Genomic DNA, 576,716 nt, shown 5'->3' on the forward strand with positions numbered 1-576,716 from the left:
TCCGAAGCCGCACCAACATAATAGAGATACAGAAACACCGTGGCGCCTTTCTTTGAGATAACTCTGCACTTGTGCGAGCCGCAAATGCCACTTCCAGCTTAGCTGTGCAGAAGAAGAACAACAAGAAGAAGAAATATCTCGAAATATGTCCGTCAGGCCCCTTCCCTTGAGATAAATCTGCATATATCTCGGAAACCAAGCGAGCTATGGCAAAATGTTAAGAGACCTTTTTTGTAGAGAATTAAGTTTCGTACTTTTTACGTTCTATGATATTTTTTGATCAGATGCGTAGTTCTCGAGATATACCAAGATATTTAAAAGTTCCGAAGCCGCACCAACATAATAGAGATACAGAAACACCGTGGACCCTTTCTTTGAGATAACTCTGCACTATTGCGAGCTGCAAATGCCACTTCCAGCTTAGCTGTGCAGAAGAAGAACAACAAGAAGAAGAAATATCTCGAAATATGTCCGTCAGGCCCCTTCCCTCGAGATAAATCTGCAAATATCTCGGAAACGAAGCGAGCTATGGCAAAATGTTAAGAGACCTTTTTTGTAGAGAATTAAGTTTCCTACTTTTTATGTTCTATGATATTTTTTGATCATATGCGTAGTTCTCGAGATATATCAAGATATTTAAAAGTTCCGAAGCCGCACCAACATAATAGAGATACAGAAACACCGTGGCCCCTTTCTTTGAGATAACTCTGCACTAGTGCGAGCCGCAATTGCCACTTCCAGCTTAGCTGTGCAGAGGAAGAACAACAAGAAGAAGAAATATCTCGAAATATGTCCGTCAGGCCCCTTCCCTTGAGATAAATCTGCAAATATCTCGGAAACGAAGCGAGCTATGGCAAAATGTTAAGAGACCTTTTTTGTAGAGAATTAAGTTTCCTACTTTTTATGTTCTATGATATTTTTTGATCAGAAGCGTAGTTTTCGAGATATATCGAGATATTTAAAAGTTCCGAAGCCGCACCAACATAATAGAGATACAGAAACACCGTGGCCCCTTTCTTTGAGATAACTCTGCACTAGTGCGAGCCGCAAATGCCACTTCCAGCTTAGCTGTGCAGAAGAAGAACAACAAGAAGAAGAAATATCTCGAAATATGTCCGTCAGGCCCCTTCCCTTGAGATAAATCTGCAAATATCTCGGAAACGAAGCGAGCTATGGCAAAATGTTAAGAGACCTTTTTTGTAGAGAATTAAGTTTCCTACTTTTTATGTTCTATGGTATTTTTTGATCAGATGCGTAGTTCTCGAGATATATCAAGATATTTAAAAGTTCCGAAGCCGCACCAACATAATAGAGATACAGAAACACCGTGGCCCCTTTCTTTGAGATTACTCTGCACTATTGCGAGCTGCAAATGCCACTTCCAGCTTAGCTGTGCAGAGGAAGAACAACAAGAAGAAGAAATATCTCGAAATATGTCCGTCAGGCCCGTTACTTTGAGCTGAATCTGCAAATATCTCGGAAACGAAGCGAGCAATGGCAAAATGTTAAGAGACGTTTTTTGTAGAGAATTATGTTTCCTACAATTTATGTTCTATGATATTTTTTGATCAGAAGCGTAGTTTTCGAGATATATCGAGATATTTAAAAGTTCCGAAGCCGCACCAACATAATAGAGATACAGAAACACCGTGGCCCCTTTCTTTGAGATAACTCTGCACTAGTGCGAGCCGCAAATGCCACTTGCAGCTTAGCTGTGCAGAAGAAGGACAACAAGAAGAAGAAATATCTCGAAATATGTCCGTCAGGCCCCTTCCCTTGAGATAAATCTGCAAGTATCTCGGAAACCAAGCGAGCTATGGCAAAATGTTAAGAGACCTTTTTTGTAGAGAATTAAGTTTCCTACTTTTTATGTTCTATGATATTTTTTGATCAGATGCGTAGTTCTCGAGATATATCAAGATATTTAAAAGTTCCGAAGCCGCACCAACATAATAGAGATACAGAAACACCGTGGCCCCTTTCTTTGAGATAACTCTGCACTAGTGCGAGCCGCAATTGCCACTTCCAGCTTAGCTGTGCAGAGGAAGAACAACAAGAAGAAGAAATATCTCGAAATATGTCCGTCAGGCCCCTTCCCTTGAGATAAATCTGCAAATATCTCGGAAACGAAGCGAGCTATGGCAAAATGTTAAGAGACCTTTTTTGTAGAGAATTAAGTTTCCTACTTTTTATGTTCTATGATATTTTTTGATCAGAAGCGTAGTTTTCGAGATATATCGAGATATTTAAAAGTTCCGAAGCCGCACCAACATAATAGAGATACAGAAACACCGTGGCCCCTTTCTTTGAGATAACTCTGCACTAGTGCGAGCCGCAAATGCCACTTCCAGCTTAGCTGTGCAGAAGAAGAACAACAAGAAGAAGAAATATCTCGAAATATGTCCGTCAGGCCCCTTCCCTTGAGATAAATCTGCAAATATCTCGGAAACGAAGCGAGCTATGGCAAAATGTTAAGAGACCTTTTTTGTAGAGAATTAAGTTTCCTACTTTTTATGTTCTATGGTATTTTTTGATCAGATGCGTAGTTCTCGAGATATATCAAGATATTTAAAAGTTCCGAAGCCGCACCAACATAATAGAGATACAGAAACACCGTGGCCCCTTTCTTTGAGATTACTCTGCACTATTGCGAGCTGCAAATGCCACTTCCAGCTTAGCTGTGCAGAGGAAGAACAACAAGAAGAAGAAATATCTCGAAATATGTCCGTCAGGCCCGTTACTTTGAGCTGAATCTGCAAATATCTCGGAAACGAAGCGAGCAATGGCAAAATGTTAAGAGACGTTTTTTGTAGAGAATTATGTTTCCTACAATTTATGTTCTATGATATTTTTTGATCAGAAGCGTAGTTTTCGAGATATATCGAGATATTTAAAAGTTCCGAAGCCGCACCAACATAATAGAGATACAGAAACACCGTGGCCCCTTTCTTTGAGATAACTCTGCACTAGTGCGAGCCGCAAATGCCACTTGCAGCTTAGCTGTGCAGAAGAAGGACAACAAGAAGAAGAAATATCTCGAAATATGTCCGTCAGGCCCCTTCCCTTGAGATAAATCTGCAAGTATCTCGGAAACCAAGCGAGCTATGGCAAAATGTTAAGAGACCTTTTTTGTAGAGAATTAAGTTTCCTACTTTTTATGTTCTATGATATTTTTTGATCAGATGCGTAGTTCTCGAGATATATCAAGATATTTAAAAGTTCCGAAGCCGCACCAACATAATAGAGATACAGAAACACCGTGGCCCCTTTCTTTGAGATAACTCTGCACTAGTGCGAGCCGCAATTGCCACTTCCAGCTTAGCTGTGCAGAGGAAGAACAACAAGAAGAAGAAATATCTCGAAATATGTCCGTCAGGCCCCTTCCCTTGAGATAAATCTGCAAATATCTCGGAAACGAAGCGAGCTATGGCAAAATGTTAAGAGACCTTTTTTGTAGAGAATTAAGTTTCCTACTTTTTATGTTCTATGATATTTTTTGATCAGAAGCGCAGTTTTCGAGATATATCGAGATATTTAAAAGTTCCGAAGCCGCACCAACATAATAGAGATACAGAAACACCGTGGCCCCTTTCTTTGAGATAACTCTGCACTAGTGCGAGCCGCAAATGCCACTTCCAGCTTAGCTGTGCAGAAGAAGAACAACAAGAAGAAGAAATATCTCGAAATATGTCCGTCAGGCCCCTTCCCTTGAGATAAATCTGCAAATATCTCGGAAACGAAGCGAGCTATGGCAAAATGTTAAGAGACCTTTTTTGTAGAGAATTAAGTTTCCTACTTTTTATGTTCTATGGTATTTTTTGATCAGATGCGTAGTTCTCGAGATATATCAAGATATTTAAAAGTTCCGAAGCCGCACCAACATAATAGAGATACAGAAACACCGTGGCCCCTTTCTTTGAGATTACTCTGCACTATTGCGAGCTGCAAATGCCACTTCCAGCTTAGCTGTGCAGAGGAAGAACAACAAGAAGAAGAAATATCTCGAAATATGTCCATCAGGACCCTTCCCTTGAGATAAATCTGCAAATATCTCGCAAACGAAGCGAGCTATGGCAAAATGTTAAGAGACCTCTTTTGTAGAGAATTATGTTTCCTACAATTTATGTTCTATGATATTTTTTGATCAGATGCGTAGTTCTCGAGATATATCAAGATATTTAAAAGCTCCGAAGCTGCACCAACATAATAGAGGTACAGAAACACCGTGGCCCCTTTCTTTGAGATAACTCTGCACTATTGCGAGCTGCAAATGCCACTTCCAGCTTAGCTGTGCAGAAGAAGAACAACAAGAATAAGAAATATCTCGAAATATGTCCGTCAGGCCCCTTCCCTTGAGATAAATCTGCAAATATCTCGGAAACGAAGCGAGCTATGGCAAAATGTTAAGAGACCTTTTTTGTAGAGAATTAAGTTTCCTACTTTTTATGTTCTATGGTATTTTTTGATCAGATGCGTAGTTCTCGAGATATATCAAGATATTTAAAAGTTCCGAAGCCGCACCAACATAATAGAGATACAGAAACACCGTGGCCCCTTTCTTTGAGATTACTCTGCACTATTGCGAGCTGCAAATGCCACTTCCAGCTTAGCTGTGCAGAGGAAGAACAACAAGAAGAAGAAATATCTCGAAATATGTCCGTCAGGCCCGTTACTTTGAGCTGAATCTGCAAATATCTCGGAAACGAAGCGAGCAATGGCAAAATGTTAAGAGACGTTTTTTGTAGAGAATTATGTTTCCTACAATTTATGTTCTATGATATTTTTTGATCAGAAGCGTAGTTTTCGAGATATATCGAGATATTTAAAAGTTCCGAAGCCGCACCAACATAATAGAGATACAGAAACACCGTGGCCCCTTTCTTTGAGATAACTCTGCACTAGTGCGAGCCGCAAATGCCACTTGCAGCTTAGCTGTGCAGAAGAAGGACAACAAGAAGAAGAAATATCTCGAAATATGTCCGTCAGGCCCCTTCCCTTGAGATAAATCTGCAAGTATCTCGGAAACCAAGCGAGCTATGGCAAAATGTTAAGAGACCTTTTTTGTAGAGAATTAAGTTTCCTACTTTTTATGTTCTATGATATTTTTTGATCAGATGCGTAGTTCTCGAGATATATCAAGATATTTAAAAGTTCCGAAGCCGCACCAACATAATAGAGATACAGAAACACCGTGGCCCCTTTCTTTGAGATAACTCTGCACTAGTGCGAGCCGCAATTGCCACTTCCAGCTTAGCTGTGCAGAGGAAGAACAACAAGAAGAAGAAATATCTCGAAATATGTCCGTCAGGCCCCTTCCCTTGAGATAAATCTGCAAATATCTCGGAAACGAAGCGAGCTATGGCAAAATGTTAAGAGACCTTTTTTGTAGAGAATTAAGTTTCCTACTTTTTATGTTCTATGATATTTTTTGATCAGAAGCGCAGTTTTCGAGATATATCGAGATATTTAAAAGTTCCGAAGCCGCACCAACATAATAGAGATACAGAAACACCGTGGCCCCTTTCTTTGAGATAACTCTGCACTAGTGCGAGCCGCAAATGCCACTTCCAGCTTAGCTGTGCAGAAGAAGAACAACAAGAAGAAGAAATATCTCGAAATATGTCCGTCAGGCCCCTTCCCTTGAGATAAATCTGCAAATATCTCGGAAACGAAGCGAGCTATGGCAAAATGTTAAGAGACCTTTTTTGTAGAGAATTAAGTTTCCTACTTTTTATGTTCTATGGTATTTTTTGATCAGATGCGTAGTTCTCGAGATATATCAAGATATTTAAAAGTTCCGAAGCCGCACCAACATAATAGAGATACAGAAACACCGTGGCCCCTTTCTTTGAGATTACTCTGCACTATTGCGAGCTGCAAATGCCACTTCCAGCTTAGCTGTGCAGAGGAAGAACAACAAGAAGAAGAAATATCTCGAAATATGTCCATCAGGACCCTTCCCTTGAGATAAATCTGCAAATATCTCGGAAACGAAGCGAGCTATGGCAAAATGTTAAGAGACCTCTTTTGTAGAGAATTATGTTTCCTACAATTTATGTTCTATGATATTTTTTGATCAGATGCGTAGTTCTCGAGATATATCAAGATATTTAAAAGCTCCGAAGCTGCACCAACATAATAGAGGTACAGAAACACCGTGGCCCCTTTCTTTGAGATAACTCTGCACTATTGCGAGCTGCAAATGCCACTTCCAGCTTAGCTGTGCAGAAGAAGAACAACAAGAATAAGAAATATTTCGAAATATGTCCGTCAGGCCCCATCCCTTGAGATAAATCTGCAAATATCTCGGAAACGAAGCGAGCTACGGCAAAATGTTAAGAGACCTTTTTTGTAGAAAATTAGGTTTCCTACTTTTTATGTTCTATGATATTTTTTGATCAGATGCGTAGTTCTCGAGATATATCAAGATATTTAAAAGTTCCGAAGCCGCACAAACATAATAGAGATACAGAAACACCGTGGCCCCTTTCTTTGCGATAACTCTGCACTATTGCGAGCTGCAAATGCCACTTCCAGCTTAGCTGTGCAGAAGAAGAACAACAAGAAGAAGAAATATCTCGAAATATGTCCGTCAGGCCCCTTCCCTTGAGATAAATCTGCAAATATCTCGGAAACGAAGCGAGCTATGGCAAAATGTTAAGAGACCCTATTTGTAGAGAATTAAGTTTCCTACTTTTTATGTTCTATGATATTTTTTGATCAGATGCGTAGTTCTCGAGATATATCAAGATATTTAAAAGCTTCGAAGCTGCACCAACATAATAGAGATACAGAAACACCGTGGCCCCTTTCTTTGAGATAACTCTGCACGATTGCGAGCTGGAAATGCCACTTCCAGTTTAGCTGTGCAGAAGAAGAACAACAAGAAGAAGAAATATCTCGAAATATGTCCATCAGGACCCTTCCCTTGAGATAAATCTGCAAATATCTCGGAAACGAAGCGAGCTATGGCAAAATGTTAAGAGACCTTTTTTGTAGAGAATTATGTTTCCTACAATTTATGTTCTATGATATTTTTTGATCAGATGCGTAGTTCTCGAGATATATCAAGATATTTAAAAGTTCCGAAGCCGCACCAACATAATAGAGATAGAGAAACACCGTGGCCCCTTTCTTTGAGATAACTCTGCACTATTGTGAGCTGCAAATGCCACTTCCAGCTTAGCTGTGCAGAAGAAGAACAACAAGAAGAAGAAATATCTCGAAATATGTCCGTCAGGCCCCTTCCCTTGAGATAAATCTGCAAATATCTCGGAAACGAAGCGAGCTATGGCAAAATGTTAAGAGAGCTTTTTTGTAGAGAATTAAGTTTCCTACTTTTTATGTTCTATGATATTTTTTGATCAGATGCGTAGTTCTCGAGATATATCAAGATATTTAAAAGTTCCGAAGCCGCGCCAACATAATAGAGATACAGAAACACCGTGGCCACTTTCTTTGAGATAACTCTGCACTATTGCGAGGTGCAAATGCCACTTCCAGCTCAGCTGTGCAGAAGAAGAACAACAAGAAGAAGAAATATCTCGAAATATGTCCGTCAGGCCCCTTCCCTTGAGATAAATCTGCAAATATCTCGGAAACGAAGAGAGCTATGGCAAAATGTTAAGAGACCTTTTTCGTAGAGAATTAAGTTTCCTACTTTTTATGTTCTATGATATTTTTTGATCAGATGCGCAGTTCTCGAGATATATCAAGATATTTAAAAGTTCCGAAGCCGCACCAACATAATAGAGATACAGAAACACCGTGGCCCCTTTCTTTGAGATAACTTTCCACTATTGCGAGCTGTAAATGCCACTTCCAGCTTAGCTGTGCAGAAGAAGAACAACAAGAAGAAGAAATATCTCGAAATATGTCCGTCAGGCCCCTTCCCTTGAGATATATCTGCAAATATCTCGGAAACGAAGCAAGCTATGGCAAAATGTTAAGAGACCTTTTTTGTAGAGAATTATGTTTCCTACAATTTATGTTCTATGATATTTTTTGATCAGAAGCGTAGTTTTCGAGATATATCGAGATATTTAAAAGTTGCGAAGCCGCACCAACATAATAGAGATACAGAAACACCGTGGCCCCTTTCTTTGGGATAACTCTGCACTATTGCGAGCTGGAAATGCCACTTCCAGTTTAGCTGTGCAGAAGAAGAACAACAAGAAGAAGAAATATCTCGAAATATGTCCGTCAGGACCCTTCCCTTGAGATAAATCTGCAAATATCTCGGAAAAGAAGCGAGCTACGGCAAAACGTTAAGAGACCTTTTTTGTAGAGAATTATGTTTCCTACAATTTATGTTCTATGATATTTTTTGATCAGATGCGTAGTTCTCGAGATATATCAAGATATTTAAAAGTTCCGAAGCCGCACCAACATAATAGAGATACAGAAACACCGTGGCCCCTTTCTTTGAGATAACTCTGCACTATTGCGAGCTGCAAATGCCACTTCCAGCTTAGCTGTGCAGAAGAAGAACAACAAGAAGAAGAAATATCTCGAAATATGTCCGTTAGGCCCCTTCCCTTGAGATAAATCTGCAAATATCTCGGAAACGAAGCGAGCTATGGCAAAATGTTAAGAGACCTTTTTTGTAGAGAATTAAGTTTCCTACTTTTTATGTTGTATGATATTTCTTGATCAGATGCGCAGTTCTCGAGATATATCAAGATATTTAAAAGTTCCGAAGCCGCACCAACATAATAGAGATACAGAAACACCGTGGCCCCTTTCTTTGAGATAACTCTGCACTATTGCGAGCTGGAAATGCCACTTCCAGTTTAGCTGTGCAGAAGAAGAACAACAAGAAGAAGAAATATCTCGAAATATGTCCGTCAGGACCCTTCCCTTGAGATAAATCTGCAAATATCTCGGAAAAGAAGCGAGCTACGGCAAAACGTTAAGAGACCTTTTTTGTAGAGAATTATGTTTCCTACAATTTATCTTCTATGATATTTTTTGATCAGATGCGTAGTTCTCGAGATATATCAAGATATTTAAAAGTTCCGAAGCCGCACCAACATAATAGAGATACAGAAACACCGTGGCCCCTTTCTTTGAGATAACTCTGCACTATTGCGAGCTGCAAATGCCACTTCCAGCTTAGCTGTGCAGAAGAAGAACAACAAGAAGAAGAAATATCTCGAAATATGTCCGTCAGGCCCCTTCCCTTGAGATAAATCTGCAAATATCTCGGAAACGAAGCGAGCTATGGCAAAATGTTAAGAGACCTTTTTTGTAGAGAATTAAGTTTCCTACTTTTTATGTTGTATGATATTTCTTGATCAGATGCGCAGTTCTCGAGATATATCAAGATATTTAAAAGTTCCGAAGCCGCACCAACATAATAGAGATACAGAAACACCGTGGCCCCTTTCTTTGAGATAACTCTGCACTATTGCGAGCTGCAAATGCCACTTCCAGCTTAGCTGTGCAGAAGAAGAACAACAAGAAGAAGAAATATCTCGAAATATGTCCGTCAGGCCCCTTCCCTTGAGATAAATCTGCAAATATCTCGGAAACGAAGAGAGCTATGGCAAAATGTTAAGAGACCTTTTTTGTAGAGAATTAAGTTTCCTACTTTTTATGTTGTATGATATTTTTTGATCAGATGCGTAGTTCTCGAGATATATCAAGATATTTAAAAGTTCCGAAGCTGCACCAACATAATAGAGATACAGAAACACCGTGGCCCCTTTCTTTGAGATAACTCTGCACTATTGCGAGCTGCAAATGCCACTTCCAGCTTAGCTGTGCAGAAGAAGAACAACAAGAAGAAGAAATATCTCTAAATATGTCCGTAAGGCCCCTTCCCTTGAGATAAATCTGCAAATATCTCGGAAACGAAGCCAGCTATGGCAAAATGTTAAGAGACCTTTTTTGTAGAGAATTATGTTTCCTACAATTTATGTTCTATGAGATTTTTTGATCAGAAGCGTAGTTTTCGAGATATATCGAGATATTTAAAAGTTGCGAAGCCGCACCAACATAATAGAGATACAGAAACACCGTGGCCCCTTTCTTTGGGATAACTCTGCACTATTGCGAGCTGGAAATGCCACTTCCAGTTTAGCTGTGCAGAAGAAGAACAACAAGAAGAAGAAATATCTCGAAATATGTCCGTCAGGACCCTTCCCTTGAGATAAATCTGAAAATATCTCGGAAACGAAGAGAGCTATGGCAAAATGTTAAGAGACCTTTTTTGTAGAGAATTAAGTTTCCTACTTTTTATGTTCTATGATATTTTTTGATCAGATGCGCAGTTCTCGAGATATATCAAGATATTTAAAAGTTCCGAAGCCGCACCAACGTAATAGAGATACAGAAACACCGTGGCCCCTTTCTTGGAGATAACTCTGCACGATTGCGAGCTGGAAATGCCACTTCCAGTTTAGCTGTGCAGAAGAAGAACAACAAGAAGAAGAAATATCTCGAAATATGTCCATCAGGACCCTTCCCTTGAGATAAATCTGCAAATATCTCGGAAACGAAGCGAGCTATGGCAAAATGTTAAGAGACCTCTTTTGTAGAGAATTATGCTTCCTACAATTTATGTTCTATGATATTTTTTGATCAGATGCGTAGTTCTCGAGATATATCAAGATATTTAAAAGCTCCGAAGCTGCACCAACATAATAGAGGTACAGAAACACCGTGGCCCCTTTCTTTGCGATAACTCTGCACTATTGCGAGCTGCAAATGCCACTTCCAGCTTAGCTGTGCAGAAGAAGAACAACAAGAAGAAGAAATATCTCGAAATATGTCCGTCAGGCCCCTTCCCTTGAGATAAATCTGCAAATATCTCGGAAACGAAGCGAGCTATGGCAAAATGTTAAGAGACCCTATTTGTAGAGAATTAAGTTTCCTACTTTTTATGTTCTATGATATTTTTTGATCAGATGCGTAGTTCTCGAGATATATCGAGATATTTAAAAGTTCCGAAGCCGCACCAACATAATAGAGATACAGAAACACCGTGGCCCCTTTCTTTGAGATAACTCTGCACTATTGCGAGCTGCAAATGCCACTTCCAGCTTAGCTGTGCAGAAGAAGAACAACAAGAAGAAGAAATATCTCGAAATATGTCCATCAGGCCCCTTCCCTTGAGATAAATCTGCAACTATCTCGGAAACGAAGCGAGCTATGGCAAAATGTTAAGAGACCTTTTTTGTAGAGAATTATGTTTCCTACAAGCTATGTTCTATGATATTTTTTGATCAGAAGCGTAGTTTTCGAGATATATCAAGATATTTAAAAGTTCCGAAGCCGCACCAACATAATAGAGATACAGAAACACCGTGGCCCCTTTCTTTGCGATAACTCTGCACTATTGCGAGCTGCAAATGCCACTTCCAGCTTAGCTGTGCAGAAGAAGAACAACAAGAAGAAGAAATATCTCGAAATATGTCCGTCAGGCCCCTTCCCTTGAGCTAAATCTGCAAATATCTCGGAAACAATGCGAGCTATGGCAAAATAGTAAGACATCTTTTTTGTAGGAAATTAAGTTTCCTACTATTTATGTTCTATGATATTTTTTGATCAGATGCGTAGTTCTCGAGATATATCAAGATATTTAAAAGTTCCGAAGCCGCACCAACATAATAGAGATACAGAAACAGCGTGGCCCCTTTCTTTGAGATAACTCTGCACTATTGCGAGCTGTAAATGCCACTTCCAGCTTAGCTGTGCAGAAGAAGAACAACAAGAAGAAGCAATATCTCGAAATATGTCCGTCAGGCCCCTTCCCTTGAGATAAATCTGCAAATATCTCGGAAACGAAGCGAGCTATGGCAAAATGTTAAGAGACCTTTTTTGTAGAGAATTAAGTTTCCTACTTTTTATGTTCTATGATATTTTTTGATCAGATGCGTAGTTCTCGAGATATATCAAGATATTTAAAAGTTCCGAAGCCGCACCACCATAATAGAGATACAGAAACACGGTGGCCCCCGTCTTTGAGATAACTCTGCACTATTGCGAGCTGCAAATGCCACTTCCAGCTTAGCTGTGCAGAAGTAGAACAACAAGAAGAAGAAATATCTCGAAATATGTCCGTCAGGCCCCTTCCCTTGAGATATATCTGCAAATATCTCGGAAACGAAGCAAGCTATGGCAAAATGTTAAAAGACCTTTTTTGTAGAGAATTATGTTTCCTACAATTTATGTTCTATGAAATTTTTTGATCAGAAGCGTAGTTTTCGAGATATATCGAGATATTTAAAAGTTGCGAAGCCGCACCAACATAATAGAGATACAGAAACACAGTGGCCCCTTTCTTTGGGATAACTCTGCACTATTGCGAGCTGGAAATGCCACTTCCAGTTTAGCTGTGCAGAAGAAGAACAACAAGAAGAAGAAATATCTCGAAATATGTCCGTCAGGACCCTTCCCTTGAGATAAATCTGCAAATATCTCGGAAACGAAGAGAGCTATGGCAAAATGTTAAGAGACCTTTTTTGTAGAGAATTAAGTTTCCTACTTTTTATGTTCTATGATATTTTTTGATCAGATGCGCAGTTCTCGAGATATATCAAGATATTTAAAAGTTCCGAAGCCGCACCAACATAATAGAGATACAGAAACACCGTGGCCCCTTTCTTGGAGATAACTCTGCACGATTGCGAGCTGGAAATGCCACTTCCAGTTTAGCTGTGCAGAAGAAGAACAACAAGAAGAAGAAATATCTCGAAATATGTCCATCAGGACTCTTCCCTTGAGATAAATCTGCAAATATCTCGGAAACGAAGCGAGCTATGGCAAAATGTTAAGAGACCTCTTTTGTAGAGAATTATGTTTCCTACAATTTATGTTCTATGATATTTTTTGATCAGATGCGTGGTTCTCGAGATATATCAAGATATTTAAAAGCTCCGAAGCTGCACCAACATAATAGAGATACAGAAACACCGTGGCCCCTTTCTTTGAGATAACTCTGCACTACTGCGAGCTGCAAATGCCACTTCCAGCTTAGCTGTGCAGAAGAAGAACAACAAGAAGAAGAAATATCTCGAAATATGTCCGTCAGGCCCCTTCCCTTGAGATAAATCTGCAAATATCTCGGAAACGAAGCGAGCTATGGCAAAATGTTAAGAGACCTTTTTTGTAGAGAATTAAGTTTCCTACTTTTTATCTTCTATGATATTTTTTGATCAGATGCGTAGTTCTCGAGATATATCCAGATATTTAAAAGTTCCGAAGCGGCACCAACATAATAGAGATACAGAAACACCGTGGCCCCTTTCTTTGAGGTAACTCTGCACTATTGCGAGCTGCAAATGCCACTTCCAGCTTAGCTGTGCAGAGGAAGAACAACAAGAAGAAGAAATATCTCGAAATATGTCCGTCAGGCCCCTTCCCTTGAGATATATCTGCAAATATCTCGGAAACGAAGCAAGCTATGGCAAAATGTTAAGAGACCTTTTTTGTAGAGAATTATATTTCCTACAATTTATGTTCTATGATATTTTTTGATCAGAAGCGTAGTTTTCGAGATATATCGAGATATTTAAAAGTTGCGAAGCCGCACCAACATAATAGAGATACAGAAACACCGTGGCCCCTTTCTTTGAGATAACTCTGCACTACTGCGAGCTGCAAATGCCACTTCCAGCTTAGCTGTGCAGAAGAAGAACAACAAGAAGAAGAAATATCTCGAAATATGTCCGTCAGGCCCCTTCCCTTGAGATAAATCTGCAAATATCTCGGAAACGAAGCGAGCTATGGCAAAATGTTAAGAGACCTTTTTTGTAGAGAATTAAGTTTCCTACTTTTTATGTTCTATGATATTTTTTGATCAGATGCGTAGTTCTCGAGATATATCCAGATATTTAAAAGTTCCGAAGCGGCACCAACATAATAGAGATACAGAAACACCGTGGCCCCTTTCTTTGAGGTAACTCTGCACTATTGCGAGCTGCAAATGCCACTTCCAGTTTAGCTGTGCAGAAGAAGAACAACAAGAAGAAGAAATATCTCGAAATATGTCCGTCAGGACCCTTCCCTTGAGATAAATCTGCAAATATCTCGGAAACGAAGAGAGCTATGGCAAAATGTTAAGAGACCTTTTTTGTAGAGAATTAAGTTTCCTACTTTTTATGTTCTATGATATTTTTTGATCAGATGCGTAGTTCTCGAGATATATCAAGATATTTAAAAGCTCCGAAGCTGCACCAACATAATAGAGATACAGAAACACCGTGGCCCCTTTCTTTGAGGTAACTCTGCACTATTGCGAGCTGCAAATGCCACTTCCAGCTTAGCTGTGCAGAAGAAGAACAACAAGAATAAGAAATATTTCGAAATATGTCCGTCAGGCCCCTTCCCTTGAGATAAATCTGCAAATATCTCGGAAACGAAGCGAGCTACGGCAAAATGTTAAGAGACCTTTTTTGTAGAAAATTAGGTTTCCTACATTTTATGTTCTATGATATTTTTTGATCAGATGCGTAGTTCTCGAGATATATCAAGATATTTAAAAGTTCCGAAGCCGCACCAACATAATAGAGATACAGAAACACCGTGGCCCCTTTCTTTGAGATAACTCTGCACTATTGCGAGCTGCAAATGCCACTTCCAGCTTAGCCGTGCAGAAGAAGAACAACAAGAAGAAGAAGTATCTGGAAATATGTCCGTCAGGCCCCTTCCCTTGAGATAAATCTGCAAATATCTCGGAAACCAAGCGAGCTATGGCAAAATGTTAAGAGACCTTATTCGTAGAGAATTAAGTTTCCTACTTTTTATGTTCTACGATATTTTTTGATCAGATGCGTAGTTCTCGAGATATATCAAGATATTTAAAAGTTCCGAAGCCGCACCAACATAATAGAGATACAGAAACACCGTGGCCCCTTTCTTTGAGATAACTCTGCACTACTGCGAGCTGCAAATGCCACTTCCAGCTTAGCTGTGCAGAAGAAGAACAACAAGAAGAAGAAATATCTCGAAATATGTCCGTCAGGCCCCTTCCCTTGAGATAAATCTGCAAATATCTCGGAAACGAAGCGAGCTATGGCAAAATGTTAAGAGACCTTTTTTGTAGAGAATTAAGTTTCCTACTTTTTATGTTCTATGATATTTTTTGATCAGATGCGTAGTTCTCGAGATATATCCAGATATTTAAAAGTTCCGAAGCGGCACCAACATAATAGAGATACAGAAACACCGTGGCCCCTTTCTTTGAGGTAACTCTGCACTATTGCGAGCTGCAAATGCCACTTCCAGTTTAGCTGTGCAGAAGAAGAACAACAAGAAGAAGAAATATCTCGAAATATGTCCGTCAGGACCCTTCCCTTGAGATAAATCTGCAAATATCTCGGAAACGAAGAGAGCTATGGCAAAATGTTAAGAGACCTTTTTTGTAGAGAATTAAGTTTCCTACTTTTTATGTTCTATGATATTTTTTGATCAGATGCGTAGTTCTCGAGATATATCAAGATATTTAAAAGCTCCGAAGCTGCACCAACATAATAGAGGGACAGAAACACCGTGGCCCCTTTCTTTGAGATAACTCTGCACTATTGCGAGCTGCAAATGCCACTTCCAGCTTAGCTGTGCAGAAGAAGAACAACAAGAATAAGAAATATTTCGAAATATGTCCGTCAGGCCCCTTCCCTTGAGATAAATCTGCAAATATCTCGGAAACGAAGCGAGCTACGGCAAAATGTTAAGAGACCTTTTTTGTAGAAAATTAGGTTTCCTACATTTTATGTTCTATGATATTTTTTGATCAGATGCGTAGTTCTCGAGATATATCCAGATATTTAAAAGTTCCGAAGCGGCACCAACATAATAGAGATACAGAAACACCGTGGCCCCTTTCTTTGAGGTAACTCTGCACTATTGCGAGCTGCAAATGCCACTTCCAGCTTAGCTGTGCAGAGGAAGAACAACAAGAAGAAGAAATATCTCGAAATATGTCCGTCAGGCCCCTTCCCTTGAGATATATCTGCAAATATCTCGGAAACGAAGCAAGCTATGGCAAAATGTTAAGAGACCTTTTTTGTAGAGAATTATGTTTCCTACAATTTATGTTCTATGATATTTTTTGATCAGAAGCGTAGTTTTCGAGATATATCGAGATATTTAAAAGTTGCGAAGCCGCACCAACATAATAGAGATACAGAAACACCGTGGCCCCTTTCTTTGGGATAACTCTGCACTATTGCGAGCTGGAAATGCCACTTCCAGTTTAGCTGTGCAGAAGAAGAACAACAAGAAGAAGAAATATCTCGAAATATGTCCGTCAGGACCCTTCCCTTGAGATAAATCTGCAAATATCTCGGAAACGAAGAGAGCTATGGCAAAATGTTAAGAGACCTTTTTTGTAGAGAATTAAGTTTCCTACTTTTTATGTTCTATGATATTTTTTGATCAGATGCGTAGTTCTCGAGATATATCCAGATATTTAAAAGTTCCGAAGCGGCACCAACATAATAGAGATACAGAAACACCGTGGCCCCTTTCTTTGAGGTAACTCTGCACTATTGCGAGCTGCAAATGCCACTTCCAGCTTAGCTGTGCAGAAGAAGAACAACAAGAATAAGAAATATTTCGAAATATGTCCGTCAGGCCCCTTCCCTTGAGATAAATCTGCAAATATCTCGGAAACGAAGCGAGCTACGGCAAAATGTTAAGAGACCTTTTTTGTAGAAAATTAGGTTTCCTACTTTTTATGTTCTATGATATTTTTTGATCAGATGCGTAGTTCTCGAGATATATCAAGATATTTAAAAGTTCCGAAGCCGCACCAACATAATAGAGATACAGAAACACCGTGGCCCCTTTCTTTGAGATAACTCTGCACTATTGCGAGCTGCAAATGCCACTTCCAGCTTAGCCGTGCAGAAGAAGAACAACAAGAAGAAGAAGTATCTGGAAATATGTCCGTCAGGCCCCTTCCCTTGAGATAAATCTGCAAATATCTCGGAAACGAAGCGAGCTATGGCAAAATGTTAAGAGACCTTTTTTGTAGAGAATTAAGTTTCCTACTTTTTATGTTCTATGATATTTTTTGATCAGATGCGTAGTTCTCGAGATATATCAAGATATTTAAAAGTTCCGAAGCCGCACCACCATAATAGAGATACAGAAACACCGTGGCCCCTTTCTTTGAGATAACTCTGCACTATTGCGAGCTGCAAATGCCACTTCCAGCTTAGCTGTGCAGAAGAAGAACAACAAGAAGAAGAAATATCTCGAAATATGTCCGTCAGGCCCCTTCCCTTGAGATAAATCTGCAAATATCTCGGAAAGAATGCGAGCTATGGCAAAATAGTAAGAGATCTTTTTTGTAGGAAATTAAGTTTCCTACTATTTATGTTCTATGATATTTTTTGATCAGATGCGTAGTTCTCGAGATATATCAAGATATTTAAAAGTTCCGAAGCCGCACCAACATAATAGAGATACAGAAACACCGTGGCCCCTTTCTTTGAGATAACTCTGCACTATTGCGAGCTGTAAATGCCACTTCCAGCTTAGCTGTGCAGAAGAAGAACAACAAGAAGAAGAAATATCACGAAATATGTCCGTCAGGCCCCTTCCCTTGAGATAAATCTGCAAATATCTCGGAAACGAAGCGAGCTATGGCAAAATGTTAAGAGACCTTTTTTGTAGAGAATTAAGTTTCCTACTTTTTATGTTCTATGATATTTTTCGATCAGATGCGTAGTTCTCGAGATATATCAAGATATTTAAAAGCTCCGAAGCTGCACCAACATAATAGAGGTACAGAAACACCGTGGCCCCTTTCTTTGAGATAACTCTGCACTATTGCGAGCTGCAAATGCCACTTCCAGCTTAGCTGTGCAGAAGAAGAACAACAAGAATAAGAAATATTTCGAAATATGTCCGTCAGGCCCCTTCCCTTGAGATAAATCTGCAAATATCTCGGAAACGAAGCGAGCTACGGCAAAATGTTAAGAGACCTTTTTTGTAGAAAATTAGGTTTCCTACTTTTTATGTTCTATGATATTTTTTGATCAGATGCGTAGTTCTCGAGATATATCAAGATATTTAAAAGTTCCGAAGCCGCACAAACATAATAGAGATACAGAAACACCGTGGCCCCTTCCTTTGCGATAACTCTGCACTATTGCGAGCTGCAAATGCCACTTCCAGCTTAGCTGTGCAGAAGAAGAACAACAAGAAGAAGAAATATCTCGAAATATGTCCGTCAGGCCCCTTCCCTTGAGATAAATCTGCAAATATCTCGGAAACGAAGCGAGCTATGGCAAAATGTTAAGAGACCTTATTTGTAGAGAATTAAGTTTCCTACTTTTTATGTTCTATGATATTTTTTGATCAGATGCGTAGTTCTCGAGATATATCGAGATATTTAAAAGTTCCGAAGCCGCACCAACATAATAGAGATACAGAAACACCGTGGCCCCTTTCTTTGAGATAACTCTGCACTATTGCGAGCTGCAAATGCCACTTCCAGCTTAGCTGTGCAGAAGAAGAACAACAAGAAGAAGAAATATCTCCAAATATGTCCGTCAGGCCCCTTCCCTTGAGATAAATCTGCAACTATCTCGGAAACGAAGCGAGCTATGGCAAAATGTTGAGAGACCTTTTTTGTAGAGAATTATGTTTCCTACAAGCTATGTTCTATGGTATTTTTTGATCAGAAGCGTAGTTTTCGAGATATATCGAGATATTTAAAAGTTCCGAAGCCGCACCAACATAATAGAGATACAGAAACACGTGGCCCTTTTCTTTGAGATAACTCTGCACTATTGCGAGCTGCAAATGCCACTTCCAGCTTAGCTGTGCAGAAGAAGAACAACAAGAAGAAGAAATATCACGAAATATGTCCGTCAGGCCCCTTCCCTTGAGATAAATCTGCAAATATCTCGGAAACGAAGCGAGCTATGGCAAAATGTTAAGAGACCTTATTTGTAGAGAATTAAGTTTCCTACTTTTTATGTTCTATGACATTTTTTGATCAGATGCGTAGTTCTCGAGATATATCGAGATATTTAAAAGTTCCGAAGCCGCACCAACATAATAGAGATACAGAAACACCGTGTCCCCTTTCTTTGAGATAACTCTGCACTAGTGCGATCCGCAAATGCCACTTCCAGCTTAGCTGTGCAGAAGAAGAACAACAAGAAGAAGAAATATCTCGAAATATGTCCGTCAGGCCCCTTCCCTTGAGATATATCTGCAAATATCTCGGAAACGAAGCGAGCTATGGCAAAATGTTAAGAGACCTTTTTTGTAGAGAATTATGATTCCTACAATTTATGTTCTATGATATTTTTTGATCAGACGCGTAGTTTTCGAGATATATCGAGATATTGAAAAGTTCCGAAGCTGCACCAACATAATAGAGATACAGAAACACCGTGGCCCCTTTCTTTGAGATAACTCTGCACTATTGCGAGCTGGAAATGCCACTTCCAGTTTAGCTGTGCAGAAGAAGAACAACAAGAAGAAGAAATATCTCGAAATATGTCCGTCAGGCCCCTTCCCTTGAGATATATCTGCAAATATCTCGGAAACGAAGCGAGCTATGGCAAAATGTTAAGAGACCTTTTTTGTAGAGAATTATGTTTCCTACAATTTATGTTCTATGATATTTTTTGATCAGAAGCGTAGTTTTCGAGATATATCGAGATATTTAAAAGTTCCGAAGCCGCACCAACATAATAGAGGTACAGAAACACCGTGGCCCCTTTCTTTGAGATAACTCTGCACTAGTGCGATCCGCAAATGCCACTTCCAGCTTAGCTGTGCAGAAGAAGAACAACAAGAAGAAGAAATATCTCGAAATATGTCTGTCAGGCCCCTTCCCTTGAGATAAATCTGCAAATATCTCGGAAACGAAGCGAGCTATGGCAAAATGTTAAGAGACCTTTTTTGTAGAGAATTAAGTTTCCTACGTTTTATGTTCTATGATATTTTTTGATCAGATGCGTAGTTCTCGAGATATATCACGATATTTAAAAGTTCCGAAGCCGCACCAACATAATAGAGATACAGAAACACCGTGGCCCCTTTCTTTGAGATAACTCTGCACTATTGCGAGCTGGAAATGCCACTTCCAGTTTAGCTGTGCAGAAGAAGAACAACAAGAAGAAGAAATATCTCGAAATATGTCCGTCAGGCCCCTTCCCTTGAGATATATCTGCAAATATCTCGGAAACGAAGCGAGCTATGGCAAAATGTTAAGAGACCTTTTTTGTAGAGAATTAAGTTTCCTACTTTTTATGTTCGATGATATTTTTTGATCAGATGCGTAGTTCTCGAGATATATCAAGATATTTAAAAGTTCCGAAGCCGCACCAACATAATAGAGATACAGAAACACCGTGGCCCCTTTCTTTGAGATAACTCTGCACTAGTGCGAACCGCAAATGCCACTTCCAGCTTAGCTGTGCAGAAGAAGAACAACAAGAAGAAGAAATATCTCGAAATATGTCCGTCAGGCCCCTTCCCTTGAGATAAATCTGCAAATATCTCGGAAACGAAGCTAGCTATGGCAAAATGTTAAGAGACCTTTTTTGTAGAGAATTATGTTTCCTACAATTTATGTTCTATGATATTTTTTGATCAGACGCGTAGTTTTCGAGATATATCGAGATATTGAAAAGTTCCGAAGCTGCACCAACATAATAGAGATACAGAAACACCGTGGCCCCTTTCTTTGAGATAACTCTGCACTAGTGCGAGCCGCAAATGCCACTTCCAGCTTAGCTGTGCAGAAGAAGAACAACAAGAAGAAGAAATATCTCGAAATATGTCCGTCAGGCCCCTTCCCTTGAGATAAATCTGCAAATATCTCGGAAACGAAGCGAGCTATGGCAAAATGTTAAGCGACCTTTTTTGTAGAGAATTATGTTTCCTACAATTTATGTTCTATGATATTTTTTGATCAGATGCGTAGTTCTCGAGATATATCAAGATATTTAAAAGTTCCGAAGCCGCACCAACATAATAGAGATACAGAAACACCGTGGCCCCTTTCTTTGAGATAACTCTGCACTAGTGCGATCCGCAAATGCCACTTCCAGCTTAGCTGTGCAGAAGAAGAACAACAAGAAGAAGAAATATCTCGAAATATGTCCGTCAGGCCCCTTCCCTTGAGATATATCTGCAAATATCTCGGAAACGAAGCGAGCTATGGCAAAATGTTAAGAGACCTTTTTTGTAGAGAATTATGATTCCTACAATTTATGTTCTATGATATTTTTTGATCAGACGCGTAGTTTTCGAGATATATCGAGATATTGAAAAGTTCCGAAGCTGCACCAACATAATAGAGATACAGAAACACCGTGGCCCCTTTCTTTGAGATAACTCTGCACTATTGCGAGCTGGAAATGCCACTTCCAGTTTAGCTGTGCAGAAGAAGAACAACAAGAAGAAGAAATATCTCGAAATATGTCCGTCAGGCCCCTTCCCTTGAGATAAATCTGCAAATATCTCGGAAACGAAGCGAGCTATGGCAAAATGTTAAGCGACCTTTTTTGTAGAGAATTATGTTTCCTACAATTTATGTTCTATGATATTTTTTGATCAGATGCGTAGTTCTCGAGATATATCAAGATATTTAAAAGTTCCGAAGCCGCACCAACATAATAGAGATACAGAAACACCGTGGCCCCTTTCTTTGAGATAACTCTGCACTAGTGCGAACCGCAAATGCCACTTCCAGCTTAGCTGTGCAGAAGAAGAACAACAAGAAGAAGAAATATCTCGAAATATGTCCGTCAGGCCCCTTCTCTTGAGATAAATCTGCAAATATCTCGGAAACGAAGCGAGGTATGGCAAAATGTTAAGAGACCTTTTTTGTAGAGAATTAAGTTTCGTACTTTTTATGTTGTATGATATTCTTTGATCAGATGCGTAGTTCTCGAGATATATCAAGATATTTAAAAGTTCCGAAGCCGCACCAACATAATAGAGATACAGAAACACCGTGGCCCCTTTCTTTGAGATAACTCTGCACTATTGCGAGCTGGAAATGCCACTTCCAGTTTAGCTGTGCAGAAGAAGAACAACAAGAAGAAGAAATATCTCGAAATATGTCCGTGAGGCCCCTTCCCTTGAGATATATCTGCAAATATCTCGGAAACGAAGCGAGCTATGGCAAAATGTTAAGAGACCTTTTTTGTAGAGAATTAAGTTTCCTACTTTTTATGTTCTATCATATTTTTTGATCAGAAGCGTAGTTCTCGAGATATATCAAGATATTTAAAAGTTCCGAAGCCGCACCAACATAATAGAGATACAGAAACACCGTGGTCCCTTTCTTTGAGATAACTCTGCACTATTGCGAGCTGCAAATGCCACTTCCAGCTTAGCTGTGCAGAAGAAGAACAACAAGAAGAAGAAATATTTCGAAATATGTCCGTCAGGCCCCTTCCCTTGAGATATATCTGCAAATATCTCGGAAACGAAGCGAGCTATGGCAAAATCTTAAGAGACCTTTTTTGTAGAGAATTATGTTTTCTACAATTTATGTTCTATGATATTTTTTGATCAGATGCGTAGTTCTCGAGATATATCAAGATATTTAAAAGTTCCGAAGCCGCACCAACATAATAGAGATACAGAAACACCGTGGCCCCTTTCTTTGAGATAACTCTGCACTATTGCGAGCTGTAAATGCCACTTCCGGCTTAGCTGTGCAGAAGAAGAACAACAAGAAGAAGAAATATCTCGAAATATGTCCGTCAGGCCCCTTCCCTTGAGATATATCTGCAAATATCTCGGAAACGAAGCGAGCTATGGCAAAATGTTAAGAGACCTTTTTTGTAGAGAATTAAGTTTCCTACTTTTTATGTCCTATGATATTTTTTGATCAGACGCGTAGTTTTCGAGATATATCAAGATATTTAAAAGTTCCGAAGCCGCACCAACATAATAGAGATACAGAAACACCGTGGCCCCTTTCTTTGAGATAACTCTGCACTAGTGCGAACCGCAAATGCCACTTCCAGCTTAGCTGTGCAGAAGAAGAACAACAAGAAGAAGAAATATCTCGAAATATGTCCGTCAGGCCCCTTCCCTTGAGATAAATCTGCAAATATCTCGGAAACGAAGCGAGCTATGGCAAAATGTTAAGAGACCTTTTTTGTAGAAAATCAAGTTTCCTACTTTTTATGTTCTATGATATTTTTTGATCAGATGCGTAGTTCTCGAGATATATCAAGATATTTAAAAGTTCCGAAGCCGCACCAACATAATAGAGATACAGAAACACCGTGGCCCCTTTCTTTGAGATAACTCTGCACTATTGCGAGCTGCAAATGCCACTTCCAGCTTAGCTGTGCAGAAGAAGAACAACAAGAAGAAGAAATATCTCGAAGTATGTCCGTCAGGCCCCTTCCCTTGAGATAAATCTGCAAATATCTCGGAAACGAAGCGAGCTATGGCAAAATGTTAAGCGACCTTTTTTGTAGAGAATTATGTTTCCTACAATTTATGTTCTATGATATTTTTGGATCAGATGCGTAGTTCTCGAGATATATCAAGATATTTAAAAGTTCCGAAGCCGCACCAACATAATAGAGATACAGAAACACCGTGGCCCCTTTCTTTGAGATAACTCTGCACTAGTGTGAACCGCAAATGCCACTTCCAGCTTAGCTGTGCAGAAGAAGAACAACAAGAAGAAGAAATATCTCGAAATATGTCCGTCAGGCCCCTTCTCTTGAGATAAATCTGCAAATATCTCGGAAACGAAGCGAGCTATGGCAAAATGTTAAGAGACCTTTTTTGTAGAGAATTAAGTTTCGTACTTTTTATGTTGTATGATATTCTTTGATCAGATGCGTAGTTCTCGAGATATATCAAGATATTTAAAAGTTCCGAAGCCGCACCAACATAATAGAGATACAGAAACACCGTGGCCCCTTTCTTTGAGATAACTCTGCACTATTGCGAGCTGGAAATGCCACTTCCAGTTTAGCTGTGCAGAAGAAGAACAACAAGAAGAAGAAATATCTCGAAATATGTCCGTGAGGCCCCTTCCCTTGAGATATATCTGCAAATATCTCGGAAACGAAGCGAGCTATGGCAAAATGTTAAGAGACCTTTTTTGTAGAGAATTAAGTTTCCTACTTTTTATGTTCTATGATATTTTTTGATCAGATGCGTAGTTCTCGAGATATATCAAGATATTTAAAAGTTCCGAAGCCGCACCAACATAATAGAGATACAGAAACACCGTGGCCCCTTTCTTTGAGATAACTCTGCACTATTGCGAGCTGGAAATGCCACTTCCAGTTTAGCTGTGCAGAAGAAGAACAACAAGAAGAAGAAATATCTCGAAATATGTCCGTCAGGCCCCTTCCCTTGAGATATATCTGCAAATATCTGGGAAACGAAGCGAGCTATGGCAAAATGTTAACAGACATTTTTGGAGAGAATTAAGTTTCCTACTTATTATGTTCTATCATATTTTTTGATCAGAAGCGTAGTTCTCGAGATATATCAAGATATTTAAAAGTTCCGAAGCCGCACCAACATAATAGAGATACAGAAACACCGTGGTCCCTTTCTTTGAGATAACTCTGCACTATTGCTAGCTGGAAATGCCACTTCCAGTTTAGCTGTGCAGAAGAAGACCAACAAGAAGAAGAAATATCTCGAAATATGTCCGTCAGGCCCCTTCCCTTGAGATATATCTGCAAATATCTCGGAAACGAAGCGAGCTATGGCAAAATGTTAAGAGACCTTTTTTGTAGAGAATTAAGTTTCCTACTTTTTATGTTCTATGATATTTTTTGATCAGATGCGTAGTTCTCGAGATATATCAAGATATTTAAAAGTTCCGAAGCCGCACCAACATAATAGAGATACAGAAACACCGTGGCCCCTTTCTTTGAGATAACTCTGCACTATTGCGAGCTGCAAATGCCACTTCCAGCTTAGCTGTGCAGAAGAAGAACAACAAGAAGAAGAAATATCTCGAAATATGTCCGTCAGGCCCCTTCCCTTGAGATATATCTGCAAATATCTCGGAAACGAAGCGAGCTATGGCAAAATGTTAAGAGACCTTTTTTGTAGAGAATTAAGTTTCCTACTTTTTATGTTCTATGATATTTTTTGATCAGACGCGTAGTTTTCGAGATATATCAAGATATTTAAAAGTTCCGAAGCCGCACCAACATAATAGAGATACAGAAACACCGTGGCCCCTTTCTTTGAGATAACTCTGCACTAGTGCGAACCGCAAATGCCACTTCCAGCTTAGCTGTGCAGAAGAAGAACAACAAGAAGAAGAAATATCTCGAAATATGTCCGTCAGGCCCCTTCCCTTGAGATAAATGTGCAAATATCTCGGAAACGAAGCGAGCTATGGCAAAATGTTAAGAGACCTTTTTTGTAGAGAATTAAGTTTCCTACTTTTTATGGTCTATGATATTTTTTGATCAGATGCGTAGTTCTCGAGATATATCAAGATATTTAAAAGTTCCGAAGCCGCACCAACATAATAGAGATACAGAAACACCGTGGCCCCTTTCTTTGAGATAACTCAGCACTATTGCGAGCTGGAAATGCCACTTCCAGCTTAGCTGTGCAGAAGAAGAACAACAAGAAGAAGAAATATCTCGAAATATGTCCGTCAGGCCCCTTCCCTTGAGATAAATCTGCAAATATCTCGGAAACGAAGCGAGCTATGGCAAAATGTTAAGCGACCTTTTTTGTAGAGAATTATGTTTCCTACAATTTATGTTCTATGATATTTTTTGATCAGATGCGTAGTTCTCGAGATATATCAAGATATTTAAAAGTTCCGAAGCCGCACCAACATAATAGAGATACAGAAACACCGTGGCCCCTTTCTTTGAGATAACTCTGCACTAGTGCGAACCGCAAATGCCACTTCCAGCTTAGCTGTGCAGAAGAAGAACAACAAGAAGAAGAAATATCTCGAAATATGTACGTCAGGCCCCTTCTCTTGAGATAAATCTGCAAATATCTCGGAAACGAAGCGAGGTATGGCAAAATGTTAAGAGACCTTTTTTGTAGAGAATTAAGTTTCGTACTTTTTATGTTGTATGATATTCTTTGATCAGATGCGTAGTTCTCGAGATATATCAAGATATTTAAAAGTTCCGAAGCCGCACCAACATAATAGAGATACAGAAACACCGTGGCCCCATTCTTTGAGATAACTCTGCACTATTGCGAGCTGGAAATGCCACTTCCAGTTTAGCTGTGCAGAAGAAGAACAACAAGAAGAAGAAATATCTCGAAATATGTCCGTGAGGCCCCTTCCCTTGAGATATATCTGCAAATATCTCGGAAACGAAGCGAGCTATGGCAAAATGTTAAGCGACCTTTTTTGTAGAGAATTATGTTTCCTACAATTTATGTTCTATGATATTTTTTGATCAGATGCGTAGTTCTCGAGATATATCAAGATATTTAAAAGTTCCGAAGCCGCACCAACATAATAGAGATACAGAAACACCGTGGCCCCTTTCTTTGAGATAACTCTGCACTAGTGCGAACCGCAAATGCCACTTCCAGCTTAGCTGTGCAGAAGAAGAACAACAAGAAGAAGAAATATCTCGAAATATGTCCGTCAGGCCCCTTCCCTTGAGATATATCTGCAAATATCTCGGAAACGAAGCGAGCTATGGCAAAATGTTAAGAGACCTTTTTTGTAGAGAATTAAGTTTCCTACTTTTTATGTTCTATGATATTTTTTGATCAGATGCGTAGTTCTCGAGATATATCAAGATATTTAAAAGTTCCGAAGCCGCACCAACATAATAGAGATACAGAAACACCGTGGCCCCTTTCTTTGAGATAACTCCTCACTATTGCGAGCTGTAAATGCCACTTCCGGCTTAGCTGTGCAGAAGAAGAACAACAAGAAGAAGAAATATCTCGAAATATGTCCGTCAGGCCCCTTCCCTTGAGATATATCTGCAAATATCTCGGAAACGAAGCGAGCTATGGCAAAATGTTAAGAGACCTTTTTTGTAGAGAATTAAGTTTCCTACTTTTTATGTTCGATGATATTTTTTGATCAGATGCGTAGTTCTCGAGATATATCAAGATATTTAAAAGTTCCGAAGCCGCACCAACATAATAGAGATACAGAAACACCGTGGCCCCTTTCTTTGAGATAACTCTGCACTATTGCGAGCTGGAAATGCCACTTCCAGTTTAGCTGTGCAGAAGAAGAACAACAAGAAGAAGAAATATCTCGAAATATGTCCGTCAGGCCCCTTCCCTTGAGATACATCTGCAAATATCTCGGAAACGAAGCGAGCTATGGCAAAATGTTAAGAGACCTTTTTGGTAGAGAATTAAGTTTCCTACTTTTTATGTTCGATGATATTTTTTGATCAGATGCGTAGTTCTCGAGATATATCAAGATATTTAAAAGTTCCGAAGCCGCACCAACATAATAGAGATACAGAAACACCGTGGCCCCTTTCTTTGAGATAACTCTGCACTATTGCGAGCTGCAAATGCCACTTCCAGCTTAGCTGTGCAGAAGAAGAACAACAAGAAGAAGAAATATCTCGAAATATGTCCGTGAGGCCCCTTCCCTTGAGATATATCTGCAAATATCTCGGAAACGAAGAGAGCTATGGCAAAATGTTAAGAGACTTTTTTTGTAGAGAATTAAGTTTCCTACTTTTTATGTTCTATGATATTTTTTGATCAGATGCGTAGTTCTCGAGATATATCAAGATATTTAAAAGCTCCGAAGCTGCACCAACATAATAGAGGTACAGAAACACCGTGGCCCCTTTCTTTGCGATAACCCTGCACTAGTGCGAGCCGCAAATGCCACTTCCAGCTTAGCTGTGCAGAAGAAGAACAACAAGAAGAAGAAATATCTCGAAATATGTCCGTCAGGCCCCTTCCCTTGAGATAAATCTGCAAATATCTCGGAAACGAAGCGAGCTATGGCAAAATGTTAACAGACCTTTCTTGTAGAGAATTAAGTTTCCTACTTTTTATGTTCTATGATATTTTTTGATCAGATGCGTAGTTCTCGAGATATATCAAGATATTTAAAAGTTCCGAAGCCGCACCAACATAATAGAGATACTGAAACACCGTGGCCCCTTTCTTTGCGATAACTCTGCACTATTGCGAGCTGCAAATGCCACTTCCAGCTTAGCTGTGCAGAAGAAGAACAACAAGAAGAAGAAATATCTCGAAATATGTCCGTCAGGCCCCTTCCCTTGAGATAAATCTGCAAATATCTCGGAAACGAAGCGAGCTATGGCAAAATGTGAAGAGACCTTTTTTGTAGAGAATTAAGTTTCCTACTTTTTATGTTCTATGATATTCTTTGATCAGATGCGTAGATCTCGAGATATATCAAGATATTTAAAAGTTCCGAAGCCGCACCAACATAATAGAGATACAGAAACACCGTGGCCCCTTTCTTTGAGATAACTCTGCACTATTGCGAGCTGCAAATGCCACTTCCAGCTTAGCTGTGCAGAAGAAGAACAACAAGAAGAAGAAATATCTCGAAATATGTCCGTCAGGCCCCTTCCCTTGAGATAAATCTGCAAATATCTCGGGAACGAAGCGAGCTATGGCAAAATGTTAAGAGGCCTTTTTTGTAGAGAATTATGTGTCCTACTTTTTATGTTGTATGATATTTTTTGATCAGACTCGTAGTTCTCGAGATATATCAAGATATTTAAAAGTTCCGAAGCCGCACCAACATAATAGAGATACAGAAACACCGTGGCCCCTTTCTTTGAGATAACTCTGCACTATTGCGAGCTGCAAATGCCACTTCCAGCTTAGCTGTGCAGAAGAAGAACAACAAGAAGAAGAAATATCTCGAAATATGTCCGTCAGGCCCCTTCCCTTGAGATAAATCTGCAAACATCTCGGAAACGAAGCGAGCTATGGCAAAATGTTAAGATACCTTTTTTGTAGAGAATTATGTTTCCTACAATTTATGTTCTATGATATTTTTTGATCAGATGCGTAGTTCTCGAGATATATCAAGATATTTAAAAGTTCCGAAGCCGCACCAACATAATAGAGATACAGAAACACCGTGGCCCCTTTCTTTGAGATAACTCTGCACTAGTGCGAACCGCAAATGCCACTTCCAGCTTAGCTGTGCAGAAGAAGAACAACAAGAAGAAGAAATATCTCGAAATATGTCCGTCAGGCCCCTTCCCTTGAGATATATCTGCAAATATCTCGGAAACGAAGCGAGCTATGGCAAAATGTTAAGAGACCTTTTTTGTAGAGAATTAAGTTTCCTACTTTTTATGTTCTATGATATTTTTTGATCAGATGCGTAGTTCTCGAGATATATCAAGATATTTAAAAGTTCCGAAGCCGCACCAACATAATAGAGATACAGAAACACCGTGGCCCCTTTCTTTGAGATAACTCCTCACTATTGCGAGCTGTAAATGCCACTTCCGGCTTAGCTGTGCAGAAGAAGAACAACAAGAAGAAGAAATATCTCGAAATATGTCCGTCAGGCCCCTTCCCTTGAGATATATCTGCAAATATCTCGGAAACGAAGCGAGCTATGGCAAAATGTTAAGAGACCTTTTTTGTAGAGAATTAAGTTTCCTACTTTTTATGTTCGATGATATTTTTTGATCAGATGCGTAGTTCTCGAGATATATCAAGATATTTAAAAGTTCCGAAGCCGCACCAACATAATAGAGATACAGAAACACCGTGGCCCCTTTCTTTGAGATAACTCTGCACTATTGCGAGCTGGAAATGCCACTTCCAGTTTAGCTGTGCAGAAGAAGAACAACAAGAAGAAGAAATATCTCGAAATATGTCCGTCAGGCCCCTTCCCTTGAGATACATCTGCAAATATCTCGGAAACGAAGCGAGCTATGGCAAAATGTTAAGAGACCTTTTTGGTAGAGAATTAAGTTTCCTACTTTTTATGTTCGATGATATTTTTTGATCAGATGCGTAGTTCTCGAGATATATCAAGATATTTAAAAGTTCCGAAGCCGCACCAACATAATAGAGATACAGAAACACCGTGGCCCCTTTCTTTGAGATAACTCTGCACTATTGCGAGCTGCAAATGCCACTTCCAGCTTAGCTGTGCAGAAGAAGAACAACAAGAAGAAGAAATATCTCGAAATATGTCCGTGAGGCCCCTTCCCTTGAGATATATCTGCAAATATCTCGGAAACGAAGAGAGCTATGGCAAAATGTTAAGAGACTTTTTTTGTAGAGAATTAAGTTTCCTACTTTTTATGTTCTATGATATTTTTTGATCAGATGCGTAGTTCTCGAGATATATCAAGATATTTAAAAGCTCCGAAGCTGCACCAACATAATAGAGGTACAGAAACACCGTGGCCCCTTTCTTTGCGATAACCCTGCACTAGTGCGAGCCGCAAATGCCACTTCCAGCTTAGCTGTGCAGAAGAAGAACAACAAGAAGAAGAAATATCTCGAAATATGTCCGTCAGGCCCCTTCCCTTGAGATAAATCTGCAAATATCTCGGAAACGAAGCGAGCTATGGCAAAATGTTAACAGACCTTTCTTGTAGAGAATTAAGTTTCCTACTTTTTATGTTCTATGATATTTTTTGATCAGATGCGTAGTTCTCGAGATATATCAAGATATTTAAAAGTTCCGAAGCCGCACCAACATAATAGAGATACTGAAACACCGTGGCCCCTTTCTTTGCGATAACTCTGCACTATTGCGAGCTGCAAATGCCACTTCCAGCTTAGCTGTGCAGAAGAAGAACAACAAGAAGAAGAAATATCTCGAAATATGTCCGTCAGGCCCCTTCCCTTGAGATAAATCTGCAAATATCTCGGAAACGAAGCGAGCTATGGCAAAATGTGAAGAGACCTTTTTTGTAGAGAATTAAGTTTCCTACTTTTTATGTTCTATGATATTCTTTGATCAGATGCGTAGATCTCGAGATATATCAAGATATTTAAAAGTTCCGAAGCCGCACCAACATAATAGAGATACAGAAACACCGTGGCCCCTTTCTTTGAGATAACTCTGCACTATTGCGAGCTGCAAATGCCACTTCCAGCTTAGCTGTGCAGAAGAAGAACAACAAGAAGAAGAAATATCTCGAAATATGTCCGTCAGGCCCCTTCCCTTGAGATAAATCTGCAAATATCTCGGGAACGAAGCGAGCTATGGCAAAATGTTAAGAGGCCTTTTTTGTAGAGAATTATGTGTCCTACTTTTTATGTTGTATGATATTTTTTGATCAGACTCGTAGTTCTCGAGATATATCAAGATATTTAAAAGTTCCGAAGCCGCACCAACATAATAGAGATACAGAAACACCGTGGCCCCTTTCTTTGAGATAACTCTGCACTATTGCGAGCTGCAAATGCCACTTCCAGCTTAGCTGTGCAGAAGAAGAACAACAAGAAGAAGAAATATCTCGAAATATGTCCGTCAGGCCCCTTCCCTTGAGATAAATCTGCAAATATCTCGGGAACGAAGCGAGCTATGGCAAAATGTTAAGAGACGTTTTTTGTAGAGAATTATGTTTCCTACAATTTATGTTCTATGATATTTTTGGATCAGAAGCGTGGTTTTCGAGATATATCGAGATATTTAAAAGTTCCGAAGCCGCACCAACATAATAGAGATACAGAAACACCGTGGCCCCTTTCTTTGAGATAACTCTGCACTAGTGCGAGCCGCAAATGCCACTTCCAGCTTAGCTGTGCAGAAAAAGAACAACAAGAAGAAGAAATATCTCGAAATATGTCCGTCAGGCCCCTTCCCTTGAAATAAATCTGCAAATATCTCGGAAACGAAGAGAGCTATGGCAAAATGTTAAGAGACCTTTTTTGTAGAGAATTAAGTTTCCTACTTTTTATGTTCTATGATATTGTTTGATCAGATGCGTAGTTCTCGAGATATATCAAGATATTTAAAAGTTCCAAGCCGCACCAACATAATAGAGATACAGAAACACCGTGGCCCCTTTCTTTGAGATAACTCTGCACTAGTGCGAGCCGCAAATGCCACTTCCAGCTTAGCTGTGCAGAAGAAGAACAACAAGAAGAAGAAATATCTCGAAATATGTCCGTCAGGCCCCTTCCCTTGAGATAAATCTGCAAATATCTCGGAAACGAAGCGAGCTATGGCAAAATGTTAAGAGACCTTTTTTGTAGAGAATTAAGTTTCCTACTTTTTATGTTCTATGATATTTTTTGATCGGATGCGTACTTCTCGAGATATATCAAGATATTTAAAAGTTCCGAAGCCGCACCAACATAATAGAGGTACAGAAACACCGTGGCCCCTTTCTTTGCGATAACCCTGCACTAGTGCGAGCCGCAAATGCCACTTCCAGCTTAGCTGTGCAGAAGAAGAACAACAAGAAGAAGAAATATCTCGAAATATGTCCGTCAGGCCCCTTCCCTTGAGATAAATCTGCAAATATCTCGGAAACGAAGCGAGCTATGGCAAAATGTTAACAGACCTTTCTTGTAGAGAATTAAGTTTCCTACTTTTTATGTTCTATGATATTTTTTGATCAGATGCGTAGTTCTCGAGATATATCAAGATATTTAAAAGTTCCGAAGCCGCACCAACATAATAGAGATACTGAAACACCGTGGCCCCTTTCTTTGCGATAACTCTGCACTATTGCGAGCTGCAAATGCCACTTCCAGCTTAGCTGTGCAGAAGAAGAACAACAAGAAGAAGAAATATCTCGAAATATGTCCGTCAGGCCCCTTCCCTTGAGATAAATCTGCAAATATCTCGGAAACGAAGCGAGCTATGGCAAAATGTGAAGAGACCTTTTTTGTAGAGAATTAAGTTTCCTACTTTTTATGTTCTATGATATTTTTTGATCAGATGCGTAGATCTCGAGATATATCAAGATATTTAAAAGTTCCGAAGCCGCACCAACATAATAGAGATACAGAAACACCGTGGCCCCTTTCTTTGAGATAACTCTGCACTATTGCGAGCTGCAAATGCCACTTCCAGCTTAGCTGCGCAGAAGAAGAACAACAAGAAGAAGAAATATCTCGAAATATGTCCGTCAGGCCCCTTCCCTTGAGATAAATCTGCAAATATCTCGGGAACGAAGCGAGCTATGGCAAAATGTTAAGAGGCCTTTTTTGTAGAGAATTATGTGTCCTACTTTTTATGTTGTATGATATTTTTTGATCAGACTCGTAGTTCTCGAGATATATCAAGATATTTAAAAGTTCCGAAGCCGCACCAACATAATAGAGATACAGAAACACCGTGGCCCCTTTCTTTGAGATAACTCTGCACTATTGCGAGCTGCAAATGCCACTTCCAGCTTAGCTGTGCAGAAGAAGAACAACAAGAAGAAGAAATATCTCGAAATATGTCCGTCAGGCCCCTTCCCTTGAGATAAATCTGCAAATATCTCGGGAACGAAGCGAGCTATGGCAAAATGTTAAGAGACGTTTTTTGTAGAGAATTATGTTTCCTACAATTTATGTTCTATGATATTTTTGGATCAGAAGCGTGGTTTTCGAGATATATCGAGATATTTAAAAGTTCCGAAGCCGCACCAACATAATAGAGATACAGAAACACCGTGGCCCCTTTCTTTGAGATAACTCTGCACTAGTGCGAGCCGCAAATGCCACTTCCAGCTTAGCTGTGCAGAAAAAGAACAACAAGAAGAAGAAATATCTCGAAATATGTCCGTCAGGCCCCTTCCCTTGAAATAAATCTGCAAATATCTCGGAAACGAAGAGAGCTATGGCAAAATGTTAAGAGACCTTTTTTGTAGAGAATTAAGTTTCCTACTTTTTATGTTCTATGATATTGTTTGATCAGATGCGTAGTTCTCGAGATATATCAAGATATTTAAAAGTTCCAAGCCGCACCAACATAATAGAGATACAGAAACACCGTGGCCCCTTTCTTTGAGATAACTCTGCACTATTGCGAGCTGTAAATGCCACTTCCAGCTTAGCTGTGCAGAAGAAGAACAACAAGAAGAAGAAATATCTCGAAATATGTCCGTCAGGCCCCTTCCCTTGAGATAAATCTGCAAATATCTCGGAAACGAAGCGAGCTATGGCAAAATGCTAAGAGACCTTTTTTGTAGAGAATTAAGTTTCCTACTTTTTATGTTCTATGATATTTTTTGATCAGATGCGTAGTTCTCGAGATATATCAAGATATTTAAAAGTTCCGAAGCCGCACCAACATAATAGAGATACAGAAACACCGTGGCCCCTTTCTTTGAGATAACTCTGCACTAGTGCGAGCCGCAAATGCCACTTCCAGCTTAGCTGTGCAGAAGAAGAACAACAAGAAGAAGAAATATCTCGAAATATGTCCGTCAGGCCCCTTCCCTTGAGATAAATCTGCAAATATCTCGGAAACGAAGCGAGCTATGGCAAAATGTTAAGAGACCTTTTTTGTAGAGAATTAAGTTTCCTACTTTTTATGTTCTATGATATTTTTTGATCGGATGCGTACTTCTCGAGATATATCAAGATATTTAAAAGTTCCGAAGCCGCACCAACATAATAGAGATACAGAAACACCGTGGCCCCTTTCTTTGAGATAACTCTGCACTATTGCGAGCTGCAAATGCCACTTCCAGCTTAGCTGTGCAGAAGAAGAGCAACAAGAAGAAGAAATATCTCGAAATATTTCCGTCAGGCCCCTTCCCTTGAGATAAATCTGCAAATATCTCGGAAACGAAGCGAGCTATGGCAAAATGTTAAGAGACCTTTTGTGTAGAGAATTAAGTTTCCTACTTTTTATGTTCTATGATATTTTTTGATCAGATGCGTAGTTCTCAAGATATATCAAGATATTTAAAAGTTCCGAAGCCGCACCAACATAATAGAGATACAGAAACACCGTGGCCTCTTTCTTTGTGATAACTCTGCACTATTGCGAGCTGCAAATGCCACTTCCAGCTTAGCTGTGCAGAAGAAGAACAACAAGAAGAAGAAATATCTCGAAATATGTCCGTCAGGCCCCTTCCCTTGAGATAAATCTGCAAATATCTCGGAGACGGAGCGAGCTATGGCAAAATGTTAAGAGACGTTATTTGTAGAGAATTAAGTTTCCTACTTTTTATGTTCTATGATATTTTTTGATCAGATGCGTAGTTCTCGAGATACATCAAGATATTTAAAAGTTCCGAAGCCGCACCAACATAATAGAGATACAGAAACACCGTGGCCCCTTTCTTTGAGATAACTCTGCACTATTGCGAGCTGGAAATGCCACTTCCAGTTTAGCTGTGCAGAAGAAGAACAACAAGAAGAAGAAATATCTCGAAATATGTCCGTCAGGCCCCTTCCCTTGAGATAAATCTGCAAATATCTCGGAAACGAAGCGAGCTATGGCAAAATGTTAAGAGACCTTTTTTGTAGAGAATTAAGTTTCCTACTTTTTATGTTCTATGATATTTTTTGATCAGATGCGTAGTTCTCGAGATATATCAAGATATTTAAAAGTTCCGAAGCCGCTCCAACATAATAGAGATACAGAAACACCGTGGCCCCTTTCTTTGAGATAACTCTGCACTATTGCGAACTGGAAATGCCACTTCCAGCTTAGCTGTGCAGAAGAAGAACAACAAGAAGAAGAAATATCTCGAAATATGTCCGTCAGGCCCCTTCCCTTGAGATAAATCTGCAAATATCTCGGAAACGAAGCGAGCTATGGCAAAATGTTAAGAGACCTTTTGTGTAGAGAATTAAGTTTTCTACTTTTTATGTTCCATGATATTTTTTGATCAGATGCGTAGTTCTCGAGATATATCAAGATATTTAAAAGTTCCGAAGCTGCACCAACATAATAGAGATACAGAAACACCGTGGCCCCTTTCTTTGAGATAACTCTGCACTAGTGCGAGCCGCAAATGCCACTTCCAGCTTAGCTGTGCAGAAGAAGAACAACAAGAAGAAGAAATATCTCGAAATATGTCCGTTATGCCCCTTCCCTTGAGATAAATGTGCAAATATCTCGGAAACGAGGCGAGCTATGGCAAAATGTTGAGAGACCTTTTTTGTAGAGAATTAAGTTTCCTACTATTTATGTTCTATGATATTTTTTGATCAGATGCGTAGTTCTCGAGATATGTCAAGACATTTAAAAGTTCCGAAGCCGCACCAACATAATAGAGATACAGAAACACCGTGGCCCCTTTCTTTGAGATAACTCTGCACTATTGCGAGCTGCAAAGGCCACTTCTAGCTTCGCTGTGCAGAAGAAGAACAACAAGAAGAAGAAATATCTCGAAATATGTCCGTTAGGCCCCTTCCCTTGAGATAAATCTGCAAATATCTCGGAAACGAAGCGAGCTATGGCAAAATGTTAAGAGACCTTTTTTGTAGAGAATTAAGTTTCCTACTTTTTATGTTCTATGATGTTTTTTGATCAGATGCGTAGTTCTCGAGATACATCAAGATATTTAAAAGTTCCGAAGCCGCACCAACATAATAGAGATACAGAAACACCGTGGCCCCTTTCTTTGAGATAACTCTGCACTATTGCGAGCTGCAAAGGCCACTTCTAGCTTCGCTGTGCAGAAGAAGAACAACAAGAAGAAGAAATATCTCGAAATATGTCCGTTAGGCCCCTTCCCTTGAGATAAATCTGCAAATATCTCGGAAACGAAGCGAGCTATGGCAAAATGTTGAGAGACCTTTTTTGTAGACAATTAAGTTTCCTACTTTTTATGTTCTATGATATTTTTCGATCAGATGCGTAGTTCTCGAGATATATCAAGATATTTAAAAGTTCCGAAGCCGCACCAACATAATAGAGATACAGAAACACCGTGGCCCCTTTCTTTGAGATAACTCTGCACTATTGCGAGCTGGAAATGCCACTTCCAGTTTAGCTGTGCAGAAGAAGAACAACAAGAAGAAGAAATATCTCGAAATATGTCCGTCAGGCCCCTTCCCTTGAGATAAATCTGCAAATATCTCGGAAACGAAGCGAGCTATGGCAAAATGTTAAGAGACCTTTTTTGTAGAGAATTAAGTTTTCTACTTTTTATGTTCCATGATATTTTTTGATCAGATGCGTAGTTCTCGAGATATATCAAGATATTTAAAAGTTCCGAAGCTGCACCAACATAATAGAGATACAGAAACACCGTGGCCCCTTTCTTTGAGATAACTCTGCACTAGTGCGAGCCGCAAATGCCACTTCCAGCTTAGCTGTGCAGAAGAAGAACAACAAGAAGAAGAAATATCTCGAAATATGTCCGTTAGGCCCCATCCCTTGAGATAAATGTGCAAATATCTCGGAAACGAAGCGAGCTATGGCAAAATGTTGAGAGACCTTTTTTGTAGAGAATTAAGTTTCCTACTATTTATGTTCTATGATATTTTTTGATCAGATGCGTAGTTCTCGAGATATATCAAGATATTTAAAAGTTCCGAAGCCGCACCAACATAATAGAGATACAGAAACACCGTGGCCCCTTTCTTTGAGATAACTCTGCACTATTGCGAGCTGCAAAGGCCACTTCTAGCTTCGCTGTGCAGAAGAAGAACAACAACAAGAAGAAATATCTCGAAATATGTCCGTTAGGCCCCTTCCCTTGAGATAAATCTGCAAATATCTCGGAAATGAAGCGAGCTATGGCAAAATGTTAAGAGACCTTTTTTGTAGAGATTTAAGTTTCCTACTTTTTATGTTCTATGATATTTTTTGATCAGATGCGTAGTTCTCGAGATATATCAAGATATTTAAAAGTTCCAAGCCGCACCAACATAATAGAGATACAGAAACACCGTGGCCCCTTTCTTTGAGATAACTCTGCACTATTGCGAGCTGTAAATGCCACTTCCAGCTTAGCTGTGCAGAAGAAGAACAACAAGAAGAAGAAATATCTCGAAATATGTCCGTTAGGCCCCTTCCCTTGAGATAAATCTGCAAATATCTCGGAAACGAAGCGAGCTATGGCAAAATGTTGAGAGACCTTTTTTGTAGACAATTAAGTTTCCTACTTTTTATGTTCTATGATATTTTTCGATCAGATGCGTAGTTCTCGAGATATATCAAGATATTTAAAAGTTCCGAAGCCGCACCAACATAATAGAGATACAGAAACACCGTGGCCCCTTTCTTTGAGATAACTCTGCACTATTGCGAGCTGGAAATGCCACTTCCAGTTTAGCTGTGCAGAAGAAGAACAACAAGAAGAAGAAATATCTCGAAATATGTCCGTCAGGCCCCTTCCCTTGAGATAAATCTGCAAATATCTCGGAAACGAAGCGAGCTATGGCAAAATGTTAAGAGACCTTTTTTGTAGAGAATTAAGTTTTCTACTTTTTATGTTCCATGATATTTTTTGATCAGATGCGTAGTTCTCGAGATATATCAAGATATTTAAAAGTTCCGAAGCTGCACCAACATAATAGAGATACAGAAACACCGTGGCCCCTTTCTTTGAGATAACTCTGCACTAGTGCGAGCCGCAAATGCCACTTCCAGCTTAGCTGTGCAGAAGAAGAACAACAAGAAGAAGAAATATCTCGAAATATGTCCGTTAGGCCCCATCCCTTGAGATAAATGTGCAAATATCTCGGAAACGAAGCGAGCTATGGCAAAATGTTGAGAGACCTTTTTTGTAGAGAATTAAGTTTCCTACTATTTATGTTCTATGATATTTTTTGATCAGATGCGTAGTTCTCGAGATATATCAAGATATTTAAAAGTTCCGAAGCCGCACCAACATAATAGAGATACAGAAACACCGTGGCCCCTTTCTTTGAGATAACTCTGCACTATTGCGAGCTGTAAATGCCACTTCCAGCTTAGCTGTGCAGAAGAAGAACAACAAGAAGAAGAAATATCTCGAAATATGTCCGTCAGGCCCCTTCCCTTGAGATAAATCTGCAAATATCTCGGAAACGAAGCGAGCTATGGCAAAATGTTAAGAGACCTTTTTTGTAGAGAATTAAGTTTTCTACTTTTTATGTTCCATGATATTTTTTGATCAGATGCGTAGTTCTCGAGATATATCAAGATATTTAAAAGTTCCGAAGCTGCACCAACATAATAGAGATACAGAAACACCGTGGCCCCTTTCTTTGAGATAACTCTGCACTAGTGCGAGCCGCAAATGCCACTTCCAGCTTAGCTGTGCAGAAGAAGAACAACAAGAAGAAGAAATATCTCGAAATATGTCCGTTAGGCCCCATCCCTTGAGATAAATGTGCAAATATCTCGGAAACGAAGCGAGCTATGGCAAAATGTTGAGAGACCTTTTTTGTAGAGAATTAAGTTTCCTACTATTTATGTTCTATGATATTTTTTGATCAGATGCGTAGTTCTCGAGATATATCAAGATATTTAAAAGTTCCGAAGCCGCACCAACATAATAGAGATACAGAAACACCGTGGCCCCTTTCTTTGAGATAACTCTGCACTATTGCGAGCTGCAAAGGCCACTTCTAGCTTCGCTGTGCAGAAGAAGAACAACAACAAGAAGAAATATCTCGAAATATGTCCGTTAGGCCCCTTCCCTTGAGATAAATCTGCAAATATCTCGGAAATGAAGCGAGCTATGGCAAAATGTTAAGAGACCTTTTTTGTAGAGATTTAAGTTTCCTACTTTTTATGTTCTATGATATTTTTTGATCAGATGCGTAGTTCTCGAGATATATCAAGATATTTAAAAGTTCCAAGCCGCACCAACATAATAGAGATACAGAAACACCGTGGCCCCTTTCTTTGAGATAACTCTGCACTATTGCGAGCTGTAAATGCCACTTCCAGCTTAGCTGTGCAGAAGAAGAACAACAAGAAGAAGAAATATCTCGAAATATGTCCGTCAGGCCCCTTCCCTTGAGATAAATCTGCAAATATCTCGGAAACGAAGCGAGCTATGGCAAAATGCTAAGAGACCTTTTTTGTAGAGAATTAAGTTTCCTACTTTTTATGTTCTATGATATTTTTTGATCGGATGCGTAGTTCTCGAGATATATCAAGATATTTAAAAGTTCCGAAGCCGCACCAACATAATAGAGATACAGAAACACCGTGGCCCCTTTCTTTGAGATAACTCTGCACTATTGCGAGCTGCAAATGCCACTTCCAGCTTAGCTGTGCAGAAGAAGAGCAACAAGAAGAAGAAATATCTCGAAATATTTCCGTCAGGCCCCTTCCCTTGAGATAAATCTGCAAATATCTCGGAAACGAAGCGAGCTATGGCAAAATGTTAAGAGACCTTTTGTGTAGAGAATTAAGTTTCCTACTTTTTATGTTCTATGATATTTTTTGATCAGATGCGTAGTTCTCAAGATATATCAAGATATTTAAAAGTTCCGAAGCCGCACCAACATAATAGAGATACAGAAACACCGTGGCCTCTTTCTTTGTGATAACTCTGCACTATTGCGAGCTGCAAATGCCACTTCCAGCTTAGCTGTGCAGAAGAAGAACAACAAGAAGAAGAAATATCTCGAAATATGTCCGTCAGGCCCCTTCCCTTGAGATAAATCTGCAAATATCTCGGAGACGGAGCGAGCTATGGCAAAATGTTAAGAGACGTTATTTGTAGAGAATTAAGTTTCCTACTTTTTATGTTCTATGATATTTTTTGATCAGATGCGTAGTTCTCGAGATACATCAAGATATTTAAAAGTTCCGAAGCCGCACCAACATAATAGAGATACAGAAACACCGTGGCCCCTTTCTTTGAGATAACTCTGCACTATTGCGAGCTGGAAATGCCACTTCCAGTTTAGCTGTGCAGAAGAAGAACAACAAGAAGAAGAAATATCTCGAAATATGTCCGTCAGGCCCCTTCCCTTGAGATAAATCTGCAAATATCTCGGAAACGAAGCGAGCTATGGCAAAATGTTAAGAGACCTTTTTTGTAGAGAATTAAGTTTCCTACTTTTTATGTTCTATGATATTTTTTGATCAGATGCGTAGTTCTCGAGATATATCAAGATATTTAAAAGTTCCGAAGCCGCTCCAACATAATAGAGATACAGAAACACCGTGGCCCCTTTCTTTGAGATAACTCTGCACTATTGCGAGCTGGAAATGCCACTTCCAGCTTAGCTGTGCAGAAGAAGAACAACAAGAAGAAGAAATATCTCGAAATATGTCCGTCAGGCCCCTTCCCTTGAGATAAATCTGCAAATATCTCGGAAACGAAGCGAGCTATGGCAGAATGTTAAGAGACCTTTTGTGTAGAGAATTAAGTTTTCTACTTTTTATGTTCCATGATATTTTTTGATCAGATGCGTAGTTCTCGAGATATATCAAGATATTTAAAAGTTCCGAAGCTGCACCAACATAATAGAGATACAGAAACACCGTGGCCCCTTTCTTTGAGATAACTCTGCACTAGTGCGAGCCGCAAATGCCACTTCCAGCTTAGCTGTGCAGAAGAAGAACAACAAGAAGAAGAAATATCTCGAAATATGTCCGTTATGCCCCTTCCCTTGAGATAAATGTGCAAATATCTCGGAAACGAGGCGAGCTATGGCAAAATGTTGAGAGACCTTTTTTGTAGAGAATTAAGTTTCCTACTATTTATGTTCTATGATATTTTTTGATCAGATGCGTAGTTCTCGAGATACATCAAGATATTTAAAAGTTCCGAAGCCGCACCAACATAATAGAGATACAGAAACACCGTGGCCCCTTTCTTTGAGATAACTCTGCACTAGTGCGAGCCGCAAATGCCACTTCCAGCTTAGCTGTGCAGAAGAAGAACAACAAGAAGAAGAAATATCTCGAAATATGTCCGTCAGGCCCCTTCCCTTGAGATAAATCTGCAAATATCTCGGAAACGAGGCGAGCTATGGCAAAATGTTGAGAGACCTTTCTTGTAGAGAATTAAGTTTCCTACTATTTATGTTCTATGATATTTTTTGATCAGATGCGTAGTTCTCGAGATATATCAAGACATTTAAAAGTTCCGAAGCCGCACCAACATAATAGAGATACAGAAACACCGTGGCCCCTTTCTTTGAGATAACTCTGCACTATTGCGAGCTGCAAAGGCCACTTCTAGCTTCGCTGTGCAGAAGAAGAACAACAAGAAGAAGAAATATCTCGAAATATGTCCGTTAGGCCCCTTCCCTTGAGATAAATCTGCAAATATCTCGGAAACGAAGCGAGCTATGGCAAAATGTTGAGAGACCTTTTTTGTAGACAATTAAGTTTCCTACTTTTTATGTTCTATGATATTTTTCGATCAGATGCGTAGTTCTCGAGATATATCAAGATATTTAAAAGTTCCGAAGCCGCACCAACATAATAGAGATACAGAAACACCGTGGCCCCTTTCTTTGAGATAACTCTGCACTATTGCGAGCTGGAAATGCCACTTCCAGTTTAGCTGTGCAGAAGAAGAACAACAAGAAGAAGAAATATCTCGAAATATGTCCGTCAGGCCCCTTCCCTTGAGATAAATCTGCAAATATCTCGGAAACGAAGCGAGCTATGGCAAAATGTTAAGAGACCTTTTTTGTAGAGAATTAAGTTTTCTACTTTTTATGTTCCATGATATTTTTTGATCAGATGCGTAGTTCTCGAGATATATCAAGATATTTAAAAGTTCCGAAGCTGCACCAACATAATAGAGATACAGAAACACCGTGGCCCCTTTCTTTGAGATAACTCTGCACTAGTGCGAGCCGCAAATGCCACTTCCAGCTTAGCTGTGCAGAAGAAGAACAACAAGAAGAAGAAATATCTCGAAATATGTCCGTTATGCCCCTTCCCTTGAGATAAATGTGCAAATATCTCGGAAACGAGGCGAGCTATGGCAAAATGTTGAGAGACCTTTTTTGTAGAGAATTAAGTTTCCTACTATTTATGTTCTATGATATTTTTTGATCAGATGCGTAGTTCTCGAGATACATCAAGATATTTAAAAGTTCCGAAGCCGCACCAACATAATAGAGATACAGAAACACCGTGGCCCCTTTCTTTGAGATAACTCTGCACTAGTGCGAGCCGCAAATGCCACTTCCAGCTTAGCTGTGCAGAAGAAGAACAACAAGAAGAAGAAATATCTCGAAATATGTCCGTCAGGCCCCTTCCCTTGAGATAAATCTGCAAATATCTCGGAAACGAGGCGAGCTATGGCAAAATGTTGAGAGACCTTTCTTGTAGAGAATTAAGTTTCCTACTATTTATGTTCTATGATATTTTTTGATCAGATGCGTAGTTCTCGAGATATATCAAGACATTTAAAAGTTCCGAAGCCGCACCAACATAATAGAGATACAGAAACACCGTGGCCCCTTTCTTTGAGATAACTCTGCACTATTGCGAGCTGCAAAGGCCACTTCTAGCTTCGCTGTGCAGAAGAAGAACAACAAGAAGAAGAAATATCTCGAAATATGTCCGTTAGGCCCCTTCCCTTGAGATAAATGTGCAAATATCTCGGAAACGAAGCGAGCTATGGCAAAATGTTGAGAGACCTTTTTTGTAGAGAATTAAGTTTCCTACTATTTATGTTCTATGATATTTTTTGATCAGATGCGTAGTTCTCGAGATATATCAAGATATTTAAAAGTTCCGAAGCCGCACCAACATAATAGAGATACAGAAACACCGTGGCCCCTTTCTTTGAGATAACTCTGCACTATTGCGAGCTGCAAAGGCCACTTCTAGCTTCGCTGTGCAGAAGAAGAACAACAAGAAGAAGAAATATCTCGAAATATGTCCGTTAGGCCCCTTCCCTTGAGATAAATCTGCAAATATCTCGGAAATGAAGCGAGCTATGGCAAAATGTTAAGAGACCTTTTTTGTAGAGATTTAAGTTTCCTACTTTTTATGTTCTATGATATTTTTTGATCAGATGCGTAGTTCTCGAGATATATCAAGATATTTAAAAGTTCCGAAACCGCACCAACATAATAGAGATACAGAAACACCGTGGCCCCCTTCTTTGAGGTTACTCTGCACTATTGCGAGCTGCAAATGCCACTTCCAGCTTAGCTGTGCAGAAGAAGAACAACAAGAAGAAGAAATGTCTCGATATATGTCCGTCAGGCCCCTTCCCTTGAGATAAATCTGCAAATATCTCGGAGACGAAGCGAGCTATGGCAAAATGTTAAGAGACTTTATTTGTAGAGAATTAAGTTTCCTACTTTTTATGTTCTATGATATTTTTTGATCAGATGCGTAGTTCTCGAGATATATCAAGATATTTAAAAGTTCCGAAGCCGCACCAACATAATAGAGATACAGAAACACCGTGGCCCCCTTCTTTGAGATAACTCTGCACTATTGCGAGCTGGAAATGCCACTTCCAGTTTAGCTGTGCAGAAGAAGAACAACAAGAAGAAGAAATATCTCGAAATATGTCCGTCAGGCCCCTTCCCTTGAGATAAATCTGCAAATATCTCGGAAATGAAGCGAGCTATGGCAAAATGTTAAGAGACCTTTTTTGTAGAGAATTAAGTTTCCTACTTTTTATGTTCTATGATATTTTTTGATCAGATGCGTAGTTCTCGAGATATATCAAGATATTTAAAAGTTCCGAAGCCGCACCAACATAATAGAGATACAGAAACACCGTGGCCCCTTTCTTTGAGATAACCCTGCACTATTGCGAGCTGCAGATGCCACTTCCAGCTTAGCTGTGCAGAAGAAGAGCAACAAGAAGAAGAAATATCTCGAAATATTTCCGTCAGGCCCCTTCCCTTGAGATAAATCTGCAAATATCTCGGAAACGAAGCGAGCTATGGCAAAATGTTAAGAGACCTTTTGTGTAGAGAATTAAGTTTCCTACTTTTTATGTTCTATGATATTTTTTGATCAGATGCGTAGTTCTCAAGATATATCAAGATATTTAAAAGTTCCGAAGCCGCACCAACATAATAGAGATACAGAAACACCGTGGCCTCTTTCTTTGTGATAACTCTGCACTATTGCGAGCTGCAAATGCCACTTCCAGCTTAGCTGTGCAGAAGAAGAACAACAAGAAGAAGAAATATCTCGAAATATGTCCGTCAGGCCCCTTCCCTTGAGATAAATCTGCAAATATCTCGGAGACGGAGCGAGCTATGGCAAAATGTTAAGAGACGTTATTTGTAGAGAATTAAGTTTCCTACTTTTTATGTTCTATGATATTTTTTGATCAGATGCGTAGTTCTCGAGATACATCAAGATATTTAAAAGTTCCGAAGCCGCACCAACATAATAGAGATACAGAAACACCGTGGCCCCTTTCTTTGAGATAACTCTGCACTATTGCGAGCTGGAAATGCCACTTCCAGTTTAGCTGTGCAGAAGAAGAACAACAAGAAGAAGAAATATCTCGAAATATGTCCGTCAGGCCCCTTCCCTTGAGATAAATCTGCAAATATCTCGGAAACGAAGCGAGCTATGGCAAAATGTTAAGAGACCTTTTTTGTAGAGAATTAAGTTTCCTACTTTTTATGTTCTATGATATTTTTTGATCAGATGCGTAGTTCTCGAGATATATCAAGATATTTAAAAGTTCCGAAGCCGCTCCAACATAATAGAGATACAGAAACACCGTGGCCCCTTTCTTTGAGATAACTCTGCACTATTGCGAGCTGGAAATGCCACTTCCAGCTTAGCTGTGCAGAAGAAGAACAACAAGAAGAAGAAATATCTCGAAATATGTCCGTCAGGCCCCTTCCCTTGAGATAAATCTGCAAATATCTCGGAAACGAAGCGAGCTATGGCAAAATGTTAAGAGACCTTTTGTGTAGAGAATTAAGTTTTCTACTTTTTATGTTCCATGATATTTTTTGATCAGATGCGTAGTTCTCGAGATATATCAAGATATTTAAAAGTTCCGAAGCTGCACCAACATAATAGAGATACAGAAACACCGTGGCCCCTTTCTTTGAGATAACTCTGCACTAGTGCGAGCCGCAAATGCCACTTCCAGCTTAGCTGTGCAGAAGAAGAACAACAAGAAGAAGAAATATCTCGAAATATGTCCGTTATGCCCCTTCCCTTGAGATAAATGTGCAAATATCTCGGAAACGAGGCGAGCTATGGCAAAATGTTGAGAGACCTTTTTTGTAGAGAATTAAGTTTCCTACTATTTATGTTCTATGATATTTTTTGATCAGATGCGTAGTTCTCGAGATATGTCAAGACATTTAAAAGTTCCGAAGCCGCACCAACATAATAGAGATACAGAAACACCGTGGCCCCTTTCTTTGAGATAACTCTGCACTATTGCGAGCTGCAAAGGCCACTTCTAGCTTCGCTGTGCAGAAGAAGAACAACAAGAAGAAGAAATATCTCGAAATATGTCCGTTAGGCCCCTTCCCTTGAGATAAATCTGCAAATATCTCGGAAACGAAGCGAGCTATGGCAAAATGTTAAGAGACCTTTTTTGTAGAGAATTAAGTTTCCTACTTTTTATGTTCTATGATGTTTTTTGATCAGATGCGTAGTTCTCGAGATACATCAAGATATTTAAAAGTTCCGAAGCCGCACCAACATAATAGAGATACAGAAACACCGTGGCCCCTTTCTTTGAGATAACTCTGCACTATTGCGAGCTGGAAATGCCACTTCCAGCTTAGCTGTGCAGAAGAAGAACAACAAGAAGAAGAAATATCTCGAAATATGTCCGTCAGGCCCCTTCCCTTGAGATAAATCTGCAAATATCTCGGAAACGAAGCGAGCTATGGCAAAATGCTAAGAGACCTTTTTTGTAGAGAATTAAGTTTCCTACTTTTTATGTTCTATGATATTTTTTGATCAGATGCGTAGTTCTCGAGATATATCAAGATATTTAAAAGTTCCGAAGCCGCACCAACATAATAGAGATACAGAAACACCGTGGCCCCTTTCTTTGAGATAACTCTGCACTAGTGCGAGCCGCAAATGCCACTTCCAGCTTAGCTGTGCAGAAGAAGAACAACAAGAAGAAGAAATATCTCGAAATATGTCCGTCAGGCCCCTTCCCTTGAGATAAATCTGCAAATATCTCGGAAACGAAGCGAGCTATGGCAAAATGTTAAGAGACCTTTTTTGTAGAGAATTAAGTTTCCTACTTTTTATGTTCTATGATATTTTTTGATCGGATGCGTAGTTCTCGAGATATATCAAGATATTTAAAAGTTCCGAAGCCGCACCAACATAATAGAGATACAGAAACACCGTGGCCCCTTTCTTTGAGATAACTCTGCACTATTGCGAGCTGCAAATGCCACTTCCAGCTTAGCTGTGCAGAAGAAGAGCAACAAGAAGAAGAAATATCTCGAAATATTTCCGTCAGGCCCCTTCCCTTGAGATAAATCTGCAAATATCTCGGAAACGAAGCGAGCTATGGCAAAATGTTAAGAGACCTTTTGTGTAGAGAATTAAGTTTCCTACTTTTTATGTTCTATGATATTTTTTGATCAGATGCGTAGTTCTCGAGATATATCAAGACATTTAAAAGTTCCGAAGCCGCACCAACATAATAGAGATACAGAAACACCGTGGCCCCTTTCTTTGAGATAACTCTGCACTATTGCGAGCTGCAAAGGCCACTTCTAGCTTCGCTGTGCAGAAGAAGAACAACAAGAAGAAGAAATATCTCGAAATATGTCCGTTAGGCCCCTTCCCTTGAGATAAATCTGCAAATATCTCGGAAACGAAGCGAGCTATGGCAAAATGTTGAGAGACCTTTTTTGTAGACAATTAAGTTTCCTACTTTTTATGTTCTATGATATTTTTCGATCAGATGCGTAGTTCTCGAGATATATCAAGATATTTAAAAGTTCCGAAGCCGCACCAACATAATAGAGATACAGAAACACCGTGGCCCCTTTCTTTGAGATAACTCTGCACTATTGCGAGCTGGAAATGCCACTTCCAGTTTAGCTGTGCAGAAGAAGAACAACAAGAAGAAGAAATATCTCGAAATATGTCCGTCAGGCCCCTTCCCTTGAGATAAATCTGCAAATATCTCGGAAACGAAGCGAGCTATGGCAAAATGTTAAGAGACCTTTTTTGTAGAGAATTAAGTTTTCTACTTTTTATGTTCCATGATATTTTTTGATCAGATGCGTAGTTCTCGAGATATATCAAGATATTTAAAAGTTCCGAAGCTGCACCAACATAATAGAGATACAGAAACACCGTGGCCCCTTTCTTTGAGATAACTCTGCACTAGTGCGAGCCGCAAATGCCACTTCCAGCTTAGCTGTGCAGAAGAAGAACAACAAGAAGAAGAAATATCTCGAAATATGTCCGTTAGGCCCCTTCCCTTGAGATAAATGTGCAAATATCTCGGAAACGAAGCGAGCTATGGCAAAATGTTGAGAGACCTTTTTTGTAGAGAATTAAGTTTCCTACTATTTATGTTCTATGATATTTTTTGATCAGATGCGTAGTTCTCGAGATATATCAAGATATTTAAAAGTTCCGAAGCCGCACCAACATAATAGAGATACAGAAACACCGTGGCCCCTTTCTTTGAGATAACTCTGCACTATTGCGAGCTGCAAAGGCCACTTCTAGCTTCGCTGTGCAGAAGAAGAACAACAAGAAGAAGAAATATCTCGAAATATGTCCGTTAGGCCCCTTCCCTTGAGATAAATCTGCAAATATCTCGGAAATGAAGCGAGCTATGGCAAAATGTTAAGAGACCTTTTTTGTAGAGATTTAAGTTTCCTACTTTTTATGTTCTATGATATTTTTTGATCAGATGCGTAGTTCTCGAGATATATCAAGATATTTAAAAGTTCCGAAACCGCACCAACATAATAGAGATACAGAAACACCGTGGCCCCCTTCTTTGAGGTTACTCTGCACTATTGCGAGCTGCAAATGCCACTTCCAGCTTAGCTGTGCAGAAGAAGAACAACAAGAAGAAGAAATGTCTCGATATATGTCCGTCAGGCCCCTTCCCTTGAGATAAATCTGCAAATATCTCGGAGACGAAGCGAGCTATGGCAAAATGTTAAGAGACTTTATTTGTAGAGAATTAAGTTTCCTACTTTTTATGTTCTATGATATTTTTTGATCAGATGCGTAGTTCTCGAGATATATCAAGATATTTAAAAGTTCCGAAGCCGCACCAACATAATAGAGATACAGAAACACCGTGGCCCCCTTCTTTGAGATAACTCTGCACTATTGCGAGCTGGAAATGCCACTTCCAGTTTAGCTGTGCAGAAGAAGAACAACAAGAAGAAGAAATATCTCGAAATATTTCCGTCAGGCCCCTTCCCTTGAGATAAATCTGCAAATATCTCGGAAACGAAGCGAGCTATGGCAAAATGTTAAGAGACCTTTTGTGTAGAGAATTAAGTTTCCTACTTTTTATGTTCTATGATATTTTTTGATCAGATGCGTAGTTCTCAAGATATATCAAGATATTTAAAAGTTCCGAAGCCGCACCAACATAATAGAGATACAGAAACACCGTGGCCTCTTTCTTTGTGATAACTCTGCACTATTGCGAGCTGCAAATGCCACTTCCAGCTTAGCTGTGCAGAAGAAGAACAACAAGAAGAAGAAATATCTCGAAATATGTCCGTCAGGCCCCTTCCCTTGAGATAAATCTGCAAATATCTCGGAGACGGAGCGAGCTATGGCAAAATGTTAAGAGACGTTATTTGTAGAGAATTAAGTTTCCTACTTTTTATGTTCTATGATATTTTTTGATCAGATGCGTAGTTCTCGAGATACATCAAGATATTTAAAAGTTCCGAAGCCGCACCAACATAATAGAGATACAGAAACACCGTGGCCCCTTTCTTTGAGATAACTCTGCACTATTGCGAGCTGGAAATGCCACTTCCAGTTTAGCTGTGCAGAAGAAGAACAACAAGAAGAAGAAATATCTCGAAATATGTCCGTCAGGCCCCTTCCCTTGAGATAAATCTGCAAATATCTCGGAAACGAAGCGAGCTATGGCAAAATGTTAAGAGACCTTTTTTGTAGAGAATTAAGTTTCCTACTTTTTATGTTCTATGATATTTTTTGATCAGATGCGTAGTTCTCGAGATATATCAAGATATTTAAAAGTTCCGAAGCCGCTCCAACATAATAGAGATACAGAAACACCGTGGCCCCTTTCTTTGAGATAACTCTGCACTATTGCGAGCTGGAAATGCCACTTCCAGCTTAGCTGTGCAGAAGAAGAACAACAAGAAGAAGAAATATCTCGAAATATGTCCGTCAGGCCCCTTCCCTTGAGATAAATCTGCAAATATCTCGGAAACGAAGCGAGCTATGGCAAAATGTTAAGAGACCTTTTGTGTAGAGAATTAAGTTTTCTACTTTTTATGTTCCATGATATTTTTTGATCAGATGCGTAGTTCTCGAGATATATCAAGATATTTAAAAGTTCCGAAGCTGCACCAACATAATAGAGATACAGAAACACCGTGGCCCCTTTCTTTGAGATAACTCTGCACTAGTGCGAGCCGCAAATGCCACTTCCAGCTTAGCTGTGCAGAAGAAGAACAACAAGAAGAAGAAATATCTCGAAATATGTCCGTTATGCCCCTTCCCTTGAGATAAATGTGCAAATATCTCGGAAACGAGGCGAGCTATGGCAAAATGTTGAGAGACCTTTTTTGTAGAGAATTAAGTTTCCTACTATTTATGTTCTATGATATTTTTTGATCAGATGCGTAGTTCTCGAGATATGTCAAGACATTTAAAAGTTCCGAAGCCGCACCAACATAATAGAGATACAGAAACACCGTGGCCCCTTTCTTTGAGATAACTCTGCACTATTGCGAGCTGCAAAGGCCACTTCTAGCTTCGCTGTGCAGAAGAAGAACAACAAGAAGAAGAAATATCTCGAAATATGTCCGTTAGGCCCCTTCCCTTGAGATAAATCTGCAAATATCTCGGAAACGAAGCGAGCTATGGCAAAATGTTAAGAGACCTTTTTTGTAGAGAATTAAGTTTCCTACTTTTTATGTTCTATGATGTTTTTTGATCAGATGCGTAGTTCTCGAGATACATCAAGATATTTAAAAGTTCCGAAGCCGCACCAACATAATAGAGATACAGAAACACCGTGGCCCCTTTCTTTGAGATAACTCTGCACTATTGCGAGCTGGAAATGCCACTTCCAGCTTAGCTGTGCAGAAGAAGAACAACAAGAAGAAGAAATATCTCGAAATATGTCCGTCAGGCCCCTTCCCTTGAGATAAATCTGCAAATATCTCGGAAACGAAGCGAGCTATGGCAAAATGCTAAGAGACCTTTTTTGTAGAGAATTAAGTTTCCTACTTTTTATGTTCTATGATATTTTTTGATCAGATGCGTAGTTCTCGAGATATATCAAGATATTTAAAAGTTCCGAAGCCGCACCAACATAATAGAGATACAGAAACACCGTGGCCCCTTTCTTTGAGATAACTCTGCACTAGTGCGAGCCGCAAATGCCACTTCCAGCTTAGCTGTGCAGAAGAAGAACAACAAGAAGAAGAAATATCTCGAAATATGTCCGTCAGGCCCCTTCCCTTGAGATAAATCTGCAAATATCTCGGAAACGAAGCGAGCTATGGCAAAATGTTAAGAGACCTTTTTTGTAGAGAATTAAGTTTCCTACTTTTTATGTTCTATGATATTTTTTGATCAGATGCGTAGTTCTCGAGATATATCAAGATATTTAAAAGTTCCGAAGCCGCTCCAACATAATAGAGATACAGAAACACCGTGGCCCCTTTCTTTGAGATAACTCTGCACTATTGCGAGCTGGAAATGCCACTTCCAGCTTAGCTGTGCAGAAGAAGAACAACAAGAAGAAGAAATATCTCGAAATATGTCCGTCAGGCCCCTTCCCTTGAGATAAATCTGCAAATATCTCGGAAACGAAGCGAGCTATGGCAAAATGTTAAGAGACCTTTTGTGTAGAGAATTAAGTTTTCTACTTTTTATGTTCCATGATATTTTTTGATCAGATGCGTAGTTCTCGAGATATATCAAGATATTTAAAAGTTCCGAAGCTGCACCAACATAATAGAGATACAGAAACACCGTGGCCCCTTTCTTTGAGATAACTCTGCACTAGTGCGAGCCGCAAATGCCACTTCCAGCTTAGCTGTGCAGAAGAAGAACAACAAGAAGAAGAAATATCTCGAAATATGTCCGTTATGCCCCTTCCCTTGAGATAAATGTGCAAATATCTCGGAAACGAGGCGAGCTATGGCAAAATGTTGAGAGACCTTTTTTGTAGAGAATTAAGTTTCCTACTATTTATGTTCTATGATATTTTTTGATCAGATGCGTAGTTCTCGAGATATGTCAAGACATTTAAAAGTTCCGAAGCCGCACCAACATAATAGAGATACAGAAACACCGTGGCCCCTTTCTTTGAGATAACTCTGCACTATTGCGAGCTGCAAAGGCCACTTCTAGCTTCGCTGTGCAGAAGAAGAACAACAAGAAGAAGAAATATCTCGAAATATGTCCGTTAGGCCCCTTCCCTTGAGATAAATCTGCAAATATCTCGGAAACGAAGCGAGCTATGGCAAAATGTTAAGAGACCTTTTTTGTAGAGAATTAAGTTTCCTACTTTTTATGTTCTATGATGTTTTTTGATCAGATGCGTAGTTCTCGAGATACATCAAGATATTTAAAAGTTCCGAAGCCGCACCAACATAATAGAGATACAGAAACACCGTGGCCCCTTTCTTTGAGATAACTCTGCACTATTGCGAGCTGGAAATGCCACTTCCAGCTTAGCTGTGCAGAAGAAGAACAACAAGAAGAAGAAATATCTCGAAATATGTCCGTCAGGCCCCTTCCCTTGAGATAAATCTGCAAATATCTCGGAAACGAAGCGAGCTATGGCAAAATGCTAAGAGACCTTTTTTGTAGAGAATTAAGTTTCCTACTTTTTATGTTCTATGATATTTTTTGATCAGATGCGTAGTTCTCGAGATATATCAAGATATTTAAAAGTTCCGAAGCCGCACCAACATAATAGAGATACAGAAACACCGTGGCCCCTTTCTTTGAGATAACTCTGCACTAGTGCGAGCCGCAAATGCCACTTCCAGCTTAGCTGTGCAGAAGAAGAACAACAAGAAGAAGAAATATCTCGAAATATGTCCGTCAGGCCCCTTCCCTTGAGATAAATCTGCAAATATCTCGGAAACGAAGCGAGCTATGGCAAAATGTTAAGAGACCTTTTTTGTAGAGAATTAAGTTTCCTACTTTTTATGTTCTATGATATTTTTTGATCAGATGCGTAGTTCTCGAGATATATCAAGATATTTAAAAGTTCCGAAGCCGCTCCAACATAATAGAGATACAGAAACACCGTGGCCCCTTTCTTTGAGATAACTCTGCACTATTGCGAGCTGGAAATGCCACTTCCAGCTTAGCTGTGCAGAAGAAGAACAACAAGAAGAAGAAATATCTCGAAATATGTCCGTCAGGCCCCTTCCCTTGAGATAAATCTGCAAATATCTCGGAAACGAAGCGAGCTATGGCAAAATGTTAAGAGACCTTTTGTGTAGAGAATTAAGTTTTCTACTTTTTATGTTCCATGATATTTTTTGATCAGATGCGTAGTTCTCGAGATATATCAAGATATTTAAAAGTTCCGAAGCTGCACCAACATAATAGAGATACAGAAACACCGTGGCCCCTTTCTTTGAGATAACTCTGCACTAGTGCGAGCCGCAAATGCCACTTCCAGCTTAGCTGTGCAGAAGAAGAACAACAAGAAGAAGAAATATCTCGAAATATGTCCGTTATGCCCCTTCCCTTGAGATAAATGTGCAAATATCTCGGAAACGAGGCGAGCTATGGCAAAATGTTGAGAGACCTTTTTTGTAGAGAATTAAGTTTCCTACTATTTATGTTCTATGATATTTTTTGATCAGATGCGTAGTTCTCGAGATATGTCAAGACATTTAAAAGTTCCGAAGCCGCACCAACATAATAGAGATACAGAAACACCGTGGCCCCTTTCTTTGAGATAACTCTGCACTATTGCGAGCTGCAAAGGCCACTTCTAGCTTCGCTGTGCAGAAGAAGAACAACAAGAAGAAGAAATATCTCGAAATATGTCCGTTAGGCCCCTTCCCTTGAGATAAATCTGCAAATATCTCGGAAACGAAGCGAGCTATGGCAAAATGTTAAGAGACCTTTTTTGTAGAGAATTAAGTTTCCTACTTTTTATGTTCTATGATGTTTTTTGATCAGATGCGTAGTTCTCGAGATACATCAAGATATTTAAAAGTTCCGAAGCCGCACCAACATAATAGAGATACAGAAACACCGTGGCCCCTTTCTTTGAGATAACTCTGCACTATTGCGAGCTGGAAATGCCACTTCCAGCTTAGCTGTGCAGAAGAAGAACAACAAGAAGAAGAAATATCTCGAAATATGTCCGTCAGGCCCCTTCCCTTGAGATAAATCTGCAAATATCTCGGAAACGAAGCGAGCTATGGCAAAATGCTAAGAGACCTTTTTTGTAGAGAATTAAGTTTCCTACTTTTTATGTTCTATGATATTTTTTGATCAGATGCGTAGTTCTCGAGATATATCAAGATATTTAAAAGTTCCGAAGCCGCACCAACATAATAGAGATACAGAAACACCGTGGCCCCTTTCTTTGAGATAACTCTGCACTAGTGCGAGCCGCAAATGCCACTTCCAGCTTAGCTGTGCAGAAGAAGAACAACAAGAAGAAGAAATATCTCGACATATGTCCGTCAGGCCCCTTCCCTTGAGATAAATCTGCAAATATCTCGGAAACGAAGCGAGCTATGGCAAAATGTTAAGAGACCTTTTTTGTAGAGAATTAAGTTTCCTACTTTTTATGTTCTATGATATTTTTTGATCAGATGCGTAGTTCTCGAGATATATCAAGATATTTAAAAGTTCCGAAGCCGCTCCAACATAATAGAGATACAGAAACACCGTGGCCCCTTTCTTTGAGATAACTCTGCACTATTGCGAGCTGGAAATGCCACTTCCAGCTTAGCTGTGCAGAAGAAGAACAACAAGAAGAAGAAATATCTCGAAATATGTCCGTCAGGCCCCTTCCCTTGAGATAAATCTGCAAATATCTCGGAAACGAAGCGAGCTATGGCAAAATGTTAAGAGACCTTTTGTGTAGAGAATTAAGTTTTCTACTTTTTATGTTCCATGATATTTTTTGATCAGATGCGTAGTTCTCGAGATATATCAAGATATTTAAAAGTTCCGAAGCTGCACCAACATAATAGAGATACAGAAACACCGTGGCCCCTTTCTTTGAGATAACTCTGCACTAGTGCGAGCCGCAAATGCCACTTCCAGCTTAGCTGTGCAGAAGAAGAACAACAAGAAGAAGAAATATCTCGAAATATGTCCGTTATGCCCCTTCCCTTGAGATAAATGTGCAAATATCTCGGAAACGAGGCGAGCTATGGCAAAATGTTGAGAGACCTTTTTTGTAGAGAATTAAGTTTCCTACTATTTATGTTCTATGATATTTTTTGATCAGATGCGTAGTTCTCGAGATATGTCAAGACATTTAAAAGTTCCGAAGCCGCACCAACATAATAGAGATACAGAAACACCGTGGCCCCTTTCTTTGAGATAACTCTGCACTATTGCGAGCTGCAAAGGCCACTTCTAGCTTCGCTGTGCAGAAGAAGAACAACAAGAAGAAGAAATATCTCGAAATATGTCCGTTAGGCCCCTTCCCTTGAGATAAATCTGCAAATATCTCGGAAACGAAGCGAGCTATGGCAAAATGTTAAGAGACCTTTTTTGTAGAGAATTAAGTTTCCTACTTTTTATGTTCTATGATGTTTTTTGATCAGATGCGTAGTTCTCGAGATACATCAAGATATTTAAAAGTTCCGAAGCCGCACCAACATAATAGAGATACAGAAACACCGTGGCCCCTTTCTTTGAGATAACTCTGCACTATTGCGAGCTGGAAATGCCACTTCCAGCTTAGCTGTGCAGAAGAAGAACAACAAGAAGAAGAAATATCTCGAAATATGTCCGTCAGGCCCCTTCCCTTGAGATAAATCTGCAAATATCTCGGAAACGAAGCGAGCTATGGCAAAATGCTAAGAGACCTTTTTTGTAGAGAATTAAGTTTCCTACTTTTTATGTTCTATGATATTTTTTGATCAGATGCGTAGTTCTCGAGATATATCAAGATATTTAAAAGTTCCGAAGCCGCACCAACATAATAGAGATACAGAAACACCGTGGCCCCTTTCTTTGAGATAACTCTGCACTAGTGCGAGCCGCAAATGCCACCTCCAGCTTAGCTGTGCAGAAGAAGAACAACAAGAAGAAGAAATATCTCGAAATATGTCCGTCAGGCCCCTTCCCTTGAGATAAATCTGCAAATATCTCGGAAACGAAGCGAGCTATGGCAAAATGTTAAGAGACCTTTTTTGTAGAGAATTAAGTTTCCTACTTTTTATGTTCTATGATATTTTTTGATCGGATGCGTAGTTCTCGAGATATATCAAGATATTTAAAAGTTCCGAAGCCGCACCAACATAATAGAGATACAGAAACACCGTGGCCCCTTTCTTTGAGATAACTCTGCACTATTGCGAGCTGCAAATGCCACTTCCAGCTTAGCTGTGCAGAAGAAGAGCAACAAGAAGAAGAAATATCTCGAAATATTTCCGTCAGGCCCCTTCCCTTGAGATAAATCTGCAAATATCTCGGAAACGAAGCGAGCTATGGCAAAATGTTAAGAGACCTTTTGTGTAGAGAATTAAGTTTCCTACTTTTTATGTTCTATGATATTTTTTGATCAGATGCGTAGTTCTCGAGATATATCAAGACATTTAAAAGTTCCGAAGCCGCACCAACATAATAGAGATACAGAAACACCGTGGCCCCTTTCTTTGAGATAACTCTGCACTATTGCGAGCTGCAAAGGCCACTTCTAGCTTCGCTGTGCAGAAGAAGAACAACAAGAAGAAGAAATATCTCGAAATATGTCCGTTAGGCCCCTTCCCTTGAGATAAATCTGCAAATATCTCGGAAACGAAGCGAGCTATGGCAAAATGTTGAGAGACCTTTTTTGTAGACAATTAAGTTTCCTACTTTTTATGTTCTATGATATTTTTCGATCAGATGCGTAGTTCTCGAGATATATCAAGATATTTAAAAGTTCCGAAGCCGCACCAACATAATAGAGATACAGAAACACCGTGGCCCCTTTCTTTGAGATAACTCTGCACTATTGCGAGCTGGAAATGCCACTTCCAGTTTAGCTGTGCAGAAGAAGAACAACAAGAAGAAGAAATATCTCGAAATATGTCCGTCAGGCCCCTTCCCTTGAGATAAATCTGCAAATATCTCGGAAACGAAGCGAGCTATGGCAAAATGTTAAGAGACCTTTTTTGTAGAGAATTAAGTTTTCTACTTTTTATGTTCCATGATATTTTTTGATCAGATGCGTAGTTCTCGAGATATATCAAGATATTTAAAAGTTCCGAAGCTGCACCAACATAATAGAGATACAGAAACACCGTGGCCCCTTTCTTTGAGATAACTCTGCACTAGTGCGAGCCGCAAATGCCACTTCCAGCTTAGCTGTGCAGAAGAAGAACAACAAGAAGAAGAAATATCTCGAAATATGTCCGTTAGGCCCCTTCCCTTGAGATACATGTGCAAATATCTCGGAAACGAAGCGAGCTATGGCAAAATGTTGAGAGACCTTTTTTGTAGAGAATTAAGTTTCCTACTATTTATGTTCTATGATATTTTTTGATCAGATGCGTAGTTCTCGAGATATATCAAGATATTTAAAAGTTCCGAAGCCGCACCAACATAATAGAGATACAGAAACACCGTGGCCCCTTTCTTTGAGATAACTCTGCACTATTGCGAGCTGCAAAGGCCACTTCTAGCTTCGCTGTGCAGAAGAAGAACAACAAGAAGAAGAAATATCTCGAAATATGTCCGTTAGGCCCCTTCCCTTGAGATAAATCTGCAAATATCTCGGAAATGAAGCGAGCTATGGCAAAATGTTAAGAGACCTTTTTTGTAGAGATTTAAGTTTCCTACTTTTTATGTTCTATGATATTTTTTGATCAGATGCGTAGTTCTCGAGATATATCAAGATATTTAAAAGTTCCGAAACCGCACCAACATAATAGAGATACAGAAACACCGTGGCCCCCTTCTTTGAGGTTACTCTGCACTATTGCGAGCTGCAAATGCCACTTCCAGCTTAGCTGTGCAGAAGAAGAACAACAAGAAGAAGAAATATCTCGAAATATGTCCGTCAGGCCCCTTCCCTTGAGATAAATCTGCAAATATCTCGGAAACGAAGCGAGCTATGGCAAAATGTTAAGAGACCTTTTGTGTAGAGAATTAAGTTTTCTACTTTTTATGTTCCATGATATTTTTTGATCAGATGCGTAGTTCTCGAGATATATCAAGATATTTAAAAGTTCCGAAGCTGCACCAACATAATAGAGATACAGAAACACCGTGGCCCCTTTCTTTGAGATAACTCTGCACTAGTGCGAGCCGCAAATGCCACTTCCAGCTTAGCTGTGCAGAAGAAGAACAACAAGAAGAAGAAATATCTCGAAATATGTCCGTTATGCCCCTTCCCTTGAGATAAATGTGCAAATATCTCGGAAACGAGGCGAGCTATGGCAAAATGTTGAGAGACCTTTTTTGTAGAGAATTAAGTTTCCTACTATTTATGTTCTATGATATTTTTTGATCAGATGCGTAGTTCTCGAGATATGTCAAGACATTTAAAAGTTCCGAAGCCGCACCAACATAATAGAGATACAGAAACACCGTGGCCCCTTTCTTTGAGATAACTCTGCACTATTGCGAGCTGCAAAGGCCACTTCTAGCTTCGCTGTGCAGAAGAAGAACAACAAGAAGAAGAAATATCTCGAAATATGTCCGTTAGGCCCCTTCCCTTGAGATAAATCTGCAAATATCTCGGAAACGAAGCGAGCTATGGCAAAATGTTAAGAGACCTTTTTTGTAGAGAATTAAGTTTCCTACTTTTTATGTTCTATGATGTTTTTTGATCAGATGCGTAGTTCTCGAGATACATCAAGATATTTAAAAGTTCCGAAGCCGCACCAACATAATAGAGATACAGAAACACCGTGGCCCCTTTCTTTGAGATAACTCTGCACTATTGCGAGCTGGAAATGCCACTTCCAGCTTAGCTGTGCAGAAGAAGAACAACAAGAAGAAGAAATATCTCGAAATATGTCCGTCAGGCCCCTTCCCTTGAGATAAATCTGCAAATATCTCGGAAACGAAGCGAGCTATGGCAAAATGCTAAGAGACCTTTTTTGTAGAGAATTAAGTTTCCTACTTTTTATGTTCTATGATATTTTTTGATCAGATGCGTAGTTCTCGAGATATATCAAGATATTTAAAAGTTCCGAAGCCGCACCAACATAATAGAGATACAGAAACACCGTGGCCCCTTTCTTTGAGATAACTCTGCACTAGTGCGAGCCGCAAATGCCACTTCCAGCTTAGCTGTGCAGAAGAAGAACAACAAGAAGAAGAAATATCTCGACATATGTCCGTCAGGCCCCTTCCCTTGAGATAAATCTGCAAATATCTCGGAAACGAAGCGAGCTATGGCAAAATGTTAAGAGACCTTTTTTGTAGAGAATTAAGTTTCCTACTTTTTATGTTCTATGATATTTTTTGATCAGATGCGTAGTTCTCGAGATATATCAAGATATTTAAAAGTTCCGAAGCCGCTCCAACATAATAGAGATACAGAAACACCGTGGCCCCTTTCTTTGAGATAACTCTGCACTATTGCGAGCTGGAAATGCCACTTCCAGCTTAGCTGTGCAGAAGAAGAACAACAAGAAGAAGAAATATCTCGAAATATGTCCGTCAGGCCCCTTCCCTTGAGATAAATCTGCAAATATCTCGGAAACGAAGCGAGCTATGGCAAAATGTTAAGAGACCTTTTGTGTAGAGAATTAAGTTTTCTACTTTTTATGTTCCATGATATTTTTTGATCAGATGCGTAGTTCTCGAGATATATCAAGATATTTAAAAGTTCCGAAGCTGCACCAACATAATAGAGATACAGAAACACCGTGGCCCCTTTCTTTGAGATAACTCTGCACTAGTGCGAGCCGCAAATGCCACTTCCAGCTTAGCTGTGCAGAAGAAGAACAACAAGAAGAAGAAATATCTCGAAATATGTCCGTTATGCCCCTTCCCTTGAGATAAATGTGCAAATATCTCGGAAACGAGGCGAGCTATGGCAAAATGTTGAGAGACCTTTTTTGTAGAGAATTAAGTTTCCTACTATTTATGTTCTATGATATTTTTTGATCAGATGCGTAGTTCTCGAGATATGTCAAGACATTTAAAAGTTCCGAAGCCGCACCAACATAATAGAGATACAGAAACACCGTGGCCCCTTTCTTTGAGATAACTCTGCACTATTGCGAGCTGCAAAGGCCACTTCTAGCTTCGCTGTGCAGAAGAAGAACAACAAGAAGAAGAAATATCTCGAAATATGTCCGTTAGGCCCCTTCCCTTGAGATAAATCTGCAAATATCTCGGAAACGAAGCGAGCTATGGCAAAATGTTAAGAGACCTTTTTTGTAGAGAATTAAGTTTCCTACTTTTTATGTTCTATGATGTTTTTTGATCAGATGCGTAGTTCTCGAGATACATCAAGATATTTAAAAGTTCCGAAGCCGCACCAACATAATAGAGATACAGAAACACCGTGGCCCCTTTCTTTGAGATAACTCTGCACTATTGCGAGCTGGAAATGCCACTTCCAGCTTAGCTGTGCAGAAGAAGAACAACAAGAAGAAGAAATATCTCGAAATATGTCCGTCAGGCCCCTTCCCTTGAGATAAATCTGCAAATATCTCGGAAACGAAGCGAGCTATGGCAAAATGCTAAGAGACCTTTTTTGTAGAGAATTAAGTTTCCTACTTTTTATGTTCTATGATATTTTTTGATCAGATGCGTAGTTCTCGAGATATATCAAGATATTTAAAAGTTCCGAAGCCGCACCAACATAATAGAGATACAGAAACACCGTGGCCCCTTTCTTTGAGATAACTCTGCACTAGTGCGAGCCGCAAATGCCACTTCCAGCTTAGCTGTGCAGAAGAAGAACAACAAGAAGAAGAAATATCTCGAAATATGTCCGTCAGGCCCCTTCCCTTGAGATAAATCTGCAAATATCTCGGAAACGAAGCGAGCTATGGCAAAATGTTAAGAAACCTTTTTTGTAGAGAATTAAGTTTCCTACTTTTTATGTTCTATGATATTTTTTGATCGGATGCGTAGTTCTCGAGATATATCAAGATATTTAAAAGTTCCGAAGCCGCACCAACATAATAGAGATACAGAAACACCGTGGCCCCTTTCTTTGAGATAACTCTGCACTATTGCGAGCTGCAAATGCCACTTCCAGCTTAGCTGTGCAGAAGAAGAGCAACAAGAAGAAGAAATATCTCGAAATATTTCCGTCAGGCCCCTTCCCTTGAGATAAATCTGCAAATATCTCGGAAACGAAGCGAGCTATGGCAAAATGTTAAGAGACCTTTTGTGTAGAGAATTAAGTTTCCTACTTTTTATGTTCTATGATATTTTTTGATCAGATGCGTAGTTCTCGAGATATATCAAGACATTTAAAAGTTCCGATGCCGCACCAACATAATAGAGATACAGAAACACCGTGGCCCCTTTCTTTGAGATAACTCTGCACTATTGCGAGCTGCAAAGGCCACTTCTAGCTTCGCTGTGCAGAAGAAGAACAACAAGAAGAAGAAATATCTCGAAATATGTCCGTTAGGCCCCTTCCCTTGAGATAAATCTGCAAATATCTCGGAAACGAAGCGAGCTATGGCAAAATGTTGAGAGACCTTTTTTGTAGACAATTAAGTTTCCTACTTTTTATGTTCTATGATATTTTTCGATCAGATGCGTAGTTCTCGAGATATATCAAGATATTTAAAAGTTCCGAAGCCGCACCAACATAATAGAGATACAGAAACACCGTGGCCCCTTTCTTTGAGATAACTCTGCACTATTGCGAGCTGGAAATGCCACTTCCAGTTTAGCTGTGCAGAAGAAGAACAACAAGAAGAAGAAATATCTCGAAATATGTCCGTCAGGCCCCTTCCCTTGAGATAAATCTGCAAATATCTCGGAAACGAAGCGAGCTATGGCAAAATGTTAAGAGACCTTTTTTGTAGAGAATTAAGTTTTCTACTTTTTATGTTCCATGATATTTTTTGATCAGATGCGTAGTTCTCGAGATATATCAAGATATTTAAAAGTTCCGAAGCTGCACCAACATAATAGAGATACAGAAACACCGTGGCCCCTTTCTTTGAGATAACTCTGCACTATTGCGAGCTGCAAAGGCCACTTCTAGCTTCGCTGTGCAGAAGAAGAACAACAAGAGGAAGAAATATCTCGAAATATGTCCGTTAGGCCCCTTCCCTTGAGATAAATCTGCAAATATCTCGGAAATGAAGCGAGCTATGGCAAAATGTTAAGAGACCTTTTTTGTAGAGATTTAAGTTTCCTACTTTTTATGTTCTATGATATTTTTTGATCAGATGCGTAGTTCTCGAGATATATCAAGATATTTAAAAGTTCCGAAACCGCACCAACATAATAGAGATACAGAAACACCGTGGCCCCCTTCTTTGAGGTTACTCTGCACTATTGCGAGCTGCAAATGCCACTTCCAGCTTAGCTGTGCAGAAGAAGAACAACAAGAAGAAGAAATGTCTCGATATATGTCCGTCAGGCCCCTTCCCTTGAGATAAATCTGCAAATATCTCGGAGACGAAGCGAGCTATGGCAAAATGTTAAGAGACTTTATTTGTAGAGAATTAAGTTTCCTACTTTTTATGTTCTATGATATTTTTTGATCAGATGCGTAGTTCTCGAGATATATCAAGATATTTAAAAGTTCCGAAGCCGCACCAACATAATAGAGATACAGAAACACCGTGGCCCCCTTCTTTGAGATAACTCTGCACTATTGCGAGCTGGAAATGCCACTTCCAGTTTAGCTGTGCAGAAGAAGAACAACAAGAAGAAGAAATATCTCGAAATATGTCCGTCAGGCCCCTTCCCTTGAGATAAATCTGCAAATATCTCGGAAATGAAGCGAGCTATGGCAAAATGTTAAGAGACCTTTTTTGTAGAGAATTAAGTTTCCTACTTTTTATGTTCTATGATATTTTTTGATCAGATGCGTAGTTCTCGAGATATATCAAGATATTTAAAAGTTCCGAAGCCGCACCAACATAATAGAGATACAGAAACACCGTGGCCCCTTTCTTTGAGATAACCCTGCACTATTGCGAGCTGCAGATGCCACTTCCAGCTTAGCTGTGCAGAAGAAGAACAACAAGAAGAAGAAATATCTCGAAATATGTCCGTCAGACCCCTTCCCTTGAGATAAATCTGCAAATATCTCGGAAACGAAGCGACCTATGGCAAAATGTTAAGAGACCTTTTTTGTAGAGAATTAAGTTTCCTACTTTTTATGTTCTATGATATTTTTTGATCAGATGCGTAGTTCTCGAGATATATCAAGATATTTAAAAGTTCCGAAGCCGCACCAACATAATAGAGATACAGAAACACCGTGGCCCCTTTCTTTGAGATAACTCTGCACTATTGCGAGCTGTAAATGCCACTTCCAGCTTAGCTGTGCAGAAGAAGAACAACAAGAAGAAGAAATATCTCGAAATATGTCCGTCAGGCCCCTTCCCTTGAGATAAATCCGCAAATATCTCGGAAACGAAGCGAGCTATGGCAAAATGTTAAGAGACCTTTTTTGTAGAGAATTAAGTTTCCTACTTTTTATGTTCTAAGATATTTTGTGATCAGATGCGTAGTTCTCGAGATATATCAAGATATTTAAAAGTTCCGAAGCCGCACCAACATAATAGAGATACAGAAACACCGTGGCCCCTTTCTTTGACATAACTCTGCACTATTGCGAGCTGTAAATGCCACTTCCAGCTTAGCTGTGCAGAAGAAGAACAACAAGAAGAAGAAATATCTCGAAATATGTCCGTCAGGCCCCTTCCCTTGAGATAAATCTGCAAATATCTCGGGAACGAAGCGAGCTATGGCAAAATGTTAAGAGGCCTTTTTTGTAGAGAATTATGTGTCCTACTTTTTATGTTGTATGATATTTTTTGATCAGACTCGTAGTTCTCGAGATATATCAAGATATTTAAAAGTTCCGAAGCCGCACCAACATAATAGAGATACAGAAACACCGTGGCCCCTTTCTTTGAGATAACTCTGCACTATTGCGAGCTGCAAATGCCACTTCCAGCTTAGCTGTGCAGAAGAAGAACAACAAGAAGAAGAAATATCTCGAAATATGTCCGTCAGGCCCCTTCCCTTGAGATAAATCTGCAAATATCTCGGGAACGAAGCGAGCTATGGCAAAATGTTAAGAGACGTTTTTTGTAGAGAATTATGTTTCCTACAATTTATGTTCTATGATATTTTTGGATCAGAAGCGTGGTTTTCGAGATATATCGAGATATTTAAAAGTTCCGAAGCCGCACCAACATAATAGAGATACAGAAACACCGTGGCCCCTTTCTTTGAGATAACTCTGCACTAGTGCGAGCCGCAAATGCCTCTTCCAGCTTAGCTGTGCAGAAAAAGAACAACAAGAAGAAGAAATATCTCGAAATATGTCCGTCAGGCCCCTTCCCTTGAAATAAATCTGCAAATATCTCGGAAACGAAGAGAGCTATGGCAAAATGTTAAGAGACCTTTTTTGTAGAGAATTAAGTTTCCTACTTTTTATGTTCTATGATATTGTTTGATCAGATGCGTAGTTCTCGAGATATATCAAGATATTTAAAAGTTCCAAGCCGCACCAACATAATAGAGATACAGAAACACCGTGGCCCCTTTCTTTGAGATAACTCTGCACTATTGCGAGCTGTAAATGCCACTTCCAGCTTAGCTGTGCAGAAGAAGAACAACAAGAAGAAGAAATATCTCGAAATATGTCCGTCAGGCCCCTTCCCTTGAGATAAATCTGCAAATATCTCGGAAACGAAGCGAGCTATGGCAAAATGCTAAGAGACCTTTTTTGTAGAGAATTAAGTTTCCTACTTTTTATGTTCTATGATATTTTTTGATCAGATGCGTAGTTCTCGAGATATATCAAGATATTTAAAAGTTCCGAAGCCGCACCAACATAATAGAGATACAGAAACACCGTGGCCCCTTTCTTTGAGATAACTCTGCACTATTGCGAGCTGCAAAGGCCACTTCTAGCTTCGCTGTGCAGAAGAAGAACAACAAGAAGAAGAAATATCTCGAAATATGTCCGTTAGGCCCCTTCCCTTGAGATAAATCTGCAAATATCTCGGAAACGAAGCGAGCTATGGCAAAATGTTGAGAGACCTTTTTTGTAGACAATTAAGTTTCCTACTTTTTATGTTCTATGATATTTTTCGATCAGATGCGTAGTTCTCGAGATATATCAAGATATTTAAAAGTTCCGAAGCCGCACCAACATAATAGAGATACAGAAACACCGTGGCCCCTTTCTTTGAGATAACTCTGCACTATTGCGAGCTGGAAATGCCACTTCCAGTTTAGCTGTGCAGAAGAAGAACAACAAGAAGAAGAAATATCTCGAAATATGTCCGTCAGGCCCCTTCCCTTGAGATAAATCTGCAAATATCTCGGAAACGAAGCGAGCTATGGCAAAATGTTAAGAGACCTTTTTTGTAGAGAATTAAGTTTTCTACTTTTTATGTTCCATGATATTTTTTGATCAGATGCGTAGTTCTCGAGATATATCAAGATATTTAAAAGTTCCGAAGCTGCACCAACATAATAGAGATACAGAAACACCGTGGCCCCTTTCTTTGAGATAACTCTGCACTAGTGCGAGCCGCAAATGCCACTTCCAGCTTAGCTGTGCAGAAGAAGAACAACAAGAAGAAGAAATATCTCGAAATATGTCCGTTAGGCCCCTTCCCTTCAGATAAATGTGCAAATATCTCGGAAACGAAGCGAGCTATGGCAAAATGTTGAGAGACCTTTTTTGTAGAGAATTAAGTTTCCTACTATTTATGTTCTATGATATTTTTTGATCAGATGCGTAGTTCTCGAGATATATCAAGATATTTAAAAGTTCCGAAGCCGCACCAACATAATAGAGATACAGAAACACCGTGGCCCCTTTCTTTGAGATAACTCTGCACTATTGCGAGCTGCAAAGGCCACTTCTAGCGTCGCTGTGCAGAAGAAGAACAACAAGAAGAAGAAATATCTCGAAATATGTCCGTTAGGCCCCTTCCCTTGAGATAAATCTGCAAATATCTCGGAAATGAAGCGAGCTATGGCAAAATGTTAAGAGACCTTTTTTGTAGAGATTTAAGTTTCCTACTTTTTATGTTCTATGATATTTTTTGATCAGATGCGTAGTTCTCGAGATATATCAAGATATTTAAAAGTTCCGAAACCGCACCAACATAATAGAGATACAGAAACACCGTGGCCCCCTTCTTTGAGGTTACTCTGCACTATTGCGAACTGCAAATGCCACTTCCAGCTTAGCTGTGCAGAAGAAGAACAACAAGAAGAAGAAATGTCTCGATATATGTCCGTCAGGCCCCTTCCCTTGAGATAAATCTGCAAATATCTCGGAGACGAAGCGAGCTATGGCAAAATGTTAAGAGACTTTATTTGTAGAGAATTAAGTTTCCTACTTTTTATGTTCTATGATATTTTTTGATCAGATGCGTAGTTCTCGAGATATATCAAGATATTTAAAAGTTCCGAAGCCGCACCAACATAATAGAGATACAGAAACACCGTGGCCCCCTTCTTTGAGATAACTCTGCACTATTGCGAGCTGGAAATGCCACTTCCAGTTTAGCTGTGCAGAAGAAGAACAACAAGAAGAAGAAATATCTCGAAATATGTCCGTCAGGCCCCTTCCCTTGAGATAAATCTGCAAATATCTCGGAAATGAAGCGAGCTATGGCAAAATGTTAAGAGACCTTTTTTGTAGAGAATTAAGTTTCCTACTTTTTATGTTCTATGATATTTTTTGATCAGATGCGTAGTTCTCGAGATATATCAAGATATTTAAAAGTTCCGAAGCCGCACCAACATAATAGAGATACAGAAACACCGTGGCCCCTTTCTTTGAGATAACCCTGCACTATTGCGAGCTGCAGATGCCACTTCCAGCTTAGCTGTGCAGAAGAAGAACAACAAGAAGAAGAAATATCTCGAAATATGTCCGTCAGGCCCCTTCCCTTGAGATAAATCTGCAAATATCTCGGGAACGAAGCGAGCTATGGCAAAATGTTAAGAGACGTTTTTTGTAGAGAATTATGTTTCCTACAATTTATGTTCTATGATATTTTTGGATCAGAAGCGTGGTTTTCGAGATATATCGAGATATTTAAAAGTTCCGAAGCCGCACCAACATAATAGAGATACAGAAACACCGTGGCCCCTTTCTTTGAGATAACTCTGCACTAGTGCGAGCCGCAAATGCCACTTCCAGCTTAGCTGTGCAGAAAAAGAACAACAAGAAGAAGAAATATCTCGAAATATGTCCGTCAGGCCCCTTCCCTTGAAATAAATCTGCAAATATCTCGGAAACGAAGAGAGCTATGGCAAAATGTTAAGAGACCTTTTTTGTAGAGAATTAAGTTTCCTACTTTTTATGTTCTATGATATTGTTTGATCAGATGCGTAGTTCTCGAGATATATCAAGATATTTAAAAGTTCCAAGCCGCACCAACATAATAGAGATACAGAAACACCGTGGCCCCTTTCTTTGAGATAACTCTGCACTATTGCGAGCTGTAAATGCCACTTCCAGCTTAGCTGTGCAGAAGAAGAACAACAAGAAGAAGAAATATCTCGAAATATGTCCGTCAGGCCCCTTCCCTTGAGATAAATCTGCAAATATCTCGGAAACGAAGCGAGCTATGGCAAAATGCTAAGAGACCTTTTTTGTAGAGAATTAAGTTTCCTACTTTTTATGTTCTATGATATTTTTTGATCAGATGCGTAGTTCTCGAGATATATCAAGATATTTAAAAGTTCCGAAGCCGCACCAACATACTAGAGATACAGAAACACCGTGGCCCCTTTCTTTGAGATAACTCTGCACTATTGCGAGCTGCAAAGGCCACTTCTAGCTTCGCTGTGCAGAAGAAGAACAACAAGAAGAAGAAATATCTCGAAATATGTCCGTTAGGCCCCTTCCCTTGAGATAAATCTGCAAATATCTCGGAAACGAAGCGAGCTATGGCAAAATGTTGAGAGACCTTTTTTGTAGACAATTAAGTTTCCTACTTTTTATGTTCTATGATATTTTTCGATCAGATGCGTAGTTCTCGAGATATATCAAGATATTTAAAAGTTCCGAAGCCGCACCAACATAATAGAGATACAGAAACACCGTGGCCCCTTTCTTTGAGATAACTCTGCACTATTGCGAGCTGGAAATGCCACTTCCAGTTTAGCTGTGCAGAAGAAGAACAACAAGAAGAAGAAATATCTCGAAATATGTCCGTCAGGCCCCTTCCCTTGAGATAAATCTGCAAATATCTCGGAAATGAAGCGAGCTATGGCAAAATGTTAAGAGACCTTTTTTGTAGAGAATTAAGTTTCCTACTTTTTATGTTCTATGATATTTTTTGATCAGATGCGTAGTTCTCGAGATATATCAAGATATTTAAAAGTTCCGAAGCCGCACCAACATAATAGAGATACAGAAACACCGTGGCCCCTTTCTTTGAGATAACCCTGCACTATTGCGAGCTGCAGATGCCACTTCCAGCTTAGCTGTGCAGAAGAAGAACAACAAGAAGAAGAAATATCTCGAAATATGTCCGTCAGACCCCTTCCCTTGAGATAAATCTGCAAATATCTCGGAAACGAAGCGACCTATGGCAAAATGTTAAGAGACCTTTTTTGTAGAGAATTAAGTTTCCTACTTTTTATGTTCTATGATATTTTTTGATCAGATGCGTAGTTCTCGAGATATATCAAGATATTTAAAAGTTCCGAAGCCGCACCAACATAATAGAGATACAGAAACACCGTGGCCCCTTTCTTTGAGATAACTCTGCACTATTGCGAGCTGTAAATGCCACTTCCAGCTTAGCTGTGCAGAAGAAGAACAACAAGAAGAAGAAATATCTCGAAATATGTCCGTCAGGCCCCTTCCCTTGAGATAAATCCGCAAATATCTCGGAAACGAAGCGAGCTATGGCAAAATGTTAAGAGACCTTTTTTGTAGAGAATTAAGTTTCCTACTTTTTATGTTGTAAGATATTTTGTGATCAGATGCGTAGTTCTCGAGATATATCAAGATATTTAAAAGTTCCGAAGCCGCACCAACATAATAGAGATACAGAAACACCGTGGCCCCTTTCTTTGAGATAACTCTGCACTATTGCGAGCTGGAAATGCCACTTCCAGTTTAGCTGTGCAGAAGAAGAACAACAAGAAGAAGAAATATCTCGAGATATGTCCGTCAGGCCCCTTCCCTTGAGATAAATCCGCAAATATCTCGGAAACGAAGCGAGCTATGGCAAAATGTTAAGAGACCTTTTTTGTAGAGAATTAAGTTTCCTACTTTTTATGTTCTATGATATTTTGTGATCAGATGCGTAGTTCTCGAGATATATCAAGATATTTAAAAGTTCCGAAGCCGCACCAACATAATAGAGATACAGAAACACCGTGGCCCCTTTCTTTGAGATAACTCTGCACTATTGCGAGCTGCAAATGCCACTTCCAGCTTAGCTGTGCAGAAGAAGAACAACAAGAAGAAGAAATATCTCGAAATATGTCCGTCAGGCCCCTTCCCTTGAGATAAATCTGCAAATATCTTGGGAACGAAGCGAGCTATGGCAAAATGTTAAGAGGCCTTTTTTGTAGAGAATTATGTGTCCTACTTTTTATGTTGTATGATATTTTTTGATCAGACTCGTAGTTCTCGAGATATATCAAGATATTTAAAAGTTCCGAAGCCGCACCAACATAATAGAGATACAGAAACACCGTGGCCCCTTTCTTTGAGATAACTCTGCACTATTGCGAGCTGCAAATGCCACTTCCAGCTTAGCTGTGCAGAAGAAGAACAACAAGAAGAAGAAATATCTCGAAATATGTCCGTCAGGCCCCTTCCCTTGAGATAAATCTGCAAATATCTCGGGAACGAAGCGAGCTATGGCAAAATGTTAAGAGACGTTTTTTGTAGAGAATTATGTTTCCTACAATTTATGTTCTATGATATTTTTGGATCAGAAGCGTGGTTTTCGAGATATATCGAGATATTTAAAAGTTCCGAAGCCGCACCAACATAATAGAGATACAGAAACACCGTGGCCCCTTTCTTTGAGATAACTCTGCACTAGTGCGAGCCGCAAATGCCACTTCCAGCTTAGCTGTGCAGAAAAAGAACAACAAGAAGAAGAAATATCTCGAAATATGTCCGTCAGGCCCCTTCCCTTGAAATAAATCTGCAAATATCTCGGAAACGAAGAGAGCTATGGCAAAATGTTAAGAGACCTTTTTTGTAGAGAATTAAGTTTCCTACTTTTTATGTTCTATGATATTGTTTGATCAGATGCGTAGTTCTCGAGATATATCAAGATATTTAAAAGTTCCAAGCCGCACCAACATAATAGAGATACAGAAACACCGTGGCCCCTTTCTTTGAGATAACTCTGCACTATTGCGAGCTGTAAATGCCACTTCCAGCTTAGCTGTGCAGAAGAAGAACAACAAGAAGAAGAAATATCTCGAAATATGTCCGTCAGGCCCCTTCCCTTGAGATAAATCTGCAAATATCTCGGAAACGAAGCGAGCTATGGCAAAATGCTAAGAGACCTTTTTTGTAGAGAATTAAGTTTCCTACTTTTTATGTTCTATGATATTTTTTGATCAGATGCGTAGTTCTCGAGATATATCAAGATATTTAAAAGTTCCGAAGCCGCACCAACATAATAGAGATACAGAAACACCGTGGCCCCTTTCTTTGAGATAACTCTGCACTATTGCGAGCTGCAAATGCCACTTCCAGCTTAGCTGTGCAGAAGAAGAACAACAAGAAGAAGAAATATCTCGAAATATGTCCGTCAGGCCCCTTCCCTTGAGATAAATCTGCAAATATCTTGGGAACGAAGCGAGCTATGGCAAAATGTTAAGAGGCCTTTTTTGTAGAGAATTATGTGTCCTACTTTTTATGTTGTATGATATTTTTTGATCAGACTCGTAGTTCTCGAGATATATCAAGATATTTAAAAGTTCCGAAGCCGCACCAACATAATAGAGATACAGAAACACCGTGGCCCCTTTCTTTGAGATAACTCTGCACTATTGCGAGCTGCAAATGCCACTTCCAGCTTAGCTGTGCAGAAGAAGAACAACAAGAAGAAGAAATATCTCGAAATATGTCCGTCAGGCCCCTTCCCTTGAGATAAATCTGCAAATATCTCGGGAACGAAGCGAGCTATGGCAAAATGTTAAGAGACGTTTTTTGTAGAGAATTATGTTTCCTACAATTTATGTTCTATGATATTTTTGGATCAGAAGCGTGGTTTTCGAGATATATCGAGATATTTAAAAGTTCCGAAGCCGCACCAACATAATAGAGATACAGAAACACCGTGGCCCCTTTCTTTGAGATAACTCTGCACTAGTGCGAGCCGCAAATGCCACTTCCAGCTTAGCTGTGCAGAAAAAGAACAACAAGAAGAAGAAATATCTCGAAATATGTCCGTCAGGCCCCTTCCCTTGAAATAAATCTGCAAATATCTCGGAAACGAAGAGAGCTATGGCAAAATGTTAAGAGACCTTTTTTGTAGAGAATTAAGTTTCCTACTTTTTATGTTCTATGATATTGTTTGATCAGATGCGTAGTTCTCGAGATATATCAAGATATTTAAAAGTTCCAAGCCGCACCAACATAATAGAGATACAGAAACACCGTGGCCCCTTTCTTTGAGATAACTCTGCACTATTGCGAGCTGTAAATGCCACTTCCAGCTTAGCTGTGCAGAAGAAGAACAACAAGAAGAAGAAATATCTCGAAATATGTCCGTCAGGCCCCTTCCCTTGAGATAAATCTGCAAATATCTCGGAAACGAAGCGAGCTATGGCAAAATGCTAAGAGACCTTTTTTGTAGAGAATTAAGTTTCCTACTTTTTATGTTCTATGATATTTTTTGATCAGATGCGTAGTTCTCGAGATATATCAAGATATTTAAAAGTTCCGAAGCCGCACCAACATAATAGAGATACAGAAACACCGTGGCCCCTTTCTTTGAGATAACTCTGCACTATTGCGAGCTGCAAATGCCACTTCCAGCTTAGCTGTGCAGAAGAAGAACAACAAGAAGAAGAAATATCTCGAAATATGTCCGTCAGGCCCCTTCCCTTGAGATAAATCTGCAAATATCTCGGAAACGAAGCGAGCTATGGCAAAATGTTAAGCGACCTTTTTTGTAGAGAATTATGTTTCCTACAATTTATGTTCTATGATATTTTTTGATCAGATGCGTAGTTCTCGAGATATATCAAGATATTTAAAAGTTCCGAAGCCGCACCAACATAATAGAGATACAGAAACACCGTGGCCCCTTTCTTTGAGATAACTCTGCACTAGTGCGAACCGCAAATGCCACTTCCAGCTTAGCTGTGCAGAAGAAGAACGACAAGAAGAAGAAATATCTCGAAATATGTCCGTCAGGCCCCTTCTCTTGAGATAAATCTGCAAATATCTCGGAAACGAAGCGAGGTATGGCAAAATGTTAAGAGACCTTTTTTGTAGAGAATTAAGTTTCGTACTTTTTATGTTGTATGATATTCTTTGATCAGATGCGTAGTTCTCGAGATATATCAAGATATTTAAAAGTTCCGAAGCCGCACCAACATAATAGAGATACAGAAACACCGTGGCCCCTTTCTTTGAGATAACTCTGCACTATTGCGAGCTGGAAATGCCACTTCCAGTTTAGCTGTGCAGAAGAAGAACAACAAGAAGAAGAAATATCTCGAAATATGTCCGTGAGGCCCCTTCCCTTGAGATATATCTGCAAATATCTCGGAAACGAAGCGAGCTATGGCAAAATGTTAAGAGACCTTTTTTGTAGAGAATTAAGTTTCCTACTTTTTATGTTCTATGATATTTTTTGATCAGATGCGTAGTTCTCGAGATATATCAAGATATTTAAAAGTTCCGAAGCCGCACCAACATAATAGAGATACAGAAACACCGTGGCCCCTTTCTTTGAGATAACTCCTCACTATTGCGAGCTGTAAATGCCACTTCCGGCTTAGCTGTGCAGAAGAAGAACAACAAGAAGAAGAAATATCTCGAAATATGTCCGTCAGGCCCCTTCCCTTGAGATATATCTGCAAATATCTCGGAAACGAAGCGAGCTATGGCAAAATGTTAACAGACTTTTTTGTAGAGAATTAAGTTTCCTACTTTTTATGTTCTATGATATTTTTTGATCAGATGCGTAGTTCTCGAGATATATCAAGATATTTAAAAGTTCCGAAGCCGCACCAACATAATAGAGATACAGAAACACCGTGGCCCCTTTCTTTGAGATAACTCTGCACTATTGCGAGCTGCAAATGCCACTTCCAGCTTAGCTGTGCAGAAGAAGAACAACAAGAAGAAGAAATATCTCGAAATATGTCCGTCAGGCCCCTTCCCTTGAGATATATCTGCAAATATCTCGGAAACGAAGCGAGCTATGGCAAAATGTTAAGAGACCTTTTTTGTAGAGAATTAAGTTTCGTACTTTTTATGTTGTATGATATTCTTTGATCAGATGCGTAGTTCTCGAGATATATCAAGGTATTTAAAAGTTCCGAAGCCGCACCAACATAATAGAGATACAGAAACACCGTGGCCCCTTTCTTTGAGATAACTCTGCACTATTGCGAGCTGGAAATGCCACTTCCAGTTTAGCTGTGCAGAAGAAGAACAACAAGAAGAAGAAATATCTCGAAATATGTCCGTGAGGCCCCTTCCCTTGAGATATATCTGCAAATATCTCGGAAACGAAGCGAGCTATGGCAAAATGTTAAGAGACCTTTTTTGTAGAGAATTAAGTTTCCTACTTTTCATGTTCTATGATATTTTTTGATCAGATGCGTAGTTCTCGAGATATATCAAGATATTTAAAAGTTCCGAAGCCGCACCAACATAATAGAGATACAGAAACACCGTGGCCCCTTTCTTTGAGATAACTCCTCACTATTGCGAGCTGTAAATGCCACTTCCGGCTTAGCTGTGCAGAAGAAGAACAACAAGAAGAAGAAATATCTCGAAATATGTCCGTCAGGCCCCTTCCCTTGAGATATATCTGCAAATATCTCGGAAACGAAGCGAGCTATGGCAAAATGTTAAGAGACCTTTTTTGTAGAGAATTAAGTTTCCTACAATTTATGTTCTATGATATTTTTTGATCAGATGCGTAGTTCTCGAGATATATCAAGATATTTAAAAGTTCCGAAGCCGCACCAACATAATAGAGATACAGAAACACCGTGGCCCCTTTCTTTGAGATAACTCTGCACTATTGCGAGCTGCAAATGCCACTTCCAGCTTAGCTGTGCAGAAGAAGAACAACAAGAAGAAGAAATATCTCGAAATATGTCCGTCAGGCCCCTTCCCTTGAGATATATCTGCAAATATCTCGGAAACGAAGCGAGCTATGGCAAAATGTTAAGAGACCTTTTTTGTAGAGAATTAAGTTTCGTACTTTTTATGTTGTATGATATTCTTTGATCAGATGCGTAGTTCTCGAGATATATCAAGGTATTTAAAAGTTCCGAAGCCGCACCAACATAATAGAGATACAGAAACACCGTGGCCCCTTTCTTTGAGATAACTCTGCACTATTGCGAGCTGGAAATGCCACTTCCAGTTTAGCTGTGCAGAAGAAGAACAACAAGAAGAAGAAATATCTCGAAATATGTCCGTGAGGCCCCTTCCCTTGAGATATATCTGCAAATATCTCGGAAACGAAGCGAGCTATGGCAAAATGTTAAGAGACCTTTTTTGTAGAGAATTAAGTTTCCTACTTTTCATGTTCTATGATATTTTTTGATCAGATGCGTAGTTCTCGAGATATATCAAGATATTTAAAAGTTCCGAAGCCGCACCAACATAATAGAGATACAGAAACACCGTGGCCCCTTTCTTTGAGATAACTCCTCACTATTGCGAGCTGTAAATGCCACTTCCGGCTTAGCTGTGCAGAAGAAGAACAACAAGAAGAAGAAATATCTCGAAATATGTCCGTCAGGCCCCTTCCCTTGAGATATATCTGCAAATATCTCGGAAACAAAGCGAGCTATGGCAAAATGTTAAGAGACCTTTTTTGTAGAGAATTAAGTTTCCTACAATTTATGTTCTATGATATTTTTTGATCAGATGCGTAGTTCTCGAGATATATCAAGATATTTAAAAGTTCCGAAGCCGCACCAACATAATAGAGATACAGAAACACCGTGGCCCCTTTCTTTGAGATAACTCTGCACTATTGCGAGCTGCAAATGCCACTTCCAGCTTAGCTGTGCAGAAGAAGAACAACAAGAAGAAGAAATATCTCGAAATATGTCCGTCAGGCCCCTTCCCTTGAGATATATCTGCAAATATCTCGGAAACGAAGCGAGCTATGGCAAAATGTTAAGAGACCTTTTTTGTAGAGAATTAAGTTTCGTACTTTTTATGTTGTATGATATTCTTTGATCAGATGCGTAGTTCTCGAGATATATCAAGGTATTTAAAAGTTCCGAAGCCGCACCAACATAATAGAGATACAGAAACACCGTGGCCCCTTTCTTTGAGATAACTCTGCACTATTGCGAGCTGGAAATGCCACTTCCAGTTTAGCTGTGCAGAAGAAGAACAACAAGAAGAAGAAATATCTCGAAATATGTCCGTGAGGCCCCTTCCCTTGAGATATATCTGCAAATATCTCGGAAACGAAGCGAGCTATGGCAAAATGTTAAGAGACCTTTTTTGTAGAGAATTAAGTTTCCTACTTTTCATGTTCTATGATATTTTTTGATCAGATGCGTAGTTCTCGAGATATATCAAGATATTTAAAAGTTCCGAAGCCGCACCAACATAATAGAGATACAGAAACACCGTGGCCCCTTTCTTTGAGATAACTCCTCACTATTGCGAGCTGTAAATGCCACTTCCGGCTTAGCTGTGCAGAAGAAGAACAACAAGAAGAAGAAATATCTCGAAATATGTCCGTCAGGCCCCTTCCCTTGAGATATATCTGCAAATATCTCGGAAACAAAGCGAGCTATGGCAAAATGTTAAGAGACCTTTTTTGTAGAGAATTAAGTTTCCTACAATTTATGTTCTATGATATTTTTTGATCAGATGCGTAGTTCTCGAGATATATCAAGATATTTAAAAGTTCCGAAGCCGCACCAACATAATAGAGATACAGAAACACCGTGGCCCCTTTCTTTGAGATAACTCTGCACTATTGTGAGCTGCAAATGCCACTTCCAGCTTAGCTGTGCAGAAGAAGAACAACAAGAAGAAGAAATATCTCGAAATATGTCCGTCAGGCCCCTTCCCTTGAGATAAATCTGCACATATCTCGGAAACGAAGCCAGCTATGGCAAAATGTTAAGAGACCTTTTTTGTAGAGAATTATGTTTCCTACAATTTATGTTCTATGATATTTTTTGATCAGAACCGTAGTTTTCGAGATATATCGAGATATTTAAAAGTTCCGAAGCCGCACCAACATAATAGAAATACAGAAACACCGTGGCCCCTTTCTTTGAGATAACTCTGTACTATTGCGAGCTGCAAATGCCACTTCCAGCTTAGCTGTGCAGAAGAAGAACAACAAGAAGAAGAAATATCTCGAAATATGTCCGTCAGGCCCCTTCCCTTGAGATAAATCTGCAAATATCTCGGAAACGAAGCGAGCCATGGCAAAATGTTAAGAGACCTTTTTTGTAGAGAATTATGTTTCCTACAATTTATGTTCTATGATATTTTTTGATCAGAAGCGTAGTTTTCGGGATATATCGAGATATTTAAAAGTTCCGAAGCCGCACCAACATAATAGAGGTACAGAAACACCGTGGTCCCTTTCTTTGAGATAACTCTGCACTAGTGCGAGCCGCAAATGCCACTTCCAGCTTAGCTGTGCAGAAGAAGAACAACAAGAAGAGGAAATATCTCGAAATATGTCCGTCAGGCCCCTTCCCTTGAGATAAATCTGCAAATATCTCGGAAACGAAGCGAGCTATGGCAAAATGTTAAGAGACCTTTTTTGTAGAGAATTAAGTTTCCTACTTTTTATGTTCTATGATATTTTTTGATCAGATGCGTAGTTCTCGAGATATATCAAGATATTTAAAAGTTCCGAAGCCGCACCAACATAATAGAGATACAGAAACACCGTGGCCCCTTTCTTTGAGATAACTCTGCACTATTGCGAGCTGCAAATGCCACTTCCAGCTTAGCTGTGCAAAAGAAGAACAACAAGAAGAAGAAATATCTCGAAATATGTCCGTCAGGCCCGTTCCTTTGAGCTGAATCTGCAAATATCTCGGAAACAAAGCGAGCTATGGCAAAATGTTAAGAGACGTTTTTGGAGAGAATTAAGTTTCCTACTTTTTATGTTCTATGATATTTTTTGATCAGAAGCGTAGTTATCGAGATATATCAAGATATTTAAAAGTTCCGAAGCCGCACCAACATAATAGAGATACAGAAACACCGTGGCCCCTTTCTTTGAGATAACTCTGCACTCGTGCGAGCCGCAAATGCCACTTCCAGCTTAGCTGTACAGAAGAAGAACAACAAGAAGAAGAAATATCTCGAAATATGTCCGTCAGGCCCCTTCCCTTGAGATAAATCTGCACATATCTCGGAAACGAAGCCAGCTATGGCAAAATGTTAAGAGACCTTTTTTGTAGAGAATTATGTTTCCTACAATTTATGTTCTATGATATTTTTTGATCAGAACCGTAGTTTTCGAGATATATCGAGATATTTAAAAGTTCCGAAGCCGCACCAACATAATAGAGATACAGAAACACCGTGGCCCCTTTCTTTGAGATAACTCTGCACTATTGCGAGCTGCAAATGCCACTTCCAGCTTAGCTGTGCAGAAGAAGAACAACAAGAAGAAGAAATATCTCGAAATATGTCCGTCAGGCCCCTTCCCTTGAGATAAATCTGCAAATATCTCGGGAACGAAGCGAGCTATGGCAAAATGTTAAGAGACGTTTTTTGTAGAGAATTATGTTTCCTACAATTTATGTTCTATGATATTTTTGGATCAGAAGCGTGGTTTTCGAGATATATCGAGATATTTAAAAGTTCCGAAGCCGCACCAACATAATAGAGATACAGAAACACCGTGGCCCCTTTCTTTGAGATAACTCTGCACTAGTGCGAGCCGCAAATGCCACTTCCAGCTTAGCTGTGCAGAAAAAGAACAACAAGAAGAAGAAATATCTCGAAATATGTCCGTCAGGCCCCTTCCCTTGAAATAAATCTGCAAATATCTCGGAAACGAAGAGAGCTATGGCAAAATGTTAAGAGACCTTTTTTGTAGAGAATTAAGTTTCCTACTTTTTATGTTCTATGATATTGTTTGATCAGATGCGTAGTTCTCGAGATATATCAAGATATTTAAAAGTTCCAAGCCGCACCAACATAATAGAGATACAGAAACACCGTGGCCCCTTTCTTTGAGATAACTCCTCACTATTGCGAGCTGTAAATGCCACTTCCGGCTTAGCTGTGCAGAAGAAGAACAACAAGAAGAAGAAATATCTCGAAATATGTCCGTCAGGCCCCTTCCCTTGAGATATATCTGCAAATATCTCGGAAACAAAGCGAGCTATGGCAAAATGTTAAGAGACCTTTTTTGTAGAGAATTAAGTTTCCTACTTTTCATGTTCTATGATATTTTTTGATCAGATGCGTAGTTCTCGAGATATATCAAGATATTTAAAAGTTCCGAAGCCGCACCAACATAATAGAGATACAGAAACACCGTGGCCCCTTTCTTTGAGATAACTCCTCACTATTGCGAGCTGTAAATGCCACTTCCGGCTTAGCTGTGCAGAAGAAGAACAACAAGAAGAAGAAATATCTCGAAATATGTCCGTCAGGCCCCTTCCCTTGAGATATATCTGCAAATATCTCGGAAACAAAGCGAGCTATGGCAAAATGTTAAGAGACCTTTTTTGTAGAGAATTAAGTTTCCTACAATTTATGTTCTATGATATTTTTTGATCAGATGCGTAGTTCTCGAGATATATCAAGATATTTAAAAGTTCCGAAGCCGCACCAACATAATAGAGATACAGAAACACCGTGGCCCCTTTCTTTGAGATAACTCTGCACTATTGTGAGCTGCAAATGCCACTTCCAGCTTAGCTGTGCAGAAGAAGAACAACAAGAAGAAGAAATATCTCGAAATATGTCCGTCAGGCCCCTTCCCTTGAGATAAATCTGCACATATCTCGGAAACGAAGCCAGCTATGGCAAAATGTTAAGAGACCTTTTTTGTAGAGAATTATGTTTCCTACAATTTATGTTCTATGATATTTTTTGATCAGAACCGTAGTTTTCGAGATATATCGAGATATTTAAAAGTTCCGAAGCCGCACCAACATAATAGAAATACAGAAACACCGTGGCCCCTTTCTTTGAGATAACTCTGTACTATTGCGAGCTGCAAATGCCACTTCCAGCTTAGCTGTGCAGAAGAAGAACAACAAGAAGAAGAAATATCTCGAAATATGTCCGTCAGGCCCCTTCCCTTGAGATAAATCTGCAAATATCTCGGAAACGAAGCGAGCCATGGCAAAATGTTAAGAGACCTTTTTTGTAGAGAATTATGTTTCCTACAATTTATGTTCTATGATATTTTTTGATCAGAAGCGTAGTTTTCGGGATATATCGAGATATTTAAAAGTTCCGAAGCCGCACCAACATAATAGAGGTACAGAAACACCGTGGTCCCTTTCTTTGAGATAACTCTGCACTAGTGCGAGCCGCAAATGCCACTTCCAGCTTAGCTGTGCAGAAGAAGAACAACAAGAAGAGGAAATATCTCGAAATATGTCCGTCAGGCCCCTTCCCTTGAGATAAATCTGCAAATATCTCGGAAACGAAGCGAGCTATGGCAAAATGTTAAGAGACCTTTTTTGTAGAGAATTAAGTTTCCTACTTTTTATGTTCTATGATATTTTTTGATCAGATGCGTAGTTCTCGAGATATATCAAGATATTTAAAAGTTCCGAAGCCGCACCAACATAATAGAGATACAGAAACACCGTGGCCCCTTTCTTTGAGATAACTCTGCACTATTGCGAGCTGCAAATGCCACTTCCAGCTTAGCTGTGCAAAAGAAGAACAACAAGAAGAAGAAATATCTCGAAATATGTCCGTCAGGCCCGTTCCTTTGAGCTGAATCTGCAAATATCTCGGAAACAAAGCGAGCTATGGCAAAATGTTAAGAGACGTTTTTGGAGAGAATTAAGTTTCCTACTTTTTATGTTCTATGATATTTTTTGATCAGAAGCGTAGTTATCGAGATATATCAAGATATTTAAAAGTTCCGAAGCCGCACCAACATAATAGAGATACAGAAACACCGTGGCCCCTTTCTTTGAGATAACTCTGCACTCGTGCGAGCCGCAAATGCCACTTCCAGCTTAGCTGTACAGAAGAAGAACAACAAGAAGAAGAAATATCTCGAAATATGTCCGTCAGGCCCCTTCCCTTGAGATAAATCTGCACATATCTCGGAAACGAAGCCAGCTATGGCAAAATGTTAAGAGACCTTTTTTGTAGAGAATTATGTTTCCTACAATTTATGTTCTATGATATTTTTTGATCAGAACCGTAGTTTTCGAGATATATCGAGATATTTAAAAGTTCCGAAGCCGCACCAACATAATAGAGATACAGAAACACCGTGGCCCCTTTCTTTGAGATAACTCTGCACTATTGCGAGCTGCAAATGCCACTTCCAGCTTAGCTGTGCAGAAGAAGAACAACAAGAAGAAGAAATATCTCGAAATATGTCCGTCAGGCCCCTTCCCTTGAGATAAATCTGCAAATATCTCGGGAACGAAGCGAGCTATGGCAAAATGTTAAGAGACGTTTTTTGTAGAGAATTATGTTTCCTACAATTTATGTTCTATGATATTTTTGGATCAGAAGCGTGGTTTTCGAGATATATCGAGATATTTAAAAGTTCCGAAGCCGCACCAACATAATAGAGATACAGAAACACCGTGGCCCCTTTCTTTGAGATAACTCTGCACTAGTGCGAGCCGCAAATGCCACTTCCAGCTTAGCTGTGCAGAAAAAGAACAACAAGAAGAAGAAATATCTCGAAATATGTCCGTCAGGCCCCTTCCCTTGAAATAAATCTGCAAATATCTCGGAAACGAAGAGAGCTATGGCAAAATGTTAAGAGACCTTTTTTGTAGAGAATTAAGTTTCCTACTTTTTATGTTCTATGATATTGTTTGATCAGATGCGTAGTTCTCGAGATATATCAAGATATTTAAAAGTTCCAAGCCGCACCAACATAATAGAGATACAGAAACACCGTGGCCCCTTTCTTTGAGATAACTCTGCACTATTGCGAGCTGTAAATGCCACTTCCAGCTTAGCTGTGCAGAAGAAGAACAACAAGAAGAAGAAATATCTCGAAATATGTCCGTCAGGCCCCTTCCCTTGAGATAAATCTGCAAATATCTCGGAAACGAAGCGAGCTATGGCAAAATGCTAAGAGACCTTTTTTGTAGAGAATTAAGTTTCCTACTTTTTATGTTCTATGATATTTTTTGATCAGATGCGTAGTTCTCGAGATATATCAAGATATTTAAAAGTTCCGAAGCCGCACCAACATAATAGAGATACAGAAACACCGTGGCCCCTTTCTTTGAGATAACTCTGCACTATTGCGAGCTGCAAATGCCACTTCCAGCTTAGCTGTGCAGAAGAAGAACAACAAGAAGAAGAAATATCTCGAAATATGTCCGTCAGGCCCCTTCCCTTGAGATAAATCTGCAAATATCTCGGAAACGAAGCGAGCTATGGCAAAATGTTAAGCGACCTTTTTTGTAGAGAATTATGTTTCCTACAATTTATGTTCTATGATATTTTTTGATCAGATGCGTAGTTCTCGAGATATATCAAGATATTTAAAAGTTCCGAAGCCGCACCAACATAATAGAGATACAGAAACACCGTGGCCCCTTTCTTTGAGATAACTCTGCACTAGTGCGAACCGCAAATGCCACTTCCAGCTTAGCTGTGCAGAAGAAGAACAACAAGAAGAAGAAATATCTCGAAATATGTCCGTCAGGCCCCTTCTCTTGAGATAAATCTGCAAATATCTCGGAAACGAAGCGAGGTATGGCAAAATGTTAAGAGACCTTTTTTGTAGAGAATTAAGTTTCGTACTTTTTATGTTGTATGATATTCTTTGATCAGATGCGTAGTTCTCGAGATATATCAAGATATTTAAAAGTTCCGAAGCCGCACCAACATAATAGAGATACAGAAACACCGTGGCCCCTTTCTTTGAGATAACTCTGCACTATTGCGAGCTGGAAATGCCACTTCCAGTTTAGCTGTGCAGAAGAAGAACAACAAGAAGAAGAAATATCTCGAAATATGTCCGTGAGGCCCCTTCCCTTGAGATATATCTGCAAATATCTCGGAAACGAAGCGAGCTATGGCAAAATGTTAAGAGACCTTTTTTGTAGAGAATTAAGTTTCCTACTTTTTATGTTCTATGATATTTTTTGATCAGATGCGTAGTTCTCGAGATATATCAAGATATTTAAAAGTTCCGAAGCCGCACCAACATAATAGAGATACAGAAACACCGTGGCCCCTTTCTTTGAGATAACTCTGCACTATTGCGAGCTGCAAATGCCACTTCCAGCTTAGCTGTGCAGAAGAAGAACAACAAGAAGAAGAAATATCTCGAAATATGTCCGTCAGGCCCCTTCCCTTGAGATATATCTGCAAATATCTCGGAAACGAAGCGAGCTATGGCAAAATGTTAAGAGACCTTTTTTGTAGAGAATTAAGTTTCGTACTTTTTATGTTGTATGATATTCTTTGATCAGATGCGTAGTTCTCGAGATATATCAAGGTATTTAAAAGTTCCGAAGCCGCACCAACATAATAGAGATACAGAAACACCGTGGCCCCTTTCTTTGAGATAACTCTGCACTATTGCGAGCTGGAAATGCCACTTCCAGTTTAGCTGTGCAGAAGAAGAACAACAAGAAGAAGAAATATCTCGAAATATGTCCGTGAGGCCCCTTCCCTTGAGATATATCTGCAAATATCTCGGAAACGAAGCGAGCTATGGCAAAATGTTAAGAGACCTTTTTTGTAGAGAATTAAGTTTCCTACTTTTCATGTTCTATGATATTTTTTGATCAGATGCGTAGTTCTCGAGATATATCAAGATATTTAAAAGTTCCGAAGCCGCACCAACATAATAGAGATACAGAAACACCGTGGCCCCTTTCTTTGAGATAACTCCTCACTATTGCGAGCTGTAAATGCCACTTCCGGCTTAGCTGTGCAGAAGAAGAACAACAAGAAGAAGAAATATCTCGAAATATGTCCGTCAGGCCCCTTCCCTTGAGATATATCTGCAAATATCTCGGAAACAAAGCGAGCTATGGCAAAATGTTAAGAGACCTTTTTTGTAGAGAATTAAGTTTCCTACAATTTATGTTCTATGATATTTTTTGATCAGATGCGTAGTTCTCGAGATATATCAAGATATTTAAAAGTTCCGAAGCCGCACCAACATAATAGAGATACAGAAACACCGTGGCCCCTTTCTTTGAGATAACTCTGCACTATTGCGAGCTGCAAATGCCACTTCCAGCTTAGCTGTGCAGAAGAAGAACAACAAGAAGAAGAAATATCTCGAAATATGTCCGTCAGGCCCCTTCCCTTGAGATATATCTGCAAATATCTCGGAAACGAAGCGAGCTATGGCAAAATGTTAAGAGACCTTTTTTGTAGAGAATTAAGTTTCCTACTTTTTATGTTCTATGATATTTTTTGATCAGATGCGTAGTTCTCGAGATATATCAAGATATTTAAAAGTTCCGAAGCCGCACCAACATAATAGAGATACAGAAACACCGTGGCCCCTTTCTTTGAGATAACTCTGCACTATTGCGAGCTGGAAATGCCACCTCCAGTTTAGCTGTGCAGAAGAAGAACAACAAGAAGAAGAAATATCTCGAAATATGTCCGTCAGGCCCCTTCCCTTGAGATATATCTGCAAATATCTGGGAAACGAAGCGAGCTATGGCAAAATGTTAAGAGACATTTTTGGAGAGAATTAAGTTTCCTACTTTTTATGTTCTATGATATTTTTTGATCAGAAGCGTAGTTATCGAGATATATCAAGATATTTAAAAGTTCCGAAGCCGCACCAACATAATAGAGATACAGAAACACCGTGGCCCCTTTCTTTGAGATAACTCTGCACTCGTGCGAGCCGCAAATGCCACTTCCAGCTTAGCTGTACAGAAGAAGAACAACAAGAAGAAGAAATATCTCGAAATATGTCCGTCAGGCCCCTTCCCTTGAGATAAATCTGCACATATCTCGGAAACGAAGCCAGCTATGGCAAAATGTTAAGAGACCTTTTTTGTAGAGAATTATGTTTCCTACAATTTATGTTCTATGATATTTTTTGATCAGAACCGTAGTTTTCGAGATATATCGAGATATTTAAAAGTTCCGAAGCCGCACCAACATAATAGAAATACAGAAACACCGTGGCCCCTTTCTTTGAGATAACTCTGTACTATTGCGAGCTGCAAATGCCACTTCCAGCTTAGCTGTGCAGAAGAAGAACAACAAGAAGAAGAAATATCTCGAAATATGTCCGTCAGGCCCCTTCCCTTGAGATAAATCTGCAAATATCTCGGAAACGAAGCGAGCCATGGCAAAATGTTCAGAGACCTTTTTTGTAGAGAATTATGTTTCCTACAATTTATGTTCTATGATATTTTTTGATCAGAAGCGTAGTTTTCGGGATATATCGAGATATTTAAAAGTTCCGAAGCCGCACCAACATAATAGAGGTACAGAAACACCGTGGTCCCTTTCTTTGAGATAACTCTGCACTAGTGCGAGCCGCAAATGCCACTTCCAGCTTAGCTGTGCAGAAGAAGAACAACAAGAAGAGGAAATATCTCGAAATATGTCCGTCAGGCCCCTTCCCTTGAGATAAATCTGCAAATATCTCGGAAACGAAGCGAGCTATGGCAAAATGTTAAGAGACCTTTTTTGTAGAGAATTAAGTTTCCTACTTTTTATGTTCTATGATATTTTTTGATCAGATGCGTAGTTCTCGAGATATATCAAGATATTTAAAAGTTCCGAAGCCGCACCAACATAATAGAGATACAGAAACACCGTGGCCCCTTTCTTTGAGATAACTCTGCACTATTGCGAGCTGCAAATGCCACTTCCAGCTTAGCTGTGCAAAAGAAGAACAACAAGAAGAAGAAATATCTCGAAATATGTCCGTCAGGCCCGTTCCTTTGAGCTGAATCTGCAAATATCTCGGAAACAAAGCGAGCTATGGCAAAATGTTAAGAGACGTTTTTGGAGAGAATTAAGTTTCCTACTTTTTATGTTCTATGATATTTTTTGATCAGAAGCGTAGTTATCGAGATATATCAAGATATTTAAAAGTTCCGAAGCCGCACCAACATAATAGAGATACAGAAACACCGTGGCCCCTTTCTTTGAGATAACTCTGCACTCGTGCGAGCCGCAAATGCCACTTCCAGCTTAGCTGTACAGAAGAAGAACAACAAGAAGAAGAAATATCTCGAAATATGTCCGTCAGGCCCCTTCCCTTGAGATAAATCTGCACATATCTCGGAAACGAAGCCAGCTATGGCAAAATGTTAAGAGACCTTTTTTGTAGAGAATTATGTTTCCTACAATTTATGTTCTATGATATTTTTTGATCAGAACCGTAGTTTTCGAGATATATCGAGATATTTAAAAGTTCCGAAGCCGCACCAACATAATAGAGATACAGAAACACCGTGGCCCCTTTCTTTGAGATAACTCTGCACTATTGCGAGCTGCAAATGCCACTTCCAGCTTAGCTGTGCAGAAGAAGAACAACAAGAAGAAGAAATATCTCGAAATATGTCCGTCAGGCCCCTTCCCTTGAGATAAATCTGCAAATATCTCGGGAACGAAGCGAGCTATGGCAAAATGTTAAGAGACGTTTTTTGTAGAGAATTATGTTTCCTACAATTTATGTTCTATGATATTTTTGGATCAGAAGCGTGGTTTTCGAGATATATCGAGATATTTAAAAGTTCCGAAGCCGCACCAACATAATAGAGATACAGAAACACCGTGGCCCCTTTCTTTGAGATAACTCTGCACTAGTGCGAGCCGCAAATGCCACTTCCAGCTTAGCTGTGCAGAAAAAGAACAACAAGAAGAAGAAATATCTCGAAATATGTCCGTCAGGCCCCTTCCCTTGAAATAAATCTGCAAATATCTCGGAAACGAAGAGAGCTATGGCAAAATGTTAAGAGACCTTTTTTGTAGAGAATTAAGTTTCCTACTTTTTATGTTCTATGATATTGTTTGATCAGATGCGTAGTTCTCGAGATATATCAAGATATTTAAAAGTTCCAAGCCGCACCAACATAATAGAGATACAGAAACACCGTGGCCCCTTTCTTTGAGATAACTCTGCACTATTGCGAGCTGTAAATGCCACTTCCAGCTTAGCTGTGCAGAAGAAGAACAACAAGAAGAAGAAATATCTCGAAATATGTCCGTCAGGCCCCTTCCCTTGAGATAAATCTGCAAATATCTCGGAAACGAAGCGAGCTATGGCAAAATGCTAAGAGACCTTTTTTGTAGAGAATTAAGTTTCCTACTTTTTATGTTCTATGATATTTTTTGATCAGATGCGTAGTTCTCGAGATATATCAAGATATTTAAAAGTTCCGAAGCCGCACCAACATAATAGAGATACAGAAACACCGTGGCCCCTTTCTTTGAGATAACTCTGCACTATTGCGAGCTGCAAATGCCACTTCCAGCTTAGCTGTGCAGAAGAAGAACAACAAGAAGAAGAAATATCTCGAAATATGTCCGTCAGGCCCCTTCCCTTGAGATAAATCTGCAAATATGTCGGAAACGAAGCGAGCTATGGCAAAATGTTAAGCGACCTTTTTTGTAGAGAATTATGTTTCCTACAATTTATGTTCTATGATATTTTTTGATCAGATGCGTAGTTCTCGAGATATATCAAGATATTTAAAAGTTCCGAAGCCGCACCAACATAATAGAGATACAGAAACACCGTGGCCCCTTTCTTTGAGATAACTCTGCACTAGTGCGAACCGCAAATGCCACTTCCAGCTTAGCTGTGCAGAAGAAGAACAACAAGAAGAAGAAATATCTCGAAATATGTCCGTCAGGCCCCTTCTCTTGAGATAAATCTGCAAATATCTCGGAAACGAAGCGAGGTATGGCAAAATGTTAAGAGACCTTTTTTGTAGAGAATTAAGTTTCGTACTTTTTATGTTGTATGATATTCTTTGATCAGATGCGTAGTTCTCGAGATATATCAAGATATTTAAAAGTTCCGAAGCCGCACCAACATAATAGAGATACAGAAACACCGTGGCCCCTTTCTTTGAGATAACTCTGCACTATTGCGAGCTGGAAATGCCACTTCCAGTTTAGCTGTGCAGAAGAAGAACAACAAGAAGAAGAAATATCTCGAAATATGTCCGTGAGGCCCCTTCCCTTGAGATATATCTGCAAATATCTCGGAAACGAAGCGAGCTATGGCAAAATGTTAAGAGACCTTTTTTGTAGAGAATTAAGTTTCCTACTTTTTATGTTCTATGATATTTTTTGATCAGATGCGTAGTTCTCGAGATATATCAAGATATTTAAAAGTTCCGAAGCCGCACCAACATAATAGAGATACAGAAACACCGTGGCCCCTTTCTTTGAGATAACTCCTCACTATTGCGAGCTGTAAATGCCACTTCCGGCTTAGCTGTGCAGAAGAAGAACAACAAGAAGAAGAAATATCTCGAAATATGTCCGTCAGGCCCCTTCCCTTGAGATATATCTGCAAATATCTCGGAAACGAAGCGAGCTATGGCAAAATGTTAAGAGACCTTTTTTGTAGAGAATTAAGTTTCCTACTTTTTATGTTCTATGATATTTTTTGATCAGATGCGTAGTTCTCGAGATATATCAAGATATTTAAAAGTTCCGAAGCCGCACCAACATAATAGAGATACAGAAACACCGTGGCCCCTTTCTTTGAGATAACTCTGCACTATTGCGAGCTGCAAATGCCACTTCCAGCTTAGCTGTGCAGAAGAAGAACAACAAGAAGAAGAAATATCTCGAAATATGTCCGTCAGGCCCCTTCCCTTGAGATATATCTGCAAATATCTCGGAAACGAAGCGAGCTATGGCAAAATGTTAAGAGACCTTTTTTGTAGAGAATTAAGTTTCGTACTTTTTATGTTGTATGATATTCTTTGATCAGATGCGTAGTTCTCGAGATATATCAAGGTATTTAAAAGTTCCGAAGCCGCACCAACATAATAGAGATACAGAAACACCGTGGCCCCTTTCTTTGAGATAACTCTGCACTATTGCGAGCTGCAAATGCCACTTCCAGCTTAGCTGTGCAGAAGAAGAACAACAAGAAGAAGAAATATCTCGAAATATGTCCGTGAGGCCCCTTCCCTTGAGATATATCTGCAAATATCTCGGAAACGAAGCGAGCTATGGCAAAATTTTAAGAGACCTTTTTTGTAGAGAATTAAGTTTCCTACTTTTTATGTTCTATGATATTTTTTGATCAGATGCGTAGTTCTCGAGATATATCAAGATATTTAAAAGTTCCGAAGCCGCACCAACATAATAGAGATACAGAAACACCGTGGCCCCTTTCTTTGAGATAACTCTGCACTATTGCGAGCTGGAAATGCCACTTCCAGTTTAGCTGTGCAGAAGAAGAACAACAAGAAGAAGAAATATCTCGAAATATGTCCGTGAGGCCCCTTCCCTTGAGATATATCTGCAAATATCTCGGAAACGAAGCGAGCTATGGCAAAATGTTAAGAGACCTTTTTTGTAGAGAATTAAGTTTCCTACTTTTTATGTTCTATGATATTTTTTGATCAGATGCGTAGTTCTCGAGATATATCAAGATATTTAAAAGTTCCGAAGCCGCACCAACATAATCGAGATACAGAAACACCGTGGCCCCTTTCTTTGAGATAACTCCTCACTATTGCGAGCTGTAAATGCCACTTCCGGCTTAGCTGTGCAGAAGAATAACAACAAGAAGAAGAAATATCTCGAAATATGTCCGTCAGGCCCCTTCCCTTGAGATATATCTGCAAATATCTCGGAAACGAAGCGAGCTATGGCAAAATGTTAAGAGACCTTTTTTGTAGAGAATTAAGTTTCCTACTTTTTATGTTCGATGATATTTTTTGATCAGATGCGTAGTTCTCGAGATATATCAAGATATTTAAATGTTCCGAAGCCGCACCAACATAATAGAGATACAGAAACACCGTGGCCCCTTTCTTTGAGATAACTCTGCACTATTGCGAGCTGGAAATGCCACTTCCAGTTTAGCTGTGCAGAAGAAGAACAACAAGAAGAAGAAATATCTCGAAATATGTCCGTCAGGCCCCTTCCCTTGAGATATATCTGCAAATATCTCGGAAACGAAGCGAGCTATGGCAAAATGTTAAGAGACCTTTTTGGTAGAGAATTAAGTTTCCTACTTTTTATGTTCGATGATATTTTTTGATCAGATGCGTAGTTCTCGAGATATATCAAGATATTTAAAAGTTCCGAAGCCGCACCAACATAATAGAGATACAGAAACACCGTGGCCCCTTTCTTTGAGATAACTCTGCACTATTGCGAGCTGCAAATGCCACTTCCAGCTTAGCTGTGCAGAAGAAGAACAACAAGAAGAAGAAATATCTCGAAATATGTCCGTCAGGCCCCTTCCCTTGAGATAAATCTGCAAATATCTCGGAAACGAAGCGAGCTATGGCAAAATGTTAAGAGACCTTTTTTGTAGAGAATTAAGTTTCCTACTTTTTATGTTCTATGATATTTTTTGATCAGATGCGTAGTTCTCGAGATATATCAAGATATTTAAAAGTTCCGAAGCCGCACTAACATAATAGAGATACAGAAACACCGTGGCCCCTTTCTTTGAGATAACTCTGCACTATTGCGAGCTGGAAATGCCACTTCCAGTTTAGCTGTGCAGAAGAAGAACAACAAAAAGAAGAAATATCTCGAAATATGTCCGTCAGGCCCCTTCCCTTGAGATAAATCTGCAAATATCTCGGAAACGAAGCGAGCTATGGCAAAATGTTAAGAGACCTTTTTTGTAGAGAATTAAGTTTCCTACTTTTTATGTTCTATGATATTTTTTGATCAGATGCGTAGTTCTCGAGATATATCAAGATATTTAAATGTTCCGAAGCCGCACCAACATAATAGAGATACAGAAACACCGTGGCCCCTTTCTTTGAGATAACTCTGCACTATTGCGAGCTGCAAATGCCACTTCCAGCTTAGCTGTGCAAGGGAAGAACAACAAGAAGAAGAAATATCTCGAAATATGTCCGTCAGGCCCGTTCCTTTGAGCTGTATCTGCAAATATCTCGGAAACGAAGCGAGCTATGGCAAAATGTTAAGAGACGTTTTTTGTAGAGAATTATGTTTCCTACAATTTATGTTCTATGATATTTTTTGATCAGAAGCGTAGTTTTCGAGATATATCGAGATATTTAAAAGTTCCGAAGCCGCACCAACATAATAGAGATACAGAAACACCGTGGCCCCTCTCTTTGAGATAACTCTGCACTATTGCGAGCTGGAAATGCCACTTCCAGTTTAGCTGTGCAGAAGAAGAACAACAAGAAGAAGAAATATCTCAAAATATGTCCGTCAGGCCCCTTCCCTTGAGATAAATCTGCAAATATCTCGGAAACGAAGAGAGCTATGGCAAAATGTTAAGAGACCTTTTTTGTAGAGAATTAAGTTTCCTACTTTTTATGTTCTACGATATTTTTTGATCAGATGCGTAGTTCTCGAGATATATCAAGATATTTAAAAGTTCCGAAGCCGCACCAACATAATAGAGATACAGAAACACCGTGGCCCCATTCTTTGAGATAACTCTGCACTATTGCGAGCTGCAAATGCCACTTCCAGCTTGGCTGTGCAGAAGAAGAACAACAAGAAGAAGGAATATCTCGAAATATGTTCGTCAGGCCCCTTCCCTTGAGATAAATCTGCAAATATCTCGGAAACGAAGAGAGCTATGGCAAAATGTTAAGAGACTTTTTTTGTAGAGAATTAAGTTTCCTACTTTTTATGTTCTATGATATTTTTTGATCAGATGCGTAGTTCTCGAGATATATCAAGATATTTAAAAGCTCCGAAGCTGCACCAACATAATAGAGGTACAGAAACACCGTGGCCCCTTTCTTTGCGATAACTCTGCACTAGTGCGAGCCGCAAATGCCACTTCCAGCTTAGCTGTGCAGAAGAAGAACAACAAGAAGAAGAAATATCTCGAAATATGTCCGTCAGGCCCCTTCCCTTGAGATAAATCTGCAAATATCTCGGAAACGAAGCGAGCTATGGCAAAATGTTAACAGACCTTTTTTGTAGAGAATTAAGTTTCCTACTTTTTATCTTCTATGATATTTTTTGATCAGATGCGTAGTTCTCGAGATATATCAAGATATTTAAAAGTTCCGAAGCCGCACCAACATAATAGAGATACAGAAACACCGTGGCCCCTCTCTTTGAGATAACTCTGCACAATTGCGAGCTGCAAATGCCACTTCCAGCTTAGCTGTGCAGAAGAAGAACAACAAGAAGAAGAAATATCTCGAAATATGTCCGTCAGGCCCCTTCCCTTGAGATAAATCTGCAAATATCTCGGAAACGAAGCGAGCTATGGCAAAATGTTAAGAGACCTTTCTTGTAGAAAATTAAGTTTCCTACTTTTTATGTTCTATGATATTTTTTGATCAGATGCGTAGTTCTCGAGATATATCAAGATATTTAAAAGTTCCGAAGCCGCACCAACATAATAGAGATACTGAAACACCGTGGCCCCTTTCTTTGCGATAACTCTGCACTATTGCGAGCTGCAAATGCCACTTCCAGCTTAGCTGTGCAGAAGAAGAACAACAAGAAGAAGAAATATCTCGAAATATGTCCGTCAGGCCCCTTCCCTTGAGATAAATCTGCAAATATCTCGGAAACGAAGCGAGCTATGGCAAAATGTGAAGAGACCTTTTTTGTAGAGAATTAAGTTTCCTACTTTTTATGTTCTATGATATTTTTTGATCAGATGCGTAGATCTCGAGATATATCAAGATATTTAAAAGTTCCGAAGCCGCACCAACATAATAGAGATACAGAAACACCGTGGCCCCTTTCTTTGAGATAACTCTGCACTATTGCGAGCTGCAAATGCCACTTCCAGCTTAGCTGTGCAGAAGAAGAACAACAAGAAGAAGAAATATCTCGAAATATGTCCGTCAGTCCCCTTCCCTTGAGATAAATCTGCAAATATCTCGGGAACGAAGCGAGCTATGGCAAAATGTTAAGAGACCTTTTTTGTAGAGAATTATGTGTCCTACTTTTTATGTTGTATGATATTTTTTGATCAGACTCGTAGTTCTCGAGATATATCAAGATATTTAAAAGTTCCGAAGCCGCACCAACATAATAGAGATACAGAAACACCGTGGCCCCTTTCTTTGAGATAACTCTGCACTATTGCGAGCTGCAAATGCCACTTCCAGCTTAGCTGTGCAGAAGAAGAACAACAAGAAGAAGAAATATCTCGAAATATGTCCGTCAGGCCCCTTCCCTTGAGATATATCTGCAAATATCTCGGAAACGAAGCGAGCTATGGCAAAATGTTAAGAGACCTTTTTTGTAGAGAATTAAGTTTCCTACTTTTTATGCTCTATGATATTTTTTGATCAGATGCGTAGTTCTCGAGATATATCAAGATATTTAAAAGTTCCGAAGCCGCACCAACATAATAGAGATACAGAAACACCGTGGCCCCTTTCTTTGAGATAACTCTGCACTATTGCGAGCTGCAAATGCCACTTCCAGCTTAGCTGTGCAGAGGAAGAACAACAAGAAGAAGAAATATCTCGAAATATGTCCGTCAGGCCCGTTCCTTTGAGCTGAATCTGCAAATATCTCGGAAGCGAAGCGAGCTATGGCAAAATGTTAAGAGACGTTTTTTGTAGAGAATTATGTTTCCTACAATTTATGTTCTATGATATTTTTTGATCAGAAGCGTAGTTTTCGAGATATATCGAGATATTTAAAAGTTCCGAAGCCGCACCAACATAATAGAGATACAGAAACACCGTGGCCCCTTTCTTTGAGATAACCCTGCACTAGTGCGAGCCGCAAATGCCACTTCCAGCTTAGCTGTACAGAAAAAGAACAACAAGAAGAAGAAATATCTCGAAATATGTCCGTCAGGCCCCTTCCCTTGAGATAAATCTGCAAATATCTCGGAAACGAAGCGAGCTATGGCAAAATGTTAGGAGACCTTTTTTGTAGAGAATTAAGTTTCCTACTTTTTATCTTCTATGATATTTTTTGATCAGATGCGTAGTTCTCGAGATATATCAAGATATTTAAAAGTTCCGAAGCCGCACCAACATAACAGAGATACAGAAACACCGTGGCCCCTTTCTTTGAGATAACTCTGCACTATTGCGAGCTGGAAATGCCACTTCCAGTTTAGCTGTGCAGAAGAAGAACAACAAGAAGAAGAAATATCTCGAAATATGTCCGTTAGGCGCCGTCCCTTGAGATAAATCTGCAAATATCTCGGAAACGAAGCGAGCTATGGCAAAATGTTAAGATACCTTTTTTGTAGAGAATTAAGTTTCCTACTTTTTATGTTCTATGATATTTTTTGATCAGATGCGTAGTTTTCGAGATATATCAAGATATTTAAAAGCTCCGAAGCTGCACCAACATAATAGAGGTACAGAAACACCGTGGCCCCTTTCTTTGAGATAACTCTGCACTATTGCGAGCTGCAAATGCCACTTCCAGCTTAGCTGTGCAGAAGAAGAACAACAAGAATAAGAAATATTTCGAAATATGTCCGTCAGGCCCCTTCCCTTGAGATATATCTGCAAATATCTCGGAAACGAAGCGAGCTATGGCAAAATGTTAAGAGACCTTTTTTGTAGAGAATTAAGTTTCCTACTTTTTATGTTCTATGATATTTTTTGATCAGATGCGTAGTTCTCGAGATATATCAAGATATTTAAAAGCTCCGAAGCTGCACCAACATAATAGAGGTACAGAAACACCGTGGCCCCTTTCTTTGCGATAACTATGCACTAGTGCGAGCCGCAAATGCCACTTCCAGCTTAGCTGTGCAGAAAAAGAACAACAAGAAGAAGACATATCTCGAAATATGTCCGTCAGGCCCCTTCCCTTGAGATAAATCTGCAAACATCTCGGAAACGAAGCGAGCTATGGCAAAATGTTAAGATACCTTTTTTGTAGAGAATTAAGTTTCCTACTTTTTATGTGGTATGATATTTTTTGATCAGATGCGTAGTTCTCGAGATATATCAAGATATTTAAAAGTTCCGAGGCCGCACCGACATAATAGAGATACAGAAACACCGTGGCCCCTTTCTATGAGATAACTCTGCACTATTGCGAGCTGTAAATGCCACTTCCAGCTTAGCTGTGCAGAAGAAGAACAACAAGAAGAAGAAATATCTCGAAATATGTCCGTCAGGCCCGTTCCTTTGAGCTGAATCTGCAAATATCTCGGAAACGAAGCGAGCTATGGCAAAATGTTAAGAGACGTTTTTTGTAGAGAATTATGTTTCCTACAATTTATGTTCTATGATATTTTTGGATCAGAAGCGTGGTTTTCGAGATATATCGAGATATTTAAAAGTTCCGAAGCCGCACCAACATAATAGAGATACAGAAACACCGTGGCCCCTTTCTTTGAGATAACTCTGCACTAGTGCGAGCCGCAAATGCCACTTCCAGCTTAGCTGTGCAGAAAAAGAACAACAAGAAGAAGAAATATCTCGAAATATGTCCGTCAGGCCCCTTCCCTTGAGATAAATCTGCAAATATCTCGGAAACGAAGAGAGCTATGGCAAAATGTTAAGAGACCTTTTTTGTAGAGAATTAAGTTTCCTACTTTTTATGTTCTATGATATTGTTTGATCAGATGCGTAGTTCTCGAGATATATCAAGATATTTAAAAGTTCCAAGCCGCACCAACATAATAGAGATACAGAAACACCGTGGCCCCTTTCTTTGAGATAACTCTGCACTAGTGCGAGCCGCAAATGCCACTTCCAGCTTAGCTGTGAAGAAGAAGAACAACAAGAAGAAGAAATATCTCGAAATATGTCCGTTAGGCCCCTTCCCTTGAGATAAATCTGCAAACATCTCGGAAACGAAGCGAGCTATGGCAAAATGTTAAGAGACCTTTCTTGTAGAGAATTAAGTTTCCTACTTTTTATGTTCTATGATATTTTTTGATCAGATGCGTAGTTCTCGAGATGTGTCAAGATATTTAAAAGTTCCGAAGCCGCACCAACATAATAAAGATACAGAAACACCGTGGCCCCTTTCTTTGAGATAACTCTGCACTATTGCGAGCTGCAAATGCCACTTCCAGCTTAGCTGTGCAGAAGAAGAACAACAAGAAGAAGAAATATCTCGAAATATGTCCGTCAGGCCCCTTCCCTTGAGATAAATCTGCAAATATCTCGGAAACGAAGCGAGCTATGGCAAAATGTTAAGAGACCTTTTTTGTAGAGAATTAAGTTTCCTACTTTTTATGTTCTATGATATTTTTTGATCAGATGCGTAGTTCTCGAGATATATCAAGATATTTAAAAGTTCCGAGGCCGCACCAACATAATAGAGATACAGAAACACCGTGGCCCCTTTCTTTGAGATAACTCTGCACTATTGCGAGCTGCAAATGCCACTTCCAGCTTAGCTGTGCAGAGGAAGAACAACAAGAAGAAGAAATATCTCGAAATATGTCCGTCAGGCCCGTTCCTTTGAGCTGAATCTGCAAATATCTCGGAAACGAAGCGAGCTATGGCAAAATGTTAAGAGACCTTATTTGTAGAGAATTAAGTTTCCTACTTTTTATGTTCTGTGATATTTTTTGATCAGATGCGTAGTTCTCGAGATATATCAAGATATTTAAAAGTTCCGAAGCCGCACCAACATAATAGAGATACAGAAACACCGTGGCCCCTCTCTTTGAGATAACTCTGCACTATTGCGAGCTGGAAATGCCACTTCCAGTTTAGCTGTGCAGAAGAAGAGCAACAAGAAGAAGAAATATCTCGAAATATGTCCGTCAGGCCCCTTCCCTTGAGATAAATCTGCAAATATCTCGGAAACGAAGCGAGCTATGGCAAAATGTTAAGAGACTTTATTTGTAGAGAATTAAGTTTGCTACTTTTTTATGTTCTATGATATTTTTTGATCAGATGCGTAGTTCTCGAGATATATCGAGATATTTAAAAGTTCCGAAGCCGCACCAACATAATAGAGATATAGAAACACCGTGGCCCCTTTCTATGAGATAACTCTGCACTATTGCGAGCTGTAAATGCCACTTCCAGCTTAGCTGTGCAGAAGAAGAACAACAAGAAGAAGAAATATCTCGAAATATGTCCGTCAGGCTCCTTCCCTTGAGATAAATCTGCAAATATCTCGGAAACGAAGCGAGCTATGGCAAAATGTTAAGAGACGTTTTTTGTAGAGAATTATGTTTCCTACAATTTATGTTCTATGATATTTTTTGATCAGAAGCGTAGTTTTCGAGATATATCGAGATATTTAAAAGTTCCGAAGCCGCACCAACATAATAGAGATACAGAAACACCGTGGCCCCTTTCTTTGAGATAACTCTGCACTAGTGTGAGCCGCAAGTGCCACTTCCAGCTTAGCTGTGCAGAAGAAGAACAACAACAAGAAATATCTCGAAATATGTCCGTCAGGCCCCTTCCCTTGAGATAAATCTGCAAATATCTCGGAAACGAAGCGAGCTATGGCAAAATGTTAAGAGACCTTTTTTGTAGAGAATTAAGTTTCCTACTTTTTATGTTCTATGATATTTTTTGATCAGATGCGTAGTTCTCGAGATATATCAAGATATTTAAAAGTTCCGAGGCCGCACCAACATAATAGAGATACAGAAACACCGTGGCCCCTTTCTTTGAGATAACTCTGCACTATTGCGAGCTGCAATTGCCACTTCCAGCTTAGCTGTGCAGAGGAAGAACAACAAGAAGAAGAAATATCTCGAAATATGTCCGTCAGGCCCGTTCCTTTGAGCTGAATCTGCAAATATCTCGGAAACGAAGCGAGCTATGGCAAAATGTTAAGAGACCTTATTTGTACAGAATTAAGTTTCCTACTTTTTATGTTCTGTGATATTTTTTGATCAGATGCGTAGTTCTCGAGATATATCAAGATATTTAAAAGTTCCGAAGCCGCACCAACATAATAGAGATACAGAAACACCGTGGCCCCTTTCTTTGAGATAACTCTGCACTATTGCGAGCTGCAAATGCCACTTACAGCTTAGCTGTGCAGAAGAATAACAACAAGAAGAAGAAATATCTCGAAATATGTCCGTCAGGCCCCTTCCCTTGAGATAAATCTGCAAATATCTCGGAAACGAAGCGAGCTATGGCAAAATGTTAAGAGACGTTTTTTGTAGAGAATTATGTTTCCTACAATTTATGTTCTATGATATTTTTTGATCAGAAGCGTAGTTTTCGAGATATATGGGGATATTTAAAAGTTCCGAAGCCGCACCAACATAATAGAGATACAGAAACACCGTGGCCCCTTTCTTTGAGATAACTCTGCACTAGTGCGAGCCGCAAATGCCACTTCCAGCTTAGCTGTGCAGAAGAAGAACAACAAGAAGAAGAAATATCTCGAAATATGTCCGTCAGGCCCCTTCCCTTGAGATAAATCTGCAAATATCTCGGAAACGAAGCGAGCTATGGCAAAATGTTAAGAGACCTTTTTTGTAGAGAATTAAGTTTCCTACTTTTCATCTTGTATAATATTTTTTGATCAGATGCGTAGTTCTCGAGATATATCAAGATATTTAAAAGTTCCGAAGCCGCACCAACATAATAGAGATACAGAAACACCGTGGCCCCTTTCTTTGAGATAACTCTGCACTATTGCGAGCTGCAAATGCCACTTCCAGCTTAGCTGTGCAGAAGAAGAACAACAAGAAGAAGAAATATCTCGAAATATGTCCGTCAGGCCCTTTCCCTTGAGATAAATCTGCAAATATCTCGGAAACGAAGCGAGCTATGGCAAAATGTTAAGAGACGTTTTTTGTAGAGAATTATGTTTCCTACAATTTATGTTCTATGATATTTTTTGATCAGAAGCGTAGTTTTCGAGATATATCGAGATATTTAAAAGTTCCGAAGCCGCACCAACATAATAGAGATACAGAAACACCGTGGCCCCTTTCTTTGAGATAACTCTGCACTAGTGCGAGCCGCAAATGCCACTTCCAGCTTAGCTGTGCAGAAGAAGAACAACAAGAAGAAGAAATATCTCGAAATATGTCCGTCAGGCCCCTTCCCTTGAGATAAAATGTAAATATCTCGGAAACGAAGCGAGCTATGGCAAAATGTTAAGAGACCTTTTTTGTAGAGAATTAAGTTTCCTATTTTTTATGTTCTATGATATTTTTTGATCAGATTCGTAGTTCTCGAGATATATCAAGATATTTAAAAGTTCCGAAGCCGCACCAACATAATAGAGATACAGAAACACCGAGGCTCCTTTCTTTGAGATAACTCTGCACTATTGCGAGCTGCAAATGCCACTTCCAGCTTAGCTGTGCAGAAGAAGAACAACAAGAAGAAGAAATATCTCGAAATATGTCCGTCAGGCCCCTTCCCTTGAGATAAATCTACAAATATCTCGGAAACGAAGCGAGCTATGGCAAAATGTTAAGAGACTTTATTTGTAGAGAATTAAGTTTGCTACTCTTTTATGTTCTATGATATTTTTTGATCAGATGCGTAGTTCTCGAGATATATCGAGATATTTAAAAGTTCCGAAGCCGCACCAACATAATAGAGATATAGAAACACCGTGGCCCCTTTCTATGAGATAACTCTGCACTATTGCGAGCTGTAAATGCCACTTCCAGCTTAGCTGTGCAGAAGAAGAACAACAAGAAGAAGAAATATCTCGAAATATGTCCGTCAGGCCCCTTCCCTTGAGATAAATCTGCAAATATCTCGGAAACGAAGCGAGCTATGGCAAAATGTTAAGAGACGTTTTTTGTAGAGAATTATGTTTCCTACAATTTATGTTCTATGATATTTTTTGATCAGAAGCGTAGTTTTCGAGATATATCGAGATATTTAAAAGTTCCGAAGCCGCACCAACATAATAGAGATACAGAAACACCGTGGCTCCTTTCTTTGAGACAACTCTGCACTAGTGCGAGCCGCAAATGCCACTTCCAGCTTAGCTGTGCAGAAGAAGAACAACAAGAAGAAGAAATATCTCGAAATATGTCCGTCAGGCCCCTTCCCTTGAGATAAATCTGCAAATATCTCGGAAACGAAGCGAGCTATGGCAAAATGTTAAGAGACCTTTTTTGTAGAGAATTAAGTTTCCTACTTTTTTATGTTCTATGATATTTTTTGATCAGATGCGTAGTTCTCGAGATATATCGAGATATTTAAAAGTTCCGAAGCCGCACCAACATAATAGAGATACAGAAACACCGTGGCCCCTTTCTATGAGATAACTCTGCACTATTGCGAGCTGTAAATGCCACTTCCAGCTTAGCTGTGCAGAAGAAGAACAACAAGAAGAAGAAATATCTCGAAATATGTCCGTCAGGCCCCTTCCCTTAAGATATATCTGCAAATATCTCGGAAACGAAGCGAGCTATGGCAAAATGTTAAGAGACCTTTTTTGTAGAGAATTAAGTTTCCTACTTTTTATGTTCTATGATATTTTTTGATCAGATGCGTTGTTCTCGAGATATATCAAGATATTTAAAAGTTCCGAAGCCGCACCAACATAATAGAGATACAGAAACACCGTGGCCCCTTTCTTTGAGATAACTCTGCACTAGTGCGAGACGCAAATGCCACTTCCAGCTTAGCTGTGCAGAAGAAGAACAACAAGAAGAAGACATATCTCGAAATATGTCCGTCAGGCCCCTTCCCTTGAGATAAATCTGCAAACATCTCGGAAACGAAGCGAGCTATGGCAAAATGTTAAGATACCTTTTTTGTAGAGAATTAAGTTTCCTACTTTTTATGTGGTATGATATTTTTTGATCAGATGCGTAGTTCTCGAGATATATCAAGATATTTAAAAGTTCCGAGGCCGCACCGACATAATAGAGATACAGAAACACCGTGGCCCCTTTCTATGAGATAACTCTGCACTATTGCGAGCTGTAAATGCCACTTCCAGCTTAGCTGTGCAGAAGAAGAACAACAAGAAGAAGAAATATCTCGAAATATGTCCGTCAGGCCCGTTCCTTTGAGCTGAATCTGCAAATATCTCGGAAACGAAGCGAGCTATGGCAAAATGTTAAGAGACGTTTTTTGTAGAGAATTATGTTTCCTACAATTTATGTTCTATGATATTTTTGGATCAGAAGCGTGGTTTTCGAGATATATCGAGATATTTAAAAGTTCCGAAGCCGCACCAACATAATAGAGATACAGAAACACCGTGGCCCCTTTCTTTGAGATAACTCTGCACTAGTGCGAGCCGCAAATGCCACTTCCAGCTTAGCTGTGCAGAAAAAGAACAACAAGAAGAAGAAATATCTCGAAATATGTCCGTCAGGCCCCTTCCCTTGAGATAAATCTGCAAATATCTCGGAAACGAAGAGAGCTATGGCAAAATGTTAAGAGACCTTTTTTGTAGAGAATTAAGTTTCCTACTTTTTATGTTCTATGATATTGTTTGATCAGATGCGTAGTTCTCGAGATATATCAAGATATTTAAAAGTTCCAAGCCGCACCAACATAATAGAGATACAGAAACACCGTGGCCCCTTTCTTTGAGATAACTCTGCACTAGTGCGAGCCGCAAATGCCACTTCCAGCTTAGCTGTGAAGAAGAAGAACAACAAGAAGAAGAAATATCTCGAAATATGTCCGTTAGGCCCCTTCCCTTGAGATAAATCTGCAAACATCTCGGAAACGAAGCGAGCTATGGCAAAATGTTAAGAGACCTTTCTTGTAGAGAATTAAGTTTCCTACTTTTTATGTTCTATGATATTTTTTGATCAGATGCGTAGTTCTCGAGATATATCAAGATATTTAAAAGTTCCGAAGCCGCACCAACATAACAGAGATACAGAAACACCGTGGCCCCTTTCTTTGAGATAACTCTGCACTATTGCGAGCTGGAAATGCCACTTCCAGTTTAGCTGTGCAGAAGAAGAACAACAAGAAGAAGAAATATCTCGAAATATGTCCGTTAGGCGCCGTCCCTTGAGATAAATCTGCAAATATCTCGGAAACGAAGCGAGCTATGGCAAAATGTTAAGATACCTTTTTTGTAGAGAATTAAGTTTCCTACTTTTTATGTTCTATGATATTTTTTGATCAGATGCGTAGTTCTCGAGATATATCAAGATATTTAAAAGCTCCGAAGCTGCACCAACATAATAGAGGTACAGAAACACCGTGGCCCCTTTCTTTGAGATAACTCTGCACTATTGCGAGCTGCAAATGCCACTTCCAGCTTAGCTGTGCAGAAGAAGAACAACAAGAATAAGAAATATTTCGAAATATGTCCGTCAGGCCCCTTCCCTTGAGATATATCTGCAAATATCTCGGAAACGAAGCGAGCTATGGCAAAATGTTAAGAGACCTTTTTTGTAGAGAATTAAGTTTCCTACTTTTTATGTTCTATGATATTTTTTGATCAGATGCGTAGTTCTCGAGATATATCAAGATATTTAAAAGCTCCGAAGCTGCACCAACATAATAGAGGTACAGAAACACCGTGGCCCCTTTCTTTGCGATAACTATGCACTAGTGCGAGCCGCAAATGCCACTTCCAGCTTAGCTGTGCAGAAAAAGAACAACAAGAAGAAGACATATCTCGAAATATGTCCGTCAGGCCCCTTCCCTTGAGATAAATCTGCAAACATCTCGGAAACGAAGCGAGCTATGGCAAAATGTTAAGATACCTTTTTTGTAGAGAATTAAGTTTCCTACTTTTTATGTGGTATGATATTTTTTGATCAGATGCGTAGTTCTCGAGATATATCAAGATATTTAAAAGTTCCGAGGCCGCACCGACATAATAGAGATACAGAAACACCGTGGCCCCTTTCTATGAGATAACTCTGCACTATTGCGAGCTGTAAATGCCACTTCCAGCTTAGCTGTGCAGAAGAAGAACAACAAGAAGAAGAAATATCTCGAAATATGTCCGTCAGGCCCGTTCCTTTGAGCTGAATCTGCAAATATCTCGGAAACGAAGCGAGCTATGGCAAAATGTTAAGAGACGTTTTTTGTAGAGAATTATGTTTCCTACAATTTATGTTCTATGATATTTTTGGATCAGAAGCGTGGTTTTCGAGATATATCGAGATATTTAAAAGTTCCGAAGCCGCACCAACATAATAGAGATACAGAAACACCGTGGCCCCTTTCTTTGAGATAACTCTGCACTAGTGCGAGCCGCAAATGCCACTTCCAGCTTAGCTGTGCAGAAGAAGAACAACAAGAAGAAGAAATATCTCGAAATATGTCCGTTAGGCCCCTTCCCTTGAGATAAATCTGCAAACATCTCGGAAACGAAGCGAGCTATGGCAAAATGTTAAGAGACCTTTCTTGTAGAGAATTAAGTTTCCTACTTTTTATGTTCTATGATATTTTTTGATCAGATGCGTAGTTCTCGAGATGTGTCAAGATATTTAAAAGTTCCGAAGCCGCACCAACATAATAAAGATACAGAAACACCGTGGCCCCTTTCTTTGAGATAACTCTGCACTATTGCGAGCTGCAAATGCCACTTCCAGCTTAGCTGTGCAGAAGAAGAACAACAAGAAGAAGAAATATCTCGAAATATGTCCGTCAGGCCCCTTCCCTTGAGATAAATCTGCAAATATCTCGGAAACGAAGCGAGCTATGGCAAAATGTTAAGAGACCTTTTTTGTAGAGAATTAAGTTTCCTACTTTTTATGTTCTATGATATTTTTTGATCAGATGCGCAGTTCTCGAGATATATCAAGATATTTAAAAGTTCCGAGGCCGCACCAACATAATAGAGATACAGAAACACCGTGGCCCCTTTCTTTGAGATAACTCTGCACTATTGCGAGCTGCAAATGCCACTTCCAGCTTAGCTGTGCAGAGGAAGAACAACAAGAAGAAGAAATATCTCGAAATATGTCCGTCAGGCCCGTTCCTTTGAGCTGAATCTGCAAATATCTCGGAAACGAAGCGAGCTATGGCAAAATGTTAAGAGACCTTATTTGTAGAGAATTAAGTTTCCTACTTTTTATGTTCTGTGATATTTTTTGATCAGATGCGTAGTTCTCGAGATATATCAAGATATTTAAAAGTTCCGAAGCCGCACCAACATAATAGAGATACAGAAACACCGTGGCCCCTCTCTTTGAGATAACTCTGCACTATTGCGAGCTGGAAATGCCACTTCCAGTTTAGCTGTGCAGAAGAAGAGCAACAAGAAGAAGAAATATCTCGAAATATGTCCGTCAGGCCCCTTCCCTTGAGATAAATCTGCAAATATCTCGGAAACGAAGCGAGCTATGGCAAAATGTTAAGATACCTTTTTTGTAGAGAATTAAGTTTCCTACTTTTTATGTGGTATGATATTTTTTGATCAGATGCGTAGTTCTCGAGATATATCAAGATATTTAAAAGTTCCGAGGCCGCACCGACATAATAGAGATACAGAAACACCGTGGCCCCTTTCTATGAGATAACTCTGCACTATTGCGAGCTGTAAATGCCACTTCCAGCTTAGCTGTGCAGAAGAAGAACAACAAGAAGAAGAAATATCTCGAAATATGTCCGTCAGGCCCGTTCCTTTGAGCTGAATCTGCAAATATCTCGGAAACGAAGCGAGCTATGGCAAAATGTTAAGAGACGTTTTTTGTAGAGAATTATGTTTCCTACAATTTATGTTCTATGATATTTTTGGATCAGAAGCGTGGTTTTCGAGATATATCGAGATATTTAAAAGTTCCGAAGCCGCACCAACATAATAGAGATACAGAAACACCGTGGCCCCTTTCTTTGAGATAACTCTGCACTAGTGCGAGCCGCAAATGCCACTTCCAGCTTAGCTGTGCAGAAAAAGAACAACAAGAAGAAGAAATATCTCGAAATATGTCCGTCAGGCCCCTTCCCTTGAGATAAATCTGCAAATATCTCGGAAACGAAGAGAGCTATGGCAAAATGTTAAGAGACCTTTTTTGTAGAGAATTAAGTTTCCTACTTTTTATGTTCTATGATATTGTTTGATCAGATGCGTAGTTCTCGAGATATATCAAGATATTTAAAAGTTCCAAGCCGCACCAACATAATAGAGATACAGAAACACCGTGGCCCCTTTCTTTGAGATAACTCTGCACTAGTGCGAGCCGCAAATGCCACTTCCAGCTTAGCTGTGAAGAAGAAGAACAACAAGAAGAAGAAATATCTCGAAATATGTCCGTTAGGCCCCTTCCCTTGAGATAAATCTGCAAACATCTCGGAAACGAAGCGAGCTATGGCAAAATGTTAAGAGACCTTTCTTGTAGAGAATTAAGTTTCCTACTTTTTATGTTCTATGATATTTTTTGATCAGATGCGTAGTTCTCGAGATGTGTCAAGATATTTAAAAGTTCCGAAGCCGCACCAACATAATAAAGATACAGAAACACCGTGGCCCCTTTCTTTGAGATAACTCTGCACTATTGCGAGCTGCAAATGCCACTTCCAGCTTAGCTGTGCAGAAGAAGAACAACAAGAAGAAGAAATATCTCGAAATATGTCCGTCAGGCCCCTTCCCTTGAGATAAATCTGCAAATATCTCGGAAACGAAGCGAGCTATGGCAAAATGTTAAGAGACCTTTTTTGTAGAGAATTAAGTTTCCTACTTTTTATGTTCTATGATATTTTTTGATCAGATGCGCAGTTCTCGAGATATATCAAGATATTTAAAAGTTCCGAGGCCGCACCAACATAATAGAGATACAGAAACACCGTGGCCCCTTTCTTTGAGATAACTCTGCACTATTGCGAGCTGCAAATGCCACTTCCAGCTTAGCTGTGCAGAGGAAGAACAACAAGAAGAAGAAATATCTCGAAATATGTCCGTCAGGCCCGTTCCTTTGAGCTGAATCTGCAAATATCTCGGAAACGAAGCGAGCTATGGCAAAATGTTAAGAGACCTTATTTGTAGAGAATTAAGTTTCCTACTTTTTATGTTCTGTGATATTTTTTGATCAGATGCGTAGTTCTCGAGATATATCAAGATATTTAAAAGTTCCGAAGCCGCACCAACATAATAGAGATACAGAAACACCGTGGCCCCTCTCTTTGAGATAACTCTGCACTATTGCGAGCTGGAAATGCCACTTCCAGTTTAGCTGTGCAGAAGAAGAGCAACAAGAAGAAGAAATATCTCGAAATATGTCCGTCAGGCCCCTTCCCTTGAGATAAATCTGCAAATATCTCGGAAACGAAGCGAGCTATGGCAAAATGTTAAGAGACTTTATTTGTAGAGAATTAAGTTTGCTACTTTTTTATGTTCTATGATATTTTTTGATCAGATGCGTAGTTCTCGAGATATATCGAGATATTTAAAAGTTCCGAAGCCGCACCAACATAATAGAGATATAGAAACACCGTGGCCCCTTTCTATGAGATAACTCTGCACTATTGCGAGCAGTAAATGCCACTTCCAGCTTAGCTGTGCAGAAGAAGAACAACAAGAAGAAGAAATATCTCGAAATATGTCCGTCAGGCTCCTTCCCTTGAGATAAATCTGCAAATATCTCGGAAACGAAGCGAGCTATGGCAAAATGTTAAGAGACGTTTTTTGTAGAGAATTATGTTTCCTACAATTTATGTTCTATGATATTTTTTGATCAGAAGCGTAGTTTTCGAGATATATCGAGATATTTAAAAGTTCCGAAGCCGCACCAACATAATAGAGATACAGAAACACCGTGGCCCCTTTCTTTGAGATAACTCTGCACTAGTGTGAGCCGCAAGTGCCACTTCCAGCTTAGCTGTGCAGAAGAAGAACAACAACAAGAAATATCTCGAAATATGTCCGTCAGGCCCCTTCCCTTGAGATAAATCTGCAAATATCTCGGAAACGAAGCGAGCTATGGCAAAATGTTAAGAGACCTTTTTTGTAGAGAATTAAGTTTCCTACTTTTTATGTTCTATGATATTTTTTGATCAGATGCGTAGTTCTCGAGATATATCAAGATATTTAAAAGTTCCGAGGCCGCACCAACATAATAGAGATACAGAAACACCGTGGCCCCTTTCTTTGAGATAACTCTGCACTATTGCGAGCTGCAATTGCCACTTCCAGCTTAGCTGTGCAGAGGAAGAACAACAAGAAGAAGAAATATCTCGAAATATGTCCGTCAGGCCCGTTCCTTTGAGCTGAATCTGCAAATATCTCGGAAACGAAGCGAGCTATGGCAAAATGTTAAGAGACCTTATTTGTACAGAATTAAGTTTCCTACTTTTTATGTTCTGTGATATTTTTTGATCAGATGCGTAGTTCTCGAGATATATCAAGATATTTAAAAGTTCCGAAGCCGCACCAACATAATAGAGATACAGAAACACCGTGGCCCCTTTCTTTGAGATAACTCTGCACTATTGCGAGCTGCAAATGCCACTTACAGCTTAGCTGTGCAGAAGAATAACAACAAGAAGAAGAAATATCTCGAAATATGTCCGTCAGGCCCCTTCCCTTGAGATAAATCTGCAAATATCTCGGAAAGGAAGCGAGCTATGGCAAAATGTTAAGAGACGTTTTTTGTAGAGAATTATGTTTCCTACAATTTATGTTCTATGATATTTTTTGATCAGAAGCGTAGTTTTCGAGATATATGGGGATATTTAAAAGTTCCGAAGCCGCACCAACATAATAGAGATACAGAAACACCGTGGCCCCTTTCTTTGAGATAACTCTGCACTAGTGCGAGCCGCAAATGCCACTTCCAGCTTAGCTGTGCAGAAGAAGAACAACAAGAGGAAGAAATATCTCGAAATATGTCCGTCAGGCCCCTTCCCTTGAGATAAATCTGCAAATATCTCGGAAACGAAGCGAGCTATGGCAAAATGTTAAGAGACCTTTTTTGTAGAGAATTAAGTTTCCTACTTTTCATCTTGTATAATATTTTTTGATCAGATGCGTAGTTCTCGAGATATATCAAGATATTTAAAAGTTCCGAAGCCGCACCAACATAATAGAGATACAGAAACACCGTGGCCCCTTTCTTTGAGATAACTCTGCACTATTGCGAGCTGCAAATGCCACTTCCAGCTTAGCTGTGCAGAAGAAGAACAACAAGAAGAAGAAATATCTCGAAATATGTCCGTCAGGCCCTTTCCCTTGAGATAAATCTGCAAATATCTCGGAAACGAAGCGAGCTATGGCAAAATGTTAAGAGACGTTTTTTGTAGAGAATTATGTTTCCTACAATTTATGTTCTATGATATTTTTTGATCAGAAGCGTAGTTTTCGAGATATATCGAGATATTTAAAAGTTCCGAAGCCGCACCAACATAATAGAGATACAGAAACACCGTGGCCCCTTTCTTTGAGATAACTCTGCACTAGTGCGAGCCGCAAATGCCACTTCCAGCTTAGCTGTGCAGAAGAAGAACAACAAGAAGAAGAAATATCTCGAAATATGTCCGTCAGGCCCCTTCCCTTGAGATAAATCTGCAAATATCTCGGAAACGAAGCGAGCTATGGCAAAATGTTAAGAGACGTTTTTTGTAGAGAATTATGTTTCCTACAATTTATGTTCTATGATATTTTTTGATCAGAAGCGTAGTTTTCGAGATATATCGAGATATTTAAAAGTTCCGAAGCCGCACCAACATAATAGAGATACAGAAACACCGTGGCTCCTTTCTTTGAGACAACTCTGCACTAGTGCGAGCCGCAAATGCCACTTCCAGCTTAGCTGTGCAGAAGAAGAACAACAAGAAGAAGAAATATCTCGAAATATGTCCGTCAGGCCCCTTCCCTTGAGATAAATCTGCAAATATCTCGGAAACGAAGCGAGCTATGGCAAAATGTTAAGAGACCTTTTTTGTAGAGAATTAAGTTTCCTACTTTTTTATGTTCTATGATATTTTTTGATCAGATGCGTAGTTCTCGAGATATATCGAGATATTTAAAAGTTCCGAAGCCGCACCAACATAATAGAGATACAGAAACACCGTGGCCCCTTTCTATGAGATAACTCTGCACTATTGCGAGCTGTAAATGCCACTTCCAGCTTAGCTGTGCAGAAGAAGAACAACAAGAAGAAGAAATATCTCGAAATATGTCCGTCAGGCCCCTTCCCTTAAGATATATCTGCAAATATCTCGGAAACGAAGCGAGCTATGGCAAAATGTTAAGAGACCTTTTTTGTAGAGAATTATGTTTCCTACAATGTATCTTCTATGATATTTTTTGGTCAAAAGCGTAGTTTTCGAGATATATCGAGATATTTAAAAGTTCCGAAGGACGCACCAACATAATAGAGATACAGAAACACCGTGGCCCCTTTCTTTGAGATAACTCTGCACTAGTGCGAGCCGCAAATGCCACTTCCAGCTTAGCTGTGCAGAAGAAGAACAACAAGAAGAAATATCTCGAAATATGTCCGTCAGGCCCCTTCCCTTGAGATACATCTGCAAATATCTCGGAAACGAAGCGAGCTATGGCAAAATGTTAAGAGACCTTTTTTGTAGAGAATTAAGTTTCCTACTTTTTATGTTCTATGATATTTTTTGATCAGATGCGTAGTTCTCGAGATATATCAAGATATTTAAAAGTTCCGAAGCCGCACCAACATAATAGAGGTACAGAAACACCGTGGCCTCTTTCTTTGAGATAGCTCTGCACTATTGCGAGCTGCAAATGCCACTTCCGGGCTTAGCTGTGCAGAAGAAGAACAACAAGAAGAAGAAATATCTCGAAATATGTCCGTCAGGCCACTTCCCTTGAGATAAATCTGCAAATATCTCGGAAACGAAGCGAGCTATGGCAAAATGTTAAGAGACGTTTTTTGTAGAGAATTATGTTTCCTACAATGTATGTTCTATGATATTTTTTGATCAGATGCGTAGTTTTCGAGATATATCAAGATATTTAAAAGTTCCGAAGCTGCACCAACATAATAGAGGTACAGAAACACCGTGGCCTCTTTCTTTGAGATAGCTCTGCACTATTGCGAGCTGCAAATGCCACTTCCAGCTTAGCAGTGCAGAAGAAGAACAACAAGAAGAAGAAATATCTCGAAATATGTCCGTCAGGCCACTTCCCTTGAGATAAATCTGCAAATATCTCGGAAACGAAGCGAGCTATGGCAAAATGTTAAGAGACCTTTTTTGTAGAGAATTAAGTTTCCTACTTTTTATGTTCTATGATATTTTTTGATCAGATGCGTAGTTCTCGAGATATATCAAGATATTTAAAAGTTCCGAAGCTGCACCAACATAACAGAGGTACAGAAACACCGTGGCCTCTTTCTTTGAGATAACTCTGCACTATTGCGAGCTGCAAATGCCACTTCCAGCTTAGCTGTGCAGAAGAAGAACAACAAGAAGAAGAAATATCTCGAAATATGTCCGTCAGGCCACTTCCCTGGAGATAAATCTGCAAATATCTCGGAAAGGAAGCGAGCTATGGCAAAATGTTAAGAGACCTTTTTTGTAGAAAATTAAGTTTGCTACTTTTTTATGTTCTATGATATTTTTTGATCAGATGCGTAGTTCTCGAGATATATCGAGATATTTAAAAGTTCCGAAGCCGCACCAACATAATAGAGATATAGAAACACCGTGGCCCCTTTCTATGAGATAACTCTGCACTATTGCGAGCTGTAAATGCCACTTCCAGCTTAGCTGTGCAGAAGAAGAACAACAAGAAGAAGAAATATCTCGAAATATGTCCGTCAGGCCCGTTCCCTTGAGATAAATCTGCAAATATCTCGGAAACGAAGCGAGCTATGGCAAAATGTTAAGAGACCTTTTTTGTAGAGAATTAAGTTTCCTACTTTTCATGTTCTATGATATTTTTTGATCAGATGCGTAGTTCTCGAGATATATCAAGATATTTAAAAGTTCCGAAGCTGCACCAACATAATAGAGGTACAGAAACACCGTGGCCTCTTTCTTTGAGATAGCTCTGCACTATTGCGAGCTGCAAATGCCACTTCCAGCTTAGCTGTGCAGAAGAAGAACAACAAGAAGAAGAAATATCTCGAAATATGTCCGTGAGACCCCCTCCCTTGAGATAAATCTGCAAATATCTCGGAAACGAAGCGAGCTATGGCAAAATGTTTAGAGACCTTTTTTGTAGAGAATTAAGTTTCCTACTTTTTATGTGCTATGATATTTTTTGATCAGAAGCGCAGTTTTCGAGATATATCGAGATATTTAAAAGTTCCGAAGCCGCACCAACATAATAGAGATACAGAAACACCGTGGCCCCTTTCTTTGGGATAACTCTGCACTATTGCGAGCTGGAAATGCCACTTCCAGTTTAGCTGTGCAGAAGAAGAACAACAAGAAGAAGAAATACCTCGAAATATGTCCGTCAAGACCCTTCCCTTGAGATAAATCTGCAAATATCTCGGAAAGGAAGCGAGGTATGGCAAAATGTTAAGAGACCTTTTTTGTAGAGAATTATGTTTCCTACAATTTAGGTTCTATGATATTTTTTGATCAGATGCGTAGTTTTCGAGATATATCAAGATATTTAAAAGTTCCGAAGCTGCACCAACATAATAGAGGTACAGAAACACCGTGGCCTCTTTCTTTGAGATAGCTCTGCACTATTGCGAGCTGCAAATGCCACTTCCAGCTTAGCTGTGCAGAAGAAGAACAACAAGAAGAAGAAATATCTCGAAATATGTCCGTCAGGCCACTTCCCTTGAGATATATCTGCAAATATCTCGGAAACGAAGCGAGCTATGGCAAAATGTTAAGAGACCTTTTTTGTAGAGAATTATGTTTCCTACGATTTATGTTCTATGATATTTTTTGATCAGATCCGTAGTTCTCGAGATATATCAAGATATTTAAAAGTTCCGAAGCTGCACCAACATAACAGAGGTACAGAAACACCGTGGCCTCTCTCTTTGAGATAACTCTGCACTATTGCGAGCTGCAAATGCCACTTCCAGCTTAGCTGTGCAGAAGAAGAACAACAAGAAGAAGAAATATCTCGAAATATGTCCGTCAGGCCACTTCCCTGGAGATAAATCTGCAAATATCTCGGAAAGGAAGCGAGCTATGGCAAAATGTTAAGAGACCTTTTTTGTAGAGAATTAAGTTTCCTACTTTTTATGTTCTATGATATTTTTTGGTCAGATGCGTAGTTCTCGAGATATATCAAGATATTTAAAAGTTCCGAAGCTGCACCAACATAATAGAGGTACAGAAACACCGTGGCCTCTTTCTTTGAGATAACTCTGCACTATTGCGAGCTGCAAATGCCACTTCGAGCTTAGCTGTGCAGAAGAAGAACAACAGGAAGAAGAAGTATCTCGAAATATGTCCGTCAGACCCCTTCCCTTGAGATAAATCTGCAAATATCTCGGAAACGAAGCGACCTATGGCAAAATGTTCAGAGACCTTTTTTGTAGAAAATTATGTTTTCTACAATTTACCTTCTATGATATTTTTTGATCAGAAGCGTAGTTTTCGAGATATATCGAGATATTTAAAAGTTCCGAAGCCGCACCAACATAATAGATACAGAAACACCGTGGCCCCTTTCTTTGGGATAACTCTGCACTATTGCGAGCTGGAAATGCCACTTCCAGTTTAGCTGTGCAGAAGAAGAACAACAAGAAGAAGAAATACCTCGAAATATGTCCGTCAGGACCCTTCCCTTGAGATAAATCTGCAAATATCTCTTAAACGAAGCGAGCTATGGCAAAATGTTAAGAGACCTTTTTTGTAGAGAATTATGTTTCCTACAATTTATGTTCTATGATATTTTTTGATCAGAAGCGTAGTTTTCGAGATATATCGAGATGTTTAAAAGTTCCGAAGCCGCACCAACATAATAGAGATACAGAAACACCGTGGCCCCTTTCTTTGGGATAACTCTGCACTATTGCTAGCTGGAAATGCCACTTCCAGTTTAGCTGTGCAGAAGAAGAACAACAAGAAGAAGAAATATCTCGAAATATGTCCGTCAGGACCCTTCCCTTGAGATAAATCTGCAAATATCTCGGAAACGAAGCGAGCTATGGCAAAACGTTAAGAGACATTTTTTGTAGAGAATTAAGTTTCCTACTTTTCATGTTCTATGATATTTTTTGATCAGATGCGTAGTTCTCGAGATATATCAAGATATTTAAAAGTTCCGAAGCTGCACCAACATAATAGAGGTACAGAAACACCGTGGCCTCTTTCTTTGAGATAACTCTGCACTATTGCGAGCTGCAAATGCCACTTCGAGCTTAGCTGTGCAGAAGAAGAACAACAGGAAGAAGAAGTATCTGGAAATATGTCCGTCAGACCCCTTCCCTTGAGATAAATCTGCAAATATCTCGGAAACGAAGCGACCTATGGCAAAATGTTCAGAGACCTTTTTTGTAGAGAATTATGTTTCCTACAATTTACCTTGTATGATATTTTTTGATCAGAAGCGTAGTTTTCGAGATATATCGAGATATTTAAAAGTTCCGAAGCCGCACCAACATAATAGAGATACAGAAACACCGTGGCCCCTTTCTTTGGGATAACACTGCACTATTGCGAGCTGGAAATGCCACTTCCAGTTTAGCTGTGCAGAAGAAGAACAACAAGAAGAAGAAATACCTCGAAATATGTCCGTCAGGACCCTTCCCTTGAGATAAATCTGCGAATATCTCGGAAACGAAGCGAGCTATGGCAAAATGTTAAGATACCTTTTTTGTAGAGAATTAAGTTTCCTACTTTTTATGTTCTATGATATTTTTTGATCAGAAGCGTAGTTTTCGAGATATATCGAGATATTTAAAAGTTCCGAAGCCGCACCAACATAATAGAGATACAGAAACACCGTGGCCCCTTTCGTTGAGATAACTCTGCACTATTGCGAGCTGCAAATGCCACTTCCAGCTTAGCTGTGAAGAAGAAGAACAACAAGAAGAAGAAATATCTCGAAATATGTCCGTCAGGCCACTTCCCTTGAGATAAATCTGCAAATATCTCGGAAAGGAAGCGAGCTATGGCAAAATGTTAAGAGACCTTTTTTGTAGAGAATTAAGTTTCCTACTTTTTATGTTCTATGATATTTTTTGGTCAGATGCGTAGCTCTCGAGATATATCAAGATATTTAAAAGTTCCGAAGCTGCACCAACATAATAGAGATACAGAAACACCGTGGCCCCTTTCTTTGGGATAACTCTGCACTATTGCGAGCTGCAAATGCCACTTCCAGTTTAGCTGTGCAGAAGAAGAACAACAGGAAGAAGAAGTATCTCGAAATATGTCCGTCAGACCCCTTCCCTTGAGATAAATCTGCAAATATCTCGGAAACGAAGCGACCTATGGCAAAATGTTCAGAGACCTTTTTTGTAGAAAATTATGTTTTCTACAATTTACCTTCTATGATATTTTTTGATCAGAAGCGTAGTTTTCGAGATATATCGAGATATTTAAAAGTTCCGAAGCCGCACCAACATAATAGATACAGAAACACCGTGGCCCCTTTCTTTGGGATAACTCTGCACTATTGCGAGCTGGAAATGCCACTTCCAGTTTAGCTGTGCAGAAGAAGAACAACAAGAAGAAGAAATACCTCGAAATATGTCCGTCAGGACCCTTCCCTTGAGATAAATCTGCAAATATCTCTTAAACGAAGCGAGCTATGGCAAAATGTTAAGAGACCTTTTTTGTAGAGAATTATGTTTCCTACAATTTATGTTCTATGATATTTTTTGATCAGAAGCGTAGTTTTCGAGATATATCGAGATGTTTAAAAGTTCCGAAGCCGCACCAACATAATAGAGGTACAGAAACACCGTGGCCCCTTTCTTTGGGATAACTCTGCACTATTGCTAGCTGGAAATGCCACTTCCAGTTTAGCTGTGCAGAAGAAGAACAACAAGAAGAAGAAATATCTCGAAATATGTCCGTCAGGACCCTTCCCTTGAGATAAATCTGCAAATATCTCGGAAACGAAGCGAGCTATGGCAAAACGTTAAGAGACCTTTTTTGTAGAGAATTAAGTTTCCTACTTTTCATGTTCTATGATATTTTTTGATCAGATGCGTAGTTCTCGAGATATATCAAGATATTTAAAAGTTCCGAAGCTGCACCAACATAATAGAGGTACAGAAACACCGTGGCCTCTTTCTTTGAGATAACTCTGCACTATTGCGAGCTGCAAATGCCACTTCGAGCTTAGCTGTGCAGAAGAAGAACAACAGGAAGAAGAAGTATCTCGAAATATGTCCGTCAGACCCCTTCCCTTGAGATAAATCTGCAAATATCTCGGAAACGAAGCGACCTATGGCAAAATGTTCAGAGACCTTTTTTGTAGAGAATTATGTTTCCTACAATTTACCTTGTATGATATTTTTTGATCAGAAGCGTAGTTTTCGAGATATATCGAGATATTTAAAAGTTCCGAAGCCGCACCAACATAATAGAGATACAGAAACACCGTGGCCCCTTTCTTTGGGATAACACTGCACTATTGCGAGCTGGAAATGCCACTTCCAGTTTAGCTGTGCAGAAGAAGAACAACAAGAAGAAGAAATACCTCGAAATATGTCCGTCAGGACCCTTCCCTTGAGATAAATCTGCGAATATCTCGGAAACGAAGCGAGCTATGGCAAAATGTTAAGATACCTTTTTTGTAGAGAATTAAGTTTCCTACTTTTTATGTTCTATGATATTTTTTGATCAGAAGCGTAGTTTTCGAGATATATCGAGATATTTAAAAGTTCCGAAGCCGCACCAACATAATAGAGATACAGAAACACCGTGGCCCCTTTCGTTGAGATAACTCTGCACTATTGCGAGGTGCAAATGCCACTTCCAGCTTAGCTGTGAAGAAGAAGAACAACAAGAAGAAGAAATATCTCGAAATATGTCCGTCAGGCCACTTCCCTTGAGATAAATCTGCAAATATCTCGGAAAGGAAGCGAGCTATGGCAAAATGTTAAGAGACCTTTTTTGTAGAGAATTAAGTTTCCTACTTTTTATGTTCTATGATATTTTTTGATCAGAAGCGTAGTTTTCGAGATATATCGAGATATTTAAAAGTTCCGAAGCCGCACCAACATAATAGAGATACAGAAACACCGTGGCCCCTTTCTTTGAGATAACTCTGCACTATTGCGACCTGCAAATGCCACTTCCAGCTTAGCTGTGCAGAAGAAGAACAACAAGAAGAAGAAATATCTCGAAATATGTCCGTCAGGCCCCTTCCCTTGAGATAAATCTGCAAATATCTCGGAAACGAAGCGAGCTATGGCAAAATGTTAAGAGACCTTTTTTGTACAGAATTAAGTTTCCTACTTTTTATGTTCTATGATATTTTTTGGTCAGATGCGTAGCTCTCGAGATATATCAAGATATTTAAAAGTTCCGAAGCTGCACCAACATAATAGAGATACAGAAACACCGTGGCCCCTTTCTTTGGGATAACTCTGCACTATTGCGAGCTGGAAATGCCACTTCCAGTTTAGCTGTGCAGAAGAAGAACAACAAGAAGAAGAAATATCTCGAAATATGTCCGTCAGGACCCTTCCCTTGAGATAAATCTGCAAATATCTCGGAAACGAAGCGAGCTATCGCAAAACGTTAAGAGACCTTTTTTGTAGAGAATTATGTTTCCTACAATTTATGTTCTATGATATTTTTTGATCAGAAGCGTAGTTTTCGAGATATATCGAGATATTTAAAAGTTCCGAAGCCGCACCAACATAATAGAGATACAGAAACACCGGGGCCCCTTTCTTTGAGATAACTCTGCACTATTGCGAGCTGCAAATGCCACTTCCAGCTTAGCTGTGCAGAAGAAGAACAACAAGAAGAAGAAATATCTCGAAATATGTCCGTTAGGCCCCTTCCCTTGAGATATATCTGCAAATATCTCGGAAACGAAGCGAGCTATGGCAAAATGTTAAGAGACCTTTTTTGTAGAGAATTAAGTTTCCTACTTTTTATCTTCTATGATATTTTTTGATCAGATGCGTAGTTGTCGAGATATATCAAGATATTTAAAAGTTCCGAAGCTGCACCAACATAATAGAGGTACAGAAACACCGTGGCCTCTTTCTTTGAGATAACTCTGCACTATTGCGAGCTGCAAATGCCACTTCCAGCTTAGCTGTGCAGAAGAAGAACAACAAGAATAAGAAATATTTCGAAATATGTCCGTCAGGCCCCTTCCCTTGAGATAAATCTGCAAATATCTCGGAAACGAAGCGAGCTACGGCAAAATGTTAAGAGACCTTTTTTGTAGAAAATTAGGTTTCCTACTTTTTATGTTGTATGATAGTTTTTGATCAGATGCGTAGTTCTCGAGATATATCGAGATATTTAAAAGTTCCGAAGCCGCACCAACATAATAGAGATACAGAAACACCGTGGCCCCTTTCTTTGAGATAACTCTGCACTATTGCGAGCTGCAAATGCCACTTCCAGCTTAGCTGTGCAGAAGAAGAACAACAAGAAGAAGAAATATCTCGAAATATGTCCGTTAGGCCCCTTCCCTTGAGATAAATCTGCAAATATCTCGGAAACAAAGCGAGCTATGGCAAAATGTTAAGAGACCTTTTTTGTAGAGAATTAAGTTTCCTACTTTTTATCTTCTATGATATTTTTTGATCAGATGCGTAGTTCTCGAGATATATCAAGATATTTAAAAGTTCCGAAGCTGCACCAACATAATAGAGGTACAGAAACACCGTGGCCTCTTTCTTTGAGATAACTCTGCACTATTGCGAGCTGCAAATGCCACTTCGAGCTTAGCTGTGCAGAAGAAGAACAACAAGAAGAAGAAATATCTCGAAGTATGTCCGTCAGACCCCTTCCCTTGAGATAAATCTGCAAATATCTCGGAAACGAAGCGAGCGATGGCAAAATCTTAAGAGACCTTTGTTGTAGAGAATTATGTTTCCTACAATTTACGTTCTATGATATTTTTTGATCAGAAGCGTAGTTTTCGAGATATATCGAGATATTTAAAAGTTCCGAAGCCGCACCAACATAATAGAGACACAGAAACACCGTGGCCCCTTTCTTTGAGATAACTCTGCACTATTGCGACCTGCAAATGCCACTTCCAGCTTAGCTGTGCAGAAGAAGAACAACAAGAAGAAGAAATATCTCGAAATATATCCGTCAGGCCCCTTCCCTTGAGATAAATCTGCAAATATCTCGGAAACGAAGCGGAGTATGGCAAAATGTTGAGATACCTTTTTTGTAGAGAATTAAGTTTCCTACTTTTTATGTTCTATGATATTTTTTGATCAGATGCGTAGTTCTCGAGATATATCAAGATATTTAAAAGTTCCGAAGCCGCACCAACATAATAGAGGTACAGAAACACCGTGGCCTCTTTCTTTGAGATAACTCTGCACTATTGCGAGCTGCAAATGCCACTTCCAGCTTAGCTGTGCAGAAGAAGAACAACAAGAATAAGAAATATTTCGAAATATGTCCGTCAGGCCCCTTCCCTTGAGATAAATCTGCAAATATCTCGGAAACGAAGCGAGCTACGGGAAAATGTTAAGAGACCTTTTTTGTAGAAAATTAGGTTTCCTACTTTTTATGTTCTATGATATTTTTTGATCAGATGCGTAGTTCTCGAGATATATCAAGATATTTAAAAGTTCCGAAGCTGCACCAACATAATAGAGGTACAGAAACACCGTGGCCTCTTTCTTTGAGATAACCCTGCTCTATTGCGAGCTGCAAATGCCACTTCCAGCTTAGCTGTGCAGAAGAAGAACAACAAGAAGAAGAAATATCTCGAAATATGTCCGTCAGGCCCCTTCCCTTGAGATAAATCTGCAAATATCTCGGAAACAAAGCGAGCTATGGCAAAATGTTAAGAGACCTTTTTTGTAGAGAATTAAGTTTCCTACTTTTTATGTTGTATGATATTTTTTGATCAGATGCGTAGTTCTCGAGATATATCAAGATATTTAAAAGTTCCGAAGCCGCACCAACATAATAGAGATACAGAAACACCGTGGCCCCTTTCTTTGCGATAACTCTGCACTATTGCGAGCTGCAAATGCCACTTCGAGCTTAGCTGTGCAGAAGAAGAACAACAGGAAGAAGAAATATCTCGAAATATGTCCGTCAGGCCACTTCCCTTGAGATAAATCTGCAAATATCTCGGAAAGGAAGCGAGCTATGGCAAAATGTTAAGAGACCTTTTTTGTAGAGAATTATGTTTCCTACAATTTAGGTTCTATGATATTTTTTGATCAGATGCGTAGTTTTCGAGATATATCAAGATATTTAAAAGTTCCGAAGCTGCACCAACATAATAGAGGTACAGAAACACCGTGGCCTCTTTCTTTGAGATAGCTCTGCACTATTGCGAGCTGCAAATGCCACTTCCAGCTTAGCTGTGCAGAAGAAGAACAACAAGAAGAAGAAATATCTCGAAATATGTCCGTCAGGCCACTTCCCTTGAGATATATCTGCAAATATCTCGGAAACGAAGCGAGCTATGGCAAAATGTTAAGAGACCTTTTTTGTAGAGAATTATGTTTCCTACGATTTATGTTCTATGATATTTTTTGATCAGATCCGTAGTTCTCGAGATATATCAAGATATTTAAAAGTTCCGAAGCTGCACCAACATAACAGAGGTACAGAAACACCGTGGCCTCTCTCTTTGAGATAACTCTGCACTATTGCGAGCTGCAAATGCCACTTCCAGCTTAGCTGTGCAGAAGAAGAACAACAAGAAGAAGAAATATCTCGAAATATGTCCGTCAGGCCACTTCCCTGGAGATAAATCTGCAAATATCTCGGAAAGGAAGCGAGCTATGGCAAAATGTTAAGAGACCTTTTTTGTAGAGAATTAAGTTTCCTACTTTTTATGTTCTATGATATTTTTTGGTCAGATGCGTAGTTCTCGAGATATATCAAGATATTTAAAAGTTCCGAAGCTGCACCAACATAATAGAGGTACAGAAACACCGTGGCCTCTTTCTTTGAGATAACTCTGCACTATTGCGAGCTGCAAATGCCACTTCGAGCTTAGCTGTGCAGAAGAAGAACAACAGGAAGAAGAAGTATCTCGAAATATGTCCGTCAGACCCCTTCCCTTGAGATAAATCTGCAAATATCTCGGAAACGAAGCGACCTATGGCAAAATGTTCAGAGACCTTTTTTGTAGAAAATTATGTTTTCTACAATTTACCTTCTATGATATTTTTTGATCAGAAGCGTAGTTTTCGAGATATATCGAGATATTTAAAAGTTCCGAAGCCGCACCAACATAATAGATACAGAAACACCGTGGCCCCTTTCTTTGGGATAACTCTGCACTATTGCGAGCCGGAAATGCCACTTCCAGTTTAGCTGTGCAGAAGAAGAACAACAAGAAGAAGAAATACCTCGAAATATGTCCGTCAGGACCCTTCCCTTGAGATAAATCTGCAAATATCTCTTAAACGAAGCGAGCTATGGCAAAATGTTAAGAGACCTTTTTTGTAGAGAATTATGTTTCCTACAATTTATGTTCTATGATATTTTTTGATCAGAAGCGTAGTTTTCGAGATATATCGAGATGTTTAAAAGTTCCGAAGCCGCACCAACATAATAGAGATACAGAAACACCGTGGCCCCTTTCTTTGGGATAACTCTGCACTATTGCTAGCTGGAAATGCCACTTCCAGTTTAGCTGTGCAGAAGAAGAACAACAAGAAGAAGAAATATCTCGAAATATGTCCGTCAGGACCCTTCCCTTGAGATAAATCTGCAAATATCTCGGAAACGAAGCGAGCTATGGCAAAACGTTAAGAGACCTTTTTTGTAGAGAATTAAGTTTCCTACTTTTCATGTTCTATGATATTTTTTGATCAGATGCGTAGTTCTCGAGATATATCAAGATATTTAAAAGTTCCGAAGCTGCACCAACATAATAGAGGTACAGAAACACCGTGGCCTCTTTCTTTGAGATAACTCTGCACTATTGCGAGCTGCAAATGCCACTTCGAGCTTAGCTGTGCAGAAGAAGAACAACAGGAAGAAGAAGTATCTCGAAATATGTCCGTCAGACCCCTTCCCTTGAGATAAATCTGCAAATATCTTGGAAACGAAGCGACCTATGGCAAAATGTTCAGAGACCTTTTTTGTAGAGAATTATTATTCCTACAATTTACCTTGTATGATATTTTTTGATCAGAAGCGTAGTTTTCGAGATATATCGAGATATTTAAAAGTTCCGAAGCCGCACCAACATAATAGAGATACAGAAACACCGTGGCCCCTTTCTTTGGGATAACACTGCACTATTGCGAGCTGGAAATGCCACTTCCAGTTTAGCTGTGCAGAAGAAGAACAACAAGAAGAAGAAATACCTCGAAATATGTCCGTCAGGACCCTTCCCTTGAGATAAATCTGCGAATATCTCGGAAACGAAGCGAGCTATGGCAAAATGTTAAGATACCTTTTTTGTAGAGAATTAAGTTTCCTACTTTTTATGTTCTATGATATTTTTTGATCAGAAGCGTAGTTTTCGAGATATATCGAGATATTTAAAAGTTCCGAAGCCGCACCAACATAATAGAGATACAGAAACACCGTGGCCCCTTTCGTTGAGATAACTCTGCACTATTGCGAGCTGCAAATGCCACTTCCAGCTTAGCTGTGAAGAAGAAGAACAACAAGAAGAAGAAATATCTCGAAATATGTCCGTCAGGCCACTTCCCTTGAGATAAATCTGCAAATATCTCGGAAAGGAAGCGAGCTATGGCAAAATGTTAAGAGACCTTTTTTGTAGAGAATTAAGTTACCTACTTTTTATGTTCTATGATATTTTTTGATCAGAAGCGTAGTTTTCGAGATATATCGAGATATTTAAAAGTTCCGAAGCCGCACCAACATAATAGAGATACAGAAACACCGTGGCCCCTTTCTTTGAGATAACTCTGCACTATTGCGACCTGCAAATGCCACTTCCAGCTTAGCTGTGCAGAAGAAGAACAACAAGAAGAAGAAATATCTCGAAATATGTCCGTCAGGCCCCTTCCCTTGAGATAAATCTGCAAATATCTCGGAAACGAAGCGAGCTATGGCAAAATGTTAAGATACCTTTTTTGTAGAGAATTAAGTTTCCTACTTTTTATGTTCTATGATATTTTTTGATCAGAAGCGTAGTTTTCGAGATATATCGAGATATTTAAAAGTTCCGAAGCCGCACCAACATAATAGAGATACAGAAACACCGTGGCCCCTTTCTTTGAGATAACTCTGCACTATTGCGACCTGCAAATGCCACTTCCGGCTTAGCTGTGCAGAAGAAGAACAACAAGAAGAAGAAATATCTCGAAATATGTCCGTCAGGCCCCTTTCCTTGAGATAAATCTGCAAATATCTCGGAAACGAAGCGGAGTAATGCAAAATGTTAAGATACCTTTTTTGTAGAGAATTAAGTTTCCTACTTTTTATGTTCTATGATATTTTTTGATCAGAAGCGTAGTTTTCGAGATATATCGAGATATTTAAAAGTTCCGAAGCCGCACCAACATAATAGAGATACAGAAACACCGTGGCCCCTTTCGTTGAGATAACTCTGCACTATTGCGAGCTGCAAATGCCACTTCCAGCTTAGCTGTGAAGAAGAAGAACAACAAGAAGAAGAAATATCTCGAAATATGTCCGTCAGGCCACTTCCCTTGAGATAAATCTGCAAATATCTCGGAAACGAAGCGAGCTATCGCAAAACGTTAAGAGACCTTTTTTGTAGAGAATTATGTTTCCTACAATTTATGTTCTATGATATTTTTTGATCAGAAGCGTAGTTTTCGAGATATATCGAGATATTTAAAAGTTCCGAAGCCGCACCAACATAATCGAGATACAGAAACACCGGGGCCCCTTTCTTTGAGATAACTCTGCACTATTGCGAGCTGCAAATGCCACTTCCAGCTTAGCTGTGCAGAAGAAGAACAACAAGAAGAAGAAATATCTCGAAATATGTCCGTTAGGCCCCTTCCCTTGAGATAATTCTGCAAATATCTCGGAAACGAAGCGAGCTATGGCAAAATGTTAAGAGACCTTTTTTGTAGAGAATTAAGTTTCCTACTTTTTATTTTCTATGATATTTTTTGATCAGATGCGTAGTTGTCGAGATATATCAAGATATTTAAAAGTTCCGAAGCTGCACCAACATAATAGAGGTACAGAAACACCGTGGCCTCTTTCTTTGAGATAACTCTGCACTATTGCGAGCTGCAAATGCCACTTCCAGCTTAGCTGTGCAGAAGAAGAACAACAAGAATAAGAAATATTTCGAAATATGTCCGTCAGGCCCCTTCCCTTGAGATAAATCTGCAAATATCTCGGAAACGAAGCGAGCTACGGCAAAATGTTAAGAGACCTTTTTTGTAGAAAATTAGGTTTCCTACTTTTTATGTTGTATGATATTTTTTGATCAGATGCGTAGTTCTCGAGATATATCGAGATATTTAAAAGTTCCGAAGCCGCACCAACATAATAGAGATACAGAAACACCGTGGCCCCTTTCTTTGAGATAACTCTGCACTATTGCGAGCTGCAAATGCCACTTCCAGCTTAGCTGTGCAGAAGAAGAACAACAAGAAGAAGAAATATCTCGAAATATGTCCGTTAGGCCCCTTCCCTTGAGATAAATCTGCAAATATCTCGGAAACGAAGCGAGCTATGGCAAAATGTTAAGAGACCTTTTTTGTAGAGAATTAAGTTTCCTACTTTTTATCTTCTATGATATTTTTTGATCAGATGCGTAGTGCTCGAGATATATCAAGATATTTAAAAGTTCCGAAGCTGCACCAACATAATAGAGGTACAGAAACACCGTGGCCTCTTTCTTTGAGATAACTCTGCACTATTGCGAGCTGCAAATGCCACTTCGAGCTTAGCTGTGCAGAAGAAGAACAACAAGAAGAAGAAATATCTCGAAGTATGTCCGTCAGACCCCTTCCCTTGAGATAAATCTGCAAATATGTCGGAAACGAAGCGAGCGATGGCAAAATCTTGAGAGACCTTTTTTGTAGAGAATTATGTTTCCTACAATTTACGTTCTATGATATTTTTTGATCAGAAGCGTAGTTTTCGAGATATATCGAGATATTTAAAAGTTCCGAAGCCGCACCAACATAATAGAGACACAGAAACACCGTGGCCCCTTTCTTTGAGATAACTCTGCACTATTGCGACCTGCAAATGCCACTTCCAGCTTAGCTGTGCAGAAGAAGAACAACAAGAAGAAGAAATATCTCGAAATATATCCGTCAGGCCCCTTCCCTTGAGATAAATCTGCAAATATCTCGGAAACGAAGCGGAGTATGGCAAAATGTTGAGATACCTTTTTTGTAGAGAATTAAGTTTCCTACTTTTTATGTTCTATGATATTTTTTGATCAGATGCGTAGTTCTCGAGATATATCAAGATATTTAAAAGTTCCGAAGCCGCACCAACATAATAGAGGTACAGACACACCGTGGCCTCTTTCTTTGAGATAACTCTGCACTATTGCGAGCTGCGAATGCCACTTCCAGCTTAGCTGTGCAGAAGAAGAACAACAAGAATAAGAAATATTTCGAAATATGTCCGTCAGGCCCCTTCTCTTGAGATAAATCTGCAAATATCTCGGAAACAAAGCGAGCTACGGGAAAATGTTAAGAGACCTTTTTTGTAGAGAATTAAGTTTCCTACTTTTTATGTTCTATGATATTTTTTGATCAGATGCGTAGTTCTCGAGATATATCAAGATATTTAAAAGTTCCGAAGCCGCACCAACATAATAGAGATACAGAAACACCGTGGCCCCTTTCTTTGCGATAACTCTGCACTATTGCGAGCTGCAAATGCCACTTCCAGCTTAGCTGTGCAGAAGAAGAACAACAAGAAGAAGAAATATCTCGAAATATGTCCGTCAGGCCCCTTCCCTTGAGATAAATCTGCAAATATCCCGGAAACGAAGCGAGCTATGGCAAAATGTTGAGAGACCTTTTTTGTAGACAATTAAGTTTCCTACTTTTTATGTTCTATGATATTTTTTGATCAGATGCGTAGTTCTCGAGATATATCCAGATATTTAAAAGTTCCGAAGCGGCACAAACATAATAGAGATACAGAAACACCGTGGCCCCTTTCTTTGAGGTAACTCTGCACTATTGCGAGCTGCAAATGCCACTTCCAGCTTAGCTGTGCAGAAGAAGAACAACAAGAAGAAGAAATATCTCGAAATATGTCCGTTAGGCCCCTTCCCTTGAGATAAATCTGCAAATATCTCGGAAACGAAGCGAGCTATGGCAAAATGTTAAGAGACCTTTTTTGTAGAGAATTAAGTTTCCTACAATTTACGTTCTATGATATTTTTTGATCAGAAGCGTAGGTTTTGAGATATATCGAGATATTTAAAAGTTCCGAAGCCGCACCAACATAATAGAGATACAGAAACACCGTGGCCCCTTTCTTTGAGATAACTCTGCACTATTGCGACCTGCAAATGCCACTTCCAGCTTAGCTGTGCAGAAGAAGAACAACAAGAAGAAGAAATATCTCGAAATATGTCCGTCAGGCCCCTTCCCTTGAGATAAATCTGCAAATATCTCGGAAACGAAGCGAGCTATGGCAAAATGTTAAGAGACCTTTTTTGTAGAGAATTAAGTTTCCTACTTTTTATCTTCTATGATATTTTTTGATCAGATGCGTAGTTCTCGAGATATATCAAGATATTTAAAAGTTCCGAAGCCGCACCAACATAATAGAGGTACAGAAACACCGTGGCCTCTTTCTTTGAGATAACTCTGCACTATTGCGAGCTGCAAATGCCACTTCGAGCTTAGCTGTGCAGAAGAAGAACAACAAGAAGAAGAAATATCTCGAAGTATGTCCGTCAGACCCCTTCCCTTGAGATAAATCTGCAAATATCTCGGAAACGAAGCGAGCTATGGCAAAATCTTAAGAGACCTTTTTTGTAGAGAATTATGTTTCCTACAATTTACGTTCTATGATATTTTTTGATCAGAAGCGTAGTTTTCGAGATATATCAAGATATTTAAAAGTTCCGAAGCCGCACCAACATAATAGAGACACAGAAACACCGTGGCCCCTTTCTTTGAGATAACTCTGCACTATTGCGACCTGCAAATGCCACTTCCAGCTTAGCTGTGCAGAAGAAGAACAACAAGAATAAGAAATATTTCGAAATATGTCCGTCAGGCCCCTTCCCTTGAGATAAATCTGCAAATATCTCGGAAACGAAGCGAGCTACGGGAAAATGTTAAGAGACCTTTTTTGTAGAAAATTAGGTTTCCTACTGTTTATGTTCTATGATATTTTTTGATCAGATGCGTAGTTCTCGAGATATATCAAGATATTTAAAAGTTCCGAAGCTGCACCAACATAATAGAGGTACAGAAACACCGTGGCCTCTTTCTTTGAGATAACCCTGCACTATTGCGAGCTGCAAATGCCACTTCCAGCTTAGCTGTGCAGAAGAAGAACAACAAGAAGAAGAAATATCTCGAAATATGTCCGTCAGGCCCCTTCCCTTGAGATAAATCTGCAAATATCTCGGAAACAAAGCGAGCTATGGCAAAATGTTAAGAGACCTTTTTTGTAGAGAATTAAGTTTCCTACTTTTTATGTTGTATGATATTTTTTGATCAGATGCGTAGTTCTCGAGATATATCAAGATATTTAAAAGTTCCGAAGCCGCACCAACATAATAGAGATACAGAAACACCGTGGCCCCTTTCTTTGAGATAACTCTGCACTATTGCGAGCTGGAAATGCCACTTCCAGTTTAGCTGTGCAGAAGAAGAACAACAAGAAGAAGAAATATCTCGAAATATGTCCGCCAGGCCCCTTCCCTTGAGATAAATCTGCAAATATCTCGGAAACGAAGCGAGCTATGGCAAAATGTTAAGAGACCTTTTTTGTAGAGAATTAAGTTTCCTACTTTTTATGTTCTATGATATTTTTTGATCAGATGCGTAGTTCTCGAGATATATCAAGATATTTAAAAGTTCCGAAGCCGCTCCAACATAATAGAGATACAGAAACACCGTGGCCCCTTTCTTTGAGATAACTCTGCACTATTGCGAGCTGCAAATGCCACTTCCAGCTTAGCTGTGCAGAAGAAGAACAACAAGAAGAAGAAACATCTCGAAATCTGTCCGTCAGGCCCCTTCCCTTGAGATAAATCTGCAAATATCTCGGAAACGAAGCGAGCTATGGCAAAATGTTAAGAGACCTTTTTTGTAGAGAATTAAGTTTCCTACTTTTTATGTTCTATGATACTTTTTGATCAGATGCGTAGTTCTCGAGATATACCAAGATATTTAAAAGTTCCGAAGCTGCACCAACATAATAGAGATACAGAAACAACGTGGCCCCTTTCTTTGAGATAACTCTGCACTAGTGCGAGCCGCAAATGGCACTTCCAGCTTAGCTGTGCAGAAGAAGAACAACCAGAAGAAGAAGTATCTCGAAATATGTCCGTCAGGCCCCTTCCCTTGAGATAAATCTGCAAATATCTCGGAAACGAAGCGAGCTATGGCAAAATGTTAAGGGACCTCTTTTGGTAGAGAATTAAGTTTCCTACTTTTTATGTTCTATGATATTTTTTGATCAGATGCGTAGTTCTCGAGATATATCAAGATATTTAAAAGTTCCGAAGGCGCACCAACATAATAGAGATACAGAAACACCGTGGCCCCTTTCTTTGAGATAACTCTGCACTATTGCGAGCTGTAAATGCCACTTCCAGCTTAGCTGTGCAGATGAAGAACAACAAAAAGGAGAAGAAATATCTCGAAATATGTCCGTTAGGCCCCTTCCCTTGAGATAAATCTGCAAATATCTCGGAAATGAAGCGAGCTATGGCAAAATGTTAAGAGACCTTTTGTGTAGAGAATTAAGTTTCCTACTTTTTATGTTCTATGATATTTTTTGATCAGATGCGTAGTTCTCAAGATATATCAAGATATTTAAAAGTTCCGAAGCCGCACCAACATAATAGAGATACAGAAACACCGTGGCCTCTTTCTTTGTGATAACTCTGCACTATTGCGAGCTGCAAATGCCACTTCCAGCTTAGCTGTGCAGAAGAAGAACAACAAGAAGAAGAAATATCTCGAAATATGTCCGTCAGGCCCCTTCCCTTGAGATAAATCTGCAAATATCTCGCAGACGGAGCGAGCTATGGCAAAATGTTAAGAGACGTTATTTGTAGAGAATTAAGTTTCCTACTTTTTATGTTCTATGATATTTTTTGATCAGATGCGTAGTTCTCGAGATACATCAAGATATTTAAAAGTTCCGAAGCCGCACCAACATAATAGAGATACAGAAACACCGTGGCCCCTTTCTTTGAGATAACTCTGCACTATTGCGAGCTGGAAATGCCACTTCCAGTTTAGCTGTGCAGAAGAAGAACAACAAGAAGAAGAAATATCTCGAAATATGTCCGCCAGGCCCCTTCCCTTGAGATAAATCTGCAAATATCTCGGAAACGAAGCGAGCTATGGCAAAATGTTAAGAGACCTTTTTTGTAGAGAATTAAGTTTCCTACTTTTTATGTTCTATGATATTTTTTGATCAGATGCCTAGTTCTCGAGATATATCAAGATATTTAAAAGTTCCGAAGCCGCTCCATCATAATAGAGATACAGAAACACCGTGGCCCCTTTCTTTGAGATAACTCTGCACTATTGCGAGCTGGAAATGCCACTTCCAGCTTAGCTGTGCAGAAGAAGAACAACAAGAAGAAGAAATATCTCGAAATATGTCCGTCAGGCCCCTTCCCTTGAGATAAATCTGCAAATATCTCGGAAACAAATCGAGCTATGGCAAAATGTTAAGAGACCTTTTTTGTAGAGAATTAAGTTTTCTACTTTTTATGTTCCATGATATTTTTTGATCAGATGCGTAGTTCTCGAGATATATCAAGATATTTAAAAGTTCCGAAGCCGCACCAACATAATAGAGATACAGAAACACCGTGGCCCCTTTCTTTGAGATAACTCTGCACTATTGCGAGCTGCAAATGCCACTTCCAGCTTAGCTGTGCAGATGAAGAACAACAAAAAGGAGAAGAAATATCTCGAAATATGTCCGTTAGGCCCCTTCCCTTGAGATAAATCTGCAAATATCTCGGAAATGAAGCGAGCTATGGCAAAATGTTAAGAGACCTTTTGTGTAGAGAATTAAGTTTCCTACTTTTTATGTTCTATGATATTTTTTGATCAGATGCGTAGTTCTCAAGATATATCAAGATATTTAAAAGTTCCGAAGCCGCACCAACATAATAGAGATACAGAAACACCGTGGCCTCTTTCTTTGTGATAACTCTGCACTATTGCGAGCTGCAAATGCCACTTCCAGCTTAGCTGTGCAGAAGAAGAACAACAAGAAGAAGAAATATCTCGAAATATGTCCGTCAGGCCCCTTCCCTTGAGATAAACCTGCAAATATCTCGGAGACGGAGCGAGCTATGGCAAAATGTTAAGAGACGTTATTTATAGAGAATTAAGTTTCCTACTTTTTATGTTCTATGATATTTTTTGATCAGATGCGTAGTTCTCGAGATATATCAAGATATTTAAAAGTTCCGAAGCCGCACCAACATAATAGAGATACAGAAACACCGTGGCCCCTTTCTTTGAGATAACTCTGCACTAGTGCGAGCCGCAAATGCCACTTCCAGCTTAGCTGTGCAGAAGAAGAACAACAAGAAGAAGAAATATCTCGAAATATGTCCGTCAGGCCCCTTCCCTTGAGATAAATCTGCAAATATCTCGGAAACGAAGCGAGCTATGGCAAAATGTTAAGAGACCTTTTTTGTAGAGAATTAAGTTTCCTACTTTTTATGTTCTATGATATTTTTTGATCAGATGCCTAGTTCTCGAGATATATCAAGATATTTAAAAGTTCCGAAGCCGCTCCAACATAATAGAGATACAGAAACACCGTGGCCCCTTTCTTTGAGATAACTCTGCACTATTGCGAGCTGCAAATGCCACTTCCAGCTTAGCTGTACAGAAGAAGAGCAACAAGAAGAAGAAATATCTCGAAATATTTCCGTCAGGCCCCTTCCCTTGAGATAAATCTGCAAATATCTCGGAAACGAAGCGAGCTATGGCAAAATGTTAAGAGACCTTTTGTGTAGAGAATTAAGTTTCCTACTTTTTATGTTCTATGATATTTTTTGATCAGATGCGTAGTTCTCAAGATATATCAAGATATTTAAAAGTTCCGAAGCCGCACCAACATAATAGAGATACAGAAACACCGTGGCCTCTTTCTTTGTGATAACTCTGCACTATTGCGAGCTGCAAATGCCACTTCCAGCTTAGCTGTGCAGAAGAAGAACAACAAGAAGAAGAAATATCTCGAAATATGTCCGTCAGGCCCCTTCCCTTGAGATAAATCTGCAAATATCTCGGAGACGGAGCGAGCTATGGCAAAATGTTAAGAGACGTTATTTGTAGAGAATTAAGTTTCCTCCTTTGTATGTTCTATGATATTTTTTGATCAGATGCGTAGTTCTCGAGATACATCAAGATATTTAAAAGTTCCGAAGCCGCACCAACATAATAGAGATACAGAAACACCGTGGCCCCTTTCTTTGAGATAACTCTGCACTATTGCGAGCTGGAAATGCCACTTCCAGTTTAGCTGTGCAGAAGAAGAACAACAAGAAGAAGAAATATCTCGAAATATGTCCGTCAGGCCCCTTCCCTTGAGATAAATCTGCAAATATCTCGGAAACGAAGCGAGCTATGGCAAAATGTTAAGAGACCTTTTTTGTAGAGAATTAAGTTTCCTACTTTTTATGTTCTATGATATTTTTTGATCAGATGCGTAGTTCTCGAGATATATCAAGATATTTAAAAGTTCCGAAGCCGCACCAACATAATAGAGATACAGAAACACCGTGGCCCCTTTCTTTGAGATAACTCTGCACTATTGCGAGCTGCAAATGCCACTTCCAGCTTAGCTGTGCAGAAGAAGAACAACAAGAAGAAGAAATATCTCGAAATCTGTCCGTTAGGCCCCTTCCCTTGAGATAAATCTGCAAATATCTCGGAAATGAAGCGAGCTATGGCAAAATGTTAAGAGACCTTTTTTGTAGAGAATTAAGTTTCCTACTTTTTATTTTCTATGATATTTTTTGATGAGATGCGTAGTTCTCGAGATATATCAAGATATTTAAAAGTTCCGAAGCCGCACCAACATAATAGAGATACAGAAACACCGTGGCCCCCTTCTTTGAGATAACTCTGCACTATTGCGAGCTAGAAATGCCACTTCCAGCTTAGCTGTGCAGAAGAAGAACAACAAGAAGAAGAAATATCTCGAAATATGTCCGTCAGGCCCCTTCCCTTGAGATACATCTGCAAATATCTCGGAAACGAAGCGAGCTATGGCAAAATGTTAAGAGACCTTTTTTGTAGAGAATTAAGTTTCCTACTTTTTATGTTCTATGATATTTTTTGAGCAGATGCGTAGTTCTCGAGATATATCAAGATATTTAAAAGTTCCGAAGCCGCACCAACATAATAGAGATACAGAAACACCGTGGCCCCTTTCTTTGAGATAACTCTGCACTAGTGCGAGCCGCAAATGCCACTTCCAGCTTAGCTGTGCAGAAGAAGAACAACAAGAAGAAGAAATATCTCGAAATATGTCCGTCAGGCCCCTTCCCTTGAGATAAATCTGCAAATATCTCGGAAACGAAGCGAGCTATGGCAAAATGTTAAGAGACCTTTTTTGTAGAGAATTAAGTTTCCTACTTTTTATGTTCTATGATATTTTTTGATCGGATGCGTAGTTCTCGAGATATATCAAGATATTTAAAAGTTCCGAAGCCGCACCAACATAATAGAGATACAGAAACACCGTGGCCCCTTTCTTTGAGATAACTCTGCACTATTGCGAGCTGCAAATGCCACTTCCAGCTTAGCTGTGCAGAAGAAGAGCAACAAGAAGAAGAAATATCTCGAAATATTTCCGTCAGGCCCCTTCCCTTGAGATAAATCTGCAAATATCTCGGAAACGAAGCGAGCTATGGCAAAATGTTAAGAGACCTTTTGTGTAGAGAATTAAGTTTCCTACTTTTTATGTTCTATGATATTTTTTGATCAGATGCGTAGTTCTCAAGATATATCAAGATATTTAAAAGTTCCGAAGCCGCACCAACATAATAGAGATACAGAAACACCGTGGCCTCTTTCTTTGTGATAACTCTGCACTATTGCGAGCTGCAAATGCCACTTCCAGCTTAGCTGTGCAGAAGAAGAACAACAAGAAGAAGAAATATCTCGAAATATGTCCGTCAGGCCCCTTCCCTTGAGATAAATCTGCAAATATCTCGGAGACGGAGCGAGCTATGGCAAAATGTTAAGAGACGTTATTTGTAGAGAATTAGGTTTCCTACTTTTTATGTTCTATGATATTTTTTGATCAGATGCGTAGTTCTCGAGATACATCAAGATATTTAAAAGTTCCGAAGCCGCACCAACATAATAGAGATACAGAAACACCGTGGCCCCTTTCTTTGAGATAACTCTGCACTATTGCGAGCTGGAAATGCCACTTCCAGTTTAGCTGTGCAGAAGAAGAACAACAAGAAGAAGAAATATCTCGAAATATGTCCGTCAGGCCCCTTCCCTTGAGATAAATCTGCAAATATCTCGGAAACGAAGCGAGCTATGGCAAAATGTTAAGAGACCTTTTTTGTAGAGAATTAAGTTTCCTACTTTTTATGTTCCATGATATTTTTTGATCAGATGCGTAGTTCTCGAGATATATCAAGATATTTAAAAGTTCCGAAGCTGCACCAACATAATAGAGATACAGAAACACCGTGGCCCCTTTCTTTGAGATAACTCTGCACTAGTGCGAGCCGCAAATGCCACTTCCAGCTTAGCTGTGCAGAAGAAGAACAACAAGAAGAAGAAATATCTCGAAATATGTCCGTTACGCCCCTTCCCTTGAGATAAATGTGCAAATATCTCGGAAACGAGGCGAGCTATGGCAAAATGTTGAGAGACCTTTTTTGTAGAGAATTAAGTTTCCTACTATTTATGTTCTATGATATTTTTTGATCAGATGCGTAGTTCTCGAGATATGTCAAGACATTTAAAAGTTCCGAAGCCGCACCAACATAATAGAGATACAGAAACACCGTGGCCCCTTTCTTTGAGATAACTCTGCACTATTGCGAGCTGCAAAGGCCACTTCTAGCTTCGCTGTGCAGAAGAAGAACAACAAGAAGAAGAAATATCTCGAAATATGTCCGTTAGGCCCCTTCCCTTGAGATAAATCTGCAAATATCTCGGAAACGAAGCGAGCTATGGCAAAATGTTAAGAGACCTTTTTTGTAGAGAATTAAGTTTCCTACTTTTTATGTTCTATGATGTTTTTTGATCAGATGCGTAGTTCTCGAGATACATCAAGATATTTAAAAGTTCCGAAGCCGCACCAACATAATAGAGATACAGAAACACCGTGGCCCCTTTCTTTGAGATAACTCTGCACTATTGCGAGCTGGAAATGCCACTTCCGGTTTAGCTGTGCAGAAGAAGAACAACAAGAAGAAGAAATATCTCGAAACATGTCCGTCAGGGCCCTTCCCTTGAGATAAATCTGCAAATATCTCGGAAACAAAGCGAGCTATGGCAAAATGTTAAGAGACCTTTTTTGTAGAGAATTAAGTTTTCTACTTTTTATGTTCCATGATATTTTTTGATCAGATGCGTAGTTCTCGAGATATATCAAGATATTTAAAAGTTCCGAAGCTGCACCAACATAATAGAGATACAGAAACACCGTGGCCCCTTTCTTTGAGATAACTCTGCACTAGTGCGAGCCGCAAATGCCACTTCCAGCTTAGCTGTGCAGAAGAAGAACAACAAGAAGAAGAAATATCTCGAAATATGTCCGTCAGGCCCCTTCCCTTGAGATAAATCTGCAAATATCTCGGAAACGAGGCGAGCTATGGCAAAATGTTGAGAGACCTTTTTTGTAGAGAATTAAGTTTCCTACTATTTATGTTCTATGATATTTTTTGATCAGATGCGTAGTTCTCGAGATATATCAAGACATTTAAAAGTTCCGAAGCCGCACCAACATAATAGAGATACAGAAACACCGTGGCCCCTTTCTTTGAGATAACTCTGCACTATTGCGAGCTGCAAAGGCCACTTCTAGCTTCGCTGTGCAGAAGAAGAACAACAAGAAGAAGAAATATCTCGAAATATGTCCGTTAGGCCCCTTCCCTTGAGATAAATCTGCAAATATCTCGGAAACGAAGCGAGCTATGGCAAAATGTTGAGAGACCTTTTTTGTAGACAATTAAGTTTCCTACTTTTTATGTTCTATGATATTTTTCGATCAGATGCGTAGTTCTCGAGATATATCAAGATATTTAAAAGTTCCGAAGCCGCACCAACATAATAGAGATACAGAAACACCGTGGCCCCTTTCTTTGAGATAACTCTGCACTATTGCGAGCTGGAAATGCCACTTCCAGTTTAGCTGTGCAGAAGAAGAACAACAAGAAGAAGAAATATCTCGAAATATGTCCGTCAGGCCCCTTCCCCTGAGATAAATCTGCAAATATCTCGGAGACGAAGCGAGCTATGGCAAAATGTTAAGAGACTTTATTTGTAGAGAATTAAGTTTCCTACTTTTTATGTTCTATGATATTTTTTGATCAGATGCGTAGTTCTCGAGATATATCAAGATATTTAAAAGTTCCGAAGCCGCACCAACATAATAGAGATACAGAAACACCGTGGCCCCCTTCTTTGAGATAACTCTGCACTATTGCGAGCTGGAAATGCCACTTCCAGTTTAGCTGTGCAGAAGAAGAACAACAAGAAGAAGAAATATCTCGAAATATGTCCGTCAGGCCCCTTCCCTTGAGATAAATCTGCAAATATCTCGGAAATGAAGCGAGCTATGGCAAAATGTTAAGAGACCTTTTTTGTAGAGAATTAAGTTTCCTACTTTTTATGTTCTATGATATTTTTTGATCAGATGCGTAGTTCTCGAGATATATCAAGATATTTAAAAGTTCCGAAGCCGCACCAACATAATAGAGATACAGAAACACCGTGGCCCCTTTCTTTGAGATAACTCTGCACTATTGCGAGCTGGAAATGCCACTTCCAGTTTAGCTGTGCAGAAGAAGAACAACAAGAAGAAGAAATATCTCGAGATATGTCCGTCAGGCCCCTTCCCTTGAGATAAATCCGCAAATATCTCGGAAACGAAGCGAGCTATGGCAAAATGTTAGGAGACCTTTTTTCTAGAGAATTAAGTTTCCTACTTTTTATGTTCCATGATATTTTTTGATCAGATGCGTAGTTCTCGAGATATATCAAGATATTTAAAAGTTCCGAAGCCGCACCAACATAATAGAGATACAGAAACACCGTGGCCCCTTTCTTTGAGATAACTCTGCACTACTGCGAGCTGCTAATGCCACTTCCAGCTTCGCTGTGCAGAAGAAGAACAACAAGAAGAAGAAATATCTCGAAATATGTCCGTCAGGCCCCTTCCCTTGAGATATATCTGCAAATATCTCGGAAACGAAGCGAGCTATGGCAAAATGTTAAGAGACCTTTTTTGTAGAGAATTAAGTTTGCTACTTTTTATGTTCTATGATATTTTTTGATCAGATGCGTAGTTCTCGAGATATATCAAGATATTTAAAAGTTCCGAAGCCGCACCAACATAATAGAGATACAGAAACACCGTGGCCCCTTTCTTTGAGATAACTCTGCACTAGTGCGAGCCGCAAATGCCACTTCCAGCTTAGCTGTGCAGAAGAAGAACAACAAGAAGAAGAAATATCTCGAAATTGTCCGTCAGGCTCCTTCCCTTGAGATACGTCTGCAAATATCTCGGAAACGAAGCGAGCTATGGCAAAATGTTGAGAGACCTTTTTTGTAGAGAATAAAGTTTCCTACGTTTTATGTTCTATGATATTTTTTGATCAGATGCGTAGTTCTCGAGATATATCAAGATATTTAAAAGTTCCGAAGCCGCACCAACATAATAGAGATACCGAAACACCGTGGCCCCTTTCTTTGAGATAACTCTGCACTAGTGCGAGCCGCAAATGCCACTTCCAGCTTAGCTGTGCAGAAGAAGAACAACAAGAAGAAGAAATATCTCGAAATATGTCCGTGAGGCCCCTTCCCTTGAGATAAATCTGCAAATATCGCGGAAACGAAGCGAGCTATGGCAAAATGTTAAGAGACCTTTTTTGTAGAGAATTAAGTTTCCTACTTTTTATGTTCGATGATATTTTTTGATCAGATGCGTAGTTCTCGAGATATATCAAGATATTTAAAAGTTCCGAAGCCGCACCAACATAATAGAGATACAGAAACACCGTGGCCCCTTTCTTTGAGATAACTCTGCACTATTGCGAGCTGCAAATGCCACTTCCAGCTTAGCTGTGCAGAAGAAGAACAACAAGAAGAAGAAATATCTCGAAATATGTCCGTCAGGCCCCTTCCCTTGAGATAAATCCGCAAATATCTCGGAAACGAAGCGAGCTATGGCAAAACGTTAAGAGACTTTATTTGTAGAGAATTAAGTTTCCTACTTTTTATGTTCTATGATATTTTTTGATCAGATGCGCAGTTCTCGAGATATATCAAGATATTTAAAAGTTCCGAAGCCGCAGCAACATAATAGAGATACAGAAACACCGTGGCCCCTTTCTTTGAGATAACTCTGCACTATTGCGAGCTGGAAATGCCACTTCCAGTTTAGCTGTGCAGAAGAAGAACAACAAGAAGAAGAAATATCTCGAGATATGTCCGTCAGGCCCCTTCCCTTGAGATAAATCCGCAAATATCTCGGAAACGAAGCGAGCTATGGCAAAATGTTAGGAGACCTTTTTTCTAGAGAATTAAGTTTCCTACTTTTTATGTTCCATGATATTTTTTGATCAGATGCGTAGTTCTCGAGATATATCAAGATATTTAAAAGTTCCGAAGCCGCACCAACATAATAGAGATACAGAAACACCGTGGCCCCTTTCTTTGAGATAACTCTGCACTACTGCGAGCTGCTAATGCCACTTCCAGCTTCGCTGTGCAGAAGAAGAACAACAAGAAGAAGAAATATCTCGAAATATGTCCGTCAGGCCCCTTCCCTTGAGATATATCTGCAAATATCTCGGAAACGAAGCGAGCTATGGCAAAATGTTAAGAGACCTTTTTTGTAGAGAATTAAGTTTGCTACTTTTTATGTTCTATGATATTTTTTGATCAGATGCGTAGTTCTCGAGATATATCAAGATATTTAAAAGTTCCGAAGCCGCACCAACATAATAGAGATACAGAAACACCGTGGCCCCTTTCTTTGAGATAACTCTGCACTATTGCGAGCTGGAAATGCCACTTCCAGTTTAGCTGTGCAGAAGAAGAACAACAAGAAGAAGAAATATCTCGAGATATGTCCGTCAGGCCCCTTCCCTTGAGATAAATCCGCAAATATCTCGGAAACGAAGCGAGCTATGGCAAAATGTTAAGAGACTTTATTTGTAGAGAATTAAGTTTCCTACTTTTTATGTTCTATGATATTTTTTGATCAGATGCGCAGTTCTCGAGATATATCAAGATATTTAAAAGTTCCGAAGCCGCAGCAACATAATAGAGATACAGAAACACCGTGGCCCCTTTCTTTGAGATAACTCTGCACTATTGCGAGCTGGAAATGCCACTTCCAGTTTAGCTGTGCAGAAGAAGAACAACAAGAAGAAGAAATATCTCGAGATATGTCCGTCAGGCCCCTTCCCTTGAGATAAATCCGCAAATATCTCGGAAACGAAGCGAGCTATGGCAAAATGTTAGGAGACCTTTTTTCTAGAGAATTAAGTTTCCTACTTTTTATGTTCCATGATATTTTTTGATCAGATGCGTAGTTCTCGAGATATATCAAGATATTTAAAAGTTCCGAAGCCGCACCAACATAATAGAGATACAGAAACACCGTGGCCCCTTTCTTTGAGATAACTCTGCACTACTGCGAGCTGCTAATGCCACTTCCAGCTTCGCTGTGCAGAAGAAGAACAACAAGAAGAAGAAATATCTCGAAATATGTCCGTCAGGCCCCTTCCCTTGAGATATATCTGCAAATATCTCGGAAACGAAGCGAGCTATGGCAAAATGTTAAGAGACCTTTTTTGTAGAGAATTAAGTTTGCTACTTTTTATGTTCTATGATATTTTTTGATCAGATGCGTAGTTCTCGAGATATATCAAGATATTTAAAAGTTCCGAAGCCGCACCAACATAATAGAGATACAGAAACACCGTGGCCCCTTTCTTTGAGATAACTCTGCACTATTGCGAGCTGGAAATGCCACTTCCAGTTTAGCTGTGCAGAAGAAGAACAACAAGAAGAAGAAATATCTCGAGATATGTCCGTCAGGCCCCTTCCCTTGAGATAAATCCGCAAATATCTCGGAAACGAAGCGAGCTATGGCAAAATGTTAGGAGACCTTTTTTGTAGAGAATTAAGTTTGCTACTTTTTATGTTCTATGATATTTTTTGATCAGATGCGTAGTTCTCGAGATATATCAAGATATTTAAAAGTTCCGAAGCCGCACCAACATAATAGAGATACAGAAACACCGTGGCCCCTTTCTTTGAGATAACTCTGCACTAGTGCGAGCCGCAAATGCCACTTCCAGCTTAGCTGTGCAGAAGAAGAACAACAAGAAGAAGAAATATCTCGAAATTGTCCGTCAGGCTCCTTCCCTTGAGATACGTCTGCAAATATCTCGGAAACGAAGCGAGCTATGGCAAAATGTTGAGAGACCTTTTTTGTAGAGAATAAAGTTTCCTACGTTTTATGTTCTATGATATTTTTTGATCAGATGCGTAGTTCTCGAGATATATCAAGATATTTAAAAGTTCCGAAGCCGCACCAACATAATAGAGATACCGAAACACCGTGGCCCCTTTCCTTGAGATAACTCTGCACTATTGCGAGCTGGAAATGCCACTTCCAGTTTAGCTGTGCAGAAGAAGAACAACAAGAAGAAGAAATATCTCGAAATATGTCCGTGAGGCCCCTTCCCTTGAGATAAATCTGCAAATATCGCGGAAACGAAGCGAGCTATGGCAAAATGTTAAGAGACCTTTTTTGTAGAGAATTAAGTTTCCTACTTTTTATGTTCGATGATATTTTTTGATCAGATGCGTAGTTCTCGAGATATATCAAGATATTTAAAAGTTCCGAAGCCGCACCAACATAATAGAGATACAGAAACACCGTGGCCCCTTTCTTTGAGATAACTCTGCACTATTGCGAGCTGCAAATGCCACTTCCAGCTTAGCTGTGCAGAAGAAGAACAACAAGAAGAAGAAATATCTCGAAATATGTCCGTCAGGCCCCTTCCCTTGAGATAAATCCGCAAATATCTCGGAAACGAAGCGAGCTATGGCAAAACGTTAAGAGACTTTATTTGTAGAGAATTAAGTTTCCTACTTTTTATGTTCTATGATATTTTTTGATCAGATGCGCAGTTCTCGAGATATATCAAGATATTTAAAAGTTCCGAAGCCGCAGCAACATAATAGAGATACAGAAACACCGTGGCCCCTTTCTTTGAGATAACTCTGCACTATTGCGAGCTGGAAATGCCACTTCCAGTTTAGCTGTGCAGAAGAAGAACAACAAGAAGAAGAAATATCTCGAGATATGTCCGTCAGGCCCCTTCCCTTGAGATAAATCCGCAAATATCTCGGAAACGAAGCGAGCTATGGCAAAATGTTAGGAGACCTTTTTTCTAGAGAATTAAGTTTCCTACTTTTTATGTTCCATGATATTTTTTGATCAGATGCGTAGTTCTCGAGATATATCAAGATATTTAAAAGTTCCGAAGCCGCACCAACATAATAGAGATACAGAAACACCGTGGCCCCTTTCTTTGAGATAACTCTGCACTACTGCGAGCTGCTAATGCCACTTCCAGCTTCGCTGTGCAGAAGAAGAACAACAAGAAGAAGAAATATCTCGAAATATGTCCGTCAGGCCCCTTCCCTTGAGATATATCTGCAAATATCTCGGAAACGAAGCGAGCTATGGCAAAATGTTAAGAGACCTTTTTTGTAGAGAATTAAGTTTGCTACTTTTTATGTTCTATGATATTTTTTGATCAGATGCGTAGTTCTCGAGATATATCAAGATATTTAAAAGTTCCGAAGCCGCACCAACATAATAGAGATACAGAAACACCGTGGCCCCTTTCTTTGAGATAACTCTGCACTAGTGCGAGCCGCAAATGCCACTTCCAGCTTAGCTGTGCAGAAGAAGAACAACAAGAAGAAGAAATATCTCGAAATTGTCCGTCAGGCTCCTTCCCTTGAGATACGTCTGCAAATATCTCGGAAACGAAGCGAGCTATGGCAAAATGTTGAGAGACCTTTTTTGTAGAGAATAAAGTTTCCTACGTTTTATGTTCTATGATATTTTTTGATCAGATGCGTAGTTCTCGAGATATATCAAGATATTTAAAAGTTCCGAAGCCGCACCAACATAATAGAGATACCGAAACACCGTGGCCCCTTTCTTTGAGATAACTCTGCACTATTGCGAGCTGGAAATGCCACTTCCAGTTTAGCTGTGCAGAAGAAGAACAACAAGAAGAAGAAATATCTCGAAATATGTCCGTGAGGCCCCTTCCCTTGAGATAAATCTGCAAATATCGCGGAAACGAAGCGAGCTATGGCAAAATGTTAAGAGACCTTTTTTGTAGAGAATTAAGTTTCCTACTTTTTATGTTCGATGATATTTTTTGATCAGATGCGTAGTTCTCGAGATATATCAAGATATTTAAAAGTTCCGAAGCCGCACCAACATAATAGAGATACAGAAACACCGTGGCCCCTTTCTTTGAGATAACTCTGCACTATTGCGAGCTGCAAATGCCACTTCCAGCTTAGCTGTGCAGAAGAAGAACAAGAAGAAGAAGAAATATCTCGAAATATGTCCGTCAGGCCCCTTCCCTTGAGATAAATCCGCAAATATCTCGGAAACGAAGCGAGCTATGGCAAAACGTTAAGAGACTATATTTGTAGAGAATTAAGTTTCCTACTTTCTATGTTCTATGATATTTTTTGATCAGATGCGCAGTTCTCGAGATATATCAAGATATTTAAAAGTTCCGAAGCCGCAGCAACATAATAGAGATACAGAAACACCGTGGCCCCTTTCTTTGAGATAACTCTGCACTATTGCGAGCTGGAAATGCCACTTCCAGTTTAGCTGTGCAGAAGAAGAACAACAAGAAGAAGAAATATCTCGAGATATGTCCGTCAGGCCCCTTCCCTTGAGATAAATCCGCAAATATCTCGGAAACGAAGCGAGCTATGGCAAAATGTTAGGAGACCTTTTTTCTAGAGAATTAAGTTTCCTACTTTTTATGTTCCATGATATTTTTTGATCAGATGCGTAGTTCTCGAGATATATCAAGATATTTAAAAGTTCCGAAGCCGCACCAACATAATAGAGATACAGAAACACCGTGGCCCCTTTCTTTGAGATAACTCTGCACTACTGCGAGCTGCAAATGCCACTTCCAGCTTCGCTGTGCAGAAGAAGAACAACAAGAAGAAGAAATATCTCGAAATATGTCCGTCAGGCCCCTTCCCTTGAGATAAATCTGCAAATATCTCGGAAACGAAGCGAGCTATGGCAAAATGTTAAGAGACCTTTTTTGTAGAGAATTAAGTTTGCTACTTTTTATGTTCTATGATATTTTTTGATCAGATGCGTAGTTCTCGAGATATATCAAGATATTTAAAAGTTCCGAAGCCGCACCAACATAATAGAGATACAGAAACACCGTGGCCCCTTTCTTTGAGATAACTCTGCACTAGTGCGAGCCGCAAATGCCACTTCCAGCTTAGCTGTGCAGAAGAAGAACAACAAGAAGAAGAAATATCTCGAAATTGTCCGTCAGGCTCCTTCCCTTGAGATACATCTGCAAATATCTCGGAAACGAAGCGAGCTATGGCAAAATGTTGAGAGACCTTTTTTGTAGAGAATAAAGTTTCCTACGTTTTATGTTCTATGATATTTTTTGATCAGATGCGTAGTTCTCGAGATATATCAAGATATTTAAAAGTTCCGAAGCCGCACCAACATAATAGAGATACCGAAACACCGTGGCCCCTTTCTTTGAGATAACTCTGCACTATTGCGAGCTGGAAATGCCACTTCCAGTTTAGCTGTGCAGAAGAAGAACAACAAGAAGAAGAAATATCTCGAAATATGTCCGTGAGGCCCCTTCCCTTGAGATAAATCTGCAAATATCGCGGAAACGAAGCGAGCTATGGCAAAATGTTAAGAGACCTTTTTTGTAGAGAATTAAGTTTCCTACTTTTTATGTTCCATGATATTTTTTGATCAGATGCGTAGTTCTCGAGATATATCAAGATATTTAAAAGTTCCGAAGCCGCACCAACATAATAGAGATACAGAAACACCGTGGCCCCTTTCTTTGAGATAACTCTGCACTATTGCGAGCTGCAAATGCCACTTCCAGCTTAGCTGTGCAGAAGAAGAACAACAAGAAGAAGAAATATCTCGAAATATGTCCGTCAGGCCCCTTCCCTTGAGATAAATCCGCAAATATCTCGGAAACGAAGCGAGCTATGGCAAAATGTTAAGAGACTTTATTTGTAGAGAATTAAGTTTCCTAGTTTTTATGTTCTATGATATTTTTTGATCAGATGCGCAGTTCTCGAGATATATCAAGATATTTAAAAGTTCCGAAGCCGCAGCAACATAATAGAGATACAGAAACACCGTGGCCCCTTTCTTTGAGATAACTCTGCACTATTGCGAGCTGGAAATGCCACTTCCAGTTTAGCTGTGCAGAAGAAGAACAACAAGAAGAAGAAATATCTCGAAATATGTCCGTCAGGCCCCTTCCCTTGAGATAAATCTGCAAATATCTCGGAAACGAAGCGAGCTATGGCAAAATGTTAAGAGACCTTTTTTGTAGAGAATTAAGTTTCCTACTTTTTATGTTCTATGATATTTTTTGATCAGATGCGTAGTTCTCGAGATATATCAAGATATTTAAAAGTTCCGAAGCCGCACCAACATAATAGAGATACCGAAACACCGTGGCCCCTTTCTTTGAGATAACTCTGCACTATTGCGAGCTGGAAATGCCACTTCCAGTTTAGCTGTGCAGAAGAAGAACAACAAGAAGAAGAAATATCTCGAAATATGTCCGTGAGGCCCCTTCCCTTGAGATAAATCTGCAAATATCGCGGAAACGAAGCGAGCTATGGCAAAATGTTAAGAGACCTTTTTTGTAGAGAATTAAGTTTCCTACTTTTTATGTTCGATGATATTTTTTGATCAGATGCGTAGTTCTCGAGATATATCAAGATATTTAAAAGTTCCGAAGCCGCACCAACATAATAGAGATACAGAAACACCGTGGCCCCTTTCTTTGAGATAACTCTGCACTATTGCGAGCTGCAAATGCCACTTCCAGCTTAGCTGTGCAGAAGAAGAACAACAAGAAGAAGAAATATCTCGAAATATGTCCGTCAGGCCCCTTCCCTTGAGATAAATCCGCAAATATCTCGGAAACGAAGCGAGCTATGGCAAAACGTTAAGAGACTTTATTTGTAGAGAATTAAGTTTCCTACTTTTTATGTTCTATGATATTTTTTGATCAGATGCGCAGTTCTCGAGATATATCAAGATATTTAAAAGTTCCGAAGCCGCAGCAACATAATAGAGATACAGAAACACCGTGGCCCCTTTCTTTGAGATAACTCTGCACTATTGCGAGCTGGAAATGCCACTTCCAGTTTAGCTGTGCAGAAGAAGAACAACAAGAAGAAGAAATATCTCGAGATATGTCCGTCAGGCCCCTTCCCTTGAGATAAATCCGCAAATATCTCGGAAACGAAGCGAGCTATGGCAAAATGTTAGGAGACCTTTTTTCTAGAGAATTAAGTTTCCTACTTTTTATGTTCCATGATATTTTTTGATCAGATGCGTAGTTCTCGAGATATATCAAGATATTTAAAAGTTTCGAAGCCGCACCAACATAATAGAGATACAGAAACACCGTGGCCCCTTTCTTTGAGATAACTCTGCACTACTGCGAGCTGCTAATGCCACTTCCAGCTTCGCTGTGCAGAAGAAGAACAACAAGAAGAAGAAATATCTCGAAATATGTCCGTCAGGCCCCTTCCCTTGAGATATATCTGCAAATATCTCGGAAACGAAGCGAGCTATGGCAAAATGTTAAGAGACCTTTTTTGTAGAGAATTAAGTTTGCTACTTTTTATGTTCTATGATATTTTTTGATCAGATGCGTAGTTCTCGAGATATATCAAGATATTTAAAAGTTCCGAAGCCGCACCAACATAATAGAGATACAGAAACACCGTGGCCCCTTTCTTTGAGATAACTCTGCACTAGTGCGAGCCGCAAATGCCACTTCCAGCTTAGCTGTGCAGAAGAAGAACAACAAGAAGAAGAAATATCTCGAAACTGTCCGTCAGGCTCCTTCCCTTGAGATACGTCTGCAAATATCTCGGAAACGAAGCGAGCTATGGCAAAATGTTGAGAGACCTTTTTTGTAGAGAATAAAGTTTCCTACGTTTTATGTTCTATGATATTTTTTGATCAGATGCGTAGTTCTCGAGATATATCAAGATATTTAAAAGTTCCGAAGCCGCACCAACATAATAGAGATACCGAAACACCGTGGCCCCTTTCTTTGAGATAACTCTGCACTATTGCGAGCTGGAAATGCCACTTCCAGTTTAGCTGTGCAGAAGAAGAACAACAAGAAGAAGAAATATCTCGAAATATGTCCGTGAGGCCCCTTCCCTTGAGATAAATCTGCAAATATCGCGGAAACGAAGCGAGCTATGGCAAAATGTTAAGAGACCTTTTTTGTAGAGAATTAAGTTTCCTACTTTTTATGTTCGATGATATTTTTTGATCAGATGCGTAGTTCTCGAGATATATCAAGATATTTAAAAGTTCCGAAGCCGCACCAACATAATAGAGATACAGAAACACCGTGGCCCCTTTCTTTGAGATAACTCTGCACTATTGCGAGCTGCAAATGCCACTTCCAGCTTAGCTGTGCAGAAGAAGAACAAGAAGAAGAAGAAATATCTCGAAATATGTCCGTCAGGCCCCTTCCCTTGAGATAAATCCGCAAATATCTCGGAAACGAAGCGAGCTATGGCAAAACGTTAAGAGACTTTATTTGTAGAGAATTAAGTTTCCTACTTTTTATGTTCTATGATATTTTTTGATCAGATGCGCAGTTCTCGAGATATATCAAGATATTTAAAAGTTCCGAAGCCGCAGCAACATAATAGAGATACAGAAACACCGTGGCCCCTTTCTTTGAGATAACTCTGCACTATTGCGAGCTGGAAATGCCACTTCCAGTTTAGCTGTGCAGAAGAAGAACAACAAGAAGAAGAAATATCTCGAGATATGTCCGTCAGGCCCCTTCCCTTGAGATAAATCCGCAAATATCTCGGAAACGAAGCGAGCTATGGCAAAATGTTAGGAGACCTTTTTTCTAGAGAATTAAGTTTCCTACTTTTTATGTTCCATGATATTTTTTGATCAGATGCGTAGTTCTCGAGATATATCAAGATATTTAAAAGTTCCGAAGCCGCACCAACATAATAGAGATACAGAAACACCGTGGCCCCTTTCTTTGAGATAACTCTGCACTACTGCGAGCTGCAAATGCCACTTCCAGCTTCGCTGTGCAGAAGAAGAACAACAAGAAGAAGAAATATCTCGAAATATGTCCGTCAGGCCCCTTCCCTTGAGATAAATCTGCAAATATCTCGGAAACGAAGCGAGCTATGGCAAAATGTTAAGAGACCTTTTTTGTAGAGAATTAAGTTTGCTACTTTTTATGTTCTATGATATTTTTTGATCAGATGCGTAGTTCTCGAGATATATCAAGATATTTAAAAGTTCCGAAGCCGCACCAACATAATAGAGATACAGAAACACCGTGGCCCCTTTCTTTGAGATAACTCTGCACTAGTGCGAGCCGCAAATGCCACTTCCAGCTTAGCTGTGCAGAAGAAGAACAACAAGAAGAAGAAATATCTCGAAATTGTCCGTCAGGCTCCTTCCCTTGAGATACATCTGCAAATATCTCGGAAACGAAGCGAGCTATGGCAAAATGTTGAGAGACCTTTTTTGTAGAGAATAAAGTTTCCTACGTTTTATGTTCTATGATATTTTTTGATCAGATGCGTAGTTCTCGAGATATATCAAGATATTTAAAAGTTCCGAAGCCGCACCAACATAATAGAGATACCGAAACACCGTGGCCCCTTTCTTTGAGATAACTCTGCACTATTGCGAGCTGGAAATGCCACTTCCAGTTTAGCTGTGCAGAAGAAGAACAACAAGAAGAAGAAATATCTCGAAATATGTCCGTGAGGCCCCTTCCCTTGAGATAAATCTGCAAATATCGCGGAAACGAAGCGAGCTATGGCAAAATGTTAAGAGACCTTTTTTGTAGAGAATTAAGTTTCCTACTTTTTATGTTCCATGATATTTTTTGATCAGATGCGTAGTTCTCGAGATATATCAAGATATTTAAAAGTTCCGAAGCCGCACCAACATAATAGAGATACAGAAACACCGTGGCCCCTTTCTTTGAGATAACTCTGCACTATTGCGAGCTGCAAATGCCACTTCCAGCTTAGCTGTGCAGAAGAAGAACAACAAGAAGAAGAAATATCTCGAAATATGTCCGTCAGGCCCCTTCCCTTGAGATAAATCCGCAAATATCTCGGAAACGAAGCGAGCTATGGCAAAATGTTAAGAGACTTTATTTGTAGAGAATTAAGTTTCCTAGTTTTTATGTTCTATGATATTTTTTGATCAGATGCGCAGTTCTCGAGATATATCAAGATATTTAAAAGTTCCGAAGCCGCAGCAACATAATAGAGATACAGAAACACCGTGGCCCCTTTCTTTGAGATAACTCTGCACTATTGCGAGCTGGAAATGCCACTTCCAGTTTAGCTGTGCAGAAGAAGAACAACAAGAAGAAGAAATATCTCGAAATATGTCCGTCAGGCCCCTTCCCTTGAGATAAATCTGCAAATATCTCGGAAACGAAGCGAGCTATGGCAAAATGTTAAGAGACCTTTTTTGTAGAGAATTAAGTTTCCTACTTTTTATGTTCTATGATATTTTTTGATCAGATGCGTAGTTCTCGAGATATATCAAGATATTTAAAAGTTCCGAAGCCGCACCAACATAATAGAGATACAGAAACACCGTGGCCCCTTTCTTTGAGATAACTCTGCACTAGTGCGAGCCGCAAATGCCACTTCCAGCTTAGCTGTGCAGAAGAAGAACAACAAGAAGAAGAAATATCTCGAAATATGTCCGTCAGGCCCCTTCCCTTGAGATAAATCTGCAAATATCTCGGAAACGGGGCGAGGTATGGCAAAATGTTAAGAGACGTTTTTTGTAGAGAATTAAGTTTCCTACTTTTTATGTTCTATGATATTTTTTGATCAGATGCGTAGTTCTCGAGATATATCAAGATATTTAAAAGTTCCGAAGCCGCACCAACATAATAGAGATACAGAAACACCGTGGCCCCTTTCTTCGAGATAACTCTGCACTACTGCGAGCTGCAAATGCCACTTCCAGCTTCGCTGTGCAGAAGAAGAACAACAAGAAGAAGAAATATCTCGAAATATGTCCGTCAGGCCCCTTCCCTTGAGATAAATCTGCAAATATCTCGGAAACGAAGCGAGCTATGGCAAAATGTTAAGAGACCTTTTTTGTAGAGAATTATGTTTCCTACAATTTATGTTCTATGATATTTTTTGATCAGATGCGTAGTTCTCGAGATATATCAAGATATTTAAAAGTTCCGAAGCCGCACCAACATAATAGAGATACAGAAACACCGTGGCCCCTTTCTTTGAGATAACTCTGCACTATTGCGAGCTGGAAATGCCACTTCCAGTTTAGCTGTGCAGAAGAAGAACAACAAGAAGAAGAAATATCTCGAGATATGTCCGTCAGGCCCCTTCCCTTGAGATAAATCCGCAAATATCTCGGAAACGAAGCGAGCTATGGCAAAATGTTAGGAGACCTTTTTTCTAGAGAATTAAGTTTCCTACTTTTTATGTTCTATGATATTTTTTGATCAGATGCGTAGTTCTCGAGATATATCAAGATATTTAAAAGTTCCGAAGCCGCACCAACATAATAGAGATACAGAAACACCGTGGCCCCTTTCTTTGAGATAACTCTGCACTATTGCGAGCTGCAAATGCCACTTCCAGCTTAGCTGTGCAGAAGAAGAACAACAAGAAGAAGAAGTATCTCGAAATATGTCCGTCAGGCCCCTTCCCTTGAGATAAATCTGCATATATCTCGGAAACGAAGCGAGCTATGGCAAAATGTTAAGAGACCTTTTTTGTAGAGAATCAAGTTTCCTACTTTTTATGTTCTATGATATTTTTTGATCAGATGCGTAGTTCTCGAGATATATCAAGATATTTAAAAGTTCCGAAGCCGCACCAACATAATAGAGTTACAGAAACACCGTGGCCCCGTTCTTGGAGATAACTCTGCACTATTGCGAGCTGCAAATGCCACTTCCAGCTTAGCTGTGCAGAAGAAGAACAACAAGAAGAAGACATATCTCGAAATATGTCCGTCGGCCCCTTCCCTTGAGATAAATCTGCAAATATCTCGGAAACGAAGCGAGCTATGGCAAAATGTTAAGAGACCTTTTTTGTAGAGAATTAAGGTTCCTACTTTTTACGTTCTATGATATTTTTTGATCAGATGCGTAGTTTTCGAGATATATCGAGATATTTAAAAGTTCCGAAGCCGCACCAACATAATAGAGATACAGAAACACCGTGGCCCCTTTCTTTGAGATAACTCTGCACTATTGCGAGCTGCAAATGCCACTTCCAGCTTAGCTGTGCAGAAGAAGAACAACAAGAAGAAGAAATATCCCGAAATATGTCCGTCAGGACCCTTCCCTTGAGATAAATCAGCAAATATCTCGGAAACGAAGCGAGCTATGGCAAAATGTTGAGAGACCTTTTTTGTAGACAATTAAGTTTGCTACTTTTTATATTCTATGATATTATTTGATCAGATGCGTAGTTCTCGAGATATATCAAGATATTTAAAAGTTCCGAAGCCGCACCAACATAATAGAGATACAGAAACACCGTGGCCCCTTTCTTTGAGATAACTCTGCACTATTGCGAGCTGCAAATGCCACTTCCAGCTTAGCTGTGCAGAAGAAGAACAACAAGAAGAAGAAATATCTCGAAATATGTCCGTCAGGCCCCTTCCCTTGAGATAAATCTGCATATATCTCGGAAACGAAGCGTGCTATTGCAAAATGTTAAGTGACCTTTTTTGTAGAGAATTATGTTTCCTACAATTTATGTTCTATGATATTTTTTGATCAGAAGCGTAGTTTTCGATATATATCGAGATATTTAAAAGTTCCGAAGCCGCACCAACATAATAGAGATACAGAAACACCGTGGCCCCTTTCTTTGAGATCACTCTGCACTATTGCGAGCTGGAAATGCCACTTCCAGCTTAGCTGTGCAGAAGAAGAACAACAAGAAGAAGAAATATCTCGAAATATGTCCGTCAGGCCCCTTCCCTTGAGATAAATCTGCACATATCTCGGAAACGAAGCGAGCTATGGCAAAATGTTAAGAGACCTTTTTTGTAGAGAATCAAGTTTCCTACTTTTTATGTTCTATGATATTTTTTGATCAGATGTGTAGTTCTCGAGATATATCAAGATATTTAAAAGTTCCGAAGCCGCACCAACATAATAGAGATACAGAAACACCGTGGCCCCTTTCTTTGAGATAACTCTGCACTATTGCGAGCTGCAAATGCCACTTCCAGCTTAGCTGTGCAGAAGAAGAACAACAAGAAGAAGAAATATCTCGAAATATGTCCGTCAGGCCCCTTCCCTTGAGATAAATCTGCAAATATCTCGGAAACGAAGCGAGCTATGGCAAAATGATAAGAGACCTTATTTGTAGAGAATTAGGTTTCCTACTTTTTATGTTCTATGATATTATTTGATCAGATGCGTAGTTCTCGAGATATATCAAGATATTTAAAAGTTCCGAAGCCGCACCAACATAATAGAGATACAGAAACACCGTGGCCCCTTTCTTTGAGATAACTCTGCACTATTGCGAGTTGCAAATGCCACTTCCAGCTTAGCTGTGCAGAAGAAGAACAACAAGAAGAAGAAGTATCTCGAAATATGTCCGTCAGGCCCCTTCCCTTGAGATAAATCTGCATATATCTCGGAAACGAAGCGAGCTATGGCAAAATCTTAAGCGACCTTTTTTGTAGAGAATCAAGTTTCCTACTTTTTATGTTCTATGATATTTTTTGATCAGATGCGTAGTTCTCGAGATATATCAAGATATTTAAAGGTTCCGAAGCCGCACCAACATAATAGAGATACAGAAACACCGTGGCCCCTTTCTTTGAGATAACTCTGCACTATTGCGAGCTGCAAATGCCACTTCCAGCTTAGCTGTGCAGAAGAAGAACAACAAGAAGAAGAAATATCTCGAAATATGTCCGTCAGGCCCCTTCCCTTGAGATAAATCTGCATATATCTCGGAAACGAAGCGAGCTATGGCAAAATGTTAAGAGACCTTTTTTGTAGAGAATTATGTTTCCTACAATTGATGTTCTATGATATTTTTTGATCAGAAGCGTAGTTTTCGATATATATCGAGATATTTAAAAGTTCCGAAGCCGCACCAACATAATAGAGATACAGAAACACCGTGGCCCCTTTCTTTGAGATAACTCTGCACTATTGCGAGCTGCAAATGCCACTTCCAGCTTAGCTGTGCAGGAGAAGAACAACAAGAAGAAGAAATATCTCGAAATATGTCCGTCAGGCCCCTCCCCTTGAGATAAATCTGCAAATATCTCGGAAACGAAGCGAGCTATGGCAAAATGTTAAGAGACCTTTTTTGTAGAGAATTAAGTTTCCTACTTTTTATGTTCTATGATATTATTTGATCAGATGCGTAGTTCTCGAGATATATCCAGATATTTAAAAGTTCCGAAGCCGCACCAACATAATAGAGATACAGAAACACCGTGGCCCCTTTCTTTGAGATAACTCTGCACTATTGCGAGCTGCAAATGCCACTTCCAGCTTAGCTGTGCAGAAGAACAACAACAAGAAGAAGAAATATCTCGAAATATGTCCGTCAGGCCCCTTCCCTTGAGATAAATCTGCAAATATCTCGGAAACGAAGCGAGCTATGGCAAAATGTTAAGAGACCTTATTTGTAGAGAATTAGGTTTCCTACTTTTTATGTTCTATGATATTATTTGATCAGATGCGTAGTTCTCGAGATATATCAAGATATTTAAAAGTTCCGAAGCCGCACCAACATAATAGAGATACAGAAACACCGTGGCCCCTTTCTTTGAGATAACTCTGCACTATTGCGAGCTGCAAATGCCACTTCCAGCTTAGCTGTGCAGAAGAAGAACAACAAGAAGAAGAAGTATCTCGAAATATGTCCGTCAGGCCCCTTCCCTTGAGATAAATCTGCATATATCTCGGAAACGAAGCGAGCTATGGCAAAATCTTAAGCGACCTTTTTTGTAGAGAATCAAGTTTCCTACTTTTTATGTTCTATGATATTTTTTGATCAGATGCGTAGTTCTCGAGATATATCAAGATATTTAAAGGTTCCGAAGCCGCACCAACATAATAGAGATACAGAAACACCGTGGCCCCTTTCTTTGAGATAACTCTGCACTATTGCGAGCTGCAAATGCCACTTCCAGCTTAGCTGTGCAGAAGAAGAACAACAAGAAGAAGAAATATCTCGAAATATGTCCGTCAGGCCCCTTCCCTTGAGATAAATCTGCAAATATCTCGGAAACGAAGCGAGCTATGGCAAAATGTTAAGAGACCTTATTTGTAGAGAATTAAGTTTCCTACTTTTTATGTTCTATGATATTATTTGATCAGATGCGTAGTTCTCGAGATATATCAAGATATTTAAAAGTTCCGAAGCCGCACCAACATAATAGAGATACAGAAACACCGTGGCCCCTTTCTTTGAGATAACTCTGCACTATTGCGAGCTGCAAATGCCACTTCCAGCTTAGCTGTGCAGAGGAAGAACGACAAGAAGAAGAAATATCTCGAAATATGTCCGTCAGGCCAGTTCCTTTGAGCTGAATCTGCAAATATCTCGGAAACGAAGCGTGCTATGGCAAAATGTTAAGAGTCGTTTTTTGTAGAGAATTAAGTTTCCTACTTTTTATGTTCTATGATATTATTTGATCAGATGCGTAGTTCTCGAGATATATGAAGATATTTAAAAGTTCCGAAGCCGCACCAACATAATAGAGATACAGAAACACCGTGGCCCCTTTCTTTGAGATAACTCTGCACTATTGCGAGCTGCAAATGCCACTTCCAGCTTAGCTGTGCAGAAGAAGAACAACAAGAAGAAGAAATATCTCGAAATATGTCCGTCAGGCCCCTTCCCTTGAGATAAATCTGCATATATCTCGGAAACGAAGCGAGCTATGGCAAAATGTTAAGAGACCTTTTTTGTAGAGAATTATGTTTCCTACAATTGATGTTCTATGATATTTTTTGATCAGAAGCGTAGTTTTCGATATATATCGAGATATTTAAAAGTTCCGAAGCCGCACCAACATAATAGAGATACAGAAACACCGTGGCCCCTTTCTTTGAGATAACTCTGCACTATTGCGAGCTGGAAATGCCACTTCCAGCTTAGCTGTGCAGGAGAAGAACAACAAGAAGAAGAAATATCTCGAAATATGTCCGTCAGGCCCCTTCCCTTGAGATAAATCTGCAAATATCTCGGAAACGAAGCGAGCTATGGCAAAATGTTAAGAGACCTTTTTTGTAGAGAATTAAGTTTCCTACTTTTTATGTTCTATGATATTATTTGATCAGATGCGTAGTTCTCGAGATATATCCAGATATTTAAAAGTTCCGAAGCCGCACCAACATAATAGAGATACAGAAACACCGTGGCCCCTTTCTTTGAGATAACTCTGCACTATTGCGAGCTGCAAATGCCACTTCCAGCTTAGCTGTGCAGAAGAAGAACAACAAGAAGAAGAAATATCTCGAAATATGTCCGTCAGGCCCCTTCCCTTGAGATAAATCTGCAAATATCTCGGAAACGAAGCGAGCTATGGCAAAATGTTAAGAGACCTTTTTGGTAGAGAATGAAGTTTCCTACTTTTTACGTTCTATGATATTTTTTGATCAGATGCGTAGTTTTCGAGATATATCGAGATATTTAAAAGTTCCGAAGCCGCACCAACATAATAGAGATACAGAAACACCGTGGCCCCTTTCTTTGAGATAACTCTGCACTATTGCGAGCTGCAAATGCCACTTCCAGCTTAGCTGTGCAGAAGAAGAACAACAAGAAGAAGAAATATCCCGAAATATGTCCGTCAGGACCCTTCCCTTGAGATAAATCAGCAAATATCTCGGAAACGAAGCGAGCTATGGCAAAATGTTGAGAGACCTTTTTTGTAGACAATTAAGTTTGCTACTTTTTATGTTCTATGATATTTTTCGATCAGATGCGTAGTTCTCGAGATATATCAAGATATTTAAAAGTTCCGAAGCCGCACCAACATAATAGAGATACAGAAACACCGTGGCCCCTTTCTTTGAGATAACTCTGCACTACTGCGAGCTGGAAATGCCACTTGCAGTTTAGCTGTGCAGAAGAAGAACAACAAGAAGAAGAAATATCTCGAAATATGTCCGTCAGGCCCCTTCCCTTGAGATAAATCTGCATATATCTCGGAAACGAAGCGAGCTATGGCAAAATGTTAAGAAACCTTTTTGGTAGAGAATGAGGTTTCCTACTTTCTAGGTTCTATGATATTTTTTGATCAGATGCGTAGTTCCCGAGATATATCAAGGTATTTTAAAGTTCCGATGCCGCACCAACATAATAGAGATACAGAAACACCGTGGCCCCTTTCTTTGAGATAACTCTGCACTACTGCGAGCTGGAAATGCCACTTCCAGTTTAGCTGTGCAGAAGAAGAACAACAAGAAGAAGAAATATCTCGAAATATGTCCGTCAGGCCCCTTCCCTTGAGATAAATCTGCAAATATCTCGGAAACGAAGCGAGCTATGGCAAAACGTTAAGAGACCTTTTTTGTAGAGAATTATGTTTCCTACAATTTATGTTGTATGATATTTTTTGATCAGAAGCGTAGTTTTCGAGATATATCGAGATATTTAAAAGTTCCGAAGCCGCACCAACATAATAGAGATACAGAAACACCGTGGCCCCTTTCTTTGAGATAACTCTGCACTATTGCGAGCTGCAAATGCCACTTCCAGCTGAGCTGTGCAGAAGAAGAACAACAAGAAGAAGAAATACCTCGAAATATGTCCGTTAGGACCCTTCCCTTGAGATAAATCTGCAAATATCTCGGAAACGAAGCGAGCTATGGCAAAATGTTAAGAGACCTTTTTGGTAGAGAATGAAGTTTCCTACTTTTTACGTTCTATGATATTTTTTGATCAGACGCGTAGTTCTCGAGATATATCAAGATATTTTAAAGTTCCGAAGCCGCACCAACATAATAGAGATACAGAAACACCGTGGCCCCTTTCTTTGAGATAACTCTGCACTACTGCGAGCTGGAAATGCCACTTCCAGTTTAGCTGTGCAGAAGAAGAACAACATGAAGAAGAAATATCTCGAAATATGTCCGTCAGGCCCCTTCCCTTGAGATAAATCTGCACATATCTCGGAAACAAAGCGAGCTATGGCAAAATGTTAAGAGACCTTTTTTGTAGAGAATTAAGTTTCCTACTTTTTATGTTCTATGATATTTTTTGATCAGATGCGTAGTTCTCGAGATATATCAAGATATTTAAAAGTTCCGAAGCCGCACCAACATAATAGAGATACAGAAACACCGTGGCCCCTTTCTTTGAGATAACTCTGCACTACTGCGAGCTGGAAATGCCACTTCCAGTTTAGCTGTGCAGAAGAAGAACAACAAGAAGAAGAAATATCCCGAAATATGTCCGTCAGGACCCTTCCCTTGAGATAAATCTGCAAATATCTCGGAAACGAAGCGAGCTATGGCAAAATGTTGAGAGACCTTTTTTGTAGACAATTAAGTTTCCTACTTTATATGTTCTATGATATTTTTCGATCAGATGCGTAGTTCTCGAGATATATCAAGATATTTAAAAGTTCCGAAGCCGCACCAACATAATAGAGATACAGAAACACCGTGGCCCCTTTCTTTGAGATAACTCTGCACTATTGCGAGCTGCAAATGCCACTTCCAGCTTAGCTGTGCAGAAGAAGAACAACAAGAAGAAGAAATATCTCGAAATATGTCCGTCAGGCCCCTTCCCTTGAGATAAATCTGCAAATATCTCGGAAACGAAGCGAGCTATGGCAAAATGTTAAGAGACCTTATTTGTAGAGAATTAAGTTTCCTACTTTTTATGTTCTATGATATTATTTGATCCGATGCGTAGTTCTCGAGATATATCAAGATATTTAAAAGTTCCGAAGCCGCACCAACATAATAGAGATACAGAAACACCGTGGCCCCTTTCTTTGAGATAACTCTGCACTATTGCGAGCTGCAAATGCCACTTCCAGCTTAGCTGTGCAGAGGAAGAACAACAAGCAGAAGAAATATCTCGAAATATGTCCGTCAGGCCAGTTCCTTTGAGCTGAATCTGCAAATATCTCGGAAACGAAGCGTGCTATGGCAAAATGTTAAGAGACGTTTTTTGTAGAGAATTAAGTTTCCTACTTTTTATGTTCTATGATATTATTTGATCAAATGCGTAGTTCTCGAGATATATCCAGATATTTAAAAGTTCCGAAGCCGCACCAACATAATAGAGGTACAGAAACACCGTGGCCCCTTTCTTTGAGATAACTCTGCACTACTGCGAGCTGGAAATGCCACTTCCAGTTTAGCTGTGCAGAAGAAGAACAACAAGAAGAAGAAATATCCCGAAATATGTCCGTCAGGACCCTTCCCTTGAGATAAATCTGCACATATCTCGGAAACGAAGCGAGCTATGGCAAAATGTTGAGAGACCTTTTTTGTAGACAATTAAGTTTCCTACTTTTTATGTTCTATGATATTTTTCGATCAGATGCGTAGTTCTCGAGATATATCAAGATATTTAAAAGTTCCGAAGCCGCACCAACATAATAGAGATACAGAAACACCGTGGCCCCTTTCTTTGAGATAACTCTGCACTATTGCGAGCTGCAAATGCCACTTCCAGCTTAGCTGTGCATAAGAAGAACAACAAGAAGAAGAAATATCTCGAAATATGTCCGTCAGGCCCCTTCCCTTGAGATAAATCTGCATATATCTCGGAAACGAAGCGAGCTATGGCAAAATGTTAAGAGACCTTTTTGGTAGAGAATGAAGTTTCCTACTTTTTACGTTCTATGATATTTTTTGATCAGATGCGTAGTTCTCGAGATATATCAAGATATTTTAAAGTTCCGAAGCCGCACCAACATAATAGAGATACGGAAACACCGTGGCCCCTTTCTTTGAGATAACTCTGCACTACTGCGAGCTGGAAATGCCACTTCCAGTTTAGCTGTGCAGAAGAAGAACAACAAGAAGAAGAAATATCTCGAAATATGTCCGTCAGGCCCCTTCCCTTGAGATAAATCTGCATATATCTCGGAAACGAAGCGAGCTATGGCAAAATGTTAAGAGACCTTTTTTGTAGAGAATTATGTTTCCTACAATTTATGTTCTATGATATTTTTTGATCAGATGCGTAGTTCTCGAGATATATCAAGATATTTAAAAGTTCCGAAGCTGCACCAACATAATAGAGGTACAGAAACACCGTGGCCTCTTTCTTTGAGATAACTCTGCACTATTGCGAGCTGCAAGTGCCACTTCCAGCTTAGCTGTGCAGAAGAAGAACAACAAGAAGAAGAAATATCTCGAAATATGTCCGTCAGGCTCCTTCCCTTGAGATAAATCTGCATATATCTCGGAAACGAAGCGAGCTATGGCAAAATGTTAAGAGACCTTTTTGGTAGAGAATGAAGTTTCCTACTTTTTACGTTCTATGATATTTTTTGATCAGATGCGTAGTTCTCGAGATATATCAAGATATTTTAAAGTTCCGAAGCCGCACCAACATAATAGAGATACAGAAACACCGTGGCCCCTTTCTTTGAGATAACTCTGCACTACTGCGAGCTGGAAGTGCCACTTCCAGTTTAGCTGTGCCGAAGAAGAACAACAAGAAGAAGAAATATCTCGAAATATGTCCGTCAGGCCCCTTCCCTTGAGATAAATCTGCAAATATCTCGGAAACAAAGCGAGCTATGGCAAAATGTTAAGAGACCTTTTTTGTAGAGAATTAAGTTTCCTACTTTTTATGTTCTATGATATTTTTTGATCAGATGCGTAGTTCTCGAGATGTATCAAGATATTTAAAAGTTCCGAAGCCGCACCAACATAATAGAGATACAGAAACACCGTGGCCCCTTTCTTTGAGATAACTCTGCACTACTGCGAGCTGGAAATGCCACTTCCAGTTTAGCTGTGCAGAAGAAGAACAACAAGAAGAAGAAATATCTCGAAATATGTCCGTCAGGCCCCTTCCCTTGAGATATATCTGCAAATATCTCGGAAAAGAAACGAGCTATGGCAAAATGTTAAGAGACCTTTTTTGTAGAGAATTATGTTTCCTACAATCTATGTTGTATGATATTTTTTGATCAGAAGCGTAGTTTTCGAGATATATCGAGATATTTAAAAGTTCCGAAGCCGCACCAACATAATAGAGATACAGAAACACCGTGGCCCCTTTCTTTGAGATAACTCTGCACTATGGCGAGCTGCAAATGCCACTTCCAGCTTAGCTGTGCAGAAGAAGAACAACAAGAAGAAGAAATATCTCGAAATATGTCCGTCAGGCCCCTTCCCTTGAGATAAATCTGCAAATATCTCGGAAACAAAGCGAGCTATGGCAAAATGTTAAGAGACCTTTTTTGCAGAGAATTAAGTTTCCTACTTTTTATGTTCTATGATATTTTTTGATCAGATGCGTAGTTCTCGAGATGTATCAAGATATTTAAAAGTTCCGAAGCCGCACCAACATAATAGAGATACAGAAACACCGTGGCCCCTTTCTTTGAGATAACTCTGCGCTATTGCGAGCTGGAAATGCCACTTCCAGTTTAGCTGTGCAGAAGAAGAACAACAAGAAGAAGAAATATCTCGAAATATGTCCGTCAGGCCCCTTCCCTTGAGATATATCTGCAAATATCTCGGAAACGAAGCGAGCTATGGCAAAATGTTAAGGGACCTTTTTTGTAGAGAATTATGTTTCCTACAATCTATGTTCTATGATATTTTTTGATCAGAAGCGTAGTTTTCGAGATATATCGAGATATTTAAAAGTTCCGAAGCCGCACCAACATAATAGAGATACAGAAACACCGTGGCCCCTTTCTTTGAGATAACTCTGCACTATTGCGAGCTGCAAATGCCACTTCCAGCTTAGCTGTGCAGAAGAAGAACAACAAGAAGAAGAAATATCTCGAAATATGTCCGTCAGGCCCCTTCCCTTGAGATATATCTGCAAATATCTCGGAAACGAAGCGAGCTATGGCAAAATGTTAAGAGACCTTTTTTGTAGAGAATTATGTTTCCTACAATCTATGTTCTATGATATTTTTTCATCAGATGCGTAGTTTTCGAGATATATCGAGATATTTAAAAGTTCCGAAGCCGCACCAACATAATAGAGATACAGAAACACCGTGGCCCCTTTCTTTGAGATAACTCTGCACTATTGCGAGCTGCAAATGCCACTTCCAGCTTAGCTGTGCAGAAGAAGAACAACAAGAAGAAGAAATATCTCGAAATATGTCCGCCAGGCCCCTTCCCTTGAGATATATCTGCAAATATCTCGGAAACGAAACGAGCTATGGCAAAATGTTAAGAGACCTTTTTTGTAGAGAACTATGTTTCCTACAATTTATGTTCTATGATATTTTTTGATCAGAAGCGTAGTTTTCGAGATATATCGAGATATTTAAAAGTTCCGAAGCCGCACCAACATAATAGAGATACAGAAACACCGTGGCCCCTTTCTTTGAGATAACTCTGCACTATTGCGAGCTGCAAATGCCACTTCCAGCTTAGCTGTGCAGAAGAAGAACAACAAGAAGAAGAAAAACCCGAAATATGTCCGCCAGGCCCCTTCCCTTGAGATATATCTGCAAATATCTCGGAAACGAAACGAGCTATGGCAAAATGTTGAGAGACCTTTTTTGTAGAGAATTATGTTTCCTACAATTTATGTTCTATCATATTTTTTGATCAGAAGCGTAGTTTTCGAGATATATCGAGATATTTAAAAGTTCCGAAGCCGCACCAACATAATAGAGATACAGAAACACCGTGGCCCCTTTCTTTGAGATAACTCTGCACTATTGCGAGCTGCAAATGCCACTTCCAGCTTAGCTGTGCAGAAGAAGAACAACAAGAAGAAGAAATATCTCGAAATATGTCCGTCAGGCCCCTTCCCTTGAGATATATCTGCAAATATCTCGGAAACGAAGGGAGCTATGGCAAAATGTTAAGAGACCTTTTTTGTAGAGAATTATGTTTCCTACAATTTATGTTGCATGATATTTTTTGATCAGAAGCGTAGTTTTCGAGATATATCGAGATATTTAAAAGTTCCGAAGCCGCACCAACATAATAGAGATACAGAAACACCGTGGCCCCTTTCTTTGAGATAACTCTGCACTATTGCGAGCTGCAAATGCCACTTCCAGCTTAGCTGTGCAGAAGAAGAACAACAAGAAGAAGAAATATCTCGAAATATGTCCGTCAGGCCCCTTCCCTTGAGATATATCTGCAAATATCTCGGAAACGAAGGGAGCTATGGCAAAATGTTAAGAGACCTTTTTTGTAGAGAATTATGTTTCCTACAATCTATGTTCTATGATATTTTTTCATCAGATGCGTAGTTTTCGAGATATATCGAGATATTTAAAAGTTCCGAAGCCGCACCAACATAATAGAGATACAGAAACACCGTGGCCCCTTTCTTTGAGATAACTCTGCACTATTGCGAGCTGCAAATGCCACTTCCAGCTTAGCTGTGCATAAGAAGAACAACAAGAAGAAGAAATATCTCGAAATATGTCCGTCAGGCCCCTTCCCTTGAGATAAATCTGCATATATCTCGGAAACGAAGCGAGCTATGGCAAAATGTTAAGAGACCTTTTTGGTAGAGAATGAAGTTTCCTACTTTTTACGTTCTATGATATTTTTTGATCAGATGCGTAGTTCTCGAGATATATCAAGATATTTTAAAGTTCCGAAGCCGCACCAACATAATAGAGATACGGAAACACCGTGGCCCCTTTCTTTGAGATAACTCTGCACTACTGCGAGCTGGAAATGCCACTTCCAGTTTAGCTGTGCAGAAGAAGAACAACAAGAAGAAGAAATATCTCGAAATATGTCCGTCAGGCCCCTTCCCTTGAGATAAATCTGCAAATATCTCGGAAACAAAGCGAGCTATGGCAAAATGTTAAGAGACCTTTTTTGTAGAGAATTAAGTTTCCTACTTTTTATGTTCTATGATATTTTTTGATCAGATGCGTAGTTCTCGAGATGTATCAAGATATTTAAAAGTTCCGAAGCCGCACCAACATAATAGAGATACAGAAACACCGTGGCCCCTTTCTTTGAGATAACTCTGCGCTATTGCGAGCTGGAAATGCCACTTCCAGTTTAGCTGTGCAGAAGAAGAACAACAAGAAGAAGAAATATCTCGAAATATGTCCGTCAGGCCCCTTCCCTTGAGATATATCTGCAAATATCTCGGAAACGAAGCGAGCTATGGCAAAATGTTAAGGGACCTTTTTTGTAGAGAATTATGTTTCCTACAATCTATGTTCTATGATATTTTTTGATCAGAAGCGTAGTTTTCGAGATATATCGAGATATTTAAAAGTTCCGAAGCCGCACCAACATAATAGAGATACAGAAACACCGTGGCCCCTTTCTTTGAGATAACTCTGCACTATTGCGAGCTGCAAATGCCACTTCCAGCTTAGCTGTGCAGAAGAAGAACAACAAGAAGAAGAAATATCTCGAAATATGTCCGTCAGGCCCCTTCCCTTGAGATATATCTGCAAATATCTCGGAAACGAAGCGAGCTATGGCAAAATGTTAAGAGACCTTTTTTGTAGAGAATTATGTTTCCTACAATCTATGTTCTATGATATTTTTTCATCAGATGCGTAGTTTTCGAGATATATCGAGATATTTAAAAGTTCCGAAGCCGCACCAACATAATAGAGATACAGAAACACCGTGGCCCCTTTCTTTGAGATAACTCTGCACTATTGCGAGCTGCAAATGCCACTTCCAGCTTAGCTGTGCAGAAGAAGAACAACAAGAAGAAGAAATATCTCGAAATATGTCCGCCAGGCCCCTTCCCTTGAGATATATCTGCAAATATCTCGGAAACGAAACGAGCTATGGCAAAATGTTAAGAGACCTTTTTTGTAGAGAACTATGTTTCCTACAATTTATGTTCTATGATATTTTTTGATCAGAAGCGTAGTTTTCGAGATATATCGAGATATTTAAAAGTTCCGAAGCCGCACCAACATAATAGAGATACAGAAACACCGTGGCCCCTTTCTTTGAGATAACTCTGCACTATTGCGAGCTGCAAATGCCACTTCCAGCTTAGCTGTGCAGAAGAAGAACAACAAGAAGAAGAAAAACCCGAAATATGTCCGCCAGGCCCCTTCCCTTGAGATATATCTGCAAATATCTCGGAAACGAAACGAGCTATGGCAAAATGTTGAGAGACCTTTTTTGTAGAGAATTATGTTTCCTACAATTTATGTTCTATCATATTTTTTGATCAGAAGCGTAGTTTTCGAGATATATCGAGATATTTAAAAGTTCCGAAGCCGCACCAACATAATAGAGATACAGAAACACCGTGGCCCCTTTCTTTGAGATAACTCTGCACTATTGCGAGCTGCAAATGCCACTTCCAGCTTAGCTGTGCAGAAGAAGAACAACAAGAAGAAGAAATATCTCGAAATATGTCCGTCAGGCCCCTTCCCTTGAGATATATCTGCAAATATCTCGGAAACGAAGGGAGCTATGGCAAAATGTTAAGAGACCTTTTTTGTAGAGAATTATGTTTCCTACAATTTATGTTGCATGATATTTTTTGATCAGAAGCGTAGTTTTCGAGATATATCGAGATATTTAAAAGTTCCGAAGCCGCACCAACATAATAGAGATGCAGAAACACCGTGGCCCCTTTCTTTGAGATAACTCTGCACTATTGCGAGCTGCAAATGCCACTTCCAGCTTAGCTGTGCAGAAGAAGAACAACAAGAAGAAGAAATATCTCGAAATATGTCCGTCAGGCCCCTTCCCTTGAGATAAATCTGCACATATCTCGGAAACGAAGCGAGCTATGGCAAAATGTTAAGAGACCTTTTTTGTAGAGAATAAAGTTTCCTACTTTTCATGTTCTATGATACTTTTTGATCAGATGCGTAGTTCTCGAGATATATCAAAATATTTAAAAGTTCCGAAGCCGCACCAACATAATAGAGATACAGAAACACCGTGGCCCCTTTCTTTGAGATAACTCTGCACTATTGCGAGCTGCAAATGCCACTTCCAGCTTAGCTGTGCAGAAGAAGAACAACAAGAAGAAGAAATATCTCGAAATATGTCCGTCAGGCCCCTTCCCTTGAGATATATCTGCAAATATCTCGGAAACGAAGCGAGCTATGGCAAAATGTTAAGAGACCTTTTTTGTAGAGAATTATGTTTCCTACAATCTATGTTCTATGATATTTTTTCATCAGATGCGTAGTTTTCGAGATATATCGAGATATTTAAAAGTTCCGAAGCCGCACCAACATAATAGAGATACAGAAACACCGTGGCCCCTTTCTTTGAGATAACTCTGCACTATTGCGAGCTGCAAATGCCACTTCCAGCTTAGCTGTGCAGAAGAAGAACAACAAGAAGAAGAAATATCTCGAAATATGTCCGCCAGGCCCCTTCCCTTGAGATATATCTGCAAATATCTCGGAAACGAAACGAGCTATGGCAAAATGTTAAGAGACCTTTTTTGTAGAGAACTATGTTTCCTACAATTTATGTTCTATGATATTTTTTGATCAGAAGCGTAGTTTTCGAGATATATCGAGATATTTAAAAGTTCCGAAGCCGCACCAACATAATAGAGATACAGAAACACCGTGGCCCCTTTCTTTGGGATAACTCTGCACTATTGCGAGCTGCAAATGCCACTTCCAGCTTAGCTGTGCAGAAGAAGAACAACAAGAAGAAGAAAAACCCGAAATATGTCCGCCAGGCCCCTTCCCTTGAGATATATCTGCAAATATCTCGGAAACGAAACGAGCTATGGCAAAATGTTGAGAGACCTTTTTTGTAGAGAATTATGTTTCCTACAATTTATGTTCTATCATATTTTTTGATCAGAAGCGTAGTTTTCGAGATATATCGAGATATTTAAAAGTTCCGAAGCCGCACCAACATAATAGAGATACAGAAACACCGTGGCCCCTTTCTTTGAGATAACTCTGCACTATTGCGAGCTGCAAATGCCACTTCCAGCTTAGCTGTGCAGAAGAAGAACAACAAGAAGAAGAAATATCTCGAAATATGTCCGTCAGGCCCCTTCCCTTGAGATATATCTGCAAATATCTCGGAAACGAAGGGAGCTATGGCAAAATGTTAAGAGACCTTTTTTGTAGAGAATTATGTTTCCTACAATTTATCTTGTATGATATTTTTTGATCAGAAGCGTAGTTTTCGAGATATATCGAGATATTTAAAAGTTCCGAAGCCGCACCAACATAATAGAGATACAGAAACACCGTGGCCCCTTTCTTTGAGATAACTCTGCACTATTGCGAGCTGCAAATGCCACTTCCAGCTTAGCTGTGCATAAGAAGAACAACAAGAAGAAGAAATATCTCGAAATATGTCCGTCAGGCCCCTTCCCTTGAGATAAATCTGCATATATCTCGGAAACGAAGCGAGCTATGGCAAAATGTTAAGAGACCTTTTTGGTAGAGAATGAAGTTTCCTACTTTTTACGTTCTATGATATTTTTTGATCAGATGCGTAGTTCTCGAGATATATCAAGATATTTTAAAGTTCCGAAGCCGCACCAACATAATAGAGATACGGAAACACCGTGGCCCCTTTCTTTGAGATAACTCTGCACTACTGCGAGCTGGAAATGCCACTTCCAGTTTAGCTGTGCAGAAGAAGAACAACAAGAAGAAGAAATATCTCGAAATATGTCCGTCAGGCCCCTTCCCTTGAGATAAATCTGCATATATCTCGGAAACGAAGCGAGCTATGGCAAAATGTTAAGAGACCTTTTTTGTAGAGAATTATGTTTCCTACAATTTATGTTCTATGATATTTTTTGATCAGATGCGTAGTTCTCGAGATATATCAAGATATTTAAAAGTTCCGAAGCTGCACCAACATAATAGAGGTACAGAAACACCGTGGCCTCTTTCTTTGAGATAACTCTGCACTATTGCGAGCTGCAAGTGCCACTTCCAGCTTAGCTGTGCAGAAGAAGAACAACAAGAAGAAGAAATATCTCGAAATATGTCCGTCAGGCTCCTTCCCTTGAGATAAATCTGCATATATCTCGGAAACGAAGCGAGCTATGGCAAAATGTTAAGAGACCTTTTTGGTAGAGAATGAAGTTTCCTACTTTTTACGTTCTATGATATTTTTTGATCAGATGCGTAGTTCTCGAGATATATCAAGATATTTTAAAGTTCCGAAGCCGCACCAACATAATAGAGATACAGAAACACCGTGGCCCCTTTCTTTGAGATAACTCTGCACTACTGCGAGCTGGAAGTGCCACTTCCAGTTTAGCTGTGCCGAAGAAGAACAACAAGAAGAAGAAATATCTCGAAATATGTCCGTCAGGCCCCTTCCCTTGAGATAAATCTGCAAATATCTCGGAAACAAAGCGAGCTATGGCAAAATGTTAAGAGACCTTTTTTGTAGAGAATTAAGTTTCCTACTTTTTATGTTCTATGATATTTTTTGATCAGATGCGTAGTTCTCGAGATGTATCAAGATATTTAAAAGTTCCGAAGCCGCACCAACATAATAGAGATACAGAAACACCGTGGCCCCTTTCTTTGAGATAACTCTGCACTACTGCGAGCTGGAAATGCCACTTCCAGTTTAGCTGTGCAGAAGAAGAACAACAAGAAGAAGAAATATCTCGAAATATGTCCGTCAGGCCCCTTCCCTTGAGATATATCTGCAAATATCTCGGAAAAGAAACGAGCTATGGCAAAATGTTAAGAGACCTTTTTTGTAGAGAATTATGTTTCCTACAATTTATGTTGTATGATATTTTTTGATCAGAAGCGTAGTTTTCGAGATATATCGAGATATTTAAAAGTTCCGAAGCCGCACCAACATAATAGAGATACAGAAACACCGTGGCCCCTTTCTTTGAGATAACTCTGCACTATGGCGAGCTGCAAATGCCACTTCCAGCTTAGCTGTGCAGAAGAAGAACAACAAGAAGAAGAAATATCTCGAAATATGTCCGTCAGGCCCCTTCCCTTGAGATAAATCTGCAAATATCTCGGAAACAAAGCGAGCTATGGCAAAATGTTAAGAGACCTTTTTTGTAGAGAATTAAGTTTCCTACTTTTTATGTTCTATGATATTTTTTGATCAGATGCGTAGTTCTCGAGATGTATCAAGATATTTAAAAGTTCCGAAGCCGCACCAACATAATAGAGATACAGAAACACCGTGGCCCCTTTCTTTGAGATAACTCTGCGCTATTGCGAGCTGGAAATGCCACTTCCAGTTTAGCTGTGCAGAAGAAGAACAACAAGAAGAAGAAATATCTCGAAATATGTCCGTCAGGCCCCTTCCCTTGAGATATATCTGCAAATATCTCGGAAACGAAGCGAGCTATGGCAAAATGTTAAGGGACCTTTTTTGTAGAGAATTATGTTTCCTACAATCTATGTTCTATGATATTTTTTGATCAGAAGCGTAGTTTTCGAGATATATCGAGATATTTAAAAGTTCCGAAGCCGCACCAACATAATAGAGATACAGAAACACCGTGGCCCCTTTCTTTGAGATAACTCTGCACTATTGCGAGCTGCAAATGCCACTTCCAGCTTAGCTGTGCAGAAGAAGAACAACAAGAAGAAGAAATATCTCGAAATATGTCCGTCAGGCCCCTTCCCTTGAGATATATCTGCAAATATCTCGGAAACGAAGCGAGCTATGGCAAAATGTTAAGAGACCTTTTTTGTAGAGAATTATGTTTCCTACAATCTATGTTCTATGATATTTTTTCATCAGATGCGTAGTTTTCGAGATATATCGAGATATTTAAAAGTTCCGAAGCCGCACCAACATAATAGAGATACAGAAACACCGTGGCCCCTTTCTTTGAGATAACTCTGCACTATTGCGAGCTGCAAATGCCACTTCCAGCTTAGCTGTGCAGAAGAAGAACAACAAGAAGAAGAAATATCTCGAAATATGTCCGCCAGGCCCCTTCCCTTGAGATATATCTGCAAATATCTCGGAAACGAAACGAGCTATGGCAAAATGTTAAGAGACCTTTTTTGTAGAGAACTATGTTTCCTACAATTTATGTTCTATGATATTTTTTGATCAGAAGCGTAGTTTTCGAGATATATCGAGATATTTGAAAGTTCCGAAGCCGCACCAACATAATAGAGATACAGAAACACCGTGGCCCCTTTCTTTGAGATAACTCTGCACTATTGCGAGCTGCAAATGCCACTTCCAGCTTAGCTGTGCAGAAGAAGAACAACAAGAAGAAGAAAAACCCGAAATATGTCCGCCAGGCCCCTTCCCTTGAGATATATCTGCAAATATCTCGGAAACGAAACGAGCTATGGCAAAATGTTGAGAGACCTTTTTTGTAGAGAATTATGTTTCCTACAATTTATGTTCTATCATATTTTTTGATCAGAAGCGTAGTTTTCGAGATATATCGAGATATTTAAAAGTTCCGAAGCCGCACCAACATAATAGAGATACAGAAACACCGTGGCCCCTTTCTTTGAGATAACTCTGCACTATTGCGAGCTGCAAATGCCACTTCCAGCTTAGCTGTGCAGAAGAAGAACAACAAGAAGAAGAAATATCTCGAAATATGTCCGTCAGGCCCCTTCCCTTGAGATATATCTGCAAATATCTCGGAAACGAAGGGAGCTATGGCAAAATGTTAAGAGACCTTTTTTGTAGAGAATTATGTTTCCTACAATTTATGTTGCATGATATTTTTTGATCAGAAGCGTAGTTTTCGAGATATATCGAGATATTTAAAAGTTCCGAAGCCGCACCAACATAATAGAGATGCAGAAACACCGTGGCCCCTTTCTTTGAGATAACTCTGCACTATTGCGAGCTGCAAATGCCACTTCCAGCTTAGCTGTGCAGAAGAAGAACAACAAGAAGAAGAAATATCTCGAAATATGTCCGTCAGGCCCCTTCCCTTGAGATAAATCTGCACATATCTCGGAAACGAAGCGAGCTATGGCAAAATGTTAAGAGACCTTTTTTGTAGAGAATAAAGTTTCCTACTTTTCATGTTCTATGATACTTTTTGATCAGATGCGTAGTTCTCGAGATATATCAAAATATTTAAAAGTTCCGAAGCCGCACCAACATAATAGAGATACAGAAACACCGTGGCCCCTTTCTTTGAGATAACTCTGCACTATTGCGAGCTGCAAATGCCACTTCCAGCTTAGCTGTGCAGAAGAAGAACAACAAGAAGAAGAAATATCTCGAAATATGTCCGTCAGGCCCCTTCCCTTGAGATAAATCTGCACATATCTCGGAAACGAAGCGAGCTATGGCAAAATGTTAAGAGACCTTTTTTGTAGAGAATTAAGTTTCCTACTTTTTATGTTCTATGATATTTTTTGATCAGATGCGTAGTTCTCGAGATATATCAAGATATTTAAAAGTTCCGAAGCCGCACCAACATAATAGAGATACAGAAACACCGTGGCCCCTTTCTTTGAGATAACTCTGCACTATTGCGAGCTGCAAATGCCACTTCCAGCTTAGCTGTGCAGAAGAAGAACAACAAGAAGAAGAAATATCTCGAAATATGTCCGTCAGGCCCCATCCCTTGAGATAAATCTGCAAATATCTCGGAAACGAAGCGAGCTATGGCAAAATGTTGAGAGACCTTTTTTGTAGAGAATTATGTTTCCTACAATTTATGTTCTAAGATATTTTTTGATCAGAAGCGTAGTTTTCGAGATATATCGAGATATTTAAAAGTTCCGAAGCCGCACCAACATAATAGAGATACAGAAACACCGTGGCCCCTTTCTTTGAGATAACTCTGCACTATTGCGAGCTGCAAATGCCACTTCCAGCTTAGCTGTGCAGAGGAAGAACAACAAGCAGAAGAAATATCTCGAAATATGTCCGTCAGGCCAGTTCCTTTGAGCTGAATCTGCAAATATCTCGGAAACGAAGCGTGCTATGGCAAAATGTTAAGAGACGTTTTTTGTAGAGAATTAAGTTTCCTACTTTTTATGTTCTATGATATTATTTGATCAGATGCGTAGTTCTCGAGATATATCCAGATATTTAAAAGTTCCGAAGCCGCACCAACATAATAGAGGTACAGAAACACCGTGGCCTCTTTCTTTGAGATAACTCTGCACTATTGCGAGCTGCAAATGCCACTTCCAGCTTAGCTGTGCAGAAGAAGAACAACAAGAAGAAGAAATATCTCGAAATATGTCCGTCAGGCCCCTTCCCTTGAGATAAATCTGCATATATCTCGGAAACGAAGCGAGCTATGGCAAAATGTTAAGAGACCTTTTTGGTAGAGAATGAAGTTTCCTACTTTCTACGTTCTATGATATTTTTTGATCAGATGCGTAGTTCCCGAGATATATCAAGATATTTTAAAGTTCCGATGCCGCACCAACATAATAGAGATACAGAAACACCGTGGCCCCTTTCTTTGAGATAACTCTGCACTACTGCGAGCTGGAAATGCCACTTCCAGTTTAGCTGTGCAGAAGAAGAACAACGAGAAGAAGAAATATCTCGAAATATGTCCGTCAGGCCCCTTCCCTTGAGATAAATCTGCAAATATCTCGGAAACGAAGCGAGCTATGGCAAAACGTTAAGAGACCTTTTTTGTAGAGAATTATGTTTCCTACAATTTATGTTGTATGATATTTTTTGATCAGAAGCGTAGTTTTCGAGATATATCGAGATATTTAAAAGTTCCGAAGCCGCACCAACATAATAGAGATACAGAAACACCGTGGCCCCTTTCTTTGAGATAACTCTGCACTATTGCGAGCTGCAAATGCCACTTCCAGCTTAGCTGTGCAGAAGAAGAACAACAAGAAGAAGAAATATCTCGAAATATGTCCGTCAGGCCCCTTCCCTTGAGATATATCTGCAAATATCTCGGAAACGAAGGGAGCTATGGCAAAATGTTAAGAGACCTTTTTTGTAGAGAATTATGTTTCCTACAATTTATCTTGTATGATATTTTTTGATCAGAAGCGTAGTTTTCGAGATATATCGAGATATTTAAAAGTTCCGAAGCCGCACCAACATAATAGAGATACAGAAACACCGTGGCCCCTTTCTTTGAGATAACTCTGCACTATTGCGAGCTGCAAATGCCACTTCCAGCTTAGCTGTGCAGAAGAAGAACAACAAGAAGAAGAAATATCTCGAAATATGTCCGTCAGGCCCCTTCCCTTGAGATAAATCTGCATATATCTCGGAAACGAAGCGAGCTATGGCAAAATGTTAAGAGACCTTTTTGGTAGAGAATGAAGTTTCCTACTTTTTACGTTCTATGATATTTTTTGATCAGATGCGTAGTTCTCGAGATATATCAAGATATTTTAAAGTTCCGAAGCCGCACCAACATAATAGAGATACGGAAACACCGTGGCCCCTTTCTTTGAGATAACTCTGCACTACTGCGAGCTGGAAATGCCACTTCCAGTTTAGCTGTGCAGAAGAAGAACAACAAGAAGAAGAAATATCTCGAAATATGTCCGTCAGGCCCCTTCCCTTGAGATAAATCTGCATATATCTCGGAAACGAAGCGAGCTATGGCAAAATGTTAAGAGACCTTTTTTGTAGAGAATTATGTTTCCTACAATTTATGTTCTATGATATTTTTTGATCAGATGCGTAGTTCTCGAGATATATCAAGATATTTAAAAGTTCCGAAGCTGCACCAACATAATAGAGGTACAGAAACACCGTGGCCTCTTTCTTTGAGATAACTCTGCACTATTGCGAGCTGCAAGTGCCACTTCCAGCTTAGCTGTGCAGAAGAAGAACAACAAGAAGAAGAAATATCTCGAAATATGTCCGTCAGGCCCCTTCCCTTGAGATAAATCTGCAAATATCTCGGAAACAAAGCGAGCTATGGCAAAATGTTAAGAGACCTTTTTTGTAGAGAATTAAGTTTCCTACTTTTTATGTTCTATGATATTTTTTGATCAGATGCGTAGTTCTCGAGATGTATCAAGATATTTAAAAGTTCCGAAGCCGCACCAACATAATAGAGATACAGAAACACCGTGGCCCCTTTCTTTGAGATAACTCTGCGCTATTGCGAGCTGGAAATGCCACTTCCAGTTTAGCTGTGCAGAAGAAGAACAACAAGAAGAAGAAATATCTCGAAATATGTCCGTCAGGCCCCTTCCCTTGAGATATATCTGCAAATATCTCGGAAACGAAGCGAGCTATGGCAAAATGTTAAGGGACCTTTTTTGTAGAGAATTATGTTTCCTACAATCTATGTTCTATGATATTTTTTGATCAGAAGCGTAGTTTTCGAGATATATCGAGATATTTAAAAGTTCCGAAGCCGCACCAACATAATAGAGATACAGAAACACCGTGGCCCCTTTCTTTGAGATAACTCTGCACTATTGCGAGCTGCAAATGCCACTTCCAGCTTAGCTGTGCAGAAGAAGAACAACAAGAAGAAGAAATATCTCGAAATATGTCCGCCAGGCCCCTTCCCTTGAGATATATCTGCAAATATCTCGGAAACGAAACGAGCTATGGCAAAATGTTAAGAGACCTTTTTTGTAGAGAATTATGTTTCCTACAATTTATGTTCTATGATATTTTTTGATCAGAAGCGTAGTTTTCGAGATACATCGAGATATTTAAAAGTTCCGAAGCCGCACCAACATAATAGAGATACAGAAACACCGTGGCCCCTTTCTTTGAGATAACTCTGCACTACTGCGAGCTGGAAATGCCACTTCCAGTTTAGCTGTGCAGAAGAAGAACAGAAAGAAGAAGTAATATCTCGAAATATGTCCGTCAGGCCCCTTCCCTTGAGATAAATCTGCAAATATCTCGGAAACAAAGCGAGCTATGGCAAAATGTTAAGAGACCTTTTTTGTAGAGAATTAGGTTTCCTACTTTTTATGTTCTATGATATTTTTTGATCAGAAGCGTAGTTTTCGAGATATATCGAGATATTTAAAAGTTCCGAAGCCGCACCAACATAATAGAGATACAGAAACACCGTGGCCGCTTCCTTTCAGATAACTCTGCACTATTGCGAGCTGGAAATGCCACTTCCAGTTTAGCTGTGCAGAAGAAGAACAACAAGAAGAAGAAATATCTCGAAATATGTCCGTCAGGCCCCTTCCCTTGAGATATATCTGCAAATATCTCGGAAACGAAGCGAGCTATGGCAAAATGTTAAGAGACCTTTTTTGTAGAGAATTATGTTTCCTACAATCTATGTTCTATGATATTTTTTCATCAGATGCGTAGTTTTCGAGATATATCGAGATATTTAAAAGTTCCGAAGCCGCACCAACATAATAGAGATACAGAAACACCGTGGCCCCTTTCTTTGAGATAACTCTGCACTATTGCGAGCTGCAAATGCCACTTCCAGCTTAGCTGTGCAGAAGAAGAACAACAAGAAGAAGAAATATCTCGAAATATGTCCGCCAGGCCCCTTCCCTTGAGATATATCTGCAAATATCTCGGAAACGAAACGAGCTATGGCAAAATGTTAAGAGACCTTTTTTGTAGAGAACTATGTTTCCTACAATTTATGTTCTATGATATTTTTTGATCAGAAGCGTAGTTTTCGAGATATATCGAGATATTTAAAAGTTCCGAAGCCGCACCAACATAATAGAGATACAGAAACACCGTGGCCCCTTTCTTTGAGATAACTCTGCACTATTGCGAGCTGCAAATGCCACTTCCAGCTTAGCTGTGCAGAAGAAGAACAACAAGAAGAAGAAAAACCCGAAATATGTCCGCCAGGCCCCTTCCCTTGAGATATATCTGCAAATATCTCGGAAACGAAACGAGCTATGGCAAAATGTTGAGAGACCTTTTTTGTAGAGAATTATGTTTCCTACAATTTATGTTCTATCATATTTTTTGATCAGAAGCGTAGTTTTCGAGATATATCGAGATATTTAAAAGTTCCGAAGCCGCACCAACATAATAGAGATACAGAAACACCGTGGCCCCTTTCTTTGAGATAACTCTGCACTATTGCGAGCTGCAAATGCCACTTCCAGCTTAGCTGTGCAGAAGAAGAACAACAAGAAGAAGAAATATCTCGAAATATGTCCGTCAGGCCCCTTCCCTTGAGATATATCTGCAAATATCTCGGAAACGAAGGGAGCTATGGCAAAATGTTAAGAGACCTTTTTTGTAGAGAATTATGTTTCCTACAATTTATGTTGCATGATATTTTTTGATCAGAAGCGTAGTTTTCGAGATATATCGAGATATTTAAAAGTTCCGAAGCCGCATCAACATAATAGAGATGCAGAAACACCGTGGCCCCTTTCTTTGAGATAACTCTGCACTATTGCGAGCTGCAAATGCCACTTCCAGCTTAGCTGTGCAGAAGAAGAACAACAAGAAGAAGAAATATCTCGAAATATGTCCGTCAGGCCCCTTCCCTTGAGATAAATCTGCACATATCTCGGAAACGAAGCGAGCTATGGCAAAATGTTAAGAGACCTTTTTTGTAGAGAATAAAGTTTCCTACTTTTCATGTTCTATGATACTTTTTGATCAGATGCGTAGTTCTCGAGATATATCAAAATATTTAAAAGTTCCGAAGCCGCACCAACATAATAGAGATACAGAAACACCGTGGCCCCTTTCTTTGAGACAACTCTGCACTATTGCGAGCTGGAAATGCCACTTCCAGTTTAGCTGTGCAGAAGAAGAACAACAAGAAGAAGAAATATCTCGAAATATGTCCGTCAGGCCCCTTCCCTTGAGATATATCTGCAAATATCTCGGAAACGAAGCGAGCTATGGCAAAATGTTAAGAGACCTTTTTTGTAGAGAATTATGTTTCCTACAATTTATGTTGTATGATATTTTTTGATCAGAAGCGTAGTTTTCGAGATATATCGAGATATTTAAAAGTTCCGAAGCCGCACCAACATAATAGAGATACAGAAACACCGTGGCCCCTTTCTTTGAGACAACTCTGCACTATTGCGAGCTGGAAATGCCACTTCCAGTTTAGCTGTGCAGAAGAAGAACAACAAGAAGAAGAAATATCTCGAAATATGTCCGTCAGGCCCCTTCCCTTGAGATATATCTGCAAATATCTCGGAAACGAAGCGAGCTATGGCAAAATGTTAAGAGACCTTTTTTGTAGAGAATTAAGTTTCCTATTTTTTATGTTCTATGATATTTTTTGATCAGATGCGTAGTTCTCGAGATGTATCAAGATATTTAAAAGTTCCGAAGCCGCACCAACATAATAGAGATACAGAAACACCGTGGCCCCTTTCTTTGAGATAACTCTGCGCTATTGCGAGCTGGAAATGCCACTTCCAGTTTAGCTGTGCAGAAGAAGAACAACAAGAAGAAGAAATATCTCGAAATATGTCCGTCAGGCCCCTTCCCTTGAGATATATCTGCAAATATCTCGGAAACGAAACGAGCTATGGCAAAATGTTAAGCGACCTTTTTTGTAGAGAATTATGTTTCCTACAATTTATGTTCTATGATATTTTTTGATCAGAAGCGTAGTTTTCGAGATATATCGAGATATTTAAAAGTTCCGAAGCCGCACCAACATAATAGAGATACAGAAACACCGTGGCCCCTTTCTTTGAGATAACTCTGCACTATTGCGAGCTGCAAATGCCACTTCCAGCTTAGCTGTGCAGAAGAAGAACAACAAGAAGAAGAAATATCTCGAAATATGTCCGTCAGGCCCCTTCCCTTGAGATATATCTGCAAATATCTCGGAAACGAAGCGAGCTATGGCAAAATGTTAAGAGACATTTCTTGTAGAGAATTATGTTTCCTACAAGTTATGTTCTATGATATTTTTTGATCAGAAGCGTAGTTTTCGAGATATATCGAGATATTTAAAAGTTCCGAAGCCGCACCAACATAATAGAGGTACAGAAACACCGTGGCCTCTTTCTTTGAGATAACTCTGCACTATTGCGAGCTGCAAATGCCACTTCCAGCTTAGCTGTGCAGAAGAAGAACAACAAGAAGAAGAAATATCTCGAAATATGTCCGTCAGGCCCCTTCCCTTGAGATAAATCTGCATATATCTCGGAAACGAAGCGAGCTATGGCAAAATGTTAAGAGACCTTTTTGGTAGAGAATGAAGTTTCCTACTTTTTATGTTCTATGATATTTTTTGATCAGATGCGTAGTTCTCGAGATATATCAAGATATTTAAAAGTTCCGAAGCCGCACCAACATAATAGAGATACAGAAACACCGTGGCCCCTTTCTTTGAGATAACTCTGCACTATTGCGAGCTGCAAATGCCACTTCCAGCTTAGCTGTGCAGAAGAAGAACAACAAGAAGAAGAAATATCTCGAAATATGTCCGTCAGGCCCCCTCCCCTGAGATAAATCTGCAAATATCTCGGAAACGAAGCGAGCTATGGCAAAATGTTGAGAGACCTTTTTTCTAGAGAATTATGTTTCCTACAATTTATGTTCTATGATATTTTTTGATCAGAAGCGTAGTTTTCGAGATATATCGAGATATTTAAAAGTTCCGAAGCCGCACCAACATAATAGAGATACAGAAACACCGTGGCCCCTTTCTTTGAGATAACTCTGCACTAGTGCGAGCCGCAAATGCCACTTCCAGCTTAGCTGTGCAGAAGAAGAACAACAAGAAGAAGAAATATCTCGAAATATGTCCGTCAGGCCCCTTCCCTTGAGATAAATCTGCATATATCTCGGAAACGAAGCGAGCTATGGCAAAATGTTAAGAGACCTTTTTGGTAGAGAATGAAGTTTCCTACTTTTTATGTTCTATGATATTTTTTGATCAGATGCGTAGTTCTCGAGATATATCAAGATATTTAAAAGTTCCGAAGCCGCACCAACATAATAGAGATACAGAAACACCGTGGCCCCTTTCTTTGAGATAACTCTGCACTATTGCGAGCTGCAAATGCCACTTCCAGCTTAGCTGTGCAGAAGAAGAACAACAAGAAGAAGAAATATCTCGAAATATGTCCGTCAGGCCCCATCCCTTGAGATAAATCTGCAAATATCTCGGAAACGAAGCGAGCTATGGCAAAATGTTGAGAGACCTTTTTTGTAGAGAATTATGTTTCCTACAATTTATGTTCTAAGATATTTTTTGATCAGAAGCGTAGTTTTCGAGATATATCGAGATATTTAAAAGTTCCGAAGCCGCACCAACATAATAGAGATACAGAAACACCGTGGCCCCTTTCTTTGAGATACCTCTGCACTATTGCGAGCTGGAAATGCCACTTCCAGTTTAGCTGTGCAGAAGAAGAACAACAAGAAGAAGAAATATCTCGAAATATGTCCGTCAGGCCCCTTCCCTTGAGATATATCTGCAAATATCTCGGAAACGAAACGAGCTATGGCAAAATGTTAAGAGACCTTTTTTGTAGAGAATTATGTTTCCTACAATTTATGTTCTATGATATTTTTTGATCAGAAGCGTAGTTTTCGAGATATATCGAGATATTTAAAAGTTCCGAAGCCGCACCAACATAATAGAGATACAGAAACACCGTGGCCCCTTTCTTTGAGATAACTCTGCACTATTGCGAGCTGCAAATGCCACTTCCAGCTTAGCTGTGCAGAAGAAGAACAACAAGAAGAAGAAATATCTCGAAATATGTCCGTCAGGCCCCTTCCCTTGAGATATATCTGCAAATATCTCGGAAACGAAGGGAGCTATGGCAAAATGTTAAGAGACCTTTTTTGTAGAGAATTATGTTTCCTACAATTTATGTTGTATGATATTTTTTGATCAGAAGCGTAGTTTTCGAGATATATCGAGATATTTAAAAGTTCCGAAGCCGCACCAACATAATAGAGATGCAGAAACACTGTGGCCCCTTTCTTTGAGATAACTCTGCACTATTGCGAGCTGCAAATGCCACTTCCAGCTTAGCTGTGCAGAAGAAGAACAACAAGAAGAAGAAATATCTCGAAATATGTCCGTCAGGCCCCTTCCCTTGAGATAAATCTGCACATATCTCGGAAACGAAGCGAGGTATGGCAAAATGTTAAGAGACCTTTTTTGTAGAGAATTAAGTTTCCTACTTTTTATGTTCTATGATACTTTTTGATCAGATGCGTAGTTCTCGAGATATATCAAAATATTTAAAAGTTCCGAAGCCGCACCAACATAATAGAGATACAGAAACACCGTGGCCCCTTTCTTTGAGACAACTTTGCACTATTGCGAGCTGGAAATGCCACTTCCAGTTTAGCTGTGCAGAAGAAGAACAACAAGAAGAAGAAATATCTCGAAATATGTCCGTCAGGCCCCTTCCCTTGAGATATATCTGCAAATATCTCGGAAACGAAGCGAGCTATGGCAAAATGTTAAGAGACCTTTTTTGTAGAGAATTATGTTTCCTACAATTTATGTTCTACGATATTTCTTGATCAGAAGCGTAGTTTTCGAGATATATCGAGATATTTAAAAGTTCCGAAGCCGCACCAACATAATAGAGATACAGAAACATCGTGGCCCCTTTCTTTGAGATAACTCTGCACTAGTGCGAGCCGCAGATGCCACTTCCAGCTTAGCTGTGCAGAAGAAGAACAACAAGAAGAAGAAATATCTCAAAATATGTCCGTCAGGCCCCTTCCCTTGAGATAAATCTGCAAATATCTCGGAAACGAAGCGAGCTATGGCAAAATGTTAACAGACCTTTTTTGTAGAGAATTAAGTTTCCTACTTTTTATGTTCTATGATATTTTTTGATCAGATGCGTAGTTCTCGAGATATATCAAGATATTTAAAAGGTCCGAAGCCGCACCAACATAATAGAGATACAGAAACACCGTGGCCCCTTTCTTTGAGATAACTCTGCACTATTGCGAGCTGCAAATGCCACTTCCAGCTTAGCTGTGCAGAAGAAGAACAACAAGAAGAAGGAATATCTCGAAATATGTCCGTCAGGCCCCTTCCCTTGAGATAAATCTGCAAATATCTCGGAAACGAAGCGAGCTATGGCAAAATGTTAAGAGACCTTTTTTGTAGAGAATTAAGTTTCCTACTTTTTATGTTCTATGATATTTTTTGATCAGATGCGTAGTTCTCGAGATGTATCAAGATATTTAAAAGTTCCGAAGCCGCACCAACATAATAGAGATACAGAAACACCGTGGCCCCTTTCTTTGAGATAACTCTGCACTATTGCGAGCTGCAAATGCCACTTCCAGCTTAGCTGTGCAGAAGAAGAACAACAAGAAGAAGAAATATCTCGAAATATGTCCGTCAGGCCCCTTCCCTTGAGATAAATCTGCAAATATCTCGGAAACGAAGCGAGCTATGGCAAAATGTTGAGAGACCTTTTTTCTAGAGAATTATGTTTCCTACAATTTATGTTCTATGATATTTTTTGATCAGATGCGTAGTTCTCGAGATATATGAAGATATTTAAAAGTTCCGAAGCCGCACAAACATAATAGAGATACAGAAACACCGTGGCCCCTTTCTTTGAGATAACTCTGCACTATTGCGAGCTGCAAATGCCACTTCCAGCTTAGCTGTGCAGAAGAAGAACAACAAGAAGAAGAAATATCTCGAAATATGTCCGTCAGGCCCCTTCCCTTGAGATAAATCTGCAAATATCTCGGAAACGAAGCGAGCTATGGCAAAATGTTAAGAGACTTTATTTGTAGAGAATTAAGTTTCCTACTTTTTACGTTCTATGATATTTTTTGATCAGATGCGTAGTTCTCGAGATATGTCAAGATATTTTAAAGTTCCGAAGCCGCACCAACGTAATAGAGATACAGAAACACCGTTGCCCCTTTCTTTGAGATAACTCTGCACTAGTGCGAGCCGCAAATGCCACTTCCAGCTTAGCTGTGCAGAAGAAGAACAACAAGAAGAAGAAATATCTCGAAATATGTCCGTCAGGCCCCTTCCCTTGAGATAAATCTGCAAATATCTCGGAAACGAAGCGAGCTATGGCAAAATGTTAAGAGACCTTTTTTGTAGAGAATTAAGTTTCCTAGTTTTTATGTTCTATGATATTTTTTGATCAGATGCGTAGTTCTCGAGATGTATCAAGATATTTAAAAGTTCCGAAGCCGCACCAACATAATAGAGATACAGAAACACCGTGGCCCCTTTCTTTGAGATAACTCTGCGCTATTGCGAGCTGGAAATGCCGCTTCCAGTTTAGCTGTGCAGAAGAAGAACAACAAGAAGAAGAAATATCTCGAAATATGTCCGTCAGGCCCCTTCCCTTGAGATATATCTGCAAATATCTCGGAAACGAAACGAGCTATGGCAAAATGTTAAGAGACCTTTTTTGTAGAGAATTAAGTTTCCTACTTTTTATGTTCTATGATATTTTTTGATCAGATGCGTAGTTCTCGAGATGTATCAAGATATTTAAAAGTTCCGAAGCCGCACCAACATAATAGAGATACAGAAACACCGTGGCCCCTTTCTTTGAGATAACTCTGCACTATTGCGAGCTGCAAATGCCACTTCCAGCTTAGCTGTGCAGAAGAAGAACAACAAGAAGAAGAAATATCTCGAAATATGTCCGTCAGGCCCCTTCCCTTGAGATAAATCTGCAAATATCTCGGAAACGAAGCGAGCTATGGCAAAATGTTGAGAGACCTTTTTTCTAGAGAATTATGTTTCCTACAATTTATGTTCTATGATATTTTTTGATCAGAAGCGTAGTTTTCGAGATATATCGAGATATTTAAAAGTTCCGAAGCCGCACCAACATAATAGAGATACAGAAACACCGTGGCCCCTTTCTTTGAGATAACTCTGCACTAGTGCGAGCCGCAAATGCCACTTCCAGCTTAGCTGTGCAGAAGAAGAACAACAAGAAGAAGAAATATCTCGAAATATGTCCGTCAGGCCCCTTCCCTCGAGATAAATCTGCAAATATCTCGGAAACGAAGCGAGCTATGGCAAAATGTTAAGAGACCTTTTTTGTAGAGAATTAAGTTTCCTACTTTTTATGTTCTATGATATTTTTTGATCAGATGCGTAGTTCTCGAGATATATCAAGATATTTAAAAGTTCCGAAGCCGCACCAACATAATAGAGATACAGAAACACCGTGGCCCCTTTCTTTGAGATAACTCTGCCCTAGTGCGAGCCGCAAATGCCACTTCCAGCTTAGCTGTGCAGAAGAAGAACAACAAGAAGAAGAAATATCTCGAAATATGTCCGTCAGGCCCCTTCCCTTGAGATAAATCTGCAAATATCTCGGAAACGAAGCGAGCTATGGCAAAATGTTAAGAGACCTTTTTTGTAGAGAATTAAGTTTCCTAGTTTTTATGTTCTATGATATTTTTTGATCAGATGCGTAGTTCTCGAGATGTATCAAGATATTTAAAAGTTCCGAAGCCGCACCAACATAATAGAGATACAGAAACACCGTGGCCCCTTTCTTTGAGATAACTCTGCGCTATTGCGAGCTGGAAATGCCACTTCCAGTTTAGCTGTGCAGAAGAAGAACAACAAGAAGAAGAAATATCTCGAAATATGTCCGTCAGGCCCCTTCCCTTGAGATAAATCTGCAAATATCTCGGAAACGAAGCGAGCTATGGCAAAATGTTAAGAGACTTTATTTGTAGAGAATTAAGTTTCCTACTTTTTACGTTCTATGATATTTTTTGATCAGATGCGTAGTTCTCGAGATATATCAAGATATTTTAAAGTTCCGAAGCCGCACCAACGTAATAGAGATACAGAAACACCGTGGCCCCTTTCTTTGAGATAACTCTGCACTATTGCGAGCTGTAAATGCCACTTCCAGCTTAGCTGTGCAGAAGAAGAAATATCTCGAAATATGTCCGTCAGGACCCTTCCCTTGAGATAAATCTGCATATATCTCGGAAACGCAGCGAGCTATGGCAAAATGTTAAGAGACCTTTTTGGTAGAGAATGAAGTTTCCTACTTTTTATGTTCTATGATATTTTTTGATCAGATGCGTAGTTCTCGAGATATATGAAGATATTTAAAAGTTCCGAAGCTGCACCAACAGAATAGAGGTACAGAAACACCGTGGCCTCTTTCTTTGAGATAACTCTGCACTATTGCGAGCTGCAAATGCCACTTCCAGCTTAGCTGTGCAGAAGAAGAACAACAAGAAGAAGAAATATCTCGAAATATGTCCGTCAGGCCCCTTCCCTTGAGATAAATCTGCAAATATCTCGGAAACGAAGCGAGCTATGGCAAAATGTTAAGAGACTTTATTTGTAGAGAATTAAGTTTCCTACTTTTTACGTTCTATGATATTTTTTGATCAGATGCGTAGTTCTCGAGATATATCAAGATATTTTAAAGTTCCGAAGCCGCACCAACGTAATAGAGATACAGAAACACCGTGGCCCCTTTCTTTGAGATAACTCTGCACTAGTGCGAGCCGCAAATGCCACTTCCAGCTTAGCTGTGCAGAAGAAGAACAACAAGAAGAAGAAATATCTGGAAATATGTCCGTCAGGCCCCTTCCCTTGAGATAAATCTGCAAATATCTCGGAAACGAAGCGAGCTATGGCAAAATGTTAAGAGACCTTTTTTGTAGAGAATTAAGTTTCCTAGTTTTTATGTTCTATGGTATTTTTTGATCAGATGCGTAGTTCTCGAGATATATCAAGATATTTTAAAGTTCCGAAGCCGCACCAACATAATAGAGATACAGAAACACCGTGGCCCCTTTCTTTGAGATAACTCTGCACTACTGCGAGCTGGAAATGCCACTTCCAGCTTAGCTGTGCAGAAGAAGAAATATCTCGAAATATGTCCGTCAGGCCCCTTCCCTTGAGATAAATCTGCATATATCTCGGAAACGAAGCGAGCTATGGCAAAATGTTAAGAGACCTTTTTTGTAGAGAATTATGTTTCCTACAATTTATGTTCTATGATATTTTTTGATCAGATGCGTAGTTCTCGAGATATATCAAGATATTTAAAAGTTCCGAAGCTGCACCAACATAATAGAGGTACAGAAACACCGTGGCCTCTTTCTTTGAGATAACTCTGCACTATTGCGAGCTGCAAATGCCACTTCCAGCTTAGCTGTGCAGAAGAAGAACAACAAGAAGAAGAAATATCTCGAAATATGTCCGTCAGGCCCCTTCCCTTGAGATAAATCTGCATATATTTCGGAAACGAAGCGAGCTATGGCAAAATGTTAAGAGACCTTTTTTGTAGAGAATTATATTTCCTACAAGTTATGTTCTATGATATTTTTTGATCAGATGCGTAGTTTTCGAGATATTTCGAGATATTTAAAAGTTCCGAAGCCGCACCAACATAATAGAGATACAGAAACACCGTGGCCCCTTTCTTTGAGATAACTCTGCACTATTGCGAGCTGTAAATGCCACTTCCAGCTTAGCTGTGCAGAAGAAGAAATATCTCGAAATATGTCCGTCAGGACCCTTCCCTTGAGATAAATCTGCATATATCTCGGAAACGCAGCGAGCTATGGCAAAATGTTAAGAGACCTTTTTGGTAGAGAATGAAGTTTCCTACTTTTTATGTTCTATGATATTTTTTGATCAGATGCGTAGTTCTCGAGATATATGAAGATATTTAAAAGTTCCGAAGCTGCACCAACATAATAGAGGTACAGAAACACCGTGGCCTCTTTCTTTGAGATAACTCTGCACTATTGCGAGCTGCAAATGCCACTTCCAGCTTAGCTGTGCAGAAGAAGAACAACAAGAAGAAGAAATATCTCGAAATATGTCCGTCAGGCCCCTTCCCTTGAGATAAATCTGCAAATATCTCGGAAACGAAGCGAGCTATGGCAAAATGTTAAGAGACTTTATTTGTAGAGAATTAAGTTTCCTACTTTTTACGTTCTATGATATTTTTTGATCAGATGCGTAGTTCTCGAGATATATCAAGATATTTTAAAGTTCCGAAGCCGCACCAACGTAATAGAGATACAGAAACACCGTGGCCCCTTTCTTTGAGATAACTCTGCACTAGTGCGAGCCGCAAATGCCACTTCCAGCTTAGCTGTGCAGAAGAAGAACAACAAGAAGAAGAAATATCTGGAAATATGTCCGTCAGGCCCCTTCCCTTGAGATAAATCTGCAAATATCTCGGAAACGAAGCGAGCTATGGCAAAATGTTAAGAGACCTTTTTTGTAGAGAATTAAGTTTCCTAGTTTTTATGTTCTATGGTATTTTTTGATCAGATGCGTAGTTCTCGAGATATATCAAGATATTTTAAAGTTCCGAAGCCGCACCAACATAATAGAGATACAGAAACACCGTGGCCCCTTTCTTTGAGATAACTCTGCACTACTGCGAGCTGGAAATGCCACTTCCAGCTTAGCTGTGCAGAAGAAGAAATATCTCGAAATATGTCCGTCAGGCCCCTTCCCTTGAGATAAATCTGCATATATCTCGGAAACGAAGCGAGCTATGGCAAAATGTTAAGAGACCTTTTTTGTAGAGAATTATGTTTCCTACAATTTATGTTCTATGATATTTTTTGATCAGATGCGTAGTTCTCGAGATATATCAAGATATTTAAAAGTTCCGAAGCTGCACCAACATAATAGAGGTACAGAAACACCGTGGCCTCTTTCTTTGAGATAACTCTGCACTATTGCGAGCTGCAAATGCCACTTCCAGCTTAGCTGTGCAGAAGAAGAACAACAAGAAGAAGAAATATCTCGAAATATGTCCGTCAGGCCCCTTCCCTTGAGATAAATCTGCATATATTTCGGAAACGAAGCGAGCTATGGCAAAATGTTAAGAGACCTTTTTGGTAGAGAATGAAGTTTCCTACTTTTTACGTTCTATGATATTTTTTGATCAGATGCGTAGTTCTCGAGATATATCAAGATATTTTAAAGTTCCGAAGCCGCACCAACATAATAGAGATACAGAAACACCGTGGCCCCTTTCTTTGAGATAACTCTGCACTACTGCGAGCTGGAAATGCCACTTCCAGTTTAGCTGTGCAGAAGAAGAACAACAAGAAGAAGAAATATCTCGAAATATGTCCGTCAGGCCCCTTCCCTTGAGATAAATCTGCATATATCTCGGAAACGAAGCGAGCTATGGCAAAATGTTAAGAGACCTTTTTTGTAGAGAATTATGTTTCCTACAATTTATGTTCTATGATATTTTTTGATCAGATGCGTAGTTCTCGAGATATATCAAGATATTTAAAAGTTCCGAAGCCGCACCAACATAATAGAGATACAGAAACACCGTGGCCCCTTTCTTTGAGATAACTCTGCACTATTGCGAGCTGCAAATGCCATTTCCAGCTTAGCTGTGCAGAAGAAGAACAACAAGAAGAAGAAATATCTCGAAATATGGCCGTCAGGCCCCTTCCCTTCAGATATATCCGCAAATATCTCGGAAACGAAACGAGCTATGGCAAAATGTTAAGAGACCTTTTTTGTAGAGAATTATGTTTCCTACAATTTATGTTGTATGATATTTTTTGATCAGAAGCGTAGTGTTCGAGATATATCGAGATATTTAAAAGTTCCGAAGCCGCACCAACATAATAGAGATACAGAAACACCGTGGCCCCTTTCTTTGAGACAACTCTGCACTATTGCGAGCTGCAAATGCCACTTCCAGCTTAGCTGTGCAGAAGAAGAACAACAAGAAGAAGAAATATCTCGAAATATGTCCGTCAGGCCCCTTCCCTTGAGATAAATCTGCAAATATCTCGGAAACGAAGCGAGCTATGGCAAAATGTTAAGAGACCTTTTTTGTAGAGAATTAAGTTTCCTACTTTTTATGTTCTATGATATTTTTTGATCAGATGCGTAGTTCTCGAGATGTATCAAGATATTTAAAAGTTCCGAAGCAGCACCAACATAATAGAGATACAGAAACACCGTGGCCCCTTTCTTTGAGATAACTCTGCGCTATTGCGAGCTGGAAATGCCACTTCCAGCTTAGCTGTGCAGAAGAAGAACAACAAGAAGAAGAAATATCTCGAAATATGTCCGTCAGGCCCCTTCCCTTGAGATAAATCTGCATATATCTCGGAAACGAAGCGAGCTATGGCAAAATGTTAAGAGACCTTTTTGGTAGAGAATGAAGTTTCCTACTTTTTATGTTCTATGATATTTTTTGATCAGATGCGTAGTTCTCGAGATATATCAAGATATTTAAAAGTTCCGAAGCCGCACCAACATAATAGAGATACAGAAACACCGTGGCCCCTTTCTTTGAGATAACTCTGCACTAGTGCGAGCTGCAAATGCCACTTCCAGCTTAGCTGTGCAGAAGAAGAACAACAAGAAGAAGAAATATCTCGAAATATGTCCGTCAGGCCCCTTCCCTCGAGATAAATCTGCAAATATCTCGGAAACGAAGCGAGCTATGGCAAAATGTTAAGAGACCTATTTTGTAGACAATTAAGTTTCCTACTTTCTATGTTCTATGATATTTTTTGATCAGATGCGTAGTTCTCGAGATATATCAAGATATTTAAAAGTTCCGAAGCCGCACCAACATAATAGAGATACAGAAACACCGTGGCCCCATTCTTTGAGATAACTCTGCACTATTGCGAGCTGCAAATGCCACTTCCAGCTTAGCTGTGCAGAAGAAGAACAACAAGAAGAAGAAATATCTCGAAATATGTCCGTCAGGCCCCTTCCCTTGAGATAAATCTGCAAATATCTCGGAAACGAAACGAGCTATGGCAAAATCTTAAGAGACCTTTTTTGTAGAGAATTATGTTTCCTACAATTTATGTTCTATGATATTTTTTGATCAGAAGCGTAGTTTTCGAGATATATCGAGATATTTAAAAGTTCCGAAGCCGCACCAAGATAATAGAGATACAGAAACACCGTGGCCCCTTTCTTTGAGATAACTCTGCACTAGTGCGAGCCGCAAATGCCACTTCCAGCTTAGCTGTGCAGAAGAAGAACAACAAGAAGAAGAAATATCTCGAAATATGTCCGTCAGGCCCCTTCCCTCGAGATAAATCTGCAAATATCTCGGAAACGAAGCGAGCTATGGCAAAATGTAAAGAGACCTTTTTTGTAGAGAATTAAGTTTCCTACTTTTTATGTTCTATGATATTTTTTGATCAGAAGCGTAGTTTTCGAGATATATCGAGATATTTAAAAGTTCCGAGGCCGCACCAACATAATAGAGATACAGAAACACCGTGGCCCCTTTCTTTGAGATAACTCTGCACTATTGCGAGCTGCAAATGCCACTTCCAGTTTAGCTGTGCAGAAGAAGAACAACAAGAAGAAGAAATATCTCGAAATATGTCCGTCAGGCCCCTTCCCTTGAGATATATCTGCAAATATCTCGGAAACGAAGCGAGCTATGGCAAAATGTTAAGAGACCTTTTTTGTAGAGAATTATGTTTCCTACAAGTTATGTTCGATGATATTTTTTGATCAGAAGCGTAGTTTTCGAGATATATCGAGATATTTAAAAGTTCCGAAGCCGCACCAACATAATAGAGGTACAGAAACATCGTGGCCTCTTTCTTTGAGATAACTCTGCACTATTGCAAGCTGCAAATGCCACTTCCAGCTTAGCTGTGCAGAAGAAGAACAACAAGAAGAAGAAATATCTCGAAATATGTCCGTCAGGCCCCTTCCCTTGAGATAAATCTGCAAATATCTGGGAAACGAAGCGAGCCATGGCAAAATGTTGAGAGACCTTTTTTGTAGAGAATTATGTTTCCTACAATTTATGTTCTATGACATTTTTTGATCAGAAGCGTAGTTTTCGAGATATATCGAGATATTTAAAAGTTCCGAAGCCGCACCAACATAATAGAGATACAGAAACACCGTGGCCCCTTTCTTTGAGATAACTCTGCACTAGTGCGAGCCGCAAATGCCACTTCCAGCTTAGCTGTGCAGAAGAAGAACAACAAGAAGAAGAAATATCTCGAAATATGTCCGTCAGGCCCCTTCCCTCGAGATAAATCTGCAAATATCTCGGAAACGACGCGAGCTATGGCAAAATGTTAAGAGACCTTTTTTGTAGAGAATTAAGTTTCCTACTTTTTATGTTCTATGATATTTTTTGATCAGAAGCGTAGTTTTCGAGATATATCGAGATATTTAAAAGTTCCGAAGCCGCACCAACATAATAGAGATACAGAAACACCGTGGCCCCTTTCTTTGAGATAACTCTGCACTAGTGCGAGCCGCAAATGCCACTTCCAGCTTAGCTGTGCAGAAGAAGAACAACAAGAAGAAGAAATATCTCGAAATATGTCCGTCAGGCCCCTTCCCTCGAGATAAATCTGCAAATATCTCGGAAACGAGGCGAGCTATGGCAAAATGTTAAGGGACCTTTTTTGTAGAGAATTAAGTTTCCTACTTTTTATGTTCTATGATATTTTTTGATCAGATGCGTAGTTCTCGAGATATATCAAGATATTTAAAAGTTCCGAAGCCGCACCAACATAATAGAGATACAGAAACACCGTGGCCCCTTTCTTTGAGATAACTCTGCACTATTGCGAGCTGCAAATGCCACTTCCAGCTTAGCTGTGCAGAAGAAGAACAACAAGAAGAAGAAATATCTCGAAATATGTCCGTCAGGCCCCTTCCCTTGAAATAAATCTGCATATATCTCGGAAACGAAGCGAGCTATGGCAAAATGTTAAGAGACCTTTTTTGTAGAGAATTAAGTTTCCTACAATTTATGTTGTATGATATTTTTTGATCAGAAGCGTAGTTATCGAGATATATCGAGATATTTAAAAGTTCCGAAGCCGCACCAACATAATAGGGATACAGAAACACCGTGGCCCCTTTCTTTGAGATAACTCTGCACTATTGCGAGCTGCAAATGCCACTTCCAGCTTAGCTGTGCAGAAGAAGAACAACAAGAAGAAGAAATATCTCGAAATATGTCCGTCAGGCCCCTTCCCTTGAGATAAATCTGCAAATATCTCGGAAACGAAGCGAGCTATGGCAAAATGTTAAGAGACCTTATTTGTAGAGAATTAAGTTTCCTACTTTTTATGTTCTATGATATTTTTTGATCAGATGCGTAGTTCTCGAGATATATCAAGATATTTAAAAGTTCCGAAGCCGCACCAACATAATAGAGATACAGAAACACCGTGGCCCCTTTCTTTGAGATAACTCTGCACTATTGCGAGCTGCAAATGCCACTTCCAGCTTAGCTGTGCAGAAGAAGAACAACATGAAGAAGAAATATCTCGAAATATGTCCGTCAGGCCCCTTCCCTTGAGATAAATCTGCATATATCTCAGAAACGAAGCGAGCTATGGCAAAATGTTAAGAGACCTTTTTTGTAGAGAATTATGTTTCCTACAATTTATGTTCTATGATATTTTTTGATCAGAACCGTAGTTTTCGAGATATATCGAGATATTTAAAAGTTCCGAAGCCGCACCAACATAATAGAGGTACAGAAACACCGTGGCCCCTTTCTTTGAGATAACTCTGCACTAGTGCGAGCCGCAAATGCCACTTCCAGCTTAGCTGTGCAGAAGAAGAACAACAAGAGGAAGAAATATCTCGAAATATGTCCGTCAGGCCCGTTCCTTTGAGCTGAATCTGCAAATATCTCGGAAACGAAGCGAGCTATGGCAAAATGTTAAGAGACGTTTTTTGTAGAGAATTATGTTTCCTACAATTTATGTTCTATGATATTTTTTGATCAGAAGCGTAGTTTTCAAGATATATCGAGATATTTAAAAGTTCCGAAGCCGCACCAACATAATAGAGATACAGAAACAGCGTGGCCCCTTTCTGCGAGATAACTCTGCACTATTGCGAGCTGGAAATGCCACTTCCAGTTTAGCTGTGCAGACGAAGAATAACAAGAAGAAGAAATATCTCGAAATATGTCCGTCAGGGCCGGTCCTTTGAGCTGAATCTGCAAATATCTCGGAAACAATGCGAGCTATGGCAAAACGTTGAGAGACCTTTTTTGTAGGAAATTAAGTTTCCTACTATTTATGTTCTATGATATTTTTTGATCAGATGCGTAGTTTTCGAGATATATCGAGATATTTAAAGGTTCCGAAGCCGCAACAACATAATAAAGATACAGAAACACCGTGGCCCCTTTCTTTGAGATAACACTGCGCTATTGCGAGCTGGAAATGCCACTTCCAGTTTAGCTGTACAGAAGAAGAACAACAAGAAGAAGAAATATCTCGAAATATGTCCGTCAGGCCCCTTCCCTTGAGATAAATCTGCAAATATCTCGGAAACGAAGCGAGCTATGGCAAAATGTTAAGAGACCTTTTTTGTAGAGAATTAGGTTTCCTACTTTTTATATTCTATGATATTTTTTGATCAGAAGCGTAGTTTTCGAGATATATCGAGATATTGAAAAGTTCCGAAGCCGCACCAACATAATAGAGATACAGAAACACCGTGGCCCCTTTCTTTGAGATAACTCTGCACTATTGCGATCTGCAAATGCCACTTCCAGCTTAGCTGTGCAGAAGAAGAACAACAAGAAGAAGAAATATCTCGAAATATGTCCGTCAGGCCCCTTCCCTTGAGATAAATCTGCATATATCTCGGAAACGAAGCGAGCTATGGCAAAATGTTAAGAGACCTTTTTTGTAGAGAATTAAGTTTCCTACTTTTTATGTTCTATGATATTTTTTGATCAGATGCGTAGATCTCGAGATATATCAAGATATTTAAAAGTTCCGAAGCCGCACCAACATAATAGAGATACAGAAACACCGTGGCCCCTTTCTTTGAGATAACTCTGCACTATTGCGAGCTGCAAATGCCACTTCCAGCTTAGCTGTGCAGAAGAAGAACAACAAGAAGAAGAAATATCTCGAAATATGTCCGTCAGGCCCCTTCCCTTGAGATAAATCTGCAAATATCTTGGGAACGAAGCGAGCTATGGCAAAATGTTAAGAGACCTTTTTTGTAGAGAATTATGTGTCCTACTTTTTATGTTGTATGATATTTTCTGATCAGATGCGTAATTGTCGAGATATATCAAGATATTTAAAAGTTCCGAAGCCGCACCAACATAATAGAGATACAGAAACACCGTGGCCCCTCTCTTTGAGATAACTCTGCACAATTGCGAGCTGCAAATGCCACTTCCAGCTTAGCTGTGCAGAAGAAGAACAACAAGAAGAAGAAATATCTCGAAATACGTCCGTCAGGCCCCTTCCCTTGAGCTAAATCTGCAAATATCTCGGAAACAATGCGAGCTATGGCAAAATATTAACAGATCTTTTTTGTAGGAAATTAAGATTCCTACTATTTATGTTCTATGATATTTTTTGATCAGATGCGTAGTTCTCGAGATATATCAAGATATTTAAAAGTTCCGAAGCCGCACCAACATAATAGAGATACAGAAACAGCGTGGCCCCTTTCTGCGAGATAACTCTGCACTATTGCGAGCTGGAAATGCCACTTCCAGTTTAGCTGTGCAGACGAAGAATAACAAGAAGAAGAAATATCTCGAAATATGTCCGTCAGGCCAGTTCCTTTGAGCTGAATCTGCAAATATCTCGGAAACGAAGCGAGCTATGGCAAAATGTTAAGAGACGTTTTTTGTAGAGAATTATGTTTCCTACAATTTATGTTCTATGATATTTTTTGATCAGAAGCGTAGTTTTCGAGATATATGGAGATATTTAAAAGTTCCGAAGCCGCACCAACATAATAGGGATACAGAAACACCGTGGCCCCTTTCTTTGAGATAACTCTGCACTAGTGCGAGCCGCAAATGCCGCTTCCAGCTTAGCTGTGCAGAAGAAGAACAACAAGAAGAAGAAATATCTCGAAATATGTCCGTCAGGCCCCTTCCCTTGAGATAAATCTGCATATATCTCGGAAACGAAGCGAGCTATGGCAAAATGTTAAGAGACCTTTTTTGTATAGAATTAAGTTTCCTACTTTTTATGTTGTATGATATTTTTTGATCAGATGCGTAATTGTCGAGATATATCAAGATATTTAAAAGTTCCGAAGCCGCACCAACATAATAGAGATACAGAAACACCGTGGCCCCTCTCTTTGAGATAACTCTGCACTATTGCGAGCTGCAAATGCCACTTCCAGCTTAGCTGTGCAGAAGAAGAACAACAAGAAGAAGAAATATCTCGAAATATGTCCGTCAGGCCCCTTCCCTTGAGATAAATCTGCAAATATCTCGGAAATGAAGCGAGCTATGGCAAAATCTTAAGAGACCTTATTTGTAGAGAATTAAGTTTCCTACTTTTTATGTTCTGCGATATTTTTTGATCAGATGCGTAGTTCTCGAGATATATCAAGATATTTAAAAGTTCCGAAGCCGCACCAACATAATAGAGATACAGAAACACCGTGGCCCCTTTCTTTGAGATAACTCTGCACTATTGCGAGCTGGAAATGCCACTTCCAGTTTAGCTGTGCAGAAGAAGAACAACAAGAAGAAGAAATATCTCGAAATATGTCCGTCAGGCCCCTTCCCTTGAGATAAATCTGCAAATATCTCGGAAACGAAGCGGGCTATGGCAAAATGTTAAGAGACCTTTCTTGTAGAGAATTAGGTTTCCTACTTTTTGTGTTCTATGATATTTTTTGATCAGATGCGTAGTTCTCGAGATATATCAAGATATTTAAAAGTTCCGAAGCTGCACCAACATAATAGAGGTACAGAAACACCGTGGCCTCTTTCTTTGAGATAACTCTGCACTATTGCGAGCTGCAAATGCCACTTCCAGCTTAGCTGTGCAGAAGAAGAACAACAAGAATAAGAAATATTTCGAAATATGTCCGTCAGGCCCCTTCCCTTGAGATAAATCTGCAAATATCTCTGAAACGAAGCGAGCTACGGCAAAATGTTAAGAGAACTTATTTGTAGAGAATTAAGTTTCCTACTTTTTATGTTGTGCGATATTTTTTGATCAGATGCGTAGTTCTCGAGATATATCAAGATATTTAAAAGTTCCGAAGCCGCACCAACATAATAGAGATACAGAAACACCGTGGCCCCTTTCTTTGAGATAACTCTGCACTATTGCGAGCTTGAAATGCCACTTCCAGTTTAGCTGTGCAGAGGAAGAACAACAAGAAGAAGAAATATCTCGAAATATGTCCGTCAGGTCCCATCCCTTGAGATAAATCTGCAAATATCTCGGAAACGAAGCGAGCTATGGCAAAATGTTAACAGACCTTTTTGTTGAGAATTAAGTTTCCTACTTTTTATGTTGTATGATATTTTTTGATCAGATGCGTAGTTCTCGAGATATATCAAGATATTTAAATGTTCCGAAGCCGCACCAACATAATAGGGATACAGAAACACCGTGGCCCCTTTCTTTGAGATAACTCTGCACTATTGCGAGCTGCAAATGCCACTTCCAGCTTAGCTGTGAAGAAGAAGAACAACAAGAAGAAGAAATATCTCGAAATATGTCCGTTAGGCCCCTTCCCTTGAGATAAATCTGCAAACATCTCGGAAACGAAGCGAGCTATGGCAAAATGTTAAGAGACCTTTCTTGTAGAGAATTACGTTTCCTACTTTTTATGTTCTATGAAATTTTTTGATCAGATGCGTAGTTCTCGAGATATATCGAGATATTTAAAAGTTCCGAAGCCGCACCAACATAATAGAGATACAGAAACACCGTGGCCCCTCTCTTTGAGATAACTCTGCACAATTGCGAGCTGCAAATGCCACTTCCAGCTTAGCTGTGCAGAAGAAGAACAACAAGAAGAAGAAATATCTCGAAATATGTCCGTCAGGCCCCTACCCTTGAGCTAAATCTGCAAATATCTCGGAAACAATGCGAGCTATGGCAAAATATTAACAGATCTTTTTTGTAGGAAATTAAGATTCCTACTATTTATGTTCTATGATATTTTTTGATCAGATGCGTAGTTCTCGAGATATATCAAGATATTTAAAAGTTCCGAAGCTGCACCAACATAATAGAGATACAGAAACACCGTGGCCCCTTTCTTTGAGATAACTCTGCACTATTGCGAGCTGCAAATGCCACTTCCAGCTTAGCTGTGCAGAAGAAGAACAACAAGAAGAAGAAATATCTCGAAATATGTCCGTCAGTCCCCTTCCCTTGAGATAAATCTGCAAATATCTCGGAAACGAAGCGAGCTATGGCAAAATGTTAAGAGACCTTATTTGTAGAGAATTAAGTTTCCTACTTTTTATGTTCTATGATATTTTTTGATCAGATGCGTAGTTCTCGAGATATATCAAGATATTTAAAAGTTCCGAAGCCGCACCAACATAATAGAGATACAGAAACACCGTGGCCCCTTTCTTTGAGATAACTCTGCACTAGTGCGAGCCGCAAATGCCACTTCGAGCTTAGCTGTGCAGAAGAAGAACAACAAGAAGAAGAAATATCTCGAAATATGTCCGTCAGGCACCTACCCTTGAGCTAAATCTGCAAATATCTCGGAAACAATGCGAGCTATGGCAAAATATTAACAGATCTTTTTTGTAGGAAATTAAGATTCCTACTATTTATGTTCTATGATATTTTTTGATCAGATGCGTAGTTCTCGAGATATATCAAGATATTTAAAAGTTCCGAAGCTGCACCAACATAATAGAGATACAGAAACACCGTGGCCCCTTTCTTTGAGATAACTCTGCACTATTGCGAGCTGCAAATGCCACTTCCAGCTTAGCTGTGCAGAAGAAGAACAACAAGAAGAAGAAATATCTCGAAATATGTCCGTCAGTCCCCTTCCCTTGAGATAAATCTGCAAATATCTCGGAAACGAAGCGAGCTATGGCAAAATGTTAAGAGACCTTTTTTGTAGAGAATTAAGTTTCCTACTTTTTATGTTCTATGATATTTTTTGATCAGATGTGTAGTTCTCGAGATATATCAAGATATTTAAAAGTTCCGAAGCCACACCAACATAATAGAGATACAGAAACACCGTGGCCCCTTTCTTTGAGATAACTCTGCACTAGTGCGAGCCGCAAATGCCACTTCCAGCTTAGCTGTGCAGAAGAAGAACAACAAGAAGAAGAAATATCTCGAAATATGTCCGTCAGGCCCCTTCCCTTGAGATAAATCTGCAAATATCTCGGAAACGAAGCGAGCTATGGCAAAATGTTAAGAGACCTTTTTTGTAGAGAATTAAGTTTCCTACTTTTTATCTTCTATGCTATTTTTTGATCAGATGCGTAGTTCTCGAGATATATCAAGATATTTAAAAGTTCCGAAGCCGCACCAACATAATAGAGATACAGAAACACCGTGGCCCCTTTCTTTGAGATCACTCTGCACTATTGCGAGCTGCAAATGCCACTTCCAGCTTAGCTGTGCAGAAGAAGAACAACAAGAAGAAGAAATATCTCGAAATATGTCCGTCAGGCCCCTTCCCTTGAGATAAATCTGCAAATATCTCGGAAACGAAGCGAGCTATGGCAAAATGTTAAGAGACCTTTTTTGTAGAGAATTAAGTTTCCTACTTTTTATCTTCTATGATATTTTTTGATCAGATGCGTAGTTCTCGAGATATATCAAGATATTTAAAAGTTCCGAAGCCGCACCAACATAATAGAGATACAGAAACACCGTGGCCCCTCTCTTTGAGATAACTCTGCACTATTGCGAGCTGGAAATGCCACTTCCAGTTTAGCTGTGCAGAAGAAGAACAACAAGAAGAAGAAATATCTCGAAATATGTCCGTCAGACCACTTCCCTTGGGATAAATCTGCAAATATCTCGGAAACGAAGCGAGCTATGGCAAAATGTTAAGAGATTTTATTTGTAGAGAATTAAGTTTCCTACTTTTTCATGTTCTATGATATTTTTTGATCAGAAGCGTAGTTTTCGAGATATATCGAGATATTTAAAAGTTCCGAAGCCGCACCAACATAATAGAGATACAGAGACACCGTGGCCCCTCTCTTTCAGATAGCTCTGCACTATTGCGAGCTGGAAATGCCACTTCCAGCTTAGCTGTGCAGAAGAAGAACAACAAGAAGAAGAAATATCTCGAAATATGTCCGTCAGGCCCCTTCCCTTGAGATGTATCTGCAAATATCTCGGAAACGAAGCGAGCTATGGCAAAATGTTAAGAGACCTTTTTTGTAGAGAATTATGTTTCCTACAATTTATGTTCTATGATATTTTTTGATCAGAAGCGTAGTTTTCGAGATATATCGAGATATTTAAAAGTTCCGAAGCCGCACCAACATAATAGAGATACAGAAACACCGTGGCCCCTTTCTTTGAGATAACTCTGCACTAGTGCGAGCCGCAAATGCCACTTCCAGCTTAGCTGTGCAGAAGAAGAACAACAAGAAGAAGAAATATCTCGAAATATGTCCGTCAGGGCCCTACCCTTGAGCTAAATCTGCAAATATCTCGGAAACAATGCGAGCTATGGCAAAATATTAACAGATCTTTTTTGTAGGAAATTAAGATTCCTACTATTTATGTTCTATGATATTTTTTGATCAGATGCGTAGTTCTCGAGATATATCAAGATATTTAAAAGTTCCGAAGCTGCACCAACATAATAGAGATACAGAAACACCGTGGCCCCTTTCTTTGAGATAACTCTGCACTATTGCGAGCTGCAAATGCCACTTCCAGCTTAGCTGTGCAGAAGAAGAACAACAAGAAGAAGAAATATCTCGAAATATGTCCGTCAGTCCCCTTCCCTTGAGATAAATCTGCAAATATCTCGGAAACGAAGCGAGCTATGGCAAAATGTTAAGAGACCTTATTTGTAGAGAATTAAGTTTCCTACTTTTTATGTTCTATGATATTTTTTGATCAGATGCGTAGTTCTCGAGATATATCAAGATATTTAAAAGTTCCAAAGCCGCACCAACATAATAGAGATACAGAAACACCGTGGCCCCTTTCTTTGAGATAACTCTGCACTAGTGCGAGCCGCAAATGCCACTTCGAGCTTAGCTGTGCAGAAGAAGAACAACAAGAAGAAGAAATATCTCGAAATATGTCCGTCAGGCACCTACCCTTGAGCTAAATCTGCAAATATCTCGGAAACAATGCGAGCTATGGCAAAATATTAACAGATCTTTTTTGTAGGAAATTAAGATTCCTACTATTTATGTTCTATGATATTTTTTGATCAGATGCGTAGTTCTCGAGATATATCAAGATATTTAAAAGTTCCGAAGCTGCACCAACATAATAGAGATACAGAAACACCGTGGCCCCTTTCTTTGAGATAACTCTGCACTATTGCGAGCTGCAAATGCCACTTCCAGCTTAGCTGTGCAGAAGAAGAACAACAAGAAGAAGAAATATCTCGAAATATGTCCGTCAGTCCCCTTCCCTTGAGATAAATCTGCAAATATCTCGGAAACGAAGCGAGCTATGGCAAAATGTTAAGAGACCTTTTTTGTAGAGAATTAAGTTTCCTACTTTTTATGTTCTATGATATTTTTGGATCAGATGTGTAGTTCTCGAGATATATCAAGATATTTAAAAGTTCCGAAGCCACACCAACATAATAGAGATACAGAAACACCGTGGCCCCTTTCTTTGAGATAACTCTGCACTAGTGCGAGCCGCAAATGCCACTTCCAGCTTAGCTGTGCAGAAGAAGAACAACAAGAAGAAGAAATATCTCGAAATATGTCCGTCAGGCCCCTTCCCTTGAGATAAATCTGCAAATATCTCGGAAACGAAGCGAGCTATGGCAAAATGTTAAGAGACCTTTTTTGTAGAGAATTAAGTTTCCTACTTTTTATCTTCTATGCTATTTTTTGATCAGATGCGTAGTTCTCGAGATATATCAAGATATTTAAAAGTTCCGAAGCCGCACCAACATAATAGAGATACAGAAACACCGTGGCCCCTTTCTTTGAGATCACTCTGCACTATTGCGAGCTGCAAATGCCACTTCCAGCTTAGCTGTGCAGAAGAAGAACAACAAGAAGAAGAAATATCTCGAAATATGTCCGTCAGGCCCCTTCCCTTGAGATAAATCTGCAAATATCTCGGAAACGAAGCGAGCTATGGCAAAATGTTAAGAGACCTTTTTTGTAGAGAATTAAGTTTCCTACTTTTTATCTTCTATGATATTTTTTGATCAGATGCGTAGTTCTCGAGATATATCAAGATATTTAAAAGTTCCGAAGCCGCACCAACATAATAGAGATACAGAAACACCGTGGCCCCTCTCTTTGAGATAACTCTGCACTATTGCGAGCTGGAAATGCCACTTCCAGTTTAGCTGTGCAGAAGAAGAACAACAAGAAGAAGAAATATCTCGAAATATGTCCGTCAGACCACTTCCCTTGGGATAAATCTGCAAATATCTCGGAAACGAAGCGAGCTATGGCAAAATGTTAAGAGATTTTATTTGTAGAGAATTAAGTTTCCTACTTTTTCATGTTCTATGATATTTTTTGATCAGAAGCGTAGTTTTCGAGATATATCGAGATATTTAAAAGTTCCGAAGCCGCACCAACATAATAGAGATACAGAGACACCGTGGCCCCTCTCTTTCAGATAGCTCTGCACTATTGCGAGCTGGAAATGCCACTTCCAGCTTAGCTGTGCAGAAGAAGAACAACAAGAAGAAGAAATATCTCGAAATATGTCCGTCAGGCCCCTTCCCTTGAGATGTATCTGCAAATATCTCGGAAACGAAGCGAGCTATGGCAAAATGTTAAGAGACCTTTTTTGTAGAGAATTATGTTTCCTACAATTTATGTTCTATGATATTTTTTGATCAGAAGCGTAGTTTTCGAGATATATCGAGATATTTAAAAGTTCCGAAGCCGCACCAACATAATAGAGATACAGAAACACCGTGGCCCCTTTCTTTGAGATAACTCTGCACTAGTGCGAGCCGCAAATGCCACTTCCAGCTTAGCTGTGCAGAAGAAGAACAACAAGAAGAAGAAATATCTCGAAATATGTCCGTCAGGCCCCTTCCCTTGAGATAAATCTGCAAATATCTCGGAAACGAAGCGAGCTATGGCAAAATGTTAAGAGACCTTTTTTGTAGAGAATTAAGTTTCCTACTTTTCATGTTCTATAATATTTTTTGATCAGATGCGTAGTTCTCGAGATATATCAAGATATTTAAAAGTTCCGAAGCCGCACCAACATAATAGAGATACAGAAACACCGTGGCCCCTTTCTTTGAGATACCTCTGCACTATTCCGAGCTGCAAATGCCACTTCCAGCTTAGCTGTGCAGAAGAAGAACAACAAGAAGAAGAAATATCTCGAAATATGTCCGTCAGGCCCCTTCCCTTGAGATAAATCTGCAAATATCTCGGAAACGAACTGCGCTATGGCGAAATGTTAAGAGACCTTTTTTGTAGAGAATTAAGTTTCCTACTTTTTATGTTCTATGATATTTTTTGATCAGATGCGTAGTTCTCGAGATATATCAAGATATTTAAAAGTTCCGAAGCCGCACCAACATAATAGAGATACAGAAACACAGTGGCCCCTTTCTTTGAGATAACTCTGCACTATTGCGAGCTGCAAATGCCACTTCCAGCTTAGCTGTGCAGAAGAAGAACAACAAGAAGAAGAAATATCTCGAAATATGTCCGTCAGGCCCCTTCCCTTGAGATAAATCTGCAAATATCTCGGAAACGAAGCGAGCTATGGCAAAATGTTAAGAGACTCTATTTGTAGAGAATTAAGTTTCCTACTTTTTATGGTCTATGATATTTTTTGATCAGATGCGTAGTTCTCGAGATATATCGAGATATTTAAAAGTTCCGAAGCCGCACCAACATAATAGAGATACAGAAACACCGTGGCCCCTTTCTATGAGATAACTCTGCACTATTGCGAGCTGTAAATGCCACTTCCAGCTTAGCTGTGCAGAAGAAGAACAACAAGAAGAAGAAATATCTCGAAATATGTCCGTCAGGCCCCTTCCCTTGAGATAAATCTGCAAATATCTCGGAAACGAAGCGAGCTATGGCAAAATGTTAAGAGACTTTATTTGTAGAGAATTATGTTTCCTACTTTTTATGTTCTATGATATTTTTTGATCAGATGCGTAGTTCTCGAGATATATCAAGATATTTAAAAGTTCCGAAGCCGCACCAACATAATAGAGATACAGAAACACCGTGGCCCCTTTCTTTGAGATAACTCTGCACTATTGCGAGCTGGAAATGCCACTTCCAGTTTAGCTGTGCAGAAGAAGAACAACAAGAAGAAGAAATATCTCGAAATATGTCCGTCAGGCCCGTTCCTTTGAGCTGAATCTGCAAATATCTCGGAAACGAAGCGAGCTATGGCAAAATGTTAAGAGACGTTTTTTGTAGAGAATTATGTTTCCTACAATTTATGTTCTATGATATTTTTTGAGCAGAAGCGTAGTTTTCGAGATATATCGAGATATTTAAAAGTTCCGAAGCCGCACCAACATAATAGAGATACAGAAACACCGTGGCCCCTTTCTTTGAGATAACTCTGCACTATTGCGAGCTGCAAATGCCACTTCCAGCTTAGCTGTGCAGAAGAAGAACAACAAGAAGAAGAAATATCTCGAAATATGTCCGTCAAGCCCCTTCCCTTGAGATAAATCTGCATATATCTCGGAAACGAAGCGAGCTATGGCAAAATGTTAAGAGACCTTTTTTGTAGAGAATTATGTTTCCTACAAGTTATGTTCTATGATATTTTTTGATCAGAAGCGTAGTTTTCGAGATATATCGAGATATTTAAAAGTTCCGAAGCCTCACCAACATAATAGAAATACAGAAACACCGTGGCCCCTTTCTTTGAGATAACTCTGCACTATTGCGAGCGGCAAATGCCACTTCCAGCTTAGCTGTGCAGAAGAAGAACAACAAGAAGAAGAAATATCTCGAAATATGTCCGTCAGGCCCGTTCCTTTGAGCTGAATCTGCAAATATCTCGGAAACGAAGCGAGCTATGGCAAAATGTTAAGAGACGTTTTTTGTAGAGAATTATGTTTCCTACAATTTATGTTCTATGATATTTTTTGATCAGAAGCGTAGTTTTCGAGATATATCGAGATATTTAAAAGTTCCGAAGCCGCACCAACATAATAGAGATTCAGAAACACCGTGGCCCCTTTCTTTGAGATAGCTCTGCACTATTGCGAGCTGGAAATGCCACTTCCAGTTTAGCTGTGCAGAAGAAGAACAACAAGAAGAAGAAATATCTCGAAATATGTCCGTCAGGCCCCTTCCCTTGAGATAAATCTGCAAATATCTCGGAAACGAAGCGAGCTATGGCAAAATGTTAACAGACCTTTTTTGTAGAGAATTAAGTTTCCTACTTTTTATGTTCTATGATATTTTTTGATCAGATGCGTAGTTCTCGAGATATATCAAGATAGTTAAAAGTTCCGAAGCCGTACCAACATAATAGAGATACAGAAACACCGTGGCCCCTTTCTTTGAGATACCTCTGCACTATTCCGAGCTGCAAATGCCACTTCCAGCTTAGCTGTGCAGAAGAAGAACAACAAGAAGAAGAAATATCTCGAAATATGTCCGTCAGGCCCCTTCCCTTGAGATATATCTGCAAATATCTCGGAAACGAAGCGAGCCATGGCAAAATGTTAAGAGACCTTTTTTGTAGAGAATTATGTTTCCTACAATGTATGTTCTATGATATTTTTTGATCAGAAGCGTAGTTTTCGAGATATATCGAGATATTTAAAAGTTCCGAAGCCGCACCAACATAATAGAGGTACAGAAACACCGTGGCCCCTTTCTTTGAGATAACTCTGCACTAGTGCGAGCCGCAAATGTCACTTCCAGCTTAGCTGTGCAGAAGAAGAACAACAAGAAGAAGAAATATCTCGAAATATGTCCGTCAGGCCCCTTCCCTTGAGATAAATCTGCAAATATCTCGGAAACGAAGCGAGCTATGGCAAAATGTTAAGAGACCTTTTTTGTAGAGAATTAAGTTTCCTACTTTTTATGTTCTATGATATTTTTTGATCAGATGCGTAGTTCTCGAGATATATCAAGATATTTAAAAGTTCCGTAGCCGCACCAACATAATAGAGATACAGAAACACCGTGGCCCCTTTCTTTGAGATAACTCTGCACTATTGCGAGCTGTAAATGCCACTTCCGGCTTAGCTGTGCAGAAGAAGAACAACAAGAAGAAGAAATATCTCGAAATATGTCCGTCAGGCCCCTTCCCTTGAGATAAATCTTCAAATATCTCGGAAACGAAGCGAGCTATGGCAAAATGTTAAGAGACCTTTTTTGTAGAGAATTAAGTTCCCTACTTTTTATGTTCTATGATATTTTTTGATCAGATGCGTAGTTCTCGAGATATATCAAGATATTTAAAAGTGCCGAAGCCGCACCAACATAATAGAAATACAGAAACACCGTGGCCCCTTTCTTTGAGATAACTCTGCACTATTGCGAGCTGCAAATGCCACGTCCAGCTTAGCTGTGCAGAAGAAGAACAACAAGAAGAAGAAATATCTCGAAATATGTCCTACAGGCCCCTTCCCTTGAGATATATCTGCAAATATCTCGGAAACGAAGCGAGCTATGGCAAAATGTTAAGAGACCTTTTTTGTAGAGAATTAAGTTTCCTACTTTTTATGTTCTATGATATTTTTTGATCAGATGCGTAGTTCTCGAGATATATCAAGATATTTAAAAGTTCCGAAGCCGCACCAACATAATAGAAATACAGAAACACCGTGGCCCCTTTCTTTGAGATAACTCTGCACTATTGCGAGCCGCAAATGTCACTTCCAGCTTAGCTGTGCAGAAGAAGAACAACAAGAAGAAGAAATATCTCGAAATATGTCCGTCAGGCCCCTTCCCTTGAGATAAATCTTCAAATATCTCGGAAACGAAGCGAGCTATGGCAAAATGTTAAGAGACCTTTTTTGTAGAGAATTAAGTTCCCTACAATTGATCTTCTATGATATTTTTTGATCAGAAGCGTAGTTTTCGAGATATATCGAGATATTTAAAAGTTCCGAAGCCGCACCAACATAATAGAGGTACAGAAACACCGTGGCCCCTTTCTTTGAAATAACTCTGCACTAGTGCGAGCCGCAAATGTCACTTCCAGCTTAGCTGTGCAGAAGAAGAACAACAAGAAGAAGAAATATCTCGAAATATGTCCGTCAGGCCCCTTCCCTTGAGATAAATCTGCAAATATCTCGGAAACGAAGCGAGCTATGGCAAAATGTTAAGAGACCTTTTTTGTAGAGAATTATGTTTCCTACAATTTATGTTATATGATATTTTTTGATCAGAAGCGTAGTTTTCGAGATATATCGAGATATTTAAAGGTTCCGAAGCCGCACCAACATAATAGAGATACAGAAACACCGTGGCGCCTTTCTTTGAGATAACTCAGCACTAGTGCGAGCCGCAAATGACACTTCCAGCTTAGCTGTGCAGAAGAAGAACAACAAGAAGAAGAAATATCTCGAAATATGTCCGTCAGGCCCCTTCCCTTGAGATAAATCTGCAAATATCTCGGAAACGAAGCGAGCTATGGCAAAATGTTAAGAGACCTTTTTTGTAGAGAATTAGGTTTCCTACTTTTTATGTTCTATGATATTTTTTGATCAGATGCGTAGTTCTCGAGATATATCAAGATATTTAAAAGTTCCGAAGCCGCACCAACATAATAGAGATACAGAAACACCGTGGCCCCTTTCTTTGAGCTAACTCTGCACTAGTGCGAGCCGCAAATGCCACTTCCAGCTTAGCTGTGCAGAAGAAGAACAACAAGAAGAAGAAATATCTCGAAATATGTCCGTCAGGCCCCTTCCCTTGAGATAAATCTGCAAATATCTCGGAAACGAAGCGAGCTATGGCAAAATGTTGAGAGAACTTTTTTGTAGAGAATTAAGTTTCCTACTTTTTACGTTCTATGACATTTTTTGATCAGATGCGTAGTTCTCGAGATATATCAAGATATTTAAAAGTTCCGAAGCCGCACCAACATAATAGAGATACAGAAACACCGTGGCCCCTTTCTTTGAGATAACTCTGCACTAGTGCGAGCTGTAAATGCCACTTCCAGCTTAGCTGTGCAGAAGAAGAACAACAAGAAGAAGAAATATCTCGAAATATGTCCGTCAGGCCCCTTCCCTTGAGATATATCTGTAAATATCTCGGAAACGAAGCGAGCTATGGCAAAATGTTAAGAGACCTTTTTTGTCGAGAATTATGTTTCCTACAATTTATGTTCTATGATATTTTTTGATCAGAAGCGTAGTTTTCGAGATATATCGAGATATTTAAAAGTTCCGAAGCCGCACCAACATAATAGAGATACAGAAACACCGTGGCCCCTTTCTTTGAGATGACTCTGCACTATTGCGAGCTGGAAATGCCACTTCCAGTTTAGCTGTGCAGAAGAAGAACAACAAGAAGAAGAAATATCTCGAAATATGTCCGTCAGGCCCCTTCCCTTGAGATAAATCTGCAAATATCTCGGAAACGAAGAGATCTATGGCAAAATGTTAAGAGACCTTTTTTGTAGAGAATTATGTTTCCTACAATTTATGTTCTATGATATTTTTTGATCAGAAGCGTAGTTTTCGAGATATATCGAGATATTTAAAGGTTCCGAAGCCGCACCAACATAATAGAGATACAGAAACACCGTGGCTCCTTTCTTTGAGATAACTCTGCACTATTGCGAGCTGGAAATGCCACTTCCAGTTTAGCTGTGCAGAAGAAGAACAACAAGAAGAAGAAATATCTCGAAATATGTCCGTCAGGCCCCTGCCCTTGAGATATATCTGCAAATATCTCGGAAACGAAGCGAGCTATGGCAAAATGTTAAGAGACCTTTTTTGTAGAGAATTAAGTTTCCTACTTTTCATGTTCTATGATATTTTTTGATCAGATGCGTAGTTCTCGAGATATATTAAGATATTTAAAAGTTCCGAAGCCGCACCAACATAATAGAGATACAGAAACACCGTGGCCCCTTTCTTTGAGATAACTCTGCACTATTGCGAGCTGGAAATGCCACTTCCAGTTTAGCTGTGCAGAAGAAGAACAACAAGAAGAAGAAATATCTCGAAATATGTCCGTCAGGCCCCTGCCCTTGAGATATATCTGCAAATATCTCGGAAACGAAGCGAGCTATGGCAAAATGTTGAGAGACCTTTTTTGTAGAGAATTATGTTTCCTACAATTTATGTTCTATGATATTTTTTGATCAGAAGCGTAGTTTTCGAGATATATCGAGATATTTAAAAGTTCCGAAGCCGCACCAACATAATAGAGATACAGAAACACCGTGGCCCCTTTCTTTGAGATAACTCTGCACTAGTGCGAGCCGCAAATGCTACTTCCAGCTTAGCTGTGCAGAAGAAGAACAACAAGAAGAAGAAATATCTCGAAATATGTCCGTCAGGCCCCTTCCCTTGAGATAAATATGCAAATATCTCGGAAACGAAGCGAGCTATGGCAAAATGTTAAGCGACCTTTTTTGTAGAGAATTAAGTGTCCTACTTTTTATGTTCTATGATATTTTTTGATCAGATGCGTAGTTCTCGAGATATATCAAGATATTTAAAAGTTCCGAAGCCCCACCAACATAATAGAGATACAGAAACACCGTGGCCCCTTTCTTTGAGATAACTCTGCACTATTGCGAGCTGCAAATGCCACTTCCAGCTTAGCTGTGCAGAGGAAGAACAACAAGAAGAAGAAATATCTCGAAATATGTCCGTCAGGCCAGTTCCTTTGAGCTGAATCTGCAAATATCTCGGAAACGAAGCGAGCTATGGCAAAATGTTAAGAGACGTTTTTTGTAGAGAATTATGTTTCCTACAATTTATGTTCTATGATATTTTTTGATCAGATGCGTAGTTCTCGAGATATATTAAGATATTTAAAAGTTCCGCAGCCGCACCAACATAATAGAGATACAGAAACACCGTGGCCCCTTTCTTTGAGATAACTCTGCACTAGTGCGAGCCGCAAATGCCACTTCCAGCTTAGCTGTGCAGAAGAAGAACAACAAGAAGAAGAAATATCTCGAAGTATGTCCGTCAGGCCCCTTCCCTTGAGATAAATCTGCAAATATCTCGGAAACGAAGCGAGCTATGGCAAAATGTTAAGAGACCTTTTTTGTAGAGAATTAGGTTTCCTACTTTTTATGTTCTATGATATTTTTTGATCAGATGCGTAGTTCTCGAGATATATCAAGATATTTAAAAGTTCCGAAGCCGCACCAACATAATAGAGATACAGAAACACCGTGGCCCCTTTCTTTGAGATAACTCTGCACTATTGTGAGCTGTAAATGCCACTTCCAGCTTAGCTGTGCAGAAGAAGAACAACAAGAAGAAGAAATATCTCGAAATATGTCCGTCAGGCCCCTGCCCTTGAGATATATCTGCAAATATCTCGGAAACGAAGCGAGCTATGGCAAAATGTTAAGAGACCTTTTTTGTAGAGAATTATGTTTCCTACAATTTATGTTCTATGATATTTTTTGATCAGAAGCGTAGTTTTCGAGATATATCGAGATATTTAAAGGTTCCGAAGCCGCACCAACATAATAGAGATACAGAAACACCGTGGCGCCTTTCTTTGAGATAACTCAGCACTAGTGCGAGCCGCAAATGACACTTCCAGCTCAGCTGTGCAGAAGAAGAACAACAAGAAGAAGAAATATCTCGAAATATGTCCGTCAGGCCCCTTCCCTTGAGATAAATCTGCAAATATCTCGGAAACGATGCCAGCTATGGGAAGATGTTAAGAGACCTTTTTTGTAGAGAATTAAGTTTCCTACTTTTTATCTTGTATGATATTTTTTGATCAGATGCGTAGTTCTAGAGATATATCAAGATATTTAAAAGTTCCGAAGCCGCACCAACATAATAGAGATACAGAAACACCGTGGCCCCTTTCTTTGAGATAACTGTGCACTAGTGCGAGCCGCAAATGCCACTTCCAGCTTAGCTGTGCAGAAGAAGAACAACAAGAAGAAGAAATATCTCGAAATATGTCCGTCAGGCCCCTTCCCTTGAGATAAATCTGCAAATATCTCGGAAACGAAGCGAGCTATGGCAAAATGTTAAGAGACCCTTTTTGTAGAGAATTAAGTTTCCCACTTTTTATGTTCTATGATATTTTTTGATCAGACGCGTAGTTCTCGAGATATATCAAGATATTTAAAAGTTCCGAAGCCGCACCAACATAATAGAGATACAGAAACACCGTGGCCCCTTTCTTTGAGATAACTCTGCACTATTGCGAGCTGCAAATGCCACTTCCAGCTTAGCTGTGCAGAAGAAGAACAACAAGAAGAAGAAATATCTCGAAATATGTCCGTCAGGCCCCTTCCCTTGAGATATATCTGCAAATATCTCTGAAACGAAGCGAGCTATGGCAAAATGTTAAGAGACCTTTTTTGTAGAGAATTATGTTTCCTACAATTTATGTTCTATGATATTTTTTGATCAGATGCGTAGTTTTCGAGATATATCGAGATATTTAAAAGATCCGAAGCCGCACCAACATAATAGAGATACAGAAACACCGTGGCCCCTTTCTTTGATATAACTCTGCACTAGTGCGAGCCGCAAATGCCGCTTCCAGCTTAGCTGTGCAGAAGAAGAACAACAAGAAGAAGAAATATCTCGAAATATGTCCGTCAGGCCCCTTCCCTCGAGATAAATCTGCAAATATCTCGGAAACGAAGCGAGCTACCGCAAAATGTTAAGAGACCTTTTTTGTAGAAAATTAGGATTCCTACTTTTTATGTTCTATGATATTTTTTGAACAGATGCGTAGTTCTCGAGATATATCAAGATATTTAAAAGTTCCGAAGCCGCACCAACATAATAGAGATACAGAAACACCGTGGCCCCTTTCTTTGAGATAACTCTGCACTATTGCGAGCTGCAAATGCCACTTCCAGCTTAGCTGTGCAGAAGAAGAACAACAAGAAGAAGAAATATCTCGAAATATGTCCGTCAGGCCCCTTCCCTTGAGATATATCTGCAAATATCTCGAAAACGAAGCGAGCTATGGCAAAATCTTAAGAGACCTTTTTTGTAGAGAATTATGTTTCCTACAATTCATGTTCTATGATATTTTTTGATCAGATGCGTAGTTTTCGAGATATATCGAGATATTTAAAAGATCCGAAGCCGCACCAACATAATAGAGATACAGAAACACCGTGGCCCCTTTCTTTGATATAACTCTGCACTAGTGCGAGCCGCAAATACCGCTTCCAGCTTAGCTGTGCAGAAGAAGAACAACAAGAAGAAGAAATATCTCGAAATATGTCCGTCAGGCCCCTTCCCTCGAGATAAATCTGCAAATATCTCGGAAACGAAGCGAGCTATGGCAAAATGTTAAGAGACCTTTTTTGTAGAGAATTAAGTTTCCTACTTTCTATGTTCTATGATATTTTTTGATCGGATGCGTAGTTCTCGAGATATATCAAGATATTTAAAAGTTCCGAAGCCGCACCAACATAATAGAGATACAGAAACACCGTGGCCCCTTTCTTTGAGATAACTCTGCACTATTGCGAGCTGCAAATGCCACTTCCAGCTTAGCTGTGCAGAAGAAGAACAACAAGAAGAAGAAATATCTCGAAATATGTCCGTCAGGCCCCTTCCCTTGAGATATATCTGCAAATATCTCGGAAACGAAGCGAGCTATGGCAAAACGTTAAGAGACCTTTTTTGTAGAGAATTATGTTTCCTACAATTTATGTTCTATGATATTTTTTGATCAGATGCGTAGTTTTCGAGATATATCGAGATATTTAAAAGATCCGAAGCCGCACCAACATAATAGAGATACAGAAACACCGTGGCCCCTTTCTTTGATATAACTCTGCACTAGTGCGAGCCGCAAATGCCGCTTCCAGCTTAGCTGTGCAGAAGAAGAACAACAAAAAGAAGAAATATCTCGAAATATGTCCGTCAGGCCCCTTCCCTTGAGATAAATCTGCAAATATCTCGGAAACGAAGCGAGCTACCGCAAAATGTTAAGAGACCTTTTTTGTAGAAAATTAGGATTCCTACTTTTTATGTTCTATGATATTTTTTGAACAGATGCGTAGTTCTCGAGATATATCAAGATATTTAAAAGTTCCGAAGCCGCACCAACATAATAGAGATACAGAAACACCGTGGCCCCTTTCTTTGAGATAACTCTGCACTATTGCGGGCTGCAAATGCCACTTCCAGCTTAGCTGTGCAGAAGAAGAACAACAAGAAGAAGAAATATCTCGAAATATGTCCGTCAGGCCCCTTCCCTTGAGATATATCTGCAAATATCTCGGAAACGAAGCGAGCTATGGCAAAATGTTAAGAGACCTTTTTTGTAGAGAATTAAGTTTCCTACTTTTTATGTTCTATGATATTTTTTGATCAGATGCGTAGTTCTCGAGATATAGCAAGATATTTAAAAGTTCCGAAGCCGCACCAACATAATAGAGATACAGAAACACCGTGGCCCCTTTCTTTGAGATAACTCTGCACTACTGCGAGCTGCAAATGCCACTTCCAGCTTAGCTGTGCAGAAGAAGAACAACAAGAAGAAGAAATATCTCGAAATATGTCCCTCAGGCCCCTTCCCTTGAGATAAATCTGCAAATATCTCGGAAACGAAGCGAGCTATGGCAAAATCTTAAGAGACCTTTTTTGTAGAGAATTATGTTTCCTACAATTTACGTTCTCTGATATTTTTTGATCAGAAGCGTAGTTTTCGAGATATATCGAGATATTTAAAAGTTCCGAAGCCGCACCAACATAATAGAGATACAGAAACACCGTGGCCCCTTTCTTTGAGATAACTCTGCACTATTGCGCGCTGCAAATGCCACTTCCAGCTTAGCTGTGCAGAAGAAGAACAACAAGAAGAAGAAATATCTCGAAATATGTCCGTCAGGCCCCTTCCCTTGAGATAAATCTGCAAATACCTCGGAAACGAAGCGAGCTATGGCAAAATGTTAAGAGACCTTTTTTGTAGAGAATTAAGTTTCCTACTTTTTATGTTCTATGATATTTTTTGATCAGATGCGTAGTTCTCGAGATATATCAAGATATTTAAAAGCTCCGAAGCTGCACCAACATAATAGAGGTACAGAAACACCGTGGCCCCTTTCTTTGAGATAACTCTGCACTATTGCGAGCTGCAAATGCCACTTCCAGCTTAGCTGTGCAGAAGAAGAACAACAAGAATAAGAAATATTTCGAAATATGTCCGTCAGGCCCCTTCCCTTGAGATAAATCTGCAAATATCTCGGAAACTAAGCGAGCTACGGCTAAATGTTAAGAGACCTTTTTTGTAGAAAATTAGGTTTCCTACCTTTTATGTTCTATGATATTTTTTGATCAGATGCGTAGTTCTCGAGATATATCAAGATATTTAAAAGTTCCGAAGCCGCACCAACATAATAGAGATACAGAAACACCGTGGCCCCTTTCTTTGAGATAACTCTGCACTATTGCGGGCTGCAAATGCCACTTCCAGCTTAGCTGTGCAGAAGAAGAACAACAAGAAGAAGAAATATCTCGAAATATGTCCGTCAGGCCCCTTCCCTTGAGATATATCTGCAAATATCTCGGAAACGAAGCGAGCTATGGCAAAATCTTAAGAGACCTTTTTTGTAGAGAATTATGTTTCCTACAATTTATGTTCTATGATATTTTTTGATCAGATGCGTAGTTTTCGAGATATATCGAGATATTTAAAAGATCCGAAGCCGCACCAACATAATAGAGATACAGAAACACCGTGGCCCCTTTCTTTGATATAACTCTGCACTAGTGCGAGCCGCAAATGCCGCTTCCAGCTTAGCTGTGCAGAAGAAGAACAACAAGAAGAAGAAATATCTCGAAATATGTCCGTCAGGCCCCTTCCCTTGAGATAAATCTGCAAATATCTCGGAAACGAAGCGAGCTATGGCAAAATGTTGAGAGACCTTATTTGTAGAGAATTAAGTTTCCTACTTTTTATGTTCTATGGTATTTTTTGATCAGATGCGTAGTTCTCGAGATATATCAAAATATTTAAAAGTTCCGAAGCCGCACCAACATAATAGAGATACAGAAACACCGTGGCCATTTCTTTCAGATAACTCTGCACTATTGCGAGCTGCAAATGCCACTTCCAGCTTAGCTGTGAAGAAGAAGAACAACAAGAAGAAGAAATATCTCGAAATATGTCCGTCAGGCCCCTTCCCTTGAGATAAATCTGCAAATATCTCGGAAACGAAGCGAGCTATGGCAAAACGTTAAGAGACCTTTTTTGTAGAGAATTATGTTTCCTACAATTTACGTTCTCTGATATTTTTTGATCAGAAGCGTGGTTTTCGAGATATATCGAGATATTTAAAAGTTCCGAAGCCGCACCAACATAATAGAGATACAGAAACACCGTGGCCCCTTTCTTTGAGATAACTCTGCACTATTGCGAGCTGCAAATGCCACTTCCAGCTTAGCTGTGCAGAAGAAGAACAACAAGAAGAAGAAATATCTCGAAATATGTCCGTCAGGCCCCTTCCCTTGAGATAAATCTGCAAATATCTCGGAAACGAAGCGAGCTATGGCAAAATGTTAAGAGACCTTTTTTGTAGAGAATTATGTTTCCTACAATTTCCGTTCTCTGATATTTTTTGATCAGAAGCGTAGTTTTCGAGATATATCGAGATATTTAAAAGTTCCGAAGCCGCACCAACATAATAGAGATACAGAAACACCGTGGCCCCTTTCTTTGAGATAACTCTGCACTATTGCGACCTGCAAATGCCACTTCCAGCTTAGCTGTGCAGAAGAGGAACAACAAGAAGAAGAAATATCTCGGAATATGTCCGTCAGGCCCCTTCCCTTGAGATAAATCTGCAACTATCTCGGAAACCAAGCGAGCTATGGCAAAATGTTAAGAGACCTTATTTGTAGAGAATTAAGTTTCCTACTTTTTATGTTCTACGATATTTTTTGATCAGATGCGTAGTTCTCGAGATATATCAAGATATTTAAAAGTTCCGAAGCCGCACCAACATAATAGAGATACAGAAACACCGTGGCCCCTTTCTTTGAGATAACTCTGCACTACTGCGAGCTGCAAATGCCACTTCCAGCTTAGCTGTGCAGAAGAAGAACAACAAGAAGAAGAAATATCTCGAAATATGTCCGTCAGGCCCCTTCCCTTGGGATAAATCTGCAAATATCTCGGAAACGAAGCGAGCTATGGCAAAATGTTAAGAGACCTTTTTTGTAGAGAATTAAGTTTCCTACTTTTTATGTTCTATGATATTTTTTGATCAGATGCGTAGTTCTCGAGATATATCAAGATATTTAAAAGCTCCGAAGCTGCACCAACATAATAGAGGTACAGAAACACCGTGGCCCCTTTCTTTGAGATAACTCTGCACTATTGCGAGCTGCAAATGCCACTTCCAGCTTAGCTGTGCAGAAGAAGAACAACAAGAATAAGAAATATTTCGAAATATGTCCGTCAGGCCCCTTCCCTTGAGATAAATCTGCAAATATCTCGGAAACTAAGCGAGCTACGGCTAAATGTTAAGAGACCTTTTTTGTAGAAAATTAGGTTTCCTACCTTTTATGTTCTATGATATTTTTTGATCAGATGCGTAGTTCTCGAGATATATCAAGATATTTAAAAGTTCCGAAGCCGCACCAACATAATAGAGATACAGAAACACCGTGGCCCCTTTCTTTGCGATAACTCTGCACTATTGCGAGCTGCAAATGCCACTTCCAGCTTAGCTGTGCAGAAGAAGAACAACAAGAACAAGAAATATCTCGAAATATGTCCGTCAGGCCCCTTCCCTTGAGATAAATCTGTAAATATCTCGGAAACGAAGCAAGCTATGGCAAAATGTTAAGAGACCTTTTTTGTAGAGAATTAAGTTTCCTACTTTTTATGTTCTATGATATTTTTCGATCAGAGGCGTAGTTCTCGAGATATATCAAGATATTTAAAAGTTCCGAAGCCGCACCAACATAATAGAGATACAGAAACACCGTGGCCCCTCTCTTTGAGATAACTCTGCACGATTGCGAGCTGGAAATGCCACTTCCAGTTTAGCTGTGCAGAAGAAGAACAACAAGAATAAGAAATATTTCGAAATATGTCCGTCAGGCCCCTTCCCTTGAGATAAATCTGCAAATATCTCGGAAACTAAGCGAGCTACGGCTAAATGTTAAGAGACCTTTTTTGTAGAAAATTAGGTTTCCTACCTTTTATGTTCTATGATATTTTTTGATCAGATGCGTAGTTCTCGAGATATATCAAGATATTTAAAAGTTCCGAAGCCGCACCAACATAATAGAGATACAGAAACACCGTGGCCCCTTTCTTTGCGACAACTCTGCACGATTGCGAGCTGGAAATGCCACTTCCAGTTTAGCTGTGCAGAAGAAGAACAACAAGAAGAAGAAATATCTCGAAATATGTCCGTCAGGACCCTTTCCTTGAGATAAATCTGCAAATATCTCGGAAACGAAGCGAGCTATGGCAAAATGTTAAGAGACCTTTTTTGTAGAGAATTAAGTTTCCTACTTTTTATGTTCTATGATATTTTTCGATCAGAGGCGTAGTTCTCGAGATATATCAAGATATTTAAAAGTTCCGAAGCCGCACCAACATAATAGAGATACAGAAACACCGTGGCCCCTCTCTTTGAGATAACTCTGCACGATTGCGAGCTGGAAATGCCACTCCAAGTTTAGCTGTGCAGAAGAAGAACAACAAGAAGAAGAAATATCTCGAAATATGTCCGTCAGGACCCTTCCCTTGAGATAAATCTGCAAATATCTCGGAAACGAAGCGAGCTATTGCAAAACGTTAAGAGACCTTTTTTGTAGAGAATTAAGTTCCCTACTTTTTATGTTCTATGATATTTTTTGATCAGATGCGTAGTTCTCGAGATATATCAAGATATTTAAAAGCTCCGAAGCTGCACCAACATAATAGAGGTACAGAAACACCGTGGCCCCTTTCTTTGAGATAACTCTGCACTATCGCGAGCTGCAAATGCCACTTCCAGCTTAGCTGTGCAGAAGAAGAACAACAAGAATAAGAAATATTTCGAAATATGTCCGTCAGGCCCCTTCCCTTGAGATAAATCTGCAAATATCTCGGAAACGAAGCGAGCTACGGCAAAATGTTAAGCGACCTTTTTTGTAGAAAATTAGGTTTCCTACTTTTTATGTTCTATGATATTTTTTGATCAGATGCGTAGTTCTCGAGATATATCAAGATATTTAAAAGTTCCGAAGCCGCACCAACATAATAGAGATACAGAAACACCGTGGCCCCTTTCTTTGAGATAACTCTGCACTATTGCGAGCTGCAAATGCCACTTCCAGCTTAGCTGTGCAGAAGAAGAACAACAAAAAGAAGAAATATCTCGAAATATGTCCGTCAGGCCCCTTCCCTTGAGATAAATCTGCAAATATCTCGGAAACGAAGCGAGCTACCGCAAAATGTTAAGAGACCTTTTTTGTAGAAAATTAGGATTCCTACTTTTTATGTTCTATGATATTTTTTGAACAGATGCGTAGTTCTCGAGATATATCAAGATATTTAAAAGTTCCGAAGCCGCACCAACATAATAGAGATACAGAAACACCGTGGCCCCTTTCTTTGAGATAACTCTGCACTATTGCGAGCTGCAAATGCCACTTCCAGCTTAGCTGTGAAGGAGAAGAACAACAAGAAGAAGAAATATCTCGAAATATGTCCGTCAGGCACCTTCCCTTGAGATAAATGTGCAAATATCTCGGAAACGAAGCGAGCTATGGCAAAATGTTAAGAGACCTTTTTTGTAGAGAATTAAGTTTCCTACTTTTTATGTTCTATGATATTTTTTGATCAGATGCGTAGTTCTCGAGATATAGCAAGATATTTAAAAGTTCCGAAGCCGCACCAACATAATAGAGATACAGAAACACCGTGGCCCCTTTCTTTGAGATAACTCTGCACTACTGCGAGCTGCAAATGCCACTTCCAGCTTAGCTGTGCAGAAGAAGAACAACAAGAAGAAGAAATATCTCGAAATATGTCCCTCAGGCCCCTTCCCTTGAGATAAATCTGCAAATATCTCGGAAACGAAGCGAGCTATGGCAAAATCTTAAGAGACCTTTTTTGTAGAGAATTATGTTTCCTACAATTTACGTTCTCTGATATTTTTTGATCAGAAGCGTAGTTTTCGAGATATATCGAGATATTTAAAAGTTCCGAAGCCGCACCAACATAATAGAGATACAGAAACACCGTGGCCCCTTTCTTTGAGATAACTCTGCACTATTGCGCGCTGCAAATGCCACTTCCAGCTTAGCTGTGCAGAAGAAGAACAACAAGAAGAAGAAATATCTCGAAATATGTCCGTCAGGCCCCTTCCCTTGAGATAAATCTGCAAATACCTCGGAAACGAAGCGAGCTATGGCAAAATGTTAAGAGACCTTTTTTGTAGAGAATTAAGTTTCCTACTTTTTATGTTCTATGATATTTTTTGATCAGATGCGTAGTTCTCGAGATATATCAAGATATTTAAAAGCTCCGAAGCTGCACCAACATAATAGAGGTACAGAAACACCGTGGCCCCTTTCTTTGAGATAACTCTGCACTATTGCGAGCTGCAAATGCCACTTCCAGCTTAGCTGTGCAGAAGAAGAACAACAAGAATAAGAAATATTTCGAAATATGTCCGTCAGGCCCCTTCCCTTGAGATAAATCTGCAAATATCTCGGAAACTAAGCGAGCTACGGCTAAATGTTAAGAGACCTTTTTTGTAGAAAATTAGGTTTCCTACCTTTTATGTTCTATGATATTTTTTGATCAGATGCGTAGTTCTCGAGATATATCAAGATATTTAAAAGTTCCGAAGCCGCACCAACATAATAGAGATACAGAAACACCGTGGCCCCTTTCTTTGCGATAACTCTGCACTATTGCGAGCTGCAAATGCCACTTCCAGCTTAGCTGTGCAGAAGAAGAACAACAAGAACAAGAAATATCTCGAAATATGTCCGTCAGGCCCCTTCCCTTGAGATAAATCTGTAAATATCTCGGAAACGAAGCAAGCTATGGCAAAATGTTAAGAGACCTTTTTTGTAGAGAATTAAGTTTCCTACTTTTTATGTTCTATGATATTTTTCGATCAGAGGCGTAGTTCTCGAGATATATCAAGATATTTAAAAGTTCCGAAGCCGCACCAACATAATAGAGATACAGAAACACCGTGGCCCCTCTCTTTGAGATAACTCTGCACGATTGCGAGCTGGAAATGCCACTTCCAGTTTAGCTGTGCAGAAGAAGAACAACAAGAATAAGAAATATTTCGAAATATGTCCGTCAGGCCCCTTCCCTTGAGATAAATCTGCAAATATCTCGGAAACTAAGCGAGCTACGGCTAAATGTTAAGAGACCTTTTTTGTAGAAAATTAGGTTTCCTACCTTTTATGTTCTATGATATTTTTTGATCAGATGCGTAGTTCTCGAGATATATCAAGATATTTAAAAGTTCCGAAGCCGCACCAACATAATAGAGATACAGAAACACCGTGGCCACTTTCTTTGCGATAACTCTGCACTATTGCGAGCTGCAAATGCCACTTCCAGCTTAGCTGTGCAGAAGAAGAACAACAAGAACAAGAAATATCTCGAAATATGTCCGTCAGGCCCCTTCCCTTGAGATAAATCTGTAAATATCTCGGAAACGAAGCAAGCTATGGCAAAATGTTAAGAGACCTTTTTTGTAGAGAATTAAGTTTCGTACTTTTTATGTTCTATGATATTTTTCGATCAGAGGCGTAGTTCTCGAGATATATCAAGATATTTAAAAGTTCCGAAGCCGCACCAACATAATAGAGATACAGAAACACCGTGGCCCCTCTCTTTGAGATAACTCTGCACGATTGCGGGCTGGAAATGCCACTTCCAGTTTAGCTGTGCAGAAGAAGAACAACAAGAAGAAGAAATATCTCGAAATATGTCCGTCAGGACCCTTCCCTTGAGATAAATCTGCAAATATCTCGGAAACGAAGCGAGCTATGGCAAAATGTTAAGAGACCTTTTTTGTAGAGAATTAAGTTTCCTACTTTTTATGTTCTATGATATTTTTCGATCAGAGGCGTAGTTCTCGAGATATATCAAGATATTTAGAAGTTCCGAAGCCGCACTAACATAATAGAGATACAGAAACACCGTGGCCCCTTTCTTTGAGATAACTCTGCACTATTGCGCGCTGCAAATGCCACTTCCAGCTTAGCTGTGCAGAAGAAGAACAACAAGAAGAAGAAATATCTCGAAATATGTCCGTCAGGCCCCTTCCCTTGAGATAAATCTGCAAATATCTCGGAAACGAAGCGAGCTATGGCAAAATGTTAAGAGACCTTTTTTGTAGAGAATTAAGTTTCCTACTTTTTATGTTGTATGATATTTTTTGATCAGATGCGTAGTTCTCGAGATATATCCAGATATTTAAAAGTTCCGAAGCGGCACCAACATAATAGAGATACAGAAACACCGTGGCCCCTTTCTTTGAGGTAACTCTGCACTATTGCGAGCTGCAAATGCCACTTCCAGCTTAGCTGTGCAGAAGAAGAACAACAAGAAGAAGAAATATCTCGAAATATGTCCCTCAGGCCCCTTCCCTTGAGATAAATCTGCAAATATCTCGGAAACCAAGCGAGCTATGGCAAAATGTTAAGAGACCTTATTTGTAGAGAATTAAGTTTCCTACTTTTTATGTTCTACGATATTTTTTGATCAGATGCGTAGTTCTCGAGATATATCAAGATATTTAAAAGTTCCGAAGCCGCACCAACATAATAGAGATACAGAAACACCGTGGCCCCTTTCTTTGAGATAACTCTGCACTATTGCGAGCTGCAAATGCCACTTCCAGCTTAGCTGTGCAGAAGAAGAACAACAAGAAGAAGAAATATCTCGAAATATGTCCGTCAGGCCCCTTCCCTTGAGATAAATCTGCAAATATCTCGGAAACGAAGCGAGCTATGGCAAAATCTTAAGAGACCTTTTTTGTAGAGAATTATGTTTCCTACAATTTACGTTCTGTGATATTTTTTGATCAGAAGCGTAGTTTTCGAGATATATCGAGATATTTAAAAGTTCCGAAGCCGCACCAACATAATAGAGATACAGAAACACCGTGGCCCCTTTCTTTGAGATAACTCTGCACTATTGCGAGCTGCAAATGCCACTTCCAGCTTAGCTGTGCAGAAGAAGAACAACAAGAAGAAGAAATATCTGGAAATATGTCCGTCAGGCCCCTTCCCTTGAGATAAATCTGCAAATATCTCGGAAACGAAGCGAGCTACGGCAAAATGTTAAGAGACCTTTTTTGTAGAAAATTAGGATTCCTACTTTTTATGTTCTATGATATTTTTTGACCAGATGCGTAGTTCTCGAGATATATCAAGATATTTAAAAGTTCCGAAGCCGCACTAACATAATAGAGATACAGAAACACCGTGGCCCCTTTCTTTGAGATAACTCTGCACTATTGCGCGCTGCAAATGCCACTTCCAGCTTAGCTGTGCAGAAGAAGAACAACAAGAAGAAGAAATATCTGGAAATATGTCCGTCAGGCCCCTTCCCTTGAGATAAATCTGCAAATATCTCGGAAACGAAGCGAGCTATGGCAAAATGTTAAGAGACCTTTTTTGTAGAGAATTAAGTTTCCTACTTTTTATGTTGTATGATATTTTTTGATCAGATGCGTAGTTCTCGAGATATATCCAGATATTTAAAAGTTCCGAAGCGGCACCAACATAATAGAGATACAGAAACACCGTGGCCCCTTTCTTTGAGGTAACTCTGCACTATTGCGAGCTGCAAATGCCACTTCCAGCTTAGCTGTGCAGAAGAAGAACAACAAGAAGAAGAAATATCTCGAAATATGTCCCTCAGGCCCCTTCCCTTGAGATAAATCTGCAAATATCTCGGAAACCAAGCGAGCTATGGCAAAATGTTAAGAGACCTTATTTGTAGAGAATTAAGTTTCCTACTTTTTATGTTCTACGATATTTTTTGATCAGATGCGTAGTTCTCGAGATATATCAAGATATTTAAAAGTTCCGAAGCCGCACCAACATAATAGAGATACAGAAACACCGTGGCCCCTTTCTTTGAGATAACTCTGCACTATTGCGAGCTGCAAATGCCACTTCCAGCTTAGCTGTGCAGAAGAAGAACAACAAGAAGAAGAAATATCTCGAAATATGTCCGTCAGGCCCCTTCCCTTGAGATAAATCTGCAAATATCTCGGAAACGAAGCGAGCTATGGCAAAATCTTAAGAGACCTTTTTTGTAGAGAATTATGTTTCCTACAATTTACGTTCTCTGATATTTTTTGATCAGAAGCGTAGTTTTCGAGATATATCGAGATATTTAAAAGTTCCGAAGCCGCACCAACATAATAGAGATACAGAAACACCGTGGCCCCTTTCTTTGAGATAACTCTGCACTATTGCGAGCTGCAAATGCCACTTCCAGCTTAGCTGTGCAGAAGAAGAACAACAAGAAGAAGAAATATCTGGAAATATGTCCGTCAGGCCCCTTCCCTTGAGATAAATCTGCAAATATCTCGGAAACGAAGCGAGCTACGGCAAAATGTTAAGAGACCTTTTTTGTAGAAAATTAGGATTCCTACTTTTTATGTTCTATGATATTTTTTGAACAGATGCGTAGTTCTCGAGATATATCAAGATATTTAAAAGTTCCGAAGCCGCACCAACATAATAGAGATACAGAAACACCGTGGCCCCTTTCTTTGAGATAACTCTGCACTATTGCGCGCTGCAAATGGCACTTCCAGCTTAGCTGTGCAGAAGAAGAACAACAAGAAGAAGAAATATCTCGAAATATGTCCGTCAGGCCCCTTCCCTTGAGATAAATCTGCAAATATCTCGGAAACGAAGCGAGCTATGGCAAAATGTTAAGAGACCTTTTTTGTAGAGAATTAAGTTTCCTACTTTTTATGTTCTATGATATTTTTTGAACAGATGCGTAGTTCTCGAGATATATCAAGATATTTAAAAGTTCCGAAGCCGCACCAACATAATAGAGATACAGAAACACCGTGGCCCCTTTCTTTGAGATAACTCTGCACTATTGCGAGCTGCAAATGCCACTTCCAGCTTAGCTGTGCAGAAGAAGAACAACAAGAAGAAGAAATATCTGGAAATATGTCCGTCAGGCCCCTTCCCTTGAGATAAATCTGCAAATATCTCGGAAACGAAGCGAGCTACGGCAAAATGTTAAGAGACCTTTTTTGTAGAAAATTAGGATTCCTACTTTTTATGTTCTATGATATTTTTTGAACAGATGCGTAGTTCTCGAGATATATCAAGATATTTAAAAGTTCCGAAGCCGCACCAACATAATAGAGATACAGAAACACCGTGGCCCCTTTCTTTGAGATAACTCTGCACTATTGCGCGCTGCAAATGGCACTTCCAGCTTAGCTGTGCAGAAGAAGAACAACAAGAAGAAGAAATATCTCGAAATATGTCCGTCGGGCCCCTTCCCTTGAGATAAATCTGCAAATATCTCGGAAACGAAGCGAGCTATGGCAAAATGTTAAGAGACCTTTTTTGTAGAGAATTAAGTTTCCTACTTTTTATGTTCTATGATATTTTTTGATCAGATGCGTAGTTCTCGAGATATATCAAGATATTTAAAAGTTCCGAAGCCGCACCAACATAATAGAGATACAGAAACACCGTGGCCCCTTTCTTTGAGATAACTCTGCACTATTGCGAGCTGCAAATGCCACTTCCAGCTTAGCTGTGCAGAAGAGGAACAACAAGAAGAAGAAATATCTCGGAATATGTCCGTCAGGCCCCTTCCCTTGAGATAAATCTGCAAATATCTCGGAAACGATGCCAGCTATGGGAAAATGTTAAGAAACCTTTTTTGTAGAGAATTCAGTTTCCTACTTTTTATCTTCTATGATATTTTTTGATCAGATTCGTAGTTCTCGAGATATATCAAGATATTTAAAAGTTCCGAAGCCGCACCAACATAATAGAGATACAGAAACACCGTGGCCCCTTTCTTTGAGATAACTCTGCACTATTGCGAGCTGTAAATGCCACTTCCAGCTTAGCTGTGCAGAAGAAGAACAACAAGAAGAAGAAATATCTCGAAATATGTCCGACAGGCCCCTTCCCTTGAGATAAATCTGCAAATATCTCGGAAACGAAGCGAACTATGGCAAAATCTTAAGAGACCTTTTTTGTAGAGAATTATGTTTCCTACAATTTACGTTCTCTGATATTTTTTGATCAGAAGCGTAGTTTTCGAGATATATCGAGATATTTAAAAGTTCCGAAGCCGCACCAACATAATAGAGATACAGAAACACCGTGGCCCCTTTCTTTGAGATAACTCTGCACTATTGCGAGCTGCAAATGCCACTTCCAGCTTAGCTGTGCAGAAGAAGAACAACAAGAAGAAGAAATATCTGGAAATATGTCCGTCAGGCCCCTTCCCTTGAGATAAATCTGCAAATATCTCGGAAACGAAGCGAGCTACGGCAAAATGTTAAGAGACCTTTTTTGTAGAAAATTAGGATTCCTACTTTTTATGTTCTATGATATTTTTTGAACAGATGCGTAGTTCTCGAGATATATCAAGATATTTAAAAGTTCCGAAGCCGCACCAACATAATAGAGATACAGAAACACCGTGGCCCCTTTCTTTGAGATAACTCTGCACTATTGCGCGCTGCAAATGGCACTTCCAGCTTAGCTGTGCAGAAGAAGAACAACAAGAAGAAGAAATATCTCGAAATATGTCCGTCGGGCCCCTTCCCTTGAGATAAATCTGCAAATATCTCGGAAACGAAGCGAGCTATGGCAAAATGTTAAGAGACCTTTTTTGTAGAGAATTAAGTTTCCTACTTTTTATGTTCTATGATATTTTTTGATCAGATGCGTAGTTCTCGAGATATATCAAGATATTTAAAAGTTCCGAAGCCGCACCAACATAATAGAGATACAGAAACACCGTGGCCCCTTTCTTTGAGATAACTCTGCACTATTGCGAGCTGCAAATGCCACTTCCAGCTTAGCTGTGCAGAAGAGGAACAACAAGAAGAAGAAATATCTCGGAATATGTCCGTCAGGCCCCTTCCCTTGAGATAAATCTGCAAATATCTCGGAAACGATGCCAGCTATGGGAAAATGTTAAGAAACCTTTTTTGTAGAGAATTCAGTTTCCTACTTTTTATCTTCTATGATATTTTTTGATCAGATTCGTAGTTCTCGAGATATATCAAGATATTTAAAAGTTCCGAAGCCGCACCAACATAATAGAGATACAGAAACACCGTGGCCCCTTTCTTTGAGATAACTCTGCACTATTGCGAGCTGTAAATGCCACTTCCAGCTTAGCTGTGCAGAAGAAGAACAACAAGAAGAAGAAATATCTCGAAATATGTCCGACAGGCCCCTTCCCTTGAGATAAATCTGCAAATATCTCGGAAACGAAGCGAACTATGGCAAAATCTTAAGAGACCTTTTTTGTAGAGAATTATGTTTCCTATAATTTACGTTCTCTGATATTTTTTGATCAGAAGCGTAGTTTTCGAGATATATCGAGATATTTAAAAGTTCCGAAGCCGCACCAACATAATAGAGATACAGAAACACCGTGGCCCCTTTCTTTGAGATAACTCTGCACTATTGCGAGCTGCAAATGCCACTTCCAGTTTAGCTGTGCAGAAGAAGAACAACAAGAAGAAGAAATATCTCGAAATATGTCCGTCAGGACCCTTCCCTTGAGATAAATCTGCAAATATCTCGGAAACGAAGCGAGCCATTGCAAAACGATAAGAGACGTTTTTTGGAGAGAATTATGTTTCCTACTTTTTATGTTCTATGATATTTTTTGATCAGATGCGTAGTTCTCGAGATATATCAAGATATTTAAAAGTTCCGAAGCCGCACCAACATAATAGAGATACAGAAACACCGTGGCCCCTTTCTGTGAGATAACTCTGCACTATTGCGAGCTGCAAATGCCACTTCCAGCTTAGCTGTGCAGAAGAAGAACAACAAGAAGAAGAAATATCTGGAAATATGTCCGTCAGGCCCCTTCCCTTGAGATAAATCTGCAAATATCTCGGAAACGAAGCGAGCTACGGCAAAATGTTGAGAGACCTTTTTTGTAGAAAATTAGGATTCCTACTTTTTATGTTCTATGATATTTTTTGAACAGATGCGTAGTTCTCGAGATATATCAAGATATTTAAAAGTTCCGAAGCCGCACCAACATAATAGAGATACAGAAACACCGTGGCCCCTTTCTTTGAGATAGCTCTGCACTATTGCGCGCTGCAAATGGCACTTCCAGCTTAGCTGTGCAGAAGAAGAACAACAAGAAGAAGAAATATCTCGAAATATGTCCGTCAGGCCCCTTCCCTTGAGATAAATCTGCAAATATCTCGGAAACGAAGCGAGCTATGGCAAAATGTTAAGAGACCTTTTTTGTAGAGAATTAAGTTTCCTACTTTTTATGTTCTATGATATTTTTTGATCAGATGCGTAGTTCTCGAGATATATCAAGATATTTAAAAGTTCCGAAGCCGCACCAACATAATAGAGATACAGAAACACCGTGGCCCCTTTCTTTGAGATAACTCTGCACTATTGCGAGCTGCAAATGCCACTTCCAGCTTAGCTGTGCAGAAGAAGAACAACAAGAAGAAGAAATATCTCGAAATATGTCCGTCAGGCCCCTTCCCTTGAGATAAATCTGCAAATATCTCGGAAACGAAGCGAGCTATGGCAAAATCTTAAGAGACCTTTTTTGTAGAGAATTATGTTTCCTACAATTTACGTTCTCTGATATTTTTTGATCAGAAGCGTAGTTTTCGAGATATATCGAGATATTTAAAAGTTCCGAAGCCGCACCAACATAATAGAGATACAGAAACACCGTGGCCCCTTTCTTTGAGATAACTCTGCACTATTGCGAGCTGCAAATGCCACTTCCAGCTTAGCTGTGCAGAAGAGGAACAACAAGAAGAAGAAATATCTCGGAATATGTCCGTCAGGCCCCTTCCCTTGAGATAAATCTGCAAATATCTCGGAAACGATGCCAGCTATGGGAAAATGTTAAGAAACCTTTTTTGTAGAGAGTTAAGTTTCCTACTTTTTATCTTCTATGATATTTTTTGATCAGATTCGTAGTTCTCGAGATATATCAAGATATTTAAAAGTTCCGAAGCCGCACCAACATAATAGAGATACAGAAACACCGTGGCCCCTTTCTTTGAGATAACTCTGCACTATTGCGAGCTGTAAATGCCACTTCCAGCTTAGCTGTGCAGAAGAAGAACAACAAGAAGAAGAAATATCTCGAAATATGTCCGTCAGGCCACTTCCCTTGAGATATATCTGCAAATATCTCGGAAACAAAGCGAGCTATGGCAAAATGTTAAGAGACCTTTTTTGTAGAGAATTATGTTTCCTACAATTTATGTTCTATGATATTTTTTGATCAGAAGCGTAGTTTTCGAGATATATCGAGATATTTAAAAGTTCCGAAGCCGCACCAACATAATAGAGATACAGAAACACCGTGGCCCCTTTCTTTCAGATAACTATGCACTATTGCGAGCTGTAAATGCCACTTCCAGCTTAGCTGTGCAGAAGAAGAACAACAAGAAGAAGAAATATCTCGAAATATGTCCGTCAGGCCCCTTCCCTTGAGATATATCTGCAAATATCTCGGAAACGAAGCGAGCTATGGCAAACTGTTAAGAGACCTTTTTTGTAGAGAATTATGTTTCCTACAATTTATGTTCTATGATATTTTTTGATCAGAAGCGTAGTTTTCGAGATATATCGAGATATTTAAAAGTTCCGAAGCCGCACCAACATAATAGAGATACAGAAACACCGTGGCCCCTTTCTTTGGGATAACTCTGCACTATTGCGAGCTGGAAATGCCACTTCCAGTTTAGCTGTGCAGAAGAAGAACAACAAGAAGAAGAAATATCTCGAAATATGTCCGTCAGGACCCTTCCCTTGAGATAAATCTGCAAACATCTCGGAAACAAAGCGAGCTATTGCAAAACGTTAAGAGACCTTTTTTGTAGAGAATTAAGTTTCCTACTTTTTATGTTCTATGATACTTTTTGATCAGATGCGTAGTTCTCGAGATATATCAAGATATTTAAAAGTTCCGAAGCTGCACCAACATAATAGAGGTGCAGAAACACCGTGGCCTCTTTCTTTGAGATAACTCTGCACTATTGCGAGCTGCAAATGCCACTTCCAGCTTAGCTGTGCAGAAGAGGAACAACAAGAAGAAGAAATATCTCGGAATATGTCCGTCAGGCCCCTTCCCTTGAGATATATCTGCAAATATCTCGGAAACGATGCCAGCTATGGGAAAACGTTAAGAGACCTTTTTTGTAGAGAATTAAGTTTCCTACTTTTTATCTTCTATGATATTTTTTGATCAGATGCGTAGTTCTCGAGATATATCAAGATATTTAAAAGTTCCGAAGCCGCACCAACATAATAGAGATACAGAAACACCGTGGCCCCTTTCTTTGAGATAACTCTGCACTATTGCGAGGTGTAGATGCCACCTCCAGCTTAGCTGTGCAGAAGAAGAACAACAAGAAGAAGAAATATCTCGAAATATGTCCGTCAGGCCCCTTCCCTTGAGATAAATCGGCAAATATCTCGGAAACGAAGAAAGCTATGGCAAAATGTTAAGAGACCTTTTTTGTAGTGAATTATGTTTCCTACTTTTTATGTTCTATGATATTTTTTGATCAGACGCGTAGTTCTCGAGATATATCAAGATATTTAAAAGTTCCGAAGCCGCACCAACGTAATAGAGATACAGAAACACCGTGGCCCCTTTCTTTGAGATAACTCTGCACTATTGCGAGCTGCAAATGCCACTTCCAGCTTAGCTGTGCAGAGGAAGAACAACAAGAAGAAGAAATATCTCGAAATATGTCCGTCAGGCCAGTTCCTTTGAGCTGAATCTGCAAATATCTCGGAAACGAAGCGAGCTATGGCAAAATGTTACGAGACGTTTTTTGTAGACAATTATGTTTCCTACAATTTATGTTCTATGATATTTTTTGATCAGATGCGTAGTTCTCGAGATATATCAAGATATTTAAAAGTTCCGAAGCCGCACCAACATAATAGAGATACAGAAACACCGTGGCCCCTCTCTTTGAGATAACTCTGCACTATTGCGAGCTGGAAATGCCACGTCCAGTTTAGCTGTGCAGATGAAGAACAACAAGAAGAAGAAATATCTCGAAATATGTCCGTCAGGCCCCTTCCCTTGAGATAAATCTGCAAATATCTCGGAAACGAAGCGAGCTATGGCAAAATGTTAAGAGACCTTATGTGTAGAGAATTAAGTTTCCTACTTTTTATGTTCTATGGTATTTTTTGATCAAATGCGTAGTTCTCGAGATATATCAAGATATTTAAAAGTTCCGAAGCCGCACCAACATAATAGAGATACAGAAACACCGTGGCCCCTTTCTTTGAGATAACTCTGCACTATTGCGAGCTGCAAATGCCACTTCCAGCTTAGCTGTGCAGAAGAAGAACAACAAGAAGAAGAAATATCACGAAATATGTCCGTTAGGCCCCTTCCCTTGAGATAAATCTGCAAATATCTCGGAAACGAAGCGAGCTATGGCAAAATGTTAAGAGACCTTTTTTGTAGCGAATTAAGTTTCCTACTTTTTATGTTCTATGATATTTTTTGATCAGATGCGTAGTTCTCGAGATATATCAAGATATTTAAAAGTTCCGAAGCCGCACCAACATAATAGAGATACAGAAACACCGTGGCCCCTTTCTTTCAGATAGCTATGCACTATTGCGAGCTGCAAATGCCACTTCCAGCTTAGCTGTGCAGAAGAAGAACAACAAGAAGAAGAAATATCTCGAAATATGTCCGTCAGGCCCCTTACCTTGAGATAAATCTGCAAATATCTCGGAAACGAAGCGAGCTATGGCAAAATGTTAAGAGACCTTTTTTGTAGAGAATTAAGTTTCCTACTTTTTATCTTCTATGATATTTTCTGATCAGATGCGTAGTTCTCGAGATATATCAAGATATTTAAAAGTTCCGAAGCCGCACCAACATAATAGAGATACAGAAACACCGTGGCCCCTCTCTTTGAGATAACTCTCCACAATTGCGAGCTGCAAATGCCACTTCCAGCTTAGCTGTGCAGAAGAGGAACAACAAGAAGAAGAAATATCTCGAAATATGTCCGTCAGGCCCCTTCCCTTGAGATAAATCGGCAAATATCTCGGAAACGAAGCGAGCTATGGCAAAATGTTAAGAGACCTTTTTTGTAGAGAATTAAGTTTCCTACTTTGTATGTTCTATGATATTTTATGATCAGACGCGTAGTTCTCGAGATATATCAAGATATTTAACAGTTCCGAAGCCGCACCAACATAATAGAGATACAGAAACACCGTGGCCCCTTTCTTTGAGATAACTCTGCACTAGTGCGAGCCGCAAATGCCACTTCCAGCTTAGCTGTGCAGAACAAGAACAACAAGAAGAAGAAATATCTCGAAATATGTCCGTCAGGCACCTTCCCTTGAGATAAATCTGCAAATATCTCGGAAACGATGCCAGCTATGGGAAAATGTTAAGAGACCTTTTTTGTAGAGAATTAAGTTTCCTACTTTTTATGTTCTATGATATTTTTTGATCAGATGCGTAGTTCTCGAGATATATCAAGATATTCAAAAGTTCCGAAGCCGCACCAACATAATAGAGATACAGAAACACCGTGGCCCCTTTCTTTGAGATAACTCTGCACTATTGCGAGCTGCAAATGCCACTTCCAGCTTAGCTGTGCAGAGGAAGAACAACAAGAAGAAGGAATATCTCGAAATATGTCCGTCAGGCCAGTTCCTTTGAGCTGAATCTGCAAATATCTCGGAAACGAAGCGAGCTATGGCAAAATGTTAAGAGACGTTTTTTGTAGAGAATTATGTTTCCTACAATTTATGTTCTATGATATTTTTTGATCAGAAGCGTAGTTTTCGAGATATATCGAGATATTTAAAAGTTCCGAAGCCGCACCAACATAATAGAGATTCAGAAACACCGTGGCCCCTTTCCTTGAGATAACTCTGCACTAGTGCGAGCCGCAAATGACACTTCCAGCTTAGCTGTGCAGAACAAGAACAACAAGAAGAAGAAATATCTCGAAATATGTCCGTCAGGCACCTTCCCTTGAGATAAATCTGCAAATATCTCGGAAACGAAGCGAGCTATTGCAAAATGTTAAGAGACCTTTTTTGTAGAGAATTGAGTTTCCTACTTTTTATGTTCTATGATATTTTTTGATCAGATGCGTAGTTCTCGAGATATATCAAGATATTTAAAAGATCCGAAGCCGCACCAACAGAATAGAGATACAGAAACACCGTGGCCCCTTTCTTTGAGATAACTCTGCACTATTGCGAGCTGCAAATGCCACTTTCAGCTTAGCTGTGCAGAAGAAGAACAACAAGAAGAAGAAATATCTCGAAATATGTCCGTCAGGCCCCTTCCCTTGAGATAAATCTGCAAATATCTCGGAAACGAAGAGAGCTATGGCAAAATGTTAAGAGACCGTTTTTGTAGAGAATTGAGTTTCCTACTTTTTATGGTCTATGATATTTTTTGATCAGAAGCGTAGTTTTCGAGATATATCGAGATATTTAAAAGTTCCGAAGCCGCACCAACATAATAGAGATACAGAAACACCGTGGCCCCTTTCGTTGAGATAACTCTGCACTAGTGCGAGCCGCAAATGCCACTTCCAGCTTAGCTGTGCAGAAGAAGAACAACAAGAAGAAGAAATATCTCGAAATATGTCCGTCAGGCCCCTTCCCTTGAGATAAATCTGCAAATATCTCGGAAACGAAGCGAGCTATGGCAAAATGTTACAGACCTTTTTTGTAGAGAATTATGTTTCCTACAATTTATGTTCTATGATATTTTTTGATCAGAAGCGTAGTTTTCGAGATATATCGAGATATTTAAAAGTTCCGAAGCCGCACCAACATAATAGAGATACAGAAACACCGTGGCCCCTTTCTTTCAGATAACTATGCACTATTGCGAGCTGCAAATGCCACTTCCAGCTTAGCTGTACAGAAGAAGAACAACAAGAAGAAGAAATATCTCGAAATATGTCCGTCAGGCCCCTTACCTTGAGATAAATCTGCAAATATCTCGGAAACAAAGCGAGCTATTGCAAAACGTTAAGAGACCTTTTTTGTAGAGAATTAAGTTTCCTACTTTTTATGTTCTATGATATTTTTTGATCAGATGCGTAGTTCTCGAGATATATCAAGATATTTAAAAGTTCCGAAGCTGCACCAACATAATAGAGGTGCAGAAACACCGTGGCCTCTTTCTTTGAGATAACTCTGCACTATTGCGAGCTGCAAATGCCACTTCCAGCTTAGCTGTGCAGAAGAGGAACAACAAGAAGAAGAAATATCTCGGAATATGTCCGTCAGGCCCCTTCCCTTGAGATATATCTGCAAATATCTCGGAAACGATGCCAGCTATGGGAAAATGTTAAGAGACCTTTTTTGTAGAGAATTAAGTTTCCTACTTTTTATCTTCTATGATATTTTTTGATCAGATGCGTAGTTCTCGAGATATATCAAGATATTTAAAAGTTCCGAAGCCGCACCAACATAATAGAGATGCAGAAACACCGTGGCCCCTTTCTTTGAGATAACTCTGCACTATTGCGAGCTGTAAATGCCACTTCCAGCTTAGCTGTGCAGAAGAAGAACAACAAGAAGAAGAAATATCTCGAAATATGTCCGTCAGGCCCCTTCCCTTGAGATATATCTGCAAATATCTCGGAAACGAAGCGAGCTATGGCAAAATGTTAAGAGACCTTGTTTGTAGAGAATTATGTTTCCTACAATTTATGTTCTATGATATTTTTTGATCAGAAGCGTAGTTTTCGAGATATATCGAGATATTTAAAAGTTCCGAAGCCGCACCAACATAATAGAGATACAGAAACACCGTGGCCCCTTTCTTTCAGATAACTATGCACTATTGCGAGCTGCAAATGCCACTTCCAGCTTAGCTGTGCAGAAGAAGAACAACAAGAAGAAGAAATATCTCGAAATATGTCCGTTAGGCCCCTTACCATGAGATAAATCTGCAAATATCTCGGAAACGAAGCGAGCTATGGCAAAATGTTAAGAGACCTTTTTTGTAGAGAATTAAGTTTCCTACTTTTTATCTTCTATGATATTTTCTGATCAGATTCGTGGTTCTCGAGATATATCAAGATATTTAAAAGTTCCGAAGCCGCACCAACATAATAGAGATACAGACACACCGTGGCCCCTCTCTTTGAGATAACTCTGCACAATTGCGAGCTGCAAATGCCACTTCCAGCTTAGCTGTGCAGAAGAAGAACAACAAGAAGAAGAAATATCTCGAAATATGTCCGTCAGGCCCCTTCCCTTGAGATAAATCGGCAAGTATCTCGGAAACGAAGCGAGCTATGGCAAAATGTTAAGAGACCTTTTTTGTAGACAATTATGTTTCCTACAATTTATGTTCTATGATATTTTTTGATCAGATGCGTAGTTCTCGAGATATATCAAGATATTTAAAAGTTCCGAAGCCGCACCAACATAATAGAGATACAGAAACACCGTGGCCCCTCTCTTTGAGATAACTCTGCACTATTGCGAGCTGGAAATGCCACGTCCAGTTTAGCTGTGCAGAAGAAGAACAACAAGAAGAAGAAATATCTCGAAATATGTCCGTCAGGCCCCTTCCCTTGAGATAAATCTGCAAATATCTCGGAAACGAAGCGAGCTATGGCAAAATGTTAACAGACTTTTTTGTAGAGAATTAAGTTTCCTACTTTTTATGTTCTATGATATTTTTTGATCAGATGCGTAGTTCTCGAGATATATCAAGATATTTAAAAGTTCCGAAGCTGCAACAACATAATAGAGGTGCAGAAACACCGTGGCTTCTTTCTTTGAGATAACTCTGCACTATTGCGAGCTGCAAATGCCACTTCCAGCTTACCTGTGCAGAAGAGGAACAACAAGAAGAAGAAATATCTCGGAATATGTCCGTCAGGCCCCTTCCCTTGAGATAAATCTGCAAATATCTCGGAAACGATGCCAGCTATGGGAAAATGTTAAGAGACCTTTTTTGTAGAGAATTATGTTTCCTACTTTTTATGTTCTATGATATTTTTTGATCAGACGCGTAGTTCTCGAGATATATCAAGATATTTAAAAGTTCCGAAGCCGCACCAACATAATAGAGATACAGAAACACCGTGGCTCCTTTCTTTGAGATAACTCTGCACTATTGCGACCTGGAAATGCCACTTCCAGTTTAGCTGTGCAGAAGAAGAACAACAAGAAGAAGAAATATCTCGAAATATGTCCGTTAGGCCCCTTCCCTTGAGATAAATCTGCAAATATCTCGGAAACGAAGCGAGCTATGGCAAAATGTTAAGAGACCTTTTTTGTAGAGAATTAAGATTCCTACGTTTTATGTTCTATGATATTTTTTGATCAGATGCGTAGTTCTCGAGATATATCAAGATATTTAAAAGTTCCGAAGCCGCACCAACATAATAGGGATACAGAAACACCGTGCCCCTCTCTTTGAGATAACTCTGCACTATTGCGAGCTGCAAATGCCACTTCCAGCTTAGCTGTGCAGAAGAAGAACAACAAGAAGAAGAAATATCTCGAAATATGTCCGTCAGGCCCCTTACCTTGAGATAAATCTGCAAATATCTCGGAAACGAAGCGAGCTATGGCAAAATGTTAAGAGACCTTTTTTGTAGAGAATTAGGTTTCCTACTTTTTATGTTCTATGATATTTTTTGATCAGATGCGTAGTTCTCGAGATATATCAAGATATTTAAAAGTTCCGAAGCCGCACCAACATAATAGAGATACAGAAACACCGTGGCCCCTTTCTTTGAGATAACTCTGCACTATTGCGAGCTGTAAATGCCACTTCCAGCTTAGCTGTGCAGAAGAAGAACAACAAGAAGAAGAAATATCTCGAAATATGTCCGTCAGGCCCCTTCCCTTGAGATATATCTGCAAATATCTCGGAGGCAAAGCGAGCTATGGCAAAATGTTAAGAGACCTTTTTTGTAGAGAATTATGTTTCCTACTTTTTATGTTCTATGATATTTTTTGATCAGACGCGTAGTTCTCGAGATATATCAAGATATTTAAAAGTTCCGAAGCCGCACCAACATAATAGAGATACAGAAACACCGTGGCTCCTTTCTTTGTGATAACTCTGCACTATTGCGACCTGGAAATGCCACTTCCAGTTTAGCTGTGCAGAAGAAGAACAACAAGAAGAAGAAATATCTCGAAATATGTCCGTTAGGCCCCTTCCCTTGAGATAAATCTGCAAATATCTCGGAAACGAAGCGAGCTATGGCAAAATGTTAAGAGACCTTTTTTGTAGAGAATTAAGTTTCCTACGTTTTACGTTCTATGATATTTTTTGATCAGATGCGTAGTTCTCGAGATATATCAAGATATTTAAAAGTTCCGAAGCCGCACCAACATAATAGGGATACAGAAACACCGTGCCCCTCTCTTTGAGATAACTCTGCACTATTGCGAGCTGCAAATGCCACTTCCAGCTTAGCTGTGCAGAAGAAGAACAACAAGAAGAAGAAATATCTCGAAATATGTCCGTCAGGCCCCTTACCTTGAGATAAATCTGCAAATATCTCGGAAACGAAGCGAGCTATGGCAAAATGTTAAGAGACCTTTTTTGTAGAGAATTAAGTTTCCTACTTTTTATCTTCTATGATATTTTCTGATCAGATGCGTAGTTCTCGAGATATATCAAGATATTTAAAAGCTCCGAAGCCGCACCAACATAATAGAGATACAGAAACACCGTGGCCCCTTTCTTTGAGATAACTCTGCACTATTGCGAGCTGCAAATGCCACTTTCAGCTTAGCTGTGCAGAAGAAGAACAACAAGAAGAAGAAATATCTCGAAATATGTCCGTCAGGCCCCTTCCCTTGAGATAAATCTGCAAATATCTCGGAAACGAAGAGAGCTACGGCAAAATGTTAAGAGACCTTTTTTGTAGAGAATTAGGTTTCCTACTTTTTATGTTCTATGATATTTTTTGATCAGATGCGTAGTTCTCGAGATATATCAAGATTTTTAAAAGTTCCGAAGCCGCACCAACATAATAGAGATACAGAAACACCGTGGCCCCTTTCTTTGAGATAACTCTGCACTATTGCGAGCTGTGAATGCCACTTCCAGCTTAGCTGTGCAGAAGAAGAACAACAAGAAGAAGAAATATCTCGAAATATGTCCGTCAGGCCCCTTCCCTTGAGATATATCTGCAAATATCTCGGAAACGAAGCGAGCTATGGCAAAATGTTAAGAGACCTTTTTTGTACAGAATTATGTTTCCTACAATTTATGTTCTATGATATTTTTTGATCAGATGCGTAGTTCTCGAGATATACCAAGATATTTAAAAGTTCCGAAGCCGCACCAACATAATAGACATACAGAAACACCGTGCCCCTCTCTTTGAGATAACTCTGCACTATTGCGAGCTGCAAATGCCACTTCCAGCTTAGCTGTGCAGAAGAAGAACAACAAGAAGAAGAAATATCTCGAAATATGTCCGTCAGGCCCCTTACCTTGAGATAAATCTGCAAATATCTCGGAAACGAAGCGAGCTATGGCAAAATGTTAAGAGACCTTTTTTGTAGAGAATTAAGTTTCCTACTTTTTATCTTCTATGATATTTTCTGATCAGATGCGTAGTTCTCGAGATATATCAAGATATTTAAAAGCTCCGAAGCCGCACCAACATAATAGAGATACAGAAACACCGTGGCCCCTTTCTTTGGGATAACTCTGCACTATTGCGAGCTGCAAATGCCACTTTCAGCTTAGCTGTGCAGAAGAAGAACAACAAGAAGAAGAAATATCTCGAAATATGTCCGTCAGGCCCCTTCCCTTGAGATAAATCTGCAAATATCTCGGAAACGAAGAGAGCTACGGCAAAATGTTAAGAGACCTTTTTTGTAGAGAATTAGGTTTCCTACTTTTTATGTTCTATGATATTTTTTGATCAGATGCGTAGTTCTCGAGATATATCAAGATATTTAAAAGTTCCGAAGCCGCACCAACATAATAGAGATACAGAAACACCGTGGCCCCTTTCTTTGAGATAACTCTGCACTATTGCGAGCTGTAAATGCCACTTCCAGCTTAGCTGTGCAGAAGAAGAACAACAAGAAGAAGAAATATCTCGAAATATGTCCGTCAGGCCCCTTCCCTTGAGATATATCTGCAAATATCTCGGAAACGAAGCGAGCTATGGCAAAATGTTAAGAGACCTTTTTTGTACAGAATTATGTTTCCTACAATTTATGTTCTATGATATTTTTTGATCAGATGCGTAGTTCTCGAGATATACCAAGATATTTAAAAGTTCCGAAGCCGCACCAACATAATAGACATACAGAAACACCGTGGCCCCGTTCTTTGAGATAACTCTGCACTATTGCGAGCTGCAAATGCCACTTCCAGCTTAGCTGTGCAGAGGAAGAACAACAAGAAGAAGGAATATCTCGAAATATGTCCGTCAGGCCAGTTCCTTTGAGCTGAATCTGCAAATATCTCGGAAACGAAGCGAGCTATGGCAAAATGTTAAGAGACGTTTTTTGTAGAGAATTATGTTTCCTACAATTTATGTTCTATGATATTTTTTGATCAGAAGCGTAGTTTTCGAGATATATCGAGATATTTAAAAGTTCCGAAGCCGCACCAACATAATAGAGATACAGAAACACCGTGGCCCCTTTCTTTGAGATAACTCTGCACTAGTGCGAGCCGCAAATGCCACTTCCAGCTTAGCTGTGCAGAACAAGAACAACAAGAAGAAGAAATATCTCGAAATATGTCCGTCAGGCACCTTCCCTTGAGATAAATCTGCAAATATCTCGGAAACGAAGCGAGCTATTGCAAAATGTTAAGAGACCTTTTTTGTAGAGAATTGAGTTTCCTACTTTTTATGTTCTATGATATTTTTTGATCAGATGCGTAGTTCTCGAGATATATCAAGATATTTAAAAGTTCCGAAGCCGCACCAACATAATAGAGATACAGAAACACCGTGGCCCCTTTCTTTCAGATAACTATGCACTATTGCGAGCTGCAAATGCCACTTCCAGCTTAGCTGTGCAGAAGAAGGACAACAAGAAGAAGAAATATCTGGAAATATGTCCGTCAGGCCCCTTACCTTGAGATAAATCTGCAAATATCTCGGAAACGAAGCGAGCTATGGCAAAATGTTAAGAGACCTTTTTTGTAGAGAATTAAGTTTCCTACTTTTTATCTTCTATGATATTTTCTGATCAGATGAGTAGTTCTCGAGATATATCAAGATATTAGAAGTTCCGAAGCCGCACCAACATAATAGAGATACAGAAACACCGTGGCCCCTTTCTTTGAGATAACTCTGCACTATTGCGAGCTGCAAATGCCACTTTCAGCTTAGCTGTGCAGAAGAAGAACAACAAGAAGAAGAAATATCTCGAAATATGTCCGTCAGGCCAGTTCCTTTGAGCTGAATCTGCAAATATCTCGGAAACGAAGCGAGCTATGGCAAAATGTTAAGAGACGTTTTTTGTAGAGAATTATGTTTCCTACAGTTTATGTTCTATGATATTTTTTGATCAGAAGCGTAGTTCTCGAGATATATCAAGATATTTAAAAGTACCGAAGCCGCACCAACATAATAGGGATACAGAAACACCGTGGCCCCGTTCTTTGAGATAACTCTGCACTAGTGCGAGCCGCAAATGCCACTTCCAGCTTAGCTGTGCAGAAGAAGAACAACAAGAAGAAGAAATATCTCGAAATATGTCCGTCAGGCCCCTTCCCTTGAGATAAATCTGCAAATATCTCGGAAACGAAGCGAGCTGTCGCAAAATGTTAAGAGACCTTTTTTGTAGAGAATTATGTTTCCTACAATTTATGTTCTACGATATTTTTTGATCAGAAGCGTAGTTTTCGAGATATATCGAGATATTTAAAAGTTCCGAAGCCGCACCAACATAATAGAGATACAGAAACACCGTGGCCCCTTTCTTTGAGATAACTCTGCACTAGTGCGAGCTGCAAATGCCACTTCCAGCTTAGCTGTGCAGAAGAAGAACAACAAGAAGAAGAAATATCTCGAAATATGTCCGTCAGGCCCCTTCCCTTGAGATAAATCTGCAAATATCTCGGAAACGAAGCGAGCTATGGCAAAATGTTAAGAGACCTTTCTTGTAGAGAATTAAGTTTCCTACTTTTTATGTAGTATGATATTTTTTGATCAGATGCGTAGTTCTCGAGATATATCAAGATATTTAAAAGTTCCGAAGCCGCACCAACATAATAGAGATACAGAAACACCGTGGCCCCTTTCTTTGAGATAACTCTGCACTATTGCGAGCTGCAAATGCCACTTCCAGCTTAGCTGTGCAGAGGAAGAACAACAAGAAGAAGAAATATCTCGAAATATGTCCGTCAGGCCCCTTCCCTTGAGATATATCTGCAAATATCTCGGAAACGAAGCGAGCTATGGCAAAATGTTAAGAGACCTTTTTTGTAGAGAATTATGTTTCCTACAATTTATGTTCTATGATATTTTTTGATCAGAAGCGTAGTTTTCGAGATATATCGAGATATTTAAAAGTTCCGAAGCCGCACCAACATAATAGAGATACAGAAACACCGTGGCCCCTTTCTTTGAGATAACTCTGCACTAGTGCGAGCCGCAAATGCCACTTCCAGCTTAGCTGTGCAGAAGAAGAACAACAAGAAGAAGAAATATCTCGAAATATGTCCGTCAGGCCCCTTCCCTTGAGATAGATCTGCAAATATCACGGAAACGAAGCGAGCTATGGCAAAATGTTAAGAGACCTTTCTTGTAGAGAATTAAGTTTCCTACTTTTTATGTTCTATGATATTTTTTGATCAGATGCGTAGTTCTCGAGATATATCAAGATATTTAAAAGTTCCGAAGCCGCACCAACATAATAGAGATGCAGAAACACCGTGGCCCCTTTCTTTGAGATAACTCTGCACTATTGCGAGCTGCAAATGCCACTTCCAGCTTAGCTGTGCAGAAGAAGAACAACAAGAAGAAGAAATATCTCGAAGTATGTCCGTCAGGCCCCTTCCCTTGAGATATATCCGCAAATATCTCGGAAACGAAGCGAGCTATGGCAAAATGTTAAGAGACCTTTTTTGTAGAGAATTATGTTTCCTACAATTTATGTTCTATGATATTTTTTGATCAGAAGCGTAGTTTTCGAGATATATCGAGATACTTAAAAGTTCCGAAGCCGCACGAACATAATAGAGATACAGAAACACCGTGGCCCCTTTCTTTGAGATAACTCTGCACTAGTGCGAGCTGCAAATGCCACTTCCAGCTCAGCTGTGCAGAAGAAGAACAACAAGAAGAAGAAATATCTCGAAATATGTCCGTCAGGCCCCTTCCCTTGAGATAGATCTGCAAATATCACGGAAACGAAGCGAGCTATGGCAAAATGTTAAGAGACCTTTCTTGTAGAGAATTAAGTTTCCTACTTTTTATGTTCTATGATATTTTTTGATCAGATGCGTAGTTCTCGAGATATATCAAGATATTTAAAAGTTCCGAAGCCGCACCAACATAATAGAGATGCAGAAACACCGTGGCCCCTTTCTTTGAGATAACTCTGCACTATTGCGACCTGCAAATGCCACTTCCAGCTCAGCTGTGCAGAAGAAGAACATCAAGAAGAAGAAATATCTCGAAATATGTCCGTCAGGCCACTTCCCTTGAGATAAATCTGCAAATATCTCGGAAACGAAGCGAGCTATGGCAAAATGTTAAGAGACGTTTTTTGTAGAGAATTATGTTTCCTACAATTTATGTTGTATGATATTTTTTGATCAGAAGCGTAGTTTTCGAGATATATCGAGATATGTAAAAGTTCCGAAGCCGCACCAACATAATAGAGATACAGAAACACCGTGGCCCCTTTCTTTGAGATAGCTCTGCACTAGTGCGAGCCGCAAATGCCACTTCCATCTTAGCTGTGCAGAAGAAGAGCAACAAGAAGAAGAAATATCTCGAAATATGTCCGACAGGCCCCTTCCCTTGAGATATATCTGCAAATATCTCGGAAACGAAGCGAGCTATGGCAAAATGTTAAGAGACCTCTTTTGTAGAGAATTAAGTTTCCTACTTTTTATGTTCTATGATATTTTTTGATCAGATGCGTAGTTCTCGAGATATATCAAGATATTTAAAAGTTCCGAAGCCGCACCAACATAATAGGGATACAGAAACACCGTGGCCCCTTTCTTTGAGATAACTCTGCACTAGTGCGAGCCGCAAATGCCACTTCCAGCTTAGCTGTGCAGAAGAAGAACAACAAGAAGAAGAAATATCTCGAAATATGTCCGTCAGGCCCCTTCCCTTGAGATAAATCTGCAAATATCTCGGAAACGAAGCGAGCTATCGCAAAATGTTAAGAGACCTTTTTTGTAGAGAATTATGTTTCCTACAATTTATGTTCTACGATATTTTTTGATCAGAAGCGTAGTTTTCGAGATATATCGAGATATTTAAAAGTTCCGAAGCCGCACCAACATAATAGAGATACAGAAACACCGTGGCCCCTTTCTTTGAGATAACTCTGCACTAGTGCGAGCTGCAAATGCCACTTCCAGCTTAGCTGTGCAGGAGAAGAACAACAAGAAGAAGAAATATCTCGAAATATGTCCGTCAGGCCCCATCCCTTGAGATAAATCTGCAAATATCTCGGAAACGAAGCGAGCTATGGCCAAATGTTAAGAGACCTTTTTTGTAGAGAATTAAGTTTCCTACTTTTCATGTTCTATGATATTTTTTGATCAGATGCGTAGTTCTCGAGATATATCAAGATATTTAAAAGTTCCGAAGCCGCACCAACATAATAGAGATACAGAAACACCGTGGCCCCTTTCTTTGAGATAACTCTGCACTATTGCGAGCTGTAAATGCCACTTCCAGCTTAGCTGTGCAGAAGAAGAACAACAAGAAGAAGAAATATCTCGAAGTATGTCCGTCAGGCCCCTTAACTTGAGATATATCTGCAAATATCTCGGAAACGAAGCGAGCTATGGCAAAATGTTAAGAGACCTTTTTTGTAGAGAATTATGTTTCCTACAATTTATGTTCTATGATATTTTTTGATCAGAAGCGTAGTTTTCGAGATATATCGAGATATTTAAAAGTTCCGAAGCCGCACCAACATAATAGAGATACAGAAACACCGTGGCCCCTTTCTTTCAGATAACTCTGCACTAGTGCGAGCCGCAAATGCCACTTCCAGCTTAGCTGTGCAGAAGAAGAACAACAAGAAGAAGAAATATCTCGAAATATGTCCGTCAGGCCACTTCCCTTGAGATAAATCTGCAAATATCTCGGAAACGAAGCGAGCTATGGCAAAATGTTAAGAGACGTTTTTTGTAGAGAATTATGTTTCCGACAATTTATGTTCTATGATATTTTTTGATCAGAAGCGTAGTTTTCGAGATATATCGAGATATTTAAAAGTTCCGAAGCCGCACCAACATAATAGAGATACAGAAACACCGTGGCCCCTTTCTTTGAGATAACTCTGCACTAGTGCGAGCCGCAAATGCCACTGCCAGCTTAGCTGTGCAGAAGAAGAGCAACAAGAAGAAGAAATATCTCGAAATATGTCCGACAGGCCCCTTCCCTTGAGATAAATCTGCAAATATCACGGAAACGATGCGAGCTATGGCGAAATGTTAAGAGACCTTTTTTGTAGAGAATTAAGTTTCCTACCTTTTATCTTCTATGATATTTTTTGATCAGATGCGTAGTTCTCGAGATAGATCAAGATACTTAAAAGTTCCGAAGCCGCACCAACATAATAGAGATACAGAAACACCGTGGCCCCTCTCTTTGAGATAACTCTGCACTATTGCGAGCTGCAAATGCCACTTCCAGCTTAGCTGTGCAGAAGAAGAACAACAAGAAGAAGAAATATCTCGAAATATGTCCGTCAGGCCCCTTTCCTTGAGATAAATCTGCAAATATCTCGGAAACGAAGCGAGCTATGGCAAAATGTTTAGAGACCTTCCTTGTAGAGAATTAAGTTTCCTACTTTTTATGTAGTATGATATTTTTTGATCAGATGCGTAGTTCTCGAGATATATCAAGATATTTAAAAGTTCCGAAGCCGCACCAACATAATAGAGATACAGAAACACCGTGGCCCCTTTCTTTGAGATAACTCTGCACTATTGCTCGCTGCAAATGCCACTTCCAGCTTAGCTGTGCAGAAGAAGAACAACAAGAAGAAGAAATATCTCGAAATATGTCCGTCAGGCCCCTTCCCTTGAGATAAATCTGCAAATATCTCGGAAACGAAGCGAGCTATGGCAAAATGTTAAGAGACCTTTTTTGTAGAGAATTATGTTTCCTACAATTTATGTTGTATGATATTTTTTGATCAGAAGCGTAGTTTTCGAGATATATCGAGATATTTAAAAGTTCCGAAGCCGCACCAACATAATAGAGATACAGAAACACCGTGGCCCCTTTCTTTGGGATAACTCTGCACTATTGCGAGCTGCAAATGCCACTTCCAGCTTAGCTGTGCAGAAGAAGAACATCAAGAAGAAGAAATATCTCGAAATATGTCCGTCAGGCCACTTCCCTTGAGATAAATCTGCAAATATCTCGGAAACGAAGCGAGCTGTCGCAAAATGTTAAGAGACCTTTTTTGTAGAGAATTATGTTTCCTACAATTTATGTTCTACGATATTTTTTGATCAGAAGCGTAGTTTTCGAGATATATCGAGATATTTAAAAGTTCCGAAGCCGCACCAACATAATAGAGATACAGAAACACCGTGGCCCCTTTCTTTGAGATAACTCTGCACTAGTGCGAGCTGCAAATGCCACTTCCAGCTTAGCTGTGCAGAAGAAGAACAACAAGAAGAAGAAATATCTCGAAATATGTCCGTCAGGCCCCTTCCCTTGAGATAAATCTGCAAATATCTCGGAAACGAAGCGAGCTATGGCAAAATGTTAAGAGACCTTTCTTGTAGAGAATTAAGTTTCCTACTTTTTATGTTCTATGATATTTTTTGATCAGATGCGTAGTTCTCGAGATATATCAAGATATTTAAAAGTTCCGAAGCCGCACCAACATAATAGAGATACAGAAACACCGTGGCCCCTTTCTTTGAGATAACTCTGCACTATTGCGAGCTGCAAATGCCACTTCCAGCTTAGCTGTGCAGAGGAAGAACAACAAGAAGAAGAAATATCTCGAAATATGTCCGTCAGGCCCCTTCCCTTGAGATATATCTGCAAATATCTCGGAAACGAAGCGAGCTATGGCAAAATGTTAAGAGACCTTTTTTGTAGAGAATTATGTTTCCTACAATTTATGTTCTATGATATTTTTTGATCAGAAGCGTAGTTTTCGAGATATATCGAGATATTTAAAAGTTCCGAAGCCGCACCAACATAATAGAGATACAGAAACACCGTGGCCCCTTTCTTTGAGATAACTCTGCACTAGTGCGAGCCGCAAATGCCACTTCCAGCTTAGCTGTGCAGAAGAAGAACAACAAGAAGAAGAAATATCTCGAAATATGTCCGTCAGGCCCCTTCCCTTGAGATAAATCTGCAAATATCTCGGAAACGAAGCGAGCTATGGCAAAATGTTAAGAGACCTTTTTTGTAGAGAATTAAGTTTCCTACTTTTTATGTTCTATAATATTTTTTGATCAGATGCGTAGTTCTCGAGATATATCAAGATATTTAAAAGTTCCGAAGCCGCACCAACATAATAGGGATACAGAAACACCGTGGCCCCTTTCTTTGAGATAACTCTGCACTAGTGCGAGCCGCAAATGCCACTTCCAGCTTAGCTGTGCAGAAGAAGAACAACAAGAAGAAGAAATATCTCGAAATATGTCCGTCAGGCCCCTTCCCTTGAGATAAATCTGCAAATATCTCGGAAACGAAGCGAGCTATCGCAAAATGTTAAGAGACCTTTTTTGTAGAGAATTATGTTTCCTATAATTTATGTTCTACGATATTTTTTGATCAGAAGCGTAGTTTTCGAGATATATCGAGATACTTAAAAGTTCCGAAGCCGCACGAACATAATAGTGATACAGAAACACCGTGGCCCCTTTCTTTGAGATAACTCTGCACTAGTGCGAGCTGCCAATGCCACTTCCAGCTTAGCTGTGCAGAAGAAGAACAACAAGAAGAAGAAATATCTCGAAATATGTCCGTCAGGCCACTTCCCTTGAGATAAATCTGCAAATATCTCGGAAACGAAGCGAGCTATGGCAAAATGTTAAGAGACCTTTTTTGTAGAGAATTAAGTTTCCTACTTTTTATGTTCGATGATATTTTTTGATCAGATGCGTAGTTCTCGAGATATATCAAGATATTTGAAAGTTCCGAAGCCGCACCAACATAATAGAGATACAGAAACACCGTGGCCCCTTTCTTTGAGATAACTCTGCACTATTGCGACCTGCAAATGCCACTTCCAGCTCAGCTGTGCAGAAGAAGAACAACAAGAAGAAGAAATATCTCGAAATATGTCCGTTAGGCCCCTTCCCTTGAGATAAATCTGCAAATGTCTCGGAAACGAAGCGAGCTATGGCAAAATGTTAAGAGACCTTTTTTGTAGAGAATTAAGTTTCCTACTTTTTATGTTCTATGATATTTTTTGATCAGATGCGTAGTTCTCGAGATATATCAAGATATTTAAAAGTTCCGAAGCCGCACCAACATAATAGGGATACAGAAACACCGTGGCCCCTTTCTTTGAGATAACTCTGCACTAGTGCGAGCCGCAAATGCCACTTCCAGCTTAGCTGTGCAGAAGAAGAACAACAAGAAGAAGAAATATCTCGAAATATGTCCGTCAGGCCCCTTCCCTTGAGATAAATCTGCAAATATCTCGGAAACGAAGCGAGCTATCGCAAAATGTTAAGAGACCTTTTTTGTAGAGAATTATGTTTCCTATAATTGATGTTCTACGATATTTTTTGATCAGAAGCGTAGTTTTCGAGATATATCGAGATATTTAAAAGTTCCGAAGCCGCACCAACATAATAGAGATACAGAAACACCGTGGCCCCTTTCTTTGAGATAACTCTGCACTAGTGCGAGCTGCAAATGCCACTTCCAGCTTAGCTGTGCAGAAGAAGAACAACAAGAAGAAGAAATATCTCGAAATATGTCCGACAGGCCCCTTCCCTTGAGATAAATCTGCAAATATCACGGAAACGATGCGAGCTATGGCGAAATGTTAAGAGACCTTTTTTGTAGAGAATTAAGTTTCCTACTTTTTATCTTCTATGATATTTTTTGATCAGAAGCGTAGTTTTCGAGATATATCGAGATATTTAAAAGTTCCGAAGCCGCACCAACATAATAGAGATACAGAAACACCGTGGCCCCTTTCTTTGAGATAACTCTGCACTAGTGCGAGCTGCAAATGCCACTTCCAGCTTAGCTGTGCAGAAGAAGAACAACAAGAAGAAGAAATATCTCGAAATATGTCCGTCAGGCCCCATCCCTTGAGATAAATCTGCAAATATCTCGGAAACGAAGCGAGCTATGGCAAAATGTTAAGAGACCTTTTTTGTAGAGAATTAAGTTTCCTACTTTTTATGTTCTATGATATTTTTTGATCAGATGCGTAGTTCTCGAGATATATCAAGATATTTAAAAGTTCCGAAGCCGCACCAACATAATAGGGATACAGAAACACCGTGGCCCCTTTCTTTGAGATAACTCTGCACTGGTGCGAGCCGCAAATGCCACTTCCAGCTTAGCTGTGCAGAAGAAGAACAACAAGAAGAAGAAATATCTCGAAATATGTCCGTCAGGCCCCTTCCCTTGAGATAAATCTGCAAATATCTCGGAAACGAAGCGAGCTGTCGCAAAATGTTAAGAGACCTTTTTTGTAGAGAATTATGTTTCCTACAATTTATGTTCTACGATATTTTTTGATCAGAAGCGTAGTTTTCGAGATATATCGAGATATTTAAAAGTTCCGAAGCCGCACCAACATAATAGAGATACAGAAACACCGTGGCCCCTTTCTTTGAGATAACTCTGCACTAGTGCGAGCTGCAAATGCCACTTCCAGCTTAGCTGTGCAGAAGAAGAACAACAAGAAGAAGAAATATCTCGAAATATGTCCGTCAGGCCCCTTCCCTTGAGATAAATCTGCAAATATCTCGGAAACGAAGCGAGCTATGGCAAAATGTTAAGAGACCTTTCTTGTAGAGAATTAAGTTTCCTACTTTTTATGTTCTATGATATTTTTTGATCAGATGCGTAGTTCTCGAGATATATCAAGATATTTAAAAGTTCCGAAGCCGCACCAACATAATAGAGATACAGAAACACCGTGGCCCCTTTCTTTGAGATAACTCTGCACTATTGCGAGCTGCAAATGCCACTTCCAGCTTAGCTGTGCAGAGGAAGAACAACAAGAAGAAGAAATATCTCGAAATATGTCCGTCAGGCCCCTTCCCTTGAGATATATCTGCAAATATCTCGGAAACGAAGCGAGCTATGGCAAAATGTTAAGAGACCTTTTTTGTAGAGAATTATGTTTCCTACAATTTATGTTCTACGATATTTTTTGATCAGAAGCGTAGTTTTCGAGATATATCGAGATATTTAAAAGTTCCGAAGCCGCACCAACATAATAGAGATACAGAAACACCGTGGCCCCTTTCTTTGAGATAACTCTGCACTAGTGCGAGCTGCAAATGCCACTTCCAGCTTAGCTGTGCAGAAGAAGAACAACAAGAAGAAGAAATATCTCGAAATATGTCCGTCAGGCCCCTTCCCTTGAGATAAATCTGCAAATATCTCGGAAACGAAGCGAGCTATGGCAAAATGTTAAGAGACCTTTCTTGTAGAGAATTAAGTTTCCTACTTTTTATGTTCTATGATATTTTTTGATCAGATGCGTAGTTCTCGAGATATATCAAGATATTTAAAAGTTCCGAAGCCGCACCAACATAATAGAGATACAGAAACACCGTGGCCCCTTTCTTTGAGATAACTCTGCACTATTGCGAGCTGCAAATGCCACTTCCAGCTTAGCTGTGCAGAGGAAGAACAACAAGAAGAAGAAATATCTCGAAATATGTCCGTCAGGCCCCTTCCCTTGAGATATATCTGCAAATATCTCGGAAACGAAGCGAGCTATGGCAAAATGTTAAGAGACCTTTTTTGTAGAGAATTATGTTTCCTACAATTTATGTTCTATGATATTTTTTGATCAGAAGCGTAGTTTTCGAGATATATCGAGATATTTAAAAGTTCCGAAGCCGCACCAACATAATAGAGATACAGAAACACCGTGGCCCCTTTCTTTGAGATAACTCTGCACTAGTGCGAGCCGCAAATGCCACTTCCAGCTTAGCTGTGCAGAAGAAGAACAACAAGAAGAAGAAATATCTCGAAATATGTCCGTCAGGCCCCTTCCCTTGAGATAAATCTGCAAATATCTCGGAAACGAAGCGAGCTATCGCAAAATGTTAAGAGACCTTTTTTGTAGAGAATTATGTTTCCTATAATTTATGTTCTACGATATTTTTTGATCAGAAGCGTAGTTTTCGAGATATATCGAGATACTTAAAAGTTCCGAAGCCGCACGAACATAATAGTGATACAGAAACACCGTGGCCCCTTTCTTTGAGATAACTCTGCACTAGTGCGAGCTGCAAATGCCACTTCCAGCTCAGCTGTGCAGAAGAAGAACAACAAGAAGAAGAAATATCTCGAAATATGTCCGTCAGGCCCCTTCCCTTGAGATAAATCTGCAAATATCACGGAAACGAAGCGAGCTATGGCAAAATGTTAAGAGACCTTTCTTGTAGAGAATTAAGTTTCCTACTTTTTATGTTCTATGATATTTTTTGATCAGATGCGTAGTTCTCGAGATATATCAAGATATTTAAAAGTTCCGAAGCCGCACCAACATAATAGAGATGCAGAAACACCGTGGCCCCTTTCTTTGAGATAACTCTGCACTATTGCGAGCTGCAAATGCCACTTCCAGCTTAGCTGTGCAGAAGAAAAAGAACAAGAAGAAGAAATATCTCGAAGTATGTCCGTCAGGCCCCTTCTCTTGAGATATATCTGCAAATATCTCGGAAACGAAGCGAGCTATGGCAAAATGTTAAGAGACCTTTCTTGTAGAGAATTAAGTTTCCTACTTTTTATGTAGTATGATATTTTTTGATCAGATGCGTAGTTCTCGAGATATATCAAGATATTTAAAAGTTCCGAAGCCGCACCAACATAATAGAGATACAGAAACACCGTGGCCCCTTTCTTTGAGATAACTCTGCACTATTGCGAGCTGCAAATGCCACTTCCAGCTTAGCTGTGCAGAGGAAGAACAACAAGAAGAAGAAATATCTCGAAATATGTCCGTCAGGCCCCTTCCCTTGAGATATATCTGCAAATATCTCGGAAACGAAGCGAGCTATGGGAAAATGTTAAGAGACCTTTTTTCTAGAGAATTATGTTTCCTACAATTTATGTTCTATGATATTTTTTGATCAGAAGCGTAGTTTTCGAGATATATCGAGATATTTAAAAGTTCCGAAGCCGCACCAACATAATAGAGATACAGAAACACCGTGGCCCCTTTCTTTGAGATAACTCTGCACTAGTGCGAGCCGCAAATGCCACTTCCAGCTTAGCAGTGCAGAAGAAGAACAACAAGAAGAAGAAATATCTCGAAATATGTCCGTCAGGCCCCTTCCCTTGAGATAAATCTGCAAATATCTCGGAAACGAAGCGAGCTATGGCAAAATGTTAAGAGACCTTTTTTGTAGAGAATTAAGTTTCCTACTTTTTATGTTCTATAATATTTTTTGATCAGATGCGTAGTTCTCGAGATATATCAAGATATTTAAAAGTTCCGAAGCCGCACCAACATAATAGGGATACAGAAACACCGTGGCCCCTTTCTTTGAGATAACTCTGCACTAGTGCGAGCCGCAAATGCCACTTCCAGCTTAGCTGTGCAGAAGAAGAACAACAAGAAGAAGAAATATCTCGAAATATGTCCGTCAGGCCCCTTCCCTTGAGATAAATCTGCAAATATCTCGGAAACGAAGCGAGCTATCGCAAAATGTTAAGAGACCTTTTTTGTAGAGAATTATGTTTCCTATAATTTATGTTCTACGATATTTTTTGATCAGAAGCGTAGTTTTCGAGATATATCGAGATACTTAAAAGTTCCGAAGCCGCACGAACATAATAGAGATACAGAAACACCGTGGCCCCTTTCTTTGAGATAACTCTGCACTAGTGCGAGCTGCAAATGCCACTTCCAGCTCAGCTGTGCAGAAGAAGAACAACAAGAAGAAGAAATATCTCGAAATATGTCCGTCAGGCCCCTTCCCTTGAGATAGATCTGCAAATATCACGGAAACGAAGCGAGCTATGGCAAAATGTTAAGAGACCTTTCTTGTAGAGAATTAAGTTTCCTACTTTTTATGTTCTATGATATTTTTTGATCAGATGCGTAGTTCTCGAGATATATCAAGATATTTAAAAGTTCCGAAGCCGCACCAACATAATAGAGATGCAGAAACACCGTGGCCCCTTTCTTTGAGATAACTCTGCACTATTGCGAGCTGCAAATGCCACTTCCAGCTTAGCTGTGCAGAAGAAGAACAACAAGAAGAAGAAATATCTCGAAGTATGTCCGTCAGGCCCCTTCCCTTGAGATATATCTGCAAATATCTCGGAAACGAAGCGAGCTATGGCAAAATGTTAAGAGACCTTTTTTGTAGAGAATTATGTTTCCTACAATTTATGTTCTATGATATTTTTTGATCAGAAGCGTAGTTTTCGAGATATATCGAGATATTTAAAAGTTCGGAAGCCGCACCAACATAATAGAGATACAGAAACACCGTGGCCCCTTTCTTTGAGATAACTCTGCACTAGTGCGAGCCGCAAATGCCACTGCCAGCTTAGCTGTGCAGAAGAAGAGCAACAAGAAGAAGAAATATCTCGAAATATGTCCGACAGGCCCCTTTCCTTGAGATAAATCTGCAAATATCTCGGAAACGAAGCGAGCTATGGCAAAATGTTTAGAGACCTTTCTTGTAGAGAATTAAGTTTCCTACTTTTTATGTAGTATGATATTTTGTGTTCAGATGCGTAGTTCTCGAGATATATCAAGATATTTAAAAGTTCCGAAGCCGCACCAACATAATAGAGATACAGAAACACCGTGGCCCCTTTCTTTGAGATAACTCTGCACTATTGCTCGCTGCAAATGCCACTTCCAGCTTAGCTGTGCAGAAGAAGAACAACAAGAAGAAGAAATATCTCGAAATATGTCCGTCAGGCCCCTTCCCTTGAGATAAATCTGCAAATATCTCGGAAACGAAGCGAGCTATGGCAAAATGTTAAGAGACCTTTTTTGTAGAGAATTATGTTTCCTACAATTTATGTTGTATGATATTTTTTGATCAGAAGCGTAGTTTTCGAGATATATCGAGATATTTAAAAGTTCCGAAGCCGCACCAACATAATAGAGATACAGAAACATCGTGGCCCCTTTCTTTGGGATAACTCTGCACTATTGCGAGCTGGAAATGCCACTTCCAGTTTAGCTGTGCAGAAGAAGAACAACAAGAAGAAGAAATATCTCGAAATATGTCCGTCAGGACCCTTCCCTTGAGATAAATCTGCAAATATCTCGGAAACGAAGCGAGCTATTGCAAAACGTTAAGAGACCTTTTTTGTAGAGAATTAAGTTTCCTACTTTTTATGTTGTATGATATTTTTTATCAGAAGCGTAGTTTTCGAGATATATCGAGATATTTAAAAGTTCCGAAGCCGCACCAACATAATAGAGATACAGAAACACCGTGGCCCCTTTCTTTGGGATAACTCTGCACTATTGCGAGCTGCAAATGCCACTTCCAGCTTAGCTGTGCAGAAGAAGAACAACAAGAAGAAGAAATATCTCGAAATATGTCCGTCAGGCCACTTCCCTTGAGATAAATCTGCAAATATCTCGGAAACGAAGCGAGCTATGGCAAAATGTTAAGAGACCTTTTTTGTAGAGAATTAAGTTTCCTACTTTTTATGTTCGACGATATTTTTTGATCAGATGCGTAGTTCTCGAGATATATCAAGATATTTAAAAGTTCCGAAGCCGCACCAACATAATAGAGATACAGAAACACCGTGGCCCCTTTCTTTGAGATAACTCTGCACTATTGCGACCTGCAAATGCCACTTCCAGCTCAGCTGTGCAGAAGAAGAACATCAAGAAGAAGAAATATCTCGAAATATGTCCGTCAGGCCACTTCCCTTGAGATAAATCTGCAAATATCTCGGAAACGAAGCGAGCTATGGCAAAATGTTAAGAGACGTTTTTTGTAGAGAATTATGTTTCCTACAATTTATGTTCTATGATATTTTTTGATCAGAAGCGTAGTTTTCGAGATATATCGAGATATGTAAAAGTTCCGAAGCCGCACCAACATAATAGAGATACAGAAACACCGTGGCCCCTTTCTTTGAGATAACTCTGCACTAGTGCGAGCCGCAAATGCCACTTCCATCTTAGCTGTGCAGAAGAAGAGCAACAAGAAGAAGAAATATCTCGAAATATGTCCGACAGGCCCCTTCCCTTGAGATATATCTGCAAATATCTCGGAAACGAAGCGAGCTATGGCAAAATGTTAAGAGACCTCTTTTGTAGAGAATTAAGTTTCCTACTTTTTATGTTCTATGATATTTTTTGATCAGATGCGTAGTTCTCGAGATATATCAAGATATTTAAAAGTTCCGAAGCCGCACCAACATAATAGGGATACAGAAACACCGTGGCCCCTTTCTTTGAGATAACTCTGCACTAGTGCGAGCCGCAAATGCCACTTCCAGCTTAGCTGTGCAGAAGAAGAACAACAAGAAGAAGAAATATCTCGAAATATGTCCGTCAGGCCCCTTCCCTTGAGATAAATCTGCAAATATCTCGGAAACGAAGCGAGCTATCGCAAAATGTTAAGAGACCTTTTTTGTAGAGAATTATGTTTCCTACAATTTATGTTCTACGATATTTTTTGATCAGAAGCGTAGTTTTCGAGATATATCGAGATATTTAAAAGTTCCGAAGCCGCACCAACATAATAGAGATACAGAAACACCGTGGCCCCTTTCTTTGAGATAACTCTGCACTAGTGCGAGCTGCAAATGCCACTTCCAGCTTAGCTGTGCAGGAGAAGAACAACAAGAAGAAGAAATATCTCGAAATATGTCCGTCAGGCCCCATCCCTTGAGATAAATCTGCAAATATCTCGGAAACGAAGCGAGCTATGGCAAAATGTTAAGAGACCTTTTTTGTAGAGAATTAAGTTTCCTACTTTTCATGTTCTATGATATTTTTTGATCAGATGCGTAGTTCTCGAGATATATCAAGATATTTAAAAGTTCCGAAGCCGCACCAACATAATAGAGATACAGAAACACCGTGGCCCCTTTCTTTGAGATAACTCTGCACTATTGCGAGCTGTAAATGCCACTTCCAGCTTAGCTGTGCAGAAGAAGAACAACAAGAAGAAGAAATATCTCGAAGTATGTCCGTCAGGCCCCTTAACTTGAGATATATCTGCAAATATCTCGGAAACGAAGCGAGCTATGGCAAAATGTTAAGAGACCTTTTTTGTAGAGAATTATGTTTCCTACAATTTATGTTCTATGATATTTTTTGATCAGAAGCGTAGTTTTCGAGATATATCGAGATATTTAAAAGTTCCGAAGCCGCACCAACATAATAGAGATACAGAAACACCGTGGCCCCTTTCTTTGAGATAACTCTGCACTAGTGCGAGCCGCAAATGCCACTTCCAGCTTAGCTGTGCAGAAGAAGAACAACAAGAAGAAGAAATATCTGGAAATATGTCCGTCAGGCCACTTCCTTGAGATAAATCTGCAAATATCTCGGAAACGAAGCGAGCTATGGCAAAATGTTAAGAGACGTTTTTTGTAGAGAATTATGTTTCCTACAATTTATGTTCTATGATATTTTTTGATCAGAAGCGTAGTTTTCGAGATATATCGAGATATTTAAAAGTTCCGAAGCCGCACCAACATAATAGAGATACAGAAACACCGTGGCCCCTTTCTTTGAGATAACTCTGCACTAGTGCGAGCCGCAAATGCCACTGCCAGCTTAGCTGTGCAGAAGAAGAGCAACAAGAAGAAGAAATATCTCGAAATATGTCCGACAGGCCCCTTCCCTTGAGATAAATCTGCAAATATCACGGAAACGATGCGAGCTATGGCGAAATGTTAAGAGACCTTTTTTGTAGAGAATTAAGTTTCCTACTTTTTATCTTCTATGATATTTTTTGATCAGATGCGTAGTTCTCGAGATAGATCAAGATACTTAAAAGTTCCGAAGCCGCACCAACATAATAGAGATACAGAAACACCGTGGCCCCTCTCTTTGAGATAACTCTGCACTATTGCGAGCTGCAAATGCCACTTCCAGCTTAGCTGTGCAGAAGAAGAACAACAAGAAGAAGAAATATCTCGAAATATGTCCGTCAGGCCACTTCCCTTGAGATAAATCTGCAAATATCTCGGAAACGAAGCGAGCTATGGCAAAATGTTAAGAGACGTTTTTTGTAGAGAATTATGTTTCCTACAATTTATGTTCTATGATATTTTTTGATCAGAAGCGTAGTTTTCGAGATATATCGAGATATGTAAAAGTTCCGAAGCCGCACCAACATAATAGAGATACAGAAACACCGTGGCCCCTTTCTTTGAGATAACTCTGCACTATTGCTCGCTGCAAATGCCACTTCCAGCTTAGCTGTGCAGAAGAAGAACAACAAGAAGAAGAAATATCTCGAAATATGTCCGTCAGGCCCCTTCCCTTGAGATAAATCTGCAAATATCTCGGAAACGAAGCGAGCTATGGCAAAATGTTAAGAGACCTTTTTTGTAGAGAATTATGTTTCCTACAATTTATGTTGTATGATATTTTTTGATCAGAAGCGTAGTTTTCGAGATATATCGAGATATTTAAAAGTTCCGAAGCCGCACCAACATAATAGAGATACAGAAACATCGTGGCCCCTTTCTTTGGGATAACTCTGCACTATTGCGAGCTGGAAATGCCACTTCCAGTTTAGCTGTGCAGAAGAAGAACAACAAGAAGAAGAAATATCTCGAAATATGTCCGTCAGGACCCTTCCCTTGAGATAAATCTGCAAATATCTCGGAAACGAAGCGAGCTATTGCAAAACGTTAAGAGACCTTTTTTGTAGAGAATTAAGTTTCCTACTTTTTATGTTGTATGATATTTTTTATCAGAAGCGTAGTTTTCGAGATATATCGAGATATTTAAAAGTTCCGAAGCCGCACCAACATAATAGAGATACAGAAACACCGTGGCCCCTTTCTTTGGGATAACTCTGCACTATTGCGAGCTGCAAATGCCACTTCCAGCTTAGCTGTGCAGAAGAAGAACAACAAGAAGAAGAAATATCTCGAAATATGTCCGTCAGGCCACTTCCCTTGAGATAAATCTGCAAATATCTCGGAAACGAAGCGAGCTATGGCAAAATGTTAAGAGACCTTTTTTGTAGAGAATTAAGTTTCCTACTTTTTATGTTCGATGATATTTTTTGATCAGATGCGTAGTTCTCGAGATATATCAAGATATTTAAAAGTTCCGAAGCCGCACCAACATAATAGAGATACAGAAACACCGTGGCCCCTTTCTTTGAGATAACTCTGCACTATTGCGACCTGCAAATGCCACTTCCAGCTCAGCTGTGCAGAAGAAGAACATCAAGAAGAAGAAATATCTCGAAATATGTCCGTCAGGCCACTTCCCTTGAGATAAATCTGCAAATATCTCGGAAACGAAGCGAGCTATGGCAAAATGTTAAGAGACGTTTTTTGTAGAGAATTATGTTTCCTACAATTTATGTTCTATGATATTTTTTGATCAGAAGCGTAGTTTTCGAGATATATCGAGATATGTAAAAGTTCCGAAGCCGCACCAACATAATAGAGATACAGAAACACCGTGGCCCCTTTCTTTGAGATAACTCTGCACTAGTGCGAGCCGCAAATGCCACTTCCATCTTAGCTGTGCAGAAGAAGAGCAACAAGAAGAAGAAATATCTCGAAATATGTCCGACAGGCCCCTTCCCTTGAGATATATCTGCAAATATCTCGGAAACGAAGCGAGCTATGGCAAAATGTTAAGAGACCTCTTTTGTAGAGAATTAAGTTTCCTACTTTTTATGTTCTATGATATTTTTTGATCAGATGCGTAGTTCTCGAGATATATCAAGATATTTAAAAGTTCCGAAGCCGCACCAACATAATAGGGATACAGAAACACCGTGGCCCCTTTCTTTGAGATAACTCTGCACTAGTGCGAGCCGCAAATGCCACTTCCAGCTTAGCTGTGCAGAAGAAGAACAACAAGAAGAAGAAATATCTCGAAATATGTCCGTCAGGCCCCTTCCCTTGAGATAAATCTGCAAATATCTCGGAAACGAAGCGAGCTATCGCAAAATGTTAAGAGACCTTTTTTGTAGAGAATTATGTTTCCTACAATTTATGTTCTACGATATTTTTTGATCAGAAGCGTAGTTTTCGAGATATATCGAGATATTTAAAAGTTCCGAAGCCGCACCAACATAATAGAGATACAGAAACACCGTAGCCCCTTTCTTTGAGATAACTCTGCACTAGTGCGAGCTGCAAATGCCACTTCCAGCTTAGCTGTGCAGGAGAAGAACAACAAGAAGAAGAAATATCTCGAAATATGTCCGTCAGGCCCCATCCCTTGAGATAAATCTGCAAATATCTCGGAAACGAAGCGAGCTATGGCAAAATGTTAAGAGACCTTTTTTGTAGAGAATTAAGTTTCCTACTTTTCATGTTCTATGATATTTTTTGATCAGATGCGTAGTTCTCGAGATATATCAAGATATTTAAAAGTTCCGAAGCCGCACCAACATAATAGAGATACAGAAACACCGTGGCCCCTTTCTTTGAGATAACTCTGCACTATTGCGAGCTGTAAATGCCACTTCCAGCTTAGCTGTGCAGAAGAAGAACAACAAGAAGAAGAAATATCTCGAAGTATGTCCGTCAGGCCCCTTAACTTGAGATATATCTGCAAATATCTCGGAAACGAAGCGAGCTATGGCAAAATGTTAAGAGACCTTTTTTGTAGAGAATTATGTTTCCTACAATTTATGTTCTATGATATTTTTTGATCAGAAGCGTAGTTTTCGAGATATATCGAGATATTTAAAAGTTCCGAAGCCGCACCAACATAATAGAGATACAGAAACACCGTGGCCCCTTTCTTTGAGATAACTCTGCACTAGTGCGAGCCGCAAATGCCACTTCCAGCTTAGCTGTGCAGAAGAAGAACAACAAGAAGAAGAAATATCTCGAAATATGTCCGACAGGCCCCTTCCCTTGAGATAAATCTGCAAATATCACGGAAACGATGCGAGCTATGGCGAAATGTTAAGAGACCTTTTTTGTAGAGAATTAAGTTTCCTACTTTTTATCTTCTATGATATTTTTTGATCAGATGCGTAGTTCTCGAGATAGATCAAGATACTTAAAAGTTCCGAAGCCGCACCAACATAATAGAGATACAGAAACACCGTGGCCCCTCTCTTTGAGATAACTCTGCACTATTGCGAGCTGCAAATGCCACTTCCAGCTTAGCTGTGCAGAAGAAGAACAACAAGAAGAAGAAATATCTCGAAATATGTCCGTCAGGCCACTTCCCTTGAGATAAATCTGCAAATATCTCGGAAACGAAGCGAGCTATGGCAAAATGTTAAGAGACGTTTTTTGTAGAGAATTATGTTTCCTACAATTTATGTTCTATGATATTTTTTGATCAGAAGCGTAGTTTTCGAGATATATCGAGATATGTAAAAGTTCCGAAGCCGCACCAACATAATAGAGATACAGAAACACCGTGGCCCCTTTCTTTGAGATAACTCTGCACTAGTGCGAGCCGCAAATGCCACTTCCATCTTAGCTGTGCAGAAGAAGAGCAACAAGAAGAAGAAATATCTCGAAATATGTCCGACAGGCCCCTTCCCTTGAGATATATCTGCAAATATCTCGGAAACGAAGCGAGCTATGGCAAAATGTTAAGAGACCATTTTTGTAGAGAATTAAGTTTCCTACTTTGTATGTTCTATGATATTTTTTGATCAGATGCGTAGTTCTCGAGATATATCAAGATATTTAAAAGTTCCGAAGCCGCACCAACATAATAGGGATACAGAAACACCGTGGCCCCTTTCTTTGAGATAACTCTGCACTAGTGCGAGCCGCAAATGCCACTTCCAGCTTAGCTGTGCAGAAGAAGAACAACAAGAAGAAGAAATATCTCGAAATATGTCCGTCAGGCCCCTTCCCTTGAGATAAATCTGCAAATATCTCGGAAACGAAGCGAGCTATCGCAAAATGTTAAGAGACCTTTTTTGTAGAGAATTATGTTTCCTACAATTTATGTTCTACGATATTTTTTGATCAGAAGCGTAGTTTTCGAGATATATCGAGATATTTAAAAGTTCCGAAGCCGCACCAACATAATAGAGATACAGAAACACCGTGGCCCCTTTCTTTGAGATAACTCTGCACTAGTGCGAGCTGCAAATGCCACTTCCAGCTTAGCTGTGCAGAAGAAGAACAACAAGAAGAAGAAATATCTCGAAATATGTCCGTCAGGCCCCATCCCTTGAGATAAATCTGCAAATATCTCGGAAACGAAGCGAGCTATGGCAAAATGTTAAGAGACCTTTTTTGTAGAGAATTAAGTTTCCTACTTTTCATGTTCTATGATATTTTTTGATCAGATGCGTAGTTCTCGAGATATATCAAGATATTTAAAAGTTCCGAAGCCGCACCAACATAATAGAGATACAGAAACACCGTGGCCCCTTTCTTTGAGATAACTCTGCACTATTGCGAGCTGTAAATGCCACTTCCAGCTTAGCTGTGCAGAAGAAGAACAACAAGAAGAAGAAATATCTCGAAGTATGTCCGTCAGGCCCCTTAACTTGAGATATATCTGCAAATATCTCGGAAACGAAGCGAGCTATGGCAAAATGTTAAGAGACCTTTTTTGTAGAGAATTATGTTTCCTACAATTTATGTTCTATGATATTTTTTGATCAGAAGCGTAGTTTTCGAGACATATCGAGATATTTAAAAGTTCCGAAGCCGCACCAACATAATAGAGATACAGAAACACCGTGGCCCCTTTCTTTGAGATAACTCTGCACTAGTGCGAGCCGCAAATGCCACTTCCAGCTTAGCTGTGCAGAAGAAGAACAACAAGAAGAAGAAATATCTCGAAATATGTCCGTCAGGCCACTTCCCTTGAGATAAATCTGCAAATATCTCGGAAACGAAGCGAGCTATGGCAAAATGTTAAGAGACGTTTTTTGTAGAGAATTATGTTTCCTACAATTTATGTTCTATGATATTTTTTGATCAGAAGCGTAGTTTTCGAGATATATCGAGATATTTAAAAGTTCCGAAGCCGCACCAACATAATAGAGATACAGAAACACCGTGGCCCCTTTCTTTGAGATAACTCTGCACTAGTGCGAGCCGCAAATGCCACTGCCAGCTTAGCTGTGCAGAAGAAGAGCAACAAGAAGAAGAAATATCTCGAAATATGTCCGTCAGGCCCCTTTCCTTGAGATAAATCTGCAAATATCTCGGAAACGAAGCGAGCTATGGCAAAATGTTTAGAGACCTTTCTTGTAGAGAATTAAGTTTCCTACTTTTTATGTAGTATGATATTTTTTGATCAGATGCGTAGTTCTCGGGATATATCAAGATATTTAAAAGTTCCGAAGCCGCACCAACATAATAGAGATACAGAAACACCGTGGCCCCTTTCTTTGAGATAACTCTGCACTATTGCGCGCTGCAAATGCCACTTCCAGCTTAGCTGTGCAGAAGAAGAACAACAAGAAGAAGAAATATCTCGAAATATGTCCGTCAGGCCCCTTCCCTTGAGATAAATCTGCAAATATCTCGGAAACGAAGCGAGCTATGGCAAAATGTTAAGAGACCTTTTTTGTAGAGAATTATGTTTCCTACAATTTATGTTCTATGATATTTTTTGACCAGAAGCGTAGTTTTCGAGATATATCGAGATATTTAAAAGTTCCGAAGCCGCACCAACATAATAGAGATACAGAGACATCGTGGCCCCTTTCTTTGGGATAACTCTGCACTATTGCGAGCTGGAAATGCCACTTCCAGTTTAGCTGTGCAGAAGAAGAACAACAAGAAGAAGAAATATCTCGAAATATGTCCGTCAGGACCCTTCCCCTGAGATATATCTGCAAATATCTCGGAAACGAAGCGAGCTATTGCAAAACGTTAAGAGACCTTTTTTGTAGAGAATTAAGTTTCCTACTTTTTATGTTGTATGATATTTTTTATCAGAAGCGTAGTTTTCGAGATATATCGAGATATTTAAAAGTTCCGAAGCCGCACCAACATAATAGAGATACAGAAACACCGTGGCCCCTTTCTTTGGGATAACTCTGCACTATTGCGAGCTGCAAATGCCACTTCCAGCTTAGCTGTGCAGAAGAAGAACAACAAGAAGAAGAAATATCTCGAAATATGTCCGTCAGGCCACTTCCCTTGAGATAAATCTGCAAATATCTCGGAAACGAAGCGAGCTATGGCAAAATGTTAAGAGACCTTTTTTGTAGAGAATTAAGTTTCCTACTTTTTATGTTCGATCATATTTTTTGATCAGATGCGTAGTTCTCGAGATATATCAAGATATTTAAAAGTTCCGAAGCTGCACCAACATAATAGAGGTACAGAAACACCGTGGCCTCTTTCTTTGAGATAACTCTGCACTATTGCGAGCTGCAAATGCCACTTCGAGCTTAGCTGTGCAGAAGAAGAACAACAAGAAGAAGAAATATCTCGAAATATGTCCGTCAGACCCCTTCCCTTGAGATGAATCTGCAAATATCTCGGAAACGAAGCGAACTATGGCAAAATGTTAAGAGACCTTTTTTGTAGAGAATTAAGTTTCGTACTTTTTATGTTCGATGATATTTTTTGATCAGATGCGTAGTTCTCGAGATATATCAAGATATTTAAAAGTTCCGAAGCTGCACCAACATAATAGAGGTACAGAAACACCGTGGCCTCTTTCTTTGTGATAACTCTGCACTATTGCGAGCTGCAAATGCCGCTTCGAGCTTAGCTGTGCAGAAGAAGAACAACAAGAAGAAGAAATATCTCGAAATATGTCCGTCAGACCCCTTCCCTTGAGATGAATCTGCAAATATCTCGGAAACGAAGCGAGCTATGGCAAAATGTTAAGAGACCTTTTTTGTAGAGAATAATGTTTCCTACAATTTACGTTCTATGATATTTTTTGATCAGAAGCGTAGTTTTCGAGATATATCGAGATATTTAAAAGTTCCGAAGCCGCACCAACATAATAGAGATACAGAAACACCGTGGCCCCTTTCTTTGAGATAACTCTGCACTATTGCGACCTGCAAATGCCACTTCCAGCTCAGCTGTGCAGAAGAAGAACAACAAGAAGAAGAAATATCTCGAAATATGTCCGTCAGGCCCCTTCCCTTGAGATAAATCTGCAAATATCTCGGAAACGAAGCGAGAAATATCAAAATGTTAAGAGACCTTTTTTGTAGAGAATTAAGTTTCCTACTTTTTATGTTCTATGATATTTTTTGATCAGATGCGTAGTTCTCGAGATATATCAAGATATTTAAAAGTTCCGAAACCGCACCAACATAATAGAGATACAGAAACACCGTGGCCCCTTTCTTTGAGATAACTCTGCACTATTGCGAGCTGGAAATGCCACTTCCAGTTTAGCTGTGCAGAAGAAGAACAACAAGAAGAAGAAATATCTCGAAATATGTCCGTTAGGCCCCTTCCCTTGAGATAAATCTGCAAATATCTGGGAAACGAAGCGAGCTATGGCAAAATGTTAAGAGACCTTTTTTGTAGAGAATTAAGTTTCCTACTTTTTATGTTCTATGATATTTTTTGATCAGAAGCGTAGTTTTCGAGATATATCGAGATATTTAAAAGTTCCGAAGCCGCACCAACATAATAGAGATACAGAAACACCGTGGCCCCTTTCTTTGAGATAACTCTGCACTATTGCGAGCTGCAAATGCCACTTCCAGCTTAGCTGTGCAGAGGAAGAACAACAAGAAGAAGAAATATCTCGAAATATGTCCGTCAGGCCACTTCCCTTGAGATAAATCTGCAAATATCTCGGAAACGAAGCGAGCTATGGCAAAATGTTAAGAGACGTTTTTTGTAGAGAATTATGTTTCCTACAATTTATGTTCTATGATATTTTTTGATCAGAAGCGTAGTTTTCGAGATATATCGAGATATTTAAAAGTTCCGAAGCCGCACCAACATAATAGAGATACAGAAACACCGTGGCCCCTTTCTTTGAGATAACTCTGCACTAGTGCGAGCCGCAAATGCCACTTCCAGCTTAGCTGTGCAGAAGAAGAGCAACAAGAAGAAGAAATATCTCGAAATATGTCCGACAGGCCCCTTCCCTTGAGATAAATCTGCAAATATCTCGGAAACGATGCGAGCTATGGCGAAATGTTAAGAGACCTTTTTTGTAGAGAATTAAGTTTCCTACTTTTTATGTTCGATGATATTTTTTGATCAGATGCGTAGTTCTCGAGATATATCAAGATATTTAAAAGTTCCGAAGCTGCACCAACATAATAGAGGTACAGAAACACCGTGGCCTCTTTCTTTGAGATAACTCTGCACTATTGCGAGCTGCAAATGCCACTTCGAGCTTAGCTGTGCAGAAGAAGAACAACAAGAAGAAGAAATATCTCGAAATATGTCCGTCAGACCCCTTCCCTTGAGATGAATCTGCAAATAGCTCGGAAACGAAGCGAACTATGGCAAAATGTTAAGAGACCTTTTTTGTAGAGAATTAAGTTTCCTACTTTTTATGTTCGATGATATTTTTTGATCAGATGCGTAGTTCTCGAGATATATCAAGATATTTAAAAGTTCCGAAGCTGCACCAACATAATAGAGGTACAGAAACACCGTGGCCTCTTTCTTTGAGATAACTCTGCACTATTGCGAGCTGCAAATGCCGCTTCGAGCTTAGCTGTGCAGAAGAAGAACAACAAGAAGAAGAAATATCTCGAAATATGTCCGTCAGACCCCTTCCCTTGAGATGAATCTGCAAATATCTCGGAAACGAAGCGAGCTATGGCAAAATGTTAAGAGACCTTTTTTGTAGAGAATAATGTTTCCTACAATTTACGTTCTATAATATTTTTTGATCAGAAGCGTAGTTTGCGAGATATATCGAGATATTTAAAAGTACCGAAGCCGCACCAACATAATAGAGATACAGAAACACCGTGGCCCCTTTCTTTGAGATAACTGCACTATTGCGACCTGCAAATGCCACTTCCAGCTCAGCTGTGCAGAAGAAGAACAACAAGAAGAAGAAATATCTCGAAATATGTCCGTCAGGCCCCTTCCCTTGAGATATATCTGCAAATATCTCGGAAACGAAGCGAGCTATGGCAAAATGTTAAGAGACCTTTTTTGTAGAGAATTAAGTTTCCTACTTTTTATGTTCTATGATATTTTTTGATCAGAAGCGTAGTTTTCGAGATATATCGAGATATTTAAAAGTTCCGAAGCCGCACCAACATAATAGAGATACAGAAACACCGTGGCCCCTTTCTTTGAGATAACTCTGCACTATTGCGAGCTGCAAATGCCACTTCCAGCTTAGCTGTGCAGAGGAAGAACAACAAGAAGAAGAAATATCTCGAAATATGTCCGTCAGGCCAGTTCCTTTGAGCTGAATCTGCAAATATCTCGGAAACGAAGCGAGCTATGGCAAAATGTTAAGAGACGTTTTTTGTAGAGAATTATGTATTCTACAATTTATGTTCTGTGATATTTTTTGATCAGAAGCGTAGTTTTCGAGATATATCGAGATATTTAAAAGTTCCGAAGCCGCACCAACATAATAGGGATACAGAAACACCGTGGCCCCTTTCTTTGAGATAACTCTGCACTAGTGCGAGCCGCAAATGCCACTTCCAGCTTAGCTGTGCAGAAGAAGAACAACAAGAAGAAGAAATATCTCGAAATATGTCCGTCAGGCCACTTCCCTTGAGATAAATCTGCAAATATCTCGGAAACGAAGCGAGCTATGGCAAAATGTTAAGAGACGTTTTTTCTAGAGAATTATGTTTCCTACAATTTATGTTCTATGATATTTTTTGATCAGAAGCGTAGTTTTCGAGACATATCGAGATATTTAAAAGTTCCGAAGCCGCAGCAACATAATAGAGATACAGAAACACCGTGGCCCCTTTCTTTGAGATAACTCTGCACTAGTGCGAGCCGCAAATGCCACTTCCAGCTTAGCTGTGCAGAAGAAGAGCAACAAGAAGAAGAAATATCTCGAAATATGTACGACAGGACCCTTCCCTTGAGATAAATCTGCAAATATCTCGGAAACGATGCGAGCTATGGCGAAATGTTAAGAGACCTTTTTTGTAGAGAATTAAGTTCCCTACTTTTTATCTTCTATGATATTTTTTGATCAGATGCGTAGTTCTCGAGATAGATCAAGATACTTAAAAGTTCCGAAGCCGCACCAACATAATAGAGATACAGAAACACCGTGGCCCTTCTCTTTGAGATAACTCTGCACTATTGCGAACTGCAAATGCCACTTCCAGCTTAGCTGTGCAGAAGAAGAACAACAAGAAGAAGAAGTATCTCGAAATATGTCCGTCAGGCCCCTTCCCTTGAGATAAATCTGCAAATATCTCGGAAACGAAGCGAGCTATGGCAAAATGTTTAGAGACCTTTCTTGTAGAGAATTAAGTTTCCTACTTTTTATGTTCGATGATATTTTTTGATCAGATGCGTAGTTCTCGAGATATATCAAGATATTTAAAAGTTCCGAAGCTGCACCAACATAATAGAGGTACAGAAACACCGTGGCCTCTTTCTTTGAGATAACTCTGCACTATTGCGAGCTGCAAATGCCGCTTCGAGCTTAGCTGTGCAGAAGAAGAACAACAAGAAGAAGAAATATCTCGAAATATGTCCGTCAGACCCCTTCCCTTGAGATGAATCTGCAAATATCTCGGAAACGAAACGAGCTATGGCAAAATGTTAAGAGACCTTTTTTGTAGAGAATAATGTTTCCTACAATTTACGTTCTATGATATTTTTTGATCAGAAGCGTAGTTTTCGAGATATATCGAGATATTTAAAAGTTCCGAAGCCGCACCAACATAATAGAGATACAGAAACACCGTGGCCCCTTTCTTTGAGATAACTGCACTATTGCGACCTGCAAATGCCACTTCCAGCTCAGCTGTGCAGAAGAAGAACAACAAGAAGAAGAAATATCTAGAAATATGTCCGTCAGGCCCCTTCCCTTGAGATAAATCTGCAAATATCTCGGAAACGAAGCGAGCTATGGCAAAATGTTAAGAGACCTTTTTTGTAGAGAATTATGTTTCCTACAATTTATGTTCTATGATATTTTTTGATCAGAAGCGTAATTTTCGAGATATATCGAGATATTTAAAAGTTCCGAAGCTGCACCAACATAATAGAGGTACAGAAACACCGTGGCCTCTTTCTTTGAGATAACTCTGCACTATTGCGAGCTGCAAATGCCACTTCGAGCTTAGCTGTGCAGAAGAAGAACAACAAGAAGAAGAAATATCTCGAAATATGTCCGTCAGACCCCTTCCCTTGAGATGAATCTGCAAATAGCTCGGAAACGAAGCGAACTATGGCAAAATGTTAAGAGACCTTTTTTGTAGAGAATTAAGTTTCCTACTTTTTATGTTCGATGATATTTTTTGATCAGATGCGTAGTTCTCGAGATATATCAAGATATTTAAAAGTTCCGAAGCTGCACCAACATAATAGAGGTACAGAAACACCGTGGCCTCTTTCTTTGAGATAACTCTGCACTATTGCGAGCTGCAAATGCCGCTTCGAGCTTAGCTGTGCAGAAGAAGAACAACAAGAAGAAGAAATATCTCGAAATATGTCCGTCAGACCCCTTCCCTTGAGATGAATCTGCAAATATCTCGGAAACGAAGCGAGCTATGGCAAAATGTTAAGAGACCTTTTTTGTAGAGAATAATGTTTCCTACAATTTACGTTCTATAATATTTTTTGATCAGAAGCGTAGTTTGCGAGATATATCGAGATATTTAAAAGTTCCGAAGCCGCACCAACATAATAGAGATACAGAAACACCGTGGCCCCTTTCTTTGAGATAACTGCACTATTGCGACCTGCAAATGCCACTTCCAGCTCAGCTGTGCAGAAGAAGAACAACAAGAAGAAGAAATATCTCGAAATATGTCCGTCAGGCCCCTTCCCTTGAGATATATCTGCAAATATCTCGGAAACGAAACGAGCTATGGCAAAATGTTAAGAGACCTTTTTTGTAGAGAATAATGTTTCCTACAATTTACGTTCTATGATATTTTTTGATCAGAAGCGTAGTTTTCGAGATATATCGAGATATTTAAAAGTTCCGAAGCCGCACCAACATAATAGAGATACAGAAACACCGTGGCCCCTTTCTTTGAGATAACTGCACTATTGCGACCTGCAAATGCCACTTCCAGCTCAGCTGTGCAGAAGAAGAACAACAAGAAGAAGAAATATCTAGAAATATGTCCGTCAGGCCCCTTCCCTTGAGATAAATCTGCAAATATCTCGGAAACGAAGCGAGCTATGGCAAAATGTTAAGAGACCTTTTTTGTAGAGAATTATGTTTCCTACAATTTATGTTCTATGATATTTTTTGATCAGAAGCGTAATTTTCGAGATATATCGAGATATTTAAAAGTTCCGAAGCTGCACCAACATAATAGAGGTACAGAAACACCGTGGCCTCTTTCTTTGAGATAACTCTGCACTATTGCGAGCTGCAAATGCCACTTCGAGCTTAGCTGTGCAGAAGAAGAACAACAAGAAGAAGAAATATCTCGAAATATGTCCGTCAGACCCCTTCCCTTGAGATGAATCTGCAAATAGCTCGGAAACGAAGCGAACTATGGCAAAATGTTAAGAGACCTTTTTTGTAGAGAATTAAGTTTCCTACTTTTTATGTTCGATGATATTTTTTGATCAGATGCGTAGTTCTCGAGATATATCAAGATATTTAAAAGTTCCGAAGCTGCACCAACATAATAGAGGTACAGAAACACCGTGGCCTCTTTCTTTGAGATAACTCTGCACTATTGCGAGCTGCAAATGCCGCTTCGAGCTTAGCTGTGCAGAAGAAGAACAACAAGAAGAAGAAATATCTCGAAATATGTCCGTCAGACCCCTTCCCTTGAGATGAATCTGCAAATATCTCGGAAACGAAGCGAGCTATGGCAAAATGTTAAGAGACCTTTTTTGTAGAGAATAATGTTTCCTACAATTTACGTTCTATAATATTTTTTGATCAGAAGCGTAGTTTGCGAGATATATCGAGATATTTAAAAGTTCCGAAGCCGCACCAACATAATAGAGATACAGAAACACCGTGGCCCCTTTCTTTGAGATAACTGCACTATTGCGACCTGCAAATGCCACTTCCAGCTCAGCTGTGCAGAAGAAGAACAACAAGAAGAAGAAATATCTCGAAATATGTCCGTCAGGCCCCTTCCCTTGAGATATATCTGCAAATATCTCGGAAACGAAGCGAGCTATGGCAAAATGTTAAGAGACCTTTTTTGTAGAGAATTAAGTTTCCTACTTTTTATGTTCTATGATATTTTTTGATCAGAAGCGTAGTTTTCGAGATATATCGAGATATTTAAAAGTTCCGAAGCCGCACCAACATAATAGAGATACAGAAACACCGTGGCCCCTTTCTTTGAGATAACTCTGCACTATTGCGAGCTGTAAATGCCACTTCCAGCTTAGCTGTGCAGAGGAAGAACAACAAGAAGAAGAAATATCTCGAAATATGTCCGTCAGGCCAGTTCCTTTGATCTGAATCTGCAAATATCTCGGAAACGAAGCGAGCTATGGCAAAATGTTAAGAGACGTTTTTTGTAGAGAATTATGTATTCTACAATTTATGTTCTGTGATATTTTTTGATCAGAAGCGTAGTTTTCGAGATATATCGAGATATTTAAAAGTTCCGAAGCCGCACCAACATAATAGGGATACAGAAACACCGTGGCCCCTTTCTTTGAGATAACTCTGCACTAGTGCGAGCCGCAAATGCCACTTCCAGCTTAGCTGTGCAGAAGAAGAACAACAAGAAGAAGAAATATCTCGAAATATGTCCGTCAGGCCACTTCCCTTGAGATAAATCTGCAAATATCTCGGAAACGAAGCGAGCTATGGCAAAATGTTAAGAGACGTTTTTTCTAGAGAATTATGTTTCCTACAATTTATGTTCTATGATATTTTTTGATCAGAAGCGTAGTTTTCGAGATATATCGAGATATTTAAAAGTTCCGAAGCCGCAGCAACATAATAGAGATACAGAAACACCGTGGCCCCTTTCTTTGAGATAACTCTGCACTAGTGCGAGCCGCAAATGCCACTTCCAGCTTAGCTGTGCAGAAGAAGAACAACAAGAAGAAGAAATATCTAGAAATATGTCCGTCAGGCCCCTTCCCTTGAGATAAATCTGCAAATATCTCGGAAACGAAGCGAGCTATGGCAAAATGTTAAGAGACCTTTTTTGTAGAGAATTATGTTTCCTACAATTTATGTTCTATGATATTTTTTGATCAGAAGCGTAATTTTCGAGATATATCGAGATATTTAAAAGTTCCGAAGCTGCACCAACATAATAGAGGTACAGAAACACCGTGGCCTCTTTCTTTGAGATAACTCTGCACTATTGCGAGCTGCAAATGCCACTTCGAGCTTAGCTGTGCAGAAGAAGAACAACAAGAAGAAGAAATATCTCGAAATATGTCCGTCAGACCCCTTCCCTTGAGATGAATCTGCAAATAGCTCGGAAACGAAGCGAACTATGGCAAAATGTTAAGAGACCTTTTTTGTAGAGAATTAAGTTTCCTACTTTTTATGTTCGATGATATTTTTTGATCAGATGCGTAGTTCTCGAGATATATCAAGATATTTAAAAGTTCCGAAGCTGCACCAACATAATAGAGGTACAGAAACACCGTGGCCTCTTTCTTTGAGATAACTCTGCACTATTGCGAGCTGCAAATGCCGCTTCGAGCTTAGCTGTGCAGAAGAAGAACAACAAGAAGAAGAAATATCTCGAAATATGTCCGTCAGACCCCTTCCCTTGAGATGAATCTGCAAATATCTCGGAAACGAAGCGAGCTATGGCAAAATGTTAAGAGACCTTTTTTGTAGAGAATAATGTTTCCTACAATTTACGTTCTATAATATTTTTTGATCAGAAGCGTAGTTTGCGAGATATATCGAGATATTTAAAAGTTCCGAAGCCGCACCAACATAATAGAGATACAGAAACACCGTGGCCCCTTTCTTTGAGATAACTGCACTATTGCGACCTGCAAATGCCACTTCCAGCTCAGCTGTGCAGAAGAAGAACAACAAGAAGAAGAAATATCTCGAAATATGTCCGTCAGGCCCCTTCCCTTGAGATATATCTGCAAATATCTCGGAAACGAAGCGAGCTATGGCAAAATGTTAAGAGACCTTTTTTGTAGAGAATTAAGTTTCCTACTTTTTATGTTCTATGATATTTTTTGATCAGAAGCGTAGTTTTCGAGATATATCGAGATATTTAAAAGTTCCGAAGCCGCACCAACATAATAGAGATACAGAAACACCGTGGCCCCTTTCTTTGAGATAACTCTGCACTATTGCGAGCTGTAAATGCCACTTCCAGCTTAGCTGTGCAGAGGAAGAACAACAAGAAGAAGAAATATCTCGAAATATGTCCGTCAGGCCAGTTCCTTTGATCTGAATCTGCAAATATCTCGGAAACGAAGCGAGCTATGGCAAAATGTTAAGAGACGTTTTTTGTAGAGAATTATGTATTCTACAATTTATGTTCTGTGATATTTTTTGATCAGAAGCGTAGTTTTCGAGATATATCGAGATATTTAAAAGTTCCGAAGCCGCACCAACATAATAGGGATACAGAAACACCGTGGCCCCTTTCTTTGAGATAACTCTGCACTAGTGCGAGCCGCAAATGCCACTTCCAGCTTAGCTGTGCAGAAGAAGAACAACAAGAAGAAGAAATATCTCGAAATATGTCCGTCAGGCCACTTCCCTTGAGATAAATCTGCAAATATCTCGGAAACGAAGCGAGCTATGGCAAAATGTTAAGAGACGTTTTTTCTAGAGAATTATGTTTCCTACAATTTATGTTCTATGATATTTTTTGATCAGAAGCGTAGTTTTCGAGATATATCGAGATATTTAAAAGTTCCGAAGCCGCAGCAACATAATAGGGATACAGAAACACCGTGGCCCCTTTCTTTGAGATAACTCTGCACTAGTGCGAGCCGCAAATGCCACTTCCAGCTTAGCTGTGCAGAAGAAGAACAACAAGAAGAAGAAATATCTAGAAATATGTCCGTCAGGCCCCTTCCCTTGAGATAAATCTGCAAATATCTCGGAAACGAAGCGAGCTATGGCAAAATGTTAAGAGACCTTTTTTGTAGAGAATTATGTTTCCTACAATTTATGTTCTATGATATTTTTTGATCAGAAGCGTAATTTTCGAGATATATCGAGATATTTAAAAGTTCCGAAGCCGCACCAACATAATAGAGATACAGAAACATCGTGGCCCCTTTCTTTGGGATAACTCTGCACTATTGCGAGCTGGAAATGCCACTTCCAGTTTAGCTGTGCAGAAGAAGAACAACAAGAAGAAGAAATATCTCGAAATATGTCCGTCAGGCCCCTTCCCTTGAGATAAATCTGCAAATATCTCGTAAACGAAGCGAGCTATGGCAAAATGTTAAGAGACCTTTTTTGTAGAGAATTAAGTTTCCTACTTTTTATGTTCTATGATATTTTTTGATCAGATGCGTAGTTCTCGAGATATATTAAGATATTTAAAAGTTCCGAAGCCGCACCAACATAATAGAGATACAGAAACACCGTGGCCCCTTTCTTTGAGATAACTCTGCACTATTGCGAGCTGCAAATGCCACTTCCAGCTTAGCTGTGCAGAGGAAGAACAACAAGAAGAAGAAATATCTCGAAATATGTCCGTCAGGCCAGTTCCTTTGAGCTGAATCTGCAAATATCTCGGAAACGAAGCGAGCTATGGCAAAATGTTAAGAGACGTTTTTTGTAGAGAATTATGTTTCCTACAATTTAGGTTCTATGATATTTTTTGATCAGAAGCGTAGTTTTCGAGATATATCGAGATATTTAAAAGTTCCGAAGCCGCACCAACATAATAGAGATACAGAAACACCGTGGCCCCTTTCTTTGAGATAACTCTGCACTAGTGCGAGCCGCAAATGCCACTTCCAGCTTAGCTGTGCAGAAGAAGAACAACAAGAAGAAGAAATATCTCGAAATATGTCCGTCAGGCCCCTTCCCTTGAGATAAATCTGCAAATATCTCGGAAACGAAGCGAGCTATGGCAAAATGTTAAGAAACCTTTTTTGTAGAGAATTAAGTTTCCTACTTTTTATGTTCTATGATATTTTTTGATCAGATGCGTAGTTCTCGAGATATATCAAGATATTTAAAAGTTCCGAAGCTGCACCAACATAATAGAGGTACAGAAACACCGTGGCCTCTTTCTTTGAGATAACTCTGCACTATTGCGAGCTGCAAATGCCACTTCGAGCTTAGCTGTGCAGAAGAAGAACAACAAGAAGAAGAAATATCTCGAAATATGTCCGTCAGACCCCTTCCCTTGAGATGAATCTGCAAATAGCTCGGAAACGAAGCGAACTATGGCAAAATGTTAAGAGACCTTTTTTGTAGAGAATTACGTTTCCTACTTTTTATGTTCGATGATATTTTTTGATCAGATGCGTAGTTCTCGAGATATATCAAGATATTTAAAAGTTCCGAAGCTGCACCAACATAATAGAGGTACAGAAACACCGTGGCCTCTTTCTTTGAGATAACTCTGCACTATTGGGAGCTGCAAATGCCGCTTCGAGCTTAGCTGTGCAGAAGAAGAACAACAAGAAGAAGAAATATCTCGAAATATGTCCGTCAGACCCCTTCCCTTGAGATGAATCTGCAAATATCTCGGAAACGAAGCGAGCTATGGCAAAATGTTAAGAGACCTTTTTTGTAGAGAATTATGTTTCCTACAATTTATGTTCTATGATATTTTTTGATCAGAAGCGTAATTTTCGAGATATATCGAGATATTTAAAAGTTCCGAAGCCGCACCAACATAATAGAGATACAGAAACATCGTGGCCCCTTTCTTTGGGATAACTCTGCACTATTGCGAGCTGGAAATGCCACTTCCAGTTTAGCTGTGCAGAAGAAGAACAACAAGAAGAAGAAATATCTCGAAATATGTCCGTCAGGCCCCTTCCCTTGAGATAAATCTGCAAATATCTCGTAAACGAAGCGAGCTATGGCAAAATGTTAAGAGACCTTTTTTGTAGAGAATTAAGTTTCCTACTTTTTATGTTCTATGATATTTTTTGATCAGATGCGTAGTTCTCGAGATATATTAAGATATTTAAAAGTTCCGAAGCCGCACCAACATAATAGAGATACAGAAACACCGTGGCCCCTTTCTTTGAGATAACTCTGCACTATTGCGACCTGCAAATGCCACTTCCAGCTTAGCTGTGCAGAGGAAGAACAACAAGAAGAAGAAATATCTCGAAATATGTCCGTCAGGCCAGTTCCTTTGAGCTGAATCTGCAAATATCTCGGAAACGAAGCGAGCTATGGCAAAATGTTAAGAGACGTTTTTTGTAGAGAATTATGTTTCCTACAATTTAGGTTCTATGATATTTTTTGATCAGAAGCGTAGTTTTCGAGATATATCGAGATATTTAAAAGTTCCGAAGCCGCACCAACATAATAGAGATACAGAAACACCGTGGCCCCTTTCTTTGAGATAACTCTGCACTAGTGCGAGCCGCAAATGCCACTTCCAGCTTAGCTGTGCAGAAGAAGAACAACAAGAAGAAGAAATATCTCGAAATATGTCCGTCAGGCCCCTTCCCTTGAGATAAATCTGCAAATATCTCGGAAACGAAGCGAGCTATGGCAAAATGTTAAGAGACCTTTTTTGTTGAGAATTAAGTTTCCTACTTTTTATGTTCTATGATATTTTTTGATCAGATGCGTAGTTCTCGAGATATATCAGGATATTTAAAAGTTCCGAAGCTGCACCAACATAATAGAGGTACAGAAACACCGTGGCCTCTTTCTTTGAGATAACTCTGCACTATTGCGAGCTGCAAATGCCACTTCGAGCTTAGCTGTGCAGAAGAAGAACAACAAGAAGAAGAAATATCTCGAAATATGTCCGTCAGACCCCTTCCCTTGAGATGAATCTGCAAATAGCTCGGAAACGAAGCGAACTATGGCAAAATGTTAAGAGACCTTTTTTGTAGAGAATTAAGTTTCCTACTTTTTATGTTCGATGATATTTTTTGATCAGATGCGTAGTTCTCGAGATATATCAAGATATTTAAAAGTTCCGAAGCTGCACCAACATAATAGAGGTACAGAAACACCGTGGCCTCTTTCTTTGAGATAACTCTGCACTATTGCGAGCTGCAAATGCCGCTTCGAGCTTAGCTGTGCAGAAGAAGAACAACAAGAAGAAGAAATATCTCGAAATATGTCCGTCAGACCCCTTCCCTTGAGATGAATCTGCAAATATCTCGGAAACGAAGCGAGCTATGGCAAAATGTTAAGAGACCTTTTTTGTAGAGAATAATGTTTCCTACAATTTACGTTCTATGATATTTTTTGATCAGAAGCGTAGTTTTCGAGATATATCGAGATATTTAAAAGTTCCGAAGCCGCACCAACATAATAGAGATACAGAAACACCGTGGCCCCTTTCTTTGAGATAACTGCACTATTGCGACCTGCAAATGCCACTTCCAGCTCAGCTGTGCAGAAGAAGAACAACAAGAAGAAGAAATATCTCGAAATATGTCCGTCAGGCCCCTTCCCTTGAGATAAATCTGCAAATATCTCGGAAACGAAGCGAGCTATGGCAAAATGTTAAGAGACCTTTTTTGTAGAGAATTAAGTTTCCTACTTTTTATGTTCTATGATATTTTTTGATCAGATGCGTAGTTCTCGAGATATATCAAGATATTTAAAAGTTCCGAAGCCGCACCAACATAATAGAGATACAGAAACACCGTGGCCCCTTTCTTTGAGATAACTCTGCACTATTGCGACCTGCAAATGCCACTTCCAGCTCAGCTGTGCAGAAGAAGAACAACAAGAAGAAGAAATATCTCGAAATATGTCCGTCAGGCCCCTTCCCTTGAGATAAATCTGCAAATATCTCGGAAACGAAGCGAGCTATGGCAAAATGTTAAGAGGCCTTTTTTGTAGAGAATTAAGTTTCCTACTTTTTATGTTCTATGATATTTTTTGATCAGATGCGTAGTTCTCGAGATATATCAAGATATTTAAAAGTTCCGAAACCGCACCAACATAATAGAGATACAGAAACACCGTGGCCCCTTTCTTTGAGATAACTCTGCACTATTGCGAGCTGGAAATGCCACTTCCAGTTTAGCTGTGCAGAAGAAGAACAACAAGAAGAAGAAATATCTCGAAATTTGTCCGTTAGGCCCCTTCCCTTGAGATAAATCTGCAAATATCTCGGAAACGAAGCGAGCTATGGCAAAATGTTAAGAGACCTTTTTTGTAGAGAATTAAGTTTTCTACTTTTTATGTTGTATGATATTTTTTGATCAGAAGCGTAGTTTTCGAGATATATCGAGATATTTAAAAGTTCCGAAGCCGCACCAACATAATAGAGATACAGAAACACCGTGGCCCCTTTCTTTGAGATAACTCTGCACTAGTGCGAGCCGCAAATGCCACTTCCAGCTTCGCTGTGCAGAAGAAGAACAACAAGAAGAAGAAATATCTCGAAATATGTCCGTCAGGGCCCTTCCCTTGAGATAAATCTGCAAATATCTCGGAAACGAAGCGAGCTATGGCAAAATGTTAAGAGACCTTTTTTGTAGAGAATTAAGTTTCCTACTTTTTACGTTCTATGATATTTTTTGATCAGAACCGTAGTTTTCGAGATATATCGAGATATTTAAAAGTTCCGAAGCCGCACCAACATAATAGAGATACAGAAACACCGTGGCCCCTTTCTTTGAGATAACTCTGCACTAGTGCGAGCTGCAAATGCCACTTCCAGCTTAGCTGTGCAGAAGAAGAACAACAAGAAGAAGAAATATCTCGAAATATGTCCGTCAGGCCCCTTCCCTTGAGATAAATCTGCAAATATCTCGGAAACGAAGCGAGCTATGGCAAAATGTTTAGAGACCTTTCTTGTAGAGAATTAAGTTTCCTACTTTTTATGTAGTATGATATTTTTTGATCAGATGCGTAGTTCTCGAGATATATCAAGATATTTAAAAGTTCCGAAGCCGCACCAACATAATAGAGATACAGAAACACCGTGCCCCCTTTCTTTGGGATAACTCTGCACTATTGCGAGCTGCAAATGCCACTTCCAGCTTAGCTGTGCAGAACAAGAACAACAAGAAGAAGAAATATCTCGAAATATGTCCGTCAGGCCACTTCCCTTGAGATAAATCTGCAAATATCTCGGAAACGAAGCGAACTATGGCAAAATGTTAAGAGACCTTTTTTGTAGAGAATTAAGTTTCCTACTTTTTATGTTCGATGATATTTTTTGATCAGATGCGTAGTTCTCGAGATATATCAAGATATTTAAAAGTTCCGAAGCTGCACCAACATAATAGAGGTACAGAAACACCGTGGCCTCTTTCTTTGAGATAACTCTGCACTATTGCGAGCTGCAAATGCCGCTTCGAGCTTAGCTGTGCAGAAGAAGAACAACAAGAAGAAGAAACATCTCGAAATATGTCCGTCAGACCCCTTCCCTTGAGATGAATCTGCAAATATCTCGGAAACGAAGCGAGCTATGGCAAAATGTTAAGAGACCTTTTTTGTAGAGAATAATGTTTCCTACAATTTACGTTCTATGATATTTTTTGATCAGAAGCGTAGTTTTCGAGATATATCGAGATATTTAAAAGTTCCGAAGCCGCACCAACATAATAGAGATACAGAAACACCGTGGCCCCTTTCTTTGAGATAACTCTGCACTATTGCGACCTGCAAATGCCACTTCCAGCTCAGCTGTGCAGAAGAAGAACAACAAGAAGAAGAAATATCTCGAAATATGTCCGTCAGGCCCCTTCCCTTGAGATAAATCTGCAAATATCTCGGAAACGAAGCGAGCTATGGCAAAATGTTAAGAGACCTTTTTTGTAGAGAATTAAGTTTCCTACTTTTTATGTTCTATGATATTTTTTGATCAGATGCGTAGTTCTCGAGATATATCAAGATATTTAAAAGTTCCGAAGCCGCACCAACATAATAGAGATACAGAAACACCGTGGCCCCTTTCTTTGAGATAACTCTGCACTAGTGCGAGCCGCAAATGCCACTTCCAGCTTAGCTGTGCAGAAGAAGAACAACAAGAAGAAGAAATATCTCGAAATATGTCCGTCAGGCCCCTTCCCTTGAGATAAATCTGCAAATATCTCGGAAACGAAGCGAGCTATGGCAAAATGTTAAGAGACCTTTTTTGTAGAGAATTAAGTTTTCTACTTTTTATGTTCTATGATATTTTTTGATCAGATGCGTAGTTCTCGAGATATATCAAGATATTTAAAAGTTCCGAAGCCGCACCAACATAATAGAGATACAGAAACACCGTGGCCCCTTTCTTTGAGATAACTCTGCACTATTGCGAGCTGCAAATGCCACTTCCAGCTTAGCTGTGCAGAGGAAGAACAACAAGAAGAAGAAGTATCTCGAAATATGTCCGTCAGGCCCGTTCCTTTGAGCTGAATCTGCAAATATCTCGGAAACGAAGCGAGCTATGGCAAAATGTTAAGATACGTTTTTTGTAGAGAATTATGTTTCCTACAATTTATGCTCTATGATATTTTTTGATCAGAAGCGTAGTTTTCGAGATATATCGAGATATTTAAAAGTTCCGAAGCCGCACCAACATAATAGAGATACAGAAACACCGTGGCCCCTTTCTTTGAGATAACTCTGCACTAGTGCGAGCCGCAAATGCCACTTCCAGCTTAGCTGTGCAGAAGAAGAACAACAAGAAGAAGAAATATCTCGAAATATGTCCGTCAGGCCCCTTCCCTTGAGATAAATCTGCAAATATCTCGGAAACGAAGCGAGCTATGGCAAAATGTTAAGAGACCTTTTTTGTAGAGAATTATGTTTCCTACAATTTATGTTCTATGATATTTTTTGATCAGAAGCGTAGTTTTCGAGATATATCGAGATATTTAAAAGTTCCGAAGCCGCACCAACATAATAGAGATACAGAAACACCGTGGCCCCTTTCTTTGAGATAACTCTGCACTATTGCGAGCTGCAAATGCCACTTCCAGCTTAGCTGTGCAGAGGAAGAACAACAAGAAGAAGAAGTATCTCGAAATATGTCCGTCAGGCCAGTTCCTTTGAGCTGAATCTGCAAATATCTCGGAAACGAAGCGAGCTATGGCAAAATGTTAAGATACGTTTTTTGTAGAGAATTATGTTTCCTACAATTTATGCTCTATGATATTTTTTGATCAGAAGCGTAGTTTTCGAGATATATCGAGATATTTAAAAGTTCCGAAGCCGCACCAACATAATAGAGATACAGAAACACCGTGGCCCCTTTCTTTGAGATAACTCTGCACTATTGCGAGCTGCAAATGCCACTTCCAGCTTAGCTGTGCAGAACAAGAACAACAAGAAGAAGAAATATCTCGAAATATGTCCGTCAGGCCACTTCCCTTGAGATAAATCTGCAAATATCTCGGAAACGAAGCGAGCTATGGCAAAATGTTAAGAGACCTTTTTTGTAGAGAATTAAGTTTCCTACTTTTTATGTTCGATGATATTTTTTGATCAGATGCGTAGTTCTCGAGATATATCAAGATATTTAAAAGTTCCGAAGCTGCACCAACATAATAGAGGTACAGAAACACCGTGGCCTCTTTCTTTGAGATAACTCTGCACTATTGCGAGCTGCAAATGCCGCTTCGAGCTTAGCTGTGCAGAAGAAGAACAACAAGAAGAAGAAATATCTCGAAATATGTCCGTCAGACCCCTTCCCTTGAGATGAATCTGCAAATATCTCGGAAACGAAGCGAGCTATGGCAAAATGTTGAGAGACCTTTTTTGTAGAGAATAATGTTTCCTACAATTTACGTTCTATGATATTTTTTGATCAGATGCGTAGTTCTCGAGATATATCAAGATATTTAAAAGTTCCGAAGCCGCACCAACATAATAGAGATACAGAAACACCGTGGCCCCTTTCTTTGAGATAACTCTGCACTATTGCGACCTGCAAATGCCACTTCCAGCTCAGCTGTGCAGAAGAAGAACAACAAGAAGAAGAAATATCTCGAAATATGTCCGTCAGGCCCCTTCCCTTGAGATAAATCTGCAAATATCTCGGAAACGAAGCGAGCTATGGCAAAATGTTAAGAGACCTTTTTTGTAGAGAATTAAGTTTCCTACTTTTTATGTTCTATGATATTTTTTGATCAGATGCGTAGTTCTCGAGATATATCATGATATTTAAAAGTTCCGAAGCCGCACCAACATAATAGAGATACAGAAACACCGTGGCCCCTTTCTTTGAGATAACTCTGCACTAGTGCGAGCCGCAAATGCCACTTCCAGCTTAGCTGTGCAGAAGAAGAACAACAAGAAGAAGAAATATCTCGAAATATGTCCGTCAGGCCCCTTCCCTTGAGATAAATCTGCAAATATCTCGGAAACGAAGCGAGCTATGGCAAAATGTTAAGAGACCTTTTTTGTAGAGAATTAAGTTTTCTACTTTTTATGTTCTATGATATTTTTTGATCAGATGCGTAGTTCTCGAGATATATCAAGATATTTAAAAGTTCCGAAGCCGCACCAACATAATAGAGATACCGAAACACCGTGGCCCCTTTCTTTGAGATAACTCTGCACTATTGCGAGCTGCAAATGCCACTTCCAGCTTAGCTGTGCAGAGGAAGAACAACAAGAAGAAGAAGTATCTCGAAATATGTCCGTCAGGCCTGTTCCTTTGAGCTGAATCTGCAAATATCTCGGAAACGAAGCGAGCTATGGCAAAATGTTAAGATACGTTTTTTGTAGAGAATTATGTTTCCTACAATTTATGCTCTATGATATTTTTTGATCAGAAGCGTAGTTTTCGAGATATATCGAGATATTTAAAAGTTCCGAAGCCGCACCAACATAATAGAGATACAGAAACACCGTGGCCCCTTTCTTTGAGATAACTCTGCACTATTGCGAGCTGCAAATGCCACTTCCAGCTTAGCTGTGCAGAGGAAGAACAACAAGAAGAAGAAGTATCTCGAAATATGTCCGTCAGGCCCGTTCCTTTGAGCTGAATCTGCAAATATCTCGGAAACGAAGCGAGCTATGGCAAAATGTTAAGATACGTTTTTTGTAGAGAATTATGTTTCCTACAATTTATGCTCTATGATATTTTTTGATCAGAAGCGTAGTTTTCGAGATATATCGAGATATTTAAAAGTTCCGAAGCCGCACCAACATAATAGAGATACAGAAACACCGTGGCCCCTTTCTTTGAGATAACTCTGCACTAGTGCGAGCCGCAAATGCCACTTCCAGCTTAGCTGTGCAGAAGAAGAACAACAAGAAGAAGAAATATCTCGAAATATGTCCGTCAGGCCCCTTCCCTTGAGATAAATCTGCAAATATCTCGGAAACGAAGCGAGCTATGGCAAAATGTTAAGAGACCTTTTTTGTAGAGAATTATGTTTCCTACAATTTATGTTCTATGATATTTTTTGATGAGAAGCGTAGTTCTCGAGATATATCAAGATATTTAAAAGTTCCGAAGCCGCACCAACATAATAGAGATACAGAAACACCGTGGCCCCTTTCTTTGGGATAACTCTGCACTATTGCGAGCTGCAAATGCCACTTCCAGCTTAGCTGTGCAGAACAAGAACAACAAGAAGAAGAAATATCTCGAAATATGTCCGTCAGGCCACTTCCCTTGAGATAAATCTGCAAATATCTCGGAAACGAAGCGAGCTATGGCAAAATGTTAAGAGACCTTTTTTGTAGAGAATTAAGTTTCCTACTTTTTATGTTCGATGATATTTCTTGATCAGATGCGTAGTTCTCGAGATATATCAAGATATTTAAAAGTTCCGAAGCTGCACCAACATAATAGAGGTACAGAAACACCGTGGCCTCTTTCTTTGAGATAACTCTGCACTATTGCGAGCTGCAAATGCCGCTTCGAGCTTAGCTGTGCAGAAGAAGAACAACAAGAAGAAGAAATATCTCGAAATATGTCCGTCAGACCCCTTCCCTTGAGATGAATCTGCAAATATCTCGGAAACGAAGCGAGCTATGGCAAAATGTTAAGAGACCTTTTTTGTAGAGAATAATGTTTCCTACAATTTACGTTCTATGATATTTTTTGATCAGAAGCGTAGTTTTCGAGATATATCGAGATATTTAAAAGTTCCGAAGCCGCACCAACATAATAGAGATACAGAAACACCGTGGCCCCTTTCTTTGAGATAACTCTGCACTATTGCGACCTGCAAATGCCACTTCCAGCTCAGCTGTGCAGAAGAAGAACAACAAGAAGAAGAAATATCTCGAAATATGTCCGTCAGGCCCCTTCCCTTGAGATAAATCTGCAAATATCTCGGAAACGAAGCGAGCTATGGCAAAATGTTAAGAGACCTTTTTTGTAGAGAATTAAGTTTCCTCCTTTTTATGTTCTATGATATTTTTTGATCAGATGCGTAGTTCTCGAGATATATCAAGATATTTAAAAGTTCCGAAGCCGCACCAACATAATAGAGATACAGAAACACCGTGGCCCCTTTCTTTGAGATAACTCTGCACTAGTGCGAGCCGCAAATGCCACTTCCAGCTTAGCTGTGCAGAAGAAGAACAACAAGAAGAAGAAATATCTCGAAATATGTCCGTCAGGCCCCTTCCCTTGAGATAAATCTGCAAATATCTCGGAAACGAAGCGAGCTATGGCAAAATGTTAAGAGACCTTTTTTGTAGAGAATTAAGTTTTCTGCTTTTTATGTTCTATGATATTTTTTGATCAGATGCGTAGTTCTCGAGATATATCAAGATATTTAAAAGTTCCGAAGCCGCACCAACATAATAGAGATACAGAAACACCGTGGCCCCTTTCTTTGAGATAACTCTGCACTATTGCGAGCTGCAAATGCCACTTCCAGCTTAGCTGTGCAGAGGAAGAACAACAAGAAGAAGAAGTATCTCGAAATATGTCCGTCAGGCCCGTTCCTTTGAGCTGAATCTGCAAATATCTCGGAAACGAAGCGAGCTATGGCAAAATGTTAAGATACGTTTTTTGTAGAGAATTATGTTTCCTACAATTTATGCTCTATGATATTTTTTGATCAGAAGCGTAGTTTTCGAGATATATCGAGATATTTAAAAGTTCCGAAGCCGCACCAACATAATAGAGATACAGAAACACCGTGGCCCCTTTCTTTGAGATAACTCTGCACTAGTGCGAGCCGCAAATGCCACTTCCAGCTTAGCTGTGCAGAAGAAGAACAACAAGAAGAAGAAATATCTCGAAATATGTCCGTCAGGCCCCTTCCCTTGAGATAAATCTGCAAATATCTCGGAAACGAAGCGAGCTATGGCAAAATGTTAAGAGACCTTTTTAGTAGAGAATTATGTTTCCTACTTTTTATGTTCTATGATATTTTTTGATCACAAGCGTAGTTTTCGAGATATATCGAGATATTTAAAAGCTCCGAAGCCGCACCAACATAATAGAGATACAGAAACACCGTGGCCCCTTTCTTTGAGATAACTCTGCACTATTGCGAGCTGCAAATGCCACTTCCAGCTTAGCTGTGCAGAAGAAGAACAACAAGAAGAAGAAATATCTCGAAATATGTCCGTCAGGCCAGTTCCTTTGAGCTGAATCTGCAAATATCTCGGAAACGAAGCGAGCTATGGCAAAATGTTAAGATACGTTTTTTGTAGAGAATTATGTTTCCTACAATTTATGCTCTATAATATTTTTTGATCAGAAGCGTAGTTTTCGAGATATATCGAGATATTTAAAAGTTCCGAAGCCGCACCAACATAATAGAGATACAGAAACACCGTGGCCCCTTTCTTTGAGATAACTCTGCACTATTGCGAGCTGCAAATGCCACTTCCAGCTTAGCTGTGCAGAACAAGAACAACAAGAAGAAGAAATATCTCGAAATATGTCCGTCAGGCCACTTCCCTTGAGATAAATCTGCAAATATCTCGGAAACGAAGCGAGCTATGGCAAAATGTTAAGAGACCTTTTTTGTAGAGAATTAAGTTTCCTACTTTTTATCTTCGATGATATTTTTTGATCAGATGCGTAGTTCTCGAGATATATCAAGATATTTAAAAGTTCCGAAGCTGCACCAACATAATAGAGGTACAGAAACACCGTGGCCTCTTTCTTTGAGATAACTCTGCACTAGTGCGAGCCGCAAATGCCACTTCCAGCTTAGCTGTGCAGAAGAAGAACAACAAGAAGAAGAAATATCTCGAAATATGTCCGTCAGGCCCCTTCCCTTGAGATAAATCTGCAAATATCTCGGAAACGAAGCGAGCTATGGCAAAATGTTAAGAGACCTTTTTTGTAGAGAATTATCTTTCCTACAATTTATGTTCTATGATGTTTTTTGATCAGATGCGTAGTTCTCGAGATATATCAAGATATTTAAAAGTTCCGAAGCCACACCAACATAATAGAGATACAGAAACACCGTGGCCCCTTTCTTTGAGATAACTCTGCACTATTGCGAGCTGTAAATGCCACTTCCAGCTTAGCTGTGCAGAAGAAGAACAACAAGAAGAAGAAATATCTCGAAATATGTCCGTCAGGCCCCTTCCCTTGAGATAAATCTGCAAATATCTCGGAAACGAAGCGAGCTATGGCAAAATGTTAAGAGACCTTTTTAGTAGAGAATTATGTTTCCTACTTTTTATGTTCTATGATATTTTTTGATCACAAGCGTAGTTTTCGAGATATATCGAGATATTTAAAAGTTCCGAAGCCGCACCAACATAATAGAGATACAGAAACACCGTGGCCCCTTTCTTTGAGATAACTCTGCACTATTGCGAGCTGCAAATGCCACTTCCAGCTTAGCTGTGCAGAGGAAGAACAACAAGAGGAAGAAGTATCTCGAAATATGTCCGTCAGGCCCGTTCCTTTGAGCTGAATCTGCAAATATCTCGGAAACGAAGCGAGCTATGGCAAAATGTTAAGATACGTTTTTTGTAGAGAATGATGTTTCCTACAATTTATGCTCTATGATATTTTTTGATCAGAAGCGTAGTTTTCGAGATATATCGAGATATTTAAAAGTTCCGAAGCCGCACCAACATAATAGAGATACAGAAACACCGTGGCCCCTTTCTTTGAGATAACTCTGCACTAGTGCGAGCCGCAAATGCCACTTCCAGCTTAGCTGTGCAGAAGAAGAACAACAAGAAGAAGAAATATCTCGAAATATGTCCGTCAGGCCCCTTCCCTTGAGATAAATCTGCAAATATCTCGGAAACGAAGCGAGCTATGGCAAAATGTTAAGAGACCTTTTTTGTAGAGAATTATGTTTCCTACAATTTATGTTCTATGATATTTTTTGATCAGAAGCGTAGTTTTCGAGATATATCGAGATATTTAAAAGTTCCGAAGCCGCACCAACATAATAGAGATACAGAAACACCGTGGCCCCTTTCTTTGAGATAACTCTGCACTATTGCGAGCTGCAAATGCCACTTCCAGCTTAGCTGTGCAGAGGAAGAACAACAAGAAGAAGAAGTATCTCGAAATATGTCCGTCAGGCCAGTTCCTTTGAGCTGAATCTGCAAATATCTCGGAAACGAAGCGAGCTAAGGCAAAATGTTAAGATACGTTTTTTGTAGAGAATTATGTTTCCTACAATTTATGTTCTATGATATTTTTTGATCAGAAGCGTAGTTTTCGAGATATATCGAGATATTTAAAAGTTCCGAAGCCGCACCAACATAATAGAGATACAGAAACACCGTGGCCCCTTTCTTTGAGATAACTCTGCACTAGTGCGAGCCGCAAATGCCACTTCCTGCTTAGCTGTGCAGAAGAAGAACAACAAGAAGAAGAAATATCTCGAAATATGTCCGTCAGGCCCCTTCCCTTGAGATAAATATGCAAATATCTCGGAAACGAAGCGAGCTATGGCAAAATGTTAAGAGACCTTTTTTGTAGAGAATTAAGTTTCCTACTTTTTATCTTCTCTGATATTTTTTGATCAGATGCGTAGTTCTCGAGATATATCAAGATATTTAAAAGTTCCGAAGCCGCACCAACATAATAGAGATACAGAAACACCGTGGCCCCTCTCTTTGAGATAACTCTGCACTATTGCGAGCTGCAAATGCCACTTCCAGCTTAGCTGTGCAGAAGAAGAACAACAAGAAGAAGAAATATCTCGAAATATGTCCGTCAGGCCCCTTCCCTTGAGATAAATCTGCAAATATCTCGGAAACGAAGCGAGCTATGGCAAAATGTTTAGAGACCTTTCTTGTAGAGAATTAAGTTTCCTACTTTTTATGTAGTATGATATTTTTCGATCAGATGCGTAGTTCTCGAGATATATCAAGATATTTAAAAGTTCCGAAGCCGCACCAACATAATAGAGATACAGAAACACCGTGGCCCCTTTCTTTGGGATAACTCTGCACTAGTGCGAGCCGCAAATGCCACTTCCAGCTTAGCTGTGCAGAAGAAGAACAGCAAGAAGAAGAAATATCTCGAAATATGTCCGTCAGGCCCCTTTCCTTGAGATAAATCTGCAAATATCTCGGAAACGAAGCGAGCTATGGCAAAATGTTAAGAGACCTTTTTTGTAGAGAATTATGTTTCCTACAATTTATGTTCTATGATGTTTTTTGATCAGATGCGTAGTTCTCGAGATATATCAAGATATTTAAAAGTTCCGAAGCCACACCAACATAATAGAGATACAGAAACACCGTGGCCCCTTTCTTTGAGATAACTCTGCACTATTGCGAGCTGTAAATGCCACTTCCAGCTTAGCTGTGCAGAAGAAGAACAACAAGAAGAAGAAATATCTCGAAATATGTCCGTCAGGCCCCTTCCCTTGAGATAAATCTGCAAATATCTCGGAAACGAAGCGAGCTATGGCAAAATGTTAAGAGACCTTTTTAGTAGAGACTTATGTTTCCTACTTTTTATGTTCTATGATATTTTTTGATCACAAGCGTAGTTTTCGAGATATATCGAGATATTTAAAAGTTCCGAAGCGGCACCAACATAATAGAGATACAGAAACACCGTGGCCCCTTTCTTTGAGATAACTCTGCACTATTGCGAGCTGCAAATGCCACTTCCAGCTTAGCTGTGCAGAGGAAGAACAACAAGAGGAAGAAGTATCTCGAAATATGTCCGTCAGGCCCGTTCCTTTGAGCTGAATCTGCAAATATCTCGGAAACGAAGCGAGCTATGGCAAAATGTTAAGAGACCTTTTTTGTAGAGAATAATGTTTCCTACAATTTACGCTCTATGACATTTTTTGATCAGAAGCGTAGTTTTCGAGATATATCGAGATATTTAAAAGTTCCGAAGCCGCACCAACATAATAGAGATACAGAAACACCGTGGCCCCTTTCTTTGAGATAACTCTGCACTATTGCGACCTGCAAATGCCACTTCCAGCTCAGCTGTGCAGAAGAAGAACAACAAGAAGAAGAAATATCTCGAAATATGTCCGTTAGGCCCCTTCCCTTGAGATAAATCTGCAAATATCTCGGAAACGAAGCGAGCTATGGCAAAATGTTAAGAGACCTTTTTTGTAGAGAATTATGTTTCCTACAATTTATGTTCTATGATATTTTTTGATCAGATGCGTAGTTCTCGAGATATATCAAGACATTTAAAAGTTCCGAAGCCGCACCAACATAATAGAGATACAGAAACACCGTGGCCCCTCTCTTTGAGATAACTCTGCACTATTGCGAGCTGCAAATGCCACTTCCAGCTTAGCTGTGCAGAAGATGAACAACAAGAAGAAGAAATATCTCGAAATATGTCCGTCAGGCCTCTTCCCTTGAGATAAATCTGCAAATATCTCGGAAACGAAGCGAGCTATGGCAAAATGTTTAGAGACCTTTCTTGTAGAGAATCAAGTTTCCTACTTTTTATGTTCGATGATATTTTTTGATCAGATGCGTAGTTCTCGAGATATATCAAGATATTTAAAAGTTCCGAAGCAGCACCAACATAATAGAGGTACAGAAACACCGTGGCCTCTTTCTTTGAGATAACTCTGCACTATTGCGAGCTGCAAATGCCACTTCCAGCTTAGCTGTGCAGAGGAAGAACAACAAGAGGAAGAAGTATCTCGAAATATGTCCGTCAGGCCCGTTCCTTTGAGCTGAATCTGCAAATATCTCGGAAACGAAGCGAGCTATGGCAAAATGTTAAGATACGTTTTTTGTAGAGAATTATGTTTCCTACAATTTATGTTCTATGATATTTTTTGATCAGAAGCGTAGTTTTCGAGATATATCGAGATATTTAAAAGTTCCGAAGCCGCACCAACATAATAGAGATACAGAAACACCGTGGCCCCTTTCTTTGAGATAACTCTGCACTAGTGCGAGCCGCAAATGCCACTTCCAGCTTAGCTGTGCAGAAGAAGAACAACAAGAAGAAGAAATATCTCGAAATATGTCCGTCAGGCCCCTTCCCTTGAGATAAATATGCAAATATCTCGGAAACGAAGCGAGCTATGGCAAAATGTTAAGAGACCTTTTTTGTAGAGAATTAAGTTTCCTACTTTTTATCTTCTATGATATTTTTTGATCAGATGCGTAGTTCTCGAGATATATCAAGATATTTAAAAGTTCCGAAGCCGCACCAACATAATAGAGATACAGAAACACCGTGGCCCCTCTCTTTGAGATAACTCTGCACTATTGCGAGCTGCAAATGCCACTTCCAGCTTAGCTGTGCAGAAGAAGAACAACAAGAAGAAGAAATATCTCGAAATATGTCCGTCAGGCCCCTTCCCTTGAGATAAATCTGCAAATATCTCGGAAACGAAGCGAGCTATGGCAAAATGTTCAGAGACCTTTCTTGTAGAGAATTAAGTTTCCTACTTTTTATGTAGTATGATATTTTTTGATCAGATGCGTAGTTCTCGAGATATATCAAGATATTTAAAAGTTCCGAAGCCGCACCAACATAATAGAGATACAGAAACACCGTGGCCCCTTTCTTTGAGATAACTCTGCACTATTGCGACCTGCAAATGCCACTTCCAGCTCAGCTGTGCAGAAGAAGAACAACAAGAAGAAGAAATATCTCGAAATATGTCCGTTAGGCCCCTTCCCTTGAGATAAATCTGCAAATATCTCGGAAACGAAGCGAGCTATGGCAAAATGTTAAGAGACCTTTTTTGTAGAGAATTATGTTTCCTACAATTTATGTTCTATGATATTTTTTGATCAGATGCGTAGTTCTCGAGATATATCAAGATATTTAAAAGTTCCGAAGCCGCACCAACATAATAGAGATACAGAAACACCGTGGCCCCTCTCTTTGAGATAACTCTGCACTATTGCGAGCTGCAAATGCCACTTCCAGCTTAGCTGTGCAGAAGAAGAACAACAAGAAGAAGAAATATCTCGAAATATGTCCGTCAGGCCTCTTCCCTTGAGATAAATCTGCAAATATCTCGGAAACGAAGCGAGCTATGGCAAAATGTTTAGAGACCTTTCTTGTAGAGAATCAAGTTTCCTACTTTTTATGTTCGATGATATTTTTTGATCAGATGCGTAGTTCTCGAGATATATCAAGATATTTAAAAGTTCCGAAGCAGCACCAACATAATAGAGGTACAGAAACACCGTGGCCTCTTTCTTTGAGATAACTCTGCACTATTGCGAGCTGCAAATGCCACTTCCAGCTTAGCTGTGCAGAGGAAGAACAACAAGAAGAAGAAATATCACGAAATATGTCCGTCAGGCCAGTTCCTTTGAGCTGAATCTGCAAATATCTCGGAAACGAAGCGGGCTATGGCAAAATGTTAAGAGACGTTTTTTGTAGAGAATTATGTTTCCTACAATTTATGTTCTATGATATTTTTTGATCAGAAGCGTAGTTTTCGAGATATATCTAGATATTTAAAAGTTCCGAAGCCGCACCAACATAATACAGATACAGAAACACCGTGGCCCCTTTCTTTGAGATAACTCTGCACTAGTGCGAGCCGCAAATGCCACTTCCAGCTTAGCTGTGCAGAAGAAGAACAACAAGAAGAAGAAATATCTCGAAATATGTCCGTCAGGCCCCTTCCCTTGAGATAAATCTGCAAATATCTCGGAAACGAAGCGAGCTATGGCAAAATGTTAAGAGACCTTTTTTGTAGAGAATTAAGTTTCCTACTTTTTATGTTCTATGATATTTTTTGATCAGATGCGTAGTTCTCGAGATATATCAAGATATTTAAAAGTTCCGAAGCCGCACCAACATAATAGAGATACAGAAACACCGTGGCCCCTTTCTTTGAGATAACTCTGCACTATTGCGAGCTGGAAATGCCACTTCCAGTTTAGCTGTGCAGAAGAAGAACAACAAGAAGAAGAAATATCTCGAAATATGTCCGTTAGGCCCCTTCCCTTGAGATAAATCTGCAAATATCTCGGAAACGAAGCGAGCTATGGCAAAATGTTAAGAGACCTTTTTTGTAGAGAATTAAGTTTCCTACTTTTTATGTTCTATGATATTTTTTGATCAGATGCGCAGTTCTCGAGATATATCAAGATATTTAAAAGTTCCGAAGCCGCACCAACATAATAGAGATACAGAAACACCGTGGCCCCTTTCTTTGAGATAACTGTGCACTAGGGCGAGCCGCAAATGCCACTTCCAGCTTAGCTGTGCAGAAGAAGAGCAACAAGAAGAAGAAATATCTCGAAATATGTCCGTCAGGCCCCTTTCCTTGAGATAAATCTGCAAATATCTCGGAAACGAAGCGAGCTATGGCAAAATGTTAAGAGAGCTTTTTTGTAGAGAATTATGTTTCCTACTTTTTATGTTCTATGATATTTTTTGATCAGACGCGTAGTTCTCGAGATATATCAAGATATTTAAAAGTTCCGAAGCCGCACCAACATAATAGAGATACAGAAACACCGTGGCCCCTTTCTTTGAGATAACTCTGCACTATTGCGAGCTGTAAATGCCACTTCCAGCTTAGCTGTGCAGAAGAAGAACAACAAGAAGAAGAAATATCTCGAAATATGTCCGTCAGGCCCCTTCCCTTGAGATAAATCTGCAAATATCTCGGAAACGAAGCGAGCTATGGCAAAATGTTAAGAGACCTTTTTTGTAGAGAATTATGTTTCCTACAATTTATGTTCTATGATGTTTTTTGATCAGATGCGTAGTTCTCGAGATATATCAAGATATTTAAAAGTTCCGAAGCCACACCAACATAATAGAGATACAGAAACACCGTGGCCCCTTTCTTTGAGATAACTCTGCACTATTGCGAGCTGTAAATGCCACTTCCAGCTTAGCTGTGCAGAAGAAGAACAACAAGAAGAAGAAATATCTCGAAATATGTCCGTTAGGCCCCTTCCCTTGAGATAAATCTGCAAATATCTCGGAAACGAAGCGAGCTATGGCAAAATGTTAAGAGACCTTTTTAGTAGAGAATTATGTTTCCTACTTTTTATGTTCTATGATATTTTTTGATCACAAGCGTAGTTTTCGAGATATATCGAGATATTTAAAAGTTCCGAAGCCGCACCAACATAATAGAGATACAGAAACACCGTGGCCCCTTTCTTTGAGATAACTCTGCACTATTGCGAGCTGCAAATGCCACTTCCAGCTTAGCTGTGCAGAGGAAGAACAACAAGAGGAAGAAGTATCTCGAAATATGTCCGTCAGGCCCGTTCCTTTGAGCTGAATCTGCAAATATCTCGGAAACGAAGCGAGCTATGGCAAAATGTTAAGAGACCTTTTTTGTAGAGAATTATGTTTCCTACAATTTATGTTCTATGATATTTTTTGATCAGATGCGTAGTTCTCGAGATATATCAAGACATTTAAAAGTTCCGAAGCCGCACCAACATAATAGAGATACAGAAACACCGTGGCCCCTCTCTTTGAGATAACTCTGCAGTATTGCGAGCTGCAAATGCCACTTCCAGCTTAGCTGTGCAGAAGATGAACAACAAGAAGAAGAAATATCTCGAAATATGTCCGTCAGGCCTCTTCCCTTGAGATAAATCTGCAAATATCTCGGAAACGAAGCGAGCTATGGCAAAATGTTAAGAGACCTTTTTAGTAGAGAATTATGTTTCCTACTTTTTATGTTCTATGATATTTTTTGATCACAAGCGTAGTTTTCGAGATATATCGAGATATTTAAAAGTTCCGAAGCCGCACCAACATAATAGAGATACAGAAACACCGTGGCCCCTTTCTTTGAGATAACTCTGCACTATTGCGAGCTGCAAATGCCACTTCCAGCTTAGCTGTGCAGAGGAAGAACAACAAGAGGAAGAAGTATCTCGAAATATGTCCGTCAGGCCCGTTCCTTTGAGCTGAATCTGCAAATATCTCGGAAACGAAGCGAGCTATGGCAAAATGTTAAGATACGTTTTTTGTAGAGAATTATGTTTCCTACAATTTATGTTCTATGATATTTTTTGATCAGAAGCGTAGTTTTCGAGATATATCGAGATATTTAAAAGTTCCGAAGCCGCACCAACATAATAGAGATACAGAAACACCGTGGCCCCTTTCTTTGAGATAACTCTGCACTAGTGCGAGCCGCAAATGCCACTTCCAGCTTAGCTGTGCAGAAGAAGAACAACAAGAAGAAGTAATATCTCGAAATATGTCCGTCAGGCCCCTTCCCTTGAGATAAATATGCAAATATCTCGGAAACGAAGCGAGCTATGGCAAAATGTTAAGAGACCTTTTTTGTAGAGAATTAAGTTTCCTACTTTTTATCTTCTCTGATATTTTTTGATCAGATGCGTAGTTCTCGAGATATATCAAGATATTTAAAAGTTCCGAAGCCGCACCAACATAATAGAGATACAGAAACACCGTGGCCCCTCTCTTTGAGATAACTCTGCACTATTGCGAGCTGCAAATGCCACTTCCAGCTTAGCTGTGCAGAAGAAGAACAACAAGAAGAAGAAATATCTCGAAATATGTCCGTCAGGCCCCTTCCCTTGAGATAAATATGCAAATATCTCGGAAACGAAGCGAGCTATGGCAAAATGTTTAGAGACCTTTCTTGTAGAGAATTAAGTTTCCTACTTTTTATGTAGTATGATATTTTTTGATCAGATGCGTAGTTCTCGAGATATATCAAGATATTTAAAAGTTCCGAAGCCGCACCAACATAATAGAGATACAGAAACACCGTGGCCCCTTTCTTTGGGATAACTCTGCACTATTGCGAGCTGCAAATGCCACTTCCAGCTTAGCTGTGCAGAAGAAGAACAACAAGAAGAAGAAATATCTCGAAATATGTCCGTCAGACCCCTTCCCTTGAGATGAATCTGCAAATATCTCGGAAACGAAGCGAGCTATGGCAAAATGTTAAGAGACCTTTTTTGTAGAGAATAATGTTTCCTACAATTTACGCTCTATGACATTTTTTGATCAGAAGCGTAGTTTTCGAGATATATCGAGATATTTAAAAGTTCCGAAGCCGCACCAACATAATAGAGATACAGAAACACCGTGGCCCCTTTCTTTGAGATAACTCTGCACTATTGCGACCTGCAAATGCCACTTCCAGCTCAGCTGTGCAGAAGAAGAACAACAAGAAGAAGAAATATCTCGAAATATGTCCGTTAGGCCCCTTCCCTTGAGATAAATCTGCAAATATCTCGGAAACGAAGCGAGCTATGGCAAAATGTTAAGAGACCTTTTTTGTAGAGAATTATGTTTCCTACAATTTATGTTCTATGATATTTTTTGATCAGATGCGTAGTTCTCGAGATATATCAAGATATTTAAAAGTTCCGAAGCCGCACCAACATAATAGAGATACAGAAACACCGTGGCCCCTCTCTTTGAGATAACTCTGCACTATTGCGAGCTGCAAATGCCACTTCCAGCTTAGCTGTGCAGAAGAAGAACAACAAGAAGAAGAAATATCTCGAAATATGTCCGTCAGGCCTCTTCCCTTGAGATAAATCTGCAAATATCTCGGAAACGAAGCGAGCTATGGCAAAATGTTTAGAGACCTTTCTTGTAGAGAATCAAGTTTCCTACTTTTTATGTTCGATGATATTTTTTGATCAGATGCGTAGTTCTCGAGATATATCAAGATATTTAAAAGTTCCGAAGCAGCACCAACATAATAGAGGTACAGAAACACCGTGGCCTCTTTCTTTGAGATAACTCTGCACTATTGCGAGCTGCAAATGCCACTTCCAGCTTAGCTGTGCAGAGGAAGAACAACAAGAAGAAGAAATATCACGAAATATGTCCGTCAGGCCAGTTCCTTTGAGCTGAATCTGCAAATATCTCGGAAACGAAGCGAGCTATGGCAAAATGTTAAGAGAGCTTTTTTGTAGAGAATTATGTTTCCTACAATTTATGTTCTATGATATTTTTTGATCAGAAGCGTAGTTTTCGAGATATATCTAGATATTTAAAAGTTCCGAAGCCGCACCAACATAATACAGATACAGAAACACCGTGGCCCCTTTCTTTGAGATAACTCTGCACTAGTGCGAGCCGCAAATGCCACTTCCAGCTTAGCTGTGCAGAAGAAGAACAACAAGAAGAAGAAATATCTCGAAATATGTCCGTCAGGCCCCTTCCCTTGAGATAAATCTGCAAATATCTCGGAAACGAAGCGAGCTATGGCAAAATGTTAAGAGACCTTTTTTGTAGAGAATTAAGTTTCCTACTTTTTATGTTCTATGATATTTTTTGATCAGATGCGTAGTTCTCGAGATATATCAAGATATTTAAAAGTTCCGAAGCCGCACCAACATAATAGAGATACAGAAACACCGTGGCCCCTTTCTTTGAGATAACTCTGCACTATTGCGAGCTGGAAATGCCACTTCCAGTTTAGCTGTGCAGAAGAAGAACAACAAGAAGAAGAAATATCTCGAAATATGTCCGTTAGGCCCCTTCCCTTGAGATAAATCTGCAAATATCTCGGAAACGAAGCGAGCTATGGCAAAATGTTAAGAGACCTTTTTTGTAGAGAATTAAGTTTCCTACTTTTTATGTTCTATGATATTTTTTGATCAGATGCGCAGTTCTCGAGATATATCAAGATATTTAAAAGTTCCGAAGCCGCACCAACATAATAGAGATACAGAAACACCGTGGCCCCTTTCTTTGAGATAACTGTGCACTAGGGCGAGCCGCAAATGCCACTTCCAGCTTAGCTGTGCAGAAGAAGAGCAACAAGAAGAAGAAATATCTCGAAATATGTCCGTCAGGCCCCTTTCCTTGAGATAAATCTGCAAATATCTCGGAAACGAAGCGAGCTATGGCAAAATGTTAAGAGAGCTTTTTTGTAGAGAATTATGTTTCCTACTTTTTATGTTCTATGATATTTTTTGATCAGACGCGTAGTTCTCGAGATATATCAAGATATTTAAAAGTTCCGAAGCCGCACCAACATAATAGAGATACAGAAACACCGTGGCCCCTTTCTTTGAGATAACTCTGCACTATTGCGAGCTGTAAATGCCACTTCCAGCTTAGCTGTGCAGAAGAAGAACAACAAGAAGAAGAAATATCTCGAAATATGTCCGTCAGGCCCCTTCCCTTGAGATAAATCTGCAAATATCTCGGAAACGAAGCGAGCTATGGCAAAATGTTAAGAGACCTTTTTTGTAGAGAATTAAGTTTCCTACTTTTTATGTTCTATGATATTTTTTGATCAGATGCGTAGTTCTCGAGATATATCAAGATATTTAAAAGTTCCGAAGCCGCACCAACATAATAGAGATACAGAAACACCGTGGCCCCTTTCTTTGAGATAACTCTGCACTATTGCGAGCTGCAAATGCCACTTCCAGCTTAGCTGTGCAGAGGAAGAACAACAAGAAAAAGAAGTATCTCGAAATATGTCCGTCAGGCCCGTTCCTTTGAGCTGAATCTGCAAATATCTCGGAAACGAAGCGAGCTATGGCAAAATGTTAAGATACGTTTTTTGTAGAGAATTATGTTTCCTACAATTTATGTTCTATGATATTTTTCGATCAGAAGCGTAGTTTTCGAGATATATCGAGATATTTAAAAGTTCCGAAGCCGCACCAACATAATAGAGATACAGAAACACCGTGGCCCCTTTCTTTGAGATAACTCTGCACTAGTGCCAGCCGCAAATGCCACTTCCAGCTTAGCTGTGCAGAAGAAGAACAACAAGAAGAAGAAATATCTCGAAATATGTCCGACAGGCCCCTTCCCTTGAGATAAATCTGCAAATATCTCGGAAACGAAGCGAGCTATGGCGAAATGTTAAGAGACCTTTTTTGTAGAGAATTAAGTTTCCTACTTTTTATCCTCTATGATATTTTTTGATCAGATGCGTAGTTCTCGAGATATATCAAGATATTTAAAAGTTCCAAAGCCGCACCAACATAATAGAGATACAGAAACACCGTGGCCCCTTTCTTTGAGATAACTCTGCACTAGTGCGAGCCGCAAATGCCACTTCCAGCTTAGCTGTGCAGAAGAAGAACAAGAAGAAGAAGAAATATCTCGAAATATGTCCGTTAGGCCCCTTCCCTTGAGATAAATCTGCAAATATCTCGGAAACGAAGCGAGCTATGGCAAAATGTTAAGAGACCTTTTTTGTAGAGAATTAAGTTTCCTACTTTTTATGTTCTATGATATTTTTTGATCAGATGCGTAGTTCTCGAGATATATCAAGATATTTAAAAGTTCCGAGGCCGCACCAACATAATAGAGATACAGAAACACCGTGGCCCCTTTCTTTGAGATAACTCTGCACTATTGCGAGCTGCAAATGCCACTTCCAGCTTAGCTGTGCAGAAGAAGAACAACAAGAAGAAGAAATATCTCGAAATATGTCCGTCAGACCTCTTCCCTTGAGATGAATCTGCAAATATCTCGGAAACGAAGCGAGCTATGGCAAAATGTTAAGAGACCTTTTTTGTAGAGAATAATGTTTCCTACAATTTACGTTCTATGATATTTTTTGATCAGAAGCGTAGTTCTCGAGATATATCAAGATATTTAAAAGTTCCGAGGCCGCACCAACATAATAGCGATACAGAAACACCGTGGCCCCTTTCTTTGAGATAACTGTGCACTAGTGCGAGCCGCAAATGCCACTTCCAGCTTAGCTGTGCAGAAGAAGAACAACAAGAAGAAGAAATATCTCGAAATATGTCCGTCAGGCCCCTTCCCTTGAGATATATCTGCAAATATCTCGGAAACGAAGCGAGCTATGGCAAAATGTTAAGAGACCGTTTTTGTAGAGAATTAAGTTTCCTACTTTTTATGTTCTATGATATTTTTTGATCAGACGCGTAGTTCTCGAGATGTATCAAGATATTTAAAAGTTCCGAAGCCGCACCAACATAATAGAGATACAGAAACACCGTGGCCCCTTTCTTTGAGATAACTCTGCACTATTGCGAGCTGTAAATGCCACTTCCAGCTTAGCTGTGCAGAAGAAGAACAACAAGAAGAAGAAATATCTCGAAATATGTCCGTCAGGCCCCTTCCCTTGAGATATATCTGCAAATATCTCGGAAACGAAGCGAGCTATGGCGAAATGTTAAGAGACCTTTTTTGTAGAGAATTAAGTTTCCTACTTTTTATCTTCTATGATATTTTTTGATCAGATGCGTAGTTCTCGAGATATATCAAGATATTTAAAAGTTCCGAAGCCGCACCAACATAATAGAGATACAGAAACACCGTGGCCCCTCTGTTTGAGATAACTCTGCACTATTGCGAGCTGCAAATGCCACTTCCAGCTTAGCTGTGCAGAAGAAGAACCACAAGAAGAAGAAATATCTCGATATATGTCCGTCACGCCCCTTCCCTTGAGATAAATCTGCAAATATCTCGGAAACGAAGCGAGCTATGGCAAAATGTTTAGAGACCTTTCTTGTAGAGAATTAAGTTTCCTACTTTTTATGTAGTATGATATTTTTTGATCAGATGCGTAGTTCTCGAGATATATCAAGATATTTAAAAGTTCCGAAGCCGCACCAACATAATAGAGATACAGAAACACCGTGGCCCCTTCCTTTGAGATAACTCTGCACTATTGCGAGCTGCAAATGCCACTTCGAGCTTAGATGTGCAGAAGAAGAACAACAAGAAGAAGAAATATCTCGAAATATGTCCGTCAGACCCCTTCCCTTGAGATGAATCTGCAAATATCTCGGAAACGAAGCGAGCTATGGCAAAATGTTAAGAGACCTTTTTTGTAGAGAATTAAGTTTCCTACTTTTCATGTTCTATGATATGTTTTGACCAGATGCGTAGTTCTCGAGATGTATCAAGATATTTAAAAGTTCCGAAGCCGCACCAACATAATAGAGATACAGAAACACCGTGGCCCCTTTCTTTGAGATAACTCTGCACTATTGCGAGCTGTAAATGCCACTTCCAGCTTAGCTGTGCAGGAGAAGAACAACAAGAAGAAGAAATATCTCGAAATATGTCCGTCAGGCCCCTTCCCTTGAGATATATCTGCAAATATCTCGGAAACGAAGCGAGCTATGGCGAAATGTTAAGAGACCTTTTTTGTAGAGAATTAAGTTTCCTACTTTTTATCTTCTATGATATTTTTTGATCAGATGCGTAGTTCTCGAGATATATCAAGATATTTAAAAGTTCCGAAGCCGCACCAACATAATAGAGATACAGAAAAACCGTGGCCCCTCTCTTTGAGATAACTCTGCACTATTGCGAGCTGCAAATGCCACTTCCAGCTTAGCTGTGCAGAAGAAGAACAACAAGAAGAAGAAATATCTCGAAATATGTCCGTCAGGCCCCTTCCCTTGAGATAAATCTGCAAATATCTCGGAAACGAAGCGAGCTATGGCGAAATCTTAAGAGACCTTTTTTGTAGAGAATTAAGTTTCCTACTTTTTATCTTCTATGATATTTTTTGATCAGATGCGTAGTTCTCGAGATATATCAAGATATTTAAAAGTTCTGAAGCCGCACCAACATAATAGAGATACAGAAACACCGTGGCCCCTCTCTTTGAGATAACTCTGCACTATTGCGAGCTGCAAATGCCACTTCGAGCTTAGCTGTGCAGAAGAAGAACAACAAGAAGAAGAAATATCTCGAAATATGTCGGTCAGACCCCTTCCCTTGAGATCAATCTGCAAATATCTCGGAAACGAAGCGAGCTATGGCAAAATATTAAGAGACCTTTTTTGTAGAGAATAATGTTTCCTACAATTTACGTTCTATGATATTTTTTGATCAGAAGCGTAGTTCTCGAGATATATCAAGATATTTAAAAGTTCCGAAGCCGCACCAACATAATAGAGATACAGAAACACCGTGGCCCCTTTCTTTGAGATAACTCTGCACTAGTGCGAGCCGCAAATGCCACTTCCAGCTTAGCTGTGCAGAAGAAGAACAACAAGAAGAAGAAATATCTCGAAATATGTCCGTCACGCCCCTTCCCTTGAGATAAATCTGCAAATATCTCGGAAACGAAGCGAGCTATGGCAAAATGTTAAGAGACCTTTTTTGTAGAGAATTAAGTTTCCTACTTTTCATGTTCTATGATATGTTTTGACCAGATGCGTAGTTCTCGAGATGTATCAAGATATTTAAAAGTTCCGAAGCCGCACCAACATAATAGAGATACAGAAACACCGTGGCCCCTTTCTTTGAGATAACTCTGCACTATTGCGAGCTGTAAATGCCACTTCCAGCTTAGCTGTGCAGGAGAAGAACAACAAGAAGAAGAAATATCTCGAAATATGTCCGTCAGGCCCCTTCCCTTGAGATATATCTGCAAATATCTCGGAAACGAAGCGAGCTATGGCGAAATGTTAAGAGACCTTTTTTGTAGAGAATTAAGTTTCCTACTTTTTATCTTCTATGATATTTTTTGATCAGATGCGTAGTTCTCGAGATATATCAAGATATTTAAAAGTTCCGAAGCCGCACCAACATAATAGAGATACAGAAAAACCGTGGCCCCTCTCTTTGAGATAACTCTGCACTATTGCGAGCTGCAAATGCCACTTCCAGCTTAGCTGTGCAGAAGAAGAACAACAAGAAGAAGAAATATCTCGAAATATGTCCGTCAGGCCCCTTCCCTTGAGATAAATCTGCAAATATCTCGGAAACGAAGCGAGCTATGGCGAAATCTTAAGAGACCTTTTTTGTAGAGAATTAAGTTTCCTACTTTTTATCTTCTATGATATTTTTTGATCAGATGCGTAGTTCTGGAGATATATCAAGATATTTAAAAGTTCTGAAGCCGCACCAACATAATAGAGATACAGAAACACCGTGGCCCCTCTCTTTGATATAACTCTGCACTATTGCGAGCTGCAAATGCCACTTCGAGCTTAGCTGTGCAGAAGAAGAACAACAAGAAGAAGAAATATCTCGAAATATGTCGGTCAGACCCCTTCCCTTGAGATCAATCTGCAAATATCTCGGAAACGAAGCGAGCTATGGCAAAATATTAAGAGACCTTTTTTGTAGAGAATAATGTTTCCTACAATTTACGTTCTATGATATTTTTTGATCAGAAGCGTAGTTCTCGAGATATATCAAGATATTTAAAAGTTCCGAAGCCGCACCAACATAATAGAGATACAGAAACACCGTGGCCCCTTTCTTTGAGATAACTCTGCACTAGTGCGAGCCGCAAATGCCACTTCCAGCTTAGCTGTGCAGAAGAAGAACAACAAGAAGAAGAAATATCTCGTAATATGTCCGTCAGGCCCCTTCCCTTGAGATAAATATGCAAATATCTCGGAAACGAAGCGAGCTATGGCAAAATGTTAAGAGACCGTTTTTGTAGAGAATTAAGTTTCCTACTTTTTATGTTCTATGATATTTTTTGATCAGACGCGTAGTTCTCGAGATATATCAAGATATTTAAAAGTTCCGAAGCCGCACCAATATAATAGAGATACAGAAACACCGTGGCCCCTTTCTTTGAGATAACTCTGCACTATTGCGAGCTGCAAATGCCACTTCCAGCTTAGCTGTGCAGAAGAAGAACAACAAGAAGAAGAAATATCTCGAAATATGTCCGTCAGACCCCTTCCCTTGAGATCAATCTGCAAATATCTCGGAAACGAAGCGAGCTATGGCAAAATATTAAGAGACCTTTTTTGTAGAGAATAATGTTTCCTACAATTTACGTTCTATGATATTTTTTGATCAGAAGCGTAGTTCTCGAGATATATCAAGATATTTAAAAGTTCCGAAGCCGCACCAACATAATAGAGATACAGAAACACCGTGGCCCCTTTCTTTGAGATAACTCTGCACTAGTGCGAGCCGCAAATGCCACTTCCAGCTTAGCTGTGCAGAAGAAGAACAACAAGAAGAAGAAATATCTCGAAATATGTCCGTCAGGCCCCTTCCCTTGAGATAAATATGCAAATATCTCGGAAACGAAGCGAGCTATGGCAAAATGTTAAGAGACCGTTTTTGTAGAGAATTAAGTTTCCTACTTTTTATGTTCTATGATATTTTTTGATCAGACGCGTAGTTCTCGAGATATATCAAGATATTTAAAAGTTCCGAAGCCGCACCAATATAATAGAGATACAGAAACACCGTGGCCCCTTTCTTTGAGATAACTCTGCACTATTGCGAGCTGCAAATGCCACTTCCAGCTTAGCTGTGCAGAAGAAGAACAACAAGAAGAAGAAATATCTCGAAATATGTCCGTCAGGCCCCTTCCCTTGAGATAAATCTGCAAATATCTCGGAAACGAAGAGAGCTATGGCAAAATGTTAAGAGACCTTTTTTGTAGAGAATTAAGTTTCCTACTTTTCATGTTCTATGATATGTTTTGATCAGATGCGTAGTTCTCGAGATGTATCAAGATATTTAAAAGTTCCGAAGCCGCACCAACATAATAGAGATACAGAAACACCGTGGCCCCTTTCTTTGAGATAACTCTGCACTATTGCGAGCTGTAAATGCCACTTCCAGCTTAGCTGTGCAGAAGAAGAACAACAAGAAGAAGAAATATCTCGAAATATGTCCGTCAGGCCCCTTCCCTTGAGATATATCTGCAAATATCTCGGAAACGAAGCGAGCTATGGCGAAATGTTAAGAGACCTTTTTTGTAGAGAATTAAGTTTCCTACTTTTTATCTTCTATGATATTTTTTGATCAGATGCGTAGTTCTCGAGATATATCAAGATATTTAAAAGTTCCGAAGCCGCACCAACATAATAGAGATACAGAAAAACCGTGGCCCCTCACTTTGAGATAACTCTGCACTATTGCGAGCTGCAAATGCCACTTCCAGCTTAGCTGTGCAGAAGAAGAACAACAAGAAGAAGAAATATCTCGAAATATGTCCGTCAGGCCCCTTCCCTTGAGATAAATCTGCAAATATCTCGGAAACGAAGCGAGCTATGGCGAAATGTTAAGAGACCTTTTTTGTAGAGAATTAAGTTTCCTACTTTTTATCTTCTATGATATTTTTTGATCAGATGCGTAGTTCTCGAGATATATCAAGATATTTAAAAGTTCCGAAGCCGCACCAACATAATAGAGATACAGAAACACCGTGGCCCCTCTGTTTGAGATAACTCTGCACTATTGCGAGCTGCAAATGCCACTTCCAGCTTAGCTGTGCAGAAGAAGAACAACAAGAAGAAGAAACATCTCGATATATGTCCGTCACGCCCCTTCCCTTGAGATAAATATGCAAATATCTCGGAAACGAAGCGAGCTATGGCAAAATGTTTAGAGACCTTTCTTGTAGAGAATTAAGTTTCCTACTTTTTATGCAGTATGATATTTTTTGATCAGATGCGTAGTTCTCGAGATATATCAAGATATTTAAAAGTTCCGAAGCCGCACCAACATAATAGAGATACAGAAACACCGTGGCCCCTCTGTTTGAGATAACTCTGCACTATTGCGAGCTGCAAATGCCACTTCCAGCTTAGCTGTGCAGAAGAAGAACCACAAGAAGAAGAAATATCTCGATATATGTCCGTCACGCCCCTTCCCTTGAGATAAATCTGCAAATATCTCGGAAACGAAGCGAGCTATGGCAAAATGTTTAGAGACCTTTCTTGTAGAGAATTAAGTTTCCTACTTTTTATGTAGTATGATATTTTTTGATCAGATGCGTAGTTCTCGAGATATATCAAGATATTTAAAAGTTCCGAAGCCGCACCAACATAATAGAGATACAGAAACACCGTGGCCCCTTCCTTTGAGATAACTCTGCACTATTGCGAGCTGCAAATGCCACTTCGAGCTTAGATGTGCAGAAGAAGAACAACAAGAAGAAGAAATATCTCGAAATATGTCCGTCAGACCCCTTCCCTCGAGATGAATCTGCAAATATCTCGGAAACGAAGCGAGCTATGGCAAAATGTTAAGAGACCTTTTTTGTAGAGAATTAAGTTTCCTACTTTTCATGTTCTATGATATGTTTTGATCAGATGCGTAGTTCTCGAGATGTATCAAGATATTTAAAAGTTCCGAAGCCGCACCAACATAATAGAGATACAGAAACACCGTGGCCCCTTTCTTTGAGATAACTCTGCACTATTGCGAGCTGTAAATGCCACTTCCAGCTTAGCTGTGCAGAAGAAGAACAACAAGAAGAAGAAATATCTCGAAATATGTCCGTCAGGCCCCTTCCCTTGAGATATATCTGCAAATATCTCGGAAACGAAGCGAGCTATGGCGAAATGTTAAGAGACCTTTTTTGTAGAGAATTAAGTTTCCTACTTTTTATCTTCTATGATATTTTTTGATCAGATGCGTAGTTCTCGAGATATATCAAGATATTTAAAAGTTCCGAAGCCGCACCAACATAATAGAGATACAGAAACACCGTGGCCCCTCTCTTTGAGATAACTCTGCACTATTGCGAGCTGCAAATGCCACTTCGAGCTTAGCTGTGCAGAAGAAGAACAACAAGAAGAAGAAATATCTCGAAATATGTCCGTCAGACCCCTTCCCTTGAGATCAATCTGCAAATATCTCGGAAACGAAGCGAGCTATGGCAAAATATTAAGAGACCTTTTTTGTAGAGAATAATGTTTCCTACAATTTACGTTCTATGATATTTTTTGATCAGAAGCGTAGTTCTCGAGATATATCAAGATATTTAAAAGTTCCGAAGCCGCACCAATATAATAGAGATACAGAAACACCGTGGCCCCTTTCTTTGAGATAACTCTGCACTATTGCGAGCTGCAAATGCCACTTCCAGCTTAGCTGTGCAGAAGAAGAACAACAAGAAGAAGAAATATCTCGAAATATGTCCGTCAGGCCCCTTCCCTTGAGATAAATCTGCAAATATCTCGGAAACGAAGAGAGCTATGGCAAAATGTTAAGAGACCTTTTTTGTAGAGAATTAAGTTTCCTACTTTTCATGTTCTATGATATGTTTTGATCAGATGCGTAGTTCTCGAGATGTATCAAGATATTTAAAAGTTCCGAAGCCGCACCAACATAATAGAGATACAGAAACACCGTGGCCCCTTTCTTTGAGATAACTCTGCACTATTGCGAGCTGTAAATGCCACTTCCAGCTTAGCTGTGCAGAAGAAGAACAACAAGAAGAAGAAATATCTCGAAATATGTCCGTCAGGCCCCTTCCCTTGAGATATATCCGCAAATATCTCGGAAACGAAGCGAGCTATGGCGAAATGTTAAGAGACCTTTTTTGTAGAGAATTAAGTTTCCTACTTTTTATCTTCTATGATATTTTTTGATCAGATGCGTAGTTCTCGAGATATATCAAGATATTTAAAAGTTCCGAAGCCGCACCAACATAATAGAGATACAGAAAAACCGTGGCCCCTCTCTTTGAGATAACTCTGCACTATTGCGAGCTGCAAATGCCACTTCCAGCTTAGCTGTGCAGAAGAAGAACAACAAGAAGAAGAAATATCTCGAAATATGTCCGTCAGGCCCCTTCCCTTGAGATAAATCTGCAAATATCTCGGAAACCAAGCGAGCTATGGCGAAATGTTAAGAGACCTTTTTTGTAGAGAATTAAGTTTCCTACTTTTTATCTTCTATGATATTTTTTGATCAGATGCGTAGTTCTCGAGATATATCAAGATATTTAAAAGTTCCGAAGCCGCACCAACATAATAGAGATACAGAAACACCGTGGCCCCTCTGTTTGAGATAACACAGCACTATTGCGAGCTGCAAATGCCACTTCCAGCTTAGCTGTGCAGAAGAAGAACAACAAGAAGAAGAAACATCTCGATATATGTCCGTCACGCCCCTTCCCTTGAGATAAATATGCAAATATCTCGGAAACGAAGCGAGCTATGGCAAAATGTTTAGAGACCTTTCTTGTAGAGAATTAAGTTTCCTACTTTTTATGCAGTATGATATTTTTTGATCAGATGCGTAGTTCTCGAGATATATCAAGATATTTAAAAGTTCCGAAGCCGCACCAACATAATAGAGATACAGAAACACCGTGGCCCCTCTGTTTGAGATAACTCTGCACTATTGCGAGCTGCAAATGCCACTTCCAGCTTAGCTGTGCAGAAGAAGAACCACAAGAAGAAGAAATATCTCGATATATGTCCGTCACGCCCCTTCCCTTGAGATAAATCTGCAAATATCTCGGAAACGAAGCGAGCTATGGCAAAATGTTTAGAGACCTTTCTTGTAGAGAATTAAGTTTCCTACTTTTTATGTAGTATGATATTTTTTGATCAGATGCGTAGTTCTCGAGATATATCAAGATATTTAAAAGTTCCGAAGCCGCACCAACATAATAGAGATACAGAAACACCGTGGCCCCTTCCTTTGAGATAACTCTGCACTATTGCGAGCTGTAAATGCCACTTCCAGCTTAGCTGTGCAGAAGAAGAACAACAAGAAGAAGAAATATCTCGAAATATGTCCGTCAGGCCCCTTCCCTTGAGATATATCTGCAAATATCTCGGAAACGAAGCGAGCTATGGCGAAATGTTAAGAGACCTTTTTTGTAGAGAATTAAGTTTCCTACTTTTTATCTTCTATGATATTTTTTGATCAGATGCGTAGTTCTCGAGATATATCAAGATATTTAAAAGTTCCGAAGCCGCACCAACATAATAGAGATACAGAAAAACCGTGGCCCCTCTCTTTGAGATAACTCTGCACTATTGCGAGCTGCAAATGCCACTTCCAGCTTAGCTGTGCAGAAGAAGAACAACAAGAAGAAGAAATATCTCGAAATATGTCCGTCAGGCCCCTTCCCTTGAGATAAATCTGCAAATATCTCGGAAACGAAGCGAGCTATGGCGAAATCTTAAGAGACCTTTTTTGTAGAGAATTAAGTTTCCTACTTTTTATCTTCTATGATATTTTTTGATCAGATGCGAAGTTCTCGAGATATATCAAGATATTTAAAAGTTCCGAAGCCGCACCAACATAATAGAGATACAGAAACACCGTGGCCCCTCTGTTTGAGATAACTCTGCACTATTGCGAGCTGCAAATGCCACTTCCAGCTTAGCTGTGCAGAAGAAGAACAACAAGAAGAAGAAATATCTCGATATATGTCCGTCACGCCCCTTCCCTTGAGATAAATCTGCAAATATCTCGGAAACGAAGCGAGCTATGGCAAAATGTTTAGAGACCTTTCTTGTAGAGAATTAAGTTTCCTACTTTTTATGTAGTATGATATTTTTTGATCAGATGCGTAGTTCTCGAGATATATCAAGATATTTAAAAGTTCCGAAGGCGCACCAACATAATAGAGATACAGAAACACCGTGGCCCCTCTGTTTGAGATAACTCTGCACTATTGCGAGCTGCAAATGCCACTTCCAGCTTAGCTGTGCAGAAGAAGAACCACAAGAAGAAGAAATATCTCGATATATGTCCGTCACGCCCCTTCCCTTGAGATAAATCTGCAAATATCTCGGAAACGAAGCGAGCTATGGCAAAATGTTTAGAGACCTTTCTTGTAGAGAATTAAGTTTCCTACTTTTTATGTAGTATGATATTTTTTGATCAGATGCGTAGTTCTCGAGATATATCAAGATATTTAAAAGTTCCGAAGCCGCACCAACATAATAGAGATACAGAAACACCGTGGCCCCTTTCTTTGAGATAACTCTGCACTATTGCGAGCTGCAAATGCCACTTCGAGCTTAGATGTGCAGAAGAAGAACAACAAGAAGAAGAAATATCTCGAAATATGTCCGTCGGACCCCTTCCCTTGAGATGAATCTGCAAATATCTCGGAAACGAAGCGAGCTATGGCAAAATGTTAAGAGACCCTTTTTGTAGAGAATAATGTTTCCTACAATTTACGTTCTATGATATTTTTTGATCAGAAGCGTAGTTTTCGAGATATATCGAGATATTTAAAAGTTGCGAAGCCGCACCAACATAATAGAGATACAGAAACACCGTGGCCCCTTTCTTTGAGATAACTCTGCACTATTGCGACCTGCAAATGCCACTTCCAGCTTAGCTGTGCAGAAGAAGAACAACAAGAAGAAGAAATATCTCGAAATATGTCCGTCAGGCCCCTTCCCTTGAGATAAATCTGCAAATATCTCGGAAACGAAGAGAGCTATGGCAAAATGTTAAGAGACCTTTTTTGTAGAGAATTAAGTTTCCTACTTTTCATGTTCTATGATATGTTTTGATCAGATGCGTAGTTCTCGAGATGTATCAAGATATTTAAAAGTTCCGAAGCCGCACCAATATAATAGAGATACAGAAACACCGTGGCCCCTTTCTTTGAGATAACTCTGCACTATTGCGAGCTGCAAATGCCACTTCCAGCTTAGCTGTGCAGAAGAAGAACAACAAGAAGAAGAAATATCTCGAAATATGTCCGTCAGGCCCCTTCCCTTGAGATAAATCTGCAAATATCTCGGAAACGAAGAGAGCTATGGCAAAATGTTAAGAGACCTTTTTTGTAGAGAATTAAGTTTCCTACTTTTCATGTTCTATGATATGTTTTGATCAGATGCGTAGTTCTCGAGATGTATCAAGATATTTAAAAGTTCCGAAGCCGCACCAACATAATAGAGATACAGAAACACCGTGGCCCCTTTCTTTGAGATAACTCTGCACTATTGCGAGCTGTAAATGCCACTTCCAGCTTAGCTGTGCAGAAGAAGAACAACAAGAAGAAGAAATATCTCGAAATATGTCCGTCAGGCCCCTTCCCTTGAGATATATCCGCAAATATCTCGGAAACGAAGCGAGCTATGGCGAAATGTTAAGAGACCTTTTTTGTAGAGAATTAAGTTTCCTACTTTTTATCTTCTATGATATTTTTTGATCAGATGCGTAGTTCTCGAGATATATCAAGATATTTAAAAGTTCCGAAGCCGCACCAACATAATAGAGATACAGAAAAACCGTGGCCCCTCTCTTTGAGATAACTCTGCACTATTGCGAGCTGCAAATGCCACTTCCAGCTTAGCTGTGCAGAAGAAGAACAACAAGAAGAAGAAATATCTCGAAATATGTCCGTCAGGCCCCTTCCCTTGAGATAAATCTGCAAATATCTCGGAAACCAAGCGAGCTATGGCGAAATGTTAAGAGACCTTTTTTGTAGAGAATTAAGTTTCCTACTTTTTATCTTCTATGATATTTTTTGATCAGATGCGTAGTTCTCGAGATATATCAAGATATTTAAAAGTTCCGAAGCCGCACCAACATAATAGAGATACAGAAACACCGTGGCCCCTCTGTTTGAGATAACACAGCACTATTGCGAGCTGCAAATGCCACTTCCAGCTTAGCTGTGCAGAAGAAGAACAACAAGAAGAAGAAACATCTCGATATATGTCCGTCACGCCCCTTCCCTTGAGATAAATATGCAAATATCTCGGAAACGAAGCGAGCTATGGCAAAATGTTTAGAGACCTTTCTTGTAGAGAATTAAGTTTCCTACTTTTTATGCAGTATGATATTTTTTGATCAGATGCGTAGTTCTCGAGATATATCAAGATATTTAAAAGTTCCGAAGCCGCACCAACATAATAGAGATACAGAAACACCGTGGCCCCTCTGTTTGAGATAACTCTGCACTATTGCGAGCTGCAAATGCCACTTCCAGCTTAGCTGTGCAGAAGAAGAACCACAAGAAGAAGAAATATCTCGATATATGTCCGTCACGCCCCTTCCCTTGAGATAAATCTGCAAATATCTCGGAAACGAAGCGAGCTATGGCAAAATGTTTAGAGACCTTTCTTGTAGAGAATTAAGTTTCCTACTTTTTATGTAGTATGATATTTTTTGATCAGATGCGTAGTTCTCGAGATATATCAAGATATTTAAAAGTTCCGAAGCCGCACCAACATAATAGAGATACAGAAACACCGTGGCCCCTTCCTTTGAGATAACTCTGCACTATTGCGAGCTGTAAATGCCACTTCCAGCTTAGCTGTGCAGAAGAAGAACAACAAGAAGAAGAAATATCTCGAAATATGTCCGTCAGGCCCCTTCCCTTGAGATATATCTGCAAATATCTCGGAAACGAAGCGAGCTATGGCGAAATGTTAAGAGACCTTTTTTGTAGAGAATTAAGTTTCCTACTTTTTATCTTCTATGATATTTTTTGATCAGATGCGTAGTTCTCGAGATATATCAAGATATTTAAAAGTTCCGAAGCCGCACCAACATAATAGAGATACAGAAAAACCGTGGCCCCTCTCTTTGAGATAACTCTGCACTATTGCGAGCTGCAAATGCCACTTCCAGCTTAGCTGTGCAGAAGAAGAACAACAAGAAGAAGAAATATCTCGAAATATGTCCGTCAGGCCCCTTCCCTTGAGATAAATCTGCAAATATCTCGGAAACGAAGCGAGCTATGGCGAAATCTTAAGAGACCTTTTTTGTAGAGAATTAAGTTTCCTACTTTTTATCTTCTATGATATTTTTTGATCAGATGCGAAGTTCTCGAGATATATCAAGATATTTAAAAGTTCCGAAGCCGCACCAACATAATAGAGATACAGAAACACCGTGGCCCCTCTGTTTGAGATAACTCTGCACTATTGCGAGCTGCAAATGCCACTTCCAGCTTAGCTGTGCAGAAGAAGAACAACAAGAAGAAGAAATATCTCGATATATGTCCGTCACGCCCCTTCCCTTGAGATAAATCTGCAAATATCTCGGAAACGAAGCGAGCTATGGCAAAATGTTTAGAGACCTTTCTTGTAGAGAATTAAGTTTCCTACTTTTTATGTAGTATGATATTTTTTGATCAGATGCGTAGTTCTCGAGATATATCAAGATATTTAAAAGTTCCGAAGGCGCACCAACATAATAGAGATACAGAAACACCGTGGCCCCTCTGTTTGAGATAACTCTGCACTATTGCGAGCTGCAAATGCCACTTCCAGCTTAGCTGTGCAGAAGAAGAACCACAAGAAGAAGAAATATCTCGATATATGTCCGTCACGCCCCTTCCCTTGAGATAAATCTGCAAATATCTCGGAAACGAAGCGAGCTATGGCAAAATGTTTAGAGACCTTTCTTGTAGAGAATTAAGTTTCCTACTTTTTATGTAGTATGATATTTTTTGATCAGATGCGTAGTTCTCGAGATATATCAAGATATTTAAAAGTTCCGAAGCCGCACCAACATAATAGAGATACAGAAACACCGTGGCCCCTTTCTTTGAGATAACTCTGCACTATTGCGAGCTGCAAATGCCACTTCGAGCTTAGATGTGCAGAAGAAGAACAACAAGAAGAAGAAATATCTCGAAATATGTCCGTCGGACCCCTTCCCTTGAGATGAATCTGCAAATATCTCGGAAACGAAGCGAGCTATGGCAAAATGTTAAGAGACCCTTTTTGTAGAGAATAATGTTTCCTACAATTTACGTTCTATGATATTTTTTGATCAGAAGCGTAGTTTTCGAGATATATCGAGATATTTAAAAGTTGCGAAGCCGCACCAACATAATAGAGATACAGAAACACCGTGGCCCCTTTCTTTGAGATAACTCTGCACTATTGCGACCTGCAAATGCCACTTCCAGCTCAGCTGTGCAGAAGAAGAACAACAAGAAGAAGAAATATCTCGAAATATGTCCGTCAGGCCCCTTCCCTTGAGATATATCTGCAAATATCTCGGAAACGGAGCGAGCTATGGCAAAATGTTAAGAGACCTTTTTTGTAGAGAATTAAGTTTCCTACTTTTTATCTTCTATGATATTTTTTGATCAGATGCGTAGTTCTCGAGATATATCAAGATATTTAAAAGTTCCGAAGCCGCACCAACATAATAGAGATACAGAAACACCGTGGCCCCTTTCTTTGAGATAACTCTGCACTATTGCGAGCTGGAAATGCCACTTCCAGCTTAGCTGTGCAGAAGAAGAACAACAAGAAGAAGAAACATCTCGATATATGTCCGTCACGCCCCTTCCCTTGAGATAAATATGCAAATATCTCGGAAACGAAGCGAGCTATGGCAAAATGTTTAGAGACCTTTCTTGTAGAGAATTAAGTTTCCTACTTTTTATGCAGTATGATATTTTTTGATCAGATGCGTAGTTCTCGAGATATATCAAGATATTTAAAAGTTCCGAAGCCGCACCAACATAATAGAGATACAGAAACACCGTGGCCCCTCTGTTTGAGATAACTCTGCACTATTGCGAGCTGCAAATGCCACTTCCAGCTTAGCTGTGCAGAAGAAGAACCACAAGAAGAAGAAATATCTCGATATATGTCCGTCACGCCCCTTCCCTTGAGATAAATCTGCAAATATCTCGGAAACGAAGCGAGCTATGGCAAAATGTTTAGAGACCTTTCTTGTAGAGAATTAAGTTTCCTACTTTTTATGTAGTATGATACTTTTTGATCAGATGCGTAGTTCTCGAGATATATCGAGATATTTAAAAGTTCCGAAGCCGCACCAACATAATAGAGATACAGAAACACCGTGGCCCCTTTCTTTGAGATAACTCTGCACTATTGCGAGCTGTAAATGCCACTTCCAGCTTAGCTGTGCAGAAGAAGAACAACAAGAAGAAGAAATATCTCGAAATATGTCCGTCGGACCCCTTCCCTTGAGATGAATCTGCAAATATCTCGGAAACGAAGCGAGCTATGGCAAAATGTTAAGAGACCCTTTTTGTAGAGAATAATGTTTCCTACAATTTACGTTCTATGATATTTTTTGATCAGAAGCGTAGTTTTCGAGATATATCGAGATATTTAAAAGTTGCGAAGCCGCACCAACATAATAGAGATACAGAAACACCGTGGCCCCTCTCTTTGAGATAACTCTGCACTATTGCGAGCTGCAAATGCCACTTCCAGCTTAGCTGTGCAGAAGAAGAACAACAAGAAGAAGAAATATCTCGAAATATGTCCGTCAGGCCCCTTCCCTTGAGATAAATCTGCAAATATCTCGGAAACGAAGCGAGCTATGGCAAAATGTTCAGAGACCTTTCTTGTAGAGAATTAAGTTTCCTACTTTTTATGTAGTATGATATTTTTTGATCAGATGCGTAGTTCTCGAGATATATCAAGATATTTAAAAGTTCCGAAGGCGCACCAACATAATAGAGATACAGAAACACCGCGGCCCCTCTGTTTGAGATAACTCTGCACTATTGCGAGCTGCAAATGCCACTTCCAGCTTAGCTGTGCAGAAGAAGAACCACAAGAAGAAGAAATATCTCGATATATGTCCGTCACGCCCCTTCCCTTGAGATAAATCTGCAAATATCTCGGAAACGAAGCGAGCTATGGCAAAATGTTTAGAGACCTTTCTTGTAGAGAATTAAGTTTCCTACTTTTTATGTGGTATGATATTTTTTGATCAGATGCGTAGTTCTCGAGATATATCAAGATATTTAAAAGTTCCGAAGCCGCACCAACATAATAGAGATACAGAAACACCGTGGCCCCTTTCTTTGAGATAACTCTGCACTATTGCGAGCTGGAAATGCCACTTCCAGTTTAGCTGTGCAGAAGAAGAACAACAAGAAGAAGAAATATCTCGAAATATGTCCGTCAGGCCCCTTCCCTTGAGATAAATATGCAAATATCTCGGAAACGAAGCGAGCTATGGCAAAATGTTAAGAGACCTTTTTTGTAGAGAATTAAGTTTCCTACTTTTTATGTTCTATGATATTTTTTGATCAGATGCGTAGTTCTCGAGATATATCAAGATATTTGAAAGTTCCGAAGCCGCACCAACATAATAGAGATACAGAAACACCGTGGCCCCTTTCTTTGAGATAACTCTGCACTATTGCGAGCTGCAAATGCCACTTCCAGCTTAGCTGTGCAGAGGAAGAACAACAAGAAGAAGAAATATCTCCAAATATGTCCGTGAGGCCCCTTCCCTTGAGATATATCTGCAAATATCTCGGAAACGAAGCGAGCTATGGCAAAATGTTAAGAGACCTTATTTGTAGAGAATTAAGTTTCCTACTTTTTATGTTCTATGATATTTTTTGATCAGATGCGTAGTTCTCGAGATATATCAAGATATTTAAAAGTTCCGAAACCGCACCAACATAATAGAGATACAGAAACACCGTCGCCCCTTTCTTTGAGATAACTCTGCACTAGTGCGAGCCGCAAATGCCACTTCCAACTTAGCTGTGCAGAAGAAGAACAACAAGAAGAAGAAATATCTCGAAATATGTCCGTTAGGCCCCTTCCCTTGAGATAAATCTGCAAATATCTCGGAAACGAAGCGAGCTATGGCAAAATGTTAAGAGACCTTTTTTGTAGAGAATTAAGTTTCCTACTTTTTATGTTCTATGATATTTTTTGATCAGATGCGTAGTTCTCGAGATATATCAAGATATTTAAAAGTTCCGAAGCCGCACCAACATAATAGAGATACAGAAACACCGTGGCCCCTTTCTTTGAGATAACTCTGCACTATTGCGAGCTGAAAATGCCACTTCCAGCTTAGCTGTGCAGAGGAAGAACAACACGAAGAAGAAATATTTCGAAATATGTCCGTCAGGCCAGTTCCTTTGAGCTGAATCTGCAAATATCTCGGAAACCAAGCGAGCTATGGCAAAATGTTAAGAGACGTTTTTTGTAGACAATTATGTTTCCTACAATTTATGTTCTATGATATTTTTTGATCAGAAGCGTAGTTTTCGAGATATATCGAGATATTTAAAAGTTCCGAAGACGCACCAACATAATAGAGATACAGAAACACCGTGGCACCTTTCTTTGAGATAACTCTGCACTATTGCGAGCTGTAAATGCCACTTCCAGCTTAGCTGTGCAGAAGAAGAACAACAAGAAGAAGAAATATCTCGAAATATGTCCGTCAGGCCCCTTCCCTTGAGATATATCTGCAAATATCTCGGAAACGAAGCGAGCTATGGCAAAATGTTAAGAGACCTTTTTTGTAGAGAATTATGTTTCCTACAATTTATGTTCTATGATATTTTTTGATCAGAAGCGTAGTTTTCGAGATATATCGAGATATTTAAAAGTTCCGAAGCCGCACCAACATAATAGAGATACAGAAACACCGTGGCCCCTTTCTTTGAGATAACTCTGCACTAGTGCTAGCCGCAAATGCCACTTCCAGCTTAGCTGTGCAGAAGAAGAACAACAAGAAGAAGAAATATCTCGAAATATGTCCGTCAGGCCCCTTCCCTTGAGATAAATATGCAAATATCTCGGAAACGAAGCGAGCTATGGCAAAATGTTAAGAGACCTTTTTTGTAGAGAATTAAGTTTCCTACTTTTTATGTTCTATGATATTTTTTGATCAGATGCGTAGTTCTCGAGATATATCAAGATATTTAAAAGTTCCGAAGCCGCACCAACATAATAGAGATACAGAAACACCGTGGCCCCTTTCTTTGAGATAACTCTGCACTATTGCGAGCTGCAAATGCCACTTCCAGCTTAGCTGTGCAGAGGAAGAACAACAAGAAGAAGAAATATCTCGAAATATGTCCGTCAGGCCAGTTCCTTTGAGCTGAATCTGCAAATATCTCGGAAACGAAGCGAGCTATGGCAAAATGTTAAGAGACCTTTTTTGTAGAGAATTAAGTTTCCTACTTTTTATGTTCTATGATATTTTTTGATCAGATGCGTAGTTCTCGAGATATATCAAGATATTTAAAAGTTCCGAAGCCGCACCAACATAATAGAGATACAGAAACACCGTGGCCCCTTTCTTTGAGATAACTCTGCACTATTGCGAGCTGGAAATGCCACTTCCAGTTTAGCTGTGCAGAAGAAGAACATCAAGAAGAAGAAATATCTCGAAATATGTCCGTTAGGCCCCTTCCCTCGAGATAAATCTGCAAATATCTCGGAAACGAAGCGAGCTATGGCAAAATGTTAAGAGACCTTTTTTGTAGAGAATTAAGTTTCCTACTTTTTATGTTCTATGATATTTTTTGATCAGATGCGCAGTTCTCGAGATATATCAAGATATTTAAAAGTTCCGAAGCCGCACCAACATAATAGAGATACAGAAACACCGTGGCCCCTTTCTTTGAGATAACTCTGCACTAGTGCGAGCCGCAAATGCCACTTCCAGCTTAGCTGTGCAGAAGAAGAACAACAAGAAGAAGAAATATCTCGAAATATGTCCGTCAGGCCCCTTCCCTTGAGATAAATATGCAAATATCTCGGAAACGAAGCGAGCTATGGCAAAATGTTAAGAGATCTTTTTTGTAGAGAATTAAGTTTCCTACTTTTTATGTTCTATGATATTTTTTGATCAGATGCGGAGTTCTCGAGATATATCAAGATATTTAAAAGTTCCGAAGCCGCACCAACATAATAGAGATACAGAAACACCGTGGCCCCTTTCTTTGAGATAACTCTGCACTATTGCGAGCTGCAAATGCCACTTCCAGCTTAGCTGTGCAGAGGAAGAACAACAAGAAGAAGAAATATCTCGAAATATGTCCGTCAGGCCAGTTCCTTTGAGCTGAATCTGCAAATATCTCGGAAACGAAGCGAGCTATGGCAAAATGTTAAGAGACCTTTTTTGTAGAGAATTATGTTTCCTACAATTTATGTTCTATGATATTTTTTGATCAGAAGCGTAGTTTTCGAGATATATCGAGATATTTAAAAGTTCCGAAGCCGCACCAACATAATAGAGATACAGAAACACCGTGGCCCCTTTCTTTGAGATAACTCTGCACTAGTGCTAGCCGCAAATGCCACTTCCAGCTTAGCTGTGCAGAAGAAGAACAACAAGAAGAAGAAATATCTCGAAATATGTCCGTCAGGCCCCTTCCCTTGAGATAAATATGCAAATATCTCGGAAACGAAGCGAGCTATGGCAAAATGTTAAGAGACCTTTTTTGTAGAGAATTAAGTTTCCTACTTTTTATGTTCTATGATATTTTTTGATCAGATGCGTAGTTCTCGAGATATATCAAGATATTTAAAAGTTCCGAAGCCGCACCAACATAATAGAGATACAGAAACACCGTGGCCCCTTTCTTTGAGATAACTCTGCACTATTGCGAGCTGCAAATGCCACTTCCAGCTTAGCTGTGCAGAGGAAGAACAACAAGAAGAAGAAATATCTCGAAATATGTCCGTCAGGCCAGTTCCTTTGAGCTGAATCTGCAAATATCTCGGAAACGAAGCGAGCTATGGCAAAATGTTAAGAGACGTTTTTTGTAGAGAATTAAGTTTCCTACTTTTTATGTTCTATGATATTTTTTGATCAGACGAGTAGTTCTCGAGATATATCAAGATATTTAAAAGTTCCGAAGCCGCACCAACATAATAGAGATACAGAAACACCGTGGCCCCTTTCTTTGAGATAACTCTGCACTAGTGCGAGCCGCAAATGCCACTTCCAGCTTAGCTGTGCAGAAGAAGAACAACAAGAAGAAGAAATATCTCGAAATATGTCCGTCAGGCCCCTTCCCTTGAGATATATCTGCAAATATCTCGGAAACGAAGCGAGCTATGGCAAAATGTTAAGAGACATTTTTGGAAGAGAATTAAGTTTCCTACTTTTTATGTTCTATGATATTTTTTGATCAGATGCGTAGTTCTCGAGATATATCGAGATATTTAAAAGTTCCGAAGCCGCACCAACATAATAGAGATACAGAAACACCGTGGCCCCTTTCTTTGAGATAACTCTGCACTAGTGCGAGCCGCAAATGCCACTTCCAGCTTAGCTGTGCAGAAGAAGAACAACAAGAAGAAGAAATATCTCGAAATATGTCCGTCAGGCCCCTTCCCTTGAGATAAATCTGCAAATATCTCGGAAACGAAGAGAGCTATGGCAAAATGTTAAGAGACCTTTTTTGTAGAGAATTAAGTTTCCTACTTTTCATGTTCTATGATAGTTTTTGATCAGATGCGTAGTTCTCGAGATATATCAAGATATTTAAAAGTTCCGAAGCCGCACCAACATAATAGAGATACAGAAACACCGTGGCCCCTTTCTTTGAGATAACTCTGCACTATTGCGAGCTGTAAATGCCACTTCCAGCTTAGCTGTGCAGAAGAAGAACAACAAGAAGAAGAAATATCTCGAAATATGTCCGTCAGGCCCCTTCCCTTGAGATATATCTGCAAATATCTCGGAAACGAAGCGAGCTATGGCAAAATGTTAAGAGACCTTTTTTGTAGAGAATTATGTTTCCTACAATTTATGTTCTATGATATTTTTTGATCAGAAGCGTAGTTTTCGAGATATATCGAGATATTTAAAAGTTCCGAAGCCGCACCAACATAATAGAGATACAGAAACACCGTGGCCCCTTTCTTTGAGATAACTCTGCACTAGTGCGAGCCGCAAATGCCACTTCCAGTTTAGCTGTGCAGAAGAAGAACATCAAGAAGAAGAAATATCTCGAAATATGTCCGTTAGGCCCCTTCCCTCGAGATAAATCTGCAAATATCTCGGAAACGAAGCGAGCTATGGCAAAATGTTAAGAGACCTTTTTTGTAGAGAATTAAGTTTCCTACTTTTTATGTTCTATGATATTTTTTGATCAGATGCGCAGTTCTCGAGATATATCAAGATATTTAAAAGTTCCGAAGCCGCACCAACATAATAGAGATACAGAAACACCGTGGCCCCTTTCTTTGAGATAACTCTGCACTAGTGCGAGCCGCAAATGCCACTTCCAGCTTAGCTGTGCAGAAGAAGAACAACAAGAAGAAGAAATATCTCGAAATATGTCCGTCAGGCCCCTTCCCTTGAGATAAATATGCAAATATCTCGGAAACGAAGCGAGCTATGGCAAAATGTTAAGAGATCTTTTTTGTAGAGAATTAAGTTTCCTACTTTTTATGTTCTATGATATTTTTTGATCAGATGCGTAGTTCTCGAGATATATCAAGATATTTAAAAGTTCCGAAGCCGCACCAACATAATAGAGATACAGAAACACCGTGGCCCCTTTCTTTGAGATAACTCTGCACTATTGCGAGCTGCAAATGCCACTTCCAGCTTAGCTGTGCAGAGGAAGAACAACAAGAAGAAGAAATATCTCGAAATATGTCCGTCAGGCCAGTTCCTTTGAGCTGAATCTGCAAATATCTCGGAAACGAAGCGAGCTATGGCAAAATGTTAAGAGACGTTTTTTGTAGAGAATTAAGTTTCCTACTTTTTATGTTCTATGATATTTTTTGATCAGACGAGTAGTTCTCGAGATATATCAAGATATTTAAAAGTTCCGAAGCCGCACCAACATAATAGAGATACAGAAACACCGTGGCCCCTTTCTTTGAGATAACTCTGCACTATTGCGAGCTGTAAATGGCACTTCCAGCTTAGCTGTGCAGAAGAAGAACAACAAGAAGAAGAAATATCTCGAAATATGTCCGTCAGGCCCCTTCCCTTGAGATATATCTGCAAATATCTCGGAAACGAAGCGAGCTATGGCAAAATGTTAAGAGACGTTTTTTGTAGAGAATTATGTTTCCTACAATTTATGTTCTATGATATTTTTTGATCAGAAGCGTAGTTTTCGAGATATATCGAGATATTTAAAAGTTCCGAAGCCGCACCAACATAATAGAGATACAGAAACACCGTGGCCCCTTTCTTTGAGATAACTCTGCACTAGTGCGAGCCGCAAATGCCACTTCCAGCTTAGCTGTGCAGAAGAAGAACAACAAGAAGAAGAAATATCTCGAAATATGTCCGTCAGGCCCCTTCCCTTGAGATAAATCTGCAAATATCTCGGAAACGAAGAGAGCTATGGCAAAATGTTAAGAGACCTTTTTTGTAGAGAATTAAGTTTCCTACTTTTCATGTTCTATGATATTTTTTGATCAGATGCGTAGTTCTCGAGATATATCAAGGTATTTAAAAGTTCCGAAGCCGCACCAACATAATAGAGATACAGAAACACCGTGGCCCCTTTCTTTGAGATAACTCTGCACTATTGCGAGCTGTAAATGCCACTTCCAGCTTAGCTGTGCAGAAGAAGAACAACAAGAAGAAGAAATATCTCGAAATATGTCCGTCAGGCCCCTTCCCTTGAGATAAATCTGCAAATATCTCGGAAACGAAGCGAGCTATGGCAGAATGTTAAGAGACCTTTTTTGTAGAGAATTAAGTTTCCTACTTTTTATGTTCTATGATATTTTTTGATCAGATGCGTAGTTCTCGAGATATATCAAGATATTTAAAAGTTCCGAAGCCGCACCAACATAATAGAGATACAGAAACACCGTGGCCCCTTTCTTTGAGATAACTCTGCACTATTGCGAGCTGGAAATGCCACTTCCAGTTTAGCTGTGCAGAAGAAGAACATCAAGAAGAAGAAATATCTCGAAATATGTCCGTTAGGCCCCTTCCCTCGAGATAAATCTGCAAATATCTCGGAAACGAAGCGAGCTATGGCAAAATGTTAAGAGACCTTTTTTGTAGAGAATTAAGTTTCCTACTTTTTATGTTCTATGATATTTTTTGATCAGATGCGCAGTTCTCGAGATATATCAAGATATTTAAAAGTTCCGAAGCCGCACCAACATAATAGAGATACAGAAACACCGTGGCCCCTTTCTTTGAGATAACTCTGCACTAGTGCGAGCCGCAAATGCCACTTCCAGCTTAGCTGTGCAGAAGAAGAACAACAAGAAGAAGAAATATCTCGAAATATGTCCGTTAGGCCCCTTCCCTTGAGATAAATCTGCAAATATCTCGGAAAGGAAGCGAGCTATGGCAAAATGTTAAGAGACCTTTTTTGTAGAGAATTAAGTTTCCTACTTTTTATGTTCTATGATATTTTTTGATCAGACGCGTAGTTCTCGAGATATATCAAGATATTTAAAAGTTCCGAAGCCGCACCAACATAATAGAGATACAGAAACACCGTGGCCCCTTTCTTTGAGATAACTCTGCACTATTGCGAGCTGCAAATGCCACGTCCAGCTTAGCTGTGCAGAGGAAGAACAACAAGAAGAAGAAATATCTCGAAATATGTCCGTCAGGCCCCTTCCCTTGAGATATATCTGCAAATATCTCGGAAACGAAGCGAGCTATGGCAAAATATTAAGAGACAGTTTTTGTAGAGAATTAAGTTTCCTACTTTTTATGTTCTATGATATTTTTTGATCAGACGAGTAGTTCTCGAGATATATCAAGATATTTAAAAGTTCTGAAGCCGCAACCACATAATAGAGATACAGAAACACCGTGGCCCCTTTCTTTGAGATAACTCTGCTCTATTGCGAGCTGCAAATGCCACTTCCAGCTTAGCTGTGCAGAAGAAGAACAACAAGAAGAAGAAATATCTCGAAATATGTCCGTCAGGCCCCTTCCCTTGAGATAAATCTGCAAATATCTCGGAAACGAAGAGAGCTATGGCAAAATGTTAAGAGACCTTTTTTGTAGAGAATTAAGTTTCCTACTTTTCATGTTCTATGATATTTTTTGATCAGAAGCGTAGTTTTCGAGATATATCGAGATATTTAAAAGTTCCGAAGCCGCACCAACATAATAGAGATACAGAAACACCGTGGCCCCTTTCTTTGAGATAACTCTGCACTAGTGCGAGCCGCAAATGCCACTTCCAGCTTAGCTGTGCAGAAGAAGAACAACAAGAAGAAGAAATATCTCGAAATATGTCCGTCAGGCCCCTTCCCTTGAGATAAATATGCAAATATCTCGGAAACGAAGCGAGCTATGGCAAAATGTTAAGAGACCTTTTTTGTAGAGAATTAAGTTTCCTACTTTTTATGTTCTATGATATTTTTTGATCAGATGCGTAGTTCTCGAGATATATCAAGATATTTAAAAGTTCCGAAGCCGCACCAACATAATAGAGATACAGAAACACCGTGGCCCCTTTCTTTGAGATAACTCTGCACTATTGCGAGCTGCAAATGCCACTTCCAGCTTAGCTGTGCAGAGGAAGAACAACAAGAAGAAGAAATATCTCGAAATATGTCCGTCAGGCCAGTTCCTTTGAGCTGAATCTGCAAATATCTCGGAAACGAAGCGAGCTATGGCAAAATGTTAAGAGACGTTTTTTGTAAACAATTATGTTTCCTACAATTTATGTTCTATGATATTTTTTGATCAGAAGCGTAGTTTTCGAGATATATCGAGATATTTAAAAGTTCCGAAGACGCACCAACATAATAGAGATACAGAAACACCGTGGCCCCTTTCTTTGAGATAACTGTGCACTAGTGCGAGCCGCAAATGCCACTTCCAGCTTAGCTGTGCAGAAGAAGAACAACAAGAAGAAGAAATATCTCGAAATATGTCCGTCAGGCCCCTTCCCTTGAGATATATCTGCAAATATCTCGGAAACGAAGCGAGCTATGGCAAAATGTTAAGAGACCGTTTTTGTAGAGAATTAAGTTTCCTACTTTTTATGTTCTATGATATTTTTTGATCAGACGCGTAGTTCTCGAGATATATCAAGATATTTAAAAGTTCCGAAGCCGCACCAACATAATAGAGATACAGAAACACCGTGGCCCCTTTCTTTGAGATAACTCTGCACTATTGCGAGCTGTAAATGCCACTTCCAGCTTAGCTGTGCAGAAGAAGAACAACAAGAAGAAGAAATATCTCGAAACATGTCCGTCAGGCCCCTTCCCTTGAGATATATCTGCAAATATCTCGGAAACGAAGCGAGCTATGGCAAAATGTTAAGAGACCTTTTTTGTCGAGAATTATGTTTCCTACAATTTATGTTCTATGATATTTTTTGATCAGAAGCGTAGTTTTCGAGATATATCGAGATATTTAAAAGTTCCGAAGCCGCACCAACATAATAGAGATACAGAAACACCGTGGCCCCTTTCTTTGAGATAACTCTGCACTATTGCGAGCTGCAAATGCCACTTCCAGCTTAGCTGTGCAGAAGAAGAACAACAAGAAGAAGAAATATCTCGAAATATGTCCGTCAGGCCCCTTCCCTTGAGATAAATCTGCACATATCTCGGAAACGAAGCGAGCTATGGCAAAATGTTAAGAGACCTTTTTTGTAGAGAATTAAGTTACCTACTTTTTATGTTCTATGATATTTTTTGATCAGATGCGTAGTTCTCGAGATATATCAAGATATTTAAAAGTTCCGAAGCCGCACCAACATAATAGGGATACAGAAACACCGTGGCCCCTTTCTTTGAGATAACTCTGCACTAGTGCGAGCCGCAAATGCCACTTCCAGCTTAGCTGTGCAGAAGAAGAACAACAAGAAGAAGAAATATCTCGAAATATGTCCGTCAGGCCCCTTCCCTTGAGATATATCTGCAAATATCTCGGAAACGAAACGAGCTATGGCAAAATCTTAAGAGACCTTTTTTGTAGAGAATTATGTTTCCTACAATTTATGTTCTATGATATTTTTTGATCAGAAGCGTAGTTCTCGAGATATATCAAGATATTTAAAAGTTCCGAAACCGCACCAACATAATAGAGATACAGAAACACCGTGGCCCCTTTCTTTCAGATAACTCTGCACTATTGCGAGCTGGAAATGCCACTTCCAGTTTAGCTGTGCAGAAGAAGAACAACAAGAAGAAGAAATATCTCGAAATATGTCCGTCAGGCCCCTTCCCTTGAGATATATCTGCATATATCTCGGAAACGAAGCGAGCTATGGCAAAATGTTAAGAGACCTTTTTTGTAGAGAATTATGTTTCCTACAATTTATGTTCTATGATATTATTTGATCAGATGCGTAGTTCTCGAGATATATCAAGATATTTAAAAGTTCCGAAGCCGCACCAACATAATAGAGATACAGAAACACCGTGGCCCCTTTCTTTGAGATAACTCTGCACTATTGCGAGCTGCAAATGCCACTTCCAGCTTAGCTGTGCAGAAGAAGAACAACAAGAAGAATAAATATCTCGAAATATGTTCGTCAGGCCCCTTCCCTTGAGATAAATCTGCATATATCTCGGAAACGAAGCGAGCTATGGCAAAATGATAAGAGACCTTTTTTGTAGAGAATTAAGTTACCTACTTTTTATGTTCTATGATATTTTTTGATCAGATGCGTAGTTCTCGAGATATATCAAGATATTTAAAAGTTCCGAAGCCGCACCAACATAATAGAGATACAGAAACACCGTGGCCCCTTTCGTTCAGATAACTCTGCACTATTGCGAGCTGGAAATGCCACTTCCAGTTTAGCTGTGCAGAAGAAGAACAACAAGAAGAAGAAATATCTCGAAATATGTCCGTTAGGACCCTTCCCTTGAGATAAATCTGCAAATATCTCGGAAACGAAGCGAGCTATGGCAAAACCTTAAGAGACCTTTTTTGTAGAGAATTATGTTTCCTACAATTTATGTTCTATGATATTTTTTGGTCAGAAGCGTAGTTTTCGAGATATATCGAGATATTTAAAAGTTCCGAAGCCGCACCAACATAATAGAGATACAGAAACACCGTGGCCCCTTTCTTTGAGATAACTCTGCACTATTGCGAGCTGGAAATGCCACTTCCAGTTTAGCTGTGCAGAAGAAGAACAACAAGAAGAAGAAATATCTCGAAATATGTCCGTTAGGCCCCTTCCCTTGAGATATATCTGCAAATATCTCGGAAACGAAACGAGCTATGGCAAAATCTTAAGAGACCTTTTTTGTGGAGAATTATGTTTCCTACAATTTATGTTCTATGATATTTTTTGATCAGAAGCGTAGTTCTCGAGATATATCAAGATATTTAAAAGTTCCGAAGCCGCACCAACATAATAGAGATACAGAAACACCGTGGCCCCTTTCTTTCAGATAACTCTGCACTATTGCGAGCTGGAAATGCCACTTCCAGTTTAGCTGTGCAGAAGAAGAACAACAAGAAGAAGAAATATCTCGAAATATGTCCGTCAGGCCCCTTCCCTTGAGATAAATCTGCATATATCTCGGAAACGAAGCGAGCTATGGCAAAATGTTAAGGGACCTTTTTTGTAGAGAATTATGTTTCCTACAATTTATGTTCTATGATATTTTTTGATCAGAAGCGTAGTTTTCGAGATATATCGAGATATTTAAAAGCTCCGAAGCCGCACCAACATAATAGAGATACAGAAACACCGTGGCCCCTTTCTTTGAGATAACTCTGCACTATTGCGAGCTGCAAATGCCACTTCCAGCTTAGCTGTGCAGAAGAAGAACAACAAGAAGAAGAAATATCTCGAAATATGTCCGTCAGGCCCCTTCCCTTGAGATAAATCTGCACATATCTCGGAAACGAAGCGAGCTATGGCAAAATGTTAAGAGACCTTTTTTGTAGAGAATTAAGTTACCTACTTTTTATGTTCTATGATATTTTTTGATCAGATGCGTAGTTCTCGAGATATATCAAGATATTTAAAAGTTCCGAAGCCGCACCAACATAATAGAGATACAGAAACACCGTGGCCCCTTTCTTTGAGATAACTCTGCACTATTGCGACCTGCAAATGCCACTTCCAGCTCAGCTGTGCAGAAGAAGAACAACAAGAAGAAGAAATATCTCGAAATATGTCCGTTAGGCCCCTTCCCTTGAGATAAATCTGCAAATATCTCGGAAACGAAGCGAGCTATGGCAAAATGTTAAGAGACCTTTTTTGTAGAGAATTATGTTTCCTACAATTTATGTTCTATGATATTTTTTGATCAGATGCGTAGTTCTCGAGATATATCAAGATATTTAAAAGTTCCGAAGCCGCACCAACATAATAGAGATACAGAAACACCGTGGCCCCTCTCTTTGAGATAACTCTGCACTATTGCGAGCTGCAAATGCCACTTCCAGCTTAGCTGTGCAGAAGAAGAACAACAAGAAGAAGAAATATCTCGAAATATGTCCGTCAGGCCCCTTCCCTTGAGATAAATCTGCATATATCTCGGAAACGAAGCGAGCTATGGCAAAATGTTAAGGGACCTTTTTTGTAGAGAATTATGTTTCCTACAATTTATGTTCTATGATATTTTTTGATCAGAAGCGTAGTTTTCGAGATATATCGAGATATTTAAAAGCTCCGAAGCCGCACCAACATAATAGAGATACAGAAACACCGTGGTCCCTTTCTTTGAGATAACTCTGCACTATTGCGAGCTGGAAATGCCACTTCCAGTTTAGCTGTGCAGAAGAAGAACAACAAGAAGAAGAAATATCTCGAAATATGTCCGTTAGGCCCCTTCCCTTGAGATATATCTGCAAATATCTCGGAAACGAAACGAGCTATGGCAAAATCTTAAGAGACCTTCTTTGTGGAGAATTATGTTTCCTACAATTTATGTTCTATGATATTTTTTGATCAGAAGCGTAGTTCTCGAGATATATCAAGATATTTAAAAGTTCCGAAGCCGCACCAACATAATAGAGATACAGAAACACCGTGGCCCCATTCTTTGAGATAACTCTGCACTATTGCGAGCTGCAAATGCCACTTCCAGCTTAGCTGTGCAGAGGAAGAACAACAAGAAGAAGAAATATCTCGAAATATGTCCGTCAGGCAAGTTCCTTTGAGCTGAATCTGCAAATATCTCGGAAACGAAGCGAGCTATGGCAAAATGTTAAGAGACGTTTTTTGTAGAGAATTATGTTTCCTACAATTCATGTTCTATGATATTTTTTGATCAGAAGCGTAGTTCTCGAGATATATCAAGATATTTAAAAGTTCCGAAGCCGCACCAACATAATAGAGATACAGAAACACCGTGGCCCCATTCTTTGAGATAACTCTGCACTATTGCGAGCTGCAAATGCCACTTCCAGCTTAGCTGTGCAGAAGAAGAACAACAAGAAGACGAAATATCTCGAAATATGTCCGTCAGGACCCTTCCCTTGAGATAAATCTGCAAATATCTCGGAAACGAAGCGAGCTATGGCAAAACGTTAAGAGACCTTTTTTGTAGAGAATTATGTTTCCTACAATTTATGTTCTATGATATTTTTGGATCAGAAGCGTAGTTTTCGAGATATATCGAGATATTTAAAAGCTCCGAAGCCGCACCAACATAATAGAGATACAGAAACACCGTGGCCCCTTTCTTTGAGGTAACTCTGCACTATTGCGAGCTGCAAATGCCACTTCCAGCTTAGCTGTGCAGAAGAAGAACAACAAGAAGAAGAAATATCTCGAAATATGTCCGTCAGGCCCCTTCCCTTGAGATAAATCTGCACATATCTCGGAAACGAAGCGAGCTATGGCAAAATGTTAAGAGACCTTTTTTGTAGAGAATTAAGTTACCTACTTTTTATGTTCTATGATATTTTTTGATCAGATGCGTAGTTCTCGAGATATATCAAGATATTTAAAAGTTCCGAAGCCGCACCAACATAATAGAGATACAGAAACACCGTGGCCCCATTCTTTGAGATAACTCTGCACTATTGCGAGCTGCAAATGCCACTTCCAGCTTAGCTGTGCAGAAGAAGAACAACAAGAAGAAGAAATATCTCGAAATATGTCCGTCAGGCCCCTTCCCTTGAGATAAATCTGCATATATCTCGGAAACGAAGCGAGCTATGGCAAAATGTTAAGGGACCTTTTTTGTAGAGAATTATGTTTCCTACAATTTATGTTCTATGATATTTTTTGATCAGAAGCGTAGTTTTCGAGATATATCGAGATATTTAAAAGCTCCGAAGCCGCACCAACATAATAGAGATACAGAAACACCGTGGCCCCTTTCTTTGAGATAACTCTGCACTATTGCGAGCTGCAAATGCCACTTCCAGCTTAGCTGTGCAGAAGAAGAACAACAAGGAGAAGAAATATCTCGAAATATGTCCGTCAGGCCCCTTCCCTTGAGATAAATCTGCACATATCTCGGAAACGAAGCGAGCTATGGCAAAATGTTAAGAGACCTTTTTTGTAGAGAATTAAGTTACCTACTTTTTATGTTCTATGATATTTTTTGATCAGATGCGTAGTTCTCGAGATATATCAAGATATTTAAAAGTTCCGAAGCCGCACCAACATAATAGAGATACAGAAACACCGTGGTCCCTTTCTTTGAGATAACTCTGCACTATTGCGAGCTGGAAATGCCACTTCCAGTTTAGCTGTGCAGAAGAAGAACAACAAGAAGAAGAAATATCTCGAAATATGTCCGTTAGGCCCCTTCCCTTGAGATATATCTGCAAATATCTCGGAAACGAAACGAGCTATGGCAAAATCTTAAGAGACCTTCTTTGTGGAGAATTATGTTTCCTACAATTTATGTTCTATGATATTTTTTGATCAGAAGCGTAGTTCTCGAGATATATCAAGATATTTAAAAGTTCCGAAGCCGCACCAACATAATAGAGATACAGAAACACCGTGGCCCCATTCTTTGAGATAACTCTGCACTATTGCGAGCTGCAAATGCCACTTCCAGCTTAGCTGTGCAGAGGAAGAACAACAAGAAGAAGAAATATCTCGAAATATGTCCGTCAGGCAAGTTCCTTTGAGCTGAATCTGCAAATATCTCGGAAACGAAGCGAGCTATGGCAAAATGTTAAGAGACGTTTTTTGTAGAGAATTATGTTTCCTACAATTCATGTTCTATGATATTTTTTGATCAGAAGCGTAGTTCTCGAGATATATCAAGATATTTAAAAGTTCCGAAGCCGCACCAACATAATAGAGATACAGAAACACCGTGGCCCCATTCTTTGAGATAACTCTGCACTATTGCGAGCTGCAAATGCCACTTCCAGCTTAGCTGTGCAGAAGAAGAACAACAAGAAGACGAAATATCTCGAAATATGTCCGTCAGGACCCTTCCCTTGAGATAAATCTGCAAATATCTCGGAAACGAAGCGAGCTATGGCAAAACGTTAAGAGACCTTTTTTGTAGAGAATTATGTTTCCTACAATTTATGTTCTATGATATTTTTGGATCAGAAGCGTAGTTTTCGAGATATATCGAGATATTTAAAAGCTCCGAAGCCGCACCAACATAATAGAGATACAGAAACACCGTGGCCCCTTTCTTTGAGGTAACTCTGCACTATTGCGAGCTGCAAATGCCACTTCCAGCTTAGCTGTGCAGAAGAAGAACAACAAGAAGAAGAAATATCTCGAAATATGTCCGTCAGGCCCCTTCCCTTGAGATAAATCTGCACATATCTCGGAAACGAAGCGAGCTATGGCAAAATGTTAAGAGACCTTTTTTGTAGAGAATTAAGTTACCTACTTTTTATGTTCTATGATATTTTTTGATCAGATGCGTAGTTCTCGAGATATATCAAGATATTTAAAAGTTCCGAAGCCGCACCAACATAATAGAGATACAGAAACACCGTGGCCCCATTCTTTGAGATAACTCTGCACTATTGCGAGCTGCAAATGCCACTTCCAGTTTAGCTGTGCAGAAGAAGAACAACAAGAAGAAGAAATATCTCGAAATATGTCCGTCAGGCCCCTTCCGTTGAGATATATCTGCAAATATCTCGGAAACGAAACGAGCTATGGCAAAATCTTAAGAGACCTTTTTTGTAGAGAATTATGTTTCCTACAATTTATGTTCTATGATATTTTTTGATCAGAAGCGTAGTTCTCGAGATATATCAAGATATTTAAAAGTTCCGAAACCGCACCAACATAATAGAGATACAGAAACACCGTGGCCCCTTTCTTTCAGATAACTCTGCACTATTGCGAGCTGGAAATGCCACTTCCAGTTTAGCTGTGCAGAAGAAGAACAACAAGAAGAAGAAATATCTCGAAATATGTCCGTCAGGCCCCTTCCCTTGAGATATATCTGCATATATCTCGGAAACGAAGCGAGCTATGGCAAAATGTTAAGAGACCTTTTTTGTAGAGAATTATGTTTCCTACAATTTATGTTCTATGATATTATTTGATCAGATGCGTAGTTCTCGAGATATATCAAGATATTTAAAAGTTCCGAAGCCGCACCAACATAATAGAGATACAGAAACACCGTGGCCCCTTTCTTTGAGATAACTCTGCACTATTGCGAGCTGCAAATGCCACTTCCAGCTTAGCTGTGCAGAAGAAGAACAACAAGAAGAATAAATATCTCGAAATATGTTCGTCAGGCCCCTTCCCTTGAGATAAATCTGCATATATCTCGGAAACGAAGCGAGCTATGGCAAAATGTTAAGAGACCTTTTTTGTAGAGAATTATGTTTCCTACAATTTATGTTCTATGATATTTTTTGATCAGAAGCGTAGTTTTCGAGATATATCGAGATATTTAAAAGCTCCGAAGCCGCACCAACATAATAGAGATACAGAAACACCGTGGCCCCTTTCTTTGAGGTAACTCTGCACTATTGCGAGCTGCAAATGCCACTTCCAGCTTAGCTGTGCAGAAGAAGAACAACAAGAAGAAGAAATATCTCGAAATATGTCCGTCAGGCCCCTTCCCTTGAGATAAATCTGCACATATCTCGGAAACGAAGCGAGCTATGGCAAAATGCTAAGAGACCTTTTTTGTAGAGAATTAAGTTACCTATTTTTTATGTTCTATGATATTTTTTGATCAGATGCGTAGTTCTCGAGATATATCAAGATATTTACAAGTTCCGAAGCCGCACCAACATAATAGAGATACAGAAACACCGTGGCCCCTTTCTTTGAGATAACTCTGCACTATTGCGAGCTGCAAATGCCACTTCCAGCTTAGCTGTGCAGAAGAAGAACAACAAGAAGAAGAAATATCTCGAAATATGTCCGTCAGGCCCCTTCCCTTGAGATAAATCTGCACATATCTCGGAAACGAAGCGAGCTATGGCAAAATGTTAAGAGACCTTTTTTGTAGAGAATTATGTTTCCTACAATTTATGTTCTATGATATTATTTGATCAGATGCGTAGTTCTCGAGATATATCGAGATATTTAAAAGCTCCGAAGCCGCACCAACATAATAGAGATACAGAAACACCGTGGCCCCTTTCTTTGAGGTAAGTCTGCACTATTGCGAGCTGCAAATGCCACTTCGAGCTTAGCTGTGCAGAAGAAGAACAACAAGAAGAAGAAATATCTCGAAATATGTCCGTCAGGCCCCTTCCCTTGAGATAAATCTGCACATATCTCGGAAACGAAGCGAGCTATGGCAAAATGTTAAGAGACCTTTTTTGTAGAGAATTAAGTTACCTATTTTTTATGTCCTATGATATTTTTTGATCAGATGCGTAGTTCTCGAGATATATCAAGATATTTAAAAGTTCCGAAGCCGCACCAACATAATAGAGATACAGAAACACCGTGGCCCCTTTCTTTGAGATAACTCTGCACTATTGCGAGCTGCAAATGCCACTTCCAGCTTAGCTGTGCAGAAGAAGAACAACAAGAAGAAGAAATATCTCGAAATATGTCCGTCAGGCCCCTTCCCTTGAGATAAATCTGCATATATCTCGGAAACGAAGCGAGCTATGGCAAAATGTTAAGAGACCTTTTTTGTAGAGAATTACGTTTCCTACAATTTATGTTGTATGATATTTTTTGATCAGATGCGTAGTTCTCGAGATATATCAAGATATTTAAAAGTTCCGAAGCCGCACCAACATAATAGAGATACAGAAACACCGTGGCCCCTTTCTTTGAGATAACTCTGCACTATTGCGAGCTGGAAATGCCACTTCCAGTTTAGCTGTGCAGAAGAAGAACAACAAGAAGAAGAAATATCTCGAAATATGTCCGTCAGGCCCCTTCCCTTGAGATATATCTGCAAATATCTCGGAAACGAAACGAGCTATGGCAAAATCTTAAGAGACCTTTTTTGTAGAGAATTATGTTTCCTACAATTTGTGTTCTATGATATTTTTTGATCAGAAGCGTAGTTCTCGAGATATATCAAGATATTTAAAAGTTCCGAAGCCGCACCAACATAATAGAGATACAGAAACACCGTGGCCCCTTTCTTTCAGATAACTCTGCACTATTGCGAGCTGGAAATGCCACTTCCAGTTTAGCTGCGCAGAAGAAGAACAACAAGAAGAAGAAATATCTCGAAATATGTCTGTCAGGCCCCTTCCCTTGAGATATATCTGCATATATCTCGGAAACGAAGCGAGCTATGGCAAAATGTTAAGAGACCTTTTTTGTAGAGAATTATGTTTCCTACAATTTATGTTCTATGATATTATTTGATCAGATGCGTAGTTCTCGAGATATATCAAGATATTTAAACGTTCCGAAGCCGCACCAACATAATAGAGATACAGAAACACCGTGGCCCCTTTCTTTGAGATAACTCTGCACTATTGCGAGCTGCAAATGCCACTTCCAGCTTAGCTGTGCAGAAGAAGAACAACAAGAAGAAGAAATATCTCGAAATATGTTCGTCAGGCCCCTTCCCTTGAGATAAATCTGCATATATCTCGGAAACGAAGCGAGCTATGGCAAAATGTTAAGAGATCTTTTTTGTAGAGAATTATGTTTCCTACAATTTATGTTCTATGATATTTTTTGATCAGAAGCGTAGTTTTCGAGATATATCGAGATATTTAAAAGCTCCGAAGCCGCACCAACATAATAGAGATACAGAAACACCGTGGCCCCTTTCTTTGAGATAACTCTGCACTATTGCGAGCTGCAAATGCCACTTCCAGCTTAGCTGTGCAGAAGAAGAACATCAAGAAGAAGAAATATCTCGATTAATGTCCGTCAGGCCCCTTCCCTTGAGATAAATCTGCAAATATCTCGGAAACGAAGAGGGCTACGGCAAAATGTTAAGAGACCTTTTTTGTAGAGAATTAAGTTTCCTACTTTTTATGTTCTATGATATTTTTTTATCTGATGCGTAGTTCTCGAGATATATCAAGATATTTAAAAGTTCCGAAGCCGCACCAACATAATAGAGATACAGAAACACCGTGGCCCCTTTCTTTGAGATAACTCTGCACTATTGCGAGCTGTAAATGCCACTTCCAGCTTAGCTAGGCAGAAGAAGAACAACAAGAAGAAGAAATATCTCGAAATATGTCCGTCAGGCCCCTTCCCTTGAGATATATCTGCAAATATCTCGGAAACTAAGCGAGCTATGGCAAAATGTTAAGAGACCTCTTTTGTAGAGAATTAAGTTTCCTACTTTTTATGTTCTATGATATTTTTTGATCAGATGCGTAGTTCTCGAGATATATCAAGATATTTAAAAGTTCCGAAGCCGCACCAACGTAATAGAGATACAGAAACACCGTGGCCCCTTTCTTTGAGATAACTCTGCACTATTGCGAGCTGTAAATGCCACTTCCAGCTTAGCTGTGCAGAAGAAGAACAACAAGAAGAAGAAATATCTCGAAATATGTCCGTCAGGCCCCTTCCCTTGAGATATATCTGCAAATATCTCGGAAACGAAGCGAGCTATGACAAAATGTTAAGAGACCTTTTTTGTAGAGAATTATGTTTCCTACAATTTATGTTGTATGATATTTTTTGATCAGAAGCGTAGTTTTCGAGATATATCGAGATATTTAAAAGTTCCGAAGCCGCACCAACATAATAGGGATACAGAAACACCGTGGCCCCTTTCTTTGAGATAACTCTGCACTAGTGCGAGCCGCAAATGCCACTTCCAGCTTAGCTGTGCAGAAGAAGAACAACAAGAAGAAGAAATATCTCGAAATATGTCCGTCAGGCCCCTTCCCTTGAGATAAATCTGCAAATATCTCGGAAACGAAGCGAGCTATGGCAAAATGTTAAGAGACCTTTTTTGTAGAGAATTAAGTTTCCTACTTTTTACCTTCTATGATATTTTTTGATCAGATGCGTAGTTCTCGAGATATATCAAGATATTTAAAAGTTCCGAAGCCGCACCAACATAATAGAGATACAGAAACACCGTGGCCCCTTTCTTTGAGATAACTCTGCACTATTGCGAGCTGGAAATGCCACTTCCAGTTTAGCTGTGCAGAAGAAGAACAACAAGAAGAAGAAATATCTCGAAATATGTCCGTCAGGCCCCTTCCCTTGAGATAAATCTGCAAATATCTCGGAAACGAAGCGAGCTATGGCTAAATGTTAAGAGACCTTTTTTGTAGAGAATTAAGTTTCCTACTTTTTATGTTCTATAATATTTTTTGATCAGATGCGTAGTTCTCGAGATATATCAAGATATTTAAAAGTTCCGAAGCCGCACCAACATAATAGAGATACAGGAACACCGTGGCCCCTTTCTTTGAGATAACTCTGCACTATTGTGAGCTGTAAATGCCACTTCCAGCTTAGCTGTGCAGAAGAAGAACAACAAGAAGAAGAAATATCTCGAAATATGTCCGTTAGGCCCCTTCCCTTGAGATAAATCTGCAAATATCTCGGAAACGAAGCGAGCTATGGCAAAATGTTAAGAGACCTTTTTTGTAGAGAATTAAGTTTCCTACTTTTTATGTTCTATGATATTTTTTGATCAGATGCGTAGTTCTCGAGATATATCAAGATATTTAAAAGTTCCGAAGCCGCACCAACATAATAGAGATACAGAAACACCGTGGCCCCTTTCTTTGAGATAACTCTGCACTATTGCGAGCTGTAAATGCCACTTCCAGCTTAGCTGTGCAGAAGAAGAACAACAAGAAGAAGAAATATCTCGAAATATGTCCGTCAGGCCCCTTCCCTTGAGATATATCTGCAAATATCTCGGAAACGAAGCGAGCTATGGCAAAATGTTGAGAGACCTTTTTTGTAGAGAATTATGTTTCCTACAATTTATGTTCTATGATATTTTTTGATCAGATGCGTAGTTCTCGAGATATATCAAGATATTTAAAAGTTCCGAAGCCGCACCAACATAATAGAGATACAGAAACGCCGTGGCACCTTTCTTTGAGATAACTCTGCACTATTGCGAGCTGCAAATGCCACTTCCAGCTTAGCTGTGCAGAAGAAGAACATCAAGAAGAAGAAATATCTCGATTAATGTCCGTCAGGCCCCTTCCCTTGAGATAAATCTGCAAATATCTCGGAAACGAAGAGGGCTATGGCAAAATGTTAAGAGACCTTTTTTGTAGAGAATTAAGTTTCCTACTTTTTATGTTCTATGATATTTTTTTATCTGATGCGTAGTTCTCGAGATACATCGAGATATTTAAAAGTTCCGAAGCCGCACCAACATAATAGAGATACAGAAACACCGTGGCCCCTTTCTTTGAGATAACTCTGCACTATTGCGAGCTGGAAATGCCACTTCCAGTTTAGCTGTGCAGAAGAAGAACAACAAGAAGAAGAAATATCTCGAAATATGTCCGTTAGGCCCCTTCCCTTGAGATAAATCTGCAAATATCTCGGAAACGAAGCGAGCTATGGCAAAATGTTAAGAGACCTCTTTTGTAGAGAATTAAGTTTCCTACTTTTTATGTTCTATGATATTTTTTGATCAGATGCGTAGTTCTCGAGATATATCAAGATATTTAAAAGTTCCGAAGCCGCACCAACATAATAGAGATACAGAAACACCGTGGCCCCTTTCTTTGAGATAACTCTGCACTATTGCGAGCTGTAAATGCCACTTCCAGCTTAGCTGTGCAGAAGAAGAACAACAAGAAGAAGAAATATCTCGAAATATGTCCGTCAGGCCCCTTCCCTTGAGATATATCTGCAAATATCTCGGAAACGAAGCGAGCTATGACAAAATGTTAAGAGACCTTTTTTGTAGAGAATTATGTTTCCTACAATTTATGTTGTATGATATTTTTTGATCAGAAGCGTAGTTTTCGAGATATATCGAGATATTTAAAAGTTCCGAAGCCGCACCAACATAATAGGGATACAGAAACACCGTGGCCCCTTTCTTTGAGATAACTCTGCACTAGTGCGAGCCGCAAATGCCACTTCCAGCTTAGCTGTGCAGAAGAAGAACAACAAGAAGAAGAAATATCTCGAAATATGTCCGTCAGGCCCCTTCCCTTGAGATAAATCTGCAAATATCTCGGAAACGAAGCGAGCTATGGCAAAATGTTAAGAGACCTTTTTTGTAGAGAATTAAGTTTCCTACTTTTTATCTTCTATGATATTTTTTGATCAGATGCGTAGTTCTCGAGATATATCAAGATATTTAAAAGTTCCGAAGCCGCACCAACATAATAGAGATACAGAAACACCGTGGCCCCTTTCTTTGAGATAACTCTGCACTATTGCGAGCTGGAAATGCCACTTCCAGTTTAGCTGTGCAGAAGAAGAACAACAAGAAGAAGAAATATCTCGAAATATGTCCGTCAGGCCCCTTCCCTTGAGATATATCTGCAAATATCTCGGAAACGAAGCGAGCTATGGCAAAATGTTGAGAGACCTTTTTTGTAGAGAATTATGTTTCCTACAATTTATGTTCTATGATATTTTTTGATCAGATGCGTAGTTCTCGAGATATATCAAGATATTTAAAAGTTCCGAAGCCGCACCAACATAATAGAGATACAGAAACACCGTGGCCCCTTTCTTTGAGATAACTCTGCACTATTGCGAGCTGCAAATGCCACTTCCAGCTTAGCTGTGCAGAAGAAGAACATCAAGAAGAAGAAATATCTCGATTAATGTCCGTCAGGCCCCTTCCCTTGAGATAAATCTGCAAATATCTCGGAAACGAAGAGGGCTATGGCAAAATGTTAAGAGACCTTTTTTGTAGAGAATTAAGTTTCCTACTTTTTATGTTCTATGATATTTTTTTATCTGATGCGTAGTTCTCGAGATATATCAAGATATTTAAAAGTTCCGAAGCCGCACCAACATAATAGAGATACAGAAACACCGTGGCCCCTTTCTTTGAGATAACTCTGCACTATTGCGAGCTGTAAATGCCACTTCCAGCTTAGCTGTGCAGAAGAAGAACAACAAGAAGAAGAAATATCTCGAAATATGTCCGTCAGGCCCCTTCCCTTGAGATATATCTGCAAATATCTCGGAAACGAAGCGAGCTATGGCAAAATGTTAAGAGACCTTTTTGGTAGAGAATTATGTTTCCTACAATTTATGTTCTATGGTATTTTTTGATCAGAAGCGTAGTTTTCGAGATATATCGAGATATTTAAAAGCTCCGAAGCCGCACCAACATAATAGAGATACAGAAACACCGTGGCCCCTTTCGTTGAGATAACTCTGCACTAGTGCGAGCCGCAAATGCCACTTCCAGCTTAGCTGTGCAGAAGAAGAGCAACAAGAAGAAGAAATATCTCGAAATATGTCCGTCAGGCCCCTTCCCTTGAGATAAATCTGCAAATATCTCGGAAACGAAGCGAGCTATGGCCAATTGTTAAGAGACCTTTTTTGTAGAGAATTAAGTTTCCTACTTTTTATGTTCTATGATATTTTTTGATCAGATGCGTAGTTCTCGAGATATATCAAGATATTTAAAAGTTCCGAAGCCGCACCAACATAATAGAGATACAGAAACACCGTGGCCCCTTTCTTTGAGATAACTCTGCACTATTGCGAGCTGCAAATGCCACTTCCAGCTTAGCTGTGCAGAAGAAGAACAACAAGAAGAAGAAATATCTCGAAATATGTCCGTCAGGCCCCTTCCCTTGAGATATATCTGCAAATATCTCGGAAACGAAGCGAGCTATGGCAAAATGTTAAGAGACCTTTTTTGTAGAGAATTATGTTTCCTACAATTTATGTTCTATGATATTTTTTGATCAGAAGCGTAGTTTTCGAGATATATCGAGATATTTAAAAGTTCCGAAGCCGCACCAACATAATAGAGATACAGAAACACCGTGGCCCCTTTCTTTGAGATAACTCTGCACTAGTGCGAGCTGTAAATGCCACTTCCAGCTTAGCTGTGCAGAAGAAGAACAACAAGAAGAAGAAATATCTCGAAATATGTCCGTCAGGCCCCTTCCCTTGAGATAAACCCGCAAATATCTCGGAAACGAAGCGAGCTATGGCCAATTGTTAAGAGACCTTTTTTGTAGAGAATTAAGTTTCCTACTTTTTATGTTCTATGATATTTTTTGATCAGATGCGTAGTTCTCGAGATATATCAAGATATTTAAAAGTTCCGAAGCCGCACCAACATAATAGAGATACAGAAACACCGTGGCCCCTTTCTTTGAGATAACTCTGCACTATTGCGAGCTGTAAATGCCACTTCCAGCTTAGCTGTGCAGAAGAAGAACAACAAGAAGAAGAAATATCTCGAAATATGTCCGTCAGGCCCCTTCCCTTGAGATATATCTGCAAATATCTCGGAAACGAAGCGAGCTATGACAAAATGTTAAGAGACCTTTTTTGTAGAGAATTATGTTTCCTACAATTTATGTTCTATGATATTTTTTGATCAGATGCGTAGTTCTCGAGATATATCAAGATATTTAAAAGCTCCGAAGCCGCACCAACATAATAGAGATACAGAAACACCGTGGCCCCTTTCTTTGAGATAACTCTGCACTATTGCGAGCTGTAAATGCCACTTCCAGCTTAGCTGTGCAGAAGAAGAACAACAAGAAGAAGAAATATCTCGAAATATGTCCGTCAGGCCCCTTCCCTTGAGATATATCTGCAAATATCTCGGAAACCAAGCGAGCTATGGCAAAATGTTAAGAGACGTTTTTTGTAGAGAATTATGTTTCCTACAATTTATGTTCTATGATATTTTTTGATCAGAAGCGTAGTTTTCGAGATATATCGAGATATTTAAAAGTTCCGAAGCCGCACCAACATAGTAGAGATACAGAAACACCGTGGCCCCTTTCTTTGAGATAACTCTGCACTAGTGCGAGCCGCAAATTGCCACTTCCAGCTTAGCTGTGCAGAAGAAGAACAACAAGAAGAAGAAATATCTCGAAATATGTCCGTCAGGCCCCTTCCCTTGAGATAAATCTGCAAATATCTCGGAAACGAAGCGAGCTATGGCAAAATGTTAAGAGACCTTTTTTGTAGAGAATTAAGTTTCCTACTTTTTATGTTCTATGATATTTTTTGATCAGATGCGTAGTTCTCGAGATATATCGAGATATTTAAACTTTCCGAAGCCGCACCAACATAATAGGGATACAGAAACACCGTGGCCCCTTTCTTTGAGATAACTTTGCACTAGTGCGAGCCGCAAATGCCACTTCCAGCTTAGCTGTGCAGAAGAAGAACATCAAGAAGAAGAAATATCTCGAAATATGTCCGTCAGGCCCCTTCCCTTGAGATAAATCTGCAAATATCTCGGAAACGAAGCGAGCTATGGCAAAATGTTAAGAGACCTTTTTTGTAGAGAATTAAGTTTCCTACTTTTTATCTTCTATGATATTTTTTGATCAGATGCGTAGTTCTCGAGATATATCAAGATATTTAAAAGTTCCGAAGCCGCACCAACATAATAGAGATACAGAAACACCGTGGCCCCCTTCTTTGAGATAACTCTGCACTATTGCGAGCTGTAAATGCCACTTCCAGCTTAGCTGTGCAGAAGACGAACAACAAGAAGAAGAAATATCTCGAAATATGTCCGTCAGGCCCCTTCCCTTGAGATAAACCCGCAAATATCTCGGAAACGAAGCGAGCTATGGCCAATTGTTAAGAGACCTTTTTTGTAGAGAATTAAGTTTCCTACTTTTTATGTTCTATGATATTTTTTGATCAGATGCGTAGTTCTCGAGATATATCAAGATATTTAAAAGTTCCGAAGCCGCACCAACATAATAGAGATACAGAAACACCGTGGCCCCTTTCTTTGAGATAACTCTGCACTATTGCGAGCTGCAAATGCCACTTCCAGCTTAGCTGTGCAGAAGAAGAACAACAAGAAGAAGAAATATCTCGAAATATGTCCGTCAGGCCCCTTCCCTTGAGATATATCTGCAAATATCTCGGAAACGAAGCGAGCTATGGCAAAATGTTAAGAGACCTTTTTTGTAGAGAATTATGTTTCCTACAATTTATGTTCTATGATATTTTTTGATCAGAAGCGTAGTTTTCGAGATATATCGAGATATTTAAAAGTTCCGAAGCCGCACCAACATAATAGAGATACAGAAACACCGTGGCCCCTCTCTTTGAGATAACTCTGCACTATTGCGAGCTGGAAATGCCACTTCCAGTTTCGCTGTGCAGAAGAAGAACAACAAGAAGAAGAAATATCTCGAAATATGTCCGTTAGGCCCCTTCCCTTGAGATAAATCTGCAAATATCTCGGAAACGAAGCGAGCTATGGCAAAATGTTAAGAGACCTCTTTTGTAGAGAATTAAGTTTCCTACTTTTTATGTTCTATGATATTTTTTGATCAGATGCGTAGTTCTCGAGATATATCAAGATATTTAAAAGTTCCGAAGCCGCACCAACATAATAGAGATACAGAAACACCGTGGCCCCTTTCTTTGAGATAACTCTGCACTATTGCGAGCTGTAAATGCCACTTCCAGCTTAGCTGTGCAGAAGAAGAACAACAAGAAGAAGAAATATCTCGAAATATGTCCGTCAGGCCCCTTCCCTTGAGATATATCTGCAAATATCTCGGAAACGAAGCGAGCTACGACAAAATGTTAAGAGACCTTTTTTGTAGAGAATTATGTTTCCTACAATTTATGTTGTATGATATTTTTTGATCAGAAGCGTAGTTTTCGAGATATATCGAGATATTTAAAAGTTCCGAAGCCGCACCAACATAATAGGGATACAGAAACACCGTGGCCCCTTTCTTTGAGATAACTCTGCACTAGTGCGAGCCGCAAATGCCACTTCCAGCTTAGCTGTGCAGAAGAAGAACAACAAGAAGAAGAAATATCTCGAAATATGTCCGTCAGGCCCCTTCCCTTGAGATATATCTGCAGATATCTCGGAAACGAAGCGAGCTATGGCAAAATGTTAAGAGACCTTTTTTGTAGAGAATTAAGTTTCCTACTTCTTATCTTCTATGATATTTTTTGATCAGATGCGTAGTTCTCGAGATATATCAAGATATTTAAAAGTTCCGAAGCCGCACCAACATAATAGAGATACAGAAACACCGTGGCCCCTTTCTTTGAGATAACTCTGCACTAGTGCGAGCCGCAAATGCCACTTCCAGCTTAGCTGTGCAGAAGAAGAACAACAAGAAGAAGAAATATCTCGAAATATGTCCGTCAGGCCCCTTCCCTTGAGATAAATCTGCAAATATCTCGGAAACGAAGCGAGCTATGGCAAAATGTTAAGAGACCTTTTTTGTAGAGAATTAAGTTTCCTACTTCTTATCTTCTATGATATTTTTTGATCAGATGCGTAGTTCTCGAGATATATCAAGATATTTAAAAGTTCCGAAGCCGCACCAACATAATAGAGATACAGAAACACCGTGGCCCCTTTCTTTGAGATAACTCTGCACTATTGCGAGCTGTAAATGCCACTTCCAGCTTAGCTGTGCAGAAGAAGAACAACAAGAAGAAGAAATATCTCGAAATATGTCCGTCAGGCCCCTTCCCTTGAGATATATCTGCAAATATCTCGGAAACGAAGCGAGCTACGACAAAATGTTAAGAGACCTTTTTTGTAGAGAATTATGTTTCCTACAATTTATGTTGTATGATATTTTTTGATCAGAAGCGTAGTTTTCGAGATATATCGAGATATTTAAAAGTTCCGAAGCCGCACCAACATAATAGGGATACAGAAACACCGTGGCCCCTTTCTTTGAGATAACTCTGCACTAGTGCGAGCCGCAAATGCCACTTCCAGCTTAGCTGTGCAGAAGAAGAACAACAAGAAGAAGAAATATCTCGAAATATGTCCGTCAGGCCCCTTCCCTTGAGATAAATCTGCAAATATCTCGGAAACGAAGCGAGCTATGGCAAAATGTTAAGAGACCTTTTCTGTAGAGAATTAAGTTTCCTACTTTTTATCTTCTATGATATTTTTTGATCAGATGCGTAGTTCTCGAGATATATCAAGATATTTAAAAGTTCCGAAGCCGCACCAACATAATAGAGATACAGAAACACCGTGGCCCCCTTCTTTGAGATAACTCTGCACTATTGCGAGCTGTAAATGCCACTTCCAGCTTAGCTGTGCAGAAGGAGAACAACAAGAAGAAGAAATATCTCGAAATATGTCCGTCAGGCCCCTTCCCTTGAGATATATCTGCAAATATCTCGGAAACGAAGCGAGCTATGGCAAAATGTTAAGAGACCTTTTTTGTAGAGAATTATGTTTCCAACAATTTACGTTCTATGATATTTTTTGATCAGAAGCGTAGTTTTCGAGATACATCGAGATATTTAAAAGTTCCGAAGCCGCACCAACATAATAGGGATACAGAAACACCGTGGCCCCTTTCTTTGAGATAACTCTGCACTAGTGCGAGCCGCAAATGCCACTTCCAGCTTAGCTGTGCAGAAGAAGAACAACTAGAAGAAGAAATATCTCGAAATATGTCCGTTAGGCCCCTTCCCTTGAGATAAATCTGCAAATATCTCGGAAACGAAGCGAGCTATGGCAAAATGTTAAGAGACCTCTTTTGTAGAGAATTAAGTTTCCCACTTTTTATGTTCTATGATATTTTTTGATCAGATGCGTAGTTCTCGAGATATATCAAGATATTTAAAAGTTCCGAAGCCGCACCAACATAATAGAGATACAGAAACACCGTGGCCCCTTTCTTTGAGATAACTCTGCACTATTGCGAGCTGTAAATGCCACTTCCAGCTTAGCTGTGCAGAAGAAGAACAACAAGAAGCAGAAATATCTCGAAATATGTCCGTCAGGCCCCTTCCCTTGAGATAAATCTGCAAATATCTCGGAAACGAAGCGAGCTATGGCAAAATGTTAACAGACCTTTTTTGTAGAGAATTATGTTTCCTACAATTTATGTTGTATGATATTTTTTGATCAGATGCGTAGTTCTCGAGATACATCGAGATATTTAAAAGTTCCGAAGCCGCACCAACATAATAGAGATACAGAAACACCGTGGCCCCTTTCTTTGAGATAACTCTGCACTAGTGCGAGCCGCAAATGCCACTTCCAGCTTAGCTGTGCAGAAGAAGAACAACAAGAAGAAGAAATATCTGGAAATATGTCCGTCAGGCCCCTTCCCTTGAGATATATCTGCAAATATCTCGGAAACGAAGCGAGCTATGGCAAAATGTTAAGAGACGTTTTTTATAGAGAATTATGTTTCCTACAATTTATGTTCTATGATATTTTTTGATCAGAAGCGTAGTTTTCGAGATATATCGAGATATTTAAAAGTTCCGAAGCCGCACCAACATGATAGGGATACAGAAACACCGTGGCCCCTTTCTTTGAGATAACTCTGCACTAGTGCGAGCCGCAAATGCCACTTCCAGCTTAGCTGTGCAGAAGAAGAACAACAAGAAGAAGAAATATCTCGAAATATGTCCGTCAGGCCCCTTCCCTTGAGATAAATCTGCAAATATCTCGGAAACGAAGCGAGCTATGGCAAAATGTTAAGAGACCTTTTTTGTAGAGAATTAAGTTTCCTACTTTTTATCTTCTATGATATTTTTTGATCAGATGCGTAGTTCTCGAGATATATCAAGATATTTAAAAGTTCCGAAGCCGCACCAACATAATAGAGATACAGAAACACCGTGGCCCCTTTCTTTGAGATAACTCTGCACTAGTGCGAGCCGCAAATGCCACTTCCAGCTTAGCTGTGCAGAAGAAGAACAACAAGAAGAAGAAATATCTCGAAATATGTCCGTCAGGCCCCTTCCCTTGAGATATATCTGCAAATATCTCGGAAACGAAGCGAGCTATGGCAAAATGTTAAGAGACCTTTTTTGTAGAGAATTCTGTTTCCTACAATTTATGCTCTATGATATTTTTTGATCAGAAGCGTAGTTTTCGAGATATATCGAGATACTTAAAAGTTCCGAAGCCGCACCAACATAATAGAGATACAGAAACACCGTGGCCCCTTTCTTTGAGATAACTCTGCACTAGTGCGAGCTGCAAGTGCCACTTCCAGCTTAGCTGTGCAGAAGAAGAACAACAAGAAGAAGAAATATCTCGAAATATGTCCGTCAGGCCCCTTCCCTTGAGATAAATCTGCAAATATCTCGGAAACGAAGCGAGCTATGGTAAAATGTTAAGAGACCTTTTTTGTAGAGAATTAAGTTTCCTACTTTTTATGTTCTATGATATTTTTTGATCAGATGCGTAGTTCTCGAGATATATCAAGATATTTAAAAGTTCCGAAGCCGCACCAACATAATAGAGATACAGAAACACCGTGGCCCCTTTCTTTGAGATAACTCTGCACTATTGCGAGCTGCAAATGCCACGTCCAGCTTAGCTGTGCAGAGGAAGAACAACAAGAAGAAGAAATATCTCGAAATATGTCCGTCAGGCCAGTTCCTTTGAGCTGAATCTGCAAATATCGCGGAAACGAAGCGAGCTATGGCAAAATGTTAACAGATATTTTTTGTAGAGAATTATGTTTCCTACAATTTATGTTCTATGATATTTTTTGATCAGAAGCGTAGTTTTCGAGATACATCGAGATATTTAAAAGTTCCGAAGCCGCACCAACATAATAGAGATACAGAAACACCGTGGCCCCTTTCTTTGAGATAACTCTGCACTAGTGCGAGCCGCAAATGCCACTTCCAGCTTAGCTGTGCAGAAGAAGAACAACAAGAAGAAGAAACATCTCGAAATATGTCCGTCAGGCCCCTTCCCTTGAGATATATCTGCAAATATCTCGGAAACGAAGCGAGCTATGGCAAAATGTTAAGAGACCTTTTTTGTAGAGAATTCTGTTTCCTACAATTTATGCTCTATGATATTTTTTGATCAGAAGCGTAGTTTTCGAGATATATCGAGATACTTAAAAGTTCCGAAGCCGCACCAACATAATAGAGATACAGAAACACCGTGGCCCCTTTCTTTGAGATAACTCTGCACTAGTGCGAGCTGCAAGTGCCACTTCCAGCTTAGCTGTGCAGAAGAAGAACAACAAGAAGAAGAAATATCTCGAAATATGTCCGTCAGGCCCCTTCCCTTGAGATAAATCTGCAAATATCTCGGAAACGAAGCGAGCTATGGTAAAATGTTAAGAGACCTTTTTTGTAGAGAATTAAGTTTCCTACTTTTTATGTTCTATGATATTTTTTGATCAGATGCGTAGTTCTCGAGATATATCAAGATATTTAAAAGTTCCGAAGCCGCACCAACATAATAGAGATACAGAAACACCGTGGCCCCTTTCTTTGAGATAACTCTGCACTATTGCGAGCTGCAAATGCCACGTCCAGCTTAGCTGTGCAGAGGAAGAACAACAAGAAGAAGAAATATCTCGAAATATGTCCGTCAGGCCAGTTCCTTTGAGCTGAATCTGCAAATATCGCGGAAACGAAGCGAGCTATGGCAAAATGTTAAGAGACATTTTTTGTAGAGAATTATGTTTCCTACAATTTATGTTCTATGATATTTTTTGATCAGAAGCGTAGTTTTCGAGATACATCGAGATATTTAAAAGTTCCGAAGCCGCACCAACATAATAGAGATACAGAAACACCGTGGCCCCTTTCTTTGAGATAACTCTGCACTAGTGCGAGCCGCAAATGCCACTTCCAGCTTAGCTGTGCAGAAGGAGAACAACAAGAAGAAGAAATATCTCGAAATATGTCCGTCAGGCCCCTTCCCTTGAGATATATCTGCAAATATCTCGGAAACGAAGCGAGCTATGGCAAAATGTTAAGAGACCTTTTTTGTAGAGAATTATGTTTCCTACAATTTACGTTCTATGATATTTTTTGATCAGAAGCGTAGTTTTCGAGATACATCGAGATATTTAAAAGTTCCGAAGCCGCACCAACATAATAGGGATACAGAAACACCGTGGCCCCTTTCTTTGAGATAACTCTGCACTAGTGCGAGCCGCAAATGCCACTTCCAGCTTAGCTGTGCAGAAGAAGAACAACAAGAAGAAGAAATATCTCGAAATATGTCCGTCAGGCCCCTTCCCTTGAGATAAATCTGCAAATATCTCGGAAACGAAGCGAGCTATGGCAAAATGTTAAGAGACCTTTTTTGTAGAGAATTATGTTTCCTACAATTTATGTTGTATGATATTTTTTGATCAGATGCGTAGTTCTCGAGATATATCAAGATATTTAAAAGTTCCGAAGCCGCACCAACATAATAGAGATACAGAAACGCCGTGGCCCCTTTCTTTGAGATAACTCTGCACTAATGCGAGCTGCAAATGCCACTTCCAGCTTAGCTGTGCAGAGGAAGAACAACAAGAAGAAGAAATATCTCGAAATATGTCCGTCAGGCCAGTTCCTTTGAGATGAATCGGCAAATATCTCGGAAACGAAGCGAGCTATGGCAAAATGTTAAGAGACGTTTTTTATAGAGAATTATGTTTCCTACAATTTATGTTCTATGATATTTTTTGATCAGAAGCGTAGTTTTCGAGATACATCGAGATATTTAAAAGTTCCGAAGCCGCACCAACATAATAGAGATACAGAAACACCGTGGCCCCTTTCTTTGAGATAACTCTGCACTAGTGCGAGCCGCAAATGCCACTTCCAGCTTAGCTGTGCAGAAGAAGAACAACAAGAAGAAGAAATATCTCGAAATATGTCCGTCAGGCCCCTTCCCTTGAGATAAATCTGCAAATATCTCGGAAACGAAGAGAGCTATGGCAAAATGTTAAGAGACCCTTTTTGTAGAGAATTAAGTTTCCTACTTTTTATGTTCTATGATATTTTTTGATCAGATGCGTAGTTCTCGAGATATATCAAGATATTTAAAAGTTCTGAAGCCGCACCAACATAATAGAGATACAGAAACACCGTGGCCCCTTTCTTTGAGATAACTCTGCACTATTGCGAGCTGTAAATGCCACTTCCAGCTTAGCTGTGCAGAAGAAGAACAACAAGAAGAAGAAATATCTCGAAATATGTCCGTCAGGCCCCTTCCCTTGAGATATATCTGCAAATATCTCGGAAACGAAGCGAGCTATGGCAAAATGTTAAGAGACCTTTTTTGTAGAGAATTATGTTTCCTACAATTTATGTTGTATGATATTTTTTGATCAGAAGCGTAGTTTTCGAGATACATCGAGATACTTAAAAGTTCCGAAGCCGCACCAACATAATAGAGATACAGAAACACCGTGGCCCCTTTCTTTGAGATAACTCTGCACTAGTGCGAGCTGTAAATGCCACTTCCAGCTTAGCTGTGCAGAAGAAGAACAACAAGAAGAAGAAATATCTCGAAATATGTCCGTCAGGCCCCTTCCCTTGAGATATATCTGCAAATATCTCGGAAACGAAGCGAGCTATGGCAAAATGTTAAGAGACCTTTTTTGTAGAGAATTATGTTTCCTACAATTTATGTTCTATGATATTTTTTGATCAGAAGCGTAGTTTTCGAGATATATCGAGATATTTAAAAGTTCCGAAGCCGCACCAACATAATAGAGATACAGAAACACCGTGGCCCCTTTCTTTGAGATAACTCTGCACTAGTGCGAGCTGCAAATGCCACTTCCAGCTTAGCTGTGCAGAAGAAGAACAACAAGAAGAAGAAGTATCTCGAAATATGTCCGTCAGGCCCGTTCCTTTGAGCTGAATCTGCAAATATCTCGGAAACGAAGCGAGCTATGGCAAAATCTTAAGAGACGTTTTTTGTAGAGAATTATGTTTCCTACAATTTATGTTCTATGATATTTTTTGATCAGAAGCGTAGTTTTCGAGATATATCGAGATATTTAAAAGTTCCGAAGCCGCACCAACATAATAGAGATACAGAAACACCGTGGCCCCTTTCTTTGAGATAACTCTGCACTAGTGCGAGCTGCAAATGCCACTTCCAGCTTAGCTGTGCAGAAGAAGAACAACAAGAAGAAGAAGTATCTCGAAATATGTCCGTCAGGCCCGCTCCTTTCAGCTGAATCTGCAAATATCTCGGAAACGAAGCGAGCTATGGCAAAATCTTAAGAGAAGTTTTTGTAGAGAATTATGTTTCCTACAATTTATGTTCTATGATATTTTTTGATCAGATGCGTAGTTCTCGAAATATATCAAGATATTTAAAAGTTCCGAAGCCGCACCAACATAATAGAGATACAGAAACGCCGTGGCCCCTTTCTTTGAGATAACTCTGCACTATTGCGAGCTGCAAATGCCACTTCCAGCTTAGCTGTGCAGAGGAAGAACAACAAGAAGAAGAAATATCTCGAAATATGTCCGTCAGGCCAGTTCCTTTGAGATGAATCGGCAAATATCTCGGAAACGAAGCGAGCTATGGCAAAATGTTAAGAGACGTTTTTTATAGAGAATTATGTTTCCTACAATTTATGTTCTATGATATTTTTTGATCAGAAGCGTAGTTTTCGAGATACATCGAGATATTTAAAAGTTCCGAAGCCGCACCAACATAATAGAGATACAGAAACACCGTGGCCCCTTTCTTTGAGATAACTCTGCACTAGTGCGAGCCGCAAATGCCACTTCCAGCTTAGCTGTGCAGAAGAAGAACAACAAGAAGAAGAAATATCTCGAAATATGTCCGTCAGGCCCCTTCCCTTGAGATAAATCTGCAAATATCTCGGAAACGAAGCGAGCTATGGCAAAATGTTAAGAGACCTTTTTTGTAGAGAATTAAGTTTCCTACTTTTTATGTTCTATGATATTTTTTGATCAGATGCGTAGTTCTCGAAATATATCAAGATATTTAAAAGTTCCGAAGCCGCACCAACATAATAGAGATACAGAAACGCCGTGGCCCCTTTCTTTGAGATAACTCTGCACTATTGCGAACTGCAAATGCCACTTCCAGCTTAGCTGTGCAGAGGAAGAACAACAAGAAGAAGAAATATCTCGAAATATGTCCGTCAGGCCAGTTCCTTTGAGATGAATCGGCAAATATCTCGGAAACGAAGCGAGCTATGGCAAAATGTTAAGAGACGTTTTTTATAGAGAATTATGTTTCCTACAATTTATGTTCTATGATATTTTTTGATCAGAAGCGTAGTTTTCGAGATACATCGAGATATTTAAAAGTTCCGAAGCCGCACCAACATAATAGAGATACAGAAACACCGTGGCCCCTTTCTTTGAGATAACTCTGCACTAGTGCGAGCCGCAAATGCCACTTCCAGCTTAGCTGTGCAGAAGAAGAACAACAAGAAGAAGAAATATCTCGAAATATGTCCGTCAGGCCCCTTCCCTTGAGATAAATCTGCAAATATCTCGGAAACGAAGCGAGCTATGGCAAAATGTTAAGAGACCTTTTTTGTAGAGAATTAAGTTTCCTACTTTTTATGTTCTATGATATTTTTTGATCAGATGCGTAGTTCTCGAGATATATCAAGATATTTAAAAGTTCCGAAGCCGCACCAACATAATAGAGATACAGAAACACCGTGGCCCCTTTCTTTGAGATAACTCTGCACTATTGCGAGCTGCAAATGCCACTTCCAGCTTAGCTGTGCAGAAGAAGAACAACAAGAAGAAGAAATATCTCGAAATATGTCCGTCAGGCCCCTTCCCTTGAGATAAATCTGCAAATATCTCGGAAACGAAGAGAGCTATGGCAAAATGTTAAGAGACCTTTTTTGTAGAGAATTAAGTTTCCTACTTTTTATGTTCTATGATATTTTTTGATCAGATGCGTAGTTCTCGAGATATATCAAGATATTTAAAAGTTCTGAAGCCGCACCAACATAATAGAGATACAGAAACACCGTGGCCCCTTTCTTTGAGATAACTCTGCACTAGTGCGAGCTGCAAATGCCACTTCCAGCTTAGCTGTGCAGAAGAAGAACAACAAGAAGAAGAAGTATCTCGAAATATGTCCGTCAGGCCCGTTCCTTTGAGCTGAATCTGCAAATATCTCGGAAACGAAGCGAGCTATGGCAAAATCTTAAGAGACGTTTTTTGTAGAGAATTATGTTCCCTACAATTTATGTTCTATGATATTTTTTGATCCGAAGCGTAGTTTTCGAGATATATCGAGATATTTAAAAGTTCCGAAGCCGCACCAACATAATAGAGATACAGAAACACCGTGGCCCCTTTCTTTGAGATAACTCTGCACTAGTGCGAGCTGCAAATGCCACTTCCAGCTTAGCTGTGCAGAAGAAGAACAACAAGAAGAAGAAGTATCTCGAAATATGTCCGTCAGGCCCGCTCCTTTGAGCTGAATCTGCAAATATCTCGGAAACGAAGCGAGCTATGGCAAAATCTTAAGAGAAGTTTTTTGTAGAGAATTATGTTTCCTACAATTTATGTTCTATGATATTTTTTGATCAGAAGCGTAGTTTTCGAGATATATCGAGATATTTAAAAGTTCCGAAGCCGCACCAACATAATAGAGATACAGAAACACCGTGGCCCCTTTCTTTGAGATAACTCTGCACTATTGCGAGCTGTAAATGCCACTTCCAGCTTAGCTGTGCAGAAGAAGAACAACAAGACGAAGAAATATCTCGAAATATATCCGTCAGGCCCCTTCCCTTGAGATAAATCTGCAAATATCTCGGAAACGAAGCGACCTATGGCAAAATGTTCAGAGACCTTTTTTGTAGAGAATTAAGTTTCCTACTTTTTATGTTCTATGATATTTTTTGATCAGATGCGTAGTTCTCGAGATATATCAAGATATTTAAAAGTTCCGAAGCCGCACCAACATAATAGAGATACAGAAACACCGTGGCCCCTTTCTTTGAGATAACTCTGCACTATTGCGAGCTGTAAATGCCACTTCCAGCTTAGCTGTGCAGAAGAAGAACAACAAGAAGAAGAAATATCTCGAAATATGTCCGTCAGGCCCCTTCCCTTGAGATATATCTGCAAATATCTCGGAAACAAAGCGAGCTATGGCAAAATGTTAAGAAACCTTTTTTGTAGACAATTCTGTTTCCTACAATTTGTGTTCTATGATATTTTTTGATCAGAAGCGTAGTTTTCGAGATATATCGAGATATTTAAAAGTTCCGAAGCCGCACCAACATAATAGAGATACTGAAACACCGTGGCCCCTTTCATTTGAGATAACTCTGCACTAGTGCGAGCCGCAAATGCCACTTCCAGCTTAGCTGTGCAGAAGAAGAACAACAAGAAGAAGAAATATCTCGAAATATGTCCGTCAGGCCCCTTCCCTTGAGATAAATCTGCAAATATCTCGGAAACGAAGCGAGCTATGGCAAAATGTTAAGAGACCTTTTTTGTAGAGAATTAAGTTTCCTACTTTTTATGTTCTATGATATTTTTTGATCAGATGCGTAGTTCTCGAGATATATCACGATATTTAAAAGTTCCGAAGCCGCACCAACATAATAGAGATACAGAAACGCCGTGGCCCCTTTCTTTGAGATAACTCTGCACTATTGCGAGCTGCAAATGCCACTTCCAGCTTAGCTGTGCAGAGGAAGAACAACAAGAAGAAGAAATATCTCGAAATATGTCCGTCAGGCCAGTTCCTTTGAGATGAATCGGCAAATATCTCGGAAACGAAGCGAGCTATGGCAAAATGTTAAGAGACGTTTTTTATAGAGAATTATGTTTCCTACAATTTATGTTCTATGATATTTTTTGATCAGAAGCGTAGTTTTCGAGATACATCGAGATATTTAAAAGTTCCGAAGCCGCACCAACATAATAGAGATACAGAAACACCGTGGCCCCTTTCTTTGAGATAACTCTGCACTAGTGCGAGCCGCAAATGCCACTTCCAGCTTAGCTGTGCAGAAGAAGAACAACAAGAAGAAGAAATATCTCGAAATATGTCCGTCAGGCCCCTTCCCTTGAGATAAATCTGCAAATATCTCGGAAACGAAGCGAGCTATGGCAAAATGTTAAGAGACCTTTTTTGTAGAGAATTAAGTCTCCTACTTTTTATGTTCTATGATATTTTTTGATCAGATGCGTAGTTCTCGAGATATATCAAGATATTTAAAAGTTCCGAAGCCGCACCAACATAATAGAGATTCAGAAACACCGTGGCCCCTTTCTTTGAGATAACTCTGCACTATTGCGGGCTGCAAATGCCACTTCCAGCTTAGCTGTGCAGAGGAAGAACAACAAGAAGAAGAAATATCTCGAAATATGTCCGTCAGGCCAGTTCCTTTGAGCTGAATCTGCAAATATCTCGGAAACGAAGCGAGCTATGGCAAAATGTTAAGAGACGTTTTTTGTAGAGAATTATGTTTCCTACAATTTATGTTCTATGATATTTTTTGATCAGAAGCGTAGTTTTCGAGATATATCGAGATATTTAAAAGTTCCGAAGCCGCACCAACATAATAGGGATACAGAAACACCGTGGCCCCTTTCTTTGAGATAACTCTGCACTAGTGCGAGCCGCAAATGCCACTTCCAGCTTAGCTGTGCAGAGGAAGAACAACAAGAAGAAGAAATATCTCGAAATATGTCCGTCAGGCCAGTTCCTTTGAGCTGAATCTGCAAATATCTCGGAAACGAAGCGAGCTATGGCAAAATGTTAAGAGACGTTTTTTGTAGAGAATTATGTTTCCTACAATTTATGTTCTATGATATTTTTTGATCAGAAGCGTAGTTTTCGAGATATATCGAGATATTTAAAAGTTCCGAAGCCGCACCAACATAATAGGGATACAGAAACACCGTGGCCCCTTTCTTTGAGATAACTCTGCACTAGTGCGAGCCGCAAATGCCACTTCCAGCTTAGCTGTGCAGAAGAAGAATAACAAGAAGAAGAAATATCTCGAAATATGTCCGTCAGGCCCCTTCCCTTGAGATATATCTGCAAATATCTCGGAAACGAAGCGAGCTATGGCAAAATCTTAAGAGACCTTTTTTGTAGAGAATTATGTTTCCTACAATTTATGTTCTATGATATTTTTTGATCAGATGCGTAGTTCTCGAGATATATCAAGATATTTAAAAGTTCCGAAGTCGCACCAACATAATAGAGATTCAGAAACACCGTGGCCCCTTTCTTTGAGATAACTCTGCACTATTGCGGGCTGCAAATGCCACTTCCAGCTTAGCTGTGCAGAGGAAGAACAACAAGAAGAAGAAATATCTCGAAATATGTCCGTCAGGCCAGTTCCTTTGAGCTGAATCTGCAAATATCTCGGAAACGAAGCGAGCTATGGCAAAATGTTAAGAGACGTTTTTTGTAGAGAATTATGTTTCCTACAATTTATGTTCTATGATATTTTTTGATCAGAAGCGTAGTTTTCGAGATATATCGAGATATTTAAAAGTTCCGAAGCCGCACCAACATAATAGGGATACAGAAACACCGTGGCCCCTTTCTTTGAGATAACTCTGCACTAGTGCGAGCCGCAAATGCCACTTCCAGCTTAGCTGTGCAGAAGAAGAACAACAAGAAGAAGAAATATCTCGAAATATGTCCGTCAGGCGCCTTCCCTTGAGATAAATCTCCAAATATCTCGGAAACGAAGCGAGCTATGGCAAAATGTTAAGAGACCTTTTTTGTAGAAAATTAGGTTTCCAACTTTTTATGTTCTATGATATTTTTTGATCAGATGCGTAGTTCTCGAGATATATCAAGATATTTAAAAGTTCCGAAGCCGCACCAACATAATAGAGATACAGAAACACCGTGGCCCCTTTCATTGAGATAACTCTGCACTATTGCGAGCTGTGAATGCCACTTCCAGCTTAGCTGTGCAGAAGAAGAACAACAAGAAGAAGAAATATCTCGAAATATGTCCGTCAGGCCCCTTCCCTTGAGATATATCTGCAAATATCTCGGAAACGAAGCGAGCTATGGCAAAATGTTAAGAGACCTTTTTTGTAGAGAATTATGTTTCCTACAATTTATGTTCTATGATATTTTTTGATCAGAAGCGTAGTTTTCGAGATATATCGAGATATTTAAAAGTTCCGAAGCCGCACCAACATAATAGAGATACAGAAACACCGTGGCCCCTTTCTTTGAGATAACTCTGCACTAGTGCGAGCTGCCAATGCCACTTCCAGCTTAGCTGTGCAGAAGAAGAACAACAAGAAGAAGAAATATCTCGAAATATGTCCGTCAGGCCCCTTCCCTTGAGATAAATCTGCAAATATCTCGGAAACGAAGCGAGCTATGGCAAAATGTTAAGAGACCTTTTTTGTAGACAATTAAGTTTCCTACTTTTTATGTTCTATGATATTTTTTGATCAGATGCGTAGTTCTCGAGATATATCAAGATATTTAAAAGTTCCGAAGCCGCACCAACATAATAGAGATACAGAAACACCGTGGCCCCTTTCTTTGAGATAACTCTGCACTATTGCGAGCTGCAAATGCCACTTCCAGCTTAGCTGTGCAGAGGAAGAACAACAAGAAGAAGAAGTATCTCGAAATATGTCCGTCAGGCCCGTTCCTTTGAGCTGAATCTGCAAATATCTCGGAAACGAAGCGAGCTATGGCAAAATGCTAAGAGACGTTTCTTCTAGAGAATTATGTTTCCTACAATTTATGTTCTATGATATTTTTTGATCAGAAGCGTAGTTTTCGAGATATATCGAGATATTTAAAAGTTCCGAAGCCGCACCAACATAATAGAGATACAGAAACACCGTGGCTCCTTTCTTTGAGATAACTCTGCACTAGTGCGAGCCGCAAATGCCACTTCCAGCTTAGCTGTGCAGAAGAAGAACAACAAGAAGAAGAAATATCTCGAAATATGTCCGTCAGGCCCCTTCCCTTGAGATAAATCTGCAAATATCTCGGAAACGAAGCGAGCTATGGCAAAATGTTAAGAGACCTTTTTTGTAGAGAATTATGTTTCCTACAATTTATGTTCTATGATATTTTTTGATCAGAAGCGTAGTTTTCGAGATATATCGAGATATGTAAAAGTTCCGAAGCCGCACCAACATAATAGAGATACAGAAACACCGTGGCCCCTTTCTTTGGGATAACTCTGCACTCTTGCGAGCTGCAAATGCCACTTCCAGCTTAGCTGTGCAGAAGAAGAACAACAAGAAGAAGAAATATCTCGAAATATGTCCGTCAGGCCCCTTCCCTTGAGATAAATCTGCAAATATCTCGGAAACGAAGCGAGCTATGGCAAAATGTTAAGAGACCTTTTTTGTAGAGAATTAAGTTTCCTACTTTTTATGTTCTATGATATTTTTTGATCAGATGCGTAGTTCTCGAGATATATCAAGATATTTAAAAGTTCCGAAGCCGCACCAACATAATAGAGATTCAGAAACACCGTGGCCCCTTTCTTTGAGATAACTCTGCACTATTGCGGGCTGCAAATGCCACTTTCAGCTTAGCTGTGCAGAGGAAGAACAACAAGAAGAAGAAATATCTCGAAATATGTCCGTCAGGCCAGTTCCTTTGAGCTGAATCTGCAAATATCTCGGAAACGAAGCGAGCTATGGCAAAATGTTAAGAGACGTTTTTTGTAGAGAATTATGTTTCCTACAATTTATGTTCTATGATATTTTTTGATCAGAAGCGTAGTTTTCGAGATATATCGAGATATTTAAAAGTTCCGAAGCCGCACCAACATAATAGGGATACAGAAACACCGTGGCCCCTTTCTTTGAGATAACTCTGCACTAGTGCGAGCCGCAAATGCCACTTCCAGCTTAGCTGTGCAGAGGAAGAACAACAAGAAGAAGAAATATCTCGAAATATGTCCGTCAGGCCAGTTCCTTTGAGCTGAATCTGCAAATATCTCGGAAACGAAGCGAGCTATGGCAAAATGTTAAGAGACGTTTTTTGTAGAGAATTATGTTTCCTACAATTTATGTTCTATGATATTTTTTGATCAGAAGCGTAGTTTTCGAGATATATCGAGATATTTAAAAGTTCCGAAGCCGCACCAACATAATAGGGATACAGAAACACCGTGGCCCCTTTCTTTGAGATAACTCTGCACTAGTGCGAGCCGCAAATGCCACTTCCAGCTTAGCTGTGCAGAAGAAGAATAACAAGAAGAAGAAATATCTCGAAATATGTCCGTCAGGCCCCTTCCCTTGAGATATATCTGCAAATATCTCGGAAACGAAGCGAGCTATGGCAAAATGTTAAGAGACCTTTTTTGTAGAGAATTATGTTTCCTACAATTTATGTTCTATGATATTTTTTGATCAGATGCGTAGTTCTCGAGATATATCAAGATATTTAAAAGTTCCGAAGTCGCACCAACATAATAGAGATTCAGAAACACCGTGGCCCCTTTCTTTGAGATAACTCTGCACTATTGCGGGCTGCAAATGCCACTTCCAGCTTAGCTGTGCAGAGGAAGAACAACAAGAAGAAGAAATATCTCGAAATATGTCCGTCAGGCCAGTTCCTTTGAGCTGAATCTGCAAATATCTCGGAAACGAAGCGAGCTATGGCAAAATGTTAAGAGACGTTTTTTGTAGAGAATTATGTTTCCTACAATTTATGTTCTATGATATTTTTTGATCAGAAGCGTAGTTTTCGAGATATATCGAGATATTTAAAAGTTCCGAAGCCGCACCAACATAATAGGGATACAGAAACACCGTGGCCCCTTTCTTTGAGATAACTCTGCACTAGTGCGAGCCGCAAATGCCACTTCCAGCTTAGCTGTGCAGAAGAAGAACAACAAGAAGAAGAAATATCTCGAAATATGTCCGTCAGGCGCCTTCCCTTGAGATAAATCTCCAAATATCTCGGAAACGAAGCGAGCTATGGCAAAATGTTAAGAGACCTTTTTTGTAGAAAATTAGGTTTCCAACTTTTTATGTTCTATGATATTTTTTGATCAGATGCGTAGTTCTCGAGATATATCAAGATATTTAAAAGTTCCGAAGCCGCACCAACATAATAGAGATACAGAAACACCGTGGCCCCTTTCATTGAGATAACTCTGCACTATTGCGAGCTGTGAATGCCACTTCCAGCTTAGCTGTGCAGAAGAAGAACAACAAGAAGAAGAAATATCTCGAAATATGTCCGTCAGGCCCCTTCCCTTGAGATATATCTGCAAATATCTCGGAAACGAAGCGAGCTATGGCAAAATGTTAAGAGACCTTTTTTGTAGAGAATTATGTTTCCTACAATTTATGTTCTATGATATTTTTTGATCAGAAGCGTAGTTTTCGAGATATATCGAGATATTTAAAAGTTCCGAAGCCGCACCAACATAATAGAGATACAGAAACACCGTGGCCCCTTTCTTTGAGATAACTCTGCACTAGTGCGAGCTGCCAATGCCACTTCCAGCTTAGCTGTGCAGAAGAAGAACAACAAGAAGAAGAAATATCTCGAAATATGTCCGTCAGGCCCCTTCCCTTGAGATAAATCTGCAAATATCTCGGAAACGAAGCGAGCTATGGCAAAATGTTAAGAGACCTTTTTTGTAGACAATTAAGTTTCCTACTTTTTATGTTCTATGATATTTTTTGATCAGATACGTAGTTCTCGAGATATATCAAGATATTTAAAAGTTCCGAAGCCGCACCAACATAATAGAGATACAGAAACACCGTGGCCCCTTTCTTTGAGATAACTCTGCACTATTGCGAGCTGCAAATGCCACTTCCAGCTTAGCTGTGCAGAGGAAGAACAACAAGAAGAAGAAGTATCTCGAAATATGTCCGTCAGGCCCGTTCCTTTGAGCTGAATCTGCAAATATCTCGGAAACGAAGCGAGCTATGGCAAAATGCTAAGAGACGTTTCTTGTAGAGAATTATGTTTCCTACAATTTATGTTCTATGATATTTTTTGATCAGAAGCGTAGTTTTCGAGATATATCGAGATATTTAAAAGTTCCGAAGCCGCACCAACATAATAGAGATACAGAAACACCGTGGCTCCTTTCTTTGAGATAACTCTGCACTAGTGCGAGCCGCAAATGCCACTTCCAGCTTAGCTGTGCAGAAGAAGAACAACAAGAAGAAGAAATATCTCGAAATATGTCCGTCAGGCCCCTTCCCTTGAGATAAATCTGCAAATATCTCGGAAACGAAGCGAGCTATGGCAAAATGTTAAGAGACCTTTTTTGTAGAGAATTATGTTTCCTACAATTTATGTTCTATGATATTTTTTGATCAGAAGCGTAGTTTTCGAGATATATCGAGATATGTAAAAGTTCCGAAGCCGCACCAACATAATAGAGATACAGAAACACCGTGGCCCCTTTCTTTGGGATAACTCTGCACTCTTGCGAGCTGCAAATGCCACTTCCAGCTTAGCTGTGCAGAAGAAGAACAACAAGAAGAAGAAATATCTCGAAATATGTCCGTCAGGCCACTTCCCTTGAGATAAATCTGCAAATATCTCGCAAACGAAGCGAGCTATGGCAAAATGTTAAGAGACCTTTTTTGTAGAGAATTAAGTTTCCTACTTTTTATGTTCGATGATATTTTTTGATCAGATGCGTAGTTCTCGAGATATATCAAGATATTCAAAAGTTCCGAAGCTGCACCAACATAATAGAGGTACAGAAACACCGTGGCCTCTTTCTTTGAGATAACTCTGCACTATTGCGAGCTGCAAATGCCACTTCGAGCTTAGCTGTGCAGAAGAAGAACAACAAGAAGAAGAAATATCTCGAAATATGTCCGCCAGGCCCCTTCCCTTGAGATAAATCTGCAAATATCTCGGAAACGAAGAGAGCTATGGCAAAATGTTAAGAGACCTTTCTTGTAGAGAATTAAGTTTCCTACTTTTCATGTTCTATGATATTTTCTGATCAGATGCGTAGTTCTCGAGATATATCAAGATATTTAAAAGTTCCGAAGCAGCACCAACATAATAGAGATACAGAAACACCGTGGCCCCTTTCTTTGAGATAACTCTGCACTATTGCGAGCTGTAAATGCCACTTCCAGCTTAGCTGTGCAGAAGAAGAACAACAAGAAGAAGAAATATCTCGAAATATGTCCGTCAGGCCCCTTCCCTTGAGATAAATATGCAATTATCTCGGAAACGAAGCGAGCTATGGCAAAATGTTAAGAGACCTTTTTTGTAGAGAATTAAGTTTCCTACTTTTTATGTTCTATGATATTTTTTGATCAGATGCGTAGTTCTCGAGATATATCAAGATATTTAAAAGTTCCGAAGCCGCACCAACATAATAGAGATACAGAAACACCGTGGCCCCTTTCTTTGAGATAACTCTGCACTATTGCGAGCTGCAAATGCCACTTCCAGCTTAGCTGTGCAGAGGAAGAACAACAAGAAGAAGAAATATCTCGAAATATGTCCGTCAGGCCAGTTCCTTTGAGCTGAATCTGCAAATATCTCGGAAACGAAACGAGCTATGGCAAAATGTTAAGAGATGTTTTTTGTAGAGAATTATGTTTCCTACAATTTATGTTCTATGATATTTTTTGATCAGAAGCGCAGTTTTCGAGATATATCGAGATATTTAAAAGTTCCGAAGACGCACCAACATAATAGAGATACGGAAACACCGTGGCCCCTTTCTTTGAGATAACTCTGCACTATTGCGAGCTGTAAATGCCACTTCCAGCTTAGCTGTGCAGAAGAAGAACAACAAGAAGAAGAAATATCTCGAAATATGTCCGTCAGGCCCCTTCCCTTGAGATAAATCTGCAAATATCTCGGAAACGAAGCGAGCTATGGCAAAATGTTAAGAGACCTTTTTTGTACAGAATTATGTTTCCTACTTTTTACGTTCTATGATATTTTTTGATCAGATGCGTAGTTCTCGAGATATATCAAGATATTTAAAAGTTCCGAAGCCGCACCAACATAATAGAGATACAGAAACACCGTGGCCCCTTTCTTTGAGATAACTCTGCACTATTGCGAGCTGCAACTGCCACTTCCAGCTTAGCTGTGCAGAGGAAGAACAACAAGAAGAAGAAATATCTCGAAATATGTCCGTCAGGCCAGTTCCTTTGAGCTGAATCTGCAAATATCTCGGAAACGAAACGAGCTATGGCAAAATGTTAAGAGATGTTTTTTGTAGAGAATTATGTTTCCTACAATTTATGTTCTATGATATTTTTTGATCAGAAGCGTAGTTTTCGAGATATATCGAGATATTTAAAAGTTCCGAAGACGCACCAACATAATAGAGATACAGAAACACCGTGGCCCCTTTCTTTGAGATAACTCTGCACTATTGCGAGCTGTAAATGCCACTTCCAGCTTAGCTGTGCAGAAGAAGAACAACAAGAAGAAGAAATATCTCGAAATATGTCCGTCAGGCCCCTTCCCTTGAGATAAATATGCAAATATCTCGGAAACGAAGCGAGCTATGGCAAAATGTTAAGCGACCTTTTTTGTAGAGAATTAAGTTTCCTACTTTTCATGTTCTATGATATTTTTTGATCAGATGCGTAGTTCTCGAGATATATCAAGATATTTAAAAGTTCCGAAGCCGCACCAACATAATAGAGATACAGAAACACCGTGGCCCCTTTCTTTGAGATAACTCTGCACTAGTGCGAGCCGCAAATGCCACTTCCAGCTTAGCTGTGCAGAAGAAGAACAACAAGAAGAAGAAATATCTCGAAATATGTCCGTCAGGCCACTTCCCTTGAGATAAATCTGCAAATATCTCGGAAACGAAGCGAGCTATGGCAAAATGTTAAGAGACGTTTTTTGTAGAGAATTATATTTCCTACAATTTATGTTCTATGATATTTTTTGATCAGAAGCGTAGTTCTCGAGATAGATCAAGATACTTAAAAGTTCCGAAGCCGCACCAAACATAATAGAGATACAGAAACACCGTGGCCCCTCTCTTTGAGATAACTCTGCACTATTGCGAGCTGCAAATGCCACTTCCAGCTTAGCTGTGCAGAAGAAGAACAACAAGAAGAAGAAATATCTCGAAATATGTCCGTCAGGCCCCTTCCCTTGAGATAAATCTGCAAATATCTCGGAAACGAAGCGAGCTATGGCAAAATGTTAAGAGACCTTTTTTGTAGATAATTAAGTTTCCTACAATTTATGTTCTATGATATTTTTTGATCAGAAGCGTAGTTTTCGAGATATATCGAGATATTTAAAAGTTCCGAAGCCGCACCAACATAATAGAGATACAGAAACACCGTGGCCCCTTTCTTTGAGATAACTCTGCACTATTGCGAGCTGGAAATGCCACTTCCAGTTTAGCTGTGCAGAAGAAGAACAACAAGAAGAAGAAATATCTCGAAATATGTCCGTTAGGCCCCTTCCCTTGAGATAAATCTGCAAATATCTCGGAAACGAAGCGAGCTATGGCAAAATGTTAAGAGACCTTTTTTGTAGAGAATTAAGTTTCCTACTTTTTATGTTCTATGATATTTTTTGATCAGATGCGTAGTTCTCGAGATATATCAAGATATTTAAAAGTTCCGAAGCCGCACCAACATAATAGGGATACAGAAACACCGTGGCCCCTTTCTTTGAGATAACTCTGCACTAGTGCGAGCCGCAAATGCCACTTCCAGCTTAGCTGTGCAGAAGAAGAACAACAAGAAGAAGAAATATCTCGAAATATGTCCGTCAGGCCACTTCCCTTGAGATAAATATGCAAATATCTCGGAAACGAAGCGAGCTATGCCAAAATGTTAAGAGACCTTTTTTGTAAAGAATTAAGTTTCCTACTTTTTATGTTCTATGATATTTTTTGATCAGATGCGTAGTTCTCGAGATATATCAAGGTATTTAAAAGTTCCGAAGCCGCACCAACATAATAGAGATACAGAAACACCGTGGCCCCTTTCTTTGAGATAACTCTGCACTATTGCGAGCTGTAAATGCCACTTCCAGCTTAGCTGTGCAGAAGAAGAACAACAAGAAGAAGAAATATCTCGAAATATGTCCGTCAGGCCCCTTCCCTTGAGATATATCTGCAAATATCTCGGAAACGAAGCGAGCTATGGCAAAATGTTAAGAGACGTTTTTTGTAGAGAATTATGTTTCCTACAATTTATGTTCTATGATATTTTTTGATCAGAAGCGTAGTTCTCGAGATATATCAAGATATTTAAAAGTTCCGAAGCCGCACCAACATAATAGGGATACAGAAACACCGTGGCCCCGTTCTTTGAGATAACTCTGCACTAGTGCGAGCCGCAAATGCCACTTCCAGCTTAGCTGTGCAGAAGAAGAACAACAAGAAGAAGAAATATCTCGAAATATGTCCGTCAGGCCCCTTCCCTTGAGATAAATATGCAAATATCTCGGAAACGAAGCGAGCTATGGCAAAATGTTAAGCGACCTTTTTTGTAGAGAATTAAGTTTCCTACTTTTTATGTTCTATGATATTTTTTGATCAGATGCGTAGTTCTCGAGATATATCAAGATATTTAAAAGTTCCGAAGCCGCACCCACATAATAGAGATACAGAAACACCGTGGCCCCTTTCTTTGAGATAACTCTGCACTATTGCGAGCTGCAAATGCCACTTTCAGCTTAGCTGTACAGAAGAAGAACAACAAGAAGAAGAAATATCTCGAAATATGTCCGTCAGGCCCCTTCCCTTGATATAAATCTGCAAATATCTCGGAAACGAAGAGAGCTATGGCAAAATGTTAAGAGACCTTTTTTGTAGAGAATTAGGTTTCCTACTTTTTATGTTCTATGATATTTTTTGATCAGATGCGTAGTTCTCGAGATATATCAAGATATTTAAAAGTTCCGAAGCCGCACCAACATAATAGGGATACAGAAACACCGTGGCCCCTTTCTTTGAGATAACTCTGCACTAGTGCGAGCCGCAAATGCCACTTCCAGCTTAGCTGTGCAGAAGAAGAACAACAAGAAGAAGAAATATCTCGAAATATGTCCGTCAGGCCACTTCCCTTGAGATAAATATGCAAATATCTCGGAAACGAAGCGAGCTATGCCAAAATGTTAAGAGACCTTTTTTGTAAAGAATTAAGTTTCCTACTTTTTATGTTCTATGATATTTTTTGATCAGATGCGTAGTTCTCGAGATATATCAAGGTATTTAAAAGTTCCGAAGCCGCACCAACATAATAGAGATACAGAAACACCGTGGCCCCTTTCTTTGAGATAACCCTGCACTATTGCGAGCTGTAAATGCCACTTCCAGCTTAGCTGTGCAGAAGAAGAACAACAAGAAGAAGAAATATCTCGAAATATGTCCGTCAGGCCCCTTCCCTTGAGATATATCTGCAAATATCTCGGAAACGAAGCGAGCTATGGCAAAATGTTAAGAGACGTTTTTTGTAGAGAATTATGTTTCCTACAATTTATGTTCTATGATATTTTTTGATCAGAAGCGTAGTTCTCGAGATATATCAAGATATTTAAAAGTTCCGAAGCCGCACCAACATAATAGGGATACAGAAACACCGTGGCCCCGTTCTTTGAGATAACTCTGCACTAGTGCGAGCCGCAAATGCCACTTCCAGCTTAGCTGTGCAGAAGAAGAACAACAAGAAGAAGAAATATCTCGAAATATGTCCGTCAGGCCCCTTCCCTTGAGATAAATATGCAAATATCTCGGAAACGAAGCGAGCTATGGCAAAATGTTAAGCGACCTTTTTTGTAGAGAATTAAGTTTCCTACTTTTTATGTTCTATGATATTTTTTGATCAGATGCGTAGTTCTCGAGATATATCAAGATATTTAAAAGTTCCGAAGCCGCACCCACATAATAGAGATACAGAAACACCGTGGCCCCTTTCTTTGAGATAACTCTGCACTATTGCGAGCTGCAAATGCCACTTTCAGCTTAGCTTTACAGAAGAAGAACAACAAGAAGAAGAAATATCTCGAAATATGTCCGTCAGGCCCCTTCCCTTGATATAAATCTGCAAATATCTCGGAAACGAAGAGAGCTATGGCAAAATGTTAAGAGACCTTTTTTGTAGAGAATTAGGTTTCCTACTTTTTATGTTCTATGATATTTTTTGATCAGATGCGTAGTTCTCGAGATATATCAAGATATTTAAAAGTTCCGAAGCCGCACCAATATAATAGAGATACAGAAACACCGTGGCCCCTTTCTTTGAGATAACTCTGCACTATTGCGAGCTGTAAATGCCACTTCCAGCTTAGCTGTGCAGAAGAAGAACAACAAGAAGAAGAAATATCTCGAAATATGTCCGTCAGGCCCCTTCCCTTGAGATAAATCTGCAAATATCTCGGAAACGAAGCGCGCTATGCAAAATGTTAAGAGACCTTTTTTGTAGAGAATTAAGTTTCCTACTTTTTATCTTCTATGATATTTTTTGATCAGATGCGTAGTTCTCGAGATATATCAAGATATTCAAAAGTTCCGAAGCCGCACCAACATAATAGAGATACAGAAACACCGTGGCCCCTTTCTTTGAGATAACTCTGCACTATTGCGAGCTGTAAATGCCACTTCCAGCTTAGCTGTGCAGAAGAAGAACAACAAGAAGAAGAAATATCTCGAAATATGTCCGTCAGGCCCCTTCCCTTGAGATATATCTGCAAATATCTCGGAAACGAAGCGAGCTATGGCGAAATGTTAAGAGACCTTTTTTGTAGAGAATTAAGTTCCCTACTTTTTATCTTCTATGATATTTTTTGATCAGATGCGTAGTTCTCGAGATATATCAAGATATTTAAAAGTTCCGAAGCCGCACCAACATAATAGAGATACAGAAACACCGTGGCCCCTTTCTTTGAGATAACTCTGCACTATTGCGAGCTGCAAATGCCACTTCGAGCTTAGCTGTGCAGGAGAAGAACAACAAGAAGAAGAAATATCTCGAAATATGTCCGTCAGACCCCTTCCCTTGAGATGAATCTGCAAATATCTCGGAAACGAAGCGAGCTATGGCAAAATGTTAAGAGACCTTTTTTGTAGAGAATTAAGTTTCCTACTTTTTATGTTCTATGATATTTTTTGATCAGATGCGTAGTTCTCGAGATATATCAAGATATTTAAAAGTTCCGAAGCCGCACCAACATAATAGAGATACAGAAACACCGTGGCCCCTTTCTTTGAGATAACTCTGCACTATTGCGAGCTGTAAATGCCACTTCCAGCTTAGCTGTGCAGAAGAAGAACAACAAGAAGAAGAAATATCTCGAAATATGTCCGTCAGGCCCCTTCCCTTGAGATATATCTGCAAATATCTCGGAAACGAAGCGAGCTATGGCAAAATGTTTACAGACCTTTTTTGTAGAGAATTATGTTTCCTACAATTTATGTTCTATGATATTTTTTGATCAGAAGCGTAGTTTTCGAGATATATCGAGATATTTAAAAGTTCCGAAGCCGCACCAACATAATAGAGATACAGAAACACCGTGGCCCCTTTCTTTGAGATAAGTCTGCACTAGTGCGAGCCGCAAATGCCACTTCCAGCTTAGCTGTGCAGAAGAAGAACAACAAGAAGAAGAAATATCTCGAAATATGTCCGTCAGGCCCCTTCCCTTGAGATAAATCTGCAAATATCTCGGAAACGAAGCGAGCTATGGCAAAATGTTAAGAGACCTTTTTTGTAGAGAATTATGTTTCCTACAATTTATGTTCTATGATATTTTTTGATCAGAAGCGTAGTTTTCGAGATATATCGAGATATTTAAAAGTTCCGAAGCCGCACCAACATAATAGAGATACAGAAACACCGTGGCCCCTTTCTTTGAGATAACTCTGCACTAGTGCCAGCTGCAAATGCCACTTCCAGCTTAGCTGTGCAGAAGAAGAACAACAAGAAGAAGAAATATCTCGAAATATGTCCGTCAGGCCCCTTCCCTTGAGATAAATCTGCAAATATCTCGGAAACGAAGAGAGCTATGGCAAAATGTTAAGAGACCTTTTTTGTAGAGAATTATGTTTCCTACAATTTATGTTCTATGATATTTTTTGATCAGAAGCGGAGTTTTCGAGATATATCGAGATATTTAAAAGTTCCGAAGCCGCACCAACATAATAGGGATACAGAAACACCGTGGCCCCTTTCTTTGAGATAACTCTGCACTAGTGCGAGCCGCAAATGCCACTTCCAGCTTAGCTGTGCAGAAGAGGAACAACAAGAAGAAGAAATATCTCGAAATATGTCCGTCAGGCCACTTCCCTTGAGATAAATCTGCAAATATCTCAGAAACGAAGCGAGCTATGGCAAAATGTTAAGAGACGTTTTTTGTAGAGAATTATGTTTCCTACAATTTATGTTCTATGATATTTTTTGATCAGAAGCGTAGTTTTCGAGATATATCGAGATATTTAAAAGTTCCGAAGCCGCACCAACATAATAGAGATACAGAAACACCGTGGCCCCTTTCTTTGAGATAACTCTGCACTAGTGCGAGCCGCAAATGCCACTTCCAGCTTAGCTGTGCAAAAGAAGAGCAGCAAGAAGAAGAAATATCTCGAAATATGTCCGACAGGCCCCTTCCCTTGAGATAAATCTGCAAATATCTCGGAAACGAAGCGAGCTATGGCGAAATGTTAAGAGACCTTTTTTGTAGAGAATTAAGTTCCCTACTTTTTATCTTCTATGATATTTTTTGATCAGATGCGTAGTTCTCGAGATAGATCAAGATACTTAAAAGTTCCGAAGCCGCACCAACATAATAGAGATACAGAAACACCGTGGCCCCTCTCTTTGAGATAACTCTGCACTATTGCGAGCTGCAAATGCCACTTCCAGCTTAGCTGTGCAGAAGAAGAACAACAAGACGAAGAAATATCTCGAAATATGTCCGTCAGGCCCCTTCCCTTGAGATAAATCTGCAAATATCTCGGAAACGAAGCGAGCTATGGCAAAATGTTTAGAGACCTTTCTTGTAGAGAATTAAGTTTCCTACTTTTTATGTAGTATGATATTTTTTGATCAGATGCGTAGTTCTCGAGATATATCAAGATATTTAAAAGTTCCGAAGCCGCACCAACATAATAGAGATACAGAAACACCGTGGCCCCTTTCTTTGAGATAACTCTGCACTATTGCGAGCTGCAAATGCCACTTCGAGCTTAGCTGTGCAGAAGAAGAACAACAAGAAGAAGAAATATCTCGAAATATGTCCGTCAGACCCCTTCCCTTGAGATGAATCTGCAAATATCTCGGAAACGAAGCGAGCTATGGCAAAACGTTAAGAGACCTTTTTTGTAGAGAATAATATTTCCTACAATTTAGGTTCTATGATATTTTTTGATCAGAAGCGTAGTTTTCGAGATATATCGAGATATTTAAAAGTTCCGAAGCCGCACCAACATAATAGAGATACAGAAACACCGTGGCCCCTTTCTTTGAGATAACTCTGCACTATTGCGAGCTGTAAATGCCACTTCCAGCTTAGCTGTGCAGAAGAAGAACAACAAGAAGAAGAAATATCTCGAAATATGTCCGTCAGGCCCCTTCCCTTGAGATATATCTGCAAATATCTCGGAAACGAAGCGAGCTATGGCAAAATGTTAAGAGACCTTTTTTGTAGAGAATTAAGTTTCCTACTTTTTATGTTCTATGATATTTTTTGATCAGATGCGTAGTTCTCGAGATATATCAAGATATTTAAAAGTTCCGAAGCCGCACCAACATAATAGAGATACAGAAACACCGTGGCCCCTTTCTTTGAGATAAGTCTGCACTAGTGCGAGCCGCAAATGCCACTTCCAGCTTAGCTGTGCAGAAGAAGAACAACAAGAAGAAGAAATATCTCGAAATATGTCCGTCAGGCCACTTCCCTTGAGATAAATCTGCAAATATCTCGGAAACGAAGCGAGCTATGGCAAAATGTTAAGAGACGTTTTTCGTAGAGAATTATGTTTCCTACAATTTATGTTCTATGATATTTTTTGATCAGAAGCGTAGTTTTCGAGATATATCGAGATATTTAAAAGTTCCGAAGCCGCACCAACATAATAGAGATACAGAAACACCGTGGCCCCTTTCTTTGAGATAACTCTGCACTAGTGCGAGCCGCAAATGCCACTTCCAGCTTAGCTGTGCAAAAGAAGAGCAGCAAGAAGAAGAAATATCTCGAAATATGTCCGACAGGCCCCTTCCCTTGAGATAAATCTGCAAATATCTCGGAAACGAAGCGAGCTATGGCGAAATGTTAAGAGACCTTTTTTGTAGAGAATTAAGTTCCCTACTTTTTATCTTCTATGATATTTTTTGATCAGATGCGTAGTTCTCGAGATAGATCAAGATACTTAAAAGTTCCGAAGCCGCACCAACATAATAGAGATACAGAAACACCGTGGCCCCTCTCTTTGAGATAACTCTGCACTATTGCGAGCTGCAAATGCCACTTCCAGCTTAGCTGTGCAGAAGAAGAACAACAAGACGAAGAAATATCTCGAAATATGTCCGTCAGGCCCCTTCCCTTGAGATAAATCTGCAAATATCTCGGAAACGAAGCGAGCTATGGCAAAATGTTTAGAGACCTTTCTTGTAGAGAATTAAGTTTCCTACTTTTTATGCAGTATGATATTTTTTGATCAGATGCGTAGTTCTCGAGATATATCAAGATATTTAAAAGTTCCGAAGCCGCACCAACATAATAGAGATACAGAAACACCGTGGCCCCTTTCTTTGAGATAACTCTGCACTATTGCGAGCTGCAAATGCCACTTCGAGCTTAGCTGTGCAGAAGAAGAACAACAAGAAGAAGAAATATCTCGAAATATGTCCGTCAGACCCCTTCCCTTGAGATGAATCTGCAAATATCTCGGAAACGAAGCGAGCTATGGCAAAACGTTAAGAGACCTTTTTTGTAGAGAATAATATTTCCTACAATTTAGGTTCTATGATATTTTTTGATCAGAAGCGTAGTTTTCGAGATATATCGAGATATTTAAAAGTTCCGAAGCCGCACCAACATAATAGAGATACAGAAACACCGTGGCCCCTTTCTTTGAGATAACTCTGCACTATTGCGAGCTGTAAATGCCACTTCCAGCTTAGCTGTGCAGAAGAAGAACAACAAGAAGAAGAAATATCTCGAAATATGTCCGTCAGGCCCCTTCCCTTGAGATATATCTGCAAATATCTCGGAAACGAAGCGAGCTATGGCAAAATGTTAAGAGACCGTTTTTGTAGAGAATTATGTTTCCTACAATTTATGTTCTATGATATTTTTTGATCAGAAGCGTAGTTCTCGAGATATATCAAGATATTTAAAAGTTCCGAAGCCGCACCAACATAATAGGGATACAGAAACACCGTGGCCCCGTTCTTTGAGATAACTCTGCACTAGTGCGAGCCGCAAATGCCACTTCCAGCTTAGCTGTGCAGAAGAAGAACAACAAGAAGAAGAAATATCTCGAAATATGTCCGTCAGGCCCCTTCCCTTGAGATAAATATGCAAATATCTCGGAAACGAAGCGAGCTATGGCAAAATGTTAAGCGACCTTTTTTGTAGAGAATTAAGTTTCCTATTTTTATGTTCTATGATATTTTTTGATCAGAAGCGTAGTTTTCGAGATATATCGAGATATTTAAAAGTTCCGAAGCCGCACCAACATAATAGGGATACAGAAACACCGTGGCCCCTTTCTTTGAGATAACTCTGCACTAGTGCGAGCCGCAAATGCCACTTCCAGCTTAGCTGTGCAGAAGAAGAACAACAAGAAGAAGAAATATCTCGAAATATGTCCGTCAGGCCACTTCCCTTGAGATAAATCTGCAAATATCTCGGAAACGAAGCGAGCTATGGCAAAATGTTAAGAGACCTTTTTTGTAGAGAATTAAGTTTCCTACTTTTTATGTTCGATGATATTTTTTGATCAGATGCGTAGTTCTCGAGATATATCAAGATATTTAAAAGTTCCGAAGCTGCACCAACATAATAGAGATACAGAAACACCGTGGCCCCTTTCTTTGAGATAACTCTGCACTAGTGAGAGCCGCAAATGCCACTTCCAGCTTAGCTGTGCAGAAGAAGAACAACAAGAAGAAGAAATATCTCGAAATATGTCCGTCAGGCCCCTTCCCTTGAGATAAATCTGCAAATATCTCGGAAACGAAACGAGCTATGGCAAAATGTTAAGAGACCTTTTTTGTAGAGAATTAAGTTTCCTACTTTTTATGTGCTATGATATTTTTTGATCAGAAGCGTAGTTTTCGAGATATACCGAGATATTTAAAAGTTCCGAAGCCGCACCAACATAATAGAGATACAGAAACACCGTGGCCACTTTCTTTGAGATAACTCTGCACTAGTGCGAGCTGCAAATGCCACTTCCAGCTTAGCTGTGCAGAAGAAGAACAACAAGAAGAAGAAATATCTCGAAATATGTCCGTCAGGCCCCTTCCCTTGAGATAAATCTGCAAATATCTCGGAAACGAAGAGAGCTATGGCAAAATGTTAAGAGACCTTTTTTGTAGAGAATTATGTTTCCTACAATTTATGTTCTATGATATTTTTTGATCAGAAGCGTAGTTTTCGAGATATATCGAGATATTTAAAAGTTCCGAAGCCGCACCAACATAATAGAGATACAGAAACACCGTGGCCCATTTCGGTGAGATAACTCTGCACTAGTGCGAGCTGCAAATGCCACTTCCAGCTTAGCTGTGCAGAAGAAGAACAACAAGAAGAAGAAATATCTCGAAATATGTCCGTCAGGCCCCTTCCCTTGAGATAAATCTGCAAATATCTCTGAAACGAAGAGAGCTATGGCAAAATGTTAAGAGACCTTTTTTGTAGAGAATTAAGTTTCCTACTTTTCATGTTCTATGGTATTTTTTGATCAGATGCGTAGTTCTCGAGATATATCAAGATATTTAAAAGTTCCGAAGCCGCACCAATATAATAGAGATACAGAAACACCGTGGCCCCTTTCTTTGAGATAACTCTGCACTATTGCGAGCTGCAAATGCCACTTCCAGCTTAGCTGTGCAGAGGAAGAACAACAAGAAGAAGAAATATCTCGAAATATGTCCGTCAGGCCCCTTCCCTTGAGATATATCTGCAAATATCTCGGAAATGAAGCGAGCTATGGCGAAATGTTAAGAGACCTTTTTTGTAGAGAATTAAGTTTCCTACTTTTTATCTTCTATGATATTTTTTGATCAGATGCGTAGTTCTCGAGATATATCAAGATATTTAAAAGTTCCGAAGCCGCACCAACATAATAGAGATACAGAAACACCGTGGCCCCTTTCTTTGGGATAACTCTGCACTATTGCGAGCTGGAAATGCCACTTCCAGCTTAGCTGTGCAGAAGAAGAACAACAAGAAGAAGAAATATCTCGAAATATGTCCGTCAGGCCACTTCCCTTGAGATAAATCTGCAAATATCTCGGAAACGAAGCGAGCTATGGCAAAATGTTAAGAGACCTTTTTTGTAGAGAATTAAGTTTCCTACTTTTTATGTTCTATGATATTTTTTGATCAGATGCGTAGTTCTCGAGATATATCAAGATATTTAAAAGTTCCGAAGCCGCACCAACATAATAGAGATACAGAAACACCGTGGCCCCTTTCTTTGAGATAACTCTGCACTATTGCGAGCTGGAAATGCCACTTCCAGTTTAGCTGTGCAGAAGAAGAACAACAAGAAGAAGAAATATCTCGAAATATGTCCGTTAGGCCCCTTCCCTTGAGATAAATCTGCAAATATCTCGGAAACAAAGCGAGCTATGGCAAAATGTTAACAGACCTTTTTTGTAGAGAATTAAGTTTCCTACTTTTTATGTTCTATGATATTTTTTGATCAGAAGCGTAGTTTTCGAGATATATCGAGATATTTAAAAGTTCCGAAGCCGCACCAACATAATAGAGATACAGAAACACCGTGGCCCCTTTCTTTGAGATAACTCTGCACTAGTGCGAGCCGCAAATGCCACTTCCAGCTTAGCTGTGCAGAACAAGAACAACAAGAAGAAGAAATATCTCGAAATATGTCCGTCAGGCCACTTCCCTTGAGATAAATCTGCAAATATCTCGGAAACGAAGCGAGCTATGGCAAAATGTTGAGAGACCTTTTTTGTAGAGAATTAAGTTTCCTACTTTTTATGTTCGATGATATTTTTTGATCAGATGCGTAGTTCTCGAGATATATCAAGATATTTAAAAGTTCCGAAGCTGCACCAACATAATAGAGGTACAGAAACACCGTGGCCTCTTTCTTTGAGATAACTCTGCACTATTGCGAGCTGCAAATGCCGCTTCGAGCTTAGCTGTGCAGAAGAAGAACAACAAGAAGAAGAAATATCTCTAAATATGTCCGTCAGACCCCTTCCCTTGAGATGAATCTGCAAATATCTCGGAAACGAAGCGAGCTATGGCAAGATGTTAAGGGACCTTTTTTGTAGAGAATAATGTTTCCTACAATTTACGTTCTATGATATTTTTTGATCAGAAGCGTAGTTTTCGAGATATATCGAGATATTTAAAAGTTCCGAAGCCGCACCAACATAATAGAGATACAGAAACACCGTGGCCCCTTTCTTTGAGATAACTCTGCACTAGTGCGAGCTGCAAATGCCACTTCCAGCTTAGCTGTGCAGAAGAAGAACAACAAGAAGAAGAAATATCTCGAAATATGTCCGCCAGGCCCCTTCCCTTGAGATAAATCTGCAAATATCTCGGAAACGAAACGAGCTATGGCAAAATGTTAAGAGACCTTTTTTGTAGAGAAATAAGTTTCCTACTTTTTATGTTCTATGATATTTTTTGATCAGATGCGTAGTTCTCGAGATATATCAAGATATTTAAAAGTTCCGAAGCCGCACCAACATAATAGAGATACAGAAACACCGTGGCCCCTTTCTTTGAGATAACTCTGCACTATTGCGAGCTGTAAATGCCACTTCCAGCTTAGCTGTGCAGAAGAAGAACAACAAGAAGAAGAAATATCTCGAAATATGTCCGTCAGGCCCCTTCCTTTGAGATATATCTGCAAATATCTCGGAAACGAAGCGAGCTATGGCAAAATGTTAAGAGACCTTTTTTGTAGAGAATTATGTTTCCTACAATTTATGGTCAATGATATTTTTTGATCAGAAGCGTAGTTTTCGAGATATATCGAGATATTTAAAAGTTCCGAAGCCGCACCAACATAATAGAGATACAGAAACACCGTGGCCCCTTTCTTTGAGATAACTCTGCACTAGTGAGAGCCGCAAATGCCACTTCCAGCTTAGCTGTGCAGAAGAAGAACAACAAGAAGAAGAAATATCTCGAAATATGTCCGTCAGGCCCCTTCCCTTGAGATAAATATGCAAATATCTCGGAAACGAAGCGAGCTATGGCAAAATGTTGAGAGACCTTTTTTGTAGAGAATTAAGTTTCCTACTTATTATGTTCTATGATATTTTTTGATCAGATGCGTAGTTCTCGAGATATATCAAGATATTTAAAAGTTCCGAAGCCGCACCAACATAATAGAGATACAGAAACACCGTGGCCCCTTTCATTGAGATAACTCTGCACTATTGCGAGCTGGAAATGCCACTTCCAGCTTAGCTGTGCAGAAGAAGAACAACAAGAAGAAGAAATATCTCGAAATATGTCCGTCAGGCCACTTCCCTTGAGATAAATCTGCAAATATCTCGGAAACGAAGCGAGCTATGGCAAAATGTTAAGAGACCTTTTTTGTAGAGAATTAAGTTTCCTACTTTTTATGTTCTATGATATTTTTTGATCAGATGCGTAGTTCTCGAGATATATCAAGATATTTAAAAGTTCCGAAGCCGCACCAACATAATAGAGATACAGAAACACCGTGGCCCCTTTCTTTGAGATAAATCTGCACTATTGCGAGCTGGAAATGCCACTTCCAGTTTAGCTGTGCAGAAGAAGAACAACAAGAAGAAGAAATATCTCGAAATATGTCCGTTAGGCCCCTTCCCTTGAGATAAATCTGCAAATATCTCGGAAACAAAGCGAGCTATGGCAAAATGTTAACAGACCTTTTTTGTAGAGAATTAAGTTTCCTACTTTTTATGTTCTATGATATTTTTTGATCAGAAGCGTAGTTTTCGAGATATATCGAGATATTTAAAAGTTCCGAAGCCGCACCAACATAATAGAGATACAGAAACACCGTGGCCCCTTTCTTTGAGATAACTCTGCACTAGTGCGAGCCGCAAATGCCACTTCCAGCTTAGCTGTGCAGAACAAGAACAACAAGAAGAAGAAATATCTCGAAATATGTCCGTCAGGCCACTTCCCTTGAGATAAATCTGCAAATATCTCGGAAACGAAGCGAGCTATGGCAAAATGTTGAGAGACCTTTTTTGTAGAGAATTAAGTTTCCTACTTTTTATGTTCGATGATATTTTTTGATCAGATGCGTAGTTCTCGAGATATATCAAGATATTTAAAAGTTCCGAAGCTGCACCAACATAATAGAGGTACAGAAACACCGTGGCCTCTTTCTTTGAGATAACTCTGCACTATTGCGAGCTGCAAATGCCGCTTCGAGCTTAGCTGTGCAGAAGAAGAACAACAAGAAGAAGAAATATCTCTAAATATGTCCGTCAGACCCCTTCCCTTGAGATGAATCTGCAAATATCTCGGAAACGAAGCGAGCTATGGCAAGATGTTAAGGGACCTTTTTTGTAGAGAATAATGTTTCCTACAATTTACGTTCTATGATATTTTTTGATCAGAAGCGTAGTTTTCGAGATATATCGAGATATTTAAAAGTTCCGAAGCCGCACCAACATAATAGAGATACAGAAACACCGTGGCCCCTTTCTTTGAGATAACTCTGCACTATTGCGAGCTGTAAATGCCACTTCCAGCTTAGCTGTGCAGAAGAAGAACAACAAGAAGAAGAAATATCTCGAAATATGTCCGTCAGGCCCCTTCCCTTGAGATATATCTGCAAATATCTCGGAAACGAAGCGAGCTATGGCAAAATGTTGAGAGACCTTTTTTGTAGAGAATTAAGTTTCCTACTTTTTATGTTCGATGATATTTTTTGATCAGATGCGTAGTTCTCGAGATATATCAAGATATTTAAAAGTTCCGAAGCTGCACCAACATAATAGAGGTACAGAAACACCGTGGCCTCTTTCTTTGAGATAACTCTGCACTATTGCGAGCTGCAAATGCCGCTTCGAGCTTAGCTGTGCAGAAGAAGAACAACAAGAAGAAGAAATATCTCTAAATATGTCCGTCAGTCCCCTTCCCTTGAGATGAATCTGCAAATATCTCGGAAACGAAGCGAGCTATGGCAAGATGTTAAGAGACCTTTTTTGTAGAGAATAATGTTTCCTACAATTTACGTTCTATGATATTTTTTGATCAGAAGCGTAGTTTTCGAGATATATCGAGATATTTAAAAGTTCCGAAGCCGCACCAACATAATAGAGATACAGAAACACCGTGGCCCCTTTCTTTGAGATAACTCTGCACTATTGCGACCTGCAAATGCCACTTCCAGCTTAGCTGTGCAGAAGAAGAACAACAAGAAGAAGAAATATCTCGAAATATGTCCGTCAGGCCCCTTCCCTTGAGATAAATATGCAAATATCTCGGAAACGAAGCGAGCTATGGCAAAATGTTGAGAGACCTTTTTTGTAGAGAATTAAGTTTCCTACTTATTATGTTCTATGATATTTTTTGATCAGATGCGTAGTTCTCGAGATATATCAAGATATTTAAAAGTTCCGAAGCCGCACCAACATAATAGAGATACAGAAACACCGTGGCCCCTTTCATTGAGATAACTCTGCACTATTGCGAGCTGGAAATGCCACTTCCAGCTTAGCTGTGCAGAAGAAGAACAACAAGAAGAAGAAATATCTCGAAATATGTCCGTCAGGCCACTTCCCTTGAGATAAATCTGCAAATATCTCGGAAACGAAGCGAGCTATGGCAAAATGTTAAGAGACCCTTTTTGTAGAGAATTAAGTTTCCTACTTTTTATGTTCTATGATATTTTTTGATCAGATGCGTAGTTCTCGAGATATATCAAGATATTTAAAAGTTCCGAAGCCGCACCAACATAATAGAGATACAGAAACACCGTGGCCCCTTTCTTTGAGATAAATCTGCACTATTGCGAGCTGGAAATGCCACTTCCAGTTTAGCTGTGCAGAAGAAGAACAACAAGAAGAAGAAATATCTCGAAATATGTCCGTTAGGCCCCTTCCCTTGAGATAAATCTGCAAATATCTCGGAAACAAAGCGAGCTATGGCAAAATGTTAACAGACCTTTTTTGTAGAGAATTAAGTTTCCTACTTTTTATGTTCTATGATATTTTTTGATCAGAAGCGTAGTTTTCGAGATATATCGAGATATTTAAAAGTTCCGGAGCCGCACCAACATAATAGAGATACAGAAACACCGTGGCCCCTTTCTTTGAGATAACTCTGCACTAGTGCGAGCCGCAAATGCCACTTCCAGCTTAGCTGTGCAGAACAAGAACAACAAGAAGAAGAAATATCTCGAAATATGTCCGTCAGGCCACTTCCCTTGAGATAAATCTGCAAATATCTCGGAAACGAAGCGAGCTATGGCAAAATGTTGAGAGACCTTTTTTGTAGAGAATTAAGTTTCCTACTTTTTATGTTCGATGATATTTTTTGATCAGATGCGTAGTTCTCGAGATATATCAAGATATTTAAAAGTTCCGAAGCTGCACCAACATAATAGAGGTACAGAAACACCGTGGCCTCTTTCTTTGAGATAACTCTGCACTATTGCGAGCTGCAAATGCCGCTTCGAGCTTAGCTGTGCAGAAGAAGAACAACAAGAAGAAGAAATATCTCTAAATATATCCGTCAGATCCCTTCCCTTGAGATGAATCTGCAAATATCTCGGAAACGAAGCGAGCTATGGCAAGATGTTAAGGGACCTTTTTTGTAGAGAATAATGTTTCCTACAATTTACGTTCTATGATATTTTTTGATCAGAAGCGTAGTTTTCGAGATATATCGAGATATTTAAAAGTTCCGAAGCCGCACCAACATAATAGAGATACAGAAACACCGTGGCCCCTTTCTTTGAGATAACTCTGCACTATTGCGAGCTGTAAATGCCACTTCCAGCTTAGCTGTGCAGAAGAAGAACAACAAGAAGAAGAAATATCTCGAAATATGTCCGTCAGGCCCCTTCCCTTGAGATATATCTGCAAATATCTCGGAAACGAAGCGAGCTATGGCAAAATGTTGAGAGACCTTTTTTGTAGAGAATTAAGTTTCCTACTTTTTATGTTCGATGATATTTTTTGATCAGATGCGTAGTTCTCGAGATATATCAAGATATTTAAAAGTTCCGAAGCTGCACCAACATAATAGAGGTACAGAAACACCGTGGCCTCTTTCTTTGAGATAACTCTGCACTATTGCGAGCTGCAAATGCCGCTTCGAGCTTAGCTGTGCAGAAGAAGAACAACAAGAAGAAGAAATATCTCTAAATATGTCCGTCAGTCCCCTTCCTTTGAGATGAATCTGCAAATATCTCGGAAACGAAGCGAGCTATGGCAAGATGTTAAGAGACCTTTTTTGTAGAGAATAATGTTTCCTACAATTTACGTTCTATGATATTTTTTGATCAGAAGCGTAGTTTTCGAGATATATCGAGATATTTAAAAGTTCCGAAGCCGCACCAACATAATAGAGATACAGAAACACCGTGGCCCCTTTCTTTGAGATAACTCTGCACTATTGCGACCTGCAAATGCCACTTCTAGCTCAGCTGTGCAGAAGAAGAACAACAAGAAGAAGAAATATCTCGAAATATGGCCGTCAGGCCCCTTCCCTTGAGATAAATCTGCAAATATCTTGGAAACGAAGCGAGCTATGGCAAAATGTTAAGAGACCTTTTTTGTAGACAATTAAGTTTCCTACTTTTTATGTTCTATGATATTTTTTGATCAGATGCGTAGTTCTCGAGATATATCAAGATATTTAAAAGTTCCGAAACCGCACCAACATAATAGAGATACAGAAACACCGTGGCCCCTTTCTTTGAGATAACTCTGCACTATTGCGAGCTGGAAATGCCACTTCCAGTTTAGCTGTGCAGAAGAAGAACAACAAGAAGAAGAAATATCTCGAAATATGTCCGTTAGGCCCCTTCCCTTGCGATAAATCTGCAAATATCTCGGAAACAAAGCGAGCTATGGCAAAATGTTAAGAGACCTTTTTTGTAGAGAATTAAGTTTCCTACTTTTTATGTTCTATGATATTTTTTGATCAGATGCGTAGTTCTCGAGATATATCAAGATATTTAAAAGTTCCGAAGCCGCACCAACATAATAGAGATACAGAAACACCGTGGCCCCTTTCTTTGAGATAACTCTGCACTATTGCGAGCTGTAAATGCCACTTCCAGCTCAGCTGTGCAGAAGAAGAACAACAAGAAGAAGAAATATCTCGAAATATGTCCGTCAGGCCCCTTCCCTTGAGATAAATCTGCAAATATCTCGGAAACGAAGCGAGCTATGGCAAAATGTTAAGAGACCTTTTTTGTAGAGAATTAAGTTTCCTACTTTTTATGTTCTATGATATTTTTTGATCAGATGCGTAGTTCTCGAGATATATCAAGATATTTAAAAGTTCCGAAGCCGCACCAACATAATAGAGATACAGAAACACCGTGGCCCCTTTCTTTGAGATAACTCTGCACTATTGCGAGCTGGAAATGCCACTTCCAGTTTAGCTGTGCAGAAGAAGAACAACAAGAAGAAGAAATATCTCGAAATATGTCCGTTAGGCCCCTTCCCTTGCGATAAATCTGCAAATATCTCGGAAACAAAGCGAGCTATGGCAAAATGTTAAGAGACCTTTTTTGTAGAGAATTAAGTTTCCTACTTTTTATGTTCTATGATATTTTTTGATCAGATGCGTAGTTCTCGAGATATATCAAGATATTTAAAAGTTCCGAAGCCGCACCAACATAATAGAGATACAGAAACACCGTGGCCCCTTTCTTTGAGATAACTCTGCACTATTGCGAGCTGTAAATGCCACTTCCAGCTCAGCTGTGCAGAAGAAGAACAACAAGAAGAAGAAATATCTCGAAATATGTCCGTCAGGCCCCTTCCCTTGAGATAAATCTGCAAATATCTCGGAAACGAAGCGAGCTATGGCAAAATGTTAAGAGACCTTTTTTGTAGAGAATTAAGTTTCCTACTTTTTATGTTCTATGATATTTTTTGATCAGATGCGTAGTTCTCGAGATATATCAAGATATTTAAAAGTTCCGAAGCCGCACCAACATAATAGAGATACAGAAACACCGTGGCCCCTTTCTTTGAGATAACTCTGCACTATTGCGAGCTGGAAATGCCACTTCCAGTTTAGCTGTGCAGAAGAAGAACAACAAGAAGAAGAAATATCTCGAAATATGTCCGTTAGGCCCCTTCCCTTGAGATAAATATGCAAATATCTCGGAAACGAAGCGAGCTATGGCAAAATGTTAAGAGACCTTTTTTGTATAGAATTAAGTTTCCTACGTTTTATGTTCTATGATATTTTTTGATCAGATGCGTAGTTCTCGAGATATATCAAGATATTTAAAAGTTCCGAAGCCGCACCAACATAATAGAGATACAGAAACACCGTGGCCCCTTTCTTTGAGATAACTCTGCACTATTGCGAGCTGCAAATGCCACTTCCAGCTTAGCTGCGCATAGGAAGAACAACAAGAAGAAGAAATATCTCGAAATATGTCCGTCAGGCCAGTTCCTTTGAGCTGTATCTGCAAATATGTCGGAAACGAAGCGAGCTATGGCAAAATGTTAAGAGACGTTTTTTGTAGAGAATTATGTTTCCTACAATTTATGGTCTATGATATTTTTTGATCAGAAGCGTAGTTTTCGAGATATATCGAGATATTTAAAAGTTCCGAAGACGCACCAACATAATAGAGATACAGAAACACCGTGGCCCCTTTCTTTGAGATAACTGTGCACTAGTGCGAGCCGCAAATGCCACTTCCAGCTTAGCTGTGCAGAAGAAGAACAACAAGAAGAAGAAATATCTCGAAATATGTCCGTCAGGCCCCTTCCCTTGAGATATATCTGCAAATATCTCGGAAACGAAGCGAGCTATGGCAAAATGTTAAGAGACCGTTTTTGTAGAGAATTAAGTTTCCTACTTTTTATGTTCTATGATATTTTTTGATCAGACGCGTAGTTCTCGAGATATATCAAGATATTTAAAAGTTCCGAAGCCGCACCAACATAATAGAGATACAGAAACACCGTGGCCCCTTTCTTTGAGATAACTCTGCACTATTGCGAGCTGGAAATGCCACTTCCAGTTTAGCTGTGCAGAAGAAGAACAACAAGAAGAAGAAATTTCTCGAAATATGTCCGTTAGGCCCCTTCCCTTGAGATAAATCTGCAAATATCTCGGAAACGAAGCGAGCTATGGCAAAATGTTAAGAGACCTTTTTTGTAGAGAATTAAGTTTCCTACTTTTTATGTTCTATGATATTTTCTGATCAGAAGCGTAGTTTTCGAGATATATCGAGATATTTAAAAGTTCCGAAGCCGCACCAACATAATAAAGATACAGAAACACCGTGGCCCCTTTCTTTGAGATAACTCTGCACTAGTGCGAGCCGCAAATGCCACTTCCAGCTTAGCTGTGCAGAAGAAGAACAACAAGAAGAAGAAATATCTCGAAATATGTCCATCAGGCCCCTTCCCTTGAGATAAATATGCAAATATCTCGGAAACGAAGCGAGCTATGGCAAAATGTTAAGAGACCTTTTTTGTAGAGAATTAAGTTTCCTACTTTTTATGTTCTATGATATTTTTTGATCAGATGCGTAGTTCTCGAGATATATCAAGATATTTAAAAGTTCCGAAGCCGCACCAACATAATAGGGATACAGAAACACCGTGGCCCCTCTCTTTGAGATAACTCTGCACTATTGCGAGCTGCAAATGCCACTTCTAGCTTAGCTGTGCAGAAGAAGAACAACAAGAAGAAGAAATATCTCGAAATATGTCCGTCAGGCCCCTTCCCTTGAGATAAATCTGCAAATATCTCGGAAACGAAGCGAGCTATGGCAAAATGTTAAGAGACCTTTTTTGTAGATAATTAAGTTTCCTACTTTTTATGTTTGATGATATTTTTTGATCAGAGGCGTAGTTCTCGAGATATATCAAGATATTTAAAAGTTCCGAAGCTGCACCAACATAATAGAGGTACAGAAACACCGTGGCCTCTTTCTTTGAGATAACTCTGCACTATTGCGAGCTGCAAATGCCACTTCGAGCTTAGCTGTGCAGAAGAAGAACAACAAGAAGAAGAAATATCTCGAAATATGTCCGTCAGACCCCTTCCCTTGAGATAAATCTGCAAATATCTCGGAAACGAAGCGAGCTATGGCAAAATGTTAACAGACCTTTTTTGTAGAGAATTAAGTTTCCTACTTTTTATGTTCTATGATATTTTCTGATCAGAAGCGTAGTTTTCGAGATATATCGAGATATTTAAAAGTTCCGAAGCCGCACCAACATAATAAAGATACAGAAACACCGTGGCCCCTTTCTTTGAGATAACTCTGCACTAGTGCGAGCCGCAAATGCCACTTCCAGCTTAGCTGTGCAGAAGAAGAACAACAAGAAGAAGAAATATCTCGAAATATGTCCGTCAGACCCCTTCCCTTGAGATGAATCTGCAAATATCTCGGAAACGAAGCGAGCTATGGCAAAATGTTGAGAGACCTTTTTTGTAGAGAATAATATTTCCTACAATTTACGTTCTATGATATTTTTTGATCAGAAGCGTAGTTTTCGAGATATATCGAGATATTTAAAAGTTCCGAAGCCGCACCAACATAATAGAGATACAGAAACACCGTGGCCCCTTTCTTTGAGATAACTCTGCACTATTGCGACCTGCAAATGCCACTTCCAGCTCAGCTGTGCAGAAGAAGAACAACAAGAAGAAGGAATATCTCGAAATATGTCCGTCAGGCCCCTTCCCTTGAGATAAATCTGCAAATATCTCGGAAACGAAGCGAGCTATGGCAAAATGTTAAGCGACCTTTTTTATAGAGAATTAAGTTTCCTACTTTTTATGTTCTATGATATTTTTTGATCAGATGCGTAGTTCTCGAGATATATCAAGATATTTAAAAGTTCCGAAGCCGCACCAACATAATAGAGATACAGAAACACCGTGGCCCCTTTCTTTGAGATAACTCTGCACTATTGCGAGCTGGAAATGCCACTTCCAGTTTAGCTGTGCAGAAGAAGAACAACAAGAAGAAGAAATATCTCGAAATATGTCCGTTAGGCCCCTTCCCTTGAGATAAATCTGCAAATATCTCGGAAACGAAGCGAGCTATGGCAAAATGTTAAGAGACCTTTTTTGTAGAGAATTAAGTTTCCTACTTTTTATGTTCCATGATATTTTTTGATCAGATGCGTAGTTCTCGAGATATATCAAGATATTTAAAAGTTCCGAAGCCGCACCAACATAATAGGGATACAGAAACACCGTGGCCCCTTTCTTTGAGATAACTCTGCACTAGTGCGAGCCGCAAATGCCACTTCCAGCTTAGCTGTGCAGGAGAAGAACAACAAGAAGAAGAAATATCTCGAAATATGTCCGTCAGGCCACTTCCCTTGAGATAAATCTGCAAATATCTCGGAAACGAAGCGAGCTATGGCAAAATGTTAAGAGACGTTTTTTGTAGAGAATTATATTTCCTACAATTTATGTTCTATGACATTTTTTGATCAGAAGCGTAGTTCTCGAGATAGATCAAGATACTTAAAAGTTCCGAAGCCGCACCAAACATAATAGAGATACAGAAACACCGTGGCCCCTCTCTTTGAGATAACTCTGCACTATTGCGAGCTGCAAATGCCACTTCCAGCTTAGCTGTGCAGAAGAAGAACAACAAGAAGAAGAAATATCTCGAAATATGTCCGTCAGGCCCCTTCCCTTGAGATAAATCTGCAAATATCTCGGAAACGAAGCGAGCTATGGCAAAATGTTAAGAGACCTTTTTTGTAGATAATTAAGTTTCCTACAATTTATGTTCTATGATATTTTTTGATCAGAAGCGTAGTTTTCGAGATATATCGAGATATTTAAAAGTTCCGAAGCCGCACCAACATAATAGAGATACAGAAACACCGTGGCCCCTTTCTTTGGGATAACTCTGCACTATTGCGAGCTGCAAATGCCACTTCCAGCTTAGCTGTGCAGAAGAAGAACAACAAGAAGAAGAAATATCTCGAAATATGTCCGTCAGGCCACTTCCCTTGAGATAAATCTGCAAATATCTCGGAAACGAAGCGAGCTATGGCAAAATGTTAAGAGACCTTTTTTGTAGAGAATTAAGTTTCCTACTTTTTATGTTCGATGATATTTTTTGACCAGATGCGTAGTTCTCGAGATATATCAAGATATTTAAAAGTTCCGAAGCTGCACCAACATAATAGAGGTACAGAAACACCGTGGCCTCTTTCTTTGAGATAACTCTGCACTATTGCGAGCTGCAAATGCCACTTCGAGCTTAGCTGTGCAGAAGAAGAACAACAAGAAGAAGAAATATCTCGAAATATGTCCGTCAGACCCCTTCCCTTGAGATGAATCTGCAAATATCTCGGAAACGAAGCGAGCTATGGCAAAATGTTGAGAGACCTTTTTTGTAGAGAATAATATTTCCTACAATTTGCGTTCTATGATATTTTTTGATCAGAAGCGTAGTTTTCGAGATATATCGAGATATTTAAAAGTTCCGAAGCCGCACCAACATAATAGAGATACAGAAACACCGTGGCCCCTTTCTTTGAGATAACTCTGCACTATTGTGACCTGCAAATGCCACTTCCAGCTCAGCTGTGCAGAAGAAGAACAACAAGAAGAAGAAATATCTCGAAATATGTCCGTCAGGCCCCTTCCCTTGAGATAAATCTGCAAATATCTCGGAAACGAAGCGAGCTATGGCAAAATGTTAAGAGACCTTTTTTGTAGAGAATTAAGTTTCCTACTTTTTATGTTCTATGATATTTTTTGATCAGATGCGTAGTTCTCGAGATATATCAAGATATTTAAAAGTTCCGAAGCCGCACCAACATAATAGAGATACAGAAACACCGTGGCCCCTTTCTTTGAGATAACTCTGCACTATTGCGAGCTGGAAATGCCACTTCCAGTTTAGCTGTGCAGAAGAAGAACAACAAGAAGAAGAAATATCTCGAAATATGTCCGTTAGGCCCCTTCCCTTGAGATAAATCTGCAAATATCTCGGAAACGAAGCGAGCTATGGCAAAATGTTAAGAGACCTTTTTTGTAGAGAATTAAGTTTCCTACTTTTTATGTTCTATGATATTTTTTGATCAGAAGCGTAGTTTTCGAGATATATCGAGATATTTAAAAGTTCCGAAGCCGCACCAACATAATAAAGATACAGAAACACCGTGGCCCCTTTCTTTGAGATAACTCTGCACTAGTGCGAGCCGCAAATGCCACTTCCAGCTTAGCTGTGCAGAAGAAGAACAACAAGAAGAAGAAATGTCTCGAAATATGTCCGTCAGGCCCCTTCCCTTGAGATAAATATGCAAATATCTCGGAAACGAAGCGAGCTATGCCAAAATGTTAAGAGACCTTTTTTGTAAAGAATTAAGTTTCCTACTTTTTATGTTCTATGATATTTTTTGATCAGATGCGTAGTTCTCGAGATATATCAAGGTATTTAAAAGTTCCGAAGCCGCACCAACATAATAGAGATACAGAAACACCGTGGCCCCTTTCTTTGAGATAACTCTGCACTATTGCGAGCTGCAAATGCCACTTCCAGCTTAGCTGCGCAGAGGAAGAACAACAAGAAGAAGAAATATCTCGAAATATGTCCGTCAGACCCCTTCCCTTGAGATGAATCTGCAAATATCTCGGAAACGAAGCGAGCTATGGCAAAATGTTGAGAGACCTTTTTTGTAGAGAATAATATTTCCTACAATTTACGTTCTATGATATTTTTTGATCAGAAGCGTACTTTTCGAGATATATCGAGATATTTAAAAGTTCCGAAGCCGCACCAACATAATAGAGATACAGATACACCGTGGCCCCTTTCTTTGAGATAACTCTGCACTATTGCGACGTGCAAATGCCACTTCCAGCTCAGCTGTGCAGAAGAAGAACAACAAGAAGAAGAAATATCTCGAAATATGTCCGTCAGGCCCCTTCCCTTGAGATAAATCTGCAAATATCTCGGAAACGAAGCGAGCTATGGCAAAATGTTAAGAGACCTTTTTTGTAGAGAATTTAGTTTCCTACTTTTTATGTTCTATGATATTTTTTGATCAGATGCGTAGTTCTCGAGATATATGAGGATATTTAAAAGTTCCGAAGCCGCACCAACATAATAGAGATACAGAAACACCGTGGCCCCTTTCTTTGAGATAACTCTGCACTATTGCGAGCTACAAATGCCACTTCCAGCTTAGCTGTGCAGAAGAAGAACAACAAGAAGAAGAAATATCTCGAAATATGTCCGTCAGGCCACTTCCCTTGAGATAAATCTGCAAATATCTCGGAAACGAAGCGAGCTATGGCAAAATGTTAAGAGACGTTTTTTGTAGAGAATTATGTTTCCTACAATTTATGTTCTATGATATTTTTTGATCAGAAGCGTAGTTTTCGAGATATATCGAGATATTTAAAAGTTCCGAAGCCGCACCAACATAATAGGGATACAGAAACACCGTGGCCCCTTTCTTTGAGATAACTCTGCACTAGTGCGAGCCGCAAATGCCACTTCCAGCTTAGCTGTGCAGAAGAAGAACAACAAGAAGAAGAAATATCTCGAAATATGTCCGTCAGGCCCCTTCCCTTGAGATAAATCTGCAAATATCTCGGAAACGAAGCGAGCTATGGCAAAATGTTAAGAGACCTTTTTTGTAGAGAATTATGTTTCCTACAATTTATGTTCTACGATATTTTTTGATCAGATGCGTAGTTCTCGAGATATATCAAGATATTTAAAAGTTCCGAAGCCACACCAACATAATAGAGATACAGAAACACCGTGGCCCCTTTCTTTGAGATAACTCTGCACTATTGCGAGCTGTAAATGCCACTTCCAGCTTAGCTGTGCAGAAGAAGAACAACAAGAAGAAGAAATATCTCGAAATATGTCCGTCAGGCCCCTTCCCTTGAGATAAATCTGCAAATATCTCGGAAACGAAACGAGCTATGGCAAAATGTTAAGAGACCTTTTTTGTAGAGAATTAAGTTTCCTACTTTTTATGTTCTATGATATTTTTTGATCAGAAGCGTAGTTTTCGAGATATATCGAGATATTTAAAAGTTCCGAAGCCGCACCAACATAATAGAGATACAGAAACACCGTGGCCCCTTTCTTTGAGATAACTCTGCACTAGTGCGAGCTGCAAATGCCACTTCCAGCTTAGCTGTGCAGAAGAAGAACAACAAGAAGAAGAAATATCTCGAAATATGTCCGTCAGGCCCCTTCCCTTGAGATATATCTGCAAATATCTCGGAAACGAAGCGAGCTATGGCAAAATGTTAAGAGACCTTTTTTGTAGAGAATTATGTTTCCTACAATTTATGTTCAATGATATTTTTTGATCAGAAGCGTAGTTTTCGAGATATATCGAGATATTTAAAAGTTCCGAAGCCGCACCAACATAATAGAGATACAGAAACACCGTGGCCCCTTTCTTTGAGATAACTCTGCACTAGTGAGAGCCGCAAATGCCACTTCCAGCTTAGCTGTGCAGAAGAAGAACAACAAGAAGAAGAAATATCTCGAAATATGTCCGTCAGGCCCCTTCCCTTGAGATAAATCTGCAAATATCTCGGAAACGAAACGAGCTATGGCAAAATGTTAAGAGACCTTTTTTGTAGAGAATTAAGTTTCCTACTTTTTATGTTCTATGATATTTTTTGATCAGAAGCGTAGTTTTCGAGATATATCGAGATATTTAAAAGTTCCGAAGCCGCACCAACATAATAGAGATACAGAAACACCGTGGCCCCTTTCTTTGAGATAACTCTGCACTAGTGAGAGCCGCAAATGCCACTTCCAGCTTAGCTGTGCAGAAGAAGAACAACAAGAAGAAGAAATATCTCGAAATATGTCCGTCAGGCCCCTTCCCTTGAGATAAATCTGCAAATATCTCGGAAACGAAACGAGCTATGGCAAAATGTTAAGAGACCTTTTTTGTAGAGAATTAAGTTTCCTACTTTTTATGTTCTATGATATTTTTTGATCAGAAGCGTAGTTTTCGAGATATATCGAGATATTTAAAAGTTCCGAAGCCGCACCAACATAATAGAGATACAGAAACACCGTGGCCCCTTTCTTTGAGATAACTCTGCACTAGTGCGAGCTGCAAATGCCACTTCCAGCTTAGCTGTGCAGAAGAAGAACAACAAGAAGAAGAAATATCTCGAAATATGTCCGTCAGGCCCCTTCCCTTGAGATAAATCTGCAAATATCTCGGAAACGAAGCGAGCTATGGCAAAATGTTAAGAGACCTTTTTTGTAGAGAATTAAGTTTCCTACAATTTATGTTCTATGATATTTTTTGATCAGAAGCGTAGTTTTCGAGATATATCGAGATATTTAAAAGTTCCGAAGCCGCACCAACATAATAGAGATACAGAAACACCGTGGCTCCTTTCTTTGAGATAACTCTGCACTAGTGCGAGCCGCAAATGCCACTTCCAGCTTAGCTGTGCAGAAGAAGAACAACAAGAAGAAGAAATATCTCGAAATATGTCCGTCAGGCCCCTTCCCTTGAGATAAATCTGCAAATATCTCGGAAACGAAGCGAGCTATGGCAAAATGTTAAGAGACCTTTTTTGTAGAGAATTATGTTTCCTACAATTTATGTTCAACGATATTTTTTGATCAGAAGCGTAGTTTTCGAGATATATCGAGATATTTAAAAGTTCCGAAGCCGCACCAACATAATAGAGATACAGAAACACCGTGGCCCCTTTCTTTGAGATAACTCTGCACTAGTGAGAGCCGCAAATGCCACTTCCAGCTTAGCTGTGCAGAAGAAGAACAACAAGAAGAAGAAATATCTCGAAATATGTCCGTCAGGCCCCTTCCCTTGAGATAAATCTGCAAATATCTCGGAAACGAAACGAGCTATGGCAAAATGTTAAGAGACCTTTTTTGTAGAGAATTAAGTTTCCTACTTTTTATGTTCTATGATATTTTTTGATCAGAAGCGTAGTTTTCAAGATATATCGAGATATTTAAAAGTTCCGAAGCCGCACCAACATAATAGAGATACAGAAACACCGTGGCCCCTTTCTTTGAGATAACTCTGCACTAGTGCGAGCTGCAAATGCCACTTCCAGCTTAGCTGTGCAGAAGAAGAACAACAAGAAGAAGAAATATCTCGAAATATGTCCGTCAGGCCCCTTCCCTTGAGATAAATCTGCAAATATCTCGGAAACGAAGCGAGCTATGGCAAAATGTTAAGAGACCTTTTTTGTAGAGAATTAAGTTTCCTACTTTTTATGTTCTATGATATTTTTTGATCAGATGCGTAGTTCTCGAGATATATCAAGATATTTAAAAGTTCCGAAGCCGCACCAACATAATAGAGATACAGAAACACCGTGGCCCCTTTCTTTGAGATAACTCTGCACTATTGCGAGCTGTAAATGCCACTTCCAGCTTAGCTGTGCAGAAGAAGAACAACAAGAAGAAGAAATATCTCGAAATATGTCCGTCAGGCCCCTTCCCTTGAGATATATCTGCAAATATCTCGGAAACGAAGCGAGCTATGGCAAAATGTTAAGAGACCTTTTTTGTAGAGAATTATGTTTCCTACAATTTATGTTCAATGATATTTTTTGATCAGAAGCGTAGTTTTCGAGATATATCGAGATATTTAAAAGTTCCGAAGCCGCACCAACATAATAGAGATACAGAAACACCGTGGCCCCTTTCTTTGAGATAACTCTGCACTAGTGCGAGCTGCAAATGCCACTTCCAGCTTAGCTGTGCAGAAGAAGAACAACAAGAAGAAGAAATATCTCGAAATATGTCCGTCAGGCCCCTTCCCTTGAGATAAATCTGCAAATATCTCGGAAACGAAGCGAGCTATGGCAAAATGTTAAGAGACCTTTTTTGTAGAGAATTAAGTTTCCTACTTTTTATGTTCTATGATATTTTTTGATCAGATGCGTAGTTCTCGAGATATATCAAGATATTTAAAAGTTCCGAAGCCGCACCAACATAATAGAGATACAGAAACACCGTGGCCCCTTTCTTTGAGATAACTCTGCACTATTGCGAGCTGTAAATGCCACTTCCAGCTTAGCTGTGCAGAAGAAGAACAACAAGAAGAAGAAATATCTCGAAATATGTCCGTCAGGCCCCTTCCCTTGAGATATATCTGCAAATATCTCGGAAACGAAGCGAGCTATGGCAAAATGTTAAGAGACCTTTTTTGTAGAGAATTATGTTTCCTACAATTTATGTTCAATGATATTTTTTGATCAGAAGCGTAGTTTTCGAGATATATCGAGATATTTAAAAGTTCCGAAGCCGCACCAACATAATAGAGATACAGAAACACCGTGGCCCCTTTCTTTGAGATAACTCTGCACTAGTGAGAGCCGCAAATGCCACTTCCAGCTTAGCTGTGCAGAAGAAGAACAACAAGAAGAAGAAATATCTCGAAATATGTCCGTCAGGCCCCTTCCCTTGAGATAAATATGCAAATATCTCGGAAACGAAGCGAGCTATGGCAAAATGTTGAGAGACCTTTTTTGTAGAGAATTAAGTTTCCTACTTATTATGTTCTATGATATTTTTTGATCAGATGCGTAGTTCTCGAGATATATCAAGATATTTAAAAGTTCCGAAGCCGCACCAACATAATAGAGATACAGAAACACCGTGGCCCCTTTCATTGAGATAACTCTGCACTATTGCGAGCTGGAAATGCCACTTCCAGCTTAGCTGTGCAGAAGAAGAACAACAAGAAGAAGAAATATCTCGAAATATGTCCGTCAGGCCACTTCCCTTGAGATAAATCTGCAAATATCTCGGAAACGAAGCGAGCTATGGCAAAATGTTAAGAGACCTTTTTTGTAGAGAATTAAGTTTCCTACTTTTCAGGTTCTATGATATTTTTTGATCAGATGCGTAGTTCTCGAGATATATCAAGATATTTAAAAGTTCCGAAGCCGCACCAACATAATAGAGATACAGAAACACCGTGGCCCCTTTCTTTGAGATAACTCTGCACTATTGCGAGCTGCAAATGCCACTTCCAGCTTAGCTGTGCAGAAGAAGAACAACAAGAAGAAGAAATATCTCGAAATATGTCCGTCAGGCCCCTTCCCTTGAGATAAATCTGCAAATATCTCGGAAACGAAGCGAGCTATGGCAAAATGTTAAGAGACCTTTTTTGTAGAGAATTAAGTTTCCTACTTTTTATGGTCTATGATATTTTTTGATCAGATGCGTAGTTCTCGAGAAATATCAAGATATTTAAAAGTTCCGAAGCCGCACCAACATAATAGAGATACAGAAACACCGTGGCCCCTTTGTTTGAGATAACTCTGCACTAGTGCGAGCCGCAAATGCCACTTCCAGCTTAGCTGTGCAGAAGAAGAACAACAAGAAGAAGAAATATCTCGAAATATGTCCGTCAGGCCCCTTCCCTTGAGATAAATCTGCAAATATCTCGGAAACGAAGCGAGCTATGGCAAAATGTTAAGAGACCTTTTTTGTAGAGAATTATGTTTCCTACAATTTATGTTCTATGATATTTTTTGATCAGAAGCGTAGTTTTCGAGATATATCGAGATATTTAAAAGTTCCGAAGCCGCACCAACATAATAGAGATACAGAAACACCGTGGCCCCTTTCTTTGAGATAACTCTGCACTATTGCGACCTGCAAATGCCACTTCCAGCTCAGCTGTGCAGAAGAAGAACAACAAGAAGAAGAAATATCTCGAAATATGTCCGTCAGGCCCCTTCCCTTGAGATAAATCTGCAAATATCTCGGAAACGAAGCGAGCTATGGCAAAATGTTAAGAGACCTTTTTTGTAGAGAATTAAGTTTCCTACTTTCTATATTCTATGATATTTTTTGATCAGATGCGTAGTTCTCGAGATATATCAAGATATTTAAAAGTTCCGAAGCCGCACCAACATAATAGAGATACAGAAACACCGTGGCCCCTTTCTTTGAGATAACTCTGCACTATTGCGAGCTGTAAATGCCACTTCCAGCTTAGCTGTGCAGAAGAAGAACAACAAGAAGAAGAAATATCTCGAAATATGTCCGTTAGGCCCCTTCCCTTGCGATAAATCTGCAAATATCTCGGAAACGAGGCGAGCTATGGCAAAATGTTAAGAGACCTTTTTTGTAGAGAATTAAGTTTCCTACTTTTTATGTTCTATGATATTTTTTGATCAGATGCGTAGTTCTCGAGATATATCAAGATATTTAAAAGTTCCGAAGCCGCACCAACATAATAGAGATACAGAAACACCGTGGCCCCTTTCTTTGAGATAACTCTGCACTATTGCGAGCTGCAAATGCCACTTCCAGCTTAGCTGTGCAGAAGAAGAACAACAAGAAGAAGAAATATCTCGAAATATGTCCGTCAGGCCCCTTCCCTTGAGATAAATCTGCAAATATCTCGGAAACGAAGCGAGCTATGGCAAAATGTTAAGAGACCTTTTTTGTAGAGAATTAAGTTTCCTACTTTTTATGGTCTATGATATTTTTTGATCAGATGCGTAGTTCTCGAGAAATATCAAGATATTTAAAAGTTCCGAAGCCGCACCAACATAATAGAGATACAGAAACACCGTGGCCCCTTTGTTTGAGATAACTCTGCACTAGTGCGAGCCGCAAATGCCACTTCCAGCTTAGCTGTGCAGAAGAAGAACAACAAGAAGAAGAAATATCTCGAAATATGTCCGTCAGGCCCCTTCCCTTGAGATAAATCTGCAAATATCTCGGAAACGAAGCGAGCTATGGCAAAATGTTAAGAGACCTTTTTTGTAGAGAATTATGTTTCCTACAATTTATGTTCTACGATATTTTTTGATCAGAAGCGTAGTTTTCGAGATATATCGAGATATTTAAAAGTTCCGAAGCCGCACCAACATAATAGAGATACAGAAACACCGTGGCCCCTTTCTTTGAGATAACTCTGCACTATTGCGACCTGCAAATGCCACTTCCAGCTCAGCTGTGCAGAAGAAGAACAACAAGAAGAAGAAATATCTCGAAATATGTCCGTCAGGCCCCTTCCCTTGAGATAAATCTGCAAATATCTCGGAAACGAAGCGAGCTATGGCAAAATGTTAAGAGACCTTTTTTGTAGAGAATTAAGTTTCCTACTTTCTATATTCTATGATATTTTTTGATCAGATGCGTAGTTCTCGAGATATATCAAGATATTTAAAAGTTCCGAAGCCGCACCAACATAATAGAGATACAGAAACACCGTGGCCCCTTTCTTTGAGATAACTCTGCACTATTGCGAGCTGTAAATGCCACTTCCAGCTTAGCTGTGCAGAAGAAGAACAACAAGAAGAAGAAATATCTCGAAATATGTCCGTCAGGCTCCTTCCCTTGAGATATATCTGCAAATATCTCGGAAACGAAGCGAGCTATGGCAAAATGTTAAGAGACCTTTTTTGTAGAGAATTATGTTTCCTACAATTTATGTTCTATGATATTTTTTGATCAGAAGCGTAGTTTTCGAGATATATCGAGATATTTAAAAGTTCCGAAGCCGCACCAACATAATAGAGATACAGAAACACCGTGGCCCCTTTCTTTGAGATAACTCTGCACTAGTGAGAGCCGCAAATGCCACTTCCAGCTTAGCTGTGCAGAAGAAGAACAACAAGAAGAAGAAATATCTCGAAATATGTCCGTCAGGCCCCTTCCCTTGAGATAAATCTGCAAATATCTCGGAAACGAAGCGAGCTATGGCAAAATGTTAAGAGACCTTTTTTGTAGAGAATTAAGTTTCCTACTTTTTATGTTCTATGATATTTTTTGATCAGATGCGTAGTTCTCGAGATATATCAAGATATTTAAAAGTTCCGAAGCCGCACCAACATAATAGAGATACAGAAACACCGTGGCCCCTTTCTTTGAGATAACTCTGCACTATTGCGAGCTGCAAATGCCACTTCCAGCTTAGCTGTGCAGAGGAAGAACAACAAGAAGAAGAAGTATCTCGAAATATGTCCGTCAGGCCCGTTCCTTTGAGCTGAATCTGCAAATACCTCGGAAACGAAGCGGGCTATGGCAAAATGTTAAGATACGTTTTTTGTAGAGAATTATGTTTCCTACAATTTATGTTCTATGATATTTTTTGATCAGAAGCGTAGTTTTCGAGATATATCGAGATATTTAAAAGTTCCGAAGCCGCACCAACATAATAGAGATACAGAAACACCGTGGCCCCTTTCTTTGAGATAACTCTGCACTAGTGCGAGCCGCAAATGCCACTTCCAGCTTAGCTGTGCAGAAGAAGAACAACAAGAAGAAGAAATATCTCGAAATATGTCCGTCAGGCCCCTTCCCTTGAGATAAATCTGCAAATATCTCGGAAACGAAGCGAGCTATGGCAAAATGTTAAGAGACCTTTTTTGTAGAGAATTAAGTTTCCTACTTTTTATGGTCTATGATATTTTTTGATCAGATGCGTAGTTCTCGAGATATATCAAGATATTTAAAAGTTCCGAAGCCGCACCAACATAATAGAGATACAGAAACACCGTGGCCCCTTTCTTTGAGATAACTCTGCACTAGTGCGAGCCGCAAATGCCACTTCCAGCTTAGCTGTGCAGAAGAAGAACAACAAGAAGAAGAAATATCTCGAAATATGTCCGTCAGGCCCCTTCCCTTGAGATAAATCTGCAAATATCTCGGAAACGAAGCGAGCTATGGCAAAATGTTAAGAGACCTTTTTTGTAGAGAATTATGTTTCCTACAATTTATGTTCTATGATATTTTTTGATCAGAAGCGTAGTTTTCGAGATATATCGAGATATTTAAAAGTTCCGAAACCGCACCAACATAATAGAGATACAGAAACACCGTGGCCCCTTTCTTTGAGATAACTCTGCATTATTGCGACCTGCAAATGCCACTTCCAGCTCAGCTGTGCAGAAGAAGAACAACAAGAAGAAGAAATATCTCGAAATATGTCCGACAGGCCCCTTCCCTTGAGATAAATCTGCAAATATCTCGGAAACGAAGCGAGCTATGGCAAAATGTTAAGAGACCTTTTTTGTAGAGAATTAAGTTTCCTACTTTTTATGTTCTATGATATTTTTTGATCAGATGCGTAGTTCTCGAGATATATCAAGATATTTAAAAGTTCCGAAGCCGCACCAACATAATAGAGATACAGAAACACCGTGGCCCCTTTCTTTGAGATAACTCTGCACTATTGCGAGCTGGAAATGCCACTTCCAGTTTAGCTGTGCAGAAGAAGAACAACAAGAAGAAGAAATATCTCGAAATATGTCCGTTAGGCCCCTTCCCTTCAGATAAATCTGCAAATATCTCGGAAACGAAGCGAGCTATGGCAAAATGTTAAGAGACCTTTTTTGTAGAGAATTAAGTTTCCTACTTTTTACGTTCTATGATATTTTTTGATCAGAAGCGTAGTTTTCGAGATATATCGAGATATTTAAAAGTTCCGAAGCCGCACCAACATAATAGAGATACAGAAACACCGTGGCCCCTTTCTTTGAGATAACTCTGCACTATTGCGAGCTGCAAATGCCACTTCCAGCTTAGCTGTGCAGAAGAAGAACAACAAGAAGAAGAAATATCTCGAAATATGTCCGTCAGGCCCCTTCCCTTGAGATAAATCTGCAAATATCTCGGAAACGAAGCGAGCTATGGCAAAATGTTAAGAGACCTTTTTTGTAGAGAATTAAGTTTCCTACTTTTTATGTTCTATGATATTTTTTGATCAGATGCGTAGTTCTCGAGATATATCAAGATATTTAAAAGTTCCGAAGCCGCACCAACATAATAGAGATACAGAAACACCGTGGCCCCTTTCTTTGAGATAACTCTGCACTATTGCGAGCTGGAAATGCCACTTCCAGTTTAGCTGTGCAGAAGAAGAACAACAAGAAGAAGAAATATCTCGAAATATGTCCGTTAGGCCCCTTCCCTTCAGATAAATCTGCAAATATCTCGGAAACGAAGCGAGCTATGGCAAAATGTTAAGAGACCTTTTTTGTAGAGAATTAAGTTTCCTACTTTTTACGTTCTATGATATTTTTTGATCAGAAGCGTAGTTTTCGAGATATATCGAGATATTTAAAAGTTCCGAAGCCGCACCAACATAATAGAGATACAGAAACACCGTGGCCCCTTTCTTTGAGATAACTCTGCACTATTGCGAGCTGCAAATGCCACTTCCAGCTTAGCTGTGCAGAAGAAGAACAACAAGAAGAAGAAATATCTCGAAATATGTCCGTCAGGCCCCTTCCCTTGAGATAAATCTGCAAATATCTCGGAAACGAAGCGAGCTATGGCAAAATGTTAAGAGACCTTTTTTGTAGAGAATTATGTTTCCTACAATTTATGTTCTATGATATTTTTTGATCAGAAGCGTAGTTTTCGAGATATATCGAGATATTTAAAAGTTCCGAAACCGCACCAACATAATAGAGATACAGAAACACCGTGGCCCCTTTCTTTGAGATAACTCTGCATTATTGCGACCTGCAAATGCCACTTCCAGCTCAGCTGTGCAGAAGAAGAACAACAAGAAGAAGAAATATCTCGAAATATGTCCGACAGGCCCCTTCCCTTGAGATAAATCTGCAAATATCTCGGAAACGAAGCGAGCTATGGCAAAATGTTAAGAGACCTTTTTTGTAGAGAATTAAGTTTCCTACTTTTTATGTTCTATGATATTTTTTGATCAGATGCGTAGTTCTCGAGATATATCAAGATATTTAAAAGTTCCGAAGCCGCACCAACATAATAGAGATACAGAAACACCGTGGCCCCTTTCTTTGAGATAACTCTGCACTATTGCGAGCTGGAAATGCCACTTCCAGTTTAGCTGTGCAGAAGAAGAACAACAAGAAGAAGAAATATCTCGAAATATGTCCGTTAGGCCCCTTCCCTTCAGATAAATCTGCAAATATCTCGGAAACGAAGCGAGCTATGGCAAAATGTTAAGAGACCTTTTTTGTAGAGAATTAAGTTTCCTACTTTTTACGTTCTATGATATTTTTTGATCAGAAGCGTAGTTTTCGAGATATATCGAGATATTTAAAAGTTCCGAAGCCGCACCAACATAATAGAGATACAGAAACACCGTGGCCCCTTTCTTTGAGATAACTCTGCACTATTGCGAGCTGCAAATGCCACTTCCAGCTTAGCTGTGCAGAAGAAGAACAACAAGAAGAAGAAATATCTCGAAATATGTCCGTCAGGCCCCTTCCCTTGAGATAAATCTGCAAATATCTCGGAAACGAAGCGAGCTATGGCAAAATGTTAAGAGACCTTTTTTGTAGAGAATTAAGTTTCCTACTTTTTATGTTCTATGATATTTTTTGATCAGATGCGTAGTTCTCGAGATATATCAAGATATTTAAAAGTTCCGAAGCCGCACCAACATAATAGAGATACAGAAACACCGTGGCCCCTTTCTTTGAGATAACTCTGCACTATTGCGAGCTGGAAATGCCACTTCCAGTTTAGCTGTGCAGAAGAAGAACAACAAGAAGAAGAAATATCTCGAAATATGTCCGTTAGGCCCCTTCCCTTCAGATAAATCTGCAAATATCTCGGAAACGAAGCGAGCTATGGCAAAATGTTAAGAGACCTTTTTTGTAGAGAATTAAGTTTCCTACTTTTTACGTTCTATGATATTTTTTGATCAGAAGCGTAGTTTTCGAGATATATCGAGATATTTAAAAGTTCCGAAGCCGCACCAACATAATAGAGATACAGAAACACCGTGGCCCCTTTCTTTGAGATAACTCTGCACTATTGCGAGCTGCAAATGCCACTTCCAGCTTAGCTGTGCAGAAGAAGAACAACAAGAAGAAGAAATATCTCGAAATATGTCCGTCAGGCCCCTTCCCTTGAGATAAATCTGCAAATATCTCGGAAACGAAGCGAGCTATGGCAAAATGTTAAGAGACCTTTTTTGTAGAGAATTAAGTTTCCTACTTTTTATGTTCTATGATATTTTTTGATCAGATGCGTAGTTCTCGAGATATATCAAGATATTTAAAAGTTCCGCAGCCGCACCAACATAATAGAGATACAGAAACACCGTGGCCCCTTTCTTTGAGATAACTCTGCACTATTGCGAGCTGTAAATGCCACTTCCAGCTTAGCTGTGCAGAAGAAGAATAACAAGAAGAAGAAATATCTCGAAATATGTCCGTCAGGCCCCTTCCCTTGAGATATATCTGCAAATATCTCGGAAACGAAGCGAGCTATGGCAAAATGTTAAGAGACCTTTTTTGTAGAGAATTATGTTTCCTACAATTTATGTTCTACGATATTTTTTGATCAGAAGCGTAGTTTTCGAGATATATCGAGATATTTAAAAGTTCCGAAGCCGCACCAACATAATAGAGATACAGAAACACCGTGGCCCCTTTCTTTGAGATAACTGTGCACTAGTGCGAGCCGCAAATGCCACTTCCAGCTTAGCTGTGCAGAAGAAGAACAACAAGAAGAAGAAATATCTCGAAATATGTCCGTCAGGCCCCTTCCCTTGAGATATATCTGCAAATATCTCGGAAACGAAGCGAGCTATGGCAAAATGTTAAGAGACCGTTTTTGTAGAGAATTAAGTTTCCTACAATTTATGTTCTATGATATTTTTTGATCAGAAGCGTAGTTTTCGAGATATATCGAGATATTTAAAAGTTCCGAAGCCGCACCAACATAATAGGGATACAGAAACACCGTGGCCCCTTTCTTTGAGATAACTCTGCACTAGTGCGAGCCGCAAATGCCACTTCCAGCTTAGCTGTGCAGAAGAAGAACAACAAGAAGAAGAAATATCTCGAAATATGTCCGTCAGGCCCCTTCCCTTGAGATATATCTGCAAATATCTCGGAAACGAAGCGAGCTATGGCAAAATGTTAAGAGACCTTTTTTGTAGAGAATTATGTTTCCTACAATTTATGTTCTATGATATTTTTTGATCAGAAGCGTAGTTTTCGAGATATATCGAGATATTTAAAAGTTCCGAAGCCGCACCAACATAATAGAGATACAGAAACACCGTGACCCCTTTCTTTGAGATAACTCTGCACTAGTGCGAGCCGCAAATGCCACTTCCAGCTTAGCTGTGCAGAAGAAGAACAACAAGAAGAAGAAATATCTCGAAATATGTCCGTCAGGCCCCTTCCCTTGAGATAAATCTGCAAATATCTCGGAAACGAAGCGAGCTATGGCAAAATGTTAAGAGACCTTTTTTGTAGAGAATTAAGTTTCCTACAATTTATGTTGTATGATATTTTTTGATCAGAAGCGTAGTTTTCGAGATATATCGAGATATTTAAAAGTTCCGAAGCCGCACGAACATAATAGGGATACAGAAACACCGTGGCCCCTTTCTTTGAGATAACTCTGCACTAGTGCGAGCCGCAAATGCCACTTCCAGCTTAGCTGTGCAGAAGAAGAACAACAAGAAGAAGAAATATCTCGAAATATGTCCGTTAGGCCCCTTCCCTTGAGATAAATCTGCAAATATCTCGGAAACGAAGCGAGCTATGGCAAAATGTTAAGAGACCTTTTTTGTAGAGAATTAAGTTTCCTACTTTTTATGTTCTATGATATTTTTTGATCAGAAGCGTAGTTTTCGAGATATATCGAGATATTTAAAAGTTCCGAAGCCGCACCAACATAATAGAGATACAGAAACACCGTGGCCCCTTTCTTTGAGATAACTCTGCACGATTGCGAGCTGGAAATGCCACTTCCAGTTTAGCTGTGCAGAAGAAGAGCAACAAGAAGAAGAAATATCTCGAAATATGTCCGTCAGGCCCCTTCCCTTGAGATATATCTGCAAATATCTCGGAAACGAAGCGAGCTATGGCAAAATGTTAAGAGACCTTTTTTGTAGAGAATTAAGTTTCCTACTTTTTATGTTCTATGATATTTTTTGATCAGATGCGTAGTTCTCGAGATATATCAAGATATTTAAAAGTTCCGAAGCCGCACCAACATAATAGAGATACAGAAACACCGTGGCCCCTTTCTTTGAGATAACTCTGCACTAGTGCGAGCCGCAAATGCCACTTCCAGCTTAGCTGTGCAGAAGAAGAACAACAAGAAGAAGAAATATCTCGAAATATGTCCGTCAGGCCCCTTCCCTTGAGATATATCTGCAAATATCTCGGAAACGAAGCGAGCTATGGCAAAATGTTAAGAGACCTTTTTTGTAGAGAATTATGTTTTCCACTTTTTATGTTCTATGATATTTTTTGATCAGATGCGTAGTTCTCGAGATATATCCAGATATTTAAAAGTTCCGAAGCCGCACCAACATAATAGAGATACAGAAACACCGTGGCCCCTTTCTTTGAGATAACTCTGCACTATTGCGAGCTGCAAATGCCACTTCCAGCTTAGCTGTGCAGAGGAAGAACAACAAGAAGAAGAAATATCTCGAAATATGTCCGTCAGGCCAGTTCCTTTGAGCTGAATCTGCAAATATCTCGGAAACGAAGCGAGCTATGGCAAAATGTTAAGAGACGTTTTTTGTAGAGAATTATGTTTCCTACAATTTATGTTCTATGTTATTTTTTGATCAGAAGCGTAGTTCTCGAGATATATCGAGATATTTAAAAGTTCCGAAGCCGCACCAACATAATAGAGATACAGAAACACCGTGGCCCCTTTCTTTGAGATAACTCTGCACTAGTGCGAGCCGCTAATGCCACTTCCAGCTTAGCTGTGCAGAAGAAGAACAACAAGAAGAAGAAATATCTCGAAATATGTCCGTCAGGCCCCTTCCCTTGAGATAAATCTGCAAATATCTCGGAAACGAAGAGAGCTATGGCAAAATGTTAAGAGACCTTTTTCGTAGAGAATTAAGTTTCCTACTTTTCATGTTCTATGATATTTTTTGATCAGATGCGTAGTTCTCGAGATATATCAAGATATTTAAAAGTTCCGAAGCCGCACCAACATAATAGAGATACAGAAACACCGTGGCCCCTTTCTTTGAGATAACTCTGCACTATTGCGAGCTGCAAATGCCACTTCCAGCTTAGCTGTGCAGAAGAAGAACAACAAGAAGAAGAAATATCTCGAAATATGTCCGTCAGGCCCCTTCCCTTGAGATAAATCTGCAAATATCTCGGAAACGAAGCGAGCTATGGCAAAATGTTTAGAGACCTTTCTTGTAGAGAAATAAGTTTCCTACTTTTTATGTAGTATGATATTTTTCGATCAGAGGCGTAGTTCTCGTATATATCAAGATATTTAAAAGTTCCGAAGCCGCACCAACATAATAGAGATACAGAAACACCGTGGCCCCTTTCTTTGAGATAACTCTGCACTATTGCGAGCTGCAAATGCCACTTCCAGCTTAGCTGTGCAGAGGAAGAACAACAAGAAGAAGAAATATCTCGAAATATGTCCGTCAGGCCAGTTCCTTTGAGCTGAATCTGCAAATATCTCGGAAACGAAGCGAGCTATGGCAAAATATTAAGAGACGTTTTTTGTAGAGAATTATGTTTCCTACAATTTATGTTCTATGATATTTTTTGATCAGGAGCGTAGTTTTCGAGATATATCGAGATATTTAAAAGTTCCGAAGACGCACCAACATAATAGAGATACAGAAACACCGTGGCCCCTTTCTTTGAGATAACTGTGCACTAGTGCGAGCCGCAAATGCCACTTCCAGCTTAGCTGTGCAGAAGAAGAACAACAAGAAGAAGAAATATCTCGAAATATGTCCGTCAGGCCCCTTCCCTTGAGATAAATCTGCAAATATCTCGGAAACGAAGAGAGCTATGGCAAAATGTTAAGAGACCTTTTTCGTAGAGAATTAAGTTTCCTACTTTTCATGTTCTATGATATTTTTTGATCAGATGCGTAGTTCTCGAGATATATCAAGATATTTAAAAGTTCCGAAGCCGCACCAACATAATAGAGATACAGAAACACCGTGGCCCCTTTCTTTGAGATAACTCTGCACTATTGCGAGCTGCAAATGCCACTTCCAGCTTAGCTGTGCAGAAGAAGAACAACAAGAAGAAGAAATATCTCGAAATATGTCCGTCAGGCCCCTTCCCTTGAGATAAATCTGCAAATATCTCGGAAACGAAGCGAGCTATGGGAAAATGTTTAGAGACCTTTCTTGTAGAGAAATAAGTTTCCTACTTTTTATGTAGTATGATATTTTTCGATCAGAGGCGTAGTTCTCGTATATATCAAGATATTTAAAAGTTCCGAAGCCGCACCAACATAATAGAGATACAGAAACACCGTGGCCCCTTTCTTTGAGATAACTCTGCACTATTGCGAGCTGCAAATGCCACTTCCAGCTTAGCTGTGCAGAGGAAGAACAACAAGAAGAAGAAATATCTCGAAATATGTCCGTCAGGCCAGTTCCTTTGAGCTGAATCTGCAAATATCTCGGAAACGAAGCGAGCTATGGCAAAATATTAAGAGACGTTTTTTGTAGAGAATTATGTTTCCTACAATTTATGTTCTATGATATTTTTTGATCAGGAGCGTAGTTTTCGAGATATATCGAGATATTTAAAAGTTCCGAAGACGCACCAACATAATAGAGATACAGAAACACCGTGGCCCCTTTCTTTGAGATAACTGTGCACTAGTGCGAGCCGCAAATGCCACTTCCAGCTTAGCTGTGCAGAAGAAGAACAACAAGAAGAAGAAATATCTCGAAATATGTCCGTCAGGCCCCTTCCCTTGAGATATATCTGCAAATATCTCGGAAACGAAGCGAGCTATGGCAAAATGTTAAGAGACCTCTTTTGTAGAGAATTAAGTTTCCTACTTTTCATGTTCTATGATATTTTTTGATCAGATGCGTAGTTCTCGAGATATATCAAGATATTTAAAAGTTCCGAAGCCGCAGCAACATAATAGAGATACAGAAACACCGTGGCCCCTTTCTTTGAGATAAGTCTGCACTAGTGCGAGCCGCAAATGCCACTTCCAGCTTAGCTGTGCAGAAGAAGAACAACAAGAAGAAGAAATATCTCGAAATATGTCCGTCAGGCCCCTTCCCTTGAGATAAATCTGCAAATATCTCGGAAACGAAGCGAGCTATGGCAAAATGTTAAGAGACCTTTTTTGTAGAGAATTCAGTTTCCTGCTTTTTATGTTCTATGTTATTTTTTGATCAGATGCGTAGTTCTCGAGATATATCAAGATATTTAAAAGTTCCGAAGCCGCACCAACATAATAGAGATACAGAAACACCGTGGCCCCTTTCTTTGAGATAACTCTGCACTATTGCGAGCTGCAAATGCCACTTCCAGCTTTGCTGTGCAGAGGAAGAACAAAAAGAAGAAGAAATATCTCGAAATATGTCCGTCAGGCCAGTTCCTTTGAGCTGAATCTGCAAATATCTCGGAAACGAAGCGAGCTATGGCAAAATGTTAAGAGACGTTTTTTGTAGAGAATTATGTTTCCTACAATTTATGTTCTATGATATTTTTTGATCAGAAGCGTAGTTCTCGAGATATATCGAGATATTTAAAAGTTCCGAAGCCGCACCAACATAATAGGGATACAGAAACACCGTGGCCCCTTTCTTTGAGATAACTCTGCACTAGTGCGAGCCGCAAATGCCACTTCCAGCTTAGCTGTGCAGAAGAGGAACAACAAGAAGAAGAAATATCTCGAAATATGTCCGTCAGGCCGCTTCCCTTGAGATAAATCTGCAAATATCTCGGAAACGGAGAGAGCTATGGCAAAATGTTAAGAGACCTTTTTTGTAGAGAATTAAGTTTCCTACTTTTCATGTTCTATGATATTTTTTGATCAGATGCGTAGTTCTCGAGATATATCAAGATATTTAAAAGTTCCGAAGCCGCACCAACATAATAGAGATACAGAAACACCGTGGCCCCTTTCTTTGAGATAACTCTGCACTATTGCGCGCTGCAAATGCCACTTCCAGCTTAGCTGTGCAGAAGAAGAACAACAAGAAGAAGAAATATCTCGAAATATGTCCGTTAGGCCCCTTCCCTTGAGATAAATCTGCAAATATCTCGGAAACGAAGCGAGCTATGGCAAAATGTTAAGAGACGTTTTTTGTAGAGAATTAAGTTTCCTACTTTTTATGTTCTATGATATTTTTTGATCAGATGCGTAGTTCTCGAGATATATCAAGATATTTAAAAGTTCCGAAGCCGCACCAACATAATAGAGATACAGAAACACCGTGGCCCCTTTCTTTGAGATAACTCTGCACTATTCCGAGCTGTAAATGCCACTTCCAGCTTAGCTGTGCAGAAGAAGAACAACAAGAAGAAGAAATATCTCGAAATATGTCCGTCAGGCCCCTTCCCTTGAGATATATCTGCAAATATCTCGGAAACGAAGCGAGCTATGGCAAAATGTTAAGAGACCTTTTTTGTAGAGAATTATGTTTCCTACAATTTATGTTCTACGATATTTTTTGATCAGAAGCGTAGTTTTCGAGATATATCGAGATATTTAAAAGTTCCGAAGCCGCACCAACATAATAGAGATACAGAAACACCGTGGCCCCTTTCTTTGAGATAACTGTGCACTAGTGCGAGCCGCAAATGCCACTTCCAGCTTAGCTGTGCAGAAGAAGAACAACAAGAAGAAGAAATATCTCGAAATATGTCCGTCAGGCCCCTTCCCTTGAGATATATCTGCAAATATCTCGGAAACGAAGCGAGCTATGGCAAAATGTTAAGAGACCGTTTTTGTAGAGAATTAAGTTTCCTACTTTTTATGTTCTATGATATTTTTTGATCAGACGCGTAGTTCTCGAGATATATCAAGATATTTAAAAGTTCCGAAGCCGCACCAACATAATAGAGATACAGAAACACCGTGGCCCCTTTCTTTGAGATAACTCTGCACTATTGCGAGCTGCAAATGCCACTTCCAGCTTAGCTGTGCAGAAGAAGAACAACAAGAAGAAGAAATATCTCGAAATATGTCCGTCAGGCCCCTTCCCTTGAGATAAATCTGCAAATATCTCGGAAACCAAGCGAGCTATGGCAAAATGTTAAGAGACCTTATTTGTAGAGAATTAAGTTTCCTACCTTTTATGTTCTACGATATTTTTTGATCAGATGCGTAGTTCTCGAGATATATCAAGATATTTAAAAGTTCCGAAGCCGCACCAACATAATAGAGATACAGAAACACCGTGGCCCCTTTCTTTGAGATAACTCTGCACTATTGCGAGCTGCAAATGCCACTTCCAGCTTAGCTGTGCAGAAGAAGAACAACAAGAAGAAGAAATATCTCGAAATATGTCCGTCAGGCCCCTTCCCTTGAGATAAATCTGCAAATATCTCGGAAACGAAGCGAGCTATGGCAAAATGTTAAGAGACCTTTTTTGTAGAGAATTATGTTTCCTACAATTTACGTTCTCTGATATTTTTTGATCAGAAGCGTAGTTTTCGAGATATATCGAGATATTTAAAAGTTCCGAAGCCGCACCAACATAATAGAGATACAGAAACACCGTGGCCCCTTTCTTTGAGATAACTCTGCACTATTGCGACCTGCAAATGCCACTTCCAGCTTAGCTGTGCAGAAGAGGAACAACAAGAAGAAGAAATATCTCGGAATATGTCCGTCAGGCCCCTTCCCTTGAGATAAATCTGCAAATATCTCGGAAACGAAGCGAGCTATGGCAAAATGTTAAGAGACCTTTTTTGTAGAGAATTAAGTTTCCTACTTTTTATGGTCAATGATATTTTTCGATCAGAGGCGTAGTTCTCGAGATATATCAAGATATTTAAAAGTTCCGAGGCCGCACCAACATAATAGAGATACAGAAACACCGTGGCCCCTTTCTTTGAGATAACTCTGCACTAGTGCGAGCCGCAAATGCCGCTTCCAGCTTAGCTGTGCAGAAGAAGAACAACAAGAAGAAGAAATATCTCGAAATATGTCCGTCAGGCCCCTTCCCTCGAGATAAATCTGCAAATATCTCGGAAACGAAGCGAGCTATGGCAAAATGATAAGAGACCTTTTTTGTAGAGAATTAAGTTTTCTACTTTTTATGTTCTATGATATTTTTTGATCGGATGCGTAGTTCTCGAGATATATCAAGATATTTAAAAGTTCCGAAGCGGCACCAACATAATAGAGATACAGACACACCGTGGCCCCTTTCTTTGAGGTAACTCTGCACTATTGCGAGCTGCAAATGCCACTTCCAGCTTAGCTGTGCAGAAGAAGAACAACAAGAAGAAGAAATATCTCGAAATATGTCCGTTAGGCCCCTTCCCTTGAGATAAATCTGCAGATATCTCGGAAACGAAGCGAGCTATGGCAAAATGTTAAGAGACGTTTTTTGTAGAGAATTAAGTTTCCTACTTTTTATGTTCTATGATATTTTTTGATCAGATGCGTAGTTCTCGAGATATATCAAGATATTTAAAAGTTCCGAAGCCGCACCAACATAATAGAGATACAGAAACACCGTGGCCCCTTTCTTTGAGATAACTCTGCACTATTCCGAGCTGTAAATGCCACTTCCAGCTTAGCTGTGCAGAAGAAGAACAACAAGAAGAAGAAATATCTCGAAATATGTCCGTCAGGCCCCTTCCCTTGAGATATATCTGCAAATATCTCGGAAACGAAGCGAGCTATGGCAAAATGTTAAGAGACCTTTTTTGTAGAGAATTATGTTTCCTACAATTTATGTTCTACGATATGTTTTGATCAGAAGCGTAGTTTTCGAGATATATCGAGATATTTAAAAGTTCCGAAGCCGCACCAACATAATAGAGATACAGAAACACCGTGGCCCCTTTCTTTGAGATAACTGTGCACTAGTGCGAGCCGCAAATGCCACTTCCAGCTTAGCTGTGCAGAAGAAGAACAACAAGAAGAAGAAATATCTCGAAATATGTCCGTCAGGCCCCTTCCCTTGAGATATATCTGCAAATATCTCGGAAACGAAGCGAGCTATGGCAAAATGTTAAGAGACCGTTTTTGTAGAGAATTAAGTTTCCTACTTTTTATGTTCTATGATATTTTTTGATCAGAAGCGTAGTTTTCGAGATATATCGAGATATTTAAAAGTTCCGAAGCCGCACCAACATAATAGAGATACAGAAACACCGTGGCCCCTTTCTTTGAGATAACTCTGCACTAGTGCGAGCCGCAAATGCCACTTCCAGCTTAGCTGTGCAGAAGAAGAACAACAAGAAGAAGAAATATCTCGAAATATGTCCGTCAGGCCCCTTCCCTTGAGATAAATCTGCAAATATCTCGGAAACGAAGCGAGCTATGGCAAAATGTTAAGAGACCTTTTTTGTAGAGAATTGAGTTTCCTACTTTTTATGTTCTATGAAATTTTTTGATCAGATGCGTAGTTCTCGAGATATATCAAGATATTTAAAAGTTCCGAAGCCGCACCAACATAATAGAGATACAGAAACACCGTGGCCCCTCTCTTTGAGATAACTCTGCACAATTGCGAGCTGCAAATGCCACTTCCAGCTTAGCTGTGCAGAAGAAGAACAACAAGAAGAAGAAATATCTCGAAATATGTCCGTCAGGCCCCTTCCCTTGAGATAAATCGGCAAGTATCTCGGAAACGAAGCGAGCTATGGCAAAATGTTAACAGACCTTTTTTGTAGACAATTATGTTTCCTACAATTTATGTTCTTTGATATTTTTTGATCAGATGCGTAGTTCTCGAGATATATCAAGATATTTAAAAGTTCCGAAGCCGCACCAACATAATAGAGATACAGAAACACCGTGGCCCCTCTCTTTGAGATAACTCTGCACTATTGCGAGCTGGAAATGCCACGTCCAGTTTAGCTGTGCAGAAGAATAACAACAAGAAGAAGAAATATCTCGAAATATGTCCGTCAGGCCAGTTCCTTTGAGCTGAATCTGCAAATATCTCGGAAACGAAGCGAGCTATGGCAAAATGTTGAGAGACCTTTTTTGTAGAGAATTATGTTTCCTACAATTTATGTTCTATGATATTTTTTGATCAGAAGCGTAGTTTTCGAGATATATCGAGATATATAAAAGTTCCGAAGCCGCACCAACATAATAGAGATACAGAAACACCGTGGCCCCTTTCTTTCAGATAACTATGCACTATTGCGAGCTGCAAATGCCACTTCCAGCTTAGCTGTGCAGAAGAAGAACAACAAGAAGAAGAAATATCTCGAAATATGTCCGTCAGGCCCCTTACCATGAGATAAATCTGCAAATATCTCGGAAACGAAGCGAGCTATGGCAAAATGTTAAGAGACCTTTTTTGTAGACAATTAAGTTTCCTACTTTTTATCTTCTATGATATTTTCTGATCAGATTCGTAGTTCTCGAGATATATCAAGATATTTAAAAGTTCCGAAGCCGCACCAACATAATAGAGATACAGAAACACCGTGGCCCCTTTCTTTGAGATAACTCTGCACTATTGCGAGCTGCAAATGCCACTTCCAGCTTAGCTGTGCAGAGGAAGAACAACAAGAAGAAGAAATATCTCGAAATATGTCCGTCAGGCCAGTTCCTTTGAGCTGAATCTGCAAATATCTCGGAAACGAAGCGAGCTATGGCAAAATGTTAAGAGACGTTTTTTGTAGAGAATTATGTTTCCTACAATTTATGTTCTATGATATTTTTTGATCAGAAGCGTAGTTTTCGAGATATATCGAGATATTTAAAAGTTCCGAAGCCGCACCAACATAATAGAGATACAGAAACACCGTGGCCCCTTTCTTTGAGATAACTCTGCACTATTGCGAGCTGTAAATGCCACTTCCAGCTTAGCTGTGCAGAAGAAGAACAACAAGAAGAAGAAATATCTCGAAATATGTCCGTCAGGCCCCTTCCCTTGAGATAAATCTGCAAATATCTCGGAAACGAAGCGAGCTATTGCAAAATGTTAAGAGACCTTTTTTGTAGAGAATTGAGTTTCCTACTTTTTATGTTCTATGAAATTTTTTGATCAGATGCGTAGTTCTCGAGATATATCAAGATATTTAAAAGTTAAGAAGCCGCACCAACATAATAGAGATACAGAAACACCGTGGCCCCTTTCTTTGAGATAACTCTGCACTGTAGCGAGCTGCAAATGCCACTTCCAGCTTAGCTGTGCAGAAGAAGAACAACAAGAAGAAGAAATATCACGAAATATGTCCGTTAGGCCCCTTCCCTTGAGATAAATCTGCAAATATCTCGGAAACGAAGCGAGCTATGGCAAAATGTTAAGAGACCTTTTTTGTAGCGAATTAAGTTTCCTACTTTTTATGTTCTATGATATTTTTTGATCAGATGCGTAGTTCTCGAGATATATCAAGATATTTAAAAGTTCCGAAGCCGCACCAACATAATAGAGATACAGAAACACCGTGGCCCCTCTCTTTGAGATAACTCTGCACTATTGCGAGCTGAAAATGCCACGTCCAGTTTAGCTGTGCAGAAGAATAACAACAAGAAGAAGAAATATCTCGAAATATGTCCGTCAGGCCCCTTCCCTTGAGATAAATCTGCAAATATCTCGGAAACGAAGCGAGCTATGGCAAAATGTTAAGAGACCTTTTTTGTAGAGAATTATGTTTCCTACTTTTTATGTTCTATGATATTTTTTGATCAGACGCGTAGTTCTCGAGATATATCAAGATATTTAAAAGTTCCGAAGCCGCACCAACATAATAGAGATACAGAAACACCGTGGCCCCTCTCTTTGAGATAACTCTGCACAATTGCGAGCTGCAAATGCCACTTCCAGCTTAGCTGTGCAGAAGAAGAACAACAAGAAGAAGAAATATCTCGAAATATGTCCGTCAGGCCACTTCCCTTGAGATAAATCGGCAAGTATCTCGGAAACGAAGCGAGCTATGGCAAAATGTTAAGAGACCTTTTTTGTAGACAATTAAGTTTCCTACAATTTATGTTCGATGATATTTTTTGATCAGATGCGTAGTTCTCGAGATATATCAAGATATTTAAAAGTTCCGAAGCTGCACCAACATAATAGAGGTACAGAAACACCGTGGCCTCTTTCTTTGAGATAACTCTGCACTATTGCGAGCTGCAAATGCCGCTTCGAGCTTAGCTGTGCAGAAGAAGAACAACAAGAAGAAGAAATATCTCGAAATATGTCCGTCAGACCCCTTCCCTTGAGATGAATCTGCAAATATCTCGGAAACGAAGCGAGCTATGGCAAAATGTTAAGAGACCTTTTTTGTAGAGAATAATGTTTCCTACAATTTACGTTCTATGATATTTTTTGATCAGAAGCGTAGTTTTCGAGATATATCGAGATATTTAAAAGTTCCGAAGCCGCACCAACATAATAGAGATACAGAAACACCGTGGCCCCTTTCTTTGAGATAACTCTGCACTATTGCGACCTGCAAATGCCACTTCCAGCTCAGCTGTGCAGAAGAAGAACAACAAGAAGAAGAAATATCTCGAAATATGTCCGTCAGGCCCCTTCCCTTGAGATAAATCTGCAAATATCTCGGAAACGAAGCGAGCTATGGCAAAATGTTAAGAGACCTTTTTTGTAGAGAATTAAGTTTCCTACTTTTTATGTTCTATGATATTTTTTGATCAGATGCGTAGTTCTCGAGATATATCAAGATATTTAAAAGTTCCGAAACCGCACCAACATAATAGAGATACAGAAACACCGTGGCCCCTTTCTTTGAGATAACTCTGCACTATTGCGACCTGCAAATGCCACTTCCAGTTTAGCTGTGCAGAAGAAGAACAACAAGAAGAAGAAATATCTCGAAATATGTCCGTCAGGCCAGTTCCTTTGAGCTGAATCGGCAAATATCTCGGAAACGAAGCGAGCTATGGCAAAATGTTAAGAGACCTTTTTTGTAGAGAATTATGTTTCCTACAATTTATGTTGTATGATATTTTTTGATCAGAAGCGTAGTTTTCGAGATATATCGAGATATTTAAAAGTTCCGAAGCCGCACCAACATAATAGAGATACAGAAACACCGTGGCCCCTTTCTTTGAGATAACTCTGCACTAGTGCGAGCCGCAAATGCCACTTCCAGCTTAGCTGTGCAGAAGAAGAACAACAAGAAGAAGAAATATCTCGAAATATGTCCGTCAGGCCCCTTCCCTTGAGATAAATATGCAAATATCTCGGAAACGAAGCGAGCTATGGCAAAATGTTAAGAGACCTTTTTTGTAGAGAATTAAGTTTCCTACTTTTTATGTTCTATGATATTTTTTGATCAGATGCGTAGTTCTCGAGATATATCAAGATATTTAAAAGTTCCGAAGCCGCACCAACACAATAGGGATACAGAAACACCGTGGCCCCTTTCTTTGAGATAACTCTGCACTAGTGCGAGCCGCAAATGCCACTTCCAGCTTCGCTGTGCAGAAGAAGAACAACAAGAAGAAGAAATATCTCGAAATATGTCCGTCAGGCCCCTTCCCTTGAGATAAATCTGCAAATATCTCGGAAACGAAGCGAGCTATCGCAAAATGTTAAGAGACCTTTTTTGTAGAGAATTATGTTTCCTACAATTTATGTTCTACGATATTTTTTGATCAGAAGCGTAGTTTTCGAGATATATCGAGATATTTAAAAGTTCCGAAGACGCACCAACATAATAGAGATACAGAAACACCGTGGCCCCTTTCTTTGAGATAACTGTGCACTAGTGCGAGCCGCAAATGCCACTTCCAGCTTAGCTGTGCAGAAGAAGAACAACAAGAAGAAGAAATATCTCGAAATATGTCCGTCAGGCCCCTTCCCTTGAGATATATCTGCAAATATCTCGGAAACGAAGCGAGCTATGGCGAAATGTTAAGAGACCTTTTTTGTAGAGAATTAAGTTTCCTACTTTTTATCTTTTATGATATTTTTTGATCAGATGCGTAGTTCTCGAGATATATCAAGATATTTAAAAGTTCCGAAGCCGCACCAACATAATAGAGATACAGAAACACCGTGGCCCCTTTCTTTGGGATAACTCTGCACTATTGCGAGCTGCAAATGCCACTTCCAGCTTAGCTGTGCAGAACAAGAACAACAAGAAGAAGAAATATCTCGAAATATGTCCGTCAGGCCACTTCCCTTGAGATAAATCTGCAAATATCTCGGAAACGAAGCGAGCTATGGCAAAATGTTAAGAGACCTTTTTTGTAGAGAATTAAGTTTCCTACTTTTTATGTTCGATGATATTTTTTGATCAGATGCGTAGTTCTCGAGATATATCAAGATATTTAAAAGTTCCGAAGCTGCACCAACATAATAGAGGTACAGAAACACCGTGGCCTCTTTCTTTGAGATAACTCTGCACTATTGCGAGCTGCAAATGCCGCTTCGAGCTTAGCTGTGCAGAAGAAGAACAACAAGAAGAAGAAATATCTCGAAATATGTCCGTCAGACCCCTTCCCTTGAGATGAATCTGCAAATATCTCGGAAACGAAGCGAGCTATGGCAAAATGTTAAGAGACCTTTTTTGTAGAGAATAATGTTTCCTACAATTTACGTTCTATGATATTTTTTGATCAGAAGTGTAGTTTTCGAGATATATCGAGATATTTAAAAGTTCCGAAGCCGCAGCAACATAATAGAGATACAGAAACACCGTGGCCCCTTTCTTTGAGATAACTCTGCACTATTGCGACCTGCAAATGCCACTTCCAGTTTAGCTGTGCAGAAGAAGAACAACAAGAAGAAGAAATATCTCGAAATATGTCCGTTAGGCCCCTTCCCTTGAGATAAATCGGCAAATATCTCGGAAACGAAGCGAGCTATGGCAAAATGTTAAGAGACCTTTTTTGTAGAGAATTAAGTTTCCTACTTTTTATGTTCTATGATATTTTTTGATCAGAAGCGTAGTTTTCGAGATATATCGAGATATTTAAAAGTTCCGAAGCCGCACCAACATAATAGAGATACAGAAACACCGTGGCCCCTTTCTTTAAGATAACTCTGCACTATTGCGAGCTGCAAATGCCACTTCCAGCTTAGCTGTGCAGAGGAGGAACAACAAGAAGAAGAAATATCTCGAAATATGTCCGTCAGGCCAGTTCCTTTGAGCTGAATCGGCAAATATCTCGGAAACGAAGCGAGCTATGGCAAAATGTTAAGAGACCTTTTTTGTAGAGAATTATGTTTCCTACAATTTATGTTGTATGATATTTTTTGATCAGAAGCGTAGTTTTCGAGATATATCGAGATATTTAAAAGTTCCGAAGCCGCACCAACATAATAGAGATACAGAAACACCGTGGCCCCTTTCTTTGAGATAACTCTGCACTAGTGCGAGCCGCAAATGCCACTTCCAGCTTAGCTGTGCAGAAGAAGAACAACAAGAAGAAGAAATATCTCGAAATATGTCCGTCAGGCCCCTTCCCTTGAGATAAATATGCAAATATCTCGGAAACGAAGCGAGCTATGGCAAAATGTTAAGAGACCTTTTTTGTAGAGAATTAAGTTTCCTACTTTTTATGTTCTATGATATTTTTTGATCAGATGCGTAGTTCTCGAGATATATCAAGATATTTAAAAGTTCCGAAGCCGCACCAACATAATAGAGATACAGACACACCGTGGCCCCTTTCTTTGAGATAACTCTGCACTATTGCGAGCTGCAAATGCCACTTCCAGCTTAGCTGTGCAGAAGAAGAACAACAAGAAGAAGAAATATCTCGAAATATGTCCGTCAGGCCCCTTCCCTTGAGATAAATCTGCAAATATCTCGGAAACGAAACGAGCTATGGCAAAATGTTAAGAGACCTTTTTTCTAGAGAATTAAGTTTCCTACTTTTTATGTTGTATGATATTTTTTGATCAGAAGCGTAGTTTTCGAGATAGATCGAGATATTTAAAAGTTCCGAAGCCGCACCAACATAATAGAGATACAGAAACACCGTGGCCCCTTTCTTTGAGATAACTCTGCACTAGTGAGAGCCGCAAATGCCACTTCCAGCTTAGCTGTGCAGAAGAAGAACAACAAGAAGAAGAAATATCTCGAAATATGTCCGTCAGGCCCCTTCCCTTGAGATAAATATGCAAATATCTCGGAAACGAAGCGAGCTATGGCAAAATGTTAAGAGACCTTTTTTGTAGAGAATTAAGTTTCCTACTTTTTCTGTTCGATGATATTTTTTGATCAGATGCGTAGTTCTCGAGATATATCAAGATATTTAAAAGTTCCGAAGCTGCACCAACATAATAGAGGTACAGAAACACCGTGGCCTCTTTCTTTGAGATAACTCTGCACTATTGCGAGCTGCAAATGCCGCTTCGAGCTTAGCTGTGCAGAAGAAGAACAACAAGAAGAAGAAATATCTCGAAATATGTCCGTCAGACCCCTTCCCTTGAGATGAATCTGCAAATATCTCGGAAACGAAGCGAGCTATGGCAAAATGTTAAGAGACCTTTTTTGTAGAGAATAATGTTTCCTACAATTTACGTTCTATGATATTTTTTGATCAGAAGCGTAGTTTTCGAGATATATCGAGATATTTAAAAGTTCCGAAGCCGCACCAACATAATAGAGATACAGAAACACCGTGGCCCCTTTCTTTGAGATAACTCTGCACTATTGCGAGCTGCAAATGCCACTTCCAGCTTAGCTGTGCAGAGGAGGAACAACAAGAAGAAGAAATATCTCGAAATATGTCCGTCAGGCCCCTTCCTTTGAGCTGAATCGGCAAATATCTCGGAAACGAAGCGAGCTATGGCAAAATGTTAAGAGACCTTTTTTGTAGAGAATTATGTTTCCTACAATTTATGTTGTATGATATTTTTTGATCAGAAGCGTAGTTTTCGAGATATATCGAGATATTTAAAAGTTCCGAAGCCGCACCAACATAATAGAGATACAGAAACACCGTGGCCCCTTTCTTTGAGATAACTCTGCACTAGTGCGAGCCGCAAATGCCACTTCCAGCTTAGCTGTGCAGAAGAAGAACAACAAGAAGAAGAAATATCTCGAAATATGTCCGTCAGGCCCCTTCCCTTGAGATAAATCTGCAAATATCTCGGAAACGAAACGAGCTATGGCAAAATGTTAAGAGACCTTTTTTCTAGAGAATTAAGTTTCCTACTTTTTATGTTGTATGATATTTTTTGATCAGAAGCGTAGTTTTCGAGATATATCGAGATATTTAAAAGTTCCGAAGCCGCACCAACATAATAGAGATACAGAAACACCGTGGCCCCTTTCTTTGAGATAACTCTGCACTATTGCGACCTGCAAATGCCACTTCCAGTTTAGCTGTGCAGAAGAAGAACAACAAGAAGAAGAAATATCTCGAAATATGTCCGTTAGGCCCCTTCCCTTGAGATAAATCGGCAAATATCTCGGAAACGAAGCGAGCTATGGCAAAATGTTAAGAGACCTTTTTTGTAGAGAATTAAGTTTCCTACTTTTTATGTTCTATGATATTTTTTGATCAGATGCGTAGTTCTCGAGATATATCAAGATATTTAAAAGTTCCGAAGCCGCACCAACATAATAGAGATACAGACACACCGTGGCCCCTTTCTTTGAGATAACTCTGCACTATTGCGAGCTGCAAATGCCACTTCCAGCTTAGCTGTGCAGAAGAAGAACAACAAGAAGAAGAAATATCTCGAAATATGTCCGTCAGGCCCCTTCCCTTGAGATAAATCTGCAAATATCTCGGAAACGAAACGAGCTATGGCAAAATGTTAAGAGACCTTTTTTCTAGAGAATTAAGTTTCCTACTTTTTATGTTGTATGATATTTTTTGATCAGAAGCGTAGTTTTCGAGATATATCGAGATATTTAAAAGTTCCGAAGCCGCACCAACATAATAGAGATACAGAAACACCGTGGCCCCTTTCTTTGAGATAACTCTGCACTAGTGCGAGCTGCAAATGCCACTTCCAGCTTAGCTGTGCAGAAGAAGAACAACAAGAAGAAGAAATATCTCGAAATATGTCCGTCAGGCCCCTTCCCTTGAGATAAATCTGCAAATATCTCGGAAACGAAGCGAGCTATGGCAAAATGTTAAGAGACCTTTTTTGTAGAGAATTAGGTTTCCTACTTTTTATGTTCTATGATATTTTTTGATCAGATGCGTAGTTCTCGAGATATATCAAGATATTTAAAAGTTCCGAAGCCGCACCAACATAATAGAGATACAGAAACAACGTGGCCCCTTTCTTTGAGATAACTCTGCACTATTGCGAGCTGTAAATGCCACTTCCAGCTTAGCTGTGCAGAAGAAGAACAACAAGAAGAAGAAATATCTCGAAATATGTCCGTCAGGCCAGTTCCTTTGAGCTGAATCGGCAAATATCTCGGAAACGAAGCGAGCTATGGCAAAATGTTAAGAGACCTTTTTTCTAGAGAATTAAGTTTCCTACTTTTTATGTTGTATGATATTTTTTGATCAGATGCGTAGTTTTCGAGATATATCGAGATATTTAAAAGTTCCGAAGCCGCACCAACATAATAGAGATACAGAAACACCGTGGCCCCTTTCTTTGAGATAACTCTGCACTAGTGAGAGCCGCAAATGCCACTTCCAGCTTAGCTGTGCAGAAGAAGAACAACAAGAAGAAGAAATATCTCGAAATATGTCCGTCAGGCCCCTTCCCTTGAGATAAATATGCAAATATCTCGGAAACGAAGCGAGCTATGGCAAAATGTTAAGAGACCTTTTTTGTAGAGAATTAAGTTTCCTACTTTTTATGTTCTATGATATTTTTTGATCAGATGCGTAGTTCTCGAGATATATCAAGATTTTTAAAAGTTCCGAAACCGCACCAACATAATAGAGATACAGAAACACCGTGGCCCCTTTCTTTGAGATAACTCTGCACTATTGCGACCTGCAAATGCCACTTCCAGTTTAGCTGTGCAGAAGAAGAACAACAAGAAGAAGAAATATCTCGAAATATGTCCGTTAGGCCCCTTCCCTTGAGATAAATCGGCAAATATCTCGGAAACGAAGCGAGCTATGGCAAAATGTTAAGAGACCTTTTTTGTAGAGAATTAAGTTTCCTACTTTTTATGTTCTATGATATTTTTTGATCAGAAGCGTAGTTTTCGAGATATATCGAGATATTTAAAAGTTCCGAAGCCGCACCAACATAATAGAGATACAGAAACACCGTGGCCCCTTTCTTTGAGATAACTCTGCACTAGTGAGAGCCGCAAATGCCACTTCCAGCTTAGCTGTGCAGAAGAAGAACAACAAGAAGAAGAAATATCTCGAAATATGTCCGTCAGGCCCCTTCCCTTGAGATAAATATGCAAATATCTCGGAAACGAAGCGAGCTATGGCAAAATGTTAAGAAACCTTTTTTGTAGAGAATTAAGTTTCCTACTTTTTATGTTCTATGATATTTTTTGATCAGATGCGTAGTTCTCGAGATATATCAAGATATTTAAAAGTTCCGAAGCCGCACCAACATAATAGAGATACAGACACACCGTGGCCCCTTTCTTTGAGATAACTCTGCACTATTGCGAGCTGCAAATGCCACTTCCAGCTTAGCTGTGCAGAAGAAGAACAACAAGAAGAAGAAATATCTCGAAATATGTCCGTCAGGCCCCTTCCCTTGAGATAAATCTGCAAATATCTCGGAAACGAAACGAGCTATGGCAAAATGTTAAGAGACCTTTTTTCTAGAGAATTAAGTTTCCTACTTTTTATGTTGTATGATATTTTTTGATCAGAAGCGTAGTTTTCGAGATATATCGAGATATTTAAAAGTTCCGAAGCCGCACCAACATAATAGAGATACAGAAACACCGTGGCCCCTTTCTTTGAGATAACTCTGCACTATTGCGACCTGCAAATGCCACTTCCAGTTTAGCTGTGCAGAAGAAGAACAACAAGAAGAAGAAATATCTCGAAATATGTCCGTTAGGCCCCTTCCCTTGAGATAAATCGGCAAATATCTCGGAAACGAAGCGAGCTATGGCAAAATGTTAAGAGACCTTTTTTGTAGAGAATTAAGTTTCCTACTTTTTATGTTCTATGATATTTTTTGATCAGAAGCGTAGTTTTCGAGATATATCGAGATATTTAAAAGTTCCGAAGCCGCACCAACATAATAGAGATACAGAAACACCGTGGCCCCTTTCTTTAAGATAACTCTGCACTATTGCGAGCTGCAAATGCCACTTCCAGCTTAGCTGTGCAGAAGAAGAACAACAAGAAGAAGAAATATCTCGAAATATGTCCGTCAGGCCCCTTCCCTTGAGATAAATCTGCAAATATCTCGGAAACGAAGCGAGCTATGGCAAAATGTTAAGAGACCTTTTTTGTAGAGAATTAAGTTTCCTACTTTTTATGTTCTATGATATTTTTTGATCAGAAGCGTAGTTTTCGAGATATATCGAGATATTTAAAAGTTCCGAAGCCGCACCAACATAATAGAGATACAGAAACACCGTGGCCCCTTTCTTTAAGATAACTCTGCACTATTGCGAGCTGCAAATGCCACTTCCAGCTTAGCTGTGCAGAGGAGGAACAACAAGAAGAAGAAATATCTCGAAATATGTCCGTCAGGCCAGTTCCTTTGAGCTGAATCGGCAAATATCTCGGAAACGAAGCGAGCTATGGCAAAATGTTAAGAGACCTTTTTTGTAGAGAATTATGTTTCCTACAATTTATGTTGTATGATATTTTTTGATCAGAAGCGTAGTTTTCGAGATATATCGAGATATTTAAAAGTTCCGAAGCCGCACCAACATAATAGAGATACAGAAACACCGTGGCCCCTTTCTTTGAGATAACTCTGCACTAGTGCGAGCCGCAAATGCCACTTCCAGCTTAGCTGTGCAGAAGAAGAACAACAAGAAGAAGAAATATCTCGAAATATGTCCGTCAGGCCCCTTCCCTTGAGATAAATATGCAAATATCTCGGAAACGAAGCGAGCTATGGCAAAATGTTAAGAGACCTTTTTTGTAGAGAATTAAGTTTCCTACTTTTTATGTTCTATGATATTTTTTGATCAGATGCGTAGTTCTCGAGATATATCAAGATATTTAAAAGTTCCGAAGCCGCACCAACATAATAGAGATACAGACACACCGTGGCCCCTTTCTTTGAGATAACTCTGCACTATTGCGAGCTGCAAATGCCACTTCCAGCTTAGCTGTGCAGAAGAAGAACAACAAGAAGATGAAATATCTCGAAATATGTCCGTCAGGCCCCTTCCCTTGAGATAAATCTGCAAATATCTCGGAAACGAAACGAGCTATGGCAAAATGTTAAGAGACCTTTTTTCTAGAGAATTAAGTTTCCTACTTTTTATGTTGTATGATATTTTTTGATCAGAAGCGTAGTTTTCGAGATATATCGAGATATTTAAAAGTTCCGAAGCCGCACCAACATAATAGAGATACAGAAACACCGTGGCCCCTTTCTTTGAGATAACTCTGCACTAGTACGAGCTGCAAATGCCACTTCCAGCTTAGCTGTGCAGAAGAAGAACAACAAGAAGAAGAAATATCTCGAAATATGTCCGTCAGGCCCCTTCCCTTGAGATAAATCTGCAAATATCTCGGAAACGAAGCGAGCTATGGCAAAATGTTAAGAGACCTTTTTTGTAGAGAATTATGTTTCCTACAATTTATGTTGTATGATATTTTTTGATCAGAAGCGTAGTTTTCGAGATATATCGAGATATTTAAAAGTTCCGAAGCCGCACCAACATAATAGAGATACAGAAACACCGTGGCCCCTTTCTTTGAGATAACTCTGCACTATTGCGAGCTGCAAATGCCACTTCCAGCTTAGCTGTGCAGAAGAAGAACAACAAGAAGAAGAAATATCTCGAAATATGTCCGTCAGGCCCCTTCCCTTGAGATAAATCTGCAAATATCTCGGAAACGAAACGAGCTATGGCAAAATGTTAAGAGACCTTTTTTCTAGAGAATTAAGTTTCCTACTTTTTATGTTGTATGATATTTTTTGATCAGAAGCGTAGTTTTCGAGATATATCGAGATATTTAAAAGTTCCGAAGCCGCACCAACATAATAGAGATACAGAAACACCGTGGCCCCTTTCTTTGAGATAACTCTGCACTAGTGCGAGCTGCAAATGCCACTTCCAGCTTAGCTGTGCAGAAGAAGAACAACAAGAAGAAGAAATATCTCGAAATATGTCCGTCAGGCCCCTTCCCTTGAGATAAATCTGCAAATATCTCGGAAACGAAGCGAGCTATGGCAAAATGTTAAGAGACCTTTTTTGTAGAGAATTAGGTTTCCTACTTTTTATGTTCTATGATATTTTTTGATCAGATGCGTAGTTCTCGAGATATATCAAGATTTTTAAAAGTTCCGAAACCGCACCAACATAATAGAGATACAGAAACACCGTGGCCCCTTTCTTTGAGATAACTCTGCACTATTGCGACCTGCAAATGCCACTTCCAGTTTAGCTGTGCAGAAGAAGAACAACAAGAAGAAGAAATATCTCGAAATATGTCCGTTAGGCCCCTTCCCTTGAGATAAATCGGCAAATATCTCGGAAACGAAGCGAGCTATGGCAAAATGTTAAGAGACCTTTTTTGTAGAGAATTAAGTTTCCTACTTTTTATGTTCTATGATATTTTTTGATCAGAAGCGTAGTTTTCGAGATATATCGAGATATTTAAAAGTTCCGAAGCCGCACCAACATAATAGAGATACAGAAACACCGTGGCCCCTTTCTTTAAGATAACTCTGCACTATTGCGAGCTGCAAATGCCACTTCCAGCTTAGCTGTGCAGAGGAGGAACAACACGAAGAAGAAATATCTCGAAATATGTCCGTCAGGCCAGTTCCTTTGAGCTGAATCGGCAAATATCTCGGAAACGAAGCGAGCTATGGCAAAATGTTAAGAGACCTTTTTTCTAGAGAATTAAGTTTCCTACTTTTTATGTTGTATGATATTTTTTGATCAGAAGCGTAGTTTTCGAGATATATCGAGATATTTAAAAGTTCCGAAGCCGCACCAACATAATAGAGATACAGAAACACCGTGGCCCCTTTCTTTGAGATAACTCTGCACTAGTGAGAGCCGCAAATGCCACTTCCAGCTTAGCTGTGCAGAAGAAGAACAACAAGAAGAAGAAATATCTCGAAATATGTCCGTCAGGCCCCTTCCCTTGAGATAAATATGCAAATATCTCGGAAACGAAGCGAGCTATGGCAAAATGTTAAGAAACCTTTTTTGTAGAGAATTAAGTTTCCTACTTTTTATGTTCTATGATATTTTTTGATCAGATGCGTAGTTCTCGAGATATATCAAGATATTTAAAAGTTCCGAAGCCGCACCAACATAATAGAGATACAGACACACCGTGGCCCCTTTCTTTGAGATAACTCTGCACTATTGCGAGCTGCAAATGCCACTTCCAGCTTAGCTGTGCAGAAGAAGAACAACAAGAAGAAGAAATATCTCGAAATATGTCCGTCAGGCCCCTTCCCTTGAGATATATCTGCAAATATCTCGGAAACGAAGCGAGCTATGGCAAAATGTTAAGAGACCTTTTTTGTAGAGAATTATGTTTCCTACAATTTATGTTGTATGATATTTTTTGATCAGAAGCGTAGTTTTCGAGATATATCGAGATATTTAAAAGTTCCGAAGCCGCACCAACATAATAGAGATACAGAAACACCGTGGCCCCTTTCTTTGAGATAACTCTGCACTAGTGCGAGCCGCAAATGCCACTTCCAGCTTAGCTGTGCAGAAGAAGAACAACAAGAAGAAGAAATATCTCGAAATATGTCCGTCAGGCCCCTTCCCTTGAGATAAATCTGCAAATATCTCGGAAACGAAACGAGCTATGGCAAAATGTTAAGAGACCTTTTTTCTAGAGAATTAAGTTTCCTACTTTTTATGTTGTATGATATTTTTTGATCAGAAGCGTAGTTTTCGAGATATATCGAGATATTTAAAAGTTCCGAAGCCGCACCAACATAATAGAGATACAGAAACACCGTGGCCCCTTTCTTTGAGATAACTCTGCACTATTGCGACCTGCAAATGCCACTTCCAGTTTAGCTGTGCAGAAGAAGAACAACAAGAAGAAGAAATATCTCGAAATATGTCCGTTAGGCCCCTTCCCTTGAGATAAATCGGCAAATATCTCGGAAACGAAGCGAGCTATGGCAAAATGTTAAGAGACCTTTTTTGTAGAGAATTAAGTTTCCTACTTTTTATGTTCTATGATATTTTTTGATCAGAAGCGTAGTTTTCGAGATATATCGAGATATTTAAAAGTTCCGAAGCCGCACCAACATAATAGAGATACAGAAACACCGTGGCCCCTTTCTTTAAGATAACTCTGCACTATTGCGAGCTGCAAATGCCACTTCCAGCTTAGCTGTGCAGAAGAAGAACAACAAGAAGAAGAAATATCTCGAAATATGTCCGTCAGGCCCCTTCCCTTGAGATAAATCTGCAAATATCTCGGAAACGAAGCGAGCTATGGCAAAATGTTAAGAGACCTTTTTTGTAGAGAATTAAGTTTCCTACTTTTTATGTTCTATGATATTTTTTGATCAGAAGCGTAGTTTTCGAGATATATCGAGATATTTAAAAGTTCCGAAGCCGCACCAACATAATAGAGATACAGAAACACCGTGGCCCCTTTCTTTAAGATAACTCTGCACTATTGCGAGCTGCAAATGCCACTTCCAGCTTAGCTGTGCAGAGGAGGAACAACAAGAAGAAGAAATATCTCGAAATATGTCCGTCAGGCCAGTTCCTTTGAGCTGAATCGGCAAATATCTCGGAAACGAAGCGAGCTATGGCAAAATGTTAAGAGACCTTTTTTGTAGAGAATTATGTTTCCTACAATTTATGTTGTATGATATTTTTTGATCAGAAGCGTAGTTTTCGAGATATATCGAGATATTTAAAAGTTCCGAAGCCGCACCAACATAATAGAGATACAGAAACACCGTGGCCCCTTTCTTTGAGATAACTCTGCACTAGTGCGAGCCGCAAATGCCACTTCCAGCTTAGCTGTGCAGAAGAAGAACAACAAGAAGAAGAAATATCTCGAAATATGTCCGTCAGGCCCCTTCCCTTGAGATAAATATGCAAATATCTCGGAAACGAAGCGAGCTATGGCAAAATGTTAAGAGACCTTTTTTGTAGAGAATTAAGTTTCCTACTTTTTATGTTCTATGATATTTTTTGATCAGATGCGTAGTTCTCGAGATATATCAAGATATTTAAAAGTTCCGAAGCCGCACCAACATAATAGAGATACAGACACACCGTGGCCCCTTTCTTTGAGATAACTCTGCACTATTGCGAGCTGCAAATGCCACTTCCAGCTTAGCTGTGCAGAAGAAGAACAACAAGAAGATGAAATATCTCGAAATATGTCCGTCAGGCCCCTTCCCTTGAGATAAATCTGCAAATATCTCGGAAACGAAACGAGCTATGGCAAAATGTTAAGAGACCTTTTTTCTAGAGAATTAAGTTTCCTACTTTTTATGTTGTATGATATTTTTTGATCAGAAGCGTAGTTTTCGAGATATATCGAGATATTTAAAAGTTCCGAAGCCGCACCAACATAATAGAGATACAGAAACACCGTGGCCCCTTTCTTTGAGATAACTCTGCACTAGTACGAGCTGCAAATGCCACTTCCAGCTTAGCTGTGCAGAAGAAGAACAACAAGAAGAAGAAATATCTCGAAATATGTCCGTCAGGCCCCTTCCCTTGAGATAAATCTGCAAATATCTCGGAAACGAAGCGAGCTATGGCAAAATGTTAAGAGACCTTTTTTGTAGAGAATTAGGTTTCCTACTTTTTATGTTCTATGATATTTTTTGATCAGATGCGTAGTTCTCGAGATATATCAAGATATTTAAAAGTTCCGAAGCCGCACCAACATAATAGAGATACAGAAACAACGTGGCCCCTTTCTTTGAGATAACTCTGCACTATTGCGAGCTGTAAATGCCACTTCCAGCTTAGCTGTGCAGAAGAAGAACAACAAGAAGAAGAAATATCTCGAAATATGTCCGTCAGGCCCCTTCCCTTGAGATATATCTGCAAATATCTCGGAAACGAAGCGAGCTATGGCAAAATGTTAAGAGACCTTTTTTGTAGAGAATTATGTTTCCTACAATTTATGTTGTATGATATTTTTTGATCAGAAGCGTAGTTTTCGAGATATATCGAGATATTTAAAAGTTCCGAAGCCGCACCAACATAATAGAGATACAGAAACACCGTGGCCCCTTTCTTTGAGATAACTCTGCACTAGTGCGAGCCGCAAATGCCACTTCCAGCTTAGCTGTGCAGAAGAAGAACAACAAGAAGAAGAAATATCTCGAAATATGTCCGTCAGGCCCCTTCCCTTGAGATAAATATGCAAATATCTCGGAAACGAAGCGAGCTATGGCAAAATGTTAAGAGACCTTTTTTGTAGAGAATTAAGTTTCCTACTTTTTATGTTCTATGATATTTTTTGATCAGATGCGTAGTTCTCGAGATATATCAAGATATTTAAAAGTTCCGAAGCCGCACCAACATAATAGAGATACAGACACACCGTGGCCCCTTTCTTTGAGATAACTCTGCACTATTGCGAGCTGCAAATGCCACTTCCAGCTTAGCTGTGCAGAAGAAGAACAACAAGAAGAAGAAATATCTCGAAATATGTCCGTCAGGCCCCTTCCCTTGAGATAAATCTGCAAATATCTCGGAAACGAAACGAGCTATGGCAAAATGTTAAGAGACCTTTTTTCTAGAGAATTAAGTTTCCTACTTTTTATGTTGTATGATATTTTTTGATCAGAAGCGTAGTTTTCGAGATATATCGAGATATTTAAAAGTTCCGAAGCCGCACCAACATAATAGAGATACAGAAACACCGTGGCCCCTTTCTTTGAGATAACTCTGCACTAGTGCGAGCTGCAAATGCCACTTCCAGCTTAGCTGTGCAGAAGAAGAACAACAAGAAGAAGAAATATCTCGAAATATGTCCGTCAGGCCCCTTCCCTTGAGATAAATCTGCAAATATCTCGGAAACGAAGCGAGCTATGGCAAAATGTTAAGAGACCTTTTTTGTAGAGAATTAGGTTTCCTACTTTTTATGTTCTATGATATTTTTTGATCAGATGCGTAGTTCTCGAGATATATCAAGATATTTAAAAGTTCCGAAGCCGCACCAACATAATAGAGATACAGAAACAACGTGGCCCCTTTCTTTGAGATAACTCTGCACTATTGCGAGCTGTAAATGCCACTTCCAGCTTAGCTGTGCAGAAGAAGAACAACAAGAAGAAGAAATATCTCGAAATATGTCCGTCAGGCCCCTTCCCTTGAGATATATCTGCAAATATCTCGGAAACGAAGCGAGCTATGGCAAAATGTTAAGAGACCTTTTTTGTAGAGAATTATGTTTCCTACAATTTATGTTCTATGATATTTTTTGATCAGAAGCGTAGTTTTCGAGATAGATCGAGATATTTAAAAGTTCCGAAGCCGCACCAACATAATAGAGATACAGAAACACCGTGGCCCCTTTCTTTGAGATAACTCTGCACTAGTGAGAGCCGCAAATGCCACTTCCAGCTTAGCTGTGCAGAAGAAGAACAACAAGAAGAAGAAATATCTCGAAATATGTCCGTCAGGCCCCTTCCCTTGAGATAAATATGCAAATATCTCGGAAACGAAGCGAGCTATGGCAAAATGTTAAGAGACCTTTTTTGTAGAGAATTAAGTTTCCTACTTTTTATGTTCTATGATATTTTTTGATCAGATGCGTAGTTCTCGAGATATATCAAGATTTTTAAAAGTTCCGAAGCCGCACCAACATAATAGAGATACAGAAACACCGTGGCCCCTTTCTTTGAGATAACTCTGCACTATTGCGAGCTGTAAATGCCACTTCCAGCTTAGCTGTGCAGAAGAAGAACAACAAGAAGAAGAAATATCTCGAAATATGTCCGTCAGGCCAGTTCCTTTGAGCTGAATCTGCAAATATCTCGGAAACGAAGCGAGCTATGGCAAAATGTTAAGAGACGTTTTTTGTAGAGAATTATGTTTCCTACAATTTATGTTCTATGATATTTTTTGATCAGAAGCGTAGTTTTCGAGATATATCGAGATATTTAAAAGTTCCGAAGCCGCACCAACATAATAGGGATACAGAAACACCGTGGCCCCTTTCTCTGAGATAACTCTGCACTAGTGCGAGCCGCAAATGCCACTTCCAGCTTAGCTGTGCAGAAGAAGAACAACAAGAAGAAGAAATATCTCGAAATATGTCCGTCAGGCCACTTCCCTTGAGATAAATCTGCAAATATCTCGGAAACGAAGCGAGCTATGGCAAAATGTTAAGAGACGTTTTTTGTAGAGAATTATGTTTCCTACAATTTATGTTCTATGATATTTTTTGATCAGAAGCGTAGTTTTCGAGACATATCGAGATATTTAAAAGTTCCGAAGCCGCACCAACATAATAGAGATACAGAAACACCGTGGCCCCTCTCTTTGAGATAACTCTGCACTATTGCGAGCTGCAAATGCCACTTCCAGCTTAGCTGTGCAGAAGAAGAACAACAAGAAGAAGAAATATCTCGAAATATGTCCGTCAGGCCCCTTCCCTTGAGATAAATCTGCAAATATCTCGGAAACGAAGCGAGCTATGGCAAAATGTTAAGAGACCTTTTTTGTAGAGAATTATGTTTCCTACAATTTATGTTCTATGATATTTTTTGATCAGAAGCGTAGTTTTCGAGATATATCGAGATATTTAAAAGTTCCGAAGCCGCACCAACATAATAGAGATACAGAAACACCGTGGCCCCTTTCTTTGGGATAACTCTGCACTATTGCGAGCTGCAAATGCCACTTCCAGCTTAGCTGTGCAGAAGAAGAACAACAAGAAGAAGAATTATCTCGAAATATGTCCGTCAGGCCACTTCCCTTGAGATAAATATGCAAATATCTCGGAAACGAAGCGAGCTATGGCAAAATGTTAAGAGACCTTTTTTGTAGAGAATTAAGTTTCCTACTTTTTATGTTCTATGATATTTTTTGATTAGATGCGTAGTTCTCGAGATATATCAAGATATTTAAAAGTTCCGAAGCCGCACCAACATAATAGAGATACAGAAACACCGTGGCCCCTTTCTTTGAGATAACTCTGCACTATTGCGAGCTGCAAATGCCACTTCCAGCTTAGCTGTGCAGAGGAAGAACAACAAGAAGAAGAAATATCTCGAAATATGTCCGTCAGGCCAGTTCCTTTGAGCTGAATCTGCAAATATCTCGGAAACGAAGCGAGCTATGGCAAAATGTTAAGAGACGTTTTTTGTAGAGAATTATGTTTCCTACAATTTATGTTCTATGATATTTTTTGATCAGAAGCGTAGTTTTCGAGATATATCGAGATATTTAAAAGTTCCGAAGACGCACCAACATAATAGAGATACAGAAACACCGTGGCCCCTTTCTTTGAGATAACTGTGCACCAGTGCGAGCCGCAAATGCCACTTCCAGCTTAGCTGTGCAGAAGAAGAACAACAAGAAGAAGAAATATCTCGAAATATGTCCGTCAGGCCCCTTCCCTTGAGATATATCTGCAAATATCTCGGAAACGAAGCGAGCTATGGCAAAATGTTAAGAGACCGTTTTTGTAGAGAATTATGTTTCCTACTTTTTATGTTCTATGATATTTTTTGATCAGACGCGTAGTTCTCGAGATATATCAAGATATTTAAAAGTTCCGAAGCCGCACCAACATAATAGAGATACAGAAACACCGTGGCCCCTTTCTTTGAGATAACTCTGCACTATTGCGAGCTGCAAATGCCACTTCCAGCTTAGCTGTGCAGAAGAAGAACAACAAGAAGAAGAAATATCTCGAAATATGTCCGTCAGGCCCCTTCCCTTGAGATAAATCTGCAAATGTCTCGGAAACGAAGAGAGCTATGGCAAAATGTTAAGAGACCTTTTTTGTAGAGAATTAAGTTTCCTACTTTTCATGTTCTATGATATTTTTTGATCAGATGCGTAGTTCTCGAGATATATCAAGATATTTAAAAGTTCCGAAGCCGCACCAACATAATAGAGATACAGAAACACCGTGGCCCCTTTCTTTGAGATAACTCTGCACTAGTGCGAGCTGCAAATGCCACTTCCAGCTTAGCTGTGCAGAAGAAGAACAACAAGAAGAAGAAATATCTCGAAATATGTCCGTCAGGCCCCTTCCGTTGAGATAAATCTGCAAATATCTCGGAAACGAAGCGAGCTATGGCAAAATGTTAAGAGACCTTTTTTGTAGAGAATTAAGTTTCCTACTTTTTATGTTCTATGATATTTTTTGATCAGATGCGTAGTTCTCGAGATATATCAAGATATTTAAAAGTTCCGAAGCCGCACCAACATAATAGAGATACAGAAACACCGTGGCCCCTTTCTTTGAGATAACTCTGCACTATTGCGAGCTGCAAATGCCACTTCCAGCTTAGCTGTGCAGAGGAAGAACAACAAGAAGAAGAAATATCTCGAAATATGTCCGTCAGGCCAGTTCCTTTGAGCTGAATCTGCAAATATCTCGGAAATGAAGCGAGCTATGGCAAAATGTTAAGAGACCTTTTTTGTAGAGAATTAAGTTTCCTACTTTTTATGTTCTATGATATTTTTTGATCAGATGCGTAGTTCTCGAGATATATCAAGATATTTAAAAGTTCCGAAGCCGCACCAACATAATAGGGATACAGAAACACCGTGGCCCCTTTCTTTGAGATAACTCTGCACTAGTGCGAGCCGCAAATGCCACTTCCAGCTTAGCTGTGCAGAAGAAGAACAACAAGAAGAAGAAATATCTCGAAATATGTCCGTCAGGCCCCTTCCCTTGAGATAAATCTGCAAATATCTCGGAAACGAAGCGAGCTATCGCAAAATGTTAAGAGACCTTTTTTGTAGAGAATTATGTTTCCTACAATTTATGTTCTACGATATTTTTTGATCAGAAGCGTAGTTTTCGAGATATATCGAGATATTTAAAAGTTCCGAAGCCGCACCAACATAATAGAGATACAGAAACACCGTGGCCCCTTTCTTTGAGATAACTCTGCACTAGTGCGAGCTGCAAATGCCACTTCCAGCTTAGCTGTGCAGAAGAAGAACAACAAGAAGAAGAAATATCTCGAAATATGTCCGTCAGGCCCCTTCCCTTGAGATAAATCTGCAAATATCTCGGAAACGAAGCGAGCTATGGCAAAATGTTAGGAGACCTTTTTTGTACAGAATTAAGTTTCCTACTTTTCATGTTCTATGATATTTTTTGATCAGATGCGTAGTTCTCGAGATATATCAAGATATTTAAAAGTTCCGAAGCCGCACCAACATAATAGAGATACAGAAACACCGTGGCCCCTTTCTTTGAGATAACTCTGCACTATTGCGAGCTGTAAATGCCACTTCCAGCTTAGCTGCGCAGAAGAAGAACAACAAGAAGAAGAAATATCTCGAAATATGTCCGTCAGGCCCCATCCCTTGAGATATATCTGCAAATATCTCGGAAACGAAGCGAGCTATGGCAAAATCTTAAGAGACCTTTTTTGTAGAGAATTATGTTTCCTACAATTTATGTTCTATGATATTTTTTGATCAGAAGCGTAGTTTTCGAGATATATCGAGATATTTAAAAGTTCCGAAGCCGCACCAACATAATAGAGATACAGAAACACCGTGGCCCCTTTCTTTGAGATAACTCTGCACTAGTGCGAGCCGCAAATGCCACTTCCAGCTTAGCTGTGCAGAAGAAGAACAACAAGAAGAAGAAATATCTCGAAATATGTCCGTCAGGCCAGTTCCTTTGAGCTGAATCTGCAAATATCTCGGAAACGAAGCGAGCTATGGCAAAATGTTAAGAGACGTTTTTTGTAGAGAATTATGTTTCCTACAATTTATGTTCTATGATATTTTTTGATCAGAAGCGTAGTTTTCGAGATATATCGAGATATTTAAAAGTTCCGATGCCGCACCAACATAATAGGGATACAGAAACACCGTGGCCCCTTTCTTTGAGATAACTCTGCACTAGTGCGAGCCGCAAATGCCACTTCCAGCTTAGCTGTGCAGAAGAAGAACAACAAGAAGAAGAAATATCTCGAAATATGTCCGTCAGGCCCCTTCCCTTGAGATAAATCTGCAAATATCTCGGAAACGAAGCGAGCTATCGCAAAATGTTAAGAGACCTTTTTTGTAGAGAATTATGTTTCCTACAATTTATGTTCTACGATATTTTTTGATCAGAAGCGTAGTTTTCGAGATATATCGAGATATTTAAAAGTTCCGAAGACGCACCAACATAATAGAGATACAGAAACACCGTGGCCCCTTTCTTTGAGATAACTGTGCACTAGTGCGAGCCGCAAATGCCACTTCCAGCTTAGCTGTGCAGAAGAAGAACAACAAGAAGAAGAAATATCTCGAAATATGTCCGTCAGGCCCCTTCCCTTGAGATATATCTGCAAATATCTCGGAAACGAAGCGAGCTATGGCGAAATGTTAAGAGACCTTTTTTGTAGAGAATTAAGTTTCCTACTTTTTATCTTTTATGATATTTTTTGATCAGATGCGTAGTTCTCGAGATATATCAAGATATTTAAAAGTTCCGAAGCCGCACCAACATAATAGAGATACAGAAACACCGTGGCCCCTTTCTTTGGGATAACTCTGCACTATTGCGAGCTGCAAATGCCACTTCCAGCTTAGCTGTGCAGAACAAGAACAACAAGAAGAAGAAATATCTCGAAATATGTCCGTCAGGCCACTTCCCTTGAGATAAATCTGCAAATATCTCGGAAACGAAGCGAGCTATGGCAAAATGTTAAGAGACCTTTTTTGTAGAGAATTAAGTTTCCTACTTTTTATGTTCGATGATATTTTTTGATCAGATGCGTAGTTCTCGAGATATATCAAGATATTTAAAAGTTCCGAAGCTGCACCAACATAATAGAGGCACAGAAACACCGTGGCCTCTTTCTTTGAGATAACTCTGCACTATTGCGAGCTGCAAATGCCGCTTCGAGCTTAGCTGTGCAGAAGAAGAACAACAAGAAGAAGAAATATCTCGAAATATGTCCGTCAGACCCCTTCCCTTGAGATGAATCTGCAAATATCTCGGAAACGAAGCGAGCTATGGCAAAATGTTAAGAGACCTTTTTTGTAGAGAATTAAGTTTCCTACTTTTTATGTTCGATGATATTTTTTGATCAGATGCGTAGTTCTCGAGATATATCGAGATATTTAAAAGTTCCGAAGCCGCACCAACATAATAGAGATACAGAAACACCGTGGCCCCTTTCTTTAAGATAACTCTGCACTATTGCGAGCTGCAAATGCCACTTCCAGCTTAGCTGTGCAGAGGAGGAACAACAAGAAGAAGAAATATCTCGAAATATGTCCGTCAGGCCAGTTCCTTTGAGCTGAATCGGCAAATATCTCGGAAACGAAGCGAGCTATGGCAAAATGTTAAGAGACCTTTTTTGTAGAGAATTATGTTTCCTACAATTTATGTTGTATGATATTTTTTGATCAGAAGCGTAGTTTTCGAGATATATCGAGATATTTAAAAGTTCCGAAGCCGCACCAACATAATAGAGATACAGAAACACCGTGGCCCCTTTCTTTGAGATAACTCTGCACTAGTGCGAGCCGCAAATGCCACTTCCAGCTTAGCTGTGCAGAAGAAGAACAACAAGAAGAAGAAATATCTCGAAATATGTCCGTCAGGCCCCTTCCCTTGAGATAAATATGCAAATATCTCGGAAACGAAGCGAGCTATGGCAAAATGTTAAGAGACCTTTTTTGTAGAGAATTAAGTTTCCTACTTTTTATGTTCTATGATATTTTTTGATCAGATGCGTAGTTCTCGAGATATATCAAGATATTTAAAAGTTCCGAAGCCGCACCAACATAATAGAGATACAGACACACCGTGGCCCCTTTCTTTGAGATAACTCTGCACTATTGCGAGCTGCAAATGCCACTTCCAGCTTAGCTGTGCAGAAGAAGAACAACAAGAAGAAGAAATATCTCGAAATATGTCCGTCAGGCCCCTTCCCTTGAGATAAATCTGCAAATATCTCGGAAACGAAACGAGCTATGGCAAAATGTTAAGAGACCTTTTTTCTAGAGAATTAAGTTTCCTACTTTTTATGTTGTATGATATTTTTTGATCAGAAGCGTAGTTTTCGAGATAGATCGAGATATTTAAAAGTTCCGAAGCCGCACCAACATAATAGAGATACAGAAACACCGTGGCCCCTTTCTTTGAGATAACTCTGCACTAGTGAGAGCCGCAAATGCCACTTCCAGCTTAGCTGTGCAGAAGAAGAACAACAAGAAGAAGAAATATCTCGAAATATGTCCGTCAGGCCCCTTCCCTTGAGATAAATATGCAAATATCTCGGAAACGAAGCGAGCTATGGCAAAATGTTAAGAGACCTTTTTTGTAGAGAATTAAGTTTCCTACTTTTTATGTTCTATGATATTTTTTGATCAGATGCGTAGTTCTCGAGATATATCAAGATATTTAAAAGTTCCGAAGCCGCACCAACATAATAGAGATACAGAAACACCGTGGCCCCTTTCATTGAGATAACTCTGCACTATTGCGAGCTGGAAATGCCACTTCCAGCTTAGCTGTGCAGAAGAAGAACAACAAGAAGAAGAAATATCTCGAAATATGTCCGTCAGGCCACTTCCCTTGAGATAAATCTGCAAATATCTCGGAAACGAAGCGAGCTATGGCAAAATGTTAAGAGACCTTTTTTGTAGAGAATTAAGTTTCCTACTTTTTATGTTCGATGATATTTTTTGATCAGATGCGTAGTTCTCGAGATATATCAAGATATTTAAAAGTTCCGAAGCTGCACCAACATAATAGAGGTACAGAAACACCGTGGCCTCTTTCTTTGAGATAACTCTGCACTATTGCGAGCTGCAAATGCCGCTTCGAGCTTAGCTGTGCAGAAGAAGAACAACAAGAAGAAGAAATATCTCGAAATATGTCCGTCAGACCCCTTCCCTTGAGATGAATCTGCAAATATCTCGGAAACGAAGCGAGCTATGGCAAAATGTTAAGAGACCTTTTTTGTAGAGAATAATGTTTCCTACAATTTACGTTCTATGATATTTTTTGATCAGAAGCGTAGTTTTCGAGATATATCGAGATATTTAAAAGTTCCGAAGCCGCACCAACATAATAGAGATACAGAAACACCGTGGCCCCTTTCTTTGAGATAACTCTGCACTATTGCGACCTGCAAATGCCACTTCCAGCTCAGCTGTGCAGAAGAAGAACAACAAGAAGAAGAAATATCTCGAAATATGTCCGTCAGGCCCCTTCCCTTGAGATAAATCTGCAAATATCTCGGAAACGAAGCGAGCTATGGCAAAATGTTAAGAGACCTTTTTTGTAGAGAATTAAGTTTCCTACTTTTTATGTTCTATGATATTTTTTGATCAGATGCGTAGTTCTCGAGATATATCAAGATATTTAAAAGTTCCGAAACCGCACCAACATAATAGAGATACAGAAACACCGTGGCCCCTTTCTTTGAGATAACTCTGCACTATTGCGACCTGCAAATGCCACTTCCAGTTTAGCTGTGCAGAAGAAGAACAACAAGAAGAAGAAATATCTCGAAATATGTCCGTCAGGCCAGTTCCTTTGAGCTGAATCGGCAAATATCTCGGAAACGAAGCGAGCTATGGCAAAATGTTAAGAGACCTTTTTTGTAGAGAATTATGTTTCCTACAATTTATGTTGTATGATATTTTTTGATCAGAAGCGTAGTTTTCGAGATATATCGAGATATTTAAAAGTTCCGAAGCCGCACCAACATAATAGAGATACAGAAACACCGTGGCCCCTTTCTTTGAGATAACTCTGCACTAGTGCGAGCCGCAAATGCCACTTCCAGCTTAGCTGTGCAGAAGAAGAACAACAAGAAGAAGAAATATCTCGAAATATGTCCGTCAGGCCCCTTCCCTTGAGATAAATATGCAAATATCTCGGAAACGAAGCGAGCTATGGCAAAATGTTAAGAGACCTTTTTTGTAGAGAATTAAGTTTCCTACTTTTTATGTTCTATGATATTTTTTGATCAGATGCGTAGTTCTCGAGATATATCAAGATATTTAAAAGTTCCGAAGCCGCACCAACATAATAGAGATACAGACACACCGTGGCCCCTTTCTTTGAGATAACTCTGCACTAGTGAGAGCCGCAAATGCCACTTCCAGCTTAGCTGTGCAGAAGAAGAACAACAAGAAGAAGAAATATCTCGAAATATGTCCGTCAGGCCCCTTCCCTTGAGATAAATATGCAAATATCTCGGAAACGAAGCGAGCTATGGCAAAATGTTAAGAGACCTTTTTTGTAGAGAATTAAGTTTCCTACTTTTTATGTTCTATGATATTTTTTGATCAGATGCGTAGTTCTCGAGATATATCAAGATATTTAAAAGTTCCGAAGCTGCACCAACATAATAGAGGTACAGAAACACCGTGGCCTCTTTCTTTGAGATAACTCTGCACTATTGCGAGCTGGAAATGCCACTTCCAGCTTAGCTGTGCAGAAGAAGAACAACAAGAAGAAGAAATATCTCGAAATATGTCCGTCAGGCCACTTCCCTTGAGATAAATCTGCAAATATCTCGGAAACGAAGCGAGCTATGGCAAAATGTTAAGAGACCTTTTTTGTAGAGAATTAAGTTTCCTACTTTTTATGTTCGATGATATTTTTTGATCAGATGCGTAGTTCTCGAGATATATCAAGATATTTAAAAGTTCCGAAGCTGCACCAACATAATAGAGGTACAGAAACACCGTGGCCTCTTTCTTTGAGATAACTCTGCACTATTGCGAGCTGCAAATGCCGCTTCGAGCTTAGCTGTGCAGAAGAAGAACAACAAGAAGAAGAAATATCTCGAAATATGTCCGTCAGACCCCTTCCCTTGAGATGAATCTGCAAATATCTCGGAAACGAAGCGAGCTATGGCAAAATGTTAAGAGACCTTTTTTGTAGAGAATAATGTTTCCTACAATTTACGTTCTATGATATTTTTTGATCAGAAGCGTAGTTTTCGAGATATATCGAGATATTTAAAAGTTCCGAAGCCGCACCAACATAATAGAGATACAGAAACACCGTGGCCCCTTTCTTTGAGATAACTCTGCACTATTGCGACCTGCAAATGCCACTTCCAGCTCAGCTGTGCAGAAGAAGAACAACAAGAAGAAGAAATATCTCGAAATATGTCCGTCGGGCCCCTTCCCTTGAGATAAATCTGCAAATATCTCGGAAACGAAGCGAGCTATGGCAAAATGTTAAGAGACCTTTTTTGTAGAGAATTAAGTTTCCTACTTTTTATGTTCTATGATATTTTTTGATCAGATGCGTAGTTCTCGAGATATATCAAGATATTTAAAAGTTCCGAAACCGCACCAACATAATAGAGATACAGAAACACCGTGGCCCCTTTCTTTGAGATAACTCTGCACTATTGCGACCTGCAAATGCCACTTCCAGTTTAGCTGTGCAGAAGAAGAACAACAAGAAGAAGAAATATCTCGAAATATGTCCGTTAGGCCCCTTCCCTTGAGATAAATCGGCAAATATCTCGGAAACGAAGCGAGCTATGGCAAAATGTTAAGAGACCTTTTTTGTAGAGAATTAAGTTTCCTACTTTTTATGTTCTATGATATTTTTTGATCAGAAGCGTAGTTTTCGAGATATATCGAGATATTTAAAAGTTCCGAAGCCGCACCAACATAATAGAGATACAGAAACACCGTGGCCCCTTTCTTTAAGATAACTCTGCACTATTGCGAGCTGCAAATGCCACTTCCAGCTTAGCTGTGCAGAGGAGGAACAACAAGAAGAAGAAATATCTCGAAATATGTCCGTCAGGCCAGTTCCTTTGAGCTGAATCGGCAAATATCTCGGAAACGAAGCGAGCTATGGCAAAATGTTAAGAGACCTTTTTTGTAGAGAATTATGTTTCCTACAATTTATGTTGTATGATATTTTTTGATCAGAAGCGTAGTTTTCGAGATATATCGAGATATTTAAAAGTTCCGAAGCCGCACCAACATAATAGAGATACAGAAACACCGTGGCCCCTTTCTTTGAGATAACTCTGCACTAGTGCGAGCCGCAAATGCCACATCCAGCTTAGCTGTGCAGAAGAAGAACAACAAGAAGAAGAAATATCTCGAAATATGTCCGTCAGGCCCCTTCCCTTGAGATAAATATGCAAATATCTCGGAAACGAAGCGAGCTATGGCAAAATGTTAAGAGACCTTTTTTGTAGAGAATTAAGTTTCCTACTTTTTATGTTCTATGATATTTTTTGATCAGATGCGTAGTTCTCGAGATATATCAAGATATTTAAAAGTTCCGAAGCCGCACCAACATAATAGAGATACAGACACACCGTGGCCCCTTTCTTTGAGATAACTCTGCACTATTGCGAGCTGCAAATGCCACTTCCAGCTTAGCTGTGCAGAAGAAGAACAACAAGAAGAAGAAATATCTCGAAATATGTCCGTCAGGCCCCTTCCCTTGAGATAAATCTGCAAATATCTCGGAAACGAAACGAGCTATGGCAAAATGTTAAGAGACCTTTTTTCTAGAGAATTAAGTTTCCTACTTTTTATGTTGTATGATATTTTTTGATCAGAAGCGTAGTTTTCGAGATATATCGAGATATTTAAAAGTTCCGAAGCCGCACCAACATAATAGAGATACAGAAACACCGTGGCCCCTTTCTTTGAGATAACTCTGCACTAGTGCGAGCTGCAAATGCCACTTCCAGCTTAGCTGTGCAGAAGAAGAACAACAAGAAGAAGAAATATCTCGAAATATGTCCGTCAGGCCCCTTCCCTTGAGATAAATCTGCAAATATCTCGGAAACGAAGCGAGCTATGGCAAAATGTTAAGAGACCTTTTTTGTAGAGAATTAGGTTTCCTACTTTTTATGTTCTATGATATTTTTTGATCAGATGCGTAGTTCTCGAGATATATCAAGATATTTAAAAGTTCCGAAGCCGCACCAACATAATAGAGATACAGAAACAACGTGGCCCCTTTCTTTGAGATAACTCTGCACTATTGCGAGCTGTAAATGCCACTTCCAGCTTAGCTGTGCAGAAGAAGAACAACAAGAAGAAGAAATATCTCGAAATATGTCCGTCAGGCCCCTTCCCTTGAGATATATCTGCAAATATCTCGGAAACGAAGCGAGCTATGGCAAAATGTTAAGAGACCTTTTTTGTAGAGAATTATGTTTCCTACAATTTATGTTCTATGATATTTTTTGATCAGAAGCGTAGTTTTCGAGATAGATCGAGATATTTAAAAGTTCCGAAGCCGCACCAACATAATAGAGATACAGAAACACCGTGGCCCCTTTCTTTGAGATAACTCTGCACTAGTGAGAGCCGCAAATGCCACTTCCAGCTTAGCTGTGCAGAAGAAGAACAACAAGAAGAAGAAATATCTCGAAATATGTCCGTCAGGCCCCTTCCCTTGAGATAAATATGCAAATATCTCGGAAACGAAGCGAGCTATGGCAAAATGTTAAGAGACCTTTTTTGTAGAGAATTAAGTTTCCTACTTTTTATGTTCTATGATATTTTTTGATCAGATGCGTAGTTCTCGAGATATATCAAGATTTTTAAAAGTTCCGAAACCGCACCAACATAATAGAGATACAGAAACACCGTGGCCCCTTTCTTTGAGATAACTCTGCACTATTGCGACCTGCAAATGCCACTTCCAGTTTAGCTGTGCAGAAGAAGAACAACAAGAAGAAGAAATATCTCGAAATATGTCCGTTAGGCCCCTTCCCTTGAGATAAATCGGCAAATATCTCGGAAACGAAGCGAGCTATGGCAAAATGTTAAGAGACCTTTTTTGTAGAGAATTAAGTTTCCTACTTTTTATGTTCTATGATATTTTTTGATCAGAAGCGTAGTTTTCGAGATATATCGAGATATTTAAAAGTTCCGAAGCCGCACCAACATAATAGAGATACAGAAACACCGTGGCCCCTTTCTTTAAGATAACTCTGCACTATTGCGAGCTGCAAATGCCACTTCCAGCTTAGCTGTGCAGAGGAGGAACAACACGAAGAAGAAATATCTCGAAATATGTCCGTCAGGCCAGTTCCTTTGAGCTGAATCGGCAAATATCTCGGAAACGAAGCGAGCTATGGCAAAATGTTAAGAGACCTTTTTTCTAGAGAATTAAGTTTCCTACTTTTTATGTTGTATGATATTTTTTGATCAGAAGCGTAGTTTTCGAGATATATGGAGATATTTAAAAGTTCCGAAGCCGCACCAACATAATAGAGATACAGAAACACCGTGGCCCCTTTCTTTGAGATAACTCTGCACTAGTGAGAGCCGCAAATGCCACTTCCAGCTTAGCTGTGCAGAAGAAGAACAACAAGAAGAAGAAATATCTCGAAATATGTCCGTCAGGCCCCTTCCCTTGAGATAAATATGCAAATATCTCGGAAACGAAGCGAGCTATGGCAAAATGTTAAGAGACCTTTTTTGTAGAGAATTAAGTTTCCTACTTTTTATGTTCTATGATATTTTTTGATCAGATGCGTAGTTCTCGAGATATATCAAGATTTTTAAAAGTTCCGAAACCGCACCAACATAATAGAGATACAGAAACACCGTGGCCCCTTTCTTTGAGATAACTCTGCACTATTGCGACCTGCAAATGCCACTTCCAGTTTAGCTGTGCAGAAGAAGAACAACAAGAAGAAGAAATATCTCGAAATATGTCCGTTAGGCCCCTTCCCTTGAGATAAATCGGCAAATATCTCGGAAACGAAGCGAGCTATGGCAAAATGTTAAGAGACCTTTTTTGTAGAGAATTAAGTTTCCTACTTTTTATGTTCTATGATATTTTTTGATCAGAAGCGTAGTTTTCGAGATATATCGAGATATTTAAAAGTTCCGAAGCCGCACCAACATAATAGAGATACAGAAACACCGTGGCCCCTTTCTTTGAGATAACTCTGCACTATTGCGACCTGCAAATGCCACTTCCAGTTTAGCTGTGCAGAAGAAGAACAACAAGAAGATGAAATATCTCGAAATATGTCCGTCAGGCCCCTTCCCTTGAGATAAATCTGCAAATATCTCGGAAACGAAACGAGCTATGGCAAAATGTTAAGAGACCTTTTTTCTAGAGAATTAAGTTTCCTACTTTTTATGTTGTATGATATTTTTTGATCAGAAGCGTAGTTTTCGAGATATATCGAGATATTTAAAAGTTCCGAAGCCGCACCAACATAATAGAGATACAGAAACACCGTGGCCCCTTTCTTTGAGATAACTCTGCACTAGTACGAGCTGCAAATGCCACTTCCAGCTTAGCTGTGCAGAAGAAGAACAACAAGAAGAAGAAATATCTCGAAATATGTCCGTCAGGCCCCTTCCCTTGAGATAAATCTGCAAATATCTCGGAAACGAAGCGAGCTATGGCAAAATGTTAAGAGACCTTTTTTGTAGAGAATTAGGTTTCCTACTTTTTATGTTCTATGATATTTTTTGATCAGATGCGTAGTTCTCGAGATATATCAAGATATTTAAAAGTTCCGAAGCCGCACCAACATAATAGAGATACAGAAACAACGTGGCCCCTTTCTTTGAGATAACTCTGCACTATTGCGAGCTGTAAATGCCACTTCCAGCTTAGCTGTGCAGAAGAAGAACAACAAGAAGAAGAAATATCTCGAAATATGTCCGTCAGGCCCCTTCCCTTGAGATATATCTGCAAATATCTCGGAAACGAAGCGAGCTATGGCAAAATGTTAAGAGACCTTTTTTGTAGAGAATTATGTTTCCTACAATTTATGTTGTATGATATTTTTTGATCAGAAGCGTAGTTTTCGAGATATATCGAGATATTTAAAAGTTCCGAAGCCGCACCAACATAATAGAGATACAGAAACACCGTGGCCCGTTTCTTTGAGATAACTCTGCACTAGTGCGAGCCGCAAATGCCACTTCCAGCTTAGCTGTGCAGAAGAAGAACAACAAGAAGAAGAAATATCTCGAAATATGTCCGTCAGGCCCCTTCCCTTGAGATAAATATGCAAATATCTCGGAAACGAAGCGAGCTATGGCAAAATGTTAAGAGACCTTTTTTGTAGAGAATTAAGTTTCCTACTTTTTATGTTCTATGATATTTTTTGATCAGATGCGTAGTTCTCGAGATATATCAAGATATTTAAAAGTTCCGAAGCCGCACCAACATAATAGAGATACAGACACACCGTGGCCCCTTTCTTTGAGATAACTCTGCACTATTGCGAGCTGCAAATGCCACTTCCAGCTTAGCTGTGCAGAAGAAGAACAACAAGAAGAAGAAATATCTCGAAATATGTCCGTCAGGCCCCTTCCCTTGAGATAAATCTGCAAATATCTCGGAAACGAAACGAGCTATGGCAAAATGTTAAGAGACCTTTTTTCTAGAGAATTAAGTTTCCTACTTTTTATGTTGTATGATATTTTTTGATCAGAAGCGTAGTTTTCGAGATATATCGAGATATTTAAAAGTTCCGAAGCCGCACCAACATAATAGAGATACAGAAACACCGTGGCCCCTTTCTTTGAGATAACTCTGCACTATTGCGAGCTGTAAATGCCACTTCCAGCTTAGCTGTGCAGAAGAAGAACAACAAGAAGAAGAAATATCTCGAAATATGTCCGTCAGGCCCCTTCCCTTGAGATATATCTGCAAATATCTCGGAAACGAAGCGAGCTATGGCAAAATGTTAAGAGACCTTTTTTGTAGAGAATTAAGTTTCCTACTTTTTATGTTCTATGATATTTTTTGATCAGAAGCGTAGTTTTCGAGATATATCGAGATATTTAAAAGTTCCGAAGCCGCACCAACATAATAGAGATACAGAAACACCGTGGCCCCTTTCTTTAAGATAACTCTGCACTATTGCGAGCTGCAAATGCCACTTCCAGCTTAGCTGTGCAGAGGAGGAACAACACGAAGAAGAAATATCTCGAAATATGTCCGTCAGGCCAGTTCCTTTGAGCTGAATCGGCAAATATCTCGGAAACGAAGCGAGCTATGGCAAAATGTTAAGAGACCTTTTTTCTAGAGAATTAAGTTTCCTACTTTTTATGTTGTATGATATTTTTTGATCAGAAGCGTAGTTTTCGAGATATATCGAGATATTTAAAAGTTCCGAAGCCGCACCAACATAATAGAGATACAGAAACACCGTGGCCCCTTTCTTTGAGATAACTCTGCACTAGTGAGAGCCGCAAATGCCACTTCCAGCTTAGCTGTGCAGAAGAAGAACAACAAGAAGAAGAAATATCTCGAAATATGTCCGTCAGGCCCCTTCCCTTGAGATAAATATGCAAATATCTCGGAAACGAAGCGAGCTATGGCAAAATGTTAAGAGACCTTTTTTGTAGAGAATTAAGTTTCCTACTTTTTATGTTCTATGATATTTTTTGATCAGATGCGTAGTTCTCGAGATATATCAAGATATTTAAAAGTTCCGAAGCCGCACCAACATAATAGAGATACAGACACACCGTGGCCCCTTTCTTTGAGATAACTCTGCACTATTGCGAGCTGCAAATGCCACTTCCAGCTTAGCTGTGCAGAAGAAGAACAACAAGAAGAAGAAATATCTCGAAATATGTCCGTCAGGCCCCTTCCCTTGAGATATATCTGCAAATATCTCGGAAACGAAGCGAGCTATGGCAAAATGTTAAGAGACCTTTTTTGTAGAGAATTATGTTTCCTACAATTTATGTTGTATGATATTTTTTGATCAGAAGCGTAGTTTTCGAGATATATCGAGATATTTAAAAGTTCCGAAGCCGCACCAACATAATAGAGATACAGAAACACCGTGGCCCCTTTCTTTGAGATAACTCTGCACTAGTGCGAGCCGCAAATGCCACTTCCAGCTTAGCTGTGCAGAAGAAGAACAACAAGAAGAAGAAATATCTCGAAATATGTCCGTCAGGCCCCTTCCCTTGAGATAAATCTGCAAATATCTCGGAAACGAAACGAGCTATGGCAAAATGTTAAGAGACCTTTTTTCTAGAGAATTAAGTTTCCTACTTTTTATGTTGTATGATATTTTTTGATCAGAAGCGTAGTTTTCGAGATATATCGAGATATTTAAAAGTTCCGAAGCCGCACCAACATAATAGAGATACAGAAACACCGTGGCCCCTTTCTTTGAGATAACTCTGCACTATTGCGACCTGCAAATGCCACTTCCAGTTTAGCTGTGCAGAAGAAGAACAACAAGAAGAAGAAATATCTCGAAATATGTCCGTTAGGCCCCTTCCCTTGAGATAAATCGGCAAATATCTCGGAAACGAAGCGAGCTATGGCAAAATGTTAAGAGACCTTTTTTGTAGAGAATTAAGTTTCCTACTTTTTATGTTCTATGATATTTTTTGATCAGAAGCGTAGTTTTCGAGATATATCGAGATATTTAAAAGTTCCGAAGCCGCACCAACATAATAGAGATACAGAAACACCGTGGCCCCTTTCTTTAAGATAACTCTGCACTATTGCGAGCTGCAAATGCCACTTCCAGCTTAGCTGTGCAGAGGAGGAACAACAAGAAGAAGAAATATCTCGAAATATGTCCGTCAGGCCAGTTCCTTTGAGCTGAATCGGCAAATATCTCGGAAACGAAGCGAGCTATGGCAAAATGTTAAGAGACCTTTTTTCTAGAGAATTAAGTTTCCTACTTTTTATGTTGTATGATATTTTTTGATCAGAAGCGTAGTTTTCGAGATATATCGAGATATTTAAAAGTTCCGAAGCCGCACCAACATAATAGAGATACAGAAACACCGTGGCCCGTTTCTTTGAGATAACTCTGCACTAGTGCGAGCCGCAAATGCCACTTCCAGCTTAGCTGTGCAGAAGAAGAACAACAAGAAGAAGAAATATCTCGAAATATGTCCGTCAGGCCCCTTCCCTTGAGATAAATATGCAAATATCTCGGAAACGAAGCGAGCTATGGCAAAATGTTAAGAGACCTTTTTTGTAGAGAATTAAGTTTCCTACTTTTTATGTTCTATGATATTTTTTGATCAGATGCGTAGTTCTCGAGATATATCAAGATATTTAAAAGTTCCGAAGCCGCACCAACATAATAGAGATACAGACACACCGTGGCCCCTTTCTTTGAGATAACTCTGCACTATTGCGAGCTGCAAATGCCACTTCCAGCTTAGCTGTGCAGAAGAAGAACAACAAGAAGAAGAAATATCTCGAAATATGTCCGTCAGGCCCCTTCCCTTGAGATAAATCTGCAAATATCTCGGAAACGAAACGAGCTATGGCAAAATGTTAAGAGACCTTTTTTCTAGAGAATTAAGTTTCCTACTTTTTATGTTGTATGATATTTTTTGATCAGAAGCGTAGTTTTCGAGATATATCGAGATATTTAAAAGTTCCGAAGCCGCACCAACATAATAGAGATACAGAAACACCGTGGCCCCTTTCTTTGAGATAACTCTGCACTATTGCGAGCTGTAAATGCCACTTCCAGCTTAGCTGTGCAGAAGAAGAACAACAAGAAGAAGAAATATCTCGAAATATGTCCGTCAGGCCCCTTCCCTTGAGATATATCTGCAAATATCTCGGAAACGAAGCGAGCTATGGCAAAATGTTAAGAGACCTTTTTTGTAGAGAATTAAGTTTCCTACTTTTTATGTTCTATGATATTTTTTGATCAGAAGCGTAGTTTTCGAGATATATCGAGATATTTAAAAGTTCCGAAGCCGCACCAACATAATAGAGATACAGAAACACCGTGGCCCCTTTCTTTAAGATAACTCTGCACTATTGCGAGCTGCAAATGCCACTTCCAGCTTAGCTGTGCAGAGGAGGAACAACACGAAGAAGAAATATCTCGAAATATGTCCGTCAGGCCAGTTCCTTTGAGCTGAATCGGCAAATATCTCGGAAACGAAGCGAGCTATGGCAAAATGTTAAGAGACCTTTTTTCTAGAGAATTAAGTTTCCTACTTTTTATGTTGTATGATATTTTTTGATCAGAAGCGTAGTTTTCGAGATATATCGAGATATTTAAAAGTTCCGAAGCCGCACCAACATAATAGAGATACAGAAACACCGTGGCCCCTTTCTTTGAGATAACTCTGCACTAGTGAGAGCCGCAAATGCCACTTCCAGCTTAGCTGTGCAGAAGAAGAACAACAAGAAGAAGAAATATCTCGAAATATGTCCGTCAGGCCCCTTCCCTTGAGATAAATATGCAAATATCTCGGAAACGAAGCGAGCTATGGCAAAATGTTAAGAGACCTTTTTTGTAGAGAATTAAGTTTCCTACTTTTTATGTTCTATGATATTTTTTGATCAGATGCGTAGTTCTCGAGATATATCAAGATATTTAAAAGTTCCGAAGCCGCACCAACATAATAGAGATACAGACACACCGTGGCCCCTTTCTTTGAGATAACTCTGCACTATTGCGAGCTGCAAATGCCACTTCCAGCTTAGCTGTGCAGAAGAAGAACAACAAGAAGAAGAAATATCTCGAAATATGTCCGTCAGGCCCCTTCCCTTGAGATATATCTGCAAATATCTCGGAAACGAAGCGAGCTATGGCAAAATGTTAAGAGACCTTTTTTGTAGAGAATTAAGTTTCCTACTTTTTATGTTGTATGATATTTTTTGATCAGAAGCGTAGTTTTCGAGATATATCGAGATATTTAAAAGTTCCGAAGCCGCACCAACATAATAGAGATACAGAAACACCGTGGCCCCTTTCTTTGAGATAACTCTGCACTAGTGAGAGCCGCAAATGCCACTTCCAGCTTAGCTGTGCAGAAGAAGAACAACAAGAAGAAGAAATATCTCGAAATATGTCCGTCAGGCCCCTTCCCTTGAGATAAATATGCAAATATCTCGGAAACGAAGCGAGCTATGGCAAAATGTTAAGAGACCTTTTTTGTAGAGAATTAAGTTTCCCTTCTTTTTATGTTCTTTGATATTTTTTGATCAGATGCGTAGTTCTCGAGATATATCAAGATTTTTAAAAGTTCCGAAACCGCACCAACATAATAGAGATACAGAAACACCGTGGCCCCTTTCTTTGAGATAACTCTGCACTATTGCGACCTGCAAATGCCACTTCCAGTTTAGCTGTGCAGAAGAAGAACAACAAGAAGAAGAAATATCTCGAAATATGTCCGTTAGGCCCCTTCCCTTGAGATAAATCGGCAAATATCTCGGAAACGAAGCGAGCTATGGCAAAATGTTAAGAGACCTTTTTTGTAGAGAATTAAGTTTCCTACGTTTTATGTTCTATGATATTTTTTGATCAGAAGCGTAGTTTTCGAGATATATCGAGATATTTAAAAGTTCCGAAGCCGCACCAACATAATAGAGATACAGAAACACCGTGGCCCCTTTCTTTAAGATAACTCTGCACTATTGCGAGCTGCAAATGCCACTTCCAGCTTAGCTGTGCAGAGGAGGAACAACAAGAAGAAGAAATATCTCGAAATATGTCCGTCAGGCCAGTTCCTTTGAGCTGAATCGGCAAATATCTCGGAAACGAAGCGAGCTATGGCAAAATGTTAAGAGACCTTTTTTGTAGAGAATTATGTTTCCTACAATTTATGTTGTATGATATTTTTTGATCAGAAGCGTAGTTTTCGAGATATATCGAGATATTTAAAAGTTCCGAAGCCGCACCAACATAATAGAGATACAGAAACACCGTGGCCCCTTTCTTTGAGATAACTCTGCACTAGTGCGAGCCGCAAATGCCACTTCCAGCTTAGCTGTGCAGAAGAAGAACAACAAGAAGAAGAAATATCTCGAAATATGTCCGTCAGGCCACTTCCCTTGAGATAAATCTGCAAATATCTCGGAAACGAAGCGAGCTATGGCAAAATGTTAAGAGACCTTTTTTGTAGAGAATTAAGTTTCCTACTTTTTATGTTCGATGATATTTTTTGATCAGATGCGTAGTTCTCGAGATATATCAAGATATTTAAAAGTTCCGAAGCTGCACCAACATAATAGAGGTACAGAAACACCGTGGCCTCTTTCTTTGAGATAACTCTGCACTATTGCGAGCTGCAAATGCCGCTTCGAGCTTAGCTGTGCAGAAGAAGAACAACAAGAAGAAGAAATATCTCGAAATATGTCCGTCAGACCCCTTCCCTTGAGATGAATCTGCAAATATCTCGGAAACGAAGCGAGCTATGGCAAAATGTTAAGAGACCTTTTTTGTAGAGAATAATGTTTCCTACAATTTACGTTCTATGATATTTTTTGATCAGAAGCGTAGTTTTCGAGATATATCGAGATATTTAAAAGTTCCGAAGCCGCACCAACATAATAGAGATACAGAAACACCGTGGCCCCTTTCTTTGAGATAACTCTGCACTATTGCGACCTGCAAATGCCACTTCCAGCTCAGCTGTGCAGAAGAAGAACAACAAGAAGAAGAAATATCTCGAAATATGTCCGTCAGGCCCCTTCCCTTGAGATAAATCTGCAAATATCTCGGAAACGAAGCGAGCTATGGCAAAATGTTAAGAGACCTTTTTTGTAGAGAATTAAGTTTCCTACTTTTTATGTTCTATGATATTTTTTGATCAGATGCGTAGTTCTCGAGATATATCAAGATATTTAAAAGTTCCGAAACCGCACCAACATAATAGAGATACAGAAACACCGTGGCCCCTTTCTTTGAGATAACTCTGCACTATTGCGAGCTGGAAATGCCACTTCCAGTTTAGCTGTGCAGAAGAAGAACAACAAGAAGAAGAAATATCTCGAAATATGTCCGTTAGGCCCCTTCCCTTGAGATAAATCTGCAAATATCTCGGAAACGAAGCGAGCTATGGCAAAATGTTAAGAGACCTTTTTTGTAGAGAATTAAGTTTCCTACTTTTTATGTTCTATGATATTTTTTGATCAGAAGCGTAGTTTTCGAGATATATCGAGATATTTAAAAGTTCCGAAGCCGCACCAACATAATAGAGATACAGAAACACCGTGGCCCCTTTCTCTGAGATAACTCTGCACTAGTGCGAGCCGCAAATGCCACTTCCAGCTTAGCTGTGCAGAAGAAGAACAACAAGAAGAAGAAATATCTCGAAATATGTCCGTCAGGCCCCTTCCCTTGAGATATATATGCAAATATCTCGGAAACGAAGCGAGCTATGGCAAAATGTTAAGAGACCTTTTTTGTAGAGAATTAAGTTTCCTACTTTTTATGTTCTATGACATTTTTTGATCAGATGCGTAGTTCTCGAGATATATCAAGATATTTAAAAGTTCCGAAGCCGCACCAACATAATAGAGATACAGAAACACCGTGGCCCCTTTCTTTAAGATAACTCTGCACTATTGCGACCTGCAAATGCCACTTCCAGCTTAGCTGTGCAGAAGAAGAACAACAAGAAGAAGAAATATCTCGAAATATGTCCGTCAGGCCCCTTCCCTTGAGATAAATCTGCAAATATCTCGGAAACGAAGCGAGCTATGGCAAAATGTTAAGAGACCTTTTTTGTAGAGAATTAGGTTTCCTACTTTTTATGTTCTATGATATTTTTTGATCAGATGCGTAGTTCTCGAGATATATCAAGATATTTAAAAGTTCCGAAGCCGCACCAACATAATAGAGATACAGAAACAACGTGGCCCCTTTCTTTGAGATAACTCTGCACTATTGCGAGCTGTAAATGCCACTTCCAGCTTAGCTGTGCAGAAGAAGAACAACAAGAAGAAGAAATATCTCGAAATATGTCCGTCAGGCCCCTTCCCTTGAGATATATCTGCAAATATCTCGGAAACGAAGCGAGCTATGGCAAAATGTTAAGAGACCTTTTTTGTAGAGAATTATGTTTCCTACAATTTATGTTCTATGATATTTTTTGATCAGAAGCGTAGTTTTCGAGATAGATCGAGATATTTAAAAGTTCCGAAGCCGCACCAACATAATAGAGATACAGAAACACCGTGGCCCCTTTCTTTGAGATAACTCTGCACTAGTGAGAGCCGCAAATGCCACTTCCAGCTTAGCTGTGCAGAAGAAGAACAACAAGAAGAAGAAATATCTCGAAATATGTCCGTCAGGCCCCTTCCCTTGAGATAAATATGCAAATATCTCGGAAACGAAGCGAGCTATGGCAAAGTGTTAAGAGACCTTTTTTGTAGAGAATTAAGTTTCCTACTTTTTATGTTCTATGATATTTTTTGATCAGATGCGTAGTTCTCGAGATATATCAAGATATTTAAAAGTTCCGAAGCCGCACCAACATAATAGAGATACAGAAACACCGTGGCCCCTTTCATTGAGATAACTCTGCACTATTGCGAGCTGGAAATGCCACTTCCAGCTTAGCTGTGCAGAAGAAGAACAACAAGAAGAAGAAATATCTCGAAATATGTCCGTCAGGCCACTTCCCTTGAGATAAATCTGCAAATATCTCGGAAACGAAGCGAGCTATGGCAAAATGTTAAGAGACCTTTTTTGTAGAGAATTAAGTTTCCTACTTTTTATGTTCGATGATATTTTTTGATCAGATGCGTAGTTCTCGAGATATATCAAGATATTTAAAAGTTCCGAAGCTGCACCAACATAATAGAGGTACAGAAACACCGTGGCCTCTTTCTTTGAGATAACTCTGCACTATTGCGAGCTGCAAATGCCGCTTCGAGCTTAGCTGTGCAGAAGAAGAACAACAAGAAGAAGAAATATCTCGAAATATGTCCGTCAGACCCCTTCCCTTGAGATGAATCTGCAAATATCTCGGAAACGAAGCGAGCTATGGCAAAATGTTAAGAGACCTTTTTTGTAGAGAATAATGTTTCCTACAATTTACGTTCTATGATATTTTTTGATCAGAAGCGTAGTTTTCGAGATATATCGAGATATTTAAAAGTTCCGAAGCCGCACCAACATAATAGAGATACAGAAACACCGTGGCCCCTTTCTTTGAGATAACTCTGCACTATTGCGACCTGCAAATGCCACTTCCAGCTCAGCTGTGCAGAAGAAGAACAACAAGAAGAAGAAATATCTCGAAATATGTCCGTCAGGCCCCTTCCCTTGAGATAAATCTGCAAATATCTCGGAAACGAAGCGAGCTATGGCAAAATGTTAAGAGACCTTTTTTGTAGAGAATTAAGTTTCCTACTTTTTATGTTCTATGATATTTTTTGATCAGATGCGTAGTTCTCGAGATATATCAAGATATTTAAAAGTTCCGAAACCGCACCAACATAATAGAGATACAGAAACACCGTGGCCCCTTTCTTTGAGATAACTCTGCACTATTGCGAGCTGGAAATGCCACTTCCAGTTTAGCTGTGCAGAAGAAGAACAACAAGAAGAAGAAATATCTCGAAATATGTCCGTTAGGCCCCTTCCCTTGAGATAAATCTGCAAATATCTCGGAAACGAAGCGAGCTATGGCAAAATGTTAAGAGACCTTTTTTGTAGAGAATTAAGTTTCCTACTTTTTATGTTCTATGATATTTTTTGATCAGAAGCGTAGTTTTCGAGATATATCGAGATATTTAAAAGTTCCGAAGCCGCACCAACATAATAGAGATACAGAAACACCGTGGCCCCTTTCTTTGAGATAACTCTGCACTAGTGCGAGCCGCAAATGCCACTTCCAGCTTAGCTGTGCAGAAGAAGAACAACAAGAAGAAGAAATATCTCGAAATATGTCCGTCAGGCCCCTTCCCTTGAGATATATATGCAAATATCTCGGAAACGAAGCGAGCTATGGCAAAATGTTAAGAGACCTTTTTTGTAGAGAATTAAGTTTCCTACTTTTTATGTTCTATGACATTTTTTGATCAGATGCGTAGTTCTCGAGATATATCAAGATATTTAAAAGTTCCGAAGCCGCACCAACATAATAGAGATACAGAAACACCGTGGCCCCTTTCTTTAAGATAACTCTACACTATTGCGACCTGCAAATGCCACTTCCAGCTTAGCTGTGCAGAGGAAGAACAACAAGAAGAAGAAATATCTCGAAATATGTCCGTCAGGCCAGTTCCTTTGAGCTGAATCTGCAAATATCTCGGAAACGAAGCGAGCTATGGCAAAATGTTAAGAGACCTTTTTTGTAGAGAATTAAGTTTCCTACTTTTCATGTTCTATGATATTTTTTGATCAGATGCGTAGCTCTCGAGATATATCAAGATATTTAAAAGTTCCGAAGCCGCACCAACATAATAGAGATACAGAAACACCGTGGCCCCTTTCTTTGAGATAACTCTGCACTATTGCGAGCTGCAAATGCCACTTCCAGCTTAGCTGTGCAGAGGAAGAACAACAAGAAGAAGAAATATCTCGAAATATGTCCGTCAGGCCCCTTCCCTTGAGATAAATATGCAAATATCTCGGAAACGAAGCGAGCTATGGCAAAATGTTAAGAGACCGTTTTTGTCGAGAATTATGTTTCCTACTTTTTATGTTCTATGATATTTTTTGATCAGACGCGTAGTTCTCGAGATATATCAAGATATTTAAAAGTTCCGAAGCCGCACCAACATAATAGAGATACAGAAACACCGTGGCCTCTTTCTTTGAGATAACTCTGCACTATCGCGAGCTGCAAATGCCACTTCCAGCTTAGCTGTGCAGAAGAAGAACAACAAGAAGAAGAAATATCTCGAAATATGTCCGTCAGGCCCCTTCCCTTGAGATATATCTGCAAATATCTCGGAAACGAAGCGAGCTATGGCAAAATGTTAAGAGACCTTTTTTGTAGAGAATTATGTTTCCTACAATTTAGGTTCTATGATATTTTTTGATCAGAAGCGTAGTTTTCGAGATATATCGAGATATTTAAAAGTTCCGAAGCCGCACCAACATAATAGAGATACAGAAACACCGTGGCCCCTTTCTTTGAGATAACTCTGCACTAGTGCGAGCCGCAAATGCCACTTCCAGCTTAGCTGTGCAGAAGAAGAACAACAAGAAGAAGAAATACCTCGAAATATGTCCGTCAGGCCGCTTCCCTTGAGATATATCTGCAAATATCTCGGAAACGAAGCGAGCTATGGCAAAATGTTAAGAGACCTTTTTTGTAGAGAATTATGCTTCCTACAATTTATGTTCTATGATATTTTTTGATCAGAATCGTAGTTTTCGAGATATATCGAGATATTTAAAAGTTCCGAAGCCGCACCAACATAATAGAGATACAGAAACACCGTGGCCCCTTTCGTTGAGATAACTCTGCACTAGTGCGAGCCGCAAATGCCACTTCCAGCTTAGCTGTGCAGAAGAAGAACAACAAGAAGAAGAAATATCTCGAAATATGTCCGTCAGGCCCCTTCCCTTGAGATAAATATGCAAATATCTCGGAAACGAAGCGAGCTATGGCAAAATGTTAAGAGACCTTTTTTGTAGAGAATTAAGTTTCCTACTTTTTATCTTCTATGATATTTTTTGATCAGATGCGTAGTTCTCGAGATATATCAAGATATTTAAAAGTTCCGAAGCTGCACCAACATAATAGAGGTACAGAAACACCGTGGCCTCTTTCTTTGAGATAACTCTGCACTATTGCGAGCTGCAAATGCCGCTTCGAGCTTAGCTGTGCAGAAGAAGAACAACAAGAAGAAGAAATATCTCGAAATATGTCCGTCAGACCCCTTCCCTTGAGATGAATCTGCAAATATCTCGGAAACGAAGCGAGCTATGGCAAAATGTTAAGAGACCTTTTTTGTAGAGAATAATGTTTCCTACAATTTACGTTCTATGATATTTTTTGATCAGAAGCGTAGTTTTCGAGATATATCGAGATATTTAAAAGTTCCGAAGCCGCACCAACATAATAGAGATACAGAAACACCGTGGCCCCTTTCTTTGAGATAACTCTGCACTATTGCGACCTGCAAATGCCACTTCCAGCTCAGCTGTGCAGAAGAAGAACAACAAGAAGAAGAAATATCTCGAAATATGTCCGTCAGGCCCCTTCCCTTGAGATAAATCTGCAAATATCTCGGAAACGAAGCGAGCTATGGCAAAATGTTAAGAGACCTTTTTTGTAGAGAATTAAGTTTCCTACTTTTTATGTTCTATGATATTTTTTGATCAGATGCGTAGTTCTCGAGATATATCAAGATATTTAAAAGTTCCGAAACCGCACCAACATAATAGAGATACAGAAACACCGTGGCCCCTTTCTTTGAGATAACTCTGCACTATTGCGAGCTGGAAATGCCACTTCCAGTTTAGCTGTGCAGAAGAAGAACAACAAGAAGAAGAAATATCTCGAAATATGTCCGTTAGGCCCCTTCCCTTGAGATAAATCTGCAAATATCTCGGAAACGAAGCGAGCTATGGCAAAATGTTAAGAGACCTTTTTTGTAGAGAATTAAGTTTCCTACTTTTTATGTTCTATGATATTTTTTGATCAGAAGCGTAGTTTTCGAGATATATCGAGATATTTAAAAGTTCCGAAGCCGCACCAACATAATAGAGATACAGAAACACCGTGGCCCCTTTCTTTGAGATAACTCTGCACTAGTGCGAGCCGCAAATGCCACTTCCAGCTTAGCTGTGCAGAAGAAGAACAACAAGAAGAAGAAATATCTCGAAATATGTCCGTCAGGCCCCTTCCCTTGAGATATATATGCAAATATCTCGGAAACGAAGCGAGCTATGGCAAAATGTTAAGAGACCTTTTTTGTAGAGAATTAAGTTTCCTACTTTTTATGTTCTATGACATTTTTTGATCAGATGCGTAGTTCTCGAGATATATCAAGATATTTAAAAGTTCCGAAGCCGCACCAACATAATAGAGATACAGAAACACCGTGGCCCCTTTCTTTAAGATAACTCTACACTATTGCGACCTGCAAATGCCACTTCCAGCTTAGCTGTGCAGAGGAAGAACAACAAGAAGAAGAAATATCTCGAAATATGTCCGTCAGGCCAGTTCCTTTGAGCTGAATCTGCAAATATCTCGGAAACGAAGCGAGCTATGGCAAAATGTTAAGAGACCTTTTTTGTAGAGAATTAAGTTTCCTACTTTTCATGTTCTATGATATTTTTTGATCAGATGCGTAGCTCTCGAGATATATCAAGATATTTAAAAGTTCCGAAGCCGCACCAACATAATAGAGATACAGAAACACCGTGGCCCCTTTCTTTGAGATAACTCTGCACTATTGCGAGCTGCAAATGCCACTTCCAGCTTAGCTGTGCAGAGGAAGAACAACAAGAAGAAGAAATATCTCGAAATATGTCCGTCAGGCCCCTTCCCTTGAGATAAATATGCAAATATCTCGGAAACGAAGCGAGCTATGGCAAAATGTTAAGAGACCGTTTTTGTCGAGAATTATGTTTCCTACTTTTTATGTTCTATGATATTTTTTGATCAGACGCGTAGTTCTCGAGATATATCAAGATATTTAAAAGTTCCGAAGCCGCACCAACATAATAGAGATACAGAAACACCGTGGCCTCTTTCTTTGAGATAACTCTGCACTATCGCGAGCTGCAAATGCCACTTCCAGCTTAGCTGTGCAGAAGAAGAACAACAAGAAGAAGAAATATCTCGAAATATGTCCGTCAGGCCCCTTCCCTTGAGATATATCTGCAAATATCTCGGAAACGAAGCGAGCTATGGCAAAATGTTAAGAGACCTTTTTTGTAGAGAATTATGTTTCCTACAATTTAGGTTCTATGATATTTTTTGATCAGAAGCGTAGTTTTCGAGATATATCGAGATATTTAAAAGTTCCGAAGCCGCACCAACATAATAGAGATACAGAAACACCGTGGCCCCTTTCTTTGAGATAACTCTGCACTAGTGCGAGCCGCAAATGCCACTTCCAGCTTAGCTGTGCAGAAGAAGAACAACAAGAAGAAGAAATACCTCGAAATATGTCCGTCAGGCCGCTTCCCTTGAGATATATCTGCAAATATCTCGGAAACGAAGCGAGCTATGGCAAAATGTTAAGAGACCTTTTTTGTAGAGAATTATGCTTCCTACAATTTATGTTCTATGATATTTTTTGATCAGAATCGTAGTTTTCGAGATATATCGAGATATTTAAAAGTTCCGAAGCCGCACCAACATAATAGAGATACAGAAACACCGTGGCCCCTTTCGTTGAGATAACTCTGCACTAGTGCGAGCCGCAAATGCCACTTCCAGCTTAGCTGTGCAGAAGAAGAACAACAAGAAGAAGAAATATCTCGAAATATGTCCGTCAGGCCCCTTCCCTTGAGATAAATATGCAAATATCTCGGAAACGAAGCGAGCTATGGCAAAATGTTAAGAGACCTTTTTTGTAGAGAATTAAGTTTCCTACTTTTTATCTTCTATGATATTTTTTGATCAGATGCGTAGTTCTCGAGATATATCAAGATATTTAAAAGTTCCGAAGCCGCACCAACATAATAGAGATACAGAAACACCGTGGCCCTTCTCTTTGAGATAACTCTGCACTATTGCGAGCTGCAAATGCCACTTCCAGCTTAGCTGTGCAGAAGAAGAACAACAAGAAGAAGAAATATCTCGAAATATGTCCGTCAGACCCCTTCCCTTGCGATGAATCTGCAAATATCTCGGAAACGAAGCGAGCTATGGCAAAATGTTAAGAGACCTTTTTTGTAGAGAATTAAGTTTCCTACTTTTTATGCTCTATGATATTTTTTGATCAGATGCGTAGTTCTCGAGATATATCAAGATATTTAAAAGTTCCGAAGCCGCACCAACATAATAGAGATACAGAAACACCGTGGCCCTTCTCTTTGAGATAACTCTGCACTATTGCGAGCTGCAAATGCCACTTCCAGCTTAGCTGTGCAGAAGAAGAACAACAAGAAGAAGAAATATCTCGAAATATGTCCGTCAGACCCCTTCCCTTGAGATGAATCTGCAAATATCTCGGAAACGAAGCGAGCTATGGCAAAATGTTAAGAGACCTTTTTTGTAGAGAATTAAGTTTCCTACTTTTTATGCTCTATGATATTTTTTGATCAGATGCGTAGTTCTCGAGATATATCAAGATATTTAAAAGTTCCGAAGCCGCACCAACATAATAGAGATACAGAAACACCGTGGCCCTTCTCTTTGAGATAACTCTGCACTATTGCGAGCTGCAAATGCCACTTCCAGCTTAGCTGTGCAGAAGAAGAACAACAAGAAGAAGAAATATCTCGAAATATGTCCGTCAGACCCCTTCCCTTGAGATGAATCTGCAAATATCTCGGAAACGAAGCGAGCTATGGCAAAATGTTAAGAGACCTTTTTTGTAGAGAATTAAGTTTCCTACTTTTTATGTTCTATGATATTTTTTGATCAGAAGCGTAGTTTTCGAGATATATCGAGATATTTGAAAGTTCCGAAGCTGCACCAACATAATAGAGGTACAGAAACACCGTGGCCCTTCTCTTTGAGATAACTCTGCACTATTGCGAGCTGCAAATGCCACTTCCAGCTTAGCTGTGCAGAAGAAGAACAACAAGAAGAAGAAATATCTCGAAATATGTCCGTCAGACCCCTTCCCTTGAGATGAATCTGCAAATATCTCGGAAACGAAGCGAGCTATGGCAAAATGTTAAGAGACCTTTTTTGTAGAGAATTAAGTTTCCTACTTTTTATGTTCTATGATATTTTTTGATCAGAAGCGTAGTTTTCGAGATATATCGAGATATTTAAAAGTTCCGAAGCCGCACCAACATAATAGAGATACAGAAACACCGTGGCCCCTTTCTTTGAGATAACTCTGCACTATTGCGAGCTGCAAATGCCACTTCCAGCTTAGCTGTGCAGAAGAAGAACAACAAGAAGAAGAAATATCTCGAAATATGTCCGTCAGGCCCCTTCCCTTGAGATAAATCTGCAAATATCTCGGAAACGAAGCGAGCTATGGCAAAATGTTAAGAGACCTTTTTTGTAGAGAATTAAGTTTCCTACTTTTTATGTTCGATGATATTTTTTGATCAGATGCGTAGTTCTCGAGATATATCAAGATATTTAAAAGTTCCGAAGCTGCACCAACATAATAGAGGTACAGAAACACCGTGGCCTCTTTCTTTGAGATAACTCTGCACTATTGCGAGCTGCAAATGCCGCTTCGAGCTTAGCTGTGCAGAAGAAGAACAACAAGAAGAAGAAATATCTCGAAATATGTCCGTCAGACCCCTTCCCTTGAGATGAATCTGCAAATATCTCGGAAACGAAGCGAGCTATGGCAAAATGTTAGGAGACCTTTTTTGTAGAGAATTAAGTTTCCTACTTTTTATGTTCTATGATATTTTTTGATCAGAAGCGTAGTTTTCGAGATATATCGAGATATTTAAAAGTTCCGAAGCCGCACCAACATAATAGAGATACAGAAACACCGTGGCCCCTTTCTTTGAGATAACTCTGCACTATTGCGAGCTGCAAATGCCACTTCCAGCTTAGCTGTGCAGAAGAAGAACAACAAGAAGAAGAAATATCTCGAAATATGTCCGTCAGGCCCCTTCCCTTGAGATAAATCTGCAAATATCTCGGAGACGAAGCGAGCTATGGCAAAATGTTTAGAGACCTTTCTTGTAGAGAATTATGTTTCCTACAATTTATGTTCTATGATATTTTTTGATCAGAAGCGTAGTTTTCGAGATATATCGAGATATTTAAAAGTTCCGAAGCCGCACCAACATAATAGAGATACAGAAACACGGTGGCCCCTTTCTTTGAGATAACTCTGCACTATTGCGAGCTGCAAATGCCACTTCCAGCTTAGCTGTGCAGAGGAAGAACAACAAGAAGAAGAAATATCTCGAAATATGTCCGTCAGGCCAGTTCCTTTGAGCTGAATCTGCAAATATCTCGGAAACGAAGCGAGCTATGGCAAAATGTTAAGAGACGTTTTTTGTAGAGAATTATGTTTCCTACAATTTATGTTCTATGATATTTTTTGATCAGAAGCGTAGTTTTCGAGATATATCGAGATACTTAAAAGTTCCGAAGCCGCACCAACATATTAGAGATACAGAAACACCGTGGCCTCTTTCTTTGAGATAACTCTGCACTATTGCGAGCTGCAAATGCCGCTTCGAGCTTAGCTGTGCAGAAGAAGAACAACAAGAAGAAGAAATATCTCGAAATATGTCCGTCAGACCCCTTCCCTTGAGATGAATCTGCAAATATCTCGGGAACGAAGCGAGCTATGGCAAAATGTTAAGAGACCTTTTTTGTAGAGAATTAAGTTTCCTACTTTTTATGTTCGATGATATTTTTTGATCAGATGCGTAGTTCTCGAGATATATCAAGATATTTAAAAGTTCCGAAGCTGCACCAACATAATAGAGGTACAGAAACACCGTGGCCTCTTTCTTTGAGATAACTCTGCACTATTGCGAGCTGCAAATGCCGCTTCGAGCTTAGCTGTGCAGAAGAAGAACAACAAGAAGAAGAAATATCTCGAAATATGTCCGTCAGACCCCTTCCCTTGAGATGAATCTGCAAATATCTCGGAAACGAAGCGAGCTATGGCAAAATGTTAAGAGACCTTTTTTGTAGAGAATAATGTTTCCTACAATTTACCTTCTATGATATTTTTTGATCAGAAGCGTAGTTTTCGAGATATATCGAGATATTTAAAAGTTCCGAAGCCGCACCAACATAATAGAGATACAGAAACACCGTGGCCCCTTTCTTTGAGATAACTCTGCACTATTGCGACCTGCAAATGCCACTTCCAGCTCAGCTGTGCAGAAGAAGAACAACAAGAAGAAGAAATATCTCGAAATATGTCCGTCAGGCCCCTTCCCTTGAGATAAATCTGCAAATATCTCGGAAACGAAGCGAGCTATGGCAAAATGTTAAGAGACCTTTTTTGTAGAGAATTAAGTTTTCTACTTTGTGTGTTCTATAATATTTTTTAATCAGATGCGTAGTTCTCGAGATATATCAAGATATTTAAAAGTTCCGAAGCCGCACCAACATAATAGAGATACAGAAACACCGTGTCCCCTTTCTTTGAGATAACTCTGCACTATTGCGAGCTGGAAATGCCACTTCCAGTTTAGCTGTGCAGAAGAAGAACAACAAGAAGAAGAAATATCTCGAAATATGTCCGTTAGGCCCCTTCCCTTGAGATAAATCTGCAAATATCTCGGAAACGAAGCGAGCTATGGCCAAATGTTAAGAGACCTTTTTTGTAGAGAATTATGTTTCCTACAATTTATGTTCTATGATATTTTTTGATCAGAAGCGTAGTTTTCGAGATATATCGAGATATTTAAAAGTTCCGAAGCCGCACCAACATAATAGAGATACAGAAACACGGTGGCCCCTTTCTTTGAGATAACTCTGCACTATTGCGAGCTGCAAATGCCACTTCCAGCTTAGCTGTGCAGAGGAAGAACAACAAGAAGAAGAAATATCTCGAAATATGTCCTTCAGGCCAGTTCCTTTGAGCTGAATCTGCAAATATCTCGGAAACGAAGCGAGCTATGGCAAAATGTTAAGAGACGTTTTTTGTAGAGAATTATGTTTCCTACAATTTATGTTCTATGATATTTTTTGATCAGAAGCGTAGTTTTCGACATATATCGAGATACTTAAAAGTTCCGAAGCCGCACCAACATATTAGAGATACAGAAACACCGTGGCCCCTTTCTTTGAGATAACTGTGCACTAGTGCGAGCCGCAAATGCCACTTCCAGCTTAGCTGTGCAGAAGAAGAACAACAAGAAGAAGAAACTTCTCGAAATATGTCCGTCAGGCCCCCTCCCTTGAGATAAATCTGCAAATATCTCGGAAACGAAGCGAGCTATGGCAAAATGTTAAGAGACCTTTTTTGTAGAGAATAATGTTTCCCACAATTTACGCTCTATGATATTTTTTGATCAGAAGCGTAGTTTTCGAGATATATCGAGATATTTAAAAGTTCCGAAGCCGCACCAACATAATAGAGATACAGAAACACCGTGACCCCTTTCTTTGAGATAACTCTGCACTAGTGCGAGCCGCAAATGCCACTTCCAGCTTAGCTGTGCAGAGGAAGAACAACAAGAAGAAGAAATATCTCGAAATATGTCCGTCAGGCCAGTTCCTTTGAGCTGAATCTGCAAATATCTCGGAAACGAAGCGAGCTATGGCAAAATGTTAAGAGACGTTTTTTGTAGAGAATTATGTTTCCTACAATTTATCTTCTATGATATTTTGTGATCAGAAGCGTAGTTTTCGAGATATATCGAGATACTTAAAAGTTCCGAAGCCGCACAAACATATTAGAGATACAGAAACACCGTGGCCCCTTTCTTTGAGATAACTGTGCACTAGTGCGAGCCGCAAATGCCACTTCCAGCTTAGCTGTGCAGAAGAAGAACAACAAGAAGAAGAAACTTCTCGAAATATGTCCGTCAGGCCCCTTCCCTTGAGTTAAATCTGCGAATATCTCGGAAACGAAGCGAGCTATGGCAAAATGTTAAGAGAACTTTTTTGTAGAGAATTAAGTTTCCTACTTTTTATGTTCTATGATATTTTTTGATCAGATGCGTAGTTCTCGAGATATATCAAGATATTTAAAAGTTCCGAAACCGCACCAACATAATAGAGATACAGAAACACCGTGGCCCCTTTCTTTGAGATAACTCTGCACTATTGCGAGCTGTAAATGCCACTTCCAGCTTAGCTGTGCAGAAGAAGAACAACAAGAAGAAGAAATATCTCGAAATATGTCCGTCAGGCCCCTGCCCTTGAGATATATCTGCAAATATCTCGGAAACCAAGCGAGCTATGGCAAAATGTTAAGAGACCTTTTTTGTAGAGAATTATGTTTCCTACAATTTATGTTCTATGATATTTTTTGATCAGAAGCGTAGTTTTCGAGATATATCGAGATATTTAAAAGTTACGAAGCCGCACCAACATAATAGAGATACAGAAACACCGTGGCCCCTTTCTTTGAGATAACTCTGCAATAGTGCGAGCCGCAAATGCCACTTCCAGCTTAGCTGTGCAGAAGAAGAACAACAAGAAGAAGAAATATTTCGAAATATGTCCGTCAGGCCCCTTCCCTTGAGATAAATCTGCAAATATCTCGGAAACGAAGCGAGCTATGGCAAAATGTTAAGAGACCTTTTTTGTAGAGAATTAAGTTTCCTACTTTTTATGTTCTATGATATTTTTTGATCAGATGCGTAGTTCTCGAGATATATCAAGATATTTAAAAGTTCCGAAGCCGCGCCAACATAATAGAGATACAGAAACACCGTGGCCCCTTTCTTTGAGATAACTCTGCACTATTGCGAGCTGCAAATGCCACTTCCAGCTTAGCTGTGCAGAGGAAGAACAACAAGAAGAAGAAATATCTCGAAATATGTCCGTCAGGCCAGCTCCTTTGAGCTGAATCTGCAAATATCTCGGAAACGAAGCGAGCTATGGCAAAATGTTAAGAGACGTTTTTTGTAGAGAATTATGTTTCCTACTTTTTATGTTCTATGATATTTTTTGATCAGATGCGTAGTTCTCGAGATATATCAAGATATTTAAAAGTTCCGAAGCCGCACCAACATAATACAGATACAGAAACACCGTGGCCCCTTTCTTTGAGATAACTCTGCACTAGTGCGAGCCGCAAATGCCACTTCCAGCTTAGCTGTGCAGAAGAAGAACAACAAGAAGAAGAAATATCTCGAAATACGTCCGTCAGGCCCCTTCCCTTGAGATAAATCTGCAAATATCTCGGAAACGACGCGAGCTATGGCAAAATGTTAAGAGACCTTTTTTGTAGAGAATTATGTTTCCTACTTTTTATGTTCTATGATATTTTTTGATCAGATGCGTAGTTCTCGAGATATATCTAGATATTTAAAAGTTACGAAGCCGCACCAACATAATAGAGATACAGAAACACCGTGGCCCCTTTCTTTGAGATAACTCTGCAATAGTGCGAGCCGCAAATGCCACTTCCAGCTTAGCTGTGCAGAAGAAGAACAACAAGAAGAAGAAATATCTCGAAATATGTCCGTCAGGCCCCTTCCCTTGAGATAAATCTGCAAATATCTCGGAAACGAAGCGAGCTATGGCAAAATGTTAAGAGACCTTTTTTGTAGAGAATTAAGTTTCCTACTTTTTATGTTCTATGATATTTTTTGATCAGAAGCGTAGTTTTCGAGATATATCGAGATACTTAAAAGTTCAGAAGCCGCACCAACATATTAGAGATACAGAAACACCGTGGCCCCTTTCTTTGAGATAACTCTGCACTAGTGCGAGCCGCAAATGCCACTTCCAGCTTAGCTGTGCAGAAGAAGAACAACAAGAAGAAGAAATATCTCGAAATATGTCCGTCAGGCCCCTTCCCTTGAGATAAATCTGCAAATATCTCGGAAACGAAGAGAGCTATGGCAAAATGTTAAGAGACCTTTTTTGTAGAGAATTAAGTTTCCTACTTTTCATGTTCTATGATATTTTTTGATCAGATGCGTAGTTCTCGAGATATATCAAGATATTTAAAAGTTCCGAAGCCGCACCAACATAATAGAGATACAGAAACACCGTGGCCCCTTTCTTTGAGATAACTCTGCACTATTGCGAGCTGTAAATGCCACTTCCAGCTTAGCTGTGCAGAAGAAGAACAACAAGAAGAAGAAATATCTCGAAATATGTCCGTCAGGCCCCTTCCCTCGAGATAAATCTGCAAATATCTCGGAAACGAAGCGAGCTATGGCAAAATGTTAAGAGACCTTTTTTGTAGAGAATTAAGTTTCCTACTTTTTATGTTCTATGATATTTTTTGATCGGATGCGTAGTTCTCGAGATATATCAAGATATTTAAAAGTTCCGAAGCCGCACCAACATAATAGAGATACAGAAACACCGTGGCCCCTTTCGTTGAGACAACTCTGCACTAGTGCGAGCCGCAAATGCCACTTCCAGCTTAGCTGTGCAGAAGAAGAACAACAAGAAGAAGAAATATCTCGAAATATGTCCGTCAGGCCCCTTCCCTTGAGATATATCTGCAAATATCTCGGAAACGAAGCGAGCTATGGCAAAATGTTAAGAGACCTTTTTTGTAGAGAATTATGTTTCCTACTTTTTATGTTCTATGATATTTTTTGATCAGATGCGTAGTTCTCGAGATATATCAAGATATTTAAAAGTTCCGAAGCCGCACCAACATAATAGAGATACAGAAACACCGTGGCTCCTTTCTTTGAGATAACTCTGCACTATTGCGAGCCGCAAATGCCACTTCCAGCTTAGCTGTGCAGAAGAAGAACAACAAGAAGAAGAAATATCTCGAAATATGTCCGTCAGGCCCCTTCCCTTGAGATATATCTGCAAATATCTCGGAAACGAAGCGAGCTATGGCAAAATGTTAAGAGACCTTTTTTGTAGAGAATTATGCTTCCTACAATTTATGTTCTATGATATTTTTTGATCAGAAGCGTTGTTTTCGAGATATATCGAGATATTTAAAAGAACCGAGGCCGCACCAACATAATAGAGATACAGAAACACCGTGGCCCCTTTCTTTGAGATAACTCTGCACTATTGCGCGCTGCAAATGCCACTTCCAGCTTAGCTGTGCAGAAGAAGAACAACAAGAAGAAGAAATATCTCGAAATATGTCCGTCAGGCCCCTTCCCTCGAGATAAATCTGCAAATATCTCGGAAACGAAGCGAGCTATGGCAAAATGTTAAGAGACCTCTTTTGTAGAGAATTAAGTTTCCTACTTTTTATGTTCTATGATATTTTTCGATCAGATGCGTAGTTCTCGAGATATATCAAGATATTTAAAAGTTCCGAAGCCGCACCAACATAATAGAGATACAGAAACACCGTGGCCCCTTTCTTTGAGATAACTCTGCACTATTGCGAGCTGCAAATGCCACTTCCAGCTTAGCTGTGCAGAAGAAGAACAACAAGAAGAAGAAATATCTGGAAATATGTCCGTCAGGCCCCTTCCCTTGAGATAAATCTGCAAATATCTCGGAAACGAAGCGAGCTACGGCAAAATGTTAAGAGACCTTTTTTGTAGAGAATTATGTTTCCTACAATTTATGTCCTATGATATTTTTTGATCAGAAGCGTAGTTTTCGAGATATATTGAGATATTTAAAAGATCCGAAGCCGCACCGACATAATAGAGATACAGAAACACCATGGCCGCTTTCTTTGAGATAACTCTGCACTAGTGCGAGCCGCAAATGCCGCTTCGAGCTTAGCTGTGCAGAAGAAGAACAACAAGAAGAAGAAATATCTCGAAATATGTCCGTCAGGCCCCTTCCCTCGAGATAAATCTGCAAATATCTCGGAAACGAAGCGAGCTATGGCAAAATGTTAAGAGACCTTTTTTGTAGAGAATTAAGTTTCCTACTTTTTATGTTCTATGATATTTTTTGATCGGATGCGTAGTTCTCGAGATATATCAAGATATTTAAAAGTTCCGAAGCCGCACCAACATAATAGAGATACAGAAACACCGTGGCCCCTTTCTTTGAGATAACTCTGCACTATTGCGAGCTGCAAATGCCACTTCCAGCTTAGCTGTGCAGAAGAAGAACAACAAAAAGAAGAAATATCTCGAAATATGTCCGTCAGGCCCCTTCCCTTGAGATAAATCTGCAAATATCTCGGAAACAAAGCGAGCTACGGCAAAATGTTAAGAGACCTTTTTTGTAGAAAATTAGGATTCCTACTTTTTATGTTCTATGATATTTTTTGATCAGATGCGTAGTTCTCGAGATATATCAAGATATTTAAAAGTTCCGAAGCCGCACCAACATAATAGAGATACAGAAACACCGTGGCCCCTTTCTTTGAGATAACTCTACACTATTGCGCGCTGCAGATGCCACTTCCAGCTTAGCTGTGCAGAAGAAGAACAACAAGAAGAAGAAATATCTCGAAATATGTCCGTCAGGCCCCTTCCCTCGAGATAAATCTGCAAATATCTCGGAAACGAAGCGAGCTATGGCAAAATGTTAAGAGACCGTTTTTGTAGAGAATTAAGTTTCCTACTTTTTATGTTCTATGATATTTTTTGATCAGACGCGTAGTTCTCGAGATATATCAAGATATTTAAAAGTTCCGAAGCCGCACCAACATAATAGAGATACAGAAACACCGTGGCCCCTTTCTTTGAGATAACTCTGCACTATTGCGAGCTGCAAATGCCACTTCCAGCTTAGCTGTGCAGAAGAAGAACAACAAGAAGAAGAAATATCTCGAAATATGTCCGTCAGGCCCCTTCCCTTGAGATAAATCTGCAAATATCTCGGAAACGAAGAGAGCTATGGCAAAATGTTAAGAGACCTTTTTTGTAGAGAATTAAGTTTCCTACTTTTCATGTTCTATGATATTTTTTGATCAGATGCGTAGTTCTCGAGATATATCAAGATATTTAAAAGTTCCGAAGCCGCACCAACATAATAGAGATACAGAAACACCGTGGCCCCTTTCTTTGAGATAACTCTGCACTATTGCGAGCTGCAAATGCCACTTCCAGCTTAGCTGTGCAGAAGAAGAACAACAAAAAGAAGAAATATCTCGAAATATGTCCGTCAGGCCCCTTCCCTTGAGATAAATCTGCAAATATCTCGGAAACAAAGCGAGCTACGGCAAAATGTTAAGAGACCTTTTTTGTAGAAAATTAGGATTCCTACTTTTTATGTTCTATGATATTTTTTGATCAGATGCGTAGTTCTCGAGATATATCAAGATATTTAAAAGTTCCGAAGCCGCACCAACATAATGGAGATACAGAAACACCGTGGCCCCTTTCTTTGAGATAACTCTACACTATTGCGCGCTGCAGATGCCACTTCCAGCTTAGCTGTGCAGAAGAAGAACAACAAGAAGAAGAAATATCTCGAAATATGTCCGTCAGGCCCCTTCCCTCGAGATAAATCTGCAAATATCTCGGAAACGAAGCGAGCTATGGCAAAATGTTTAGAGACCGTTTTTGTAGAGAATTAAGTTTCCTACTTTTTATGTTCTATGATATTTTTTGATCAGACGCGTAGTTCTCGAGATATATCAAGATATTTAAAAGTTCCGAAGCCGCACCAACATAATAGAGATACAGAAACACCGTGGCCCCTTTCGTTGAGACAACTCTGCACTAGTGCGAGCCGCAAATGCCACTTCCAGCTTAGCTGTGCAGAAGAAGAACAACAAGAAGAAGAAATATCTCGAAATATGTCCGTCAGGCCCCTTCCCTTGAGATAAATCTGCAAATATCTCGGAAACGAAGCGAGCTATGGCAAAATGTTAAGAGACCTTTTTTGTAGAGAATTATGTTTCCTACTTTTTATGTTCTATGATATTTTTTGATCAGATGCGTAGTTCTCGAGATATATCAAGATATTTAAAAGTTCCGAAGCCGCACCAACATAATAGAGATACAGAAACACCGTGGCTCCTTTCTTTGAGATAACTCTGCACTATTGCGAGCCGCAAATGCCACTTCCAGCTTAGCTGTGCAGAAGAAGAACAACAAGAAGAAGAAATATCTCGAAATATGTCCGTCAGGCCCCTTCCCTTGAGATAAATCTGCAAATATCTCGGAAACGAAGCGAGCTATGGCAAAATGTTAAGAGACCTTTTTTGTAGGGAATTAAGTTTCCTACTTTTTAGCTTCTATGATATTTTTTGATCAGATGCGTAGTTCTCGAGATATATCAAGATATTTAAAAGTTCCGAAGCCGCACCAACATAATAGAGATACAGAAACACCGTGGCCCCTCTCGTTGAGATGACTCTGCACTATTGCGAGCTGGAAATGCCACTTCCAGTTTAGCTGTGCAGAAGAAGAACAACAAGAAGAAGAAATATCTGGAAATATGTCCGTCAGGCCCCTTCCCTTGAGATAAATCTGCAAATATCTCGGAAACGAAGCGAGCTACGGCAAAATGTTAAGAGACCTTTTTTGTAGAAAATTAGGATTCCTACTTTTTATGTTCTATGATATTTTTTGACCAGATGCGTAGTTCTCGAGATATATCAAGATATTTAAAAGTTCCGAAGCCGCACTAACATAATAGAGATACAGAAACACCGTGGCCCCTTTCTTTGAGATAACTCTGCACTATTGCGCGCTGCAGATGCCACTTCCAGCTTAGCTGTGCAGAAGAAGAACAACAAGAAGAAGAAATATCTCGAAATATGTCCGTCAGGCCCCTTCCCTCGAGATAAATCTGCAAATATCTCGGAAACGAAGCGAGCTATGGCAAAATGTTTAGAGACCGTTTTTGTAGAGAATTAAGTTTCCTACTTTTTATGTTCTATGATATTTTTTGATCAGACGCGTAGTTCTCGAGATATATCAAGATATTTAAAAGTTCCGAAGCCGCACCAACATAATAGAGATACAGAAACACCGTGGCCCCTTTCGTTGAGACAACTCTGCACTAGTGCGAGCCGCAAATGCCACTTCCAGCTTAGCTGTGCAGAAGAAGAACAACAAGAAGAAGAAATATCTCGAAATATGTCCGTCAGGCCCCTTCCCTTGAGATAAATCTGCAAATATCTCGGAAACGAAGCGAGCTATGGCAAAATGTTAAGAGACCTTTTTTGTAGAGAATTATGTTTCCTACTTTTTATGTTCTATGATATTTTTTGATCAGATGCGTAGTTCTCGAGATATATCAAGATATTTAAAAGTTCCGAAGCCGCACCAACATAATAGAGATACAGAAACACCGTGGCTCCTTTCTTTGAGATAACTCTGCACTATTGCGAGCCGCAAATGCCACTTCCAGCTTAGCTGTGCAGAAGAAGAACAACAAGAAGAAGAAATATCTCGAAATATGTCCGTCAGGCCCCTTCCCTTGAGATAAATCTGCAAATATCTCGGAAACGAAGCGAGCTATGGCAAAATGTTAAGAGACCTTTTTTGTAGGGAATTAAGTTTCCTACTTTTTAGCTTCTATGATATTTTTTGATCAGATGCGTAGTTCTCGAGATATATCAAGATATTTAAAAGTTCCGAAGCCGCACCAACATAATAGAGATACAGAAACACCGTGGCCCCTCTCGTTGAGATGACTCTGCACTATTGCGAGCTGGAAATGCCACTTCCAGTTTAGCTGTGCAGAAGAAGAACAACAAGAAGAAGAAATATCTGGAAATATGTCCGTCAGGCCCCTTCCCTTGAGATAAATCTGCAAATATCTCGGAAACGAAGCGAGCTACGGCAAAATGTTAAGAGACCTTTTTTGTAGAAAATTAGGATTCCTACTTTTTATGTTCTATGATATTTTTTGACCAGATGCGTAGTTCTCGAGATATATCAAGATATTTAAAAGTTCCGAAGCCGCACTAACATAATAGAGATACAGAAACACCGTGGCCCCTTTCTTTGAGATAACTCTGCACTATTGCGCGCTGCAAATGCCACTTCCAGCTTAGCTGTGCAGAAGAAGAACAACAAGAAGAAGAAATATCTCGAAATATGTCCGTCAGGCCCCTTCCCTTGAGATAAATCTGCAAATATCTCGGAAACGAAGCGAGCTATGGCAAAATGTTAAGAGACCTTTTTTGTAGAGAATTAAGTTTCCTACTTTTTATGATCTATGATATTTTTTGATCAGATGCGTAGTTCTCGAGATATATCAAGATATTTAAAAGTTCCGAAGCCGCACCAACATAATAGAGATACAGAAACACCGTGGCCCCTTTCTTTGAGATAACTCTGCACTACTGCGAGCTGCAAATGCCACTTCCAGCTTAGCTGTGCAGAAGAAGAACAACAAGAAGAAGAAATATCTCGAAATATGTCCGTCAGGCCCCTTCCCTTGAGATAAATCTGCAAATATCTCGGAAACGAAGCGAGCTATGGCAAAATGTTAAGAGACCTTTTTTGTAGAGAATTATGTTTCCTACAATTTACGTTCTCTGATATTTTTTGATCAGAAGCGTAGTTTTCGAGATATATCGAGATATTTAAAAGTTCCGAAGCCGCACCAACATAATAGAGATACAGAAACACCGTGGCCCCTTTCTTTGAGATAACTCTGCACTATTGCGACCTGCAAATGCCACTTCCAGCTTAGCTGTGCAGAAGAAGAACAACAAGAAGAAGAAATATCTCGAAATATGTCCCTCAGGCCCCTTCCCTTGGGATAAATCTGCAAATATCTCGGAAACGAAGCGAGCTATGGCAAAATGTTAAGAGACCTTTTTTGTAGAGAATTATGTTTCCTACAATTTACGTTCTCTGATATTTTTTGATCAGAAGCGTAGTTTTCGAGATATATCGAGATATTTAAAAGTTCCGAAGCCGCACCAACATAATAGAGATACAGAAACACCGTGGCCCCTTTCTTTGAGATAACTCTGCACTATTGCGAGCTGCAAATGCCACTTCCAGCTTAGCTGTGCAGAAGAAGAACAACAAGAAGAAGAAATATCTGGAAGTATGTCCGTCAGGCCCCTTCCCTTGAGATAAATCTGCAAATATCTCGGAAACGAAGCGAGCTATTGCAAAACGTTAAGAGACCTTTTTTGTAGCGAATTAAGTTTCCTACTTTTTATGTTCTATGATATTTTTTGATCAGATGCGTAGTTCTCGAGATATATCAAGATATTTAAAAGCTCCGAAGCTGCACCAACATAATAGAGGTACAGAAACACCGTGGCCCCTTTCTTTGCGATAACTCTGCACTATTGCGAGCTGCAAATGCCACTTCCAGCTTAGCTGTGCAGAAGAAGAACAACAAGAAGAAGAAATATCTCGAAATATGTCCGTCAGGCCCCTTCCCTTGAGATAAATCTGCAAATATCTCGGAAACGAAGCGAGCTATGCCAAAATGTTAAGAGACCTTATTTGTAGACAATTAAGTTTCCTACTTTTTATGTTCTATGATATTTTTTGATCAGATGCGTAGTTCTCGAGATATATCAAGATATTTAAAAGTTCCGAAGCTGCACCAACATAATAGAGGTGCAGAAACACCGTGGCCTCTTTCCTTGAGATAACTCTGCACTATTGCGAGCTGCAAATGCCACTTCCAGCTTAGCTGTGCAGAAGAGGAACAACAAGAAGAAGAAATATCTCGGAATATGTCCGTCAGGCCCCTTCCCTTGAGATAAATCTGCAAATATCTCGGAAACGATGCCAGCTATGGGAAAATGTTAAGAAACCTTTTTTGTAGAGGATTAAGTTTCCTACTTTTTATCTTCTATGATATTTTTTGATCAGATGCGTAGTTCTCGAGATATATCAAGATATTTAAAAGTTCCGAAGCCGCACCAACATAATAGAGATACAGAAACACCGTGGCCCCTTTCTTTGAGATAACTCTGCACTATTGCGAGCTGTAAATGCCACTTCCAGCTTAGCTGTGCAGAAGAAGAACAACAAGAAGAAGAAATATCTCGAAATATGTCCGTCGGGCCCCTTCCCTTGAGATATATCTGCAAATATCTCGGAAACAAAGCGAGCTATGGCAAAATGTTAAGAGACCTTTTTTGTAGAGAATTATGTTTCCTACAATTTATGTTCTATGATATTTTTTGATCAGAAGCGTAGTTTTCGAGATATATCGAGATATTTAAAAGTTCCGAAGCCGCACCAACATAATAGAGATACAGAAGCACCGTGGCCCCTTTCGTTGAGATAACTCTGCACTAGTGCGAGCCGCAAATGCCACTTCCAGCTTAGCTGTGCAGAAGAAGAATAACAAGAAGAAGAAATATCTCGAAATATGTCCGTCAGGCCCCTTCCCTCGAGATAAATCTGCAAATATCTCGGAAACGAAGCGAGCTATGGCAAAATGTTAAGAGACCTTTTTTGTAGAGAATTAAGTTTCCTACTTTTTATGTTCTATGATATTTTTTGATCGGATGCGTAGTTCTCGAGATATATCAAGATATTTAAAAGTTCCGAAGCCGCACCAACATAATAGAGATACAGAAACACCTTGGCCCCTGTTTTTGAGATAACTCTGCACTATTGCGAACTGCAAATGCCACTTCCAGCTTAGCTGTGCAGAAGAAGAACAACAAAAAGAAGAAATATCTCGAAATATGTCCGTCAGGCCCCTTCCCTTGAGATAAATCTGCAAATATCTCGGAAACAAAGCGAGCTACGGCAAAATGTTAAGAGACCTTTTTTGTAGAAAATTAGGATTCCTACTTTTTATGTTCTATGATATTTTTGGATCAGATGCGTAGTTCTCGAGATATATCAAGATATTTAAAAGTTCCGGAGCCGCACCAACATAATAGAGATACAGAAACACCGTGGCCCCTTTCTTTGAGATAATTCTGCACTATTGCGCGCTGCAAATGCCACTTCCAGCTTAGCTGTGCAGAAGAAGAACAACAAGAAGAAGAAATATCTCGAAATATGTCCGTCAGGCCCCTTCCCTCGAGATAAATCTGCAAATATCTCGGAAACGAAGCGAGCCATGGCAAAATGTTAAGAGACCTTTTTTGTAGAGAATTAAGTTTCCTACTTTTTATGTTGTATGATATTTTTTGATCGGATGCGTAATTCTCGAGATATATCAAGATATTTAAAAGTTCCGAAGCCGCACCAACATAATAGAGATACAGAAACACCGTGGCTCCTTTCTTTGAGATAACTCTGCACTATTGCGAGCTGCAAATGCCACTTCCAGCTTAGCTGTGCAGAAGAAGAACAACAAAAAGAATAAATATCTCGAAATATGTCCGTCAGGCCCCTTCCCTTGAGATAAACCTGCAAATATCTCGGAAACGAAGCGAGCTATGGCAAAATGTTAAGAGACCTTTTTTGTAGAGAATTAAGTTTCCTACTTTTTATGATCTATGATATTTTTTGATCAGATGCGTAGTTCTCGAGATATATCAAGATATTTAAAAGTTCCGAAGCCGCACCAACATAATAGAGATACAGAAACACCGTGGCCCCTTTCTTTGAGATAACTCTGCACTACTGCGAGCTGCAAATGCCACTTCCAGCTTAGCTGTGCAGAAGAAGAACAACAAGAAGAAGAAATATCTCGAAATATGTCCGTCAGGCCCCTTCCCTTGAGATAAATCTGCAAATATCTCGGAAACGAAGCGAGCTATGGCAAAATGTTAAGAGACCTTTTTTGTAGAGAATTATGTTTCCTACAATTTACGTTCTCTGATATTTTTTGATCAGAAGCGTAGTTTTCGAGATATATCGAGATATTTAAAAGTTCCGAAGCCGCACCAACATAATAGAGATACAGAAACACCGTGGCCCCTTTCTTTGAGATAACTCTGCACTATTGCGACCTGCAAATGCCACTTCCAGCTTAGCTGTGCAGAAGAAGAACAACAAGAAGAAGAAATATCTCGAAATATGTCCCTCAGGCCCCTTCCCTTGAGATAAATCTGCAAATATCTCGGAAACCAAGCGAGTTATGGCAAAATGTTAAGAGACCTTATTTGTAGAGAATTAAGTTTCCTACTTTTTATGTTCTACGATATTTTTTGATCAGATGCGTAGTTCTCGAGATATATCAAGATATTTAAAAGTTCCGAAGCCGCACCAACATAATAGAGATACAGAGACACCGTGGCCCCTTTCTTTGAGATAACTCTGCACTATTGCGAGCTGCAAATGCCACTTCCAGCTTAGCTGTGCAGAAGAAGAACAACAAGAAGAAGAAATATCTCGAAATATGTCCGTCAGGCCCCTTCCCTTGAGATAAATCTGCAAATATCTCGGAAACGAAGCGAGCTATTGCAAAACGTTAAGAGACCTTTTTTGTAGAGAATTAAGTTTCCTACTTTTTATGTTCTATGATATTTTTTGATCAGATGCGTAGTTCTCGAGATATATCAAGATATTTAAAAGTTCCGAAGCCGCACCAACATAATAGAGATACAGAAACACCGTGGCCCCTTTCGTTGAGATAACTCTGCACTATTGCGAGCTGCAAATGCCACTTCCAGCTTAGCTGTGCAGAAGAAGAACAACAAGAAGAAGAAATATCTGGAAATATGTCCGTCAGGCCCCTTCCCTTGAGATAAATCTGCAAATATCTCGGAAACGAAGCGAGCTACGGCAAAATGTTAAGAGACCTTTTTTGTAGAAAATTAGGATTCCTACTTTTTATGTTCTATGATATTTTTTGAACAGATGCGTAGTTCTCGAGATATATCAAGATATTTAAAAGTTCCGAAGCCGCACCAACATAATAGAGATACAGAAACACCGTGGCCCCTTTCTTTGAGATAACTCTGCACTATTGCGCGCTGCAAATGCCACTTCCAGCTTAGCTGTGCAGAAGAAGAACAACAAGAAGAAGAAATATCTCGAAATATGTCCGTCAGGCCCCTTCCCTTGGGATAAATCTGCAAATATCTCGGAAACGAAGCGAGCTATGGCGAAATGTTAAGAGACCTTTTTTGTAGAGAATTATGTTTCCTACAATTTACGTTCTCTGATATTTTTTGATCAGAAGCGTAGTTTTCGAGATATATCGAGATATTTAAAAGTTCCGAAGCCGCACCAACATAATAGAGATACAGAAACACCGTGGCCCCTTTCTTTGAGATAACTCTGCACTATTGCGAGCTGCAAATGCCACTTCCAGCTTAGCTGTGCAGAAGAAGAACAACAAGAAGAAGAAATATCTGGAAGTATGTCCGTCAGGCCCCTTCCCTTGAGATAAATCTGCAAATATCTCGGAAACGAAGCGAGCTATTGCAAAACGTTAAGAGACCTTTTTTGTAGCGAATTAAGTTTCCTACTTTTTATGTTCTATGATATTTTTTGATCAGATGCGTAGTTCTCGAGATATATCAAGATATTTAAAAGCTCCGAAGCTGCACCAACATAATAGAGGTACAGAAACACCGTGGCCCCTTTCTTTGAGATAACTCTGCACTATTGCGAGCTGCAAATGCCACTTCCAGCTTAGCTGTGCAGAAGAAGAACAACAAGAAGAAGAAATATCTCGAAATATGTCCGTCAGGCCCCTTCCCTTGAGATAAATCTGCAAATACCTCGGAAACCAAGCGAGCTATGGCAAAATGTTAAGAGACCTTTTTTGTAGAGAATTAAGTTTCCTACTTTTTATGTTCTATGATATTTTTCGATCAGAGGCGTAGTTCTCGAGATATATCAAGATATTTAAAAGTTCCGAAGCCGCACCAATATAATAGAGATACAGAAACACCGTGGCCCCTTTCTTTGAGATAACTCTGCACGATTGCGAGCTGGAAATGCCACTTCCAGTTTAGCTGTGCAGAAGAAGAACAACAAGAAGAAGAAATATCTCGAAATATGTCCATCAGGACCCTTCCCTTGAGATAAATCTGCAAATATCTCGGAAACGAAGCGAGCTATGGCAAAATGTTAAGAGACCTTTTTTGTAGAGAATTAAGTTTCCTACTTTTTATCTTCTATGATATTTTCTGACCAGATTCGTAGTTCTCGAGATATATCAAGATATTTAAAAGTTCCGAAGCCGCACCAACATAATAGAGATACAGAAACACCGTGGCCCCTCTCTTTGAGATAACTCTGCACTATTGCGAGCTGCAAATGCCACTTCCAGCTTAGCTGTGCAGAAGAAGAACAACAAGAAGAAGAAATATCTCGAAATATGTCCGTCAGGCCCCTTCCCTTGAGATAAATCGGCAAGTATCTCGGAAAGAAGCGAGCTATGCCAAAATGTTAAGAGACCTTATTTGTAGACAATTATGTTTCCTACAATTTATGTTCTATGATATTTTTTGATCAGAAGCGTAGTTTTCGAGATATATCGAGATATTTAAAAGTGCCGAAGCCGCACCAACATAATAGAGATACAGAAACACCGTGGCCCCTTTCTTTGGGATAACTCTGCACTATTGCGAGCTGGAAATGCCACTTCCAGTTTAGCTGTGCAGAAGAAGAACAACAAGAAGAAGAAATATCTCGAAATATGTCCGTCAGGACCCTTCCCTTGAGATAAATCTGCAAATATCTCGGAAACGAAGCGAGCTATTGCAAAACGTTAAGAGACCTTTTTTGTAGAGAATTAAGTTTCCTACTTTTTATGTTGTATGATATTTTTTGATCAGATGCGTAGTTCTCGAGATATATCAAGATATTTAAAAGCTCCGAAGCTGCACCAACATAATAGAGGTACAGAAACACCGTGGCCCCTTTCTTTGAGATAACTCTGCACTATTGCGAGCTGCAAATGCCACTTCCAGCTTAGCTGTGCAGAAGAAGAACAACAAGAAGAAGAAATATCTCGAAATATGTCCGTCAGGCCCCTTCCCTTGAGATAAATCTGCAAATACATCGGAAACCAAGCGAGCTATGGCAAAATGTTAAGAGACCTTTTTTGTAGAGAATTAAGTTTCCTACTTTTTATGTTCTATGATATTTTTCGATCAGAGGCGTAGTTCTCGAGATATATCAAGATATTTAAAAGTTCCGAAGCCGCACCAATATAATAGAGATACAGAAACACCGTGGCCCCTTTCTTTGAGATAACTCTGCACGATTGCGAGCTGGAAATGCCACTTCCAGTTTAGCTGTGCAGAAGAAGAACAACAAGAAGAAGAAATATCTCGAAATATGTCCATCAGGACCCTTCCCATGAGATAAATCTGCAAATATCTCGGAAACGAAGCGAGCTATGGCAAAATGTTAAGAGACCTTTTTTGTAGAGAATTATGTTCCCTACAATTTATGTTCTATGATATTTTTTGATCAGATGCGTAGTTCTCGAGATATATCAAGATATTTAAAATTTCCGAAATCGCACCAACATAATAGAGATATAGAAACACCGTGGCCCCTTTCTTTGCGATAACTCTGCACTATTGCGAGCTGTAAATGCCACTTCCAGCTTAGCTGTGCAGAAGAAGAACAACAAGAAGAAGAAATATCTCGAAATATGTCCGTCAGGCCCCTTCCCTTGAGATAAATCTGCAAATATCTCGGAAACCAAGCGAGCTATGGCAAAATGTTAAGAGACCTTTTTTGTAGAGAATTAAGTTTCCTACTTTTTATGTTCTATGATATTTTTTGATCAGATGCGTAGTTCTCGAGATATATCAAGATATTTAAAAGTTCCGAAGCCGCACCAACATAATAGATACAGAAACACCGTGGCCCCTTTCTTTGAGATAACTCTGCACTATTGCGAGCTGCAAATGCCACTTCCAGCTTAGCTGTGCAGAGGAAGAACAACAAGAAGAAGAAATATCTCGAAATATGTCCGTCAGGCCAGTTCCTTTGAGCTGAATCTGCAAATATCTCGGAAACGAAGCGAGCTATGGCAAAATGTTAAGAGACGTTTTTTGTAGAGAATTATGTTTCCTACAATTTATGTTGTATGATATTTTTTGATCAGAAGCGTAGTTTTCGAGATATATCGAGATACTTCAAAGTTCCGAAGCCGCACCAACATATTAGAGATACAGAAACACCGTGGCCGCTTTCTTTGAGATAACTGTGCACTAGTGCGAGCCGCAAATGCCACTTCCAGCTTAGCTGTGCAGAAGAAGAACAACAAGAAGAAGAAACTTCTCGAAATATGTCCGTTAGGCCCCTTCCCTTGAGATAAATCTGCAAATATCTCGGAAACGAAGCGAGCTATGGCAAAATGTTAAGAGACCTTTTTTGTAGAGAATTAAGTTTCCTACTTTTTATGTTCTATGATATTTTTTGATCAGATGCGTAGTTCTCGAGATATATCAAGATATTTAAAAGTTCCGAAGCCGCACCAACATAATAGAGATACAGAAACACCGTGGCCCCTTTCTTTGAGATAACTCTGCACTATTGCGAGCTGTAAATGCCACTTCCAGCTTAGCTGTGCAGAAGAAGAACAACAAGAAGAAGAAATATCTCGAAATATGTCCGTCAGGCCCCTGCCCTTGAGATATATCTGCAAATATCTCGGAAACGAAGCGAGCTATGGCAAAATGTTGAGAGACCTTTTTTGTAGAGAATTATGTTTCCTACAATTTAGGTTCTATGATATTTTTTGATCAGAAGCGTAGTTTTCGAGATATATCGAGATATTTAAAAGTTCCGAAGCCGCACCAACATAATAGAGATACAGAAACACCGTGGCCCCTTTCTTTGAGATAACTCTGCAATAGTGCGAGCCGCAAATGCCACTTCCAGCTTAGCTGTGCAGAAGAAGAACAACAAGAAGAAGAAATATCTCGAAATATGTCCGTCAGGCCCCTTCCCTTGAGATAAATCTGCAAATATCTCGGAAACGAAGCGAGCTATGGCAAAATGTTAAGAGACCTTTTTTGTAGAGAATTAAGTTTCCTACTTTTTATGTTCTATGATATTTTTTGATCAGATGCGTAGTTCTCGAGATATATCAAGATATTTAAAAGTTCCGAAGCCGCACCAACATAATACAGATACAGAAACACCGTGGCCCCTTTCTTTGAGATAACTCTGCACTAGTGCGAGCCGCAAATGCCACTTCCAGCTTAGCTGTGCAGAAGAAGAACAACAAGAAGAAGAAATATCTCGAAATATGTCCGTCAGGCCCCTTCCCTTGAGATAAATCTGCAAATATCTCGGAAACGAAGCGAGCTATGGCAAAATGTTAAGAGACCTTTTTTGTAGAGAATTAAGTTTCCTACTTTTTATGTTCTATGATATTTTTTGATCAGATGCGTAGTTCTCGAGATATATCAAGATATTTAAAAGTTCCGAAGCCGCACCAACATAATAGAGATACAGAAACACCGTGGCCCCTTTCTTTGAGATAACTCTGCACTATTGCGAGCTGGAAATGCCACTTCCAGTTTAGCTGTGCAGAAGAAGAACAACAAGAAGAAGAAATACCTCGAAATATGTCCGTTAGGCCCCTTCCCTTGAGATAAATCTCCAAATATCTCGGAAACGAAGCGAGCTATGGCAAAATGTTAAGAGACCTTTTTTGTAGAGAATTAAGTTTCCTACTTTTTATGTTCTATGATATTTTTTGATCAGAAGCGTAGTTTTCGAGATATATCGAGATATTTAAAAGTTCCGAAGCCGCACCAACATAATAGAGATACAGAAACACCGCGGCCCCTTTCTTTGAGATAACTGTGCACTAGTGCGAGCCGCAAATGCCACTTCCAGCTTAGCTGTGCAGAAGAAGAACAACAAGAAGAAGAAATATCTCGAAATATGTCCGTCAGGCCAGTTCCTTTGAGCTGAATCTGCAAATATCTCGGAAACGAAGCGAGCTATGGCAAAATGTTAAGAGACGTTTTTTGTAGAGAATTAAGTTTCCTACTTTTTATGTTCTATGATATTTTTTGATCAGATGCGTAGTTCTCGAGATATATCAAGATATTTAAAAGTTCCGAAGCCGCACCAACATAATAGAGATACAGAAACACCGTGGCCCCTTTCTTTGAGATAACTCTGCACTATTGCGAGCTGTAAATGCCACTTCCAGCTTAGCTGTGCAGAAGAAGAACAACAAGAAGAAGAAATATCTCGAAATATGTCCGTCAGGCCCCTGCCCTTGAGATATATCTGCAAATATCTCGGAAACGAAGCGAGCTATGGCAAAATGTTGAGAGACCTTTTTTGTAGAGAATTATGTTTCCTACAATTTATGTTGTATGATATTTTTTGATCAGAAGCGTAGTTTTCGAGATATATCGAGATATTTAAAAGTTCCGAAGCCGAACCAACATAATAGAGATACAGAAACACCGTGGCCCCTTTCTTTGAGATAACTGTGCACTAGTGCGAGCCGCAAATGCCACTTCCAGCTTAGCTGTGCAGAAGAAGAACAACAAGAAGAAGAAATATCTCGAAATATGTCCGTCAGGCCCCTTCCCTTGAGATATATCTGCAAATATCTCGGAAACGAAGCGAGCTATGGCGAAATGTTAAGAGACCTTTTTTGTAGAGAATTAAGTTTCCTACTTTTTATCTTCTATGATATTTTTTGATCAGATGCGTAGTTCTCGAGATATATCAAGATATTTAAAAGTGCCGAAGCCGCACCAACATAATACAGATACAGAAACACCGTGGCCCCTTTCTTTGAGATAACTCTGCACTAGTGCGAGCCGCAAATGCCACTTCCAGCTTAGCTGTGCAGAAGAAGAACAACAAGAAGAAGAAATATCCCGAAATATGTCCGTCAGGCCCCTTCCCTTGAGATAAATCTGCAAATATCTCGGAAACGAAGCGAGCTATGGCAAAATGTTAAGAGACCTTTTTTGTAGAGAATTAAGTTTCCTACTTTTTATGTTCTATGATATTTTTTGATCAGATGCGTAGTTCTCGAGATATATCAAGATATTTAAAAGTTCCGAAGCCGCACCAACATAATAGAGATACCGAAACACCGTGGCCCCTTTCTTTGAGATAACTCTGCACTATTGCGAGCTGGAAATGCCACTTCCAGTTTAGCTGTGCAGAAGAAGAACAACAAGAAGAAGAAATACCTCGAAATATGTCCGTTAGGCCCCTTCCCTTGAGATAAATCTCCAAATATCTCGGAAACGAAGCGAGCTATGGCAAAATGTTAAGAGACCTTTTTTGTAGAGAATTAAGTTTCCTACTTTTTATGTTCTATGATATTTTTTGATCAGATGCGTAGTTCTCGAGATATATCAAGATATTTAAAAGTTCCGAAGCCGCACCAACATAATAGAGATACCGAAACACCGTGGCCCCTTTCTTTGAGATAACTCTGCACTATTGCGAGCTGGAAATGCCACTTCCAGTTTAGCTGTGCAGAAGAAGAACAACAAGAAGAAGAAATACCTCGAAATATGTCCGTTAGGCCCCTTCCCTTGAGATAAATCTCCAAATATCTCGGAAACGAAGCGAGCTATGGCAAAATGTTAAGAGACCTTTTTTGTAGAGAATTAAGTTTCCTACTTTTTATGTTCTATGATATTTTTTGATCAGAAGCGTAGTTTTCGAGATATATCGAGATATTTAAAAGTTCCGAAGCCGCACCAACATAATAGAGATACAGAAACACCGTGGCCCCTTTCTTTGAGATAACTGTGCACTAGTGCGAGCCGCAAATGCCACTTCCAGCTTAGCTGTGCAGAAGAAGAACAACAAGAAGAAGAAATATCTCGAAATATGTCCGTCAGGCCCCTTCCCTTGAGATAAATCTGCAAATATCTCGGAAACGAAGCGAGCTATGGCAAAATGTTAAGAGACCTTTTTTGTAGAGAATTAAGTTTCCTACCTTTTATGTTCTATGATATTTTTTGATCAGATGCGTAGTTCTCGAGATATATCAAGATATTTAAAAGTTCCGAAGCCGCACCAACATAATAGATACAGAAACACCGTGGCCCCTTTCTTTGAGATAACTCTGCACTATTGCGAGCTGCAAATGCCACTTCCAGCTTAGCTGTGCAGAGGAAGAACAACAAGAAGAAGAAATATCTCGAAATATGTCCGTCAGGCCAGTTCCTTTGAGCTGAATCTGCAAATATCTCGGAAACGAAGCGAGCTATGGCAAAATGTTAAGAGACGTTTTTTGTAGAGAATTATGTTTCCTACAATTTATGTTCTATGATATTTTTTGATCAGAAGCGTAGTTTTCGAGATATATCGAGATACTTAAAAGTTCCGAAGCCGCACCAACATATTAGAGATACAGAAACACCGTGGCCCCTTTCTTTGAGATAACTGTGCACTAGTGCGAGCCGCAAATGCCACTTCCAGCTTAGCTGTGCAGAAGAAGAACAACAAGAAGAAGAAATATCTCGAAATATGTCCGTCAGGCCCCTTCCCTTGAGATAAATCTGCAAATATCTCGGAAACGAAGCGAGCTATGGCAAAATGTTAAGAGACCTTTTTTGTAGAGAATTAAGTTTCCTACTTTTTATGTTCTATGATACTTTTTGATCAGATGCGTAGTTCTCGAGATATATCAAGATATTTAAAAGTTCCGAAGCCGCACCAACATAATAGAGATACAGAAACACCGTGGCCCCTTTCTTTGAGATAACTCTGCAATAGTGCGAGCCGCAAATGCCACTTCCAGCTTAGCTGTGCAGAAGAAGAACAACAAGAAGAAGAAATATCTCGAAATATGTCCGTCAGGCCCCTGCCCTTGAGATATATCTGCAAATATCTCGGAAACGAAGCGAGCTATGGCAAAATGTTAACAGACTTTTTTGTAGAGAATTAAGTTTCCTACTTTTTATGTTCTATGATATTTTTTGATCAGAAGCGTAGTTTTCGAGATATATCGAGATATTTAAAAGTTCCGAAGCCGCACCAACATAATAGAGATACAGAAACACCGTGGCCCCTTTCTTTGAGATAACTCTGCACTAGTGCGAGCCACAAATGCCACTTCCAGCTTAGCTGTGCAGAAGAAGAACTACAAGAAGAAGAAATATCTCGAAATATGTCCGTCAGGCCCCTTCCCTTGAGATAAATCTGCAAATATCTCGGAAACGAAGCGAGCTATGCCAAAATGTTAAGAGACCTTATTTGTAGACAATTAAGTTTCCTACTTTTTATGTTCTATGATATTTTTTGATCAGATGCGTAGTTCTCGAGATATATCAAGATATTTAAAAGTTCCGAAGCCGCACCAACATAATAGAGATACAGAAACACCGTGGCCCCTTTCTTTGAGATAACTCTGCACTATTGCGAGCTGGAAATGCCACTTCCAGTTTAGCTGTGCAGAAGAAGAACAACAAGAAGAAGAAATACCTCGAAATATGTCCGTTAGGCCCCTTCCCTTGAGATAAATCTCCAAATATCTCGGAAACGAAGCGAGCTATGGCAAAATGTTAAGAGACCTTTTTTGTAGAGAATTAAGTTTCCTACTTTTTATGTTCTATGATATTTTTTGATCAGATGCGTAGTTCTCGAGATATATCAAGATATTTAAAAGTTCCGAAGCCGCACCAACATAATAGAGATACAGAAACACCGTGGCCCCTTTCTTTGAGATAACTCTGCACTATTGCGAGCTGTAAATGCCACTTCCAGCTTAGCTGTGCAGAAGAAGAACAACAAGAAGAAGAAATATCTCGAAATATGTCCGTCAGGCCCCTGCCCTTGAGATATATCTGCAAATATCTCGGAAACGAAGCGAGCTATGGCAAAATGTTGAGAGACCTTTTTTGTATAGAATTATGTTTCCTACAATTTATGTTGTATGATATTTTTTGATCAGAAGCGTAGTTTTCGAGATATATCGAGATATTTAAAAGTTCCGAAGCCGCACCAACATAATAGAGATACAGAAACACCGTGGCCCCTTTCTTTGAGATAACTCTGCACTAGTGCGAGCCGCAAATGCCACTTCCAGCTTAGCTGTGCAGAAGAAGAACAACAAGAAGAAGAAATATCTCGAAATATGTCCGTCAGGCCCCTTCCCTTGAGATATATCTGCAAATATCTCGGAAACGAAGCGAGCTATGGCGAAATGTTAAGAGACCTTTTTTGTAGAGAATTAAGTTTCCTACTTTTTATCTTCTACGATATTTTTTGATCAGATGCGTAGTTCTCGAGATATATCAAGATATTTAAAAGTGCCGAAGCCGCACCAACATAATACAGATACAGAAACACCGTGGCGCCTTTCTGTGAGATAACTCTGCACTAGTGCGAGCCGCAAATGCCACTTCCAGCTTAGCTGTGCAGAAGAAGAACAACAAGAAGAAGAAATATCCCGAAATATGTCCGTCAGGCCCCTTCCCTTGAGATAAATCTGCAAATATCTCGGAAACGAAGCGAGCTATGGCAAAATGTTAAGAGACCTTTTTTGTAGAGAATTAAGTTTCCTACTTTTTATGTTCTATGATATTTTTTGATCAGATGCGTAGTTCTCGAGATATATCAAGATATTTAAAAGTTCCGAAGCCGCACCAACATAATACAGATACAGAAACACCGTGGCCCCTTTCTTTGAGATAACTCTGCACTAGTGCGAGCCGCAAATGCCACTTCCAGCTTAGCTGTGCAGAAGAAGAACAACAAGAAGAAGAAATATCTCGAAATATGTCCGTCAGGCCCCTTCCCTTGAGATAAATCTGCAAATATCTCGGAAACGAAGCGAGCTATGGCAAAATGTTAAGAGACCTTTTTTGTAGAGAATTAAGTTTCCTACTTTTTATGTTCTATGATATTTTTTGATCAGATGCGTAGTTCTCGAGATATATCAAGATATTTAAAAGTTCCGAAGCCGCACCAACATAATAGAGATACAGAAACACCGTGGCCCCTTTCTTTGAGATAACTGTGCACTAGTGCGAGCTGGAAATGCCACTTCCAGTTTAGCTGTGCAGAAGAAGAACAACAAGAAGAAGAAATACCTCGAAATATGTCCGTTAGGCCCCTTCCCTTGAGATAAATCTCCAAATATCTCGGAAACGAAGCGAGCTATGGCAAAATGTTAAGAGACCTTTTTTGTAGAGAATTAAGTTTCCTACTTTTTATGTTCTATGATATTTTTTGATCAGAAGCGTAGTTTTCGAGATATATCGAGATATTTAAAAGTTCCGAAGCCGCACCAACATAATAGAGATACAGAAACACCGTGGCCCCTTTCTTTGAGATAACTGTGCACTAGTGCGAGCCGCAAATGCCACTTCCAGCTTAGCTGTGCAGAAGAAGAACAACAAGAAGAAGAAATATCTCGAAATATGTCCGTCAGGCCCCTTCCCTTGAGATAAATCTGCAAATATCTCGGAAACGAAGCGAGCTATGGCAAAATGTTAAGAGACCTTTTTTGTAGAGAATTAAGTTTCCTACCTTTTATGTTCTATGATATTTTTTGATCAGATGCGTAGTTCTCGAGATATATCAAGATATTTAAAAGTTCCGAAGCCGCACCAACATAATAGATACAGAAACACCGTGGCCCCTTTCTTTGAGATAACTCTGCACTATTGCGAGCCGCAAATGCCACTTCCAGCTTAGCTGTGCAGAAGAAGAACAACAAGAAGAAGAAATATCTCGAAATATGTCCGTCAGGCCCCTTCCCTTGAGATATATCTGCAAATATCTCGGAAACGAAGCGAGCTATGGCGAAATGTTAAGAGACCTTTTTTGGAGAGAATTAAGTTTCCTACTTTTTATCTTCTACGATATTTTTTGATCAGATGCGTAGTTCTCGAGATATATCAAGATATTTAAAAGTGCCGAAGCCGCACCAACATAATACAGATACAGAAACACCGTGGCCCCTTTCTTTGAGATAACTCTGCACTAGTGCGAGCCGCAAATGCCACTTCCAGCTTAGCTGTGCAGAAGAAGAACAACAAGAAGAAGAAATATCCCGAAATATGTCCGTCAGGCCCCTTCCCTTGAGATTAATCTGCAAATATCTCGGAAACGAAGCGAGCTATGGCAAAATGTTAAGAGACCTTTTTTGTAGAGAATTAAGTTTCCTACTTTTTATGTTCTATGATATTTTTTGATCAGATGCGTAGTTCTCGAGATATATCAAGATATTTAAAAGTTCCGAAGCCGCACCAACATAATACAGATACAGAAACACCGTGGCCCCTTTCTTTGAGATAACTCTGCACTAGTGCGAGCCGCAAATGCCACTTCCAGCTTAGCTGTGCAGAAGAAGAACAACAAGAAGAAGAAATATCTCGAAATATGTCCGTCAGGCCCCTTCCCTTGAGATAAATCTGCAAATATCTCGGAAACGAAGCGAGCTATGGCAAAATGTTAAGAGACCTTTTTTGTAGAGAATTAAGTTTCCTACTTTTTATGTTCTATGATATTTTTTGATCAGATGCGTAGTTCTCGAGATATATCAAGATATTTAAAAGTTCCGAAGCCGCACCAACATAATAGAGATACAGAAACACCGTGGCCCCTTTCTTTGAGATAACTCTGCACTATTGCGAGCTGGAAATGCCACTTCCAGTTTAGCTGTGCAGAAGAAGAACAACAAGAAGAAGAAATACCTCGAAATATGTCCGTTAGGCCCCTTCCCTTGAGATAAATCTCCAAATATCTGGGAAACGAAGCGAGCTATGGCAAAATGTTAAGAGACCTTTTTTGTAGAGAATTAAGTTTCCTACTTTTTATGTTCTATGATATTTTTTGATCAGAAGCGTAGTTTTCGAGATATATCGAGATATTTAAAAGTTCCGAAGCCGCACCAACATAATAGAGATACAGAAACACCGTGGCCCCTTTCTTTGAGATAACTGTGCACTAGTGCGAGCCGCAAATGCCACTTCCAGCTTAGCTGTGCAGAAGAAGAACAACAAGAAGAAGAAATATCTCGAAATATGTCCGTCAGGCCCCTTCCCTTGAGATAAATCTGCAAATATCTCGGAAACGAAGCGAGCTATGGCAAAATGTTAAGAGACCTTTTTTGTAGAGAATTAAGTTTCCTACCTTTTACGTTCTATGATATTTTTTGATCAGATGCGTAGTTCTCGAGATATATCAAGATATTTAAAAGTTCCGAAGCCGCACCAACATAATAGATACAGAAACACCGTGGCCCCTTTCTTTGAGATAACCCTGCACTAGTGCGAGCCGCAAATGCCACTTCCAGCTTAGCTGTGCAGAAGAAGAACAACAAGAAGAAGAAATATCTCGAAATATGTCCGTCAGGCCCCTTCCCTTGAGATATATCTGCAAATATCTCGGAAACGAAGCGAGCTATGGCGAAATGTTAAGAGACCTTTTTTGTAGAGAATTAAGTTTCCTACTTTTTATCTTCTACGATATTTTTTGATCAGATGCGTAGTTCTCGAGATATATCAAGATATTTAAAAGTGCCGAAGCCGCACCAACATAATACAGATACAGAAACACCGTGGCCCCTTTCTTTGAGATAACTCTGCACTAGTGCGAGCCGCAAATGCCACTTCCAGCTTAGCTGTGCAGAAGAAGAACAACAAGAAGAAGAAATATCCCGAAATATGTCCGTCAGGCCCCTTCCCTTGAGATAAATCTGCAAATATCTCGGAAACGAAGCGAGCTATGGCAAAATGTTAAGAGACGTTTTTTGTAGTGAATTATGTTTCCTACAATTTATGTTCTATGATATTTTTTGATCAGAAGCGTAGTTTTCGAGATATATCGAGATATTTAAAAGTTCCGAAGCCGCACCAACATAATAGAGATACAGAAACACCGTGGCCCCTTTCTTTGAGATAACTCTGCACTAGTGCGAGCCGCAAATGCCACTTCCAGCTTAGCTGTGCAGAAGAAGAACAACAAGAAGAAGAAATATCTCGAAATATGTCCGTCAGGCCCCTTCCCTTGAGATAAATCTGCAAATATCTCGGAAACGAAGCGAGCTATGGCAAAATGTTAAGAGACCTTTTTTGTAGAGAATTAAGTTTCCTACCTTTTACGTTCTATGATATTTTTTGATCAGATGCGTAGTTCTCGAGATATATCAAGATATTTAAAAGTTCCGAAGCCGCACCAACATAATAGATACAGAAACACCGTGGCCCCTTTCTTTGAGATAACTCTGCACTATTGCGAGCCGCAAATGCCACTTCCAGCTTAGCTGTGCAGAAGAAGAACAACAAGAAGAAGAAATATCTCGAAATATGTCCGTCAGGCCCCTTCCCTTGAGATATATCTGCAAATATCTCGGAAACGAAGCGAGCTATGGCGAAATGTTAAGAGACCTTTTTTGTAGAGAATTAAGTTTCCTACTTTTTATCTTCTACGATATTTTTTGATCAGATGCGTAGTTCTCGAGATATATCAAGATATTTAAAAGTGCCGAAGCCGCACCAACATAATACAGATACAGAAACACCGTGGCCCCTTTCTTTGAGATAACTCTGCACTATTGCGAGCTGGAAATGCCACTTCCAGTTTAGCTGTGCAGAAGAAGAACAACAAGAAGAAGAAATACCTCGAAATATGTCCGTTAGGCCCCTTCCCTTGAGATAAATCTCCAAATATCTCGGAAACGAAGCGAGCTATGGCAAAATGTTAAGAGACCTTTTTTGTAGAGAATTAAGTTTCCTACTTTTTATGTTCTATGATATTTTTTGATCAGAAGCGTAGTTTTCGAGATATATCGAGATATTTAAAAGTTCCGAAGCCGCACCAACATAATAGAGATACAGAAACACCGTGGCCCCTTTCTTTGAGATAACTGTGCACTAGTGCGAGCCGCAAATGCCACTTCCAGCTTAGCTGTGCAGAAGAAGAACAACAAGAAGAAGAAATATCTCGAAATATGTCCGTCAGGCCCCTTCCCTTGAGATAAATCTGCAAATATCTCGGAAACGAAGCGAGCTATGGCAAAATGTTAAGAGACCTTTTTTGTAGAGAATTAAGTTTCCTACCTTTTATGTTCTATGATATTTTTTGATCAGATGCGTAGTTCTCGAGATATATCAAGATATTTAAAAGTTCCGAAGCCGCACCAACATAATAGATACAGAAACACCGTGGCCCCTTTCTTTGAGATAACTCTGCACTATTGCGAGCTGCAAATGCCACTTCCAGCTTAGCTGTGCAGAGGAAGAACAACAAGAAGAAGAAATATCTCGAAATATGTCCGTCAGGCCAGTTCCTTTGAGCTGAATCTGCAAATATCTCGGAAACGAAGCGAGCTATGGCAAAATGTTAAGAGACGTTTTTTGTAGAGAATTATGTTTCCTACAATTTATGTTCTATGATATTTTTTGATCAGAAGCGTAGTTTTCGAGATATATCGAGATACTTAAAAGTTCCGAAGCCGCACCAACATATTAGAGATACAGAAACACCGTGGCCCCTTTCTTTGAGATAACTGTGCACTAGTGCGAGCCGCAAATGCCACTTCCAGCTTAGCTGTGCAGAAGAAGAACAACAAGAAGAAGAAACTTCTCGAAATATGTCCGTTAGGCCCCTTCCCTTGAGATAAATCTGCAAATATCTCGGAAACGAAGCGAGCTATGGCAAAATGTTAAGAGACCTTTTTTGTAGAGAATTAAGTTTCCTACTTTTTATGTTCTATGATATTTTTTGATCAGATGCGTAGTTCTCGAGATATATCAAGATATTTAAAAGTTCCGAAGCCGCACCAACATAATAGAGATACAGAAACACCGTGGCCCCTTTCTTTGAGATAACTCTGCACTATTGCGAGCTGTAAATGCCACTTCCAGCTTAGCTGTGCAGAAGAAGAACAACAAGAAGAAGAAATATCTCGAAATATGTCCGTCAGGCCCCTGCCCTTGAGATATATCTGCAAATATCTCGGAAACGAAGCGAGCTATGGCAAAATGTTGAGAGACCTTTTTTGTAGAGAATTATGTTTCCTACAATTTATGTTCTATGATATTTTTTGATCAGATGCGTAGTTCTCGATAATATATCAAGATATTTAAAAGTGCCGAAGCCGCACCAACATAATACAGATACAGAAACACCGTGGCCCCTTTCTTTGAGATAACTCTGCACTAGTGCGAGCCGCAAATGCCACTTCCAGCTTAGCTGTGCAGAAGAAGAACAACAAGAAGAAGAAATATCTCGAAATATGTCCGTCAGGCCCCTTCCCTTGAGATAAATCTGCAAATATCTCGGAAACGAAGCGAGCTATGGCAAAATGTTAAGAGACCTTTTTTGTAGAGAATTAAGTTTCCTACTTTTTATGTTCTATGATATTTTTTGATCAGATGCGTAGTTCTCGTGATATATCAAGATATTTAAAAGTTCCGAAGCCGCACCAACATAATACAGATACAGAAACACCGTGGCCCCTTTCTTTGAGATAACTGTGCACTAGTGCGAGCCGCAAATGCCACTTCCAGCTTAGCTGTGCAGAAGAAGAACAACAAGAAGAAGAAATATCTCGAAATATGTCCGTCAGGCCCCTTCCCTTGAGATAAATCTGCAAATATCTCGGAAACGAAGCGAGCTATGGCAAAATGTTAAGAGACCTTTTTTGTAGAGAATTAAGTTTCCTACCTTTTATGTTCTATGATATTTTTTGATCAGATGCGTAGTTCTCGAGATATATCAAGATATTTAAAAGTTCCGAAGCCGCACCAACATAATAGATACAGAAACACCGTGGCCCCTTTCTTTGAGATAACTCTGCACTATTGCGAGCTGCAAATGCCACTTCCAGCTTAGCTGTGCAGAGGAAGAACAACAAGAAGAAGAAATATCTCGAAATATGTCCGTCAGGCCAGTTCCTTTGAGCTGAATCTGCAAATATCTCGGAAACGAAGCGAGCTATGGCAAAATGTTAAGAGACGTTTTTTGTAGAGAATTATGTTTCCTACAATTTATGTTCTATGATATTTTTTGATCAGAAGCGTAGTTTTCGAGATATATCGAGATACTTAAAAGTTCCGAAGCCGCACCAACATATTAGAGATACAGAAACACCGTGGCCCCTTTCTTTGAGATAACTGTGCACTAGTGCGAGCCGCAAATGCCACTTCCAGCTTAGCTGTGCAGAAGAAGAACAACAAGAAGAAGAAACTTCTCGAAATATGTCCGTTAGGCCCCTTCCCTTGAGATAAATCTGCAAATATCTCGGAAACGAAGCGAGCTATGGCAAAATGTTAAGAGACCTTTTTTGTAGAGAATTAAGTTTCCTACTTTTTATGTTCTATGATATTTTTTGATCAGATGCGTAGTTCTCGAGATATATCAAGATATTTAAAAGTTCCGAAGCCGCACCAACATAATAGAGATACAGAAACACCGTGGCCCCTTTCTTTGAGATAACTCTGCACTATTGCGAGCTGTAAATGCCACTTCCAGCTTAGCTGTGCAGAAGAAGAACAACAAGAAGAAGAAATATCTCGAAATATGTCCGTCAGGCCCCTGCCCTTGAGATATATCTGCAAATATCTCGGAAACGAAGCGAGCTATGGCAAAATGTTGAGAGACCTTTTTTGTAGAGAATTATGTTTCCTACAATTTATGTTCTATGATATTTTTTGATCAGATGCGTAGTTCTCGAGATATATCAAGATATTTAAAAGTGCCGAAGCCGCACCAACATAATACAGATACAGAAACACCGTGGCCCCTTTCTTTGAGATAACTCTGCACTAGTGCGAGCCGCAAATGCCACTTCCAGCTTAGCTGTGCAGAAGAAGAACAACAAGAAGAAGAAATATCTCGAAATATGTCCGTCAGGCCCCTTCCCTTGAGATAAATCTGCAAATATCTCGGAAACGAAGCGAGCTATGGCAAAATGTTAAGAGACCTTTTTTGTAGAGAATTAAGTTTCCTACTTTTTATGTTCTATGATATTTTTTGATCAGATGCGTAGTTCTCGTGATATATCAAGATATTTAAAAGTTCCGAAGCCGCACCAACATAATACAGATACAGAAACACCGTGGCCCCTTTCTTTGAGATAACTCTGCACTAGTGCGAGCCGCAAATGCCACTTCCAGCTTAGCTGTGCAGAAGAAGAACAACAAGAAGAAGAAATATCTCGAAATATGTCCGTCAGGCCCCTTCCCTTGAGATAAATCTGCAAATATCTCGGAAACGAAGCGAGCTATGGCGAAATGTTAAGAGACCTTTTTTGTAGAGAATTAAGTTTCCTACTTTTTATCTTCTATGATATTTTTTGATCAGATGCGTAGTTCTCGAGATATATCAAGATATTTAAAAGTTCCGAAGCCGCACCAACATAATAGATACAGAAACACCGTGGCCCCTTTCTTTGAGATAACTCTGCACTATTGCGAGCTGCAAATGCCACTTCCAGCTTAGCTGTGCAGAGGAAGAACAACAAGAAGAAGAAATATCTCGAAATATGTCCGTCAGGCCAGTTCCTTTGAGCTGAATCTGCAAATATCTCGGAAACGAAGCGAGCTATGGCAAAATGTTAAGAGACGTTTTTTGTAGAGAATTATGTTTCCTACAATTTATGTTCTATGATATTTTTTGATCAGAAGCGTAGTTTTCGAGATATATCGAGATACTTAAAAGTTCCGAAGCCGCACCAACATATTAGAGATACAGAAACACCGTGGCCCCTTTCTTTGAGATAACTGTGCACTAGTGCGAGCCGCAAATGCCACTTCCAGCTTAGCTGTGCAGAAGAAGAACAACAAGAAGAAGAAACTTCTCGAAATATGTCCGTTAGGCCCCTTCCCTTGAGATAAATCTGCAAATATCTCGGAAACGAAGCGAGCTATGGCAAAATGTTAAGAGACATTTTTTGTAGAGAATTAAGTTTCCTACTTTTTACGTTCTATGATATTTTTTGATCAGATGCGTAGTTCTCGAGATATATCAAGATATTTAAAAGTTCCGAAGCCGCACCAACATAATAGAGATACAGAAACACCGTGGCCCCTTTCTTTGAGATAACTCTGCACTATTGCGAGCTGTAAATGCCACTTCCAGCTTAGCTGTGCAGAAGAAGAACAACAAGAAGAAGAAATATCTCGAAATATGTCCGTTAGGCCCCTTCCCTTGAGATAAATCTCCAAATATCTCGGAAACGAAGCGAGCTATGGCAAAATGTTAAGAGACCTTTTTTGTAGAGAATTAAGTTTCCTACTTTTTATGTTCTATGATATTTTTTGATCAGAAGCGTAGTTTTCGAGATATATCGAGATATTTAAAAGTTCCGAAGCCGCACCAACATAATAGAGATACAGAAACACCGTGGCCCTTTCTTTGAGATAACTGTGCACTAGTGCGAGCCGCAAATGCCACTTCCAGCTTAGCTGTGCAGAAGAAGAACAACAAGAAGAAGAAATATCTCGAAATATGTCCGTCAGGCGCCTTCCCTTGAGATAAATCTGCAAATATCTCGGAAACGAAGCGAGCTATGGCAAAATGTTAAGAGACCTTTTTTGTAGAGAATTATGTTTCCTACAATTTATGTTGTATGATATTTTTTGATCAGAAGCGTAGTTTTCGAGATATATCGAGATATTTAAAAGTTCCGAAGCCGCACCAACATAATAGAGATACAGAAACACCGTGGCCCCTTTCTTTGAGATAACTCTGCACTAGTGCGAGCCGCAAATGCCACTTCCAGCTTAGCTGTGCAGAAGAAGAACAACAAGAAGAAGAAATATCTCGAAATATGTCCGAGAGGCCCCTTCCCTTGAGATAAATCTGCAAATATCTCGGAAACGAAGCGAGCTATGGCAAAATGTTAAGAGACCCTTTTTGTAGAGAATTAAGTTTCCTACTTTTTATGTTCTATGATATTTTTTGATCAGAAGCGTAGTTTTCGAGATATATCGAGATATTTAAAAGTTCCGAAGACGCACCAACATAATAGAGATACAGAAACACCGTGGCCCCTTTCTTTGAGATAACTCTGCACTATTGCGAGCTGCAAATGCCACTTCCAGCTTAGCTGTGCAGAGGAAGAACAAGAAGAAGAAGAAGTATCTCGAAATATGTCTGTCAGGCCCGTTCCTTTGAGCTGAATCTGCAAATATCTCGGAAACGAAGCGAGCTATGGCAAAATGTTAAGAGACGTTTTTTGTAGAGAATTATGTTTCCTACAATTTATGTTCTATGATATTTTTTGATCAGAAGCGTAGTTTTCGACATATATCGAGATATTTAAAAGTTCCGAAGCCGCACCAACATAATAGAGATACAGAAACACCGTGGCCCCTTTCTTTGAGATAACTCTGCACTAGTGCGAGCCGCAAATGCGACTTCCAGCTTAGCTGTGCAGAAGAAGAATAACAAGAAGAAGAAATATCTCGAAATATGTCCGTCAGGCCCCTTCCCTTGAGATAAATCTGCAAATATCTCGGAAACGAAGCGAGCTATGGCAAAATGTTGAGAGACCTTTTTTGTAGAGAATTAAGTTTCCTACTTTTTATGTTCTATGATATTTTTTGATCAGATGCGTAGTTCTCGAGATATATCAAGATATTTAAAAGTTCCGAAGCCGCACCAACATAATAGAGATATAGAAACACCGTGGCCCCTTTCTTTGAGATAACTCTGCACTATTGCGAGCTGCAAATGCCACTTCCAGCTTAGCTGTGCAGAGGAAGAACAACAAGAAGAAGAAATATCTCGAAATATGTCCGTCAGGCCAGTTCCTTTGAGCTGAATCGGCAAATATCTCGGAAACGAAGCGAGCTATGGCAAAATGTTAAGAGACGTTTTTTGTATAGAATTGTGTTTCCTACAATTTATGTCCTATGATATTTTTTGATCAGAAGCGTAGTTTTCGAGATATATCGAGATATTTAAAAGTTCCGAAGCCGCACCAACATAATAGGGATACAGAAACACCGTGGCCCCTTTCTTTGAGATAACTCTGCACTAGTGCGCGCCGCAAATGCCACTTCCAGCTTAGCTGTGCAGAAGAAGAACAACAAGAAGAAGAAATATCTCGAAATATGTCCGTCAGGCCCCTTCCCTTGAGATAAATCTGCAAATATCTCGGAATCGAAGCGAGCTATGGCAAAATGTTAAGAGACCTTTTTTGTAGAGAATTAAGTTTCCTACTTTTTATGTTCTATGATATTTTTTGATCAGATGCGTAGTTCTCGAGATATATCAAGATATTTAAAAGTTCCGAAGCCGCACCAACATAATAGAGATACAGAAACACCGTGGCCCCTCTCTTTGAGATAACTCTGCACTATTGCGAGCTGGAAATGCCACTTCCAGTTTAGCTGTGCAGAAGAAGAACAACAAGAAGAAGAAATATCTCGAAATATGTCCGTTAGGCCCCTTCCCTTGAGATAAATCTGCAAATATCTCGGAAACGAAGCGAGCTATGGCAAAATGTTAAGAGACCTCTTTTGTAGAGAATTAAGTTTCCTACTTTTTATGTTCTATGATATTTTTTGATCAGATGCGTAGTTCTCGAGATATATCAAGATATTTAAAAGTTCCGAAGCCGCACCAACATAATAGAGATACAGAAACACCGTGGCCCCTTTCTTTGAGATAACTCTGCACTATTGCGAGCTGTAAATGCCGCTTCCAGCTTAGCTGTGCAGAAGAAGAACAACAAGAAGAAGAAATATCTCGAAATATGTCCGTCAGGCCCCTTCCCTTGAGATATATCTGCAAATATCTCGGAAACGAAGCGAGCTATGGCAAAATGTTAAGAGACCTTTTTTGTAGAGAATTACGTTTCCTACAATTTATGTTCTATGATATTTTTTGATCAGAATCGTAGTTTTCGAGATATATCGAGATATTTAAAAGTTCCGAAGCCGCACCAACATAATAGAGATACAGAAACACCGTGGCCCCTTTCTTTGAGATAACTCTGCGCTAGTGCGAGCCGCAAATGCCACTTCCAGCTTAGCTGTGCAGAAGAAGAACAACAAGAAGGAGAAATATCTCGAAATATGTCCGTCAGGCCCCTTCCCTTGAGATAAATCTGCAAATATCTCGGAAACGAAGCGAGCTATGGCAAAATGTTAACAGACCTTTTTTGTAGAGAATTATGTTTCCTACTTTTTATGTTCTATGATATTTTTTGATCAGACGCGTAGCTCTCGATATATATCAAGATATTTAAAAGTTCCGAAGCCGCACCAACATAATAGAGATACAGAAACAGCGTGGCCCCTTTCTTTGAGATATCTCTGCACTATTGCGAGCTGCAAATGCCACTTCCAGCTTAGCTGCGCAGAAGAAGAACAACAAGAAGAAGAAATATCTCGAAATATGTCCGTCAGGCCCCTTCCCTTGAGATAAATCTGCAAATATCTCGGAAACGAAGCGAGCTATGGCAAAATGTTAAGAGACCTTTTTTGTAGACAATTATGTTTCCTACAATTTATGTTCTATGATATTTTTTGATCAGAAGCGTAGTTTTCGAGATATATCGAGATATTTAAAAGTTCCAAAGCCGCACCAACATAATAGAGACACAGAAACACCGTGGCCCCTTTCTTTGAGATAACTCTGCACTAGTGCGAGCCGCAAATGCCACTTCCAGCTTAGCTGTGCAGAAGAAGAACAACAAGAAGAAGAAATATCTCGAAATATGTCCGTCAGGCCCCTTCCCTTGAGATATATCTGCAAATATCTCGGAAACCAAGCGAGCTATGACAAAATGTTAAGAGACCTTTTTTGTAGAGAATTATGTTTCCTACAATTTATGTTCTATGATATTTTTTGATCAGAAGCGTAGTTTTCGAGATATATCGAGATATTTAAAAGTTCCGAAGCCGCACCAACATAATAGAGACACAGAAACACCGTGGCCCCTTTCTTTGAGATAACTCTGCACTAGTGCGAGCCGCAAATGCCACTTCCAGCTTAGCTGTGCAGAGGAAGAACAACAAGAAGAAGAAATATCTCGAAATATGTCCGTCAGGCCCCTTCCCTTGAGATATATCTGCAAATATCTCGGAAACGAAGCGAGCTATGACAAAATGTTAAGAGACCTTTTTTGTAGAGAATTATGTTTCCTACAATTTATGTTCTGTGATATTTTTTGATCAGAAGCGTAGTTTTCGAGATATATCGAGATATTTAAAAGTTCCGAAGCCGCACCAACATAATAGGGATACAGAAACACCGTGGCCCCTTTCTTTGAGATAACTCTGCACTAGTGCGAGCCGCAAATGCCACTTCCAGCTTAGCTGTGCAGAAGAAGAACAACAAGAAGAAGAAATATCTCGAAATATGTCCGTCAGGCCCCTTCCCTTGAGATAAATCTGCAAATATCTCGGAAACGAAGCGAGCTATGGCAAAATGTTAAGAGACCTTTTTTGTAGAGAATTAAGTTTCCTACTTTTTATCTTCTATGATATTTTTTGATCAGATGCGTAGTTCTCGAGATATATCAAGATATTTAAAAGTTCCGAAGCCGCACCAACATAATAGAGATACAGAAACACCGTGGCCCCTTTCGTTGAGATAACTCTGCACTAGTGCGAGCCGCAAATGCCACTTCCAGCTTAGCTGTGCAGAAGAAGAACAACAAGAAGAAGAAATATCTCGAAATATGTCCGTCAGGCCCCTTCCCTTGAGATAAATCTGCAAATATCTCGGAAACGAAGCGAGGTATGGCAAAATGTTAAGAGACCTTTTTTGTAGAGAATTAAGTTTCCTACTTTTTATGTTCTATGATATTTTTTGATCAGATGCGCAGTTCTCGAGATATATCAAGATATTTAAAAGTTCCGAAGCCGCACCAACATAATAGAGATACAGAAACACCGTGGCCCCTTTCTTTGAGATAACTCTGCACTATTGCGAGCTGCAAATGCCACTTCCAGCTTAGCTGTGCAGAGGAAGAACAACAAGAAGAAGAAATATCTCGAAATATGTCCGTCAGGCCAGTTCCTTTGAGCTGAATCGGCAAATATCTCGGAAACGAAGCGAGCTATGGCAAAATGTTAAGAGACGTTTTTTGTAGAGAATTATGTTTCCTACAATTTATGTTCTATGATATTTTTTGATCAGAAGCGTAGTTTTCGAGATATATCGAGATATTTAAAAGTTCCGAAGCCGCACCAACATAATAGGGATACAGAAACACCGTGGCCCCTTTCTTTGAGATCACTCTGCACTAGTGCGAGCCGCAAATGCCACTTCCAGCTTAGCTGTGCAGAGGAAGAACAACAAGAAGAAGAAATATCTCGAAATATGTCCGTCAGGCCCCTTCCCTTGAGATATATCTGCAAATATCTCGGAAACCAAGCGAGCTATGACAAAATGTTAAGAGACCTTTTTTGTAGCGAATTATGTTTCCTACAATTTATGTTCTATGATATTTTTTGGTCAGAAGCGTAGTTTTCGAGATATATCGAGATATTTAAAAGTTCAGAAGCCGCACCAACATAATAGGGATACAGAAACACCGTGGCCCCTTTCTTTGAGATAACTCTGCACTAGTGCGAGCCGCAAATGCCACTTCCAGCTTAGCTGTGCAGAAGAAGAACAACAAGAAGAAGAAATATCTCGAAATATGTCCGTCAGGCCCCTTCCCTTGAGATAAATCTGCAAATATCTCGGAAACCAAGCAAGCTATGGCAAAGTGTTTAGAGACCTTTTTTGTAGAGAATTAAGTTTCCTACTTTTTATCTTCTATGATATTTTTTGATCAGATGCGTAGTTCTCGAGATATATCAAGATATTTAAAAGTTCCGAAGCCGCACCAACATAATAGAGATACAGAAACACCGTGGCCCCTCTCTTTGAGATAACTCTGCACTATTGCGAGCTGGAAATGCCACTTCCAGTTTAGCTGTGCAGAAGAAGAACAACAAGAAGAAGAAATATCTCGAAATATGTCCGTCAGGCCCCTTCCCTTGAGATATATCTGCAAATATCTCGGAAACGAAGCGAGCTATGACAAAATGTTAAGAGACCTTTTTTGTAGAGAATTATGTTTCCTACAATTTATGTTCTATGATATTTTTTGATCAGAAGCGTAGTTTTCGAGATATATCGAGATATTTAAAAGTTCCGAAGCCGCACCAACATAATAGGGATACAGAAACACCGTGGCCCCTTTCTTTGAGATAACTCTGCACTAGTGCGAGCCGCAAATGCCACTTCCAGCTTAGCTGTGCAGAAGAAGAACAACAAGAAGAAGAAATATCTCGAAATATGTCCGTTAGGCCCCTTCCCTTGAGATAAATCTGCAAATATCTCGGAAACGAAGCGAGCTATGGCAAAATGTTAAGAGACCTTTTTTGTAGAGAATTAAGTTTCCTACTTTTTATCTTCTATGATATTTTTTGATCAGATGCGTAGTTCTCGAGATATATCAAGATATTTAAAAGTTCCGAAGCCGCACCAACATAATAGAGATACAGAAACACCGTGGCCCCTTTCGTTGAGATAACTCTGCACTAGTGCGAGCCGCAAATGCCACTTCCAGCTTAGCTGTGCAGAAGAAGAACAACAAGAAGAAGAAATATCTCGAAATATGTCCGTCAGGTCCCTTCCCTTGAGATAAATCTGCAAATATCTCGGAAACGAAGCGAGGTATGGCAAAATGTTAAGAGACCTTTTTTGTAGAGAATTAAGTTTCCTACTTTTTATGTTCTATGATATTTTTTGATCAGATGCGCAGTTCTCGAGATATATCAAGATATTTAAAAGTTCCGAAGCCGCACCAACATAATAGAGATACAGAAACACCGTGGCCCCTTTCTTTGAGATAACTCTGCACTATTGCGAGCTGCAAATGCCACTTCCAGCTTAGCTGTGCAGAGGAAGAACAACAAGAAGAAGAAATATCTCGAAATATGTCCGTCAGGCCAGTTCCTTTGAGCTGAATCGGCAAATATCTCGGAAACGAAGCGAGCTATGGCAAAATGTTAAGAGACGTTTTTTGTAGAGAATTATGTTTCCTACAATTTATGTTCTATGATATTTTTTGATCAGAAGCGTAGTTTTCGAGATATATCGAGATATTTAAAAGTTCCGAAGCCGCACCAACATAATAGGGATACAGAAACACCGTGGCCCCTTTCTTTGAGATAACTCTGCACTAGTGCGAGCCGCAAATGCCACTTCCAGCTTAGCTGTGCAGAGGAAGAACAACAAGAAGAAGAAATATCTCGAAATATGTCCGTCAGGCCAGTTCCTTTGAGCTGAATCTGCAAATATCTCGGAAACGAAGCGAGCTATGGCAAAATGTTAAGAGACGTTTTTTGTAGAGAATTATGTTTCCTACAATTTATGTTCTATGATATTTTTTGGTCAGAAGCGTAGTTTTCGAGATATATCGAGATATTTAAAAGTTCAGAAGCCGCACCAACATAATAGGGATACAGAAACACCGTGGCCCCTTTCTTTGAGATAACTCTGCACTAGTGCGAGCCGCAAATGCCACTTCCAGCTTAGCTGTGCAGAAGAAGAACAACAAGAAGAAGAAATATCTCGAAATATGTCCGTCAGGCCCCTTCCCTTGAGATAAATCTGCAAATATCTCGGAAACCAAACGAGCTATGGCAAAATGTTAAGAGACCTTTTTTGTAGAGAATTAAGTTTCCTACTTTTTATCTTCTATGATATTTTTTGATCAGATGCGTAGTTCTCGAGATATATCAAGATATTTAAAAGTTCCGAAGCCGCACCAACATAATAGAGATACAGAAACACCGTGGCCCCTCTCTTTGAGATAACTCTGCACTATTGCGAGCTGGAAATGCCACTTCCAGTTTAGCTGTGCAGAAGAAGAACAACAAGAAGAAGAAATATCTCGAAATATGTCCGTCAGGCCCCTTCCCTTGAGATAAATCTGCAAATATCTCGGAAACGAAGCGAAGTATGGCAAAATGTTAAGAGACCCTTTTTGTAGAGAATTAAGTTTCCTACTTTTTATGTTCTATGATATTTTTTGATCAGATGCGCAGTTCTCGAGATATATCAAGGTATTTAAAAGTTCCGAAGCCGCACCAACATAATAGAGATACAGAAACACCGTGGCCCCTTTCTTTGAGATAACTCTGCACTATTGCGAGCTGGAAATGCCACTTCCAGTTTAGCTGTGCAGAAGAAGAACAACAAGAAGAAGGAATATCTCGAAATATGTCCGTCAGGCCACTTCCCTTGAGATAAATCTGCAAATATCTCGGAAACGAAGCGAGCTATGGCAAAATGTTAAGAGACCTTTTTTGTAGAGAATTATGTTTCCTACTTTTTATGTTCGATGATATTTTTTGATCAGATGCGTAGTTCTCGAGATATATCAAGATATTTAAAAGTTCCGAAGCTGCACCAACATAATAGAGGTACAGAAACACCGTGGCCTCTTTCTTTGAGATAACTCTGCACTATTGCGAGCTGCAAATGCCACTTCGAGCTTAGCTGTGCAGAAGAAGAACAACAAGAAGAAGAAATATCTCGAAATATGTCCGTCAGACCCCTTCCCTTGAGATGAATCTGCAAATATCTCGGAAACGAAGCGAGCTATGGCAAAATGTTAAGAGACCTTTTTTGTAGAGAATTAAGTTTCCTACTTTTTATGTTCTATGATATTTTTTGATCTGATGCGTAGTTCTCGAGATATATCAAGATATTTAAAAGTTCCGAAGCCGCACCAACATAATAGAGATACAGAAACACCGTGGCCCCTTTCTTTGAGATAACTCTGCACTATTGCGAGCTGCAAATGCCACTTCCAGCTTAGCTGTGCAGAAGAAGAACAACAAAAAGAAGAAATATCTCGAAATATGTCCGTCAGGCCCCTTCCCTTGAGATAAATCTGCAAATATCTCGGAAACGAAGCGAGCTATGGCAAAATGTTAAGAGACCTCTTTTGTAGAGAATTAAGTTTCCTACTTTTTATGTTCTATGATATTTTTCGATCAGATGCGTAGTTCTCGAGATATATCAAGATATTTAAAAGTTCCGAAGCCGCACCAACATAATAGAGATACAGGAACACCGTGGCCCCTTTCTTTGAGATAACTCTGCACTATTGCGAGCTGCAAATGCCACTTCCAGCTTAGCTGTGCAGAAGAAGAACAACAAGAAGAAGAAATATCTGGAAATATGTCCGTCAGGCCCCTTCCCTTGAGATAAATCTGCAAATATCTCGGAAACGAAGCGAGCTACGGCAAAATGTTAAGAGACCTTTTTTGTAGAAAATTAGGATTCCTACTTTTTATGTTCTATGATATTTTTTAAATAGATGCGTAGTTCTCGAGATATATCAAGATATTTAAAAGTTCCGAAGCCGCACCAACATAATAGAGATACAGAAACACCGTGGCCCCTTTCTTTGAGATAACTCTGCACTATTGCGCGCTGCAAATGCCACTTCCAGCTTAGCTGTGCAGAAGAAGAACAACAAGAAGAAGAAATATCTGGAAATATGTCCGTCAGGCCCCTTCCCTTGAGATAAATCTGCAAATATCTCGGAAACGAAGCGAGCTACGGCAAAATGTTAAGAGACCTTTTTTGTAGAGAATTATGTTTCCTACAATTTATGTTGTATGATATTTTTTGATCAGAAGCGTAGTTTTCGAGATATATCGAGATATTTAAAAGATCCGAAGCCGCACCAACATAATAGAGATACAGAAACACCGTGGCCCCTTTCTTTGAGATAACTCTGCACTAGTGCGAGCCGCAAATGCCGCTTCCAGCTTAGCTGTGCAGAAGAAGAACAACAAGAAGAAGAAATATCTCGAAATATGTCCGTCAGGCCCCTTCCCTCGAGATAAATCTGCAAATATCTCGGAAACGAAGCGAGCTATGGCAAAATGTTAAGAGACCTTTTTTGTAGAGAATTAAGTTTCCTACTTTTTATGTTCTATGATATTTTTTGATCGGATGCGTAGTTCTCGAGATATATCAAGATATTTAAAAGTTCCGAAGCCGCATTAACATAATAGAGATACAGAAACACCGTGGCCCCTTTCTTTGAGATAACTCTGCACTATTGCGAGCTGCAAATGCCACTTCCAGCTTAGCTGTGCAGAAGAAGAACAACAAAAAGAAGAAATATCTCGAAATATGTCCGTCAGGCCCCTTCCCTTGAGATAAATCTGCAAATATCTCGGAAACAAAGCGAGCTACGGCAAAATGTTAAGAGGCCTTTTTTGTAGAAAATTGGGATTCCTACTTTTTATGTTCTATGATATTTTTTGATCAGATGCGTAGTTCTCGAGATATATCAAGATATTTAAAAGTTCCGAAGCCGCACCAACATAATAGAGATACAGAAACACCGTGGCCCCTTTCTTTGAGATAACTCTACACTATTGCGCGCTGCAAATGCCACTTCCAGCTTAGCTGTGCAGATGAAGAACAACAAGAAGAAGAAATATCTCGAAATATGTCCGTCAGGCCCCTTCCCTCGAGATAAATCTGCAAATATCTCGGAAACGAAGCGAGCTATGGCAAAATGTTAAGAGACCTTTTTTGTAGAGAATTAAATTTCCTACTTTTTATGTTCTATGATATTTTTTGATCGGATGCGTAGTTCTCGAGATATATCAAGATATTTAAAAGTTCCGAAGCCGCACCAACATAATAGAGATACAGAAACACCGTGGCCCCTTTCTTTGAGATAACTCTGCACTATTGCGAGCTGCAAATGCCACTTCCAGCTTAGCTGTGCAGAAGAAGAACAACAAAAAGAAGAAATATCTCGAAATATGTCCGTCAGGCCCCTTCCCTTGAGATAAATCTGCAAATATCTCGGAAACGAAGCGAGCTATGGCAAAATGTTAAGAGACCTCTTTTGTAGAGAATTAAGTTTCCTACTTTTTATGTTCTATGATATTTTTCGATCAGATGCGTAGTTCTCGAGATATATCAAGATATTTAAAAGTTCCGAAGCCGCACCAACATAATAGAGATACAGGAACACCGTGGCCCCTTTCTTTGAGATAACTCTGCACTATTGCGAGCTGCAAATGCCACTTCCAGCTTAGCTGTGCAGAAGAAGAACAACAAGAAGAAGAAATATCTGGAAATATGTCCGTCAGGCCCCTTCCCTTGAGATAAATCTGCAAATATCTCGGAAACGAAGCGAGCTATGGCAAAATGTTAAGAGACCTTTTTTGTAGAGAATTAAGTTTCCTACTTTTTATGTTGTATGATATTTTTTGATCAGATGCGTAGTTCTCGAGATATATCAAGATATTTAAAAGTTCCGAAGCCGCACCAACATAATAGAGATACAGAAACACCGTGGCCCCTTTCTTTGAGGTAACTCTGCACTATTGCGAGCTGCAAATGCCACTTCCAGCTTAGCTGTGCAGAAGAAGAACAACAAGAAGAAGAAATATCTCGAAATATGTCCGTCAGGCCCCTTCCCTTGAGATAAATCTGCAAATATCTCGGAAACCAAGCGAGCTATCGCAAAATGTTAAGAGACCTTATTTGTAGAGAATTAAGTTTCCTACTTTTTATGTTCTACGATATTTTTTGATCAGATGCGTAGTTCTCGAGATATATCAAGATATTTAAAAGTTCCGAAGCCGCACCAACATAATAGAGATACAGAAACACCGTGGCCCCTTTCTTTGAGATAACTCTGCACTATTGCGAGCTGCAAATGCCACTTCCAGCTTAGCTGTGCAGAAGAAGAACAACAAGAAGAAGAAATATCTGGAAATATGTCCGTCAGGCCCCTTCCCTTGAGATAAATCTGCAAATATCTCGGAAACGAAGCGAGCTACGGCAAAATGTTAAGAGACCTTTTTTGTAGAAAATTAGGATTCCTACTTTTTATGTTGTATGATATTTTTTGATCAGATGCGTAGTTCTCGAGATATATCCTGATATTTAAAAGTTCCGAAGCGGCACCAACATAATAGAGATACAGAAACACCGTGGCCCCTTTCTTTGAGGTAACTCTGCACTATTGCGAGCTGCAAATGCCACTTCCAGCTTAGCTGTGCAGAAGAAGAACAACAAGAAGAAGAAATATCTCGAAATATGTCCGTCAGGCCCCTTCCCTTGAGATAAATCTGCAAATATCTCGGAAACGAAGCGAGCTATGGCAAAATGTTAAGAGACCTTATTTGTAGAGATTTAAGTTTCCTACTTTTTATGTTCTACGATATTTTTTGATCAGATGCGTAGTTCTCGAGATATATCAAGATATTTAAAAGTTCCGAAGCCGCACCGACATAATAGAGATACAGAAACACCGTGGCCCCTTTCTTTGAGATAACTCTGCACTATTGCGAGCTGCAAATGCCACTTCCAGCTTAGCTGTGCAGAAGAAGAACAACAAAAAGAAGAAATATCTCGAAATATGTCCGTCAGGCCCCTTCCCTTGAGATAAATCTGCAAATATCTCGGAAACAAAGCGAGCTACGGCAAAATGTTAAGAGACCTTTTTTGTAGAAAATTAGGATTCCTACTTTTTATGTTCTATGATATTTTTTGATCAGATGCGTAGTTCTCGAGATATATCAAGATATTTAAAAGTTCCGAAGCCGCACCAACATAATAGAGATACAGAAACACCGTGGCCCCTTTCTTTGAGATAACTCTGCACTATTGCGAGCTGCAAATGCCACTTCCAGCTTAGCTGTGCAGAAGAAGAACAACAAAAAGAAGAAATATCTCGAAATATGTCCGTCAGGCCCCTTCCCTTGAGATAAATCTGCAAATATCTCGGAAACGAAGCGAGCTATGGCAAAATGTTAAGAGACCTCTTTTGTAGAGAATTAAGTTTCCTACTTTTTATGTTCTATGATATTTTTCGATCAGATGCGTAGTTCTCGAGATATATCAAGATATTTAAAAGTTCCGAAGCCGCACCAACATAATAGAGATACAGGAACACCGTGGCCCCTTTCTTTGAGATAACTCTGCACTATTGCGAGCTGCAAATGCCACTTCCAGCTTAGCTGTGCAGAAGAAGAACAACAAGAAGAAGAAATATCTGGAAATATGTCCGTCAGGCCCCTTCCCTTGAGATAAATCTGCAAATATCTCGGAAACGAAGCGAGCTACGGCAAAATGTTAAGAGACCTTTTTTGTAGAAAATTAGGATTCCTACTTTCTATGTTCTATGATATTTTTTGAACAGATGCGTAGTTCTCGAGATATATCAAGATATTTAAAAGTTCCGAAGCCGCACCAACATAATAGAGATACAGAAACACCGTGGCCCCTTTCTTTGAGATAACTCTGCACTATTGCGCGCTGCAAATGCCACTTCCAGCTTAGCTGTGCAGAAGAAGAACAACAAGAAGAAGAAATATCTCGAAGTATGTCCGTCAGGCCCCTTCCCTTGAGATAAATCTGCAAATATCTCGGAAACGAAGCGAGCTATGGCAAAATGTTAAGAGACCTTTTTTGTAGAGAATTAAGTTTCCTACTTTTTATGTTGTATGATATTTTTTGATCAGATGCGTAGTTCTCGAGATATATCAAGATATTTAAAAGTTCCGAAGCCGCACCAACATAATAGAGATACAGAAACACCGTGGCCCCTTTCTTTGAGGTAACTCTGCACTATTGCGAGCTGCAAATGCCACTTCCAGCTTAGCTGTGCAGAAGAAGAACAACAAGAAGAAGAAATATCTCGAAATATGTCCGTCAGGCCCCTTCCCTTGAGATAAATCTGCAAATATCTCGGAAACCAAGCGAGCTATCGCAAAATGTTAAGAGACCTTATTTGTAGAGAATTAAGTTTCCTACTTTTTATGTTCTACGATATTTTTTGATCAGATGCGTAGTTCTCGAGATATATCAAGATATTTAAAAGTTCCGAAGCCGCACCAACATAATAGAGATACAGAAACACCGTGGCCCCTTTCTTTGAGATAACTCTGCACTATTGCGAGCTGCAAATGCCACTTCCAGCTTAGCTGTGCAGAAGAAGAACAACAAGAAGAAGAAATATCTGGAAATATGTCCGTCAGGCCCCTTCCCTTGAGATAAATCTGCAAATATCTCGGAAACGAAGCGAGCTACGGCAAAATGTTAAGAGACCTTTTTTGTAGAAAATTAGGATTCCTACTTTTTATGTTGTATGATATTTTTTGATCAGATGCGTAGTTCTCGAGATATATCCTGATATTTAAAAGTTCCGAAGCGGCACCAACATAATAGAGATACAGAAACACCGTGGCCCCTTTCTTTGAGGTAACTCTGCACTATTGCGAGCTGCAAATGCCACTTCCAGCTTAGCTGTGCAGAAGAAGAACAACAAGAAGAAGAAATATCTCGAAATATGTCCGTCAGGCCCCTTCCCTTGAGATAAATCTGCAAATATCTCGGAAACGAAGCGAGCTATGGCAAAATGTTAAGAGACCTTATTTGTAGAGATTTAAGTTTCCTACTTTTTATGTTCTACGATATTTTTTGATCAGATGCGTAGTTCTCGAGATATATCAAGATATTTAAAAGTTCCGAAGCCGCACCGACATAATAGAGATACAGAAACACCGTGGCCCCTTTCTTTGAGATAACTCTGCACTATTGCGAGCTGCAAATGCCACTTCCAGCTTAGCTGTGCAGAAGAAGAACAACAAAAAGAAGAAATATCTCGAAATATGTCCGTCAGGCCCCTTCCCTTGAGATAAATCTGCAAATATCTCGGAAACAAAGCGAGCTACGGCAAAATGTTAAGAGACCTTTTTTGTAGAAAATTAGGATTCCTACTTTTTATGTTCTATGATATTTTTTGATCAGATGCGTAGTTCTCGAGATATATCAAGATATTTAAAAGTTCCGAAGCCGCACCAACATAATAGAGATACAGAAACACCGTGGCCCCTTTCTTTGAGATAACTCTACACTATTGCGGGCTGCAAATGCCCCTTCCAGCTTAGCTGTGCAGAAGAAGAACAACAAGAAGAAGAAATATCTCGAAATATGTCCGTCAGGCCCCTTCCCTCGAGATAAATCTGCAAATATCTCGGAAACGAAGCGAACTATGGCAAAATGTTAAGAGACCTTTTTTGTAGAGAATTAAATTTCCTACTTTTTATGTTCTATGATATTTTTTGATCAGATGCGTAGTTCTCGAGATATATCAAGATATTTAAAAGTTCCGAAGCCGCACCAACATAATAGAGATACAGAAATACCGTGGCCCCGTTCTTTGAGATAACTCTGCACTATTGCGAGCTGTAAATGCCACTTCCAGCTTAGCTGTGCAGAAGAAGAACAACAAGAAGAAGAAATATCTCGAAATATGTCCGTCAGGCCCCTTCCCTTGAGATATATCTGCAAATATCTCGGAAACGAAGCGAGCTATGGCAAAATGTTAAGAGACCTTTTTTGTAGAGAATTACGTTTCCTACAATTTATGTTCTATGATATTTTTTGATCAGAAGCGTAGTTTTCGAGATATATCGAGATATTTAAAAGTTCCGAAGCCGCACCAACATAATAGAGATACAGAAACACCGTGGCCCCTTTCTTTGAGATAACTCTGCGCTAGTGCGAGCCGCAAATGCCACTTCCAGCTTAGCTGTGCAGAAGAAGAACAACAAGAAGAAGAAATATCTCGAAATATGTCCGTCAGGCCCCTTCCCTTGAGATAAATCTGCAAATATCTCGGAAACGAAGCGAGCTATGGCAAAATGTTAACAGACCTTTTTTGTAGAGAATTATGTTTCCTACTTTTTATGTTCTATGATATTTTTTGATCAGACGCGTAGCTCTCGATATATATCAAGATATTTAAAAGTTCCGAAGCCGCACCAACATAATAGAGATACAGAAACAGCGTGGCCCCTTTCTTTGAGATATCTCTGCACTATTGCGAGCTGCAAATGCCACTTCCAGCTTAGCTGCGCAGAAGAAGAACAACAAGAAGAAGAAATATCTCGAAATATGTCCGTCAGGCCCCTTCCCTTGAGATAAATCTGCAAATATCTCGGAAACGAAGCGAGCTATGGCAAAATGTTAAGAGACCTTCTTTGTAGACAATTATGTTTCCTACAATTTATGTTCTATGATATTTTTTGATCAGAAGCGTAGTTTTCGAGATATATCGAGATATTTAAAAGTTCCAAAGCCGCACCAACATAATAGAGACACAGAAACACCGTGGCCCCTTTCTTTGAGATAACTCTGCACTAGTGCGAGCCGCAAATGCCACTTCCAGCTTAGCTGTGCAGAAGAAGAACAACAAGAAGAAGAAATATCTCGAAATATGTCCGTCAGGCCCCTTCCCTTGAGATATATCTGCAAATATCTCGGAAACCAAGCGAGCTATGACAAAATGTTAAGAGACCTTTTTTGTAGAGAATTATGTTTCCTACAATTTATGTTCTATGATATTTTTTGATCAGAAGCGTAGTTTTCGAGATATATCGAGATATTTAAAAGTTCCGAAGCCGCACCAACATAATAGGGATACAGAAACACCGTGGCCCCTTTCTTTGAGATAACTCTGCACTAGTGCGAGCCGCAAATGCCACTTCCAGCTTAGCTGTGCAGAGGAAGAACAACAAGAAGAAGAAATATCTCGAAATATGTCCGTCAGGCCAGTTCCTTTGAGCTGAATCTGCAAATATCTCGGAAACGAAGCGAGCTATGGCAAAATGTTAAGAGACGTTTTTTGTAGAGAATTATGTTTCCTACAATTTATGTTCTATGATATTTTTTGGTCAGAAGCGTAGTTTTCGAGATATATCGAGATATTTAAAAGTTCAGAAGCCGCACCAACATAATAGGGATACAGAAACACCGTGGCCCCTTTCTTTGAGATAACTCTGCACTAGTGCGAGCCGCAAATGCCACTTCCAGCTTAGCTGTGCAGAAGAAGAACAACAAGAAGAAGAAATATCTCGAAATATGTCCGTCAGGCCCCTTCCCTTGAGATAAATCTGCAAATATCTCGGAAACCAAGCGAGCTATGGCAAAATGTGAAGAGACCTTTTTTGTAGAGAATTAAGTTTCCTACTTTTTATCTTCTATGATATTTTTTGATCAGATGCGTAGTTCTCGAGATATATCAAGATATTTAAAAGTTCCGAAGCCGCACCAACATAATAGAGATACAGAAACACCGTGGCCCCTCTCTTTGAGATAACTCTGCACTATTGCGAGCTGGAAATGCCACTTCCAGTTTAGCTGTGCAGAAGAAGAACAACAAGAAGAAGAAATATCTCGAAATATGTCCGTCAGGCCCCTTCCCTTGAGATAAATCTGCAAATATCTCGGAAACGAAGCGAGGTATGGCAAAATGTTAAGAGACCCTTTTTGTAGAGAATTAAGTTTCCTACTTTTTATGTTCTATGATATTTTTCGATCAGATGCGTAGTTCTCGAGATATATCAAGATATTTAAAAGTTCCGAAGCCGCACCAACATAATAGAGATACAGGAACACCGTGGCCCCTTTCTTTGAGATAACTCTGCACTATTGCGAACTGCAAATGCCACTTCCAGCTTAGCTGTGCAGAAGAAGAACAACAAGAAGAAGAAATATCTGGAAATATGTCCGTCAGGCCCCTTCCCTTGAGATAAATCTGCAAATATCTCGGAAACGAAGCGAGCTACGGCAAAATGTTAAGAGACCTTTTTTGTAGAAAATTAGGATTCCTACTTTTTATGTTCTATGATATTTTTTGAACAGATGCGTAGTTCTCGAGATATATCAAGATATTTAAAAGTTCCGAAGCCGCACCAACATAATAGAGATACAGAAACACCGTGGCCCCTTTCTTTGAGATAACTCTGCACTATTGCGAGCTGTAAATGCCACTTCCAGCTTAGCTGTGCAGAAGAAGAACAACAAGAAGAAGAAATATCTCGAAATATGTCCGTCAGGCCCCTGCCCTTGAGATATATCTGCAAATATCTCGGAAACGAAGCGAGCTATGGCAAAATGTTGAGAGACCTTTTTTGTAGAGAATTATGTTTCCTACAATTTATGTTCTATGATATTTTTTGATCAGATGCGTAGTTCTCGAGTTTTATCAAGATATTTAAAAGTTCCGAAGCCGCACCAACATAATAGAGATACAGAAACACCGTGGCCCCTTTCTTTGAGATAACTCTGCACGATTGCGAGCTGGAAATGCCACTTCCAGTTTAGCTGTGCAGAAGAAGAACAACAAGAAGAAGGAATATCTCGAAATATGTCCGTCAGGCCACTTCCCTTGAGATAAATCTGCAAATATCTCGGAAACGAAGCGAGCTATGGCAAAATGTTAAGAGACCTCTTTTGTAGAGAATTAAGTTTCCTACTTTTTATGTTCTATGATATTTTTCGATCAGATGCGTAGTTCTCGAGATATATCAAGATATTTAAAAGTTCCGAAGCCGCACCAACATAATAGAGATACAGAAACACCGTGGCCCCTTTCTTTGAGATAACTCTACACTATTGCGCGCTGCAAATGCCACTTCCAGCTTAGCTGTGCAGAAGAAGAACAACAAGAAGAAGAAATATCTCGAAATATGTCCGTCAGGCCACTTCCCTTGAGATAAATCTGCAAATATCTCGGAAACGAAGCGAGCTATGGCAAAATGTTAAGAGACCTTTTTTGTAGAGAATTAAGTTTCCTACTTTTTATGTTCGATGATATTTTTTGATCAGATGCGTAGTTCTCGAGATATATCAAGATATTTAAAAGTTCCGAAGCCGCACCAACATAATAGAGATACAGAAACACCGTGGCCCCTTTCTTTGAGGTAACTCTGCACTATTGCGAGCTGCAAATGCCACTTCCAGCTTCGCTGTGCAGAAGAAGAACAACAAAAAGAAGAAATATCTCGAAATATGTCCGTCAGGCCCCTTCCCTTGAGATAAATCTGCAAATATCTCGGAAACAAAGCGAGCTACGGCAAAATGTTAAGAGACCTTTTTTGTAGAAAATTGGGATTCCTACTTTTCATGTTCCATGATATTTTTTGATCAGATGCGTAGTTCTCGAGATATATCAAGATATTTAAAAGTTCCGAAGCCGCACCAACATAATAGAGATACAGAAACACCGTGGCCCCTTTCTTTGAGATAACTCTACACTATTGCGCGCTGCAAATGCCACTTCCAGCTTAGCTGTGCAGAAGAAGAACAACAAGAAGAAGAAATATCTCGAAATATGTCCGTCAGGCCACTTCCCTTGAGATAAATCTGCAAATATCTCGGAAACGAAGCGAGCTATGGCAAAATGTTAAGAGACCTTTTTTGTAGAGAATTAAGTTTCCTACTTTTTATCTTCTATGATATTTTTTGATCAGATGCGTAGTTCTCGAGATATATCAAGATATTTAAAAGTTCCGAAGCCGCACCAACATAATAGAGATACAGAAACACCGTGGCCCCTCTCTTTGAGATAACTCTGCACTATTGCGAGCTGGAAATGCCACTTCCAGTTTAGCTGTGCAGAAGAAGAACAACAAGAAGAAGAAATATCTCGAAATATGTCCGTCAGGCCCCTTCCCATGAGATAAATCTGCAAATATCTCGGAAACGAAGCGAGGTATGGCAAAATGTTAAGAGACCCTTTTTGTAGAGAATTAAGTTTCCTACTTTTTATGTTCTATGATATTTTTTGATCAGATGCGCAGTTCTCGAGATATATCAAGATATTTAAAAGTTCCGAAGCCGCACCAACATAATAGAGATACAGAAACACCGTGGCCCCTTTCTTTGAGATAACTCTGCACTATTGCGAGCTGTAAATGCCACTTCCAGCTTAGCTGTGCAGAAGAAGAACAACAAGAAGAAGAAATATCTCGAAATATGTCCGTCAGGCCCCTGCCCTTGAGATATATCTGCAAATATCTCGGAAACGAAGCGAGCTATGGCAAAATGTTGAGAGACCTTTTTTGTAGAGAATTATGTTTCCTACAATTTATGTTCTATGATATTTTTTGATCAGATGCGTAGTTCTCGAGTTTTATCAAGATATTTAAAAGTTCCGAAGCCGCACCAACATAATAGAGATACAGAAACACCGTGGCCCCTTTCTTTGAGATAACTCTGCACGATTGCGAGCTGGAAATGCCACTTCCAGTTTAGCTGTGCAGAAGAAGAACAACAAGAAGAAGGAATATCTCGAAATATGTCCGTCAGGCCACTTCCCTTGAGATAAATCTGCAAATATCTCGGAAACGAAGCGAGCTATGGCAAAATGTTAAGAGACCTTTTTTGTAGAGAATTAAGTTTCCTACTTTTTATGTTCTATGATATTTTTTGATCAGATGCGTAGTTCTCGAGATATATCAAGATATTTAAAAGTTCCGAAGCCGCACCAACATAATAGAGACACAGAAACACCGTGGCCCCTTTCTTTGAGGTAACTCTGCACTATTGCGAGCTGCAAATGCCACTTCCAGCTTAGCTGTGCAGAAGAAGAACAACAAGAAGAAGAAATATCTCGAAATATGTCCGTCAGGCCCCTTCCCTTGAGATAAATCTCTAAATATCTCGGAAACCAAGCGAGCTATCGCAAAATGTTAAGAGACCTTATTTGTAGAGAATTAAGTTTCCTACTTTTTATGTTCTACGATATTTTTTGATCAGATGCGTAGTTCTCGAGATATATCAAGATATTTAAAAGCTCCGAAGCCGCACCTACATAATAGAGATACAGAAACACCGTGGCCCCTTTCTTTGAGATAACTCTGCACTATTGCGAGCTGCAAATGCCACTTCCAGCTTAGCTGTGCAGAAGAAGAACAACAAGAAGAAGAAATATCTGGAAATATGTCCGTCAGGCCCCTTCCCTTGAGATAAATCTGCAAATATCTCGGAAACGAAGCGAGCTACGGCAAAATGTTAAGAGACCTTTTTTGTAGAAAATTAGGATTCCTACTTTTTATGTTCTATGATATTTTTTGATCAGATGCGTAGTTCTCGAGATATATCCTGATATTTAAAAGTTCCGAATCGGCACCAACATAATAGAGATACAGAAACACCGTGGCCCCTTTCTTTGAGGTAACTCTGCACTATTGCGAGCTGCAAATGCCACTTCCAGCTTAGCTGTGCAGAAGAAGAACAACAAGAAGAAGAAATATCTCGAAATATGTCCGTCAGGCCCCTTCCCTTGAGATAAATCTGCAAATATCTCGGAAACGAAGCGAGCTATGGCAAAATGTTAAGAGACCTCATTTGTAGAGATTTAAGTTTCCTACTTTTTATGTTCTACGATATTTTTTGATCAGATGCGTAGTTCTCGAGATATATCAAGATATTTAAAAGTTCCGAAGCCGCACCAACATAATAGAGATACAGAAACACCGTGGCCCCTTTCTTTGAGATAACTCTGCACTATTGCGAGCTGCAAATGCCACTTCCAGCTTAGCTGTGCAGAAGAAGAACAACAAAAAGAAGAAATATCTCGAAATATGTCCGTCAGGCCCCTTCCCTTGAGATAAATCTGCAAATATCTCGGAAACAAAGCGAGCTACGGCAAAATGTTAAGAGACCTTTTTTGTAGAAAATTAGGATTCCTACTTTTTATGTTCTATGATATTTTTTGATCAGATGCGTAGTTCTCGAGATATATCAAGATATTTAAAAGTTCCGAAGCCGCACCAACATAATAGAGATACAGAAACACCGTGGCCCCTTTCTTTGAGATAACTCCACACTATTGCGGGCTGCAAATGCCACTTCCAGCTTAGCTGTGCAGAAGAAGAACAACAAGAAGAAGAAATATCTCGAAATATGTCCGTCAGGCCCCTTCCCTCGAGATAAATCTGCAAATATCTCGGAAACGAAGCGAACTATGGCAAAATGTTAAGAGACCTTTTTTGTAGAGAATTAAATTTCCTACTTTTTATGTTCTATGATATTTTTTGATCGGATGCGTAGTTCTCGAGATATATCAAGATATTTAAAAGTTCCGAAGCCGCACCAACATAATAGAGATACAGAAACACCGTGGCCCCTTTCTTTGAGATAACTCTGCACTATTGCGAGCTGCAAATGCCACTTCCAGCTTAGCTGTGCAGAAGAAGAACAACAAAAAGAAGAAATATCTCGAAATATGTCCGTCAGACCCCTTCCCTTGAGATGAATCTGCAAATATCTCGGAAACGAAGCGAGCTATGGCAAAATGTTAAGAGACCTTTTTTGTAGAGAATAATGTTTCCTACAATTTACGTTCTATGATATTTTTTGATCAGAAGCGTAGTTCTCGAGATATATCAAGATATTTAAAAGTTCCGAAGCCGCACCAACATAATAGAGATACAGAAACACCGTGGCCCCTTTCTTTGAGATAACTCTGCACTAGTGCGAGCCGCAAATGCCACTTCCAGCTTAGCTGTGCAGAAGAAGAACAACAAGAAGAAGAAATATCTCGAAATATGTCCGTCAGGCCCCTTCCCTTGAGATGAATCTGCAAATATCTCGGAAACGAAGCGAGCTATGGCAAAATGTTAAGAGACCTTTTTTGTAGAGAATAATGTTTCCTACAATTTACGTTCTATGATATTTTTTGATCAGAAGCGTAGTTCTCGAGATATATCAAGATATTTAGAAGTTCCGAAGCCGCACCAACATAATAGAGATACAGAAACACCGTGGCCCCTTTCTTTGAGATAACTCTGCACTATTGCGAGCTGTAAATGCCACTTCCAGCTTAGCTGTGCAGAAGAAGAACAACAAGAAGAAGAAATATCTCGAAATATGTCCGTCAGGCCCCTTCCCTTGAGATATATCTGCAAATATCTCGGAAACGAAGTGAGCTATGGCAAAATGTTAAGAGACCTTTTTTGTAGAGAATTATGTTTCCTACTTTTTATGTTCGATGATATTTTTTGATCAGATGCGTAGTTCTCGAGATATATCAAGATATTTAAAAGTTCCGAAGCCGCACCAACATAATAGAGATACAGAAACACCGTGGCCCCTTTCTTTGAGATAACTCTGCACTAGTGCGAGCCGCAAATGCCACTTCCAGCTTAGCTGTGCAGAAGAAGAACAACAAGAAGAAGAAATATCTCGAAATATGTCCGTCAGGCCCCTTCCCTTGAGATAAATATGCAAATATCTCGGAAACGAAGCGAGCTATGGCAAAATGTTGAGAGACCTTTTTTGTAGAGAATTAAGTTTCCTACTTTTTATGTCCTATGATATTTTTTGATCAGATGCGTAGTTCTCGAGATATATCAAGATATTTAAAAGTTCCGAAGCCGCACCAACATAATAGAGATACAGAAACACCGTGGCCCCTTTCTTTGAGATAACTCTGCACTATTGCGAGCTGCAAATGCCACTTCCAGCTTAGCTGTGCAGAGGAAGAACAACAAGAAGAAGAAATATCTCGAAATATGTCCGTCAGGCCAGTTCCTTTGAGTTGAATCTGCAAATATCTCGGAAACGAAGCGAGCTATGGCAAAATGTTAAGAGACGTTTTTTGTAGAGAATTATGTTTCCTACAATTTATGTTCTATGATATTTTTTAATCAGAAGCGTAGTTTTCGAGATATATCGAGATATTTAAAAGTTCCGAAGACGCACCAACATAATAGAGATACAGAAACACCGTGGCCCCTTTCTTTGAGATAACTGTGCACTACTGCGAGCCGCAAATGCCACTTCCAGCTTAGCTGTGCAGAAGAAGAACAACAAGAAGAAGAAATATCTCGAAATATGTCCGTCAGGCCCCTTCCCTTGAGATATATCTGCAAATATCTCGGAAACGAAGCGAGCTATGGCAAAATGTTAAGAGACCGTTTTTGTAGAGAATTAAGTTTCCTACTTTTTATGTTCTATGATATTTTTTGATCAGACGCGTAGTTCTCGAGATATATCAAGATATTTAAAAGTTCCGAAGCCGCACCAACATAATAGAGATACAGAAACACCGTGGCCCCTTTCTTTGAGATAACTCTGCACTATTGCGAGCTGCAAATGCCACTTCCAGCTAAGCTGTGCAGAAGAAGAACAACAAGAAGAAGAAATATCTCGAAACATGTCCGTCAGGCCCCTTCCCTTCAGATAAATCTGCAAATATCTCGGAAACGAAGCGAGCTATGGCAAAATGTTAAGAGACCTTTTTTGTAGAGAATTAAGTTTCCTACTTTTCATGTTCTATGATATTTTTTGATCAGATGCGTAGTTCTCGAGATATATCAAGATATTTAAAAGTTCCGAAGCCGCACCAACATAATAGAGATACAGAAACACCGTGGCCCCTTTCTTTGAGATAACTCTGCACTAGTGCGAGCCGCAAATGCCACTTCCAGCTTAGCTGTGCAGAAGAAGAACAACAAGAAGAAGAAATATCTCGAAATATGTCCGTCAGGCCCCTTCCCTTGAGATAAATATGCAAATATCTCGGAAACGAAGCGAGCTATGGCAAAATGTTAAGAGACCTTTTTTGTAGAGAATTAAGTTTCCTACTTTTTATGTCCTATGATATTTTTTGATCAGATGCGTAGTTCTCGAGATATATCAAGATATTTAAAAGTTCCGAAGCCGCACCAACATAATAGAGATACAGAAACACCGTGGCCCCTTTCTTTGAGATAACTCTGCACTATTGCGAGCTGCAAATGCCACTTCCAGCTTAGCTGTGCAGAGGAAGAACAACAAGAAGAAGAAATATCTCGAAATATGTCCGTCAGGCCAGTTCCTTTGAGTTGAATCTGCAAATATCTCGGAAACGAAGCGAGCTATGGCAAAATGTTAAGAGACGTTTTTTGTAGAGAATTATGTTTCCTACAATTTATGTTCTATGATATTTTTTAATCAGAAGCGTAGTTTTCGAGATATATCGAGATATTTAAAAGTTCCGAAGACGCACCAACATAATAGAGATACAGAAACACCGTGGCCCCTTTCTTTGAGATAACTGTGCACTAGTGCGAGCCGCTAATGCCACTTCCAGCTTAGCTGTGCAGAAGAAGAACAACAAGAAGAAGAAATATCTCGAAATATGTCCGTCAGGCCCCTTCCCTTGAGATATATCTGCAAATATCTCGGAAACGAAGTGAGCTATGGCAAAATGTTAAGAGACCTTTTTTGTAGAGAATTATGTTTCCTACAATTTATGTTCTATGATATTTTTTGATCAGAAGCGTAGTTTTCGAGATATATCGAGATATTTAAAAGTTCCGAAGCCGCACCAACATAATAGAGATACAGAAACACCGTGGCCCCTTTCTTTGAGATAACTGTGCACTACTGCGAGCCGCAAATGCCACTTCCAGCTTAGCTGTGCAGAAGAAGAACAACAAGAAGAAGAAATATCTCGAAATATGTCCGTCAGGCCCCTTCCCTTGAGATATATCTGCAAATATCTCGGAAACGAAGCGAGCTATGGCAAAATGTTAAGAGACCGTTTTTGTTGAGAATTAAGTTTCCTACTTTTTATGTTCTATGATATTTTTTGATCAGACGCGTAGTTCTCGAGATATATCAAGATATTTAAAAGTTCCGAAGCCGCACCAACATAATAGAGATACAGAAACACCGTGGCCCCTTTCTTTGAGATAACTCTGCACTATTGCGAGCTGCAAATGCCACTTCCAGCTAAGCTGTGCAGAAGAAGAACAACAAGAAGAAGAAATATCTCGAAACATGTCCGTCAGGCCCCTTCCCTTCAGATAAATCTGCAAATATCTCGGAAACGAAGCGAGCTATGGCAAAATGTTAAGAGACCTTTTTTGTAGAGAATTAAGTTTCCTACTTTTCATGTTCTATGATATTTTTTGATCAGATGCGTAGTTCTCGAGATATATCAAGATATTTAAAAGTTCCGAAGCCGCACCAACATAATAGAGATACAGAAACACCGTGGCCCCTTTCCTTGAGATAACTCTGCACTATTGCGAGCTGTAAATGCCACTTCCAGCTTAGCTGTGCAGAAGAAGAACAACAAGGAGAAGAAATATCTCGAAATATGTCCGTCAGGCCCCTTCCCTTGAGATATATCTGCAAATATCTCGGAAACGAAGTGAGCTATGGCAAAATGTTAAGAGACCTTTTTTGTAGAGAATTATGTTTCCTACTTTTTATGTTCGACGATATTTTTTGATCAGATGCGTAGTTCTCGAGATATATCAAGATATTTAAAAGTTCCGAAGCCGCACCAACATAATAGAGATACAGAAACACCGTGGCCCCTTTCTTTGAGATAACTCTGCACTAGTGCGAGCCGCAAATGCCACTTCCAGCTTAGCTGTGCAGAAGAAGAACAACAAGAAGAAGAAATATCTCGAAATATGTCCGTCAGGCCCCTTCCCTTGAGATAAATATGCAAATATCTCGGAAACGAAGCGAGCTATGGCAAAATGTTAAGAGACCTTTTTTGTAGAGAATTAAGTTTCCTACTTTTTATGTCCTATGATATTTTTTGATCAGATGCGTAGTTCTCGAGATATATCAAGATATTTAAAAGTTCCGAAGCCGCACCAACATAATAGAGATACAGAAACACCGTGGCCCCTTTCTTTGAGATAACTCTGCACTATTGCGAGCTGCAAATGCCACTTCCAGCTTAGCTGTGCAGAGGAAGAACAACAAGAAGAAGAAATATCTCGAAATATGTCCGTCAGGCCAGTTCCTTTGAGTTGAATCTGCAAATATCTCGGAAACGAAGCGAGCTATGGCAAAATGTTAAGAGACGTTTTTTGTAGAGAATTATGTTTCCTACAATTTATGTTCTATGATATTTTTTAATCAGAAGCGTAGTTTTCGAGATATATCGAGATATTTAAAAGTTCCGAAGACGCACCAACATAATAGAGATACAGAAACACCGTGGCCCCTTTCTTTGAGATAACTGTGCACTAGTGCGAGCCGCTAATGCCACTTCCAGCTTAGCTGTGCAGAAGAAGAACAACAAGAAGAAGAAATATCTCGAAATATGTCCGTCAGGCCCCTTCCCTTGAGATATATCTGCAAATATCTCGGAAACGAAGTGAGCTATGGCAAAATGTTAAGAGACCTTTTTTGTAGAGAATTATGTTTCCTACAATTTATCTTCTATGATATTTTTTGATCAGAAGCGTAGTTTTCGAGATATATCGAGATATTTAAAAGTTCCGAAGCCGCACCAACATAATAGAGATACAGAAACACCGTGGCCCCTTTCTTTGAGATAACTCTGCACTAGTGCGAGCCGCAAATGCCACTTCCAGCTTAGCTGTGCAGAAGAAGAACAACAAGAAGAAGAAATATCTCGAAATATGTCCGTCAGGCCCCTTCCCTTGAGATAAATATGCAAATATCTCGGAAACGAAGCGAGCTATGGCAAAATGTTAAGAGACCTTTTTTGTAGAGAATTAAGTTTCCTACTTTTTATGTCCTATGATATTTTTTGATCAGATGCGTAGTTCTCGAGATATATCAAGATATTTAAAAGTTCCGAAGCCGCACCAACATAATAGAGATACAGAAACACCGTGGCCCCTTTCTTTGAGATAACTCTGCACTATTGCGAGCTGCAAATGCCACTTCCAGCTTAGCTGTGCAGAGGAAGAACAACAAGAAGAAGAAATATCTCGAAATATGTCCGTCAGGCCAGTTCCTTTGAGTTGAATCTGCAAATATCTCGGAAACGAAGCGAGCTATGGCAAAATGTTAAGAGACGTTTTTTGTAGAGAATTATGTTTCCTACAATTTATGTTCTATGATATTTTTTAATCAGAAGCGTAGTTTTCGAGATATATCGAGATATTTAAAAGTTCCGAAGACGCACCAACATAATAGAGATACAGAAACACCGTGGCCCCTTTCTTTGAGATAACTCTGCACGATTGCGAGCTGGAAATGCCACTTCCAGTTTAGCTGTGCAGAAGAAGAACAACAAGAAGAAGAAATATCTCGAAATATGTCCGTCAGGCCCCTTCCCTTGAGATAAATCTGCAAATATCTCGGAAACGAAGCGAGCTATGGCAAAATGTTAAGAGACCTTTTTTGTAGAGAATTAAGTTTCCTACTTTTTATGTTCTATGATATTTTTTGATCAGATGCGTAGTTCTCGAGATATATCAAAATATCTAAAAGTTCCGAAGCCGCACCAACATAATAGAGATACAGAAACACCGTGGCCCCTTTCTTCGAGATAACTCTGCACTATTGCGAGCTGCAAATGCCACTTCCAGCTTAGCTGTGCAGAAGAAGAACAACAAGAAGAAGAAATATCTCGAAAAATGTCCGTCAGGCCCCTTCCCTTGAGATATATCTGCAAATATCTCGGAAACGAAACGAGCTATGGCAAAATGTTAAGAGACCTTATTTGTAGAGAATTAAGTTTCCTACTTTTTATGTTCTATGATATTTTTTGAGCAGATGCGTAGTTCTCGAGATATATCAAGATATTTAAAAGTTCCGAAGCCGCACCAACATAATAGAGATACAGAAACACCGTGGCCCCTTTCTTTGAGATAACTCTGCACTATTGCGAGCTGTAAATGCCACGTCCAGCTTAGCTGTGCAGATTGAAGAACAACAAGAAGAAGAAATATCTCGAAATATGTCCGTCAGGCCCCTTCCCTCGAGATAAATCTGCAAATATCTCGGAAACGAAGCGAGCTATGGCAAAATGTTAAGAGACCTTTTTTGTAGAGAATTAAGTTTCCTACTTTTTATGTTCTATGATATTTTTTGATCGGATGCGTAGCTCTCGAGATATATCAAGATATTTAAAAGTTCCGAAGCCGCACCAACATAATAGAGATACAGAAACACCGTGGCCCCTTTCTTTGAGATAACTCTGCACTATTGCGAGCTGCAAATGCCACTTCCAGCTTAGCTGTGCAGAAGAAGAACAACAAGAAGAAGAAATATCTCGAAATATGTCCGTCAGACCCCTTCCCTTGAGATAAATCTGCAAATATCTCGGAAACGAAGCGAGCTATGGCAAAATGTTGAGAGACCTTTTTTGTAGAGAATTATGTTTCCCACAATTTACGTTCTATGATATTTTTTGATCAGAAGCGTAGTTTTCGAGATATATCGAGATATTTAAAAGATCCGAAGCCGCACCAACATAATAGAGATACAGAAACACCGTGGCCCCTTTCTTCGAGATAACTCTGCACTATTGCGAGCTGCAACTGCCACTTCCAGCTTAGCTGTGCAGAAGAAGACCAACAAGAAGAAGAAATATCTCGAAATATGTCCGTCAGGCCCCTTCCCTTGAGATAAATCTGCAAATATCTCGGAAACGAAGCGAGCTATGGCAAAATGTTAAGAGACCTTATTTGTGGAGAATTAAGTTTCCTACTTTTTATGTTCTATGATATTATTTGATCAGATGCGTAGTTCTCGAGATATATCAAGATATTTAAAAGTTCCGAAGCCGCACCAACATAATAGAGATACAGAAACACCGTGGCCACTTTCTTTGAGATAACTCTGCACTATTGCGAGCTGCAAATGCCACTTCCAGCTTAGCTGTGCAGAAGAAGAACAACAAGAAGAAGAAATATCTCGAAATATGTCCGTCAGGCCCCTTCCCTTGAGATAAATCTGCATATATCTCGGAAGCGAAGCGAGCTATGGCAAAATGTTAAGAGACCTTTTTTGTAGAGAATTAAGTTTTCTACTTTTTATGCTCTATGATATTTTTTGATCAGATGCGTAGTTCTCGAGATATATCAAGATATTTAAAAGTTCCGAAGCCGCACCAACATAATAGAGATACAGAAACACCGTGGCCCCTTTCTTTGAGATAACTCGGCACTACTGCGAGCTGGAAATGCCACTTCCAGTTTAGCTGTGCAGAAGAAGAACAACAAGAAGAAGAAATATCTCGAAATATGTCCGTCAGGCCCCTTCCCTTGAGATAAATCTGCAAGTATCTTGGAAACGAAGCGAGCTATGGCAAAATGTTAAGAGACCTTTTTTGTAGAGAATTAAGTTTCCTACTTTTTATGTTCTATGATATTTTTTGATCAGATGCGTAGTTCTCGAGATATATCAAGATATTTAAAAGTTCCGAAGCCGCACCAACATAATAGAGATACAGAAACACCGTGGCCCCTTTCTTCGATATAACTCTGCACTATTGCGAGCTGCAAATGCCACTTCCAGCTTAGCTGTGCAGAAGAAGAACAACAAGAAGAAGAAATATCTCGAAATATGTCCGTCAGACCCCTTCCCTTGAGATGAATCTGCAAATATCTCAGAAACGAAGCGAGCTATGGCAAAATGTTAAGAGACCTTTTTTGTAGAGAATTAAGTTTCCTACTTTTCATGTTCTATGATATTTTTTGATCAGATGCGTAGTTCTCGAGATATATCAAGATATTTAAAAGTTCCGAAGCCGCACCAACATAATAGAGATACAGAAACACCGTGGCCCCTTTCTTTGAGATAACTCTGCACTATTGCGAGCTGCAAATGCCACTTCCAGCTTAGCTGTGCAGAGGAAGAACAACAAGAAGAAGAAATATCTCGAAATATGTCCGTCAGGCCAGTTCCTTTGAGTTGAATCTGCAAATATCTCGGAAACGAAGCGAGCTATGGCAAAATGTTAAGAGACGTTTTTTGTAGAGAATTATGTTTCCTACAATTTATGTTCTATGATATTTTTTAATCAGAAGCGTAGTTTTCGAGATATATCGAGATATTTAAAAGTTCCGAAGACGCACCAACATAATAGAGATACAGAAACACCGTGGCCCCTTTCTTTGAGATAACTGTGCACTAGTGCGAGCCGCAAATGCCACTTCCAGCTTAGCTGTGCAGAAGAAGAACAACAAGAAGAAGAAATATCTCGAAATATGTCCGTCAGGCCCCTTCCCTTGAGATATATCTGCAAATATCTCGGAAACGAAGCGAGTTATGGCAAAATGTTAAGAGACCGTTTTTGTAGAGAATTAAGTTTCCTACTTTTTATGTTCTATGATATTTTTTGATCAGACGCGTAGTTCTCGAGATATATCAAGATATTTAAAAGTTCCGAAGCCGCACCAACATAATAGAGATACAGAAACACCGTGGCCCCTTTCTTTGAGATAACTCTGCACTATTGCGAGCTGCAAATGCCACTTCCAGCTAAGCTGTGCAGAAGAAGAACAACAAGAAGAAGAAATATCTCGAAATATGTCCGTCAGGCCCCTTCCCTTGAGATATATCTGCAAATATCTCGGAAACGAAGCGAGCTATGGCAAAATGTTAAGAGACCTTTTTTGTAGAGAATTATGTTTCCTACAATTTATGTTCTATGATATTTTTTGATCAGAAGCGTAGTTTTCGAGATATATCGAGATATTTAAAAGTTCCGAAGACGCACCAACATAATAGAGATACAGAAACACCGTGGCCCCTTTCTTTGAGATAACTCTGCGCTATTGCGAGCTGGAAATGCCACTTCCAGTTTAGCTGTGCAGAAGAAGAACAACAAGAAGAGGAAGTATCTCGAAATATGTCCGTCAGGCCCCTTCCCTTGAGATATATCTGCAAATATCTCGGAAACGAAACGAGCTATGGCAAAATGTTAAGAGACCTTTTTTGTAGAGAATTATGTTTCCTACAATTTATGTTCTATGATATTTTTTAATCAGAAGCGTAGTTTTCGAGATATATCGAGATATTTAAAAGATCCGAAGCCGCACCAACATAATAGAGATACAGAAACACCGTGGCCCCTTTTTCTTTGAGATAACCCTGCACTAGTGCGAGCCGCAAATGCCGCTTCCAGCTTAGCTGTGCAGAAGAAGAACAACAAAAAGAAGAAATATCTCGAAATATGTCCGTCAGGCCCCTTCCCTCGAGATAAATCTGCAAATATCGCGGAAACGAAGCGAGCTATGGCAAAATGTTAAGAGACCTTATTTGTGGAGAATTAAGTTTCCTACTTTTTATGTTCTATGATATTTTTTGATCAGATGCGTAGTTCTCGAGATATATCAAGATATTTAAAAGTTCCGAAGCCGCACCAACATAATAGAGATACAGAAACACCGTGGCCCCTCTCTTTGAGATAACTCTGCACTATTGCGAGCTGCAAATGCCACTTCCAGCTTAGCTGTGCAGAGGAAGAACAACAAGAAGAAGAAATATCTCGAAATATGTCCGTCAGGCCAGTTCCTTTGAGCTGAATCTGCAAATATCTCGGAAACGAAGCGAGCTATGGCAAAATGTTAAGAGACGTTTTTTGTAGAGAATTATGTTTCCTACAATTTATGTTCTATGATATTTTTTGATCAGAAGCGTAGTTTTCGAGATATATCGAGATATTTAAAAGTTCCGAAGCCGCACCAACATAATAGGGATACAGAAACACCGTGGCCCCTTTCTTTGAGATAACTCGGCACTACTGCGAGCTGGAAATGCCACTTCCAGCTTAGCTGTGCAGAAGAAGAACAACAAGAAGAAGAAATATCTCGAAATATGTCCGTCAGGCCCCTTCCCTTGAGATAAATCTGCAAATATCTCGGAAACGAAGAGAGCTATGGCAAAATGTTAAGAGACCTTTTTTGTAGAGAATTCAGTTTCCTACTTTTTGTGTTCTATGATATTTTTTGATCTGATGCGTAGTTCTCGAGATATATCAAGATATTTAAAAGTTCCGAAGCCGCACCAACATAATAGGAATACAGAAACACCGTGGCCCCTTTCTTTGAGATAACTCTGCACTATTGCGAGCTGTAAATGCCACTTCCAGCTTAGCTGTGCAGAAGAAGAACAACAAGAAGAAGAAATATCTCGAAATATGTCCGTCAGGCCCCTTCCCTTGAGATATATCTGCAAATATCTCGGAAACAAAGCGAGCTATGGCAAAATGTTAAGAGACCTTATTTGTAGAGAATTAAGTTTCCTACTTTTTATGTTCTATGATATTTTTTGATCAGATGCGTAGTTCTCGAGATATATCAAGATATTTAAAAGTTCCGAAGCCGCACCAACATAATAGAGATACAGAAACACCGTGGCCCCTTTCTTTGAGATATCTCTGCACTATTGCGAGCTGCAAATGCCACTTCCAGCTTAGCTGTGCAGAAGAAGAACAACAAGAAGAAGAAATATCTCGAAATATGTCCGTGAGGCCCCTTCCCTTGAGATAAATCTGCAAATATCTCGGAATCGAAGCGAGCTATGGCAAAATGTTAAGAGACCTTTTTTGTAGAGAATTAAGTTTCCTACTTTTTATGTTCTATGATATTTTTTGATCAGATGCGTAGTTCTCGAGATATATCAAGATATTTAAAAGTTCCGAAGCCGCACCAACATAATAGAGATACAGAAACACCGTGGCCCCTTTCTTTGAGATAACTCTACACTAGCGCGAGCCGCAAATGCCACTTACAGCTTAGCTGTGCAGAAGAAGAACAACGAGAAGAAGAAATATCTCGAAATATGTCCGTCAGGCCAGTTCCTTTGAGCTGAATCTGCAAATATCTCGGAAACGAAGCGAGCTATGGCAAAATGTTAAGAGACGTTTTTTGTAGAGAATTATGTTTCCTACAATTTATGTTCTATGATATTTTTTGATCAGAAGCGTAGTTTTCGAGATATATCGAGATATTTAAAAGTTCCGAAGCCGCACCAACATAATAGGGATACAGAAACACCGTGGCCCCTTTCTTTGAGATAACTCGGCACTACTGCGAGCTGGAAATGCCACTTCCAGCTTAGCTGTGCAGAAGAAGAACAACAAGAAGAAGAAATATCTCGAAATATGTCCGTCAGGCCCCTTCCCTTGAGATAAATCTGCAAATATCTCGGAAACGAAGAGAGCTATGGCAAAATGTTAAGAGACCTTTTTTGTAGAGAATTAAGTTTCCTACTTTTTGTGTTCTATGATATTTTTTGATCTGATGCGTAGTTCTCGAGATATATCAAGATATTTAAAAGTTCCGAAGCCGCACCAACATAATAGGAATACAGAAACACCGTGGCCCCTTTCTTTGAGATAACTCTGCACTATTGCGAGCTGTAAATGCCACTTCCAGCTTAGCTGTGCAGAAGAAGAACAACAAGAAGAAGAAATATCTCGAAATATGTCCGTCAGGCCCCTTCCCTTGAGATATATCTGCAAATATCTCGGAAACAAAGCGAGCTATGGCAAAATGTTAACAGACCTTATTTGTAGAGAATTAAGTTTCCTACTCTTTATGTTCTATGATATTTTTTGATCAGATGCGTAGTTCTCGAGATATATCAAGATATTTAAAAGTTCCGAAGCCGCACCAACATAATAGAGATACAGAAACACCGTGGCCCCTTTCTTTGAGATATCTCTGCACTATTGCGAGCTGCAAATGCCACTTCCAGCTTAGCTGTGCAGAAGAAGAACAACAAGAAGAAGAAATATCTCGAAATATGTCCGTGAGGCCCCTTCCCTTGAGATAAATCTGCAAATATCTCGGAATCGAAGCGAGCTATGGCAAAATGTTAAGAGACCTTTTTTGTAGAGAATTAAGTTTCCTACTTTTTATGTTCTATGATATTTTTTGATCAGATGCGTAGTTCTCGAGATATATCAAGATATTTAAAAGTTCCGAAGCCGCACCAACATAATAGAGATACAGAAACACCGTGGCCCCTTTCTTTGAGATAACTCTACACTAGCGCGAGCCGCAAATGCCACTTACAGCTTAGCTGTGCAGAAGAAGAACAACGAGAAGAAGAAATATCTCGAAATATGTCCGTCAGGCCAGTTCCTTTGAGCTGAATCTGCAAATATCTCGGAAACGAAGCGAGCTATGGCAAAATGTTAAGAGACGTTTTTTGTAGAGAATTATGTTTCCTACAATTTATGTTCTATGATATTTTTTGATCAGAAGCGTAGTTTTCGAGATATATCGAGATATTTAAAAGTTCCGAAGCCGCACCAACATAATAGGGATACAGAAACACCGTGGCCCCTTTCTTTGAGATAACTCGGCACTACTGCGAGCTGGAAATGCCACTTCCAGCTTAGCTGTGCAGAAGAAGAACAACAAGAAGAAGAAATATCTCGAAATATGTCCGTCAGGCCCCTTCCCTTGAGATAAATCTGCAAATATCTCGGAAACGAAGAGAGCTATGGCAAAATGTTAAGAGACCTTTTTTGTAGAGAATTAAGTTTCCTACTTTTTGTGTTCTATGATATTTTTTGATCTGATGCGTAGTTCTCGAGATATATCAAGATATTTAAAAGTTCCGAAGCCGCACCAACATAATAGGAATACAGAAACACCGTGGCCCCTTTCTTTGAGATAACTCTGCACTATTGCGAGCTGTAAATGCCACTTCCAGCTTAGCTGTGCAGAAGAAGAACAACAAGAAGAAGAAATATCTCGAAATATGTCCGTCAGGCCCCTTCCCTGGAGATATATCTGCAAATATCTCGGAAACAAAGCGAGCTATGGCAAAATGTTAAGAGACCTTATTTGTAGAGAATTAAGTTTCCTACTTTTTATGTTCTATGATATTTTTTGATCAGATGCGTAGTTCTCGAGATATATCAAGATATTTAAAAGTTCCGAAGCCGCACCAACATAATAGAGATACAGAAACACCGTGGCCCCTTTCATTGAGATATCTCTGCACTATTGCGAGCTGCAAATGCCACTTCCAGCTTAGCTGTGCAGAAGAAGAACAACAAGAAGAAGAAATATCTCGAAATATGTCCGTGAGGCCCCTTCCCTTGAGATAAATCTGCAAATATCTCGGAATCGAAGCGAGCTATGGCAAAATGTTAAGAGACCTTTTTTGTAGAGAATTAAGTTTCCTACTTTTTATGTTCTATGATATTTTTTGATCAGATGCGTAGTTCTCGAGATATATCAAGATATTTAAAAGTTCCGAAGCCGCACCAACATAATAGAGATACAGAAACACCGTGGCCCCTTTCTTTGAGATAACTCTACACTAGCGCGAGCCGCAAATGCCACTTACAGCTTAGCTGTGCAGAAGAAGAACAACGAGAAGAAGAAATATCTCGAAATATGTCCGTCAGGCCCCTTCCCTTGAGATATATCTGCAAATATCTCGGAAACGAAGCGAGCTATGGCAAAATGTTAAGAGACCTTTTTGGTAGAGAATTATGTTTCCTACCATTTATGTTCTATGATATTTTTTGATCAGAAGCGTAGTTTTCGAGATATATCGAGATATTTAAAAGTTCCGAAGCCGCACCAACATAATAGAGATACAGAAACACCGTGGCCCCTTTCGTTGAGATAACTCTGCACTAGTGCGAGCCGCAAATGCCACTTCCAGCTTAGCTGTGCAGAAGAAGAACAACAAGAAGAAGAAATATCTCGAAATATGTCCGTCAGGCCCCTTCCCTTGAGATAAATATGCAAATATCTCGGAAACGAAGCGAGCTATGGCAAAATGTTAAGCGACCTTTTTTGTAGAGAATTAAGTTTCCTACTTTTTATGTTCTATGATATTTTTTGATCAGATGCGTAGTTCTCGAGATATATCAAGATATTTAAAAGTTCCGAAGCCGCACCAACATAATAGAGATACAGAAACACCGTGGCCCCTTTCTTTGAGATAACTCTGCACTATTGCGAGCTGCAAACGCCACTTCCAGCTTAGCTGTGCAGAGGAAGAACAACAAGAAGAAGAAATATCTCGAAATATGTCCGTCAGGCCAGTTCCTTTGAGTTGCATCTGCAAATATCTCGGAAACGAAGCGAGCTATGGCAAAATGTTAAGAGACGTTTTTTGTAGAGAATTATGTTTCCTACAATTTATGTTCTATGATATTTTTTGATCAGAAGCGTAGTTTTCGAGATATATCGAGATACTTAAAAGTTTCGAAGCCGCACCAACATAATAGAGATACAGAAACACCGTGGCCCCTTTCTTTGAGATAACTGTGCACTAGTGTGAGCCGCAAATGCCACTTCCAGCTTAGCTGTGCAGAAGAAGAACAACAAGAAGAAGAAATATCTCGAAATATGTCCGTCAGGCCCCTTCCCTTGAGATAAATCTGCAAATATCTCGGAAACGAAGCGAGCTATGGCAAAATGTTAAGAGACCTTTTTTGTACAGAATTATGTTTCCTACTTTTTATGTTCTATGATATTTTTTGATCAGACGCGTAGTTCTCGAGATATATCAAGATATTTAAAAGTTCCGAAGCCGCACCAACATAATAGAGATACAGAAACACCGTGGCCCCTTTCTTTGAGATATCTCTGCACTATTGCGAGCTGCAAATGCCACTTCCAGCTTAGCTGTGCAGAAGAAGAACAACAAGAAGAAGAAATATCCCGAAATATGTCCGTGAGGCCCCTTCCCTTGAGATAAATCTGCAAATATCTCGGAATCGAAGCGAGCTATGGCAAAATGTTAAGAGACCTTTTTTGTAGAGAATTAAGTTTCCTACTTTTTATGTTCTATGATATTTTTTGATCAGATGCGTAGTTCTCGAGATATATTAAGATATTTAAAAGTTCCGAAGCCGCACCAACATAATAGAGATACAGAAACACCGTGGCCCGTTTCTTTAAGATAACTCTGCACTATTGCGAGCTACAAATGCCACTTCCAGCTTAGCTGTGCAGAAGAAGAACAACAAGAAGAAGAAGTATCTCGAAATATGTCCGTCAGGCCCCTTCCCTTGAGATAAATCTGCAAATATCTCGGAAACGAAGCGAGCTATGGCAAAATCTTAAGAGATCTTTTTTGTAGAGAATTAAGTTTCCTACTTTTTATGTTCTATGATATTTTTTGATCAGATGCGTAGTTCTCGAGATATATCAAGATATTTAAAAGTTCCGAAGCCGCACCAACATAATAGAGATACAGAAACACCGTGGCCCCTTTCTTTGAGATATCTCTGCACTATTGCGAGCTGCAAATGCCACTTCCAGCTTAGCTGTGCAGAAGAAGAACAACAAGAAGAAGAAATATCTCGAAATATGTCCGTGAGGCCCCTTCCCTTGAGATAAATCTGCAAATATCTCGGAATCGAAGCGAGCTATGGCAAAATGTTAAGAGACCTTTTTTGTAGAGAATTAAGTTTCCTACTTTTTATGTTCTATGATATTTTTTGATCAGATGCGTAGTTCTCGAGATATATCAAGATATTTAAAAGTTCCGAAGCCGCACCAACATAATAGAGATACAGAAACACCGTGGCCCCTTTCTTTGAGATAACTCTGCACTAGCGCGAGCAGCAAATGCCACTTACAGCTTAGCTGTGCAGAAGAAGAACAACGAGAAGAAGAAATATCTCGAAATATGTCCGTCAGGCCCCTTCCCTTGAGATAAATCTGCAAATATCTCGGAAACGAAGCGAGCTATGGCAAAATGTTAAGAGACCTTTTTTGTAGAGAATTAAGTTTCCTACATTTTATGTTCTATGATATTTTTTGATCAGATGCGTAGTTCTCGAGATATATCAAGATATTTAAAAGTTCCGAAGCCGCACCAACATAATAGAGATACAGAAACACCGTGGCTCCTTTCTTTGAGATAACTCTGCACTATTGCGAGCTGGAAAAGCCACTTCCAGTTTAGCTGTGCAGAAGAAGAACAACAAGAAGAAGAAATATCTCGAAATATGTCCGTCAGGCCCCTTCCCTTGAGATAAATATGCAAATATCTCGGAAACGAAGCGAGCTATGGCAAAATGTTAAGCGACCTTTTTTGTAGAGAATTAAGTTTCCTACTTTTTATGTTCTATGGTATTTTTTGATCAGATGCGTAGTTCTCGAGATATATCAAGATATTTAAAAGTTCCGAAGCCCCACCAACATAATAGAGATACAGAAACACCGTGGCCCCTTTCTTTGAGATAACTCTGCACTATTGCGAGCTGCAAATGCCACTTCCAGCTTAGCTGTGCAGAGGAAGAACAACAAGAAGAAGAAATATCTCGAAATATGTCCGTCAGGCCAGTTCCTTTGAGCTGAATCTGCAAATATCTCGGAAACGAAGCGAGCTATGGCAAAATGTTAAGAGACGTTTTTTGTAGAGAATTATGTTTCCTACAATTTATGTTCTATGATATTTTTTGATCAGAAGCGTAGTTTTCGAGATATATCGAGATACTTAAAAGTTCCGAAGCCGCACCAACATAATAGAGATACAGAAACACCGTGGCCCCTTTCTTTGAGATAACTGTGCACTAGTGCGAGCCGCAAATGCCACTTCCAGCTTAGCTGTGCAGAAGAAGAACAACAAGAAGAAGAAATGTCTCGAAATATGTCCGTCAGGCCCCTTCCCTTGAGATAAATCTGCAAATATCTCGGAAACGAAGCGAGCTATGGCAAAATGTTAAGAGACCTTTTTTGTACAGAATTATGTTTCCTACTTTTTATGTTCTATGATATTTTTTGATCAGACGCGTAGTTCTCGAGATATATGAAGATATTTAAAAGTTCCGAAGCCGCACCAACATAATAGAGATACAGAAACACCGTGGCCCCTTTCTTTGAGATATCTCTGCACTATTGCGAGCTGCAAATGCCACTTCCAGCTTAGCTGTGCAGAAGAAGAACAACAAGAAGAAGAAATATCTCGAAATATGTCCGTGAGGCCCCTTCCCTTGAGATAAATCTGCAAATATCTCGGAATCGATGCGAGCTATGGCAAAATGTTAAGAGACCTTTTTTGTAGAGAATTAAGTTTCCTACTTTTTATGTTCTATGATATTTTTTGATCAGATGCGTAGTTCTCGAGATATATTAAGATATTTAAAAGTTCCGAAGCCGCACCAACATAATAGAGATACAGAAACACCGTGGCCCGTTTCTTTGAGATAACTCTGCACTATTGCGAGCTGCAAATGCCACTTGCAGCTTAGCTGTGCAGAAGAAGAACAACAAGAAGAAGAAGTATCTCGAAATATGTCCGTCAGGCCCCTTCCCTTGAGATAAATCTGCAAATATCTCGGAAACGAAGCGAGCTATGGCAAAATGTTAAGAGATCTTTTTTGTAGAGAATTAAGTTTCCTACTTTTTATGTTCTATGATATTTTTTGATCAGATGCGTAGTTCTCCAGATATATCAAGATATTTAAAAGTTCCGAAGCCGCACCAACATAATAGAGATACAGAAACACCGTGGCCCCTTTCTTTGAGATAACTCTGCACTAGCGCGAGCCGCAAATGCCGCTTACAGCTTAGCTGTGCAGAAGAAGAACAACGAGAAGAAGAAATATCTCGAAATATGTCCGTCAGGCCCCTTCCCTTGAGATAAATCTGCAAATATCTCGGAAACGAAGCGAGCTATTGCAAAATGTTAAGAGACCTTTTTTGTAGAGAATTAAGTTTCCTACATTTTATGTTCTATGATATTTTTTGATCAGATGCGTAGTTCTCGAGATATATCGAGATACTTAAAAGTTCCGAAGCCGCACCAACATAATAGAGATACAGAAACACCGTGGCCCCTTTCTTTGAGATAACTGTGCACTAGTGCGAGCCGCAAATGCCACTTCCAGCTTAGCTGTGCAGAAGAAGAACAACAAGAAGAAGAAATATCTCGAAATATGTCCGTCAGGCCCCTTCCCTTGAGATAAATCTGCAAATATCTCGGAAACGAAGCGAGCTATGGCAAAATGTTAAGAGACCTTTTTTGTACAGAATTATGTTTCCTACTTTTTATGTTCTATGATATTTTTTGATCAGACGCGTAGTTCTCGAGATATATCAAGATATTTAAAAGTTCCGAAGCCGCACCAACATAATAGAGATACAGAAACACCGTGGCCCCTTTCTTTGAGATATCTCTGCACTATTGCGAGCTGCAAATGCCACTTCCAGCTTAGCTGTGCAGAAGAAGAACAACAAGAAGAAGAAATATCTCGAAATATGTCCGTGAGGCCCCTTCCCTTGAGATAAATCTGCAAATATCTCGGAATCGAAGCGAGCTATGGCAAAATGTTAAGAAACCTTTTTTGTAGAGAATTAAGTTTCCTACTTTTTATGTTCTATGATATTTTTTGATCAGATGCGTAGTTCTCGAGATATATCAAGATATTTAAAAGTTCCGAAGCCGCACCAACATAATAGAGATACAGAAACACCGTGGCCCCTTTCTTTGAGATAACTCTGCACTAGCGCGAGCCGCAAATGCCACTTACAGCTTAGCTGTGCAGAAGAAGAACAACGAGAAGAAGAAATATCTCGAAATATGTCCGTCAGGCCCCTTCCCTTGAGATAAATCTGCAAATATCTCGGAAACGAAGCGAGCTATGGCAAAATGTTAAGAGACCTTTTTTGTAGAGAATTAAGTTTCCTACATTTTATGTTCTATGATATTTTTTGATCAGATGCGTAGTTCTCGAGATATATCAAGATATTTAAAAGTTCCGAAGCCGCACCAACATAATAGAGATACAGAAACACCGTGGCTCCTTTCTTTGAGATAACTCTGCACTATTGCGAGCTGGAAATGCCACTTCCAGTTTAGCTGTGCAGAAGAAGAACAACAAGAAGAAGAAATATCTCGAAATATGTCCGTCAGGCCCCTTCCCTTGAGATAAATATGCAAATATCTCGGAAACGAAGCGAGCTATGGCAAAATGTTAAGCGACCTTTTTTGTAGAGAATTAAGTTTCCTACTTTTTATGTTCTATGGTATTTTTTGATCAGATGCGTAGTTCTCGAGATATATCAAGATATTTAAAAGTTCCGAAGCCCCACCAACATAATAGAGATACAGAAACACCGTGGCCCCTTTCTTTGAGATAACTCTGCACTATTGCGAGCTGCAAATGCCACTTCCAGCTTAGCTGTGCAGAGGAAGAACAACAAGAAGAAGAAATATCTCGAAATATGTCCGTCAGGCCAGTTCCTTTGAGCTGAATCTGCAAATATCTCGGAAACGAAGGAGCTATGGCAAAATGTTAAGAGACGTTTTTTGTAGAGAATTATGTTTCCTACAATTTATGTTCTATGATATTTTTTGATCAGAAGCGTAGTTTTCGAGATATATCGAGATACTTAAAAGTTCCGAAGCCGCACCAACATAATAGAGATACAGAAACACCGTGGCCCCTTTCTTTGAGATAACTGTGCACTAGTGCGAGCCGCAAATGCCACTTCCAGCTTCGCTGTGCAGAAGAAGAACAACAAGAAGAAGAAATATCTCGAAATATGTCCGTCAGGCCCCTTCCCTTGAGATAAATCTGCAAATATCTCGGAAACGAAGCGAGCTATGGCAAAATGTTAAGAGACCTTTTTTGTACAGAATTATGTTTCCTACTTTTTATGCTCTATGATATTTTTTGATCAGACGCGTAGTTCTCGAGATATATCAAGATATTTAAAAGTTCCGAAGCCGCACCAACATAATAGAGATACAGAAACACCGTGGCCCCTTTCTTTGAGATATCTCTGCACTATTGCGAGCTGCAAATGCCACTTCCAGCTTAGCTGTGCAGAAGAAGAACAACAAGAAGAAGAAATATCTCGAAATATGTCCGTTAGGCCCCTTCCCTTGAGATAAATCTGCAAATATCTCGGAAACAAAGCGAGCTATGGCAAAATGTTGAGAGACCTTTTTTGTAGAGAATTAAGTTTCCTACTTTTTATGTTCTATGATATTTTTTGATCAGATGCGTAGTTTTCGAGATATATTAAGATATTTAAAAGTTCCGAAGCCGCACCAACATAATAGAGATACAGAAACACCGTGGCCCCTTTCTTTGAGATAACTCTGCACTATTGCGAGCTGCAAATGCCACGTCCAGCTTAGCTGTGCAGAAGAAGAACAACAAGAAGAAGAAATATCTCGAAATATGTCCGTCAGGCCACTTCCCTTGAGATAAATCTGCAAATATCTCGGAAACGAAGCGAGCTATGGCAAAATGTTAAGAGACGTTTTTTGTAGAGAACAGTGTTTCCTACAATTTATGTTCCATGATATTTTTTGATCAGAAGCGTAGTTTTCGAGATATATCGAGATATTTAAAAGTTCCGAAGCCGCACCAACATAATAGGGATACAGAAACACCGTGGCCCCTTTCTTTGAGATAACTCTGCACGATTGCGAGCTGGAAATGCCACTTCCAGTTTAGCTGTGCAGAAGAAGAACAACAAGAAGAAGAAATATCTCGAAATATGTCCGTCAGGCCCCTGCCCTTGAGATATATCTGCAAATATCTCGGAAACGAAGCGATCTATGGCAAAATGTTAAGAGACCTTTTTTGTAGAGAATTATGTTTCCTACAATTTATGTTCTATGATATTTTTTGATCAGAAGCGTAGTTTTCGAGATATATCGAGATATTTAAAAGTTCCGAAGCCGCACCAACATAATAGAGATACAGAAACACCGTGGCCCCTTTCTTTGAGATAACTCTGCACTAGTGCGAGCCGCAAATGCCACTTCCAGCTTAGCTGTGCAGAAGAAGAACAACAAGAAGAAGAAATATCTCGAAATATGTCCGTCAGGCCCGTTCCCTTGAGATAAATATGCAAATATCTCGGAAACGAAGCGAGCTATGGCAAAATGTTAAGCGACCTTTTTTGTAGAGAATTAAGTTTCCTACTTTTTATGTTCTATGGTATTTTTTGATCAGATGCGTAGTTCTCGAGATATATCAAGATATTTAAAAGTTCCGAAGCCCCACCAACATAATAGAGATACAGAAACACCGTGGCCCCTTTCTTTGAGATAACTCTGCACTATTGCGAGCTGCAAATGCCACTTCCAGCTTAGCTGTGCAGAGGAAGAACAACAAGAAGAAGAAATATCTCGAAATATGTCCGTCAGGCCAGTTCCTTTGAGCTGAATCTGCAAATATCTCGGAAATGAAGCGAGCTATGGCAAAATGTTAAGAGACGTTTTTTGTAGAGAATTATGTTTCCTACAATTTATGTTCTATGATATTTTTTGATCAGAAGCGTAGTTTTCGAGATATATCGAGATACTTCAAAGTTCCCAAGCCGCACCAACATAATAGAGATACAGAAACACCGTGGCCCCTTTCTTTGAGATAACTGTGCACTAGTGCGAGCCGCAAATGCCACTTCCAGCTTAGCTGTGCAGAAGAAGAGCAACAAGAAGAAGAAATATCTCGAAATATGTCCGTCAGGCCCCTTCCCTTGAGATAAATCTGCAAATATCTCGGAAACGAAGCGAGCTATGGCAAAATGTTAAGAGACCTTTTTTGTACAGAATTATATTTCCTACTTTTTATGTTCTATGATATTTTTTGATCAGACGCGTAGTTCTCGAGATATATCAAGATATTTAAAAGTTCCGAAGCCGCACCAACATAATAGAGATACAGAAACACCGTGGCCCCTTTCTTTGAGATATCTCTGCACTATTGCGAGCTGCAAATGCCACTTCCAGCTTAGCTGTGCAGAAGAAGAACAACAAGAAGAAGAAATATCTCGAAATATGTCCGTGAGGCCCCTTCCCTTGAGATAAATCTGCAAATATCTCGGAAACGAAGCGAGCTATGGCAAAATGTTAAGAGACCTTATTTGTAGAGAATTAAGTTTCCTACTTTTTATGTTCTATGATATTTTTTGATCAGATGCGTAGTTCTCGAGATATATCAAGATATTTAAAAGTTCCGAAACCGCACCAACATAATAGAGATACAGAAATACCGTGGCCCCTTTCATTGAGATAACTCTGCACTAGTGCGAGCCGCAAATGCCACTTCCAGCTTAGCTGTGCAGAAGAAGAACAACAAGAAGAAGAAATATCTCGAAATATGTCCGTTAGGCCCCTTCCCTTGAGATAAATCTGCAAATATCTCGGAAACGAAGCGAGCTATGGCAAAATGTTAAGAGACCTTTTTTGTACAGAATTATGTTTCCTACTTTTTATGTTCTATGATATTTTTTGATCAGGCGCGTAGTTCTCGAGATATATCAAGATATTTAAAAGTTCCGAAGCCGCACCAACATAATAGAGATACAGAAACACCGTGGCCCCTTTCTTTGAGATAACTCTGCACTATTGCGAGCTGCAAATGCCACTTCCAGCTTAGGTGTGCAGAAGAAGAACAACAAGAAGAAGAAGTATCTCGAAATATGTCCGTCAGGCCCCTTCCCTTGAGATAAATCTGCAAATATCTCGGAAACGAAGAGAGCTATGGCAAAATGTTAAGAGACCTTTTTTGTAGAGAACTAAGTTTCCTACTTTTTACGTTCTATGATATTTTTTGATCAGATGCGTAGTTCTCGAGATATATCAAGATATTTAAAAGTTCCGAAGCCGCACCAACATAATAGAGATACAGAAACACCGTGGCCCCTTTCTTTGAGATAACTCTGCACTATTGCGAGCTGCAAATGCCACTTCCAGCTTAGCTGTGCAGAAGAAGAACAACAAGAAGAAGAAATATCTCGAAATATGTCCGTGAGGCCCCTTCCCTTGAGATAAATCTGCAAATATCTCGGAATCGAAGCGAGCTATGGCAAAATGTTAAGAGACCTTTTTTGTAGAGAATTAAGTTTCCTACTTTTTATGTTCTATGATATTTTTTGATCAGATGCGTAGTTCTCGAGATATATTAAGATATTTAAAAGTTCCGAAGCCGCACCAACATAATAGAGATACAGAAACACCGTGGCCCGTTTCTTTGAGATAACTCTGCACTATTGCGAGCTGCAAATGCCACTTCCAGCTTAGCTGTGCAGAAGAAGAACAACAAGACGAAGAAGTATCTCGAAATATGTCCGTCAGGCCCCTTCCCTTGAGATAAATCTGCAAATATCTCGGAAACGAAGCGAGCTATGGCAAAATGTTAAGAGATCTTTTTTGTAGAGAATTAAGTTTCCTACTTTTTATGTTCTATGATCTTTTTTGATCAGATGCGTAGTTCTCGAGATATATCAAGATATTTAAAAGTTCCGAAGCCGCACCAACATAATAGAGATACAGAAACACCGTGGCCCCTTTCTTTGAGATAACTCTGCACTAGCGCGAGTCGCAAATGCCACTTACAGCTTAGCTGTGCAGAAGAAGAACAACGAGAAGAAGAAATATCTCGACATGTGTCCGTCAGGCCCCTTCCCTTGAGATAAATCTGCAAATATCTCGGAAACGAAGCGAGCTATGGCAAAATGTTAAGAGACCTTTTTTGTAGAGAATTAAGTTTCCTACATTTTATGTTCTATGATATTTTTTGATCAGATGCGTAGTTCTCGAGATATATCGAGATACTTAAAAGTTCCGAAGCCGCACCAACATAATAGAGATACAGAAACACCGTGGCCCCTTTCTTTGAGATAACTGTGCACTAGTGCGAGCCGCAAATGCCACTTCCAGCTTAGCTGTGCAGAAGAAGAACAACAAGAAGAAGAAATATCTCGAAATATGTCCGTCAGGCCCCTTCCCTTGAGATAAATCTGCAAATATCTCGGAAACGAAGCGAGCTATGGCAAAATGTTAAGAGACCTTTTTTGTACAGAATTATGTTTCCTACTTTTTATGTTCTATGATATTTTTTGATCAGACGCGTAGTTCTCGAGATATATCAAGATATTTAAAAGTTCCGAAGCCGCACCAACATAATAGAGATACAGAAACACCGTGGCCCCTTTCTTTGAGATAACTCTGCACTAGCGCGAGCCGCAAATGCCACTTACAGCTTAGCTGTGCAGAAGAAGAACAACGAGAAGAAGAAATATCTCGAAATATGTCCGTCAGGCCCCTTCCCTTGAGATAAATCTGCAAATATCTCGGAAACGAAGCGAGCTATGGCAAAATGTTAAGAGACCTTTTTTGTAGAGAATTAAGTTTCCTACATTTTATGTTCTATGATATTTTTTGATCAGATGCGTAGTTCTCGAGATATATCAAGATATTTAAAAGTTCCGAAGCCGCACCAACATAATAGAGATACAGAAACACCGTGGCTCCTTTCTTTGAGATAACTCTGCATTATTGCGAGCTGGAAATGCCACTTCCAGTTTAGCTGTGCAGAAGAAGAACAACAAGAAGAAGAAATATCTCGAAATATGTCCGTCAGGCCCCTTCCCTTGAGATAAATATGCAAATATCTCGGAAACGAAGCGAGCTATGGCAAAATGTTAAGCGACCTTTTTTGTAGAGAATTAAGTTTCCTACTTTTTATGTTCTATGGTATTTTTTGATCAGATGCGTAGTTCTCGAGATATATCAAGATATTTAAAAGTTCCGAAGCCCCACCAACATAATAGAGATACAGAAACACCGTGGCCCCTTTCTTTGAGATAACTCTGCACTATTGCGAGCTGCAAATGCCACTTCCAGCTTAGCTGTGCAGAGGAAGAACAACAAGAAGAAGAAATATCTCGAAATATGTCCGCCAGGCCAGTTCCTTTGAGCTGAATCTGCAAATATCTCGGAAACGAAGCGAGCTATGGCAAAATGTTAAGAGACGTTTTTTGTAGAGAATTATGTTTCCTACAATTTATGTTCTATGATATTTTTTGATCAGAAGCGTAGTTTTCGAGATATATCGAGATACTTAAAAGTTCCGAAGCCGCACCAACATAATAGAGATACAGAAACACCGTGGCCCCTTTCTTTGAGATATCTCTGCACTATTGCGAGCTGCAAATGCCACTTCCAGCTTAGCTGTGCAGAAGAAGAACAACAAGAAGAAGAAATATCTCGAAATATGTCCGTCAGGCCCCTGCCCTTGAGATATATCTGCAAATATCTCGGAAACGAAGCGAGCTACGGCAAAATGTTAAGAGACCTTTTTTGTAGAGAATTAAGTTTCCTACTTTTTATGTTCTATGATATTTTTTGATCAGATGCGTAGTTCTCGAGATATATTAAGATATTTAAAAGTTCCGAAGCCGCACCAACATAATAGAGATACAGAAACACCGTGGCCCCTTTCTTTGAGATAACTCTGCACTATTGCGAGCTGCAAATGCCACGTACAGCTTAGCTGTGCAGAAGAAGAACAACAAGAAGAAGAAGTATCTCGAAATATGTCCGTCAGGCCCCTTCCCTTGAGATAAATCTGCAAATATCTCGGAAACGAAGAGAGCTATGGCAAAATGTTAAGAGACCTTTTTTGTAGAGAATTAAGTTTCCTACATTTTATGTTCTATGATATTTTTTGATCAGATGCGTAGTTCTCGAGATATATCAAGATATTTAAAAGTTCCGAAGCCGCACCAACATAATAGAGATACAGAAACACCGTGGCTCCTTTCTTTGAGATAACTCTGCATTATTGCGAGCTGGAAATGCCACTTCCAGTTTAGCTGTGCAGAAGAAGAACAACAAGAAGAAGAAATATCTCGAAATATGTCCGTCAGGCCCCTTCCCTTGAGATAAATATGCAAATATCTCGGAAACGAAGCGAGCTATGGCAAAATGTTAAGCGACCTTTTTTGTAGAGAATTAAGTTTCCTACATTTTATGTTCTATGATATTTTTTGATCAGATGCGTAGTTCTCGAGATATATCAAGATATTTAAAAGTTCCGAAGCCGCACCAACATAATAGAGATACAGAAACACCGTGGCTCCTTTCTTTGAGATAACTCTGCATTATTGCGAGCTGGAAATGCCACTTCCAGTTTAGCTGTGCAGAAGAAGAACAACAAGAAGAAGAAATATCTCGAAATATGTCCGTCAGGCCCCTTCCCTTGAGATAAATATGCAAATATCTCGGAAACGAAGCGAGCTATGGCAAAATGTTAAGCGACCTTTTTTGTAGAGAATTAAGTTTCCTACTTTTTATGTTCTATGGTATTTTTTGATCAGATGCGTAGTTCTCGAGATATATCAAGATATTTAAAAGTTCCGAAGCCCCACCAACATAATAGAGATACAGAAACACCGTGGCCCCTTTCTTTGAGATAACTCTGCACTATTGCGAGCTGCAAATGCCACTTCCAGCTTAGCTGTGCAGAGGAAGAACAACAAGAAGAAGAAATATCTCGAAATATGTCCGCCATGCCAGTTCCTTTGAGCTGAATCTGCAAATATCTCGGAAACGAAGCGAGCTATGGCAAAATGTTAAGAGACGTTTTTTGTAGAGAATTATGTTTCCTACAATTTATGTTCTATGATATTTTTTGATCAGAAGCGTAGTTTTCGAGATATATCGAGATACTTAAAAGTTCCGAAGCCGCACCAACATAATAGAGATACAGAAACACCGTGGCCCCTTTCTTTGAGATAACTGTGCACTAGTGCGAGCCGCAAATGCCACTTCCAGCTTAGCTGTGCAGAAGAAGAACAACAAGAAGAAGAAATATCTCGAAATATGTCCGTCAGGCCCCTTCCCTTGAGATAAATCTGCAAATATCTCGGAAACGAAGCGAGCTATGGCAAAATGTTAAGAGACCTTTTTTGTACAGAATTATGTTTCCTACTTTTTATGTTCTATGATATTTTTTGATCAGACGCGTAGTTCTCGAGATATATCAAGATATTTAAAAGTTCCGAAGCCGCACCAACATAATAGAGATACAGAAACACCGTGGCCCCTTTCTTTGAGATATCTCTGCACTATTGCGAGCTGCAAATGCCACTTCCAGCTTAGCTGTGCAGAAGAAGAACAACAAGAAGAAGAAATATCTCGAAATATGTCCGTCAGGCCCCTGCCCTTGAGATATATCTGCAAATATCTCGGAAACGAAGCGAGCTACGGCAAAATGTTAAGAGACCTTTTTTGTAGAGAATTAAGTTTCCTACTTTTTATGTTCTATGATATTTTTTGATCAGATGCGTAGTTCTCGAGATATATTAAGATATTTAAAAGTTCCGAAGCCGCACCAACATAATAGAGATACAGAAACACCGTGGCCCCTTTCTTTGAGATAACTCTGCACTATTGCGAGCTGCAAATGCCACGTACAGCTTAGCTGTGCAGAAGAAGAACAACAAGAAGAAGAAGTATCTCGAAATATGTCCGTCAGGCCCCTTCCCTTGAGATAAATCTGCAAATATCTCGGAAACGAAGAGAGCTATGGCAAAATGTTAAGAGACCTTTTTTGTAGAGAATTAAGTTTCCTACATTTTATGTTCTATGATATTTTTTGATCAGATGCGTAGTTCTCGAGATATATCAAGATATTTAAAAGTTCCGAAGCCGCACCAACATAATAGAGATACAGAAACACCGTGGCTCCTTTCTTTGAGATAACTCTGCATTATTGCGAGCTGGAAATGCCACTTCCAGTTTAGCTGTGCAGAAGAAGAACAACAAGAAGAAGAAATATCTCGAAATATGTCCGTCAGGCCCCTTCCCTTGAGATAAATATGCAAATATCTCGGAAACGAAGCGAGCTATGGCAAAATGTTAAGCGACCTTTTTTGTAGAGAATTAAGTTTCCTACTTTTTATGTTCTATGGTATTTTTTGATCAGATGCGTAGTTCTCGAGATATATCAAGATATTTAAAAGTTCCGAAGCCCCACCAACATAATAGAGATACAGAAACACCGTGGCCCCTTTCTTTGAGATAACTCTGCACTATTGCGAGCTGCAAATGCCACTTCCAGCTTAGCTGTGCAGAGGAAGAACAACAAGAAGAAGAAATATCTCGAAATATGTCCGCCAGGCCAGTTCCTTTGAGCTGAATCTGCAAATATCTCGGAAACGAAGCGAGCTATGGCAAAATGTTAAGAGACGTTTTTTGTAGAGAATTATGTTTCCTACAATTTATGTTCTATGATATTTTTTGATCAGAAGCGTAGTTTTCGAGATATATCGAGATACTTAAAAGTTCCGAAGCCGCACCAACATAATAGAGATACAGAAACACCGTGGCCCCTTTCTTTGAGATAACTGTGCACTAGTGCGAGCCGCAAATGCCACTTCCAGCTTAGCTGTGCAGAAGAAGAACAACAAGAAGAAGAAATATCTCGAAATATGTCCGTCAGGCCCCTTCCCTTGAGATAAATCTGCAAATATCTCGGAAACGAAGCGAGCTATGGCAAAATGTTAAGAGACCTTTTTTGTACAGAATTATGTTTCCTACTTTTTATGTTCTATGATATTTTTTGATCAGACGCGTAGTTCTCGAGATATATCAAGATATTTAAAAGTTCCGAAGCCGCACCAACATAATAGAGATACAGAAACACCGTGGCCCCTTTCTTTGAGATATCTCTGCACTATTGCGAGCTGCAAATGCCACTTCCAGCTTAGCTGTGCAGAAGAAGAACAACAAGAAGAAGAAATATCTCGAAATATGTCCGTCAGGCCCCTGCCCTTGAGATATATCTGCAAATATCTCGGAAACGAAGCGAGCTACGGCAAAATGTTAAGAGACCTTTTTTGTAGAGAATTAAGTTTCCTACTTTTTATGTTCTATGATATTTTTTGATCAGATGCGTAGTTCTCGAGATATATTAAGATATTTAAAAGTTCCGAAGCCGCACCAACATAATAGAGATACAGAAACACCGTGGCCCCTTTCTTTGAGATAACTCTGCACTATTGCGAGCTGCAAATGCCACGTACAGCTTAGCTGTGCAGAAGAAGAACAACAAGAAGAAGAAGTATCTCGAAATATGTCCGTCAGGCCCCTTCCCTTGAGATAAATCTGCAAATATCTCGGAAACGAAGAGAGCTATGGCAAAATGTTAAGAGACGTTTTTTGTAGAGAATTAAGTTTCCTACTTTTTATGTTCTATGATATTTTTTGATCAGATGCGTAGTTCTCGAGATATATCAAGATATTTAAAAGTTCCGAAGCCGCACCAACATAATAGAGATACAGAAACACCGTGGCCCCTTTCTTTGAGATAACTCTGCACTAGCGCGAGCCGCAAATGCCACTTACAGCTTAGCTGTGCAGAAGAAGAACAACAAGAAGAAGAAATATCTCGAAATATGTCCGTGAGGCCCCTTCCCTTGAGATAAATCTGCAAATATCTCGGAATCGAAGCGAGCTATGGCAAAATGTTAAGAGACCTTTTTTGTAGAGAATTAAGTTTCCTACTTTTTATGTTCTATGATATTTTTTGATCAGATGCGTAGTTCTCGAGATATATCAAGATATTTAAAAGTTCCGAAGCCGCACCAACATAATAGAGATACAGAAACACCGTGGCCCCTTTCTTTGAGATAACTCTGCACTAGCGCGAGCCGCAAATGCCACTTACAGCTTAGCTGTGCAGAAGAAGAACAACGAGAAGAAGAAATATCTCGAAATATGTCCGTCAGGCCCCTTCCCTTGAGATAAATCTGCAAAAATCTCGGAAACGAAGCGAGCTATGGCAAAATGTTAAGAGACCTTTTTTGTAGAGAATTAAGTTTCCTACATTTTATGTTCTATGATATTTTTTGATCAGATGCGTAGTTCTCGAGATATATCAAGATATTTAAAAGTTCCGAAGCCGCACCAACATAATAGAGATACAGAAACACCGTGGCTCCTTTCTTTGAGATAACTCTGCACTATTGCGAGCTGGAAATGCCACTTCCAGTTTAGCTGTGCAGAAGAAGAACAACAAGAAGAAGAAATATCTCGAAATATGTCCGTCAGGCCCCTTCCCTTGAGATAAATATGCAAATATCTCGGAAACGAAGCGAGCTATGGCAAAATGTTAAGCGACCTTTTTTGTAGAGAATTAAGTTTCCTACTTTTTATGTTCTATGGTATTTTTTGATCAGATGCGTAGTTCTCGAGATATATCAAGATATTTAAAAGTTCCGAAGCCCCACCAACATAATAGAGATACAGAAACACCGTGGCCCCTTTCTTTGAGATAACTCTGCACTATTGCGAGCTGCAAATGCCACTTCCAGCTTAGCTGTGCAGAGGAAGAACAACAAGAAGAAGAAATATCTCGAAATATGTCCGCCAGGCCAGTTCCTTTGAGCTGAATCTGCAAATATCTCGGAAACGAAGCGAGCTATGGCAAAATGTTAAGAGACGTTTTTTGTAGAGAATTATGTTTCCTACAATTTATGTTCTATGATATTTTTTGATCAGAAGCGTAGTTTTCGAGATATATCGAGATACTTAAAAGTTCCGAAGCCGCACCAACATAATAGAGATACAGAAACACCGTGGCCCCTTTCTTTGAGATAACTGTGCACTAGTGCGAGCCGCAAATGCCACTTCCAGCTTAGCTGTGCAGAAGAAGAACAACAAGAAGAAGAAATATCTCGAAATATGTCCGTCAGGCCCCTTCCCTTGAGATAAATCTGCAAATATCTCGGAAACGAAGCGAGCTATGGCAAAATGTTAAGAGACCTTTTTTGTACAGAATTATGTTTCCTACTTTTTATGTTCTATGATATTTTTTGATCAGACGCGTAGTTCTCGAGATATATCAAGATATTTAAAAGTTCCGAAGCCGCACCAACATAATAGAGATACAGAAACACCGTGGCCCCTTTCTTTGAGATATCTCTGCACTATTGCGAGCTGCAAATGCCACTTCCAGCTTAGCTGTGCAGAAGAAGAACAACAAGAAGAAGAAATATCTCGAAATATGTCCGTGAGGCCCCTTCCCTTGAGATAAATCTGCAAATATCTCGGAATCGAAGCGAGCTATGGCAAAATGTTAAGAGACCTTTTTTGTAGAGAATTAAGTTTCCTACTTTTTATGTTCTATGATATTTTTTGATCAGATGCGTAGTTCTCGAGATATATCAAGATATTTAAAAGTTCCGAAGCCGCACCAACATAATAGAGATACAGAAACACCGTGGCCCCTTTCTTTGAGATAACTCTGCACTAGCGCGAGCCGCAAATGCCACTTACAGCTTAGCTGTGCAGAAGAAGAACAACGAGAAGAAGAAATATCTCGAAATATGTCCGTCAGGCCCCTTCCCTTGAAATAAATCTGCAAAAATCTCGGAAACGAAGCGAGCTATGGCAAAATGTTAAGAGACCTTTTTTGTAGAGAATTAAGTTTCCTACATTTTATGTTCTATGATATTTTTTGATCAGATGCGTAGTTCTCGAGATATATCAAGATATTTAAAAGTTCCGAAGCCGCACCAACATAATAGAGATACAGAAACACCGTGGCTCCTTTCTTTGAGATAACTCTGCACTATTGCGAGCTGGAAATGCCACTTCCAGTTTAGCTGTGCAGAAGAAGAACAACAAGAAGAAGAAATATCTCGAAATATGTCCGTCAGGCCCCTTCCCTTGAGATAAATATGCAAATATCTCGGAAACGAAGCGAGCTATGGCAAAATGTTAAGCGACCTTTTTTGTAGAGAATTAAGTTTCCTACTTTTTATGTTCTATGGTATTTTTTGATCAGATGCGTAGTTCTCGAGATATATCAGGATATTTAAAAGTTCCGAAGCCCCACCAACATAATAGAGATACAGAAACACCGTGGCCCCTTTCTTTGAGATAACTCTGCACTATTGCGAGCTGCAAATGCCACTTCCAGCTTAGCTGTGCAGAGGAAGAACAACAAGAAGAAGAAATATCTCGAAATATGTCCGTCAGGCCAGTTCCTTTGAGCTGAATCTGCAAATATCTCGGAAACGAAGCGAGCTATGGCAAAATGTTAAGAGACGTTTTTTGTAGAGAATTATGTTTCCTACAATTTATGTTCTATGATATTTTTTGATCAGAAGCGTAGTTTTCGAGATATATCGAGATACTTAAAAGTTCCGAAGCCGCACCAACATAATAGAGATACAGAAACACCGTGGCCCCTTTCTTTGAGATAACTGTGCACTAGTGCGAGCCGCAAATGCCACTTCCAGCTTAGCTGTGCAGAAGAAGAACAACAAGAAGAAGAAATATCTCGAAATATGTCCGTCAGGCCCCTTCCCTTGAGATAAATCTGCAAATATCTCGGAAACGAAGCGAGCTATGGCAAAATGTTAAGAGACCTTTTTTGTACAGAATTATGTTTCCTACTTTTTATGTTCTATGATATTTTTTGATCAGACGCGTAGTTCTCGAGATATATCAAGATATTTAAAAGTTCCGAAGCCGCACCAACATAATAGAGATACAGAAACACCGTGGCCCCTTTCTTTGAGATATCTCAGCACTATTGCGAGCTGCAAATGCCACTTCCAGCTTAGCTGTGCAGAAGAAGAACAACAAGAAGAAGAAATATCTCGAAATATGTCCGTGAGGCCCCTTCCCTTGAGATAAATCTGCAAATATCTCGGAATCGAAGCGAGCTATGGCAAAATGTTAAGAGACCTTTTTTGTAGAGAATTAAGTTTCCTACTTTTTATGTTCTATGATATTTTTTGATCAGATGCGTAGTTCTCGAGATATATCAAGATATTTAAAAGTTCCGAAGCCGCACCAACATAATAGAGATACAGAAACACCGTGGCCCCTTTCTTTGAGATAACTCTGCACTAGCGCGAGCCGCAAATGCCACTTACAGCTTAGCTGTGCAGAAGAAGAACAACGAGAAGAAGAAATATCTCGAAATATGTCCGTCAGGCCCCTTCCCTTGAGATAAATCTGCAAAAATCTCGGAAACGAAGCGAGCTATGGCAAAATGTTAAGAGACCTTTTTTGTAGAGAATTAAGTTTCCTACATTTTATGTTCTATGATATTTTTTGATCAGATGCGTAGTTCTCGAGATATATCAAGATATTTAAAAGTTCCGAAGCCGCACCAACATAATAGAGATACAGAAACACCGTGGCTCCTTTCTTTGAGATAACTCTGCACTATTGCGAGCTGGAAATGCCACTTCCAGTTTAGCTGTGCAGAAGAAGAACAACAAGAAGAAGAAATATCTCGAAATATGTCCGTCAGGCCCCTTCCCTTGAGATAAATATGCAAATATCTCGGAAACGAAGCGAGCTATGGCAAAATGTTAAGCGACCTTTTTTGTAGAGAATTAAGTTTCCTACTTTTTATGTTCTATGGTATTTTTTGATCAGATGCGTAGTTCTCGAGATATATCAAGATATTTAAAAGTTCCGAAGCCCCACCAACATAATAGAGATACAGAAACACCGTGGCCCCTTTCTTTGAGATAACTCTGCACTATTGCGAGCTGCAAATGCCACTTCCAGCTTAGCTGTGCAGAGGAAGAACAACAAGAAGAAGAAATATCTCGAAATATGTCCGCCAGGCCAGTTCCTTTGAGCTGAATCTGCAAATATCTCGGAAACGAAGCGAGCTATGGCAAAATGTTAAGAGACGTTTTTTGTAGAGAATTATGTTTCCTACAATTTATGTTCTATGATATTTTTTGATCAGAAGCGTAGTTTTCGAGATATATCGAGATACTTAAAAGTTCCGAAGCCGCACCAACATAATAGAGATACAGAAACACCGTGGCCCCTTTCTTTGAGATAACTGTGCACTAGTGCGAGCCGCAAATGCCACTTCCAGCTTAGCTGTGCAGAAGAAGAACAACAAGAAGAAGAAATATCTCGAAATATGTCCGTCAGGCCCCTTCCCTTGAGATAAATCTGCAAATATCTCGGAAACGAAGCGAGCTATGGCAAAATGTTAAGAGACCTTTTTTGTACAGAATTATGTTTCCTACTTTTTATGTTCTATGATATTTTTTGATCAGACGCGTAGTTCTCGAGATATATCAAGATATTTAAAAGTTCCGAAGCCGCACCAACATAATAGAGATACAGAAACACCGTGGCCCCTTTCTTTGAGATATCTCTGCACTATTGCGAGCTGCAAATGCCACTTCCAGCTTAGCTGTGCAGAAGAAGAACAACAAGAAGAAGAAATATCTCGAAATATGTCCGTGAGGCCCCTTCCCTTGAGATAAATCTGCAAATATCTCGGAATCGAAGCGAGCTATGGCAAAATGTTAAGAGACCTTTTTTGTAGAGAACTAAGTTTCCTACTTTTTATGTTCTATGATATTTTTTGATCAGATGCGTAGTTCTCGAGATATATCAAGATATTTAAAAGTTCCGAAGCCGCACCAACATAATAGAGATACAGAAACACCGTGGCCCCTTTCTTTGAGATAACTCTGCACTAGCGCGAGCCGCAAATGCCACTTACAGCTTAGCTGTGCAGAAGAAGAACAACGAGAAGAAGAAATATCTCGAAATATGTCCGTCAGGCCCCTTCCCTTGAAATAAATCTGCAAAAATCTCGGAAACGAAGCGAGCTATGGCAAAATGTTAAGAGACCTTTTTTGTAGAGAATTAAGTTTCCTACCTTTTATGTTCTATGATATTTTTTGATCAGATGCGTAGTTCTCGAGATATATCAAGATATTTAAAAGTTCCGAAGCCGCACCAACATAATAGAGATACAGAAACACCGTGGCTCCTTTCTTTGAGATAACTCTGCACTATTGCGAGCTGGAAATGCCACTTCCAGTTTAGCTGTGCAGAAGAAGAACAACAAGAAGAAGAAATATCTCGAAATATGTCCGTCAGGCCCCTTCCCTTGAGATAAATATGCAAATATCTCGGAAACGAAGCGAGCTATGGCAAAATGTTAAGCGACCTTTTTTGTAGAGAATTAAGTTTCCTACTTTTTATGTTCTATGGTATTTTTTGATCAGATGCGTAGTTCTCGAGATATATCAGGATATTTAAAAGTTCCGAAGCCCCACCAACATAATAGAGATACAGAAACACCGTGGCCCCTTTCTTTGAGATAACTCTGCACTATTGCGAGCTGCAAATGCCACTTCCAGCTTAGCTGTGCAGAGGAAGAACAACAAGAAGAAGAAATATCTCGAAATATGTCCGTGAGGCCCCTTCCCTTGAGATAAATCTGCAAATATCTCGGAATCGAAGCGAGCTATGGCAAAATGTTAAGAGACCTTTTTTGTAGAGAATTAAGTTTCCTACTTTTTATGTTCTATGATATTTTTTGATCAGATGCGTAGTTCTCGAGATATATCAAGATATTTAAAAGTTCCGAAGCCGCACCAACATAATAGAGATACAGAAACACCGTGGCTCCTTTCTTTGAGATAACTCTGCACTATTGCGAGCTGGAAATGCCACTTCCAGTTTAGCTGTGCAGAAGAAGAACAACAAGAAGAAGAAATATCTCGAAATATGTCCGTCAGGCCCCTTCCCTTGAGATAAATATGCAAATATCTCGGAAACGAAGCGAGCTATGGCAAAATGTTAAGCGACCTTTTTTGTAGAGAATTAAGTTTCCTACTTTTTATGTTCTATGGTATTTTTTGATCAGATGCGTAGTTCTCGAGATATATCAGGATATTTAAAAGTTCCGAAGCCCCACCAACATAATAGAGATACAGAAACACCGTGGCCCCTTTCTTTGAGATAACTCTGCACTATTGCGAGCTGCAAATGCCACTTCCAGCTTAGCTGTGCAGAGGAAGAACAACAAGAAGAAGAAATATCTCGAAATATGTCCGTCAGGCCAGTTCCTTTGAGCTGAATCTGCAAATATCTCGGAAACGAAGCGAGCTATGGCAAAATGTTAAGAGACGTTTTTTGTAGAGAATTATGTTTCCTACAATTTATGTTCTATGATATTTTTTGATCAGAAGCGTAGTTTTCGAGATATATCGAGATACTTAAAAGTTCCGAAGCCGCACCAACATAATAGAGATACAGAAACACCGTGGCCCCTTTCTTTGAGATAACTGTGCACTAGTGCGAGCCGCAAATGCCACTTCCAGCTTAGCTGTGCAGAAGAAGAACAACAAGAAGAAGAAATATCTCGAAATATGTCCGTCAGGCCCCTTCCCTTGAGATAAATCTGCAAATATCTCGGAAACGAAGCGAGCTATGGCAAAATGTTAAGAGACCTTTTTTGTACAGAATTATGTTTCCTACTTTTTATGTTCTATGATATTTTTTGATCAGACGCGTAGTTCTCGAGATATATCAAGATATTTAAAAGTTCCGAAGCCGCACCAACATAATAGAGATACAGAAACACCGTGGCCCCTTTCTTTGAGATATCTCAGCACTATTGCGAGCTGCAAATGCCACTTCCAGCTTAGCTGTGCAGAAGAAGAACAACAAGAAGAAGAAATATCTCGAAATATGTCCGTGAGGCCCCTTCCCTTGAGATAAATCTGCAAATATCTCGGAATCGAAGCGAGCTATGGCAAAATGTTAAGAGACCTTTTTTGTAGAGAATTAAGTTTCCTACTTTTTATGTTCTATGATATTTTTTGATCAGATGCGTAGTTCTCGAGATATATCAAGATATTTAAAAGTTCCGAAGCCGCACCAACATAATAGAGATACAGAAACACCGTGGCCCCTTTCTTTGAGATAACTCTGCACTAGCGCGAGCCGCAAATGCCACTTACAGCTTAGCTGTGCAGAAGAAGAACAACGAGAAGAAGAAATATCTCGAAATATGTCCGTCAGGCCCCTTCCCTTGAGATAAATCTGCAAAAATCTCGGAAACGAAGCGAGCTATGGCAAAATGTTAAGAGACCTTTTTTGTAGAGAATTAAGTTTCCTACATTTTATGTTCTATGATATTTTTTGATCAGATGCGTAGTTCTCGAGATATATCAAGATATTTAAAAGTTCCGAAGCCGCACCAACATAATAGAGATACAGAAACACCGTGGCTCCTTTCTTTGAGATACCTCTGCACTATTGCGAGCTGGAAATGCCACTTCCAGTTTAGCTGTGCAGAAGAAGAACAACAAGAAGAAGAAATATCTCGAAATATGTCCGTCAGGCCCCTTCCCTTGAGATAAATATGCAAATATCTCGGAAACGAAGCGAGCTATGGCAAAATGTTAAGCGACCTTTTTTGTAGAGAATTAAGTTTCCTACTTTTTATGTTCTATGGTATTTTTTGATCAGATGCGTAGTTCTCGAGATATATCAAGATATTTAAAAGTTCCGAAGCCCCACCAACATAATAGAGATACAGAAACACCGTGGCCCCTTTCTTTGAGATAACTCTGCACTATTGCGAGCTGCAAATGCCACTTCCAGCTTAGCTGTGCAGAGGAAGAACAACAAGAAGAAGAAATATCTCGAAATATGTCCGCCAGGCCAGTTCCTTTGAGCTGAATCTGCAAATATCTCGGAAACGAAGCGAGCTATGGCAAAATGTTAAGAGACGTTTTTTGTAGAGAATTATGTTTCCTACAATTTATGTTCTATGATATTTTTTGATCAGAAGCGTAGTTTTCGAGATATATCGAGATACTTAAAAGTTCCGAAGCCGCACCAACATAATAGAGATACAGAAACACCGTGGCCCCTTTCTTTGAGATAACTGTGCACTAGTGCGAGCCGCAAATGCCACTTCCAGCTTAGCTGTGCAGAAGAAGAACAACAAGAAGAAGAAATATCTCGAAATATGTCCGTCAGGCCCCTTCCCTTGAGATAAATCTGCAAATATCTCGGAAACGAAGCGAGCTATGGCAAAATGTTAAGAGACCTTTTTTGTACAGAATTATGTTTCCTACTTTTTATGTTCTATGATATTTTTTGATCAGACGCGTAGTTCTCGAGATATATCAAGATATTTAAAAGTTCCGAAGCCGCACCAACATAATAGAGATACAGAAACACCGTGGCCCCTTTCTTTGAGATATCTCTGCACTATTGCGAGCTGCAAATGCCACTTCCAGCTTAGCTGTGCAGAAGAAGAACAACAAGAAGAAGAAATATCTCGAAATATGTCCGTGAGGCCCCTTCCCTTGAGATAAATCTGCAAATATCTCGGAATCGAAGCGAGCTATGGCAAAATGTTAAGAGACCTTTTTTGTAGAGAATTAAGTTTCCTACTTTTTATGTTCTATGATATTTTTTGATCAGATGCGTAGTTCTCGAGATATATCAAGATATTTAAAAGTTCCGAAGCCGCACCAACATAATAGAGATACAGAAACACCGTGGCCCCTTTCTTTGAGATAACTCTGCACTAGCGCGAGCCGCAAATGCCACTTACAGCTTAGCTGTGCAGAAGAAGAACAACGAGAAGAAGAAATATCTCGAAATATGTCCGTCAGGCCCCTTCCCTTGAAATAAATCTGCAAAAATCTCGGAAACGAAGCGAGCTATGGCAAAATGTTAAGAGACCTTTTTTGTAGAGAATTAAGTTTCCTACATTTTATGTTCTATGATATTTTTTGATCAGATGCGTAGTTCTCGAGATATATCAAGATATTTAAAAGTTCCGAAGCCGCACCAACATAATAGAGATACAGAAACACCGTGGCTCCTTTCTTTGAGATAACTCTGCACTATTGCGAGCTGGAAATGCCACTTCCAGTTTAGCTGTGCAGAAGAAGAACAACAAGAAGAAGAAATATCTCGAAATATGTCCGTCAGGCCCCTTCCCTTGAGATAAATATGCAAATATCTCGGAAACGAAGCGAGCTATGGCAAAATGTTAAGCGACCTTTTTTGTAGAGAATTAAGTTTCCTACTTTTTATGTTCTATGGTATTTTTTGATCAGATGCGTAGTTCTCGAGATATATCAGGATATTTAAAAGTTCCGAAGCCCCACCAACATAATAGAGATACAGAAACACCGTGGCCCCTTTCTTTGAGATAACTCTGCACTATTGCGAGCTGCAAATGCCACTTCCAGCTTAGCTGTGCAGAGGAAGAACAACAAGAAGAAGAAATATCTCGAAATATGTCCGTGAGGCCCCTTCCCTTGAGATAAATCTGCAAATATCTCGGAATCGAAGCGAGCTATGGCAAAATGTTAAGAGACCTTTTTTGTAGAGAATTAAGTTTCCTACTTTTTATGTTCTATGATATTTTTTGATCAGATGCGTAGTTCTCGAGATATATCAAGATATTTAAAAGTTCCGAAGCCGCACCAACATAATAGAGATACAGAAACACCGTGGCTCCTTTCTTTGAGATAACTCTGCACTATTGCGAGCTGGAAATGCCACTTCCAGTTTAGCTGTGCAGAAGAAGAACAACAAGAAGAAGAAATATCTCGAAATATGTCCGTCAGGCCCCTTCCCTTGAGATAAATATGCAAATATCTCGGAAACGAAGCGAGCTATGGCAAAATGTTAAGCGACCTTTTTTGTAGAGAATTAAGTTTCCTACTTTTTATGTTCTATGGTATTTTTTGATCAGATGCGTAGTTCTCGAGATATATCAGGATATTTAAAAGTTCCGAAGCCCCACCAACATAATAGAGATACAGAAACACCGTGGCCCCTTTCTTTGAGATAACTCTGCACTATTGCGAGCTGCAAATGCCACTTCCAGCTTAGCTGTGCAGAGGAAGAACAACAAGAAGAAGAAATATCTCGAAATATGTCCGTCAGGCCAGTTCCTTTGAGCTGAATCTGCAAATATCTCGGAAACGAAGCGAGCTATGGCAAAATGTTAAGAGACGTTTTTTGTAGAGAATTATGTTTCCTACAATTTATGTTCTATGATATTTTTTGATCAGAAGCGTAGTTTTCGAGATATATCGAGATACTTAAAAGTTCCGAAGCCGCACCAACATAATAGAGATACAGAAACACCGTGGCCCCTTTCTTTGAGATAACTGTGCACTAGTGCGAGCCGCAAATGCCACTTCCAGCTTAGCTGTGCAGAAGAAGAACAACAAGAAGAAGAAATATCTCGAAATATGTCCGTCAGGCCCCTTCCCTTGAGATAAATCTGCAAATATCTCGGAAACGAAGCGAGCTATGGCAAAATGTTAAGAGACCTTTTTTGTACAGAATTATGTTTCCTACTTTTTATGTTCTATGATATTTTTTGATCAGACGCGTAGTTCTCGAGATATATCAAGATATTTAAAAGTTCCGAAGCCGCACCAACATAATAGAGATACAGAAACACCGTGGCCCCTTTCTTTGAGATATCTCTGCACTATTGCGAGCTGCAAATGCCACTTCCAGCTTAGCTGTGCAGAAGAAGAACAACAAGAAGAAGAAATATCTCGAAATATGTCCGTGAGGCCCCTTCCCTTGAGATAAATCTGCAAATATCTCGGAATCGAAGCGAGCTATGGCAAAATGTTAAGAGACCTTTTTTGTAGAGAATTAAGTTTCCTACTTTTTATGTTCTATGATATTTTTTGATCAGATGCGTAGTTCTCGAGATATATCAAGATATTTAAAAGTTCCGAAGCCGCACCAACATAATAGAGATACAGAAACACCGTGGCCCCTTTCTTTGAGATAACTCTGCACTAGCGCGAGCCGCAAATGCCACTTACAGCTTAGCTGTGCAGAAGAAGAACAACGAGAAGAAGAAATATCTCGAAATATGTCCGTCAGGCCCCTTCCCTTGAGATAAATCTGCAAAAATCTCGGAAACGAAGCGAGCTATGGCAAAATGTTAAGAGACCTTTTTTGTAGAGAATTAAGTTTCCTACATTTTATGTTCTATGATATTTTTTGATCAGATGCGTAGTTCTCGAGATATATCAAGATATTTAAAAGTTCCGAAGACGCACCAACATAATAGAGATACAGAAACACCGTGGCTCCTTTCTTTGAGATAACTCTGCACTATTGCGAGCTGGAAATGCCACTTCCAGTTTAGCTGTGCAGAAGAAGAACAACAAGAAGAAGAAATATCTCGAAATATGTCCGTCAGGCCCCTTCCCTTGAGATAAATATGCAAATATCTCGGAAACGAAGCGAGCTATGGCAAAATGTTAAGCGACCTTTTTTGTAGAGAATTAAGTTTCCTACTTTTTATGTTCTATGGTATTTTTTGATCAGATGCGTAGTTCTCGAGATATATCAAGATATTTAAAAGTTCCGAAGCCCCACCAACATAATAGAGATACAGAAACACCGTGGCCCCTTTCTTTGAGATAACACTGCACTATTGCGAGCTGCAAATGCCACTTCCAGCTTAGCTGTGCAGAGGAAGAACAACAAGAAGAAGAAATATCTCGAAATATGTCCGCCAGGCCAGTTCCTTTGAGCTGAATCTGCAAATATCTCGGAAACGAAGCGAGCTATGGCAAAATGTTAAGAGACGTTTTTTGTAGAGAATTATGTTTCCTACAATTTATGTTCTATGATATTTTTTGATCAGAAGCGTAGTTTTCGAGATATATCGAGATACTTAAAAGTTCCGAAGCCGCACCAACATAATAGAGATACAGAAACACCGTGGCCCCTTTCTTTGAGATAACTGTGCACTAGTGCGAGCCGCAAATGCCACTTCCAGCTTAGCTGTGCAGAAGAAGAACAACAAGAAGAAGAAATATCTCGAAATATGTCCGTCAGGCCCCTTCCCTTGAGATAAATCTGCAAATATCTCGGAAACGAAGCGAGCTATGGCAAAATGTTAAGAGACCTTTTTTGTACAGAATTATGTTTCCTACTTTTTATGTTCTATGATATTTTTTGATCAGACGCGTAGTTCTCGAGATATATCAAGATATTTAAAAGTTCCGAAGCCGCACCAACATAATAGAGATACAGAAACACCGTGGCCCCTTTCTTTGAGATAACTCTGCACTATTGCGAGCTGGAAATGCCACTTCCAGTTTAGCTGTGCAGAAGAAGAACAACAAGAAGAAGAAATATCTCGAAATATGTCCGTCAGGCCCCTTCCCTTGAGATAAATATGCAAATATCTCGGAAACGAAGCGAGTTATGGCAAAATGTTAAGCGACCTTTTTTGTAGAGAATTAAGTTTCCTACTTTTTATGTTCTATGGTATTTTTTGATCAGATGCGTAGTTCTCGAGATATATCAACATATTTAAAAGTTCCGAAGCCCCACCAACATAATAGAGATACAGAAACACCGTGGCCCCTTTCTTTGAGATAACTCTGCACTATTGCGAGCTGCAAATGCCACTTCCAGCTTAGCTGTGCAGAGGAAGAACAACAAGAAGAAGAAATATCTCGAAATATGTCCGCCAGGCCAGTTCCTTTGAGCTGAATCTGCAAATATCTCGGAAACGAAGCGAGCTATGGCAAAATGTTAAGAGACGTTTTTTGTAGAGAATTATGTTTCCTACAATTTATGTTCTATGATATTTTTTGATCAGAAGCGTAGTTTTCGAGATATATCGAGATACTTAAAAGTTCCGAAGCCGCACCAACATAATAGAGATACAGAAACACCGTGGCCCCTTTCTTTGAGATAACTGTGCACTAGTGCGAGCCGCAAATGCCACTTCCAGCTTAGCTGTGCAGAAGAAGAACAACAAGAAGAAGAAATATCTCGAAATATGTCCGTCAGGCCCCTTCCCTTGAGATAAATCTGCAAATATCTCGGAAACGAAGCGAGCTATGGCAAAATGTTAAGAGACCTTTTTTGTACAGAATTATGTTTCCTACTTTTTATGTTCTATGATATTTTTTGATCAGACGCGTAGTTCTCGAGATATATCAAGATATTTAAAAGTTCCAAGCCGCACCAACATAATAGAGATACAGAAACACCGTGGCCCCTTTCTTTGAGATATCTCTGCACTATTGCGAGCTGCAAATGCCACTTCCAGCTTAGCTGTGCAGAAGAAGAACAACAAGAAGAAGAAATATCTCGAAATATGTCCGTGAGGCCCCTTCCCTTGAGATAAATCTGCAAATATCTCGGAAACGAAGCGAGCTATGGCAAAATGTTAAGAGACCTTATTTGTAGAGAATTAAGTTTCCTACTTTTTATGTTCTATGATATTTTTTGATCAGGCGCGTAGTTCTCGAGATATATCAAGATATTTAAAAGTTCCGAAACCGCACCAACATAATAGAGATACAGAAACACCGTGGCCCCTTTCTTTGAGATAACTCTGCACTAGTGCGAGCCGCAAATACCACTTCCAGCTTAGCTGTGCAGAAGAAGAACAACAAGAAGAAGAAATATCTCGAAATATGTCCGTTAGGCCCCTTCCCTTGAGATAAATCTGCAAATATCTCGGAAACGAAGCGAGCTATGGCAAAATGTTAAGAGACCTTTTTTGTAGAGAATTAAGTTTCCTACTTTTTATGTTCTATGATATTTTTTGATCAGATGCGTAGTTCTCGAGATATATTAAGATATTTAAAAGTTCCGAAGCCGCACCAACATAATAGAGATACAGAAACACCGTGGCCCCTTTCTTTGAGATAACTCTGCACTATTGCGAGCTGCAAATGCCACGTCCAGCTTAGCTGTGCAGAAGAAGAACAACAAGAAGAAGAAGTATCTCGAAATATGTCCGTCAGCCCCTTCCCTTGAGATAAATCTGCAAATATCTCGGAAACGAAGAGAGCTATGGCAAAATGTTAAGAGACGTTTTTTGTAGAGAATTAAGTTTCCTACTTTTTATGTTCTATGATATTTTTTGATCAGATGCGTAGTTCTCGAGATATATCAAGATATTTAAAAGTTCCGAAGCCGCACCAACATAATAGAGATACAGAAACACCGTGGCCCCTTTCTTTGAGATAACTCTGCACTGTTGCGAGCTGTAAATGCCACTTCCAGCTTAGCTGTGCAGAAGAAGAACAACAAGAAGAAGAAATATCTCGAAATATGTCCGTCAGGCCCCTGCCCTTGAGATATATCTGCAAATATCTCGGAAACGAAACGAGCTATGGCAAAATGTTAAGAGACCTTTTTTGTAGAGAATTATGTTTCCTACAATTTATCTTCTATGATATTTTTTGATCAGAAGCGTAGTTTTCGAGATATATCGAGATATTTAAAGGTTCCGAAGCCGCACCAACATAATAGAGATACAGAAACACCGTGGCCCCTTTCTTTGAGATAACTCTGCACTAGTGCGAGCCGCAAATGCCACTTCCAGCTTAGCTGTGCAGAAGAAGAACAACAAGAAGAAGAAATATCTCGAAATATGTCCGCCAGGCCAGTTCCTTTGAGCTGAATCTGCAAATATCTCGGAAACGAAGCGAGCTATGGCAAAATGTTAAGAGACGTTTTTTGTAGAGAATTATGTTTCCTACAATTTATGTTCTATGATATTTTTTGATCAGAAGCGTAGTTTTCGAGATATATCGAGATACTTAAAAGTTCCGAAGCCGCACCAACATAATAGAGATACAGAAACACCGTGGCCCCTTTCTTTGAGATAACTGTGCACTAGTGCGAGCCGCAAATGCCACTTCCAGCTTAGCTGTGCAGAAGAAGAAAAACAAGAAGAAGAAATATCTCGAAATATGTCCGTCAGGCCCCTTCCCTTGAGATAAATCTGCAAATATCTCGGAAACGAAGCGAGCTATGGCAAAATGTTAAGAGACCTTTTTTGTACAGAATTATGTTTCCTACTTTTTATGTTCTATGATATTTTTTGATCAGACGCGTAGTTCTCGACATATATCAAGATATTTAAAAGTTCCGAAGCCGCACCAACATAATAGAGATACAGAAACACCGTGGCCCCTTTCTTTGAGATATCTCTGCACTATTGCGAGCTGCAAATGCCACTTCCAGCTTAGCTGTGCAGAAGAAGAACAACAAGAAGAAGAAATATCTCGAAATATGTCCGTGAGGCCCCTTCCCTTGAGATAAATCTGCAAATATCTCGGAAACGAAGCGAGCTATGGCAAAATGTTAAGAGACCTTATTTGTAGAGAATTAAGTTTCCTACTTTTTATGTTCTATGATATTTTTTGATCAGATGCGTAGTTCTCGAGATATATCAAGATATTTAAAAGTTCCGAAACCGCACCAACATAATAGAGATACAGAAACACCGTGGCCCCTTTCTTTGAGATAACTCTGCACTAGTGCGAGCCGCAAATGCCACTTCCAGCTTAGCTGTGCAGAAGAAGAACAACAAGAAGAAGAAATATCTCGAAATATGTCCGTTAGGCCCCTTCCCTTGAGATAAATCTGCAAATATCTCGGAAACGAAGCGAGCTATGGCAAAATGTTAAGAGACCTTTTTTGTACAGAATTATGTATCCTACTTTTTATGTTCTATGATATTTTTTGATCAGGCGCGTAGTTCTCGAGATATATCAAGATATTTAAAAGTTCCGAAACCGCACCAACATAATAGAGATACAGAAACACCGTGGCCCCTTTCTTTGAGATAACTCTGCACTAGTGCGAGCCGCAAATGCCACTTCCAGCTTAGCTGTGCAGAAGAAGAACAACAAGAAGAAGAAATATCTCGAAATATGTCCGTCAGGCCCCTTCCCTTGAGATAAATCTGCAAATATCTCGGAGACAAAGCGAGCTATGGCAAAATGTTAAGAGACCTTTTTTGTAGAGAATTAAGTTTCCTACTTTTTATGTTCTATGATATTTTTTGATCAGATGCGTAGTTCTCGAGATATATCAAGATATTTAAAAGTTCCGAAGCCGCACCAACATAATAGAGATACAGAAACACCGTGGCCCCTTTCTTTGCGATAACACTGCACTATTGCGAGCTGCAAATGCCACTTCCAGCTTAGCTGTGCAGAAGAAGAACAACAAGAAGAAGAAATATCTCGAAATATGTCCGTCAGGCCCCTGCCCTTGAGATATATCTGCAAATATCTCGGAAACGAAACGAGCTATGGCAAAATGTTAAGAGACCTTTTTTGTAGAGAATTATGTTTCCAACAATTTATCTTCTATGATATTTTTTGATCAGAAGCGTAGTTTTCGAGATATATCGAGATATTTAAAGGTTCCGAAGCCGCACCAACATAATAGAGATACAGAAACACCGTGGCCCCTTTCTTTGAGATAACTCTGCACTAGTGCGAGCCGCAAATGCCACTTCCAGCTTAGCTGTGCAGAAGAAGAACAACAAGAAGAAGAAATATCTCGAAATATGTCCGTCAGGCCCCTTCCCTTGAGATAAATCTGCAAATATCTCGGAGACAAAGCGAGCTATGGCAAAATGTTAAGAGACCTTTTTTGTAGAGAATTAAGTTTCCTACTTTTTATGTTCTATGATATTTTTTGATCAGATGCGTAGTTCTCGAGATATATCAAGATATTTAAAAGTTCCGAAGCCGCACCAACATAATAGAGATACAGAAACACCGTGGCCCCTTTCTTTGCGATAACACTGCACTATTGCGAGCTGCAAATGCCACTTCCAGCTTAGCTGTGCAGAAGAAGAACAACAAGAAGAAGAAATATATCGATATATGTCCGTCAGGCCCCTTCCCTTGAGATAAATCTGTAAATATCTCGGAAACGAAGCGAGCTATGGCAAAATGTTAAGAGACCTTTTTTGTAGAGAATTAAGTTTCCTACTTTTTATGTTCTATGATATTTTTCGATCAGAGGCGTAGTTCTCGAGATATATCAAGATATTTAAAAGTTCCGAAGCCGCACCAACATAATAGAGATACAGAAACACCGTGGCCCCTCTCTTTGAGATAACTCTGCACGATTGCGAGCCGCAAATGCCACTTACAGCTTAGCTGTGCAGAAGAAGAACAACGAGAAGAAGAAGTATCTCGAAATATGTCCGTCAGGCCCGTTCCTTTGAGCTGAATCTGCAAATATCTCGGAAACGAAGCGAGCTATGGCAAAATGTTAAGAGACGTTTTTTGTAGTGAATTATGTTTCCTACAATTTATGTTCTATGATATTTTTTGATCAGAAGCGTAGTTTTCGAGATATATCGAGATATTTAAAAGTTCCGAAGCCGCACCAACATAATAGAGATACAGAAACACCGTGGCTCCTTTCTTTGAGATAACTCTGCACTACTGCGAGCTGCAAATGCCACTTCCAGCTTAGCTGCGCAGAAGAAGAACAACAAGAAGAAGAAATATCTCGAAATATGTCCGTCAGGCCCCTTCCCTTGAGATAAATCTGCAAATATCTCGGAAACGAAGCGAGCTATGGCAAAATGTTAAGAGACCTTTTTTGTAGAGACTTAAGTTTCCTACTTTTTATGTTCTATGATATTTTTCGATCAGAGGCGTAGTTCTCGAGATATATCAAGATATTTAAAAGTTCCGAAGCCGCACCAACATAATAGAGATACAGAAACACCGTGGCCCCTTTCTTTGAGATAACTCTGCACTATTGCGAGCTGTAAATGCCACTTCCAGCTTAGCTGTGCAGGAGAAGAACAACAAGAAGAAGAAATATCTCGAAATATGTCCGTCAGGCCCCTTCCCTTGAGATAAATCTGCAAATATCTCGGAAACGAAGAGAGCTATGGCAAAATGTTAAGAGACCTTTTTTGTAGAGAATTAAGTTTCCTACTTTTTATGTTCTATGATATTTTTTGATCAGATGCGTAGTTCTCGAGATATATTAAGATATTTAAAAGTTCCGAAGCCGCACCAACATAATAGGGATACAGAAACACCGTGGCCCCTTTCTTTGAGATAACTCTGCACTATTGCGAGCTGCAAATGCCACGTCCAGCTTAGCTGTGCAGAAGAAGAACAACAAGAAGAAGAAGTATCTCGAAATATGTCCGTCAGGCCCCTTCCCTTGAGATAAATCTGCAAATATCTCGGAAACGAAGAGAGCTATGGCAAAATGTTAAGAGACGTTTTTTGTAGAGAATTAAGTTTCCTACTTTTTATGTTCTATGATATTTTTTGATCAGATGCGTAGTTCTCGAGATATATCAAGATATTTAAAAGTTCCGAAGCCGCACCAACATAATAGAGATACAGAAACACCGTGGCCCCTTTCTTTGAGATAACTCTGCACTGTTGCGAGCTGTAAATACCACTTCCAGCTTAGCTGTGCAGAAGAAGAACAACAAGAAGAAGAAATATCTCGAAATATGTCCGTCAGGCCCCTTCCCTTGAGATAAATCTGCAAATATCTCGGAAACGAAGCGAGCTATGGCAAAATGTTAAGAGACCTTTTTTGTAGAGACTTAAGTTCCCTACTTTTTATGTTCTATGATATTTTTCGATCAGAGGCGTAGTTCTCGAGATATATCAAGATATTTAAAAGTTCCGAAGCCGCACCAACATAATAGAGATACAGAAACACCGTGGCCCCTTTCTTTGAGATAACTCTGCACTATTGCGAGCTGTAAATGCCACTTCCAGCTTAGCTGTGCAGGAGAAGAACAACAAGAAGAAGAAATATCTCGAAATATGTCCGTCAGGCCCCTTCCCTTGAGATAAATCTGCAAATATCTCGGAAACGAAGAGAGCTATGGCAAAATGTTAAGAGACCTTTTTTGTAGAGAATTAAGTTTCCTACTTTTTATGTTCTATGATATTTTTTGATCAGATGCGTAGTTCTCGAGATATATTAAGATATTTAAAAGTTCCGAAGCCGCACCAACATAATAGGGATACAGAAACACCGTGGCCCCTTTCTTTGAGATAACTCTGCACTATTGCGAGCTGCAAATGCCACGTCCAGCTTAGCTGTGCAGAAGAAGAACAACAAGAAGAAGAAGTATCTCGAAATATGTCCGTCAGGCCCCTTCCCTTGAGATAAATCTGCAAATATCTCGGAAACGAAGAGAGCTATGGCAAAATGTTAAGAGACGTTTTTTGTAGAGAATTAAGTTTCCTACTTTTTATGTTCTATGATATTTTTTGATCAGATGCGTAGTTCTCGAGATATATCAAGATATTTAAAAGTTCCGAAGCCGCACCAACATAATAGAGATACAGAAACACCGTGGCCCCTTTCTTTGAGATAACTCTGCACTGTTGCGAGCTGTAAATACCACTTCCAGCTTAGCTGTGCAGAAGAAGAACAACAAGAAGAAGAAATATCTCGAAATATGTCCGTCAGGCCCCTGCCCTTGAGATATATCTGCAAATATCTCGGAAACGAAGCGAGCTATGGCAAAATGTTAAGAGACGTTTTTTGTAGTGAATTATGTTTCCTACAATTTATGTTCTATGATATTTTTTGATCAGAAGCGTAGTTTTCGAGATATATCGAGATATTTAAAAGTTCCGAAGCCGCACCAACATAATAGAGATACAGAAACACCGTGGCTCCTTTCTTTGAGATAACTCTGCACTACTGCGAGCTGCAAATGCCACTTCCAGCTTAGCTGTGCAGAAGAAGAACAACAAGAAGAAGAAATATCTCGAAATATGTCCGTCAGGCCCCTTCCCTTGAGATAAATCTGCAAATATCTCGGAAACGAAGCGAGCTATGGCAAAATGTTAAGAGACCTTTTTTGTAGAGACTTAAGTTTCCTACTTTTTATGTTCTATGATATTTTTTGATCAGATGCGTAGTTCTCGAGATATATCAAGATATTTAAAAGCTCCGAAGCTGCACCAACATAATAGAGGTACAGAAACACCGTGGCCCCTTTCTTTGAGATAACTCTGCACTATTGCGAGCTGCAAATGCCACTTCCAGCTTAGCTGTGCAGAAGAAGAACAACAAGAATAAGAAATATTTCGAAATATGTCCGTCAGGCCCCTTCCCTTGAGATAAATCTGCAAATATCTCGGAAACGAAGCGAGCTACGGCAAAATGTTAAGAGACCTTTTTTGTAGAAAATTAGGTTTCCTACTTTTTATGTTCTATGATATTTTTTGATCAGATGCGTAGTTCTCGAGATATATCAAGATATTTAAAAGTTCCGAAGCCGCACCAACATAATAGAGATACAGAAACACCGTGGCCCCTTTCTTTGCGATAACACTGCACTATTGCGAGCTGCAAATGCCACTTCCAGCTTAGCTGTGCAGAAGAAGAACAACAAGAAGAAGAAATATCTCGATATATGTCCGTCAGGCCCCTTCCCTTGAGATAAATCTGTAAATATCTCGGAAACGAAGCGAGCTATGGCAAAATGTTAAGAGACCTTTTTTGTAGAGAATTAAGTTTCCTACTTTTTATGTTCTATGATATTTTTCGATCAGAGGCGTAGTTCTCGAGATATATCAAGATATTTAAAAGTTCCGAAGCCGCACCAACATAATAGAGATACAGAAACACCGTGGCCCCTCTCTTTGAGATAACTCTGCACGATTGCGAGCCGCAAATGCCACTTACAGCTTAGCTGTGCAGAAGAAGAACAACGAGAAGAAGAAGTATCTCGAAATATGTCCGTCAGGCCCGTTCCTTTGAGCTGAATCTGCAAATATCTCGGAAACGAAGCGAGCTATGGCAAAATGTTAAGAGACGTTTTTTGTAGTGAATTATGTTTCCTACAATTTATGTTCTATGATATTTTTTGATCAGAAGCGTAGTTTTCGAGATATATCGAGATATTTAAAAGTTCCGAAGCCGCACCAACATAATAGAGATACGGAAACACCGTGGCCCCTTTCTTTGGGATAACTCTGCACTATTGCGAGCTGGAAATGCCACTTCCAGTTTAGCTGTGCAGAAGAAGAACAACAAGAAGAAGAAATATCTCGAAATATGTCCGTCAGGACCCTTCCCTTGAGATAAATCTGCAAATATCTCGGAAACGAAGCGAGCTATTGCAAAACGTTGAGAGACCTTTTTTGTAGAGAATTAAGTTTCCTACTTTTTATGTTCTATGATATTTTTTGATCAGATGCGTAGTTCTCGAGATATATCAAGATATTTAAAAGCTCCGAAGCTGCACCAACATAATAGAGGTACAGAAACACCGTGGCCCCTTTCTTTGAGATAACTCTGCACTATTGCGAGCTGCAAATGCCACTTCCAGCTTAGCTGTGCAGAAGAAGAACAACAAGAATAAGAAATATTTCGAAATATGTCCGTCAGGCCCCTTCCCTTGAGATAAATCTGCAAATATCTCGGAAACGAAGCGAGCTACGGCAAAATGTTAAGCGACCTTTTTTGTAGAAAATTAGGTTTCCTACTTTTTATGTTCTATGATATTTTTTGATCAGATGCGTAGTTCTCGAGATATATCAAGATATTTAAAAGTTCCGAAGCCGCACCAACATAATAGAGATACAGAAACACCGTGGCCCCTTTCTTTGAGATAACTCTGCACTATTGCGAGCTGCAAATGCCACTTCCAGCTTAGCTGTGCAGAAGAGGAACAACAAGAAGAAGAAATATCTCGGAATATGTCGTCAGGCCCCTTCCCTTGAGATAAATCTGCAAATATCTCGGAAACGAAGCGAGCTATGGCAAAATGTTAAGAGACCTTTTTTGTAGAGAATTAAGTTTCCTACTTTTTATGTTCTATGATATTTTTTGATCAGATGCGTAGTTCTCGAGATATATCAAGATATTTAAAAGTTCCGAAGCCGCACTAACATAATAGAGATACAGAAACACCGTGGCCCCTTTCTTTGAGATAACTCTGCACTATTGCGCGCTGCAAATGCCACTTCCAGCTTAGCTGTGCAGAAGAAGAACAACAAGAAGAAGAAATATCTCGAGATATGTCCGTCAGGCCCCTTCCCTTGAGATAAATCTGCAAATATCTCGGAAACGAAGCGAGCTATGGCAAAATGTTAAGAGACCTTTTTTGTAGAGACTTAAGTTTCCTACTTTTTATGTTCTATGATATTTTTCGATCAGAGGCGTAGTTCTCGAGATATATCAAGATATTTAAAAGTTCCGAAGCCGCACCAACATAATAGAGATACAGAAACACCGTGGCCCCTTTCTTTGAGATAACTCTGCACTATTGCGAGCTGTAAATGCCACTTCCAGCTTAGCTGTGCAGGAGAAGAACAACAAGAGAAGAAATATCTCGAAATATGTCCGTCAGGCCCCTTCCCTTGAGATAAATCTGCAAATATCTCGGAAACGAAGAGAGCTATGGCAAAATGTTAAGAGACCTTTTTTGTAGAGAATTAAGTTTCCTACTTTTTATGTTCTATCATATTTTTTGATCAGATGCGTAGTTCTCGAGATATATCAAGATATTTAAAAGTTCCGAAGCCGCACCAACATAATAGAGATACAGAAACACCGTGGCCCCTTTCTTTGAGATAACTCTGCACTGTTGCGAGCTGTAAATGCCACTTCCAGCTTAGCTGTGCAGAAGAAGAACAACAAGAAGAAGAAATATCTCGAAATATGTCCGTCAGGCCCCTGCCCTTGAGATATATCTGCAAATATCTCGGAAACGAAGCGAGCTATGGCAAAATGTTAAGAGACGTTTTTTGTAGTGAATTATGTTTCCTACAATTTATGTTCTATGATATTTTTTGATCAGAAGCGTAGTTTTCGAGATATATCGAGATATTTAAAAGTTCCGAAGCCGCACCAACATAATAGAGATACAGAAACACCGTGGCTCCTTTCTTTGAGATAACTCTGCACTACTGCGAGCTGCAAATGCCACTTCCAGCTTAGCTGTGCAGAAGAAGAACAACAAGAAGAAGAAATATCTCGAAATATGTCCGTCAGGCCCCTTCCCTTGAGATAAATCTGCAAATATCTCGGAAACGAAGCGAGCTATGGCAAAATGTTAAGAGACCTTTTTTGTAGAGACTTAAGTTTCCTACTTTTTATGTTCTATGATATTTTTTGATCAGATGCGTAGTTCTCGAGATATATCAAGATATTTAAAAGCTCCGAAGCTGCACCAACATAATAGAGGTACAGAAACACCGTGGCCCCTTTCTTTGAGATAACTCTGCACTATTGCGAGCTGCAAATGCCACTTCCAGCTTAGCTGTGCAGAAGAAGAACAACAAGAATAAGAAATATTTCGAAATATGTCCGTCAGGCCCCTTCCCTTGAGATAAATCTGCAAATATCTCGGAAACGAAGCGAGCTACGGCAAAATGTTAAGAGACCTTTTTTGTAGAAAATTAGGTTTCCTACTTTTTATGTTCTATGATATTTTTTGATCAGATGCGTAGTTCTCGAGATATATCAAGATATTTAAAAGTTCCGAAGCCGCACCAACATAATAGAGATACAGAAACACCGTGGCCCCTTTCTTTGGGATAACACTGCACTATTGCGAGCTGCAAATGCCACTTCCAGCTTAGCTGTGCAGAAGAAGAACAACAAGAAGAAGAAATATCTCGATATATGTCCGTCAGGCCCCTTCCCTTGAGATAAATCTGTAAATATCTCGGAAACGAAGCGAGCTATGGCAAAATGTTAAGAGACCTTTTTTGTAGAGAATTAAGTTTCCTACTTTTTATGTTCTATGATATTTTTCGATCAGAGGCGTAGTTCTCGAGATATATCAAGATATTTAAAAGTTCCGAAGCCGCACCAACATAATAGAGATACAGAAACACCGTGGCCCCTCTCTTTGAGATAACTCTGCACGATTGCGAGCCGCAAATGCCACTTACAGCTTAGCTGTGCAGAAGAAGAACAACGAGAAGAAGAAGTATCTCGAAATATGTCCGTCAGGCCCATTCCTTTGAGCTGAATCTGCAAATATCTCGGAAACGAAGCGAGCTATCGCAAAATGTTAAGAGACGTTTTTTGTAGTGAATTATGTTTCCTACAATTTATGTTCTATGATATTTTTTGATCAGAAGCGTAGTTTTCGAGATATATCGAGATATTTAAAAGTTCCGAAGCCGCACCAACATAATAGAGATACAGAAACACCGTGGCTCCTTTCTTTGAGATAACTCTGCACTACTGCGAGCTGCAAATGCCACTTCCAGCTTAGCTGTGCAGAAGAAGAACAACAAGAAGAAGAAATATCTCGAAATATGTCCATCAGGACCCTTCCCTTGAGATAAATCTGCAAATATCTCGGAAACGAAGCGAGCTATGGCAAAATGTTAGGAGACCTTTTTTGTAGAGAATTATGTTTCCTACAATTTATGTTCTATGATATTTTTTGATCAGAAGCGTAGTTTTCGAGATATATCGAGATATTTAAAAGTTCCGAAGCCGCACCAACATAATAGAGATACGGAAACACCGTGGCCCCTTTCTTTGGGATAACTCTGCACTATTGCGAGCTGGAAATGCCACTTCCAGTTTAGCTGTGCAGAAGAAGAACAACAAGAAGAAGAAATATCTCGAAATATGTCCGTCAGGACCCTTCCCTTGAGATAAATCTGCAAATATCTCGGAAACGAAGCGAGCTATTGCAAAACGTTGAGAGACCTTTTTTGTAGAGAATTAAGTTTCCTACTTTTTATGTTCTATGATATTTTTTGATCAGATGCGTAGTTCTCGAGATATATCAAGATATTTAAAAGCTCCGAAGCTGCACCAACATAATAGAGGTACAGAAACACCGTGGCCCCTTTCTTTGAGATAACTCTGCACTATTGCGAGCTGCAAATGCCACTTCCAGCTTAGCTGTGCAGAAGAAGAACAACAAGAATAAGAAATATTTCGAAATATGTCCGTCAGGCCCCTTCCCTTGAGATAAATCTGCAAATATCTCGGAAACGAAGCGAGCTACGGCAAAATGTTAAGCGACCTTTTTTGTAGAAAATTAGGTTTCCTACTTTTTATGTTCTATGATATTTTTTGATCAGATGCGTAGTTCTCGAGATATATCAAGATATTTAAAAGTTCCGAAGCCGCACCAACATAATAGAGATACAGAAACACCGTGGCCCCTTTCTTTGAGATAACTCTGCACTATTGCGAGCTGCAAATGCCACTTCCAGCTTAGCTGTGCAGAAGAGGAACAACAAGAAGAAGAAATATCTCGGAATATGTCGTCAGGCCCCTTCCCTTGAGCTAAATCTGCAAATATCTCGGAAACGATGCCAGCTATGGGAAAATGTTAAGAGACCTTTTTTGTAGAGAATTATGTTTCCTACTTTTTATGTTCTATGATATTTTTTGATCAGATGCGTAGTTTTCGAGATATATCGAGATATTTAAAAGTTCCGAAGCCGCACCAACATAATAGAGATACAGAAACACCGTGGCCCCTTTCTTTGCGATAACACTGCACTATTGCGCGCTGCCAATGCCACTTCCAGCTTAGCTGTGCAGAAGAAGAACAACAAGAAGAAGAAATATCTCGAAATATGTCCGTCAGGCCCCTTCCCTTGAGATAAATCTGCAAATATCTCGGAAACGAAGCGAGCTATGGCAAAATGTTAAGAGACCTTTTTTGTAGAGAATTAAGTTTCCTACTTTTTATGTTCTATGATATTTTTTGATCAGATGCGTAGTTCTCGAGATATATCAAGATATTTAAAAGTTCCGAAGCCGCACTAACATAATAGAGATACAGAAACACCGTGGCCCCTTTCTTTGAGATAACTCTGCACTATTGCGCGCTGCAAATGCCACTTCCAGCTTAGCTGTGCAGAAGAAGAACAACAAGAAGAAGAAATATCTCGAGATATGTCCGTCAGGCCCCTTCCCTTGAGATAAATCTGCAAATATCTCGGAAACGAAGCGAGCTATGGCAAAATGTTAAGAGACCTTTTTTGTAGAGACTTAAGTTTCCTACTTTTTATGTTCTATGATATTTTTCGATCAGAGGCGTAGTTCTCGAGATATATCAAGATATTTAAAAGTTCCGAAGCCGCACCAACATAATAGAGATACAGAAACACCGTGGCCCCTTTCTTTGAGATAACTCTGCACTGTTGCGAGCTGTAAATGCCACTTCCAGCTTAGCTGTGCAGAAGAAGAACAACAAGAAGAAGAAATATCTCGAAATATGTCCGTCAGGCCCCTGCCCTTGAGATATATCTGCAAATATCTCGGAAACGAAGCGAGCTATGGCAAAATGTTAAGAGACGTTTTTTGTAGTGAATTATGTTTCCTACAATTTATGTTCTATGATATTTTTTGATCAGAAGCGTAGTTTTCGAGATATATCGAGATATTTAAAAGTTCCGAAGCCGCACCAACATAATAGAGATACAGAAACACCGTGGCTCCTTTCTTTGAGATAACTCTGCACTACTGCGAGCTGCAAATGCCACTTCCAGCTTAGCTGTGCAGAAGAAGAACAACAAGAAGAAGAAATATCTCGAAATATGTCCGTCAGGCCCCTTCCCTTGAGATAAATCTGCAAATATCTCGGAAACGAAGCGAGCTATGGCAAAATGTTAAGAGACCTTTTTTGTAGAGACTTAAGTTTCCTACTTTTTATGTTCTATGATATTTTTTGATCAGATGCGTAGTTCTCGAGATATATCAAGATATTTAAAAGCTCCGAAGCTGCACCAACATAATAGAGGTACAGAAACACCGTGGCCCCTTTCTTTGAGATAACTCTGCACTATTGCGAGCTGCAAATGCCACTTCCAGCTTAGCTGTGCAGAAGAAGAACAACAAGAATAAGAAATATTTCGAAATATGTCCGTCAGGCCCCTTCCCTTGAGATAAATCTGCAAATATCTCGGAAACGAAGCGAGCTACGGCAAAATATTAAGAGACCTTTTTTGTAGAAAATTAGGGTTCCTACTTTTTATGTTCTATGATATTTTTTGATCAGATGCGTAGTTCTCGAGATATATCAAGATATTTAAAAGTTCCGAAGCCGCACCAACATAATAGAGATACAGAAACACCGTGGCCCCTTTCTTTGCGATAACACTGCACTATTGCGAGCTGCAAATGCCACTTCCAGCTTAGCTGTGCAGAAGAAGAACAACAAGAAGAAGAAATATCTCGATATATGTCCGTCAGGCCCCTTCCCTTGAGATAAATCTGTAAATATCTCGGAAACGAAGCGAGCTATGGCAAAATGTTAAGAGACCTTTTTTGTAGAGAATTAAGTTTCCTACTTTTTATGTTCTATGATATTTTTCGATCAGAGGCGTAGTTCTCGAGATATATCAAGATATTTAAAAGTTCCGAAGCCGCACCAACATAATAGAGATACAGAAACACCGTGGCCCCTCTCTTTGAGATAACTCTGCACGATTGCGAGCCGCAAATGCCACTTACAGCTTAGCTGTGCAGAAGAAGAACAACGAGAAGAAGAAGTATCTCGAAATATGTCCGTCAGGCCCGTTCCTTTGAGCTGAATCTGCAAATATCTCGGAAACGAAGCGAGCTATGGCAAAATGTTAAGAGACGTTTTTTGTAGTGAATTATGTTTCCTACAATTTATGTTCTATGATATTTTTTGATCAGAAGCGTAGTTTTCGAGATATATCGAGATATTTAAAAGTTCCGAAGCCGCACCAACATAATAGAGATACAGAAACACCGTGGCTCCTTTCTTTGAGATAACTCTGCACTACTGCGAGCTGCAAATGCCACTTCCAGCTTAGCTGTGCAGAAGAAGAACAACAAGAAGAAGAAATATCTCGAAATATGTCCATCAGGACCCTTCCCTTGAGATAAATCTGCAAATATCTCGGAAACGAAGCGAGCTATGGCAAAATGTTAGGAGACCTTTTTTGTAGAGAATTATGTTTCCTACTTTTTATGTTCTATGATATTTTTTGATCAGATGCGTAGTTTTCGAGATATATCGAGATATTTAAAAGTTCCGAAGCCGCACCAACATAATAGAGATACAGAAACACCGTGGCCCCTTTCTTTGCGATAACACTGCACTATTGCGCGCTGCCAATGCCACTTCCAGCTTAGCTGTGCAGAAGAAGAACAACAAGAAGAAGAAATATCTCGAAATATGTCCGTCAGGCCCCTTCCCTTGAGATAAATCTGCAAATATCTCGGAAACGAAGCGAGCTATGGCAAAATGTTAAGAGACCTTTTTTGTAGAGAATTAAGTTTCCTACTTTTTATGTTCTATGATATTTTTTGATCAGATGCGTAGTTCTCGAGATATATCAAGATATTTAAAAGTTCCGAAGCCGCACTAACATAATAGAGATACAGAAACACCGTGGCCCCTTTCTTTGAGATAACTCTGCACTATTGCGCGCTGCAAATGCCACTTCCAGCTTAGCTGTGCAGAAGAAGAACAACAAGAAGAAGAAATATCTCGAGATATGTCCGTCAGGCCCCTTCCCTTGAGATAAATCTGCAAATATCTCGGAAACGAAGCGAGCTATGGCAAAATGTTAAGAGACCTTTTTTGTAGAGACTTAAGTTTCCTACTTTTTATGTTCTATGATATTTTTCGATCAGAGGCGTAGTTCTCGAGATATATCAAGATATTTAAAAGTTCCGAAGCCGCACCAACATAATAGAGATACAGAAACACCGTGGCCCCTTTCTTTGAGATAACTCTGCACTGTTGCGAGCTGTAAATGCCACTTCCAGCTTAGCTGTGCAGAAGAAGAACAACAAGAAGAAGAAATATCTCGAAATATGTCCGTCAGGCCCCTGCCCTTGAGATATATCTGCAAATATCTCGGAAACGAAGCGAGCTATGGCAAAATGTTAAGAGACGTTTTTTGTAGTGAATTATGTTTCCTACAATTTATGTTCTATGATATTTTTTGATCAGAAGCGTAGTTTTCGAGATATATCGAGATATTTAAAAGTTCCGAAGCCGCACCAACATAATAGAGATACAGAAACACCGTGGCTCCTTTCTTTGAGATAACTCTGCACTACTGCGAGCTGCAAATGCCACTTCCAGCTTAGCTGTGCAGAAGAAGAACAACAAGAAGAAGAAATATCTCGAAATATGTCCGTCAGGCCCCTTCCCTTGAGATAAATCTGCAAATATCTCGGAAACGAAGCGAGCTATGGCAAAATGTTAAGAGACCTTTTTTGTAGAGACTTAAGTTTCCTACTTTTTATGTTCTATGATATTTTTTGATCAGATGCGTAGTTCTCGAGATATATCAAGATATTTAAAAGCTCCGAAGCTGCACCAACATAATAGAGGTACAGAAACACCGTGGCCCCTTTCTTTGAGATAACTCTGCACTATTGCGAGCTGCAAATGCCACTTCCAGCTTAGCTGTGCAGAAGAAGAACAACAAGAATAAGAAATATTTCGAAATATGTCCGTCAGGCCCCTTCCCTTGAGATAAATCTGCAAATATCTCGGAAACGAAGCGAGCTACGGCAAAATGTTAAGAGACCTTTTTTGTAGAAAATTAGGGTTCCTACTTTTTATGTTCTATGATATTTTTTGATCAGATGCGTAGTTCTCGAGATATATCAAGATATTTAAAAGTTCCGAAGCCGCACCAACATAATAGAGATACAGAAACACCGTGGCCCCTTTCTTTGCGATAACACTGCACTATTGCGAGCTGCAAATGCCACTTCCAGCTTAGCTGTGCAGAAGAAGAACAACAAGAAGAAGAAATATCTCGATATATGTCCGTCAGGCCCCTTCCCTTGAGATAAATCTGTAAATATATCGGAAACGAAGCGAGCTATGGCAAAATGTTAAGAGACCTTTTTTGTAGAGAATTAAGTTTCCTACTTTTTATGTTCTATGATATTTTTCGATCAGAGGCGTAGTTCTCGAGATATATCAAGATAGTTAAAAGTTCCGAAGCCGCACCAACATAATAGAGATACAGAAACACCGTGGCCCCTCTCTTTGAGATAACTCTGCACGATTGCGAGCCGCAAATGCCACTTACAGCTTAGCTGTGCAGAAGAAGAACAACGAGAAGAAGAAGTATCTCGAAATATGTCCGTCAGGCCCGTTCCTTTGAGCTGAATCTGCAAATATCTCGGAAACGAAGCGAGCTATGGCAAAATGTTAAGAGACGTTTTTTGTAGTGAATTATGTTTCCTACAATTTATGTTCTATGATATTTTTTGATCAGAAGCGTAGTTTTCGAGATATATCGAGATATTTAAAAGTTCCGAAGCCGCACCAACATAATAGAGATACAGAAACACCGTGGCTCCTTTCTTTGAGATAACTCTGCACTACTGCGAGCTGCAAATGCCACTTCCAGCTTAGCTGTGCAGAAGAAGAACAACAAGAAGAAGAAATATCTCGAAATATGTCCATCAGGACCCTTCCCTTGAGATAAATCTGCAAATATCTCGGAAACGAAGCGAGCTATGGCAAAATGTTAGGAGACCTTTTTTGTAGAGAATTATGTTTCCTACAATTTATGTTCTATGATATTTTTTGATCAGAAGCGTAGTTTTCGAGATATATCGAGATATTTAAAAGTTCCGAAGCCGCACCAACATAATAGAGATACGGAAACACCGTGGCCCCTTTCTTTGGGATAACTCTGCACTATTGCGAGCTGGAAATGCCACTTCCAGTTTAGCTGTGCAGAAGAAGAACAACAAGAAGAAGAAATATCTCGAAATATGTCCGTCAGGACCCTTCCCTTGAGATAAATCTGCAAATATCTCGGAAACGAAGCGAGCTATTGCAAAACGTTGAGAGACCTTTTTTGTAGAGAATTAAGTTTCCTACTTTTTATGTTCTATGATATTTTTTGATCAGATGCGTAGTTCTCGAGATATATCAAGATATTTAAAAGCTCCGAAGCTGCACCAACATAATAGAGGTACAGAAACACCGTGGCCCCTTTCTTTGAGATAACTCTGCACTATTGCGAGCTGCAAATGCCACTTCCAGCTTAGCTGTGCAGAAGAAGAACAACAAGAATAAGAAATATTTCGAAATATGTCCGTCAGGCCCCTTCCCTTGAGATAAATCTGCAAATATCTCGGAAACGAAGCGAGCTACGGCAAAATGTTAAGCGACCTTTTTTGTAGAAAATTAGGTTTCCTACTTTTTATGTTCTATGATATTTTTTGATCAGATGCGTAGTTCTCGAGATATATCAAGATATTTAAAAGTTCCGAAGCCGCACCAACATAATAGAGATACAGAAACACCGTGGCCCCTTTCTTTGAGATAACTCTGCACTATTGCGAGCTGCAAATGCCACTTCCAGCTTAGCTGTGCAGAAGAGGAACAACAAGAAGAAGAAATATCTCGGAATATGTCGTCAGGCCCCTTCCCTTGAGCTAAATCTGCAAATATCTCGGAAACGATGCCAGCTATGGGAAAATGTTAAGAGACCTTTTTTGTAGAGAATTATGTTTCCTACTTTTTATGTTCTATGATATTTTTTGATCAGATGCGTAGTTTTCGAGATATATCGAGATATTTAAAAGTTCCGAAGCCGCACCAACATAATAGAGATACAGAAACACCGTGGCCCCTTTCTTTGCGATAACACTGCACTATTGCGCGCTGCAAATGCCACTTCCAGCTTAGCTGTGCAGAAGAAGAACAACAAGAAGAAGAAATATCTCGAAATATGTCCGTCAGGCCCCTTCCCTTGAGATAAATCTGCAAATATCTCGGAAACGAAGCGAGCTATGGCAAAATGTTAAGAGACCTTTTTTGTAGAGAATTAAGTTTCCTACTTTTTATGTTCTATGATATTTTTTGATCAGATGCGTAGTTCTCGAGATATATCAAGATATTTAAAAGTTCCGAAGCCGCACTAACATAATAGAGATACAGAAACACCGTGGCCCCTTTCTTTGAGATAACTCTGCACTATTGCGCGCTGCAAATGCCACTTCCAGCTTAGCTGTGCAGAAGAAGAACAACAAGAAGAAGAAATATCTCGAGATATGTCCGTCAGGCCCCTTCCCTTGAGATAAATCTGCAAATATCTCGGAAACGAAGCGAGCTATGGCAAAATGTTAAGAGACCTTTTTTGTAGAGACTTAAGTTTCCTACTTTTTATGTTCTATGATATTTTTCGATCAGAGGCGTAGTTCTCGAGATATATCAAGATATTTAAAAGTTCCGAAGCCGCACCAACATAATAGAGATACAGAAACACCGTGGCCCCTTTCTTTGAGATAACTCTGCACTGTTGCGAGCTGTAAATGCCACTTCCAGCTTAGCTGTGCAGAAGAAGAACAACAAGAAGAAGAAATATCTCGGAATATGTCGTCAGGCCCCTTCCCTTGAGCTAAATCTGCAAATATCTCGGAAACGAAGCGAGCTATGGCAAAATGTTAAGAGACCTTTTTTGTAGAGAATTATGTTTCCTACTTTTTATGTTCTATGATATTTTTTGATCAGATGCGTAGTTTTCGAGATATATCGAGATATTTAAAAGTTCCGAAGCCGCACCAACATAATAGAGATACAGAAACACCGTGGCCCCTTTCTTTGCGATAACACTGCACTATTGCGCGCTGCAAATGCCACTTCCAGCTTAGCTGTGCAGAAGAAGAACAACAAGAAGAAGAAATATCTCGAAATATGTCCGTCAGGCCCCTTCCCTTGAGATAAATCTGCAAATATCTCGGAAACGAAGCGAGCTATGGCAAAATGTTAAGAGACCTTTTTTGTAGAGAATTAAGTTTCCTACTTTTTATGTTCTATGATATTTTTTGATCAGATGCGTAGTTCTCGAGATATATCAAGATATTTAAAAGTTCCGAAGCCGCACTAACATAATAGAGATACAGAAACACCGTGGCCCCTTTCTTTGAGATAACTCTGCACTATTGCGCGCTGCAAATGCCACTTCCAGCTTAGCTGTGCAGAAGAAGAACAACAAGAAGAAGAAATATCTCGAGATATGTCCGTCAGGCCCCTTCCCTTGAGATAAATCTGCAAATATCTCGGAAACGAAGCGAGCTATGGCAAAATGTTAAGAGACCTTTTTTGTAGAGACTTAAGTTTCCTACTTTTTATGTTCTATGATATTTTTCGATCAGAGGCGTAGTTCTCGAGATATATCAAGATATTTAAAAGTTCCGAAGCCGCACCAACATAATAGAGATACAGAAACACCGTGGCCCCTTTCTTTGAGATAACTCTGCACTGTTGCGAGCTGTAAATGCCACTTCCAGCTTAGCTGTGCAGAAGAAGAACAACAAGAAGAAGAAATATCTCGAAATATGTCCGTCAGGCCCCTGCCCTTGAGATATATCTGCAAATATCTCGGAAACGAAGCGAGCTATGGCAAAATGTTAAGAGACGTTTTTTGTAGTGAATTATGTTTCCTACAATTTATGTTCTATGATATTTTTTGATCAGAAGCGTAGTTTTCGAGATATATCGAGATATTTAAAAGTTCCGAAGCCGCACCAACATAATAGAGATACAGAAACACCGTGGCTCCTTTCTTTGAGATAACTCTGCACTACTGCGAGCTGCAAATGCCACTTCCAGCTTAGCTGTGCAGAAGAAGAACAACAAGAAGAAGAAATATCTCGAAATATGTCCGTCAGGCCCCTTCCCTTGAGATAAATCTGCAAATATCTCGGAAACGAAGCGAGCTATGGCAAAATGTTAAGAGACCTTTTTTGTAGAGACTTAAGTTTCCTACTTTTTATGTTCTATGATATTTTTTGATCAGATGCGTAGTTCTCGAGATATATCAAGATATTTAAAAGCTCCGAAGCTGCACCAACATAATAGAGGTACAGAAACACCGTGGCCCCTTTCTTTGAGATAACTCTGCACTATTGCGAGCTGCAAATGCCACTTCCAGCTTAGCTGTGCAGAAGAAGAACAACAAGAATAAGAAATATTTCGAAATATGTCCGTCAGGCCCCTTCCCTTGAGATAAATCTGCAAATATCTCGGAAACGAAGCGAGCTACGGCAAAATGTTAAGAGACCTTTTTTGTAGAAAATTAGGGTTCCTACTTTTTATGTTCTATGATATTTTTTGATCAGATGCGTAGTTCTCGAGATATATCAAGATATTTAAAAGTTCCGAAGCCGCACCAACATAATAGAGATACAGAAACACCGTGGCCCCTTTCTTTGCGATAACACTGCACTATTGCGAGCTGCAAATGCCACTTCCAGCTTAGCTGTGCAGAAGAAGAACAACAAGAAGAAGAAATATCTCGATATATGTCCGTCAGGCCCCTTCCCTTGAGATAAATCTGTAAATATATCGGAAACGAAGCGAGCTATGGCAAAATGTTAAGAGACCTTTTTTGTAGAGAATTAAGTTTCCTACTTTTTATGTTCTATGATATTTTTCGATCAGAGGCGTAGTTCTCGAGATATATCAAGATATTTAAAAGTTCCGAAGCCGCACCAACATAATAGAGATACAGAAACACCGTGGCCCCTCTCTTTAAGATAACTCTGCACGATTGCGAGCCGCAAATGCCACTTACAGCTTAGCTGTGCAGAAGAAGAACAACGAGAAGAAGAAGTATCTCGAAATATGTCCGTCAGGCCCGTTCCTTTGAGCTGAATCTGCAAATATCTCGGAAACGAAGCGAGCTATGGCAAAATGTTAAGAGACGTTTTTTGTAGTGAATTATGTTTCCTACAATTTATGTTCTATGATATTTTTTGATCAGAAGCGTAGTTTTCGAGATATATCGAGATATTTAAAAGTTCCGAAGCCGCACCAACATAATAGAGATACAGAAACACCGTGGCTCCTTTCTTTGAGATAACTCTGCACTACTGCGAGCTGCAAATGCCACTTCCAGCTTAGCTGTGCAGAAGAAGAACAACAAGAAGAAGAAATATCTCGAAATATGTCCATCAGGACCCTTCCCTTGAGATAAATCTGCAAATATCTCGGAAACGAAGCGAGCTATGGCAAAATGTTAGGAGACCTTTTTTGTAGAGAATTATGTTTCCTACAATTTACGTTCTATGATATTTTTTGATCAGAAGCGTAGTTTTCGAGATATATCGAGATATTTAAAAGTTCCGAAGCCGCACCAACATAATAGAGATACGGAAACACCGTGGCCCCTTTCTTTGGGATAACTCTGCACTATTGCGAGCTGGAAATGCCACTTCCAGTTTAGCTGTGCAGAAGAAGAACAACAAGAAGAAGAAATATCTCGAAATATGTCCGTCAGGACCCTTCCCTTGAGATAAATCTGCAAATATCTCGGAAACGAAGCGAGCTATTGCAAAACGTTGAGAGACCTTTTTTGTAGAGAATTAAGTTTCCTACTTTTTATGTTCTATGATATTTTTTGATCAGATGCGTAGTTCTCGAGATATATCAAGATATTTAAAAGCTCCGAAGCTGCACCAACATAATAGAGGTACAGAAACACCGTGGCCCCTTTCTTTGAGATAACTCTGCACTATTGCGAGCTGCAAATGCCACTTCCAGCTTAGCTGTGCAGAAGAAGAACAACAAGAATAAGAAATATTTCGAAATATGTCCGTCAGGCCCCTTCCCTTGAGATAAATCTGCAAATATCTCGGAAACGAAGCGAGCTACGGCAAAATGTTAAGCGACCTTTTTTGTAGAAAATTAGGTTTCCTACTTTTTATGTTCTATGATATTTTTTGATCAGATGCGTAGTTCTCGAGATATATCAAGATATTTAAAAGTTCCGAAGCCGCACCAACATAATAGAGATACAGAAACACCGTGGCCCCTTTCTTTGAGATAACTCTGCACTATTGCGAGCTGCAAATGCCACTTCCAGCTTAGCTGTGCAGAAGAGGAACAACAAGAAGAAGAAATATCTCGGAATATGTCGTCAGGCCCCTTCCCTTGAGCTAAATCTGCAAATATCTCGGAAACGATGCCAGCTATGGGAAAATGTTAAGAGACCTTTTTTGTAGAGAATTATGTTTCCTACTTTTTATGTTCTATGATATTTTTTGATCAGATGCGTAGTTTTCGAGATATATCGAGATATTTAAAAGTTCCGAAGCCGCACCAACATAATAGAGATACAGAAACACCGTGGCCCCTTTCTTTGCGATAACACTGCACTATTGCGCGCTGCAAATGCCACTTCCAGCTTAGCTGTGCAGAAGAAGAACAACAAGAAGAAGAAATATCTCGAAATATGTCCGTCAGGCCCCTTCCCTTGAGATAAATCTGCAAATATCTCGGAAACGAAGCGAGCTATGGCAAAATGTTAAGAGACCTTTTTTGTAGAGAATTAAGTTTCCTACTTTTTATGTTCTATGATATTTTTTGATCAGATGCGTAGTTCTCGAGATATATCAAGATATTTAAAAGTTCCGAAGCCGCACTAACATAATAGAGATACAGAAACACCGTGGCCCCTTTCTTTGAGATAACTCTGCACTATTGCGCGCTGCAAATGCCACTTCCAGCTTAGCTGTGCAGAAGAAGAACAACAAGAAGAAGAAATATCTCGAGATATGTCCGTCAGGCCCCTTCCCTTGAGATAAATCTGCAAATATCTCGGAAACGAAGCGAGCTATGGCAAAATGTTAAGAGACCTTTTTTGTAGAGACTTAAGTTTCCTACTTTTTATGTTCTATGATATTTTTCGATCAGAGGCGTAGTTCTCGAGATATATCAAGATATTTAAAAGTTCCGAAGCCGCACCAACATAATAGAGATACAGAAACACCGTGGCCCCTTTCTTTGAGATAACTCTGCACTGTTGCGAGCTGTAAATGCCACTTCCAGCTTAGCTGTGCAGAAGAAGAACAACAAGAAGAAGAAATATCTCGAAATATGTCCGTCAGGCCCCTGCCCTTGAGATATATCTGCAAATATCTCGGAAACGAAGCGAGCTATGGCAAAATGTTAAGAGACGTTTTTTGTAGTGAATTATGTTTCCTACAATTTATGTTCTATGATATTTTTTGATCAGAAGCGTAGTTTTCGAGATATATCGAGATATTTAAAAGTTCCGAAGCCGCACCAACATAATAGAGATACAGAAACACCGTGGCTCCTTTCTTTGAGATAACTCTGCACTACTGCGAGCTGCAAATGCCACTTCCAGCTTAGCTGTGCAGAAGAAGAACAACAAGAAGAAGAAATATCTCGAAATATGTCCGTCAGGCCCCTTCCCTTGAGATAAATCTGCAAATATCTCGGAAACGAAGCGAGCTATGGCAAAATGTTAAGAGACCTTTTTTGTAGAGACTTAAGTTTCCTACTTTTTATGTTCTATGATATTTTTTGATCAGATGCGTAGTTCTCGAGATATATCAAGATATTTAAAAGCTCCGAAGCTGCACCAACATAATAGAGGTACAGAAACACCGTGGCCCCTTTCTTTGAGATAACTCTGCACTATTGCGAGCTGCAAATGCCACTTCCAGCTTAGCTGTGCAGAAGAAGAACAACAAGAATAAGAAATATTTCGAAATATGTCCGTCAGGCCCCTTCCCTTGAGATAAATCTGCAAATATCTCGGAAACGAAGCGAGCTACGGCAAAATGTTAAGAGACCTTTTTTGTAGAAAATTAGGGTTCCTACTTTTTATGTTCTATGATATTTTTTGATCAGATGCGTAGTTCTCGAGATATATCAAGATATTTAAAAGTTCCGAAGCCGCACCAACATAATAGAGATACAGAAACACCGTGGCCCCTTTCTTTGCGATAACACTGCACTATTGCGAGCTGCAAATGCCACTTCCAGCTTAGCTGTGCAGAAGAAGAACAACAAGAAGAAGAAATATCTCGATATATGTCCGTCAGGCCCCTTCCCTTGAGATAAATCTGTAAATATCTCGGAAACGAAGCGAGCTATGGCAAAATGTTAAGAGACCTTTTTTGTAGAGAATTAAGTTTCCTACTTTTTATGTTCTATGATATTTTTCGATCAGAGGCGTAGTTCTCGAGATATATCAAGATATTTAAAAGTTCCGAAGCCGCACCAACATAATAGAGATACAGAAACACCGTGGCCCCTCTCTTTGAGATAACTCTGCACGATTGCGAGCCGCAAATGCCACTTACAGCTTAGCTGTGCAGAAGAAGAACAACGAGAAGAAGAAGTATCTCGAAATATGTCCGTCAGGCCCGTTCCTTTGAGCTGAATCTGCAAATATCTCGGAAACGAAGCGAGCTATGGCAAAATGTTAAGAGACGTTTTTTGTAGTGAATTATGTTTCCTACAATTTATGTTCTATGATATTTTTTGATCAGAAGCGTAGTTTTCGAGATATATCGAGATATTTAAAAGTTCCGAAGCCGCACCAACATAATAGAGATACAGAAACACCGTGGCTCCTTTCTTTGAGATAACTCTGCACTACTGCGAGCTGCAAATGCCACTTCCAGCTTAGCTGTGCAGAAGAAGAACAACAAGAAGAAGAAATATCTCGAAATATGTCCGTCAGGACCCTTCCCTTGAGATAAATCTGCAAATATCTCGGAAACGAAGCGAGCTATTGCAAAACGTTGAGAGACCTTTTTTGTAGAGAATTAAGTTTCCTACTTTTTATGTTCTATGATATTTTTTGATCAGATGCGTAGTTCTCGAGATATATCAAGATATTTAAAAGCTCCGAAGCTGCACCAACATAATAGAGGTACAGAAACACCGTGGCCCCTTTCTTTGAGATAACTCTGCACTATTGCGAGCTGCAAATGCCACTTCCAGCTTAGCTGTGCAGAAGAAGAACAACAAGAATAAGAAATATTTCGAAATATGTCCGTCAGGCCCCTTCCCTTGAGATAAATCTGCAAATATCTCGGAAACGAAGCGAGCTACGGCAAAATGTTAAGCGACCTTTTTTGTAGAAAATTAGGTTTCCTACTTTTTATGTTCTATGATATTTTTTGATCAGATGCGTAGTTCTCGAGATATATCAAGATATTTAAAAGTTCCGAAGCCGCACCAACATAATAGAGATACAGAAACACCGTGGCCCCTTTCTTTGAGATAACTCTGCACTATTGCGAGCTGCAAATGCCACTTCCAGCTTAGCTGTGCAGAAGAGGAACAACAAGAAGAAGAAATATCTCGGAATATGTCGTCAGGCCCCTTCCCTTGAGCTAAATCTGCAAATATCTCGGAAACGATGCCAGCTATGGGAAAATGTTAAGAGACCTTTTTTGTAGAGAATTATGTTTCCTACTTTTTATGTTCTATGATATTTTTTGATCAGATGCGTAGTTTTCGAGATATATCGAGATATTTAAAAGTTCCGAAGCCGCACCAACATAATAGAGATACAGAAACATCGTGGCCCCTTTCTTTGGGATAACTCTGCACTATTGCGCGCTGCAAATGCCACTTCCAGCTTAGCTGTGCAGAAGAAGAACAACAAGAAGAAGAAATATCTCGACATATGTCCGTCAGGCCCCTTCCCTTGAGATAAATCTGCAAATATCTCGGAAACGAAGCGAGCTATGGCAAAATGTTAAGAGACCTTTTTTGTAGAGAATTATGTTCCCTACAATTTATGTTCTATGATATTTTTTGATCAGATGCGTAGTTCTCGAGATATATCAAGATATTTAAAATTTCCGAAGCCGCACCAACATAATAGAGATACAGAAACACCGTGGCCCCTTTCTTTGCGATAACTCTGCACTATTGCGAGCTGCAAATGCCACTTCCAGCTTAGCTGTGCAGAAGAAGAACAACAAGAAGAAGAAATATCTCGAAATATGTCCGTCAGGCCCCTTCCCTTGAGATAAATCTGCAAATATCTCGGAAACGAAGCGAGCTATGCCAAAATGTTAAGAGACCTTATTTGTAGACAATTAAGTTTCCTACTTTTTATGTTCTATGATATTTTTTGATCAGATGCGTAGTTCTCGAGATATATCAAGATATTTAAAAGTTCCGAAGCTGCACCAACATAATAGAGGTGCAGAAACACCGTGGCCTCTTTCTTTGAGATAACTCTGCACTATTGCGAGCTGCAAATGCCACTTCCAGCTTAGCTGTGCAGAAGAGGAACAACAAGAAGAAGAAATATCTCGAAATATGTCCATCAGGACCCTTCCCTTGAGATAAATCTGCAAATATCTCGGAAACGAAGCGAGCTATGGCAAAATGTTAAGAGACGTTTTTTGTAGAGAATTATGTTTCCAACAATTTATGTTCTATGATATTTTTTGATCAGAAGCGTAGTTTTCGAGATATATCGAGATACTTAAAAGTTCCGAAGCCGCACCAACATAATAGAGATACAGAAACACCGTGGCCCCTTTCTTTGAGATAACTCTGCACTATTGCGCGCTGCAAATGGCACTTCCAGCTTAGCTGTGCAGAAGAAGAACAACAAGAAGAAGAAATATCTCGAAATATGTCCGTCAGGCCCCTTCCCTTGAGATAAATCTGCAAATATCTCGGAAACGAAGCGAGCTATGGCAAAATGTTAAGAGACCTTTTTTGTAGAGAATTAAGTTTCCTACTTTCTATGTTCTATGATATTTTTTGATCAGATGCGTAGTTCTCGAGATATATCAAGATATTTAAAAGTTCCGAAGCCGCACCAACATAATAGAGATACAGAAACACCGTGGCCCCTTTCTTTGAGATAACTCTGCACGATTGCGAGCTGGAAATGCCACTTCCAGTTTAGCTGTGCAGAAGAAGAACAACAAGAAGAAGAAATATCTCGGAATATGTCCGTCAGGCCCCTTCCCTTGAGATAAATCTGCAAATATCTCGGAAACGATGCCAGCTATGGCAAAATGTTAAGAGACCTTATTTGTAGAGAATTAAGTTTCCTACTTTTTATCTTCTATGATATTTTCTGACCAGATTCGTAGTTCTCGAGATATATCAAGATATTTAAAAGTTCCGAAGCCGCACCAACATAATAGAGATACAGAAACACCGTGGCCCCTCTCTTTGAGATAACTCTGCACTATTGCGAGCTGCAAATGCCACTTCCAGCTTAGCTGTGCAGAAGAAGAACAACAAGAAGAAGAAATATCTGGAAATATGTCCGTCAGGCCCCTTCCCTTGAGATAAATCTGCAAATATCTCGGAAACGAAGCGAGCTATGGCAAAATGTTAAGAGACCTTTTTTGTAGAAAATTAGGATTCCTACTTTTTATGTTCTATGATATTTTTTGAACAGATGCGTAGTTCTCGAGATATATCAAGATATTTAAAAGTTCCGAAGCCGCACCAACATAATAGAGATACAGAAACACCGTGGCCCCTTTCTTTGAGATAACTCTGCAACTATTGCGCGCTGCAAATGGCACTTCCAGCTTAGCTGTGCAGAAGAAGAACAACAAGAAGAAGAAATATCTCGACATATGTCCGTCAGGCCCCTTCCCTTGAGATAAATCTGCAAATATCTCGGAAACGAAGCGAGCTATGGCAAAATGTTAAGAGACCTTTTTTGTAGAGAATTATGTTCCCTACAATTTATGTTCTATGATATTTTTTGATCAGATTCGTAGTTCTCGAGATATATCAAGATATTTAAAAGTTCCGAAGCCGCACCAACATAATAGAGATACAGAAACACAGTGGCCCCTTTCTTTGCGATAACTCTGCACTATTGCGAGCTGCAAATGCCACTTCCAGCTTAGCTGTGCAGAAGAAGAACAACAAGAAGAAGAAATATCTCGAAATATGTCCGTCAGGCCCCTTCCCTTGAGATAAATCTGCAAATATCTCGGAAACGAAGCGAGCTATGCCAAAATGTTAAGAGACCTTATTTGTAGACAATTAAGTTTCCTACTTTTTGTGTTCTATGATATTTTTTGATCAGATGCGTAGTTCTCGAGATATATCAAGATATTTAAAAGTTCCGAAGCTGCACCAACATAATAGAGGTGCAGAAACACCGTGGCCTCTTTCTTTGAGATAACTCTGCACTATTGCGAGCTGCAAATGCCACTTCCAGCTTAGCTGTGCAGAAGAGGAACAACAAGAAGAAGAAATATCTCGAAATATGTCCATCAGGACCCTTCCCTTGAGATAAATCTGCAAATATCTCGGAAACGAAGCGAGCTATGGCAAAATGTTAAGAGACGTTTTTTGTAGAGAATTATGTTTCCAACAATTTATGTTCTATGATATTTTTTGATCAGAAGCGTAGTTTTCGAGATATATCGAGATACTTAAAAGTTCCGAAGCCGCACCAACATAATAGAGATACAGAAACACCGTGGCCCCTTTCTTTGAGATAACTCTGCACTAGTGCGAGCCGCAAATGCCACTTCCAGCTTAGCTGTGCAGAAGAAGAACAACAAGAAGAAGAAATATCTCGGAATATGTCCGTCAGGCCCCTTCCCTTGAGATAAATCTGCAAATATCTCGGAAACCAAGCGAGCTATGGCAAAATGTTAAGAGACCTTATTTGTAGAGAATTAAGTTTCCTACTTTTTATGTTCTACGATATTTTTTGATCAGATGCGTAGTTCTCGAGATATATCAAGATATTTAAAAGTTCCGAAGCCGCACCAACATAATAGAGATACAGAAACACCGTGGCCCCTTTCTTTGAGATAACTCTGCACTATTGCGAGCTGCAAATGCCACTTCCAGCTTAGCTGTGCAGAAGAAGAACAACAAGAAGAAGAAATATCTGGAAATATGTCCGTCAG

The sequence above is a fragment of the Osmia lignaria genome, unplaced genomic scaffold (genome assembly GCF_051020975.1).
Source record: "Osmia lignaria lignaria isolate PbOS001 unplaced genomic scaffold, iyOsmLign1 scaffold0007, whole genome shotgun sequence".
NCBI classification, from domain to species: domain Eukaryota; kingdom Metazoa; phylum Arthropoda; class Insecta; order Hymenoptera; family Megachilidae; genus Osmia; species Osmia lignaria.